The sequence below is a fragment of the Aquarana catesbeiana genome, linkage group LG03 (genome assembly GCF_042186555.1).
Source record: "Aquarana catesbeiana isolate 2022-GZ linkage group LG03, ASM4218655v1, whole genome shotgun sequence".
NCBI classification, from domain to species: domain Eukaryota; kingdom Metazoa; phylum Chordata; class Amphibia; order Anura; family Ranidae; genus Aquarana; species Aquarana catesbeiana.
In genome coordinates this window covers 222014172-222563141 of record NC_133326.1, presented here as the reverse complement: position 1 = coordinate 222563141, position 548970 = coordinate 222014172, and the positions used below count along the sequence as shown (strand labels likewise).

General features: G+C 42.4%; 2 protein-coding genes and 1 pseudogene across 3 annotated transcripts in view; all 3 read left to right on the top strand.

Annotated features, from left to right (window-relative positions):
- Window positions 1–32517: 32517 nt before the first annotated feature.
- On the top strand, window positions 32518–33466 carry LOC141134506 (olfactory receptor 5G9-like; annotated as a pseudogene).
- Window positions 33467–98656: 65190 nt separating this feature from the next.
- CPED1 (cadherin like and PC-esterase domain containing 1) lies at window positions 98657–486337 on the top strand. Of its 2 annotated transcripts, none has more exons than XM_073619808.1 (22): window positions 98657–99771; window positions 160392–160584; window positions 200421–200515; window positions 221826–221901; window positions 230151–230295; window positions 235823–235973; window positions 250443–250585; window positions 264860–264932; window positions 268861–269013; window positions 270286–270390; window positions 295356–295516; window positions 298952–299019; window positions 306108–306137; window positions 307339–307525; window positions 322047–322215; window positions 414561–414678; window positions 423621–423757; window positions 430266–430486; window positions 435203–435304; window positions 459944–460031; window positions 471237–471383; window positions 484196–486337. In XM_073619808.1, the coding sequence occupies exons 1-22, from the start codon at window positions 99556–99558 to the stop codon at window positions 484367–484369; spliced, it is 2952 nt and encodes a 983-aa protein (XP_073475909.1). In that variant the 5' UTR covers window positions 98657–99555; the 3' UTR covers window positions 484370–486337. The 2 variants fall into 2 exon arrangements, with proteins under 2 accessions (XP_073475909.1, XP_073475910.1); XM_073619809.1 differs by lacking the exon at window positions 484196–486337 and adding an exon at window positions 482896–483024.
- A 49544-nt stretch (window positions 486338–535881) lies between these two features.
- WNT16 (Wnt family member 16) overlaps window positions 535882–548970 on the top strand; it is a 41134-nt gene continuing 28045 nt past the window's right edge. Inside the window, exon 1 of the mRNA XM_073619807.1 lies at window positions 535882–536812. Coding sequence (XP_073475908.1) covers window positions 536721–536812 — 92 coding nt within the window. The 5' untranslated portion in view covers window positions 535882–536720. The remainder of the gene's footprint in view (window positions 536813–548970) is intronic.

Genomic DNA, 548970 nt, shown 5'->3' with positions numbered 1-548970 from the left:
AGGGGGGGCGTAACACGGGAGGTTTTTAAACTTAATGTAGAGCATGTATAAGGTAAAAAAAAATGCCCTTTAGAACCACATTAAAACCCTCTTTTGCCCTTACCGGCCAGCTCTGTTGCCAGTAATTGCTGCCATATCTAGTTGCCAGACTATAAATAAATGGACAAGACAAATGAACAGTGAATAGAAACCTTTGATCTTGCTCCCCTAGAACAATTGCAGCTGATGCCCTCAGCTTTATTGATTTGTGTTGACGTTCTAGAGAATGTAAATCACCAAGTCTCAAGAATATTTCTTTGTGGCTAAAGTGCTTGGAAGGCTAAACCTGCTTGTAAAAAGCATCTTCTATGCATGCCTTTTGATGGTGAATGCCTATGTGGGGAGTCCCCTTGATAAATTCATTAAGGAAGTCGCTGGGAGACAGATAAACCTACCCCAAAAGAAAAAGCATGTGTAATGACTGATTGGATTGATTTATCAAAACTGGAGTGTGCAAAATCTGGTGCCGCTGTGCATGGTAGCCAATCAGCTTCTAACTTCAGCTTGTTCAATTAAGCTTTGATGGGAAAAAAAAAAAACATGGAGCTGATTGGTTACTATGCAGAGCTGCACTAGGTTTTGCACTCTCCAGTTTTAGTAAATCAATCCCTATGGCTTCTACAATTACAGTAAAAGGAGTGTTTTATCTCTTCCTACACATCATCCTCAAACATAATGCTTAACACTTCCTTTCATCCCAGCCCCTGGACTCCTTCCTTTTATCGCAGCCCCTGGACTCCTACGTCCACCAAGCATACCCAGAAGCCCTCTTTACAATAAATACAACTCTGAGGAGTGGGGGAACATCTGTTTGCATTTGTGCCAGTCTGGATCCAAGACGTCCTGGACCTCTGTGTCCAATCTGTTATTTCAAAGGGGTACAAAATAAGGTTTTCCCAAGGCGTCTTTCAGGACAGCACCTGAGTGATAGTGACTCCTCCCACCGGACCATAGGAAACACCTTCTTCCTCCAGAACTTTAAAGGGAGGCACCTCCCTACCATACCTCAGTTTTTGTGTTTCCTCCGGCCCGGAGGGAACATCTTTTGGGAGGGAAGTCAATGTCTCTCAGGTGCTCCTGAGAGACGGGGCTTCCTTCTCTTTTTTTCCTCTAGAGACCCACTGTCCTCCCTGCCTACCCAGGCATCAGCAGCGGTAGCAATCGGGCTCCTCTTCCGAAGATTCGGTGGCCGGCATGGTCATAGGAGGCGGCGGTCGCGCCGGAAATGACAAAGCGGGTCACTGGGTCAGCGAAAACGTCATTTCCGGAGTGGACGCAAGGAGGGAGGACAGGAGCTGACGCCTATTTCTGCGTCCAGTGCAGATGCACTATTGGAGTCCGGAAGCGGCGTATGAAGCCACGAGTGGAAAGCTGCACACCAGACATGGAAACGGTGTGTCTGCAACGGTGTGGACAGGCGCCAGCAAAGCTCAGGTAGGAGCAGCGGTTAAAGTCTGCCTTTTTTCCTTTACCTGGTGTTTGGTCTATCTCTTTTTTTCTACTCCCCTAGTGGCAAGGGGCCTGTCTGGGCACTGGAGGCTGACTGGTTTCTTCTTGGTGCACCTGTGGTGGATCCTTGTGAAGCAGAGACTGGGTCTCACTAAAAGGTCCCCTGTTTTTTTTTTTTTTTTTTTTTTTTTTTTTTTTTTTTTTTCCTTTTTGTCCTTTTCTCACAGGCTAATAGCTCTGACCCAAAAAATATGTCCTTCTTGCAGGGCTAAAATGGGAGAAAATTGGAAAAAAACCCTGTGCAGTGCTTGCATCACTTCTTTAGTCAGGGAGGAATCAGCTTCGGTTTGTGATGACCTGGTTGCCTCTGTAAAGAAGGAACTATATGCCACGATTCAAACTTTTCGTGACTCTTTAGTTAATCCAGCTGCTAGTCAGCCATCCACTTCTAAGTCTTCCCAGGGTTCCCTTTCTATCCTGGTGGTGGAAGCTTTACCTGAAGACCCTTCAACCAGGGAGCAGACCCCTGCTCCTTCCGTTAAAGATTCGGAAGAGGAGGCTGAGGTGGCCCCTTCCAAATTTAAGCTATCCCTAGAAGAGGTGGACGGGCTCCTTAAAGCTATTCATGTTACGCTTGGCTTAAGTGAGGAAAAGAAGGAATTATCTCTTCATGACCGCATGTATGCAGGGTTAAACGAACCTAAGGGGCGAACGTTCTCAGTCCATTCGGTCATTTCTGACGCCATTGCTAAGGAATGGCAAGATCTAGAGAGAAAACCCTTTTTTTTCCAGCGCCCACAAGAGGTGTTTTCCTTTTGAGGAGAACCCTGCTGCGGTGTGGAATAAGGTGCCCAGGTTGGATGCTGCATTCTCCCAGGTCTCAAAATCCACAGACCTGTCTTTTGAAGACATGGGGGTTCTGAAGGATCCAATGGACAAACGCATGGCTCTTTTGCTCAAGAGATCGTGGCAATCAATCATGAGCAATTTGAAGCCAGCAATGGCCACATGTGTAGCCAGGAATCTGGAATACTGGGTGAACCAACTTAGATCACATATAGTGGCAGATTCCCCTAAACAGGAGATCTTAGATTCCTTTCCTACCCTGATCTCTGCAGTTGCTTATATTGTGGATGCTTCAGCTGAAGCAATCAAAATGTCCGCTAGGGCAGCAGCTTTGACAAATGCTGCAAGAAGAGCTTTATGGCTAAAAACCTGGCCAGGTGATACAGCTTCAAAGAGCAAGCTTTGTGATATTCCCTTTTCAGGTGGCCTTCTTTTTGGCCCTGATCTAGATCATGTCTTAGAATTACTGATAAAAAGAGGTCCTTCCCGGTCAAAAAGAAAAAGCAGGTCCCAAAACGTCTTTTTCGACCTCAAAAAGCTCAAGAGCAGGACACCAAATTTCAGGGGAGGAAGGAAAATTGGTACGCACAAAAAGCGAGGGGTAAAGGCGAAATTCTCTTCCGTCCCCCTTCACAAGCCGAGAAATCGCAATGACTCGTTCCTGCAGGTTGGTGGAAGATTACGAGAGTTTCTTCCGCAGTGGTCAGGGATAACTTCAAATCCGTTTATTCTGACCACTCTCTTGCAGGGCTATACTCTTGAGTTTTCTGAAAGTCCCCCAAGAAGGTTTCTGATAACAAATACCCCTCGAGATCCAGTAAGGGCCCTGGCCATGAAGTCCTCTCTCGAGGAACTGATGCAGCAGGGTGTAGTAATCCCAGTGCCACTAAAAGAACGGCAGGAGGGGTTCTATTCTCATGTCTTCCTGGTAAAAAAAAACAACAGAAAGATTTCGATTAATTCTCAATTTAAATCTGCAAAACGTAGCCATCAAATACAGGAAGTTCAGGATGGACTCAATTTTCACTGTCAGAAATCTACTGACTCCAGGTTGTTTCATGGCGTCAGTGGATCTAAAAGATGCATACCTGCATATTCCAGACTCATCCCAGTCCCAGAGGTATCTCAGGTTGGCGGTAAGGATGGAAGGCAGGATTCATCATCTACAATTCAGAGCCTTACCCTTCGGCCTATCATCCGCACCCCGAATTTTCACCAAGGTGATGGCAGAAGCCCTAGCTCCGCTTCGTCTTCAAGGAATCGCAGTAATTCCTTATTTAGATGATCTGATATTTTTCGCCCCCTCAAGAGAGGAATTGCAGAGCAATTTAGGCAGAGCATGCAGCCATTTGGAGTCTCTCGAATGGATTCTAAATCTCCAAAAATCTTCCCTAGACCCATCTCAGGAGATTCGGTTTCTAGGGTATGTAATAAATTCTGTAGATCAAAAGATCTTTCTTCCTTCAGAGAAGAAGGAAAAAGTTCAGGATACAGTGTCTTTACTGCAGACCAATCAACATCTGATGGTAAAGACGGGTCATGTCAGCTCTGGGTGTTCTGACTTCATCAATGCCGGCTGTTCAGTGGGCAAGGCTACACTTCAGGCGGCTGCAGGCCTTTCTTCTGCGATCTTGAGATCACAATTTGGAATCCCTAGAATCAGAGGTAAAAATTCCAACTCAGGTGAAGAGGTCACTATGGTGGTGGAAGAGGCAGGATATCCTATCAGAGGGGTTAGTTTGGGCTTTTCCAGTCGAGAAAAGACTGACAAACTATGCCAGTTCCTGGGGTTGGGGGGCCCACCTAGGAAAGGGTTTCACTCAGGGAAACTGGTCCAGGAAAGAGGCAACAAAGTCTTCAAACTGGAGAGCGCTCAAGGTGATCGATTTGGCTCTGAAGTCATTTGCTCAGGATCTTCAAACTCAACATGTTCAGATACTAACAGACAATGCCACGGCCGTGGCTTATATAAACAGGCAGGGAGGTACAAGGAGCAAGTTGCTGCAGGTACTAGCCATGAACATTCTTCGGTGGGCAGAAGGACACTTGCTGTCTCTATCAGCAGGCCACCTAAAGGGGTCTCTGAACAGGGTGGCGGATTTCCTGAGCAGGAACCCCATTCAGGAAGCAGAATGGTCTCTGAACCCAGAAGTTTTCGCTATGATTGCCGAAAAATGGGGGCTGCCAAAGGTGGACCTGTTCGCCTCAAAGGAGAATGCCCTGGTTCCTCATTTTTTTTTCCCTAAACAATCACGACGGGTCACTGGGGACAGATGCTTTGGCGTATCCATGGAAATTCCATCTTTGCTACGCTTTCCCCCCATTCCAGTTCATTCTGTTAATATTAAGGAAAATTCAGAAGGAAATGGTACCAGTCATCCTAATCACGCCCTTTTGGCCAAGAAGGGCCTGGTTTTCAACCGTTCTGAGAATGGCGGTCAAGCCTTGTTGGCATCTGCCCCTCAGGCACGATTTACAGTTACAAGGTCCCGTAAATCATCCAGAGATAGCCACTTTGGCGCTCACAGCCTGGTATCTGAGGAGCAGCTCCTAAAAAGCAAGGGTTTTTCCAACCGATTGATTTCAACACTATTATCAAGTAGGAAAAAGGTGACTAGAGACATTTATTTCAAGGTCTGGAAGGTTTATAATACATGGTGTAATTCATCTGCCCAGGACCCAAGGAGTCTTGTTACCATTCTAGAATTTTAACAAGTTGAAGCTGACAAGGGGCTCGCAGTTGGTACCCTGAAGGTGCAGGTTGCTGCACTAGCAGTGTTCTTAGAGAAATCTGTGGCCTCAAATCCGCTGATAATCAGATTCTTTAGAGCTCTTACGAGATCCAGACCCTCATCGCTTAACCACTTGACCACTGGGCACTTAAACCCCCTTCCTAACCAGACCAATTTTCAGCTTTCGGTGCTCTCACACTTTGAATGACAATTACTCAGTCATACAATACTGTACCCATATAAAATTTTTGTCCTTTTTTTCACACAAATAGAGCTTTCTTTTGGTGGTATTTAATCACCGTTGGGTTTTTTATTTTTTGCGCTAAAAAAGACTGAAAATTTGGTAAAAAAAAGAATTTTTTTTTGTTTCTGTTATAAAATTTAGCAAATTTAGTAATTTTTCTTTGTAAATTTTGGCCAAAATTTATACTGCTACATATCTTTGGTAAAAATAAGTACAACTTGGTGTATATTATTTGGTCTTTGTGAGTGTTAGAGAGTCCAAATGCTATGGTGCCAATATCTGAAAATTGATCACACCTGAAGTACTGACGGCCTATCTAATTTCTTGAGGCCCTAACATGCCAGAAAAGTACAAATACCCCCCAAATGACCCCTATTTGGAAAGAAGACATTCCAAGGTTTCTAGAAAGATGCATGGTGAGTTTTTTGAAATTGTCATCCTTTCCCACAATTCTTTGCAAAATCAAGATTTTTTTTTTTATTTTTTATTTTTCACAAAATTGTCATATTAGAAGGTTATTTCTCACACACAGCATATGCATACCACAAATTACACCCCAAAACGCATTCTGCTATTACTCCCGAGTATGGTGATACCACATGTGTGAGACTTTTACACAGCGTGGCCACATACAGAGGCCCAACATGCACGGAGCACCTCCAGGCGTTCTGGAGCACCCAGGCCAATTCTTATATTTCTCTACTACATGTAAAAATAATAATTTATTTGCTAGAAAATTACATAGAACCCCAAAACATTATATATATTTTTTTTAGCAACGACCCTAGAGAATACAATGGCGGTTGTTGCAACTTTTTATCTCGCACGGTATTTGCGCAGCAATTTTTCGAACGCGTTTTTTTTTGAAAAAAAACAGTTTTGTACTTTAAAAAAAAATAAAACAGTAAAGTTAGCCCAATGTTTTTGCATAATCTGAAAGATGAAGTTACGCAGAGTAAATAGATACCTAACATGTCACCCTTCAAAATTGCACACGCTTGTGGAATGGTGCCAAACGTCGCTACTTAAAAATCTCCATAGGTGATGCTTTAAAATTTTTTACTGGTTACATGTTTTGAGTTACAGAGGAGGTCTAGGGCCAAAATCATTGCTCTCGCTCCAACGTTCGCAGTGATACCTCATATGTGTGGTTTGAACACCGTTTTCATATGTGGGCGGGACTTACGTATGTGTTCGCTTCTGCATGTGAGCACACGGACATGGGCGCTTTAAACATTTTTTTTTTTTTTAATTGTTTATTTTACTTTATTTATTTTAGTTTGACACTTTTTCCCCCCCAAAAAAATTTTTGATCACTTTTATTTCTATTACAAGGAATGTAAACATCCTTGTAATAGGAATATGGCATGACAGGTCCTCTTTACAGTGACATATGGGGTCAATAAGACCTCACATCTCACCTCTAGGCTGGGAAGCCTGAAATAAAAAAAAAAAAAAAAAAAAAAAAAAACGATCTTGGCTTCGATCGTAGCGGTGAGTCGGTAGAAGCACCGGAGGGTGGCGGGAAGGGGGGGGCGTCCCCTCTCGCCTCCCATAAGAACGATCAAGCAGTGTAACAGCCACTATGATCATTCTTATGGTGTAGGAAATCGCCGGCTGAAAAAGCTGATATCTGAATGATGCCTGTAGCTGCACCCATCATTCAGATATCCCCGCTCAAAGTCAAGGACGTCATATGACTGTGGGCGGGAACTGGTTAAAAATTGCGGGGTATTGCTGGGCATATTGCAGAGTATTGTGGGGTATATTGCAGAGTAGTGCCGTATATAATGCAGAGTATTGCGGGGTATAATGCAGAGTATTGCGGGGTATAATGCAGAGTATTGCGGGGTATTATGCAGAGTATTGCGGGGTATTATGCAGAGTATTGCAGGGTATTATGCAGAGTATTATGCAGAGTATTGCTGGGCATATTGCAGGGATGGCTGAGCATGGAGGGATGGATGGATGTGACTGCAATTGTCACTGAGCACCGCTGTGGGCACTACACATACAGCCCACAGCGGTGCTGCCATCCGATCCCTCCCCCTCTCCCCTCACACTGTAGCGATCGGTACAGAGAGGGGCGGGAGGAACCGGCGTCATGACATGACGCCGGTCTGTTGACATGTGATCGCTCCGTCATTTGACGGAGCGTTCACATGGTAAACGGCCGCGATCAGCGGCCGTTTACCGTGATCCGTCCAGAGGACCCGGCGGTCACGGAAGTTCTCAGGGGGCGCGCGAGAGCAGTATTCTGGGAGGACGTCCCACGGACGTCCCCCCAGAACTAGCCAACCGCGCTGCAGCCGTCTTTCGGCTATGGCCCGGTCGGCATGTGGTTAAAGTGGGGTTCCACCCAAAAAAACAAAATTACATGAAAAATCCTAAAAAAAAATACAAAAAAACATTTGGATATTTTTTTTTTCTTACTTACCTCTAAATGCCTGTTGCCAGGGGGTCCCTCGTAGTCTGCCTCTTCCAGTGCCTGGGCTGGTGACATCACTTCCCCTGCGGCACAGGAAGGGCTCAGCTCTGCTCCCTCCCTCCTGTCAATCATCTGGGACCCATTACAGGTCCCAGGTGACTGAGCGGCCAATCACGGCGCGCGGCGCCGCTCATGCATGCGCAGTGGGTGCCAGGCTGTGAAGCCACAGCCCGGCGCCCACAGTTGCAATGCCGGCGCCGCTGAACGGAGGGGGAGACGAGCAGGGCTTCGATCCCCCGCATCGCTGGACCCTGGGACAGGTAAGTGTCCAATTAAAAGTCAGCAGCTGCAGTATTTGTAGCTGCTGACTTAATTTTTTTTTTTTTTTGACTGGAACTCCTCTTTAAGTCTTTTCCTAAATGGGATCTGTCGGTAGTCCTTCAGTCTCTAACAAAGAGTCCCTTTGAGCCTTTGGAAGAAGCGCCACTCAGATATCTCACTTTTAAGTCTGTGTTTCTGATTGCCATGGTCTCTGCACGCAGGATCAGTGAGCTTAACGCTTTATCAATTAAGGAACCCTATTTGTCTATTTCTCCAGATAGGGTTATACTTAGGACAGACCAAAAATTCTTACCAAAGGTAGCTTCAGTACAGAATCGTGTTCAGGACATTGTACTTCCAACCTTCTGCCCTAACCCAGCAGGGGAGAAGGAGACTGGTTTCTACATGTTGGATGTCAGGAGGACTTTGTTGTGTTACTTGCAAAGAACAAAGCTCTTTAGACATTCACATTCACTATTTGTGCTATTTTCAGGCAACAGGAAAGGTTACCAGGCTTCTAAGGTTTCTTTAGCAAGATGGCTGAAACTATCCATTTCAGAGGTTTATTCGCATGCAGGTGTGTCTCCACCAGCAGGAATTTGTGCACACTCAACCAGAGCACTAGCAGCCACTTGGGCAGGGAGAGCTGGTGCCACCCCTGAACAAATTTGCAAGGCGGCAACATGGTCAAGTTTTCACACATTCGTGAAACATTACAGGCTGGACCTCACATCTGCTAGTGATCAGGCGTTTGGCAGAAAGGTCCTGCAAGCTGTTGACCCTCCCTAAGGGGGTAAGTCTCTGTTATCCTCTCAGGTGCTGTCCTGAAAGACGCCTTGGGAAAAACCAAGTTAGACTTACCGGTAACTTGTTTTCCAGAAGTCTTTCCAGGACAGCAACATCCCACCCTTTTGTATTTAATATAGTATGCTCTGACTAACGTATGTGTTTATGTGTTCCAGCCGGGGACGGAGGTTTCTCTTCTACAACTGAGGTATGGTAGGGAGGTGCCTCCCTTTAAAGTTCTGGAGGAAGAAGGTGTTTCAAATGGTCTGGTGAGAGGAGTCACTATCTCTCAGGCACTGTCCTGAAAGACTTCTGGAAAACAAGTTACCGGTAAGTCTAACTTGTTGTTTTTTTGTTTTGTTTTTTTTGTTTTTTATTCCTACACCCCCCCTCCTCTTCCTCCCTTTTTGCTTTCCAGTTTAACATCCATCTTGCACTAACTTCAGGCACAAGGATTGGTTGTACCAGTTCCTTTAGAAGAAACGTTTCAAGGTTTCTATTAAAATCTATTTACAGTCCCAAAACCAAATAGGGGCATCTGCTCAATACTAGATTATTCAACAAAATGTGTCATTGCTTCTCTCTTGACAAGGGGAATTTTTGGCATCGGTAGACATACAGGATGCCTATTTACACATTGCCATCTTCCCCACACAGCAAAGCTTTCTGTGTTTTACTGTTTCAGACCAACACTTACAATTTGTTGCACTTCCACCAGCTCTCTACCGGCTTGTGGAAGGCAATGTCTTGGCTTTGCTGGACAGGGCGGTCAGCGGTAAGGTGCATATTACCGCTGACTCATGGTCCAGCAGGCATGGACAGGGACGTTACCTATCTTTCACCGCGCACTGTGTGACCCTTCTGGCAGCTGGGAAGGATGCAGGACAGGGTGCAGTAGTGTTGGAGGTTGTTCTGCCACCACGCCTCCAAAATTCTACTAGTGGTGATTCTGCCACATCTCTCTCCTCCACCCCCTCCTCTTCTTCTTTCTCCATGGCCTCTTCCTGTGCTGATTTGTCCTCGGAACCAGCGGTGCTCCATAGGTGTTCAAGGGGCTACACAAGCATGCAGGCAAAAAGATGCCATGCAGTGCTTGAGCTGGTGTGCTTGGGGGACAGGAGCCACACTGGGACAGAGATTCTGTCAGCTCTGCAGGGGCAGGTTCAGAGGTGGTTGATGCCACACCAGCTTAAGCCAGGAATGGTGGTTTGCGACAATGGCACCAACCTTCTCTCTGCCCTCTGACAGGGACAACTGACCCATGTGCCCTGTTTGGCTCACATCCTTAACTTGGTGGTGCAGCGGTTCTTGGGCAAGTACCCGGGCTTACAGGATGTCCAGAGGCAGGCCAGGAAAGTCTGTGTGCATTTCCGCAGGTCATATAATGCCAGTACTCGGCAGGCTGACCTCCAAAAGGAATTTAACCTGCCCAAGAACCGCCTAATCTGTGACATGCCCACCAGGTGGAACTCAATGTTGGCCATGCTGCAGCAGCTGCACACGCAGCAGAGGGCCATCAATGAGTACCTATGCGACTATGGCACCAGGACAGGGTCAGGGGAGCTTGTTTTTTTCCCCCCCCCCCACACCAGTGGGCTATGATCAGGGATGCATGCACTGTCCTGTCACCATTTGAGGAGGCCACAAAGGATGGTGAGCAGTGACAGAGCAAGGATTCGAGGGGACAAGTCTTGTTAGAGGGGACCAACACCTCTGGAATACATCCACTACGCCTGTTACCCCTGCAGGGGTGGGGCGCTCCGGTGAGTGCAAGCACAACAGGGTGATACGGCTGAAAGTGGGGACCACTGAAGATTCACCTAATTGCACAACATTCTTCCTTTGCACAGGATCACTTTTCACAGACTGTTTTCTTATAGTGTATATATACACTTTCTTTGCCATACATATTTTTGGGACTCATTTTAGTATACATATACACATTTTGATTGCTATATATCTTCGGGACTTATTATTTGGGACTGGTACCTGTCATTTGTCACTCATGAATATTTTTTGTGCAGACCAGCACTGTATTAATTTTTAATTCTTTGTATTTTTATTTCCGTTCCTTATTTGCTCATTTGAGTTCACATTTATTTATAAGTGGATATAATTTTGGTGTCCATATACACATTTTTCTGGGCACGCAACACTCATTCTTATCACATTCAAAACACAGTATCATATATATATATATATATATATATATATAATACTTTAAGATTGGTTGAACAATCATAGCTGTTGTTTGCTGCCCACACATCACATGTCTATCCTTTAAGATATTGTGTTATGTTGCACCCAACACCTATTAATATTTTCTGATGACGAATATTCTTTGATGAAGTTCTTTTGATGAAGTTTATTTACACCATATGACATTTAGATTTTGTTTTTTCTGTGTACACATACATTTTTCCTATATATTTCTTCTATTTATGTGTGTTTGGGTGTATAGGTCCACATATACCTTTCACATCAATTCACCCCATACGTTGAGCTGGTAATTTTCATCATAGCGGATGGATTCTTTTTTAGTATAGTTTATAGTGATTATGTGAACAGCGCCATTCCCCTGTAAAGAGTTTTTCATTTTTTAGGACCCCACCCAGGTGGTGTTCATTATTAGGGGGGCTGCAGTTCTCCTTTTCCTAAGCCCGGATTTCTTGCATTTTTTTATATTTTTTATTTTTGTGCATGCATCAGTGACACTGTCCCTCTTGTCCACCTATTGGAGCACACGCTGCATTGAATAATGGACAGGGCACTTGAGGCAGAGCAGAGGGAGGAAGAGGAGAACTTCCTTACCTCTCAAGGCCCCCTTTATCCAGACAGTGTTTCTGCGTGCCCGCCGATCACACAGGAAGAGGAGGATTGTGTCAGCATGGAGGTGGAGCCTGGCACTCAGCATCAGCAGCTGACACTCAGCATCAGCAGCAGTCTTCAAGGGATCATTTACAGTCTGAAGAAACCCATGGACTTGTACGTGGCTGGGGGGAGGTGGCTGCGGATCATGTCGTCCTTAGTGACCCAGAGGACTCTAGACTGAATGCCTTAGCAAACCTACGCTGCATGGCCTCCCTGATCCTGCAAAGCCTGCAGAAGGATCCTCGTATTCGTGGTATCAAGGGGAGGGATCATTACTGGCTGACATATAGAAAAAATTGAAGCGCTTTACTAAATGATCAGTCAACTAAAATTATTGTGCAAATTTGTGCATACCACAAATCATTCCCAAAACCTGTGTGAAGACTGTGATAAAATACACTGAAAGTGAAATTAAGTATTCAAAAAGCTCCAATCCATTAAAATAACTATGCCAATGTGAGATAATAAGGCACATACGTGGATATAATAAATTAATGTTGAGTGAAATATAAAACCGGGACAGCCGTCCACCAAAAAGTTGTAGAAAAATATGTTATAATTGATTAGTGAATATATATTAGAAAAATACCACAAAAATATGTGATAATTGATTAGTGAACATATATTAGAAAAATACCATAAGCTAATGGAAATGCGAATAAAAATAAATTAGACATCCACTCTAATGCTAATACTACGTTCAAGTCACGTGATGGTGACGCAGCGTGTGGGAGGAGCCTAGGACGTTCTCTGCAGTCTGTCATTTGGCTTGGAACTGCAGCGATCCTTTTCTCGTCCACAGCGGCTGACTGCAACTTGCATATCTATATGTTTTCTCATAACGGGGCGCACGTGAGTGTATCTCTGAGTGGTTTGCTGGTGTCCTATATCTAGTTCATTGCGCAATGATGTTTTTCCTTGTTTGTCTTACATATAATCATCGGTGTTGAGAACCAGATGATCAACTTTTATAAGGCTGAAGCTGGATGGTATAATCGTTCAGGAATGACAAGTGAATACCTCAATTAAGTAATTAGGAAACTAAACTACTGGGACTACTTTGAAACTGTCACTGGAATTATCTTCCTTTATAAACTCTCTCCTTAATTGAACGTAGTATTAGCATTAGAGTGGATGTCTAATTTATTTTATTTTTATTCGCATTTCCATTAGCTTATGGTATTTTTCTAATATATGTTCACTAATCAATTATCACATATTTTTGTGGTATTTTTCTAATATATATTCACTAATCAATTATAACATATTTTTCTACAACTTTTTGGTGGACGGCTGTCCCGGTTTTATATTTCACTCAACATTAATTTATTATATCCACGTATGTGCCTTATGGTATTTTTCTAATATATGTTCACTAATCAATTATCACGTATTTTTCTAATATAGATTCACTAATCAATTATAACATATTTTTCTACAACTTTTTGGTGAACGGCTGTCCCGGTTTTATATTTCACTCAACATTAATTTATTATATCCACGTATGCGCCTTATTATCTCACATTGGCATAGTTATTTTAATGGATTGGAGCTTTTTGAATACTTAATTTCACTTTCAGTGTATTTTATCACAGTCTTCACACGGGTTTTGGCAATGACTTGTGGTATGCACAAATCTGCACAATAATTTTAGTTGACTGATCATTTAGTAAAGCGCTTCAATTTTTTCTATATGTTGATTTATGTTTAAGGGATTCTGAATATCTCATATTGATAGCAGCTCTACTTATATTTGATTAGTTCATTTGGGATGGTGAGTTTTTTGGGTTTTTTCATAATATCCATCACAGCGCTTGGTTTTTTACATTCATCATTACTGGCTGGCAACCCTCCTTGATCCACGTTACAAGGGTAAGGTGGTGGACCTTATCTTGCCATCGCAGAGGGAGCAGAGGATGAAACATCTTCGGGAGGCCTTGCAGAAAGGTTTGTGCAACGCGTTTCCAGAGCCTGTGAGGTTACAATCTCCTGGTCCTCCTGGACAACGTGTTGCTAAGGGCTTCGGTCAGTCACAGACGGAGCGGTGGAGAAGGTGGCCGTCTGACCAATGCATTCAGACAATTTTTTAGTCCACAGCCCCAAGGTATGATCGGTTCCAGCAACCATCGCCAGCGTCTGATTTACATGGTGCAGGAATACCTAGGGGCAAGATCAGACTTGGACATCTTTCCCACCGAAAATCCTCTGGGTTACTGGGTCTTGAGGATGGATCACTGGCCAGAGCTTGCACAGTATGCAATTGAGCTACTGGCCTGTCCTGCATCCAGCGTTCCTTGGGAACGCACATTCTGTGCTGCTAGAGGCTTTGTAACTGATCACAGGGTGCACCTGTCCACAAAATCGGTCGATTGGGTGACCTTCATAAAAATGAATCAGTCTTGGATCACCAGCTACCAAGCACCTGATGCTAATGTAACCAAATGATTTTTCTTTTTAATGTGAGATCCCTTCAAGACTGCCTATGCTGATGCTGGGTGACTATCCTGTTATGCTGAGTGACAATCCTTTTCCTCCTCAATTTTCATGCTGATAGCTTGTAAGAACATTTTTGGTTCTGGGCACCGCCACCAGTGGCCAAGGCCCAATTTTTCTGCCCCTGTTTAACAGGGGCATGTAATTATACTTTTTGATGCAATACTTTGCAGCAGGGCTCATTCCTGCGCTCCAACTATAGTATCTGTGAGGGGTTGCAGTGTTGTGGCACCAGCACCAGTGCCCAAGGCCCAATTTTTCAGCCCCTGTTTAACAGGGGCGTATAATTACAATTTTTGATGCAATACTTTGCAGCAGGGCTCATTCCTTTGCTCCAACTGTAGTATCTGTGAAGGGTTGCAGAGTTGTGGCAGCAGTGGCTAAGGCCCAATTTTTCTGCCCCTGTTCAACAGGGGCATGTAATTACAATTTTTGCTGTAATATTTTGCAGCAGGGCTCGTTCCTGCGCTCAACAAGAGTATCTGTGAGGGGTTGCAGTGTTGTGGCACCAGCACCAGTGCCCAAGGCCCAATTTTTCAGCCCCTGTTTAACGGGGGCATATAATTACAATTTTTGATCTAATATTTCACAGCAGGGCCCGTTCCTGTGCCCACCAAGAGTAACTGTGAGGGCTTACAGTGTTGTGACAACACCAACACCTAATGCCCCGTACACATGGTCAGATTTTCCGATGGAAAATGTGTGATAGGACCTTGTTGTCGGAAATTCCGACCGTGTGTAGGCTCCATCACACATTTTCCATCGGATTTTCCAACACACAAAGTTTGAGAGCAGGCTATAAAATTTTCCGACAACAAAATCCGTTGTCGGAATTTCCGATCGTGTGTACACAAATCCGACACACAAAGTGCCACGCATGCTCAGAATAAATAGAGATGAAGGCTATTGGCTACTGCCCCGTTTATAGTCCCAACGTACGTTTTTTACGTCACCACGTTCAGAAGGATCGGATTTTCCGACAACTTTGTGTGACCGTGTGTATGCAAGACAAGTTTGAGCCAACATCCGTTGGAAAAAATCCTGGGATTTTGTTGTCGGAATGTCCGATCAATGTCCGACCGTGTATACGGGCATAAGGCCCCAATTTCTGCAGAGTATATAGGGCAGGCCCCTACTTTCAACTTACAAACGACTCCTACTTGCAAACGGAAGGAGACAACAGGAAGTGAGATGAAATCTACCCCTAGGAAGGGAAATTCTCTCCTGTAATGCTCCGTACACACGGTCGGACTTTGTTCAGACATTCCGACAACAAAATCCTAGGATTTTTTCCGACGGATGTTGGCTCAAACTTGTTTTGCGTACACACGGTCACACAAAGTTGTCGGAATTTCTGATCGCCAACAACGCGGGGACGTCAACCACGTACAACGAGACTAGAAAAGGCCAGTTCAGAACCAAGCGCGGTACCCTTTGGGCTCCTTTTGCTAATCTCGTGTTAGTAAAAGTTTGGTGAGAGACGATTCGCGCTTTTTCAGACTCGTGGCTTTCAGATCGTTTTCTGCGGTTCAGTTTGTGCTTGTGAGTTTGTATCTGCTCTTCAGTGCGTGCAAGCAAGTTCCGCGTGACTTATAGTCATTGTGTTCTTGTTCGTTCGTTACTGTTTTCAGGTCGCTCTTCACAGGCCTTACTGTTCTTCAGTGCGTTCTGTTACTTCGTTCTGAGCAGCCGACTGTTTTCTAACCATGTTGCGGATACGTACTCCTCGTAGAGTTCGTGCTGTGCGGGGGCTTGGTGTTGGAGTCCTGACCTTGACACAAGTCCAGTCCATGAACAGGTTGGGGAAGAGTTCATGGTCCAAGAATTGGTTGCTTCAGTGCCTCTCATATGCCTTTGCTCCGTGAGATCCGTGAGAATAATCCTGATGATTTCAGGAATTTTCTCAGGATGACGGACCCCGTATTTCACCGTCTGCTGGCTTCGCTGACCCCCTATATTAGCAGGCAGGATACCTGCATGAGGCAAGCCATCACTGTGGAGCAGAGGTTGGTCGCTACCCTGCGGTACTTGGCGACAGGGAGGAGCCTGCAGGACCTCAAGTTCTCGACAGGCATCTCCCCCCAGGCTCTGGGTATCATTATCCCGGAGACCTGTTCTGCCTTCATCCAGTTCCTGCAGAAGGAGTATATGAAGGTAAGATTTTTATCCTTTAATATCACATTTTATTTTATCGAATGTTTGATAATATATTGTATTTCTTTCCTCATTCCCTAATTACCATGATTGGAATATGCTGTGAATGTCCCCTTTGTTCTCATGCATGCTGGATTTTTATGTAATTATTTTTTTAGTCCTTCATACATATTTTCCTTCAATAACCTCCCCAGCATGCTCTCCTGCCCCTATATTCACCTCATGTAGTCACTTAACAATGTATTTTGTCAGCTCCATAGTAGTGCTTTACCCCAAACACCCCTAAAATGTTTAGAAATGTGATTTGTGCTTTAAATTCAGGCAGAGTGCCAGAGGCTTTTTTTTGTGGTGTCCCCAAATCATTTTTAGTAACCCTCCCTCCCCCCCAACTGCTAAGTCAGCTGATCCCAATTCTCTATCCTCAATCATCTATCTGCTGACTTTGCCAAACCCATACACACTATACCCATCTCTTTTGTGGTCAGATGTATGGATGAATTCCACAAAGCATGTAGTGCAAGGGCCTGCCTGTATACTTTCAAATGGTACTGTGTAAAGTTTTTGTATCCTATTATTATCTTGACAGGTAATAGCAGAATGTCCAAATGTCCTCAAATGTGTACAGTGTGTATTTATATCTTTGTATTATGACACTTCTTACCTGTCCAGTGGGCTGCCAATAGTGTAACTAAGGAGGGGCTGTTCCAAGTAATACCCTGTATTTAGGCATTCATCTCTCAATGAAGTGGAGAGGGTTACCTCTCTAAGATTCCCCCCCCCCCCCCCCATAATGTTAGAAATGGCCCATGAGAGGGGGGAGGGGGAATATGATAGGTGTACCTTATACTTTGGTGTTGTTAAATTCCCCTTAATAAATGCTATCTGGAGGTTGGCCAAGAATGTTTGTGTCTAATCTGCTTGCCATGTTTATGTGCAAAAATACTAATTTTTTTTGTTTTCCTCAACAGTTTCCTTCCACGCCACAGGAATGGCAGACTGTGGCCTCCCACTTTGCTCAGTGGTGGGACTTTCCTAACTGCGGAGGGGCAATTGATGGGAAACACATCCACATCGTCCCACCACCCAACTCAGGGTCATACTATTTCAACTATAAGGGGTTCAATAGTATTGTGATGTTGGCGGTGGTGTCGGCTAATTACGACTTCTTGTATGTGGACGTGGGGAAGAATGGCCAGGTGTCCGATGGTGGAGTCATCGCCCAGACGGAGTTTTACAGGCGTCTCCAGAATGGCAGCTTGGACTTGCCACCTCCAGAGGACAATGTGGATAGACTCCCATTCGTCTTCGTTGCTGATGAAGCGTTTGCGCTGGGGGACCATCTTATGTGGCCATTCCCTATGAGGACCCTCACCCCGGAACAGAGGGTTTTTAATTACCGGCTGGCCAGAGCCAGAAGAGTGGTGGAGAACACATTTGGAATCCTGGCCAGCCGGTTCCGCCTATTTCTGACACCCATCCATATGGCGGAGTATAAACTTAATCATATAATCCTGGCGTGCTGTATTCTCCATAACTTTTTACGCCAACATTCGGCCAACTATGCTGGCTCAGTTGGGCCTGAAGCAGGAATGATACATGAAACAACACTGATGGCGCTTGAAAGTGCCCGTCCTGTCTTGCCCTCCCTGAGTGCCCGTGATGTCCGGTTACGATACCTGGAGTTCTTTGCAGGTAGGGGGGCCATCAATATGCCAGCAAATTTGTGAAGCCTTTATCAAATAAAAAACCAAAAAAAAGAAAATCTTTGTTGACATTTACTGCTTGTGTTTGTTTTAGATGACTCTGACAGAAATGTGGTGAGTCCAGAAAATGGCGTGATTGTGTAACCTTATACAAAGCACTGTTTGGTGTTATTTACTAAAGGCAAAGACACTTTGCACTACAAGTGCACTTGAAACTGCACTGAAACTGCACTTGTAGTGCAAAGAGGATTTGCCTTTAGGAAATAACCCCCATTTTCACAGAAAGCAGAAATTAGAGCCCCACAAAAGTGTTGTAGCGTTGAGACAATAATCCACACATTCTTGATGAACAATCTTTTTAATACCTGCACAATCACATGTGCATTTAGAAAAGGTTTTTAAAACAAACCAACATGTTTGTTGTATAACAATTTTTGGGGTAGCATTAGAAAAAATAGAAATATCCATGTAAGCTAAAACAGGCATGTGTAAAACCAACAAGAAAGACACAAATCTTGAACTTACAAATTTGAAGGCAATATCAGAAATGAGTATTTAGGAACTGTGTTTGATATTGCGTTCAGATGGGGTGAAGTCACCCCAGGAAAAGCCAAATTTTGAAGATGCACACCAATTTACGAATGTCAACATGTGCTAGCTGCCATCACGGGGGATCAAGGGACGTGTTTTGGGGGAGCAACCCCTTCCTCTCAGCTACTTTATTATTGAGGAAGGGGTTGCACCCCCAAAACGCGTCCATTGATCTCCCGTGATGGCAGATAGCACATGTTGGCACACTGTGTGCATCCTCCAAATTTGGCTTTTTGAAAAATCGCTAAAACATTTAGACCATTGTAGCACACCAAAAAACAAAGGGATTTGGAGGGGTTTTAAACTCGCCCCAAAACATCAATGATGTTTTTATTTTTTTAAATAACATCATTGATGTTTTTCTTGAGGTTTTCCAATTGTAAATTACAGCCCATGATCTCTCCGATCAGGATCTGGGCACTTTCTGATGTGAAAGGATCTGGATCCACAACATCACGATCACCTAAAAAGAAAGAAACCAAAAAAAAAGGTATCAAAAATATGCCGGCATCCATCTCTTACCTGAGCCTGTGATCGCAGACACTCACCTGTTGTGGTGACAATTTCCACCACGTCTTCTTCCTCCTCCTGCTCTTCTTGTGTTGGGTGGATTTCCCCTTCTTCCAGAGGTGGGGGGTCTGTGGTCTCTTCGGATGAGGGGTGTCATCCGAGTCTTTTCTCCCCTATGTAAAACCAAAATGGTATACTTAGCACACAGATATTTGATGGCAGAACTATAAATCTGAAACATTGCTTGGAAGTGGGGTACAATTGTCTGTTTTGGCCAAGTTCCAAAATGGAGCATTTTCAGTGTCCTTTGTCAAGCTTCAATACTTTACCTGTTTTGTACAATCTTCACAGATGGAGTCACCCCTATAGTATACACTGGAGCACCTGTGTGGGCCCCCTAATAAAAATGGTGTTCTTGTGTCCCACACTAGTGCTCCAGTGTCCAGATGTGAGAACAGCTGCTGAGTGTCCTCTCCTTACACAGAATCTAGTTTGCATTTCATTCTAGTAACAAAGCCATCTACACAACCAAATTAGTTTCAGACAAGTAGGGCGTAAAAATTGTGGCCAAATGCATATGGCCTAAACAATGGTGTTTTATAGGCCGAAAGAAAAATGTTTGATACGAACGAATAATGTGCCCATGAACATGAAAGTTGCCATTTAAAAATGTACACTTGTATGCAAAGCACATGGTATATACCCCAGTCGAAGTCCTATCGGACGAAACGCGTAGGTTTTGTTTTGCCTGTCTTGCCACCATTTACTTTAGCGCTATATTTACTTTTTACTCCTCTTTGAAGAATTGGACTGTTTTTTATCATTCTGTTTCAATAAAGCTAGTCCCAAGCTGATTTACACTATGGGGAAGCCCTTGTTTCTTTCCCTTTATTTTTGAAGAACGACATCCTGCCTATGAAGTTGGATCTGCAACGAGTACCCGCCACTGACATTTCTGATGCTACTGGTCAGTGAGATTGAGTGGTAGAGTCGGTGAGTGTCGCCATTCCTCTATCATCTCCAGCCGTGGGGAACCAGGAGCTACTCCCCTTGCTCCATTACAAGCCAGTTTGACTCCCAAGTCATTGGCTGGGAGTCCACCATTTCCGGTAAGGGTATTTACACCTATCCCCTGCATACAGATGTTTGTTATCGTATCTTGTGGATGTCAATCTGGGGTTCTCTGGTTTTCCTTTATCCATCCCAACGGCCGCTGATTGTTCTAAATTGCCTCATGTGGACTTTGAGATATCATTCATATGTATGAGTTTTGGATGGACTTTTAGTCTCACTGGCAGTTCATATGTTATACATTTTTTTTTTGTCACTATTTTTTAGTTTATTCCATACCACATGGACACTTTATTTAACATTTTGATGTTCTTAAATCCTGATATCATTCAGGTTCACATGTATAGAACTGCTTTTCCCTAGAGTTAGGATGGGCAGTTCTTTTCTCTTTATTTATTAACATACAGTGTTGTGTTGCTTTTTTCTCTTTTAGGGGTCACATTATAGTTGATATATTCACGATCCACCTATATGATTCACTTATATACCTTTGGTTTAGATACTTAATTTTTTTCTGCTAGTGTCAACTAACAGTTCCCACACAATCTACTCTCATTAATACATTTTGTTGTGCATATTACCTTTCAGATACCATTCTGTTCGGCTTTGCCCAACAACGTACATCTTTTTAGCGCCACACTTATTTTCCACTCCTAAAGAGGCCTTTGCCTGCATGGCTGCCACAAAACTGCAGGGCATGCAGGAGGGTCAACGCAAGCTGTGTGAGGACCTGCTTTATAAAGTCCTAACTAAGGGGGTGAGTGGGGAACTAACACCCAAGACCGACGTGATTGAGTTGGACCATCCTCCTCCTCCTCCTGCTGCCACAACTCCACCACCAGAGCCACCGCGTGGAAGGAAGCGTGGAAGGAAGCGTGGAAGGAAGACAAGAGAGTGATGGCCCTGGGTTCAGTCTGGTCTGACAAAAGCTGCAGTCTCTCATATGACCACAGCCTGGGGACACAGATGTCATCTGCTGCTTTCCGGATCTCTGTGACTTCTGGACCAGACTGCACTTCCTTAGATAAGGACACCTCAGGCCACCAATTTTGCTTGAAAATAGTTGATGTGTGCCCTGGGGGTCCAAGGCTTCACCCATTTCTGCTGTTTCTCCAGCGTTGCCTCCCTCTTTGTTTAGTTGTGAGCCCTTAATAGATGTTTTTTTTTTTTATTTATACTCTCCTGTGTGTGTTTTCATCCAAAAAGGACAGTTTGTTGGTGAGGATTCAAGTACATTTCTAAAATACAATGTGAAATTAACAAGGGACAACAACACCAAACAATCTCCTACAGATTAAATAGAACAACATATCAATGGTGTTGTGGTAACTTGACACAAAAAACACACACAAAAATTTTCTGAAGTACAAATAAAAATCCAAAACAACAAAAATCAGCCTTGAAAAAAATACAAACCAGAAATAACTAATCTGCCTTAAACCCCCCCCCCCCCCCCCAAAAAAAATACAACACCAAAATAATGTTGTCAGATGTGACAAATCAAAATATATTGAGGGAATCCTGATAAATAGTAAAGAAAGAAGTTTGTGAGAAGTGTGTGTGAATATGAGCAGCAAAACGACTTAATTCTTCTCACATTATAAAGAAGAAGAGAGTGCGCTGTATTAAACCATTTTTTACATTGCACCGTGACGAAAGTGCTGTATCAATTGCGAGCTGTTCCGTGTCGGAATTTCTTCTGAGCATGCGTGGCACTTTGAACAGGCCACACACGGTCGGAATTGACGCGATCGGATTTTGTTGTTGGAAAATTTTATAGCCTGCTCTAAAACTTTGTGTGTCGGAAAATCCGATGGAAAATGTCCGATGGAGCCCACACACGGTCGGAATTTCCGACAACACGCTCCGATCGGACATTTTCCATCGGAAAATCCGACCGTGTGTACGGGGCATAAGAGTTAATATGGGAAAAACGTGTCTCCTCTCCACTGATGCTTTATCACCAATCCTTGTTTCACTAAAACCCCCAAATTTTCAAAAAACATTTGTCATTGGGACTGAAAGTGAGGTGAAATCTTCTGAAGAGGTGCACAGACAGCAAAACAAATGTTACAGGGGTGATAACCCTTCCCTATGTTTTTCCAAAAAGCTTAAAAATAGATTTTTTGGCTAGAACTACACTTTAAAAATGTACCAGTTCAAAATTACAAACAGATTCTACTTAACAACAAACCTACAGTCCCTGTCTTGTTTTCACCGCCTGTATACTGCTGTATATAGGGCCTGGGGGCCCCACGCCTTTCCTTTTTTTAATTTGGGTGCAGGGTTCCCCTTAATATCCATACAAGACCCAAAGGGCCTGGTAATGGACTGTGGGGGGGGGGGGGTACCCATGCCGTTTGTCTCACTGATTTTCATCCATATTGCCGGGACCCGACATTACATTAAAGCCGCAAGCAGTTTTAAATGACTTTTATTCCTTTACAAATGTCATTTTGTGCAGGGACTGTTCTAAGCACAGGAAACATGTGCCACTTTACAGGCATACTATAGAAACCCCCCGGGTACGATATTTAAAGTAATATTTCAATTTTTTTTCTCTTTAAGAAACATTAAAATCACTGCTCCTGAAAAAAACGGCCGTTTTTTCAACTTTTTTTGCATTGATACATGTCCCCTGGGGCAGGACCCAGGTACCCAAACCGTTTTTAGGACAATAACTTGTATATTAGCCTTTAAAATTAGCACTTTTGATTTTGAACGTTCGAGTCTCATAGACTTTAATGGGGTTCTAAAGTGCGCGCGAACTTTCGGTCCGTTCGCAGGTTCTGGTGCGAACCGAACCGGGGGTGTTCGGCTCATCCCTATTAGTGGATTAAGCGTGCAGTCACTGTAGTGTAAATAATCATACAGTGTAGGGTATATAGTGCAGTCAGTGTAGAATATACAGTATCTCACAAAAGTGAGTACACCCCTCACATTTTTGTAAATATTTTATAAATTTTTTTCATGTGACAACACTGAAGAAATGACACTTTGCTACAATGTAATGTAGTGAGTGTACAGCTTGTATAACAGTGTAAATTTGGTGTCCGCACTGGGGAGCTACAGTTCATTGAGGGAACCATGAATGCCAACATGTACTCTGACATACTGAAGCAAAGCAGAGTATTCCAACATAATGACCTCAAACACACCTCCAAGTTGACCACTGTCTTGCTAAAGAAGCTGAGGGTAAAGGTAATGGACTGGCCAAGCATGTCTCCAGACCTAAACCCTATCCTGACCTAAGCATCTGTGGTGCATCCTCAAACAGAAGGTGGAGGAGCGCAAAGTCTCTAACATCCACCAGCTTTGTGATGTCATCATGGAGGAGTGGAAGCGGAGTCCAGTGGCAACCTGTGAAGCTCTGGTGAACTCCATGCCCAAGAGGGTTAAGGCATTGTGGAAAATTATGGTGGCCACACAAAATATTGACACTTTGGGCCCAATTTGGACATTTTCACTTAGGGTGTACTCACTTTTGTTGCCAGCGGTTTAGACATTAATGACTGTGTGTTGTTATTTTGAGCGGACAGCAAATTGTCATTTCTTTAGTGTTGTCAAATGTGAGGGGTGTACTCACTTTTGTGAAATACTGTATAATACAGTGCAGTCAGTGTAGTGTAAATAATACAGTGCAGAGTATATAGTGCAGTCAGTATAGTGTACATAACGTTGTGAAGAGTATATAGTGCAGTCAGTGTAGTGTATATAATACAGTGTAGAGTATACACTGCACTGCAGTCAGTGAAATGTATATAATACAGCGCAGAGTATATAATGCAGTCAGATGTAGTATATATATCGCAGTGCAAAGTATACAGTGCAGTCATTGTAGTGTATATAACGCAGTGCAGAGTGTATAATACAGTGTATTAAAGTGGTTAAGTGGAACCCTATGACAGAAACGGCATGGGCCCGCTCCCCCCAAAATCCATAGCAGGCCCTTTGGGTCTGGTATAGATTTTAAGGGGAACTCCACGTCAAAATTTAAAAATAAATTGGCATGGGGTCCCTCCAAAATCCATACCAGACCCTTATCCGAGCAAGCAGCCTGGCAGGCCAGGAAAGGGGGGGGGCGAGCGAGCACCCCCCTCCTGAACCGTACCAGGCCCCTTGCCCTCAACATGGGAAGGGTGCTTTGGGGTGCACCTCAAAGCACCTTGTCCCCTTGTTGATGGGGACAAGGGCCTCTTCCTGACAACCCTGGCTGGTGGTTGTCGGGGTCTGCCGGCGGGGAGATTATCGGAATCTGGAAGCCTCCTTTAGCAAGGGGGCCCCCAGATCCCAGCTCCCCCTATGTGAATGGGTATTGGGTACATCGTACCCCTACCAATTCACCAAAAAAGTGTCAAAAAAGTAAAAACCACAAGAGTTTTTGACAGATCCTTTATTAAAAAAGAAAAAAAAAAAGAAAAAATGTCCTGCGATGTAAATCCACCGTCAATCATACCACCTGATGGACCAGAAAAATAGCAAAAATGAAAATGCTCCGCCTCCATGGGAGGCCTCCCACCGACTGCTCTCTCTTCGCTTTAAAAGCTCTTAAATAGGCAAGGGCGGGGCCACCCAGTGACGTAACCGGGTGACCCCGCCCCCTTCTGACATCATGTAACATCACATGGGTCAGGAAGCGGCTTCCGTGTCCTCTCCCAGATCACAGAGCCTTCCACCATGCGTCTTTTCTCTCCTCCTGCTAGGCGTCCAATAGGATTTCAGCCAATTGACTGACGGGTCTCAGACCCGGCTTTCTTATTGGCTGGGAGAAGGATGAGTGTGTGTCGATAACGAATATTCATTCCCAGATGCCTGCATTTAGCTATAAAACTATTTAAAACAAAGAACAAAAATACAAAAGTTATTATTATTTAAGTTATATATATATATATCTATATATATATATATCTATATATATAGATATATATATATATAGATATATATATAATATAAGTTATTAGATTATTATTGTAAATTATTATAACATTTTATTTGAAAAACCTATGAACAAGCAAAACAGGCCTACATTCACAAAAGATCGGAAGGCATCCAACTGGGAGAAATTAAAATAAATAAAACAATTATCAGATTCTGTGCCAAGCTGAGGGACCAAAATATGTACAGCATAATAAAAAAAAAACACTTCTAATGCTCCTGGTTTCTCTGTTTCTAAAAAATTCACCCATCTTTCCCCCCCTGGCATAATGACAATTTTCTGAATGATAAAAGATGTTGAGAAAGCTATTGAAAAATATCTGAAAATATTCCAAGACAAATATGTGATTTTTATTTATTATTGCCTAGCAAGGTAGGGCACAAAATTATATATTGTAAATATATAGATAATATGTTGGCACTATTTTGTTTCATCTGACGTTATTAAACTAAACAGATTTTCCTATTGCTGGAAGATTCCTTGTGCATTCATGTGCTCAATACCCAAATCTGGTCACATTTGCAACCTTTTGGCCAACATCTGGTTTCTCAGTCTTTGACAGGAAAGTAAGGTGTTATTATAATTAACTGAAGAGAATATAACCAACACATATAGGATGACTAATATAATATCCTAGATGAAATTGTCACTCCTACAAACCAAAGGACAGTACAAGGGATGCTTCTTGGGAAAACATTTCCTTTTTTTTGTTTTTGTTTGGATGGAGAAGGGTTAGACCCTCTGTCAAAATTTTATTGCTGTCCGTGTCCGCACCACTCTGTTTGTCCTGACTGTTGTCACTGTCAGAAAGTGGAAGTCCAAAACCATAACATTTTCTCCAGCTCAAAAAAAAAGGCCAATCTTCCAATGGGGACACCTGTTACAGGAACAGCTGTCTAAGAGGGGAAATCTAATTTCCTGTTGCATCGCTGGAACAGAAAGTGAAGGTAGCTATCCCAAAACGTATCACTAGAATACACTGAGTGACCACTGGGTGGTATTGTGGACACCCATACTGAATATACCATGCTCCATACTAACTAACAGATATGGAAAAATAATTTTGGAAAATACATGGACTTTTTAGGCACACAACATAAATATTATTAAAAAAAATCCACCAAATTTTATTTATACAAAAATACTTAACTCCTTCCAGCCCACCGTATAGTGAAATAATGGACGGGCGGGAGACCCTGGAGGTCACGCAGAGCGGCAATCAGTGGTGCATCATGTCCCTCGGACATAGTGCATTACCGATCACAGTAAAGAGCCTATGGCGTAGGCTCTTTACTATGTGTAAACAGAAAAGTCAGTGCTACTACCCATACACCACATAGCAGAGCTCCCAGGTGCTCGATCCACAGTTGCTGGCTGAGTAGAGTAATGTAGAAAAAATGATCCGCACTCCGGTTGTTGCTCTTAAAATTATTTCATTTTATCGAATAGCCACAGTGAACAAATGCAGATTAAGTCAGTGGACGTGTTTCAGCCTATAAGGCCTTAGTTATTAGTCATTTCTTTACTATGTGATCAGCTGTGTCTAATATCAACTGATCACAGTGTAAACAGAAAATGACGGTTATTGGCATTCCTCTCATGCTGACAGCGCATGAGGAGAGGAGAGGCGGTAATCGGCATTCCTCAGCGGGGACATCTGCACTGGCAATCAGGGCACTGATCATCAGTTTCATAATTAATTATTAATAGTTAACAGTGCAGCCCCAACAGTGCCCACCAGTGCTGCCAATCAGTGCCCACAAGTGCTGCCAATCAGTGCCCACCAATCAGTGACACCTGTTGGTGCCCATCGGTGCCACCTATCAGTGCCCTCTATCAGTGCATCAGTACCACCCATCAGTGCCACCTATCAGTGCCCATCAGTGCTGCCTATCATTGCCGCCTATCCATGCCGCCTATCAGTGTCCATAAGTGCTGCCTATCAGTGCCCATCAGTGCCACTTATTAGTGCTGATCAGTGCCGACTATCGGTGCCCATCAGTATTGCATATCAGTGTGGCATATTAGTGCTTCCTCATCAGTGCAGCCTGATCAATGCCCATCACTGCCCGTCAGTGCAGCCTCATCAATGCCCATTAGTGCCCGTCAGTGCAGCCTCATCAGCACATATCAGTAAAGGAGAAAAACGACTTATTTATGACATTTTATAACAGAAACTAAGAAAAACTTTATTTTTTTTTTTAATTTTCTAAACTTTTTTGTTTGTTTAGCAAAAAATAATAAAACCCAGTGGTAATTACTGTCTTAAAAAATTATAAAAATTTAGCTTGGTTACAGCATTGCATGACCGTGCAATGGTCATTCAGAGTGCGACAGTGCTGAAATCTGAAAATTGGCCTGGGCAGGAAGGGTGTGCGCAGGAGGCAAGTGGTTAAAACCATTATTTTAAAAACAGAGAATCCATCACACATCAATAAAACAGCACCCCTGATATACAGGAACGCTACCCCCCATGAGGAACTTGTATTGGTGCAGTCCTACATCACATGGGGGTTTTCATATAGCAAGATTTCCTTGTTCAACATGTTTCATGGGAACTGCTTCTTCAGGAGCTCTTGGGTGCAGCATGAATTTTTTAAAAACTGTATATAAACAAGAAAGCATAACAAATTAGCAAAAGTAATTACATTCATGATACGTGAATTAGCATCTTTTCATTTAGCCTTCCATACTTACATAGTTTTACATATGGGTAAGCATACGGAGATGCATGCAGGCAGGCGCGGTAGACTGTTTTTAAAAATAAATGCTGCACCCGAGAAGCATTGTGAGCCAAAAAATCTTGCTATATGAAATTCCAATGTAATGTAGGACTGCACCTATACAAGATCCTCACGGGGGGGGGGGGGGGGGGGGGGCATGGGCCACGTGTGATGGATTCTCCTTTTACAAAATGTTTTTTTTTTTAATATTTTGTGGTGGATTTTTATAAAATTGATGTTGTGTGCCTTAAAAGTCCACGTGTTTTCCAAAATTATTTTTCAATATCTCACAACATACAAAAACAGCAACAAATAAACTGGTAGGGGATTTTCAACTCTTCCCTACTCTATAGATTATACATACAATTGTTATTTCAAGAAAGTCAAGTTTTCCTTTAAAAGAAAACTATGATAGAAACATATTTTATTGTGATTGTTACAACTGTCTCCTACCAGACGTTACCTGAATGTTATGCCCCGTACACACAGTCGGATATTGATCGGACATTCCGACAACAAAATCCATGGATGTTTTCCGATGGATGTTGGCTCAAACTTGTTTTGCATACACACGGTCGCACAAAGTTGTCGGAATTTTTGAACGCCAAGAACGCGGTGACGTACACCACGTACGACGGGACTATAAAAGGGCAGTTCAGTACCAAGCGCAGCACCCTTTGGGCTCCTTTTGCTAATCTCGTGTTAGTAAAAGTTTGGTGAGAGATGATTCAGATGGTATTTGTTGCCTGTACGTACTCATCGTAGAGTTCGTGCTGTGCGGGGGCTTGGTGTTGGGGTTCTGACACAAGCCCAGTCCATGAACAAGGCGAGTAGGAGTTCATGGACCAAGAATTGGTTGCTCCAGCGTAACCACCCACCCACCACGGACAAAGGACAAGGACAGAAGGAGCACAGACAACCCTGGACGTACACTGCTGTTCCCAACAGCAGCAGTGTACGTCCAGGGTTGTCTGTGCTCCTTCTGTCCTTGTCCTTTGTCTGTGGTGGGTGTTCCTCAGTCAGTGCTGTTGTACAGTCACAGGTTCTCTGTTTCTGAGCAGGTCCCATGGTGCTCTGTTTCTGGGTCCTGTGTCCTGAGATTGTGGCAGCATTTTACTGTTCTAAGTGAAAAAGGAATTCCAGAAAAAAATCATTCCAAAGCTTGGGGAAGAGAGCGATTGTATATAAACTCTGGATAACTAAACAGGGATTGATTGGAGGTTATCACTGTGCCCCCTACTGTGTGGGAAAAGCCTGTGAGCCAAACACGAGAGTGTAAGGCAAAAAGAGCTGGTGAGTTTACTCACGAGAGTGTAAGGCAAAAAGAGCTGGTGAGTTTACTCGCTGAAGGGGAGTGGAAGTCACAAATCACAGCGGTGTGGTGGAAGATATTATCACTGAAGACTTTATATTTGATGTTATCACCATCACTCACATCACTACGTTTCACTCATTTTTGGACTTTACATGTCTATTATTATTTTTTCTTTTGATATAAGAATATTACACAGATGGTTCACACTATGTCTGTTGATTAGAAACACTTGTGTATATAGTGCTGTTAACAACAGCTGTTAATTTAGGTTATCACATTTAGTGATCACGCATATTTTTTCTTTGAGGTTATTGTAGTTTTTTAGCGCTGCTATTTGATTGCACTATTGGTGAGGGCGAGTTTATAGTGTATCATTTATTATTAATTTACACAGAGTTGCAAGATGAAGAAATATTTTTTTCCTTTGTCAAGCTTGAATACTTACCTGTTTTGTACAAGCTTCACAGATGGAGTCACCCCTATAGTATACACTGGAGCACCTGTGTGGGCCCCCTAATAAAAAGGGTGTTCTGGTGTCCCACACTAGTGCTCCAGCATCCAGATGTGTAAACAGCTGCTGAGTGTCCTCTCCCTACACAGAATCTAGTTTGCAGTTCATTCTAGTTACAAACCCATCTAGACACCAAAATTATTTTAAGAGAAGTAGGCCAGAAAAAATTTATTGAAATGCATCTGGACAAAGCATGGTGTTTTATTGGCCGAATGAACAATGTTTCCTACGAATGAATAATGTGTCCATGAACATGAAAGTTGCCATTTTAAACTGTACAACAGTAAAGAAAAGCACATGGAGCAGCACGAACGTTAGAAAAATAACGAATAGGAACACAGGACAACTACTTACTTTTTTGAAGCACTCTCCTGATCCTTCTATACTGATCATGCTCCCTTAATTTGAGGTCCGACCACCGCTTCCTCAGTTGATCCTTGGATCGCCGTACCCCAAAATTTCGGTGCAGACTCTTCACAACTTTAGTCATGATCTTGGCCTTTCTGACATTGGGGTTTGGGTAAGGTCCATACTTCCCGTCATAGTCGGCCCTCTTCAGTATGTCGACCATCTCCACATCTCAACAAAGGCCATATTTGATGCCTTAAATCGTCTCCTCCGGGATCGTGATGTTTCTGGCTCCGAGCTTTCCTCCTCCTCCTCGTTGTTGCTGTAATTAGCACGCACCTGCTCTGTCTCCGCCATGTGCTCTTCCCCACTGCGCCGAAAGAGAAAGGGCGGGGAATAGACTAGAAAGAACTTCAGGGGCGGGCGGAGTTTCACGCATGCGCAGAGTATATAAAGCGTAACACACGTGCGTAGTACGTACGATCTGTGAGCGGAGGAAGCAGTATCGGAAGCGCTGATTGTGATAACGAAGGTAACATTTAAACTTGGGCCTATACTGCTTATAGATTGAGGCCTATATTGGGAAAAGATTAGGAGAGTTTAGCCTGACATTATGGTTTGTCTTGTGTTGTTTCTTGCAGAGAAAATGGATGGCTTCAATGACCACAACTTCCTCCCCCTGTTCATAGACAAGTACAGGGAGCTGCCCTGTCTGTGGCAGGTGAAACAACCACATTATAATCATAAACAAAAGAGGCAGGCAGCGCTGGAGAAACTGCTGCAGTTGGTGAAGCTGGTGGTCCCCACAGCAACCATCCCCTATTTAAAAGTCAAAATTGGTGGCCTGGGGAGCACTTATCTTAGGGAGCGCAAGAAGGTCCAGGATTCCCAGAGATCCGGAGCTGCAGCAGATGACGTTTATGTCCCCAGGCTGTGGTACTATGAGAGACTGCGATTTCTGTCAGACCAGACTGAAGTCAGGGAATCCCTCTCAACCCTTCCTTCCACCCTATCCGATGTCCAACCTGGGACTTCCAGCCATGAAGAAGTGGAGGAGCCCAGCTGGAGTCAGGTATAGCATTTCCCTGACTCCAGCTCCGCCTTCCAAACAAAAGACCCAGGAAGGGGAGTAACGTGGAGGATTCAGTGCTCAGGCTGATTCAGGAGGCTTCTGCATCCCTCAGAATTACCCCCACTCGTGAAGAGGCGTTTGCCTCCATGGCTGCCACCAAAGTGCAGGACATGCAGGAGGGCCAACGCCTCATGTGTGAGAAAATCATTTATCAAATTAAATAAGAGGTTGACGGGCGAAATCACACCCAATACCCACCTGAGTGAGTTGCATCATCCTCCTCCTCCTATAACTCCACCACCACAGACACAGCGTGGAAGGAAGCGTGGAAGGAAGACAAGAGAGTGATGGCCTGGGTTCAGTCTGGTCTGACAAAAGATGCAGGCTCTTGTATGACCACAGCCTGGGGACATACAAGTCATCTGCTGCTGTTCATGATCTCTTGGACTTCTGGACCAGATTGTACTCCCTTATATATGGACTCCTCAGGCCACCAATTTAGCAGTAAAATAGTTGATGTGTGCCCTGGGGGCCAAAGGCTTCGCCAATTTCTGCTGTTTCTCCAGCGTTGCCTCCCTCTTTCTTTGGTTATGACCCCTTAATAAATTTTTGGTTTGTTTTATTATACTCGCCTATGTGTGTTTTCCTTCAAAAAGGACAGTTTGTTTGTGAGGAGGCAGGTACATTTCAAAAATACAATGTCAAATTAACAAGGGACACCAACACCAAGCAACCTTCTTGAGATTAAATAATACAAGATAATAGTCGTGTTGTGGTAAATTGACACACAAAACACACCCAAAACTATTCTGGAGTAAAAAAATAAAATAAAATGAAAAATAAAACACAAGATCAGGCTTTAAAAAAATCCAAAAAAAAACATATTTAATATAAAAACATCCAAAAAATATTTTTTCGGGAGATGTGACAAATAAAAATATTATATGGATGAAATCACGATAAATAATCAAGAAAGAGGTTTGTGAGAAGTCTGTGTGAATATGAGCAGCAAAACAATTTCATTCTTCTAGCATTATAAAGAAGAAGAGAGTGCGCTGCATTAAACATTTTAAAACATTGCAGCGTGACGAAAGTGCTATATCCATTCCGAACGCTAATTTTACCAGACCTAGCAGTTCCATCTCGGAATTTATTCCGAGCATGCGTGGCACTTTGTGCGTCGGAATTGTCCACACACGTTCCGTTGCGTCCACATTGACGCGATCGAATGTTGTTGTCGGAAAATTTTATAGCCTGCTCTCAAACTTTGTGTGTCAGAAAATCCGATGGAGCCCACACACGGTCGGAATTTCCGACAACAAGCTCCGATCGCACATTTTCCGTCGGAATATCCGACCCTGTGTACAGGGCATTATGGAAACAGTCAACCAAACATCTCCAGAAAGGTTCATCCTCCTCGGACTTGGATCTAATGTTCGGTACCTCCAAGTCTTCTGTTTCCTTGTGTTTCTTGTGATGTACATAATCACATTGTCAGGAAATCTTCTACTAATCATAGTGGTGAGGATCAACCCAAGGTTACACACCCCCATGTACTTCTTCCTGAGTAATCTCTCCATTATCGATATCTTTTTCTCATCCACCATTGTTCCCAAAGTTCTCACAAACACTCTGGCCATAGATAAAAGCATCTCCTTGTTGGGATGTGCATTACAGATGTACTTCAGTCTGGCTTTAGGATCCACAGAGTGCTTTATACTAGCCGTAATGGCATATGACAGGTTTGCTGCCATTTGTAGGCCATTGCACTACAAAGTCATCATGAATAAAATGTTGTGTATGAGTTTAGCTGTAGGATCATGGAGTATGTGCTTCCTGAACTCTGCCCTGCATGTTATCTTCACCTTTCAACTGTTCTACTGCAAGTCCCAGCAGGTCAACCACTTCTGTGAGATGCCTCCTTTTTTTCGACTGTCTTGCAAAGATACTTTTCTAAATGAAATAGTGATGTATATTGGAGCAGGTATCATTGCTATGTGTTCTTTCTGCTTGACTCTAACTTCATACATCCACATCATCTCCACCATCTTAAAGATTCATTCCTCCCATGGAAGACATAAAGCTTTCTCAACATGTGCTTCTCACCTGACTGTGGTGAGTCTCTACTATGGGACCATTATGTTTGTGTATCTTAAACCTCGTTCTATTTATTCTGCAGAAATAGACAAAACTGTGTCCATTCTCTGTACAGCTGTGATGCCAATGTTGAACCCCATCATCTATAGTATGAGAAACAAGGAAGTCAAGAGCACCATTAAAAGAAAACAAACGAAAAAGGAAGATCTCTAATGGAAAGGGATAATATATAAAAAGGGGGTACAGAAATTATAAAAGGAGGATGCATTATGTGCTGTATATAGGAACATACATTAGAAGTATATAAAGGGGGAATAGAAGGCTGCTGTTACTGGTATAATAATGTTTATTGCATTGTGGTATGAAAATCATTAATTTACACAACATTATAAGATCCACACTGCATATAAGTTGCATATCCATACAACACTATTGCAACATATTTATTCTGGCAAGAAGAATCTTTAACAGCATCATACCTCCCAACTTTTGAACTACATTGTAGGGAAAGAGGGACACACTGGGAGAATGACAGGAAATGAGTGGGCATACTACACTGCACCAAATGTAAGCCATGTCTAGAAAATGGTGTATAGAGTGCAGGGGTCAGGAATATAAAATGGTGTATAGAGTGCAGGGGTCAGGAATATAAAATGGTGTATAGAGTGCAGGGATTATAAATATAAAATGGTGTGTAGAGTGCAGTGTCAGGAATATGTGTGGCTTATATACCTATTTATTCATTTTGTTATATAAGCCAGACATAATCTATAGTTTAAAAAGGCTTTTTAATAAGACTTTGATAAGCTCCATGTTTGTTCAAAATGTATCCTGTATTGAATGAAAACACAAGCTACAGCAATGATTAGACGTGCAATTTGTTAAGTTACAAATTCGTTTTCGAACTAAATTCGGCATATTCGTTCATTTGGGAGCATCCAAATGAACAAAAGACTCTTTTGATTAATGCGTACGAAAACGAATTGTCAGAAAGAACAAAATTCCAGAAAGAATGAAAACCCAAAAGAATGAACATGGATGTAAGTTACCAGCAATTATTGCCTTTCCATGTTTGTGTATCATTGGATGGATGTACCATTTATTGTTGACTATTTGTATTTGACTTTTATAGATTATATATATCCTGTTAAACCCTGATGAAGGAGACAACACTCATCTTCAAAACGTGTATCTCTATTTTGCATATCTTGATTCCTGAAATATTCATGACCATGTTCAATATTTCATGTATTTTTCTATAAACAGTTAAAACTATATATTTTTACTTTCATTGTCTTTTGGTAGTGCCTTTAAAATCCCACCCCTAGGGGTTCTCTTTCTCTCTGAAAAATCTATTGTGCGCCTCTTTCTTTCCACTTGCGACCTCCGAACTCTCAAATAGCTGCACCTGTGTGGCAGCTCCATCCCTCCGCTTCCAGATGTTCTGGTTCCATTGGCTTCACATTTGGCGGGCTCCTAACCTGTATCTGTTAACTCTTTGCTTTCCAAGCAGCCAGTCTTTCCTAGCATACTGTGTACTTGCACTGTAATCACTCTTCTGTGTCCCGATGCACCAGACAATCTGCACGGCACCTCAGTACTTAAACCTCCTGTGGTTTGCTACTGGCAAAGACAGCATGTACTGAGGGAAATCAAGGACTGAGCCCCTACATGTAGCGTTACCATCTTTTGTTCCTGTCATGCTTGTGATACTGTTATGATGCTAGTAAAGATACAGAGGAGTTGAGCAAATTCTGGACTTTTTTATTTTTGCATGCTGTCAGAGAGGGGCTGTGTGAGACCCTCATGATGGTTCACCTGGAGTGGCATTAATTTCTTGATGCCACACGTGGGTTTGAGCTAGGATCCAAAAATGCCCAAGCTCATCCCCGGTTACAATCTTTCATGGATCCGTAGTAATGTTTGTCTGTCAGCTTACCTCTCCATATGTTCAGCTTAAGAGACCAGCCGCCCTTCACCTGGCGGCTTAAGTAATCTCTCCTCAAAGCAGGAATATAAGAATAAACCTCAAAAAGCGTGGGATTTTATGGGCAATTGAAAAAAGATATTGTATTTATAAAACACATATATTTATTACAAAATACATTTAGATAAAATTCCAGTTGGAAATACAAAACATTGCGACAAATGATGATATCATATTACACAAAAGGCTTTTTTATAAACATGAAGTGGTAGTTCCCATCTACTTGCTGTTCCTTCATCGATAGATTGCAATAAGATAAAGTAGGTGGGGATATCCAACGCATTTCAAACTATGCTGATATAAGCAAATCTTCTTCAGGGAATACTACCACTTCTAAAATCACTATTTCAATTGAAAAAACAAATAAGTATTGTACATGACTATGTATGGGGATACATCTGAAATTATACATACAGGCGTAAATCATTGTCCATACGTACATGTACACTTACAATGTTAGAATTTTGTAGCAAGAGCACTCCTTTAGGTGACAAGAAAACCATGCACCAATATATCAATACTCTTCACCAAATTGCAGGAACCCATCAGCAACCAGACTACACTGCCCCAAAGGGGAGATGAAAATATACACTATAGAGAGGATGAGGGAAACAAGACAAAAAAATGATGATCAATCCCTGGCAAGTATACTAGAGTTAGTTAGAGAGAATGTAGGTGCGGCGCTGTTCTAATTGGAAAGTATTTAGTTTGCACCTGTTCTGGTGATCCTGCTGTGTTAAACGCTACCATATATTAGCGTAGCGTACAGCATTGCACAGACTAGGCACACTTTCACAGGGTCTCCCAAGATGCTATCGCATTTTGAGACACCCAAACCTGGAACCGGTTACAGTTATAAAAGTTACAGTTACAAAAAAAAGTGTAAAAAAAAAAAAAAAAAGTAAAAAAAAAAAATATATATATAAAATAAAAAAAACAAAAATAGTTGTTGTTTTATTGTTCTCTCTCTCTCTCTATTCTCTCTCTATTGTTCTGCTCTTTTTTTACTGTATTCTATTCTGCAATGTTTTATTGTTATGTTTTATCATGTTTTCTTTTCAGGTATGCAATTTTTTATACTTTACTGTTTACTGTGTTTTATTGTTAACCATTTTTTTTGTTTTCAGGTACGCCATTCAGCTGCAGCGCGTATTTATTTATCTTGACAGCAACAGCATTTGCTCCCATGATACATAAAGCCGTGACTCCAGGGCTGTCAGAGGTGATTTCACCACCACAGTTAAAAAAAAGAGCATATATGCCGAAGCATGGGGGCAGCAGGGGTGGAGGAGCGATTTGCCCTTACTTTTGGGGCGGATGCCCCCATGCTTCGGCATATATAAATGGTGCATGTATGCCCATCATTAGAAGTGGGTGGATGAAGGGAGGTATTCTAATGGTGGGCATACCCACCGATCAATCTTTTTTTTTCATTCAGCCCACAGGCTGCATGAAAAAAAAGATTACAATATATGCCCAACAAGGACCAGCAACGTACTGGTATGTTGCTGGACTTTGAGTGGTTATACCAGAATGATGCCTGCAGGTTTAGGTATCACCTTGATATCATTCTTTTCAGCCAGCGGTCGACTTTCATGTAAAAGCAATCCTAGCGGCTAATTAGCCTCTGGACTGCTTTTACAAGCAGTGGGAGGGAATGTCCCCCCCTCCCACCGTCTTCCATGTTTTTCTCTGGCTCTCCTGTCCCAACAGGGAACCTGAGAATGCAGCCGGTGATTCGGCCAGCTGACCATAGAGCTGATCAGAGACCAGAATGGCTCCAATCATCTCTATGGCCTAAGAAACCGGAAGCTATGAGCATTTCATGACTTAGATTTCGCTGGATGTAAACAGCACCATTGGGAAATTGGGAAAGCATTTTATCACACTGATTTTGGTGTGGTCAGATGCTTTGAGGGGAGATCTATGGTCTAATAGACCCCATTTTTTTCAAAAAAGAGTACCTGTCACTACCTATTGCTATCATAGGGGATATTCACATTCCCTGACATAACAATAAAAATGATATAAAAAAAACAAAAAATGAAAGGAACAGTTTAAAAATAAGATAAAAAAGCAAAAAATAAATAATAAAGAAAAAAAAAGAAAAGCACCCCTGTCCCCCCCTGCTCTCGCGCAAAGGCGAACGTAAGCGTTGATCTGGTGTCAAATGCAAACAGAAATTGCACCATGCATGTGAGGTATCACCGTGAAGGTCAGATCGAGGGCAGTAATTTTAGCAGTAGACCTCCTCTGTAACCTGGTAACCTGTAAAGGCTTTTAAAGGCTTTTAAAAATGTATGTAGTTTGTCGCCACTGCACGTTTGTGCGCAATTTTAAAGCATGTCATGTTTGGTATCCATGTACTCGGCCTAAGATCATCTTTTTTATTTCATCAAACATTTGGGCAACATAGTGTGTTTTAGTGCATTAAAATTAAATAAAGTGTGTTTTTTCCCAAAAAAATGTGTTTGAAAAATACTGTGTGAAAAAAAAATGAAACACCCACCATTTTAATCTGTAGGGCCTTTGCTTTAAAAAAAATATATAATGTTTGGGGGTTCAAAGTAATTTTCTTGCGAAAAAAAAATATTTTTTCATGTAAACAAATAGTGTCAGAAAGGGCTTTGTCTTCAAGTGGTTAGAAGAGTGGGTGATGTGTGACATAAGCTTCTAAATGTTGTGCATAAAATGCAAGGACAGTTCAACCCCCCCCCAAATGACCCCATTTTGGAAAGTAGACACCCCAAGCTATTTGCTGCGAGGCATGTCGAGTCCATGGAATATTTTATATTGTGACACAAGTTGCGGGAAAAAGACAAATTTTTTTTTTTTTTGCACAAAGTTGGCACTAAATGTTATATTGCTCAAACATGCCATGGGCATATGTGAAATTACACCCCAAAATACATTCTGTTGCTTCTCCTGAGTAGGGGGATACCACATGTGTGAGACTTTTTGGGAGCCTAGCCGCATATGGGACCCCATAAACCAAGCACCACCTTCAGGGTTTCTAAGGGTGTAAATTTTTGATTTCACCCCTCACTGCCTATCACAGTTTTGGAGGCCATGGAATGCCCAGATGGCACAACTCCCCCCCCCCAAATGACTCCATTTTGGAAAGTAGACACCCCTAGCTATTTGCTGAGAGGTATGGTGAGTATTTTGCAGACCTCGCTTTTTGTCACAAAGTTTTGAAAATCGAAAAAAAGAAAAAAAAAATGCATTTTTCTTTTCTTTCTTCATTTTCAAAAACAAATGAGAGCTGCAAAATACTCACCATGCCTCTCAGCAAATAGCTTGGGGTGTCTACTTTCCAAAATGGGGTCATTGGGGGGGGGGGGGGGTTGTGCCATCTTGGCATTTTATGGGCCCCGTACGCAGCTAGGCTCCCAAAAAGTCCCACACATGTGATATCCCCGTACTCAGGAGAAGCAGCAGAATGTATTTTGGGGTGTAATTCCACATATGCCCATGGCATGTTTGAGCAATATATCATTTAGTGACAACTTTGTGCAAAAAAAAAAAAAAAAGTTTGTCATTTTCCCGCAACTTGTGGCAAAATATAAAATATTCCATGGACTCAACATGCCTCTCAGCAAATAGCTTGGGGTGTCTATTTTCCAAAATGGGGTCATTTGGGGGGGAGGGGTTGAACTGTCCTGGCATTTTATGGCCTTCAAAACTGTGATAGGTGGTGAGGAGTGAAATCAAAAATTTACGCCCTTAGAAATCCTGAAGGCGGTGCTTGGTTTTCGGGGCCCTGTACGCGGCTAGACTCCCAAAAAGTCCCACACATGTGGTATCCCCATACTCAGGAGAAGCAGCTAAATGTATTTTGGGGTGCAATTCCACATATGCCCATGGCCTGTGTGAGCAATATATCATTTAGTGACAACTTTTGTAAATTTTTTTTTTTTTGTCATTATTCAATCACTTGGGACAAAAGAAATTATTATTCAATGGGCTCAACATGCCTCTCAGCAATTTCCTTGGGGTGTCTACTTTCCAAAATGGGGTCATTTGGGGGCAGGGGGTTGTACTGCCCTGCCATTTTAGCACCTCAAGAAATGAGATAGGCAGTCATAAACTAAAAGCTGTGTAAATTCCAGAAAATGTACCCTAGTTTGTAGACGCTATAACTTTTGCGGAAACCAATAAATATACGCTTATTTGCATTTTTTTTACCAAAGACATGTGGCTGAATATATTTTGGACTAAATGTATGACTAAAATTGAGTCTATTGGATTTTTTTTATAACAAAGTAGAAAATATATTTTTTTTTTCAAAATTTTCGGTCTTTTTCCGTTTATAGCGCAAAAAATAAAAGCCGCAGAGGTGATGAAATACCATCAAAAGAAAGCTCTATTTGTGGGAACAAAAGGACGCAAATTTCGTTTGGGTACAGCATTGCATGACCGCGCAATTAGCAGTTAAAGCGACGCAGTGCCAAATTGTAAAAAGTGCTCTGGTCAGGAAGGGGGTAAATCCTTTCGGGGCTGAAGTGGTTAAAGTGATTGTAAGGCTTCGTTTTTTGTTTTTTGTTTAAATAACAAACATGTCATACTTACCTCCACTGTGCAGTTCATTTTGCACAGAGTGGCTCCGATCCTCGACTTCCGGGGTCGCTGGTCCTCCCCCCAGCGGCACTGGTAGCTCCTCCCCGCATCGTATAACCCCCTAGGAGAAGCGCTCTCCCGGCGGGGTTACCTTGCGGGTGCGCTCCCGAGTCCAGCATTCGGCGTACATAGATGCCGAATGTAGGACTTGGCCCCACCCCCGACGCCCACGTCATTGGATTTGATTGACATCAGCAAGTGCCAATGGCTGCGCTGCTATCAATCTATCCAATCAAGAGCCGAGACAATGAGCAGAGGGGGAAGAGCGCGTCTCCGTTGGGGAATACAGCACTCGGGTGAGTACAACAGGGGGGCTGGGGGGCCGGTCAGTGACAGTTTTTTCACCTTAATGCATTAAGGTGAAAAAAACATGAGGGTTTACAACCCCTTTAAGGCCAGGTTCACACTGCTCCGACATGGAAGTCGGACGACTTCTGATCCAATTTTGCCCTACGACTTCATGTCCGACTTCCATGTGACTTCAATGAACATGATCCGACTATACCAGGCCTTTTGAGTCTGAAGTAAATCTTGAGAGGGGAACCCCATGCCAAGATTGAAAAGAAAAAAAAAAAAAAACGTTGTGGAGTCCTCCCCCCCAAAATCCATACCAGACCCTTTTCTGAGCACGCAGCCTGGCAGGTCAGTGCCCCCCCCCTCCGGATCATACCAGGCCACATGTCCTCAACATAAGGGGTAGGTGCTTTGGGGGCAGGGGGGGCTCTGCGCCCCCCATCCCAAAGCACCTTGTCCCCATGTTGATGGGGACAAGGGCCTCTTCCTGACAACCCTGGGCGGTGTTTGACGGGGTCTGCGGCCAGGGGGCTTAGAATCCGGAAGCCCCCTTTAACAAAGGCCCCCAGATCCCGCCCCCCCCCATGTGAATGAGTATGATTCACCCAAAAAAAGTGTCAAAAATAAAAACATGATTAAGGAAAGGTGAAGAAATGAGCTACATAAAAAGCTATTCATGTTTCAGATTTTGGGCCTGTGGTTTTATCATGTGGGAGAATATTTTCCCCAAAATATTTGCACCTGACTTTTGCCTTGCCGCCTCCTCCACTCATGTACTATAGAGATTATGTAAGGGGTAATGAACACTAAACACAATCCTTGGAATGTATAAAGACTGGCACATCTCTCCTGCATTCTTGAAGAATGTGGCAAATGTATATACCTGTCTAGAACTTGTAATTGAATTTGGCTCATGCTGCGCTACTTTCAGAATATGTGAGACACTTTCGCAAAAGCGTCACTTTCAGTGAGTCACACTTTTTTTAAAGTGACGCATTAAATGCGACAGAATATATGTTCCACATTTTGGGAGAATTCAATAAAGCTGCTGCGCCACATTTCTGGCGTTAATCTCTCCTGTTAATGTATTGTGCCAAATTCATGAAGCATCTGCGACAGTTTTGGCTTTGACAGCGGTTTATGCACCAAATTCAGGTAGTTCTAAAATGTGCCACTTTTACATTGTGATGCATTGAATATGCTAAATGTAAAAGTGGAGCTAATTAAGACCAACTCTCTTTTGGAGTTAAAAGAGAATATCTGGCTCAGACAGTTTTTGCAAAAGTGTCTTGCATACATTCTAAAAGTGGCGTTGTGGCATCAGCCAAATACAAGTTTTAGACAGGTACATGAATTTGGTGCAGTCTTCACCACTTTTACAATGCATGATACATTTTTGCAAAATCTGCCTACGCCCATCATTATGAATTCTCAAACCTGTCCTCGAGTACCCCCAACAGGCCATGTTTTGGGAATTTCTCTTAGATAAAATAGCTGTCCAAAATACCAAGCCATTGACTCTGATTTAACCTCCCTGGCAGTTTTTCCGAGTGTGGCTCGGGGTTAAATTTCAGTAAATTTCAGTACCTCCCCCCACACTCGGGATTGCATTGCAGAATCCTGGTCCAGGTTACTTACCTTGTTCCCAGGATCCTGCGATGCCCCCCCCCCCCGCTGTGTCTGCGGGCTCTGTCCTCTGCCCGATATCTCTGTGTGCTGGACTCCATTCCCTGCGAGCGTTACGACGCACGGGGATAGAGCCCAGCGGCAAATTCAAAAAGTACAAAAAACATAACACATACAGTACATTGTAATCTTACAGATTACATTACTGTATGAAATCATTTCACATCCCTTTTGTCCCCAGTGTTTTGTCCAGTGCCCTGCCTGCAGTTTTATATTATATATACTGTTCTTTCTGCCTGGAAACTTGAGAATGTCCATGGCAACCAAAAAGTGTTCCTTTACATCAAAAGCGGTTTTAGACCAGCTAGAAAACAGCAATAGTAAATTAGAACACTTGCAAAATTGAGCGATAGTGAATCGTGGGGAAATAAATTTTATTATTATTATATTATTATTTTTTATAGATATTTATTATATTATAATTTATAATTTTGTGTTTCAAACTTTATTATACACAGGATGTCTACTAGACTCTTGTTTGAACAGATTTAAGTGTGTTATTATTAAGAATTACAGGCCTACAATATAAAACGCCAAATTTCTATGCAAGATAATGTACCGCTTTGAGATTCAAAAATCTGACCTAATCATACCACCAGGGAGGTTAACCACTTAAGCCCCAGACCATTTGCCTGGCCAAAGACCAGAGCACTTTTTAATATTCGGCAATGCGTCGCTTTAACTGACAATTGCGCGGTCATGCGACGTGGCTTCCAAACAAAACCAACGTCCTTTTTTTCCCACAAATAAAGCTTTCTTTTGGTGGTATTTGATCACTTCTGCGGTTTTTATTTTTTTTGCGCTATCAACAAAGAAAAGATCGACAATTTTGAAAAAAAAAAGCAATATTTTTTACTTTTTGCTATAATAAATATCCCCAAAATATATATATAAAAAAAAAATTTTCCTCAGTTTAAGCTGATACGTATTCTTCTACATATTTTTGGTAAGAAAAAAAAAACGCAATAAGCATTTATTGATTGGTTTGCGCAAAAATTATAGTGTCTACAAAATAGGGGATAGTTTTATGGCATTTTTATTAATAATTTTTTTTTTACTAGTAATGGTGGCGATCAGCCAATTTTATCGTGACTGTGACATTATGGCGTACAGATCGGACACTTTTGGTGCTATTTTGGAACCATTCACATTTATACAGCGATCAGTGCGATTGAAAATGTATTGATTACTGTGTAAATGTGACTGGCAGTGAAGGGGTTAACCAGGAGGGGGCGCTGCAGGGGTTAAGTGTGTCCGAGGGAGAGGTTCTAACTGTGGGGGGGAGGTGCTACGTGTGACACATCACTGATCACCGCTCCCGAATACAGGGAACGGTGATCAGTGACAGTGTCACTAGTGTCACTAGGCAGGGAAAATGGAAAATTCCTATCAAAATACTTATGCCCTGTACACACGATAGGATTTTCCGATGGAAAATGTGTGATAGGACCTTGTTGTCGGAAATTCCGACCGTGTGTAGGCTCCATCACCCATTTTCCATAGGAATTTCCGACACACAAAGTTTGAGAGCTTGCTATAAAATTTTCCGACAACAAAATCCGTTGTCGGAAATTCCGATCGTGTGTACACAAATTCGACGCACAAAGTGCCACGCATGCTCAGATTAAATTAAGAGACGAAAGCTATTGGCTACTGCCCCGTTTATAGTCCCGACGTACGTGTTTTACGTCACCGCGTTCAGAACGATCGGATTTGTGTGACCATGTGTGACCGTGTGTATGCAAGACAAGTTTGAGCCAACATCCGTTGGAAAAAATCCATGGATTTTGTTGTCGGAATGTCCGATCAATGTCCGACTGTGTGTACAGGGCATTACCGTAATTTTCCTTTCCTGATGGACTCCATGGCAGCAATGTGTGGGTTAAGTCCCGCCTCCACTACCCTATAGGACACTACTCCCATAAATCTTTGCTCCTTGCCCACGGCCGTGTTCGATAACTAGTCTACTCCAGCCATTTTGGGAGGGAACTCCTGCTGCCATGGAGTCCATCAGGAAAGGAAAATTATGGTAAGTATTTTGATAGGAATTTTCCATTTTCCTGACAGACTCCATGGCAGCAACGTGTGGGAAATAACTCGCCATACACACCCGGGTGGGCATAAATGTTGAACAAAAAGATTTATTTAACATTGTCAACTGACAGAACTTTCAAACCAAAATCCACAGAAGATAAAGTCGCTGGTTCAACACAACAATGAGACATAAAAGTGTGAATTATTGACCAGGAAGCTGCTTTGCAGATAACTTCAGGTGCCACATGACATGAAGCAGCTCAGGAAGTAGAGAGAGACTTCTCGTAGAATGCTCTGTAACCGCCTCAGGAGGAGCTAAGCCCTTCTCTCTGTAAGCCCATTGGATGGCTTGAACAACCCAAGTTGCGATGGATCTGACAGAGGCCTTGAGGCCCTTGCTTTTCCCATGAAACAGAACAAAGAGGTAGTCTGATTGTCGAAAAGAAGCTGTAGCCTCCAAGTATTGTTTCAAGATAACTCCCATATCGAGGGGATGTGTCCCCCGACTTCCAGCAGAATTAAAAGTAGGGAGTGTGATATCCTGGTTTTCGTGGAAGACTGAAGTGACCTTGGGATTTGATCCTAGCATCGGAATCAGGACCACTCTGTCTGGAAAAAAATGTGAGAAAGGGCTCCTTTGACCCTAGAGACTGGATTTCAGAGACTCTCTTTCCCGAGGAAATGGCTACCAAAAAGGAAGTCTTGAGGGTAAGCTCTCTGACCGAGAGAGACTTGTCCAATTGTGAGAAGAAGTCAAGGACTACTGGTAGATCCCACATCTAGGTTTCCTCTGAGGTCTGAGCCTAACTGCTCCCTTGAAGAATTGTTGAACCAAGGGATGTTTAGCCCATGATACTCCAGAAAAATCTGAAATTGCTGAGACTTGCATAAGGAGAGCGCTAACAGATAAAGGGACATCTAGTCCAGTTTGCAAGAAACTTAAGACATCCTGAACTGTCGGATTACAGTCATAGTTGGACCCAGAAGACATGTGGTTTGTAAATCTAGCCCAAATCCTTTCATATACCCGATTGGTACTTCTTCTCCTTGCACTCATGAGAGTAGAGATAACCTCCTTGGGGCATCCCAGAGCTTCTAACCTTCCCCTCTCAAAAACCAGACCCTCGGGCGCAGATGAGCCGGGCAGGGATGTAGATTTGACCCTTGAGATAGAAGGTCGGGTCTGAGGGGTAAGGGAATTGGATCCTTGACACTGAGAAGCAACAGGGGAAACCAGGGCCTGTTGTGCCAATAAGGTATTATGGCTATCACATCTGCTGTTTCCGACGTAAGCCTCCAAAGGAACTGAAGAATGATGGGGGTTGGTGGGAAGGCATAAGCTCTGCGGAACCACCATCGTTCCGTCAGGGCGTCCACCCCGTAAGCCTGAGGATCCCAGAACCTCGAATAATACCTCGCCAGTTTCTTGTTGCAAGGGGAGGCGAATAAGACGACTTCTGGAGAAATTCCTAAGGTCAGAATCCAACTGAATACTTCCTCGTGGAGAGACCATTCGTTGTTGTCTAAAAGGACTCGAGAAAGGAAGTCTGCCTGAACATTCTGAGTCCCTGGTACATATGTTGCTGTTACAATGACCAGGTTCCACTGAGCCTAAGTCATAAATTGGCTCTACCTCCTGAAGTAAAGACAGACTCCGAGTACCTCCTTGTCTCCTTATGTATGCCACTGCCGTCGTGTTGTCTAACCTGAGTAGAACCGAGGTTCCGGAAATCAGATGACGAAATGCTAGTAGCGCTTTGAATGCCGTCCTCAGTTCCAGAATGTTCGACACCATTCCTATGGAAGGAAAGTCCCAGGTACCCTGTGCCACTTCTGTCAAACAGTGGGCGCCCCAGCCCTTGTTGCTGGCATCCGTCGTTAACGTTATCCATGAGATGGGAAAAATGTAATGACAGTTGTAAAGATTTTCCCGCTGGAGCCACCAGGGAAGGGAGTTCCTCATTGAAGAAGTGATGAGAATGAGCTGAGTCTTGCTGCCTAACCACTGATGAAGAAACCCTTTTTGGAAGGGTCTCATCTTCCATTGAGCCCACTTCACCATTAAAATCGTAGTCACCATAGTGCCGATGATCCCCAGACACTGGAGAGCCTGGAGATGGGAGGCCGAAAGGACCGGACAAATTCTGTCCCGAATTACCGAAACCCTCTCTTCGGGAAGTGAGATGTGCCTCTCACCATATCGAAAAGGGCTCCTAGGAATATGTTTGAGATGGAATTAACTGACTTCTCTAGATTCAGGATCCAACCGAATTCCTGGAGGGTGGAGATAACCTGACTCCTGTGTACTAATAGTCGATCTCTGTCTTGGGCTAGCAGCAGAAGATCGTCTAAGTAATGATGGAGACGGATCCCTTTGGTTCTCAAGAGGGCCACTACTGCTAGTAAAATCTTTGAAAAGACCCGGGGAGATGTCGATATCCCGAATGGTAGGCACGTGAACTGTAGATGCAACTTGCCCACGGAGAAGCGAAGGTATTGCTGAAAATCTTCTGCCACAGGGACATGAAAATAAGCGTCCTTTAGATCTATGGAGATCATCCAATCCCGATTGGACCGACTGCTGGATTGTTGACAGCGTCTCCATCTTGAATTTTTCTTTTTTGATAAAACTATTCAGATGGGTAAGATCTATGACAGGTCTCCAAGATCCGTTTTTCTTTTGGACCATTAAGAGAGGAGAGTAAATTCCCATGCCTCGTTGTTCGTCTGGGACAGGAATGGCAGCGCCCTGAGCCAATAAAGATTTCACGAAGGTCAGAAGAATCAACCTTTTTTCTTCTGAGGCCGGAAGGGGGGTGGGAACACACCTGAGTCTGGAAAATCTGCTGAAGGTCCAGGTATGGCCTAAAGAGACCGTCCTGACTGTCCAGAAGTCCTGGATTGAGGCCAACCAGACGTGTCGGAAAAGTAGAAGACGAGCCCCCACTTGGCCCGTCTGAGCAGGCCCAATCTCAAAAAGACTTGGTCGGCTCTCTCTTCCCCTGTCGAACTGCTCTTAGCAGCCTTCTTGAAGGATGACTGCCTTGACTTCCATGTCCTGGAGAATTCACGGCCTGGTCTGTAATTACGGGCCTCCCTGGCTCGTTCCTGGTATTGTTTCTTAGGAAAAGACCTTCTCTGGTTTTGCAAACGCCGATCCTGAGGGAGGAACCCCGACTTCCCACCAGTGGCTCGTGTTATAGCATCATCCAATTTGTTGCCGAAGAGGGAAGATCCCTCAAAAGGAATTCGGCACCATACCTGTTTAGAAACTGGATCCGCCAGCCAAGGACAAAGCCAAAGGGCCCGCTTAGCAGTAACAGCTGAGAGTATGACCCGAGCCACCAATCGGATGATATCAATTGAGGCCTCCCCCAGAAAGGCAGATGCAAGCCGTAACTCTTGGATAGGAGAGCTTCTTGCTACTTCACCCAAAATGCTCTTGAGAGTAACATCCACAATATCCGTCCAGACTTCCATGGCCTTGGACATTGCGGCCAGAGCTAAAGCCGGCTTACAGGCCATATCAGCCGTAAGGTAAACTCTCTTTAAGTTGGAGTCAATCCGACTATCTAAGGCATCTTTGAACAAAACCATATCCTCCAAGAGAAGTGTTACGTGTTTGACTAGTCTCATCAGTGCAGCGTCCACCAGTGGGGCTGATTCCAAATGCTTGACTTCATCTTCTATGAAGGGATATAGCTTTAGCATTTTTGAAAGCATTGAATTCTTTTTCTCAACCTTGCTCCATTCGTCTGTAATGACCTCACCAAGTTTGGTAAGAAATGGAAAGTTGAGACGTTCCTTCTTTAGTTGTTTGAAATATTTTCTCTGTTTAGAAGAAGCAGCCACTGGATCCTCCCAATTTAAGGCCTCTCTGATGGCTTTTACCAAGGGGGAGAGTAATGAAAAATCGAACCCCACACAGGGACTATCTTCCTCAGACTCACTGTCTGATGCCGCAGCTGAAGGATGGCTTGGTAAAGAAGACTCCCAGGAGTCTTGAGGTGGTGAATCCCTCACTGGCGACTGTGGTGGACCCAATACCTTTAAGAGACTCTTTAACAACCCTTTCAACCAGGGATTTAAGCTGCTGGTCCGTACTCCCTCTTTCATTGGAAGCCTTGGAAAAACAAAGATTGCATCTTCCAGGAGGTACTTGTGACCTACATCCCCAGCAAACACTAGCAGCTGAACGGCTGGAGTGAGCCTTGGAGGAGCAAGACCGATCCTCGCTACGGCGCCCAGATCTTGAGGGTGAGCCGTGGTGCTTAGACCTGGAAGAGGAACGTCGGTAATGCGATTTTGAAGAGTCGCTTCCTCTGTGAGAGCTGTGTCGTTGTTCTGACCTGGATGGGCTGAATGAAAGAAATACAGGAAACATAAGGATAATGATGAAAGTAATCTAGGATGACCAAGACAGGCCCCCTTTTATCCCCAGCCCGCAATACCTTTTGTGAGAGGGCTGGCCACAAGCAGGCGGTGGAGAGTCCATGTCTCTAGAGGCCTCCATCAGTGCTGTAAAGACAGTCCGATAAGAGCAAGGTGCAGAAAGCATTTCCCCACCTGCCCCAGAAAGCCACATACCAGGATAAGCTCACCAGGGACTAGGGGAAGTCGTCGCAATAGCCCACAAGCATTCTCAAGGCTTGTAGGCTATTTTCCCAGTTTAAATAAGGCGCCCCTGTGACATCACTGGGGCGCCGCGCACGGCGCTAGTGCGCAAGAACGATTAGCGGCACTTTGCCGCTATCGCGCATGCACGAACCAAGCCTCACTCTCATGCGCAGTACGGCCGCGCGAACGAAAACGAAAGTAAACAGCGGCTGGAATGCAGGAGGAACCAGCCGCCATGCCTGCCAGCCACCACAAACAAACGGAGAGAGAAAATAGAGAGCATAAAAAACGGAAGAAAAATGAACAAACACTGCTGCCATGAATGAAAAAGGAACCATCTCACCACTGCCACACGATCATCACCAGGGCCGAAGGTAAGGAGTTCACCGACTTCTCGGGGGCAAACAAGGTCACCTGCTAGTTAGCTGGGCTATTAGACCAATGCGCAGCCTGCCTGCCAGTGGCTAGGCTCCTGGCTTCCTCCAGCGCCTCTTCCAGTGCCCACTCCATACCCCGCTAGTAGCTAGGGCTTAATGGATTCCAACATTCCAGTCCAAAGTCACCACTCAGCCATCCAGATCGTGGAAACGTGTGGGAGCAAATCTTCGGGTAGAAAGACCAACATAGGTCCTACGGAGGAGGACAAAAAAAGAACATGGCCGTGGGCTGGGAGCAAAGATTTATGGGAGTAGTGTTCTATAGGGTAGTGGAGGCGGGACTTAACCCACACGTTGCTGCCATGGAGTCTGTCAGGAAATGCTTGTTTACATTAGCATTTCCCTATTCTTCAGCTCTGTGAGACGATCGCGGGTATCCCCGCGGACATCGCATCCACGGGACCTGCGATCACACTCACGGAGCTCGCTGCAGGGTCACACGCGCTGCCACCGGCGCGCACGCGCCCACATGGCGGCAAATTCAAAGGGACGTACAGGTACGCCCATTTCCGCAGCTGTGCAATTCTGCCGACGTATATGTACGTGCGGCGGTCGGCAAGCGGTTAAAGCATCTGTGCAAGATAAAGTAAAACCTGCAAACTTTGGCCTGTTGGGGGTACTTGAGGACAGGGTTGAGAACCACTGCTTTATGATGTCTATTCTGATGATTACTAGGTAGTTTTACATCAAATCTACAGACTGATCAGGGTCCCAGTATGTGGCCCATGTGCATTGCATTTCCACAACTTATCTCACTGAAGTCTGCAGTGTATGGAGTTCTGTCCTTTCAAGCAACATTTGAGAGTGGATTCCCACTTGCATTGTGATAATGTACATTAAAATACATTATTGCCATACATGGTAAAGTATATTTGCATGGCAGTGGCCATGGCAAACGCACAGTGAACAAAAAAAAAATGCACCTATATTTTAGCACACCACGATGCACAAACGTGAATACGCTGTGCGTTGTTGTGCACTGTGTTTTCAAGAATAGTACAGGGATTAAGAAAAAATGTGACCTGGCACAACCTTATATAAACATAATGGCAGGCCTCCATCCCTAAATGTAAATGCAGAGAAAAAGAGGAAAGTTGGGACTTTAAATGAAGCCAGTCATTATAAATGGGGGTACTAGTTTTTTATGGGAATAGTGTATTTTATTATCACAATCCTATTTGAACATACCAAATCATGAAAACACATTTATAGCAATCCATAATAATAATAGAATTAGATTTATTTGTAGTCAAAAAGGCTTACGTATAAAATAATGCTTACAATACGGGGTACTCATAGTCAATAAACATAACTGGCATATAAGATACAAACAAATCAAATAACGCAAATCCATATATAAACTTAATTAATAAAATATAAACATGATTGATAAAAAGAGTTCATGAATTACTCATCATATATAAAAATGCAGGATTGAAGCCAGGTATGTCTTGGCACCTATTATTAAATCTCAACGCGTTTCGTGGCATTTCAGCCACTCATCAGGAGCAGTGGCGGCCCTTCCTTAAGGGGTGCTTGGGCGCCCCCACCCCCCAAGCTTTTGTCAAAAAAAAAAAAAAGTCACTTTAAGAGTGACCAGGCGCCGGGCACACGGCGGTCTATGGGAAGCTTCCCAGCTTGCAATCAGCGGATTGCAAGCTGGGAAGCTGATTTGCTCGTGTTTAGAGCGTGTGCAGGGCGCAATCAATGCGCCCGCAAACACTCCCACTCCCAGTGATTTGTCCCTGGCTCTTCTTTCCATTGGCCGGGACCTGAGGGCGACTGGGCGGTGCTTTTTCAGTACTACAATGCCACTTCCAGTTTACCTGGAGTCGGAGTGGAGTGCGAACACTGAGACTACTGCAACCTGGGACCCTGTAATGTGAGGCGGGGAGCGGATCACAGATGTGGCAGGTGGGTGCAGAGCTGAGCCCGAGCGCGGTGTACCAGAGCAGAAGATGAGTGCGGGGATCGGAGGTGATCTCTCTCACTATGAATGACAGAGAATTTTTGATGTTTTCAATGGCATGTCTCTCCCGCCTGGCAATATGCTTCCCATCCGGCGAGTCCTTAGACTCCTCTGCAGGGCAAACAAGATATTTGGGGGGCACACCCTAAAAGATGCATTAAAGCTGGTGCAGCCATAAGACCATACAGCAGAGCAAAATATTACAGCGCACACATGCAAAAAAGACATTTACCTCCAGCAGGGCTAGTTTAAAACAACTAGACATTTTAAAGAAAATATTATCAAAAAATATGGGGATTTGGTCACACCATATTGCTATATGGTGTTAAGCCCACTTACTGCGAAAAAGTACCCCATGATTAGTGGGTCCTACACTATCCATAGATTGGGAGATCCTGCTTCTCTAAACCATGAGAGCAATACACTCTTCTATATGGGAGAACTTTGAGGTCTCCACCCATGACATAAGTGGACACTAATGAGAGGTACTTAATGAAAGAGTGGGGTGCTCCTCACCCAAAAGGATTTGGTCATAATCCATACAATAGACAAACAAGATATTTGGGGTGCACACCCTAAAAGATGCATTAAAGCTGGTGCAGCCATAAGACCATACAGCAGAGCAAAATATTACAGAGCACACATGCAAAAAAGACATGTAGCGCTGGTAGATTTTTGATCTACCATCTGATAGGTAAATTTAGTGGGTCGCTTGTTAGAAAAAGTTAGATTTGCCTCTGTTCCAGCTTGGCTGAGTTGCGTGTGGTTCCACTTTGTGCCGATGGGTGTCGCTGTTACCATTGGCTGGTGTTGGAAAAGCAACGTGTCAAAGCGTATGAGTGCTCCTCTGTCGCGGAGACAACTCGGTGGAGGTGGTCCTCCGAGTTGCATTCTGGGAGGGGGTATTTATGGCACAGATGCCATGTTTAGGGGTTCGTTTTGAGCCACCTGCTGGCCCTCCTGGCCGACAGGTATGCGTTAGAGTACCACCTCGTGGCCCTCCGTTCCGGAGGCTCGCGGCGCTGTGGCGCGTGGGTGGGCCCAGAAGCCTGTCTGGGGCCTACCACAGCAGCAGAGAAATGGTCCTGAGCTGTCTATCCAGAGTGAAGAAGCTGGACAACCGAGGAGATCCCAGGGGAGGACCCGTCATGGAAGGATCATGCAGAGTGCTGGTCTGGAGAGGGGCCTGGTGACTCGGTTGGAGGACGTAAGTAGTCTTACAGCATAGTACTGCCGGGTTGGCTTAGAGGTCCAAGTACTGTGTCTGACATTCACAGCGAAAACCAATACATCCTGTGGCAGAGGATCGTACGGGTTTTAATTCAAACAAGTCTGTGGCAGAGACTTTTGTTCGTGCTACATACTGGCTGCTAGGCAATTGAGAGAGGCCTATCCAGGCGGGCAAAGATGGTGTCCCACACGGGGAATGCATTCAATTACAGTGTTCAATTCTAAAGGACGTTCTAAAGAATCCTAAAGAAAGGTATTTGAGCTTCCCTGCAGGTTTCCTCCTGCCTCTTTCCTGCTACTTCCTTCGTTACTTGGTTCATTAAAGCATTGAAAAACATACTCAAGTGTTGGTGCTTATATCGTCCAGAGGTAAACTCAACGGAACCCTAGACCCGGTGCCGGTGAAACAGAGGTATCGAGAGTGAAGGTAACAGCCCGCTTAAACCAGCAGCTCCACCGAGAGTTATTGCTACATGTGGGGGCATCGTCCGGGATTTGTTGACCATCGATTCTCGCAACCCAGAGAGGTGTTTCACCGGGAGTTTACGGTGAGAGCTGGACTTTGTCAATTTCTCAGGAAAGGAAGAGGTTAAAAGTTGCAGGACTTTATTTCTGAGTGCGTAGGCGGCGGGCGCTAGTGAAAGCCCGGGAGCTATGTGATCAGGAAAACAAGTGGGAGGAGCCTACCCTACTTGATACCGCGTGGGACGCGTGTATATGTTTGGCGCCAGAGAAGAATATAGGCCTCGTGATCGTGTTGAGAAGATCAGAGTGTGGCCATGTCTTTTTCAGCAATGCAGCCAATTATGGGACCAAGAATGTTCCCTTTGAGTACTATGTTGAGTACTGTGCTGACCGGAACCCTGCTTACAGATACCGATATTCGTCTGAAGCCGCAGGGGAGGTTTGTTCTCTATACCGTCGGAGATATTGAAGGGCTGGGCATGATCTGCCACAGATGTAAAGGACTGGCCGTACATCTCCGTCCATTTGGTCGCTGCCCGCAATGTGGAGAGTATTTGTTTGTGGTGGAGCAACCTACAATGTTGCCCCGTGCTTATCGAATGGATTGGGCGACAGGTATCGCTACAGTAGAAGCTGCTACTGCTATGGAAAGAGAACCGCAGGCCGCGACTTTGCCTGTTGTTGCCGAGAATGTTTCGGAGAGAGACACTGCTGTTGCCGTCTCATTATGGGACATTACTTTAATTTCAACGTCCACCACGCCTATCCCTGTTGCACCTGTTTCGAGGAAGGTGGGATATGTGAAGGCTTCCCGCGGCCGTGGGCGAGGCCTACCACAGAGACTACCCGAACCGGATCCAACAAAGTCCACGACAGGAACGGGTGAGAAATTGTTGGGGAATATATTTGGGACTGTAAATAAATATCTGCCAGCAGAAGAGCTGGGAGATTCGGAGATAGAATCCATGCCGGATCTCTCCGGTGAAGATGACCTGTTTGAGACTATGTCGCAAGAGCTGTTATGGGCACAAGGCGAAGATATCGCCTCTGCTATGACTTTCCCTGAATGGACAGCCCTGAGTTTTGGGAAGACGTCGCCTTGTGTGGAGCCACATAGCACTGTAAATGAGACAATGTCAAAAGTTGTTAGTTCACTACAGACACCGACTGGGTCTATGGTGAGCAAATCATTGGATTCCCGTGTGCCTCCTGGCATGGGGAAAAACAGACCTTTACCCAAACTTGCACGTTTTCAGAGAATGTTGAACAAGCGTGTAGCTACGGAATATGGTTTGGAGTTCCCCTATGTCCCTCAGGACATAATGCAAGTGATTGAAGTTAATCGGGAACTTTGGTACAGTGAAGCTGTTTGGGACTATTTGTCTGTGCCTAAGCCTTTCTGAAAAACTGGATGTTCTGTTAAAATGGATGAACGTTTTAGTGGATGTTTTATGCACTGGAATTTCGGTCGGCACATCTATGCTGACAAAGTGGTCATCTGCAGGCCCGGAAAAGATGACGTTGTGTATTTCATTACTACAGTAGATAAACTGGGAAAGACACTAACCTTGCCAGATCCCCGATTTTATTGGTGATTATGGACAAAAGAACTTTGTAGTTAGTTAGTGTCAGTATAAAGAGATCTTCGTGGTCAAGATCTGAATACTCATCTCAGTGTTTAAAATCCAAGGACTTCTTTTTGCTAGCCGGATTTCTTTCATTTGAAGAGGGAAAATTTTATACAGGGATGGACTCCTAAAGATTATTTTGATATAGATTATGGGAAGAGAGTTTCATTTTTTAAATGAGGCTTTGCTCCTGAAATTGTATAGGTTATATGTGTGTTTAATGTGTTTTCCTTTTCAGGAATCATCTGATCTCCTATCAAGCTGTTAGGCTTTTCAGCTAGATAGATAGTGAAGTTATGTACAGTCATAGGATGGTTTTGTTTACGGACGTGAACATATTGTTTTATAGATGTTAATCTTATAATGTCTTTCTACTGTCTTTCCTTCTTCTTTATCTAATTCAAGTTTTTTAAGCTCAAATACCTACTCCCAGGCTTGGGAGTTATTATCATTATTTTTGGACAGACGTTGGGGACAACGTCTATTGTAGTGGGGGGAGTATGTAGCGCTGGTAGATTTTTGATCTACCATCTGATAGGTAAATTTAGTGGGTCGCTTGTTAGAAGAAGTTAGATTTGCCTCTGTTCCAGCTTGGCTGAGTTGTGTGTGGTTCCACATTGTGCCAATGGGTGTCGCTGTTACCATTGGCTGGTGTTGGAAAAGCAACGTGCCAAAGCGTATGAATGCTCCTCTGTCCTGGAGACAACTCGGTGGAGGTGGTCCTCCGAGTTGCATTCTGGTAGGGGGTATTTATGGCACAGACGCCATGTTTAGGGGTTCCATTTCAGCCACCTGCTGGCCCTCCTGGCCGACAGGTATGCGTTAGAGTACCACCTCGTGGCCCTCCGTTCCGGAGGCCCACGTCGCTGCGGCGCGTGGGTGGGCCCAGAAGCCTGTCTGGGGCCTACCACAGCAGCAGAGGAATGGTCCTGTGCTGTCTATCCAGAGTGAAGAAGCTGGACAACCGAGGAGATCCCAGGGGAGGGCCCGTCTTGGAAGGATCATGCAGAGTGCTGGTCTGGAGAGGGGCCTGGTGACTCGGTTGGAGGACATATCCTAAAGTAGTCTTACAGCATAGTACTGCCGGGTTGGCTTAGAGGTCCAAGTACTATGTCTAACATTCACTTCGAAAACCAATACATCCTGTGGCAGAGGATCGTACGGGTTTCATTCCAAACAAGTCTGTGGCAGAGACTTTTGTTCGTGCTACGTACTGGCTGCTAGGCAAGTGAGAGAGGCCTATCCAGGCGGGCAAAGATCGTGTCCCACACGGGGATCGCATTCAATTACAGTGTTCAATTCTAAAGGACGTTCTAAAGAGTCCTAAAGAAAGGTATTTGAGCTTCCCTGCAGTTTTCCTCCTGCCTCTTTCCTGCTACTTCCTTCGTTACTTGGTTCATTAAATCATGGAAAAACATACTCAAGTGTTGGTGCTTATATCATCCAGAGGTAGACTCAACGGAACCCTAGACCCGGTGCCGGTGAACCAGAGGTATCGAGAGTGGAGGTAACAAGCCCGCTTAAACCAGCAGCTCCACCGAGAGTTATTGCTACAGGCATTTACCTCCAGCAGGGCTAGTTTAAAACACCTAGACATTTTAAAGAAAATATTATCAAAAAATATGGGGATTTGGTCACACCATATTGCTATATGGTGCTAAGCCCACTTACTGCGACAAAGTACCCCATGATTAGTGGGTCCTACACTATCCATGGTTTGGGAGATCCTGCTTCTCTGAACCATGAGAGCAATACACTCTTCTATATGGTCAGAATTTGGTCAGAATCCATACAATAGACAAACAAGATATTTGGGGGCCTCACCCAAAAGTGTATTGCTTTTGTGATCGCAGTAAGTGGGCTTAGCACCATATAGCAATATGGTGTGACCAAATCCCCATATTTTTTGATAATATTTTTTTTAAATGTCTAGGGGTTTTAATACTAGCCCTGCTGGAGGTAAATGTCTTTTTTGCATGTGTGCGCTGTAATATTTTGCTCTGCTGTATGGTCTTATGGCTGCACCAGCTTTAATGCATCTTTTAGGGTGTGCACCCCGAATATCTTGTTTGTCTATTGTATGGATTCTGACCAAATCCCTTTGGGTGAGGAGCACCCCACTCTTTCATTAAGTACCTCTCATTAGTGTCCACTTGTGTCATGGGTGGAGACCTCAAAGTTCTCCCATATAGAAGAGTGTATCGCTCTCATGGTTCAGAGAAGCAGGATCTCCCAATCTATGGATAGTGTAGGACCCACTAATCATGGGGTACTTTGTCGCAGTAAGTGGGCTTAGCAATATGGTGTGACCAAATCCCCATATTTTTTGATAATATTTTCTTTAAAATGTCTAGGTGTTTTAAACTAGCCCTGCTGGAGGTAAATGTCTTTTTTGCATGTGTGCGCTGTAATATTTTGCTCTTCTGCAGGGCAGCTACAGCGTGACTGCTCCACCCAGTGTGTAGTGTGTCCTACCGTGAGCCTGGCTCCCCCTCCCCCCACCTCTGTTCACTTTTCTCAGCTGCTGCAGAGCTTCATGGAGGGGGAGGGTGGGGCTGCTGAGTGTTGTGGTGCAGGGCAGTGACTGGCAGCTGTGGGGTACCCAAACCCAAAAATCCCCCTCCCTTCCTGCATTCTAAAACGCCCCCCGCCTCTCCAACATAAAATGGCCCCCCCTCCCTGCCTCCACCCTAAACAAACCCCTCTCCCTGTTTCTCCACCCTAAACAAACCCCCCCTCCCTGCCTCTCCACCCTAAACAGTAACCTCCTCCCCACCCTAAAAAATAACGTCCTCCCCACCTCTCCACTCTAAACAATAACCCCCCTCTCTGCCTCTTCACCCTAAACAATAACCCCTCTCCACCCTAAACAATAACGTCCTCTGCACCTCTCCACCCTAAACAATAACGTCCTCTGCACCTCTCCACCCTAAAAAATAACATCCTCTCCACCCTAAACAGTAACCCCTCGCCACCTCTCCACCCTAAACAATAACCCTCCTCCGCACCTCTCCACCCTAAACAATAACCCCTCTCCACCCTAAACAATAACTCCCTCCCCACCCTAAACAATAACCCTCCTCCCCATCTTTCCACCCTAAACAATGACCTCCTCCCTGCCTCTCCACCCTAAACAATAACTCCCTCCCCACCTCTCCACCCTAAACAATAACCCCCCTCTCTGCCTCTCCACCCTAAACAATAACCCCTCTCCACCCTAAACAATAACGTCCTCTGCACCTCTCCACCCTAAACAATAACGTCCTCTGCACCTCTCCACCCTAAACAATAACGTCCTCTGCACCTCTCCACCCTAAACAATAACCCCTCTCCACCCTAAAAAATAACATCCTCTCCACCCTAAACAGTAACCCCTCACCACCTCTCCACCCTAAACAATAACCCTCCTCCGCACCTCTCCGCCCTAAACAATAACCCCTCTCCACCCTAAAAAATAACATTCTCACCACCTCTCCACCCTAAACAATAACCTCCTCCCCACCTCTCCACCATAAACAATAATTCCCTCCCCACCTCTCCACCCTAAACAATAACTCCCTCCCCACCCTAAACAATAACCCTCTTCCCCATCTTTCCACCCTAAACAATGACCTCCTCCCCACCTCTCCACCCTAAACAATAACTCCCTCCCCACCCTAAACAATAACCCTCCTCCCCATCTTTCCACCCTAAACAATGACCTCCTCCCCACCTCTCCACGCTAAACAATAACCTCCTCTCCACCCTAAACAATAACCTCCTCTCCACCCTAAACAATAACCTCCTCCTCACCTCTCCACCCTAAACAATAACTCCCTCCCCACCTCTCCACCCTAAACAATAACCTCCTCCCCACCTCTCCACCCTAAACAATAACCCCTCTCCACCTTAAACAGTAACCCCCCTCCCACCTCTCCATCCTAAACAATAACCTCCTCCCCACCTCTCCACCCTAAACAGTAACTTCCTCTCTACCTCTCCACCCTAAACAATAACCTCCTCCCCACCTATCCACCCTAAACAATAACTCCCTCCCCACCCTAAACAATAACCCTCCTCTGCACCTCTCCGTCCTAAACAATAACCCCTCTCCACCCAAAACACTAACCCACCTCTCCACGCTAAACAATAACCTCCTCTACACCCTAAACAATAACCTCCTCCTCACCTCTCCACCCTAAACAATAACTCCCCCCCACCTCTCCACCCTAAACAATAACCTCCTCCCCACCTCTCCACCCTAAACAATAACCCCTCTCCACCCTAAACAGTAACCCCGCTCCCACTTCTCCACCCTAAACAATAACCCCTCTCCACCCTAAAAAATAACATCCTCTCCACCCTAAACAGTAACCCCTCACCACCTCTCCACCCTAAACAATAACCCACCTCTCCACCATAAACAATAATTCCCTCCCCACCTCTCCACCCTAAACAATAACTCCCTCCCCACCCTAAACAATAACCCTCCTCCCCATCTTTCCACCCTAAACAATGACCTCCTCCCTGCCTCTCCACCCTAAACAATAACCCCTCTCCACCCAAAACACTAACCCCCTCCCTACCTCTCCACGCTAAACAATAACCTCCTCTCCACCCTAAACAATAACCTCCCCTCCACCCTAAACAATAACCTCCTCCTCACCTCTCCACCGTAAACAATAACTCCCTCCCCACCTCTCCACCCTAAACAATAACCTCCTCCCCACCCTAAACAATAACCCCTCTCCACCCTAAACAGTAACCCCCCTCCCACCTCTCCACCCTAAACAGTAACTTCCTCTCTACCTCTCCACCCTAAACAATAACCTCCTCTTCACCCTAAACAATAACCCTCCTCCCCATCTTTCCACCCTAAACAATGACCTCCTCCCTGCCTCTCCACCCTAAACAATAACGTCCTCCACACCTCTCCATCCTAAACAATAACGTCCTCCGCACCTCTCCACCCTAAACAATAACCCCTCTCCACCCTAAAAAATAACATTCTCCCCACCTCTCCACCCTAAACAATAACCTCCTCCCTACCTCTCCACCCAAAACACTAACCCCCTCCCCACCTCTCCATACTAAACAATAACCTCCTCTCCACCCTAAACAATAACCTCCTCTCCACCCTAAACAATAACCTCCTCCCCACCTCTCCACCCTAAACAATAACCCCCTCCCCACCCTAAACAATAACCCTCCTCCCCATCTTTCCACCCTAAACAATGACCTCCTCCCTGCCTCTCCACCCTAAACAATAATCCCTTTCCACCCAAAACACTAACCCCCTCCCCACCTCTCCACCCTAAACAATAACCTCCTCTCCACCCTAAACAATAACCTCCTCTCCACCCTAAACAATAACCCCTCTCCACCTTAAACAGTAACCCCCCTCCCACCTCTCCACCCTAAACAATAACCTCCCTCCCACCTCTCCACCCTAAACAGTAACTTCCTCTCTACCTCTCCACCCTAAACAATAACCTCCTCTTCACCCTAAACAATAACCCTCCTCCCCATCTTTCCACCCTAAACAATGACCTCCTCCCTGCCTCTCCACCCTAAACAATAACGTCCTCCACACCTCTCCATCCTAAACAATAACGTCCTCCGCACCTCTCCACCCTAAACAATAACCCCTCTCCACCCTAAAAAATAACATTCTCCCCACCTCTCCACCCTAAACAATAACCTGCTCCCCACCTCTCCACCCAAAACACTAACCCCCTCCCCACCTCTCCATACTAAACAATAACCTCCTCTCCACCCTAAACAATAACCTCCTCTCCACCCTAAAAAATAACCTCCTCCCCACCTCTCCACCCTAAACAATAAAACCCTCCCCACCCTAAACAATAACCCTCCTCCCCATCTTTCCACCCTAAACAATGACCTCCTCCCTGCCTCTCCACCCTAAACAATAACCCCTCTCCACCCAAAACACTAACCCCCCTCCCCACCTCTCCACCCTAAACAATAACCTCCTCTCCACCCTAAACAATAACCTCCTCTCCACCCTAAACAATAACCTCCTCCCCACCTCTCCACCCTAAACAGTAACTTCCTCTCTACCTTTCCACCCTAAACAATAACCCCCTCCCCACCTCTCCACCCTAAACAATAACCTCCTCCCCACCTCTCCACCCTAAACAATAACTTCCTCTCCACCCTAAACAATAACTCCCTCCCCACCCTAAACAATAACCCCTCCTCCCCATCTTTCCACCCTAAACAATTACCTCCTCCCTGCCTCTCCACCCTAAACAATAACCCCTCTCCACCCTAAACAATAACCTCCTTCCCACCTCTCCACCCTAAACAATAACCTCCCTCCCACCTCTCCACCCTAAACAATAAGCTCCTTCCCACCTCTCCACCCTAAACAATAACCCCATGTGTACAATCACCATGTACTGTCTTGTTGCTAGGACATTGCTAAGACACTTACAGCCATTTTGCTGCTTCCCCTCAGCATCTCTGGAGCTCTCTTTATGAATCAAATCTCTGCTCATGCGCAGCTTGCTATTTCCTCTCCTTCAGCAGTACTGAGATCAGTGGCGTCACTAGGACTGGTGTTGGCTGGTGTCATCCCCCCTCCTATCTAGGCTGCCCGGCACCCTGCAGGCAGCGAACGGTCACGGGATGCACCCCAAACCGGTCCCCGTAAATGATAGTATAGGGTGATATAGTGGCAAGTTAGGGTAGTATAGGGCAGGTTGGGGTAATATAGGGCAGGTTGGGGTGGTATAGAGCAGGTTGGGGTGGTATAGGGCAGGTTGGGGTGGTATAGGGCAGGTTGGGGTGGTATAGGGCAGGTTAAGGTGGTATTGGGAAGGTTAACATGGTATAGGGCAGGTTAGGGTGGTATAGGGTAAGTTAGGGTGGTACAGGGGAGGTTAAGGTGGTATAGAGCAGGTTGGGGTGTTAAAGAGCAGGTTGGGGTTGTATAGGGCAGGTTAGGACTCTAGGGCTGTTAGGGCTGCTGTGTCCTCGCCTCTATCTCCTTCAGCTGCGGGATCAGCCAGAGTGAAGGGGTATGTGGGAGGAGTGGAGGAGGCAGCCACACCCCCAGCTCCACCCACCAACCCTGGCTGCCTCAGAACTGATGTTGGAGATCCCCGAGGGGTTGTAAATTCTTGTTTTTTTTTTTCTTTTTAAAATAACAAACATGTCATACTTACCTCCTCTGTGCAAGGGTTTTGTACAGAGGGGCCCGATCCTCCTCTTCTGGGGTCCCTCTGCGGCGCTTCTGGCTCCTCCTCTTCTCGCGTGCCCCGACGGAGAAGCTCTTTCCCTGGGGGCACTCGTGTCCGGGCGTGCACCTGTGTCCTGCTGCTGTGTCCATTGACACAGACAGCAGGACCCAGCCCCACCCCCCGACTCTCACATCATTGGATTTGATTGACAGCAGCGGGAGCCAATGGCTCCCGCTGCTATCAATCTATCCAATGAGGACCAGAGACACCGGCTGGAGCTGGTGTGCTCGTCCCTGTCGTTGGAAAGATCGGGTTCAGGTAAGTAAAAGGAGGGCTCTGGGGGGCAGCTGCAGCACAGGAGGTTTTTCCCCTTAATGCATAAATGCATTAAGGTGAAAAACCCTGAGGGTTTACAACCCCTTTAACCTGACTAGGGAGTGTTAAAGGCAGCCTTCCCCGCATGGCTAGATACCCTGCTCGCACCACTCCACTGCAACCAATATAGTATAGTGTTTAGCAGCGGCCCTAGTGTCACCCCTCTGGCGGGTGTCACCTGATGCGGGCCGCCCCCCGCACCCTCATAGCAACGTCACTGACTGAGATCATAGGTACTGTAAAGGTGTAGAGAGAGCACACTCCTGTGATGGTGGGGGGCGTGCAGTAATGACAGGAATGTCTTACGCTGGCCATACATTATACAATTTTCTTTTTCTAATTCCCTTAGATTTCCTTTCATGTGGTACATATGCAATACATAGTGCTTGCACTATGTAGTGCAAGGGCCTGCCTGATTGAATACAAATTAAAAGTGTTTAGGTTTGACCTATTATATGGTTTTCTAAAGGAAAATTGTATAATGTCAGGCTAGCCTTTGCAAAGTTCTAGCAACAAGGCACGAGAGGGGATGCTATCTCTGGGAGGTTTTTAACAGGCTTTGGGAGGCACATAAATCGCAAGGGCACTATTGAACTTCGGTCAAACGTGCACAGTTGCTTTTTATCTACTATCGCTCATTACCTGCAGAGGCAGTTTTTTGTTTTTTTTTTGTCAAAGGTGAACTAACCCTTTAATACAGTGCACCTCTATGCAAAAAAACATATGCGATAACGCACAAAAAACGATACTTAGGCCCTTAGTATTTAGGGAAATGCTCAACCCTTTGCATTTGCATTACCTGAACTAAAAAAATATTTAGCAAATTAAAGCAGTTGTAAACCATTGCAGTTTAAAGAAAAAAACTTTCCCCTGTAAGACAATTGTATAATGTGCTGGTATGCATTGCATACCAGCACATTATGAAATACTTACCTCAGAATGAAGTCCTCCAGCGGCGTGCTGTCATCGCTGACAGGACTTCCATCTTCCCCTAGTCCTTCCGGGTTTGCAGACTCTGGCTGTGTGAGTGGCCAGAGCCATGATGACATCTCTCCTGTGCCCTCAGTTTGGGCACTAAGCTCTGAAGGTCCAGCACGGTATGCCGTCTCTTTAGAGTGCATGCGCTGATGACTTCACCGGCTGTATCCAGGGTGATTATCTCTTACACGATTCCCTATTAGGAGATATTCATTTTATCTACAGGTAAGCCTTATTATAGGCTTACCTGTAGGTAAAAATCACAAAGCGGACGTTACTACTGTTCAGCAGCTCAGTGTCCTCTCCTCCATCGGCAGCTTCCAGCGTACAGCTCCTCCTCTCCTCTTAGGCATCCAATAGGATTGCCTGTCCTTTCAGCCAATCGGGTGACGGGTCTCAAAACCCGCCTCCTGATTGGCCGGGAGGAGGATCAGTGTTACAATAGTGAATATTTATTCGCTGTTGTAACACACCTAGGTGGGCTATGTTCGTATTCTCTACGCCCCGAGCCCACCCTATTTCGAAGCCTATTATGCCCCGTACACATGATCAGATTTTCCGACTGAAAATGTTCTATAGGAGCTTGTTGTCGCAAATTCCAACCGTGTGTAGGCTCCATCGGACATTTTCCATCGGAGTTTCCGTCACACAAAATTTAAGAGCTGGTTCTCAAATTTTTCGACAATAAAATCTGTTGTCATAAATTCCGATAGTGTGTACACAATTCCGACGCACAAAGTTCCACGCATGCTCAGAATCAAGCAGAAGAGCCGCACTGGCTATTAAACTTCATTTTTCTCGTCTCATCGTACGTGTTGTATGTCACTGCGTTCTTGACGTTCGGAATTTCCAACAAGATTTGTGTGACTGTGTGTATGCAAGACAAGTTTGAGCCAACATCTGTCGGAAAAAAAAACATGGATTTTGTTGTTGGAAAATCCTATCGTGTGTACAGGGCAAGCCTATTAGAGCCTTTAAAAAAAAACACCCACTTCTCATTGGAATCTATGCATTCGGCATCCTGTAAGGGGCTGGACACATGGATAGTGGGGGCGGCGCCCGTGCGCCCTTAATGGACGGGCCGCTCCTGTTAGCAATATAAATACAGAATTGTACAGCATTATTAACTATAAATACAGCATTGTTTTAATTTCTTTTACTATGTGTGACAGACCTAGCCGGGAAAGAGACTTTTGGAGGGGACTGTATGCTAGCCTCTTGCCGATCGATCAGGGACCCTTGCATTTGGGGGAACGGTGCTCTTTGTGAGCTGTATGCCTGGGGACTCTTGAGGTGTTATTACTGTGGATTCGGGTCCTGGTCCCCCAGGACACACAGACTCTGGGGACCCTGGATTTGCCATATTGGAATAGTGGCTGATTCATAATGCTGGGACAGATACTGTTAGGAGATGCTGATGTAAATTCCAACACCTGTCTGTCTATTGTCTGCTAAAATGTGTATTGTAAATAAGTCTACTATGGGATCTAAGAGTCATTAGATCCCCATTGTTATTTGTGTTAATTAACTCTGCTATTGTGTGAAGAAGAGTCTATGTTGATTGTGATAATGTTGATTGGACTTTCTGAACTACAAGACGGCCAGTCTGGCCTAACGGTCATGTCTGAGTCATCTAGGCTGTTTAAAGGGATTAGTTAATTAGCTCATGTTAATTAAGTTAATTAGGTGACAGCTGTATTGTTAGAGTAATATGAGCAGGAGGTCTGCACCTCCACTTTGAGTGTATAAAAGCCTGTATTTTGCAATAAAGGATATTCCTGTTTGAACTTACATACAGCCTGCCTGGTGTTTGTTCTGAGCTAGCACAACTGGACTCGAACGGCACATAGCTGTAGTTCTAGTCCCGGAGCATCGGATGACCGAACCATCAGACGTTGCGATCTGATTCAATAGCTGCAGAGGAGTGTCGGGAGAGTGGAACCGAGCGAGCAAGGGGCTCGTTACACTATGAGTCTTTCTAAACAACTGTACACAGAAAATATTTTGTAGCTTTTTGTGTATCTATTCTGTAACAGATTATCTGTTGTTTGAACTCAGATAATACTCCAATATTTCCATATTTTTTTTTACAGTTTTCTTATATTCCAGGACATATAATACAATTTGGAAAATAGAATTCAGCTGGTGTGATATAATTTCCTGTTATCCTCAGCTGGCAATGCACGCAATACAGCCTGTGCACTTGTCTTTTCTGTTTCGCAGGCTTAGATTTTACATTGTGCTCCTAATAGAGAGTTGCAGATGTTACAATGCACTGGAGAAATATTGTTTTTTTCATTGGCAATGAATATTCTTCCAGTTAATTACCTTTTTTAAAAAGATCTGTTTTGGCATCTACTAAGAAGTTGCTGTTCGAATGAAATCCTCCAGTGGGCCCTATCTTTGAAATGCAACCTACTAAGTGTACTTGTTAGCCATACAAAAAAGCCTCCCAATGTTTTTTTCTTGAAAAGATTGAGATTGAAAGAAAATACAGTGCTGTGAAAAAGTACTTGCCCCCTTCCTGATTTTTTTTTTTTTTTGCATATTTCTCACACTTAAATGATTCAGATCATCATACAAATTTTTATATTACACAAGGATAACCCAAGTAAATCCAAGATGCAGTTTTTAAATCATTATTTAATTTATTAAGGGGAAAAAGCTGTTCAAACCTGCCTGGCCCCATGTGAAAAAGTAATTGCCCCCTCCCATGCTGAATCATGAATGAACTGTGATTAACCACAATTTTTTGGAAAGCTGAGTTAAATTTCACTTGCCACATCCAGGCCTGATTACTGCCAGACCTGTTAAATCAAGAAATCACATAAATAGAAGCTGTCTGACAAAGGGAAGCAGGATAACAGATCACAAAAAGCCACACATCATGTCACAATCTAAAAAGATTCAAGAACAGATTAGAAACAACCATGTATCGGTCTAGGAAGGGTTTCAAAGCCATTTCTATGGCTTAGAAACTCTAGTGAACCATGGGGAGAGCCATTATCCACAAATAGAGATAACTTGGAACAGTGGTGAACCTTCGCAGGAGTGGCCAGCCTACAAAAATTACTCCAAGAGCATGACAACGACTCATCCAGGAGGTCATAAAAGAACCCAGAACAACATCTAAAGAACTGCAAGCCTCACTTGCCTCAGGTAAAATCAGTGTTCATGATTCAACAATAAAAAAAATCCATGGGAGAGTTCCAAGGCCAAAGCCACTGCTGACCAAAAAGAACAAAAAGGCTCATCTCACATTTACCAAAAAACATCTTGATTATCCCCAAGACTTTTAGGCAAATATTCTGTGGACTGATGAGACAAAAATTTTACTTTTTGGAAGCTGTGCGTCCCATTACATCTGATATAAAACGAATACAGCATTTCATAACAAGAACATCATACAAACAGTCAGACATGGTTGTGGTAGCGTGATGGTCTGGGGCTGCTTTGCAGCTTCAGGACCTGGACAACTTACCATAATTGATGGAACCATGAAATCTGAGCTCTACCAGAAAATTCTAAGTTAGAATGCCCAGCCATCAGTTCGTGACCTCAAGCTCAAGTGCACTTGGGTTATCCAAATGGTTCAAACAAAGCAAAATTTGGGTTTGAGTTGAGTTTGAGTTTGAGTTGCCTAGTCAAAGCCTGGACTTAAATCCAATTGAGATGCTATATCATGACCTTACACAGCCGTTCATGCTGGAAAACCCTTCAATGTGGCATAATTAAAACAATTCTACAAAGAAGAGTGGGCCAAAATTGCTCCACAGCAATGTGAAAGACTCATTGCCAGTTATCGCAAACGCTCGATTGCAGTTGTTGCCGCCAAGGTTGGCACAACCAGTTATTGGGTTTAGGGGGCAATTACTTTTTCACATAAAGCCAGGCAGGTTTGGACAGTTTTTTTTGCCTTAATAAGTGAAACCATAATTTAAAAACTGCATTTTGTATTTACTCGGGTTATCTTTATGTACTAATAAAATTAGTTTGATCTGAGTCATTTAAGTGTGACAAATATGCAAAAAAATAAAAAATCTGAAAGGGGCAAATACTTTTTCACAGCATTGTATATCACTGGTTGAAATGGACAAAGAAAACACTTTGACCAGTGCAAGCAAGCCATTTCCATTCACCTTTCTGGTATTTTAAAAGTGAAATGCTAAATGTTTGAAATGTTTTAAATGCTATTTTTTTTCTCTTAAAATAATAAACATGTCATACTTATCTGCTCTGTGCAATGGTTTTGCAAAGAGCAGCCCAGATACTCCATAGTTGAGTTGCTTAGCCTTGTTTCCATGTCCTGTGCACAAAAAACATAGAAACTGGGGTGCAGAAAAATGGCAGCAGATGCTCTGGATGTATAAAAATTTTAATTATTTGACTGTAACAAAAGGCAGTTTGTTCGTGAAGGGCTGGAGAGCGGTACAATAATGAGTGTCTGCAGGCAAATGTGAAGCATGGTGGAGGTTCCTTGCAAGTTTGGGGCTGCATTTCTGCACATGGAGCTGGAGATTTGGACAGGATCAATGGTGTCCTCGATGCTAAGAAATACAGGAAGATAGTTCATGCCATACCATCAGGGAGGTGTGTGATTGCCCCCAAATTTATTTTGCAGCAGGACAACAACCCCAAACATACAGCCAATGTCATTATCCACTTTCTGACCAGGCCTTTTCTGGAACTTTTGGTTTACAAGGTTAAATTAGTATTTTTTGCTAGAAAATTACTTAAAACCCCTAAACATGAAATTTTTTTTAGCAGAGACCCTAGAGAATAAAATGGTGATTGTTGCAATATTTTCTGTCACACTGTATTTGCGCATCGGTCTTTCAAACGCAATTTTTAAAACAATAAATACACTTTAAAGAATTAAAAAATGTTTTTGTATAATGTGAAAGATGGTGTTATGCCGGGTAAACAGATACCTGACATGTCATGCTGGAAAATTGCGCACGTTCGTGGAATGGAGACAAACTACGGTACCTATAAATCTCCATAGGTAACACTTTAAAAATGTTTACAGGTTACTTGTTTAGAGTAACAGAGGAGTTCTAGTGCTAAAATGATTGCTCTCACTCTAACGATTGCGGTGATACCTCACATGTGTGGTTTGAATACCGTTTACATATGCTTTGGCTTCTGCGCGCAAGCAAGGAGGGATAGGGTGCTTTGTGCACTGGTGCACAGTTATGTTGGCACAGAAAGGGGCCATCCCCAAACTGTTCCCACAAAGTTGGGAGCATCAAATTGTCCAAAATGTCTTGGTATGCTGACGCCCTAAGAGTTCGCCTCACTGGAACTGGCACAGTGCAGTGTCAATCATAATAACGCCGGGAGGCGGGGACATCAGCGATCGGTGTTCTCATATAAGCAATACCTGACACCGTGGGAGATCCCCACTGTGTCATACAACTGATTTCTAATAATAATCCCCGCTCTGCACTGCTGGTCCCTGGCATTCAGGCACTGGTGGTCCTGGCGTTCAGGCACTGGTGGTCCCTAGCATTCAGGCACTTGTGGTCCCTGGTGTTCAGGCACTGGTGGTCCCTGGCATTCAGGCACTGGTGGTCCCTGGCATTTGGCACTGGTGGTCCCTGGCATTTGGCACTGGTGGTCCCTGGCATTCGGCACTGGTGGTCCCTGACATTCAAATCTGGTGGTCCCTGACATTCAAATCTGGTGGTCCCTGACATGCTGCACTGGTGGTCCCTGACATTTGGCTCTGGTGGTCCCTGACATTTGGCTCTGGTGGTCCCTGACATTTGGCTCTGGTGGTCCCTGACATTCGGCTCTGGTGGGCCATGACATTTGGCTCTGCTGCTCCCTGACATTTGGCTCTGCTGCTCCCTGACATTTGGCTCTGGTGATCCCTGACATTTGGCTCTGGTGGTCCCTGACATTTGGCTCTGGTGGTCCCTGACATTTGGCTCTGGTGATCCCTGACATTTGGCTCTGGTGATCCCTGACATTTGGCTCTGGTGGTCCCTGACATTTGGCTCTGGTGGTCCCTGACATTCGGCTCTGGTGGTCCCTGACATTCGGCTCTGGTGGGCCGTGACATTTGGCTCTGCTGCTCCCTGACATTTGGCTCTGCTGCTCCCTGACATTTGGCTCTGCTGCTCCCTGACATTTGGCTCTGCTGCTCCCTGACATTTGGCTCTGGTGGTCCCTGACGTTTGGCTCTGGTGATCCCTGACGTTTGGCTCTGGTGATCCCCTGACGTTTGGCTCTGGTGATCCCCTGACGTTTGGCTCTGGTGATCCCTGACATTTGGCTCTGGTGGTCCCTGACATTTGGCTCTGGTGGTCCCTGACATTTGGCACTGGTGGACACTGACACATTGTACTGGTTTGCATTTATATTAAAATGGTTTGTATTTATAAGTCTGTAACCTATCGTACCGCGTGTTATGTATGGCTTGCTGGCTGCAGAATGAGGGACGTGATTTATGTTGAAGTGGGAGAGTTCACATTTACATGTACAAGCCTAGTGTACCCTCCCACATTCATTCCCATCCCAAGGATTCATGGGAAATGTAGTCTGATTACAGTTAGAGAGAGAAAAGAGGATATGATGCAATCACTGTTCTAATACCGCGTACACACGATCGGAATTTCCTTCCGAAAAAACTTGGATAGTTTTTCCGGAATTCTGCTCAAGCTTGCCTTGCATACACAAGGTCACAGCAAATTCCGACTGTCAAGAATGAGGTGACGTACAACACGTACGCTGGGACTAGAAAACAGAAATTCAATACCCAGTGCACCACCCTTTGGGCTCCTTCTGCTAATCTTGTGTTTATCTCGTGTTAGTAGAAGTTTGGTGAGAGACGATTCCCGCTTTTCAGCTTTTGTGCTTTTCAGTTTGTTTACTGCTTTTCAGTAGGGAAGAGCTTCGAGTTCGAGTCGAACATGAGTTGGCTGTTCGCAAGTTCGCCGAACAGCGAACAATTTGGGGTGGAATGTCGAATGCCGCGGAACACCCTTTAAAAGTCTATGGGAGAAATCAAAAGTGCTAATTTTAACCACTTCAGCCCCGGAAGGATTTACCCCCTTCCTGACCAGAGCACTTTTTACAATTTGGCACTGCGTCGCTTTAACTGCTAATTGCGCGGTCATGCAATGCTGTAACCAAACGAAATTTGCGTCCTTTTCTTCCCACAAATAGAGCTTTCTTTTGATGGTATTTGATCACCTCTGCCGTTTTTATTTTTTGCGCTATACACGGAAAAAGACCGAAAATTTTGAAAAAAAATGATATTTTCTACTTTTTGTTCTAAAAAAAATCCAATAAACTCAATTTTAGTCATACATTTAGGCCAAAATGTATTTGGCCACATGTCTTTGGTAAAAAAAATGTCAATAAGTGTATATTTATTGGTTTGCGCAAAAGTTATAGCGCCTACAAACTAGGGTACATTTTCTGGAATTTACACAGTCTTTAATTTATGACTGCCTATGTCATTTCTTGAGGTGCTAAAATGACAGGGCAGTACAAAACCCCCACAAATGACCCCATTTTGGAAAGTAGACACCCCAAGGAAATTGCTGAGAGGCATGTTGAGCCCATTGAATATTCATTTTTTTTGTCCCAAGTGATTGAATAATGAAAAAAAAAAAAAAAAAAAAACAAAATTACAAAAAGTTGTCACTAAATGATATATTGCTCACACAGGCCATGGGCCTATGTGGAATTGCACCCCAAAATACATTTAGCTGCTTCTCCTGAGTATGGGGATACCACATGTGTGGGACTTTTTGGGAGCCTAGCCGCATACGGGGCCCCGAAAACCAATCACTGCCTTCAGGATTTCTAAGGGCGTACATTTTTGATTTTACTCCTCACTACCTATCACAGTTTTGAAGGCCATAAAATGCCCAGATGGCACAAACCCCCCCCAAATGACCCCATTTTGGAAAGTAGACACCCCAAGCTATTTGCTGAGAGGCATGTTGAGTCCATGGAATATTTTATATTTTGACACAAGTTGCGGGAAAGTGACAATTTATTTTATTTTTTTTTTTTTTTTTGCACAAAGTTGTCACTAAATGATATATTGCTCACACAGGTCATGGGCATATGTGGAATTGGACCCCAAAATACATTTAGCTGCTTCTCCTGAGTATGGGGATACCACATGTGTGGGACTTTTTGGGAGCCTAGCCGCGTACGGGACCCCGAAAACCAATCACCGCCTTCAGGATTTCTAAGGGTGTACATTTTTGATTTCACTCTTCACTGCCTATCACAGTTTCGGAGGCCATGGAATGCCCAGGTGGCACAAAACCCCCCCAAATGACCCCATTTTGGAAAGTAGACACCCCAAGCTATTTGCTGAGAGGCATGGTGAGTATTTTGCAGCTCTCATTTGTTTTTGAAAATGAAGAAAGACAAAAAAAAAAATTTTTTTTTTCTTTTTTTAATTTTCAAAACTTTGTGACAAAAAGTGAGGTCTGCAAAATACTCACTATACCTCTCAGCAAATAGCTTGGGGTGTCTACTTTCCAAAATGGGGTCATTTGGGGGGGGGGTTGTGCCACCTGGGCATTCCATGGCCTCCGAGACTGTGATAGGCAGTGAAGAGTGAAATCAAAAATTTACGCCCTTAGAAAGCCTGAAGGCGGTGCTTGGTTTTCGGGGTCCCATACGTGGCTAGGCTCCCAAAAAGTCTCACACATGTGGTATCCCCGTACTCAGGAGAAGCAACAGAATGTATTTTGGGGTGTAATTTCACATATTCCCATGGCATGTTTGAGCAATATATCATTTAGTGACAACTTTGTGCAAAAAAAAAAAAAAAATAATAATAATTTGTCTCTTTCCCGCAACTTGTGTCACAATATAAAATATTCCATGGACTCGACATGCCTCTCAGCAAATAGCTTGGGGTGTCTACTTTCCAAAATGGGGTCATTTGGGGGGGTTTGAACTGTCCTGGCATTTTATGCACAACATTTAGAAGCTTATGTCACACATCACCCACTCTTCTAACCACTTGAAGACAAAGCCCTTTCTGACACTTTTTGATTACATGAAAAAATTATTTTTTTTTGCAAGAAAATTACTTTGAACCCCCACACATTATATATTTTTTTAAAGCAAATGCCCTACAGATTAAAATGGTGGGTGTTTAATTTTTTTTTTTCACACAGTATTTGCGCAGCGATTTTTCAAACGCATTTTTTGGGGAAAAAACACACTTTTTTACATTTTAATGCACTAAAACACACTATATTGCCCAAATGTTTGATGAAATAAAAAAGATGATCTTAGGCCGAGTACATGGATACCAAACATGACATGCTTTACAACTGTGCACAAACGTGCAGTGACAACAAAATAAATACATTTTTAAAAGCCTTTAAAAGCCTTTACAGGTTACCACTTTAGATTTACAGAGGAGGTCTACTGCTAAAATTACTGCCCTCGATCTGACCGTCGCGGTGATACCTCACATGCATGGTGCAATTGCTGTTTACATTTGACGCCAGACCGACGCTTGCGTTCGCCTTAGCGCGAGAGCAGGGGGGACAGGGGTGCTTTTTTTTTTTTTTTTTTTTTTCTTTATTATTTTTTTGCTTTTTTATCTTATTTTAAAACTGTTCCTTTCATTTTTTTTTTTTTTAATCATTTTTATTGTTATCTCAGGGAATGTAAATATCCCCTATGATAGCAATAGGTAGTGACAGGTACTCTTTTTTGAAAAAATTGGGGTCTATTAGACCCTAGATTTCTCCTCTGCCCTCAAAGCATCTGACCACACCAAGATCGGTGTGATAAAATGCTTCCCCAATTTCCCAATGGCGCTATTTACATCCGGCGAAATCTAAGTCATAAAATGCTCGTAGCTTCCGGTTTCTTAGGCCATAGAGATGTTTGGAGCCACTCTGGTCTCTGATCAGGTCTATGGTCAGCTGGCTGAATCACCGGCTGCATTCTCAGGTTCCCTGTTGAGACAGGAGAGCCAGAGAAAAACACGGAAGACGGTGGGGGGGGGGGCATTCTCTCCCACTGCTTGTAAAAGCAGTCTAGAGGCTAATTAGCCGCTAGGATTGCTTCTACATGAAAGCCGACCGCTGGCTGAAAAGAATGATACCAAGATGATACCTAAACCTGCAAGCATCATTCTGGTATAACCACTCAAAGTCGTGAATGCTGTACTCAGACAAAAATATGGTTAACAATAAAGCACAGTAAACGGTAAAGTATAAAAAATTGCAGACCTGAAAAGCAAACATGATAAAACATAATAACAATAAAACATTGCAGAATAGAATACAGTAAAAAAGAGCAGAACAATAGAGAGAATAGAGAGAGAGAGAATAGAGAGAGAACAATAAAACGACAACTATTATTTTTTATTTTATATTTTTGTTTGTGTTTTTTTTTTTTTTTTTTTCACTTTTTTTGTAACTGTAACTTTTATAACTGTAACCGGTTCCAGGTTCGGGTCTCTCAAAATGCGATGGCATCTTGGGAGACCCTGTGAAAGTGTGTCCTAGTCTGTGCAATGCTGTACCCTACGCTAATACTCAGCTAGTGAATGGTAGCGTTCAAAACATTCACCAATGCAAAGACCAGGATTGTCAGGACAGGAGGGACAATAATAGCGGGTGTCATGCCTATATCCGCGCTTGCTGCAGACACAACATCTTTTTTGGGGGGGTTCGCTGGGTAGGGGTACTCGGGAGGACATAAAAATGCCTCTCATGCAGCCGACTGCATTTGGTTGGGGATGTGAATGGGGGAAGTACGGGCGCTGCAGAAGCGGTAGGTTCCCAATTAGGATTGGCGAATGCAGCAGGAAGGGCATTATGGGCACGACGGGCCTGTGTTTGTCTTTTTGGTGGCAGCCGGACACTACTTGTGCTTGCCACCTCACCAGCTTGAACTGCACTTATGGGACTCGCCACGTCACCAAGTGTTACTGCAGTGCTGGTTTGACTACGACCGGGGTGTACTAGGCCGCTGGCGCTTGCCAGTTCACCAAAAAGCTACCAAAAAAACTGTTAACGATCGCAGGGATCAGGCCTGACTCTGCGAACGCTGCAGTTATGCATTTAGTGTTTTGTAAGTGACAGTGATCGATCGATACTGCACTTGGGTGGGCTGGGCTGGGCCGGGCGGAGGGGCAAAACGCAGGTGCTAGCAGGTATCTGGGCTGATCCCGCTAACACTGCGTTTTTGGGAACCCTAAACTGCTGGGGACGCCAGTATAGATCTGATCGGATCAGATATTGATCAGTTCAGATACTATACCACTAAGGGAGGTGTACAGTGCGTGCGTGGGTGTTAGCGCTACTGGCACTAACCTGACGCTGCCTGGGGCTGGTGCTTGCCAGTTCACCAAAACGCTACAAAAAAAACTGTTAGCGATCGCAGGGATCAGGCCTGACTCTGCGAACGCTGCAGTTATGCGTTTAGTGTTTTGTAAGTGACAGTGATCGATCGATACTGCACTTGGGTGGGCTGGGCTGGGCCGGGCGGAGGGGTAAAACGCAGTTGCTAGCAGGTATCTGGGCTGATCCCGCTAACACTGCGTTTGTGGGAACCCTAAACTGCTGGGGACGCTAGTATAGATCTGATCGGATCAGATATTGATGCGTTCAGATACTATACCACTAAGGGAGGTGTACGGTGCGTGGGTGTTAGCGGTACTGGCACTAACCTGACGCTGCCTGGGGCTGGTGCTTGCCATTTCACCAAAATGCTACCAAAAAAACTGTTAGCGATCGCAGGGATCAGGCCTGACTCAGCGAACGCTGCAGTTATGCGTTTAGTGTTTTGTAAGTGACAGTGATCGATCGATACTGCACTTGGGTGGGCTGGGCCGAGCTGGGCGGAGGGGCAAAACGCAGGTGCTAGCAGGTATCTGGGCTGATCCCGCTAACACTGTGTTTTTGGGAACCCTAAACTGCTGGGGACGCCAGTATAGATCTGATCGGATCAGATATTGATGCGATCAGATACTATACCACTAAGGGAGGCGTATGCTGCGTGCGTGGGTGTTAGCGGTACTGGCGCTAATCTGACCCTGCCTGGGGCGACGCATATCACCGCCGGGCGATCAGGGGGCTAAATCTTTATTCGGTAATAAACGGCGGGTTCCCTGACACTATAAAAAATAAACAAACTAACCAGCGTCACCCGTAACGGTTATACAGTGATCAGTGGTGAAAGGGTTAACTAGGGGGCAATCAAGGGGTTAAAACATTTATTAGATAGTATATGGGGGTCCCTGTCGCTATAAAACTCTGACGGCGAACCTAAATATTTACGTCCCTAACTAGCATCACCAGCGACACTAATACAGCGATCAGAAAAATGATCGCTTAGCGACACTGGTGACAGGGGGTGATCAAGGGGTTAAAACTTTATTAGGGGGGGTTAGGGGGGTACCCTAGACCTACAGGGGGCCTAACACTCACTGCCCTGACACTGTAACTGTCACAAACTGACACCAATACAGTAATCAGAAAAAAAAAAAAAAAAACTGCTGGTGTCAGTTTGTGACAGGGGGGGGGGGGGTGATTGGGGGGGGATCGGGGGGCGATCGGGGGGGGGATCGGGGTGTTTAGTGTGCCTGGCATGTTCTACTGTGTGTGTAGTGTTGGTGCACTTACATTACAGTCTTCTCTCCTCGGCCCGGAACGGAAAATACCGAGCCGAGGAGAGATGACATCATTTCCTCTGCCTCTGTGTACAATACAGAGGCAGGGAAATGATCCCATTGGCTGAGAGCGATCGCGAGGGGGGGGCCACGAATGGATGGCCTCCCCCTCACCTCCGATCGCCGGGGGAGATTTGCCGACCGCCGCAGGCACCGGGGGGGGGGTCCGATCGGACCCCCCACCCGCGGGCAGGCAAGGACGTACATATACGTCCTTTTGCCTGCCCGTGCCGCTCTGTCGACGTATATAGTCGTGCGGCGGTCGGCAAGTGGTTAAAGGCTTATATGCAAGTTATTGTCATAAAAAGTGTTTGGAGACCTGGGTCCTGCCCCAGGGGACATGGATCAATGCAAAAAAAAGTTTTAAAAACGGCCGTTTTTTCAGGAGCAGTGATTTTAATAATGCTTAAAGTCAAACAATAAAAGTGTAATATCCCTTTAAATTTCGTAGCTGGGGTTGTCTATAGTATGCCTGTAAAGGGGCACATGTTTAGAACTGTCTGACAGCAAAATGACATTTCGAAGGAAAAAAGCCATTTAAAACTACTCGCGGCTATTGCATTGCCGGTCCGACAATACACATAGAAGTTCATTGATAAAAACGGCATGGGAATTCCCCACAGGGGAACCCCGAACCAAAATTTAAAAAAAAAAATGACGTGGGGGTCCGCCTAAATTCCATACCAGGCCCTTCAGGTCTGGTATGGATATTAAGGGGAACCCCTGCCAAAATTAAAAAAAAAAAATGATGTGGGGGTCCCCCTAAATTCCATACCAGACCCTTCAGGTCTGGTATGGATTTTAAGGGGAACCCCGCGCCAAAAAAAAAAAAAAAACGGCGTGGGGTCCCCCCAAAAATCCATACCAGACCCTTATCCCAGCACGCAACCTGGCAGGCCGCAGGAAAAGAGGGGGGGACGAGAGAGCGCCCCCCCTTCTGAACCGTACCAGGCCACATGCCCTCAACATTGAGAGGGTGCTTTGGGGTAGCCCCCCAAAACACCTTGTCCCCATGTTGATGAGGACAAGGGCCTCATCCACACAACCCTGACCGGTGGTTGTGGGGGTCTGCGGGCAGGGGGCTTATCGGAATCTGGAAGCCCCCTTTATCAAGGGGACCCTCAAATCCCGGCCCCCCCTGTGTGAAATGGTAAGGGCCTACCATTTCACTAAAAAACTGTCAAAAATTTTAAAAATGACAAGAGACAGTTTTTGACAATTCCTTTATTTAAATGCTTCTTCTTTCTTCTATCTTCCTTCATCTTCTTCTTCTTCTTCTTCTTCTTCTGGCTCTTCTGGTTCTTCCTCCGGCGTTCTTGTCCAGCATCTCTTCCGCGGCGTCTTCTATCTTCTTCTCCTCGGGCCGCTCCGCACCCATGGCATGGGGGGGAGGCTCCCGCTCTTCTCTTCATCTTCTTCTCTTCTTCATTTTCATCTTCATCTTCTTCTTTTCTTCTCTTCTCCGGGCCGCTCCGCATCCATGCTGGCATGGAGGGAGGCTTCCGCTGTGTGACGGCGTCTCCTCGTCTGACGGTTCTTAAATAACGGGGGGCGGGGCCACCCGGTGACCCCGCCCCCTCTGACGCACGGTGACTTGACGGAACTTCCCTGTGACGTCACGGGGAATGCCACAGGGAAGTCCTGTCATGTCCCGTGCGTCAGAGGGGGGCGGGGTCACCGGGTGGCCCCGCCCCCATTATTTAAGAACCGTCAGACGAGGAGACGCCGTCAAAAAGCGGGAGCCTCCCTCCATGCCAGCATGGATGCGGAGCGGCCCGGAGAAGAAAATGAAGAAGAGAAGAAAAGAAGAAGATGAAGAGAAGAGCGGGAGCCTCCCCCCATGCCATGGGTGTGGAGCGGCCCGAGGAGAAGAAGATAGAAGATGCCGTGGAGGAGATGCTGGACGAGAACGCCGGAGGAAGAGCCAGAAGAACCAGAAGAAGAAGAAGAAGATGAAGGAAGATAGAAGAAAGAAGAAGCATTTAAATAAAGGAATTGTCAAAAACTGTCTCTTGTCATTTTTTAACATTTTTAACAGTTTTTTAGTATAATGGTACCATTTCACACAGGGGGGGCAGGGATCTGGGGGTCCCCTTGTTAAAGGGGGCTTCCAGATTCCGATAAGCCCCCCACCCGCAGACCCCCACAACCACCGGCCAGGGTTGTGGGGATGAGGCCCTTGTCCTCATCAACATGGGGACAAGGTGTTTTGGAGGACTACCCCAAAGCACCCTCCCAATGTTGAGGGCATGTGGCCTGGTACGGTTCAGGAGGGGGGGTGGCGCTCTCTCGTCCCCCCCTCTTTTCCTGCGGCCTGCCAGGTTGCATGCTCAGATAAGGGTCTGGTATGGATTTTTGGGGGGACCCCATGTCGTTTTTTTGGGTTTTTTTGGCGCGGGGTTCCCCTTAAAATCCGTACCAGACCTGAAGGGTCTGGTATGGAATTTAGGGGGACCCCCATGTCATTTTTTTTTTTAAATTTTGGCCGGGGTTCCCCTTAATATCCATACCAGACCTGAAGGGCCTGGTATGGAATTTAGGGGGACCCCCACGTCGTTTTTTTTTTTTTAATTTTGGTTCGGGGTTCTCCTTAATATCCATACCAGACCTGAAGGACCTGGTATGGAATTTAGGGGGACCCCCACGTCATTTTTTTTTAAATTTTGGTTCGGGGTTCCCCTGTGGGAACTTCTATGTGTATGCAATGCAATAGCCGCGCGTATTTTTAAATGGCTTTTTTCCTTCGAAATGTCATTTTGCTGTCAGACTGTTCTAAACACGGGAAACATGCGCCCCTTTACAGGCATACTATAGACACCCCCCAGCTACAAAATTTAAAGGGATATTACACTTTTATTGTTTGACTTTAAGCATTATTAAAATCACTGCTCCTGAAAAAACAGACGTTTTTAAAACTTTTTTTTGCATTGATCCATGTCCCCTGGGGCAGAACCCAGGTCCCCAAACACTTTTTTTATGACAATAACTTGCATATAAGCCTTTAAAATTAGCACTTTTGATTATTCATGTTCGTGTCCCATAGACTTTAACGGTGTTCGCGTGTTCGAACTAACTTTTTTCCTGTTCGCATGTTCTGGTGCGAACCGAAGAGGGGGGTGTTCGGCTCATCCCTACTTTTCAGTTTGTGCTTGTGGGTTTGTATCTTGTTTTCAGTGCTTGTAGTCAGTTCGTATCTGTTTTTCAGTGCGTTCTTGTCCGCTCATTTCTGATTTTCAGCTCGCTCTTCACAGGCCTTTCTGTTCTTCAGTGCGTTCTGACCAGCCGACCATTTTGAAGCCATGTTGCAGGTACGTGGTCGTCGTAGAGTTCGTGCTGTGTGGGGGCTTGGTGTTGGGGTTCTTGCTTCGACCCAAGCCCAGTCCATGGACAGGGTGGGGAGGAGTTCATGGACCAAGAATTGGTTGCTCCAGCGTGACCAATTCTCTCATATGCCTTTGCTGCGTGAGATCCAGGAGAATAACCCTGATGATTTCAGGAATTTTCTCCAGATGAGGGACCCCCTTTTTCACCGTTTTGTTGGCTTTGCTGTCCCCTTATATTATGAAGCAAGACACCTGCATGCGGCAAGCCATCACTCCGGGGCAGAGGCTAGTCGCCACGTTGCGGTACTTGGCGATGGGGAGAAGTCTACAGGACCTCAAGTTCTCTACAGGCATCTCCCCCCAGACTCTGGGGATCATTATCCCAGAGACCTGTTCTGCCATCATACAGGTCCTGCAGAAGGACTATATTAGCGTATGTTTTCTCCTTTAACATCACGTTCTATGTATTTAATGTATGCTAATGTATTGTATTTCTTTCATCATTCCCTAATTACCATGATTGTAATATGCTGTGAATGTCCCCTTTGTCCTCATGCATGCTGTAAGCTTTTAATGCTCCTTTTTTGTCCTTCATGCATATTTGCCCTCACTAACCTCCCCAGTATGCTATCCTGGGCCCATATACACCTAGCCTAGTCACTTAACAATGTATTTTGTCAGCAACATTGTAGTGCTTTACCCTAAACGCCCCCTAAAATGTGTCCAAATGTTATTGTTGTCCTTAAATTCAGGCAGAGTGCCAGATTCCTTTTTTTGGGGGGTTTAATACTGATTTACAACCCCCCCCCTAAAATGTTTCCAATGGGCCATCAGAAGGGGTGAGGAATCTGATAAGTGGGCCTTATATTTTTGTCTTTAATAAACTCCATAAAATAAATGTTATACTGATGTTGGCCAAGAATGTTTGTGTCTAATCTGCTTGCAATGTTATGTGCAAAAGTACTAAAATTTTTTTTTTCTTTTTTTGTCTCTACAGTTTCCTTCAACACCACAGGAATGGCAGACTGTGGCTTCCCAATTTGCTCCTCGTTGGGACTTTCCCAACTGCGGAGGGGTAATCGATGGGAAGCACGTCCACATCGTCCCACCACCCCACTCGGGGGTCATACTATTTTAACTATAAAGGGTTTCATACTATTGTGTTGATGGCGGTGGTGACGGCGACATACAAGTTTCTCTATGTGGACGTGAGGAAGAATGGCCGGATGTCAGATGGTGTCTTTGCCCAGACCGAGTTCTACTGACGTATCCAGAGTGGTGGCTTGGGATTGCCACCTGTGGAAGAGAATGTGGAAGGACTCCCATTTGTTTTTATCATTGATGAAGCATTTGGTCTGGGTGATCACCTGATGAGGCCATTCCCCCAGAGGACCCTCACCCTGGAGAAGAGGGGTTTTAATTACCGGCTGGCCAGAGTCAGAAGAGTCACTGGGAGTATGCCTTTGGGATAATGGCAGCTGGTTCCGCCTATTTCTTACGGCAATAAATATGGCGGAGTACAAACTTAACCACATAGTTCTAGCATGCTGCATACTTCACAACTTTTTGAAGAGAAATGCTCCGAATTATGTTGCCTCAGTTGGGCCTGAGGCCGGACTTCCAGAAAATCCACTGATGGCCCTGGAAACTGGCTGTCCTGGCTTACCTCCCCAAAGCGCCCGTGAAGTGTGTCAAAAATATGCAGATTATTTTATGGGTAGGGGGGCCATTGCTATGCCAGCAAATTTGTAATTATTTTAGATATTAAAAAAAAATCGATTTGATCAAATCTTGATTTTGATTTACTGCTTGTGTTTCCTTTAGATGTCTCCTAGGTTCTCCTAGTGCACTTGTAGTGCCAAGTAGTTTTTCCATTATTAACCGCTTCAATACCGGGCCAATTCTGACACTTTGCTCCTACATGTAAAAATCATCATTTTTTTGCTAGAAAATTACATAGAACCCCCAAACATTATATATGTTTTTTTAGCAAAGACCCTAGAGAATACAATGGCGGTTGTTGCAACTTTTTATCTCACACAGTATTTGTGCAGGAATTTTTCGAACGCCTTTTTTGGGGAAAAAAACTGTTTTGTGTTTAAAAAAAAAACAAAACAGTAAATTTAGCCCAATGTTTTTACATTTTGTGAAAGATGAAGTTACGCCGAGTAAATAGATACCTAACATGTCACGCTTCAAAATTGCACACGCTCGTGGAATGGCGCCAATGTTCGGTACTTAAAAATCCCCATAGGGGACGCTTGAAATTTTTTTACTGATTACATGTTTTGAGTTACAGAGGAGGTCTAGGGCCAAAATTATTGCTCTCACTCCAACGTTCGCGGCGATACCTCACATGTATGGTTTGAACACCGTTTTCATATGTGGGCGGGACTTACGTATGCGTTCGCTTCTGCGTGCGAGCACACGGGGACAGCGGCGCTTTAAAATTTTTTTTTTTTTTTTTATTGTTAATTATATTTTATTTTTTTTATTTTGACACTTTTTTGAAAAAAAAAATCACTTTTATTCCTATTACAAGGAATGTAATCCCTTGTAATAGCAATATGACATGTCAGGTGCTCTTAATAGTGATATATGGGGTCAATAAGACCCCATATCTCACCACTAGGCTGTGAAGCCTGAAATAAAAAAAAAAATAAAACGATCGCCGCTTCCCAGCCGAAGCAGCGACGTTTTTTTGAATGGAGAGGCCGGGCGTGACGTCATAACATCGCGCCCGGCCTCCGACGATCATAGAGACTCCGGGGACCATCTGGTCCGCCGGAAATCTCTATGATCTACATCCGGCGCCGGCGGATCTACTCTCCGCCTCACCGATCGTAATGGTGAGTCGGAGCAAGCACCGAAGGGCGGCGGGAGGGGGGGGACGATCAAGCGGTGGAACGGCCGCTATGATCATTCCTATGGTGTAGAGATTCGCCGGCTGAAACCGGCAATATCTGAATGATGTCTGTAACTACAGGCATCATTCAGATATACCTGCTCAAAGCCCAGGACGTCATATGACGTCCGTGGGCTTGAATTGTCACTGTAAACACCAACTTAATACAAAAAATGGTATTGAGCATTGAAAGAAGAAGCCACACATTGTTGCGTATAAAACCTTTTACTCGGTGCACATTCACATGTGCGTAATTTTTTTTTTTTTTTTTTTTTTTTTTTTAAGTTTTATCTTGAAAATATTTTTTTAGTACATAAACAGGCATGTTTCAAAACATAACATACACAACTTAGGAACTTACAAAGTTCAACATTGAAAAACTGAAGGCAATATCAGACATTATAGTGTAAAAAATGTATTGATATTGCCTTCATCAGATGGGGTGATGTCCCCCTGTAAAAGCCAAATTTTGAAGATGCACACAAATTGGGAGTCAAACTGGGGATTTCCCTCCTGATCCCATGCCTAATGTCAACATGTGCTATCTTCTGTCATGGGAGATTAATGGACATGTTTTGGGGGTGCAACCACTTCCTCTCACCCACTTGAGTTACGAGGAAGGGGTTGCACCCACAAAACGCATACATTGATATCCCCTGATGGCAGACACACCGTGTGCATCTTCAAAATTTGGTTTTTAAAATGCGTAAAAAAATTGAAAAAAGTTGGTCCCAAAAAATAGAAAATGGTGTCATTTTGTCGTTCTTTAGATTCTTCCTAGTACATCAATCATGTTCTTCAGTTTTTGTTCTATGCCATTTGTTTTTTGCGTGATGAGGTCTAAATCCTGACTACAAAACATTATGTCCTGGATTAGCCTTTGTGCACTGTCAGTCGTGAAATGAGTAGATTGGTCTTCCACAAGATGCACATCATGTAAAAGAAAAAATACACACCATGTATTATAAATATGCAGGCATACATCTATTACCTAAATCGGTGGTGTCAGACACTCACCTGTTGTGGTATCCTCTGTTCCCCCTTCTTCAGTAGGTGGGGGTTTCCTGGTGTCCTCAGACGTTCCGGAGTCTTTTCTCCCCTATGAGAATGAAACAAAAGGTATATTTAGAACACAGATATTTGAGGCCAGAAATAGGAATATGAAACATTGTTTGGAAGTGGGGTACAATTGTCTGTTTTGGCAGAGTTCCAAGCTGAAGACATTATTTTTTCACTTACCAAAGCTGGAATACTTACCTTTTTTGGACAAGTTTCACACATGGAGACACCCCAAATATCCACTGGAGTACCTGTGTGGGACACCCTAAAAAGTTTGTTCTTGTGTCCCACACTAGTGCTCCTGAGTCCAGATGTGTAAACAGCTGCTGAGTGTCCTTTCCTTACATTACACTGAATCAAGTTTGCAATTCTTTCTAGTTTCAAACACATCTAGACAACAATGTCCTAAACTTCTTTTAATACAAATTAGCATGACCAAATGTAGTTAACCCTATATCTGCCCAAAACATCGTATTTAGTTGGCAAATGAACTATGTTTCCTACGCCCGATTACTGTGCCCATGTACATGAAAGTAGCCATTTTAAACTGTACAACAATAAAGAAAAGCACATGGAGCAGCATGTAAGTAATAATAATAATCGGAACACATGACAACTACTTACTTTTTAGAAGCACTTTCTTGATCCTTCTGTACTGATCCTGCTCCCTCAATTTCAGGTCTGACCAGCGTTTCCTCAATTGATCCTTGGATCGTCGTACCCCAAAATTCCTGTGCAGACTTTTCACAACTTTAGTCATGATATTGGCCTTTCTCACATTAGGTACGGTCTATACTTCCCGTCATAGTCGGCCCTCTTCAAGATGTCCACCATCTCCACCATCTCTACAAAGGCCATATTTGAGGCCCTAAATCTCATGCGGCATCGGGACGTTTTGGGCTCCGGGCTTTCCTCCTCATTACTACTATTATCACGCACCTGCTGTGTCTCCGCCATGTTCCTCTCCCACTGTGACGAAAGAGAAGGGGCAGGGAATATTCGAGAAAGAACATCAGGGGCGGGCGGAGTTTCACGCATGCACAGTGCATATAAAGCTAACACGCGTGTGTCGTATGTACGATCTGTGAGTGGAGGAAGCGCCAAACGTTATAACGAAGGTAACATTTTAACTTGGGACATCAGTGGCCTATGCTGATTCAAGATTGAGGCCTATATTGGGATAAGATTAGGAGAGTTTAGCCTGATATTAGTGTTTTTGTCTTGTGTTTTGTCTTGCAGCAAATATGAAACAGTTCATAGACCCTGAATTCATGGGCCAGTTCATAGACAGATACAGGGATATGAGAAATTTGTGGGAGGTTAAAAACCCCTTATATCGAAATAAACCAGCTAGGAAGGCATCGCTGGAGAAACTGCTGCAATTTGTGAAGACGCAGGTCCCCAATGCAGACATCGAGTTTGTGGATAAGAAAATTGGTAGCTTGAGAAGCACGTATAGGAAGGAGTTTAATAAGGTCCAGGCTTCCATGAGATCAGGAGCAGCAGCAAAGGATGTGTATGTACCCAGTCTGTGGTACTATAACAGGATGCGGTTTCTGGAAGACCAGATTGAAGCCAGGGAATCACTTTCTACACTTCCATCCACCCTTCCCTCAACCCCAGCTGAGGCTTCCGAGGACCAACCTGGCCCTTCCATCCTGGAAGTAGTTGAGGAGCCCAGCTGGAGCCAGGTATAGTATTTTTGAACATATTTATTGTCCGAAAATTATTGTTGTTAACTAGATGTTATTATTGCTGAATGATTGAACAAAAAGTGTTTGACATATCAATAGACAATAGGGGCAAAAAATGATTGAGACAAGAATGAAAAATACTGGGCTCAGAATGATAGTCTTTTCTATTTATTAACATTCAATTTGCAACAGTCATGAGCTGAAAATTGTGTGTGATTGATGAACCAAAAAAACTACAACTATGTTCCTTTTTCATACACAGGAAGACCTCAGCCAGGACGAGGCTCTGGAATGTGGCAGCCAGGAGGTGGCGGGGGTGTCAGCCAGGAGGAGGCGGGGGTAAGTGTCAGCCAGGAGGAGGCGGGGGTAAGTGTCAGCCAGGAGGAGGCAGGGGTAAGTGTCAGCTAGGAGGTGGCCAGGCCCAGTAGCCTCACCCAATCCCAGGTGCCTCCCCTCCACCTTACAACAAAAAGGGCCAGGAAGGAGAGTAACGTGGAGGAGGCAGCACTGGGCCTCATTAAGGAGGCTAATGTGGCCCTGAAAGCACTCCCCCAACACTGAAGAGGCCTATGGCTGCTATGTAGCTGCAAAATTGCAGCAATAGGAGGAGGGCCAATGCCTCATGTGTGAGAATCTTATTTTTCAGTCCCTTCGGAAGGGGTTGAGGGGCCAAATTAGTGAGAACATGCACTTATGTGCGCTTGCCCATCCTCCTCCTCTTCTTCCTCCTGCCACAAGTCCACCTCCAGAACCACAGCCTCCAAGGAAGGCTGCAGGGAAGCGTGGAGGGTAGGCTGCAGGGAAGACAAGAAAGTGATGGCTTGGGTTCAGTCTGGTCTGACAGAAGACGCAGGCTGTTGTAGTTGCACAGCCTGGGGACATAGATGTCATCTGTTGCTGTTCATGATCTCTGGGAGTCCTGGACCAGATTGTGCTCCCTATTATATGGACTTCTCATGCTGCGTACACACGGGCAGACTTTTTGACTGGACTGGTCCGACGGACTTTCAACAGACTTTTGACAGACTTCTGACGGACTTTTGAACGAACGGATTTGCCTACACACGATCACACCAAAGTCCGACGGATTCGTGTGTGATGACGTATGACTGGACTAAAATAAGGAAGTTGATAGCCAGTAGCCAATAGCTGCCCTAGCGTGTGTTTTCGTCCATCGGACTAGCATACAGATGAGCGAATTTTTCGACCGGACTCGAGTCCGTCGGAAAGATTTGAAGCATGTTTCAAATCTAAAGTCCATCAGATTTTCAACTGGAAAAGTCCACTGAAGGTTCAATGAAGCCCACACACGATCGGATTGTCCGCTGGACTCGGTCCGTCGGACCAGTCCGGTCGATAAGTCCGCTCGTGTGTACGCTGCATTAGGCTACCAATTTTTAGTTACAAAGAGTTGATGTGTGCCCTGGGGTACAAAGGCTTCGCAAATTCAAGCAGTTTCTCCAGCTTTGCCTTCCTCTTTATTTTGTTAGCCAGAATAAATGTAGATTATTTTATATGAAAATACTTGCCTATGTGTTTTTCTTCAAAAAGGACAGTTTGTTTGTGAGTAGGCAGGTACATTTCAAAAATACAATGTTAAATTAACAAGGGACAACAACCAACCTCCTTGAGCTTTAAAAATACAAGATAATAATGTTGTTGTGGAAACTTGACACACATAAAAAAAAAAATATGGAGATCACTAGAAAATAATTTAAAAATAATTAAAAAAAAACCAGCAGATCTTGTTTAAAAAAAAAATAATTCTAAACATTATTATGGAGATCTGGCTTTAAAAACAAAAAAGATTATTCAGGAGATCACGAGATATAATAAAGAAATACGTTTGTGAGAACTCTGTGTGAAAATCAGCAGCAAAACAAATTCATTCTTCTAGCATTATAAAGAACAAAAGAATGCACTGCATTAAAAGATCCAAAAATTGACAGCGTGACGAATGTGCTATCTCCATTATGAATGCTCCTTTTACCGAAACGAACGCTTCCGTCTCGTACTTGATTCTGAGCATGCGTGATTTTTTTTGCGCGTCCGAATTGCATACAGATGATCGCATTTTCGGATAGGAGCTTTCCCCCGACCGAAAAATAGAGAACATTGTGAGCATGTGAACATCTTTTTCCACCTAGTAAGCAGCTATAAATAATGTACCTGTTGAATTAAAAAAAATCAGGTAGTTACCTGTCCTTGGAGTCCAGCACTGTCTTCCCATAACTGGCTCTTCCTACTGCTGCAGTTCCTAGCTTCCTAATGTAGCACCCTCTAGTGGTACTAGGATGAGTTTTTGTTAGTGTAAGTAAATTTCCAGGCTTGGCTGTGTCTTTTTCTTCTGGGTCAGGGTTTAAGTGACTTGGGGGGGGCTGGGTGACTCACAGGCAGCATCATTGAGACCTCCCACTTCTTTCCAGAACATGCTAGAATCTTCAGGAAAGGAAGGAGGAGAGGAGAGATGGAGTTGCCTGGAGTATGCTGAGGGCCCTGACCAATCCCCAACTAGGATTGGCAGGGGACAGGCCCCCTCAAATACTCAGGGTCAGTTCAGCTGGGGAGGAGTTGGTATTGGGTGGAAGATGGAGTGTTATGGGCCGTACACACGATAGGATTTTCCGACAAAAAATGTTGGATGTGAGCTTGTTGTCGGAAAGTCCAACCATGTGTATGCTCCATAGAACATTTGTTGTCGGAATTTCCACCAACAAATGTTTGAGAGCAGGTTCTCAAATTTTCTGACAACAAGATTGTTGTCGGATATTCCGAGTGTGTGTACACAATTCCGACGCACAAAAGTCCATGCAAGCTCGGAATCAAGCAGAAGAGCCGCACTGGCTATTGAACTTAATTTTTCTCGGCTCATCGTACGCGTTGTACGTCACCGCGTTCTTGACGTTCGGAATTTCCAACAACATTTGTGTGACCGTGTGTATGCAAGACAAGTTTGAGCCAACATCCTTCGGAAAAAAATCTTTGGTTTTGTTGTCGGAAAATCCTATCGTGTGTACATAGCTTTAGGCTGTCATGGCCTTTGAGGGAACTCCCCAGTCCGGAGGGGGGTGACCTTGGGCCTGGGCTCAGGTACGGACGGGACCCTCCTATAACTCACAGGGGTGTCCTGACACAGGAGGAGCAAAAGAGGACAGCAGGACAACACTTCCAGGCAAGTCTCCAGAAGTTCCTCAGAGGCAGCCAGGCGGGCTGGTGAGTGTTTACACAGTCAGGAGGACTGGAAGGCTTGCCTGAGAGGACTAGGAGAGTGCAATCTGGGATGGGTGCAGTGCCACTGGAGTGGACTGTGGGGGCATGGGCAGTGGAGAGAGGCAAATGCAGCCAGGAGGGCTGGCAGGCCTGAAGATGTGGTGCTAGGATCAGTAGCCACATGGACAGCTAGCGCTAGGACTACCTACATTTTTGCTACACCAAAGGGGCCCATGGTCCCTACCTGCAAAGGGCATTTTGCTAAGGCCTGGCAGGGCCATTGTCAGGCCAATCTAAAGTGCTAGCTGGTCCTGAAGAGTGAGATCAGTAGTCAAGTGATGTGCTGGAGAGTGAGATCAGTAGTCAAGTGATGTACTGAAGAGTAATGAAGTTTGTGCTGGAGGAAGAAAGGAAGTTGTATATACTGGACGTGTATATAATTCTCAGTCCCTACAATCTTAAATTCTACTGGGCATCCCATAATTTCCAAGTCCCCATTCAAGTTTAATTCCCCAATACAACAACAAAAAACAAAGTGCATGGACTGTTTTCTATCTGATCAGAGACTGAGGATTGCGCACCTGGCTGGGCAGGGTGACAGACAAACCACAACTTTCAGCAGCCCCTGCAGGGGTACCGCTACATTTGGGGACTCGTTCCGGGACATCTGTTCACAGGTAACCTGCCAGCCGTTGCCTTTAGCAACTGAAGTTGACCGAGCCGAGAACTGCACTTTGTTCCACCAATTGAGGGATTAAACCCAGGGAAGGATTTATGTTCTCTGCCTGCATTCAGTGCTACAGTAACAAGGGTCATTGCCCATAGCAACCAACAGGAGCTGCCTGTCAAATTATTGCTGCCAGTTGCCCAACTGCAGCTGGGAAGGACACTTATACCTTAAAGCCAGTAACTTTCTACCATCTGCCGTCACCCGTGGCAACCATGGCGGGCGATCGTGCCCATGGATTACAAATATGTCTAGCAATCTGCAAACGCTGGGCATGTCTAGCAACTCCTGCTTGTGAAGTGTGCCTGGAGAGGTCTACTGTTGCCCGGGATGATTGGGGTAAGCCTGCGGGAGACTACGAGCGGGATTGTGCTAAGGATGTTCCCTTATAGTCAGTGGTTGTATGCTCTCAGTTGCTCGGGCACAGTCGGTGCACAAGTGACATGCCCACACAAGTTCTGCTAGTTTCAGTGTGCCTGCCAACTTCAGTTAGTCTAACAAGGGGTTACAGCAGCACCCTGTGGGAGGGGCCTGCCTATCAGTCTTACAGACACCAGCCTGTCTGGAAGCGAGGGGACGGCTCCACGCCCTAGAGGAGACCTAGCTTTCCCTGCTAGCAGACACCACGAGGCAGAGGAGCAAGATGGTGGTGTGCTCATGTGCTTCCAGCGCTGACCTGGTTGCCTGAGCTGCAGGAGGGGACACTGTTGGACAACGGTGTCCAATTGGTGCATCATGGGGAATTCGACCTCGGGGTGATTGAGGGGATGGAGTGCCTGTGCCTGCTGTGTTCAGAATGCAGGATACCGACCGCAGTGATCAGTACATCCAGTGCGGTCATTGCGGTGAACCGCTTACATAGCTTGCATCCAGCCAGCAGGAGCCACAATACTACAATGTGGACCTGCAGTCAGGACTGTGCCATGTGCAGCTGCTGAAGTCCCAGAAGGCCAGAGCGGGCCTAGTGTCATCACTGAAAGGCGGGGTGGAGTCTGAGCCTGGTGACTCCCCTGCAAACACCAGTGACACAGGGGAAGAGGAGTCTGTCGTGGCTTGTGACCTGGTCGGGGACCTGGTGACTGTAAGTACTGCCCAGCAAGAATTAGTAAATGTCCCTGAAATGCCGGCTGCTTCTATGTCCCTTGCTAGCCCCACATGGAAAGAGCCAGTGCAGGAGGGAGATGTGCCCTCAGGTGAGCCAGGAGGGGATAGGCGAGGACAGGGCCATAGATTGGGGTTCTCCCAGACTGCAAGCAGAGTTTGTGTCCCTGGAAGAGATAGCAGATTGGTCGTCCCACAGCAGCTCAAAGGAGGAATGGGAGATAGGAAGCTCCCAGGTCCAGGAAATCCAGTCCAGGGTGGTAGATGTCTAAGATCTGGCTATGGGAACTGAAGAAGCTGCAGCAGACTGAACCTATCAGCAGCAGACAACTCTTCTACAACAGACCCTCCACCAGCCAGAACAGAGCAGCTGAATTCAGGCAGTGGGTCAAGAGATCCCATGATGCTTGTGTCCTGGCAGGAAACGAGAAGCCCAGAGAACTGCCCAGGTTTTCCAGGTTCCAGTGGGAAGTTCAGCGCAGAGTTGCTCTGGAGTGAGGTCTGGACTACTCCTATGTCCCTCCTGACACCATGGACATCATCGAGAACTCCCAAAGAGAGGGGGAGGATGAGCTGGTCTGGGAATACCGCCACATCCCCAAGCCTTTGCGGATGCCAGAATGCGAGGAGAACTATGCCCAGTTTCAGGACATTTGGAAGGAATGGAGTCTGAAGAGAGCACTCTACAAAGACAGAGTGGTGGTCGTGAGAGCAGGACAGCCTACCAAGAACCACTCTGTCTCCATCAGAGAAAAAGAGGGCGATAGGAAGAGACTGCCTTACCCACATTTCTATGCGTGAGAGACTGTTGGAGTGTACAGCTCACCATTGAAAGTGCAACTTGGACTGCTGTGAAGGTTACAGAGTGTATTGCTTCTTTTCTGACTATTGCGGGACTAAGGCCGGCCTGCCACCCTGATCAGAGCCAGTTGGATGGGCGTTCCAGTCTACTGACTGGAATGGTACCAGGTGTATGGAGAAAAGCCAATGTAGCACCAATATTTAAAACGGGCCCAAAATCCCTTGGAATTACAGACCAGTTAGCCTAACATCAATAGTATGCAAACTCTTGGAGGGGATGATAAGGGACTATATACAAGATTTTAGTAACGAGAACGGTATCATTAGCAGTAATCAGCATGGATTCATGAAAAATCGTTCTTGCCAAACCAATCTATTAACCTTCTATGAGGAGGTGAGTTGCCATCTAGATAAAGGAAGGCCCGTAGATGTGGTGTATCTGGATTTTGCAAAAGCATTTGACACAGTTCCCCATAAACGTTTACTGCACAAAATAAGGTCAGTTGGCATAGACCATAGGGTCAGTACATGGTTTGAAACTGGCTACAAAGGCGAGTTCAGAGGGTGGTAATAAATGGGGAGTACTCGGAATGGTCAGAGGGGGATAGTGGAATCCCCTAGGGTTCTGGGACCAATCCTATTTATTTTGTTCATAAATGACCTGGAGGATGGGGTAAACAGTTCAATCTCTGTATTTGCGGAAGATACTAAGCTAAGCAGGGCAATAACTTCTCCGCAGGATGTGGAAACCTTGCAAAAGGATCTGAACAAATTATGGAGTGGGCAACTACATGGCAAATGAGGTTTAATGTACAAAAATGTAAAACAATGCATTTGGGTGGCAAAAATATTAATGCAATCTTTATACTGGGGGGGGGGGGGGGCTCTGGGGGAATCTAGGATTGAAAAGGACCTGGGGGTCCTAGTAGATGAAAGGCTCAGCAATGACATGCATTGCCAAGCTGCTGCTAACAAAGCAAACAGAATATTGGCATGCATTGAAACGGAATCAACTCCAGAGGTAAAGCGATAATTCTCCCGTTCTACAAGACTTTGGTCCGCCCGCACCTAGAGTATGCTGTCCAGTTCTGGGCACCAGTCCTCAGGAAGGATGTACTGGAAATGGAGCGAGTACAAATAAGGGTAACTAAGCTAATAAAGGGTCTGGAGGATATTAGTTATGAGGAATGGTTGCGAGCACTGAACTTATTCTCTCTGGAGAAGAGACGCTTGGGAGGGGATACGATTTAAATTTATAAATACCGTACTGGTGACCCCACAATAGGAATAAAACTTTTTTGCGGAAGGGAGTTTAACAAGACACGTGGCCACTCATTAAAATTGGAAGAAAAGAGGTTTAACCTTAAACTACGTAGAGGGTTCTTTACTGTAAGAGCGGCAAGGATGTGGAATTCCCTTCCACACGCGGTGGTCGATAGTTTCAAAAAACTATTAGATAAGCACCTGAACAACCACAACATACAGGGATATACAATGTAATTCTGACATATAATCACACACAAAGGTTGGCCTTGATGGACTTGGTGTCTTTTTTCAACCTCACCTACTATGTAACTATGAAATCTGGGTGAGGTCAAAGTTCTGCCCTTAACTCTTTAAGGAGTCTGATAGTCCAGGGAGAGGGGGGGCTCCCACCAGGGACTTCAAAGGTAACTGGTCACTTCTTGTGCTGTGTTTTCTTCCTCTATTGTTTCTGTCAGCAGGGTGCTAGTCCCCTCCTGACAGAACAACATTTTTAAAAAAATGCCTTGAAGTGATACATGTGGTTTTGATGTTAATTTTTCTGTCAGTGGGATGCTAACCCCCTCCTGACAGAAAATGCTGTAAAGCATGTGTAGATATTTGTTAGAGGTAGGATGTTGTATTCTTCTGTCCTTTTCTGCTGCAGGGTTATAGAATGGACGGGTGTCTATTCAGTTCTGGATGGGGTCAGAATTCCTGCGGGCAGAGGGTTTCCCTTTGAAGGGGGGTGCTCTGGCCCATGGTGTATAGTGTTGTCATGTGTTAGCTACAGGGATCTGTAGTTAGGGATGTGTATACATTGTACAAAACCAAATGTCTACTGTATATTTCTTATATTGATATTTATTTGCACATAGCTCCTTCCAAGTTTGTTCCCTTTCCCCCTTCCAAATCATATTTTTATGGGATGCCCTTTCTCCTGGGCCCAGGAACACCCTTTTTGTAAAGTTCCAAGCTAAGGGTCTAGCTGGACCATTGGGGGGGGGGGGGGGGGGCGGAGGGGGGTGAGCGTAGCACCCCCTATTGGTACTAGGATGGGTACAGTGTTTTTGTTAGTGTAGGTACAGTATCTCACAAAAGTGAGTACACCCCTCACATTTTTGTAAATATTTTGTTATATCTTTTCATGTGACAACACTGAAGAAATGACACTTTGCTACAATGTAAAGTAGTTAGTGTACAGCTTGTATAACAGTGTAAATTTGCTGTCCCCTCAAAATAATTCAACACACAGCCATTAATGTCTAAACCACTGGCAAGAAAAGTGAGTACACCCCTAAGTGAAAATGTCCAAATTGGGCCCAAAGTGTCAATATTTTGTGTGGCCACCATTATTTTCCAGCACTGCCTTAACCCTCTTGGGCATGGAGTTCACCAGAGCTTCACAGGTTGCCCACTGGAGCTCTTCCACTCCACCATGACGACATCACGGAGCTGGTGGATGTTAGAGACCTTGCACTCCTCCACCTTCCATTTGAGGATGCTCCACAGATGCTCAATAGGGTTTAGGTCTGGAGACATGCTTTAAAGTTTCATTTCCTTAGTGTTGTCAAATTAAAAGATATAATAAAATATTTACAAAAATGTGAGGGGTGTACTCACTTTTGTGAGATACTGTACATTTCCAGATTTGGGTGTGTTTTCCTTCTGGGTCAGGGTTTGGGTGACTCAGGGAGGGCTGGGTGATTCACAGACAAGACCTCCCACTTCTTTTCAGAACATGCTAGAATCTTCTGGAAAGGAAGGAGGAGAGGTGGAGCTGCCTGGAGTAATCTGAGGGCCCTGACCAATCCCCAACTAGGATTGGCAGGGGACAGGCCCCCTCAAATACTCAGGGTCAGGCCAGCTGGGGAGGAGTTAGTATCGGGTTGAAGATGGAGATGGAGTGTTAGGCTTCGTGGCCTTTGAGGGAGCTCTCCAGTTTGGAGGGAGGTTGACCTTGGTCCTGGGCTCGGGTGTGGCCGGGACCCTCCTATAACCCACAGAGGTGTCCTGACCAGGAGGCACAGGAGAAGCAAGAGAGGTCAGCAGAAGAACACTGCCCGGCAAATCTCCAGGAGTTTTACATAGGTAGCTAGCAGGGCTGGTGAGTGTTCACACAGTCAGGAGGACTGGGAGGCACACCTGAGAGGACTTGGAGAGTGCAGTCTAGGAAGCATGCATAGCCACTGGAGTGGACTGTAGTGCATGGGCAGTGGAGAGAGGCAACTGCAGCCAGGAGGGCTGGCAGGGCCTGAAGATGTGGTGCTGGGATCAGTAGCCACGTAGACAGCTAGCACTAGGACTGCCTACATTAAACTACATAAAAGAGGCCTGCAGTCCCTGTCTGCAAAGGGCATTCTGCTAAGGCCTGGCAGAGCCAGTGTCAGGCCCAATCTAAAGCGCTAGCTGGTCCTGAAGAGTTAGATCAGTAGTCAAGTGATGTGCTGAAGAGTAATAGTGTGTGCTGGAGGAAGAAAGGAAGTTGTATATACTGGAAGTGTGTATAGTTCTCAGTCCCTACATTGTCTTCTTAAATTCTACTGGGCATCTCATAATTCCCAAATCCCCATCCAAGTTTAATTCCCCAATAAAACAACAAAAACAAAGTGCATGGACTGTTTTCTGTCTCATAAGAGACTGAGGATTGCATGCCTGGCTGGGCAGGGTGACAGACAAACCACAACTATGAGCAGCCACTGCGGGGTTACTATGGAACCACAGCTGATTCTCTATTGTGCATGTGTGAGCTTGGGTGGTGTCCTGTAAATGGTCCTGCAACCTGTAGGAGGGAAGAGGGCAGGGCAAGGGACATCATCATCACCTAGGACAGGATTACAGTAGTGGGAGATGGTCCTGATAAAGATTGATACTTGCCCCCCCCCCCCAAGAAAAAAACCTGTAACAAGCTGGGGAGGGAGCAAGTCAGCAAATCTTCACTTTTTGAGTTCTGCTTTAATGTAATTTCAAGAGTCCATTTGTTATGTTCCTAAATCTGCATCTTTCATTAAAATAATACCTAGCGATCCTGATATGGAAGCTGTTATCCAGGCTTTTTTTATTATAGAGTAACAGCTCTCTGTCCCTGTCTTCCAACCTGATTGGGGGTACAGACAGTCCTCCTGTATGGGTCCCAGCCCGTTGGTGGGTATTACGGAATAATCTGTATTTGCTTGAAATAACCAGTCAGGTTGAACGGTAATATAAAAGGGTTTTCCCTTGACCTGGATGAATTAAAGCAGACAGTGCTGGGCTGGAAAAGCTTTGAAAAAATGACCCTGGTAAAAGAGAAGTATGGACAAAGCTTTTTTGTCATACTTTTCCTTTGGGTCAAAAGAGTGCATTTACTTTTGCACTTCTGTGACCCAGAGTCAGCTAACACCGGACTAATGCCCATTATCAGCTGATATCACAGAGCGGCTCTAAGTACTGGAAGGATCCCGACCATATTGTTGGGATCCACGCAGCTGCCTTATTGACAGCTCTGGCTCTCAGCTTGGCGCTCCAGTGATTGCTGGAAGGGTAGAGTGGAGAGCGGAGACTGACAGTCATTGCTCTCTGCTGTGAGCAGATAAAGAAATGAGCGATCAGCGGTCATGTGATCACTCAGTTCTCAGGCTTAGAGCCAACCTGGGACTGATGCTGCAGCACTGAGGTGAGTATGGATGTTTGCTTCTTTCTATACCCCATACTTCTCCTTTAACAGGAAATAGCTGGACAAGGCAGATATCCCGCCAGGTTATTGCACCAATACTAAACAGTTTTAAACATTTAAGCCCATTTTCCTTTCTTCTTTCAAAATAGGAGAATAGGTTAAAATGCTAAAAATGTATGGTAATACAGCTTACCAGTCCTTAGATGTGGTGGCTGTCCCCAGGAGAAAAAAATATCCTTGATTTCATTCCTGGTTAAAACAATGTGTCCCTGATTTCTTTCCAGATTTAACAATGGTGTCCCCAGCCCGGGGTGGCCTCAGGGTAATCTCTTTTAGAACATTTCTGTGGCTGGCCTGGAGTAGGAAGAGGGAGGGGATCGGCGTGTTTTCTCCTGACTGTGTCTAGGGTTATTGATGATGCCACGTGCCGATATTATGTGGTCTTCCCTGTCCCTTCTCTCTCAGCTTGTGCAGACTTCGTTGCAGGTGGTAAGGATGTGGATAATTTGCTTTTTTGCCCTTGCTTACGATGGTTACCTGCAGTCCACACCTGGGCCTGCACTGTTAGCCCAGAGCAAGATTCAGGTGTTATAAGCCCCTCCCATTGTTAGCACAATTCAGCCACACCCAACATGATGTGACATCCTTAACATGTCGATTTCCCCCACCTCCTGTTCCACCCCTGTCCCACCCACCAGAATAGTGGACATAGTCAGGAGGGTGTCCCCAGATTTCATATTCAGTGTTTTCACCCCAGGACAGGCAATGTCTTAAGACTATATAACAGTATGTTAGAACTGTGTTAGCACTACACAATAACTCACTAATTTCTACATAACAGTGGGAGGTGTTTTGTAGTCCATGGATAGTAAGAACAATATCAGCGAGAACAATGTTAACTGATAGCAGTCCAGAGGCAGGGAGCACAAGAATTTTCCAGTTCACGTGATTTCTGGAGTAAACCGCTATTTTTTGCACTATTTTTGAGCAGATATAATAAAAATACTTTCAAATGTATATAGTGTATATAACAGACCAAAAAGGAGCAAATGGAAAAAAAATGATTGTAAACGTTTATATGCACTTTAGTATGCTGTTTTTTTATTCTGCTTCTTGCACAACTATTTACAAAAGTATACAGTATGTGAACCAGGGATGGACTGGCCATCGGGACTACCGGGAGATTCCCGGGGGGCCGATGGCTCAGTGTGGCCAGTTTCACTTTTAGCCGCATCTGCGGTGCGCGGCGATCTACCCGTCAACCGCCAACACCTGGCGCCTCACGGGTAGATCGAGATTAGCCAGCATGCAGAGTAGCGCAGGGAGCTTCTGTAGTAGTAAGTTTTCTCTCTCGTGTCATCACACTGTTCCCCGGCGGCCCCTCCTCTCTTCTCATCTATACCAATTGGCTTGTAAGATCATCTGGTATAGACAAGAAGAGAGGAGGGGCCGCCGGGAAACAGCGTGATGACACGAGAGAGAGAGAACTTACTACTACAGAAGCTCCCTACGCTACTCTGCATGCTGGCTAGTAAGATCCCACAATGTGCCCTGATTATGTGCCACATAATGTGCCCCGTGCTCTAATGTGCCCTGATGTGCCCCATCATGTGCCCTGTTATGCCCCATAATGTGCCCTGATGTGCCCCGAGCCCTGATGTGCCCCAAGCCCTGATGTGCCATGTGCCACGTTCCCTAATGTGCCATGTAGCCTGATGTGCCCTAATGTGCTATGTGCCCTGATGTGCCCCATAATGTGCCCTGATGTGCCCCATCATGTGCCCTGATGTGCCATAATGTGCCCTGATGTGCCATAATGTGCCTTGATGTGCCATGTGCCACATGCCCTAATGTGCCATGTAGCCTGATGTGCCCTAATGTGCTATGTGCCCTGATGTGCCCCATAATGTGCCCTGATGTGCCCCATCATGTGCCCTGATGTGCCATAATGTGCCCTGATGTGCCATAATGTGCCCTGATGTGCCATGTGCCCCGTGCCCTAATGTGCCATGTGGCCTGATGTGCCCCGTGCCCTGATGTGCTATGTGCCCCATAATGTGCCCCATCACGTGCCCTGATGTGCCATGTGCGCCATGTGCCTTGATGTGCCCCGAGCCCTGATGTGCCATGTGCCCCATGCCCTAATGTGCTATGTGCCCTGATGTACCATGTGGCCTGATGTGCCCCATGCCCTGATGTGCCCCGATGTGCCCTGATGCGCTATGTGCCCTGATGTGCCCCATGCCCTGATGTGCGATGTGCCCCATAATGTGTCATGTGCCCCATCACGTGCCCTGATGTGCCATAATGTGCCCTGATGTGCCCCGTGCGCTGATGTGCCCCATGCCCTGATGTGCCATGTGCCCTGATGTGCCCCGTGGCCTGATGTGCCCATTCCCTGATGTGCCATATGGCCTGATGTGCTATGTGCCCCTATGTGCCCTGATGTGCCCCGTGCCCTGATGTGCTGTGTGCCCTAATGCGCCCTGATGTGCCCTGATGTGCCCTGATGTGCTGTGCCCCGATGTCCTATGCCCTGATGTGCCTTGTGCCCTGATGTGCTTTGCCCTGATGTACCCTGATGTCCTGTGCCCCGGTGTGCTGTGGCTCAATGTTGTGTGCCCTGATGTTCTGTGCCCTGATGTGCTGTGTCCTGATGTGCTATACCCTGATCTGCTGTGCCCTGTACCCTGATGTGCTGTGTACTGTACCCTGATATGTTGTGCCCTGTATGCTGATGTACTGGGCTCTGTACCCTGATGTGCTGTGCCCTGTACCCTGATGTGGCCTGGTGTGCTGTACCCTGATGTGTTGTGCCCTGATGTGCCTTGTGCCCTGATGTGCTGGGCTCTGTACCCTGATGTGCTGTGCCCTGTACCCTGATGTGGCTTGATGTGCTGTGCCCTGATGTACCGTGCCCTGATGTGTTGTGCAATGGGCCGGTCTGGATGAAGTCCAGGGCCACATTTTTGTCCCAGTCCAGCCCTGATGTGAACCCTTCCCTTGTAAAACAATGCATTCAGTTCAAAGTAGAAATGAAAGGCAAAACATTTGTGTATAAATGTAAAAAATAAATGTTTACTTTTTTTTTTCTAATCACATAATCTCTGTTCTCAACTGCATAAGGAGCTTGGAGAAGTGGGGGTGGAGAAACAGCTGCACACTGATCTTCTTAGTCATTGGCTGTGAAGAGGTGTGTTTCAGCGCAAGTCTTGGCCATTGGAGGACAGGCAGACTGTTCTCCCAGCACAGCCAGAAAACAGACCACGTTGAGATAGACATGCTCTCAAGCCCAGCGTAGTCAGTTTTAAATAGGACAGCAGGGGGTGTGGCAGGATATCCAGGTATTTCACACAAAGGAAGCAATACAAAGAGAACAGGATACTTTTTAACACAAGTACATGCTACAACAGACACATATCAGGAATATGAAATGTTGGGGTAACATATTCTTTAATGCATTATTAGGGTCATTATATTACTATGTAAATGATGTTAAATATTTTTAAACTGCTTTAAAATGGAATTATTTCCCTATAGGGATGTTAGTGAGTGGATATCAGTTCTAAATTTAAAAGCTGAAAGTGGAACGTCAGGCAGCGGGTCTAATAATTACAATTTAGACTTTGCTAGTGTAATCCAAACACTAATGCTAGTGTAATACTAACAGTAGAGCTGGATGTGCAGCCTCCTTGTGGAAACATCTGGATTTCATTTTGGAACAGAATGAAAAAAAAAAAAATATGCGAAATGTGAAAGTGTGTAACAAGTTATTAGATTCTTTCCTGAGTGACTTGGGGATCAATCCCAAACTACATTAGTATGCTGCAGTTCCTGTACTAAAACACCCCACCCTGAAAGAAAGCAAGTCTTTCATTTATGGTGCCTGTGGTCCAGGAGGATTCGGATGGAGTGTATGTGCTGTGTTTGTGTTAGTGGGAAGGCAGCTCATAGCAGCGAGTGCACACATTAGGATTTAAAGGAAAACTTTCTGCTCGCAGGGAGAGGACTTTGGAAGTAAACCCAACTTTTCAGCTAACCTCTATACAGAAAATCAACTTTGCCAAGTTCAGCTATTTTTACTACTACTGCAACGTGGATGCAGATGGGGAAAACTGTTCTGATTGAAAGCTTTACAGTTTTGCATTAAGGATTATTTACTTATTGCACCGATGTGGATCAAGTGATCTTGGGCTCATGTGGACCACTGGATAAGTTCCTTCTTTATTTTATTTTTAACCGCTTTCGCTGATCACTGCTGCAACTGAGAGCTGAGCATCTGATTTTTTTTTACAGTGAATTTAAACTGTAATGCACCGAGTGTACTCAGAGCCGTATGATGATCATGAGTTCCCTGACTTGGACACAACATCAAGTTTACTAGAAGATGATCTGATCAAAGTGGATAAGAGGAGGACATGGGTTGGAGACGCAGATATTGTCCTAGACCCATCTTTGTAGCTGTGATTGTAGCAGTGTGTCTGTTTTATCAGTGCCTTGCTCTGCTCTGGAAAAGTATAACTTGGACCAGTAAGGAATATGCAGTTGGCAGCGACAAGGATATTGGGGACGTGGCTGCTGAGATGGGGGACTGTCTGCATCGATGGGATAGCATAGTCAGAAAGATAAAGGATGTAAGTATGTTAAATCATTAAATGTCTAAATGTCAAACTGAATTATACTACATTCTTACAAAATAAACTAGCCTTACCCACTCAAACCTGTTGCAATCTGTTACTGAGAAAAGTTTATTATGTAACCCAAAATCAAAAATGTAATATATTGCAGCTTATCAATCCTTACAGCAGGGGTAGGCAACCTTGGCAGTCCAGCTGTGGTGAAACTACAAATCCTATCATGCCTCTGCCTCCAGGAGTCATGCCTGTGGTTGTCAGGGTCTTGCAATGTCTCATGGGACTTGTAGTTTCACCATAGCTGGAGGGCTGAGATTGCCTACCCCTGCCTTACAGTATAACTAAAGACAAAACGTTTTTTTCTTTAAGTTTTGGATGGAGTGGAGAAGGATTAGAACACCTGTCAGGTTTTTATTGCTGTCTGTGCCACCATTAGGGAGAGTCACCCTCTTTAATTGCCCTGTTTACCATTATCACAGAGTGAAAGAAAATCCCAAATTTTGGGTTGTCACCCATAAAGGTGGGGACATCTTCCAATAGGGACACTCTAGTAACAACCAAGGATTCCCTCAATATGAAGGGATTTCCTCTGACTTCCCTTTTAAGCTATGGAACAAGAAGTGAAATTGCCCCAGTACGAGACAGATAGCAAAAACCTTACATGGGGGGGTTATAAACCTCCCACACGCTATCCAAAATGAAAAATGTTTTGCCTTTCTTTCTATTTGAAATGTGTTGATTGTATTTTTAAAGTGATTGTAGGGGATTTTTTTTGGCTTTTAAATAACAAACATGTTATACTTACTTGCTGTGTGCAGTGGTTTTGCACAGAGCATCCCCGATCCTCCTCTTCTGGGGTCCCCCGCCAGTGCTCCTGGCTCCTCCTGCTTTAATGATCTGACAGCCCTCCCCAAAATTTCTATATGAAACCTATTTCCATTACATGTCTTATTTTAGACCAACTGATAGGATCACTGGGTCTGTGTGCTTTTATGTGAAATGCAGGCAGATCGTGGCTTGTGGGAGGAACCGACAGAGATGCTGTGCATAGTTTCTTGAAAACTTCCCAGCACTCTGCCTCAGTAGTCCTCACAAGAGCCCTCAGTTCTGATGTAAGCAGTGGTCTGGCTCCTGCAGGGCCATCTTTAACACAGGGCAAAGGGGGCAGCTGCCCCAGGCCCAGTCATTGTTGTGGAGCCTAAGGCAGCTTCCCCTTGAGCACGCACTGCCCACAAATAGTTGATAAGTGGATTTGGGAGGGCCCAAAAAAGTTTGCCTAGGGTCCAATCAATATTAAAGACGGCCCTGGGCTCCTGAAAGGAGTTATGCAAATATCAAAATGCCTTGATGAGTGGGTGTTAGCCTGGAAGAGTGGGCGTTGCTAGACAGACTGTATTTGCATGCACACTGCCCTAGAGAATGTCCATATGTGATGCTGAACTTCCATGATTGAAATAACTGCAATCCAATGAATAAAAGGGACAGGCCAGGGACCATTTGGATAGAAATAAAAGACCTAGATGATGCTGGATGTCCTCCAGCCAGGAAATGAGGTGGGCTCTGACTTGCTGCAGCCTCTAATGCACACTGTGAGAAGCTCACAGTGTGCATTTGAGGGGACTTCTGATTTGCCAGGTGCTTGCACTAAAATGTGCAACTCCCTGCCCACAATGTCCCACTCCATAGCTTTACCCAACCGGGTACGCTCCCAGATATTAGTCTCACTCCCAGGCGTCCTAGTACTCACATCAGAGTACACTTATCCTGGTTTAAAAGGCCCTTCGCATCCTGCTCACAGTCCACTTAGACCATAACTTAAGTGAGGGTGACTACAGCTGATTCTTCTGGGTGTTGAGCTACCTCACCCAGAGCTCAACCCAGTGAAAGCAGTAGATGACTCCATCCATATGACTGTGGGGTGTTTGGCTCCTGTGCCCCATTTCATAGGGCTCCTCCCCTCCTGGCATTTATATAGACACCAACTCCACCCTTTACATCACTACTGGAAGGCTTTGTTTAAAAGGTTACCAAACACCCAATTACACAATCCCCCATTACCACACTATGTTTGGGATAGAGCCACCTAGTGGCAGACTACCTAACTGCACTTGCTTACATGCAGTGATACCAGAGTCAGCAAATTCAGTACAGCAGAGTAGCATGTACAATGGCAAGACTTTAGGTAAGGCTGGAGTTCAGCTTTAAGCCCCCATTCACACTAGTGCGGCTTTGAAATCACGCTACTTCACTGCGATTTCAAAGCCACGCATCATTGCAGCTTGCGACTTCATTTAACAGACGTCTATGCAAGTCGCAAAATTATCAGTAAAAAATAGTGCAGGAACCTTTTTCATAATTGTTGTGACATGAACTGCGGGAATATGAAAGGTTCCATTGCCAACAATGGGGTGTGACTTGTAATGCGACTTGTAACTGTGAAATCGCATGAGAAGTCGCACTAGTTCGAATGGGGCCAGAATTATTTGTTATTATTATAATACAGGATTTATATAGTGCCAGCAGTTTTCTCAGCGCTTAACAATGAAAAGTGACACAGTACAGTTACAATACAATTCAAGATGAGGGTTCTGGAGGCCCTGTTCATGAGTACTTACAATCTAACAGAGGCGCAAGTGGTAAAAACTAGGTGGGAATGAGCTGACCTAGAAAGTTCAGTTGTTAGATTGAGACAGCATAGGCTCCCCTAAAGAGATGGGTTTTTAGAGATCTTCTAAAGGTGGGCAGAGTAGAAGATATCAACAGTCTCTGGGCTTTTTGATGTCCACACAAGGAAGGCTTTTACAGGTAAATAATATGCATAAAATATGTTGAATGCATATGTAGCAAAATCTCATACCTCTTCCAGTCTAATGAGAATCTTTGAGGCCACAGACTGCTGACACCCTTCAATATGTAGTGGGTTGTGAGGCATAGTGGGTGCAAAGGTGGTAAAAGTCATTGGGCGCCAGACACTTCTTGGATGCAAAAGATGTTTTATTTCTTTTAACAGTCCTTTTATATTTCGCAAGGGAAAGCGGGTTGGGGCCAGGACACCCTTATGTAGTTGCAGTTTCAATAGGCAGGCACCGAGGCTTCAATAGGCGGACAGCTGTGCAGGGAAAGGCCCCAGCATGGTGCCACTTCTGCACGTGCAGGTTTGCTGTCCCCTATGGCTACAGTACTTAACAGTTCCTAATAGACATGTGCAATTCGTTTCATAACGAATAGAAATTCGGCCGAATTTTGCATCTTTCGGACATTTGAATGCATCCGAATGTCCAAATATAAATATAACGAATTTCAACTAATACGAAAAAAATTATAGATAATATAACAAATGAATTTTTGTTAAAGATCTAATGAAACAAAAGGTCAACTCAAAGTAAATCTTACAGTCCAATCAGCTACTAATCTTGTGCTGGAGGTTGGATTACTGGCAAAGTGCATTCCTGAGAACTGAGTGAGAAGGGTGTTGTATTGTATTTAAGCAGAGGAGAATAGATATTGTCATTGTGTTAATAGATTCAATAAACAAATGACTTTCCAAACTACGAATCATTATCACAAATCAATATACATACATAAATATCGAATTTCAACTAATATGAAAGAAATTATAGCGGATATAACGAATGAATTTGACATGATTCGGTAGTTCGTTATAGATCTAATGAAACAAAAGGTCAACTCAAAGTAAATCTTACAGTCCAATCAGCTGATTAATTTTGTGCTGGAGGTTGGATTACTGGCAAAGTGCATTCCTGAGAACTGAGTGAGAAGGGTGTTGTATTGTATTTAAGCAGAGGAGAAGAGATATTGTCATTGTGTATGTTAATAGATTCAATAAACAAACGACATTTCAAACTACGAATCATTATCACGAATATATATACATGCATAAATATTGAATTTCAACTAATACGAAAGAAATTAGAGTGGATATAACGAATGAATTCGACATGATTCGAGATTCAGTATAACGAATATCGACACTCTACAGAAATAACAAATTATCCGAAAATGAATTAACGTAACATAACGAATATAACAGAATGAAATTATATATTTTACGAATGACAACGAACCGAAACTAAACAAAATTTTCCGTTGTGCACAAGTCTAGTTCCTAATTCAAATGTAACGGTTCTCTCAGCTTTACTACAACTTCTACTTGTAGTTCTTCAGCCCCTTGAACTCCTAGACTCTCACTGGACCCTCTGATTCACTAACTCTGAATCCCGTGAGCTCCTCAAGGCTTTTGCGGTGGTATCTCCCTCAATGTCACCCATGCTTCCCTGCTGGGTACCTAGCTTGGCATACCTTCAAGCTTCACCCCTGCTGACCGGCTCAGTCCCTAGCTTGGCACACAAGACTGCTCTGCAAGTGTCACCTCCACTGGTTGGGTCCCTGACTTGATCAGCGCCTGAAGTTTCCCGAACACTGCTCCGATACTTGCTTTAGTTACTCACTATGGTCCCTGGTAAGGTTGGTTGGTCCCTTAGTGGCGACAGCTTCCCTTCTACCTCCGACCACGACAGGTTAACCAGCCGGCAGAACCGTCCCTTTTGGTTGGACTGCAAGCCGCAGTCCCAACCCTGCGCTGCCTTCTTTCTTCTGGATAGGCCCTCACACAGCCTGGCAGCCAGATGCCCCCAGGATAGGCCCAATCTCCGGCCTAGCAGCTCGGGGCAGATGACACATGTTCACCCACATGGCAGTCCGGGTGGCACAAAACCCAGATTACCTGACCTCTCCCGAATATATAGGCTCTCCCAGCAGGCCAAGGGATTCAAGGAAACCCCCGCCCATTGGCTGAGACACCCCATATACCCATAACCTGACCTTGGGTTGCCCTCCTCATATCTAGTACCACCAAGTTCCCGGCCACCTAGTGGTAGAAGAGAAAAGTGCAACAAGGCCAAACTTAGGGAGAAATCAATAGATCTCTATCAATTGAACAAGATGACTACTCTTGGCAAGTAAATTTGTGAGGAGCTCCCTGACTAAACCCCAGGGTGCTACATCCTCCCCTTGCCCAAGAAACAACATCTCGGATTTTGCAGAAAAATATAATTTGAGCTCTCAAGCCTGAGAGTGAATGCCCTGGCAAAAACTGGGATGGGTGGGAAAAACATGAAAGGATTAACAGTATAACAAGATAACAAATGTATGTGGCGTACCACACGAATAAACATTATTATCGAACATGAAATAGTTAGTCACGTATGATATTTAGATATCAAAAATTATTATTTACACTTTGGATGCAGTAAGGCAAAAGCATTGCTCCCTGACTATCTATCTAATATATACAGTTGTAACAATATACAAATGGTTAGTGTTGTTATCCGGCTAGATCCCTGTCTCTCCTTGGCCACGGAAGATGCCCAGACTCAGCAACACCTGAAATAGAGAAAACAAACAATACAAAAGCATCCTATCCTAAAAGAGCATTGTGCGATATGTACACAGTGATTTAAACTGGTCCTCAGCCGAGGGCAAGATGAAACGTGTGAACATCCTATATATGTCTACATTATTTACATTTTTGAAAGCAGATCCCATTCTCTGTAAGAATGCCACCCCCTTTCATCAGCAGTATAGAACTATAAAACTTTTCAGCAATGCTTCGATCAGTGACAGTCTTGATACATATGTATGAGTCCATCATTTGAAGGAATAGGCAACCATTTCCCCATCTCAGCATATTCTAACTAACTACATGTCCAGTGTCCATGACCGGTTACTGTCCATTAACTTCACTGCGAATGGACTGTATTTCCCAGCAATTCCTTTTCTTCTTTAACCTTCCTGGCGGTATTCCCGAGTCTGGCTCGGGGTGGAATTTCAGAACCAAAAGCAGTAACCCCGAGCCAGACTCGGGGTCGCATCGCAGGATCCAGGAAGAGCTTACTTACCTTGTCCTCTGGATCCTGCGATGTCTAGCCGCAGTGTGAGCAGCTCGTCCTCCGCTTGATTCATCACGGAGCCGGGCTCCGTTCCCTGCGAGCGGTGCGACGCACGGGGATGGAGAAAGGCGTCAAATTCAAAAAATGAAACACACACAATACATACAGTATGCTGTAATCTTACAGATTGCATTACTGTATGAAATTATTTCACATCCCTTTTGTCCCTAGTGGTTTCTCCAGTGCCCTGCATGCAGTTTTATATTATAAAAACTGTTCTTTCTGCCTGGAAACTGGAGATTGTCCATAGCAACCAAAACTGTCCCTTTACATCAAAAGTGGTTTTAGACCAGCTAGAAAACAGCGATAATAAATTAGAATCACTCGCAGAATCGAGTGATGGTGATTTGTGGGTAAATCCGTCATCAAACACTCAAAAGTAATGACAGCGACAATTCTGCAACTGAGCAAATTTCAGTGTTTTTGATTTGATTACATTATTGAATAACTTTTATTATTATTATATTATTATTTGGTATAATTATTATAGTTATTTATTATATTATAATTTATGATTTCGTGTTTCAAACTTTATCATACCCGAGATGTCTACTAGACTCTGGTTTGGACAGATTTAAGTGAGTTATTCCTAAGAATTACAGGCCTACAATATAAAACGCCAAATTTCCATGCAAAATAATGGTACTGCTTTCAGCACCAAAAATCTGAAATAATTATACCGACAGGGAGGTTAAAGGAAACTCCGGGAACAGGGCATAACTGCATTTCAAGCAACAAGCAGTCAGGCCAAATTGCAATGGACCACCTTTTGGGACACAGGCCCCCTTGCAAGGACATCTTCAGTCTGCCCACATGGCAGCCAAAGACAGAACTTTCTTCATTCATTTACAGTTAACAACCTGCTGAGGTTCACAGATCACTCTTCAGGGTGAAACACCCCAACAACTTTAATCTTTTAGCCAACGTGGCTCAAATGATTGTTCTCTGTAACTGCTAGCAGCATTCAGTCCAGAACAGTCCTGGCTTTACAGCTTTCTGGGATTTCCCCATTAGTAACATTTTAAATGGGTGTGCAAGGTAACTATCAGCAGATCATCCTTGACATCACACAACCCATATTTGTAATCCACAAGGTATGATTTTGATAAGGCTTCACCAGTAATATCTGGGATCTGACAGGGTTACAGTACATCTTCCCCTTTTGGCATTTACATTGACAAGGGGGTATTTAACATCTCGCTTGTCTGGCCTACGGAGGATCACACTGTCCAGATTAATCTTGTGGCCGTAGCCCCAAGTGTTCAACACTGAGAGGTACATTTTGGGTGATAATTTCAAAAAGTCCACCTTAAGAGGTATTTGAAGGAATTCCCGGATGGCCTCATCCACCCACTGCGTTTCCTTCTCCAAGATCTCCTCTTCCAGATGAGGAGGAATGTAGGGGTATAAATACCCGTGATTTTCTGCTACTTTCTTAATGATGATACATTGGATCTTGGACAGCCAAGGCAGAGTTTTAGGGTCTCCATACCCAGATAGAACCCGAGCATCTGGGGCGCGCTGGACTGGATATCCAGCAACCACCACCGGATTACGATCCACTTTGGAGCTTGGTATGGGCGTAATAGGCCAAGCTGTGGGAACCCATTGATTTCCTGGATCCTCCTCAAAGGACCTGGCAATGCTGATCAGCGGAGCTGCACTGGCTGACAGCATAATCTGCACACTTGTAGTAGTAGCAGGTATCTCGTCTTCCTGCACATGGCTAGTTAACTCTTCTTCCCTCTCTCTCCACTTCCCTGAGTAAGACATAGTGTTCGAAAAGAGTTCCCATAATATTTCAGACGAAATGTCCGAATCTGAGATGGTCAAGCGCTCTTTGGCCGGGAGATAATTTCTCTTGGCTTTCGCCTTGGCTGGAACCTCTAGGTCAACTCCCCTTGTGACCACCGGTATCACTTCCCCCACAGGCACACCACGCTCACTGCTCACTGCTCACTGACTTACCCGACCCCAGAACTTTCCTTTCGGGCAACCCAGTCATCAACGCGAGCAACCTGGCCCGGCCTCGACCCTTTGGAGCGATCGGTGCGCTGGGTCCTGAGGTAGCTACCATGATAGCTCCTTGCACAACTTGGGTAACCACCGACAAACTTTGGACATCACCTTCCGACGGGACAGCAACACTCTTGTCCCAATCCACTTGTAGGATCTGTGGAGGTAGAGTGGGAGAGGTAACCTAGAACAGATGCTCCCCACAGCGTCCACAGACAATCCAAGGCCTCAGCTGCATAGTCAGGCCAGAACATTTGCCACAAATCAATCCCAAAGACTTGTAGCCTCCAGCCGTGTATAAAGCAAGCTGACCATTCGGTGTGTACCGGACTCCGGTATCGGTCATGACAGGTTTTCCGCCGTTCGGGTCAACATAGACACGATCAGACAGACACGTGGTGGCACTTCCTTATCCTCCTCTGCAGAGCAGGAGCTCCTCCAACCTGCCAACGGATTGGTGCAAATGTTTCTCGGGAACTGTGGCACCCGCTTCTTTCTTGCTCCGGCGCGCAAAAACTGTAATGAAGTCCATTTTGGGGCCTGTTTTAACCCTTACAGTCCTGGTGGGAAAGACCAGGCTGATTCTTTCCCATGAACAGTGAGACTCGTTGGTTCTTGAGCAGTGTGGCCCCTTTCGCAATACTGAGTTTCAATGGGAGAAACATTCTGCCCAAGGTACAGACTTGTTTACCTTAGTTATAGAGACAATAAAAACATCAGTTAACTGAAATACAACAATAGTTCATTGTTCCCATTGTATCCAACGGCATTTGTTTGAGAAGTATCCCCTTAAACAAACTTGATGTCTGTTTCTAAGTCAAATATTTTGTTCTTAACCACTTAAGGACCGGAAGATTTTCCCCCTTAATGACCAGGCCATTTTTTGAGATACAGAACTGCGTTGTTTTAACTCACAATTGCGCGGTCATGCAACACTGTACCCAAACAAAATTTATGTTCTTTTTTCCCACAAATAGAGCTTTTTTTTGGTGATATTCGATCACCTCTGCGGTTTTTATTTTTTGCGCTATAAGCAAAAAAAGAGCGACAATTTTGAAAAAAAGCTATCTTTTTTACTTTTTGCTATAATAAATATCCAAAAAAACAAAATAAAAAAACAAATTTCGTCCTCAGTTTAGGCAGATATGAATGCTACATATTTTTAGTAAAAAAAATTCACAATAAGCCTATATTGATTGGTTTGCACAAAAGTTATACTGTCTACAAAATAGGGAAAAGATTTATGGCATTTTTAGTATTATTATTATTTTTTTATTAGTCTGTGATTTTTAGCGGGACTGCGACATTGCGGTGGACAGATCGGACACCTAACTGACATTTTTTACCCTTCTTTGGGAACCAGTGACATTATTACAGTCATAGTTCCCAACTGTCCCTGATTTTGAGGGACTGTCCCTGATTTGGAGCAATGTCCCTCTGTCCTTCATTCCTCCTCATTTGTCCCTCATTTTGGTATGATCTATATAGATATATATAAAATGCACTTTTTATCTATCAAAAAGTGTTTTCCAGCGCTAAACCTTTCATCTGATTTCTAAATTGCTGCATCTGTAAATTCCAAAAGCCAATTTAAAGGAATAGTAGTGGTAAAAAGAGCACTTGTGGGTTTAACCAATCTTGTTTTTTTGTACAATTCTCCTTTAAGAGGGTGTGGCAAGGGGTGTGTCCTATGCCTGCATGCTTTTGCCGATAGGTGTCCCTCATTCCCATTTCAAAAAGTTGGAAGGTATGTTACAGTAATCAGTGCTAAAAATATGCACTGTTATTGCACTAATGACACTGACAGGGAAGGGGTTAACATCAGGGGCGATCAAGGGGTTAAATGTGTTCCCTGCAGGTGTGTTCTAACTGTATGGGGGATTGGCTGCCTGGGAAAACACACAGATCCTGTCTTCCTGCAGGATCTGTGTGATCTCTCCTGTCAGAGCGGAGATTGATAGGCTCCCCCCGCTGGCCAGTGGGGCGCCCAAAAACTGAGTTTCAGAGCGATGTACAATGACAACGATTCACGGGTACGAGACGACCTGCCCCGGTACAATGACGGCGACTGGTTGGCAAGTGGTTAAGCAAGCCTGAGAAAAAATATATATATACGTATATATTTAGAAAAAAAGGCAACACAAACATGGAATAGGGTAAGTATTTCTCCTTATTCCAGCACCCCTAGACTGAAAGAGCATGAACCCAATGCAGTACAGGTGGCCTCCTCTGGAGGGTAGATTTTTGAGTTTAAATGGATAGTATAGTTATAAGCACTATTGAAGAATATGAAATGACTTTAACTGTTGGAACAGTCAGTAATGCTGTGTAATGATGTTAATTTGTTGTGAAAATTGCTGTACTATGGAAAAAAACATCCCCTCTCTGTGCTCGGCTATACATGAATTCCTGTGGTTCCTGTGTTGAGTGCGCTTGTCAGGGCTGGGCTCTGTTTGCCTGCGGTGAATAACAATAACAAGCTGCTGCAGTCAAAGGTAATTTTACTCTGTCCAATAGCTGCAATTTAGAGATAGGACAGAGAGGCATAGGAACAGGGAATACAGAAAAGTGGATAAACTGAAGATAATACAGTGAACCCAGAACCTACTGTAAAACAGCCAAAGGATAGAGCTTTTCATATAAGGCAGTTTTCTGCAAGTGTTTCCAAAATGTGTGATACAATCCTGCTAACGCTGGTTGGCTCAGCTCTGTTATCCGCCAGAGATTATGGATTTTTCGAAGAAAATGGAGGCCATATAAAAAAAGATTTAAAGGCTACATTAGTCTAGTTGAGCAGCAGCTAGACAATTCAAAGAGAGAAGAAATACAAAACCTAGAAAATGTGTCTGAACCATAACAGGAGCCATTCTAAGTGCATAGGCCCTGCTAAATAACACCATCTCAGCTAATCGATAATTACCTTTCATTAGTCTGATGAAATCTGTTATCTGAGTTTTTGTTGTGGGTATCTTAACAACCTTATAAAAAAAATGCGCAGAGCTCTTTATCTTGCAAAACTGGACATTCGTTCTGGGCAAATGCTGGAACAATCGAATATTACTAGTCTACTTTCTCTCCAGGTCGGATGTTCTTTATTCATAAGAAGAGAGTATCAGTATCAGAAAAATACCACTTTATTGCCACTAGATGGAGTTGACTATCTATGTAAATAAATACTTGTTTCCTGTGATCATCAGCTCCATCTAGTGGTCATACCGTGGTATTTTCTCAATTCACACAATTTTTATCAAAAAAGAACATCTGACCTGGAGAGAAAAAAGCTTAGCATTCTCTTTTGCTGGTGTTGACACAGAACACATGAACATGCAGCTTCCCAGGACAAATAGGTCTGCTACTTTTTTTAGAAATAGCATCTGATACAGTGGGTATAGAAAAGAATCACCACCCCTTTAAAATAGTCACATTTTGTTGCTTTGAAGCCTGAAATGAAAACAGACACAGTTTTTGTTCTATCCAGCTGTATTTACTAGCGCAACCTAAAACATACAAGTGAAGACACCAACATGTCAGAAAAAATAAATAAATTCAAAAACAGAATCACTGAGTTGGAAAAAGGATCATCCCCTTATGTTAGTCATTTGTTGGACCACCTTTTGCTTTAATTCCAGCCTTTAGTCTGTTGGGATATGTCTCTACTAACTTTGAACATCTAGACTTTGCAATATTTGCCCACTCTTCTTTGCAGAACTGCTCAAGTTTAGTTAAATTTGATGGTGACCATTTGTGGACTACAATCTTCAAGTCATTCCACGGATTTTCAATGGGGTTTAAGTCTGGGCTCTGACTTATTAATGCTAGGACATTTAACATTTTTTTCTCCTTTAACCATTGTGTAGTCATTTTTGCTGTGTGCTTTGGGTTATTGTCATGTTGGAATGTAAACCTTCTTCCCATTGACAACTTTCTGGCAGAGGGCAGCAGATTTGACTGTATTTTGCCCCATCTATTTTCCCTCTATCCTGACAAGTGCTCCAGTCACTGTTGCAGAGAAACACCCCCATAACAGGATATTACTCCCTCCATGCTTTTCTGTAGGAATGGTGTTATTTGGATGGTGAGCTGTATTGTATTTTCCCCCCAGACATATCGTTTGGTGTTGAGGCCAAAAAATTTGCACCTAAACGGACCTTGAAGATTCTGAGGCCACATGGAAAAAGGTATTATGGTCAGACACACATCCACTGGCCCCATGCCACTTATATGGGGATTCCCTGCTTCTAGATGCCCCAGCAACACCGGTCTGTCTTATGGGATTGATGGACAACAACATGCTGCTACTCTCCCAGCTTGCATCTCTAGCCTCATCCAACAGCCATAGACAGCATCACCCTAGTCTCATGCCTGGTCCCCGCAGCAACCATTAAAACGGAGCTATGAATGGCAGGTTGCAAGTTGATTGGCTATGGATGACAGGCTAGGTGCTAGGTACACTGCAGCTGTCCCTGTGCACAGCCCTGATTTCAGGGGCACAGCCCGGAATGCAGTCATCCTGGGACCACTCAGTAAAAAGTGGGACTGTCCCAGAACATCTGGGACGGTTGCCAAGTATGCATGGTTGGACAAATTAAGAATTTTCCCGCAATTATTAGATTCTTCTTTAGCAAATTAGCCTCCCTGAGTGAAGATTCTTAACTCCTTTAGTAAACTAGCTCAAATGCATCAATTGTCTGGGTGATACTGATGGCAGCATCTCCTAATTTTAAACTAAAAAAAACCATGTTATTAATAAACTGATTTTTTTGCCGTTTATGGAAGCTTTTTTAGCTCCATAGGTTAAATAAATTGGCCGATGAGTGCCTGGCTTCCCGTGGCAGACGCTAGAACTCTTTCTGAGTGTGTTAGCAGTGTTTTCAGCTTCCCAGTCTATCAAGTCTTCTGACTGTACTCTATATTTACCGGTCATTATGGCTATGGGGTCAGCAATCTTGCTGCCGACAAACTTTATTTTGACAGCACTTTCACAATAAGAGAAAATAGAAATCACAGAGGATGCTAGCTAGTCCACTCCAATTCCCTTCAAGACAGATAAGCAGACTGTGCGGCTCAATACATTAATCTTATCAATTTAGAGAAGACGGTAACACAGTCTTTATGGTTTACACTAGATTATGCAGTCTGACATGGAATATTGTGCATTTTTATCATTAATGCACATTAGAGTAACACAGCTTCCCTTTATATGGATTACTTGCTATACCTGGAAAGTGCTGCTATTCTTTATCAGTAATGTATGCCAATTATTCAACAGTTGCTGTATTCCCCATCCATCCTTGTGATTATATTATTAAATATGTACATATTCCAAAGATTTGTTTCATAAAAGTGTTATAAAAAGATACAACCATCGCAGTTCCAGCTTTCTTTAGATGAAACAAATACTGATAACATTGACATATTTTTCAGTGACTCAATTGAACAAGAGTTAAAGCTGAGCTACTGGGAGTGTGAGACACTAGAGAAGACAATGCTTCATTAATAAGAAATTTCAGATTTTCCTTGAAAAAAATCTATGCTACTTCATCAATAAAGAACAGCAGAATTGATCTTCAGTTGTACAGGAAAAGGTCACTTGCTGCTTACCATGTGCATGTACTTAGAGAGACTAGGAGAGACTAGGTTGTTTGCCTCAATAATATAATATAATATAATATAATATATATGTGTGTATATATATATATATATATATATATATGTAATTATATATGTAATTGTTTACAAGAATTAATATAGCACCAACAGCCTCTTAGCGAACCACTGAGATGGCCGCTCTCGGGGGGCAGAGCGGAGAGCTGCTGACTGACAGGCAGGGAGCTGTGAGAACTGAGCCATCAGCGATGTTCGATCGCTCAGTTCTCAGTGCAGAGTCGCCTGGGGACAGATGTAGCATCGGACCGATGCTGCATCCACCCTAGGTAAGTATGATGGGGAAAAACAAAACCCCTTACTTCTCTTTTAAAGCATATTGACCTGGCAGATTTAGCTGCACTGCATGTTTGGTAAGTTTCACATTCACTGCTTTATGAATTTGCCCTTAAAGTAGATCTAAATTCACTAAAATCACAACTTTTATATGTTAACCCCTTCCTGCCGCAGCCTCCTGGCCCTTTAAGAGATTCGAAATGCCGGGCAGTGGAGGCAGGCATTCCGATCATATGACCGCTGTGATTGGCAGTCACAGCAGTCACGATAGGAAATCTCCCAATCGCAAGTATGCATTGGAAGCTTTCTGGTAAATGCCCGTAATCGTGTTGGGAATGCGCAGGGAGTGCACTCTCAGCACAGAAATATGTGTTCATGGGGACGCATATAAGTGGCCTTTCAGCATTAAAGCCCACCCTCAAAGAGGTTGCATATATGCGCATCGACGGTGGGAACCGGTTACATACCTCCCAACTTTCTGGGATGGGAGCAAGGAACACCTATTAGCAAAAGTATGTAGGCATAGGACACTCCCCCTGCCACGCCCCCCTAAAACAGAATTGTACATAAAAAATGATTGGTTAAACCCACAAGTGCTTTTTTTTTTATCATTACTATTTCTTTATACTAGTTTTTGAAATTTACAAATGCAGCAATTTAGAAATTGGATGAAAGACTTAACACTGGGAAACACTTTTTGATAGATAAATAGTGCATTTTTATATATAACTATATAGATCAGACCAAAATGAGGGACAAATAAGGAGGAAAGAGGGATATAGGGACTTTGTACCAACTCGGGGACAGTTCCTCTAAATCAGGCATAATTGGGAGCTATGTGGTTAACCACATGCCGACCAGCGCATGACGATGTATGTTGGGACAATGGCACGGCTGGGCAAATGGACTTACAGGTACGTCCCCTTTATATCACAGCATTGTGGGCGCGCAAGCGCCCGCCGCGTACTTTGTGACCGTGCCCGCAGGTCCCTTGGACACGATGTCCGCCGGGGGGCCCGTGATCGTGTTACTGAGCGGCAGAATGGGGAGATGCCTATGTAAACAAGGCATCTCCCCATTCTGCCGCTTGGGTGCAACATCACACGACCGCGCAATTGTCAGTTAAAACGACACAGTGCTGTATCGTAACAAGTGCTCTGGTCAGGAAGGGGTAAATTCTTCCGAGGCTGAAGTGGTTAATGTAATATTACAAATCATTTTTTTTTTTTTTTAACTTTGCAGTTTAAATTAGAATTTGTGGTGATCATGTCATGGAGGTCTACGCTCGGACACCTGTTACAGGTTGAACTGTCTTCCAGCTGTGCTTCTGCATGGTCACACACATTGCATAGGCATGGTCCATCATTGTCTCTATCAACAGGTCCAGTAACGTACAGCTGACCCTGGAGTGAATGCATGTAGACAGTTATGCCGCGTACACACGATCAGAATTTTTGCCCGCAAAAGACCGATGAGAGTTTTTCGTCGGAAAATGTAACCGTGTGTATGCTCCATCAGACTTTTGCTGGCGGAATTCCAGCCAGCAAAAGATTGAGAGCATGTTCTCAATTTTTCGGTCGGAAAAAGTTCCTATCTGAAAATGCGATCGTCTGTGGCAATTCCGACACGCAAAATTCCTACACATGCTCGGAAGTAATTCGACGCATGCTCGGAAGCACTGAACTTCATTTTCTCGGCTCGTCGTAGTGTTGTACGTCACCTTGTTCTTGACAGTCGTAAGTTCAGCAAACTTTTGTGTGACCGTGTGTATGCAAGGCAAACTTGAGCGGAATCCCATCGGAAAAGCCATCATATCTTTTTCCGAGAAGTCCGATCATGTGTACGCGGCAGAAGTGGATGAAAGAGGCTGAAGAAGATAAGCAGCACAGAGGCCATGTGCTTTAAAAGGAGACTATGAACATCTAAGTGAGAAAACCCTAATGTACTGTACAATATGATTCATCACATATCATCAGTCATGATATGATATATAGTATTTTTAATGCTGTAATGAGTAGTAATGCATCTTACGTTAGCACAATTCCACATATTCTTTGTCACCATTTTTGCTGTATTTTGAGTAACTCTTCCGTCCTCGGTTCTCTGTCTCTTTGATAAGCAATTGTTCTGTCTCTGGAAGACTTTCCTAATTATTTAAAGGTGGATTTTTGTTGCTGGGAGACCTGCAAAGCTTGAAATAGCTATAATTGAGAAACCTTTATGCTGACATTTTTCATTCTTTCATTTCCAAAGGCAATGGTTCATATAAAACAGTGCTGGTCGAACAATATACAGAACAAGATGAATAAAAAGAGACATAATAGATATACTGATGCTTAATAAAAGCTTAATGACTATGGAAAAAATGCTAGAAGTATCTGTCTCAAGAGCAAAGTGTTAAACTTTGATAAAGCTGGTATATGCTCATTCAGCTTCTAGAATAAAATCCTAAAATGTGCCCTCTTGTAAGTATTTGGATGCTCTGTCTTCTATCCCATACACAGTTATGCACCATGTTTTTCGAAGCAGTGATTGCAGAGACTAGTGCTCCCTGGCAGCCTTGAAAAATATATGAAATAAGTATTGAATTATTTACAAGTGACAGTGCAGTATAGGCTTTCTGTTAATGGTTGAGAGCACCTTGGGCAATATATATAATGTATATGGCATGTACTCTATGTGCTAGTCATACAGATTTCATTAGAAATTTAGCAGCAAACCGAAAAAGATCTGACCATAAATAAAAAGAACAGTCTTTCTACTAGGTGTGAGTCAATTCCAAGCTCTCAATGAATCAAGCTGGTTTGCTCTTAGCTTACTAGTTTATTTCCTGTGCAAAGTGAAACAGCATACCTTCCAGACAAATAACCCGTGCTTCCTTGGATGGCCCATGTGACATCAGTGACCTAATGAAGAATTACTTTATTCCTTATTAGGATAGTATCCAAGAAGTACACCACTTCCTCCTTAGGTAGGTGACATCAGCGGGGGTGGAGATGTATGCCCATAGGCGTGCACACAGGGTGTGTCGGTTGTGCCTAGGCACACCCTAATTACTCCGAGTGGGGTAGATTACCCCTGCTGCCCGTGCCCCCCCTGCAGCACTGCCGACTTCCCACCTCTCCTCTCCCACTCGATGCTGCGGGAGATGTTTCAAGATGGAGAGCGGGAAAAGGGGCTGGCAAATATGTAATTTACCGGTCCTTCCTTTTCTGAATGAACACAGTGAGTGATCAGTACCGATCGCTCCTGTGTCCATTTATAACTGAAGCATGGTAAACTGTGTTCACTATGCTTCCGTTTGTGAATGAACAGGAAGCCACTCAGCACAGAGCATTTCCCAAAAATTCACTGTTCAATGTGGAATGGTGGAAAACTAGGGTGCTTAAAATTCTCCATAGGCGACGCTTTAAATGCCTTTACAGGTTACCAGTTTAGAGTTGCAAAGGAGGTCTGGAGTTCCTGGTCTCGCTCTGACATTCGTGACAATACCTCACGTGTGGTTCGATCGCCATTTACATATGTGAAAGTGACAAACTGCTTGTCGCTCCCGGTTTCCAGGGTTACAGAGAGAGGGGAACAACATCAGTTCCTCTCTCTCTCTCTCTCTCTGTACAGGGCCGCCATCGCCACTGGCTGCATCGCTCCTGGCCTCCGCAATGGGACCAGAGAGCCCGGGAAAGGCGGCAGGGAGAGGGGTGTGGGACCACCCGCATAAATGATCAAGTGGCTAATTAGCCACTCAGATCACTTCTGACTTGAAGAGAACCGCCATCTGAAAATATCAGTACCGGGATGATGCCTGTACGTGCAAGTAAGTGTAAGTGAAACGGGAGGACGTCCATGTATGTCAGGGGCCTCAAACTGGCAGCCCTCAGGCTGTTGCAAAACTACAAGTCCCATGAGGCATTGCAAGGCTGACAGTTACAAGCATGACTCCCACAGGCAGAGGCATGATGTACACCCTCCCGACGGGAAGTGGTTAATAGCAGTGTCACTATTGCATCCCACCGATAGACCATAAAGAGTTAACGCACACTTTTCTTATCGAAGACTGCACTTGCAAGTGATCCTTTGTACCATTTACCATTATGCCAGGTAAACTGAACAGTCACCCAGGCAACCAAATAATAAGCTCTTCTCCTTCAAATCACCCGCAGAGCCTATATTCCAGTATTTGCGCTTCTCTAATTATGTCTCATTTTCAGTTCCCACTATAAAACATTTTAAAAGAGTCTGGTGCCTAATTGAACTTATCCTGATAGCCCCTGGTGATAGTTGAAAGTATAATGTCAATCTCTAGAGATAGCAAGAAATGGATTGTCCAGTTCTTGGTTCACAGTGTGACGTATATTGACCAACCCCTGAGAAATTATATTAGTCTTCGTTTTTCATTATAAAGTAAATTAGCAGTCCTTAGTGCATAAAAAGGATGACAGTAGGCTGTTATGTCACTGAAAATTAAGTTGTCCAATGCCTGGCTTTTAGTGTATGCAGTCCAGTTCATGGTGCCCACTGCCCAGACACTGTGGAGTTGATTTAATAAAGGCAAACAGTTGCTCCAGAGCTTAGTAAATGAGGTAAAGCTGCACTTTGCAAAGATTACCCAATTACACGGAAGATAAATAAAATGAAAGCAACATTTTTGCTTGCACGTGATTGGATGATGGAAGTCAGCAGAGCTTTCCCTCGTTTACAAAGTTCTGGAGCAACTGCACTTGCAAAGTGCTCAGTCTTTTTGCCTTTAGTAAATTAACTTATGTATATTGCAATTTCCCTGGTAAGAAAAAAAACATTCTCTGCCTTCACATGAATGCTGCCTAATGTATGATCTGATGTTCATGTAGGGCACAAATGTAAGTAAACACAGTCTTATTTAACCAGTTATCGACCGCCCAATAGCAGTTTGACTATTATAGGGCGGTCGCACTGCGCAGGATCACGTACAGTATATATACCTGATCCTGCAGTCCCGGGTAGCGGGCACCTTCAAGTCGCTCCCATGTGATTCTACACAGCGGGAGCCGATCAGTGGGTCCCGCCGACTCAATGTCTGCCAGCACCCGCTGATCATTCGGTACACAGGCAGAACGGAAATCTGCCTATGTAAACAAGACAGATTTATGTTCTATCAGTAAGGAAGACATGGATCCTGTGTTCCTGCAAAGGAGGGACATGGATCCATGCCTTTCCCTAGTAAAAGCACCTCTAACAGTACACTAAAACACTGGCTAGACACACAGTTAACCCTTTGATCGCCCCTGATGTTAACCTCTTCTCAGACAGTCTCATTAGTACAGTGACAGTGCATATTTTTTAGCACAGCTCACTGTATTCGTGTCACTGGTCCCCAAAAAAATGTTAAAAGTGTCAGTTAGTGTCCAATTTGTCGGCCACAATATCACAGTCCCGCCATAAGTTGCCGCTATTACTAGTATAATTAAATAAATAAATGAAAGTTCCATTAATATATCCCATAGTCTGTAGACGCTATTACTTTTGCGCATACCAATCAATATAAGCTTATTGGGATTTTTTACCAAAAATATGTAGCAGAATACATATTGGCCTAAATTGATGAAGAAATTTGATGCTTTAATTTTTTTTATTGTGTATGTTATACAGCAAAAAGTAAAAAAATATTGTTGTTTTTTTTTCAAAATTGTCAGTCATTGTTGTTTATAACGCAGAGAATAAAAAACACGGAAGTGATCAAATACTACCAAAAGAAAGCTTTATTTGTGGGAAAATAAGGACAAACATTTTATTTGGGTACAGTGTCGCACAACCGCGCAATTGTCAGTTAAAGTAATGCAATGCCGAATCGCAAAAAATGGCCTAGTTATAAAGGGGGTAAACCTTCCGGAGCTGAAGTGCAGCACATCATATTTTACATTGTCATTGCTTTACTGAACAAATCATTTTAACAATTAAGATCAATATCCAGGGTATTGACAGCTTGAAAAAACTATCCATTGAATTATTGAAAAAATTATTGAAAAATCCATTGAATTATTGAATTTGATTTTGGTATAATTTAGCCATAGAAGTGTGGGGATTCCGGCAGAAAATCACCATGGTGTCACTATGGTGACTGAGTGACACTAGGGAGGGCTCTACCACTTAAGGGGGGTGTGATTCCTGTGTGGGTGGGCGTGGCCTTTGTGGGCTGGTGCTGGTGGCGATTGGGATGCATAGCTACACACATACACATATATAGAGGAGCTCTCACTTGTGAGTAGTTACTACCCGCTTAGGCTCTGAAGAAAGGGGTTCTCTCCCGAAACGCGTCAGCCATTGCCTCATCCACCTGATGTCCAGTCCCGGTTTCTTTCTGATGTTTGTTACTGCTCACCTGCAGCTATTGTCCATGCCTGTCATTCATGCTCGTTTGTGAGTATTCATGTGCTGTTTTACCTTTTTTTAATAAATGTTACCAGTGGTAATGCACTAGGTCGGTGCGCCCTCCTTTCTTTCTTTTTAAATGGATGAAAGCACCATTGCTATTGTATCCAGAAATGGGAACCCTATAAAGATTGTTGCAAAGGCTTCTCAAGCCTCATACATTTTACTAAAACTCAGCCGAAAACAAGGGATGTGCACACATCTCTTGATCATTTTAACATATGTGTTCATGAGTCTACTGAAGAAATAAAAAACAAAAACACTTTGAACAATAGTAGGTTACTGTTGAGAAAACCAAACCAAGAGATGTTTGATAGAGATGTTCCACAGCATTCCTGGAATAATGTTTTATAGGCAAATGAGAAAAAAAAGTTTCATACTTTGCTAAATTTATTAAGTTATTTTTTGAAACACTGTATGCCAACACCAAAACTTTATCTGATATCAGAAGCATGGTGGTTTTGGGGTGTTTTGTAGCATCAAGAGCTTGGCAACCTGCAGTCATTAATCAATGAGATCCAACCCGTATCAAGAAATTCTAAAAAATAATGTCAGAACATATATTAGTGATCTGAAACTCAAAGGATGTTGGATCATGCAAAACTATGATCCAATCTATGACCCAAATATGACCATAATCAACAAAATCAGAACTAAAGTTGCATTTTATAATGGCCAAAATGGACTCCTATCTTACACACTATTGAACTGCTGTGGCATGATGTAAAGACATGATTCATCCAAGACGTCCCAAAACTATACAGTAAAACAGGTTTGAATATACTATAAATGAGTTTTAGGTTATGGTAAAAAAAGGTCCCACTAATTACCTAGCATAACAATTTACATCAATTGCTTTGAATATAAAAATTATTTCCTAAATAAAAGCATGGCTGTTTCATGATGTAAAACGGACCATTCATCCAAGATGTCCCAAAATTTTACATGCAATAAAACAGGTTTGAATATAGAAATGCACTAAATGAGTTTGAGTGTGAGGTTATGACCGAAAAAGGTTACTAAGCATAACAATTCACATCAATTGCTTTTTAACCACTTAAAGACCAGCCTCGTTTTGGATTTTTGGTGTTTACATGTTTAAAAACAGTTTGTTTGTTTTTTGCTAGAAAATTACTTACAACCCTCAAACATTATATATATATATATATATATATATATATATATTTTTTTTTTTTTTTCTAACACCATAGAGAATAAATTGGCAGTCATTGCAATACTTTTTTTCACACTGTATTTGCGCAGCGGTCTTACAAGCGCATTTTTTTTTGAAAATTCACTTTTTTGAATAAAAAATAAGACAAATTAAATTGAGTAAATTGATACCCAACATGTCACGCTTCAAAATTGCGCCCGCTCGTGGAATGGCGTCAAACTTTTACCCTCAAAAATCTCCATAGGCGACGTTTAAAAAATTCTACAGGTTGCATGTTTTGCGTTACAGAGGAGGTCTAGGGCTAGAATTATTGCTCTCGCTCTAACAATCGCAGCGATATCTCACATGTGTGGTTTGACCATCGTTTTCATATGCGGGCGCTACTCACGTATGCGTTCGCTTCTGCGCACAAGCTCGTCGGGACGGGGCGTTTAAAAAAAAAAAAATTCTTATTTATTTTATTTTATTTATTTTTACACTGTTTTTTTTTTTTTTTTTTTTTTTTTTTTTAAATTGGGTCACTTTTATTCCTATTACAAGGAATGTAAACATTCCTTGTAATAGTAAAAAGCATGACAGGTCCTTTTAAATATGGGATCTGGGGTCAAAAAGTCCTCAGATCTCATATTTGGACTTAAATGCAATAAAAAAAAAAAAAAAAATGTCATTTGAAAAAATGACATTGAAAAAATGTGGCTTTAAGAGGTATGGGCGGAAGTGACGTTTTGAAGTCGCTTCCGCCCTGCAGTGTCATGGAAACGGGTGGGGGCCATCTTCCCCTCACTCTTCTCCATGCACAGATAGGGAACAGATGCGATCACCTCTCCCGCCACCGATAAAAGTGATTTTGCGGCGAATCCGCCGCAGAAACCACTTTTATCTTGTAGCCGACCGCTGGCCGAAAATGGGGATACCGGGGTTATGGCAGCTAGCTGTTGCCATAACAATGATATCCGTCCTCAAAAAAGGGATGTACATCGGCGTGCGGCGGTCGGCAAGTGGTTAATTATTTAAATTATTTGTTAAATAAAAACATGGCAATGTAAAATGTGGTATGTGTTATGAACGTGTTGTAAAATAAAGATGTTTTAGCCAATATATTTTAGATGACAATTAGATTACATTTTAGAAGTTATTTATCCAAAAATACAAGGCGTTTCTAGGGGATCATAGACTTTTTGTGTCAAGTGAATAGTTCAATCTAGTCCAGTGAAAAATGTATTTTCAGGCCTTCCTGCCCACTGAAAAGTAGACTGACTATTCTTGATCACTACTCGAAAAAATACTGCCATTTCCTTGTCACTACTGGACAGTTTTCTAAACCACATTGAAACACTCCCATCTGTCACAGAGCACTTTCATGCAGGACAGATGTAACTCTCCTTTTTTGAAGTGCCCTAGAAAAAAACATTTACCTAGAAAGGCAACATGGCACTTCTTTCCGACTAAAATCTGTACTAAAATTGAGTCGGACGTATGTAATTGTCACGTCTTACTACCCTGCTGCTTTCACATTACAAGCATACTGTCATGTAGAATGTGTTGTATGACATTTTTGGTTGAACCTGTCCTGAGGGCCATAAATGTAATTTGTTAAGCAGCATAGAATATCTCTCAATGAGGGATTACCTTGCAAAACAGTACTCATTTGAATCTGTTCCTTGGTGTGAACCTATGCCTATTACTGATGACACAGAGAAACAATTAGATGACATTTCATTAGGCATTAGACTTTTACCACAATGTCATGGAAGATTTAAGGTATAGGACCTGGTGGCCTGCTTACCCCAGGTGCAAACTGCAGTTTACACATCTGCCCTCGTATGAGTATCTCTTACTACTTCTATTATCTTGTAAAATTATATACACCTAGACTGATCTCCTACACATCAATGGGCTGCTAAAATGGCAGCAATATAGTGTACGCGACTTAGAAAAAAATCAGAGCTCCTAATCTGCAGACAGGTTTTAGGTCAATTACTTAGAACATAAGCCATTTAATCAATTAGAATGTATTGTCTTTTTTTTTTTTTGTTTTGTTTAGGTAAACATGAAATATAGCATGCTTATATTTTGTGTTCCTATTTTTAGCTAGATGTTGAAGTTTTATGATAATTTCCATATGTTTTCCGTTGTCTCCTTTTTGTAAAAAGCTCTGTCCCCATGTTGAACTAAAAAAAAACGGACCTGATTTCTCCATTCACACATTTGCTGAGCTATTGTATTCTGATGACAGGGAGACTTCCCCACTGTCAAAATACACTGATCAGCGTTTCAGGCTATAGCCTGCAGCTTTTGTGGGCGGGGAAGACTTGCCCGGTGCACATAGGGCACTTAGTCTCACTCTTCTCCCTTCTTTAGACTCTCTGGTGTATGCACTCGCTAATGCCCGGGACCAGGCAGGGCCGCATTCATGTGAAGTCAACATTATGGCGATACCCCAACTCAGAAGTGAGCCGTACATCCCAGTGTCTCTGTATCTTAACCTGTCACTGTCATACAGGTGCATACCGGTCCCATAATACGTACACCTGCTCAGGATGCAACATTTTGAAGGTGATACCACAGAGTAGTTTTCCGTTCCACCAGTCCAGCTTAACTCTGCCACCTATCTCCCAATGACAGAACAGAGTCTCACCAGGCACCAGTGGGGACTCCATGCGCATCTTCCGTACCATGTGGCTAGGTCCCTAGGGTCTTCACCACCTGGGTCTGGTGCCGGTTACTGGTGCACCGACTGCTCAGTTGGTAGGCTATGAACAACTCCCTCACTATACATGAGACCCATCATCCCTGCCGGTACCGCTCTCCCACTGTCTGGCTGTCATATCATCCTTCTCTTGTACTTGTTGCCCCTAGCAATGGCATGTCACCACTTCACCCCGTGTGTGTGCATTACAGTCCCTGTTCTTCTTTACGCCATTACTATCATGCATTCCTCCAAGTAACTTCTGACTAGGCTCTGACAAAGTTTTACTGGAAACTCTCAGCATAACAGTTCCAAAACAAAGAGCACAGTCTTTTTCCCTATACTAATCCCTAACATAGGCTTGTGGCTGCCCTGGCATACCTGCATAGTCAAGAGTCCATACACAGCAGAGTTCATAAAGCTGGTGTTCTTGAGGGAGGATTGCAGGTCCTAGCCATCTCCCTACATGTGGAAGGTTCCTAGAGGCAGATGAGGCAGCTGCATCAGCCCTGTGATGTGACTGGAGATTACATGCTATGTCCTGTCTGTGTCTTCTCTCCCATGCAGACTGTCTGTCTGGGCAGAACCCTCCCCCTTGTATTATTAGCATTGGGAGAGGGGCAGAGCTTAGTAGAAAGTGCAAGAAACAGGCTAACTGTTTTCGTCCTGGCTGGGGCAGCAGCTGTCTCACTAACCAGCATTTTAACCTGCTTACACTTTGATCACCCATCTGACAGGGTGGTTGTACAGAAGTCGAACGGTTGATCAGCTTCTGTACAACCACAGTTCCCATACATGGATTGAAATTTAGTTGGTTCATCAGGGACTGGCTGAATTTTAATCCATGCATGGCCATCTTAAAATCCCTTATCCGACAGCTGGGTCTGAGATTTCAATCAGACAAAACAAGTCTCAAAGCAGGCAGCTACTGTGTTTTCTCTTTTATTTAAGTCAGATTGTTTTAATACTCTTTTATATATGTTGTCAAATATTTATTTTAAACCAGAGATTGTATATATGGTAAAAAAATTACATAAAATATCAGTTTAAACACATTTAAACTTTTTTTTTTCTTTTACAAAAATAAACAGTTTCTCTTTAAGTAATTTCAGTGTTAAATCTTAACTAATCAGAGTATCCATTGAGATATTTTTTTGACAGAAACTTAAGATTGTTAGCATGTTTTTACCAAACAAGAAAATAACAAAACACTTTACTTCTGACAGTGTTGTAAGTCTAATATTTACACCTCATTTAGATATGTTGTCAGACAGTTCTCTAATAAAAGCAATATGCGAACGGGCAATTAATTGTCTGCTTTCATGTCAGTGAAAATTATTGAGCTTTAAATCACTTTTGCTATGTGTTATGGCCTTCTTTACACTCCAAATAAATAACATTTATAGTCCAAGGCTTTTTCCTAAACTTAATGCCCTGGAACAAAAGTGGCAGCCATTTCCAACCTTTTTGGGACAAGCGATTTATTAAATTGCTAAAATGAGTTGGAAATATAGAGAAATGTATCTCCAGCATAGCAGATCTTAAGCCTGGTGTAATTGTAAGCCCCTTGATCTTCCTACCCGAAGGACAGGAAATGGCACTGAATTCCAGTCATTTCATTTTTAGCCTTTAATATTACAGTCATCAGTCAGCATAACTCATTTTTTGGCTCAGAAGTAGATGTAAAATAGAATGACCTTAGGATCATTACATTCATTGGGTGCAAGAAATACAATGAAAATAGAAAATTCACAAATGCATTACATTTATACTGACAGAGATTATTTAACCATTTGATGCTTGGTAGGTAATGCTTCTTCTTTACCAATTCTTGGGGTTCTGGATGTGTGGAAGGACAGACAGGGCTATCTTCTGGTTCCAAACTGCTATCAATACAATGTTCTTTTTTAGGGCTCATTCACACTGGCAGTGTTAAACCTGCATTTATATGCATTTGGAGGACATTTATAAACACATACTGTGCCTTGACAAAGTATTCATACTTCTTGAAATTTTCCACATTTTGTCATGTTACAACCAAAAACGTAAATTTTTTTATTGGGATTTTATGTGATAGACCAACACAAAGTGTCACATAATTGTTAAGTGGAAGGAAAATGATAAATGGTTTTCAAAATGTATTATATATAAATATCTGAAAAGTGTGGCGTGCATTTGTATTCGGGCCCCCCTGAGTCAATACTTTGTAGAGCCCCCTTTCGCTGCAATTACAGCTGCAAGTCTTTTTGGGAATGTCTCTACCAGCTTTGCACATCTCGAGAGTTACATTTTTGCCCATTCTTCTTTGAAAAATAGCTCCAGCTCTGTCAGATTGAATGGAGAGCATCTGTGAACAGCAATTTTCAAGTCTTGCCATAGATTCTCAATTGGATTTAGGTCTGGACTTTGACTGGGCCATTCTAACACGTGAATATGCTTTGATTCCATTGTAGCTCTGGTCATATGTTTAGGGTCGTTGTCCTGCTGGAAGGTGAACCTCTGCCTCAGTCTCAAGTCTTTTGCAGACTCTAATGCACACGATCGGGATTTCGGCCCGCAAAAGACCGATGAGAGTTTTTTGTCGGGAAATGCAACCGTGTGTATGCTCCATTGGACTTTTACTGACCAAATTCCAGCCAGCAAAAGATTGAGAGCATGTTCTCAATTTTTCGGGAAAAGTTCCTATCCGAAAATGCGATCGTCTGTGGCAATTCCGACATGCAAAATTCCTATGCATGCTTGGAAACAATTTGACGCATGCTCGGAAGCAATGAAACTTCATCGTCTCGGCTCGACGTAGTGTTGTACGTCACCACGTTCTTGACGGTCATAATTTCAGTGAACTTTTTCGTGACCGTGTGTATGCAAGGCAAACTTGAGCGGAATCCCGTTGGAAAAGCCGTCATATCTTTTTCCGACGAGAAATCCGCTCGTGTGTACACGGCGTAACAGGTTTTCTTCTAGAATTGCCCTGTATTTGGCTCCATCCATCCTTTTACTCCAGAAGGGCTTGGGTTTCTCGCCTTCGATAGGTCCAAACAAGTTCGGTCTCTTTAAAGATCTACACCGTTTTATACGTTTATTAACGTTAAAACGTCATTATGCCCCTAACCCATTGGCCATACACAAAAAAGATGGAAAGGAGGCTAACTCCACATTGGTTCCGGTACCAGAATGTACACCTCCCACGGAACTTGATGAAGCTGCACTACAGGCCCTTGAGGAATTATGTGATCAATATATACAAAATAATTCTGCGCTGCCCAAAAAAGAAAACAAAAAGCAGCTAACACAACCAACAAAGTATATATGGGAAGAAACAACAAAAAAGTGTAGCGCTAAACAATATCATAAACGACAATGGATTGATCGATATGCAGTGAAGGGGATCACCTATGAATAAAACTTTATAAATAGGTAGTCCTGATATGGACGTTATGACTAAACATTGAAAGTGGTTAGTCCTTATGTAAACATATTATGGACAAGTAATTCCGGCATCCCAAAATGCAGACCAGCTCACTCCCACAGAGAGATGAAAAGGCTTACCAGATGAGATGGACCCAAAGGGGCATACGCCAAATTGGGTCAGATAAGGCTTGGGTGGTGAGTGGCTGTGGATGGCTGTGATCCCACGGATTGTTGTATTACTCCAAGTGGCACCCGGGTCCTGGAAGGTGTGGGAAGTCACACGGATATAGATGGTCCTGTAGGTCCCGGAAGGGATGGGGTATTCCGTAGTTGGGTCCCTCAAAGCAACATTCCATGGATCAGGTGATGATGTTGTATAAGTAGGAAAGAAAGGGCCACATAGTGTAAATCCGAAAACGAGACTTTTTATTTAAAATGAAAGGATATACACTCACGTATAAATCCAAGGTTTAAAACAGCGCTGTAAAAAAGTGGTGACAGTGGGGTCCTACCCGACGCGTTTCGTCCTCATAGACGTCATCTGGGGGGTTACCTCCACTGTAGCCACACTAATATATATAGGGGGTGCATCAATGATCATGGGAATCAGCTCCACATTGAAAAAACTTCACTTCCGGTATCAGCCAAAATGGCCGTCCGGCGTGCGTTCCAGGCATGCGTGCCACGCCTCACTTCCGGGTTATATGGTGAACCGGAAGTGGGGGAACGATCTGAAACCAAAAGAAAAAAAGATAAAATTACATAAATTATGTCTTGTCAGACAGAGTCTGACAGGAAGCCTTATATTATGCAGAGTGAATGACTTGGTGCAGCGTTGTGAGCACAGATCGAGAAAACTCCCGATACTGCGCGTGCGCAATATGTGTACGCAGGGAGAGGAAAGGAAATGTCTCCAGTGTGTGAACGTTTTGGAGCGTAAAGCACTTCCCGTAAAAAATAAAGGCACCCTTGAGTGCAACAATGGTGTGTATAAGGCATGAAAACCAGTTAAAATATGAATAAGCCAAACCGAGGCCAAAAATAAAAACAAAAACAAAAAGCGAAACCGAAAAAAGGGAAAACGGAAAGGAGAGAGTTTGTCGCTTAGAGGTGGGTGTCAGGCTCTGTTAATGAAAGCATTGACATCCAACTCCACGTTGATACCTGATGGAAAAAGGGTACGGAGCTCATGGATCCAAAAAGTCTCCAAACGTGATACACCCCTGGTCATGGCCCCACCCCTCCACGGGGGAACATATCGGTCTATTACTATTCATATTTTAACTGGTTTTCATGCCTTATACACACCATTGTTGCACTCAAGGGTGCCTTTATTTTTTACGGGAAGTGCTTTACGCACATTTCCGTTTTAATATTATTTTGTGCATTAATGTATTGGTTATTTGTGTTTATACATATGGGCATACTGTCCTATTTACTGCCTCATGGGAGCCCGCTCCACTATTGCTCTTTTTTATTACCCGTTTTCATCCATTTACTAGGATGCTCACCCGGTGCTAGAGGCACACCTTTATGATTACCTTTTTATTCGTGCAGTTTGTTTATTTCATTTATGCACATTTTTTTAGGTTCACATTCCTTTAGCACACATGCATGATATCAGGCCGTCTCTGCACTTTTTTCCACGTCCGCTGACAGCGTGATCGCATCAGCAGTTTTTTTCAAAGTACCTCTTTGTCTTCACTGCGTATGTACAATCCCAGTGCCTCTGTGTTGTTACGTTCGCTGACAGCGTGATCGCATCAGCCTTTTTTTCTAAGTACCTCTTTGTCTTCACTGCGCATGTACAACCACAGTGCTTTTATTTACCTATTCTCCTCCCAGCAGCGTCACTTCCCTGTTACGTTCACACACTGGAGACATTTCCTTTCCTCTCCCTGCGTACACATATTGCGCACGCGCAGTATCGGGAGTTTTCTCGATCTGTGCTCACAACTCTGCACCAAGTCATTCACTCTGCATAATATAAGGCTTCCTGTCAGACTCTGTCTGACAAAACATAATTTATGTAATTTTATCTTTTTTTCTTTTGGTTTCAGATCGTTCCCCCACTTCCGGTTCACCATATAACCCGGAAGTGAGGCGTGGCACGCATGCCTGGAACGCACGCCGGACGGCCATTTTGGCCGATACCGGAAGTGAAGTTTTTTCAATGTGGAGCTGATTCCCATGATCATTGATGCACCCCCTATATATATTAGTGTGGCTACAGTGGGGGTAACCCCCCAGATGACGTCTATGAGGACGAAACGCGTTGGGTAGGACCCCACTGTCGCCACTTTTTTACAGCGCTGTTTTAAACCTTGGATTTATACGTGAGTGTATATCCTTTCATTTTAAATAAAAAGTCTCGTTTTCGGATTTACACTATGTGGTCCTTTCTTTCCTACTTATACAACATCATCACCTGATCCATGGAATGTTGCTTTGAGGGACCCATCTACGGAATACCCCATCCCTTCCGGGACCTACAGGACCATCTATATCCGTGTGACTTCCCACACCTTCCAGGACCCGGGTGCCACTTGGAGTAATACAACAATCCGTGGGATCACAGCCATCCACAGCCACTCACCACCCAAGCCTTATCTGACCCAATTTGGCGTATGCCCCTTTGGGTCCATCTCATCTGGTAAGCCTTTTCATCTCTCGGTGGGAGTGAGCTGGTCTGCATTTTGGGATGCCGGAATTACTTGTCCATAATATGTTTACATAAGGACTAACCACTTTCAATGTTTAGTCATAACGTCCATATCAGGACTACCTATTTATAAAGTTTTATTCATAGGTGATCCCCTTCACTGCATATCGACCAATCCATTGTCGTTTATGATATTGTTTAGCGCTACACTTTTTTGTTGTTTCTTCCCTTGAGGAATTATGGGCTGAAGGCCATACAGAGGGCTATGTTCCCACTGCTAGTTTTGAACCACCAGTAATGCATACCCCCTTCCAACCTAAATCAACTTTCTTTCCAATCAACTCAAAAGGCCCCTACATAGAAACTTACTATCAAGCTGTATATAAAGACTTTCTATCACTATGTGATGATTCCAATATGCGGAAACATCAGAATCTGAGCAGATGTGAGAACGCGGCCCTGAAAGAGTTAATGTCTAACACTAAGATCATTATTAGGCAGGCTGATAAGGGTGGTAGCTTGGTGGTACAAAATCGTACCGATTATAATAAAGAGGCAAGTAGGTTGGTAGCGGACATCGACACGTACTTGAAGTTACAGTCTGATCCTCTTCCAGGATTTCAACTGGAATTAAGGTCACTGGTACAGGAAGCTTGGCAAAATGGAGTACTCACTATTAAAGAAAGGCAATTTCTATTACCATCTGAGTGTAGTACTACCTATTTTTACTACCTTCCAAAGGTCCACAAATCATTGGTGGATCCACCTGGGAGACCTATTGTGGCGAGCACTAATAGCTTCAGTAATGGTTTGTCCATATACATTGATTGTTGTCTGCAGCCCCTTGTGTCTCAATTACCATCATACATCAAGGATTCCAACGATGTAATAAAAGCCCTTCAGAATTATTCATGGGAAGAGGGATACTGGTGGGCATCTCTGGATGTGTCTTCCCTTTATACCTCTATACCTCATGAGATAGGCCTGAGAGCCGTACAATATTTTTTGACCAAAAGTGGCGATTTTAATTCCCTGCAATCACAATTTTTGGTTCAAGCCACTGAATTCTGCCTCAAACATAACTATTTTACGTTTTGTGAACAATTTTATTTACAGCGTAGGGGAACTGCGATGGGAGCCAACTTTGCTCCGGTTTATGCCAATCTTACCATGGGCTATTGGGAGGAACATAGTATCTGGGCTAACAATCCGTTTGCAAAGCACATTGTTTTTTTTGGGCGGTACATCAACGACATTGTGATCATATGGAGCAGTAGCCCAGATCGGTTCTCCTCATTTGTGGCCCATTGCAATTCCAATTCATTTGGTTTGTCGTTTACTCATGTAATAGATCCCCATGAACTTGTGTTTTTGGACTTGGTGTTAGCCCATGATCAACATAGGATCTTTACTAAAAACCACGTTAAGCCAACTAGTGGTAATTCCTATCTCCACTTTCCATCCATCATGGAAATGTAACATCCCGAGTGGTCAATTTAACAGACTGAGACGCAATTGTTCCAGAGTGGAGGATTATGTCGAACAGGGGGCCATGATGAAAAAGAAATTCCAAGAGAAGGGTTACCCATGTGACCTCATCAATGACGCCTTCCTGTCCCACATGAACCCTCCTCTAGGGGACAAGAGTTCAAAAGATGAATCAAGAACTAACCAGACAGTTAGATTTATTTCTACTTTCAATGATAGATACAAGTCTATATCTAGAATTGTCAAGAAACATTTTGGTATCCTACGTTTGGACCAACGTCTAGCTCCGGTATTACCTGAGGTTCCACAGGTAACGTTCTGAAAAGCCCGTACTGTTAAAAACTTGTTAGCACCTAGCAAAATAGTAAAGAAATCTTCCAAATCCCCACTTGACATTAGATCTTATTTCCACGATAGAAAGGGCATATTTCAGTGCAAAAAGAGGGGGTGTCTTACGTGCCAATTCATTGCTCATGGTTCTAAGACTATCACAACTAACACAGGTAAAAAATATGAGATTAGGCAATTCATCACTTGCTCCACTGACTTTGTTATATACGTTCTGCATTGCCCGTGTGGGCTAGTCTACGTTGGTCGGACTATTCGAGCATTACGGGCTAGAGTGGGTGACCACCGTAGACTGATTTCTAAAGGGAGCGATGAACACAGTGTTCCTCGACATTTCTTACGTTCCCACAACAAGGACATTAGACATATAAAGGTCTTTGTGATCGAAACGATCCCCAAGGGTACACTAACCAATAATGAGAGATTCTCCTTGTTGTGCAAGCGGGAGGTTTTTTGGATTTATATGTTTGATTTGCTTGCCCCCAAGGGGTTAAATGAAGAACTGGAAACATACAGTTTTGTGTAGAGTTGTTGTACGCTGGGTGATTTTGAGATTGATAATGAAGTTGTGAAAAGAGATTGAAAAGAATTTTTAAATAAGAATTTTTGAGAGATTTAAAAAAAAAAGACTGGAAAGTATCCTATTATATCTTTTTTAGAAAACATTCTCGTGATAATTAATAAAAATGTTGTGTTTGATTGTAAATTATGTGGTTTTACGATTTGTACCCTGAATGCATATTTGAATATGAATATTTTAATATGTACATTTTATTGTGTTTTTTTCCATTGTTTGGTTTTTTGAACAACAGGGGGTTAACACCAGAGACTTTGTCCCCCCCCCCCCTCACAATTGGTTAGCTCCCTTTTTTTTTTTTCCCTCCCATTACGTCCCCTCCCCCTATTTTCATTCATGTATTTAAACTTTGCGAGTTGCCTACTTACTTGACTATGACAAAGCGCTCATGCGCGAAACGCGTCGTTAAGGCAACCCTATGACAGTGGTCCTATCCAGAGCCAAGTCACGGTGATCATCTATCCATCCATCCATCCATTTATTTTGGCAATAGCTCCCAACAGCCAGTAGCGTTTTTCGCTTCAGTTCTGTCCACGCCACAGCCACAACACTGTTCGCTGGAGCCGGTGAGCCGCTCTGGACGGTACCAGACCCCACAACCAGCGGGGATGCTGTGAGTTTTATTCACCTTCTTTTTGAGCACCTTGTTCCGCTCTCACCACCTTACCCATTGCCTTCTGTTGGGGCACTTTCTGGATGGATCTCCCGTGCTGGTCCCCTGTTGTTTAAGGACTGCCTGTCTTTTATTTTTATTTCAAGTGCACATTTATATGCTATAATTTAGTGCAATACACCATTACAATATTGTGTTACTGCGGGTCCTATTACAATATTGGTTCTTGTTTTTACAACTTGGGTTACAATTTACCAATTATTATTGTTACTTTATAATCATTATTGGTTTTATTAAACTAATTTATTCATTTATTACTGTTGCAGTTTGTTTTTACAATATCCTGAGCGCTGGGTATTATTTGTTCTTCTGTTATGATCTGTATCTACCAGCTACGGTTGGTCCAACTGCACGGGTGTTCTTTTTACCTCCCTCCTCTCTTATTTATAAGTCATGCTACATGTATATAAGATGTCACAGTACATGGTGTGGTAAACATACATGTTACACACCGCATGTCTTGTTGGAGCTCTCCAGGTAGTCTACCACTGGCGCCGTGTTATTGCTGTGTTTTTTGGCCTCTTGGCTGCTTTTCAGATTAATGCTCTCCTTGCCTGGCCTGTCAGTTTAGGTGGAGGGCCATGTCTCGGTAGCTGGGTAGGTTTTCAGTTGTGCCATACTCTTTCTATTTTTGGATGATAGTTTGAACAGTGCTCCATGAGATGTTCAAAGCTTTTTTTTTAGAACCTAACCCTGCTTTAAACTTCTCCACAACTTTATCCCTGACATGTCTGGTGTGTTCCTTGGCCTTCATGATGGCAGTGCAGCAGTGCAGCAGGCGTGGTGATTGACAATGCATCTACATCGGGGACAAAAACTGTTTGTGTTTTTTTTATTATTGCCACTTTTTTTGGTGAATGAGTAGGGGTACAATTTACCCCATACTCATTCACATAGGGGAGGTGGGTGGGATCTGGGAACCCCTTTTTTTGATAAGCCCCCTGTCCGCAGACCCCACAACCACCACCGAAGCTTTTCGGGAAGAGGCCCTTGTCCCCATCAACATTGGGACAAGGTGCTTTGAGGTGGGAGGGCGCCCCAAAGCATCCCCCCATGTTGAGGTCATGTGGCTTGCTTTTCTCCCCTGTGCAGTGCATTGTGGGGCACTCGGCGAGCAAACATCCCGCCGAGCACCCCGCAAATTCGGGTGTTCGATGAACGAGTGAACAGGCAATGTTCGGGACGAAATTTTGCTCAGCTTGAACCATCCGCCCAACACTAATGGTAAGTAAGAAGAGGAAGGAAAAAGGATGTGTTTTCATGAGTGTGGCCTTCATCTTCTGGTGCAACCTAGCCCACTCTCTCTTTTGCTTAGTCATGATGAGTCCACTGTGGACAGCAGCTCATTCAGCCCAGCAGGCCTTGCCCAGGATGTGCGTTTCTCCTCCCCTGAGTGCTAAAAGCAACAAAAGGGTAAGAAGTGGTGGGCCAGCGGCGCAAACCTATCATCAAATGAACATATCTGTGCATATTGCCTCCAAGAACTCTATACGGGCAAAGGACTCTGTGAACCAGCAAGTCATGGCCCTTCTTGGGCAAGTAGTTAATGAGTCTCTAACTGAGTTCTCTAGCCACTTGTGCCAGCAGACTCTGGGCACAAGTTCAGGGCATCACAGTCAGCCCTCCTTAACCAAGGAGGACCTGAACCCATCACAGCCTTTTTTTTTCCGGCCCAGGGGGCACATAATGGTCATATTATGATAAAGACGAATTTTTGGCATACAAAATATAAATATTACATTACCAGTTCAAACAGCTTGTTGTATTTCATTATAATAAAAATGAAACATCTATTTTTCATAAATAAGTCTGACCTGGTAGCAGGGAGAGGAGAGCTAGACACTTTTACAGTACAAGTGTTAAGTACAAAAAGCTTTTTCACTCTAAGCATTTTACAAGCTGCCGTGGAGATCACATTGGCAGGAAATACACAGATTAGCTCCTAGTCATTACTGTAAGGCTATATAGCCTTAATTGCAAAGTGGAAAACATGCAAGCAGGAAAGCAGCATATACATTTTGATGTTTTGGCGTGACATCTATCTCAGGAAAAACTTCTAAAACATGTAATGCACATACTGTACATACCACAAGCATTTCCACAAATGTTTCCAGCTTCCTACACAGAAATTACAGAATACTACAAATGAAACAAATAGTGTGCACATTGTCTAGTGGTTACAGTTTTACTCAAAACTTTGTCACTTTTTCTTTTATAAGTCAATATTTTATTAGTTTTTGTAGGAAATTACAAAAATATCTGATCATTGCAGACAGGTTTAAAAAAAAAAAAAGCAATGGCAAAAATAACAGAATAAAAAGGCTTGTCAGCCATGTGAAACATAACATATATAAACAATTGCAACTAAACTGATAATGATAACAGCTCATAATAATGACAGTAACTCAAGGCCATATATAAGAGTAGTCCAGGCGTTCATGGGGTAGTAAAGAAGCAGGTGAGCAAAAGGTAGATAAGGAAAAAGGGAAAGGAGAAAAGAGAAAACTTTGTCACTTTTAAGATGGTGGTGTACCTAGCATATTAGGCACCCGGCGACAATAATTTTTTAACAATATGGGGGATTAGACTCAGTGTGATAGATGCGTTTTAGTGAGCCATTTCAGTCCAAATGTGAGTTTTAAAGGATAAGTTCACTTTTTAGGAAAAAATTATAAAGACACTTTTTTTGCAGGTAAAAAAATGTGCATTTATTTTTTGTTTTTTGTTTTATTTGGAGCCTGTAAAGCAATGAGCAGATCGCTGGTGCCATGCATGTCTCCAGCAGATCTGCCAGTGTATCTATGTGCCCATACATCTCGTATGGGCAAGCAGATACAATCCGACAGGAAGAGGGAATGAACTACCCCTGTGCTCCACAGTGCCGTGGTAGTTCATTGAAAATGACAAAACTACTGACAGCGGCAAAGGCTGCTGGACCTTGTAGTTTTCCATTCACAGAACACTGTGGATAAGTGATACGACCAGGGGGGCGGAGCCCTGCTACATTTTCTTTAAATTGTGACAGCTAGCCTAGTGGGGGGCGGGGGGGGGGGGATTCCAGCTAGCTGTCAGATCAGGGAATCGAGGGAATATGGGGACCGGTCCGTTTGTAACATGTCACACCCTGAGTGTTATGAAAGGTGAACTTATCCTTTAAGGGTCTGGTAAACCACTTTAATGAAAAAGGAAGGCAAAGTCTTTACACAATGGTTGCCCACGCAGGGAAAATTGGTTTCTCACACCAAAACAATCAACAGAAAATCCTAGCCTAACTGGCTACGCTTCATTAGGTATAGCGGGAGCCCAGAGGATTGTGGGAAGTGGAGTTGTAAGTTTTGTTGGGTCTTGCCTTCCTGCTGTCAGAGGGACTGCATCTAATGAGACAAAACTGACTTGGCATGTGATCTCTCACTAGGCGTTGGATCCTCCACTGTTTATTCTTGTATACAGGCATCCAGGTTTGAACACAATAGCACACAGTTTTCCAAAAAGATCCAGGCATTGCGTAGGCTGTCAACTGTGTCCAGAGTGGTAAGCCTCAAGTGGGGCAGCCTTGTGCCTACAGCCATTCACCACTGTTTTTAATTTGTGGCCCTTTTCATTTCTGCAATTTATTAACCTAATTAGATAAACAAAAAAAAGCTCCAGTCAAAGTGCTATAGTCTCTAAATGACCCCAAGTTAAAAAATAAGCATTGTCCATGGAGTCTATAATGGAGTCTATAATCCACCAAATGAAGGGTTACACCTTCTCCAGTCAAAGCGCTATAGTCTCTAAATGACCCCAAGTTCAAAATAAGTGTTGTCCATGGTGTCTATAATGAAGTCTGTAAATGAAGGGTTATACAAAGCTAATGCACAGGACCATGCAGCTCCATCTGCCAGCGGGACTTACTTTTTAAATTTATAAGCAGCTTTTTATAAAATACATTGAGTCTATAACAATATTGGCGTACCAATTATAACCAAGTTGATTTTATGTCGCTGCATGTTGGTTGCTCTCCAGGGGGATCCTCTTTAAGTGGGTACTACTCGAGAGAAACATGACAACCACCAAAGGGTAAAATAAATCAAAGGGTAAAATGTAGCAAACACTGTTCTTAGACATTAGTCAGTTGCTTGTTTAATTATGCCTGTGTGTATCCTATGACAGTCCACTGGCTGGCGCCGTTAGGGTTAACAATCCCAGCGCCACCCATATTAGATAAAAGGACCTCTTGGAGACCCTGACTGGGCTGACCTGAAGAAGGAGGCAACGCCCTCTCAAACACATTGTCCTGGCAACCCTAGAGCGTCCCTTGTCAAGCCCAAGCGTCCCTTGTCAAGCCCAAGCGTCCCTTGTCAAGCCCAAGACTCCAAGCAAGCCCAAGCCCTTGCTTGGAGTCATGTGATCATGGAGGCGGGACTAGCCTCACTGTGAACTCAGGATCCTTGGTCAGAACGCGCTGCCCGTGCACAGCCTGTCAGCTGCTGCATGCTGGGTTTCTACTCTTAGCCTCCGCACTCCCACCATCCAGAGGTTCACACCCTATATGCTTGTCAGGATTACCTGTATGAACGCTCAGCTTAACACTACTCTTGTGAGTTCAAACTGTTTTTAATATTTGGTTACTTAACAAAACTGTATTGCCTGTGCACTCTCTTTTTTCCTTTATAGTAAAGAAATTAGAGGCTTACTGTACAGTTAAAACTTCATGAATTGTACTCATTGGTGTGCGCAGCCTATTTCATTAGGGTGTTCACCCAAGAGCACAAACACACATGCGTGTATATCAGCAGAGCAGTGGACAGGGTCAGTAGAGCAAAGATTGGTGTCAATAGGGCAGTGGATGGTGTCAGGAGTTTTTTATTTTTATTATTTTTTATTTATTTTTTACAATACTATTTTTTATTACTTTTTTACATTTTTTTAGGAGATCTGTTATGAGGTTTTGGTGAAATATCATGGGTCTAAGCAGACCCCTGATGTCTCACTTTTAAGACAGAGTAAGAAAATGAGGATAGAGATTCCACAGTCTCTCTGCAGCCTGTAGTAAGCATAGTTTACTATGCTTCAGTTATGAATGAAGAAAGGAGCGAGTGATACAGATCACTCACTGTGTTCATTCAGAAAAGAAAGTCTGGTTAATGAAATATTTACCAGCCCCTTTCCCACTCCTGAGAGAAGCTGGCAGCACTGCAGGGGGAGACAGGAAGCAGGGGGAATCAGGACCGCACGGGGTGATTAGGGTGTGCCCAGGCACACCCGGCACACCCTGTGTGCACGCCTATGATTTTACTGTTCAGGTAGAGTATATGAGAAGATTCAAACAAATTCACAATTGAAAACATGTCATATAGGCTTATTCCTAGTTAAGGAGGCCAGTCAGTGGCCGTGTGAGCCGTAGGCTCTTGCTGTACCTCAATTTTGGCCTGGGATTAACATTCATTCCTGCATTTCTTAACAAAACCAAAGTTTACCACACATACAGTTTACACCAAATAGTATAGTGTAACATGTATAAAGATAATTTTACAATATTAATTGTAAGACACAATGAAGGAAATTAAACCCTGTCAAATCACAGTGGGTTCTTTAACAATCTCCCTCAGAAATTAGTGCAATTTGCTGGTCTTGCCTGGATCTGGTATACCACTAACAGTTATTAATTACTAGCTTCATATGAGAAATCCACTGATGATTAAATATATCCAAATCCATAGGTGCTACACCATTATGTAGTAGATCACAGAAGAAGACTAAAGCCTAGGCTGGGCACTTTGTTACGCATACAGTATAGTATGCTGCACTTGAATGTATTCTTTGAGTTCCTTTTATAACATTTTTATTTACTAGGTAATGGTGGTGAACAAGTCGTTTTGAAAATCTTTCCTTGGATGATATATTTCACCTTTTTTATAGGACAAAGCATTCCATATCCATTAACTCTGGCAAGATGGATTGTTATCCTGACCTGTGTTGGAATAGAGATTTTGAATGATCATAGTCGAAGCTGTTTGTGGAAACTGTCTAGGCAGTGAACTCTTCTCTTTGTATTTTTGCTGCTAAAGCTCAACTTCAGGTAGACATAAAAATGTAGCTGTGTATTCTTCAAAGATAAAATGTATTTTTACATGCATCCAGTATAAATACCTATATTTGTCCTAGTATCAGCCTCTGCCATCTTTTGTACAACAGCACACAGGTTCAGGCCTCATTCATATCATTTTTATTGCAGTAAGGCACATTTAGGGGAATTCATAAAGTGTATCTTAGACACTCAGTAGAATTCCATCGTGCTTCCGCCGACAAATGTTGGAGCGGGCGACAGATTCATGTACCTATTGTAACCTCAGTAAACTGAGAATGGCAAATAACTTCAGCCGTGTATGCTATTATATACAATATTCTGCCTAGAGTATGTTTTTGTTGTGTGTGACATTTTGAACAATTCTCCCAATAATTATTGTCTATAATGATCTATTTAATTGTAGGAAACATCTGGGAGAAGAGCACTCAGTACTTATTTCTGCATTGTGCCCAATGTCCCCTGGAGTTTTGTACACTCATGCTGTATTGTTGTAAATTCTTTAGTAAATACAAATCCTGCCGATCTCAATTATGCCCATGGCTCCCTTTGATAGGGCTTCCTTTCCTAAGAGCGCTCGCCAGCGCACCCCAGAGCAAGACTATCATCTGTAGTTGCACCTACTTAAAGTCATACTAAACACACATTATTTAATTTACATTATCCATTCTCTTTATGTATATGGATGATGACACTGTATTCATGTTTTTATTTAAAAAAATTAAGTATCTTTTTTTCATAATCAATATACAGCTGTCATGAGGCCCAGCTCTTTCCCATCCCATCTGCAGCAGAAGAAGCTTCTAGTCTGCTGCCGGTCACATGTTAAAAAACAAAACAAACAGCCTTTGAAATACAGAGGAAAAATACATAATTATTATCGAATAAATGTTTTAAATAGTTATACAAACACGTTTTTGAACTATTCAACTATTTTTGACTCCCCCCCCAATTCCATAGCCTTACATTTGTTTGTGTTTTACTTTTCTTAGAGATTTTCTTATTAAAGCGGAGTTCCACCCAGAAATGGAACTTCCGCTGATCCAGTTCCTCCCCCCCCTCCGGTGTCACATTTGGCACCTTTCAGGGGGACGGGGGAGCAGATACCTGTCTAATACAGGTTAGACATGTGCGCCGTCAATAAATTAGTTTTGTTTCGTTCCATTCCATTTCGTATTAGCCGTTAACTCGTATTTCGTAATTCGTGTCCGAAATTCAATTTGGATTCGTACGAAATACGAATTTTAGTTAACTTTTCGTTACAATTACAAACGTTTGTTATGATGAATTTATCATTATGAGGGGCTCCCACCATCCCTGTGCTGTGCTGACTTCCTGGGTTTTTAACTTCATCATAACGAATAATCGGAATTAACGAACATTCTTATTTTGTCCGATTCTGAATCTCCCATCGACTACCAGTACCAGTCTCCCACTCCCATATTAAAAAAGGTAATTTTTCCCACCCCTCACTCAGCAGCAGAAGAAAACCTCTGATTGGTCAACAAAACACCAGTCACGTTTCCGTTGTAACGGAATTTGGATCCGAAATTCGTAAACGAAATTTCGTACAAAATTCGGAAACATAGCAATTCGTATTTCGGATCCTCACGAATGTACGAATTTACAGAAATTCTTACGAATTTTCGATTCGTACGAAACTGATCGCACATGTCTAATACAGGTATTTGCTGCCACTTCCGGCAAAAGAGCGCTGCAGAATCCGTGGCGAATTACACCCCACCTCTGTCCCCCCTGCTGCCTTCTGGGAGACGCACAGGGGGAATAGGAAACAGGCTGTAAATCCACAAGGCTTCACTTCCTGATTCCCTTACTGAAGATGCCGGCGCCTCCACCCGGAGCTGAGGAACAGGTTGGCTTCGGGTGAGAACATTGCAGGCGTCCTGGACAGGTAAGTGTCCTTTTTTTTTTTAAAGTCAGCAGCTGCAGTATTTGTAGCTGCTGACTTTTAGGTGTTTTTTTTCAGGCGGAACTCCTCTTTAACACTCAATCTAGGGAGAGGTTCTGCCAATCACAGCCTGTTTCAAACGCTCGAGCCTGTGTCTAATGTTTGTATGTGCTTAGAATTAAGGGAAGTTGGTGTCTCTATCATTCAACATGTAATATCCTGCCCTAATTGTGTTTCGTTTTGTAGTGGGCATGGAGGAATGGGCTGTCATTTATCCAGAGTATATATGCCCATGTATGTGACTCTATAGTCACAGAGGCTGCACAGATAAGAAAAAGGAGGAAATGAACAGCTTAGAAGGGAACTGAAACTGGAGCATGCTCAGTAGACGTGGCGACAGCTGGTCTACACAATCTCAGGCTGCAGTGGGGACACAGACAAGGAGGGAGGGACAGTGAACAGCAGGATCAGCCAGGTTTTTTTGCAGAATACAGAAAACGAATCCCATAGTGATTGAGTGAGTATAAAAAGCATATAATACAGCATTTATTTATAGTTTTTGATGATGCAGGTTTAATGACACTTTAATGTGGAATAGACTCCTTCAAGAGCTGGTTCTGTCCAGCTCAGTAGATTGCTTAAAAAAAAGGCCTGGATTCTTTCCTAAATGTACATAATACATCTGGATACTAACATTTATAGGTAAAGTTGATCCAGGGAAAATCTGATTGCCTATCGTGTGATCAGGAAGAAATTTCTTCCCCTACTGGAGCAAATTGGATCATGCTTTGCTGGGTTTTTTTGCTTTTCTCTGGATCAACTGTGGGTTTAGGATTGTGTATATAGGATTGTATGATTTTTTTTTCCTTTTATTGGTTGAACTAGATGGACTTTTTTCAACTAGACTAACTATGTAACTATGTAACCTTAACCTAATAACACAAATTTACTGCCTTTGTATTATTGGCTTCCATGGAGTTTGCTTAGTTTGATGAGTATTACACAGTATAAATAGTGAAATTAAAGCTGAGGTCCGCAAAAAAAATTTTTTTTTATAGTCAGCAGCTACAAATACTGCAGCTGCTGACTTTTAAAATATGGACACTTACCTGTCCAGGGCGCCCGCGATGTCGGCACCCGAAGCTGATCTGTCACTCGGCTCTTGGGTGCTGCTGCCCCCATCTTCTGTAAGGGAATCAGGAAGTGAAGCCTTAAGGCTTCACTTCCCGGTTCCCTACTATGCATGCGCGACTCGCGCTGTGCAATCCGGCTGGTCTCTGCTGTCTCTGGGACCCGTGTGTTTCCCAGCAGACAGCAGGGGAGGGGGACAGGAAGAGGCGTAGACTCCCGCGGGAGTCTATGCCCGGAAGTGGGTGCAAATACCTGTATTATACAGGTATCTGCACCCCCCTCCCCCATGAAAGGTGCCAAATGTGACACCGGAGGGGAAGAGGATTCCAAAAAGCGGAGGTTCAATTTTTGTGTGAACCTCTGCTTTAAACTTATTGAGACATTATGCACCCAGGTGGCATTAGGTTTATTTTTTGGTAAAGTCCCAGGTAACACAAATATTGATTTATTGATAAGATAGAACGAGTCCAAAGACATAAATGGTGAAAGTTCTGGGGGATGAAAAATATCGAGAGCGACTTGAGTAGCTTAATATGTACAGTCTGGAGGAAAGAAAAGAAAGGGGAGACATAATTTAAACCTTTAAATACATCAAGAGAGTGAATAAAGTTCAGGAAGGCAGTTTTTTCAATATGAAACCAAAATCAAGAAAACCGGGACATGACCTCAAACTAACTGGAGGAAGTTCAAAACTAATCTTACAAAGTATTATTTTACTGAAAGGGTTGTTGATGCTTGAAATAAACTACCATCAGAGGTAGTGAGACAGTCAAAACATAAATCTATATTCAGACAACAAAGTTAACAAAAAACTAAACAATAAAAAAACTCAAAAATTAAAAAAAAAAAAGGCAGACTTGATGGACTACTCAGTCTTTTTCTTCTGTCACTTTTCTGTCTATTTTTCCATGCAGTTTGCTTAGTTTGATGAATATTGCATGGCTTAAACCCTTTACAACCACTTTAAACTACAGGTAAGCCTAGATTAAGGCTTACCTGTAGGTGCTTGAAATATCTCCCAGACCTGCACGGTCTAGGAGATATTTGCAAATCGCCGTAGGATGATTTCTTCTGCGCATGCACCGGAGTTAGAACCGTTTCTAGCTCGGGTCATGCCGTTAAAGACGGCTCTCGCGTGCATGCGAGGGAGTGATGTCACGCGCCGTCACGCGACTCCGGCCAGTCACAGAGCCGGAGTTCGCGGACCTGGAAGGAAGAGGTGTGAAGAATGGACGCTCGCTACTAGCGAGGAAGACGGGGACATTGCGGGCTTCTCCTGCAGGTAAGTCTCACATAATGGGCTACTATGCAATGCATAGTAACCCATTATGCTTTACCTTTGCAGGGAAACAAAGAGGAAGTAACACCCATCAGGGTTTACTTCCTCTTTAAATAGTGAAGTTAAACTTATTGAGACATTATACACCCAGGTGGCATTAGGTCTATTTTTTGGTAAAGTCCCAGGTAAGTCAAAGAATGGAAACACACATGGTCAGATCATTTGTCTCTATGAAGAACCACACTAAAGTCTCGTACACATGATTGGATTGTTGGCCAACAGAACGTCAGACTTTTGTCCGAAGGGCTTGTGCCAGGAACTTGTCTTGCATACTAACGGTACACAATTGTCGGCCAACAAACATGAACGTAATGATGTACTACGTAGAATTTCACTCTTGAGCGCCACCCTTTGGGCACCTTCTGCTAATGTCGTGTTTGGTGAGCACTTATTCCCAGCATGCATGTTTGGACTTTTGTGTGATGGACTTGTGTACACACGATACGAAAATCTGACAACAGACCATAGTCTGCTGAAAATTTACTAGCCTGCCATCCAACATTTGTTGGCGGAAAGTTGGACAACAATTGTCTGAAGGAGCATACGGTCAGATTTTAGGCAAAGAGTCTGTCATCACACAATTCCCTGCCGAAAATCCGATTGTGTGTACGAAACTGTTCATAGAATTACCAAGCAAGCAAGATTGCAGGCCAGACTTCATTTGGAGGTGTTTTTCACATTTTAGTAGTTCATCATTCACATGACCAATGCCCTTTTTTGCTCTGTACATCTTCTAGCTGCTGGAAAATGACAATTGAAAAGAGATACAATATCTGATTGTCCAAGCAGCATTATCAAGTAATGTGTGTTTTATCTTATATTGGGGTGCATCTGGAAACTTACTCTAGTGAAATTAATATGATCAGCTCTATTAACTCTGAATGTTATTCTCCCCCCCCCCCCCCCCCCTCCACCCCCACCCCCAAATCTCCTTAAATTTAAACAGGAGGACCATAAATTTAAATATAAATATAAAAATAAAAATATTTTGTTTGTCGGTTGCTCTAAACCCTTCTTTTTTTCCCAGTTGTTGAAAGCAGGTAATTTTAGTTGTCAGATTTTCCTCAAATGTAATCGTAAAGGCTGTACAGAGATGACAAGAAGGTATGTGGTCTGCTAACTGTATGTTGTGCATTTGTAGAAATGTACATGGTTTCTGTCAGGTGGCTGAAAATAGCTTACACATCCAACTTCTGCAGAGAAAGGACATTCTGAAAATGACACAACTGTCAAGTTGTACTTTCTGTAAATAACCCACTGCTCTACAGGGGCGGCCTTGGCTTCAGTTCAATGGAACAAATGCTAAGCTTGACCATTTTTATTTTTTAATTACCAAAAGTAAATTGGAAAAAAAAAAACATTTTTCAAAGGAAATGATTTGTTATGCAATCATGTTTAAATGGTTACTTCATGACATGAAGAACTTGAGACTACACATTACTATTCATGCAGTAATTTACCTAATATCTCTTTTAAACTGACTTTACTAGCACTTCAACTATTCATGATTGAGGATTTCTTTGTGCTGCCCTGTTTTAAAGTGGAACTAAACCGATCAATCTGTTTCCCAAAACAGTTATATTCCAGGCATGCTGTCAGTGATAGCTGTCATGGTTGCTTGTGCTCTCAATTGAACTGCCAAACTATCAAATGGGTGGTGTCATAACTGATCACATGTGCAACAACATCGCAACTGTAGATCAAACAAAGGCCAAGATGGCAGCTTCCTTGGTTGTAAAGCATAGAAGGGTTTAGCTCCACTTTAAATTGTAAAGTTGAGTTAGGTGGAGTTAGGCAGCAGGTTGAATGAAAAAAAAAAATGACCCGACTCCCTCATCAACAAATTTGATGTGGAAGGGGGAATCTTTCCCACTGAATCATTGTATTCTGCCAGCAGGAAGACTTCCCTGCTGTCAGATCACACTGATCAGTGCTGCCGGCTCCAGCCGCTGCACTGATCGGCCAGGAAAAACCTGACAGGCTGGTTGTACAGAAATCAATCAGTAGTTTGACTTCTGTGACACCAGCCTGCCCATACATGGATTGAAATTCAGCCGGCCCCTGCTGAACCAACCAGATTTCAATCTATGTATGGCCGCCTTTAGACTAGGTCAGGGTTGTCTCTTAAAGAGGTTGTATACCTCGGGAAACAAAAAACCCTGCAAGACAAAGGCATAATGAGCTTGAATACTAGCTCATTATGAAATACTTACCTTAGAACGATGCCCTGGATTGGCGTCGGCCCTTCGAGTACAGCGCGGACATCTTCCACCGGAGTTACTTCCAGGTTCGCGGCTCCGGCGCTGTGATTTGCCAGAGCCGCGATGATGTCACGGCACAGCTACTGAAGAAATGGCACCAGCGGCCCCTTTCTTTAGTGCGCATGCGCCAATGACGTCGGCAGCAGCGCATATACTGAATATCTCCTAAACTGTGCAAGTTTGGGAGATATTCAAGGTACCTACAGGTAAGCCTTGTTATAGGTGGTGTAACAGGGTTTACAACCACTTTAATATATGTAGTTAATATTAAGTTTACTGATAATTACTGCAGAATAGTAACAGATAGCATCACCTGCACCATTTTAGGACTAAAGGATAGCTAAACCCAAGAACCTAATGTAAAGCACTGCGCAAACTGTCGGTGCTATGTAAATCCTGTATAATAATAATAAGAAGAAGAACCAAAATGTAATCTGTTGCAGCCTACCAGTCCTTAGATGTGGTGGCTGCATCCATTTTCATTTCTTCTGACTAATGCCCCGTACACACGGTCGGACTTTGTTCGGACATTCCGACAACAAAATCCATGGATTTTTTCCGACGGATGTTGGCTCAAACTTGTCTTGCATACACACGGTCACACAAAGCTGTCGGAAAATCCGATCATTCTAAACGCGGTGACATAAAACGCGTACGTCGGGACTATAAACGGGGCAGTGGCCAATAGCTTTCATCTCTTTATTTATTCTGAGCATGCGTGGCACTTTGTCCGTCGGATTTGTGTACACACGATCAGAATTTCCGACAACGGATTTTGTTGTCGGAAAATTTTATATCCTGCTCTCAAACTTTGTGTGTCGGAAAATCCGATGGAAAATGTGTGATGGAGCCCACACACGGTCGGAATTTCCGACAACAAGGTCCTATCACACATTTTCCATTGGAAAATCCGACCGTGTGTATGGGGCATAAGAATTTTTTGCAACTACAGAAAGTCGATGTTCCTGCCAGAAATGAGGTGCCTTAGTCAATTTATGTGAGCTGAATTGAAAGCACAAATAATGGTATCAATGTTATCTTCTGTAAACTGCTAATCTCCCCCTTCCGCCCCTCATTTAGTGGAGATAAATGCAGGAAGACAAGTTTGAAGTTCAGTGACAGCCATGGCTCCATAGATTAAGAGAAGTAAGTGAACATTTTCACACAGGGACAGGAAGGGTTTTTAGTTTAGGGTGACCATGTCAAAATAAAGGAAAAGAGCCTAAAAAATAGAAAACTAATGCAGCCACATCATCTAAGGACTACTGGGCTGCATTATATTACATTTTTGTTTTTGGGTTTAGATACCCTTTAAAATGATATTAAACTGAAAAAAACATTAAGTTAATATATTGCAGCTTACCATTCTTTAAGTGTGGTGGCTGCATTCATTTTTTCTTAAACCACTTGCTTACTGGGGCCTTAAGCCCCCTTCCTGCCCAGGCCAATTTTCAAATTTCAGCGCTGTCACATTTCGAATGACAATTTCTACACTGTACCCAAATGTAATTCATTTTTTTTCACACAAACAGAGCTTTCTTTTGGTGGTATTTAATCACCTCTGGGTTTTTTATTTTTTGCGAAAAAAGACCACAATTTTAAAAAAACAAAAAAAAAAACAAAACAGTTTCATAGTCTGTTATGAAATTTTGAAAACAGGATAATGGTGTTGTGGTATCTTGCCCAAATAAAAAAAAAAGCATAATAATATTATTCTTGATATCACTAGAAAAAAAAGCCTTTGAAAATTTGTTTGCAATAACTCTATCAATATCACCAGCAAAGCAGCTTCATTATTATCCCATTAAAGAAGAAGAGAATTGTGCGCTGCTTTTGGAGATTTCATAATCTGCAACGTCACGAATGTTAATTCTCCATTACGAATGCTAGTTTACAAGACCGACCGCTTCTAGCTCGTCCCTTGCTTCCGAGCATGCGTGTTTGTACTTTGGATTTACACACTCGGAAAATCCGACAACACACTGTTAGGGAGATTCACTTTCTCTATTTACTTTCTCTGTTTACCCTTATCACTATATCACTATAGCCAGATGCTGGGCTAAAGCAATACGGAGAAGGAGATGTTGCCTTTCATGCTTCTCTCCATCTACTAAGATACTGATGCTATGCTGCATCACCCTCCCCTGGCCAGCAGGGGGGATTTCTAAAGCCAAGAAAGCCCGTAGACTTCTATGCAGAGTGCTGAGAATCCTCTGAGTTGTAGTTTGATGGCAGCCATATAATGGGGCCAATTGACTCCTTATACTACAGATTCCAATATTCACTGTGCAGTAGGAGTGAGAGATTAATTTTATTAAACTGCCCAAAGTTTCCTGTTAGCCCCGAGGGGCTTAGAGAGAGAGTACCTCTGTCTAAATCAGGGATCCTCAAACTACGGCCCTCCAGCTGTTGCAGAACTACACATCCCATGAGGCATTGTAAAACTCTGACATTCACAGACATGACTAGGCATGATGGGAATTGTAGTTCCTGAACAACTGGAGGGCCGTAGTTTGAAGACCCCTGGTCTAAATATTCACTTGCCAGCGGGAGACCATACCAGCAGAAATCCGAGCCTGAGACTAGGAGTGAGGACACCCGGGGGCAGCGCTGCATGGCCCATATTACAGCACCTGCCGCAGGGAGACTAAAGCATCCACTCACCCTCTGCTTACCACGACTGATAATCGGGGGCCTTTGAGGAGAGACAGAAGGAGCACCCTCTTCTACAGCAAGAGGTCATTACAACCTCCTGGGGACTGGTAAGGGAACTATTCGCCCATTGCTGATACTGCTAGCAGGGACTGAGCCTCTGAGAGCAGGACATCAAGAGTACCCAATCCATACCACACCCATACTGCAATCTTCACCGCACTTATTCCAAACCTGGACTGCACCTATACCAACCCTGTACCACATTATTCTGCAAGTTCCCTTTGTTTGCCAGCCCCCCCACCATCCTCCTTTTCTTTTGGACAGTGCATACCCAATCAGTCTATGACTAACATTGCCACAATAAATACTCTCTGGCAGTATGGTTCCAGCACTTACAGTGCCTTGAAAAAGTACCCATACCTCTTGCAATTTTCCACATTTTGTCATGTTACAACCAAAAACATAAATGTATTTTATTAGGATTTTTTTTTTTTTTTTTTTAATTTCAAAAACATTTTATTAGTGTTTTACCATAACATACATGAGAATGCGTACATTTCCGAAGAATGAGGAGACATAACCTATAATGTGTTATATGGAAATGAGCAAAAATTACAATCTAATACATATAAAAAGAGGTAAAACTGTCATTACCGAATTAGTTCTCGGCTGTTATACACATCTCTGTTGTAACCTGTAATTAACCGAGATTCAGTATAGAATTGAACTGTTCTGTGAAGCACAGAGTGAAAGGTAAAAATATATAACATAACTATTCCAAATAAAAAAGAAAAAAAGAGATTCTCCATGAAAAATCGTAAAGATTCTCATGAACCGAGTACCAATAGTTCTGATTAATATAGAATTAATCCCAGTCTCCTGGGTCTCAGGAATACCATATGAGGATATGCTAACAGGTGTAAAACTTTTAGAAAAGTTCCTCAGGACTCTCCATGTTTCTCAATGTAAGTACAGATCATTTGATCTGTGTGTACTAGTCAGAGCTGTCCGGTGGACCCCTCCAACCCAGGTGGACAGGCAGGAGTATAAATTCGCTCCCTGAGGAAAGACGTCGGATGATCCCGGGAGCCCTTGAACACCCCCCCAGAAAACGTGTGAAAAAGGGCTAAAATGGAAAGGAGAAGATGGAGAGAGGTTTATTTAATAGCAGAGGCTAAACTTACGTCAGGTTCCATACCCGGTATAAGAGATATGTTGCAAAATGTGGCCCACGGTTCCCAAATGGTATTAAATTTCTTGATTTTGTCATTCAGCTTCGCGACTATTTGTTCCTGGGACATGATCCAGGACACTTTCCTCTTGCAGGCCTGGAAGGAGACCTTGGTTCTCTTCCAGGCTTTTGCTATAGTGATTTTCGCACCCAACAAAACAAAGTAGGATAATGCCCGTAAGTGTTTAGGTGTATTGGGTATATCATGGTTAAATAAGGCAATATGTGGATTGGGGGCAACCGAGACCTTAATCAGTTTACTAATTGTACGAAAAGTCAGCTTCCAAAAAGTTCTGATGTGGGGACAAGTCCACCAAATGTGCAGCATGGAGCCCTCTAGGCCGCAACCTCGAAAACAAAGAGGAGAGGTACCGGGGTATATTAATGCTAGTTTGGATGGAACATAATACCATCTGGACAAAACCTTTAGACTGGCCTCTATGAGGGAAATGTTACAGATACCTTTGTAGGAGCGTGTCCAGGATTTGAACCAATCTGTCGATTGCCAAACTTCGCCTGTATCCACCTCCCAGGTCTCAGCGTAAGACGGTTTATCCAGGTTTGTCTGTAGTGCAGTATAAATCAAGGAGATTCCCCCCCTTTTGTTCCGTAAGATTCGAGCACCAATGTTCATATGGGGTTATTGAGGGAGGTTCCGGTTTGTTAGTCCAAATAGAGTGTAAGAAGTGTGAGATTTGTGTAAATCGGAAATGTTCCGTATCCAGCATTTCTAGTTTACGCTTGCAGTAGGATATAGGAAGGGGGCCGGCTGGAGTTAGGAAATGTCCGATCCGATAGAGGCCCTTGTCAGTCCACCATCGGAATGCTCGGATATTTACTCATGGTGTAAATTTTGTGTTGTGAAATAGATGGGATAAAGGCTTGAGCTGTGATGTAAGGGAGGGGTGTTGCAATAGTTTAGTGCACGTTGCCATGGAGTGAGAAAGTGTGGGGGCCATTATAGCTGGTCTAAGTGTAAGATCACAACACAGGAGGAAAATGGTGTTGTGGGGAGTAGCTCTTCTTTCCATTGAAAGCCACTCGGGTTTTGGGCCTTTAGAAAAAACTACAGAGATTTGCGACAATTGCGCAGCTTGAAAGTAGTTCCATAGATCTGGGAGACCTAAGCCTCCCTGTGTCTTAAGGCGATACAGTATTTTGGAGGGACATCTATAACCCTTATTGCCCCAGACAAAATGAGTAATCTCCGATTGAAACTTGCGAATAACATTCCTCGGAGGCGAGATTGGTAGAGAGAGGAATAGATATAAGAGACGGGGAAGGAGAGTCATCTTCACAGCGTGAATTCGTCCCAGCCAGGATAAGCCACACCTTGACCACTTTTGTAGTTCCCCCCTACACTTTTTGAGCATGTTGGGGTAATTAGCTTTAAAGAGGTTATTTACATCTGGGGTTAGTTCAATCCCCAGATACGGGATGGTCATGGGGGCCCAGGAGAATTCAAAGTTATTAGTTAGTTGTGTCACTATGTCGGGAGCAACAGTTATATTTAAAGCTATGGATTTGGACATATTGACCTTTAAGCCGGAGATTTTGCTAAATGAGTTCAGGACCTTGTAAATATTCGGGGTGGTTATTAAAGGGGAGGTAATATATAGCAAGAGATCAACCGCATAAAGTGCGCATTTGTGCTCTTGGTCTCCGCAAGTCACCCCCTTAATATCAGGGTTTGTTCTAATTGCTATGGCCAATGATTCAATGGCCATAGCAAAGAGAAGGGGCGAGAGGGGACAGCCCTGCCAAGTGCCCCTCCCAATTAGGAAGGAGGAAGAGTATCTTCCCAACAACCGTACTTGGGCAGAGGGATTAGAGTACATGGAATTGATTATATTTAGGAAATGGGGGCCAAAGTTCCATCTTCTAAGGGTTTCAGAAAGGTAGTTCCAGTTGATTGAATCGAACGCCTTGTGGAGGTCAATAGAAAGAATAAATCCTGTTTGGGGGGAACCTCCATCCCAGCTAGATTTAAGGAGGGAAATTACATCTATTGTTCTTCTGATCTGATCCGGGCCTTGCCTCCCAGGTATGAACCCTACCTGGTCGTTATTTATGTATAAGGGAATGAAACTGGCTAGTCTATTGGCCAGGATCTTGGTCATAATCTTTATGTCGTTGTTGATTAAGGAGATAGGCCTGTAATTTCCAACTTCACTTGGATCCTTCCCTGGCTTGGGGATCATAGAAATGTATGCTGTATTTAGATCAGATCCCAAAGGATGACCTTCCCTAAGAAAGTTAAAGAGTTTAGTGAGATGTGGGGCTAAAGTTTCCCCAAATTTTTTTATAGTACCCGGTGGAAAGCCCATCCGGTCCAGGGGAGGATCCAAGCTTCAAGTTATTAATGGTATCCAGAACCTCCGGAACTGAAAAGGGGGTTTCAAGTAGGTTCCTGTGCTCTATGGATAATGAAGGCAAAGGCAGGGAGTCAAAGAAGTCATCCCGTGATAGTCCTCAATGTTGGTTTTGCGGTCTGTAAAGTTCCGCATAAAACTGTTGAAAAGCATCCATGATCTTGGTAGGATTCTGGGTCAGGTCGCCTGAGTTCAGTTTAATTTTAGGGAATGCCAGTTGGCGAGGTTTAGGAGTAAGTTTTACCGCCAATTTTGTGCCTATCTTATCTTTCTGGGAGTAGAAACGCGCCCCTGTCCACCTGAGGTGCCTTTCCGCCGTTGTCGTTAGGTTCAGGTTGAGAAGGGCCCGAGCTCTATCCAACTGAGATAGGGATTCCGCATTAGGATTAAGCTTATGTGCTTTTGCAAGATCACGAAATTTTGCAGTCAATTTGATCATATCGTTTTTGTGTTCCGCTTTCAGTGTAGCTGTTAGTTGCATTATTTTCCCCCTGATCACCGCTTTATGAGCAGCCCAGACTGTGTACGGAGTAATATCCGTCGTGGTGTTTAGGTTAAAGTATTCTTTAATAGATTTCTCCATGATAGTGACCTGTATGGGGTCGTTAAGGATGGATTCCTGCAGGCGCCAGTGGTTGCGTTCTCTATGGCCTGATGATCTATGGGTAGACAGATTAACCATTGAGTGGTCCGACAGAGGGGAGTCTATAATCCGCGACCTTACAATCACAGGGATCGTAGAGGCCTGTATAAAGATGTGGTCAATCCTGGCGTAGGAATTATGGGGTGCTGAGAAATGAGAATAATCCTTAGTACGAGGATTAGATTCCCTCCAGGCATCTACCAATCCCGCTTCGTGTAGCAGCTTAGCTACTTTAACGCTCTGTCTAGTAGGGCGCTTGAGTTTCTGTAGTCCATCTCCTGACTTATCCAATGAGAAGTCAAAGGCTAAATTTGAGTCCCCTCCCAAAATAGTTGTGCCCTTGAAATGTGGGCGGAGTATGTGAAGCATGGATTCAAAAAAAGCCGTTGGCCTTTATTAGGGGCGTAGTATGAGGCAAAGGTGTATAATGCACCATATATATTCCATGAGACTAGTAAATAACGTCCCCTAGGGTTTATAATCATGTGAGGTTAAGAGAGATTGATATGTTTAGCAAAACATATGGCTACCCCTTTTGTCTTGTTGGGAGCGGAGGAGATAAAAAATTGGGGGAAGTTGCGATGGAGAAATGTAGGTTTGTATGATATGGGGAAATGAGTTTCCTGCAAAAAAGAGAACATCCGTGTGCATTGATTGGTATACTTGGAACAATTTCCTCCTCTTAACGGGGTAGTTCATTCCCTGAGTGTTGTGTGACATAAAATTAAGTGTTGGATGGGCTTTCAGGGTATCAGCCATGACTTGTATGTCGTGGGATTTTGCTTATAAGAAAGGTCTTACCTGAATTTGTGGGAGAACTCGTCTCAATGATCACATGGAGGAAGCTCAATTGGGGCGAGAGACCTGGGAGGAGAAGCCATGAGCGAGCGCAGAACCTGGAGACTCTCGAGTGGGAGAAAGGAGAAAGAGAGAGGAGAGGAGTGAAAAAAAGTAATAGAGAGATTAGACATGTTACCAAAAACTGATTCACAGATCTGTCATACATATAACAAGAGCAGAACTTACAAAAACAGGGGTCCCCTGACCCCTCCCCAACCCCTGGGTAGGATGAGCTGCCCATTCCTACCCCTTCACCTGAGAGGGCCGGTAACCAACCAAGGGGTAACCGGGCAAGAAACCAAATGCACGATCAGTGCACTTGGATTCAACTAGAGGTGCACTAAGTCCACCACGGCCCCTCCACCTCTAGAACCCTATATTTAATGATTTGTAAACGTTATACCATTATTTCCAAAACCTAAAAAAAAAAAAAAAAAAAAAAAAAGGAAAATAAAATAAGAAAAGGAAAAACCTATTAGAACATTAAGGAGAGCAATAAAACAGAGCAACCCTATCATCTAATGGTTGTATGTAAGATAGGGTTATACTGTCCTAACCGGACCTCAGGACTCCAGCGGGATATCAGGGATAACTAAATAGTAGGGTGCGCCGGAAAACTCGGACCCTAAAAGGTGGTCAAAATGTTACAAAAATAGAGAGTAAACTAAAATAAGAGCAACTGTGGGGTTCGCTGGTGAGGGAAGGTCAACAAGCCCTAGTATCTATATGGGCCTATCAGAACTGTATAGAGACCGGATATAGCTATATATATATATATATATATATATATATATATATATATATATATATAAAACAGCATATGAGAAAATAAGAGACTTCCTCCCATCACTGCCACAACCCTATGATCTCACAGGCTCTGCTGTTACTGAGCCCGTGAGATCTGAGATGGCAGCAGCAGTGGGGGCCACTGCCAAGGAATGGAGCCCCTCTGTCATATGGCAACTTTGCAGGGGACATTTAAATGAGGAAAAGGAAATGTCCCGGAAGAGTTATTGTTAACCCGATAAGTCCATCAGGGATCAACGGAACAGGTTCTGGAACCAAATGGAGGATAGCGCATCATGGTGGAAGATTTTCTTTGGAGCGTTTGGAGCTCTGTTTAAGCCAGTTGTGTTGCAGTGGACTTGCTGGTGGGGGCCTTTTTGTAGATGATGAGGAGCTCCTGCTATTCTGTGAGGAAGCAGGATCTTGGGGGATCAGACCCAATTGTAGAAGCAGACGTTCCCCTTCAGCGAATGAGGAAAAACTGTAGTTTTTGTTTCTATAGGAAAAATTCAATCGGAGTGGGAATGACCAACGGTATGTGATCTCTTTGTCAAGTAGTGGTTGGAGTAAAGGCTTGAGAGAGCGTCTTTTTTGCACAGTATATGGTGACAAGTCTGCAAAAATTTGGATCCTGTGGCCCATCAGTGTTAGATTTTCAGAGCCCCTAGATCTTCTCATCACCTCCTCCTTAATGCAATAGAAATGGTGTTTCACAATGATGTCTCTAGGGAGGCCATCTGAACGGGGGGGGGTTGGAGGGCTCTGTGCACTCTGTCCAGTTCCAGTTGTTGTTCCGTAATATCCAGTATAAGGTTCTGCAAAAGGGTCTTTACCGCAGCATGAACTTTTTTTTCTGATTCAGGGATACCTCGCACTCGGAAGTTATAACGTCTTGATCTGTTTTCGAGGTCATCGATTTTGGCAAATGCTGTTTCCAGCTGATCTTGCAGATCTTGTATCCTCGCTGTAATTTGATTAATGCGAGAAACTGCTTGGTCAGCTTTCTTTTCGATTATGTCCATCCTCATTCCTATTTGCTGCAGGTCAGCATGGATGGATGAGGTAATGAGTGCTGCATTTTGGGCCAGGCTTTTTGAAAGGAGATAGGAGAATGCCTCCATCATGGAGGGGAAGTCCAATGGTACAGGGATTTCAGGACGGGCTTCTGGAGCTGATAACAACATTCCTGTATGAGGATCTAGCATAGGTGTTGAGGGAAGGCCCAGACCCATCCTGCTTAGGAGGGACTCCGTGGAAGCTGGGGATGCAGCTAGGGGCAAGGGTGGATAGTCCTCACCTGGGGACTGTGGTGGTTGTGGATGCTGAGAGTCCTGCTCCCCCCTCGAGAGCTCCATCTCCTCCTGTGTGTGTGGGCCTCGTGGAGCCGCCGCCATCTTGGCATAGCTGAGCGGAGGGCCCGCCGAGGTCATCTGGCTTGCCAAGTTCGGCGAACGTTCGCCGTTGTCGGGGTTATGTTCTAGGGGGTTTCCCCCCGCTCGTGCTGTCTGGTTAGGTGCTCAGCGGGCTGCTCCTGAACGCTCCGGTGGCTATCGCGGGGCCGTGGTGGAGCGGAGCACTAACAGCCTGCGGCCATCTTAGGTGCCTAGGTGCATCGCATCGCATGCGCCTCTTTTATTAGGATTTTATGTGATAGACCAACACAAAGTGACACATAATTGTGAAGTGGAAGGAAAATAATAAATGGTTTTCAACATTTTTTACAAATAAATATCTGAAAAGTGTGGTTTGCATTTGTATTCAGCCCCCCCGAGTCAATACTTTGTAGAACCACCTTTCACTGCAATTACAGCTGCAAGTCTTTTTGGGTATGTCTCTACCAGCTTTGCACATCTAGAGAGTGAAATTTTTGCCCATTTTTCTTTGCAAAATAGCTCATGCTCTGTCAGATTGGACTGAGAGCGTCTGTGAACAGTAATTTGGATAATTAAACAGTAAACAGTAATTGGATTTAGGTCTGGACTGTGAATGGGCCATTCTAACACATAAATATGCTTTGATCTAAACCATTTCATTGTATCTTTGGCTATATGTTTAGGGTCGTTGTCCTACTGTAATGCCCCGTACACACGGTCGGATTTTCCGATGGAAAATGTCCGATCGGAGCGTGTTGTCGGAAATTCCGACCGTGTGTGGGCTCCATCAGACATTTTCCATCGGATTTTCCAACACACAAAGTTGGAGAGCAGGAGATAAAATTTTCCGACAACAAAATCCGTTGTCGGAAATTCAGATCGTGTGTACACAAATCCGACGGACAAAGTGCCACGCATGCTCAGAATAAATAAAGAGATGAAAGCTATTGGCCACTGCCCCGTTTATAGTCCCGACGTACATGTTTTACGTCACCGCGTTTAAAACGATCGGATTTTCCGACAACTTTGTGTGACCGTGTGTATGCAAGACAAGTTTGAGCCAACATCCGTAGGAAAAAATCCTAGGATTTTGTTGTCGGAATGTCCGAACAAAGTCCGACCGTGTGTACGGGGCATAAGGGGAACTTCTGCCTCAGTCTCAAGACTTTTGCAGACTCTAATGCCCTGTACACACAAGCCGAATGTCTGACAGAAAAGGTCCGACAGAAGCTTTTCATCGTCTATTCCGATCGCGTGTGTGCTTCATCAGACTTCTTTTTTCGAAAATTGTGACAGACCTAGAAATGGAACATGTTCTAAATATTTCCGACGGAAGCAATTCCTGTCGGGAAAACTGATCATCTGTATGCTGTTCCGATGGACCAAAGACGACGCATGCTGTGAAGCAAGTACGAGACGGAAGCTATTGGCTACTGGCTATTGAACTTCCTTTTTCTAGTCCCGTCATAAGTGTTGTACGCCACCGCGTTCTGGACGGTCAGACTTTGGTTGGACTTTGGGTTGACCCTGTGTAGGCAAGGCCACTTGAATGGAATTCCGTCGCAGTTCTGTCGGAGAAACCATCGGAGTTTATTCCGACGGCTAAACCGGTCGTGTGTACGCGGCATAACAGGTTTTCTTCTAGAATTGCAATGTATTTGGCTCCATTCATCTTCCCATCAACTCTGACCACCTTCCCTGTCCCTGCTGAAGGAAAGCATTCCCACAACATGATGCTGCCACCACCATGTTTTACGGTGGGGGTGGAGTGTTCAGGATGATGTGCAGTGTTAGTTTTCTGCCGCACATAGCATTTTGCTTTTAGGCCAAAAAGTTAAATTTTTGTCTCATCTGACCAGAGCACCTTCTTCCACATGTTTGCTGTGTCCCCAACATGGCTTCTCATAAACTGCAAACAGGACTTCTTATAGCTTTCTTTCAACAATGGCTTTCTTCTTGTCACTCTTCCATAAAGGCTAGATTTGTGGAGGGCACGACTAATAGTTGTCCTGTGGACAGATTCTCCCACCTGTGGATCTCTGCAGCTCCTCCAGAGTTACCATGGGCCTCTTGGCTGCTTCTCTGATTAATGCTCTCCTTGCCCGGCCTGTCAGTTTAGGTGGACTGTCATGTCTTGGTAGGTTTGCAGTTGTGCCATACTCTTTCCATTTTCAAATGATGGATTGAACAGTGCTCCATGAGATGTTCAAAGCTTGGGATATTTTTTTATAACATAACCCTGCTTTAAACTTCTCCACAAGTTTATCACCGACCTGTCTGGTGTGTTCCTTGGTCTTCATGATGCTGTTTGTTCACTAAGGTTTTCTAACAAACCTCTGAGGGCTTCACAGAACAGCTGTATTTATACTGAGAATAAATTACACACAGGTGGACTCTATTTACTCTATTTACTAATTAGGTGACTTCTTAAGGGAATTGGTTCCACTAGATTTCAGTTAGAGGCATCAAAGTAAAGGGGGCTTAATACAAATGCGCGCCACACTTTTCAGGTATTTATTTGTAAAAAAAAATTGAAAACTATTTATTATTTTCCTTCCACTTCACAGTTATGTGCCACTTTGTATTGGTCTATCACATAAAATCCCAATAAAATACATTTATGTTTTTAGCTGTAACATGACAAAATGTGGAAAATTTCAAGGGGTGTGAATACTTTTTCAAGGCAGAAATATAATATAGTAGATTAAACTTTACTACTGCTCACTGCTGCACTTGAGGTGGCCTTGCTACTGTTTATGCAGATCTGGATGCCAAATGTCATCTTATGTCTAGTCCTTACTGTTAATAACGTGGTATGCTAAATTGTGGTATTACAATTGATAATCCTTTTTATGCTTTCCTAGTTACCAATCATATTGGATGACAATATATTAAGTTTGCCTTTGTTTGGTTTGTTGCCTGTTTTCTTTGATATAGCGCTACTACTGGCTACTAAGTACAGTATTACCTTCAGAGATTTCCTGTGATATTGTATGTTTGTACATTCAACCTGGTGTGTTAGAGGGGCTTAGATTTTTTGAAAAAGACTGAGGCAAAGAACAGAGAACCCATCCTAATCAAAAAAAAGAAAAATTTTCCAATGGGGACACTAATCCGGGGCACTGAGCAGGCTAGGGCATCAGCACAGCTCTCCCCCCTGTGTAATCCTCCTAATGTAACCCCCCGGAAAATACCCCTAATGTAACCCCCCGTATATATCTCCCCTCCCTACATTTACAGATCAGAGTGGCTCTGTTCACATAAATGTCCCTCCATCTAGGAGGTGCCTTCTCCTGTTGGGGATATACTGTCAGTGTGGAGTAGGAGCCTAGGCTCCGTCGGCTCTGAGGTGTGTAATTGTGATAGGCAGCCGACACCTGTTACAATAATAGGCGATTGTAGTGCTGGTTACCGGAGGACATGCGGGTGCCAGGCACTGGCCTATGGGACTCCAGAGCTGTCTGCCTCACAATTCTTTCTCCTCCTCCCTCCCTGAACATCGCAGGGAGCTAAGGAGACATAGCAACAACAGCAGAGATACCGGAGTGCATAGGGGAAGGACTTTAGACTCTGTACACTATAGGTAATAGTTCCTATTACACTTCTCTCTTCTGTGTAGCACTTCTGACTCAGGGCCGTACAGCTTGCACTGGACTCCACCAGCTCAGTTACCTGTCCCCTCATCCCAGTGATACTGATTCATATGTTAAACTTCAATCCCTGGAAGGTCAACTCTGTACATAACCCTCCTTGAAGCCTCACTCCATCTAAACACCAGGGGACGATCAAGGGGTTAAGTGTGTTCTCTCAGTGTGTTCTAACTGTAGGGGGGATGGGATCACTAGAAAATGACAGAGATCACTGCTCCCGATCACTGGGAGCAGTAGATCCGTCATGTTGCTAGGCAGAACTGGGAAATGCCTTGTTTACATAGGCATCTCCCCATTCTGCCTCCCCGTGCCACTTTGCCAACGTATATCAGCGTGAGTCGGTCGGAAAGTGGTTAAAATCATTCTTATCTTCTGTGTGCCCCTTGATACCCATGCCCATTGATGTAGTCATACCTTAGTTGAAGAAAGTCTTTAGAGTCCTTTAAGCCCTTAGATGGATAGCACAAGTCCATGTCAATAGAGCCCCAACTAGGATCCGGCCAAGGGCTGACATCAAGCAAGGTGGCAACCACATCCTAGCACAGTTCCTGTTCCCTTCCAATAGATAGTGCCCACACAAAAAGCCCAGGTAAACCTGACCAGCAGCGTTTACCCTTGCTTCTCAGGAATTATCAGCTCAGTAGAGCAACACAATTTAAACAGTGCACAGTCAAAAACATTAAGAAAAACAAAACACATAATACAGCAATCCCCTAGTAAGCACTTGCTTACATGTAGGTATATGGTTCATGGGATGGGTTGGATCGCAGTAATAAAATCAAGAGCTTCAGTTTAGATTCAGTCAATTTTATTGTAATAAATAGGTAAGACCAGTTTTAATTAAATAATAAAACCTAATATGGACTACACAATCTGTGCTTGACCTCCCATAGTGCAAAATCTTGACATTGTCACAAATATATTATTGTTATTATTATTATTATTTTTATTATTATTATTACTTAGATTAACTTAAAGTTTCAGTGTAATGAACTTCTTTTTTTTCAACAGTATGAAGAAAATAGGAAGGAGAAACTGGTTTCTAGTGCTCAAAGAAGAGTCTTAATATATACATATCCTACATTCAGTAATGAGGATTCCACTCTATACAAAAGGATCCTGGCTAGCCTCGGGTACACAGTCTTACAGTTTGAAGACATTAGAAGCATAAAATCATTTGTTAGGTACGGACAACAGCCTCAGAGTAAGTATATTTAAAGTTTATAAAGAACTAGTATATTACTGTATACAGTATTTCACTTTATTTGTCTGTGATGTACACCAATTTGATTCCTAGATTGTGCCATGTCACTGAGCACTTTTTCTGGTATAGGTTTCTATTAGAATCACAACATTCATTTTGCTGTAGCTCCATTTTTTTCAGACCACTTTTTGAGCATAGGATTATTAGTACCATTTACAAAGAGAAACTGGAGAAAATAAAATCCCAGCTACTGTCCATGGTGACCATGACATTTATATTCCTTGTTTAATATTCCTGGGGAATAAAAGACAAAAATGAATTGGTCACTGTGGGAACCTCTCTAATTTTGTTCCTATTTTCTTTTTTTATACTCTTTTATTCTGTGTATAGCCTGCTATTCTTATGTGTCTGCTATGCATGTATGCCTGCTATTCCAACAGAGCCATATTGTTTAACCGCTCAGAGCAGTAAAGTAAGGCATTCTTAAAAAAAAGATCTAAAAAAAAAAAAATCCAAAAATATATGCAATTTTTTTGGTACTGTTGAGAAAGAAAAGATTTAACACTTTACCAGAATACAGCCCTTGATCTGCTAGGATTTCTCTACTTCTTACCAGAAATACTCTTGTTACAGATAAACTCCACGCACCCAATTATGTAAACATAGCATAAACACCTATCCTAAAGGCTACCTTTTATTTTGTTTTTCGTTTTTGCTCAAGGGACCGTACTTACATTCAGTGAGAAGTGTCCCTGGTGCTGGAGGCTGTTGTCTTCGTTAAAATCTTCTTTCCTCTTCCCTCCTCCCCATCTCCACATACCCCTGTAGTAGTAATATTTTGGTGCTGTGTGGGTGAATACAGCTGCTGGACCTATCATAAGCACTCATTTGTCCCCCTCCTCCATTAATAAAAGCTGTACTTTAGCTTTCATCAATGAAAAGCACTCTATGAATGAAGGACGGGTGGTTGAATGAAAGTTCTACCTCCTCCACTCATAGACTGTTTTTACTGATGGAAGCTATAGCACAGCTTCAATAATTGGAAGAGGGGGCAAAAAGGGTGAGCATACTCAGCACTCTTGACAAATGCTTATGACAGATCCTGTAGCACCTAAAGATCTTAACACCTGCAGCACCTAAAGATCATCCCTGTGGTTGAAGGGGCAGAGGATGGAACATTTCAACTAAGACAGCTTGGCTTTAACTACAGACAGCCTTTAATCATAGTTTCTAGATGGGCATGCCACTAAACAAAATTTAAAAAGGGTTTAGGATAATGACCACTTAAAATCTGTAAATAATCATGTAACAGCATGCAAAAACATGGACGGCGGGTGAGAACTTTCCTGGTGGCTATCACAGCTCCAAAGTCGGTACTCCTCCCCTCACACCTAAATGTATCAGCAACACCCACTACCCCTCTGTCATTAGAACAGTTATTAGTTACCCCATGTATAACTGGGGTGGGGGAAATGGGTTTTAATATAGGAGCAACCATGTTTCCAATAGTCAGGGCTCCCTTTTCTTCTAGATCAAGGAGCCTTCATTCTCATACTAGATTCTTTAATAGTTAAATAAATAGAATAAACCAAGATGGTTATATATCAATCATAACTGAGTTAGGCCCCTTTCACACAGGGCATGTCCTTTTTGATGGACTGCGCTTGCTCAGCGGGGATCGATCCGTTGATCTCCGCTGTTCAGCGGGTTAAAAAGGTCCATCTCCGCTAACTGTGCTGAGACGGATGTGTCAGAGCCCCGCTGTCCTCTATTATAGATCGGATAAAAACGGATCCGCTTGTCCGTTTTCATCCGATTCCATCCGATCCGCCAGACGGATGAAAAATAGGGTCTCCATCCATCTGGATTTGGCAGACCGGATAGTGGCGGATGTCAGCAGACATGTCGCAGCTGACATCCGTCGCTCCATATAGCTGAATGGAGGCTCCGATCAGGTCCGCCTGAAAAATGGACAGGTGGACCTGATCGGACAGCATGTGTGAAAGGGGCTTAAGACTGACAGGTAAAATTGGAAGTATTGCATAATATTATCTGGTTTAGGGTCTAATGTGGACAGGTTCAAGATATCTAGCGCTCTTCATATAGTATTGTCGTCTACCATGTATCTAGTATTATTCACATTTACAGCGGGGAAAGTATTCAGATCCCCTTACATTTTTCACTCTTTGTTATATTGCAGCCATTTGCTAAAATCACTTAGGTTCATTTTTGTTCCTCATTATTGTACACACAGCACCCCATATTGACAAAAAAACACAGAATTGTTGACATTTTTGCAGATTTATTAAAAAAGAAAAACTGAAATATCACATGGTCCTAAGTATTCAGACCCTTTGCTGTGACACTCATATATTTAACTCAGGTGCTGTCCATTTCTTCTGATCATCCTTGAGATGGTTCTACACCTTCATTTGAGTCCAGCTGTGTTTGATTATACTGATTGGACTTGATTAGGAAAGCCACACACCTGTCTATATAAGACCTTACAGCTCACAGTGCATGTCAGAGCAAATGAGAATCATGAGTTCAAAGGAACTGCCTGGCCAAGGTTACAAAAAATTTCTGCTGCACTTAAGGTTCCTAAGAGCACAGTGGCCTCCATAATCCTTAAATGGAAGACGTTTGGGATAACTAGAACCCTTCCTAGTGGCCGTCCAGCCAAACTGAGCTATCGGGGGAGAAGAGCCTTGGTGAGAGAGGTAAAGAGGAACCCTAAGATCACTGTAGCTGAGCTCCAGAGATGCAGTTGGGAGATAGGAGAAAGTTGTAGAAAGTAAACCATCACTGCAGCCCTCCACCAGTTGGAGCTTTATGGCAGAGTGGCCCGACGGAAGCCTCTCCTCAGTTAAAGACACATGAAAGCCCACATGGAGTTTGTTAAAAAACACCTGAAGGACTCCAACATGGTGAGAAATAAGATTCTCTGGTCTGATGAGACCAAGATAGAACTTTTTGGCCTTAATTCTAAGTGGTATGTGTGGAGAAAACCAGGCATTGCTCATCACCTGTCCAATACAGCCCCAACAGTGAAGCATGGTGGTGGCAGCATCATTCTGTGGGGGTAACAGAAAATGGGGTTGTGACCTGTCCACTTACTTGTATCAGAGTGCATCAACATGCCTCCATCCCAATGAATACAGAAGAAATATATGGAGGATGAAGGCGGGACTTTGTATGAGGCATGTTGGTGAGTGTGTCCACATTAAGGAGAGTGCTGTAGTGAGATGTCTAGGGTGGATCCTGTACATATTAATATTACCCACAGAAAATGTTGCAAGATAATGATGGTATAGAGTTTAATAACATAGATCTTAGAACAAAATATAGTCATAAATGGAACATGTTTAAGGCCACCACGTAGCATATTAAAAATAGTATATTTACAGACATAATTCAAATGCTGATTGTACAATTGCAGAAAAAAGTACATAGTACAATAAAATGAGTATGTGCATCAATAGTTGTTAACTCTACGCGTTTCTTGGCTTGAAACCAATCATCAGGAGTCTGATGCAGTGGGCTGCATTAAAACAATAAACGTGTGTTAATGTGGGAACAGAGGTATGGGGAAGATAAGCTACGGGGATGCAAGTTGTTAATATACTCACAGATAATGCATAGGTCGGTAATGACCCATACATGAGAGAGTGCAATGTTGGTCTGGGTCCACTAAATCTCCCCCGGGGTTGAGGCAGAGAGCCCGCTCCAGGAAACCGTTGGCCACGGCTAACAAAGTGGCCAAAGCACCACAGGGGTCGCCAGGCGGGGACATGTGACGAGGCCAAGAGAGTAGAAGGAAAACTGTGAAAACAAACAGGGAGATAGGTGAAGTAAGTCGAGTGTGAGGGGTGTGGAGAGAGTGTAGAGGGAGAAACTAGGTATGGAACCAATGTGTGAGTGAGTGTCAGTGTATGAGAAGAGGCCCAAAACAAGAGAGAAGCGTGGAAGTGTATGTGAAATGAAATGTGAGTGCGATACAGGAGGCCACTGCTGGTGTCAGTGGAGCCATGTGGAGGTGTGCAAAAAGGTTACCTGTGGTAAAAAATGCCGGGCCAGGTAGCATGCCCCAAAGAGAACATGGCGAAACCTTGAGGTGCCTTTAAAAGGCCGCGGACCAGGGGCGTGCTCCCGCCAGAGTCATGGGCGGACGTAATGACGCGACGGGGGGAGGATGGGGAGGGGCAGCCAGGGAGATCTTGCTTCCACCTCCCAACCCCCCAGCGCCAAGGTCCTGGATGGTGAGCCACTAATGATCCCGCTATGCGGTAGCCATACAGCGCCGCAAGCAGGACGTGGGAAGCATGATGCCGATGCACCGAGGCCAGGGCTCGCCCCCGTCATTGGTGGGACGGGTGACGGGTCATGGCCTGGGCGCATCACAACCCCGGGAGAAAGACCAGATAGATCCCAGCACCAACTGCATCAAGGGAGTGATGGAATGAGACGTGTAAACTGTATTGGAAAATAAAGTTTTGAAACAAAAATTAGGATAAAGAAGAGAAAAAAGAGAAAAAGGATGAATGAGCAAGAGATACAAAAGCAAATGATCTCTGCCTTGAATTGAATCAATATTGGCATAGACAATACCACAATAGACACCAAATCATGCACTGAATAAAATCATTATGCAAGAGAGTATGGAGTGTAACCAGCTTTAGCCCTGAATTGAATCAGTATATTATCTGACTAAAGGGAGAACAAAAGCAAAAAGGCAAAAACAAAAAATGGAAAAATAAAAAACAAAAAATAGCTTTAGCCCTGAATTGAATCAGTATATTGTCTGACTAAAGGGAAAAATAAAAATAAAATTAATAATGAAAAGGCAAGACCATAAAAAACAAAAAAACAAAAACAGCTTTAGCCCTGAATTAAATCAGTATTTGCCTGCCTAAAGGAAAACAAACTATAACAAAGATATTTTAGCCCTGAATTGAGACAAAGAAAACAGAAGAAATATTTTGGTATTATAAGGTTTCTTAGTATCTATACAGAGTATTAATGCGACCCTTGTACTGAGATTAGTCAGTGAGCAAGAGGAGGACCATAGGTCTCTATAAAATAGAAAATATTAGAGAAAAAGGAAGAGGGAAAGCAACAAAACAAAGAATGTAGGGATAGATAGTATGAGAGAATGAAAAATTAATATGGTAGGGAATAGAGATAAGTTGGCATGAAATGATTGAAGAGTAAATTAGGGTTGGTACATGTGGACTTAATAGGTGGATTAATCAGGCCACAAAAAAATGGGTGTCTGCCACCCTGGTATTGGTATAACAGAAAATGGGGTTGTGACCTGTCCACTTACTTGTATCAGAGTGCATCAACATGCCTCCATCCCAATGAATACAGTCTCATTCCATCACTCCCTTGATGCAGTTGGTGCTGGGATCTATCTGGTCTTTCTCCCGGGGTTGCGATGCGCCCAGGCCATGACCCGTCACCCGTCCCACCATTGACGGGGGCGGGCCCTGGCATCGGCGTCATGCTTCCCACGTCCTGCTTGCGGCGCCGTATGGCTACCGCATAGCGGATCATCAGTGGCTCACCATCCAGGACCTTGGCATCTCTGGAGAGACCTAAAAATGTCTGTCCACCAACCTTTACCATCCAACCTGACAGAACTGGAGAGGATCTGCAAGGAGGAATGGCAGAGGATCCCCAAATCCAGGTGTGAAAAACTTGTTGCATCTTTCCCAAAAAGACTCATGGCTGTATTAGATCAAAAGGGTGCTTCTACTAAATACTGAGCAAAGGGTCTGAATACTTAGGACCATGTGATATTTCAGTTTTTCTTTTTTAATAAATCTGCAAAAATGTCAACAATTCTGTGTTTTTCTGTCAATATGGGGTCCTGTGTGTACATTGATGAGGAAAAAAAACTTAAATGATTTTAGCAAATGGCTGCAATATAACAAAGAGTGAAAAATTTAAGGGGGTCTGAATACTTTCCGTCCCCACTGTAACTGGACTTTCATAGCTTACCAAGCCACTTCTTCAGTTCTTGGAGTGTCAATAAGATACCCCAACATTTTTTTTCACATCTTAGGATAACTTAATCCAATTAACATGGAATGTGTAAATACTGATTGCCCAAGAGCAGGATGGGATGTGTAAAAGTTGCGGTGCCATCCTGTCTTGGTTACAGTACATAACCCCACTGTTGGTGTCAGGAAGCCTGCATAGGTTTTAGTTCCTTATTTTAAATATCTAAATGCATGAATTATTGTCAAATTGCCAGGGTAAACATATTAAACCAGTATTATATGTTGGAAAGCCTCATCCAGTGTCTTCCTGGGTAATGTCATTGATACACTGCAAAATCTCGCAAGATTTCTGGCATAGGCTTTTATTTTCTTTACTTAGATAATGTCTAGTGTAACCTGGGCAAGGGGATGAGTTTGAACTCCGGGAAGTAAGGAGAGATGGAATCCTCCTACCCTTTTAAAAAGACAGTTGGGAGTAGAGTACTGGAAAAAAGAAAAATGAGAACATTCTTGGAAAGAAATGCCTGCAGAGAAGAGTCTTTTTTGTTATGTCTTTTCACATCCTTTTGCATAGTGACATTCATTTCTTTGTGATGGTCTGGAGAAAGGTCCACTTTAAAGTTTAAGACAGCAGCATGGATATACGTTTATTTAATTATTTATTACAGGTCCCTGCCCTCAAGAAGCTTACAATCCACAGTCCCTAACCCATTCTTACATATACAGTATATACTAGGGTCAACTTACACAGAAGCCAATTAACCTGCCTATACAGTATACAGTAAAGTGGCAGACAAACTAAGGTTTGAAGGTTTCTAAAGTTAAATATTATATAACCAGTTAAATAATACAAAGCTGAACATCAGTATTTTATTATGTTCCAAATTCTGCCTGACACATTTGTTATCTTTTCTGTTTCTTTTGAGAGTACTATTTTTGAATCAGTTTGGATTGGACAGATGCCAGTTGTCTTAGAGAGGACTTATAAGGAAAGTAGCTGAAACTTCCATTAACCTTCCTGTTTTCTTAGCCTTTACAAAACTTCAATATTTTTTCACATGAATATATGAAATATAATTCCTTTGTAAATCTTAAGAATGTTCTCTACGCCCTATTTCTTCTTCTAAAAAAGTTCTTCTAAAAAAAAAAAGTTTTCTTCAACAATTGCTGACTCTCTTTGCAGTTACACATACAGAAGTTGTATGCATAATCTAAACACACTGAAAGAAAATGGTTTGCTATATACTGTAATCTTTTTGATCGAAAGCAGACTTCTCACTCAAGCTATTTTTGGATGGCAATAATTTTTAAAGGCTTTAAACAAAATAGAAATTCAAGGGATATACAGCACTAAAAAAAATGTAACTGTGTACATAACTAATTTAAGATTTGGTTTGTTCTTCTGACTGTACGTAGACTTGGAGTGTCAATACATTCTGGAAAGCTGAATTACCAGTCTCCGAAATGTATTTCCTGTTCATCTGCTTGTAAAGCTTTCATAGCAGGCCTCACCCTACTATACAGTTATCCTTAAAGGAGATGTTTAGAATTTAGCAGAGTGAGACAAGGGGATTGATTTACTAAAGGCAGACATGTTGTTCACTTTGCAAGGGACTTTCCTCCTAGTTTAGTGAATGAGGGAAGTTCTACCGACTTCCATCATCCAATTATGTGCAAGAAAAAATACTGTATTTTTTATTTTCCTTACATGTGATTTGTTAATTATTGCAAAGTGAATGTTTATCACTATCACTAAGCTAAGGGGAGAATATCCTTGCAAAGTCAAAATTCCCCTTGAAAGCAAAATTGCCTACAGTGGAACCTTGGATTACGAGCATAATCCGTTCTAGGAGTATGCTCGTAATCCAAAGCACTCGCATATCAAAGCGAGTTTTCCCATAATAATAATCAAATAACTTGTTCCGCATTGACTTCAATGGGGTGCAATACCGCTTGCGGCCAGAGGCGTAGGGCGCCGGAGAGCCTCGGAAACGGCCGAAAAGGCCCCAGCACACTTCGGCGGACCTTGGCAAACCTTGGAAAGATTCCGTTCACGAGCCTTTCCGAGGTTTGCCGAGGTCAGCCGAACTGTCCTCGGACATTTCCGTGCATTTCTGAATGCCGACGATCGGCGCTGTTCGGCTCCAGCGCCCCCCCACCTCAGGCCAAAAGCGGTACTGCACACCGCTTTTGGCCTGAATCCTACTCGTTTTGGGAGACAACACTCGCAAACCGAGTTAGGATTTTTAGAAATACAGTGCTCGTTTTGCGAAACGCTCCTTAACCGTGTTACTCGCAAACCAAGGTTCCACTGTATTTGCCTTTAGTAATCAAACCCATTGCGGTGAGTGGGACATGGAGGGCTGGTAGAGTAAACACTTCTGATGGGAACGGGAATCTTGCTACTGGAATTTCAGGGAGATTAATGGACCAGTTGTTGATTGAACCCAGTTCAACTGGGGTTTATGTGACTGTACTAGGGAGCATAGACTATTGGCCATACATGCATCCAATTTCAACTTAATACTTGGAATCTGGGCCAGTGATAAGGGGGTACCACTGATCCTCCTGTATGAGGCCTGGGCCCCATCAGTTCAACAAGGGGGCCCAGGCAGCTGACAAAAGAAAGAAAGGAATTGGAACCTGGACAAGAGGGGGTAATTGGTGCGGTGGGGGTGGTGTTTACTGGAAATGATCCCTTGTAGTTCCCCCCTGCAGCAGGTGAAAGCCAGCTTCTCATCTCCCTCCTGCTGGCTTTCACCTGCTGCAGGGGGGAGCTACAGGGGATCAGCTCCAGTAAATGCCACCCCCACTGCAACAATCACCCTCTCCTGTCCTGGTTCCCCTTCTTTCTGCTGCCTGGGCCCCTCTATGCGCCCCACTGATCCCCCCTCATCACAGCGCTGCTAGCTTCTCATCCTTACTCTCTGACCAGCTCTCAGCTGCTGCAGGGGGTCCACTTCTCTCTGCTGCCCAGGATGGGGATGTTTCAGGGTGATGGGCTGGGGGGGGCGGGGTGAGCTGGGAGGGAGCGGTGAGGGGGTGATAAATATGTTCTTTGCTGAATGAACGCAGTAGTGAGTGATCTATACCAATCATTCACTGTGTTCATTCATAACTGAAGCATAGTAAAACGTGTTTACTATGCTTCAGTTTATAAATGAACAGGAAGACTGTTGCAGAGCTCTTCTTGTTCATTCATTCATTCTGTGCAGCTAAGGCTGCAGAGATAGAGATTGAGGACTGTGTCTTCAATCACTTTATCTGTCTCAAAAGTGAGACTTAAAGCAGACTTCTGCTCATCTGATTCCTCCCCCCTCTGGTGCCACATTTGGCACCTTTCGGGGGGGGGGGGGTGATCTACATCAGCAGCTCGGTCCCCCTCCTCCTCCCTCCTCTTTTGCTGGCCAGTGAAAGAGCGCTGAGCGGTTCGTGCATGCGCAGTAGGGAACCGGCCATTAAGCCGAAAGGCTACACTGCCGGGTTCCCTTAGTAGCAATGGCCATTGCAGCACCCGATCAGCGGATCCAAAGATCGCCTGCAATGCCCTCATTGCTGGACTCCAGGACAAGTAAGTGTCCTAATGTTAAAAGTCAGCAGCTACAGTATGTGTAGATGCTGACTTTTCATTTTTAAAGGGGCGGTCGGAACTTCTCTTAAAGGGATCTGTTTAGACCCACGATATTTCACCAAAGCCTCCCAGAGCTGTTAAATTTTTTTGTTTATATAATAAAAAATTAAATTATATAAAAATAAACACGTAATTAAGGACTCTTATACTCAAAATGAAACATGTAAAAAATATATGTGATAAATGATCAATTCAGTTAACATAAGTATACAATAAAAAAAAACAAAGTGAAATCAAAGTCCATTCAACAGGACATATATACTTAAATAAATTGTATAACTACAAATAAATTTACTTTTTTTTATTGACTAAGCCCCGGGGTGGGGCAAAATACATCGGTGGGCATGGCTATTGGGAGGTGTTGGGGCTAAAGCTACTTTTCATTTCCCATACATTTGGAGCTGATCAGTGAGCTGCTTTGATTCCACCTGTTAATTACAAAGCTTTCTGGATGAGCATTTTCATGCCAGCACCCTCTCTGGCAGTCGAGTGTTAGCGCAAAGGCACATAGCGCAAAGTCTATGTGAGGTCACATTGGTGTGCACCTTGTTTTATTCTTTGGATTGTTGCGTGGCGTGAGAAACCTGGCAACACAGCAACTAAGTGAACAAGTTGACTATAGGGCTTGAGAGTGGTGCTTATTATCTATTTTTTCAGAAAATTGTAAGGCTGGGGAGGAAAAAGTATGTGTGTATGTGTATGTACATGTACTGTATATTGGCAGGCTGTCAAAGGCTGTAGTAGTCATTAGGTGTGCTGGATTTTTTTTTTTTTCTCAAGCATAGGTCTGTAGCACCCTCCTAGTTAGGCTGCTAGGTAAATTTAGCTTTTGTCTCCTTCTGTAATCAGGGGAGCAGTAATTATTTACTTCTCCCCTGGGCATCACCGGCTGGGAGCTTGATTGCTTCCCCTTGCCTCTAGAAGAAGTTTCTAGAGCTTAGGAAGGGAAAATTCAAAACCCTGGGGAGGTGTGGCCAGACAATGGCTGGGATGCTGTTAAAAAGTATGGAGCCCTGAGATTAGAGATTGTTCTTTCCCCCCTCTGCTAGGGAAATGGAGCTGGGAGCTGTGTAAGGGGGGGGGGGTAGCCCCTGAAGCCTTTTTTATTGGATGCTGGACTGCTCTACAAGAGGCTGCACCTAAGGAATAATCATGTTCCAGGATTCTGTGAGCAAAGCCTACTTTATTTGTGCTCAAACCTACTTCATGGTCCCCAGCCGTGAACCTATACAGTAGACTGTACAAGTCTACCTCTGTAGCACTGGTAGATTTTTATCTACCGCTGATAGGTAAATTTAGTGGGTCGCATATTATAGGAAGTTAGATTTGCCTCTGTTCCAGCTTGGCTGATGTTGCATGCAGTTCCACATTGTGCCGGTGGGTGTTGTTGTCACCATTGGCAGGTGTTGGAAAAGCAACGTGTTGAAGCGAATGAATGCTCCTCTGTCCCGGAGATAACTCGGTGGAGGTGGTCCTCCGAGTTGCATTCTGGGAGAGGGTATTTATGGGACAGACGCCATGTTTTAGGGTTTGTTTTCAGCCACCTGCTGGCCCTCCTGGCCGACAGGTATGCACTAGAAATAGCACCTCGTGGTCCTCTGTTCCGGAGGCCCGCATCGCTGCGGCGTGTGGGTGGGCCCAGAAGCCTGTCTGGGGCCTACCACAGCAGCAGAGGAATGGTCCTGAGCTGTCTATCCTGAGTGAAGAAGCTGGACAACCGAGAAGATCCCAGGGGAGGACCCGTCATGGAAGGATCATGCAGAGTGCTGGTCTGGAGAGGGGCCTGGTGACTTGGTTGGAGGACGCATTCCGAAGTAATCTTACAGTATAGTACTCCCGGGTTGGCTTAAAGGTTCAAGTACTGTATCTGACTTTCACCACAAACCAATACATCCTGTGGCAGAGGATTGTACGGGTTTTATTCCAGATAAGTCTGTGGCAGAGACTTATTCGTGCTAAGTGCTGGCTGCTAGGCAAGTGAGAGATGTCTATCCAGGCGGGCAAAGATTGAATCCTATGAAAGGGGGACTATTCAATTGCAAGTGTTCAATTACAAAGAATGTTCTGAAGAAATACAACAGAAAGGTATTTGCAGCTTCCCTGCAGCTTTCCTACTACCTCTTTCCTGCTACTTCCCTTGTTCGTTTTATTAAAGCATTGGAAAACCTACTCAAGTGTTTGGTGCTTATATCGTCCAGAGGTAAACTCAACGGAACCCTAGACCCAGTGCCGGAGAAACAGAGGTATTGAGAGTGAATGTAACAAGCCCGCTTAAACCAGCAGCTCCACCGAGAATTATTGCTACACCTCTATTTGTGCTCATATCTGCTTCATGGTCCCCACCTGTGAACCTATAGACTGCTGCAATCTGCCTGCATTTGTATTCAACCTACTTAATGGTCTCCAGCCATGAACCCATAGACTGCTTCAGTTTACCTGTACTTGTGCTACTGTTACAAAGTGAGAAGTGTCCTCTACTAACAATACTTAAACAGTTTGGAGTATCCCACATCCCACATCGCCCAACATCGCCCCAGATCTCCTCCTATAAGTTTCTTCAGCAATAAATACAAAAACAACATCCCCTAGACTGTTTACTTAGCCAGAAAGAAAGGACTGATGCTGTGTGCCTGGCTGTCTCTGCACTTCTTTGGGAAGAAATCTGTTAAATCTACCACGACCCCTCCAGGGGGTGGCGCTAAAGGTGAACAGTTGTGATTTACTTGGGGTGAAAAAAATACCAGAAGATCTGAATACTCTTTCAGAGAGTATTCTCTTTCAAAGAAGATACTGAAGAGTGGGAAGCACAGTTCTTGTTTGGAAATCGTAGCCAGAATGGGCCACAGTTTTCATTTTGTAAATGAATGCAGTATAGGCTTGCTATGACTATTTTTTTTTCACAGTGCTATTTATTGTTTAGGTTGATGCCTCGTAGTAGTGCTTTGGATAGACATAGCGGGGGTGATTTACTAAAACTGGTGCACACAGAATCTGGTGCAGCTGTGCATAGCAACCAATTAGCTTCTAGGTTTTATTGTCAAAGCTTAATTGAACAAGCTGAAATTAGAATTTTGGTTACTATGCACAGCTGTACCAGATTCTGTGTGCTCCAGTTTTAGTAAATCTGCCCTGGGTTTCCTACAAGTGTTAGTGTATGTATTAGCAGAGTGGTGATGCAGTGGGTAGTAGAGATGGACCTCTTCCTCCAAGTCAATATGTGTAGTTGACTGCTGGGTGCAGGGAACAGTTGGCTAATTACCCAATTTAGCTTCCCTTTCCAAAGAGTTTGTTGCCATTGTGGAGGTCTACATTGGCTACCCAGTAGTCATCTCTTTCATTGATATATTTGTCTTGTTGAAAAGAGACAAGTATGCGGCTTGCCAGCTGAGTGTGAAGTGATACTGGATGCACCTGTGTGTGTGCTCCCATTGGGTCCCGAACCAGGCTGTGTGCATCCATAGACACACTCAGCACTGGTAAGCCATGCCCCCACTCCTTCCTCATAGGAGTTTGACTGACAGTAGCAGGATCCTGTGGCTCCACTACCCTCAGTTTCTCCTGTGAAAGCAGTGAGGGGAGTGGAGCTGGAGCTGGAGCCAGAGATGGCACTGGAGCAGTGACATGTAGCCTGACAAGCAATTAGGGATAGAGGGGGCAAGACAGGTAGTTCGACATGAGTAGACAGGGTAAAAAACATTTAGGGCACTTTCACACTGCCAGTGCCTGGGCGTCGGCGGTAAAGTGCTGCTATTTTTAGCGGCACTTTACCGTCGTTTTTGCAGCACTTTTCGGCTGCTAGCGGGGCTCTTTTAGCCCCCGCTAGGGGCCGAAAAAGGGTTAAAACCGCCACTTTGCTGGTGGTTCGGCAGTGTTGCACATTGATTTCAATGAGCAGGGGCGCTTTAGGAGCGGTGTATTCACTGCTCCTACAGTACTGCAAAGAAGCTGCTTGCAGGACTTTTTTTTACATCCTGCCAGCGCAGTGCCCCAGTGTGAAAGCACTAGGGCGTTCACACTGGGATTACAGCTGAGGCTTTTTTCAGGTGCTTTACAGGTGATATTTTTAGCGCTAAAGCTCCTGAAAAACGCCTCCAATGTGAAAGGGGTCTAAGACTTTAGTACCATTTTAAGACCCCCAGCCTTATTTTTTCCCGCCTCTGAACTCCATCATTGTCATTATCATCTCCTCATCTGCCTCCTCTTTGATCCTCTAAATGTTGCACCATCCTTCACTACATCTGGTGTTGTTTCCACCAGTAATACAAGAAAACAGCATCTAGTCACATTCCAAAGTTGATTTTTTCCCTTGCCTGGCTGCCCAAATGTTAACATGGGCTAAATATGAATTTGTACATTTTGTACAAATTAGAAGCCCTCAGATGGAAAGGGACAGCTCCAGAAGGTTTTACCCCCTTCCTGACCAGGCCATTTTTTTCAATACTACACTGCGTTGCTTTAACTGACAATTGCGTGGTCGTGCGATGCAGTACCCAAATAATATTGATGTCCTTTTTTTCCCACAAATAGAGCTTTCTTTTGGTATTTGATCACCTCTGCGGTTTTTATTTTTTGCGCTATAAACAAACTAAGACTGACAATTTTGAAAAAAAAAAAAAACTATTTTTTTTATTTCTGCTATAAAACACATCCAATAAAACAATGTAAAAAAAAATCTAATTTCTTCATCAATTTAGGCCAATATGTATTCTGCTACATGTGTTGAAGCATATATTGATTGGTTTGCGCAAAAGCTATAGCGTCTATGGCAGTGGTGGCGAACCTTGGCATGCCAGTAATTCTGGAACTACATTTCCCATGATGCTTATGCACTCTGCAGTGTAGTTGAGCATCATGGGAAATGTAGTTCCAAAACATCTGGGGTGCCAAGGTTCACCATCACTGCTCTATGGGATAGATTTATGGACTTTTTATTGTTTTACTAGTAATGGCTGCTGTGATGGGAGTCACTTTGGGCGGGGGGGCCCGAGGAACCCAGCTTACCTTAGAGGGGTCAGGAAACTCCTTTTTAACCGGTTCAATACAGGGCATTTTCACCCCCTTCCTTCCCAGACCAATTTTTAGTTTTTAGCGCTGTCGCACTTTAAACGACAATTGCGCAGTCGTGTGACGTTGTACCCAAACAAAATTGATGTCCTTTTTTTCCCACAAATAGAGCTTTCTTTTGGTGGTATTTGATCACCTCTGCGGTTTTTATTTTTTGCGCTATAAACAAAAGAAGAGCGACAATTTTGAAAAAAACTATATTTTTTACTTTTTGCTATAATAAATATCCCAATTTTTAAAAAGAAAAAAAAAAATTTCCTCAGTTTCGGCCGATACGTATTCTTCTACATATTTTTGGTAAAAAAAATCGCAATAAGCATATATTCATTGGTTTGCACAAAAGTTATAGCGTCTACAAAATACGGGATAGATTTATGGCATTTTTTAAAAAAAATCATTTATTTATTTTTTTTACTAGTAATAGCGGCGATCGCGATTTTTTTTCATGACTGCGACATTATGGTGGACACATCGGACACTTTTGACACATTTTTGGGACCATTCACATTTATACAGCGATCCGTGCTATAAAATTGCATTGATTACTGTGTAAATGTGACAGGCAGTGAAGGGGTTAACCACTAGGGGGACACAAGGGGCTAAATATGTTTCCTAGGGAATGATTCTAACTGTAGGGGGCGGGGCCGTACAAGGGGAGGAGACTGATCAGTGTTCCGCTGTACTAGGAACACAGATCGGTCTCCTCACAACTGACAGGACGTGGATCTGTGTGTTTACACACACAGATCCACGGTCCGGCCCGGTTAACGGGCAATCGCGGGTGCCCGGCGGACATCGCGGCCGCCAGGCACACGCACCGGGTCCCGAGCAACGCGGCGGGCTCGCGCGCGCCCCGTAGACGGCCGGGAAGCCCAGGCCGTCATATGACGTCCACCCAGGATGGGAGATCCCATCTGTGGAAATCATATTACAATACTAGGGTAGTGAAGTGGTTAAGCCCCCCCTCTCATGTGTAAGTTACCCTGTGTCTATTAGGGACACAGGGTGACCTGAGAAGCCTAGTCTAGTCTGATCTAACCAGACTCAGTATAACCACACTGGACTCAGCATTTCTCTTTACCCCTGAACCAGCCAGGTTGTTTACACTATGTTTAGAACACTGACATTGGACATTTGAACTGTGTGCAGGCAGCATGCCCAAGTCATAGGAGAAGAGAAGCTCCTTTAACAGGTCTCTCCATGAAAGAAGTGGTCTGCGCGCCCAGTTACTGTTTTAAATAGTTGTTGAAAGGTTAAATGTTGTTAGCTGCATGCCCAGTTTTTGTTTATAGATGTGTTGAAATGTTTGAATGTTACTGTACCTCATGTTATTGGATGTAAAGTCTAGGCCGCCCTGTGTCTCTATGCCAACAAGGAGGGGGGATTGTCTCCAGAGATACATACTTGTGTCTGTTCTTCAATAAAAGTCTTATGCTTTTATTCACCCAATACTGCTGTCTTGACAAGTGACTGGATGAGCTGAGGGATCTTGGATCATGCTGGCACTGGGCAAGGGAAACTTATACTGATAATCATACTCCTCAAGAGTACGGGGTTCATCACAGAGGCGATCAGTGATCTTTAGCAGGACTATGACATTGCAGCGGACAAATCTGACACTAAGTGACACTTTTTGGGGACCAGTGACACCAATACAGTGATCCGTGCTAAAAAAACTGCACTGTCACTGCATAAATTACACTGGCAGGGAAGGGGTTAACATCAGGGGTGATCAATGGGTTAAGTGTGCTCCTAGGGAGTGCTTTCTAACTGTGGGGCGAATGCTGTGACTGGAGGAAAACAGAGATCCGTGTTTCTGCTTAGCAGAGACACAAGATCTCCATTTTTCTCTATGGCAGAACAGCTATCTGCCTTGTTTTAATAGGCAGACTGCCGTTCTGCCTCTCCTGTCAACGATAGGTGGGTCTCGGCAGCCCTTCGCGGCCGCTGGACCTGCTGATTGGCTCCTGCTTTGTCCAGTCACAGAAGGAACGAGGCTCCGGCAGTGTGTGCGCCCCAGAGCAGGAAGAGAAAATCACGTATAGCTATGTGATTTTGCACTTAAGGGCTGCCCTGTAGCAGTATATGTACGTGGGGCAGTCCTTAAGCGGGTAAAATACACCTATCAATTCAGAAATAGGGAGCTACCATTACTGAAAATTTGTGTTACGTGGCTACTATGCTAACTATGATTTCAGTGCTTTCTGAATCACTGACTTGGAACACATGCAAATCTATAAGGTCAAAGAAACGTAGACATCCTTATCTGCATATTGATTCAAAGTTTATGATTGTAGGAAAGTCAATATGACAGTCAGACAATTACGAGAGATTAGCAATTACAGTGTCCACGTTTCTCTCAAGACAGAATTAACATTTTCAGAGTTTATATGACTTACAACTAAAATGTTTATAAATCCTGACGATTAACTTATTTTATTAGCTCCCATTTGGTCTGTTTAAATATACTGTTAAAAGAGTGTTGTTGTATTTGCACAGGTAAGTGCAACAAAAAAGATAACAGCAGATAACGTCCTGTTCACTCTTCTTCTGGTGACTCAGATCAGTTAATTATTTTCATCAATCTCTGCGGGCCACAAAACACTTTCTCCTACATTATAAAGAAGAAGAGAGAGGAAGGAGTTCTGCAGTCCTAAAACACTTCCTGTCTTAGGGTGACAATGCTACTCCTCCTTAGATACAGCACAGTGAGTGAACATTGAGAAAGTGTGTTACTGTAGAGGCTGAAAAAGAAAACAAATGCAGCCCCCACATCTAAGGACAAGAAATCTGCAATTTGTTGTTTTATTTTTGGGCATAGATTTACTTAACCTCTTCTATGGCCAAACACCTTTCTGGCCATAACAAAAGGAACGGGTATGCCGTTCCTTCAGAGCGCATGTGCCGGCAACATCACTGGCTGCATCTAAAGTAAATATCTCCTAAACGGTGCACATTTAGGAGATATTTACTGGACTTATAGGTAAGCCTTATTATAGGTTTAACTATAGGTAAAAATAATACATGGGAGTTTACTCCCACTTTAATCAGCTATGATCTTATTGAGTATCAGTGATTCAGAATGTACTGAGGTTCTCAAATCATGTCATGTCTTCTAACTCATGGAATAATTTGACTAAGATGTGCATGTGTAAGAAAATGACGTGTCCTGTTGTATGTCAAAGAACTTTGTCTTAAATAAATAAATAAAGAATAAAAAAAAAGAATGTACTGAGGACTGAAACAGCCAGTTATCTAGCATTTTCCGAATATTGCCTGCCTCTAGTATGCGATCATTGCAAAATCCCTTTCATCATAAGCTTTATTTTAGTTTGAGAGTCAATTATGAGCATCCCAGAAGTTGACTTTTTTAGCAGGAGGTATGGAATGTTCCCTGCTATTTTTTACTGAGCATTCAATTTATTATTGATTCAACACACATGCACTTTTAATTTTAATGAGCTATACCCATAAGGGCTCACTGCATGATCCACAATAAAGGGAAATCCTTTGAAGTTAAACAAACCCTACAAGGGGTTACAGCTGCTGTTTGTTTGCAAAGCATAAATAATGTAATCAATCACTTTGATAGAGATTACACACCATAACGCTGTCTGATAGCCTAGGTGTCAGGCCCAATGGCTTTTTTCTAGCTATAGTGCTTGACAAAGAACATTGTATTATTTAATACTAAGGCGGTTATAAAAAGTTCTTCATGGTGATAATTCATCAATTTTTACGGATACTACATCAAAATGTAGCAGCACATTGTGCCTGGTGCTGACACCCCTAACCTTCTGACTGGCTGTTTGAGTTCCATAAATTAAAGTTGAATATATTATTGCCCGCAAAACTGTAGTGCTAAAAACTGGCATGTCCTTGGTGCAGAATTCATGTGACAGAGCAGAGATGAAACTGGAAAGTTATGGCTTAATTTTACGTTTAGTGGGCTTAAATGATCTCATCAACATGCAGGCCACCAGACTATGAGACAAGTTAAAAAATGGATCTTATATATAATTATAATTTAGATCCTAAATTAATTAAATCGTGTCATGTGTTGTAGTTAATGACTAAAAGAAAGTTAGAATTCTAACATAAATATTATAATTTACAAATATAGGGAACTGTACATGCATAGTACAAATTTTATCTTAATGCATAATAGGCTAACGTGCATTTAATTAGTTCTAAGTCATCCTGTATGAAGAATTTGATTGAAGAAAGGCACTGAAATCTTTGTACACCGCTTTCTTTCAGCTGTCTTATTCCATTAGGTTTATACAGGATCTTAAAATATTGGGGTTGATTTAATAAAAGCAAATAGGCTCTTCACTTTGCAAGGGAATTATCCCAAGAGCTTAGTGAATGTGGTGAAGCTCTGCTAACTTCCATCACTCAACCACGAGCAAACAAAAATGCATTTTTTAAAATTTTTCTTATACATGATTGGGTATTCTTTGCAAATTGAAATCTCACCACATTCATTAAGCTCTTGGGAACCTTCCCTTGTACAGGGCATCTTCCCTTACAAAGTCAACAGCCATTTTGCTTTTAGTAAATCAATCTGATTTACTGCCTTCCTTCCACAAGTTCAGCCTGCCCATGGAGTTTTGCCTTCTTGGCTGGTTGATGTCATTATGATATAGTGTAAGCTGTGTGTTTACCTCATTGGTGCTAATATGGCAAACATTGAATAGCTGTCTAGGTCTGTCAGTCACTGGGCTAGTGCTCTCAATAAATACAAGATGACAATTGCCCAATATTATCCTATTTGGATAGATCAGGTGGTAATATCAGGTCTAGAGAAGGCCCCTGACAACTATGCTTATCCTTCCCATGACCTGCTATATAGCAAAAAAAAACAAAAATGTCTGAGCCTGGCTGTGATGCTCCTGAGCCCATTACCAAACTCAGTAATCTGAGGGTGGTCTGATCTTGCATACATGTAATTCCACCAAGTCTATGGAGAAGCTTCAGAAAGACAACACAATTTGTAAAGAGAGGAGTGAATTACTCTATTATCAGGTCACACAAAATTGATCTCAAGCAGGATACTTCACCAGAGGGCAGATAAATTTCACACACTCCCACCACAACTATTGGCACCTCCTTCCAAACGACAGAGGTGGGGAAGAGCCCACTGGTTAACAGTGCTGGCCAGATGAATCAACATGACATGGGTCCCACAAATAAGTGTACGGGGCCAAATTAAAAAAAAAATGCATTACTATCCTCTGTAGCATATTTTATAATTACAGTTTACTGTTACTAGTATGCTGTGTGAAGCTTTTTCTCTGTTTATTCAGAAATGGGATGTAAATCACCTAAATGTACCAACACAACACATTTTAAAGATTTGTAAATCTAGAGCTAGAATAGAAATACAAAAGAAACCCCATGTAGCCAGTTGTAATTAAGAAAAAATATTGGTACATTGCCCAATTAATTAGAGTTGTTTTAAACCAGAAATCTTCCTGTGTATATATGGCTCTGTTGCTCCCTACTGGGACACCCTGCCAGTACACTTCTTTATATGGTTTTATTTATCATCATTATCATTTTCATTATCATCCTCACCTTTCCTCTTGTATAGAATCCTAACAGCATTAAAAATCATTTTGATATTTTTATTTTACTATTTTTTTAGTGGTCGTTAGTATCAGTTATACCCTGCTATGACTAAAGCTTAATATTTTTTAAAACTTTCAGGTAGCATAATAGCTCATTGGAGCTATGTTCTCAGATCTCTGTATGATCTTCTGGTGACCACCCATCTTGTGTTTTTTTTCTTAGTTCTGTCTAGAAAGAACAAAAGCCCAGTGTCTTTTTCATTTACTGATGAGGCAGCTTCCTTATAAAAACTTTAACTGAAGTACCCAAATAAAAAGCAGATGTTGTTTACCAGTGGTTCCAATTACTTCTGAATAAAACAGTCCAGTTACATGCAGCTGAAATGATGGGGCTCTGCTGTGAGTCTGTGATGTCCATAGGAACACTTGTCTGTGTTGAAGCATTCCAGTAGATGATGACCTGCTACTCATTAGATTTTATATAATAGTTCCCTATTGAGTGACACAGTGCAGCAGCAGCAGCAGCAAAAAAGCTACAACTTATAGGAAATATGTGCAAAAAAATGTGTAGGGTGCTCTTTCTTACTTTTCCTGCTGAGTTGCCAGGCAATTGCTAATTGCTTGGGTGATATGTTGTTTCACTGTCTCCAATAGCCAGAACAGGTATACAGACAGGAATGTTTGGCTTCATTTGCACTTTTTTTAGGGCAGTGAAACCAATGAGGCCAGCGACAGACATTTATCTAGTGTAGGGATCTGCTGCCCTTTAATGTTTGTACTTGTAAGTGACATTGTTGTTTAATGTTGGGACGTTATTTGTATACATTTTCCTGTCACTGTGTGGCTTGGCTAGAAGCCCCAGAGGGAGGAAGTAAAAAGAGAGAGAGGGGGTGAGACTACATGTCCCTATTGAAGAGCTGTTTCTAATCCAGACCAGAAACAGGGATTATTAGTCAAGTGCTTCTATGTTAAAAGTGTAACAAAAATGTATGTAATAAAAGTATATCTTCCTCCTTGTTATCTCATTCATTATATCAAATAGTTTATGATACAGCATGTGTGTGTGTGTGTAGTGACTACATTGTTGTATGTTAATGGGTGAATCTGTTTATTGTAATATAATTTATATGCAGTGCCTGATTTAATTAATTCTGTCCCTTCTGGATTTTGAATTCTATAGCTAGTTTTAGCTCAGGGTTCAATAACCAACATTGGCTAGAGCCAAGTTAGACAGCCTATAGGTAGTTGAATGACAGATTAGAAGTTACTAGGGACTAAGATGCAGAGTCGTCCCTTGTCACGCCATGGTTTCTGCTGGTGAGAAGCTACATTCCAGGCTGGTTGGACAATGGTTTGAGTATCTCCCTATCATTGCTGATCTTGTCTTCAGGTCTTCAGCATCAAGATGGATACTGCATTGCGATCATCCTCAGGGCTCCTGTAACTGAACTTTGCTGCAACATTCATGTGGAAGTGTCTTTATTAATAACCATATATAGAGGGGCTATACATGCACAGTTACACCAGAACTCTTGTTTCGTTCTTTGCTACTATTACCTTGTTTGTACAGTGTACTTATGTACTAATATTAATCTTTTCTTATATAAATCTTGTATTATTTCCATACTGGTGTGCATCTATATACTTATGGTTGATATATTCTGGTTGCAGTAGTTCCTCTGCTCCCAATTACTTTGATTCAATTACTGGTAATTTCCCAGTAATGGAATTCCCTCTGTTCACAGAGGTTCTGTCCTGGGCACTGACAACTTTATGATCAAACCCACTTCCACTTAAAGAAGTTTCTGGTTCTCCTTTTTGCCTACAGGTTTATAATAACATCCTGTTTAGGAGGGCCATACACTCCTTTTTCTGTGTATTATTATACTTATAACCTATTGACCATGTAAATTTGCCTTGATCTAGAGATGTGACAGTTTAGCAGGGTTCCCCAAGACTTGAAAACTATTTCAAGGATTCCTCTATTTTAAAACATTGAGAAAGGCTGTTTTATATTGTAAATAAATTACCACCACAAAATGCATTAACCCATACAACTGTCTTATTTGTTATGGATTACATTGTGTTTGATGCAGAGGTGCTTATTTAACAATCAGTGGTAAAGCAAGACTAAATTCTCCTTTGCTTCTCCTCTTTGGTAATGTGGCGCCTGCAAACTCCCTTGACAGCTGCCGACTTATTCTTTCCAGCTTCTTCAGGGCTCTGCATCTTCAGCCACTTTAATTTGTTGGCTCAGTACGATGACAAACTATGGGGTATGTTAACAAGCAAACCATGTACATGGTGAAAAAAAATTTCACTCTGACCAGAAGATATCTGATCAGATATTGCATGGGAACAATCTAAATGCTGTGTGTAAAGTATGAAAATTTCATACTTAATAGTAGATATTTGTAGATCAAATTATATGGCATTGAGCAGCATTTGAACATAACCACTAGTTCACAATGAATACTTTAAAGTCTGTACACGCCTAACAAAGCATATTAGAAGATGCATATTATTTCACTGACCAGTTTTTCAGAATCTAATGTGAATCTAAAGGTGAAGTTCAATCCAAATGATAGAGCTTGAGGTATTATCAGGAAGTTTAGACAGAATATAACAACATATCTTGGGTTTTGTACCACTGCATTTGTTAAAATGCAGTCAAACTTCTCTTTAAGCTCAACAAACTTACTGAACCAGTGTTCACAATAAATTGGAACTAAAGTCAAGCAAAAAAAAATCTCTAGGAGTTAGAGACGTAATGCAGAAGAGAAAAGCAAAGTCATTTTCCAAAAAACAATACATTTTCCCTGGCTCCTAGAATTTTTGTTTTTTATTCTATGTACACTACCCACATGCACTGGACATTGTCTATCGTAGGTATATTTTTGACATGCCAAGAATAGAGCTATCTTTGTCTGTGTCACTTTAACCACAGGGCGCTTTCATCCCCTTCCTGCCCAGGCCATTTTTCAGCTTTCAGCGCTGTCACACTTTGAATGTTGCACGGTCATCCAACACTGTACCATAAATATTTTTTATCATTTTCTTCACTCAAATAGAGCTTTCTTTTGGTGGTATTTAATCACTGCTTTTTTTTTATTTTGTGCTAATAAAAAGATAAAGGACCGAAAAAAAAAAAAAAAAAACTTTTTAAAAGAGGAGCTCTACCTTAAAAAAATTATTAAAAGCCACCAGCTACAAATACTGCAGCTGCTGACTTTTAATAAATGGACACTTACCTGTCCCAGGGTCCAGCAATATCGGCAGCCGAAGCCGATCGATCACTTGTCTCTCGGCTGCCCCCGCCACCATCCTCGGCCAGGGAATCGGGAAGTGAAGCGTTGCGGCTTCACTGCCGGTTCCCTACTGCACATGCGCGAGTCACCCTGCGCGTCTTCACTGGTCCCCGTTGTGTTCTGGGAACTGTGTGTTTCCCAGAACACAACGGGGGGGCATCTGCGGATATTCTGCGGCTATCTAAGTCCGGAAGTGGCTGCAGATACCTGTTTTAGACCGGTATCTGCACCCCCCTCCCCCCTGAAAGGTGCCAATTGTGGCACAGGAGGGGGTGAGGAATACGATGAGCGGAAGTTCCACTTTAGGGTGGAACTCCGCTTTAAGCTTCTGTCAGTAAATTTGTAAATAAGTAATTTTTCTACCTCACTGATGTGCGCTGATGAGGCAGCACTGATGGGCACCTATGAGGTGGCATTTATGGGCACTGATTAGGTGGCACTGATGAGGAGGCATTATTATGCCGCAGTGATGGGCACTGATAGGTGGCACTGGTGAGCACTGATAAGTAACACTGATGGGCACTGATAGGCGGTACTGGTGGGCACTGATAGGTGTCACTGGTGGGCACTAATAGGCAGCACGGTTAGGCAGCACCGATGGGCACTGCTGGACGGCACTGATAGGCAGCACTGATGGACATTAATGGGCAGCTCTCATGAGCAGGCACTGATAGGCACTAAAAGGCAGAACTGACTGGTATCTGTAATGGGCATTGATTTGTGTCACTGATGGGCACTGATTTGTTTCACTGATGGACTTTACTGTAATCAGGGCACTGATGATCAGTGCCCTGATTACCTTCCCTGTTCTCCCCTGCGAGGATATGCCACTGATAGGCTCTCCTCACCACATACTCTGTCAGTGGGAGGCAATGAGAGACGATAACCGGCACTTCCACATTTACATGTGACCGGCTGTGATTGGACACAGCTGATCACATGGTTAAAGGGCCACGTCATCGGCTCTTTACAGAGATCGGAGTCACCCCATGTCCTAGCAACACAGTGCGGCCGTGATCACCGCGCTGCGCGCAGCTACAGGCGTGCCGGAGTGGCCATTCTGGGGAAACTTCATATGATGTCCACTCAGAAAGAGAGCTGCACCGCTCTTCCGTCATTTGGTAGTGGGCAGGCGGCAAGTGGTTAAGAAAGATGGTCTGCGCATTCCCAAAACAGTGTTGTTTTTGTTGATATGGGACCTCAGAAAACTGTCATTTTGGAACATTGTTGCAGTGCTGGCTTTTCTCTACATTAGGATCTTGGACCTGTCATTACAGAAGGAGGATGTTTTAGCAGGTAATTGTGCTGTAATGTAAAAGTATGCTGAGCATACTGGCATATAATGGCAAAAAAAATGAACCACCGCTGTGAAGACTTTAGTTCTGCTTTAAAGTGAAAATTCACCCTAAAATGACAGATTGAATGAATGAACATTGAATAGCTATACAACACATGTGCCCTGATAAATTCATAGCCCCATGTTTGACTTGGGTGTGCACCTAAGTTGTCCAGCAGCCTGCATTGAAAATTGACAGCCATTTTGCAGTGACATAATGCAACTTGTTGTATAACTGTACAATTATCCTCAGAGCCTAGTGAATGAGGTGAACCTGACTGACCTACTGACCAGGGCCAGCGCTACCTCTAGGCAAACTAGGCAGCCGCCTAAGGCACACTGGCTGCTGGTGATCCTTCTCTCTCTCTCCATAGAGCCAGCAACTAACTCTCAACCAGGCAGCCGCTCCGGAATCCCTCTGTACATAGTGTCAGTCTGTCAGAGCCTCAGAGGCGCAGCGGTGGTGGAGGACCATCCCATACGCAGCGCAATTCCTAATCCTGGGCCCCACTGCTCCCCCATCGTGGAGGCCGCTCTCCGTCCTGGCCTGTCCTGGCAGCGTCACTGGAGCCGAGTCACTCAAGTGCTATAGCGTGGCGCCTAGTGGTGGCCCTTCAGGCTTAGTGGCAGGTGGAGCCTGGAGGAGGCACCGAGGCAAGCACAGCAGAGTTTAAAATTGTTGCGAGGAACACCAGGCACTGGCAGGGTCACATCTTCGGATACAAAGCAGTTTGCAGAGCCCAAGACTGTCACCTGGTGTGAGTAAAAACACATTTTTTTTATTATCACATACAATTTGTAAATAAATGTATATAGATATAGTGACTGATCTGCCAAATGCCAAACTGATGTGTGTACCGAGGGAACCACCCCCCCATGAGGCTGCATTAATTGGCATTGGTAAGGCTGCATTTGATGGGCTCTGGTGAGGCTGCATTTGATGGGCGCTGGTGAGGCTGCATTTGATGGGCACTGGTGGGGCTGCATTGATTGACACTGGTGAGACTGCATTGATTGTCACTGGTGAGGCTGTATTTGATGGACGCTGCTGGTAAGGCTGCATTTGATTGGCACTGGTGAGGCTGCGTTTGATGGGTGCTGGTGAGGCTGCATTGATTGGCACTAGTGAGGCTGCATTGAATGGCATTGGTGAGGCTGCATTTGATGGGCGCTGGTGAGGCTGCATTGATTGGCACTGGTAAGGCTGCATTTGATGGGCATTGGTGAGGCTGCATTTGATGGGCAATGGCAAGGCTGCATTTGATGGGCAATGGCGAGGCTGCATTTGATGGGCAATGGAGAGGCTGCATTGATGGGTCTAGCAAAGTGTTGCATGCAAAATAGTAGCAGTCAATAAAAAAGGTGGGGTATTGTAGACAAAAACTCACCCAAGCTCTACCGCATGTTTATAGGATGATGAGCTGAATAACGGTGCTCAGGTCATTGTGTCCTATACATCAAAATTGCAAAAAGAATGCTGGCAACTCGATTGCTTCTTCTTGAATCTTTATGGAGCACAAACAGAAGTGCGACATCAAAACGCTAACATGTTTCGGCAAAAGCCTTCCTCTTAATAAAAAAGGTGGGGTATACATGGGCAGGGCAAAGGGGTGGAGTCAGGGGTGGAGCTGGGGGGGTGGCAAAATGAAGTTTCGCCTAGCGTGTCAAAAATCCTTGCACCAGTTCTGCTGCTGACTACCATCATCCAATCACGTGCAAGCAAAAAATGCAGTTTGAGTGGGTATTTTTTGCAAAATGAAATTGCACCACACTCACGAAGCTCTGGGGAAAATTTCCTTGCACAGTTCAACTTCCTTTGTAAAGTGAACAGTCTATTTGCCTTTATTAAATCATCCCCATAGTGTTGCTAGCCCCCATTGTGCTATCTACATCTTTACCAGCATCAGGTCACAGAAGACGTATTTTGCAGTCAGACTTTGCAATCATAATACATAGATAGCATAGGGAAGTTGAGCAACACCATAAATTGCATGTTTTTGCTGGTAAATGGCTGGCAATTTCCAGTGCTGATTGTTGGACAACCAGCGCATGAACAGAAGTCCAACGTGGTGCCATACATTCATAAATGTACATGTGTTACACGGCTGTTTGCTTCTTCAGCATTTACAAAGTATTTGCATAGCTTTCAGGAAACTTTTAAAAAGTCTTTTAGGCAACTTTCCAATACAGTTCCTAATGAGAGTGCTGACTGTCACTTAAAAGAAACTGCTAGCAGTCGTTCTACAAGTTTCAAGTAGTGCTGAATCTTTCTAGCAGATAATTTAAGGTGATGCTGAATACTCTCATTATGGCCTGTGTTTAATGTCCCCAAACTGGAGCTGAAAGGAATTTTAAAGGCTTCAAGAAAGCTGTCCATAGTAATTTTGTGAATGCTTTGTAAAAGCTTGCAGTATAGAATGTTTTTTTATAGGCTAAAGTCTATGTGCACAAAGCCTTCTGTAGACTCCAGTACCTTATGCCGCGTACACACGGTCGGACTTTCCGGCATACTTGGTCCGGCGGACCAGAGTGTGCCGGACAATCCGCCCGTGTGTGGGCGGCGGCGGACTTTTCCGGCGGACTTCTTCCCAAAAGCCCGCCGGACCTAGATTTTAAACATGTTTGAAATCTTTCCGTCGGACTCAGTTTCGGGCGGAAAGTCCGCTCGTGTGTGTGCTGGTCCGACGGAAAGCCCGCTCGTGTGTGTGCTGGTCCGACAGACCAAATACGACACGAGGGGATGGTATTGCATCTCGCGCTCGCTGCAATAGGAAAAACAAATCTTCCTATTGCGGCGAGCGCGGGGCATACCAGGCCCTTAGGTCTGGTATGGATTATAAAGGGGAACCCCGCTACGCCGAAAAAACGGCGTGGGGTCCCCCTAAAATCCATACCAGACCCCGATCCGAGCACGCAGCCTGGCCGGTCAGGAAAGGGGGTGGGGACGAGCGAGCGCCCCCCCCCTCCTGAACCGTACCAGGCCGCATGCCCTCAACATGGGGGGTGGGTGCTTTGGGGGAGGGGGCGCCCTGCGCCCCCCCCCCAAAGCACCTTGTCCCCATGTTGATGAGGACAAGGGCCTCTTCCCGACAACCCTGGCCGTTGGTTGTCGGGGTCTGCGGGCGGGGGCTTATCGGAATCTGGGAGCCCCCTTTAATAAGGGGGCCCCCAGATCCCGGCCCCCCACCCTATGTAAATGAGTATGGGGTACATGGTACCCCTACCCATTTACCTAGGAAAAAAATGTAAGTAATAAAACACACTACACAGGTTTTTAAAATATTTTATTAAACAGCTCCGGGGGGGGGGATCTTCCTCCGGCTTCGGGGGTCTTCTTCCGGCTTCGGGGGTCCCTCCGCTTCATCTTCTCCCGGCGTCCGGTTGGTTCTTCTCCGCTCTCCGGCCTCTTCTCCCGGTGTCGCAGGTCTTCGGCCGGCCGCTCCGCTCTCTTCATGTAGCTCTATTGCGAGCGGAGGTCCGGACTTCTTGGCTTCTTGGCTTCTTGGCTTCTTGGCTTCTTGGCTTCTCTTCTCTTCCCCCAGATGTTGACACGACGCTCTCTCCGGCTGGACTGGTCTCTGAGGGCTGCGTTGTGACTTATATAGGCGGAGACCCCGCCCCCATATGATGTCACAGTCCCTGGGCATGCTGGGACTGTGACGTTTTAGGGGGCGTGGTCGACCACGCCCCCTAAAACGTCACAGTCCCAGCATGCCCAGGGACTGTGACATCATATGGGGGCGGGGTCTCCGCCTATATAAGTCACAACGCAGCCCTCAGAGACCAGTCCAGCCGGAGAGAGCGTCGTGTCAACATCTGGGGGAAGAGAAGAGAAGCCAAGAAGCCAAGAAGCCCAGAAGCCCAGAAGTCCGGACCTCCGCTCGCAATAGAGCTACATGAAGAGAGCGGAGGGGCCGGCCGAAGACCTGCGACACCGGGAGAAGAGGCCGGAGAGCGGAGAAGAACCAACCGGACGCCGGGAGAAGATGAAGCGGAGGGACCCCCGAAGCCGGAAGAAGACCCCCGAAGCCGGAGGAAGATCCCCCCCCCCGGAGCTGTTTAATAAAATATTTTAAAAACCTGTGTAGTGTGTTTTATTACTTACATTTTTTTCCTAGGTAAATGGGTAGGGGTACCATGTACCCCATACTCATTTACATAGGGTGGGGGGCCGGGATCTGGGGGCCCCCTTATTAAAGGGGGCTCCCAGATTCCGATAAGCCCCCGCCCGCAGACCCCGACAACCAACGGCCAGGGTTGTCGGGAAGAGGCCCTTGTCCTCATCAACATGGGGACAAGGTGCTTTGGGGGGGGGGCGCAGGGCGCCCCCTCCCCCAAAGCACCCACCCCCCATGTTGAGGGCATGCGGCCTGGTACGGTTCAGGAGGGGGGGGGGCGCTCGCTCGTCCCCACCCCCTTTCCTGACCGGCCAGGCTGCGTGCTCGGATCGGGGTCTGGTATGGATTTTAGGGGGACCCCACGCCGTTTTTTCGGCGTAGCGGGGTTCCCCTTTATAATCCATACCAGACCTAAGGGCCTGGTATGCCCCGCGACGGGGCTCGCAAGGTGTCAATCTAGCCGATAAAAGCGGCAAGATTGACATCCTTTTCTAGTCCCGTCGCACCTGAGTCACGTTCAAAATGAACGGACTTGTCCGTGTGTGGGCAAGTCCGTTCATTCTGAAAGTCCGCCGGAACTCCGGCGAAAGTCCGTCGGAAAGACGGGCGGACTTAGCCCGCCGGAAAATCCCGGCGTGTGTGGGCAAGTCCGTTCGTTTTAAAGTCCGGCGCACCTGGCGGACAAAGTCCGTCGGAAAGTGTGCCGGACCAAGTAGGATAGAAAGTCCGCTCGTGTGTACGCGGCACTAGGTTCTGCACACATACCAATGCGTCAAATATAAGTCCATCATAGAAGAGTAGTTAATCCATGTGAACAGCACAGACAGTAAAGGATGGATCACATGAGAACATGTTGTGCTGTAATGCACATGATTTTATGTGTTTCATGTGTTATTGCAGATTTTTTGCAGTGTAGGACACTGCATTGTACATCATGGAAATCTGTTGGGATGCCACGGGCCTCACAGTGGCTAAGTGGTTAGCACTTCTGCCTGGTTCAAATCCCAACCATGCCACTACCTGCTTGCAGTTTGCATGCTCTCCCTGTGCCTGTATTGGTTTCCTCTCTCACTTCAAAGACATGCTGGTAGGCTAATTGGCTCCTGTCTAAATTGGCCCTAGTATATGTATGAATGTGAGTTAGGGATTTTTTTTTTTGTCAGGTTGCTTTAACTGGCATCCTTTGCAGATCTATGTTCATCCATTTGATCTACAGAAGAATGAACTGAATGATACAAAAGTAACAATATACAATCTCTGGAGCAGTGTTTTTATAAACAGTGATTTCAACTGCTTTTTGACAGCTGCTGACTTCATCTGAGTATATAGTAATGCCGGTGTTCTGACATATACTGTCCTCCTATCGGATAGTGTCCGCTCCGTACTGCGCAGGCACAGCGCTTGCGCAGTACGGAGCAGAAGGAGATGCCGAAAGTTTCCGAAATTGATCAGCTGACCATCAGCTGTACACGGCGCTCGGGCACTTGTTAGCGATGGCTGTGTAAGAGGGCCCCTCGCGGGCTCGATTCGCTCGCCACGCTTCGGGCACGGCCTCGCTGCGCTCGGCAACTATTTATTCTCACTCTATGTCCACTTGGATAGTAGGGAATGAACCTGGCTGTGGGACAGCAGATCCCAGAGCGGACACTTGTTTTATTTTTCTACACAGGGGGATCAGCAATAGCGGGGGTTTAGAAGAGTGGATAACATCATTATTGCATAAATACATCAATCAAATGCGTTTTAGGAGTCAAATACATTTCTCAAGAATTTTTTTTTTTAAACTTTTAAAAAAACTTTCAAAAAACTATGAAAAACTTAGATGAAGACAATAAAAACGGATTACAAAATAATAAAAATAATACATTGTTGTTTAAAACTGGACTCGTATAAAAGGACAAGCCCTATACACTGGTGCTAGTGCTAGTACTCAACCACAGGCATAAAATATATAATATACAATATACACTATATACATCATATATTACATAAAAGACACAAAACACATAAAATATATACCAGTGTGAGGGGGAGGGCCTGGAAACTTTCAAAAAATTTAAAAAATCGATAATTAGATGAGTGCGTCCATAAGGACAATTTACAGGTACCTGTGTGCAGGTGGGGACAGTGGGTACTAGGGACGCACCTATGTGTATGTACACACACAGGGTTACTGGTGTATATGTGTGCGTGATGTGTTAAGCATAATCAACTGGACCAATCAATGCAACCTGCGCATGTCCACAGTTCGCAGGAGTGCATGGTGAGTATAACTGGGGTGCGGTTAAGAGGATTATATGCATATATCTACACATACGCATATAAATACACATATATACATATATATACACTCGGAAGAACATATATGGATGGCTAAGACCATTAGTAAAAATCGTAAATTTAGACTGTATAGGGTACAACTAATATAAAAGCCATATGGGCCTGAAACATACTATATTTACTATGGTTGTAAGTCATAGGTGTGACATGGATGATGAGACCATAAGGACCATGCTACAAGACAAAAAACACATAGAAATGTTAATTGGGTAGGTGCTAACTTATGGGGGGTCAAAATCTTATAAATTATAGAGGAGGTTTAATGGGGCAGAAGAGGCTCACAGGACCGTGTGTACCTCAATGTCCTCATTCAACCCTCCTGGTATCAGGGTACCAAAAGAATATATCCAAACGTTTCCTGCTGGCACAGACGTTTATAATGTTCAACCGCAGGAAACGACCCAAGGATGGACTCAATGACCCACACCCTAAGACCAGCTGTGGATTTATTATCACAGCCCTTTTCAATGTAGCGCCTATGTTCACCAAAATGTGCTCTAAGGGCCCTGATGGTTCTTCCAACATAGAAAAATCCACATGGACAAGTGAGGCAGTACATGAAATAGTCCGTAGAACAGTTGTAGAATTCTTTTAGTGTATAGTTTTTCCCATTAACAGAAAGTTTTCTGGCCATAGTGGACAAATTGGCATGTCAAACAGAGGGGTTTTTTGCACTGGTACACCCCCACTAGTGGGATGAGGACCAGAGGTGCTGGGGTGGGTGGGGTGGGCTTTATCTTACTAGGAGCGATTTTACTTTTATGCCCCGTACACACGGTCGGACTTTGTTCGGACATTCCGACAACAAAATCCTAGGATTTTTTCCGACGGATGTTGGCTCAAACTTGTTTTGCTTACACACGGTCGCACAAAGTTGTCGGAATTTCCGATCGACAACCACGCGGTCACGTACACCACGTACGACGAGACTAGAAAAGGCCGGTTCAGAACCAAGCGCGGCACCCTTTGGGCTCCTTTTGCTAATCTCGTATTAGTAAAAGTTTGGTGAGAGACGATTCGCGCTTTTTCAGACTCGTGGCTTTCAGATCGTTTTCTGCTGTTCAGTTTGTGCTTGTGGGTTTGTATCTGCTCTTCAGTGCGTGCAGTCAGTTCGTATCAGAGTTTTCTGTGTGATCTTGCCTGCTCGTTACTGTTTTTCAGGTCGCTCTTCACAGGCCTTGCTGTTCTTCAGTGCGTTCTGTTACTTCGTTCTGAGCAGCCGACCGTTTTCTAGCCATGTTTCGTATGCGTACTCCTCGTACAGTTCGTGCTGTGCGGGGGCTTGGTGTTGGGGTCCTGACCTTGACACAAGTCCAGTCCATGAACAGGGTGGGGAGGAGTTCATGGACCAAGAATTGGTTGCTCCAGCGTGACCAGTTCTCTCATATGCCTTTGCTCCGTGAGATCCGTGAGAATAATCCTGATGATTTCAGGAACTTTCTCAGGATGACGGACCCCGTGTTTCACCGTTTGTTGGCTTTGCTGACCCCTTATATTAGCAGGCAGGATACCTGCATGAGGCAAGCCATCACTGCGGAGCAGAGGTTGGTCGCTACCTTGCGGTATTTGGCCACAGGGAGAAGCCTGCAGGACCTCAAGTTCTCGACAGGCATCTCCCCCCAGGCTCTTTTTGTGGACATTTACTGCTTGTGTTTGTTTTAGCTGACCCTGACAGAAATGTGTGGAGTGCAGAAAATGTCGTGATTGTGTAACCTTATACAAAGCACTGTTGGCTGTTATTTACTAAATGCAAAGACACTTTTCACTACAAGTGCACTTGCAACTGCACTGAAACTGCACTTGTAGTGCAAAGTGGATTTCCCCTTAGGAAATAACCCCCATTTTCTCATAAAACAACAATTACATCACCCCAAAAGTGTTGTAGCGTGAGACAATAATCCACACATTCTTGATGAACAATCTTTTTAATACCTGCACAATCACATGTGCATTTACCAAAGGTTTTTCTGACAAGCCGACATGTTTGTTGTATAACAATTTTTGTGGTGTCATTATCCAAAATCAAAATGTCAGTTTTATAGAAAACAGGCCTGTGTAAAACCCACAAGAAAGACACAAATCTTTTGATCTTACAAAGTTTACATTTGGTAGAACTTGAAGGCAATATCAGACATGAGTATTTAGGAACTGTGTTTGATATTGCGTTCAGATGGGGGGAAATCACCCCTGGAAAAGCCAAATTTGGAAGATGCACACAAATTTCCCAATGTCAACATGTGCTATCTGCCATCAGGGGGGATCAAGGGACGTGTTTTGGGGGAGAAAGCCCTTCCTCACCGCTACTTTATTATTGAGGAAGGGGTTGCACCCCCAAAACGCGTCCATTGATCTCCCGTGATGGCAGATAGCACATGTTGACACACTGTGTGCATCCTCCAAATTTGGCTTTGGGAAAAATCACAAAAACATTTAGCACATTGTAGCACACAAAAGAAGAAAGTGATTTGGAGGGGTTTTAAACTCGCCCCAAAACATCAATGATGTTTTTATATTTTGGAATAACATCATTGATGTTTTGCTTGATGTTTTCCAATTGTAAATTACACCCCATGATCTCCCCGATCACGATCTGGGCACTTTCGGATGTGAAAGGATCTGGATCCACAACCTCACGATCACCTAAAAAGAGAGGAACCCCAAAATAAATTAGGTTTAAAAAAAATGCCGCAATCCATCTCTTATCTGAGCCTGTGGTTGCAGACACTCACCTGTTGTGGTGACTACTTCCACCACGTCTTCTTCCTCCTGCTCAGCTTGTGTTGGGTGGATTTCCCCTTCTTCCAGAGGGGGTGGGGCTCTGGTCTCCTCGGATGAGGGGTGTCCTCCGAGTCTTTTCTCCCCTATGTAAAACAAAAATGGTATAATTAGCACACAGATATTTAATGTCAGAACTATAAAGATGAAACATTGCTTGGAAGTGGGGTACAATTGTCTATTTTAGCAGAGTTCCAAGATGTAGCTTTTTTAGTGCCCTTTGTCAAGCTGCAATACTTTACCTGTTTGGTAAAAGCTTCACAGATGTAGCCCCTCCTATAGTATACACTGGAGCACCTGTGTGGCCCCCCTAATAAAAATGGTGTTCTTGTGTCCCACACTAGTGCTCCAGTGTCCAGATGTGAAAACAGCTGCTGAGTGTCCTCTCCTTACACACAATCTAGTTTGCATTTCATTCTAGTAACAAAGCCATCTACACAACCCAATTCTTTGAAGACAAGTATAGGGCGTCAAAATGGTGGCCAAATGCATATGGCCTAAACAATGGTATTTTATCGTCCGAAATAACAATGTGTGATCCGAACGAATAATGTGCCCATGAACATGAAAGTTGCCATTTTAAACTGTACAACAGTTCCTAAAAGCACATGGAGCAGCACGAACATAATAAACATAAAGAATAGGAACACAGCACAACTACTTACTTTTTTGCAGCAATCTCCGGATCTTTCTGTACTGCTCGTGTTCTCGTAATTTCAGGTCCGACCACCGCTTCCTGAGCTGATCTTTCGATCGTCGTACCCCGAATTTCCGGTGCAGACTCCTGACCACTTTCGCCATGATCTTGGCCTTTCTGACATTGGGGTTGGGGTAAGGCCCATACTTTCCATCATAGTCGGCCTTCTTCAGGATGTCCACCATCTCCAACATCTCCCCAAAGGACATATTTGAGTCCTTTAATCTCCTTCTGGATCGGGACGTTTCAGGCTCCAGCCTTTCCTCCTCCTCTTCCTCGTTGCTACAATTAGCACGATCCTGCTCTCTATCCACCATGTGCTCTTCCCCCACTGCGCCGAACGAAAAGGGGCGGGGAATAGACTAGAAAGAACGTCAGGGGCGGGCGGAGTTATACGCATGCGCAGTGTGTATAAATCGTAACGCGCGCGTCTTACGTACGATCTGTGAGCGGAGGAAGGAGCATCGGAGACGCAGATTGTGCTAACAAAGGTAGGATCTAAACTTGGGCCTATACTGCTTCGAAATGGAAGCCTATATTGTAACAAGATTAGGGGAGTTTGGCCTGACATTAGGCTTTGTCTTGTGTTGTGTCTTACAGAGAAAATGGATGGGTTCAATGACCACAATTTCCTGCCCCTGTTCATAGACAAGTACAGGGAGCTGCCCTGTCTGTGGCAAGTGAGACACCCCCACTATAATCACAAATAGAAGAGGCAGGCAGCGCTGGAGAAACTGCTGGAGTTGGTGAAGCCGGTGGTCCCCACAGCAACCATCCCTTATTTGAAAGCTAAAATTGGTGGCCTGAGGAGCACTTATCTTAGGGAGCGCAAGAAGGTCACAGATTCCCAGAGATCCGGAGCTGCAGCAGATGACGTTTATGTCCCCAGGCTGTGGTACTATGAGAGACTGCGATTTCTGTCAGACCACACTGAAGTCAGGGAATCCCTCTCTACTCTTCCTTCCACGCTTCCTTCCACCCCAGCTGAGGCTTCCGATGTCCAACCTGGGCCTTCCAGCCAGGAAGAAGTGGAGGAGCCCAGCTGGAGTCAGGTATAGCATTCTTCAACAGATTTCTGGGCAATAAAGAAATTATGTTTACTAGATGTTATTATTGATCACTAATTGCTGATTGAAAGTGTTTTACATATCAATAGACAGTAGTGGGCACCCAAAATTGGGAAAAGAATGAAAACTGCTGGGCTCAGAAGGATAGTCTGTTATATTTGTTAACATTCAATTTGCAGCAGTCAGGAGGTGAAAATTGTGTGTGATTGATGAATAAAAAACTAAAACTATGTCCCTTTTTCATACACAGGAAGACCTCAGCCAAGAGGAGGCTGTGGAATGTGGCAGTCAGGAGGAGGCGGGGATTATTAGTGTCAGCCAGGAGGAGGCGGGGATTAGTGGCAGCCAGGAGGAGGCGGGGCTAAGTGGCAGCCAAGAGAAGCCTGGGACAAGTCGCAGCCTGACTGAGTCTCAGGTCCCTCCCCTCCGCCTGCCATATAAACGAGCCAGGAAGGCCACTCCGAGTCCCGTGCAGGATTCAGTGTACAGGCTGATCCAGGAGGCTTCTGCGTCCCTCAGAGCCTTCCCCAGTCCTGAAGAGGCCTTTGCCTGCATGGCTGCCACAAAATTGCAGGGCATGCAGGAGGGTCAACGCAAGATCTCTGAGGACCTGATTTATAAAGTCCTTCGTAAGGGGGAGAGTGGGGAACTGACACACAAGACGGATGTCATTGAGAGGGACGATCCTCCTCCTCCTCCTCCTCCTGCTGCCACAACTCCACCACCACAGCCAAAGCCTGTAAGGAAGCGTGGAAGGAAGACCAAAGAGTGATGACCCTGGGTTCAGTCTGGTCTGACAGAAGATGCAGTCTCTCGTATGACCACAGCCTGGGGACACAGATGTCATCTGCTGCTTTCCGGATCTCTGGGACTTCTGGACCAGACTGCCCTCCCTTATGATATGGACTCCTCAGGCCACCAATTTTGCTTTTAAATAATTGATGTCTGCCCTGGGGGTCCAAGGCTTCACCCACTTCTGCAGTTTCTCCAGCGTTGCCTCCCTCTTTGTTTAGTTGTGAGCCCTTACTAAAATTTTTTTGGGTAAATTATACTCTCCTGTGTGTGTTTTCATCCAAAAAGGACAGTTTGTTGGTGACGATTCAGGTACATTTCTAAAGTACAATGTGAAATTAACAAGGGACAACAACACCAAACAATCTCCTACAGATTAAATAGAACAACATATTAGTGGTGTTGTGGGAACTTGTCACCAAAAACACACACAAACATTTTCGGGAATACAAATCAAAATCACCAAAAAAAAATAAAAATAAAAAAGAGAAACACAAAAAAAGAATCTACATTCCAAAAAAAAATAAAAAATTTTGTTGTCAGATGTGAGAAATCAAAATATTTTGAGGGAATCCCGATAAATAGTAACGAAATAAGTTTGTGAGAAGTGTGTGTGAATACGAGCAGCAAAACTACTTAATTCTTGTCACATTATAAAGAAGAAGAGAGTGCGCTGTATTAAACCATTTTGAACATTGCAGCATGACGAAAGTGCTGTATCCATTCCGAACGCTACGTTTACCTGAACGAGCTGTCCCGTGTCGAAATTTCTTCTGAGCATGCGTGGCACTTTGTGCGTCGGAACAGGCCACACACGGTCGGAATTGACGCGATCGGATTTTGTTGTCGGAAAATTTTATCTCCTGCTGTCCAACTTTGTGTGTCGGAAAATCCGATGGAAAATGTCCGATGGCGCCCACACACGGTCGGAATTTCCGACAACACGCTCCGATCGGACATTGTCCATCGGAAAATCCGACCGTGTGTACGGGGCATTAATGTTTCTGGCTTTCCTATATGCTATTTTGGGTTTAATGGCCACTGTAGTCTTCAGCTGAGGATCTTCCAGCAGTATTGACCAATGTGCCGCTATGATTTTTTCCAGTAACCAGTGTGTAGACTGCGATAGTTGTCGAATGCCTCTTCTACTAGGGAGATGGGGTAACCTTTGTCAAGGAATTTCTGTGAGAGGAGTTGGCCATGAGTATCGTAGTCTGTGTCTCTGGTAGAATTTCTGTGGAGACGGCAGAATTGACTATGTGGGATATTACTGACCCATCTGGGGTGATGACAACTATTAAAGTGAATGAAGGAATTTCCTGCAGTGGGTTTCATAAAGTTTTTGGCATGTATAGCTCCATTGTCATGGCATAGTTCCAAATCTAGGAAAGCTAAGGAGTTGGGGTTGAAAACATGGGTAAAGGATAGGCCCAAGGAGTTTTGGTTGCAATATTGCACAAAGGTGTTGATTTCCTGAAGTGTACCGTCCCATTTGATCACTATGTCATCTATATATAATGTCCATAGTAGGTCACATAACTCGGGGTGTAGGTTATTAAGTGGGTCTAGTTCTAGAACAGAGACTGAAGCTGTAGTTGGAATGGTGTTACTAGGTGGTCCCTGGCTGGAGATGGGACCTGCAAGGTCCTTATTGGGTCTATTCCTAAAGCGCCTAGGCTTGGGGGTACGTGGTTCGGGCCTACTAGGTGGCAACGGTGTGTGCCACGATGGGTGGAATGACATAGGTGTATGACAAGGTGGGCGAGGTGGTAAGGCCCTGGGTGGAAAAATATGTCTAATATTGGGCCCAGAGTTTTTTCCGTATGGATGCTAAGACATTAATGGAATAGGACCCAAATGGCCCGCTGGGTGTGAGGGTCTTCTCCGTTTCCAACAAAAACCTTTATTGAGGTTGTAATCCTTAAGATCCCTTCTAAATTTACCAAGTTTGTTGGTGATTAGATTCTCCTCATTTCTTATTGTATTTTTCTTAAGCATACTGAACCAGGTGTAAGGCAGATGGGGGATGGTTTCACAAATAGTTTTACAAAGAGTAGTAATCTTTTCTTTAAGAGCCATATATTTCTTGTCTCTTTGCTGAGTGATAATGCCCATCCATTTGGTGGTACAAAAGGGATGTGTGTCAATTCAGTGTGGAGATCAGGGTCAAGAAATGCACACTGTTTTAGGACTCTGAGACCCCTGGGGGAGATCTTGTGGGATATGTATAGTTGGAGGAAGAACTTATCCCACCACTGTTGGTTAGCAGTGGAGATCAGGTCCTCTAATATCCTGAAGTGGGTACATAAATCAGGGATAGGTATTTTGGAACCAATGATGGGGCATTTGGTTTTAAAGAAGCTAACGGAAATAGAGTATAAAACTCTTCTAAGATAGTGTGTTTGCTATTTTCAATGGCAGCTATAAATTCCATAGTAGCAGTAGCACATTAGCCATAGATTACACACAAGAGACAAAGGCAAATATAGTACACCGTTATGTAGCTCAGGTCAAGCTTAGACAAAGAGGACAACGGTATAATCAACTGTTAGAGCAAAGAACAGTGTAACTGAGTTTAAGATGGGTAGTAAAAATAGTGATAATACAATTATTGTATTATCACTATTTTTACTACCAATTTTAAACTCAGTTACACTGTTCTTTGTGCTAACAGTTAATGATACCGTTGTTTTAACTGGCTTCAAGACTTTCAATATTTTCTATTGTCTCTGAAAGTTCTAGTGCCAGTGGAATAAGTCACTTCTCAAGTACACCCTTTTACTACAGGTTTTACAAAAAATTCAAAGAGGTCTGTTTGATGGAAGCCCAAATATTGTATATAAAGAAATCAGTGAGGGATTTAGACTACAAGTCCTCCTGTAATTAAAATATCAGGTTTGGATAGTGCCTCAAATACTATTTTGGAAAATATCCCTGTATAAGAACATTTGAGTTATGGGTTGTGGGTACTCTAGCTTTAAACTCATTAAACTGAGTTAGGTGTTGTCTTTCAGTTTTATGTGATAAGACAGGTTCATTAAATTGGCCTGATTTGTTCATTGTACCTGATTTGTACAATTTTAATTTAGATTCTGACATAGTGCACCTCTTTTTTTTTTTTTTTTTTAAGGCCAAGATATTCTGATTTACATTCCTTCAAATATAAGTACAGATGCAAATTGCAATGAAAAACAAGAACTTGCTAAAATACAACAACTGAGAAAGGTAAGCCAATATTTAAAAAAAAACTTTATAAGAATATGGTAGTTTTATTTTTAACATACATCTAACGATTTAGTCTTATATTTTCAGTCTATCCTGTTCAACAACACTGGAAAACTTTGAAACTTTGAAAGTACTGAAGCCATTTTTCAATTGAAAGAGTAGCTGATGCTCAGAATTGACTTCTAGAAGAGATAGTGAGTCGATCATCAGTCAAATTCAGTTCACTAGTTAGCTTGGGACAGACATAGAAGTTAAAGTAGTTGTAAAGGCTCAAGGTTTTTTACCTTCATGCATAGTATGCATGAAGGTAAAAAACCTTTCGTGTTCAGCAGCGCCCCCAGCCCCCCTAATACTTACTGAATATGGTAGTATTATTTTTAACATACATTTAATGATTTAGTCTTATATTTTCAGTCTATCCTGTTCAACAGCACTGGAAAACTTTGAAACTTTGAAAGTACTGAAGCCATTTTTCAACTAAAAGAGTAGCTGATGCTCAGAATTGACTTTCAGAAGAGATAGTGAGTCAATCATCAGTCAAATTCAGTTCACTAGTTAGTTTGGGACAGACATAGAAGTTGAAGTAGTTGTAAAGGCTCAAGGTTTTTTACCTTCATGCATAGTATGCATGAAGGTTAAAAACCTTCTGTGTTCAGCAGCCCCCCTAATACTTACTTGATCCTCATCCTGATCCAGCAATGTGCACAAAAGACTCAGCTCTCCCAGACCTCCCTTTCCCTATTGGGTCCTGCTACTGTCAATCACACCCAGTGAGCCAATAATGAGAGGGCCGAGCCACAATCCATGTGTGAATGAACACACAGAGCAGCGGCTCGGGAGTAAGCCTGCTCGGGTACCTCCATAGCAAGCTACTTGCTTTGGCGGCACTTGGCAGGAGGGGGGAGCCAGGAGAGCTGGCATGAGACCTGAGACCTGCACAGGGCAGGTAAGTATAACATGTTTGTTATTTAAAGAAAAACAAGTCTTTAATATTACTTAAAAAAAATAATAAATGCTGTAGACCTGATGGACAATTTGGACTTTTTTCTGCTGTCACAAACTTCTATTGGAGCAGCATGACAACTGAACAGAACCCAAATTAAGGTCAGTTGACTGAACTTTGTGATTGCAGCACAATTTTGGAACACATTAGTAGTTCACCAACTGCTTTTACTCATGTGTAATTGCTCTCTTAAAGAGGAGCTTCAGTCAGATGTGCAAAAACTGTAGTTGTTGACTTTTTAATACACATAGGGGTTGATTTACTAAAGGCCAATAGACTGTGCACCTTGGAAAGTGCAATTGCACTCTGTAAGTGCAGCTGCTCCAGAGCTTAGTAAATGAGGTAAAGCTTCACTTTGCAAAGAATCCCCAATTACACACAAGGAAAATAAAAAAAACAGTATTTTTGCTTGCACATGATTGGTTGATGAAAGTCAGCAGAGCTTCTGCTCATTTACTAAGCTCTGGAGCAACTGCTCTTGCAGTGTGCAACTGCACTTTACAAAGTGCACAGTCCTTTTGCCTTTAGAAAATCAACCCCATAGACTCACCTGTTCAGGGATCCAGTTCCTTTCTCCCTGGTCTTCAGGTCACCGGCACAGCATGTTTACTGTGGGGCAGCCAGCTGTGACTCCTTTCGGCTTCACAGCCGGCTGCCCACTGCACATGTGCGAGCCTCACTGTGCATTGTGAATGGTTCCACAGCCTTCTGGGACCTGTGACATGTCCCAGAAAATTGTGGACAGGGACAGTGGGAGGAGAACTAATGTTCAGATAGCCTAGGTGATCCAAGCAGAAGAGGGGAGTGGGAACCTGTCAAAACTAAGTACCCGCTTCCCCTCCCAAAAAAATATATTCAAATATGGTAGAGGAGGGGGAAGAGAAAGAGTAGAACTTCCCCTATTGGGTAAAGTTCTGCTTTAAGTGCTGTCACAGAATGACTAACCAAGTCCCTTCAGAAAGAATGTTCAGCAATTCCATACACTACTGACAAATTTCTTTTATTGCAGGTTTCCTAAAACACGAGGAACTCCAACCTAGGTGTCCTAAATAAAGTAGAAAATTACTATAAATTGTCCCTGTGTTAAAATAATAACAATATACTTACAAGCCCATAGAATGCAGCTTTGCCTTCCTGCAGGTAAAGTTACCCTTACTCTGCTTTGCTTCTGGCACCGCCATCATGAAGGGAAATCCGGCTAAAGTGCAGACACTCTACCAGGTCCCATAGAAGTGGTAGAGATCCACAACGTGTCTGCACATGCACCTGGATCCCCTTGAGCATGTGTAGACATGCCATAGGGCCCTGTCAGTCTTCTGACACACTGCTTCCTGGCATGTGTGGAGTAGACATCCCAGGAGGCAGCGCTGTCAGTACATATCATCAAGGATTCAGGAAGCAATGATGTAAAAAAAAAAGAAAAGCGTATTTACAGTAAAAAAAAAATGCAATTATGTAAACAAGAGGAGGGAGGTGAAAGCATGTTGTGCAAATGGGTGAAAATCCACGCTTTAAGGAACATATGTACTTCTCACACACCTAGAACATGCAGGCAGACTTCTTGTATACATACTATGCATAATGATATTAAATGGTGGTGTAAACCACACTTCTGAGATATCTCCAAAAACCTTTTACCTCCAACTCCCACATTTCATGTTCGTAGTACACACAGCAAGAACCGAGAGTCTGTTTTAAAATACAGCTGTGGAGGTGTCAGCTTCTTCTATTTTTGGACTCTATTTGTAATGTTTTGATTAGGACTGATTCAGGAAACTCTTGGATAATGAAAACAGATATATTACTTTATTGCACTTAATAGAAAGCATCTAAGAATCCATTCTTTAAACTGTCAGCTGCACGTGTTTCATTTTGTTATTAACTATGTCTTTTTTTTAAACCTTACCTTAAACTTGAAAGAAAAAAAACCTTCTACACTGTATACTATTCTTATTTTTACAACATGCATATGGTACATTTGCTGCTAAATCAGGTTCAGAGCTTTTCGTGCTCCTGCAATGCTTTGTCAGTACTTCTTTTTTCTCATCTTGTCCTCACAAATACATATTTCACTTCTTAAATTCTCACACAGCCCAACTAAAAAGCTACTAAACCCATTTGTGAAAAAAGCCATTGAAGCCTAGATGAGCATTACAAATTTATAATCATTAGTTAGCTTGTTTATAACTTTATGATTCATTTGCCAGCCTATCTCTTTTAATATTTTTTTAATGATGTATAAGGGTTTTATTCGGCAAACTTGTTTTAATTAAAAAAACCCTGCTGTTTTTGTTTTTTTTTTATTATGGATTGACAAGTAGACAAAAAATGTAGAACTTCTTTTTAATGCTGTAATTGTAACTGACCATTACAGTATTAAATAAAAACACACTGCTCTCTTTACACGGCAGTGTCATCTGCAGGCTGAAAATTATTTTTGAATGAACCTCCAGCTTGCATATGATCAGTATGTCATAGATGTCATGTAATAAAAAAAAATAGGTAAGCACACTGGTTGGTATCTATTCATTAGTGGTGTCCAGAGGTGTTTGACAACTAGCAGTCACACACAGTGCCAGCAGCTATCTATTAAAGGGCGCGGGGGGGGGGGGGGGGGCATAGATTAACATTTGCTTATTTTGGCAGTGAAACCATTAGAAAATTCTTGCTATTTACTGTGCGCCAATGTTTGATGGTTAAAGCGGAGCTGCATCCAAAAGGGCAAGCTCCACTTGTTTGCACCATCCACTGCCACATTTGGCACTTTTTAGGGGAGGAAGCAGTTACCTGGTTTTTACAGACCACTCCCACTTCTAGGTAAGATCACTGATCGGCGATCTACATGCATTTCCAGCCCCTCTTGCTTCCCCTCCCAGAAGATGGTGGGACCATTCAGAAAGTGCAGCGTGACTCACACATGCACAGTAAAGGCTTCACTTCCGGTTTCCCTCGCTTACATCGTCGGCGCCTGCACCCGAAACCGATAGACAAAATGGCTCAGAGTGCCGTCATCCCTGGACAGGTAAGTGTCCTTATATTAAAAGTCAGCAGCTACAGTATTTGTAGCTGCTGACTTTTATTTTTTTTCCCCAGACTGCAGCTCCTCTTTAGGTATTTGCTCACATATTTGGCCATACAAAGCATGCAGTCCAGGATGGCACAGACACAACTTGTAACAGGATATAGGGAAACATAGAGTGTGAAACATACAAGCAACAAGTATTTTTAGGAGGCTAGCGATAGCAGTCACCATATTTTTTCTCAGAAGAGGTTTCCTGGTCCCCATTACAAGTGATACCACTTCTGGAAAATCAGCAGTTCTGACTGTTGCAGAATGCATCAACATGTGTCTATGGCATAAAAGGTCATCAAATCCACCTCATAAGCAACATATGGTTTGGGGTTGTGTAAATGTCTGCAGCTTTTCCTCTGCACATTTTTGGGGAATAATTCAATAAAGTATTGAGGACACATGTCTGGCATTATGATTTCTTGTAAAAGGTCCTGTACCAAATTTATGAAAGCCTTGCAACATTTTCAGTAAAAGTTCCATCAAAATAAAATGTACTTCACAGATAATGTCACTGGAGGAAATTGAGATCAACTCAAACTTGGAGTACATACAGACCAGAGTTTTGGGAGGCAGGGGAGGTTTTGTGCTTTTAACTTGTGGCTGTGAGTGGCTGAATACTGTGAGTGGGACACTGGACATTGGCAGTGAGATGCTAGACGCTAAGAGCAGGATGCTGGACACTGAGAGTGGCTGGACACTGTGAGCTGCAGAAGCGGGAACGGCTGAGCAGGAGCAAGGAGGAGTGGAGCGGCAACTTCAGGGATATGAACGGCTGTTGGGGTGATTGGAGCTGCAAGGGGAAGCCGAGAGCAGGAATGGGATCACCAGGCTGCCAAGACACAGGTGTGTGGTGGATTGGGAGAATAGGAGAAGAGATGTTGGAACAGTCAGAGGAGTGTGAGTAGCCGTACTCCTGGACATGGTGAGTAACTTTATTATTGTTTTGTTCATTGGTTCCTAGGAAGCAATCTGCCAGAATCCTAGCAACCACTGACATAAGGGCATATTGACAGTGGACAGAGCTTGATGGGGAACTCTGAGAGACTAGTTCCCCAGTACAAACAAATGGCCACTGCCCCCACCAATAACTGCCCTTTGCAGCAAGAAGCACATGGAAGGGGCGATACATGTCAAACAAAACCAAAGAAAAATTCCCAGCTCAACTTCCCAACCAGCCTGCAATCAACCAAATGATTATTCCTAACAGTATGCGTTAAAAACAGGGGTTTAGTTTGCACACATTTGAAAATACACGTGTAAGATTCAGAGCCACTTCACGGCACCCCAGTATTATCTGCAGTCCTAACTCTCTAAATTTGTGAGAGCCTCCATAATAGAAGCACATGTATAATAATGGATAGATAGAGGGCAGGTAAACCTGGAGGGAGCCCATCCCTTCTTAAGGAAACAGGGGTGCCCTGTTGGGACACCCAGCATATAGCACAATGGCAGCAAAGGTGTCCATTGTGTCCCCTGCAGTATTCCAACAGTACAAACAAATGGCCACTACCCCCACCTCTAACTGGCCTTTGCAGCAAGGAGCACTTGGAAGGGTGACGCATGTCAAACAAAGCCAAAAAAAATTCCCAAGCTCAACTTTCCAACCAGCCTGCGACCTAGCAAGACTAGTTCCCCATCAGGTCTGCCTTGCTCACGATTGACAGCGGACAGCCATTCAGTCCAGTAATGTCTGTGAAACATGTCCACTGCTGTCCACTGTCAATCACAAGCACGGTGGACCTGATGGAGGACTAATCTTTTCGAGTTCCCCATCAGGTTCTGCCCATCATACAGATGCATTAGGTGTGCAATTTAGTTGTTGGGTAAGCAGAGCCTTGTGGGAAGCTCTGTAACTAGTTCACCATTGGGCCCACCCCCTGTCTGACTGACAGCGGATAGCAGTGGATGAATTCTAGGGCTGCTATTGAGCTGGATAGCAGCTATGGAATACACACTGTCTTCATCTGTCAATCACTCAGGAGGCAAACCTGATGCCTAACTAGTGTCAGAGTTCCCCATCAACCTCCACCCACCCAACAATAAAACTGCTCAGCCACGGATATGCCTGTGTGATGGGCACACTGGCTAGGGAGGGAGGTTATTTATGCTGAAACTGTAATTTTATCATTCGTAATGTTCCTGAGCTATACTGAGGACAGTTTTTTCCAGTATGGACACCTCAGCCTTAGTGCCCACATCCATGCAACAGATTAATTTACCTGATCTAAACTCGTACATGAATATGTTGCAAGCACTAACATTTTTGCTGTGGAGGTGTAATGGAATACTAAAGAGGGTCTACGGCACTCTTTATGAATTCTAGGGCCTGTGTTTCACAGCCATGCTTTTATGGTTATTAGGAATGATTCTCTGCAAAGTAGAAACCAAAGACAAAAAAATACATTTTCAGTCAAAGCGAGCATGTGAGATAAAATGAGCAGTTATTGTTGCATGGTTTTCTGATGTGTACAAAGGGGCAATTGATAAGAAAATCAATGCTAAAACAGTATGTCTCTTAAGAGTAATTTAATATATTTCAGTCACAAGATTGAAAACTTACTACAACTGTTATTGCACAGTAAAATCGTTTTGTGTTCCTTGTTTTTATTCACGAGGCTAACTCCATGAAATATATTATTTTTCTCTCTGTTAGGTTTTCAGATGTGGAACACTGGCAGGATGAGTCCATCTCACGCTGTTATTTCAAATAGTTTTTAAAATTCTTTTTTCTAAACTCTTTTTTCACAGCAGGGCTAATCCAATTATTTTTCTGAAATGTAAAACAAAATAGAAAGAACAGTTGAAGTTTAAAAAAATGTATCTTCATATTTGCATGGATAGTATTTGAGTGTGCAGGCGGGTTGCTAGGATTTAAAAAAAACAGGGGCACTCTTAAAGTATATCTATGGTGAAAAGTTGAAAACATATATTCATTTTCACATTGAATTTAAATTATTTCTGAGCTACTTACTACTATTATTTTTAACCTTAAAGTTTAACTTATGTAGCACCCTCTACCTTAGGCAGGTAGGTGCTAGAGTAGTGGGTTTGTTTTTTACTGTCAGCACAGGTAAATTTAGGCAGGCCTATGCTGTGAGCTAGGCCTATTTTGATCTGGAGGCAGGGGACTGACGTGTGCTTCAGCTCTTGGGTGCCTCCTCTGGCTTTCAGAAGGTTCTGGAAAAGAGGCAGGGCAGAGAGCTGGAGTGACATGGGGTGTATGTGGGAGCCCTGACCAATCCCCAACTAGGATTGGCAGGGGGCAGGCCTTCTATTTATACCCATGGTCAGCCTGTGGTGGGAGTTGTTGGGTGGAAGAACTGAATGATTGAGTGTTAGACTGTCGTGATCTGAGGGAGCCCCCTTTCTGGGGAGGGTGAACTCAGGCCTGGAGCTCGGGAGCTGGGAGGGAGCTTCTCTCTACATGGTCATTGAGAGGTGTCCTGGAACAGGAGCAGGAAGAGGACAGTTGGGAGCACTGCCAGGATAGTCATTCAGGAGGGATCCATGCCAGGATCGGTGAGTGAGAAGCACAGTGTGAAGCTCTGGGACAGACATGCCAGGATTGGATGTGGAGCCAGAGGGAGAGACTGTGGTGTTGTTTTGGAGTCAAGTCCTTGCAGCCACGAGGGCTGGCAGGATTTGCATCGGGCGTGCTGGGATCAGTAGTCCACCAAGTGTCAGTTAGCACATTTATTCTTCTCTACTAAAACGGTTGCTACCTCAAAGCTGACTGCAGACCCCTGCCTGTAATGGGCTATTAGGAAAACATTAGGACTTATTCATAGTGAGGCCTAGCCATGTGCTAATGGAGACAGGAACCTAGATTTGGACAGTGAAGTGAAGCAAGTGACCTCAAGTAGTGTGCTGGAGGAGATGTGCAGAGGAAGAGGCTGTCAAATCTAGACTCAACCAACATTGATTTAATTGAGAAGTATTCATTATCTGGGCATCCCATGTCCCTTTCCCCCATCCAAGTTTAATCACCTAAAAAAAAAAAAAAAAAAAAACAAGCAAGAGACTGTTCATTGTGTGGGAAAGTATGCCAAAATGGATGTCTGACCAGCAGTGTGAAATGTGTGGATGCTAGAACACATAGTGACCCCATGAGGGCACCGCTACACCTACTTTGTGAAGATCCCCACACATTTACTTCAAGTCACTCCAGCTACAGAACCCCGTCAAGGCAACCCAGAGTTAGGACTACAGAAAATACTAGGGTGTCTTGACGGGGTTCTGTAGCTTACGCATTTATTTGAAAATGTGTGCAAACTAAACCCCTGTATGTAACGCATACTGTTAGACAGGATCATTTGATTGGTTGCAGGCTGGTTGGTAAATTGAGCAGGGAATTTCTTTGGTTTTGTTTTGCATGCGTTGCCTTTCCATGTGCTCCTTGCTGCAAAGTCCAGTTATACCAGAAATAAATAAACTAATGCGCAAACCCACAATGACCAATAGGCTAGATAAGAGCCGCCAACATAAAACAGTGTACTCACATAACTAAACCAAATAAAAAACAAATTATGTGGCGCTACTTAAGCCTGAATAAAAATGTGTATATATAAGCAATATGTACACATGCAAAAGTACATAAAAATGTAATAATAAGTAGAAGTGCAGTAGTGAATAAATATCATAAATACATAAATAAATAGATGACAATCATAATGTGCAATGAGAAATGAGATAAACTCATACGAGGTGAAGTGCAATTACACCAAAGTAAATAAACAATGTGCAAAAATATGGAACCGTGATACACAGGTGTGTGTAATAAATTTTAACTACTACACTATGGAGCCATTTCTTCTCTTTTACCATCCATCCGCTTACATTTATTGAGTGTGGGAGAGTTCAATTGCTGGCTGGATACCGAATGTCTCCAAGTGCTGTGACCACGACCGGAAGCTGTTTTTCCTGTGGATAGCTAAACCACTTGTTGGTTCACGCTCGACTTGGCCCATTGGGGGCCGCTACTACAGGTGAGAGGCTGGGGGAAATAGGTGTCGCACTCCGGAGCTTGATTGGATGAACACATATATCTTAGATACTTGTCGCCACAGTGATTGTTTACTGCACTTGCACTTTCCTGCATTATCAGAAGACCAGACCTTGTTGGTATTGGGAGCCCCATTGCATGGCTTTTTGGACTACACCTATCACTTATTAATACCATTTTTCTTTTGGACATTTATTACACACACCTGTGTATCACGGTTCCATATTTTTGCACATTGTTTATTTACTTTGGTGTAATTGCACTTCACCTTGTATGAGTTTATCTCATTCCTCATTGCACATTATGATTGTCATCTATTTATTTATGTATTTATGATATTTATTCACTACTGCACTTCTACTTATTATTGCATTTTTTTGTACTTTTGCATGTGTACATATTGCTTATATATACACCTTTTTATTCAGGCTTAAGTAGCGCCACATAGTTTGTTTTTCATAAAGTCCAGTTATAGGTGAGGGTAGTAGCCATTTGTTTGTAATTAAGTAAGCTTATAATGGATTGTAAAAATAGCTATCGTTTGTATTGATGTTACAAATGCTGAATTTATAAAATTAAAGTGTATGCTGTGACTTTAGATCCCCATTAAAAGAGAAAAGATGTGGGAGTTGGTCTGGCCAAAATGTTCATGTGAATTAGGATGACAGTTATCATTATAAATAAAGGCATTATAAACCTTCCTACCTGCACCTTGTGTTTTCACCTGCATAAGATGTGCATTGATCATGTTGTTTCATGTTGGCATTTGTTGCCCTGTACACAAAGCATTTAGTAGAGAAAATCTTCACATTTCGATGTCAGAAGTTTCTGGTTGTGTTTAAACATCGGGCATGTGTCATGGCACATGGCAAAAATGACTGCAGATAAAATCTCTGGATGAGGACCTGTTCACACTGGTGTGACATATGCTACGACATTGGGAGCACATGTCGCATGATGTGTACAAATCAATGGTTTCCTATGAGAGCCGTCTTAACTGGTCCGACACAAGTCGGTCCAACTTTAGAAAAGGTTCCTGCACTACTTTGGTCCGTCGTTGGCCCGTTTTCAGCCCATTCAAATTTATTTAAGTCGGATCAAAGTCGGATCCTCATCCTAACCATCTGACTTGTGACATCCGACATGGCGATTACAGCAGCAGGAAAAGGACTTTATGTCACACTTGGGATTGTTTTGATTGGTCAAAGTACAAGTTGGACTATCTCAAAGTCGGAGCAAAATCTTATTCTGTTCATTCAAGTCAGATGGAAGTAGGACCGAAGTAGGACCGAAGTAGGACTGATGTCACAAGGCAAAGTAGGATAACAGTCGTACAACAGTTATGTCGTACCAGTGTGAACCCGGCCTGAAGCTGAATATTACAGCAAGTTTTGGTTTGTTATTTATCTTTTAATGGGCTATTCATTGTATCTTGGTTTTTATGTTTGGCTGGAGTTCTGCTTTAACATAATACAGCTCGGTGTGGTTGCCTTTGGCTCTATAACTGCCTGTATTACAACATTCTATCCAGCAGAAGCTCAGAACAGCCCTTCAGGCAGAGTAGGCCAAAACCTCTGTGCTGTTCATTATTCCCAAAGCCTACTGATATTCTGCTGACAGTAATTTTACCTGCAATCAAATTACACAAATGGTAGATGTGCTTGGGTGATCAATTATTTTTTCCGTTTGAATAGTTGGTATTCAGCTCAATCAGTTTAATTGACATGTTCAGCTTCTAGAAAAAAAATATGTATTTTCCTTATTCTGATTCATGTCATGAACACTGCATGTACAGTACATTATACACTATATGCCTTGCATAGAAGGATGCCAAAAAAATGGCACGCCTCTTTGGAAATTTTATCAAAATGCATCAAATATACAGTATATACAATATTTCTGCCTAAAAAATGATTGCACGGTAGTTGCACTATAAATCTAGGGCTACACAGTTGATTAAACATCTTTGATCTTGAGATATTTAATCACTTGTTATAATCATTAAATTGATTTCAGCGTGCTGCAAAAGAGATGACTGTCAATGAGTGTTTAAATGTCTATCTCTCACCTGAGCTCAGTCATTGAAATCTTGTAATGAGTTTGCTTCCTTGTCAGGCAAGTGTAATCAGAGGGCAGAGGTATAATCAGGTGCAGAGTGATCTGTACCTACTGGAGTGGGTTTCATTGGATTTCGGCTATTATGAATATATCTAGAGGAAATCAAAAAAACCTCTAATGCCGCATACACACGATCGGAAATTCGGCCAGCAAAAGACCGTTGAGAGCTTTTGGTCGGAAAGTGCGACCGTGTGTATGCTCCATCGGACTTTTGCTGGTGGAATTCCCGCTAGCAAAAGATTGAGAGCAGGTTCTCAATTTTTTGGTCGGAAAAAGTTCCTATCCGAAAATGCGATCGTCTGTAAATTCCGATGCGCAAAGTTCCTACACATGCTCGGAAACAATTCGACGTATGCTCGGAAGCATTGAACTTCATTTTCTCAGCTCATCCTAGTGTTGTACGTCACTGCGTTCTTGACGGTCGAAAGTTCAGAGAACTTTTGTGTGACCGCGTGTATGCAAGGCAAGCTTGAGCGGAATTCCTTTGGAAAAACCATCCAAGTTTTTTCCGACGGAAAATCCGCTCAAGTGTACGCGGCATTAGAACATTTTTCTGGTGGTAGTTCACTTTAGAACGAACTGTACCTAATTCAGGCAAGCATTTGCTCCAGTTTCAGTAACATTATTCCCGAAATACAGGCAGTTCTAAGCTCCGCCACTTTAGAAACCTGTCACAATGGCAGCAACAGATTCTTAAAGGTTTACCTCCATTTTGCAGATTATGAAACAGGCAGTAAATAAGACCAGATCTGATCTAGTGTACGGAGGTACAGGCTGTCATAAGTGTGAAATTCCCACAGGTTGCTCTATTCCTAGCCCCATTCAGCTGTCAGCCTGTATATTCCCAGGCTGTAAGCTAAATGTAAATAGGGGGCCAGCAATACTGGTGACGTCATTACTCAAATATGGCAATGACCGTATCTGGGAAATAACTTGTGTTATAAGGTAGTTCCCCATCAGGTCCGCCTGGCTGTTGATTGACAACACGGGACAGTGGGTGGATTCATAAGCTGTTATTGGACTGAATAGCAGTTATGGATCTGCCCATTGTCTTGTCAGTCAACAGCCAGGCAGACCTGATAGCATATACCTATCAGTGCAACAGACACAGTGGCTGGGGAGGGAAGGAGAAAATACTGTGAGCAAGGAGTGTCCAGTATAGCCTGACCCAGACAGATTCATGTACCTGTCTGTGACAGGAACTTGCATTGGTGGCTGCAAGCACCATCACTTTCAGTGGGTAGACCAACAGAATTCTAAAGGATGCTCACAACACAACCTTTTATGAGCTCCAACCATCATCTTCATACAGGTAATAGGGCATCTGGAATATAAATATTTATATATTGCAGTAAATTAGGATAAATGCAGCTTAATATTTTTCCATATGTTAATACTGACATATTTTGCAACTGTTTACATATATCCATTTATATCTCTGCCAGTTTCATTTATATCTCTGCCTGTTCCTGAAAGAGTGGACACTCTAATATGCTTAATACACCCATAAACGCACAGACTCTGTAACACATTCACAGATGCTCCCACAGGACCTATTACAATAGGGGTTCACTGTACTTTTAAATATCCATCTTATTGTCTGATCACACTCGCCTGACATTTAGACCATTTACATCTATGCATGTGCGTTAAGTCACACATTGCAACTTGAAAACTGCCATGAAAAATCCCCTTCCTGTCCTAGCCCCTTTTCAGTTTTCAGCATTGTGATAATTTGACTGACAATTACTTAGTCATACAACACTATAAGCAAATTATTTTATATACTTTTTTGAGACAGATTGTTTTATTTGGTGCTATTTAATTATCCCTTTTTTTTACTATATAAAGGAGAAAAGACCAAACATTTTGAAAGAAAAGCTTTCTGCTATAAAACTTTGCAAATATTCTTTCTTCATAAATTTAAGCCAACATTTATTCTGCTACATTTCTTTGGTGTGAAAGTTACGTTGTCTGCAAACTATGGTATACTGTACAGTATATTTAAAAATTGATAAATCCTGATATACCTAATGCCTACCTCATTTTGTGAGGCCCTAAAAAAACCTGAACAGTACAACCCCCCAAACCCCTACAAAATAAAAAAAAAAAAAAAAACATCATAGGAAGTAGGCAGATTTTTTGCCACAATTTTTTGGAAATTGAGTATTATTTACAATTACATCCCAAAATACATTCTTCTACTCTTGCTGTGCATGGAAGTACCACTTATGTGTGAGACTTTCACTGTCTATTTGCATAGAGGGGCCCAAAATCCACCAAACATCTTCAGGCTTTTAAGGGTCATAAATAATGCATCTGATTTTCTGGCTACCTATCATATTTCTTGAGGTTCTGATGTGCCAGGACAGGATAAACACCTACAAAGTGACCGTATTTTGCAATGTAGCCTCTCCAACATATTTAATTAGAGGCATGGTGAGTCTTTTGAAGATCACATTTTTTGCCACAAAATAAGAAAGAATATACAAATGTTTTGTTTTTTTACACACAGCTGTCCCTGGCATACTTACACCTCAAAACACTCTCTGCAATTCATTGCAAATATGAGAATACCATATATGTTAGACTCTTCTGAAGCCTAGTCACATAAAGAGGCCCAAAATCCAAGGAGCACTTTCAAGCTTTCAAAGAGCATAAATTAGGCATCTAATTTCCTGACTACCTATCCATGTTTGGGGGCCCTGGAGTACCAGAACAGTAGAAACACCTGTAAAATGACTATTTTGGAAAGTAACAAGAAAAGAAGGAGGGCGCACCGACCTAGTGCATTACCACTGGTTAACTTTATTACAGCATAAAAACAGCAAGAAGTATACTCACAAACGAGCTATCAAAAACGGCTTTGACAAGGGCGCAGATGCGCTGTTCTGAAGATCGACACACCAGGACCTATTGTCAAGAGGGTCAGATCGATACAAATGGCTGATGGCTAATGCGTTTCGGGGGAGCACCCCTTTCTTCAGAGCCTGAGCAGGCAATGGCTGATCTCTCATAGTTATCTCTATATATATGTGTGTGTGTGTCTGTGTCTGCAAGGCCCAGTTGTTAGCGACGCCCACCAATAGGCAACGCCCACCCATAAGAACTTCCCCTCTCTGGCCCCATCCCTCCTAAGTGTGACCCTTACTCCAACAGCTGGGAACAAATACTACTTATTGTTGTTGTTGTTTAATACATGTTGAACCAATATATGTGTGGTACCGTCAGCATAGATCATAAATCACAGAATACAAATCCAAAGGGAGGTGAACCAATGTACCTTTCCTCCTATATGTTGCTCCTGTGATAGTCCTTTATTGTGAGCTGGTATAGGGGGATAATAAGGGGCATCTCAGGCTCCCGGAAACCATGGAACGCACGCCGCTCAAGGGACCAGGAAGTGCGGGTGTTTTTACGTTCCACCCGCAACTTCCGGCCGGTCGCGGTGTCATTTCCCCTTCCGCACGCGTCATTGGGCGCTGTGTGTAGGGGGCGTGGCCCGGAAGCATGGGTGTGTTTGCGTTCCACCCGCTGCTTCCAGCCGCCATGGGGTTGCCTAGCTGTAGCTAGAATTACTAATGAAGTGTGCGCGCGCACCACAGGGCTAGACAAGACGTCAGGCATTACCTCACTAAGGTGGTCGCACCACATATATAGTCACTGGACACCTGAGCGCAGGAGAGTTTCTACTATTTTGGAAAGTAGACACCACAAGGTATTTCTAAGAGGCATGGTACATCTTTTGAAGAGTTTTTTTTTGCCACAAATTTTTGAAAAATGTGGAAAGAAAATGAAAATGTATTTTTTTTACACAAGGTTGTAAGTTATTAGGATATTTCTAGCACACACCATGAACAGTGTTTGATTTATACCCCAAAAACACATTCTGCTACTCCTAAGTATGGGAATACCACATTTGTGAGACATTTTTGCACCCTAGCTATAAAAAGGGTCCCAAAAAGGGTCCCATCAGGCGTTCAAGGGATAAATTAGGCATTTAATTTTCTGACTAACTCTCACAGGTTTGGAGGCCCTGGAGTGCAGGGGGGCAGTAGAAATACCCACAAAATGCAATATTTGCAAAATGCAAGAAAATTAAAAAATTATTTTTATTACACAAAGTTGTAAGTAATTCAAATATTTCCAACACACAGCATGGACATACTTATAATTACACCAAAAAACACATTCTACTACTCCTAAGCATTAGGATGCAACAAATGTGAGACTTTTTCAATGTTTGGATCGATTATGTACCAGGCATTGTATCTTGTGTATCACAAAAACCAACCAACATTGTATTAAAAACAGTATACTGTAATGCTTGCCTCTGTACGAGTGGTCAGGAAAAATAGCTTAGTGTATTGTCACTTATAGCAATCCCCATTCCAATACGTCAAGCAAGCCTAGCCTACTGGTATGTGGCTATGTTCATTGGCCAGGAAGTACAGATGGGTGAACCAAGGGTGAAAAAAAGAGTTCCTGTGTTTCAAGGACTGCATTTGTCTGCAAGGGATGGCTGGGGCTGGTGTCTTGCAGCCATATAGTTAGTGTAACACGCAGATGGAATTGCAGGCAGAAATGTGAACAATAAATAGGCAAAGGTCAGTACTGACAGATCAGTGGTGACACTGTACTGATGTGGCCATAATCTGGAACGCTGTTGACTGCAGTGGCTCTGGTGACACTGTTACTAGTGTGGTACTATCAGGAACAATGCTGCTGGCTGCACTGATCTGGCACGTTTCTGGTGGCAATCAGGAACACTGTAACTGGCTTACACTGGTCTGGTGACACTGGGACTTGTGTGGTGGCAATCACGAACACTATTGCTGGCTTACACTGGCCTGGTGACACTAGGACTGTTGTGGTGGTGATCAGGAACACTGTTGCTGGCTTACACTGGTGTGGTGTCACTGGGACTGGTGTGGTGGCGATCAGGAATATTGTTGCTGGCTGCACTGGTTCAGTGTCACTGTATTGGGTTGGTGACAATCATGGACATTGGCTGTCTTCAGTGGTATGGTAACACTGTACTAAGGTGGCTAGTGATCAGGAACACTAGGGCCAGCTGCACTGGCATAGTGACACTTTAGTGAGGTGGCTAGTGATCAGGGACACTGTGGCCAGCTGCACTGGTATGGTGACACTGTACTGGTGTGGCTAGTAATCACTAAAGATTGAATTAAAGTTGTACTCAAGCCAGATATAAAATGAATGCAATTTAAATGCAAGCAGTGTAAGGACTTTAATTTGATTTTGTACTAGCTTCTTTGTAGTTCCTGCACATCAGAGCTCAGAGTGGGGAGGGAGAAACAGGATGAGAAACACATTAGGGTTGTTACAATGTAAGAAGTATGCTAATAGGAGAAAATAGCACAGTCACGGTGAAGTGAGCTCATGAGTCTGCTGCTTCTCCTTTCACTGTCCAGTCACAGGGTGGGGGTGTGGAGTAGACCTGGAAATGAAAGTGAAACTGCAGCAGAGAGAGAAATCAGATCCCTCCCCTGTAAGGCAGAACTGTGCATTGTGGCAGAGTTGTGTAAATCTCAGGGCAGAAATACAAATCTGTTCTGGCAGCTAATACAGCACTCATATACTGTATGTATTTCATCTGTGTATTTAGCTGTTTGCCTAGAGATCAACTTTAGGCAAATTATTCAGAGATGTTGATTGGCTAAGCTCAATAAAAAATTATTATCAGAAAGGTAGAAGGATGATTAGGAGCAAAGTATTTTGTAGCTCATGGAATGGGTCTCGTTGGATGACCTGTAATAAATAAAGCACAAGAAAGGAAAACAAGTCAAGGAAATGGGTGTGAGGCTAGATGTTATATAATTGTTTAGTAGATGATAGATTTTGAAGACTTCAGTACTGGGTGCGAATGTGGTAAAAATGTTGTCAAAAACAGTTAACACTCTTCGTAAAAGTGAAGGTACAACAAAAGTTTCTGTTCCAGAATAATACCTGCTGAAGAAACCGTGTCCCAGACTGTGACACATTTATTAAATCTATATTAAATCTTCAGTATTTATTAAGCAAATGGATGGGACTGTAATTTTCAGCATTTGAGACAATACGCATCATGTCAAAAATTCAGAATTGTCCTTATTAATATTATATATTATTATTTATTGTCATATTTTTCACTATTGATAACATTGTTTCTAAGAGACATACATGGACAGCAATGTAGTCCAATTACTAAAATTTTTTGTTGCGGAAATTATTTTATTCACATTGGTTATATCTTTTTTCACTTATTTATATCTTTTTTCACTTGTTTGTGTCACTTTTATTCATCCATGCATTATATGTATTGTATCATATTTGTAATATGCATCACTTTCCCATTGGGTGTACTATTTTTATATATCCCTTGCACATTGTGATTTTTTCAGTGAATATATTACCCTAAAATTATCCTAACGGTTATGGGGCGTACACACGGTCGGACTTTCTGGAAAGCTAGGTCCGACATACTTGCCACCAGACTTCCGGCGGACTACCGCCGGACTTTCTGAACGGCCGGACTTGCCTACACACGGCCGGACTTTCCGGAATCCGGTCTTCCCGACGGACTTCCGCCGGACTTTCAGAATGAACGGACTTTCCCACACACGGACAAGTCCGTTCATTTTGAACGTGACTCGGGTATGACGGGACTAGAAAAGGAATTCAATCTCGCCGCTTTTTTTGGCCAGATTGAAACCTTGCGAACCCCGTCGCAGGCATCCCAGGCCCTTAGGTCTGGTATGGAACTTTAAGGGGAACCCCCTGCGCCGAAAAACCGGCGTGGGGGCCCCCCCAAAGTCCATACCAGACCCCGATCCGAGCACGCAGCCCGGCCGGTCAGGAAAGGGGGTGGGACGAGCGAGCGCCCCCCCCCTCCTGAACTGTACCAGGCCGCATGCCCTCAACATTGGGGGGTGCTTTGGGGGAGGGGGCGCCTTGCGGTGCCCCCCCACCACAAAGCACCTTGTCCCCATGTTGATGAGGACAAGGGCCTCTTCCCGACAACCCTGGCCGTTGGTTGTCGGGGTCTGCGGGCGGGGGGCTTATCGGAATCCGGGAGCCCCCTATAATAAGAGGGCCACCAGATCCCGGCCCCCCCACCCTATGTGAATGAGTATGGGGTACATGGTACCCCTACCCATTCACCTAGGGAAAAAGTGTAAATAATAAAACACAACACAGGTTTTTAAAATATTTTATTAAACAGCTCCGGGGGGGGATCTTGCTCCGTCTTCGGGGGTCCCTCCGGTTCCTCTTCTCCCGGCGTCCGGTTGGTTCTTCGGCCGGCCCCTCCGCTGTCTTCAGGTAGCTCTATTGCCAGCGGAGGTCCGGACTTCTTGTCTTCTCTTCTCCAGATGTTGACATGACGCTCTCTCCGGCCTCTTCTCCCGGTGTTCCAGGTCTTCGGCCGGCCCCTCCGCTGTCTTCAGGTAGCTCTATTGCCAGCGGAGGTCCGGGCTTCTGGGCTTCTCTTCTCTCCTCTTCTCTTCCCCAGATGTTGACACGACGCTCTCTCCGGCTGGACTGGTCTCTGAGGGCCCCGTTGTGACTTCTATAGGCAGAGACCCCGCCCCCATATGATGTCACAGTCCCTGGGCATGCTGGGACTGTGACGGTTTAGGGGGCGTGGTCGACCAGCATGCCCAGGGACTGTGACATCATATGGGGGGGCGGGGTCTCCGCCTATATAAGTCACAACGGGGCCCTCAGAGACCAGTCCAGCCGGAGAGAGCGTCGTGTCAACATCTGGGGAAGAGAAGCCCAGAAGCCCGGACCTCCGCTGGCAATAGAGCTACCTGAAGACAGCGGAGGGGCCGGCCGAAGACCTGGAACACCGGGAGAAGAGGCCGGAGAGAGCGTCATGTCAACATCTGGAGAAGAGAAGACAAGAAGTCCGGACCTCCACTGGCAATAGAGCTACCTGAAGACAGCGGAGGGGCCGGCCGAAGAACCAACCGGACGCCGGGAGAAGAGGAACCGGAGGGACCCCCGAAGACGGAGCAAGATCCCCCCCCAGAGCTGTTTAATAAAATATTTTAAAAACCTGTGTTGTGTTTTATTATTTACACTTTTTCCCTAGGTGAATGGGTAGGGGTACCATGTACCCCATACTCATTCACATAGGGTGGGGGGGCCGGGATCTGGGGGCCCTCTTATTATAGGGGGCTCCCGGATTCCGATAAGCCCCCCGCCCGCAGACCCCGACAACCAACGGCCAGGGTTGTCGGGAAGAGGCCCTTGTCCTCATCAACATGGGGACAAGGTGCTTTGTGGTGGGGGGGCACCGCAAGGCGCCCCCTCCCCCAAAGCACCCCCCATGTTGAGGGCATGCGGCCTGGTACGGTTCAGGAGGGGGGGGCGCTCGCTCGTCCCCACCCCCTTTCCTGACCGGCCGGGCTGCGTGCTCGGATCGGGGTCTGGTATGGACTTTGGGGGGGCCCCCACGCCGGTTTTTCGGCGTAGGGGGTTCCCCTTAAAGTTCCATACCAGACCTAAGGGCCTGGGATGCCCCCCGCGCTCGCCGCAATGGAAAAATTTGTTTTTCCTATTGCAGCGAGCGCGAGATGCAGTAACCTGCTCCTCCGTCGTATCTGGTCCGTCGGACCAGCATACAGACGAACGGGCTTTCCGTCAGGAACTGAGTCCGGCGGAGTTACGACGTAAGATTTGAAGCAAGTTTCAAATCTAAAGTACGTCGGATTTCCGGCCGAAACGGTCCGTCGGAAGTCCGATGGAGACCACACACGGTCGGATTGTCCGCCGGATTTGGTCCGGCGGCGTCCGTCGGACTTTTGCATGTGAAAAGTCCGACCGTGTGTACGCCCCATTACACTTAGGGTTTATGGTTTAATAGTGCTACACTTTTACACTTACACATATTGCTTTGGTCTATAGCTGTGTTGGCTGCTCTTTATACCTTCATTCTACACAGCGCTGTATTTTTCTTTTTCACAGAAATTATATACAATGACTTACCAGATCAGATAGCATGTCTTAAGCTAGGTTCACAGCAAGGTTCACATCTATGCTGGTGCGGGACTGTGTGCATATCACATGCTCCTGCACCCACAGGAAAAACATACTGCTATTTAACAGACGTGTGGGGGTGCCATTAACGCTTAATGACATCCCCATGCATTGTAAACCTTGGTGCATTTTCCCGTGCATGGAAATGCATAGCACAAGGAGGTTTCTGTGCGGCTGCAATATTAGAAAAGTTGTAAGGACCTTTTTCCTGCGTTTCCCATGCATACAGCAACCCATTTAGGCTCTGTTCAAACATGCTGCAGCCGCGGCTCACAGCATGGGGTCTGGTGCGTCACTGTTCACTGATTCAGGTCCACAGAATCAAGTCCGAAATTTTGCCTGAATTGGACCAGAAGATGAGCCAGTCACGTTCTCCATCTCCACTCAGCATGACAGCCAGTCATTTAGCATTTTCAGAAATAAAGGCTGGCTATGGTGGCCTATGTAATTAGCTCAGCAAGAATTTTCCCAAACTGACATATAGACTACATCTTAGATACGTGCCCTTTTAGGAGAAAACATTGCAGTACATATGGGTAACAGAATGTCAAACACTTTCCCAATAATTACGATAGTGTGGAGGGACAGACCTATTAAAATACTGCAAATCAATTTGTAAGAAAAAAAGCTGCATTGATGAAAATTGTTAATTGTTTTTTTTCAGCACTTTTTGCTGCAGGCTCCTTTCCCTTGGCTTGTTCACACTGATGCATTTCTTTTTTTTTATGGATCTGACCACTTATTATATCTGTATTGTCCAGTTTAGCTCAGTAATTTTGAACAGAATTCAGCAACGAAAAAAAAAATGCCTAAATCCTGCGTTAAAGATGAGTATATCTGTAAAATGTATTCTAGTGGATGAAGAATTATGCTTTTCTAGACGCAAGTCGTTTTTGCACCATTACATTCATGCATTTTGTACCCTGGATGTTTCTGCTGGCAAAAGCCATTGTAGATATGAGAGTTGTATTTACACTCATGTGCATGAGCCCTAAAAAGCTAATTCTAGAAAAAAAATAAAAAATACGTTGTATCATTATAGTAACCTGAATGTATCATTTTTTTGTAGGTAAACCTTATGCCAAGAATACTACAGCTGCTATGTGCGAAAAACAAGATTTGTGAAATGGTTTCAATTTTTCCAGGTATTACTTGAAAATGAACTATTTAAGCCACAGATTTATTTTTTTAATCACTTTTTGTATGTGTTGGGAAGACCAGTGGCGTCGCTGGGGGGGGTGTGCACCGGGTGACACCCGCCAGAGAGGTGACACCTGTGGGCACCGCTAACACCGCACTGTCCTCACCCGCCTGCTGTCTCACACAGTGGAGCAGAACAAAGCTGCCTCTCCCTCCTCTCTGTTTACATCTTCATAGGAGGAGGCAGCTTCGGGCCGCTCTGCTGTGAGAGGGAGGAGGGAGTCCGAGGGACACACCGCTGTGCCTATCCCGCGCTGTTCTGAGGTCTGTAGTTTAATGCAATACAAATGGACATGTGCTGGGGGGGCGCTATGGGAGGGGAGAGGGGGGCCTGCACTGATGGAGGGGGGTCTGCACTGAGGGGATCTGCACTGATGGAGGGGGGTCTGCACTTGAGGGGGAGATCTGCACTGATGGAGGGGGGTCTGCACTGATGGAGGGGGGTCTGCACTAATGGAGGGGGTCTGCACTGATGGAGGGGGGTCTGCTCTGAGGGGGGTCTGCACTGATGGAGAGGGGGTCTGCACTGATGGAGGGGGGTCTGCACTGAGGGGGGTGTGCACTGATGGAGGGGGGTCTGCACTGAGGGGGGTTTGCACTGATGGAGGGGGTGGTCTGCACTGAGGGGGTCTGCACTGATGGAGGGGGGTCTGCACAGATGGGGTCTGCACTGATGGAGGGGGGTCTGCACAGAGGGTGATCTGCACTGATGGAGGGGGGTCTGCACTGATGGAGGGGGGTCTGCACAGAGGGGGATCTGCACTGATGGAGGGAGGTGGTCTGCATTGAGGGGGTCTGCACTGATGGAGGGGGGTCTGCACTGAGGGAGTTCTGAACTGATGGAGGGGGGTCTGCACTGATGGAGGGGGGTTTGCACTGAGGGGGGTCTGCACTGATGGAGGGGGGTGGTCTGCACTGATGAAGGGGGGTTGTCTGCACTGAGGGGGTCTGCACTGATGGGGGTTCTGCATTGAGGGGGGTCTGCACTGATGGAGGGGGGCCTGCACAGAGGGGGATCTGCACTGATGGAGGGGGGTGGTCTGCATTGAGGGGGTCTGCACTGATGGAGGGGGGCCTGCACTGAGGGAGTTCTGAACTGATGGAGGGGGGTCTGCACTGATGGAGGGGGGGTTTGCACTGAGGGGGGTCTGCACTGAAGGAGGGGGTGGTCTGCACTGATGAAGGGGGGTTGTCTGCACTGAGGGGGTCTGCACTGATGGGGGGGTCTGCATTGAGGGGGGTCTGCACTGATGGAGGGGGGTCTGCACAGAGGGGGATCTGCACTGATGGAGGGGGGTGGTCTGCATTGAGGGGGTCTGCACTGATGGAGGGGGGTCTGCACTGAGGGAGTTCTGAACTGATGGAGGGGGGTCTGCACTGATGGAGGGGGGGTTTGCACTGAGGGGGGTCTGCACTGAAGGAGGGGGGTGGTCTGCACTGATGAAGGGGGGTTGTCTGCACTGAGGGGGTCTGCACTGATGGGGGGTCTGCACTGATAGAGGGGGGGTCTGCACTGATGGAGGGGAGTCTGCACTGATGGAGAGGGGGTCTGCACTGAGGGGGGTCTATACTGATGGAGGGGTTTCCATTCAGGGGGGCTATAGTTAGTGGAGGGGGGTGACACCAATTTTTTTCTGCACCGGGTGACACCAACCCTAATGACGCCACTGGGGAAGACTAATAGTGTAAGAATGTACAGTATATCACAGATAACCAGTAACCGTCAAATATGTTTTGTTTTTTTTGTATTAGAAGCAAAGTATCAAACTGAATTTTTCTTGAGTCTGATTTTTTTTTTGTGTAACATATACATGAGTAACCTACATAAATAAAATATCAGGATGGGTTTGAAATTACAGTATATAAATTACTTTCCAGTTCTGTGATGAAATTCACTTGCGGCAGTATCATGGAATTTGGCAGAGCTAAACCTGCACCACTGCACTTTTCCGAATGATTCAGATTACATATATAAGAAGCTCGCTGCGATGAAAAAATATGCTACATAAGCTCTTGCTTGCCATCTGCTGACAGAATTTGGAAAATATCTTGTTTGTATTACTCTGTATGTATCGGACACACGGGCCTTAGTACTTAGGGGTGTATTTATAAAACATTTGCATAGTAGTTCATCCAGTGAAAGTGTATGTACATTTGTTCTTTGTAAATGGGGCAACATACATGTTATTAGGCTGTTTCCTGTGGTGGATTAATTATTTGTTTAAAATGGAAAATAACACATTTGGCCACTAGATTGTGCTATGCAACGTAGGAAATTCCTATGATGTTTAGGGGAGGATTTACTAAAACTAGAGCACACGGAATCTGGTGCAGCTGTGCATAGTAACCAATCAGCTTCTAACTTCAGCTTGTTCAATTAGGCTTTGACAATAAGGACCCTTTCACACGGCCAAACCGATCGGGTCCACCTGTCAGTTTTTCAGACCATCCATTGCCCTCTATGGAGTGGTGGATGTCAATGAACACGTGTCCGTTGACATCCGCTGACATTCGATCCGATCCAGTCTGCTAAAAACAGACAGATGGGGATCTTTACACAATGCAGAGGATTAACCCCTTAAGGTCCACAGTGATTATAACAAGCATGCTATGCTGCATATACAGACTGATTTTACTGTTGTGGGTTTAGTAACATTTTAAGGTGAAAAAGCTTGACACTTTTCAATTCTTTTAAACCTAGAAGCTGATTGATTACTATGCACAGCTGTGCCAGATTCTGTGCGCAACAGTTTTAATAAAGTGGGGTACATACTATAAGAAAATTGGTCGAACGTTTGTCCGATTTTTTTTTTTTTCTTGATATTTCACAGCAAATCGGAACCGATGAAAGAAACTTTGTACGAAAATTCTTACGAATATTCGTGTACGACAATGGCTTTTTTTTTTGTTGTTGTTTATTGTTTCTGATCATGTGCAGTACGAAAACAGTACACATTAAACAAAAAGTCGTTTGTTCTGTTACCATATGAGAAAAATTTTGGGGTATGTACCTTTGGGAATTTTCGGAAGAAAATTCGGAATCGGCTGTCGACATTTGTGTACACACTATAGGAAAATCATATGAAAATTCTTTGGACGAAAATGTTTGCCCGATTTTCTTATAGTGTGTACGGGCCCTAACTCTCCCCTTTAGAGTGCCATCCAGTGGCCATTGTGGTGTCTTCTGTTTGTAATCAATAAAAATATTGGACCTGCACAAGAAATAGCCTAATAAAAAAAATGTTTTGTGTGTATTCGCATAGAAAAACATGCACTTCGCTGGCTTGCAACAAGTATGTAAATCAGGAAAATCAGTGAAAAGTTGTAATACTTTATTTGCATACATGTTCTGTCTGTGTTATTGATTCAAATGAGTTGATTTATGTCCCATATGACCCGAAAATCTGAAAAAAATACCGCTTTCGAAGCGATTGTATGATAATCGGATCGTTAGTACAGAGCTTACCAGAGCCGATCACGAGAGTTCATCTGATATTATCCGATCGGAAAAAACACTAAAATTCTTCTCATACGATTCCAGTTTGTACGATTTTCATTAAATCAGTACAGTTGTAGTCCAAAAATACAATAGAAATACATTACAACACATGAAATCACTTCTGATTTTTTATTCTGTCGTATGAGAATTTTCGTCACTTTAGTAACCTCTCCACCTTCGATATGTGACTAGCATGCAAAATAAAAATGGACGATCTGTCGTCCGATTTTCGGATCGTGTGTATGGGCCATTACTAAAGGAAAATAAGCTGTTAACTTTGCAATGAAATTGTCCTTTAGCTTACCGGATGTGGCAAAAATTCCCTTTGCAAAGAATACCCTGAAGTATGCAAAAAAAAACAAAACAGTATTTTGGCACGTGAACGGATGATGGTAGTCAGAAAAGCTTCCCCTCATCCAGTAAGCTAAGGGAAAATTCCCTTGCAAAATTAATAGCCTATTTGCCTTCAGTATATCAACCCCAAGGTATCGAAACCAGAAGATCATCAGTAAGACAGAAGACAGCTAGCATTTTCAGGATAAAGAGTCAGCAGTGGTAGCCTCCTTCTTTTCTTTAGGCTCGGTTCACACTGCTGTGACTTGGGATCCAACTTGTGAGACCCCAAGTCGCGTGACATGTGTAATTCCATGTTAGTCAATGAGAGCTGTCTTAATTAGCACTACTGAAGTTGCTCTGACTTTAGAAAAGGTTCCTGTACTACTTCAAGGCGACTTCTACCAGACTTGTGCCCATAGACTTTAATGGAAGTTGGCTCCAAGTCGGATTCTCATCTATATTGATGTGATTTGGATCCAACATTACAATAAGATTAATTAGGCATTCCCTGAAAGTCACAAGTTGCGTTAAAATAGTACTTAAGTCACCAGCAAATCAGCAGGAAATCGTCTGGCAAAGTTGCATCATAAGTCACATGACTTTCAGGTCGCAGTAGTGTGAACCGAGCCTAAGACTGCCTTCTCCCTCTTCCCCATCCTGCATAGCCTGTATAAAAAACATCTGTGTACTTATCTTTTATAAATCTGGTCCAGTCGTGATCCAGCAGCTCCCGCTTCCTTATGTTGGAGAACACTGACAACAAATGGGCCACGGGAACCTATGGATGATGTTACAGCTCCCGGAAATAACTTCTGAACTTGTCAAGCGTTCCCCTACACAGGGGAGAAGGAGCTGCTGGATCACGAAACTTAAAAAGTGGAAATAAACAAACCTATCAATTTAACTGTTACATTAAAGGCATGCTGTGAATGATAACTGTCACAGCTGCTTGTGCTCTCAACCAGAGGCGTAACTAGAACCTTTAGGGTCCCGGTGCAGGAAACCATGAAGGGGCCCCCCTAGAGTTGCTACATCATCCCTTTAATCCAGGACACATATGAATTACATTAGCCTCAGAACCTGTGTAATTCATATGTGTCCTGGATTAAAGGGATGATGTGGCAACCCTAGGCCCCCCTGACCCCATCCCACAGCCCTTGCCACTCATCCAGGGCCCTTTATTCCCATTGCGAGCTGCAGGATCTCCCTCCGGCTAGCAGTTTACTTCCCGAGTCTATACAGTGGAGAGGGGACGGGCTTCTGACCCGGGTATGTATCAGCTTCAGTGTACAAGCAGAGTGACTCACTTGTTTAGTGAAGCCGATACCTGCCCAGGTCATGTGCCCCCATAGATGCCAACAACTCAAACGTTTTTAGGGACACGTTTTTTTAATGCATGTCCAGAAAGCAATTGAAGGCAGGGCATTTACTTTAATTAGAGACAGGGCATTAATTTAATATGGGTGTGGTTCTACAAAAAGTGTCCCATTAACATATTTATGTGTTGGGGAAGCTTTCCTTTTCTCTAAGGCCCCTTTCACACGGGCTGTTTGATCAGGTCCACCTGTCAGTTTTTTAGGGGGACCTGATCGGGCGCTCCATTTACCTTTATGGATCGGCGAATGTCAGCGGTGACATATCATCTGTGAGCAACTCACAGATCCAATCAAGCTCTGTATGACCTCCCTGAGTAAGGGGGGTCGCAGACTTTCTGTACCACGATTTCAACTGTGGATGTCAGGTTTGTGGGAGACCTGATAATTTCCCAAATGCCTGGTGAGACTACTGTTATGATGGTCACCTCCAGCTGGTAAGGAGCCTTATATCTCACTTGGGTGTGAATTACTCTGGATGTTGGACTCACCTTTACCACACTTTCTTGGATTTCAATTCACATTCCCTTTGGATTTATAATTCACAGTGTATATGGACTTTCAGTTTTGGAATTTTTGTACTAATTGCTACCGGGACTTTTATTTGCACATTTATTAGGGATTCAATTTCCCTTTTTGTGTTTAACATTTTTTTATATACACATCCTTATTTTATAATCTTTAATTTTGCACATCTCTAGTGTCTTCAAAGGCTTTTCACGTATTGAGATATCAGATTTTGTTTTCACCATTACTTTATCATATTTTTAATTTTTTTTATTTATTGTTATACTAATGTTTGATGGGTCATCACTTTTAGTCATTTTTGATGTGCTTACTTTTCACATATATATGAGCTTCTTTGGTGAGTTTTGCTCATTTCATATTATTGTTTTAGCGCTGCATTTTTGATTTTTGATTTATTTGAGTTTAGTATTGAACTCTGTGCTGGCGGCTTTTACACTTCACTACTCATTTTGATTCATTATTTTTTTAGCGCAGTGTTTAACCGTTGGGTTTTTTATTATTTCTTAATAATAATCAATTAAATTTGTAATCTTGATCACTGACAACAAAGTGGTAAACTGGCTGGCAGGATAGATGCTGAGGTTCCATCTAGTTTAGTTAAGGGTGGAGGTGTAATGTCATTTTTATAAGGTGATGCTGGTGAGATAAAAGCAAGAGGAGTTGTGCTGAAATAGATGTGTATAGCAAGGAGATCAGCTTATGCAAACAGATGAACAGATGATTTAATGACTAAATGAAACTTAGCAAAGTTTAATCTGGTGTACCTGGTTTACTCATAGAAGAGTATCTCCACCATCTGCTCCAGTCTCTGAAAGGGTCTCTCCATGCAGCTTGAGCCTCGCACCTGCACCAGAAGGTGGACCGGGTGCCATCACATTCAAAGCTGGCCACACCCCCTCCCCGAGTCCAGCCCAATCAGAATGCAAGCTTCGGCAGGCCCCGCCTCTGGCATGTTCTGCAGGAGTAGCAGCGAGTGTACCGGAGAGCTGCCTGATCCACTGCTGTGATCTCCACAGATTGGGACAGTTGGCAACTACGGAGGCCCCTCCTCTCTGCACTGTATAGAGAGGAAAGTGAACTGATCGCCGGAGGGAGATCCCGTGGCTCGCAGGCACCACAGAGCTGCAAATCGCCCTCTCCCGCACCTCCACTGCATAGTGAAGTGACAACCGGACATGCAGGGGGAGATGCTGGGCCCTGGGCCCCCCCCCAGTGGTGGAACAGCAGGGCCCGGTCGCAAGTGCGACTGGTACGACCCTGGTAGTTCCGCCACTGCTCTAGACCAAATTGTTGGTGCTGCTGGTGTCATAACTGATCACATCTGCAGCACCATGGAAACTGCAGATTAGATATAGGTTAAAGCTGCAGTGAACCGCCTAAAAAAAATAAAAAAATAAAATTGGGCCCTGGGCAGTTTAAGTCATAATGTGCTAATACGCATCCCATACTAGCCCATTATGACAGACTTACCACCGCTGAAGGCACTTCCATCTTCACCCAGTCTTCCTTCTGGGAGATATGAATGATGTCACTCCTACGCACATGCTGTTTACTGCACAGCATTGATAATCCGTTCCTTCAGAGCGCATGCGCCGGTGACATCACCAGCTGCATCTAAAGTAAATATCACCTATGGTGCAGGTTTGGGAGATATTTACAGTACCTATAGGTAAGCCTTATTATAGACTTACGGTACCTATAGGTAAAAATCATACAAGGGAGTTTACTCCCACTTTAAGATGGCAGCTTCCTTGGCTAAAAAAGATAGGAGGGTTTAGTTCCACTTTAAGGTTAAAACATACCCCAGTGTCTTTCCATGCCATAGTGTGACCGAATACTTACCTGCTGTTCCTTCTATCCACTTCCAGCTCTGGACACAGAGTGCTGCTTCCCGGAACTTCCAGATAGCGCAGTGCACACCCTGTGCATGAGAAGGAGGTGGGGGTGCAGAGAGGAAATAGGTGGTGGGTGCCATCCATGGGTCCCTGTACAGGGCCGGAGACACCTTAAAAGACAGGAAGGGATCAATATAGGAGAAAAAATTGTGGGAAACAACAAACTAAGAAGGAAAGCAGACAGTCCAATACAGTAAGGGCTGACGTTTTTTTAAATTAGGGTTTAGTAACACTTTAAAGCCAATGTAGAGATCAGAGGGTGGCCAGGCATTTGTACCCATAAACAAGTGAGTGAGAGGGGCACTGCAGATGCCTCCACCGCCAGCTTATCTGGGAGGAAATTGTAGTGATTGTTCCTGCTGGAACAGTCCCTGTCTACCCCAAGATCTGTTTGTCAAAGTATTCAGAAGCATAACAAATGTTCTTCCAAGAACCCTGTGGTGCCTGAATTTAAGCAGCAGATTTTTTTTTTAAATCTTACAAACCATAACAGTTTTGCGTAGTGTTTTTCGATTTTTAAAAACAATTGATGTGTTTTTTTTTTTTTTAATATATTTTTATAGAACTGGAAAAACGTTCACTGTGTTCAATGCAATCTGGAGAATCGCAGGCCTGGAAGAAATTTTCAAATTATTTTCTGCCAAACCTTGGTAAAAGGAATCAGGATTTAAAAGCATGGGACATAAATCCCTTACTGCAAGCACTTTTGTAAGTACAAGTAACGATTTTTCTGAATGCTTAACTTCAAGGAAAGCTCTCTAGTTTAATTGTATGCCACAAACCACCGCTTTCCCAAAATTTTCTAAAACTTTTGAAAGTGTGTTGTAACTATGGAGCATAACAAATGTGTCTTTTTTTTTCTTTTACATGATGTTACAAATATGTATTTAAAAAAACGATTAACAATTGAAAACAAATGTACATTGCGAATCTCCTTTTTTTGTTCCTCTGTCCAGATTTATTCAATAGCAACATTGACATTATAATTAATGTCATGGTTAAAATATGGCTAGTGCCCACAGATATTTTCAAGATGTTTAAAAAAAGATTAAAAATAGATGCATCAAATGCTGGTACAATGGTACATTAAATAGAATTGCTGATGACATAATAAATTAAAACTTGGTTGCTTTCTAGCATTGGATTAATTTAAAAACAGTAAAGGATGATTGAATGTAAATCCAAATTACAGACTTCCATTTTTTTTCCTCTGTCTATAGTCATTTGTCCCTAAGGCCCCCTGTATACTGCTGCTGGTAAACGGACGTTTAGGAGCAGTTGGGCATTTTTTTCAGCTGCCCCTGAACTCTCCTCTGTTATCTCATTAATACATGTACACAGGGTCGTTTATAGTCATTTCCAGGCAGTTGAGTTTAGTAGCATTTTTTAGAAAGCAAAAAAATGCATTCAGAATGGATGTTCAGAGACATTTCAAATGCCAAATGCCTGTAACAGCTTGTAAACGCGGTAACTTGCTTTAAGCCACATTTTGTTTATAGGTGTTTTTAATGGAGATACATCTCTGAGCATTTACAATGTAAAATAATGCTTCTAAGCGCAAACGCGGCTAAATGCGGCATGTAAACACGGCACAACGGACGTTTTTAAATGGCGGTTACTAGCTGTCAAGTTCCATCGTTCAGGAGAGGTTTTAAAATGTCCCGTGTAGATGAAGCCTTAAAAGAGAAGTATGGGTTTGTATGCTCATTGGAGTGCTGTGGAGGGGCGGGAAGCGGCCGTCTCAGAGGCTCAGCAGCTCGCTGAGACTGCCATAAGTCAAGGCAGCTGGTGGATCCAGACTTCTGAAGTCGGGATGACGCAGTGCCTCGACTGATTGCAGTGATGTCAGCGGAGAGTGGACTTCAGACCGCTCTACGCTAAAACGGGTCACAGGAGTGCAAAGCGAATTGCACTCCTGTGACCCATAGGAGAAGTACAGCCTAAAAAGCTCAGGCTGGGCTTCACCTTTAATGTTAACGGTTGTTACTGAGTATTGCTAGAAGTTCCTTAAGGCCTCATTTAGGCTTTTCTGTCTAAAGTACGATCCGCGTTTGGATCGCTCTTCAGACAGCAATAGACAGGCAGTGAGGAGGCATTTTATCACCTCCTCACTGCCTGTTTTAACCCCCTAATTAGCAGACTGTCTGTTTTGTGTACATTTGCAGGGTGGCACCATTCCCTTGAATGGATCACACTTGGCAGGCGGTACCGCCTGTCAAGGAAGTATAATTCCTGCCGCGGCATGTGTTAACCTCTGGGCACTGCCTCAGCAGCAACAGGGGAGTGGTTAAGGGGCGGTAAAACTGCAACAAAACCACATGATGTTACCTCCCCCAACTGCAAGCATAGACAAGCCCTTAAATTTCTTCTTTTCTCAGAGAAAATGTTGCTTCCAGATTTCACACTGCAGTGCTCTGTTCTGGCAGAGCTGAGTAGCAGCCACACCCCTCAGCACATCGTCTCACAGAGGGTGGGGGATGTGTTTAAACAGCTCCTTTATATTAATGTGCATTGGGTTTAAATAGAACTGTGATGGCTATTGAGCTGTTTGCCTGTATTTGGAGTTCCTTTACGGCTACTGAAAAGAAAAAGGTAGGTCGTTTGTACAAAGTCTACATGACTGCATATCTATAAGTTGGGCTTTAGCAGAAATAAACATTTAGAAAAACCTTGAGATTAAAGAGAATATGTTTGATTAAATTAAAGGTGTATAATACGTTTTTAAATCGTCTAAGTATAATTCGTAATATACAAGGGACAATTATATTTGCTTATTAGCTAATTACATAATTTGGCTATGTTTTCTGCTTTTCAATGCTACATCGTTTTTGTTCTATATTGCTCTTTATTACAATGCAAATAGTATCCTATGTCAGTGCTTGTTAAGCAGGATGCTGAAATCGCTGACCCGTGAAAAACTCCCTCTAGTCTAGAAAATAATCTACAAATATTTTGCATTAAAACAAAAAAGATCCATGATTATTATCAGTACCAGGCTTATCATAAGTCCCACATTTACAATAAATTGTAAGCACCATTATGTGTTTGATTTTCTTATAACTACTTGTATTGTTACCCTTTCATAACATTAGCCTGCTGCTTGAAAAGAGACTTGTACCCAGTGAACTGGTAAATGGGTCATTGAATCTCTTACTGTTCACCTGAGGCAAGCGGCAGTTAGAAAGAAATCAAACAATTTAAAGGGTAAGTTCACTTTTTCATGAAAAATGTGAAGATGAACTAACTCTAAATATCCTGGCCATCCCTCTGTACCCTGTTGCACATAGTGGCTGTGATGCCCTGTGCTGTCATTGTAGCGGGCCTTAAACCCATCACCACAATACATAATCATGGTGATTTTCCATCATATTGCTTGCAATGGCAAGCGCTCATAGACCAGTGCAGCCACATGACCACACTGACCAATTGGAAGGGCATCTAAGCCTTCTTCTGCATCATCACACTGACCAATGAGTGCTTGCCAATGAAAGAATTTGCAATGTACACTGTACTACACTGAGAGCACAGGGCATCGGATCCGCTATGTGCAACATGATCCAGGGAGGTGGCCAAGATATTTGAAGCTAGATCTGAAAAGGTGACCTTACCCTTTAACAAAATACAAACCTATAAAATGGACTATGGGTTTCTTTTGGGTAAGTCCCACTCCAGGACTACCAGGACTTAAAGGGTAAATAAACCCTCCTATGCAGTCAAAAGATGTTGCTACCTTATCCTCTATTTAGATTTGCATTCACCATGGTGCTGCACATGTGATAAGCTATGACACTAGCCATTTGAGGGCTTAAATGTTTGGTTGAGAGCTGACATAAGTATGCGGCAGTTGTAAGGGCATAAGGTTTTTTTTATCGTATTGCATTCTATGTATTAATATAAAAAGTCTTCTGTGTGTAGCAGCCTCCTCAGCACCCCCTAATACTTACCTGAGCTCCATCTCTGTCCAGCGATATCCACGAGTCCTTCAGCCGTCCAGGACTTTCCCTCCTGATTGGCTGAGATACAGCAGCGGCGCCATTGGCTCCCATGGCTGTCATTTGAAATCGGTAAGCCAATTGGGGGAGAGAGGAGACAGGGCCAAACAGCAGCTCTGTGTCTGAATGGACACACAGAGCTGCAGCTCGGCTCGGGTGCCCCCGTAGCAAGCTGCATGCTGTGGGGGCACTCAACAGGAGGGAGAGGCCAGGAGCACCAGCAAGGGACCCGAGAAGAGGAGAATCCAGGTTGCCCTGTGCAAAACTACTGCACAGAGGAGGAGGATGTAAGTATAACATGTTTGTCATTAAAAAAAAAAACAAAAAAACGAGACTTTAAAATCACCTTAAAAGAGAAGTCCGGGTTTACAAACATACATACTCACCCAGTTGACTGCACCAACGGACCGATGCTGCATCTGTCCCCCACTGGCCCTATACTGAGAATTGAGTGGTCAAAGCCTGCTGATCGCTCAGTTCTCAGTCCTCAGTGAGCAGAGAGCCGGTGAATTGTCAGTCACCAGTCCTCTGCTCTGCCCTTCCAGCACTCACTGGAATGCTGGGCTGTGGAGGGGCAAGAGCACCTGGCTCAGTGCGATAAGAGGCTGAGTCAGCTGCGGTTCAGGCATCTGGGCTGATCCCTGCAGAGCCTGGATCACCTATCGGCTGACAGCTGGCTTTAGCCCGCTGTTGGCTCAATCTGGGATAAACGAGTGCAGAACTAAGTGCACTCTTGTGTCTCACATGAGAAGTATGGCCAAAAAAGCTTCTCCTTTAAATACCAATGCCTTGATTGTAATGTACACTGCGCATGCTCTAGTAGGAAAAATGCAAATGAAATAGCTGCAGAAAATATGGACAAAGCAGAGATGAATTTTAAGGAGTCTGCTTGTCCTTCCCCTTTACACTTCTATTGACCTACACATGCACAATTGGTGTGTCTGAATATGTATAATAGCAGAATGGTAATGGCCAGCTTTAGGGCCATGTCAATGGTTTAGGGCCGTGCCAATTAAACTTTCTAACTCATAGTGACAGAGAGTGATGCCATAGGAAAAAGTGAGTTTTATTGATGTTGTCATTAGTGACAGAATCACTAGGGTGACATAAACCTCATGGTGGTAACAATCGTATGTTGTCATCAACCACAAAAAAAGACCCTTTATGAATTTAGAGAGCTGTAGGTGGACTTTGAATTTTGACAATCACTTCTGATTGATCAAATATCTAGATGTGTATTATATGCAACCAATCTTAATACAGATTGATGAAAGGATCTTTTTATTCGATTGTTTAGATTTATGACCCATAGATCCTATATGCAAGCACAATATACTATATGGAACAATTGTGGGTGTGTTGTAGAGATTGATCTAGTATGGGCAATTGCAAATAATTACAATGAATGTGTCCTTCATAAGGACAAAAAAAAATCGAATATTTGCAAACAGTGTAAAAGTGGCAATAATTTCCTTAATATTGATTGGTTTCTTTATACCTAAAGCATTTGTACTTTGGTAGAATTGAGGAAAAGAATCAATACTGCTCCCAGCAGTACATCATGTCTGCCAAGGTGTACATGTTTTTTTTTTTTTTTTTTTAAAAGATAGCCTGCAGTTTCCAGCAAGACCTTATTGGTGTAATAATGCAGCATGCATTTAATATGGAAGTTATTATCGAAGAAAAGGGAGGATAAGAAAGTTGCCTGTGGCACTCAATCTACTTCAAATTGTCATATACTCCCAAGCAAACTAAGTAAATATAAGCCTCAAGCAACCTGTAGAAGTGTTACTTTGTTAATCTCAAAACCAATGTATCAAAACTGGTAAAAACATTTGGTGTAAAATATACAAAGTAACCAATTGATAAGGAGTAAATAAAATGATTCCTGGAGGTTAGACTTAAACTAGACATCAATTGCTACAAAGGATTGGAGCAAGGCTGCCTCCTCAATACAGGCTGGGAACATGGAAGCTGCAAAGACAAGAGTTGGGCAGAGAGGGGTACTAAACAACCGTATAGTGTAACTGGTTCATTTTATTAAGTATTTACATAAAAATATATAGTTGTGCACTCACAAGCATGGATGGATACAAATTAACTAGCTACAATATATGGTTTCTTGGTGCCCTTCTTTCCTCCCCTCTTGTATTTGCAAGCTATTATTATCAATATTTTTTAAAATATATTTATATAAAATAGTGATTTGTGCTTAATTTTTTTTACATATTTATTTATTACAGAAATGTATCATCCCACCATCACAAACCATCACCAGGCTCTCCGCTTGTCAGGGTATTTGTACTAATCACATCATTTTCACCACTACGTGCATTTATACATTCCACTACAATGGTCCAGGACCAACCCAACAGGCCATTTACTACAATGAAGGTATATCTTCTTTTAATAGATGATGATGGGTACAACTCTGCCTGTTATTCTGTGCTGTATTCTGTATGCAATCTTAATTAAACATTCACATTGGAGCGATTTCGCGGTCGCAGCCTATTGGAGGCAATGGCACTGTTCCAATCAGTGCGACACCGATTTTGCGGCGCCGCACCAATTTGCAAAAGTAGTTTCTGTACTACTTTTGCCGATTTCAGGTGCGACTTCAATAGACATCTGTGCATGAAGCCACACATATGTCTATCAAGTAGTACCTGAAATCGCGCTGACCTTGCTACTTTGAAATCGCGTTACGTCAAGTGACGTAGCGCGGTTTCAAAGTAGCATCAATGTGAACCAGGGCTTAGTGCCATTTATAGGACGCAAACCACTACTAAATGTACGTTTCTTTCAGGAAAAAACAAGGCTGCAGTGCTGTATTTTCCCAGTAGGTGGCGATGAGATCGTTTAGTAATACTCTACTTACACAGAGAAATTTTAATGGAATGGAACTACAGTAGTGTATTTTAAAATGTATTTAAATGGTGCCAAGTTTTTTTGGCTGTGGCAGGGTCATATTTTGTCATTGTCAATGACAGCCAAAATCCAGAATTTTTCCCAACAACTGATGTTATGTGATATGATTTCATATAAGCTCAAATCACCAGCTTTGAGTAGGGCAGAGTTTGACCTTTAGATCATTATAAAAAGTAATATGTTCCTTTAAAGAAGTTGAAACCAAAAATAAATGAAGCTCCATTAATCTTTAGGGCCCATTTGCACTTCTCCGTTCCTGTGCATTCTGTTTACACATAGTTGTTAACGTGCATGATGTCGCATGTTAACGTGCATTGCATTAATGTACGTTACTTAATGAGGGGTTACAGTGTTGTGGCACCACAACCACTGCCCAAGGCCCAATTTTTCTGCCCCTCTTTAATAGGGACATGTAATTTCAATTTTTGATATAATATTTCAATGCGGGGCCCATTCCTGCACCCAACAAGAGTATCAGTGAGGGCTTACAGTGTTGTGGCATCACCACCACCAAAGACCCAATTTTTCTGCAACGTATATAGGGCAGGCCATATGGTGATAGTATAGTGAGGGTTACCCGCTGACAACTAAATGTAAAAAAAAAAAATTGTGAAAAAAACGGCATGCCCCCCCCCCCCCCCAAATCAATACCAAGCTCCTTCGTTCTGGCATGGATTTGGAGGGGACCCCCCCATACCAACATTTTAAAAAAATGGCATGGGGTCCCCCCAAAATCCATACCAGACCCTTATGCGCATCAACATGGGGGGGTGCTTTGTTGATGGGGACCAGGACCTCTTCCCCACAACCCTAGCCGGTGGTCATGGCGGTCTGCGGGCAGGGGGCTCCCGCCCCCCCCCATGTGAATGAGTAGGGGGTACTCCTACCCATTCACCAAAATAAAAAAATCAGTGAAGTGTTACAAAAAACAAGAGACGGTTTTTAACAAGTCCTTAACTAAAAATGAAGAATGTCTTCTTCCTCCAGTCTTCTCCCTCCACTGTCTTCTCCCTTTAGTGATGTCTTCCTCTGCCGCCGCTGACCCACCAATAAAAAAAAATGTTCCTCCTCCGATGCTGGCACCCTCCATTGTGTCAGCTCCGGGGTCTGCCAGTTCTTATATAGCCATTGAGCGTGGCCATCCGGCGACATCACCTGGAGAACCCATCCCTTGTGACAGCACATGCTGTCACAAGGGGAGGCTTCTCTGGGTGACTACTTACTCTCTACACTGCTTTTTTTTTTTTTTTTTTTTTTGGTGAATAGGTACCCCTACAACCACTGGCCAGGGAAGAGGTCCTTGTCCCCATCAACATAGGGACAAGGTGCTTTGGGGTGGGGAGGGGCGCTCACTCGTCCCCTCCCTTTCCTGACCTGCAAGGCTGCATAGTCGTTTAAGGGTCTGGTTTCTTTTTGTAAAAAAATTTGGCAAGGGGGGAGTATGGATTTAGGGGGGGGGACCCCACGCCATATTTTTTCACAATTTTTTTTTTGCTGTCAATTTTTTTTTTGCATTCAGCTGTTTAACAGCTGATGATTCATTGGTTGTTAACCACTTCAGCCCCGGAAGGATTTACCCCCTTAATGACCGTCCACTTTTTTGCAATACGGTACTGCGTCACTTCAACTGACAATTGCACGGTCGTGCAAAGCTGTACCCAAACAAAATTGATGTCCTTTTTTCCCACAAATAGAGCTTTGTTTTGGTGTGATTTGATCATGTCTGTGGTTTTTATTTTTTGCGCTATAAACAAAAAAAGGCAGACAATTTTGAAACAAAACCCCAATTTTTTCTTTTTGCTATAATAAATATCCCCCCAAAAAATTGTAAAAAACTAATTTCTTCATCAGTTTAGGCCAATATATATTCTACTACATATTTTTGGTAAGAAAAATCGCAATAAGCTTATATTGATTGGTTTGTGGAAAAGTTATAGTGTCTACAAATAGGGGATAGCTTTATGGCATTTTTATTATTATTATGTTATTTTACTAGTAATGGAGGTGATCAGCGATTTTTAGTGGGACTGTAACATTGTGGCGGACATATCGGATACTTTTGACACTTTTTTTGGGACCAGTGACATTTATACAGCGATTAGTGCTATAGAAATGCACTGATTACTGTATAAATGACACGGGCAGGGAATGGGTTAACACTAGTGGTTTTCAGAGGGTTAAATGTGTTCCCTGAGTGGTGTTCTTTAACTGTGGGGGGAGTGGACTGATTGAGAGTACAGAGAGATCGCTGTTCCTGATCACTAGGAACAGACAATCACACTGTACTCCCCTGACAAAACGGGGATCTATTTGTTTACATTGACAGACCCCCATTCCCTCTTTGTGGCGCAAACGCGGGTGGCCGGCGGACATCGTGACCTCCGGCCATGCGCATTGGCTCCGGGCGCCGTTCCACGCGCCCGCTATATCTCCTAAACAAACTGACGTACCGGCACAGCGATTCATGCAATAGAGCCGACCTGCTGTCATATATCGATGGCGGCTGGTTGGCAAGTGGTTAAGGACATGGCGGCCGCTCCTTTGCAAGCACCTATATATACAGTGTTTTTACAGTGTGTTTAAAGAGAAAAAAAAGAAAAGTGCAAATGCATGAAAACTGCATGCAAAAATGCATCAAAAACGAGCGTTGCAAAGCGAACCGCAAAACGTGCTTGAAAAACGCATTAAGCACAGCCCGCATAGATGTGAACCTAAACTTAAAGCAGAGCTAAACAGAGCTAAACTCCGCTAAACAGAGCTAAGCAGAGCTAAACTCTGCAATACTTATCTATGCTTAAACGGTTCTTTGTGTCGCGCCGACATCGGCATCTTCTACATGGCTTCTAAGATGGCCAGGCTGTGGCCATCTTCATTGGCTGGCACACAATGACACCACTCTATGCATCAATAGCTCCGCCCCCCCGTCCATGCGTCTTGCCACCTGATCTACATACAGGGCACCGGATGCAGGGATTTCAATGGGGGGGGGGGTTTGAAGCACGTGATTAGAGCCAGAGTCTCAAGGAGGCAGAAATCGCCGTGATGCGAGGAGAGTAAAGGAAGAGGAAGCTGCCCGTGATGCAGAGGCGGAGAACAGGGGAAGGAGAAGCCGCTGCCCATTGCCACCATAGATGTTCCGGTGCTCCTGATGACCCGACCAACCAGACCGGGGGGGTGCAGGTTAATCGACTGGGGGGGTAGTGTCTGTGGTCGCACTGTTTGCCACCCCCCCAAAAAAATTTTCCAGCAGCCGCCACTGCTGTGCATGAACCAGAGCACCAGTGTGCAGTCATCCCGAGACACAGGCATTCTTCCAGAATGTAAACTGAGCTGCGCTTGTGTACAGCTACCGAAATGGGTGGCAGGAATTGTGGAATCTGGTGCAGTACACTTTAAAGGGCCATATTGGTCTTTAGTTTTGATGAAGCTTTATAGAGTTTCCCTGAATAGCTCATTAGTCTTTTACCCTGTTTCACATTTGCTTTCTGGCTGTCATGTCATGTAGAACACTGCATGCAGATAAAATGATATAATGGTCATTTGTGTTGGACCCAATAAACACACGGGTTCCTAATCAATGAATGGATTCCTAATTAATGTTTGACATGCATTTCCGAATAAGGAAACCTGGTCTTGAGTAATGTTTTCCTGGGGAAAAATAAAATGTTTGACCACAAGGTGTCCCCATCAGATTAGTATATTAAATACTGTAACAATAACCTGTTGAGGTTAAGTAAAAGTCCTTGTGTAAAGTATCATTTGATACATTTATCACAGTACAAAAACAATAAAAAATGAATCTACGCTACCACACTATACATGAGACAAGATAATTCTGACTAGATGACAGACAACATTCTCTATAAAGAAGCTGATGACTGAGTATTAGGTTTCTAAATGTGTTCCAGTTTTCTTATTAGATCTTTGAGGTGCTGTCAGCACTATGACAGCTTCTGCATTTCACCACTTAGACATACAAAGCCTGTATTTATCTTCTTTTCCCTCACCGTCCTTTTCATTTTTTTTAAAAAAAAATTTCACCTCTCCTGTTAATTTTTCCTTTAATTGTGTAAGTACAAACAGAATCATAGAAAAGTAGCAATGATCTCTCAAAACAGAGAATCTGACATCAAACATTCATTCTATGGAAGTTTGGCGGGCACACCAAAATAGACTGGGAGTTACTGTAGAAAAGTAATGCAGTCATATTAGATCATTAAAGGCAATCATTAAAGGCGAATAGGGACCCTGGTTCTGGTGACAACCAGAGATTCTCTCATTTTGGATGGATTTCCTTTCACGTCCTGTTTTGTCTAAGGGGCAGGAAGGGAAAACTCCCCAATGGGCAGAAATAAGAAAACAGGGGTTATAACCAGTGGTATCACTATGGTTGGTGTCACCTGGTGCGGTAAAAAATGGTATCAGCCCCCCCGCTGTCTATCCTGCCCAGCGCCCTGCAGGCAGCGCTCAGTCACTTAGCGGACCCCCAAACGTCCCCTGTAAATGAGGGTAGTATAGGGTGGTAAAGGGCAGGTTGGGGTGGTAAAGGGCAGGTTGGATGGTATAGAGCAGGTTAGGGTGATATAGGGCAGGTTGGGGTGGTAAAGAGCAGGTTGGGGTTGTATAGGGTAGATTAGGACTCTATGTAGTGACAGTGTGCAGTAATTTACAGCATGCCTGCACATGAAGACCCGGCCGGGTCTGCTGTGCCCTAACCTCTTTTTCCTTCTTCAGTTGCGGGATCAGCCCGAGTGAAGGAGTCTGTGGGTGGAGTTAAATAAAGTGTAAATACCGCGCTAAGACAAAAGCAAAATCAGCAAAAAAGCAGCAACAATAAACCATTTAATATCTAATGGTGCTAATAAATGTCAATGTAAGAAAAGTTGCACTACATTAAATATTTCTTATGTAAGAAATAGTGTGAACCAATACCATACAGAAAACCAGGACACACCCGAATCAGGAGTGCATCCTGAGCATCCTAAACTCCTTCATGTATACATAAATGAATTGTGAAATAAACAAAATAGCGACAGTTGAAATAAATCATGTGCACATCAATCAATAAATGAAAAAACAATGTCCATATGACCATTGGTGTCCATATAAAGATAAAATAAAATGAGCAGCGATTTCTTTAGATGTAATAAAAAAGTAAAAAATATGTGCGTTATAATCCACAGCAGGTATCAAGGTCCAGATATTCAGCCTTATGTCCACAAATGAAAGACAGCTCGATGTAAACTCTGTATATGATAACCCTTACCGGAACCGGTGGACCCCCTCAAGAGCGGGGTCATATGAGCAGACAGATACAGCACTCTGCGGAGACACTTGAATCCTCTGGTATCTCGAGTCCTTTGGTTGCCTTGAGGGGTCCGCAAGGATTTCGCCAGATAGCAGTAAATGCTTAGCAGCTGGATATCCCCAGTCTGAAAAGAGAAGCACACTCAGGCTCCCAGCCACGAGTGAGCAGACAGAAAGGGACTCCAGTCGTGTAGTAAGTTAAAATTCAAAATCTTTAATGTTAACTAGATAAGCAAAAGCTCATAAGACAACATGTACAGGGATATTGCACATAAATATTGTATAAAGGGGCATGAATAGATAAAAAGCCAGCTAGCTAAAACAAACAATAAAAAAACACATGAGTCACATGTGGCGTGATTGCGTCAGCACAACTCACCGCACCTCCAGCCAGAGTTCATGGGTGGAGGAGGCAGCCACACCCCTAGCTCCACCCACGAACTCTGGCTGCCTCGGGAGATACTGGAGATCCCCGAGAGACAGCTTATCCTGACTGTGAGTGTTATAGGCAGCCTCCCCTGCACAGCTTGGGGCCCTGCTTGCACTGCTCCACTGCAACTCTGCAAGTGCAAGCATTATAGTGCAGTGTGTAGCGGCGGCCCCGGTGTCACCCGTCTTGGCAGGTGTCACTTGGTGCGGGCCCCCCCTCACCCCCATAGCAACGCCACTGGTTATAACACCTCCGCTAGCCAAAATGAAAAAAAAAAAGTCTTGCCTTTAGTTCTACCTTAAAGAGGAGTTCCGCCCCCCCCCAAAAAAAAGGAGTCAGCAGCTACAAATACCGTAGCTACTGACTTTTACTATTAAGGTACTTGCCTGTCCAAGCATCCAACGGTGTCCTCACCTGGGGCGTTTCTTGAATGGGCTCTCGGGTGCTGCCGCTGCCATCATGGCTAAGGGACAGCATAGCGGCTTCACAGCTGGTCTCCTGCTGCGCTCGCGAATCGCTCTCCGCCTTGTCAATGGGTCGGCTGCGGGGGAGAAGGAGGAGAGGCCCAAATTCCAGCTCACTTTGCCGTGGTGAACTGAGCCAGAAGTTGGAGCAGGTACCTGTCAAGACCAGGTACCCGCTCCCCCCCAAAGGTGCCAAATGTGGCAGCGGAAGGGGGGAGGCAGATAAGCAGAGCTTCCTCTTTTGAGTGGAGCTCAGCTTTAATCTTTCTTTTTCCTTTGAATAGAGATTATTACCAGTATTTCAATAGTAATTGGATATTTATTCCACATTTCATCCGGTAAAGCATGCACTGCAAAGTCTCATTCATAGTCCCACAAAGCTGTACGTACACTAGAACCAGTCTGATTCAACGCTAAACGATCTACCAATATGTTTTCCTGTTAGACGACCCTGAGCAGCTGAAAGACCCATGCACACAAGCAGAGAACATTAAACACCAAGCAAAAAGGGACTTACTGGGATATGAGCACAGAATTTCAGTGCTGCTAGGCAGCAACACTAAGCACTGTAGCATCATGCTTAGTCTAGTTCATACATGTAGGTTGATTTGTTTGAATCAGCTTATCCTATTCTCAAGGCCAGGGCTATACATTGCTGGAGGTAAACTGCACATTATGCAGCCACAGCTGTTTCATTAGCAATAGCACTAAGCCTGTTGGAAGAGGAACAGTAATTGTTTAATTATAATGATACTGAAGTCCCCTAGGAAAAGGCCACTTAAGCGTAATTGCTTATTTACCTATTGTAGAATGACACCTTTAAAACAGAATCTGTAAGTACAGAAATTTGGGATCAGCCATTGCTGACTTGCTAGTGCTACTAAGGACTCAATCATGCTTGTGCAGAGACCATCATTTTCCTGCACTAAGGGCTGGTTCACATGAATCACACAAGAACATGCTATACATTCCTGTATAATTCACATGAGATCTGGGTGTAGTGCGATTTTAGCCCATTCATTTGAATGTGCTGAAATTCACGCTGTACTACACCAAAGGTAGTCCATGCACTACTTTATAAAACGCACATCAGCTGAATCACATGGTATAGTAGTACTCAGAGGCTCTAATAGGCTTCAAAATAGGGTGGGCTTGTGGCGCAGAACATTGCGCCTTGAGCCCACCCAGGTGTTACAACAGGGAATGAATAGTCGCTGTTGTAACACTGATCCTATAGGACGCCTAGGAGGAGGGGAGGAGGCGCACGGCGGAAGCGAAGAGGAGAAGACACAGGAGCTGCTGCCCAATGCCCCCCTCAACCTGATGTCTGCCGATGCCCCAATCCCCGCCGCTGCCCTATGTGCCTGCCGAGGCCCAATCCCGTCGCTGCCTGATGTGCCCGCCAATGCCCCATGTGCCCACCAGCCTAGATGGGGTAAGTGCCGGTGGACTGGCAGACAACAAGGAGGTGGGGTGGTTGTTTGCCCCCCCCCCCCCAAACAAAAAAACACCAGCTGTCACTGGTAGTACTACTAATAATACACTGCATTTGCGACTTGCATTTGTAGTGTCAATAGGTGGACATTGACACCCGCTGCGTTTTGAACATGGTGCAGAAAACACGCATGGAACACAAATTTCCCGCACCGCATTCTGGTGTGAACTGGCCCTTAAGACCCCAGTCTTCACAAAGGCACACAGAAAACATGTGTCCCGTTCACATTAGAAATCAGGTAGCAAAAGCCAAAGATTACTGTGTCGAATCTGCAGCATGTCTGCATTTCCCCGCAGGTCTCCATATGTGCCTGCATTTCTATGCACCGCAGCTGAGTTTTGGTGCACAGAAATAAAATCAATGTCAAAAGGTAAACAGTGCATTGTAAAAAAGATAAGGTACTGCTCCTGTGTAGGTAATGTTCCTATTCTAGCACAAAAAAATAAAATAAAACATTTGTTGCTCCTTTATACTATATTTTTTTTCAGAGAAAGAAAACAAATAGGCAGTGGATATAAAAGCAAAAGGAACACTTAAATTGACATTACACAATGGAAAATAAACACAAATGCAAACAATAACATATACAAAATTGTCCAAGATACTCACCACCCCTCCCCCCCCACCACAATTTAAAGCATATTTTGCGGAAATTACGCTGCCAATGACTAGTGAAGCCAGTATGATAAAAATAAATCACCAAGGGTATCACCAATATTTGAATATACATTGAATCAGCCCTTTTGGGGAGTTCAGTTTGCTACAATAAGACCCCACTGGACCTAATCCTCATGTGTATTCTAATGCCGCGTACACACGGTCGAACTTTTCGACAACAAAGGTCTGACGGTCTTTCCAACGGACTTTCGACGGACTTTTGACGGACTTTCTAACGAACGGACTTGCCTACACACGATTACACCAAAGTCCGACGGATTCGTATGTGATGACGTACGACTGGACTAAAATAAGGAAGTTAACAGCCAGTAGCCAATAGCTGCCCTAGCGTTGGTTTTAGTCCGTCGGGCTAGCATACAGACAAGCGGATTTTTCGACCGGACTCGAGTCCGTCGGAAATATTTGAAGCATGTTCCAAATCTAAAGTCCGTCTGATTTTCGACCAAAAAAGTCCGCTGCAATTCCGATGAAGCCCACACACGGTCGAATTGTCTGCTGGACTCGGTCCGTTAGACCAGTCTGGCCGAAAAGTCCGCCCGTGTGTACGCGGCATAACACCTTACATGATTCTAATATGTTAGGAAATCAGATCAAATTCTGATTTGAAACATACATTGTATTTTTAATTTGTTAGATTTACAGCGTAGATCGAATCATTTCTATGCTGGGGAACTATTCTAAAACGTTTCCTTTAATTTGATGCCAGAATAATGTTAAATGAGTCTCTTAACAATTTAAACTGGTCAACCAATTAATTAAGCATTCAGCTCTGTGCCCAGAAGCACAAGAGTTATCACTGATCCAAAACAAATGTTAAGAATGTTTACACTCTTAGATCATTCATTGGAAGATCAGAGCGGTGTAAGATGAGAACTGGTGGGAAGGATACTCTGACACACCTATACCTACTTTAATGTATATGTTTCTATTTTTCTTTGCTTCTTTATCATATCTGAACTGATCTGTCATTGATAAGTACTATGAGGTTGATTTACTAAAGGCAAATCCACTTTGCACTGCAAGTGCACTTGGAAATGCAGTTGTTGTAGATCTGAGGGGGACATGCAAGGAAAATAAAAAAACAGCATTTTAGCTTGCACATGATTGGATGATAAAATCAGCAGAGCTTCTCCTCATTTCAGAGCTTCCCCTCAAATCTAAAGCGACTGCACTTCCAAGTACACTTGTAGTACAAAGTGGATTTGCCTTTAGTAAATCAACCCATATGTACTCTTTTATTGTTCATTCCATTAGTGTGTGAGTTACCATTGTATTCAAATATGGTATTGTGCTTTTGCTGGTCCCTCCCTCCCCCTCATCAACATGCTAGTGAAAATTTTACACATTTAACACAAAATTTAACACAAATAAGTGGGCCTCACTGGAGTGTTTTTTTTTTTTCCGTGGGACCGCATATTTGTGTATTTCCGTTTGGGAAGCCCAGTTTCGGGTCACCTGATCGCTGTGATAGCCTCTTATTGGCTATCAAAGTGATCAGTCACTGTGAAGTCTGCCCCCGTTTTTTGTGAATGTGAATGGAGGAAAGAGATGCATTGTATCTCTCTCTCTCTCTCTCTCTCTCCTTGCAAAGTAAAACAATAAAAAAGGGTGTGTAAAAAAGAAATACATAAATTAATAATAATAAAAAAAATAAAATAAAAAATACAAAAAAAACCTAGATCAAGGTTTGATCTAGGCCAGTGCTAGGGTTAGTGTTTGGGTCAAGGTCTGGGTAAAAGGTGAGGGACAGTATTTTTTTGGACAGGTTTTTTTTTTTATTTAATATCAGTATCATTTAGTGTCAGTGTCCGTGTGTTGTAGGTAGGAAAAAAAAAAAAAAGCAAAACCTGCAGTATTGTTTTTGGGCTGTACTACAGGTACAAACAACAACTAATATACACATAGGTGGCATCTCTGTGATTGTCAGGAGCTGGAGAATTTAATTTGAGTTGTTCTTTGGTGGAAGGTTATGGTCGTAGCAAGAAATATACAGCTAAATGTACAAAAAAAAAAACAAAATAAAACTACTATTTTTGGCCAATTGTCCTTTGATAATAAAAAAAAATCAGGAGATATTCGTTACCATTTACCACCAAATGAAAGCCCAATTTGTCCTGAAAATGGGGTATAATCCACCTGGATGCACAAAACAGTTGTGATGATATGTACAGTTTTACTAACACATGTCAAAGTTGCAAAATTGTGCTTAGGCATTAAGATTTGTTTTACCCTTAGGCGTAAAGGGGTTAATCCCTCTAAAGCAGGGATATGCAATTATGCAATTAGCGGACCTCCATCTGTTGCAGAACTACAAGTCCCATGAGGCATAGCAAGACTCTGACAGCCACAAGCATGACACTCAGAGGCAGAGGCATGATGGGACTAGCTTTACAACAGCTGGAGGTCCGCTAATTGCATATCCCTGCTCTAAAGGAATCATTGAGTCTCTGTGCTCCTCTATGTATTGCAGACAGATCACAGCTGGTGGGAGGAGCTGACAGAGTGCTGTACATACCTTCCTAAAAGCATCACAGCACCCTGCCTCAGTACACCTCTCAATCGTTGTCCCTGATGCAAGCAACAGACTACCTCTTGAGTGGAGCTATGCAAATTTTTAAATGCTTTTATGCACCTGTGACTCTGGAGGAATGGGCATTCCCCCATTTATCTGCAAACTGCCAAAGCTAATGCCTATATGTGATGCTGAGACTCCATGTTTGAAAGAACTGAAATCCAGTGAATGAAAGGGGCGGGCCAGAGACAGTCAGGCTAATAGGAAAGAGCTGCAAAGAAGAACAAAGCAGGGTGCCAGATGAATATAAGAGATAAAACAGCTAAACTTTATTCAATATCCACTTACAGTACATAAAGGAAACCTGTATACTGCTTCAGAGGTCAGTGTGATATGTAAGTAAGGACCCGCTCGTGGAAGACAATCGGCGGCGTCTCTCACTTCACTCCCGCCAATGACAGGAGGGCATGACTGACAAATAGGTATGACTATGACTGACAAGGTGGTCACAACGTGTTTCAGAGGCCTCGCCTCCTTTGTCGAGCTAGCCTGCCCAGGGGAGGAGAAGAGTATATAAGCTGTCAGGCCGGCCAGCCCGAGCCAATCAAAAAAGGAAGGGGGGGAGAGGGTCAAGGGGTTGTATTGTGGGCGGGATGGGCGTGCGACTAAAAAAAGTTAGCAGTCGGGGGGGGAAGGGAAATAGGAAAGAGCTAGGTGATGTCCAGCCAGAAAATGCCTTGCGCAGCTTCCAATGATCACTGCGTGAAGGCTCACAATGTGCAGTGAAATAAGAGTAAGCAACTTCAGTACAGGAGAGGAACCTGTACAACTGAGACTGGGTTCACATACAGTGGAACCTTTAATTACGAGCATAATCCGTTCCAGGAGAATGCTTGTAATCCAAAGCACTCGCATATCAAAGCGAGTTTCCCCATAGAAGTCAATGGAAACGAAGATAATTTGTTCCACATTGACTTCTATTGCATGCAATACTGCATGTGCCAACATGCAGAGGGGGCACCGGAGAGACTTGTAAACACTCGGGAACAGAGTATTTCCGGGTGTTTATGAGTATTTCTGAACGGCTCCGAAAGGCTCCAAACGGCTCCGAATGTCACCGTCGCCCCCGCACCTCTGGCCAAATGCGGTACTGCATACCGCAGAGGCTTGAATCCTGCTCATTTTGTGAGACAACACTCGCAAACCGAGTCAGGATTTTTTAAAAATAATAGCTCGTATTGCAAAACGCTCATTAACTGAGGTTCCACTGTATATGCAAATTGGATGCGGTTTCCTCGCTACCTCGCATCCAGTTCGCAAGACAGGCGCTGCTACCTGCTCTCAATGGAGCCAATATACACAGGTCCGGGGCGGCTGCGGTTTGGATTGCATTAGGGTGCTGTGCGTCTTTGGGTCCGGCTCAGGTGCAAATTTAGTCAAAACTTTGGACACTAATCACACCTGAACTGGTGTACAGAGATGCACCAGACTCCATGCTGTGAACAGTGGCCGCACATGAACCCAGCCCCAAGGTAAGGCTGAAATTCAGCTTGAAATAACATTGTTACTGTCATTTAGACCAGGGGTAGGCAACCTCGGCCCTCCAGCTAAGTCCCATGAGACATTGCAAGTCTCTAACAATCACAGGTATGACTCCTAGAGGCAGAGGCATGATGGGATTTGTAGTTTCACCACAGCTGGAGAGCCAAGGTTGCCTACCCCTGATTTAGACCCAGTGACATTATAAGTATCTTGATGTTTGTATCTTTTCTTCCCAGTAGAGCGGCTATGTGACCTGTCATATTGTAGGCATCACATTACCGTAGGGTTGTCAGCTGTCCCGGATTCACCCGTACAGTTCAGGTTTGGAATCATGCATTCAGGTTCCAGGCCACCTGAAACCCGGACATATTATTCAGACCAGACTATGGCTTCCCAGCAGGGTTGCTGGGTGCAGTTGTGTAAGCGGATCCCCAGCGCTGTGCCTCAGAAAAGGAAAGTGGGGGCTGTAAATCTGAAGTCCAGCGGCCTTAGATACATCTGGATGAGAGGTACCAAGGGTGAGTGAGTGAGCTCACCATCCATCCCTATCTGTGACTGTCTCGCCCCTTCTCTCTCCTGCCTCTGAGTGAGTACACTAAGGTAAATCAGGCTTCTCAAAGCACCCCTTACATCAGAGTTCCCCTTTACATCAGAGTTCTCAGTGTTCCCCCTTTAATCAGGGTGTCTAGAGCATCCCTTATGTCAGAGTCCCCAGAGTTCTCCCTTACATCAGAGTCTGCAGTTTCCCCCAGAGGTAACTCTGTGAGTTCAGATGTAAAAAGGGAACTCTGTGTATTCAGATGTAAAGGGGGACGCTTGTGATTAACTTAATATGATTAGAAATGTTATTTCATTGCAAAATACATATATGTATAGTTTATACTACGGGCGGCACAGTGGTGTAGTGAGTAGCACTCTCGCCTAGCAGTAAGAAGGGTCGCTGGTTCGAATCCCAACCACGACACTACCTGCCTGGAGTTTGCATGTTCTCCCTGTGCCTGCGTGGGTTTCCTCCGGGTACTCCGGTTTCCTCCCACACTCCAAAGACATGCTGGTAGGTTAATTGGATCCTGTCTAAATTGTCCCTAGTATGTATGAATGTGAGTTAGGGACCTTAGATTGTAAGCTCCTTGAGGGTAGGGACTGATGTGAATGTACAATGTATATGTAAAGCGCTGCGTAAATTGATGGCGCTATATAAGTACCTGAAATAAATAAATAAATAAATAAATAAATTAAAAAAAAAAATTGCTGTACGCCATTCGGGTTTGACCTGAAGAGAAGGTGCCAACCCCACATTACTGGCATTTTTCTTGTGAATGTTCATGACCGTGCGCTTGCGGGTGTGAATGTTGAAAATGATGTTTGTTTTCTAGACACAGATGTGAGTGAATGACAGCTTTCTGCAATGATAAATGGCTGAGAACAACATCAATTAATCAGAGTAAATACCATGATTTAATGGTTTTGTGAAAAATGTGTGGTATTTGTGTCACTCTCGTCACAGCTACAGCACTTCTATGAACACATCTTCAAGACACCGTCTCCAGTACAAGCTTTTAACATCTTGAAGGTGATGATAAGCAAGCTGTTGCTTACCCTGGAGGTAATGAGCGAGGCAGCTGCTACGGGACCAAATTTGCTGAACAGGTAAATCCTATTCAAACCGTGTGGGCTGAATTTAAGGACAGTCCAAGCTAAGAGGATGTTTTCTTTCCAATACTGTAATGTTACATTTCTTCTTATTCCATCAATGGAAAATAAATATATTTTAAAAAATGTTTCTTTTTTTCTGCTACGTGGCAGTATTGGCAAAACAATAAAAAATGACAGAAGCGCATATTCATGAATCAAGTTAATCTAGTCATTTTGTCCAACCCTATTAATTTTCAGAAAATCGATGAAAATGATGCAGGTAATTAATCCTAATTGCCGGGTTTCATGAAATGTGTGAAACTCATCTGATTAACGAAATCTGTATTTAAATAATCAGGCACATCAAAGATTAAAAATATTCCAAAATGTAGGCATTCGCTGTATAATGAGCATGTTCATTAAGACAATGCAAATTGCAGATATAATGATCATAGCAGAGCAATCATTATGCCTAGTAAACACGATCAGAAAATTGGATGAAAAATACCGCTTTTGAAGCGATCGTACGATAAATTGATCATTATGATTACGATCATTAACTTTTGAGAGCCGATCATGACTGTTCATCCAAAGGTATCCGAAGGGATAAACATGAAGAGATTTTTGTTTAATTAGTACATTACAACATAACACATTATATCACTTCTGAAGTTGTATTTTGCTGTGTGAGAATTTTCGTAAGTTTAGTAACCTCTTCATTTTCGATATGAGACTAGCATGCAAAAAAAAAAATCAGACGATCATTCGTCTGATATTCTAATCGAGTGTATGTGGCTTTAGGCAGATTTCTGTTTACTGCAATGCAGATCTATTCACATAATTGTTGCTCTATGCACACTTCATTTAGGAAGACTGTATGCCCTATAAATGAGTTAAAGCTTTTTACTCCAAAGCCTATCAGGGGAATTCATGAAGAGTGTCTAAGATACTCTTCAAAATTCCGACGTGCCTCTACACGGCAAATGTCAGTTTGGGCGACAGATTCATGTACCTGTTGCAGGTACATGAATCATGGGCATGCACTGCATGTGGAAGCACACTGACCCTATGCGTTTTTTAGTGCATTTTGCAGTTTGCAGAAACGCACTACAGTCCATATAACATGGTTTCCTATGGTACAAGTTCACATCTATGCGTTTTGGGGTGTTCTATCGGATAGTGCCCGCTATCGAGACATGCCTGGGATGTACTGCGCATGTGCCGTGCGGAACAGCACAACAGCTGATTTTACAATCAGCTGTTGTGACGGCGCCTGCGCACAATAGCCGACGGAAGAAATTTTTTCTGTCAGATTGTGCCTGGGGCTGGTGAGCCGTGTTCATGTCGGAGAGGGGCAGATTCTAGAATGATGGGCAGTACTGCAACGATGGGGGCAGATTTTGCAAAGATGGCCAGTGCTGCAAAACAAATTATATTCTATTTTTCCTGGACGCTTGCGGGGCGTGCCCATCTTTTAAAAATCTGCACCCAACATGTACAAATCCACCCCTCACCAACATGAACACGCCTCGCCAGCGCCAGGCACAATCTGACACAAACATTTCTTCTCTTGGCTATTGTGCGCAGGCGCTGTCTCGCCGTCACAACAGCTGATCGGAAAATCAGCTGTTGTGCTGTTCCATACGGCGCATGCGCAGTACATCCCGGGCACTTCTCGATAGCGGGCACTATCCGACAGAGCACTGGCAAAAAAAAATTGCAAAAAAAAGAGTGGGGTCCCACCGAGGTCCATACCAGGCCCTTCAAATCTAATATGGATTTAGAGGGGATCCCTCCCCATGCCAAAATGTATGGGGACAGACAAGAGCCTCTTCCCGACAAATCTGGCAAGTGGTTGTCAGGGTCTGTGGGCGTGGGGCTTATCGGAATCTGAAAGCCCCCCTTTAAGAAGGGGGCCCCCAGATCCCGGCCCGCCCACTATGTGACTGGGTATCGGGTACATTTTCCCCCTTCCAATTCACCTCAAAAAACAGTGAAATGGGGAAAAAAAACAACAAAACCATTTTATTAATAAAATAGCTCTGAGCTGTCTTCTCCTGCCACTGTCTCTCCTGGTGCCGTCTTCTCCCCAAGCCCCCCCAAAGAGCCCATCCCCCCCATGTTGTGGGCATGTGGACTGGTATGGTTCAGGAGGGGGGCACTCACTTGTCCTCTCCCTTTCCTGACCTGCTGGGTGACATGTTTGGATAAGGATCTGGTATGTATTACAGAGGGGGGCCCACGCCATTTATTTTTTACATTTTGGTGGGGGGGGGTCCCCGCCGAATCCACGCTAGACCCGAATGGGCAATTGTTTTTTTTCTGGCTTTTTTTTACATTCAGCTGTCAGTGGGGAACCCTGCTGACAGGTGATGAAAATTGCATGCAAAAAAGCATGAAAAACATGGGTTTAAAAACACAAATGCACTGCAAAACGTGCCTGAAAAACACATCAAGCGCAGCCGCATAGATGTGAACCTACTCTGAGGGGGGAATTTATTGGAAGCAGCTTTTTCAGTTAACCTCTAAAAATGATTGGTTGTCATGCTCAGTTGCTTTAGATTCTGGTGGCTCCAGTCTTAGTAAATTCCCCATTGAGTTTGGAGCGTCCATACACTGTGCTTATTCCCCACCAGTGCAGCTGTCACAGTGCAGGTCCAATCCTGCTATTGGCTATAGAATCCATCCACTGCCTGCTGTCAGTTAAAAGAGAGAGAGGACCTGATGGAGAACTAGCATCTCAGCTTCCCTGCTGCAGCATCCAAGGTTGCTAGTACAGCGTCAATAACAACCAGTGACAGGGAGGGGGTATTGGGCTCCATTCACAAAAGCATCTTGCGTGCGGTATTTAGGTGTCCGGAAACATTTTTCCTAAGTATTGCATGCAATCCTGAAATTGTCAATTCACTATACCGTTTTTTTCGATATTTACCGCAAAACGCTTAAAACTGTCAGTAAATACCACATGAAAAGGGGTTAAAGTTAATTCACAGAAGGAAATAAATAATTAAATGCATGTGGTAATTAGGTAGTGGTCTAGGTATTCCGTATTTAAGGAATGTAAAAATATCCGAATAGCCGATTTTGAGTAGTCTCTGCCATTTTGGATCAGTTCTCTCAATAGTAATGCATAGAAACCTAAATAAGGTAATATGGAAATCGCTGGGGTTGATTTTCTTGAAGTACAACTAAAGGAAAAACTTTTTAGTTTTGGATAGAGTGGAGGTGGATTAGAACACCTGTTAGGTTTTTATTGTTGTCTAGGCCCCCATTAGGTAGATTCATCCTCTCTTTATTTGTCCTGTTTACCATTATCAGTGAAAGGAAAAGAAAATGCTACATTTTTGGTTTTCCCCAGATAAGTAATAAGAGGGGAAATTGTCCAATGGGACACAGATGGCAAAAAACCTTACAGGGGTTATAACCCTCCCTTAATCTATCCAAAATGAAAATTAAGTTGTGCTTATAGTTCTACTTTACCTGCTTGCCAACCAGCCATCATCATCATACTGCGGCAGGTCAGCTCTCCTGCACAAACCGCCGTAGGTGTACGTTGGTCTTTGCATAGGAGATAGCGGGCAGTGAGCACACCCACCGATGAATAAATTCGTTTTTTCATTATAATTTTTTTGGATATGTGTTATAGCAGAAAGTTAAAAAATGTTTTATTTTTTTTCAAAATTTTCGGTCTTTATTTATAGCGTAAAAAATAAAAAACGCAGAGGTGATCAAATACCAACAAAAGAAAGCTCTATTTGTGGGTACTGCGTCGCATGACCAGGCAATTGTCAGTTAAAGCGATGCAGTGCCGTATCGCAAAAAAATGGCCTGGTCATTAAGGGGGCAATTCCTTCCAGGGCTGAAGTGGTTAAAGTGGAGTTCCACCCAAAAATGGAACGTCCGCTGATCAGATTCTTCCCCCCCTCCGGTGTCACATTTGGCACCTTTCAGGGGGAAGGGGGGAGCAGATATCTGTCTAATCCAGGTATTTGCTCCCACTTCCGGGCATAGATCGACGCAGGTTCCGCGATGATCTATGCCATGTCTGGCCCCTCCTCCGTCCCCCCCCCCCCCGCTGTCTTCTGGGGGACATACAGGTTCCAGAAGACAGCAGGGACCAGTGAGGACGCGCAGCACGACTCGCTCATGCACAATAGGGAACCAGGCTGTGAAGCCACAAAGCTTCACTTCCTGATTGCCTTACCGAAGATTGCGGTGCCTCCACCCGAGAGCCAAGGAACAGATCGGCTTCGGTTGAGGACATCGCAGGCGCTCTGGACAGGTAAGTATCCATATTTTAAAAGTAAGCAGCTGCAGTATTTGTAGCTGATGACTTTTTTTTTTTTAATTGGCGGAACTCCGCTTTAAGGCAAATAGACAGTGCAATTTGCTCCAGTAAATGAGGTAAAACTTCACTTTGCAAAGAATACCCAATCAAATGCAAGGAAAATAAAAAAATGCATTTTTGCTTGCACATGATTGGATGACGGAAGTCAGCAGAGATCCCCCTTATTTACTAAGCTCTGGTGTAGCTGCACTTGCAAAGTGCTCAGTCTATGTGCCTTTAGTAAATCCAACCCATTACATGTAGTGAAATATACCTATTTTCTCTGGTGATTTCTAGAGAAAATGGGTATACAAGCATATCCATCATTTTCTGCAAACTTCCCAATCACTCCAAACATAATACGATGTCCATGCATATCACAGTGGTCTAATCCCTTGTTAGAACATATGCCATATGTAGTGCCAGGGAGACTTTACTTATTCACAATTATTTTTACAGATATCTTTGGCTCAAATATTTGCAGAACAGCATTAGACAAGGAATAGACAAGTGTGAAACTTGAGCTGTGGAGAGTTGTGACATCAATTTGAAGGTTTGACAGATGGATACCAGAGAGTGACAATGGCTATTCTCTGACAAGAAAAAAACAGATCTGTCCAAAGATGTAGCCGAGACTTCACCAAATATCACAGCAAGATTGACTAGGCTCACATTGGAGCAGGTTAGAAATCGTGTGAGTTCAGCTGAACTTGCACGATTTCAACCCGGCAATGCAGTCCGACTTCAGCAGCGATTTGACAGATATCTGTATGGGTTCCTGCACAGATGTCTATACAAATCGCCCACGGAAGTCGCCAAAAGTAGTACAGGAACTACTTTTGGGAGTCGGTGCGGCTCCGCAAAGTCAGCGCTGCACTGATTCGGACGGTGCCATTGCCGGCTATAGCCGCTGATTTGGCCGACTAGGCTTAAAGCAGGGTTTCTCAACAAGGGTTCCATGGAAACCTAAGGTTCCTCCAGAGGTTACCAGGGGGAAAAAGTATGAAAAATTACACACTAGTGATGGGCCGAACACCCATCAACACCCATCAAACATGACAAATCAAAAGTCCCCATTTTGAAGGCTTATATGTAAGTTATTGGCCATAAAAAGGGTATGGGGGCCTGGATACTGCCCTGGTGACATGTATCATTGCAAAACATTTTTTTTAAAAGATAATTTTTAAAGAAATAGTGATTTTATTGATGCTTAAAGTGAACGATAAAAATGAAAAATTCCTTTAAATATAGTGCCTGGCCCTGACATTTAAATTGACTTTGCAAGCCATTGCTGGCAATACAACAAAAAAATTAAAAAACTGTGTGGGGCCCCCCCTCATGCATACCCTTTGTGTCTGGTATGGATTTTAAGGGGAACCCCACGCAAAAATAAAAAAATAAAAACATTGTGGGGCCCCCCAAAACCCACACCAGACTCTTATCAGAGCATGCAGCCTGGCAGGCCAAGAAAGGGGGGGACAAGCGAGCGCCCCCCCCGAACCATACCAGGCCACATGCCCTTAACATGGGGGGGTGTTTTAGGGCAGGGGGGCTCTGTTTGATGGGTACAAGGGCCTCTTCCCAACAACCCTGGGCTGTGGTTGTGAGGATCTGTGGGCAGGGGGCTTGTCAGAATCTGGAAGCCCCCTCTAACAAGGGAGCCCCAGTTCCTGCCCCCCATGTGAATGAGTAGGGAGTACATTGTACCCCTACTCATTCACCAAAAAAAATGTCAAAAATAAATAAAGACAGGAGGCAGTTTTTGATTACTTTATTAAAAAAACAAAACAAAACAATGTCTACCGATGTAGATCCATCGTCATTCAGGACGCCTACCACACCAGAAAAAAAACGCTCCGCCTGTGATGAAGGCTAACCGCCGAATGCCTGCTCCTCCATCTGACAGTTCCTAAATAGGTAAGGAATGGGGCCACCTAGTGACATCACCTGGTGGCACCGCCCCCTTGCATTGTCACGACCAGTGCATGCTGGGTAGGTGACATCACAAAGGGGCGATGCCACCAGGAGATGTCACCAGGTGGCCCCGCCACTTACCTATTTAGGAACTGTCAGATGGAGGAGCAGGCATTTGGCAGTTAGTGTTTGTCCTGGTGGGTTTGCCAGTGCGGTTGGCATTGTGATTGATGATGGAGCCCCCCCGCCCCAGAGCACCCCCTGTGTTGAGGGCATGTAGCCTGGTATAGTTTGGAGGGGGGGGTGCTCGCTCGCCCCCTCTTTCCTGGCTTGGCAGGCTGCGTGCTTGGATAAGGGTCTGGTATGGATTTTGTGGGGCTCCACACCATTTTTGTGTTTTAATTTGCTATTACCGGCTAATTCGGCAATGTTTTTTTTTTTCATTCAGCTCTCAACGAGGAAGCCTGCTGACAGCTGATGACTCATTCATTGTCAAAGACATGGTGGCTGGCTTCTTGGCCCTGTTCCTTAACAAGCTATTGACTGTGCGCTCGACTGACTATGCTTGGCGGTGTTCAGCGAACTTATGCTCGGTCCGAACCGTTCGCCCATCCCTATTACATACATATATAAATACCCTTCTTCCAACAACAAAAAAGACAGCCTTGTGTTTTTTAATGGTGGAAGAAGGGTATTTATATATGTGTGTAATTTTATTATACTATTTTCATTCAATATTTGACATTTTTAAAGATATTTTGAACTTAGCTGTTTTTGATACACCAAGTGTGTTCTGTGAAAGCAGCTTCCCTTTGCCTGGTATTCTAGTCACCTTTATTCCTTTTGTATTAATACATTTGCTGCAGGGACTGCACTGACTTACTGCATGCTGCAGGGACTGCACTGACTTACTGCATGCTGCAGGGACTGCACTGACTTACTGTATGCTGCAGGGACTGCACTGACTTACTGTATGCTGCAGGGACTGCACTGACCTGCTGTATGCTGCACTGACTTGCTGTATGCTGCAGGGACTGCACTGACTTACTGTATGCTGCAGGGACCGCACTGACTTAGTGAGTTGGCATATTTCAACGGTTTAAACCATTTTACCACTTTATTAGCAAAAAAACCTGACAGGGGTTCTAAGGCTACTTTCACACTGGGGCAGGCGCTATTTTTAGCGTCGCTTTACTGTCGTTTTAGCGGCGCTACTTGGCCGCTAGCGGGGTGGTTTTAACCCCCGCTAGTGGCCAAAAAAGGGTTAAAACTGCCGGCATAGCGCGGCGCTATGCTGGTGGTTTGGCAGTGCTGCCCCATTGTTTTCAATTGGCAGAGGCGCTTTAGGAGCGGTGTATACACTGCTCCTACAGCACTGCAAAGATGCTGCTTGCAGGACTTTTTTTACCGTCCTTTGGGGTTTCACACTGGAGACACAGGAGAGGCTTTTTACAGGCGCTATACAGGTGCTATTTTTATCGCTGTAGCGCCTATAAAGCGCCTCAGTGTGAAAGTGGCCTAATTCTTCTCCACTGTATCCATCCCATTGGATATCACATGAGATAAAATACCACATGGTTTCATGAGATAAATATCACATATTTTGATGAAATACCTTATGCTGTATTTTAGTAGTGTTTTTTTTCTGTGAATAGCAAACAAATTTCTAAAAAACGCTATGAGCTACTTTACTGCAAATTTCAAAGCGGAAAATACCGCTTTGTGAATGGAGCTTATTGTCTTGGAGACTCTCAAAACTATAAAGCAATGGTGGCCATACATGGTTAGAAAATTGTTCAAAAAAGAGTTCAGTATGCTCAACAGACTTAATTGTTAGTGGGCTCAATTTGATTCTTGAAACTTAAGGTTTTATGGTAAAAAAAAACCCAAACCGTCAGATTTTTGTAGCATAAAAGGTTGATTTTCTAAATGTTAATATTGAAATCGATCAGAAACAGTTTGAAAAAACTTACAGCGCATGTGTGTGATAAAATGTAACCCCGGAAGTACAAGCAACTAAAAGAAAGCTCTTTCTTTAAATACAGTTGGAGAGTGGGAGCGTTCAAAAAGGTTAAAAAAAATCTTCATGCCATTTCCACTGATCAGTGAAAAATGTACCATGTATGTTGTTAGCGATCAATAATATGTGGACAATTGGGGGAAATACTTTCACACAATCATCGCGGTATCGCATGCACATTCAACAGATCTTTAGCAAACACAACTATTTTTTTGAACGGTTTTCTAACCATGTATGGTCAACCTTAGGACCGCAGTTTACAGAAGACGAGGGCACTGTGGCTTCCACATATATTTGCAAATGTGTGCAACAAAACCCTCTATTTTAATGTGAATTGTTAGACAGGAGCAATCTGGTTTATTTGCAGGCTAGCTGGTAGGTGTACTGGGAAATTTTTGTTTGTTTGTAGTGTGTATTGCCCTTCCATGTGCACCTTGCTGCAATGGATAGTTATAAATTGGAGTGGTTGCCATCTTTTTACATATATGCAATATCTACAGTTATTACAGGTGGAATGTGTGTTTTTAAAAAGGCATATTTCTTCATATACACAAAAATTATTTTAAGGCTCAATATCTGTGCATAGCAACTGATTGTTAGCTTGCTCTATAGCTACTTTTTCCTAATAAACTGGGTAGTTTTCCTTTTTATTTTTTATATTAAAACTTTAATCTTAGAACCTGGGAGTGATTAGAGCACATTAGGCAGTTGTTGACAATCTATTCAAGCCTTTTTTTTTTTTATAGCAAAAGTCCAGATACATAGGTTTAAACAAAGTAGTTACCACCGCTCAAGGCTGTTCGGGTTCAAATCTCCCGTCCTCCACTGTGTGAACAAATGAGAACTCCAGGTGCTGGCAATTGCTGTTCCAATGGTATGCGTGCAGGGGAAAAAATCTGGACAGCCGCACTCCGGAATAGGCAAATAAATAAAATCTTCTTTATTCAATAACATAGCATAAAATCAGTACATGGCACTGTTGGAATAAAAGAGAAAATTGAATGACTCGCGCTATATAGATGTGTGTGTGGCCAAATTCGTCACACAAAGAGCACTAAATACAATATCAGTGAATATATAAACCATCTGTGTAGTGATATATCACAATCAGTGCAAACAGATCACAAAAATGATCAATAAAACATAAATCATCAGTGCAATAATATATCGCAATCAGTGCTAACAATTAAAAAAATAAAGTCCAAACAAAATACACTGGAAAGAAACCCATGTGAAAGAATCCAAAATAGTCCATAAAAAGAACTCAAGACAGGGTGAGTTGGCAATCGCAGGTCTTGCAACCGCATGGAACCTCAAATGTGTAGAACCACCACCAAAAGTAAGAGCCTGGCTGCTTACCAGAACCCCATGACCCCCCGTTACAGAGGGTCTAAAAGGGCTTATGAGATCCTAGTAATCCGGACTTCCCAGGGACGGAGATGGAGCAGAGATGGGAGTGGAAGCTGGAAAAGGGCGTCAGGTGCTGGAGTGGGAATGGATGGATCCACAAGAAGGGGGCTCAACCCTCAGCATAGTAGTGTCATCATAGGAGAGAAAAAAGGGAGGGCTCCCATAGTGTAAAATCAATTGGTAATTTATTGTAGAAAAAAACAAAAACACTCACATGTAGGTAAGACAATCAACATCATCAATCGGAAAAACGAACTGTGGCACCGGCCTGAGCGGCATCATCGCGCCACCTCCCACTGTCGCTGTATTCTCAACAGGACGAGCTATCTGTGGTCATCCGGCCGGTGCCACAGTTCGTTTTTCCGATTGATGATGTTGATTGTCTTACCTACATGTGAGTGTTTTTGTTTTTTTCTACAATAAATTACCAATTGATTTTACACTATGGGAGCCCTCCCTTTTTTCTCTCCTATGATGACACTACTATGCTGAGGGTTGAGCCCCCTTCTTGTGGATCCATCCATTCCCACTCCAGCACCTGACGCCCTTTTCCAGCTTCCACTCCCATCTCTGCTCCATCTCCGTCCCTGGGAAGTCCGGATTACTAGGATCTCATAAGCCCTTTTAGACCCCCTGTAACGGGGGGTCACGGGGTTCTGGTAAGCGGCCAGGCTCTTACTTTTGGTGGTGGTTCTACACATTTGAGGTTCCATGCGGTTGCAAGACCTGCGATTGCCAACTCACCTTGTCTTGAGTTCTTTTTATGGACTATTTTGGATTCTTTCACATGGGTTTCTTTCCAGTGTATTTTGTTTGGACTTTATTTTTTTAATTGTTTGCACTGATTGCGATATATTATTGCACTGATGATTTATGTTTTATTGATCATTTTTGTGATCTGTTTGCACTGATTGTGATATATCACTACACAGATGGTTTATATATTCACTGATATTGTATTTAGTGCTCTTTGTGTGACGAATTTGGCCACACACACATCTATATAGCGCGAGTCATTCAATTTTCTCTTTTGTTCATTTATGTGTTTGTGTCGCATTTAGACATCGCTGCTTTTTTATTAAAATTTTAGACACTCTGAAGCGCAATTTTTTTATATATTTTCACTGTTGGAATAATACAGCATAACCGCTAATGCGTTTCACGCTCTTGCAGAGCGCTTACTCATAGCTGGTTTACACAAAGGTGATAACCACTTTTATACATAGTGCATGTCTATCACATTACCTAGTCAATGCTGGGTCATGTGATAGACATGCACTATGTATAAAAGTGGTTATCACCTTTGTGTAAACCAGCTATGAGTAAGCGCTCCGCAAGAGCGTGAAACGCATTAGCGGTTATGCTGTATTATTCCAACAGTGCCATGTACTGATTTTATGCTACGTTATTGAATAAAGAAGATTTTATTTATTTGCCTATTCCGGAGTGCGGCTGTCCAGATTTTTTCTCCTGCACGCAAGCCTTTTTTTTTAATCGTTTGTATACAGTGTTTGTCTAAACCACCTCACATTACATCACTCGTTACATTCACTGCACCCCTCTATCCCATAGATAAAATAAAGGATGGCATACAACAGTTAGGCCAATCTTACGCCTCTGTATATTTGGTAGTGTCTTTATGTTATTTAAACAGTTAAAAAGATAGTAAGTTATTCAGTAGCCTAAACGCACACATGTTAACTGCATACACTGTTATTTCTTCTTTGATTCCAACACAAACAAGTCAACTGGTGAATTCTCATCAAATTTCTTGTCTTTATAAGACTAGGGAGTAATGTCTGCTTTGGCAAACAGAAATGATTTATGAGCTTTGGTTTGATTGGCCTTCATGAGATCACCTCAACAAAGTAAACTGGAAAGAGGACCTTTTTGCTTTGGCATCCAGATCAATCCTCTTTAGATCAGGAGTTCCATTTGGTTTGAGTTGAATATCTTTGTTACCAATGCAGAGCCATGGCAAGACCATTGCATCAGTCACACATCTGTGGCAACAGCAAAAGAAGGTTGCCTTTAAGTCAGGTGATATAATTGCTTTTAAGCATCATAGTTACAGCCTTGTTTTCCCTGCCCCCCCCCCCCCCCCCCATGTTTGCTTAAAGTGGAACTGAATTCTATCTGAGAACCACAAATTGAAAATGCTGTTTATTTAATTTTTAATATTCAATACAAACTCACCCATCCATCCATGTCTCCATGCTTTATTTTACTGAGATGTCACTTTGAAAAACACCCCCCTAGCATTTCTGGTTGGGACCATCTTGAGTAAGGGCAGATGATTCATATAGCATTTACTTCCTGCAATCCATCTCCCCTTAGCTCAGGCATGCCTGCAGGAAAGTGGGTACAAAAAACCCTCCTCCAGTGAAGAGTCATGAGACGTGTCACATCATTTTGGCCCAAGACAGGAAACAGGAAACAACTAAAGAAATGTAAAACAAACAAAAAAAAATTAAAAGGGTAAAACAAGTAAATATAATATACATTTCTACACTGTATAGGTTTACTAATGCTGGCAGTATAAGAATTAAAAATAGTTCATGTTGATTTAGAGAGTTTAGTTCTGCTTTAACTAGAGCCTTGCAAGTAAAAAAATAAATAAATAAATACAAATTTGTAATGAAACTATAAAAATACAAACATAAAAAAGTGGTGGCATTTGAGAAAATGTCTGGGTCTAGACCAGTGTTTGGCTCTCTGCACTATGAAAGGCCAGTTTGTGCCCTTTTTATTCTGTATTAAAATGCCTCTAATTCCTTAATTAAGACATAATCTGTGTTATAGATGGGCAGCAAAGCAGATCTACTACCTGTGGTGCAGTTTCTCCTTCCTTTCTACAACTTTTGTTCCAAGAGGGATAGAAGTTGCTGGAACCCCCTTGCTGGATAGAGCAACTACTTGGCGAGTCCCCACTCAGGCTGTCAATCAAGCACAAGCAATAGTTTCACTTTTTGGATCAACGTTCCAGTTAATGTTATTTGTTAATGTTCTTGTATCTTCAATTATCCACTTCAACTTGTATCTGGCAATGCTTGTGCGCAGCCCACCCTGATATTTACCTGTCTCCGTTTCTTTGCTTGTTGACTGTGTCTGAGAGTCACAACCTGGTACACTCACCAGAAAAGTCCATCAAACGCTGCTGGGTGCTCAGGTTAAGGTTAAAAGGTTGAAGATGTGTGCTTAGACTCTGCCAAATTTACTAGAAGTTAGTTTTTACATTTTTTACAAAGAGCACAGCAGGCTGGGGCTTTACTACAAGAACTAAAGGAGAAGTACTATGTAACCAAAGCTCTATACATCTCCTGTAGGTCACATAAGTGCAGTTCATATTTTATTTAGGGATAATAGGCCTAACTGGTGTATGCCTAATTTTGTTTTGATCTAGGGGATAGAGGGATGCCATGATTGTGAGTGATATAATGTGAGGTGGCTTAAGTACACTGTTCTTGCAGTTAGTTTTTTCCACTTTGTATTTTGTTTCCAACACGCTATGATAAAGCGGCATGCTGCAAGCAAAATCTCTCTTAAAGATCTTAGTAATCGCTATATTCTAAAGGCCATGTAGTACATTATGGTTAAAACAAATCCTGGGTGCATCTGCACATAAATCTGCTGGAACAATGAATCTCAAATCTACAGGTTTTCCCTTAAACCCATGGTTGTGGTGAACTCAAATCTCATTGCTACTGCCTGCATTGTGGCTCTATTTGTTTGATTTAAAATTCAGACAAAGCTATATGATGTGTGTGTAAACTGCAGCTTAAAGTGATTGTAAACCCTTGTTTTTTTGTTTTTTTTTTAAATAATAATAATAATAGTAATAATAACATGTCATACTTACCTCCACTGTGCAGTACATTTTGCACAGAGTGGCCCCGATCCTCGTCGACTGGGGTCCCCTGGGGGTGCTATCAGCTCCTCCTTGCATCGTATAACCCCCCAGGAGAAGCGCTCTCCCGGGGCCTTACCTTTGTGGGCGCACTCCCGAGTCCAGCATTTGCGTCCATAGACACAGAATGCAGGACTCGGCCCCGCCCCCTGCGCCTATGTCATTGGATTGACAGCAGCAGGAGCCAAAGTCTGAGCTGCTATCAATCTACCCAATCAAGAGCCGAGAACCCCCGGGCAGAGAAGGTGAGCGCGTCTCCACCGAGGGAACGAACGGGCTCAGGTGCGTAAAACGGTGGGGCTGGGAGGCCGGTCACTGTCAGAAGTTTTTTTTCACCTTAATGCATGCATTAAGGTGAAAAAACATGAGGGTTTACAACCCCTATAGAGCCCATAAACAATTTTATTCTCCAGCAGGAGTCTAAAGTTCCACCTGCTGGCTAAAAGGTAATATGCGCAATTGTAACATGCAATATTTCATATTTGGCAATTATTATTATTGGCAATATAAAGACATTTTAAACAAAACTACACATTCCCTTTAAGAGCTGGCAACACATGTATTTCAACAGCTGAAAAGTCATATGTTGCCTGAGCCTGAAGATATATAAAGCAGGCTGTGGAAAAAGGGCTGTCACCTTTAGCATCAAATGTTATCATTGTAACTTTACTCATATTTGCATCTTGTGACAACTTATCTGAATTATTTCAGGTGCATTGAATGTTTTCAGCTATTAACATTTGACATTGGATACAGCCGTGCCTTACCTCCCTCTGTGCTTGAGGTCAGTATTATGAACAGCTAGACTGCACTGTGCTTTTGAACTGAATGTTTGAGTCAATTTGCCAGGCACACCATACAAAAAGCTTTTCTTATGTAAGTTTGAAATAGAAAATCTCTTATCGTACAGCAGAAATCAGACTGTATACTTTGGTGAGAGTTGGATTCGGCATTAAGCAAAAAGGATTCAGACATCGGGGTTGATTTACTGAAGGCAAATAGACTGTGCACTCCTCAAGTGCAGTTGCTTGGTAAATGAGGTAAAGCTTCAATTTGCAAAGAGTACCCAATCATGTGCAAGCAAAATAATAATTAAAAAAGCTGCATTTTTGCTTGCACATGACTGGATGATGGAAGTTAGCAGGGCTTCTGCTCATTTACTAAGTTCTGGAGCAACTGCTCTTGCAGAGTGTAACTGCACTTTGCAAAGTGCACCGTCTATATTCCTTTAGTAAATAAATGCCATTAAGTTCAGGTGGCACTCTTGTCTTTTTAAGGGATAATGATGAGCACCACACACAAAATATTCAAATAATGCTCCCTACTTCTGTATTGCAAGTGTATGCCAGAACATATTCATAGTTGACATAAGTGTACAGCTGTTCTCATCTGCATCATTCACTTACAGCAGTCACTAAGTGGAGTCCCTCACATTACAGCACCTCTATCCTCATCTTTTGAGTTTGATATGTCATCCCCAGGCTCAGAGCAGAGATCTGGGACTGGAGTAAAAAAAACAAAAAGAAAAACCCATAGATTGATCTGAGCAGTGTCACAGCCCATTGGCTGCAGCCACTTTTTGAATGAAAGTTTTTTTGAACATTCCCCAGTGATTGACTTCTGTCAAGTAGGAATGGCCCTAGATAAATTGCAGTTCGTCTGGCTCAGCAGGAATCGATCTATGGCCAACTCAAGTGCAGGTTGCAAATGAAATGGTAAATTAAGATAGAAAAATACATCAAAACTCTGTGCCAATTTAACTCACATAATTCTGCTATGGAAATTATCTTTATTTTGAGTATTTAATTAACCCAAGTAGTCCAGTGAATCCCTCATATGTAACCCTACCTTTCATCAAGTGGTAGTCCTTTCCTATTTATGAATGTTCCATTGTGTAGATTTTTCTTCAGTGTCTTTTCTGAAAACACAACAGGAAATGATCGAAAATCTGCTCCAAGTGAGCAGAAATACCCTCTTAAACAGTTGTTACCAGAACAGGTATACTGAGCGAAATATTACCCTGATTCCAGTGTTGACTGCAATTTTTTAAAAATTTTGCTCATTTTCAGTCTTGGTGCCCGTGGTCTCCAGGACAAATGAAAAGGGTGAATATCTTCAGGAACGACTTCAGGTGAAGACTTCAGTGAAGATACACAAAGCCGTGAAATTCCCACAAGGGTTTTAACTGAAACGATTTTTTAACCAAAAACAGCTAAATATGACTCCTGCAAATATAACTCATTGCAAATAATTATGCTTGCTTTAGAGTGGTTTACATTTTTACTAATTTTTACACAAAATGTTACAGTGAAAACATGTTTTGAACATTTTTTGCAAATTGCTAAATGGCACACAATTCATTTCATTGGGTTATCTTACCTTTTAAAAAATATGTCAGAAATGAGTACAGAGAAAGTAAAACTGGCTAAAATAAAATTAAAGACAGAATATTGTTTTCAAACATTTTCACTGGTAAAAAAAAGGTGGAGGTTGGTGGATTTCTTTTGTGGTATTACTAGGCTGTAAGTCATTTGTTTACTGGAAAATATTCCCTTCATTTAACTTTAAACATTTTTGTTATGATAATCTGAATCTCCATATATGTATTCAGGATTATCTTTAGGATTTCATTTGCATAAACCAATGTGAGAAAATTATGCCATTTATGTACAAAGGGTCTCCCACAGCAGTTATGGCCAGCAACCTCTGATAATGGTTCCTCGAAATTCCTTTGTGCCCTATGCTTGCTACAGACAACTTCTGCCTATGAAAATAAATTACTATGAAGTATGTACACTTGAAAAAAAATCCAGAGATTTTAATATGCAGTTCACGTTGCTGTATATTAAAACATTTAATTTTCAGAGAACATTCTTTTTCTCATGTACTCGCAACAGTCATTTGCACAGTGGAATGCACAGGGAAATGTGGAATCTGTGATTTTTATCAGAGGCTGTTTTCTCCTGAGGCAATTATGTTTTAGGTTTACTGAACCTTTGAAATTTACTGTTCAGCATATACAGGTTATATTATTAAATGCATCATTAGCATCTTTACCCAACCAAATCCACTTTTTCTTTACTAAGAAGCTAAAATAAGCTTTTGTTTTCAGTTCTAGGATGCTATGGTATACTCTCTGCAAATTGTGTTTTGTTTTTTTCCCTATCATTTTTAAAATAATAATAATTAAAAACTGCCATCCAAAAATTCTAAGCTTTCTTTGTTCTAATTCCTTTTTGTGTACATAACACTGCAGAACTTTATTTAGATTGATTTAATGATTTCCCAAAAGCTTTCCTTATACTAGTACCCTTACCCAACCAAATCCACTTCTTTTTCTTTACTAAGAAGCTAAAATAAACTTTTGTTTTCAGTTCTAGGACTCTATGGTATACCCTCAGTAAATTGTGTTTTGTTGTTTTCCCTATCATTTTTAAAATAATTAAAAACTGCCAACCAAAAATTCTAAGCTTTCTTCCTAGAACACTATGGTGTTCTGATTCCTTTTTGTGTACAGAACACTGCAGAACTTTATTTAGATTGATTTAATGATTTCCCAAAAGCTTTCCTTATATTAGCACTGGAAGGTTCTCACTTTTCCCAATTTGTTATTAGAGTGACTAGTCCCGGTATCATCAGAATAGAACTGCCATAAAATTTCCTAAAGTTCCTTGTCCCTCAAAAGTTTAATTTCATTAAAGGCGAGCTGACCCTTTATGAACAGATCTACCAGGTTTGGCCAACATGAGTGAATATGTTTTTGCACTAATCATTCTCACAAAAAAAACATGGTGGTCTGATTTCTAACTGCCTTCTCTTGTGTATTGGTGGCTTAACTCAGAAATGACTTATAAAAAAAGACAACGTTGGGTGAAATTTCTTTGCCTTGAAAAATACCACATACTGTACAGTGATAAAGTTCTATTTCATGCCTCAATTTTCTAAGATGTAAAATTCTTGTGATAGGTTCTTCTCTTGGGTCATTTCCAGCTTTACATTCTAGTGTTGCATCACACTACCGGCCCTTTCACCCCACAGCATGTGAATGGGACCAAAGTAGCCTCATGAAATTGCTGAAGTCCAATCTCATATGAACTTAGAATCAAAATTCCAAGTAAAATAGGGGAAAATAAATCAATCTCTTCAAATGATCTCAGATTCAGTAACTGATAAATCTTCAGAAATGAGCCTCAATGGGATTTCTTTATTATTCTCACAGCTGCATAACTGCTTAGTTATTCCTTATAAAATAGAATCAGATTTATCCTATAAATAATGATTCTGTTTTGAATTGTTTCCAATGTGATGGTTGAGTCAAAGCCCATTATAAAAATATGTAACACTGCAATGGCCAGCATGCCATTTTTTTCTGGTATTGCTCACAGCAAAACAATAATTATCCATATGCTGTTTGAAATACATGTTAAGCATATTCACTAAAGCACTGCATGAAAAAAATGAATTTGTAAAAAGAAGGATAATCTTATAGCATATCTGACTATTGTAATTAGAAGTCTAAAGGGATACTTGGGGCTGTAAAACTTTTCAGACATAATTCTATTTTTAGAGAGTATGTGTAGGAGAGATAGATGCTAGGTATTGCATTATTAATCTCTTGTGGTTGTGGAAAGTCAGTTTTCAGTTCTGCAACTGTCCCCAATGCTGGTTCAATTTTCTAATGAATCTTTTAAACTTTATGTCTTGTTTCCAAGGTAAAAGAATTGCCTGATTTCCATGATCTAAACGTGGAGCAGCGTGATGCCGTAGAAACCATTCTTCAACATGTGTTTAAATTTATATTACAAAACAGCAATTCACATTTTTTAGACATAATGGAACATATTGAAAAGTATACAGCTATAAAGGTAAGCTTATCTTAATTTACATGAAATACAAAAATTTCTTTTCTAAACTATTTAGTCAAACGTGTTTCTAAAGGTCTGTAATACAGATTTATGCCAACGTTACCATTCACGTAGTATACAACAAAAATCTCTGTCAACTTTTGTCCTGGCATTCCTTTTGAAGTGTGATCATACTCTTTGAGCACAGCATCAGTTATTAGAACCAGAAGGATTCCACGATAAATATGATTTCAATACAATTAAATGAAAAGTATACTTTTAAACAACCGCTTGCTGAAAAATGTAATGCCCTGTACACACGGTCGGACTTTCCGACGGAAAATGTGCGATCGGAGCTTGTTCCACCCGTGTGTGGGCTCCATCAAAGTTTGAGAGCTGGCTCTGAAATTTTCCAAAAACAAAATCCGTTCACGAAAATTCTGATCGTGTGTGGACAATTCCGACGCACAAAGTGCCATGCATGCTCAGAATTGGCTATAGAACTTTTTTACTCAGCTCGTCGTACATGTTGTACGTCACCGCGTTCTTGACGTTCGGAATTTCCGACCAACTTTCTGCGACCGTGTGTATGCAAGACAAGTTTGAGCCAACATCCGTCAGAAAAAATCCGATGAATTTTGTTGTCGGAATGTGCGATCGTGTGTACAGGGCATAAGAAGGAGGAAATCATGTGCATGATCCTGTGGCTGATAGTGGGGTCTTCAACCCATGCTCTTCTATTTAGTACTATTCCCGGTATTACTTCTGACACAGGGTGGGCCAGCCAATGCTTAATATGCTAGTAATGAGAAATTTTCCAATTCACAAGTATAAGTCACTGACAGAAGGCCAGTAAAGTTAAGCTCCTCTAAAAGTATAAAATCCTTCAGCATCTGTGAATTGGGATAGTGGCAATGTAGAAAATAGGCATTTCCATGTATTCAAAAGAATAGTTTTTTACAATAAAACTATCCAAATAAAATACATCAGCATATGTATTTCTTTGTGGTAGCACTTTAAGAGTAAAACAATAAAATAAAAATAAATACACTCATTTCCTGTCAGGAAAATTGGTAGGCAAAGTATACTTAACACGGCTGACATTCCCATGAAAACCCTCTTTGGTCATCAGTAAAAAGTACAGGAGTGTTCAATGAGTAGTATTTGACCTCAGAGCCTGTTTACTCCAAAATGGACTAAACTTTTACTTTTTCTGGTTAAAAAAACACCGCTATTTACATAAAATCATAAAATCAACAAATAATAAATATGTCACCTTTACTTTACCTCCAGGAGAACATTTGCTGGATGGATCAAATTCTAGATTTAACATGGGAGGATATGGATGAATTATATATTTTTATGAAGGAGCTGAGAAAGCTGGAAGTTTTTGAAATGGTAATTTATTTTTTGCTGTGATAAATTAAAGATATTCACAGTTAGTAATTGAATATATTTGCACCTGTCTGTGTTTTCATTATTTCCTATCAAGTGCAGTTCTACTTTCATTCCAGTTCTGGGCAAACTCCCTCCGACCCCATTCATGCAAGTATGTAAATTAAGAATTCTGACTCAAATTTTTATCATCTACATGTTTTTATCAGGTCAGTGGCTCAAAATACTGAAGCCAATCAGCTTGCATTTTCAGGAGATCAGCAAAAGTAGCCTCCATAATTCTTTCACTACTAGTTTCCTTTAAAGTGTAACTGAAAGCAAACCTTTTTTCAGATTCAAATTTAGATAGAGGGATGAGGGATTTGAACACCTGTATGTAACTGCCCTGATCACCAATGTCACCGGGAATGAAAGTAGTGGGTAAATCCATCATTCTGAGTTGCTATCTGAACAGGAATAGAGGGGACATCTTTCAATGGGGACCCTTGTTCCCCTAACAGCTTTTTAAGAGGGAATTTACCACACTTTGGAAAAATGTCCGCTTACTTCTTGTTGTATTTATATGAGAGTAAGTCAAGAAAAAATTCCTTAATTAGGCTGATGGCAAAAAAGAAAACTGACAGTGGTTTTACCCTCTGCTACTCTGCTATCCAAAATGATGAAAAAAATTGCCTAAATGTATTTTAACCACATGCCAACCAGCCGCCACAGTTGTACTGCGGCAGAATGGCACAGCTGGGCGAAATGACGTTATATAACGTTGCTTCACCCTATGGCCACTAGGGGGCGCGCGCACCCCCCCCCCCACTGCCCCCTGAGCCGATGCAAGTGCCCAGCGGTCTTGATCACCGCCTGGCTCCCGCGATCGCCACTGAGACACAGAGAACCGGAAACTGTGTGTGTAAACACACAGTTTCCGGTTCTCTGAGGGGAGAAGTGGCAGATTGTCCGTTCATACAACAGTGATCTATGATATGAACAGTGATCTATTATCTTCCCTGCACAGTCCCATCCCCCCTTCAGTTAGAACACAAACTAGGACACACTTAACCCCTTCACTGCCCCCTAGTGTTAACCCCTTCCCTTCCAGTGACATGTTTACAGTAATCAGTGCATTTTTAATCACACTCATTGCTGTATTAATGCCAATGGTCCCAAAAATGTGTCAAAATTGTCCAACATGTCTGCCATAATGTCGCAGTCACAATAAAAATCGCTGATCGCTGCCATTACTAGTAAAAAAAAATTATTAATAAAAATGCCATAAAACTATCCCCTATTTTGTAGATGCTATAACTTAACTACAACACAAACCAATCAATATACGCTTATTGCGATTTATTTTTTTACCAAAAATATGTAGAAGAATATGTATCGGCCTAAACTGAAGGAAAAAAAGTTTTTTTATATATTTTTTGGGGATATTTATTATAGCAAAAAGTAAAAAAATATGCGTTTTTTTTTTCAAAATCTTTTTTTGTTTATAGTGCAAAAAATAAAAAACGCAGAGGTGATCAAATACCACCAAAAGAAAGCTCTATTTGTGAGGAAAAGGACGTCAATTTTGTTTGGGAGTCACGTCGCATGACCGCGCAATTTTCAGTTAAAGCGGTCGTGCTTAAGTGGTTAAGCAGCAGCTGTACACTCTTGTGTTCGACACTATAAAAGGAGTGTAGGCATACAGTTGTGTGAAAAAGTATTTGCCTCCTTTCTGATTTTTAATTTTTTTGCATATTTGTCACACTTAAATGACTCATATAATCAAAACAATGTTATTATTACACAAAGATAACCCGATTAATACAAAATGCAGTTTTATTAAGGCAAAAAAGCTGTCCAAACCTGCCTGGCTTTATGTGAAAAAGTAATTGCCCCCTAAACCTAATAACTGGTTGTGCCACCCTTGGCGGCAACAACTGCAATCAAGTGTTTGTCATAACTGGCAATGAGTCTTTTACATTGCTGTGGAGCAATTTTGGCCCACTCTTCTTTGCAGAATTGTTTTAATTCAGCCACATTGACAGCCTTGTGTAAGGTCAAGCCACAGCATCTCAACTGGATTTAAGTCCGGGCTTTGACTAGGCCACTCCAAAACCTAAATTTTGGTTTGTTCGAACCATTTGGTGGTGGACTTGCTGTTGTGTTTCAGATCATTGTCCTGCTGCATAACCCAAGTGCACTTGAGCTTGAGGTCACAAACTGATGGTCAGACATTCTCCTTTAGAATTTTCTGGTAAAGCTCAGATTTCATGGTTCCATCAATTATGGTAAGTCGCCCAGGTCCTGAAGCTGCAAAGCAGCCCCAGACCATCACGCTACCACCACCATGTCTGACTGTAGGTATGATGTTCTTTTTATGAAATGCTGTATTAGTTTTATGCCAGATGTAAGGGGACGCACACCTTCCAAAAAGTTACATTTTTGACTCATCAGTCCACAGAATATTTGCCTAAAAGTCTTGGGGATAATCAAATGTTTTTTGTAAATGTGAGATGAGCCTTTGTGTTCTTTTTGGTCAGCAATGGCTTTGGTCATGGATGCCATTTTTGCCCAGTCTCTTTCTTATTGTTGAATCATGAACACTGATCTTACCTGAGGCAAGTGAGGCCTGCAGTTCTTTAGATGTTGTTCTGGGTTCTTTTATGACCTCCTAGATGAGTCGTTGTCATGCTCTTGGAGCAATTTTTGTAGGCCGGCCACTCCTGGGAAGGTTCACCACTGTTCCAAGTTATCTCTATTTGTGGATAACGGCTCTCCCCGTGGTTCACTGGAGTTTCAAAGCCTTTAGAAATGGCATTGACACCCTTCCTAGACCAATACATGTAAATTACTTTGTTTCTAATCTGTTGTTACATTTTTTTAGATTGTGGCATGATGTGTGGCTTTTTGTGATCTGTTAGCATGCTTCACTTTGTCAGACAGCTTCTATTTATGTGTTTTCTTGACTCAACAGATCTGGCAGTAATCAGGCCTGGGTGTGGCAATTGAAATTTAACTCAGCTTTCCAAAAATTTGTGGTTAATCACAATTCATTCATTATTCAGTATGGGAGGGGGCAATTACTTTTTCACATAGGACCAGGCAGGTTTGAACAGCTTTTTCCCCTTAATAAATTAAATAATAATTTAAAAACTGAATCTTGGATTTACTCTGGTTATCTTTGTGTAATATTAAAATATTTGTTTGATCATCTGAATCATTTAAGTGTGAGAAATATGCAAATAAAAAATCAAAATCAGGAAGGGGCAAATATTTTTTCACACAACTGTATATCTAAATGTAAATTCCAATAGAAGAAGCTGGCACTCCAAATCCTGGGTAAATAAATTATGCGGTACATATAAGAGTAGAAGGGGCATATATCTAAATGCATTTGAAAAAAAAAAAAAATATCTATATATATATATAGATATATATATATATAGATATATATATATATCTATATATATATATATATTTATATGTACAAAATGTATCAACTGCCAAAAGATTTGTAATTCTATTTAGCTGTTTTTTTTTAAATTTTTCTTCAACCCGGAGATTCCTACCATACATAATAATCAGGTTACAGACCTCACTTGCATTGCAGCAGTAGGGCTTGGTAAAGGTTATGATGGGATATTGAAGAAGCAGCAGCTCACAGACTAAGTAATCACACTACTCTCTTGTCATTCAGCAAGCTCCATGGATTACATGGACAGCACTGTGCAATGCAGGAGAACCTGATTGGCTCAGGCTAGCTTCATACTAGTGCGGTTGGGATTTAATCTGATTTTCAGTGCGACTATGTAGTGCAACTTTGTTGCGTTTTTGGCACAGCTGCATTTTCACTTTTCCCTGCTGTCTGCCACATTTTTTTTTTTTTTTTCTTATGGGTTGGTGGCTGTCGTTCCTCGTGATTGACATGGACCTACATTGCTGGAAGATGTTATTTACAATGGATGTACATGGGGAGGGGCTTTTTAAAAAAAAAATAAAGGACTGTCCTGTGTTTTAATTTACATTTAACATTTTTTTGCTGGGATCGGCCCCTAGTCATGGGGGGCCTCCTTGTTAAAGAGGGCTTCAAGATTCCCATAAGTCACCCCCTGTACCCCCACAACCACAAGGCCAGGGTTGTGGGGAAGAGGCCCTTGTTCCCATCAACATGGTGACAAGGTACTTTGCCTGGGGGGGTCTCCCCCTGGCAAAATACCCCCTATGTTGAGGACATGTGACCTGGTATAGTTTAGGGGGGCACACGCCTGTCTCCTCCTTTCCTGGCCTGCCAGGCTGCATGCTTGGATAAGGGTCTGCTATTTTATTTTTTATTTTTGATGTGAGGTCTTTTCAAAATCCATACCAGACCAGAAGGATTAAATTGAGATCTTTTGTCAGTGTTGAGACCCATTCAAAGTCACCATCTAATGCAATGCGTTAAAAAAAATGCATCCTTAACACACACATACAGTATGTCACAAAAATGAGTACACACTTCACATTTTTGTAAATATTTTATTATATCTTTTCATGTGACAACACTGAAGAAATGACACTTTGCTTCAATGTAAAGTAGTGAGTGTACAGCTTGTATAACAGTGTAAATTTGCTGTCCCCTCAAAATAACTCAACACACAGCTATTAATGTCTAAACCGCTGGCAACAAAAGTGAGTACACCCCTATGTGAAAATGTCCAAAGTGGGCCCAATTAGCCATTTTCCCTCCCCGGTATCATGTGACTCGTTAGTGTTACAAGGTCTCAGGTGTAAATGGGAAGCAGGTGTGTTAAATTTGGTGTTATCGCTCTCACTATCTCATACTGGTCACTGGAAGCTCAACATGGCACCTCATGGCAAATAACTCTCTGAGGATCTTAAAAAAAATAACTGTTGCTCTACATAAAGATGACCTAGGCTACAAGACGATTACCAAGTCCCTGAAATTGAGCTGCAGCATGGTGGCCAAGACCATACAGTGGTTTAACAGAACAGGTTCCATTCAGAACAGGCCTCGTCATGGTCGACCAAAGAAGTTAAGTGCAAGTGCTCAGAGTCATATGCAGAGGTTGTCTTTGGAAAATAGACGTATGAGTGCAGCCAGCATTGCTGCAGAGGTTGAAAGGGTTGGGGGTCAGCCTGTCAGTGCTCAGATCATACACTGCATCAAATTGGTCTGCATGACTGTTGTCCCAGAAATAAGCCTCTTCTAAAGATGATGCACAAGAAAGCCTGCAAACAGTTTGCTGAAGACAAGCAGGTTAAGGACATGGATTACTGGAACCACGTCCTGTGGTCTGATGAGACCAAGATAAACTTATTTGGATCAGATGGTGTTAAGTGTGTCTGGTGGGAACCAGGGAAGCAGTAAAAAGACAAGTGTGTCTTGCCTACAGTCATGCATGGTGATGTGAGTGTCATGGCCTGGGGCTGCATGAGTGCTGCCGGCTCTGGGGAGCTACAGTTCATTGAGGGAACCATGAATGCCAACATGTATTGTGACATACTGAAGCAGAGCATGATCCCCTCCCTTCGGAGACTGGGCCGCAGGACAGTATTCCAACATGATAACGACCTGAAACAAACCTCCAAGATGACCACTGCCTTGCTAAAGAAGCTGAGGGTAAAGGTGATGGACTGGCCAAGCATGTCTCCAGACCTAAACCCTATTGAGCATCTGTGGGGCATCCTCAAACGAAAGGTAGAGGAGCGCAAGGTCTCTAACATTCACCAGCTCCGTGATGTCATCATGGAGGAGTGGAAGAGGACTCCAGTGGCAACCTGTGAAGCTCTGGTGAACTCCATGACAAAGAGGGTTAAGGCAGTCCTGGAAAATAATGGTGGCCACACAAAATATTGACACTTTGGGCCCAATTTAGACATTTTCACTTAGGGGTGTACTCACTTTTGTTGCCAGTGGTTTGTGTGTTGAGTTACTTTGAGGGGACAGCAAATTTACACTGTTATACAAGCTGTACACTCACTACCTTACATTGTATCAAAGTGTCATTTCTTCAGTGTTAAAAAGAATAGTTCACTAAGCAGGATACATGACTAAGAAGTATTTGATGGGTGCAGTCATTTACAAAGTGGGGTTGGTTTCCTAAAAAAGGAGAGTGCAAAATCTGGTGCAGCTCTGCATAGAAACCAATCAGCTTCCAGATTTGTTTAGTGAAAGATTAATTGAACAAGGTAAAGCTGGAAGCTGAATGGCAAGTGTGCCCAGCTCCACCAGATATTGCACACTCCAGTTTTAGTAAGTTAACCCCAGTGCTAACATGCTAGTCTCAAAGCTGTGGCATTTCTTACTTTGAGCCTAGTATGTAAGATGTGTACCAGAGACTGACTGCTTTCATTGCAGGCTCTGTTGAATACAGGCAATTCATACAGTTACATTTAGTTTTCAGCAGAAGTATTTTTTTTTTACTTTGTGCTGAAACTAAATAGTGTGAAAAATACTCTGCGTTTTGTGTGTATGATATGTTAAAGTGTATGATACATTAATGTGTATCTAAACCCAGGAATAAAAATTAAATATATTTCAGTTTACCAGTTTTCAGGTCTGGTGGTTGATTTATTTTCTTTCCTGGCTTTCCTTTTTTTTCACCTGGTGATCCTGCCTACTCCTACTTCATGTCCTAGGGTGATGACACCTACCTATACTGTACTGCATCTATGGAGGAGCAACATTGTCACCATAGGAGAGATCGTGTTTTAGCACTAGAGAATGCCCCTTCTCCTCTCTATAATATAGGAAAGGGCGGTTTTGTAATCCATAGAGAGAACAATGCTAAATGAAAACGGTCAGCAGAAGCAAAATATATATAAACTCAAAAGAATTCTGGTATTTGAATTTTTAAATTTAGCACTTATCAAGTAGATTTGGGAAACCACTTTTAATGGTACATTTAACAGACCAAACTGTAGCAAAAAAAAAGTTTATTGTTAGGATTTACATACACTTTAAATACCTATATTTATTTATAGATATATTATAACATAATATATATATATATATATATATATATATATATATATATATATATATATATATATATATATATATATATATATATATATATATATATATATATATATATATATATTATAATTTTTTTTTTTTTTTAATTTATATATTCCACCTGTACGATTTGAAATAGAAAAAAGAGTTATCAGTCACAGAATATTTAGGCCAGTTTAGTGTTATAACACTTCATTTTGTATCTGGTCTTTGCTGGAACACTTTGGTGTTTTGAACCTGACAGTTGCAGCAGTACACTTCATTAGTGGTAATGACTGTCAAGGTAGATAATTTGTTACAGGCCAGAAGAGGAAGTATTTTCAAACAAAAAACATAGATAGATAATTCTTGGAATTGTTTTGCAGACTGCTGTAATTGTGTGTTAACAGTTTAAATAAATGATCTATAGTAATGCTCTGCAATATTCTCTTTTAGAACCATCCCAAAATTGTTGAGGCTCAGAGGTTAAAACTGTATTCAGCTGGTCACTAATCTGCTTCAAATAATGATGGTGATGCTTTGGGTGTTCACACAAAGGTCTGTCAAGCAAAAAAGTAGAATTTACTTTTTAATAGCACATACAATATTTCCTATGGAGCATTAACTAAAATTGTCCTCCTTGAACTCTGGCGAATTTAGGATTCAATGAGAACGACCTATACATTACATGTAAATGTTATCACAGTAGGTTAAAGCTCCACCTTTTAACTGATTATAAGCCAGGTTGGTGCCAGGAGATTTTCAAGGACTCTAGCTCCAACTTTAATCACATTATGTCTGGTAGATGAATAGCAGCTAGAAGGTAATGTTGAACCCTCTGCTCACCTCTGCCAACATCCATTTATTGCTAGACCCAGTTATAGCATTGGTAAGAGTAATTACATTGTGTGTAATTGTGCTCAGTCTATCAAAGAGACAGTACAACACTGTATAAACACATTACAGATCAAAAATGCTCATAGACATAAGATGGTTTGGTAATTAGTGGCATTAATTGGTGATCACGCAGTAGATGCATGTATATGTCCTTTGCATACCATTGATGCAGTGCAGTTGCAGTGGTGCTGGCCTTTTCTTAAATCAACAATAAATATGTGCCTGGAAATGTATCCTTGAGGTTCACACATATGCAGATTTCCCCGCATCCAAGTCGCATGACAGACAAGTGTGACTAGCTCTCAATAGAGCCGGTTCACACAAGTCCAGGGCGGCTGCGGTCCGGATTGAAAAAGGGTCGTCTTTGGGTCTGGTTCAGGTGTGAATTCAGGCAAAAATTCGGACTTGAATCGCACCTGAACTGGTAAACAGACACGCATCAGACCCCAGGCAAAAACCCGCGGCCGCACATAAGTGACCCCAGCCTTACACATATAATAGTTTCCTGATCTTTTACCTAGAGCGTGCATTAGTCATCTTTTTAATTGTACCTTAACTAGTTACTAATAATAAACCCTTTTGGGTCATATTAACAGCCAAGTGGTAAAAATAATAGCATTACTTGTTATTGTTAGATAAGGAGAGTGTTCAAAAGCATGGGATTGCCCTCAGATGACACTCAACTCTTGCATTTTGCAAAATATTTCAAAATATTCACACTAGGCCAAGATGGCAATATCTCTGTATTGGGATCATCATATTACTTAGATTTCTTCCCCTAACTAGTCACTTTACTAGTTAGTTATTGACGGACAGCATGTTGGGAGGCAATCTAAAGGGATGAGCCCAATGTTCAAGTCGAACATCGGGTGTTCGTCTGTTCGCTGAATTTAGAACATTATGGGGCGTTTGCGGAAAAAAATCGAGCACCCGCAGAACGCACCATAATAAACGGAGAGAGCGTCAATGCACTGTGAGATCGCAGTGCATTGACGGCTGTTGATTGACCAAAGCATGCATCTGGCCTGCATGCTTTGGCCAATCACAGCGCGCTCTGCTGTGAGAGCCATGATTAGCCAAAGGCAGGGTGCCTTTGGCCAATCATGGCTCAGGAGGCTGAGTCCACGCCCCATAGTATGTTAGGCTGCTTACATATTTTATGAATGAGAGCAGCAGAATGACATTTGTAAAGGAAAAAATGCCATTTAAAACTGCTAACAGCTGTAATGTATCGCCGGATCCTGGCAATATAGATAAAAATCATTGGAAAAAACGGCGTGAGTCCCCCCCCCAGTCCATTACCAGGCCCTTTGGGTCTGGTATGGATATTAAGGGGAACCCTGCCCCAAAAGTAAAAAAAAAAAATGGCGTGGGGGTTCCCCCCAAAATCCATACCAGGCCCTTCAGCCCTTCAGGTCTGGGATGGATATTAAGGGGATCCCTGCGCCAAAATTTTTTTAAAAATGGGGTGGGGTCCCCCCAAAATCCATACCAGACCCTTATCCAAGCACGCAACCTGGCAGGCCACAGGAAAAGGGGGGGGGGAACGAGAGAGCAGAAGTAAAGAGAAGTAAAAACGACAGGCAACAGTTTGGGACAAGTCCTTTATTAAAAAAAAGTCACGTAATGTCCACCCATCTTCGATCATAGCGCCGACGGACCGAAAAAACACAAACAGAAAAACTCTGCCTACTGTAATTTTTGCGTTTTTGACAGTTTTTTTGGTGAATGTGTAGGGGTACAATGTAACCGATACCCATTCACATGGGGGACGGGATCTGGGGGTACCCTTGTTAAAGGGGGCTTCCAGATTCCAATAAGCCCCCTGCCCGCAGACCCCTACAACCCCTTGGACCCCAAAACACCTTCCCCATGTTAAGGGGCATGTGCCCTGGTACGATTCAGGAGGGGGGGCTCTCTCGCCCACCCCTTTTCCTGCGGCCTGCCAGGTTGTGTGCTCAGATAAGGGTCTGGATATGGAGGGGGTATGGATTTTGGGGGGACCCCTGCGCAATTTAAAAAAAAATTTTGGTGCGGAGTCCCCCTTAATATCTATACCTTTATTAAAAAAAATGTCACATGATGTCCACCCATCTTCGATCACAGCGCCGACGGACCGAAAAAAAACAAACAGAAAAACTCTGCCTCCATGACTGCAGGCTTTTTTTCATTGACAGCTGTTATATAGCTGAGAGCGGGGCCACTCGGTGATGTAAACGGGTGACCCCGCCCCCTCTGATGTTACGTGATGTCACATGATGTCAGAAGGGGGTGTGGTCACCCGCTTACATCACCCGGTGGCCCTGCCCCCAGCTATATAAAAGCTCAGCGCAAAAAGGCTCCAGGCAGTGGGAGCATCCCATCGAGGTGGAGTTTTTCCTTTTTTTTTTTTTTTTTTTTTTTTTTTTAATAAAGGACTTGTCCCAAACTGTCTACTGTAATTTTTGCGTTTTTGACATTTTTTTTGGTGAATGTGTAGGGGTACAATGTAACCGATACCCATTCACATGGGGGACGGGATCTGGGGGTACCCTTGTTAAAGGGGGCTTCCAGATTCCGATAAGCCCCCTGCCCGCAGACCCCTACAACCCCTTGGACCCCAAAACACCTTCCCCATGTTAGGGGGCATGTGCCCTGGTACGATTCGGGGGGGGGCTCTCTCGCCCACCCCTTTTCCTGCGGCCTGCCAGGTTGTGTGCTCAGATAAGGGTCTGGATATGGAGGGGGTATGGATTTTGGGGGGACCCCTACTCAATTTAAAAAAAATTTTGGTGCGTAGTCCCCCTTAATATCCATACCAAACCTGAAGGGCCTGGTAATGGACTGGGGGGGGACCAATGCCATTTTTTTCAGTGGTTTTATCTATATTGCCGGGATTCGACAATACATTACAGCCGCGAGCAGTTTTAAATGAAATTTTTTTCCTTTAGAAATGTAATTTTGCTGTGGTACTGGTATAAACACGGGAAAGATGCGCTACTTTACAGGCAGACTAAGGACACCCCCAGGCACGATATTTAAAGGAATATTTCATTTTTATTGTTTCACTTTAAGCATTATTAAAATCACTGCTCCTGAAAAAATGGCTGTTTTTAAACCTTTTTTTTGCATTGATACATGTCCCCTGGGGCAGTACCCTGGTCCCCAAACACTTTTTATGGCAATAACTTGCATGTAAGCCTTTAAACTGCACTTTTGATTTTTCATGCTTGTGTCCCATAGACTTTAACGATGTTTGCACAAATTTTTTGCCTGTTTGCATGTCCTGGTGCAAACCGAACCGAGGGGGGGGGGGGGGGGGGGTGTTCGGCTCACCCCTAGCAATCTGTATAAGGCCAATTTTATGGATTTGTCCACATCATACATGGTTATCTGCATTAATCTGCACAGATCAATACAGGCTCACCACGTGGGTGCATAGAGAATATACATTGTGCCCTGTTACCATCCCAAGGAGGTGAGCTGTGGTGTGTTGCAAGAAATGCATTACATCACACTGCACAGTGCTTCTGGCAGCAAATCTCATAGAAATGAAAGAAATTGAAATTTGTGACACTTTGGAAAAGTTTAATAAAAAAAAAAGATAAAAAGTGCCTTGCGTTGTAACAAAAAAGACACCACCCATCACCCCCCCTACGCATTAGACACCAGCCCATGAGCTGAAGCAGTTTGTGCAGGCTGGTGTGCCATTAGAAGACAGCAGAAAAAATACATAATATCAACCTACTGTCATTAGCTAGACGATAAATAAAATGCGTTATGTTCCTTAATGTTCAATGTCTTCTGCAGGATAAGTAAAAAAGTTGTAGCTATTAAATCATTTTATATCAGCAGATGTTTTTACTTATCAGATAAATCAAATCAGCACTGAATTCCTATTAGTTTTCTTTAGAGCACCCAGAATATTCACATCAACAAGCATGTGGGCCTGATTAATATCTCATAAAATTAAAAAATGATTTAGTGTAAATTCAGTTATGTGCAGAACATGGTCCATTGTTAGATTTACATATAAATCTTTGGAAAAAACCTTGCGCAGTGTTATTTTTCTTATTTTATTATGTTCTGTTCCAAGTCCACCATTCATTTTTCCCTTCTACAATAAATTTATTGGATGTCTTCTAACAGGACACTTGCCTTAGTGAACTCTTCACCGGAGCAGAAACAATCATCAGTACATTATTAGCAAATATTTGGCTGATGATGGCAGTGATTAAAAGCAGAGATCCTAGGTGATGCTCCCACTAATTCTTCCACTAATACACAGCACATCTTTCAGCTAGTGATGAACACAGGGCAGATATGGAGAACAAAGCTAATTGCAGTAATGAATGAATGCCAGGCCAGTCCTGTCATAAGTTTAACAGGATCCAGACTAATATCACTCCACTGATAACAATAAATGTGCTTGGAACCCAATGATAAACCGAGTGTGGCTGTATTTATTCAAGGAAGGACACAACATGCTGTCAGATATTTTATTTATACATGAACAGAACAATTAAGAACTTGATTCACTGCTTTCCTCTATGCTACCTTTATTACATCAGTTTATTCAATCAAACCTAATTGCTCAGTTGAAATTTGTGACTAAGCAGTTTGACTCTTCAGTCATATAAGTGTGTTGTAGTCATGCCCACGTAGGGACTGCTGAATATTGTGGTTCCCTGCCCAGCCCGGAATCCATCTCTCAGGCACTCAGTGACATAGAACAGTCCATAAGCTTTGTTTTTTTTGTTTTTTATTGAGGGTGATTGAACTTGGATGGAAAAGGGAAATTATGGGATGCCCAGAAAGATTCAGTGTAACTCACTTGGGACTACTATATACACTCCTGTATATCCACTCCAGTCTTTTCTCCAGCACAACTCTTGCTTAAGACCTCTTTCCCTTACTCCTCCAGCACTTCACTTGCTGCAGACCATTACTACCCCAGAATTTTACTTGCTGCAGATTCCCAGACCAGCTAGCACCACATGGTTAGGCCTGACACTAACTCAGCCAGGCCTCAGTGAATTGTCTTTTGTAGAAATAGTTCCGGTGCTAACTGTCCTCAACTCGACTACTGATCCCAGTAAACCCTCTTCAGGCCCTGTCAGCCCTCTTGGCTGCAGCTGCCTCCTTCCACTGCCCTTCCTATAGTCTGCTTTTCTGGTTCTGCACCCATCTCAAACTGCAATCTCCCAGTTCTCTCAGGCGTGCCTTCCCAGCCCCCCCAACTGTGCTTCACTCACCAGCCCTCCTGGCTGTGACCCGTTGTCCTTTCTGGAGTCTCTTAGCAGTGCTATCTCCCGCTGTCCTCTTTCATGTGCCTCTCCTCCAGGAGCTCTTCTCCTCCGAGCTGCACCCGAGCCCAGGCCCAAGGTCACCCCCCCCAGACTGGGGAGTTCCCTGTGGGCCCAGACAGCCTCCACACTCTCTCACTCCAGCTCTTCCACCCGACAAATCCCCCTCCACTGGGCTGACCGATGGGTATTTAAGGAGGCCTATTCCCTGCTAATCCAAGTCGAGAATTGGTCAAGGCTCCTCACAATACCTCAGGCAGCTCCACCTCTCCACTCCTCCCCTATTTCTAGCACCTTCTAGAAAGAAGAGGGAGGTGACAGTGATGCTACCTGTGAGTCACCCAACCCTACCCTGAGCCACTCCCAGCCCAGAATGAAAACAAATGAGCCTAGCCACCAGCTAGGCCAGCCTAAATTTCCCTACTCTAAAGAAAAGTCGAACCTCTAGCACCTACCTAACTAGAGGGTGCTACACTCAACCCCCACCAAAATTTAGCCAGTGCCTTGGCTGGGGGAATTTAGAAAAAGTAGTTCCTGTGCCCAGGAGCAAGGGCATCCCACAAACAAATTGGAAAGGGGAAAAGGAGAACAAACTTGGATGGGGGAAATATATACAAATACAGTATCTCACTAAAGTGAGTACACCCCCTCACTTTTTTGTAAATATTTTATTATATCTTTTCATGTGACAACACTGAAGAAATTACACTTTACTACATTGTAAAGTAGTGAGTGTACAGTCTGTAACAGTGTAAATTTACTGTCCCCCCAAAATAACTCAACACACAGCCATTAATGTCTAAGCCGCTGGCAACAAAAGTGAGTGCACCCCTAAGTGAAAATGCCAAAATTGGGCCCAATTAGCCATCTTCCCTCCCCAGTGTCATGTGACTCATTCATTTTACAAAGTCTCGTGTGTGAATAGGGAGCAGGTGTGTTAAATTTGGTGTTATCGCTCTCACTCTCTCATACTGGTCACCGAAAGTTCAACATGGCATCTCATGGCAAAGATCTCTCTGAGGATCTGAAAAAAAGAATTGTTGCTCTACATAACGATGGCCTAGGCTATAAGAAGATTGCCAAACCCTGAAACTGAGCTGCAGCATGGTGTTCAAGACCATACAGTGGTTTAACAGGACAGGTTCCACTCAGAACAGGCCTCGCGATGGTCAGCCAAAGAAGTTGAGTGCACGTGCTCAGCGTCATATCCAGAGGTTGTCTTTGGGAAATAGACGTATCAGTGCTGCCAGCATTGCTGCAGAAGTTGAAGGGGTAGGGGGTCAGCTTGTCAGTGCTCAGACCATACGCCGCACACTACATCAAATTGGTGTGCATGGCTGTAATGCCAGAAGGAAGCCTCTTCTAAAGATGATGCACAAGAAAGCCCACAGACAGTTTGCTGAAGACAAGCAGACTAAGGACATGGATTACTGGAACCATGTCATGTGGTCTGATGAGACCAAGCTAAACTTATTTGGTTCAGATGGTGTCAAGTGTGTGTGGTATTAACCAGGTGAGGCGTGCAAAGGCAAGTGTGTCTTGCCTACAGTCAAGCGTGGTGATGGTAGTGTCATAGTCTGGGGCTGCATGAGTGCTGCCGGCACTGGGGAGCTACAGTTCATTGAGGGATTCATGAATGCCAACATGTACTGTGACATACTGAAGCAGAGCATGATCCCTCCCTTCGGAGAGTGGGCCGCAGGGCAGTATTCCAACATGATAATGACCCCAAACACACCTCCAAGATGTCCACTGCCTTGCTAAAGAAGCTGAGGGTAAATGTAATGGACTGGCCAAGCATGTCTTCAGACCTAAACCCTATTGAGCATCTGTGGGGCATCCTCAAATGGAAGGTGGAGGAGCGCAAGGTCTCTAACTTCCACCAGCTCCGTGATGTCATCATGGAGGAGTGGAAGAGGACTCCTATGGCAACCTATGGCAACCTGTGAAGCTCTGGTACATACTGTACATAGGTCCAGAGCATCTCCCCCTCAAAGGAAACCCTCTGTCCACAGGATCCACAGCTCCAGCCAGAGATGGATAGACAGCTGTCCCATCCTGAAGGGTCCCGCAAAACAGTGGTAGCAAGGGGCATGGACGCAGCCGGCATTTCAGGGACATCTGGCTCCTGCACTGCAATACTTACAGTTACCAGGTCCCTGACCAGGCCACAAGCCACGGCAGACTCCATGGAGGAGTGGAAGAGGACTCCTATGGCAACCTGTGAAGCTCTGGTAAACTGCATGCCCAAGAGGGTTAAGGCAGTGTTAACAAATAATGGTGGCCACACAAAATATTGACACTTTGGGCCCAATTTGGACATTTTCACTTGGGGGTGTACTCACTTTTGTTGCCAGCGGTTTAGACATTAATGGCTGTGTATTGAGTTATTTTGAGGGGACAGCAAATTTACACTGTTATACAAACTGTACACTCACTACTTTACATTGTAGCAAAGTGTCATTTCTTCAGTGTTGTCATATAAAAAGATAAATCAAATATTTACAAAAATGTGAGGGGTGAGATACTGTACATAGGTCCAGAGCATCTCCCCCTCAAAGGAAACCCTCTGTCCACAGGATCCACAGCTCCAGCCAGAGATGGATAGACAGCTGTCCCATCCTGAAGGGTCCCGCAAAACAGTGGTAGCAAGGGGCATGGATGCAGCCGGCATTTCAGGGACATCTGGCTCCTGCACTGCAGTACTTACAGTTACCAGGTCCCTGACCAGGCCACAAGCCACGGCAGACTCCTCTTCTATGTCACTTGTCTTCGCAGGGGAGTCACCAGGCTCAGACTCTACCCCGCCTTTCAGGGATGACTCCAGGCCCGCTCCGGCCTTCCCGAGATGTCTGTGACTGCCATTTACAAAGTCCTGAATGCAGGTCCACATGGTAGTATGGTGGCTCCTGATGGCTAGATGCAAGCCTTGTGAGCGGTTCGCCACAATGACAGCACCGGATTCAAGCACTGACCACCGTGGTCGGTATCCAGCACTCTGGACACAGCAGGCACAGCTGCTCCATCTCCTCAATCATCCCAAGGGCAAACCCCCTGTGATGCTCCAGCCGAACGCCGGTGTCAAACAGCGTCCGCTCCTACATTTCAGGCAACCAAGTCAGCAGTAGGAGTATACTCTCCGCCATCTTGCTCTTCTGCCTCATGGTGTCTGCTGCTAGCAGGGAATGCTGAGTCTCCTCCAGGGCGTGGCACTGCCCCCTCGCTTCCAGACAGACTGGCATCTGCAGAACTGATAAGCAGGCTCTTCCCTGGACAAGCTGCTGTAACCCCTTGTTGGACAAACTGTAGTTTGCAGGCACATTGTAACTAGCAGGACTTGTCCAGGCATGTCACTTGGCACCAACAGTGCCCAAGCAACTAGAAGCAGATGAACACTGACTTCCCTGGTGGCTCCCTGTAGCAACAATAACGCTTGTAACCCATGCCTCACTGAAGGGAACACATTTAGCACAGTCCCGCCCTCAGGCACCAGCAGGCATACCCCGATCACCCTGGGAAACAGTAGACACTTCCAGGCACACTTTACTGTTCAAAGCAGGCTTTTGGAGCAAAAGTTCAAGCTGCCCAGAATTAACAGATTGTTGGACATGTTTATAATCCAAGTTAAGACATCCAGCAATAGCAGATCGCTGGATGTATTTGTAATCCATGGGCGTGATCGCCCACTGTGGTTGCCACACGTGACGGCACATGGTAAAACAGTTCCTGAGTTGCAGGTTTTTAGCAAGTGTCCATCCCAGCCACGGTTGGGGCAACTGAGTGAGCAGGCAGCAATAGAGTTGAACTTGAGGGCAGCTCCTGTCGGTTGCTATGGACAATGGCACTTGTTACTATAGCGCTGAATAGCAGGCAGAGCACATAAGTACTTCCTCAAAGTTTAATTCTTCAACTGGTAGCGGAACAAAGCACAGTTCCCCGCCTTGATCAACTCTGGTTGCTATGCGAAAAGGCTGGCAGATTAACCATGAACAGGTGATCCTGGATGACTCCCCCAAATGTAGCCATGCCCCCGTAGGGGCTGCTGAATATTGTGGTTCACCCATCACCCTGCCCAGCCAGTATCCATCTCTCAGGCACTCAGAGACATAGAACAGTCCATTGTATTGTTGAGTATTAGTGTCAGGAAACGAGTTGTTTGGACAGGGTATAATCCCCAATTCTCATTAAATTAGTAGGTACGATGCCCAGCGGGTGTGGAGATGCGACTTGGTATACATCTTGCTGCATGTATGCGTTCCTTGATCATCTGCTTGAGGGTGAATACTGCTGTGCAAAATGTAGGCACATTGTTTCCCTGGAAGCCCAGGTTCTTAATCTAGGGAAGCAACTGTCAGCACTAGGAACACCCTCCATACTAAAGGAGAGCCGGGAAAGTACCCGGCAGGTGCTGGCAGGGGCCAGCACAGAGGCGGGTGGAGACAAAGAGGTGCAGGCACCAGAAACGAGGAGATGGGTGACAGTCAGGAAGGATAGAGGGGGAAGTGCCAGGGAGGCCGATCCTGGGCTGGAGCATCCCAATAAGTATGCTCCATTGAGTGACATTGGTGAAACAGGTCAGGGACCAGCACTGCTGGAGCTGAGGGACTCTCCTAGCTGCCAGGGGAAGAACTCCTCCAGTGGGAGTGGGGGAGAAGCGAAGGGAAAGGATAGACAGATTCTGGTGGTAGGGGACTTCATTCTTAGAAGGACAGGGAGGGCACTCTGTGACAAAGACCTGAAACGCCGAACTGTATGCTGTCTACTGGGTGCTCAGGTTCGGCACATGACGGATCTGGTGGACAGATTACTGGGAGGGGCTGGGGAATACCCAGCTGTCATGGTGCACGTTGGCACCAATGACAAAGTCAGATGCAGATGGAGTGTCCTAAAGAACGATTTTAGGGACATAGGAGCTAAATTGAGGAAAAGAACCTCCAAGGTAGTATTCTCAGGAATACTACCAGTACTTCGAGCCACACCAGAAAGGCAGAGGGAGATTAGGGAAGTAAACAAGTGGCTGAGGAGCTGGTGTAGTAAGGAAGGGTTTTGGTTCCTGGAGGACTGGGCCGTCTTCTCAGTCGGTCACCAGTTCTACAGAAGGGACGGACTGCACCAAAATAAGGAGGGTGCAGATCTGCTCGGAGTGAAGATAGCCAAAAAGTTGGAGGGGTTTTTAAACTAGGCGATGGGGGGGAGGGTCCAGAGGTAGAGATAGTCAGCAATGAACATATTCCAGAGGGTAGTATTGGTGGCGTTAGTGGTAGATTGACTAAAGCACATAAACCCGAGGTAAGTATAGTAACAAATCTTATTTGCAATCTCGGAACACCCAATAAGAGGACAGTATGCGACCGGTCTAAACTACGTTGCATTTGTTCACCAATGCCGGGAGCCTGGCGGACAAGATCAGTGAAGTAGAGATACTGTTGAATGAGGAGGATTTAGATTTTGTGGGAATTTCAGAGACCTGGTTCAACAGCTCTCATGATTGGCTGGCAAGCATTCAAGGGTAATCCCTTTATAGCAGGGATAGAGGGTAAAAAGGGGGGAGGGGTATGCTTATACATCAAGAATAATGTACAAGTGAATGTGCGAGATGACATTAATAAGGGAGCTAGAGAGGAGGTGACATAGACTGGGCAGAGGGAACCACGCATTCGTTTAAAGTTCGCCAGTACTTAAATGTCTTGCAGGACAATTTCATGGTTCAGATGGTAGACGCACCAACTAGAAACAAGGCGTTACTAGATCTACTGATTACCAACAATACAGCCCTGATCACGGATGTGGAAATACGGGGCAATTTAGGAAAAACCGATCACAGGTCATTTGGGTTCAGTATAAATCACATAAATAGGAAACGCAAGGGGAACGCAAAGACACTGAATTTCAAAAGAGCCGACTTCCCTAAACTACGAACCTTGCTAGAAGATATAAATTAGGATAAAATCTTAGAAACAAAGAACACGGAGGAGAGATGGGTTTGCTTTAAGAGCATATTAAATAAGGGCATTAGCCAGTGCATCCCATTGGGAAATAAATGTAAAAGAGCAAACAAAAGTCTTGGATGGCTTAACTCCAATGTAAAAATGCATATAAAAGCAAAGGAGAAGGCCTTCAACAAATACAAGGCTGAGGGATCATCATCAGCATTCAGACTTTATAAAGAATGCAACAAGAAATGTAAGGGTGCAATTAGGGCGGCTAAGATAGAACACGAAAGACACATAGTGGAGGAGAGCAAAAAAAATCCCAAGACATTCTTTAACTCTATAAACAGTAAAAAAGGGAGGACGGACCATATTGGCCCCATAAAGAATGAGGAAGGACATCTGTTTACAAAGGATGGGGAGATGGTGAAGGTATTGAATTTATTCTTCTCCTCAATCTTCACAAGGGAATTGGGGGGCTTCAGTAGCCAAAACTGCAGTGATTGTCCTTATGACACATCACAGGAAGCACCCTCATGGCTAACAGAGGACATAATTAGAAATAGATTTGAGAAACTTAACATTAATAAATCACCGGGACAAGATGGCTTGCATCTGAGGGTACTTAGGGAACTCAGTCACGTACGACCATTGTTCCTAATTTTTACTGACTGGAATGGTACCAGCTGATTGGAGAAAAGCCAATGTAGCACCAATATTTAAAAAAGGGCCAAAATACATCCCTGGGAATTACAGAACAGTAACGGTATCATTAGCAATAATCAACATGGATTCATGAAGAATCATTCTTGCCAAACCAATCTATTAACCTTCTATGAGGAGATGAGCTGCCATCTAGATAAAGGAAGGCCCGTAGACGTGGTGTATCTCTATTACTGTACAAAGTAAGGTCCGTTGGCATGGATCATAGGGTGAGTACATGGATTGAAAAGCTACAAGGGCAAGTTCAGAGGGTGGTGATAAATGGGGAATACTCTGAATGGTCAGAGGTGGGAAGTGGGGTCCCCCCGGGTTATGTGCTGGGACCAATCCTGTTTAATTTGTTCATAAATGACCTGGAGGATGGGGTAAACAGTTCAATCACTGTATTTGCAGATGACACTAAGCTAAGCAGTGCAATAACTTCTCTGCAGGATGTGGAAACCTTGCAAGAAGATCTGAACAAATAAATGAGGTGGGCAACTACATGGCAAATGAGGTTTAATGTAGAAAAAATTAAAATAATGTATTTGGGTGGCAAAAATATGAATGCAATTTACTCACTGGGGGTGAACCTCTGGGGGAATCTAGGATAGAAAAGGACCTGGGGGTCCTAGTAGATGATAGGCTCAACAATGACATGCAATGCCAAGCTGTTGCTAACAAAGCAAACAGAATATTGGCGTGCATTAAAAAGGGGATTAACTCCAGGGATAAAGCGATAATTCTCCCACTCTACAAGACTTTGGTCCAGCCTCACCTGGAGTATGCTGTCCAGTTCTGGGCACCAGTCCTCAGGAAGGATGTACTGGAAATGGAGCGAGTACGAAGAAGGGCAACAAAGCTAATAAAGGGTCTGGAGGATATTAGTTATGAAGAAAGGTTGCGAGCACTGAACTTATTCTCTCTGGAGAAGAGACGCTTGAGAGGGGATATATTTAAATTTACAAATACCATACTGGTGACCCCACAATAGGGATAAAACTTTTTTGTGGAAGGGAGTTAAATAAGACACGTGGCCACTCATTAAAATTAGAAGAAATTAGGTTTAACCTTAAACTGAGGGTTCTTTATTGTAAGAGCGCCAAGGATGTGGAATTCCCTTCCACAGGCGGTGGTCTCAGCGGGGAGCATCGATAGTTTGAAAAAACTATTAGATAAGCACCTGAACGACTGCAACATACAGGGATATACAATGTAATACTGACATATTGACACACATAGGTTGGACTTGATAGACTTGTGTCTTTTTACAACCTCACCTACTATGTAACTATGTATTATGTAACTGACTGGAAACAAACAAAATTACATATTAAAAGGGCAATAACAAGCAGAATTGCATGCTGGCTTATTATATCTTTTGGTTTCCAGTTGTAAGAGATTTTAAGTAAAATTTACAGTTCTGGTTAATCTTAATTGCCGTTATAAAGCCTAGAATAAAGAAATATAACTAGGAATTACAAAATTCAGGTACCGCTCAGGCAGAGAGGTAAAGTCCAACTAGACTGCTGTGAGTGCAGGCAGGGACAGGGAGCTCGTCCTAACTCCAAACTGCATAATGTCAAAGGAAAAGGTCCACAAGCCGCACATCATGAAGCAGACCCATGTGCATGAAGTGAGATGAATGCCAGCCTCAGCCAGGACACCAACCAGGCCACACCCCTAACACATTTTAATCACAAGCTCCAAGGGGCGGGGTGAAACACATTGGGGGCATAGCATGGCTGGAGTCCTGGCTGAGGCTGCCATTCCTCTAACTTCATGCACATGGGTCTGCTTCATGATGTGCGTCTTTTTTTCCTTTAACATTGCTGCAAGAAAAGAACGCCTCTGTAATGTTATTGTTGTAAGGTGTAGAAACATCAGTCATAGTGATCTCATTCCTGTAGCCTCTGAGAGGTATACAAAGGCAGTGGGTATCCTAGTGACAACTGTCATTAAGATAGAAAGGGGTCTATTTATGAAAAAAAAAATGTTGTATGAATATCACAAGCATTTGCACAGCTGTCATAAATAATCCCCATATTTTTCTATTATGTTTAATTCCTTTGATCATCATCTCCATCTGGTGGCCATAATGTGGTATTTTTCTAAAAAGCCTCAATCAGGAAAATACTGCATTATGGCCCCTAGATGGAGCTGATGATCGTACTAAATAAACATATTAGACAAAATGCAGAGATTATCTGTGATGGCTGTACGAATGCTTGTGATATTCATACAACATTTTTTGTAAATAGACTCCAAAGTGGAACAGAAAAAAATTAATCTATGCAAGACATAAAAGAGGGTTGGCTAGACTTCAGCTTTAAGCTTATATTAGTATTTTGTTAACCTCAAATTCACATTATTCATATATTATAACAGAAAATGTAGAGGTTTTGGTCTGTGAAGCAAGTGTATTAAGGGAAATTAGACACCACATGAGCTCCATACATCTCAAAAATATGCACATTTTCTATAATATAGCAAGTAGTATGCCAGTAATATACAGCATATCCAGCTGTTTCTCACCACTTAAGTACTGATTCTTCAAGGCTCTTTACCTCTGACTCACAAGAGTATGTATAAAACTCATGCCATTGTTGACAATTCTTTACCTTGTAAAATAGGAAGTGTTGTACAACTCTGTATTTACAATATGTCTCTCGAAAACAATATTTATACAGAAAGAACCAAATTTAGCATTTTCAGACTTTAAAAGTTTTTAAAAGCATTTTGAACTTTGTTAATTTTTTCACGGCTGACTATTTCTTTGTTTTCTTTTTTTTTTTTAATGTATGGTGGATGTAGATGAGTCATATTCTGAACTGTATATTATTTATAAAACACATGCACATTTTATTGTCTTGAAGGATATCTAATAAACAAACGTTTTAAGACTGCTCTTATAACTGATTTAACTGATCCTATGGAGGACCCACCTTACTCTCTTCCACCTGCCACAAATATTCAATATACTTGCAATGGTACTTTAGCCTAAAATCCCAATTTGCACTTGAATTTGCCCGTTCCAACCAACAAAAATGCTCCAGTCAAATGGCTGGTGAATGTATACGAATTTAAACTGCCAAATGTGCCAAGGGATACCTGATTTTTTTATAAATATGCCCTTAAATGTGTTATTAAATTGTGTATTTTTTTTAAACTTATATTTTCAAAATGTAAGGTATTTATATAGCACCATCAATTTACACAGCACTTTTCCTGCCCCCAAGGAGCTTACACTCTAAGATCCCTAAATCACAGTCATACATACACATAGTAGGGCCAATTTAGACAGGAGCCAATTAACCTACCAGCATGTCTTTGGAGTGTGGGAGGAAACTGGTGTGAGTATCCAGGCACAGGGAGAACATGCAAACTCCAGGCAGGTAGTACAGTGGTTGGGACTCAAACAGATGACCCTAGTGCTGCCAGGCGGAAGTGCTAAACAAGAGTCACATATTAACCACTTCAGCCCGGGAAGATTTTACCCCCTTCCTGACCAGAGCACTTTTTGCGATTCGGCACTGCGTCGCTTTAACTGACAATTGCGCAGTCGTGCGACATGGCTCCCAAACAAAATTCATGTCCTTTTTTTCCCCACAAATAGAGCTTTCTTTTGGTGGTATTTGATCGCCTCTGCGGTTTTTATTTTTTGCGCTATAAACCAAAAAATAGCGTCCATTTTGAAAAAAATGCATTTTTTTTACTGTTTGCTATAATAAATATCTCCAAAAAATATTAAAAAAAAACATTTTTTTTCCTCAGTTTAGGCCAATACGTATTCTTCTACATATTTTTGGTAAAAAAAAATCACAATAAGCGTTTATTGATTGGTTTGCGCAAAAGTTATAGCGTTTACAAAATAGGGGATAGTTTTATGGCATTTTTATTATTCATTTTTTTTTTACTAGTCGCTGGCGTCGATCATCGATTTTTATCATGACTGTGACATTATGGCGGACACATCGGACATTTTTGACACATTTTTGGGACCGTTGTCATTTATACAGCAATCAGTGCTATACAAATGCACTGATTCCTGTGTAAATGACACTGGCAGTGAAGGGGTTAACCACTAGGGGGCTAGGGAGGGGTTAAATATGTCCTGGGGAGTGTTACTAACTGTGGGGGGCATGGCTACGTGTGACACGTCACTGATCTCTGCTCCCGATCACAGAGAGCAGAGATCAGTGACACCGTCACTAGGCAGAACGGGAAGATGCTTGTTTACATTAGCATCTCTCTGTTCGTCCTCTCCGTGAGGTGATTGCGAGTATCCCTGCGGCGATCAAGTCCGCGGGACCCACGACCCGAGCTCCCGGCTGGCGGCGCGCACGCAATGGCATGGCGGCAAATTTAAAGGGATGTACAGGTACGCCCATTTGCCCAGCCGAGACATTCTGCTGACGTACATCGGCGTGCGCTGGTCGGGAACCAGTTATAGGGGTTCTAAAGGCTCAAGGTTTTTTACCTTCATGCATTCTATACATGAAGGTAATAAACCTTCTCTGTGCAGCAGCCCTCCCTAATACTTACCTGAGACCCATCTTGATCCAGTGATGTGCATGAGAGCCTCGGTTCTCCAGGGATTCTCCCTCTTCGTTGGCTGAGACAGCAGCAGGAGCCATCAGCTCCTGTCAATCACAGCCAGTAAACCAATGAGGGGTGGGGCTGAGCCACTACTCCTGTGTGTGAATGGACATGCAGAGCTGCGGCTTGGGAATGAGCCTGCTTGTGTGCCCCCATTGCAAGCTGCCAAGGGCACTGGCGAGGGACCCGAGAAGAGGAGGATGCAGGCTGCTCTGTGCAAAACCCACTGCACAGAGCAGGTGAGTATGACATATTTATTATAAAAAAAAAACACACCAAACCTTTAATATTACTTTAAGGTGGCTACATGAGTTACAGTCTGATTGTACAATCTCCTTTAGGTTTACCAACAACTATGTGTGAGGACCTGCCTGACTGAATACAAGTTGAATGGATATTATAGGTAGGCCTTTATACTACATTAATGTTAGTACATCTAAATGAGATCATACAATCACATTGTAATGTACTGTATGTGGCCAGGAAGATATTATTGAGCTGTTATTGAGGTGGCATATCTGATACCAGATGTCATTTATTATAACATTTTGTAGTTTTTTTATTATTATTATTTTGCAGATTTACCCTTCTATTGATGTTTCATTAAAAAAATTCAGGAGCGATCTGTACCTCAAAGCTAAACATATAAAACAACGTAAATCCTTGCTGAGAAAACATGACCTTATTACTGCCTTGTTGGAATATCCTAAAATCTTGAATAATTCCGTTTTGACTCAGAGGTATGCTGGAGGATGGGTGTGATTTACTTTTATTATTATTAGAAAATAAATGAGGGTCAAAATCATTTGTAAACTAGAGGAACGAGAACTTTTATTAGTTGCTGGAGCTAAGAAGGAATGGAATAGCATGGGTATGGTGTACTGACTATGACAATAATCAATCTTGAACTAGATGTCAAGCCATTTATGTACAATGTAAATGCAATTTATATTGGACATAACCACAATGATCATCCAAAAACACTCTTCTAGTAAAAAAAAAAAAGTAAGTATATTTGTGTGTGCATAAAACACATGTATTTGTGTATTTATAGACAAACTGTACTAACCAACTGTATTATATATTTTACCAATTAATTTATCTGAAATAAGGGAGTGGACACAGGCATGCTATTTAGATATTTTAAATGCTATTATCAAAGATAGATAGAAAAAACAATATATATATATATATATATATATATATATATATATATATATATATATATATATATATATATAAAAAGCAGAGTACTTTAAATATAGCATCCATGTCAAATCAGATGCCAAATCGGCCGCTATTTAGGGCGCCGCACCGATTCCTAAAAGTAGTTTCTGTACTACTTTTGGTGACTTCGGGGTGTAATTTCAATAGACATCTGTGCAGAAACCCACACAGATATGTCTGAAATCGCCCCTGAAGTCGAGACTGACATGAAGGAATGAAATTGTGCGAGTTCAGCTGAACTGATTTCATTCCCGCTGTCAGTGTGAACCTAGGCTAAAACCTGGAAACTGGTTGGTTTCTATGCAGAGCTGCACCATATTTTGCATGCTCCAGTTTTAGTAAATCTCCCCCACTGCAGCTTGCAAATCAGATTATACACTATATATGTCTCCCCCATTGTATATATATATATATATATATATATATATATATATATATATATATATATACAGGGCTTTTTTTCAGCTGGAATTTGGTGGAACTAAGTTCCACCACCTTTGGCTCAGGCCCCTTACTTCCTACTCACCACTATCACTTGTAAACACAGAGGTCTGGCTTCCTGTGTTTTCCAAGTGTAGTATGGGGACAAGTGAGATGCAGGTGCCTGGGGTACAGTGCGGATGCTGACACCCCCCCGGATGATCTCCCTGCAAGTGAGAGAGGTGGAGCCACCTACAGTGTGAGGGGAGGTACTAGAGAAGAAGAGGGGTGAAAGTGAGATGGGGATGCAGAAATAAGCAGTTGTGGAAGAAGGCTGAACTCTGCACTCTGTGTGTAGCGTACCCCTGAACTCTGCATTTAGCGCACCCCTGAACTCTGCGTGTAGAGCACCCCTGAACTCTGCACTCTGTGTGTAACCCCACCAAACTCTGCACTCTGTACATATTGCACTCCTGGTATTTAATGCCCCTTTAAGACCCTCCCACTGTGAGTGAAATTTGATTATACCCACTATTTGACCCGTTTTGGAGGGTGTGTGTGTCGGGGGTAGGGGGTTTTGGGGGGTCCTGGTTGAGTTCATCCACCTATTTTGTGAGAAAAAAAAGCCCTGTATATATATATATATATATATATATATATATATATATATAGTATATATATTTCCCCCATAATCTCCCCTATTGTGGCTTGCAAATCAGACTATACTGTGTATACAGCATTTTGAACCACTGCAGAGTAAAAATGATCAGAAATAATACTGTAGGATCCCTTACAAATTAACTCCATAGAAATAAAACAAAATAGTTGGCATTTGGAAGTATGTCAGGGCACTTTTGTCTTTAAATAACACCAGACAAAGAACATCAGTGTTTAGTAACCCATAGCAGCTAATCATATGCATCTTTCATCAGCATATCCACACTAAAACAAGAAAAATGTATATTTTGTTGAGTGATATAGATACCGCCACCAAAAAATGTCATTACCCCCTGTTTTCGTTATAAAGATGAGAAGCAAATGAAGATCCAAACTTGACTGTCCTGATTCGCAATGTACATATTGTTTGCTTCATTTTTAATTCATTGGGCTTTTCCCACGCTGTGTATAAAAAAACGTTCAAGCTCCCTTCTATGTATTTACCTTTCTCAGCCCATAATGCATACAGTGAAAACCTTTATAAGCTGTATTGTACAGTATTTGCCATTGGGTGCACAGATAGGATCTAAGCTGGGGTCAGAAAAGTAGAAAATCATATAAAGGGGTTTACAGTGAAGTTTAGGACAAGTAGAGACTGCATGGCTTGGTACTCGGTGTACTGTTTATTATCATCATCATAATCAGTAAGCTCAGCAACTTCAGTGCAATTAGCCCCTCACTGACCACAGCCAGGAGAAGTATGGCTTTATCTGTGAGTTGTTCTTGCAAAAAGACTTACCTTTACTGTTACTCACGATGTTCATAACTGGATCGCCCTGTTATTATTAGAGTGACTCTTGGAGCTGGGTTGGGGGAAAGAGATCATGTCTCTGCCTCCCTTTGTTATTTTTCTCCATTTTTGATAGCAGTCTAAAGAATAGAGTAATTTAAACCACTCTTACGTTTGACATCATCGTTTTATACTGAGGGGGAAATTATGGGGAAATTAGGGACTTTAAGGAAGACATGATCTGGTAAGATCATTTATTTCCATCCCTAGGGACTTTATATGATATCAAGACCTGGTAAGGACGTGAATATCCATCCCATTTATATAAAGAAAGGGGTTTGTTGACAAACATGTGGTAATATCAAGGGTATGCAATATATCATTGTTTATTCTATATGAGATTACCATCATTTTTACTGTCATTACTCTGTATATTGCATACCTTTGATATTACCACATGTTTTACGAACTGTGTTCAATGGTTGAATTACTATATGCTTATTACCATGTACCAGTGTTACTGATTACTGTATGTTTACCAAATAGCCTTTTAATAAAAATTCCTTACATTCATCCAATCATCTCCTTGCTGTCACTGGCTTCATATAAAGTCCCACCCTCCCTGTCAACAAACCCCCTTTCTTTATCGTTTTATACTGAACAAAAATCACAAATCTATCTTTCCTGCCTGATATCTAAAACGGTGATTGGGAAGAGAGCTTTAATACCCAGCCTGTGATTGACAGCCACAGCTGTGCATGTTGTCTGTGTACTGTGAGAAGGGGGTGTGTCCCTTCCCTCCAATCATGGCTCAGAGATCAGAGATGCCCCCCTCCTACTTTCCAGAGCTGAGAGGTTCTGTGTAAATTCTGGCTGTGGAGAATAGATGGTTGCAGATAAACAGATACAACTTATATAGGAGGATTTGTTTCATTTATGTGTATCATTAGATGCTAGTTACTTTACTGAGTATTTGTGAGGGTTTAAAACCATTTTAAAAGTATGTGAATTATCTGCATTGTTACTGTATTCAGAGCCTTTGACTTTTAAGAAGCAAATCACATCTTCATTAAACTTTCAGAGAAACACTTGGACACAAAGGAAATCATAGATTATCTGCTACTTCTGTAGGAACTGACGCTTCCTCAGGTTTGGATTATTTTGTATTATTTATATATTATATATTGTATTATTTTTTTATTTAATACTAAGTGGGTAGTAAAATATTGCTGAGTGTGTAAGTGCAATAGTAATTTTTTATCCACTTTTCTGATGACACGTTTTGAGATGCTCTGTACTCTCCACTATCCAACCCTTATGATTAATTCAGATAACTGTTATCTAAGCTTTATCTTTCTAGATGAATCAAAAGCAGAACAGCAGATATCCCCATAGTGGGGGTTAAAAACAAACTGATGTGAGAGAAGCTACCCCTTGGGTGCCATTATGTTAATGTTTTCCAGCACTGCAGTCCAGCTGAACTGGTGTGAACTTTGTAAACTGTTCTTCTAAAATCTTCAAGATTTTGTTAAAGGCATCCTAGCTTTAATTTATTTCTATTTTTCGCTTATAAGGAACATATTTACTCAAACATCAGTCTGTGTTGTAGTTCATTTAGAATATTTAATGTTTGTATGGGTCTTAGCAGTAACCCAAAATGAGGATATATTGCTGTAACAGGTGGAAGAACAGTGGCAGCCCATAATGCAGGGCGAAGGGGCCCCACCCCTCTAATCCATGCGTCCGGCCCCCTAATCTACATGCGGGGCCAGAGGCTCTAATAGGCTTCTAAAAAGGGTGGGCTCACCCAGTTGGGTGGGCTCACCCAATTAATATTCGCTATTGTCTTCCTGATTCTCATCCCGGCCAATCAGGAAGTGTTTTCCTGAGACCTGTCAACTGATTGGCTGAGAGGAGAAGTGATCCGATTGGCCGCTGAGGGGGAGGGAGGAGGAGACGCAGGGGAAGCCGCCATAAATCACCAGGAGGAGGAGATGTGGCCCACCGCCCGGAGGAATCGCTGACCTAGATGGGGTAAGTGTGGGGCTGGTGACTGACCGACCGGGGGGTGGTGGCGGGTGGATTGTTTGCCGCCCCCCAAAAAATATACTCCCAGTCGCCACTGTGGCAGACTGAGGCTTCATGTACACTAGCAGCTCCTAAACTTGAGTTTAGGAGCTTCTGGCATTTTTTTTTAGTTTAGGAGCTTCTGCAGTTAAGTGAGGTTCCACCTCCCTCAATCTCCCTCTTCTGAAGCAGAAGCATCACATTCAGTATAGGACCGTCTTGACTGCCAGCCGCGGGAAACCGCAAAATGTGATTTTGCTGCGTATTGCATTTTCCCGCGGCTACGGTAAATGAAGGCCAAGTGTACATAAAGCCTAAGGGTATCTAAGGGTATGTATTGATGGGCTTTTGTTAGCTTCAAACAGGTTTTGCATTACTGTTCAAGTCTTTGAGAATGTAAAACTAATTAGTGCAGGTCAGAAGGAGGTAAAAATGCACCAGGCAATGAATTCCGAACCATCTCAGAAGCTTCTCACACTGATTACAAACTGACCCCACCAACACAGACATAAGGCCTATTGACACAGGTCCTAATAGTCACCCCATTATCATATTGTTCAGGACCTTCACAATTTCTACTGCTGCAGGATATTCTGAAAATGTGGAGATCTGAGGTATTACTGCCTATAGAAACCAGCTGGATGTTGGCTTCTCAAATTTTCTCTCAAAAACGACAGTTGTCATCTGATTGTTAAAGAGAAGTAATTCACTTGTTAGTTCCAAAAAATCTGCCTCAACTGAAAAGCTGCAAAAGTAAGCTGTGTTTATAAAAGTAAAAAGGAGGGAAATTTGAAACTTTAAATGAAGCAATTGACTTGATACATGTAACTTGATAAGAGTTTAATGATATGTTAACATATTGGTGGATATGAAATACATATACATAGCATGAGCATATAACACGGAACGGCATAAGCATCTTAAATACATCCATATACACACACATATGGGGTTGGCAGCACAATCAACTTAGCAGCACACAACAATCTTGAGTACAGATGAGGATATAATGTATAAGAGAGATTGTATGAAAAAATGATGAAGGTGGTTAAAATAACATGATTGAATCTGGATAGGATCCTTGGAGAGGCATATAAATACATCCTAAATGACCGACGTGTTTCGTGTATGAACACTTCCTCAGGAGCGGATGCTTAAAAGTATCTGTAAAAAACAGAATATGAGTATATCTAGTCTAAAACTCGACTTTATAAGAGAGACACTTACATACAACCAATTGTGATGGTATGAAATGCTGTGAGCGGGCCAGGGCTCGAAAATTAGTCTGTCCCGGGAGCTGAGGTAATAGAGCCCCATGACAGCAGGACGCTGTCCCCAGCCATCTTTTTTATGTGTAAGGTTTGTCCTATGTGGTTAGAGAACCCCCTCTGGGTTCACGCACGTGGGACAATACAGCGTTTGTTGTTAAACACTCAGCGGCACAACTTGCACCACATTAGTAGTTTCGTCCATTGTTGTGGGTGTTTGGTTTCATTTGGGCTGTGCTGATGTCTGACACCCGGGAGATGCGATGGGCTCTGGGCGCCCTCCCCCTCCCCTCTCCTCCACCCCATTTAGGGGCATGAGGGATCGGGCGGACGCCACCGCAGCTCATCTGCGCCATATATTGCGCCACTTGCATGACCTAATTTTCGGCCGCTGTGGCAGAGGCACGTGTTTTCCATCTTAGCCAACGCAGTGGGGAAAGTTTGGCAGGAGCTGCGAGTAGCATTTACCGCCCAGTCTGTAGCCCTCTGCCATGCTTGCGTGATGCTGGTATGAGCTCACTGGTGGGTGGGACATAGATAAAGGCACTTTCCCTGTCACAGCTCTCTCAGCCGCACACTCGTTGACATCATAACTTGCAGGAGGATATGTTTTTCAAACAGACACTCAAGGTAACCACCTTGGGATTTCATTATATTGTTTTTCTTGATACCCACTTTCCTTAAATATTTTCCTCATTGCTTGGTTGTGGATTGGTTAGCTATAAGGTGTCCCCACCTATGGGTACTTACCACCTTCACTCTCCATGTAGGTTGTGGGTGGTTTACAACCACAAACCTATCTAGATGTGCGTTATTTTCTCTCACACTTTCACTCTGGTATCTAGTCCTTATTCACCCTTATCAAACATGATATACTTGATGGATATTTAATTTATCCAATACAGACTTCTTATGCAGACAACACTTCTGGTCATCACTTCCTAACACACTATGGAGATTTGTACGTTTTGTTTTGGGGATGTGGTAAATGCGTCCTGCTGTCATGGGGCTCTATTACCTCAGCTCCCGGGACAGACTAATTTTCGAGCCCTGGCCTGCCCACAGCATTTCAGACCATCGCAATTGTTTGTACGTAAGTATCTAGGGTTGGTAATCCTGTTCTCTCTTACAAAGTCGAGTTTTAGACTGGATATACTCATCCGCCCCTGAGGAAGTGTTAATACATGAAACGCGTTGGCCATTTAGGATGTATTAATATGCCTCTCCAAGGATCCAGTTTCAATCATGTTATTTTAACCAACTACATCATTTTTCATACAATCGCTCTTATACATTATATCATCATCTGTACTCAAGATTGTTGTGTGCTGCTAAGTTGATTGTGCTGCCAACCCTATGTGTGTGTGTATATGGATGGATTCATGATGCTTATGCCATTCAGTGTATTTACACAAAGTTACTTATTTACATGTTATATGTTCATGCTATGTATGTGTATTTCATATCCACCAATATGTTAACACATTATTAAACTGTTATCAAGTTACATTATCAAGTCAATTGCCTCATTTAAAGTCCCAAATTCCCCTCCTTTTTACTTGAATAGGGAAGGAGGCACATCTAATTGGTGTGCTTCATTTAAAGTTGCACACTTCCCCCTTCTGTTTATAAAAGTAGGTAGCCATAGGTGTCTGTACTTATTTCTGTTACTTTTAACCACTTGCCGACCAGCTCACGCCGATGTATGTTGGCAGAATGGCACTGGCAGGCAAAAGGGTGTACAGGTACATCCCCTTTAGGAAGCGGTGTCGCGAGCGCACCGCCAGAGGCGCGCGCTAACGCCGCGGTCTCCATGACCATGACCCCGGGTCCTGCGAACTCGATGTCCGCCGGGTGCCCACGAACGTGTCACGGAGAGGAAGAACGGGGAGATGCTTATGTAAACAAAGCATTCCTTGTTCTGCCTAGTGACAGGGCAGTGATCTACTGCTCTATGTGATCGTGAGCAGTGATCACTGTCCTGTGTGTTAAAGCCCTCACAGTTAGAATCACTCCCTAAGACACACTTAACCCCTTCACTGCCCCCTAGTGGTTAACCCCTTCACTGCCAGTGTCATTTACACAATAATCAATGCATTTTTAATCGCACCGATCGCTGTATAAATGACAATGGTCCCAAAAATGTGTCAAAAATGTCCGATGTGTCCGCCATAATGTTGCAGTCCTGATAAAAATCACAGATCGCCGCCATTACTAATAAAAAAAATTTTAAATAAAAATGCCATAAAACTATCCCCTATTTTGTAGACGCTATAAATTTTGCGCAAACCAATCAATATACGCTTATTGCGATTTTTTTTTACCAAAAATATGTAGAAGAATACATATCGGCCCAAACTGAGGAAAAAAATCGTTTTTTTATATTTTTGGGGGGATATTTATTATAGCAAAAACTAAAAAATACTGCGTTTTTTTTCCAAAATTGACGCTCTTTTTTTGTTTATAGCACAAAAAATAAAAACTGCAGAGGCGATCAAATACCACCAAGAGGAAGCTCTATTTGTGGGAAAAAAGGACATCAATTTGTTTGGGTACAGCGTCGCACGACCGTGCTATTGTCAGTTAAAGCGACGCAGTGCCGAATCGCAAAAAACACTCTGGTCTTTGGGCAGACAAATGGTCTGAGGCTGAAGTGGTTAAATATATCTTTACTGCACGCTAGGAGTGCCCTGACTCTGAATACAAATTAAATATTTTTTGCAAATCAAAGTTTTAATATGTCTGCTACCTGCCACAATGTCAAAGAGTGGTATCTGCAGTGTATTGTGTCATGCAGTGAGGGTGTGACTAAGCTCTGACATGCAGCAAACAGAGATGGTAATTAAGGGGGCTCCCAAGGTGGAGGAGCCTCCTAGACAAAAACTGCACATAGACTTACGAAGGAAGTCAAGGCATGCAGGCAAAAGGGTAACGATCAAAGTTATGTCTGTGGGTAGGCTGTCACTTTGCTTCTCACAAAGTAGAAATTCTTTGGTCATGCAAGAAATTACAGCAAGCTACACAACATTTGACAGCAGTGAGCTAGCAGGGGCACATCTTGGGAGATGAAAGGCAATATCTCTATTTTTTTTTTTTTTAACGTTGGAGGGAAATAGTAGAATTGTGACAATATTAATTTGGAATTATACAGGCTGGTATGCCACAGTGACATATCAGTTTATCTGTCTGTTTCCTGTCTTCTTTACCTCTTCGGTCATTAGAATGTGATAAACATACAATAATATAACAGCTTACAGAAAGGTGAAAAAGTAGGCAATAACCAGAGGTGGGGGACTCGAGTCACATGACTTGACTCGAGTCAGACTCGAGTCACCTGTTTGAGGACTTGCGACTTGCTTTACAAAATTAAATAAATGACTCGACTTGACTTTGACTTGTCACTAATGACTTGCGACTTGACTTTGACTTGGGCTATTTGACTTGCAATGACTTGGCACCACCAGTTCTGTGTCTTGGCCTAGGCAAAAAACGCCGCCAACCCCCCCCCCCCCCACAATAGAAAGCTCCCCCCGAGTCCCGGCTTCGGGGTAGATCAGTATTTTGACTTAATTTGTGACTTGACCAAAATAAATGACTTGACTTGACTTGCTTGACTTCTGGCAGGGACTCGACTTGACTTGCTTGCTTTTCGCCACAGTAACTTGGGACTTGCTTATGACTTGAAGGTTAAGACTTGAGACTTGCTTATGACTTGCACATGTGTAAATTACTCCCATCACTGGCAATAACTGGGGCTGGGCACGGGCAAAGTATTTCCCATGTTTCGGCCTACCAACAGTAAATGTGTCTGAAACAAGTACTAGACAGCAGAAAAACAGTCATTAACCAGTTGAAGATGTTGGGAGCAAAGCATACGCCCAGTTCCTCTTCCCCCGCAAACATCTCCCAGCTACTATTGCTGGAAAACCCCAGCTGTCAAACAGGGAAGCTTCTTAACAGTGCCTGAACTTTATTGTTTCTTCCTATTTACTGTTTTTTTAATACTCCGATGAGCACCACCCTGTATTCCTTCATTACCAGGACATTTTTCAGTTTTCAGCTTTCAGCATGATAGTATGACACAATTAGACTTGCAAATCTACACTCAAATAAATTTTATAGCATTTTTTTTTTTTTTGGACAGATAGAGCTTTCTTTTGGTAGTATTTAATGACTAGTAGGTTTTTAATTTTTGATTATACAAAGAAAAGTAGATCAAACATTTGGGAAAAAAGCCTGTTTCCATTACTTTCTGCTAAAATAAAAATGCTAGAATAGTACAAAACTCCCAATTTTTGACACTTTTTTTTGGAAATTAGGCATGCCACTTTTTGCCACACTTTTTTGGAAATTAGGCATGCCACTTTGTGGCACACTTTTTTGTAAATTAGGCATGCCACTTTGTGGCACAGTTTTTTGTAAATTAGGCATGCCACTTTGTGGCACACTTTTTTGTAAATTAGGCATGCCACTTTGTGGCACACTTTTTTGGAAATTAGGCATGCCACTTTTTGGCACACTTTTTTTTTTAAATAAAGAGATATGCTGGTACTGATGAGTTTAAACACAGAGCTTGAGAATGGTGCAATAGATACGTTAAATGTACAAGTCATACACAGAGGAAGAAGGAAGTGAAGGAACTATTGTACTGGTCATATGCAGTGGCATGATGGAGATGAAGAGATTAATATTCAGTTGTGTATGATAAGGGAGGTAAAAGGGTTTATATATAGGTAACCTGGAGACAGCATGAAGATAGTATGTTAAGGAGAGGAGGGGCATGAAAGGCTAAAAAAAAAACAATGCAAAAGCTGGTTCTGCTAATAGGGTTCATTCTGTGCCATATTTCCATGTGTCCATTAAATATCAGTAAAATACGCTAATGTTCTTTTATTTTTACAGACAAAAGTAAAGTGAGGAACTGTAGTAATGGTAAGTATAGGAAGTATTATTTTTTTTTTTTAACATAGAAATTTAGGCTACATCTGCCAGTGTTTTTTAAAGCTGATCTCCAGGTATGATCTTTATTGCATATCTACATTGATCCAGCTTGGCACAATGTAAGTATGCATATCTCATACCTGATGGCCTGTGATAGTGTGATCTTTTGGGTTCTGTGTAAAAAGCAGCTCCCCCTCTAGACACAGAACAAAGGGGGTCGCTCGCTTGGCACTGCTGCCATTTATAGAATACAAAGAATTCTATGTCTGTCTTTCCATTTATAGAATACCTTGCATTTTTTTCAGTGAATACAAGTCATTCTCTGATTGGATGAAGTGTAGATTGTGGCATCACCTTTCCTCCCCTCCATCTTGTTAAGTCAAAAAATGCTTTGTATTTATTGAAAAATACAAAGCATTCTGCTGAATGAGCTACCCCCTGTGGTCAGAGTGCAGAGGGAAAGCTGCTTGCACAGAACCTGAGCAGAACCCAGAAGATTGTGGCCACCGAGACTACTACGGTGGTTGTCAGCTCCCTCAACTTCCCAGCAGGTCGGAGATATGCTTGCTTAGATTGTGCCAAGCTGGATCAATGTGGGTATGCAATAAAGATCATTTCTGGAGCTCAGCTTTAATCCTTAGCTGTACATACCCTCTACAGCAACTACCAGCAAAAGTCCAATTGTTCAGAAAAGTAGGCTCAACAGGAAGCCAAATCTTGACCTTTTCCACTGGTCTGCTCTGGAGGTCATCTCAGCAACAACACTTCCATTTATGAAATGTTAATTTGCAGACTTTAGGCTGAAAGCTTTGCAAGTACACTGCCCAAAGTATGGAACAAAAAAATGCAATGCTAATGAAGTGTATCCTTTACCCATATGGTTTATGTACACTTTAACTAAGTTGTAACCCTAGCATCTTAAATATTAGACAACTAAACTTTACTGAAATGAGAAAATAACAGTCAGAGCAATGGAATAAAAAAATCATCATCCAAACAGAAAATAAAGACAGAGTTGTAAACCCCATTTTTTAAGAAAATTTTCCCATCATGGAGTAGTATTTTAATGCTACCATTCATTCTTTTTTTTTTTTTTTGCTTGCTGATATTACACGCTCCTATAGCTAAGTAACACCCTGGTAACTAATGTTATCTCTTCTGTAATCACGTCTATGACTGTTTCTTGGAACAGATAATGATACACTATCTTACATCAGTCGTATCTTCAGCAATCCTTCTCTGGACTTGACTCCTGAATTCAACCCAAAGATCAAAGACTACTATGCAGAACTGCCATTTGATGTAGTGACAGTGGAAATTGGAGCAGAGCCTGCACATTGCAAAAGCCAAGTGCACCTGGATGACAGGGATGGACCAAGGTAGGATATCAAATGTGGTGTGCAAAGAAATACAATTTTCCTTGCTCTTGAAATTGCCTAACAGGTTTTAAATGAAAAGACAATTTTTGAGAAAAAAAATATCCAACCAGGTCAGTTATATACATTGAATGGATATTAGATATCATCATTGCAGTCCCCTAGAGCAGGAAAGGTTTTTTGTCAGATTTTTTCTAATGCTGCCCAAGTCCCTATTGGGTTGACTTCCCCAACATATTTTGCCATGACAGCGAGGTCCAAGAATGAGGTCACAAAGAGGAATAAAAACCCAGCAAATTTAAATGTATTTTTACACTAATAAAAAATAAATGGTGGCTGGTGTTTGTTAGGCTTTAACTTCCACAAACAGACTAGAGAATTGGATCCTCTGTTTGCTCTCCTGACACAAGCAGGAAATTGGATTTCTAGACAGAGTAAAAAATACCTTGAGGCTCAATTCTCACTAATGTGAGGTGGGAACCAGCGTCATTTCAGTGCCGGTTCCCGAATCGCATAAAACTCGCAGACGGTTCACACTGCCCTATGCGAACCGAAGTGTCAATAGAAAGTTATTGACACCCCCAGATTGGTTTGCATACCGCAGTGCGAACTGTCAAGTGGTGCAGGATTCAGATCGCGATTCCAGTTCAGACCAAAAAAAGGGTCCTGCACTATTTTGATGCAAATGCGATGTGAGTTCAGCCATACAATATGTATGGCTGAATTTTCATTGCACAGACATCGCATGTGATCTGCACAACAGTGCAGTGCAAATCACATGCAATGTCTAGCGATGCACCAGTGTGAGCCCAGGTTAAATGCCATCATTGATTTTTTTAAATTCTAAACTCAAGAGCCTTATTTAACAAAGAAAATGTTTAAACCCCAATTGAATTATTCACTTTATACTCCTGTACTGCAGCTTAGTTTAATTTTATTTAAAGTGGAGTTCCACCCAAAAATGGAACTTCCACTTTTTGGATTCCTCCCCCCCTCCGGTGTCACATTTGGCACCTTTCAGGGGGGAGGAGGGAGCAGATACCTGTCTAATACAGGTATTTGCTCCCACTTCCTGGCATAGATCACTGCGGCGCTTGCGGTGACCTATGCCACTTCCGGCGCCTACCCCGTCCTCCCCCGCTGTATTCTGGGAGACACACAGGTCCCAGAACACAGCAGGGACCTGAGAGGACGCGCAGTGCGACTCGCGCATGCGCAGTAGGGAACCAGGAAGTGAAGCCGCACGGCTAAGGATAAGTTCACCTTCAAAAAAAAATAACAAATGCACATCTTTTTGCACGTAAAAAAATGTGCATTTAATATTTTTTTTATCAGCAGCCTGAAAAGCATTGCACCTCCGATCTGCTGATCGCAGGACTTCTGCAGACTGTCCTTGTAAGCTGTCTGCTCATGTTTTTCAGGCAGTTACACACTCGCAGGAAACATCAGTGAACTACCTAGAGCACCCATGTAACATGTTCCCAAAGGTGAACTTATCCTTTAAACTCGGCCTGTGTAGGAGTAGCTTATTACCTAATTTATGTGATTTGTTATTTTTTTTGTTTGCCCTGTATCCTGCTGCCCTATACCTGCTCTCCCTTGATTCCAGTTTTCGTTACCCCTTCTAATCTGCTCCCTACACCTCCTGTTTTCCCTGCCTTTCTGTGTTCCCCATTTTGTATACATTGTATATAGGGATGGGTGAGCGGTTCAGGCCAGGCCGGCCGAGCGCACAGTTAATAGGTTGTTAACCGGTTCCCGACCAGTGCACGCCGATGTACGTCGGCAGAAGGGCATGGCTGGGCAAATGGGCGTACCCGTATGTCCCTTTAAATTTGCCGCTGTGCCATTGCGCGCGCTGGCCGGGAGCTCCGTGAGTCGGGTCGCGTGTCCTGCGGACTCGATCGCTGCGTGGATACCTCACGGAGAGGAAGAATGGGGAGATGCTAATGTAAACCAGCATCTCCCCGTTCTGCCTAGTGACAGTGTCACTCGATCTCTACTCCCTGTGATCGGGAGCAGAGATCAGTGACGTGTCACAAGTAGCCACACACCCCCACAGTTAGAAACACTCCCCAGGACATACTTAACCCCTACACTGCCCCCTAGTGGTTAACCCCTTCACTGCCAGTGTCATTTACACAGGAATCAGTGCATTTGTATAGCACTGATTGCTTTATAAATGACAGTGGTCCCAAAAATGTCTCCAAAATGTCCGATGTGTCCGCCATAATGTCCAGTCATAATAAAAATCGCTGATCGCCGCCATTACTAGTAAAAAAAAAAATTGTCAATAAAAATGCCATAAAACTATCCCCTATTTTGTAGACACTATAACTTTTGCACAAACCAATCAATAAACGCTTATTGCGATTTTTTTTTTTTTACCAAAAATATGTAGAAGAATACGTATCGGCCTAAACTGAGGAAAAAAAATGTGTTTTTAAATATTTTTGGGGGATATTTATTATAGCAAAAAGTAAAAAATAATGCATTTTTTTTTCAAAATTGACGCTATTTTTTTGTTTATGGCGCAAAAAATAAAAACCGCAGAGGTGATCAAATACCACCAAAAGAAAGCTCTATTTGTGGGAAAAAAAGGACGTCAATTTTGTTTGGGAGCCATGTCGCACGACCGCGCAATTGTCAGTTAAAGCAACGCAGTGCCGAATCGCAAAAAGTGCTCTGGTCAGGAAGGGGGTAAATTCTTCCAGAGCTGAAGTGGTTAAGGAGTGGGGCCAGAAAGCCGGCCACCATGTCATTTACAACGGATGAGTCATCAGCTGTTAGCAGGCTGAAAACTTGAATGAAAAAGAAAACATGGCCGAATTTGCTGGCAATAGAACATTTAAAAAAACAAATGGCGTGGGGGTCCCCCCCAATCCATACCAGGCCCTTTGGGTCTGGTATGGATTTTAAGGGGAACCCAATGTAAAAAAAGAAAAAAAGCAGCGTGTTGTCCCCCAAGATCCATACCAGACCCTTATCTGAGGATGCAGTCATACCAGGCCACATGCCGTCAACATGGGGATTGTGCTTAGGGCAGAAAGGGCTCTACAAAGGCCTCTTTCCCACAACACTGGGTGGTGGTTGTGGGGGTCTGGGGGCCCCCAGATCCAGCCACCCAACAGTGTAGTGTAAAAAAAAACAGGAACCAATTTTTGACAAGTCCTTTATTAAAAAAATATAAAAACAATGTCCCCCATGTAGATCTATTGTCAATCACAACACCCATCGCACCACTGGACTCTAAAAAAAGAAAAAAAAATGCTCCACCCGCAAAGAAGGCTAACCGCCGACTGCCTGCTCCTCCATCTGACAGTTCTTAACCACTTCAGCCCCGGAAGGTTTTACCCCCTTCCTGACCAGAGCACTTTTTACAATTCGGCACTGCGTCGCTTTAACTGCTAATTGCGCGGTCATGCAATGCTGTACCCAAATGAAATTTGCGTCCTTTTCTACCTACAAATAGAGCTTTCTTTTGATGGTATTTGATCACCTCTGCCGTTTTTATTTTTTGCGCTATAAACGGAAAAAGACCGAAAATTTTGAAAAAAAATGATATTTTCTACTTTTTGTTATAAAAAAAATCCAATAAACTCAATTTTAGGCATACATTTAGGCCAAAATGTATTCGGCCACATGTCTTTGGTAAAAAAAATGTCAATAAGCGTATATTTATTGGTTTGCGCAAAAGTTATAGCGTCTACAAACTAGGGTACATTTTCTGGAATTTGCACAGCTTTTAGTTTATGACTGCCTATGTCATTTCTTGAGGTGCTAAAATGGCAGGGCAGTACAAAACCCCCCCAAATGACCCCATTTTGGAAAGTAGACACCCCAAGGAAATTGCTGAGAGGCATGTTGAGCCCATTGAATATTTATTTTTTTTGTCCCAAGTGATTGAATAATGACAAAAAAAAAAAAAAATTTACAAAAAGTTGTCACTAAATGATATATTGCTCACACAGGCCATGGGCATATGTGGAATTGCACCCCAAAATACATTCAGCTGCTTCTCCTGAGTACGGGGATACCACATGTGTGGGACTTTTTGGGAGCCTAGCCGCGTACGGGGCCCCAAAAACCAAGCACCGCCTTCAGGATTTCTAAGGGCATCAATTTTTGATTTCACTCCTCGCTGCCTATCACAGTTTTGAAGGCCATAAAATGCCATGATGGCACAAACCCCCCCCAAATGACCCCATTTTGGAAAGTAGACACCCCAAGCTATTTGCTAAGAGGCATGGTGAGTATTTTGCAGCTCTCATTTGTTTTTGAAAATGAAGAAAGACCAGAAAAATTTTTTTTTTTTCTTTTTTCAATTTTCAAAACTTTGTGACAAAAAGTGAGGTCTGCAAAATACTCACTATACCTCTCAGCAAATAGCTTGGGGTGTCTACTTTCCAAAATGGGGTCATTTGGGGGGGTTTTGTGCCACCTGGGCATTCCATGGCCTCCGAAACTGTGATAGGCAGTGAAGAGTGAATTCAAAAATTTACGCCCTTAGAAAGCCTGAAGGCGGTGCTTGGTTTTCGGGGTCCCGTGCGCGGCTAGGCTCCCAAAAAGTCCCACACATGTGGTATCCCCATACTCAGGAGAAGCAACAGAATTTATTTTGGGGTGTTATTTCACATATTCCCATGGCATGTTTGAGCAATATATCATTTAGTGACAACTTTGTGCAAAAAAAAAAAAAAATTGTCTCTTTCCTGCAACTTGTGTCACAATATAAAATATTCCATGGACTCGACATGCCTCTCAGCAAATAGCTTGGGGTGTCTACTTTCCAAAATGGGGTCATTTGGGGGGGTTTTGAACTGTCCTGGCATTTTATGCACAACATTTAGAAGCTTATGTCACACATCACCCACTCTTCTAACCACTTGAAGACAAAGCCCTTTCTGACACTTTTTGATTACATGAAAAAATTATTTTTTTTTGCAAGAAAATTACTTTGAACCCCCAAACATTATATATTTTTTTAAAGCAAATGCCCTACAGATTAAAATGGTGGGTGTTTCATTTTTTTTTTTCACACAGTATTTGCGCAGCGATTTTTCAAACGCATTTTTTGTGGAAAAAACACACTTTTTTAAATTTTAATGCACTAAAACACACTATATTGCCCAAATGTTTGATGAAATAAACAAAGATGATCTTAGGCCGAGTACATGGATACCAAACATGACATGCTTTAAAATTGCGCACAAACGTGCAGTGGCAACAAAATTAATACATTTTTAAAAGCCTTTAAAAGCCTTTACAGGTTACCACTTTAGATTTACAGAGGAGGTCTACTGCTAGAATTACTGCCCTCGATCTGACGTTCGCGGTGACACCTCACATGCATGGTGCAATTGCTGTTTACATTTGACGCCAGACCGACGCTTGCGTTCGCCTTAGCGCGAGAGCAGGGGGGAGAGGGGTGCTTTTTTTTTTCTTTATTATTTTTTTGCTTTTTTATCTTATTTTTAAACTGTTCCTTTCATTTTTTTTTTTAATCATTTTTATTGTTATCTCAGGGAATGTAAATATCCCCTATGATAGCAATAGGTAGTGACAGGTACTCTTTTTTGAAAAAATTGGGGTCTATTAGACCCTAGATCTCTCCTCTGCCCTCAAAGCATCTGACCACACCAAGATCGGTGTGAAAAAATGCTTCCCCAATTTCCCAATGGCGCTGTTTACATCCGGCGAAATCTAAGTCATAAAATGCTCGTAGCTTCCGGTTTCTTAGGCCATAGAGATGTTTGGAGCCACTCTGGTCTCTGATCAGCTCTATGGTCAGCTGGCTGAATCACCGGCTGCATTCTCAGGTTCCCTGTTGAGACAGGAGAGCCAGAGAAAAACACGGAAGACGGTGGGGGGGGGCATTCCCTCCCACTGCTTGTAAAAGCATTCTAGAGGCTAATTAGCCGCTAGGATTGCTTTTACATGAAAGCCGACCGCTGGCTGAAAAGAATGATACCAAGATGATACCTAAACCTGCAGGCATCATTCTGGTATAACCACTCAAAGTCGTGAATGGCGTACCTGAAGACAAAAAAATGGTTAACAATAAAGCACAGTGAACAGTAAAGTATAAAAAATTGCATACCTGAAAAGCAAACATGATAAAACATAATAACAATAAAACATTGCAGAATAGAATACAGTAAAAAAGAGCAGAACAATAGAGAGAGAGAATAGAGAGAGAGAGAACAATAAAACGACAACTATTTATTTTTTTTTATTTTTGTTTGTGTTTTTTTTTTTTTTTTTACACTTTTTTTTGTAACTGTAACTTTTATAACTGTAACCGGTTCCAGGTTCGGGTCTCTCAAAATGTGATGGCATCTTGGGAGACCCTGTGAAAGTGTGCCTAGTCTGTGCAATGCTGTACCCTACGCTAATACTCAACTAGTGTATGGTAGCGTTCAGAACATTCACCAATGCAAAGACCAGGATTGTCAGGACAGGAGGGACAATAATAGCGGGTGTCACGCCTATATCCGCGCTTGCTGTAGACACGACATCTTTTTTGGGGGGGTTCGCTGGGTAGGGGTACTCGGGAGGACATAAAGAAAATGCCTCTCATGCAGCCGACTGCATTTGGTTGGGGATGTGAATGGGGGAAGTACGGGCGCTGCAGAAGCGGTGGGTTCCCAATTAGGATTGGCGAATGCAGCAGGAAGGGCACTATGGGCACGACGGGCCTGTGCTGTCTTCTTGGTGGCAGCGGGACATTACTTGTGCTTGCCACCTCACCAGCTTGATCTGCACTTATGGGACTCGCCACGTCACCAAGTGTTACTGCAGTGCTGGTTTGACTACGACCGGGGTGTACTAGGCCGCTGGCGCTTGCCAGTTCACCAAAACGCTACAAAAAAAAACTGTTAGCGATCGCAGGGATCAGGCCTGACTCTGCGAACGTTGCAGTTATGCGTTTAGTGTTTTGTAAGTGACAGTGATCGATCGATACTGCACTTGGGTGGGCTGGGCCGGTGCGGAGGGGCAGAACGCAGGTGCTAGCAGGTATCTGGGCTGATCCCGCTAACACTGCGTTTTTGGGAATCCTAAACTGCTGGGGACGCTAGTATAGATCTGATCGGATCAGATATTGATGCGTTCAGATACTATACCACTAAGGGAGGTGTACGGTGCGTGCGTGGGTGTTAGCGCTACTGGCACTAACCTGACGCTGCCTGGGGCTGGTGCTTGCCATTTCACCAAAACGCTACCAAAAAAACTGTTAGTGATCGCAGGGATCAGACCTGACTCTGCGAACGCTGCAGTTATGCGTTTAGTGTTTTGTAAGTGACAGTGATCGATCGATACTGCACTTGGGTGGGCTGGGCCGGGCGGAGGGGCAAAACGCAGGTGCTAGCAGGTATCTGGGCTGATCCCACTAACACTGCGTTTTTGGGAACCCTAAACTGCTGGGGACGCTAGTATAGATCTGATCGGATCAGATATTGATCCGTTCAGATACTATACCACTAAGGGAGGCGTATGCTGCATGCGTGGGTGTTTGCGGTACTGGCGCTAATCTGACGCTGCCTGGGGCGACGCATATCACCGCCGGGCGATCAGGGGGCTAAAACTTTATTCAGTAATAAACGGCGGGTGCCCTGACACTATAAAAAATAAACAAACTAACCAGTGTCACCCGTAACGGTTATACAGTGATCAGTGGTGAAAGGGTTAACTAGGGGGAAATCAAGGGGTTAAAACATTTATTAGGTAGTATATGGGGGTCCCTGTCGCTATAAAACGCTGACGGCGAACCTCAATATTTACCTCACTAACTAGCGTCACCAGCGACACTAATACAGCGATCAGAAAAATGATCGCTTAGCGACACTGGTGACGGGGGGTGATCAAGGGGTTAAAACTTTATTAAGGGGGGTTAGGGGGGTACTCTAGACCTACAGGGAGCTAATACTCACTGTCCTACCACTTCTAACTGTCACAAACTGACACCAATCAGTAATCAGGAAAAAAAAAAAAAAACAGCTTGGTGTCAGTTTGTGACGGGGGGGGGGGTGATTGGGGGGGGATCGGGGGGCGATCAGGGGGGGATCGGGGGTGTTTAGTGTGCCTGGCATGTTCTACTGTGTGTGTTTGTGTTTTACACTTACTCGGATGTCTTCTCTCCTCGGCGCCGGAACGGAAACTGCCAAGCCGAGGAGAGATGACATCACATCCTCTGCCTGTGTGTACTATACACAGGCAGGGGATGTTTCTCATTGGCTGGGAGCAATCGCGAGGGGGGGGCCACGATCGGATGGCCTCCCCCTCATCTCTGATCGCTCCTAGACAAATGCCGACCGCCGCTGGCACCGGGGGGGGTCCGATCGGACCCCCCGCCTGCGGGAAGGCAATCACGTACCAGGTACGTGATTTTGCCTGCCCGTGCCGCTCTGTTCACGTATATATGCGTGAGGCGGTCGGCAAGTGGTTAAATAAGTAAAAGGTGAGGCCACCTGGTGATGTCACCTGGTGGCACCGCCCCCTTGTAAAGTCACCAACCAGTGCATGCTGGGTCGGTGACATCACAAGAGGTTGGTGCCACCAGGTGACATCTCCAGGTGACTCTGCCCCTTACCTATTTAGGAACTGTCAAGCAGCAGAGCAGGCATTTGGTGGTTAGCCTTTATCGCGGTGGAGCATTTTTCTTTAAATTTTGGCATGGGGGGTATCCTTAAAAATCCACACCAGTCCCAAAGGGCCCTGGTATGGATTGGGGCACCCCCACGTCATTTTTTAAACATTTTTCTTTTGACGGCAACGATATTGTAAGTATTGCCAGCAATTTAAAAGTCATTTCATTTTTATTTTTTTTTGGAAATGTCAGTTACCTGCAATGTTTTTTTTTTTTTTTTGTTGCAGCCGTGAAAATCAATTTAAATTTCATTATTGTTTCTTTATATATGTAAGTTTTGTTGCAGCAGGTTCTATACATGGTACAGAGGTACCACTTTATAGGCAGACTAAGGGGACCCCTCAGACACTATATTTAAAGGAATTTTTTATTTTTATTGTTTCACTTTAAGCATCATTAAAATCACTGCCCCTGTAAAAACAATCTTTTTAAAAAACATATTTTGCATTGATACATGTCCCCCAGGGCAGTACCTGGGCCCACATACTCTTTTTTATGGCCAATAACTTGCATATAAGCCTTCATAATGGGGACTTTTGATTTTTCAAGTTCAGGTCTCATAGACTTTAATAGAGTTTGCGGCTCAGGTCCGAACTTTTTACATGCTCGCGGTGTTCGCCATATCACTAATTGTATATAGTTATTTGTTAGTTAAGCTTCTGTTTAGTAATTGGTCAGGTATTCTGATGCTGCATTTTTGGCTCGCTTGTATTTTTATGTTTGCTGCTTGCTGGTGTTTGGATGAATTTAGTTTTACTATAAATAAATCTCACTTAAAGCATACACAATCTAGTTTCAATTTCCTGGATGTAGCCATGCAGATCTGGCCATTCCTGCTGCTGATTCCTGACATCATAATATATCTGCTGTTATTCAAACAATCCTTATTTTCCTAACCTATACCTAACCTGTCCTCAGTGCTCCGTGTTTTTAGAAAGGATCATGCATATTGTGCTGACTTTTCTACTCATGATATTGCCCATGGGCCTTAACTGCAATGGCACTGACACACTGCCAGAAGGTATTTAACAAAGTATATTTACTGATGTTTGTCAATGAATGCCATGTCCCTTCAGTTGGGACATAGATTGTAGTAGTCAGTTCAGTACTGTCTTTAGAGTCAGCCCCTACCCTGTACGCCTTTAGGCGATCCTTGAAAACTCACTTATCCAGGGAAGCCTACCCCACTTCCAATTAAGAACTGTACCTGAGACACCTCCATCAGATCATCTCCGCAGCTATTACCTTTTGTACCACCACCCCCTCCCTTTAGACTGTAAGCTCCATGAGCAGGGCCCTCCTATTTCTACTGTATTGAACTGTCCCCCCTCTACATTGTAAAGCGCTGCTCAAACTGTTGGCGCTATATAAATCCCGTATAATAATAATAATGAATCCAGAAAGTATGGAATTTTGAATGGTTTAATCTTATACACTGTTACAGATTTAATCCTTTTATCCAATATACTTCTTGATTATGGTCTTGTATAGGTTAATCAACAAAAGACATGCCTGATTTGTTTAGATCTGTAGCCTATATCTTTATAGTTCTTATAATAATAGCATTGTGCAATACCTGGTATTGAGGCTTATGGGAGACAATTTGGGTGATGGGGTTCTCCCCTTTTTAATAATAATTGAGGGAACTTTGGCATTTTGATATTTTAATTATTGCATTTCCCTTTTTCTGGTATCTGTATCAGTACATCATACTTATTTAGTACATAATTTCAATTTTATGTTTACTGTGCTACTGCTATTATTTTTGTGTACATGTGTTTTGCTAAACTCAAAATAAAGCACATAAAAGTATACAATCAGAGAATGCAGCTTATGAGTAGAAACATTCGTAATATATCAGAAAATAAAAAAGTAATAGTGATAAAAGGGTCCTTCAGTATATAATATTACCAAAAAGGCAAATTGGTTTAATTAATATAGTGTGGAAATACAAAAGAATAAACCAAAAGTTGTGTATAAAATATTAAAGAGCAAAGTAAAGGCAAGTATAGATTAATTTTCTGAAAACACAAGAATGGTAAATGAAATATGCAAAAGGAAAAAGAACAGGATAGACTCCAAAGGAAAACCGTTGGGAATCTGTGCAAAGATATGTATGTGATAAAGAAGAAAAGAGAGAAGAGAAGTGCTCATCTGAGAATCTAAGTTTGTAGAGGCAGAAAATAAAACTTTCCAGGAAATTAAGAGAAAATATTAGAATGTGTGCTGAATACTTTAAAAAACAATTAAAAATATGTAGAATGCAATACATGAGCCGAAATGAAGAAGCCCCATTTTATGACACAGAAATAAAATAGGAAGCATCTTATGTAGAGTTATAAACTATTCACAAGCAATTTAAAAAGAAGAAAGTCAAAAGATGAAAAAAGTAGGGACAATTTTATGGAACTAGATCAGTCAGGTCCATAAGTATTGGGACATCGACACAATTCTAATCTTTTTGGCTCTATGCACCACCACAATGGATTTAAAATGAAACGAACAAGATGTGCTTTAACTTTGACTTTCAGCTTTAATTTGAGGGTATTTGCATCCAAATCAGGTGAATGGTGTAGGAATTACAACAGTTTGTATATGTGCCTCCCACTTTTTAAGGGACCAAAAGTAATGGGACAGATTAACAATCATCCATCAAACTTTCACTTTTTAATACTTGGTTGCAAATCCTTTGCAGTCAATTACAGCCTGAAGTCTGACATCACCAGACTCTGGTTTCATCCCTGGTGTTGCTCTGCCAGGCCTCTACTGCAACTGTCTTCAGTTCCTGCTTGTTCTTGGGGCATTTTCCCTTCAGTTTTGTCTTCAGCAAGTGAAATGCATGCTCAATGAGATTCAGGTCAGGTGATTGACTTGGCCATTGCATAAGATTCCACTTCTTTTCTTTAAAAAAACTCTTTGGTTGCTTTCGCAGTATGCTTCGGGTCATTGTCCATCTGCACTGTGAAGCGCCGTCCAATGAGTTCTGAAGCATTTTGCTGAATATGAGCAGATAATATTGCCTGAAACACTTCAGAATTCATCCTGCTGCTTTTGTCAGCAGTCACATCATCAATAAATACAAGAGAACCAGTTCCATTGGCAGCCATACATACCCATGCCATGATACTACCACCACCATGCTTCACTGGTGAGGTGGTATGCTTTGGATCATGAGTAGTTCCTTTCCTTCTCCATACTCTTCTCTTCCCATCACTCTGGTACAAGTTGATCTTGGTCTCATCTGTCCATAGGATGTTGTTCCAGAACTGTGAAGGCTTTTTTAGATGTTGTTTGCCAAACTCTAATCTGGCCTTCCTGTTTTTGAGGCTCACCAATGGTTTACATCTTGTGGTGAACCCGCTGTATTCATTCTGGTGAAGTCTTCTCTTGATTGTTGACTTTGACACACATATGCCTACCTCCTGGAGAGTGTTCTTGATCTGGCCAACTGTTGTGAAGGGTGTTTTCTTCAGCAGGGAAAGAATTCCTTGGTCATCCACCACAGTTGTTTTCCGTGGTCTTCCGGGTCTTTTAGTGTTGCTGAGCTCACCGGTGCGTTCTTTCTTTTAAGGATGTTCCAAACAGTTGATTTGGCCACACCTAATGTTTTTGCTATCTCTCTGATGGGTTTGTTTTGTTTTTTCAGCTTAATCATGGCTCGCTTCACTGATAGTGACGGCTCTTTGGATCTCATATTGAGAGTTGATAGCAACAGAGTCCAAATGCAAATAGCACACTTGAAATGAACTCTGGACCTTTTATCTGCTCCTTGTAAATGGGATAATGAGGGAATAACACACACCTGGCAATGGAACAGCTGAGCAGCCAATTGTCACATTACTTTTGTTCCCTTAAAGAGTGGGAGGCACATATACAAACTGTTGTAATTCCTACACCATTCACCTGATTTGGATGTAAATACCCTCAAATTAAAGCTGAAAGTCTGCAGTTAAAGCACATCTTGCTTGTTTCATTTCAAATCCATTGTGGTGGTGTATGGAGCCAAAAAGATTAGAAATGTGTTGATGTCCCAATATTTATGAACCTGACTGTACATGACCTAAAAAATGAGCTATGGAAAAGGAAAAAAAAAACAGATTCCATAGGGGTAGATTTGAAAATAATTGGCCATATACTAAAGAAAGGAGACAAAACAATATGTAGAAGTTATTGTGGTATACGTCACATATAAAGTAATGACGAGAATTTTAGCAATGCAATTAGAACCTTATGTTGAAGTGATACTGGAAGACTATCAATGTGGTTTTCAGAAAAATAGGTCAACCACAGATCCCGTTACTCATAGTGCTGGAAAATGTGGTTAATATAATATCAACCAACACCACCTGTCTATTAATTACAAGCAGGCATATGATAGTGTAAGAAGGGAAGCATTGTTTAAAGAATCACTGAATGTTTCTTTCCTTACTAAACCGAGAAGAAAAGTAAAGATGCCAGATATAAGATGTAAAGTAAAATGCAAGGACAAAAAGCAAGGGAAATTATATACAGATATAGGAAAGAAAATGTGCTGTGATTGTCATGCATGTTTCATCTAAAATGTATTGATATTTAAAACTTTTTTTGGTTTTTGATAGAGTACGGAAGGGTTAAAACCCCTGTTGTTATTGTGCTTTTCTTTAACATCCAGAGAAGTTGACCCTCTCTTTTTTAAGCATAGTACACACCACAAAAAACTGACAGCTCTGGTCAGAGCCGCTGTACTAACAATCTGATGTTAATACAGCGATCTTCCCTGCTATGCTATTGTGTTCTGACAGGGGGAAGCCCCCCCCCCGGCCTGTACACTTCAGTCAGCGCTCTCAGCCATTGGCTGAGAGTACTGATCGGGAGCCAGTCAGCTGCAGGTTTTCCTGCATGCTTGTGTGATAGAAGCTGGATCAGCTGCCATACACACGGGCCTAATGTTGGCCGGTTTTTATTGAACCGACGTCTGAAATTCAGCCCGTGTGTACTAGGCTTTAGTCCTGGTGACCACAGTCATTGGGGAGTTAAATAGGCTAAAGCCTAGTACGGACGATAAAATGATGGGATGAATGATTGTCCGCTTTTTTTGTTTTTGCCTGCAAGTCTCCAGGTTGAAAACGAATAGGTTACCAAAGTACGAAAATTCTCATACGACAGAATACAAATTTGGAAATGATGTCATGTGTTGTAATGTATTTGTATTGTATTTTCGGAAGAAAACTGTACTGATTAAACAAAAAGCATATGATCTGGTATCAGACGAGAACATTTTTCGTGTTTGTCCATTCGGAAATTTTCGGAGGAAAGCTGTGTACTAACGATCAGATTATCATACGATTGCTTTGAAAGCGTTATCTTTTGTACGATTTTCTGATCGTGTGTACAGGGCTTTAGTATGGTTGTATGATATATGGTAAAACCCTATAATGTTTGTCTAGAACATGTCAGTAAAACACAAGGCTTCTGAGAGAACTAATGCTGAAACCCTTTTCTAAAAAGTTCTATTTTTTTTCAGAAGCATCAATACTTGAGCAATACAATGTTCTGACATCACATACAGGATACCACATTCAGATTAGTGAAAATCAAAAAGTATGGAAACGAAAGACCGACAGCCTACTAGCATTCCCAGAGAGTTTAACAATGCCAGCCTACTTGATTCCTAAAAGTAAACCTGTCATGAAAAAGGCATTGGGGTACCATTGCCATTTATCTGGATATTATGCCGATGTAATATTCTGGAATAGTAACCCTTCCTTGCTTGGGCTGGAGTAGCAGCTTTTAGTTTCCTCTTTGAATAATTTGACATTAAAGTAACTGTACATTGTATAAGTAAATTCTACAAAGTAAAAGTGCATTTTATGTACTTGCATTATTTTTATTTTCCAGAGCTGCTAATTATCCTCTTGGCCTGGGTTTTAATCATATTACTTTACATGTTACGGATGAATCCAAACCAGTACCAGTATTGTTGAGAAGCTACAGCATAACTGTGCATAGAGAAGATCGTCCAAGCATGCCTCTGTTTGACCATCACAGATTGTGTGGCTTTGTACAGGTACAGTACTAATGAAATGCTCATAATTCTGTATAAAGTGTTACATTTTCTTTTTTTTTTTCAATACTCTTTATTGCAAATTTTTCTTACATATTAATTTACATCATTTTTAATTTTGTTTTACTTTAGTATCTTAAAAATTTACATATACTTCCTTTTTCATCTTCACTCATTCTTAACTCTCATACCATTACTTCACATCCATACTATGGTCACCCTTTTTTTCCACCTATTATTCACACTATACAGTATTATCATATACTCCTATATCCATAGTAATATACAATCTACTCCACTTTGCCCATATATTTTCATATTTTTGCACATTTCCCCTTTGCTCATTATTCTCTCATGTGGTAGGACCTGATTTACTGCTCTTACCCAATGGCTAAGTGTCGGTGGTATTGGCTGGATCCATTTTTCCACTATCTGTTTTCGTGCCAAAAAAAAAACACCTCTTGCAAAAATATCTTGGTATATGTGGACCATCTCTCCTCTTGTAATAATCCCAGTAAACATACTTCAATTGTATCCGTAATGGGTCTATTTATAACTTAGTGTTACATTTTCAAGTGTTCACACACTCATTTATGCACTGATCTACATTTGAACTTAAAGAGACCCTGCCAGTAAACAAATCCATAGTGGCATAGGGGTTTGATGATGTAAACATAGCTAACACGAGGGACATAGACATCCAACAATTCCATAAGTGTCCAAGCCCGATGGAGGCTGCTGGAAATTAGGGGAGAGGTGAGTATGATACGTCATCTGTTGCAGGGACCTGCTGTTTGGATTTGTTTAGGGAACTAAGGTTTTGCTGTGTTACAGTCTGATAAAAAATACAAATTGAGTTAGCAGTCATTGCAGACTGTGATACTACAGAAAGAATTGCCTTGGATTATAGAGTTTAGATAAAAGAATAACCACTACAAATCCTTTAGATCCAGATGTTGTTTATTTTAAAGAAGAAAGGGCTTAACTTAAGAGCACTGCATATTCTCTGAAAAACGTATTACTCATCTGATGGTGCACCCACTCAAACCATGGTCTGGGATACTCTAATCCGTTGACGAATTGTCACTTCTTCCCTGCTGGATTCATTTAGGTCTTTCTTAATGATATTATGGAAAAGAAGAAAGTTAAGTCAGAACAATTTGTTCATAAGTGCGTAGAATGAACCATGATGAGGGGTGTGAACATGTGTTATCAGTCATTAGCAAGCTTAAAGCTCTCACACAGCAAGTTTATAAAGGATTGCAGAGACTAAATATCTGAAATTATAAAGGAATATCCACCTGATCTTATGACTGCCTTTTCTGATGCCAATCAGGAATCATCAGTTATGAATTCAATTTTAAAATTCAGCATACCTGAAAGTGTTTGTTAACCTAAACAAACAGAAAAAAAAGATCCTGTTCCTTTAAAGAATGTTATATAGCACAGTGCTTGTGCTTTGTCATTTGGCCCCCTGTATCACCTGACTTACCTAGCTGATCCTGCCTGGTTCTACCCTCTCCCCTGTAAACTGACCATGGTATATCATGGCTGCTAAGCCCTGACACCGTGGTCAGTTTACGTGCCTCTGTCATCCGCTCTCTCCTCTGTCTTCCTTTGTGCTCTCCTCTGTCCTCTCCCGCCTCCCCTCCCTGCCTGTCAGCTCCATATCCGTGCCTGCCCCCTCCCCTCCTGCTGCTGAAATTCTGTTCAATTTAAACCATCCTCTTTCTTATTAATGTAATCTGCTCCTGTGTTTGTGCCTTATAAAAAATGCAGCTATATGCCTGTTTTCAGAGCGCCGATTGGCGCTCAGGTGATCCGCCACCTCTCTCTTTCTCTCCTTCTCCCCTCCTGACTAACATCAGCGGGGGATCCTCGGCCCTGCCAGGCCGGGACAAGAGAGAGCCAGTGTCATGTGAGCACTGATTGTAGCTCTAAAAAAAAGGCATATAGCTGCATTATTTTATAAAGCACAGACACAGGAGCAGATTACATTAATAAACAGAAAGGATGGTGTAAAGTTTACTTCGTGGGTTAACAACCACTTAAAGCATAGGGATTGCCAGGGCTGTCTGACATAATTTTGCCATAAAAAGTAGAAACTCATAAGCACTCCACTATAAATGGGGAGGGGGGGCAATGTCTGTAGGGAAAACAAAGTCCAAATTGAACCAATCTTTAAAATTGACTGAATACATTTAGGTCAACGTTTGGCATAGGTGACCCCTCCCTCTCCTACCAGGTGGTGCGCCCATGGTTTTCTACCTTTCATGTATGTAGAAAGTCCATGTACCTCTTTGCTGTTGTTTAATTGGATTATATTGTAGCAATTTAATATTCCTCTTGTTTAGGCATCAATTGATTCCTAGCTTGAAATTAGTAATTTAAGGTTTGCTTGCGTACTTTGCATTTGTGCAAAACCAGGCTTTTTAAGTTGAATACAGGCCCTACATTATTATTCCCTAAATTTCTACAATTTAAAATTAGGCTCTTCTCATGTGTGCTAATGTTAAAGTGTATCTAAACAAAAGCATCTAAAAAAAAATCTCCTAGTAACATTCTTCTCATTCTAAGGTGACAATGCTAATTCACTATGCAGCACGGATGGAGAGGAGATCTTGGGAAGTTACAAGCTCACTTTTTTTGAGGGCAGGATAAACATGTATTTTTATGTACTTTTTTTTTGCCCATATGTAAATGTTAAATATGGAAGTGTGGCTCAGCAGTTATATAGGTACTTGAAGTATAGGGACAGCCTCTATATTGAGAAAATATATACGTAATGCACAATATACAAGTTATATACACTAACATTGATTCTGAAGTAAATCTTCAGCATTAAAGTTAGTGCATGAAAATTTAATTTTGTTTTAGCAAAGTTCTTTATTAAAAAAAAAAAAAAAAAAAAAGACATGTCCGATGGTGTAAATCCATCATCCATCATGTCATCTAGTGATGTAGATCCATGTCAATCACGAATGATGACGCCTTCCAAAGAAAAAAAAATGCTGACTTTTGCACTTGATGGACACATCTAGGATAAGGCCCCATTCACACCTGATACTATGCGTCATGTTTTTTTTTTTTGCCATCAAGTGAATGGGCTGCCCTATGCACAACAAATGCACTAAAGTAGCTCTTGCACCTTTTTCTAGCAGTGAGCCTCATGCATTCTTGTGATGCGCATTTTGACACGTTTGAGGTGCAATTAAGAAATAATGGCACGGCAAGAGCAATGCATGTTTTATCCAGTTTATTGCATGTTTCCTGAAAATGTGAGCAGAAACACAACTTTCTGCATGCTTTCCCAGAACACTAAGGTATGAATGCAGCCTGAGGAACTGGTAAAGATGAAGGAAGTCTCTTTCTGCTTTGTTTACAAATAGAACAAATGGAAATGTTGTTTAGCGCTTGAAAATTTACATTTATTTTAAATGATTAAAGAATGTTATTTATAGGAATTTTGCTTTAACCCTTATTAAAAGAGCTCCTCCCAGCTGAACAGTATTTTCTTCAATTTTGTTTATTGGTCCATGCCCTTTGTTTGGCAATGCCTTGCTAATTAGACTTGAAAATGTAGAGAATTGATTTTCGAGATTCACCTCCCAGACTTCATTGGGGTTTGCATTAAAGTCCAGCATTTGCAGATTTTTGACATGTTCTTGAACCTGCCTTCAAATCAAACCCAAGCAAATTGTCTTATCAATAGTTAAGGCCTGTGTCAGTGTCTTTATTTCTGTCTGGGTCCCACCATGGGTATTTCCATGTGAGGAAATGAGAGATATTCTGCTCAAAATAAGGGGATATTCCTTCTTTGGCAGTGGACACTAAAATGGCTGTCCCTATTGAAAAATGTATCTTTACCACTTGGTCATGTGACAACTGTAAAATTACAGATACAAATACAGACTGTGCATCCCTCCAACAGTAGCTGGAAACAGGGACACAGGCAACAATAATAACCTTACAAGGGTTTTAACATGTTCCTACTCTATCCAATACAAAAAAACGAAGTTTTGGCTTTTCATACAGTAATTCTGGAAAACATTTACACACAAGAGCCTGCATCAGAGTACAGCAGGTCATTACAATATCTTTGCAAATGTTTGTAATTGTATTCATAAAATTCTTTTCCAAGATTTCTACAATAATTCTTGATGCATTAATTTGGCTGATTACCATCCCAAAGATGCTAGCGTGGTGGTACTACACACAGTAGTAAGTGGCAACTGTGTCCTATTACTGATAGGCGGCACACATGTTGTGGGCAAGTCCAGAGACTATTAGTCAAGATGACAGAGAACAGTGTTAGTGTGTGCATGGAACAGGTCCACCACAGACTCACCACCACCAAAAAAATTTTGAACAATTGCGTCTGCAGGTAAAGTGATGGCAAGTGTTTTCTGAGACAAGTGTGGCGTTATTCATGTGGATTTTCTAACCCGTGGTGCCACTATCAACAGTGAATGTTACTGTCGTGTTCTGAGTGATGTGCATATGCTTTTGCAGAAAAAAACAGCCTAGTTTGATAACTAAAGATGTCCTGTTTCTCCAGGACAACGCACATGCTCATACGCTGCACATTACAGCAACTTGGCTGGGAGGTATTGCCATATCCCCCTTACAGCCCAGACCCCGCTGTTTGGACCCTTAAAAGCGTTCCCTGGAGGTCATCATTTTAGCACTGATGACAACGTGGAGCAGGCTGTCCTAGGATGGTTCAGGCATACTGACAAATCTTTCTATGCCGAAGCTTTCCAGGCATTAGTTAAACACTGGGATAAGTGTTTAAACGTAGAAGGGTTGTATTTTAAAAACTAAATGCAGTTTGCACTCCTTGAAATCTGTTCTTTTATTATATAAACTCAAAAGTCCCATTTTGACTTGAACGCCCCTCGTATAAAGCAGTGAATCTAACACTGATCTGACACTGCGGGTGAATCTTCCTGGTGCATGAGATTTAAATGACAGCGATTGATTCACCATCAATAAGGGTTCATTCACACTTGTGTTGAGACCTGCAGTCTCCAGGACTAGAAAACTGCAGGTCTCTGCAAGGGCACACAGAAACTAATTGTTTCTATGTATCTCGTTTGCACCTGAATACAGCCTGAATACGCATGGATTAGGGGGCTGTAGCCCCTGGGCCGCTAATGGTCCGTCACTGCAGTCCAGTATAGAAATCTGCAACATATCTGCCTCTTTTTTATTCTGCACCGCAGCTCACCCACAGCTCCGTTTCCCTCTGCGTTTCTATGCACTACATTTGAACTATGGTGCATAGAAATTAATGAAATGTCACATTTTAACAACAAAGTAAAAAAAAAGTAAACAATGTTCTGCGCTTTTTAAAGTGCAAGGCATCATTGGCCAGAACTACCTCTTCCTGCATGGTAAAATGTGGCATTTTACCATGCAAGAAGAGTAGACCGTTCCTAAATGTTCTGTAAAAGTCACATTTTTTGCTTTATAAATATGCCCCTAAGATTGACTGACTGGGTAATCTGGCAGAGAACAGCAAGTGAAAGAGTAAAAAATCTCCAGTCATATCTATCTGTTTGTCTGTCTATGAATATCTACCACAAAACAGCAGGAGAATATATGGCCCAGCACACATAATGAATAAATTAAAATCAGAATACAGTACTGTGTGCCAAATCCATGATTTCCTAATATACATTGTCTGAGACAGAAGCAAAGTGCATGACTAAAATTATCTGGTTTTACAAAGCTACTGAATTTCTGGTGCTGTATAAAAGTTTGGAATGCAATAATAAATCCAGAGAGTAACTATAGCAGCAAACAATTGACCACAAAAGAGGTGCATTTGGTGTACATGCTAATCTTCTAATAGCCTACACAAAGGAATGTATTTCACATGCAACCAATGAATGCTATAATTATAGCTCAGAAATATTTTTAATTTTGTGGTTTTTCCATATACATAAAAGCTAAATTAAGGAAACTGGAATAGATGAAGCTATGGGAACAAATATTCCTGTAAATTTACAAATTCATAAAAACCTCATGTTTGGATCATCTGACATCTTAAATGATGATTAATGTTTTGTAATTCCATTGTTATGAGCTTCAACTGAAATTGTTTCCAAACGTAGTCCATTCTATCTTGCCAGAAGACTTGTAGGTTTTATGAGATTTTTTAAGTGTTTACTTTGAATTATTTGTGCTCATTAATCAAAGACTGGCACATTAGAGACTGACTATATTGTTGTTTATACACGTTTTACAAAAATTACAGATGTATAGACACAGGTGTTTTTGTTTTACATTGTTAACCAGGAGGCATGGCTGCTGAGAAGTAGGGCACATACTTGATACAACATTTTATAGATGATCTGGTTAAACTTATGTAAGAAAACATTGGATCCAATACAGCCTACATTTTTGGGATAATGTGCTAAGTTCACATGTTTATCACAAAGAGACCTTTTGGATCGAGTGAAATATTCTACGATCCCAGATTGTTTTCAGCAATTTGGTAAGCCATCTGCATCAGAACTGGTGGACGTGTCCTTACTGCATGTCATTTTCTATTCCAAATAGGACACCAAAGAACAAAATTAGTACATGAACACTATGGGGGTTATTTACGAAAGGCAAATCCACTTTGCACTACAAGTGCAAACTACAAGTGCAAAGTGCACTTGAAATTGCGCTTGGAAGTGCAGTCGGTGTAAATCTGAGGGGTAGATTTGAAATGAGGGGAAGCTCTGCTGATTTTATTATCCAATCATGTGCAAGTTAAAATGCTGTTTTTTATTTTCTTTGCATGTCCCCCTTGGATCTACAGCGACTACACTTCCAAGTGCACTTTCAGTGCAGTTTCAAGTGCACTTTGCACTTGTGGTTTGCACTTGTAGTGCAAAGTGGATTTGCCTTTCATAAATAACCCCCATGACTTATTTCATGCATGTTAGAAAGTTGGCATCTTTTCTTGTGAAAAAAAAGAAAGTTGGCATCTTCAAGCTTTAAAGCTACGACTCTTCAAAGTCCTTGCTTGCAGTCATTCAAAGAATAAGATGCTTCTCCTTCAAGATGCTTGATGTTAGGCCAGGCATTTCCAAAGTCCGGCCCGCGTTCTGGTTTCGAACGGCCTGCCTGGTAATTTTGACATGTATATCTTTTGTGGACCCCAACTAATCCAAGATGTACATGCTGGCTGCCTTGGAGGGGACAGGGAGGGGGCGGAACGAGTGCCGTACAGAAGTATTTCCTGTTTACACGGCGGCCTCTGTAAAAGGAAGTCCCGTCTCCTGCGCTGCCATTGGACGACTGTTCTGTCCATCATAGGAGGCAAGACTTTCTATTAAAGAGGCCGCCAAGAAAACAGGAGTTTCTCCTGTATGTCTGTTGGCACTCGTCCTGTCCCCTCCCTGTCCCCTCCGAGGCTGCAGATGGTCATTAATCAGGCTGTACTGAATAATCCACTGGCAATGGTGAGTCTTCATTCATCTCAATGGGGGTGCTGCATTCAGGACAATGGGGGTGCTGCATTTATGACAATGGGGGTGCTGCATTCAGGACAATATGGGTGCTGCATTCATGACAATGGGGGTGCTGCATTCAGGACAAAGGGGGTGCTGCATTCAGGACAATGGGAGTGCTGCATTTATGGCAATAGGGGTGCTGCATTCAGGACAATATGGGTGCTGCATTCATGTCAATGGGGGTACTGCATTCAGGACAAAGGGGGTGCTGCATTCATGACAATGGGGTGCTGCATTCAGGATAACAGGGGTGCTCTGCATTCAGGACAACGGGGGTGCTGCATTCATGGCAACGGGGGGGGGAAATATTCATAAAAAACTGGGGTGCTGCATTCATGACATCGGGGGTGCTGCATTCATGTCAACGGGGTTTGCTGCATTCATGGCATCGTGGGTGCTGCATTCATGTCAATGGGGTTTGCTGCATTCATGGCATCGTGGGTGCTGCATTCATGGCAATGGTGGGGCTGCATTCATGGCACTTGTGAGACTGCATTCATGGCAATGGTGAGGCTGCAGATGGGCACTGATTAGGCTGCATTGATGGGCACTGACCCTTATTTTGCTTCACAGTTCTTTATTTAAAATTTAAGATTTTTTCCAGAAACTTCCCTCTTAAAGTGAAGGTTCATGTTATATGCCGATAGATACGGTATATCCAAATAACAAGCCCATGCTCATCTCTTCACCACACACAGCCACAAAGGCATGAGAATTCTTGTTGGGCAGTGTATTAGTGCTCGGACGAACACAGACTGAATTTTAATGGTTCAAAGAATGTCAGGCAAAATGGTCGGCCCTCACGCATGTTCACTTAATCAAATCTGGCCCTCTTTGAAAAAAGTTTGGACACCCCTGTGTTAGGCAATAATTAGAGGCATTTTATATTAGCGGCACTCTAGGTTGTAATGTATTGCTTTCTTGTTTTTAGAGAATCCATGTAAGTATGGCTATTAAAAAGTCGGGTGAGGGTAAACTGGGGGGCTTTAGGTACAAAAGTGAGTGAATTAGTTATTATGAATAAGGGCCTAGGGCACATGATAAGTTGTCCATCCCTGGCTGCTGTCTCCACTCAGTTGTTGGTGGCTTATTGTTAATTACTGTGGTTCAAAGCAGTAGTTTCATCCTTGCATACCTGTACAACTGCACAGGTAAGCAACAGTTCTACTAGCCTGGGCAGACTAAAGAGATGTAGCCCCATACATCCCCTAAGACTAACATAACGGGTAGTTTTGCAGTTAGCCAGAGCTTATAGACAAAAAGAAAAAAAAAAAAATCCCTCCACATGATAGTCTCTCCATGGCAGTTTTTATCATGCACTTTCCACATGGCAGACTTTCAATTTATGTTTTTCAACATGTTATGCCTCCAATAGAAGTCATTCTCCCCCAGTGAAGTCTCTTTCGCCAAGGCAGCGTCTCAGAACAGTGAAGAGCAGCTCTGACATATAATGGTTACCATGGCAAGTGGCTAGAATTCTTCCTTGGCAGCTCTGGGTCCTGGGTTTGAATTTCACTGTGAACACAAACTGCCTAGCCACAATTCAAAACATAAGGTTGAATAATTGTCCTTCTCCAAAATTACCTGTAGTGGTCATATGAATATACTAGGCACGTTAGATTGTGAGCTCTTTTGGGAGACGGGGCTTTTGAGTTACACTATGTATTATGAAAAGTGCTATGCAATGTGTTGTCGCTATATACATAATTGAAAAAAATCTGTAGTCATACAGGGGTTGATTTACTAAAACTGGAGAGTGCAAAATCTGGTATAGCTGTGCATGGTAGCCAATCAGCTTCTAACTTAACTTTTACCAAAAAAAAAACCCCAAAAAACTGGAGGCTCATTGGTTTTTATGCAGAGCTACTTTTGATTATGCACTCTCCAGTTTTAGAAAATCAAACGCAGAGTATAATTTCCCACTAGGATACAACTTATTTGAGCCTATTCATATGGGGATTCATTTTTGTTTGTGCCTGGATATTATGCGCTATTTATTAAAATATTTAGAAAAGTAATATAACAATAAAAGCTGGTTATATGTAGATAAGTGCTTAGTGCGGCACATTGGTCCATTTTACATTGCATTGTTTCAGTCTGACACCTGTTGCTCTAATAAATAAGTGGGAGGAGACCCTTTTGACACTTAGATGGGCTCAACTGGTATCATACTTATAGAGGAAAAGGTCAGTGACAGCAGTGTGGCCTTTCTCACAGTAGGCTTTAGTTAGATTTCTAATCCAAATACTTTTTCTAACTTTCTTTTATGTTTAATCCCATTAGGATCTTCAAGTTTCAGTGCAAGTTGATACTGTGTTGAAGGTTACAATACAAAGGCAGATCTAGGGATGTTGACTCCAGCCTCCTAACAATTCTCATGCATTTCAATAATCCTGGATTAAGTTCAAGGCTATTCATACAAGAAGTGTGTGGCTCCTAATAATGTCAGCATAAAGGGTACCAAAAACTGCCCTTACTTCACACATCCCATTGGATGCATGTACTGATGAGTACACTGCAGACTTGATTGCAGCACCTAAAACATACTATTTCCAAAGGAAAGAAACATTTTAAAATGACTTGCCTCACAATACATTTTATTAATAGCACATTTTTTTGTTTTATTATTCAATTATTTTTGTTTTAGTAATATGCAAGGCCTTTTATCTTTTTTTAGTGAAGATCAGTTGAAACACTGCAGTGAGAGTTTTATGTAATAAAGTTTCCTGTATAGTGGAAATCAATGCTAAAACTAAAACCAACATTCTAACACTAACCTATCTAGCCCTGTACAGAAAAAAACAGTATACATACCTTTTCTGCAGGCATTCCGACCTGATCTCCAGCGGTGGAAGCTCTGCATCACTTATAGGCTTACAATGGGACTTCCGTTGTCGGCTGCCTCCTCTGCACTCTCCCACACAGCGAAGCTGCAGCTGACAGCTCATCAGGTCGGATCGCCTGCAGAAAAGGTATGTATACTGATTTTTTTCTTTACAGGGCTAGATAGATTAATGTTAGAATGTTGGTGTCTATAGATGCAGGGATTTTTGTTTTAGCATGGACTTTAACCACTTCAATACAGGGCACTTATACACCTTCCTGCCCAGACCAATTTTCAGCTTTCAGCGCTGTTGCAGTTTGAATGACAATTGCACGGTCATCCATCACTGTACCCAAACTAAATTTTTATCATTTTGTTCCCACAAATAGAGCTTTCTTTTGGGGGTATTTGATCACCTCTGCGGTTTTTATTTTTCGCTAAACAAATAAAAAAAGCCCGAAAATTAAAAAAAAAAAATAAAAGTTTTGCTTTTGTTTCTGTTAAAAAATGTTGTAAATAAGTAAGTTTTCTCTTTCACTGATGGGCACTGATAAGGCGGCACTGACAGGCACTGATAAGGCGGCACAGATGAGGTGGCACCAATGAGCGGGCACTGACGGCACTGAAGATGGGCACTGATATGCGGCACTGATGGACACTGGTAGTCAGCACTGATGGGTGGCACTGATATGCAGCACTGATGGGCATTGATAGGCGACACTGATGGGCACTCATGGATGGCACTGGTGGGCACTGATGGGCACTGATAGGCGATACTGATGGGCACCGAAAGGCTGAAAAGATGGGTTCTTATGGGTGGCACTACTGGGCACTGATAGGCGGCACTGCTGGGCACTGATAGGCGGCACTGCTGGGCACTGATGGGCACTGATAGGCGGCACTGATGGGCACTGATACGCGGCACTGATGGGCACTGATACGCGGCACTGATACGCGGCACTGGTAGGCATCCATGGTGGCACTGGCAGTGGTAGGCATTGTGAGTGGGCACTGATTGGCAGCTGCCTCGGCATTGATTTGCAGCTGCATGGGCACATATTAGTATTTCCCTGGGGGTCTAGGGGGCATACCTGGTGGTCCAGTGTGGATGGCTTACCTGATGGTCCTGGGCGGCTTCCCTGGTGGTCCTGGGTAGGATCCGAGGGGGGGCTGTGCTGATAAACAATCAGCACAGACCCCCCCTGTCAGGAGAGCAGCCGATCGGCTCTCCTCTACTCGCGTCTGTCAGACGCGAGTGAGGAAAAATCTATCACCGGCTCTTCCTATTTACATCGTGATCAGCCATGATTGGACACGGCTGATCACGTAGTAAAGAGTCTTCGTCAGAGACTCTGTACCTAGATCTGTGTTGCGGGGTGTCAGACTGACACCCCGCAACAATGATCGCTGCGATGGGCGCCCCCGGGGGTGCGCAGCGGCTCAATATCCTGCGGATGTCATATGACACCCAGTCAGGATATTGAAACCACTTTGCCACCGCCATTCTGCTATATGGCAGGCGGAAAGTGGTTAAGACTCATGCTTTAACATGTCCAAAATGCAAAATGTGCTAATATCAGTGGTACATTCCTATAAAGGAAGTCCTCGAGTTACAAACATCTGACTTACAAATGATACTTACAAACGGAGGGAGACAACAGGAAGTGAGAGGAAATCTACCCCTAGGAAGGGAAATTCACTCCTGTAGGAGTTATAATGGGAAAAAGGTGACTCCCCTGAAGCTTTATCACCAATCCTTGTTTCCACGACAACCCAAATTGTTCAAAAAATTTCCAAAATCCAATTATCACAGGGACAGAAAGTGAGGTGAAATCTTCTGAACGGGGCGCAGACAGCAAATCAAATGTTACAGGGGTGTTAACCCTTCCCTATGCTTTCTAAAAAAAAAATTAAATATTTTTTTGGGCTGGAGTTGCATTTAAAAAATGTATCTGTTCTAACTTACATACAAATTCAAATTAAGAACAAACCTACAGAACCTACCTTGTTTGTAACCTGGGGACTGCCTGTACTTTTCCCAATAATTTTTATTCCCACTTTGTAAAAAGCCATAAAGAAAGACACTACATCTTTCCCCCCCATACGTCAGTTTCATTTATAGTTGGTTTCCTGACTATGCAGGTGTACTTTAGCACTGCAATGTAAAGAGAAATATGATACACTTTGTGTTATAGAGATGCAAGCTGGAGGGTCAAGAGCACTCCTCTGGGTGCTGGAGTGCATCCTCCCTGACCTGATTGGACTGGACCTCTCTTCAATCTGGGCATTGCATGTTAGAGCTGAATAGAAGCCATGTGACTGGATGTCAGTGGCAACTAAGGGCAACAACTTCACTTTTAACTTATTATCTTTTCTTCTGTTTTCATGAATAAACCTCATTGTGTCTAACTTGTAGGGATAATAATTGTACAATATTTATTTCATGACAGATGGCATGGTGATACATAATACTTAAAGTGGATTTCCAGCCACCTGTGAAAAAAATAAAAGTCAGCCGCTACAAAAAGTGTAGCTGCTGACTTTATAAAAACAACCACTCACCTGTCTCACCCACTCTGCTCATTCCTCGGTGCTGGCATCTTCACTATGGGCACCGGGCTGTGACAGCTTGCAGCTTCACAGCGAGCAGCGCTGTGCATCGTGAATGGTGGATGCAGTCTTTTGGGACCTGTCAGTGTCCCAGAAGACTGCAGGGGGGAGGGAGGAGAACTTCCGTTTCCGAGTGGTCGGAATGGAAGTGGGAACAAGTTCCTGTCAAAATCAGGTAACCACCCGCGTCCCCCGCTCCTCAAGAGTGCCAATCCTTCAAGAGGAGAGGGGGAAGAGTCTCTGCTCTGCTTTAATTTATAGCTTGTATCCTTTCATTGTTTGTTGAATATTGGTTTATTCCATATCCCATGTTTATGTTCGAAACAACTTCCTCATCTGTTTTACAAATATGGTTGGTGCTCCCTACAATGTACAGAAGAGTAGAGTTTAAAGTTAACATAAATCAGCTGAGTGCATGCATAATATATGGATATTTCACCTTAACACACAATGACATCACAATTATTTTAGTATCTAAGAACTTACAGTAAAGATGATGCAATGATTACTAATGCAAAGTAAAGTACTTCTCATTATAAACAGCTCCTGTTTTTTGACTGGAGGATGTGAATCATTTGTTGAATATATGAGGGTCATAGAACAGTTTTACAAATCGCACTTCTGAATCACTTTGAGACCAGAACTGTGCTCTGACTTTCTCAGGCTTGCTGACACTGTAATTGCAGCAGTCATACAAGTGCAGCGGCTTTACTACCAATTGATATGGATGACCACAGCTATAACAATAGAAACAACTTTTTTTTTTTTGAGTACCTACTATTTGCTAAATGCTCATGACTTTCAATAAAGTGGCATATGCAGCGTCAGACAAATTTTACATTTTTTGTACCATAATAGCCAGTTGCTTCGTATATAAATCAGTGGGCTAAATTAGAAAAATACCTGGGTTCAAGTGGGCAATCTACTTCAATATGTTTGAATTCCTTATATGATTTTACAGGATGTATAGTAAAAAAAAGTCCAGTGGTATTGTTACATATTCATTGCTTGATATCTTGTTTTTGTTTTGCCTCTTTTCTTCTATAAAGTGTAACCATACCAAATATTGTAGGTTGCCCTGCCAGTCTTATAGTCACCTGTACCTGATCCAGTGATCACATAGGAGGCTGCACAGCCAATTGTCAAAATCTTCTCAGCTGAGTCTGCACATACTGCATTGTATGCTGTGCACTCTCTAGTTCTATAAAAAATTTGTACAAACTGTCCCTCGGAGTAAACGAAGCAAGCTCTGGCCTGGCTTAGGAGATTTTGACAAGCAAAATTGGGGACAGGTGAGTGTGTTTGTATAAATACCATTACCAAATTCCCAATTCCAAAAGTATTGGGAAGCCTGCCTTTGCATGCACATGAACTTTAATGGCATCCCATTCTTAGTTCCGTAGGGTTCAATACTGAGATGGCCCACTCTTTGCAGCTATAACAGCTTCAACTCTTCTGGGAAGGCTGTCCACAAGGTTTATGAGTGTATCTATGGGAATGTTTGACCATTCTTCCAGAAACGCATTTGTGAGGTCAGGCACTGATGTTGGACAAGAAGGCCTGGCTCACAGTCTCCGCTCTAATTCATCCCAAAGGTGTTCTATCGGGTTGAGGTCAGGACTCTGTGCAGGCCAACTAAGCTCATCCACCCCAAATTCACTCATCCATGTCTTTATGGACCTTGCTTTGTGCACTTGCGCCATCATGTTGGGACAGGAAGGGGTCCAAACTGTTCCCACAAAGTTGGGAGCATGAAATTGTCCAAAATATCTTGGTATGCTGACGCCTTAGGAGTTCCCTTCACTGAAACGAAGGGGCCAAGACCAATCCCAGAAAAACAACCCCACACCATAGTTCCCCCTCCACCAAATTATCTGGACCAGTGCACAAAGCAAGGTGCATAAAGACATTGATGAGCGAGTTTGGAGTGGAGAAACTTGATTGGCCTGCACAGAGTGCTGACCTCAACCCGACAGAACACCTTTTGGATGAATTATAGAGGAGACTGCGAGCCAGGCCTTCTTGTCCACATCAGTGCCTGACCTCACAAATGCACTTCTGGAAGAATGGTCAAATATTCCCATAGACACACTCCTAAACCTTGTGGACAGCCTTCCCAGAAGAAGCTAATACAATTGTTGAGTTTTCAGTTCGGTAAACCAGAAGTTACAAAGATATGGAATTTCCATCAATAGCAAATATTTTTCTGTGCTTGCAAAAAAAATTAACTTAGCACAAAAAGTGAAACCACATTTAAAGACAGGTATGCTGCAATATATTACTTTTTTGTTCTTGTGTTGGATATACTTTTAACTCTTTAGGGAAGATTTATGCAACTTAGGGAGAATATTGTTTTAACATGGTTCTCTTATATGCCAATATGCTGTCTATTACATTTTCTTTGCTATTGTTTATAAATATAATGTATTTAAACTAGAGTCACGCTAACACAATCCTGATAATCAATGATAAAATTCATATATTAAAAATGTCATATAATAAAAAATTCCATATAATAAAGTCCACATGTGTAGAAATATATTGATAATTGATTGAATATCAAAGACATCCACCATCATAACTGGAAGAAATCCTCCTGTGATATCACCACCACCAAGTGCCAAAATGCTTGCTTACCAGCTGTTGTTGACCCCGTTGTTGCCTTATGAGTTTATGTGAAATCTTGATTAATAGCTGTAAAATATTGTAATTAGGAATATATATCATTTAGCTTGTATCTATGCAGGCCGGAAGATAGTATCTTCACACATATCTGTGAAAGACCAGACAAGACAGGGCCCAGGCTTTTGTGTACAAACAATGGGATTCAAACCTCTTTGTTTTACACAAACTCACTTCAAAGGACCCCATGCTGGGATATGCAATGAAGGGAGGCCAATACTTAATTTCCCGGGAAAATTCAAGTCAGTCTCTGGCTCACAAGGATTTGCATTAAAGGGGGCTGACTTAGACAAAGTATAGGGAAGCTAACCAATCAGAAGTCACGCTATGCCAACCAATGAGGCATCAGCCTGTATTGATATACACAGACTAGATGGGAGGAAACTCTCTCTTTATGGTAGAGCAGCCATCAGAATGGAACCTTGGTGAGAAACGGGTAATTATGGGAAAGGTCTGCCCTTTTACTTGTAACTAAATATGTTTGTAGATTAATGTTTTAAGGAATATACTTTGTATTCCTTCATGTAATTCTTTTATTTTAACTTAATATTTCCTCCCTTGTTGTAGACAATAGATAGATGGTTGTGTATTACATAGATATTATCAACTATGGTCCAATAAATGTTATTGTGTTAAAGCTTTCACTCTTGGTCAAAAGAACGCTCATTTAACCCACATCATATCTTTGAGATATTAAATCTTAAATATAATAAACGGGTAACACCGTGTTTTTGGGGGTCAAACACACATTGGCTTAATACCCAGCCTGAGCCTTTACATGCCTGTGAGCTCTCTTTGGTGCCTACATTGATCCTCCCGTAGCCATGTTAATAAGCATGCAAAAACAAAAAGAGCTCCACATAGCGTAAAACCATAATGTACTTTATTACAAGCTACTATAGATCACACTTACATCAAGTAAAGTCAAAAATGCCTTTAAAATAGGCTCCTGAGAACTCATAGGTGTGTAAAAGCCCAAGCTGGGTATTAAGTCAAAGTGTGTTTGACCTCTTATAACACCGGGTCAACAACAGCTGGTAAGCAAGCATTTTGGCACTTGGTGGTGGTGATATCACAGGAGGATTTCTTCCAGTTATGGTGGTGGGTGTCGTTGATATTTAATCGATTATCAATTCATTTCTACACGTGTGGACTCTTTTTTTATTGTATGGAATTTTTTATTGTATGAAATTTTTAATATATGAATTCTATCATTGATTATCAGGATTGTGTTAGGGCGACTCTAGTGTAAATATATTTGTTACTGTACACATCTTGCAGAAGAGTTGCGGTTTGAATGCATTATTATCATTTTTGATATTTATTCACATTAGCGCAGTTTTTTTCCTCTTTTTTAGTTGAAAATATAATGGCCATCTATGGCTCAAAATGAGCTTCATAGAGAAATATTTGAAGTTTCTGGACCTGAAACTGATTTTTTTTTCTTTGATTTAATGATTTCCAATTTCATGACCTGTGAGATAATCCCTCTATCACTCTTATTAGTGGATTTAAGCAAGCAGACATCCAGACATCAAACACACTGCAATAGGTCACAAGGTTTATTGAGAATATAGATAATCATCTGAATTACATTTCTGGGTGTGATGGTCAGACAGCTTCAGTAACAAACACTCTCTAGGCTTTCACCATGAATTAGTAACGGTTAAGCAACTCCTGAGTTTTACCTCTTCAAAATACAATTGTATGAGCACCAGAAGTGAAAACATGAATAACAATAGCAATAGCACATGAATAACAATAGCACTTGGCCTGTCTGCACATACTCCATGCACCTCTCAATACATATTTTCTTATGGTTAGATGTGTTCATTGAAATATTACAGCATGAATGCATTTTGTATTTTGTAACCTGTAGCTGCCTTTTTGCAAAGCTGCAAAAGGGACTGCATCTCAACATGTTCCTAAAATGCCCCTAAGAATTTCCCTGACCTCCAAAGGTTTATGATATTGTTTTCATTTTATCTTTAGCTTATAAATTTACCCTCCTTTTCTCAGATTTGTAAGCCCACAGCTGTAACATCTTGCAGGTATGGTGTCATGGGATGGTTTAGAATAGTGCTTCTTGAGGTTGTTGCCTTGTTGCCTTGTTGACTAGTCAGAGTGTTTTTTGTAAAAAAAAAAATATATTTCATTTTCCAAAAAAAAATTGGGACAAAAAATTACAACTTCAAAAAACTCTCTATGCCTCTTACTAAATACCTCACACTGTGTACTTTCCAAAAAGGGGTCATTTGGGGGGTTGTACTGTGCTGACAATGTAAAGGCCTCAAGAATTAGATATATAGGCTTTCAGTTTATCAGGATTGATCAATTTTCAAATATATATACTATAGTTTGTAAATGCTCTAACTTTCAAACAAACTAATTAATATACACTTATTTGTGGTTTTTTTTTTTGTTTTTCTTTTTTTGTTTTTTACCAAAGACATGTAACAGTATACATTTTGGCCTAAATTTAACCACTTCAATACAGGGCACTTTCCCTCCTTCCTGCCCAAGCCAATTTTCAGCTTTCAGCGCTGTCGCTGTTTAAATGACAATTGTGCAATCATGCTGCGCTGTATCCAAACACAATTTTTATCATTTTCTTCCCACAAATAGAGATTTCTTTTGGTGGTATTTGATCACCTATGCAGGTTTTTTTTTTTGCTAAACAAATAAAAAAAGACCGAAAATTTTGAAAAAAAAAAAGTTTTTCTTTGTTTCTGTTATAAAATTTTGTAAATAAGTACGTTTTCTTCACTGATGGGCACTGATGAGGCTGCACTGCCGGGCACTGATAAGGTGGCACTGATGAGCACAGATGAGGTGGCACCAATGAGGTGGCACTGATGAGGTGACACTGATGGGCACTGATAGGTGGCACTGATATGCAGCACTGATGGGCACTCATAGGCAGCACAGATGGGCATGGATGGGCACTCATAGGCGGCATAGATGGGCACTAAAAGGCGGCACTGATGGGTACTTATGGGTGGCACTGATGAGCACTGATAGGCAGCACTGATGGGCATGGATGGGCACTGATAGGTGGGGCTGATAGACACTGATGAGTGGCACTGATTGACACTGATAGATGACACTGATTGGTATCACTGATTAGGAGGCACTGTCAGGTATTGTTGGTGGGCACTGATTGGCATCATGTGTGGGCACACATTGGCATCATGTGTGGGCACACATTGCCACCCATAGCCACCAGGGATGCCATACCTGGTGGTCATCAGTGGTGGCCATCCTTGATGGTCCTGGTGGCATCCCTGGTGGTCCTGGGTGGTCATCCGAGGGGGGCTGCACTGATAAACAATCATCACAGACCCCCCCTGTCAGGAGAGCCACCGATTGGCTCTCCTCTACTCGCGTCTGTCAGACGCGGGTGAGGAAAAGCCAATAAACAGCTCTTCCTGTTTACATCATGATCAGCCGTGATTGCACACAGCTGATCACGTGGTAAAGAGTCCCTGTCAGAGACTCTTTACCTAGATCGGAGTTGCAGTGTGTCAGACTGACACACCGCAACAACGATCGCCGCAATCGTTGTTGCGGCTTGTTATACTATTATGCTGACCATGTCATATGACGTCCGGTCAGGATATCGCAACCACTTTGCCAACGTCATTTTGCTATATGGCGGTGATTAAAAATACATTTGATTTTATTGGATATATTTTATAACCGAAAGTCGAAAATATTGTTTTTTCTTCAAACTTTTTCATAGCAAAAAAAAAAAAAAACCTAGTGGTGACCAAATATCACCAAAAGAAAGTTCTATTTGTGTGAAAAAATATATAAATTGAATTTGCAAACAGTGTTGCACGACTGCGCGATAGCCAGTTAAAGTAGTACAGTGTTGAATAGCAAAAAATGGCCTGGTCCTGAAGGGGGTAAAACCTTCTGGAGGTCAAATGATTAAAACTTTTTACCTGTCAACTCAAGACACTCCTTGATTAAAACAAAGGCATGTAAAAAATAATGAAAATGGTTTGAAGTTAGATGCTTTGTAAATTATCATACCATTAAAGCTTTACACAGGAGGTGCTTGCCTACAGATGTTCAGCAGGAAATTTCCGAACATATGTACAACTCTGTGGTTAGCAAGGTGTGCTATATAGCCTAAAATTACAGAACATTGTTCTTGAAAGGCCCTGAAAGATGTTTTATAGTAGGTCAGAGGAGGACAATCTCAACCCTTGTTTTTTTGCAAAAAATATTTTCAAACTTAAGTAGGTATACATGTGAACTTATAATTTACATCTTCTAGCTAGTAGGTATAGTGAACTTTGGTTAAAGTAGTTGTAAAGGCAGAAGGTTTTTTTACCTTACTGCATTCTATGCAATAAGGTTAAAAAACCTTCTACATGCAGCTCACCATCCCACAGACCCCCAATAAACACATCCCTGAGCCAGATCCCAATCCAGCGATGTTCATGAGAGCTGTTGCTCTTTCTGCTCTTTCACTCCTCATTGGCTCAGATAAAGCAGCAAGAGCCAATGGTCACACAGGGCTCTGGAGCAAGCATGCATGAGTGCCCCCATAGCAGTCTGCTGAGCCTTAACTCGCTAAGGGGTTGATTTACTAAAACTGGGGAGTGCAAAATCTGGTGCAGCTGTGCATGGTAGCCAATCAGTTTCTAACTTCAGCCTGTTCAATTAAGCTTTGGCAAACAAAAAAACCTGGAAGTTGATTGGCTACCATGCAAAGCTGCACCAGATTTTGCACTCTCCAGTTTTAGTAAATCCACCCCAGTGTCTCATCGTTGGCCACTTGAAAGAGCAACATCCCCTATAAAAAATCCCTAGATAGCTAAACAAATTAGCCAAAACCAATTCTCCATTTAACCAAACACTATTGAATAGTTACCAGATAAAAGATGCAACACTCTCAACAGAAGCAATCCAATCCTAGTGTGCAGTCTGCAGCACAGGTGCCAAAGCTCAGTGTGTCTTCTCACACTAAATACAATATATAAGAGAGAAGATCCGGCAACTCCAAAGTCCTTTATGCAAAAATGTATTGGTTACATGTGAGCATTAAAAAGCAAACAGCTGACGCACTTCGACATGAGCCTTAGGCATAGCTATGCCTAAGGCTCACGCCAAAATGCGTCAGTTGTTTTCTTTTTAATGCTCACATGTAGCCAATACATTTTTGCATCAAGGACTTTGGAGTTGCCAGTTCTTCTCTCTTATATATTCTATTCAATAATTGTTTTTTTTTTTTTAACAAAGAAATTGTAAACTGTAAACTCGCAACCCTCAGGACATGATTATATTGTCATATAGTAAAGACTTTTTCTGTCATGGTGTAATTATTGCTTGCAAACTACTCTAGTGTGTTGAATTTGGTGTGATTTTACAGACTAATTAAATGCTTAACCTAACTCATAACGATCTAAATGATTAGTAAGTGGAACACATTAAAGTGATTATGCTGGATGTCCAGAGAACTGTGAGAAAATGTGGGAGCAACCATTTACCTTAGTTTTTAAATCAGATTCAGCACAGCAAGGATAGAGAATGGAGGTTGTCATGACTTAGCAATGATCAAGAGACATAAAATAGTCTAAGAAATGAATAAGAAGAAAAAAAGCAGCTAAACACTTACAGTATACTAAACAGGTGACACGTCACTTTGCAAGGATAGCTTTATGTCTACCAATAAACAATGGGATTGGTTTACTAGAAGCAAATAAGTTGTTTACGTTGCAAAGGAATTTTCCCTTGCCAGCTTGCCTTAGCTTAGTGCATGAGGTGAAGATCTGTTGATTTCCATCATCAGGTACAAGCAAAAAAATACTTTTTTTTCCTTGCACGTGAATGGGTATTTTTTGCAAAGCAAATTGTCACCACATTCATTAAGTTAAAAAATAACTCCACTTTTGTTGGAAAAAAAAACATTCCCCTCTGGGTGATCTGTGTACATTACAAGGATTTTAACCTCCCTGGCGGTTTTCCCGAGTGTGGCTTGGGGTTAAATTTCAGCATCATTAGCGGTAATCCCGAGCAACACTCGGGATTACATCTCAGGATCCTGGTGTGGTATACTTACCTTGTCACCAGGATCCTGCGATGTCGTCCCGCTGTGTCCGCAGGCTCTGTCCTCCACCCAGATGTCCTATGTGCTGGGCTCTGTTCCCTGTGAGTGTCACGACGCATGGGGGCGGAGCCTGGAGGCAAATTCAAAAAAGTGAAAATTCATAACACATACAGTACACTGTAATCTTACAGATTACATTACTGTATGAAATTACTTCACATCCCTTTTTTCCCCAGTGCTTTGTCCAGTGCCCTGCATGCAGTTTTATATTATATATACTGTTCTTTCTGCCTGGAAACTGGAGATTGTCCATAGCAACCAAAAAGTGTCCCTTTACATCAAAAGTGGTTTTAGACCAGCTAGAAAACAGTGATAGTAAATTGGAACACTTGCAGAATTGAGCGATAGTGAATCGTGGGGAAATGTATTTTATTATTATATTATTATTTTTTATATTTATTTATAATTATTTATTATATTATTATTTATGATTTTGTGTTTCAAACTTCATCATACATCATACTCAGGATATCTACTAGACTCTTGGTGGCCAGATTTAAGTGTGTTATTGCTAAGAATTACAGGCCTGCAATATAAAACGCCAAAATTATGCAAAATAATTGTTCCGCTTTGAGACGCAAAAAATCTGAAATAACCATACCACCAGTGAGGTTAACGAACTTTGATGCAGATGCCTACCTTTTGTTATTCTGAAGAAATCCCTGTGTGTTTTTTTTGTGCCCATGTGCTGCGTGAGTCTATTGGGCATAGTTTCATTAATATCAACAAGCTGCTGCACCTGCAGGGCTTGTAGAGTATGCCAAAAATCTGACTTGTATCTTAGTGCAGGCTTCTGGGAAAATCAGTGAGCCAATCCCACAAGCAGGAAATGCTGTTTCTGGGGGGGGGGGCATTCTGAACACCTCTAGGTAGCCATATTGCGTTGCATTTTACAGAAAATTACAGAGCTTCAGATTGATGAAAAGGAAAGGTCATTTTTAATATCATTTGATTACAATATGACTTGTGTTGCAGTTGTATATGCTATATTATTTTATTTCTTTTTTTGCTATTTTTTCCCATCAAAGTGGGAAAAAAGATTCCTTTGCGAAGCAAACAGCCTATTTGCCTTCAGTAAATCACCCCCAATTTGTGCTGCCTTGTATAAATGTATCTGGAGGGAAGCTCATATACGAAAGCATGCATATTCATATGCTATATTATTTGTTACAGGAAATGACCAAAGTGGGTTTGCATTTTAGATTATTATTATTATTATACAGGATTTATATAGCGCCAACAGTTTATGCAGCGCTTTACAATATAAAAGGGAGACAATACAGTTATAATACAATAAAATACAAGAGGATTAAGAGGGCCCTGCTCATAAGAGCTTACAATCTAATAGGGTGGGGCAGGTGGTACAAAAGGTTGTAACTGTGGGGAATGAGCTGGTGGAAGTGGTAGGAGATTAGTTGGAGACGTGATAGGCTTTCCTGAAGAGATGAGTTTTCAGGGATAGCCTGAAGGTAGCAAGAGTAGGGGATAGCCGGACAGGTGGAGGTAGAGAGTTCCAGAGGATGGGAGAGGCTCTGGTGAAATCCTGGAGACGAGCATGGGAGGAGGAGATAAGAGAGCTTGAAAGCAGGAGGTCTTGAGAAGAGCGGAGAGGTCGATTTGGGTGATATTTGGAGACAAGATTGGTGATATAGCTCGGGGCAGAGTTGTGAATGGCTTTGTATGTTGTGGTTAGTATTTTGAATTTAATTTGCTGGGTGATTTGGAGCCAGTGTAGGGATTGGAGGAGAGGGTTGGCAGACACTGAGCGGTTGGTAAGGTGGATAAGTCTGGCAGCAGCATTCATGATAGACTGAAGAGGGGATAGCCTATGGAGAGGTAAGCCTATGAGAAGGGAGTTGCAATAGTCAAGGCGAGAGATAACAAGGGAGTGTTAGATGTTTTATTGTCAAATTTACCAGCTTGGATGTATCTCTACAGTATCTACTGCTACTTTTTTGGCATTAACTGTAATTAAACTGCCAAAAAAAAAAATTAGTCAACACCCACCTTTAAAGTGAACCTATGGGCAAAATAAAATTTATATATAGGATGCAGTTTGTTACTAGCATTAATGTTTTCTGATTGAACTGGATTAAACATTTAAATTAAAAGATTAAAATAGGTTCAGGCTAAATTCTGATTTTAGATCAGCTGCAGTTTTTGTTAGATAGTAATAGTAGCTCACTTAATAGCTTCATGGTGGCCTTCAATTACTCAATTAGTACACAATTGCACAGTATGTCTGCAAATAGTTTTTTGCTGTATACTTTAAACTTTAAAACACTGGCAAACTGTTCGATACCATTTTTTTTAGGATTCCTCCAGAATAAACTCCATAAGAATTTAATTTACAAGTTGGCTATCTTAGATACCTATATAGTAAACAGTGCATTGTAACTCTTGAAGAAATTTACTTTTTAGAATCTGCATTAGATTTTGTGTAAAAGGTGTTGACTGATGGGAGGCACAAATGAGTTCATGCTGACAGCCTGCGCCTGTTCAAAATTTTTTGCCAGCCATAGTTAATAAAAATGACCAGTACCAAGTGCTTAATACAGACTTGTGATAGTTTTTAGAATGCATACTATATTTGGAACTCAGTTTGTAATTCAATATACATGGATACTATCAATTATCTTTATTTTCTTAATGCAAATTAAGCCCTCTGTTACATACATGTGTTAACAACGTGGGGTTGATCTACTAAAACAGTAGAGTCTATTTACCAGCAAAGACTGAGTACAGTGAAGCTGTGCAAAGTTCCAAATAAAGTTTGTGAATATTCACTTTAGTAAGTGAACAGTCTTTATTTTCTCAATAAATGAACTCCTATGATTAAGCAAATTGAATTCGCCGAAAAATCATTTGTTGTGGCATGCTAGGCCTGGGTCTCAGCTACACAGTAAAGTAATGCCCCGTACACACGATCGGACTTTCCGACAACAAAACCGTGGAATTTTGTCCGAAGGGTGTTGGCTCAAACTTGTCTTGCATACAAACGGTCACACAAATGTTGGCTAGTACTAGACATACTACGTGGTTTTTCAGCTCTTTAGCGCCACCCTTTGGGCTCCTTCTGCTAATTTTGTGTTAGTAGAAGTTTGGTGAGCGTTAATTCGTGCTTTTCTTTTCGCGTTTTTCATTTAGCGCTGTTCAGTTTGCACTTTTCATTTTGTGCTTTTCAGTTTGTTTCTGAATGGCCGTTTATCAACCAGACATGTTGTGGAATCGGAGGAGATAACATGTTATTTATTATTGGCCTTGGATTTATTGCTTTGACATTTTTTTTTGGTTGAATAATGATTTAATTTGATATATTTTTGGATGCATAAAATGCACTTTTTGGTTAGGTTCTATTGGCAGATAGCATGTCTATTTTTTTTTTTTTAATGCACAATAAAAAAATTGTGGAGAATAATACTTGGCTATGTGTTTTACTTCAAATGACAGTTTGGGAGTAGGCAGTTACATTTTAAAAAATACAATGTAAAATTGACAAGGGACACCAACATAGTTGTATCTTTGATATTAAAAACTATGGGGTAATGGTGTTGTGGTAACAAATGGTGGTGTTTGTGGCACAAATATAAAAAAAAATAATAATAATATTATTCTTGATATCACTAGAAAAAAAAGCCTTTGAAAATTTGTTTGCAATAACTCCATCAGTATCACCAGCAAAGCAGCTTCATTATTATCCCATTAAAGAAGAAGAGAATATGCGCTGCATTTGGAGATTTCATAATTTGCCACGTCACAAATGTTAATTCTCCATTATGAACGCTAGTTTACAAGACCGACTGCTTCTGCTTCCGAGTATGCGTGTTTGTACTTTGTACTTTTGTCCGACGGACACACAATCGGAAAATCCGACAACACACTTGGCGGAAAATTTGAAGACATGCTAGCCAACATTTGTTGGTGGAAAGTCCGCCAACAAATGTCCGATGGAGCATACACACGGTCGGATTTTCCACCAACAGCCTGACAGCCAACGTTTCCTGTCGGAAAATTCGATTGTGTGTACGGGGCTTTAGATGAAAAATAGAGTAGTGGATTTCTGACCAAAATCAAGATAGAAGCATACCTTTAAAAACTGTGGCTGGCAAAATGGTTATTGTATATAAAAAGAGATTTTGTTAATTTACTGAAATATGTAACGGTCATGCATCAGGGCCACATTCACACCGGTTTTGCATGCACATTTATGCAAGTTCACACTTTTGGCATTTTCAGCTCAAATGCTTCTCTTCAGAACATGCAAGTGATGTTTTTTTTTCTCTGCCTCTAAACGCCTCTGTCTCTAAACTCCTGTAAATGCCTATGTGAGCATAGACACACAGATTAACATGGCTGGCATTTAGGGGCAGAAAACAAGTTAAATCCCTGTAAAACAGGTATTTTTGAGGGCAAGTGTGCATGAGGCCTAAAGAGTATCTTACCCCAACATTTCATATTCCTGATATGTGTCTGTTGTACCATGTACTTATGTTAAAAGTAGCCTGTTCTCTTTGTTTTGCTTCCTTTGTGTGAAATACCTGGTGATCCTGCTGGTTCCCCTGCTTTCCTATTTCAAACTGACCAGCCAAGGAATCTCATCCTTCTAGCGTGGTCAGTGTGGACAGCCTGTCTGTCCTCCAATAGCCAGGACCTGTGCTGACACGCTCCCCTGCACAGCCATTCACTGGGAAGATCAGTGTATTACTCTTCCTCTGCCCTCTGCTCACACTCCCCCTGCAGTCTCCACCCCCACCTCTTATGCAACCGAGAACAGAGATAATGCAATCGCTTATAAAAATAAAAATATTATATTTACAAGTTTTGCCTTGCATCTCTATTGTAAACTGATGGGTTCTTTTTCAAGGTGAGCATTTACATATACTTTACATATACTTTAAAGGGGTTGTAAAGTCAGAAGGTTTATTTATTTTTTTTAAGATAAAAAGCCTTCTGTGCACAGCAGCCCCTCTCGGCCCCCTAATACTTACCTTAACCCCATCTCTGTCCAGCGATGTCCACAAGTGGCTCGGCCATCTGGGACCCTCCCTCCTGATTGGCTGAGGCACAGCAGTGGTGCCATTGGCTCCCACTGCTGTCAATCAAAGTCAGCTAGCCAATCAGCAGATTGAGGAGCAGGGCCGAACCACTGCTCCGTGTCTGAATGAACACACAAAGCTGTAGCTCGGCTTGGATGTCCCTATAGCAAGCTGCTTTCTGTGAGGGCACTCAACAGGAGGGAGGGGCCAGGATCACAGAAGAAACACCTGAGAAGAGGAGGATCTGGGCTGCTCTGTGCAAAAGCACTGCACAGAAAAGGTAAGTATAACATGTTTGTTATTTTTATAGAAAAAAAACGAGACCTTACAATCACTTTAAGGAGAAAAGGATATAATTTAACCATGCTATGATGTCCACAGTGCTCTATTTTCACATTATTCTGCATTTACATGACAACAAATGATTGATGTCCTTGCTCACAACTGATTCAAATTTCACAGCACTACTTAAAGAAATGCTGTAGTTCTGTTAGGAAAAAGACAATCTTTTCAAATGAACGGTATATATTGCAATGCTGATTGGAGATTACCATGCCCTTTCATAAAACGTTAAATGGCACAGTCTTTCTTCAGTATCTCAATGGTACTGGCAGCAAAATCACATGCATCACATGCTTGTGTTATTTGCCATTTTTCTTATGTTTTTTTTTCTTCTCCCCTTCTCCTACACTCCACCCCCCCCCCCCTTCCGCCCCTTCATCTCCACCTTTATTTCCCCTTCCCTAGCCTCTTAAAAACATACTAGCTTTCTTTGTTAAGCATCATATGTATGATGAAGTAAACTAACCTGTTTTAAAGCTTGCATCATCAGTATCTTATGGGCAAAAAAAAAGACATAAATGATGCAGTCTGCCAGTAACATTAACACAGCAGACATCTCTAATATAGTTTAATTTGCAAAATGCAAACCTGTACTTTTTTAACTGATAGAAACGGTTTTATTCCGTTGAACAGTTCCTTCCTGGCTTAAACCAGTGCCAGTGCCAAAAAGTACATTTTTACATTTCAGACAGAATTGTTCCATTTGAGCATCTTTAACACCCAGGCCAAGATTTTAAAAGGAAGATTTTTTAGAGAAGGGATATGGCATCAATACTCATCAAGAGACTATCCTTACAGTACATACATTGGACAGGAAGACATTACTGGAGGAAACAGAATGGTGGTGAGTTGTTTAGATTTTCTTGGTCCATGATTGTGACCTATTCAACTCAATATTTTGCTATTAAAAGAATTGTTCTGATGCATTGGTAAGAGCTTAAAAACCTTTGGGTCTTTTTTACCAGACACACATTCCTCATTTTAAAGGCTTATATGTAAGTTATTGCCATAAAAAGTGTATTGGGACCCAGGTACTTCCCTAGGGGACATGTATCAATGCAAAAAAAATTTTTAAAACGATTGTTTTTTCAGGAGCAGTGATTTTAATGATGCTTAAAGTGAAACAATAAAAATGAAATATTTCCTTTAAATATCATGCCTGGTGGTCTCCTTGGTCTGCCTGTAAAGTGGTGCATATGTGCGATGTGTAGAACATGCCGCAGCAATAATGACATTCAGGTCTGGTATGGATTTTAAGGGGAACTCCACACCAACATTTAAAAAAAAAATTGGCGCGGGGTCCCCCCCAAAATGCATACCAGACCCTTATCCGAGCATGCAGCCTGGCAGGTCAGCATAGGGGAGGGGACAAGCAAGATCACCAGGTGAAAATAAAGGAAAAGGCTTAAACACCATCAATCTCCAAACTGTGTGAAAAAATTTACCAAGGAATGTTCTTCAGGTTCCAAAGCAACTCAAACACACAATAATGACTTGCTTTTCAGATCAGTGTAAGATCAGTCTAAGGTTAGTCTGTCATCAGTTTAAGAGTTTAAGGACAGGTTGATTTGGGATGCATTTCAGGAGCATTCAATTATGTGGAGGGATAAAAACCATGCGATGCAAGTGCACAGCACTCATTAGATCCAATTTTAAATAAAAAAATTGCATTGAAAATTCATCAAATATGCCTTACAGTTATCAAAAGCAAAACACATGCAGACTAGACTTAATTACAGATTGTTTGAATACTAATTATATATTTTAAATCCTCCTTTTCAAGAAAGTATAGTTTTCTATAAAGAGGATTTTTTTCTCCTTACAGAAATAGTTAATGGCTATATGTCCCTTCTATGCTTTTTACAGTCTGTTTGGGAATTATAGCGATTCAGTTTCCTTAATCAATGTAGTTATAATCCTCTTGTATTTTCTGGAATTGTCAGCATACTGAAATTCATTTATTCTCTGTTATAGACATGTTTAGGCTGTTATATAGCTTACTGGTTTCAATCGCACATTTAAAATACAATATCATACACGTACCCGTTGTATTCTGTGAAAAATTTGGCATGCTAGCAAATATGTGCTGTTCAAAACTAGACTGTGTGATAGGAAATATGGGATCTATTAACTGAAGTTCAGGAATGTATGAGTACATATGTATGCAGTAGTGGGGGGTAAGGTCACTTGTTCCAAGAAAGATCACTTGACCCTTTAATCTAGTTAGAAATCCATTTACATACCTTTGCATATCGCATACAGTTGCACTATGCAAACCTCATTGTCTTCGACAAATCCCTGAGTGGCGTCAGCTTGTTTTGTCCTAATGTATTATCTTCAGCAATTCTAACAATGTTTTTTTTTTTTTTATCATTTTCCGACTATTCTTAAAGAAAACCATTCACAATTAGACCTACACAATCTGTGTATGTAAAGATTTTACCAAACCTCATTGCAGTGTTTTACCCATTACTGTTCTGTTTTTACCAACATGTGGATACTAGACACTTCCTACTTCCTGAGTACTGAATGGAGAGGATCCGACTGCTATTATCACATGAGCAATCCCAGTGATAGAATAGAAAAACTGCTAGAATAGCCAACCAGTTGAGCATTATATGGTAGTGTTCTGAATGCCCCTAGTTTTGCCATGGTTAGAAGGAAGAGTTTTAAGGTGGGTACTGGGCACACATGGATCAAAATTGAGTTTGTTCAGCAGAAACTGGCCATAATAAGATCTATGTGTGGCCCTCCCTGTTCAACAATAGTTGATCGGCAGATCAACTTCTGTCAAACAGAACTGTTTGAAAACTTTCCATTAGCTGCTGCAGTCAATCAGCTGCAGCACTGGTCAAGTTATTCTGACAGCAGAGGAGTCCCTGCTGTCAGAATACAGGAGCACAGTGGAGAGGATTCCTCCATCCACCTTGCATGTGTGAATGGAGGAATCTGCTCTTTTTTTTTTTCATTTAGGGCGCCCGCCGACAGAACAAAAAAAAACTTAGTTTGTATACCCAGCTACAAAAAAAATGTTGGTTTTAGTGAGTTTCAGGGCAGAAAAAAAGGCTTTACATAGTAAAAGGAATGATATTTTAGGTATGTACAGGATCGGTCAAATATACTGCTTTGAAAAAAGTAGTGAGGTGGTATTCAAATACAGGCCTAAAATGCAAAATAAAGTTAAGTAAAATAAAATGTGAAGATTCATATAAAAGTTAAAAAAACGTAGCATGGAGGTTGATTTACTAAAACTGGAGAGCATAAAATCTGTTGCAGCTGTGAATTGTAGCCAATCAGTTTCTAACTTCAGCTTGTTCAATGAAGCTTTGACAATAAAACTTAGAAACTGATTGTTTTTTATCCAGAGCTGCACCAGATTTTGCACTCTCCAGTTTTAGTAAATCAACCCCATTGCGGCCCTAAAACAGTCATAACACACATTTATTTATATATTTAATTGTTTTCTTTAATGATTTTGAAAGTCAAAGACGACAATATAATGACTAAATGCTAAAAGCTCCATGGAGAAACTGATCTATTAAAGTTGAGGATCATCATAAAAATGAAATAATTGTGCAAATCATAATATAATTAATTACAGATCTCAGCTGTATTCAAGATTCTTCAACTTTAAAATGTGACTTGATTATAGCTGTTCTTTATAATGTGTTCTAATTGCATACAACAGATGACAGTAGTTATCTTTTGCTACATTGTCCAAGTGCGTTTTTTTAAGGACTCAACACATTTTAAGAGTAACACAATCCAGACAAAACCAGATGAGAATTGATTCTAATGTAATTTATTATGCATGCAATAAAAAGTCAGAACAACCACAGCCTTATTAAAAAGTAAGTTACATCACAAAAGGTATTATGCTATCTGGAAATGATGTAGCAATGCACCAATTATCTATAATATTATTAGCCATTTTAGACATTTAGATGTCCTATAAAATCTGTGAGCTGTGCACCATAAGCAACAGCACATTATTAAAATATCTTTAAGTACACAGGAGTATATAGTTTTCCATCCTTCGGCATTGACAGCTCCACACTATTCACTGCAACTTCATCACTACGGCTGCCATCTTTTCTTTTTTTTCTTCCATACCTGGCATCTTCCATCTACAGCCATTAGGCAGCCAGTGATAATACAATTCTTCATTTTATACTCCAGTAATTGTAATGGGGTTTAAAAACTATTATACTGTATCTCCTAAAACGTGTTTCTCTATTGCTTATAATGGTTAGGAATCGTATGCCTGGACCTTCAAAAAACCTTAGATTAATAATGGAGAATTTAATATTCTAGTGTTCCAAAAAAATATAGATAATTTTATAGTGGTTTGCATTTTGCAAAAATGCGAATGGTAAAGAAAAGCTATCACACTAAAAAAAAACAAAAAAAAAAAACCTGGAGTCACCAGAACCAAAGAACCAAAATAGCTCAAAACCCTATTTTTGTCATTACAACAATAAAAAAAAACCATAAAACAATAAATATATATAAAGAAGTGAAGGCTGCACTTTACAGTAGACAAAATAATTTTAATATTTACAAGGTCAAACATTAAAAAAAGTGTAAAACCTTTTTTTCTTTTAAACAACTTGCATTTTAGTCAATAAGTGTTTATAGGAGACAACCATATTATAGTATATGGTCTTTCAGCATCCTGCAGAGAGGTTCAGAAGTACAAATCGTGAGCAATCTTGGTGTCTTGTCAGCAAAAGATGACTTGGCACGCAACCATAACTGTTCTGTGGTATGTTGTTTCTCGAAACAGGACCCAAATCTGTCATAGATTTCATTATTGGACACATTCATTTCAAATTGCATTTCAACTACTTTCTCAATAACCACTCCTAAGAATGAGACCCAATGAAATATGTCATACAGTCTGGTCTTAATTATGGATTTTGATATACTTCATAACAACTGATCCTCCCCTTATCGGGCCTCAGACTGTCATGTTTTTCAGAGCAGTCTAGTAAGTATTTTACACAAAAGTTACATTAACACACCCAGATAAGATACATTGGGCTTGGTTACATGTGGGAAATAGAGATGTGGAACTGCTTGTATTGTAGTCCACGCCGCTAATAGAAAATCGTTTTTAGTGTTTCTGATTTCCCTTCCTTCTTTGTGTTCAAAATTGGTTTTATTTTCATTATTCCAAATAGTTCAAAATTGATGGAAATAGACAATAGCTGAGAGAGTGGCCATTTAGCACAGGACCCAGAAGATAACAAGGATCACTGTAGTAGCAGCAGATTCTAAATTGATTCGCACTTCCACTGGGAACAGCCAGATATGTATGTGCTCCTCTTAATTCATGAGACACTCCTAGCTAAAGTTTCCACTGCACCCAGCTCACCTCTGAGTATGTTGAATGCCCAGCCCCCCACTGCACTTTGTGGTTTCTTCTGCCAGCCCTCACGCTATTACAGGGCATGGAGGTTGGTGGTAAGAACTATAATGCACAGTTGGAGACCAGGCATCTAACATACTCTGAAGTGTGTTGGATGTAGAATAAACTTTAGCAAGCGGTAACTCATGAACACAGAGGAGCAGGATCGTACAGGCTGTGAGACCGGTAAGCATTAAACATATTTTTTCCAGGCTGGGAGAACTTTTTTTAGGACATTTACATACTTATTAATTGTACACCACTTTATTGTGCTTGGGGTTTGTCTTGACCTCAAAAACTGATGAAAAGGGATTGTTTGTGTTACTCTATTGCCATCAGCATCCCTATTGGGGAGATTTCTTCACACTTCCTGTCCTGACAGGAAGTGAGGGGAAATCTCTCGAGCATGGATGCATACAAAAACAAAACTACAGGCAATAATTTATTGGTATCTGTACTCAAATGAGTTTTTTATCACTTTATATTAGACCTTATAGTATGGGGTTGATTTACTAAAAGAGTAGAGCATGTTCACTTTGCCAAGGAATTTTGACTTTGCAAAATAATTTTTACATGGCTTAGTGAATGTGGTAAAAATTCCTGTTGTAAAGTGTACCCAATCACACACAAAGAAAATTTGAAAAAAAACTATTTTTGCTTTCACATGATTGGATAGTGGAAATCAACAGAGCATCACCACATTTACCGAGGTAAGAAAAAATTCAGTTTGCTGTTAAAAACCTATTTTTTTTTTTTATACACCAAACCCGGTGCCTGCAGTAGACAGTATTGCCCCATACACACGATCAGAAATTCCGGCAGAAAAAACTTGGATGGTTTATCCGACGGAATTCTGCTCAAGCTTGCCTTGCATACACGCGGTCACACAAAAGTTCTCTGAACTTTCGACCATCAAGAACGCGGTGACGTACAACACTATGATGAGCCGAGAAAATGAAGTTCAATGCTTCCGAGCATGAGTCAAATTGTTTCCGAGCATGCGTGACTTTTTGCGCATCCGAACTGCATACAGACTAACGCATTTTCAGATAGGAACTTTTTCCAACCGAAAAATAGAGAATCTGCTCTCAATCTTTTTCTGGCTGGAATTCTGCCAGCAAAAGTCCGATGGAGCATACACACAGTCGGAATTTTCCGACTTTTGCTGGCGGAATTTCTGATCGTGTGTACGGGGCATCAAAATATTTCATTTGTAACATAAATCCTTTTTTTCTATGTCCTCTCACAGGTACAGCTTTATGGTAAATATTATTTTACTGTCTGATAAGTAATGCCATATGAATCCATTTAGGTAGCCAAACTTATTTCTATTGGAGTTTGCATAGAGTGCTGGAATAAGAATGAACATGTATCTGTGTTTACGTCTTTTATTATGTTTTGGACATGATACTTAAAAAACATATTGATAAGATAGAATGAGTCCAAAGATGGGTAACAAAAATGGTGAAAGGTCTGAGGGATAAAACATATCAGGAGAAATTTCAGGAACCTAATATGTACTGTCTGGAGGAAAGAAGGGAAAGGGGAGTCGTAATTGAAACCTTTAAATACTACATTGAGGGTGTGAATAAGGTTCAAAGGTTCAAGAGGGCAGTTTTTTCAATATAAAACCAAGATCAAGAACACGGAGACATGACCTCAAATGAACAGGAGGAAAGGTCAGAACTAATTTTAGAAAGTATTATTTTACTGAAAGGGTAGTTGATGCTTGGAGTAGACTATAAGTGAAGGTAGTGAGTCAGTCAGCAGTAAGTGGCTTCAAACATGCTTGGGACAAACATAGATCTATACTCAGACAAAAAAGTTACAAAAACAAAACAAACAAAAAACAAGTGTAAATAAGTTAAAACAGAAACAAAAAAGGGCAAACTTGATGGACTACTTGGTTATTTTCTGACATCACTTTTCTACAGTGTTGGGTGAGCGTTTCAGACTGAGCATAAGTTCAGCCCAAACATTGCCAGTTCACCCGTTCTGTGAACACCTGAATTTGCAGGAACATCTTGACCAGCACCCCACTATGCACTGTGCGCTGCACAGTGCATTCTAAGCCCTGATTGGTTAAAGCAATGCTCCTGACCGCTGATCAGGTGCAAGGCTTTGCCCAATCAGGGTACAGTGAATAGCTGGTTGTTAAGGAGCGGGTCGGGAAGCTGGCCGCTGTGTCCTTAACAACGGATGAGTCATCAGCTTTCAACAGACTTCACCGCTGACTAAATAAAAAAAAAAAAACGTTGCCAACAATAGAAAAATGTGAAGAAAAAAAAACGCTTGTGGGTCCCCCCAGTACATACCAGGCCCTTGGGGCTGAACAGTGGAGTTAAGATTTAAGGAGGTCCTTCACCCTTTTGCACTTCATCTCCTTTCTGCAAATTGTTCTGCATTTTTTTATGATTTTTTGCCCTCTGACAGTCCCATACAGAGCAGGACCAGCAGTGTACTACAGGACACCAAGGGCCCACCACATAATGGAAAGTTGGAGAAAAGAGGAGACTGCTAGCTGCCAGGGAAGTAAGAAAGAGGGTAAGTATTTTACCCTTTTCATCGTCTCTAGGCAAAATGAGTAGGTAACCATTGCAGTGGGGAGGTGGACTGCAAGGATATATCTTTTTTTTATTTTTGTCAAGGAGTTCAGCCCACTGTTCAGGTCCCTTGTCAGCACCATTTCTGGTTGCAAGGGACCAATGTGTCCCTTGCAACCGGCAGATGTCACATTGGCTGGTCCCTGATGGTTTCCCCTTGCTTACATCATCACTCAGAACTCATCTCCTCGATCCTGAGAAGTCCCCTTTACTGGACAGCCAATTAAAAGTGTCCACATCACGCAGGAAGTGATGTGGATACTCAGATAATATACCCACCTCTTGTAAACAGAAGAGTTGGGGCAAGAATGTCACCTGACCTTGGATTTAGGTAAGCAAATAGGGAATTTAGGGTGTTTTTTTCATGTCAGTAATTAGTAAGAGGTAGTGGGTTAGAGGGAGGGGTTCTGTAGATCAGTTTTAATGAAAAGATCCTTTGGGCTTTCCGTCATGCACTAGCTAATAGACAAACTGATATTTCCAAAAAAAGATTGAAAGATATTTGATGCAGGGCAAATGGGTAACTGGTTATTATTCATAAAACATTTTCCAGGTTTAGCTTCATATTCAAAGCAGATCAATTATATTATTAATTTTGAGACATTCACTGATTAGTTTATAGTTCATATATGCTTTAAAAATTCTAGGTGCCATTTCAATAAGTAGCTGCAGGAGCTATTATATGTGTAGTATGGCTGACTTTATTCAGCATTATCATTAATACCTGTGCTTGAATAATTTCTCTCAATTTAATCTTCCATTATAAATGAAGGAATGATAATGAATGCTAAACGTTTAACAATACCATATATACCAGCTTTAACTCCATAATCCTAATTACTAAAAAATCTCAGGTCCTGGCAATACAAAACGGAAAAGTGATTGGTCATTTTTCAGCCAGTATGGCTTCTAAATACCATATTTTTTCCACTGTGTCTTTGATAATGTATATGTTTTAATCTTCAGGATTATCATGGCATATATGCAAAATAAGTCTAGACCAAAACTTCTGACCTGTAAAATCTGTGTTCCTTATAGTGGTGGTAATCCAAGAATATATGATGCTGTTTTTTAATTTTTGGTAAATTGTGGGTGTTGAACAACAAAGTCTAACACCTCATTTTTGAATTCTGAAATAGGGTTTACAACAGTCATATACTGTATGCCCCCCTTGTTTAGGAGTCATGGAGCCATGGGAAGAATCTGAACCATTTTCTTGGCTGTTGTTATGGAGGTCTGGAAAGCTTTTTCAGTAGTACAATTGTGAACAGCTGAAGACGTACAGTCCATGCATTTAACATAACCTCTGACTATTTTAATTCTTTGTGTACTATTGCACATAGCAAATTTCACATACATTTACTGGCTTTCATCCAAGATGAGATTAATGATTCTTTAAAAAATGGCTGAAAATTCAGATTTATTGTATAAAGGAGTGTAATTATGGTTTTAATATTAAACCTGAAAATTAATGTCTTTTCTTATACAACTAATTTTGTTTGAATTAAAATAGACGTACTAGTCATTACTTAGAGGCTGGACCCCTATTATTTATTCTGGTTAAATATTAGTTTGATGTATATCCTAGTATTGTAGACTTTTTATCTTGCTGTCTCGAGAAGTGCAGTGACACCATCCTCAGGTGCTTTTACTTAGTAGTTAAGGCCCAGATTAACATGTCATGCTCTGTGGAATGATATGGATGTACTTTTAAGTGACTGGCTGTTGGGATGTATTCTTAATATCTTGAACTTCAAAGTATCATATTTTTAACCACTGCCGCATTAACAAGGATATAGCATGAATAATACATCCATGGAAGTATGCGGCACATGTGTTTCATGAGGAACGCTCTGGCAGAATATAGCATGCTAGCTTTAAAAGCAGTTGAGTGATATGACCCATGAAACTTTGATGTGCTGTTTGTACTCTGCATAGAGGATTGAAGAAGTAAATACTCAACATTTTAAACAATGGTGTGTTTGATTTGTTTAATATTTATATCACATCAAATATGCAGATGTGACTGCTTGCTTGTCTGACGTTGAAACATAAAGCACTGCCAGGCTGTTTCATTGCATATTCATTGAGGGTATTGTATAACAAATGCAAGTTAAGAGTGACTTGTCATAATTCTGTGATGCTTGCAGCAGATTGGTCAGAAATCTGAATCCATACATTAGAAGCGTATGTAAGATTGCTGCAGATGTTCTTGGTGATTGCCCCTATGTTTATTTATTAAAGTGTTAAACAGTTGCAGACCCTTTGGTGCCTGCTCACCACAATCACTTGTAAACACAGAAATCTGGTTTCTGTGTTTACAAGTGACAGCTCTGCACTCTGTATGTAATACAGTCCTGGTATTTAATGCCCCTTTAAGACCCTCCTACTGTTTTCATGAAATTTGACTGAACACACCCACTATTTGATATGATTTGGAGGGTGTGTGTAGGGGGAGGGGTTTTGTGGGGCCGTGGTTAAGTTCCAGCACCTATTGTTTGAGAAAAAAAGCCCTGGTCACACTCACTTGGGTTCCAGCATGCACATTTACCTGTATGTGCTTAGCCATCACAGTCTTACCATCCATTTTTTTCTACATACAAGGCAGTAAATGTGAGACATATTTGTGTGTCACAGGATAGGTAACCGTACCTACGAAATGGCCACATAAAGCAAACGACGGACCGACGGACCTGTGTACATACGTTCGAAAAATCCGACAACAGACATTTGTCCACGGAAAATTTTAAAGCCTGCCATCCAACATTTGTCTGTGGAAAATCCGAAAACAATTGTCTGATGGAGCATACACACGGTCGGATTTTCCGCCAACAGCCTGTCATCACACAATTCCTGTCGGAAAATCCGATCGTGTGTACAAGGCTTAACAGTCAATAGGATATGTCACTTGTGCTGCTGGCTCCTGTGTTAGTAGAAAACATCCCCCAAACCAATCTTCCAGTGTGGCAGGATTTATAGAGGCAATGGATCTGTGGCAGGCACTCATCAAGAGTGCCCAATTATGCCCGCCCTTGCCAACCATAGAAGATGTACTCTAGCTAGTGATTCTGCTAAATCCAAGTACTGTCACAGGAGATGAGGTTACATGATCCTCCGAGAACTGCTGGGTATTATGGAGAGAAGCACTGGTTAAGTTATTATGAAGGGTCAGTATAAGGGGTTTGGGCCCCTTTGCACAGACATGCCTTGCAAAGTACATGTGTCATTGTTGGGTCTAAAAGAATGTTAATGATTTTAGTAAAAAAAGTTACATAGAATTCGAAAATTGGTTTTCGAATAGTATGATAGGGTTTTGGTGGTAATTTCAGCACCTAACAAATGTTTTAAATAGAGCATAATAACGGTGTGCATACTGTAAAGACATTATTATACACATGCCATGTTCCCTTCATTGAGCATCTTATGGAAATTATTCAGCAATTTGTCCTGATGAAATTCACGGGGAAACTTTTGTAACGCCATGAATTACATGGCGTTATTTTTAATATGCCATTGGATTGAGTTTTTATGCAAACTTGGGAGAGCTTTTCCAGTTTTATGCATTTTTAAACACTTCCCCATAGTAGCCTAGCATCAAAATATTAACATTAGAATTTAAATATTAATGACAGCCACACATCCATGGGCACCATAGGGTTGATTTACTAAAACTGGATTGTGCAAAATCTGGTGCATCTGTGCATGGTAGGCAATTGGCCTATAACTTCAGCTTGTTCAATTAATCTTTGACAATAAAACCCGGAAGCTGATTAGTTTCTATGCAGAGCTGCTTCAGATTTTGCACTCTCCGGTAAATTGACCCCCATGTGTTAATACTATGTTGAAAAATGAAATATGTTTAACCGCTTGCCGACCGCGCTGTATGACGGCTGCAGCGCGGTCACATAACTCAGATAGTGGCCGTTTACCACATGATCGCTCCGTCAAATGACAGAGCGATCACTTGTAAACAAACCGGCTTCACATCCAGTTCCTCTCTCCCCTCCCCGTACCTATCCATACCCAGCATACCCATCCATACTCAGCATACTCATCCATCCATCATGCTCACCCATCCATACTCAGCTGACTCATCCATACTCAGCCATCCATACTCAGTATACTCAGCCATCCATGCTCAGCATATCCATCCATATTCAGCATACTCATCCATCCATCCTCATCCATACTCAGCATACTCATCCATCCATCCATGCTCACCCATCCTTACTCATCCATCCATCCATGCTCACCCATCCATGCTCATCCAAACTCAGCATACTCATCCATTCATGCTCAGCCATCCTCAGCATACTCATCTATCCATCCATGCTCAGCCATTAATACTCAGCATACTCAGCCATCCATACTCAGCATACCCATCCATACTCAGCATACTCATCCATACATCCATCCTCAGCCATCCATACTCAGCATACTCATCCATACATCCATGCTCAGCCATCCATACTCAGCATACTCATCCATCCATCCATGCTCAGCCATCCATCCTCAGCAATACTCATCCATCCATCCATGCTCAGCCATCCCATCCACCCCCATCCATAATTAGCCATACCCATCCATACTCAGCCATACCCAGCAATACTCAGCCATACCCAGCCATACACAGCCGTACCCAGCCATCCCAGCCATACTCAGCCATACTCAGCCATACCCAGCCATACTCAGTCATACTCAGCCATGCTCAGCCATACCCAGCCATCCCATCTATACCCAGCCATACTCAGCCGTATCCATCCGTACTCAGCCGTACCCAGCCATACTCAGCCATACTCATTCATGTTCAGCCATCCCCATCCATGGCTCATCCATTCCCATTCATGCTCATCCATGCCACGTCAGTTATCATCCATGCCACATCCATGCCACTACAGTGCCTCACAAAAATGTAATAGTCAAATTAGTTTTGACATTTATGCCCCTAGAACACCTGACGGTGCTCCCTGCATGTTGGTCCTCTGTATGTGGCCACGCTGTGCAAAAGTCTCACACATGTGGTATCACCGTACTCAGGAGGAGTAGGAGAATCTATTTTGGGGTGTAATTTTTGGTATGTACATGCTATGTGTTAGAAACATTGTGTAAATGGACAACGTTGTGTAAAAAAAAATGTGTTTTCATTTTCTTTACACATTTCCAAAAGCTTGTAGAAAAAAATGACACGTTCAAAAGACTCATTATGCCTCAAAGATTGTACATTGGGTTGTTTTCTTTCCAAAATTGGGTAATTTTGAGGGTATTTCCATTGTCCTGGTTCTCCAGGGCCTTCAAAAGTACAAGAGCTAGTCAAGAAATTATACAGTATGTGTAATTTATGCTCCAAGAACGCCTGATAGTGCTCCCTGCATGTTGGGCCTCTGTATGTGGCCACGGTATGTAAAAGTCTCACACATGTGGTATTGCCATACTCAGGAGGAATAGTAGAATGTGTTTTGGGGTGTAATTTGTGCTATGCTTATGCTGTGTGTGAAAAATAACCTGCTAATATAACTCTCTTAATCCTCTTGTATCTTATTGTATTATAACTGTACTGTCTCCCTTTTATATTGTAAAGCACTGCGTAAACTGTTGGCGCTATATAAATCCTGTTTAATAATAATAGGCCATCAGTACTTCAGGTGTGATCAATTTTCAGAGATTGGCACCATAGCTTGTGGACTCTATAACTTTCACAAAGACCAAATAATATACACCAATTTAGGTTATTTTTATCAAAGATATGTAGCGGTATAAATTTTGCCCATAATATATGAAGAAAAATTACTAATTTGCAAAATTTTATAACAGAAAAGAAGAAAAATTCATTTTTTTACAGAATTTTCAGTCTTTTTTCTTTTATAGTGCAAAAAATGAAAAACCCAGCGGTGATTATATACAACCAAAAGAAAGCTCTATTTGTGTGAAAAAAAGGACAAAAATTTCATATAGGTACAGTGTTGTATGACTGAGTAATTGTCATTTAAAATGTGAGAGCACCGAAAGCTGAAAATTGGTCTGATTAGGAAGGGGGTTTAAGTGCCCAGTGGGTAAGTGGTTAATATGCAATGCTGCTAAGTTTTGGAAAAATAAATGTGTTTTGGTTTAGGAGGGATTCCTTTGCTAGTTTAAAGGGGTTGTAAAGGTGTTTTTTTCTTTTTCTTTTTAAACAAACATGTCATACTTACTGTACCTCCTCTGTGCAGTTGGTTTTGCACAGAGTGGCCCTGATCCTCCTCTTCTGGGGTCCCCCAGCCGCGCTCCTGGCTCCTCCTCTTCTTGAGTGCCCTGTCGGAGAAGCGCTCTCCGTCGGGACACCCGTGTGGGCACGCTCCCTTGTCCTGCTGCTCTGTCTATTTACACAGACAGCAGAAGTTGGCTCCACCCCCGGCGGCCACGTCATTGGATTTGATTGATAGCAGCGGGAGCCAATGGATGCGCTGCTATCAATCTAGCCAATCAGGACACAAGACACCAGCTAGAGCTGGTGTGCTCATCCCCAGCGCGAGAAAAAGAGAGTTCAGGTAAGTAAAACAAGGGCACTGGGGGCTGCTGCACTGCAAGAGGTTTTTCACCTCAATGCATAGAATGCATTGAGGTGAAAAACCATGAGGGTTTACTACCCCTTTAAGTTAAATTGTATTATTTTTGAGAGATTGTATAGTGTTAATATACTATAAGTGCTGTGAAAGGCCAAACCCGTTCTAAAATATTTTGGCTTTAAATATTAAATTCTCAAATAGTTATCAAATAGATTTCTCTCAGTGTCTTATTTTAATGCAACATCCTTTTAATTATGATAATATTATGCAATATCCCTAACTTCCTGACTTGTCAATTTATATCTGAATTACAATAATGCAGCAATGTTCTGAACTATTGTGTATCTCGATCCTTGCCAATCTTACTGTTCTAGAACTTCATGTGTACGCCCCTAAACAATATGTCATCCTGAAAACAAAAACTAGCAATGTCAATTGCTCCCTTCTAGACTCTGTGCCATTATTTTCTATGGTCTGTACCCATACTAAGATCGGCATAAGTGCTGTACTGCAAGAATAAACACCATCAGCAAAGAAGTAATGTCTGCACTGACCTCTTCTCCAATGCCAGATAAGAAAATATATAACAACTTACCTATGCAATGGCTGGGAGGGTTTTTTATTTATCTAAGTATATATTGTATCATTGGTCCAATTCTGGATGGTTCCTAAGATAGCCAGTGATATTATCTAATACTCACTGAGAAAAATATTTTCGTCAGCAATGTAATTTACATTTTCAGGAACACTGTGCTTGCAGGCAGATGGAAATGTAAATATAAAATAATACCTTCTAATCTGCAATAGTTTCAGCAATTTGGGAAAGAGTATTATTTCTGTGCAATAAATGATGTAATATTTGCATACATGCGGTATGTAGAGTCTACATCTACTGTACTTTTTTTTTTTCCTACCATTTTGCTACCATTTTTTCATTTTCTCAGGGTTGTGGCCTCATGTCTATTTCCAGCAAGTTTCACACGGTCTCATTTTTACTGTCCCAAAAAGTATCCTCTTGCTTCTTCTCACTCACCTGTTTTGCCCCTGCTACATTTGCACTCTTGTTATTTTTTTGTCTCAGTGATAAACATCAGAGGCTCTATGACATAGAAAATTCCCACATGTCTTTAAGACGAATTACAGCTAAAATTAATTAAATGATACATTAAAAAAACTGAAAAGAATAAAGACAAAATTACAGTGCTCCTTTACATAGGTAGTCAGTGGTGAAGTTCCCCCTTACACTGGGAGCTAGTGTTGAGGTGCTGCCTTACATTGGCTATCAGTGGTGAAGCACCACCTTACATTGGCGGTCAGTGGTGAAGCTCAGCCTTACACTTGTGGTCAGTGGTGAAGCACCCTCCTTTACACTAACTGTTAGTGGTGAATTGCTCCTTTACACTGGCGGTCAATGGTAAAGCACTACCTTACACTGGCAATCAATGGTGAAGATCGCCTGTTGTACTGACGAGAGTGGAGATGCTCCATCTTACATGGGTAGAGGACAATGAAGACTTCCTCTCTTTAACAGGGGAAGGTTAGTGGTGAAACATGACCATACTCTGGCAGCGATCAGTGTTGAAGGGCCCCCTTTAGCAGGTTGTAATTAGCGTTAAAGTACTCCTTACACTGGCAGTGGTCAATGGAGAAGTGTCCTCTTGCCAGGTCGTGGTCAATGGTGAAGCACCCCCTTGCACTGGTGGTATTCAGCAGTTAAAAATCTCCTAACACTGACAATTGTCATTGGCCAAGTGCCCCTTACAGCATTGCTTTAGACTGGTGGTCAGTGGGGAAGCACCTTAAGTTAGCGGTCCATATACTGTAGATGAGTCCCTTTACATTACTGGTCAGGGGAAAAGAGAACCATGATGTTTCTAGTGAGTAAACAAATTCCCTCTTATATTGGTTTTCAATGGAAGCTTAGTTATATACTGTAGATAATTGGTGTCATTAAGTGCTTAACTTTTAAGGTTAAACAGTTTCCAGAGATATTCGTAGCTAATGGGTAGGTGGGACTCATTCATTAGGGTTATAATTTTCTGACTAATTACTAATACTACTATGACTGTCTTGCTTTGAAAGTCATTTGATAGTCATCTACAGCACAGTAAAATCTTTGTATCATATCTTTTGGTAAATGAAAAGGAATGGTGGTTGCAGTTCCCAGGTAAGGACTTAAGCAGGCATTAATAATTCATCATAGTTGTGCCCCTGCGGTCTACAGGGTGCTACGTGAATAAACTTCCTCTGTGCATATATCACATCCATTGTTCCCTGTAGAGGCGAACAAAGGTTTTGCCGCATTACACGTGGTCATCAAATGGTGTCAAAGCAAACCAGACATGCATGAATGTACCAACTGATTCCATGGGCTTGATAACTTGGGTACATAGAGCCTTGTTTGTGTTTCCCTCTGCCTGTCACTAGAAATCTCTAAGGAACAACCAATAAAAGCTCAGCAATGTCATCTGTGTAAAATGATGGGTCATATAGGTCATCCAGATGACTTTACATAGTTGACAGACTAGGAAAGTAACATTTCATGTAATGAGCCTGTTGCATCTGCATTTAGTTTTTCCTTTTTTACTCAAAATAATTGGTGTCAAAAGACAAAAAGTAAAACATCTGTTTTAAAACAAACATGCAGATTTGCGCAGAAAGAACTTGTTTGCATGTTAGTATCAGCTGCACCCCATATGTTGGCCTAAGGCTGATAAATGTTCAGTTAATAAATGCACATAGACAAAATATGCAAAGGTACATGTTTGTAGCAGAGATGAAAAAAAAAGTAGGACGTACATTGCCAAGCAGTCTACTACAATCAGGATTTTAATTAAATAAGGTCAGTATTCCAACTAAGGAAAGGCTAGATATGATGTTTTGTAAAACATCTGTAGGTGTTTCATTACAGAAATTGTATATTTTTTATAACTTCATCTGAAGCCATACAGATTAAAAATGTATACATTTATATAAATGTATGATTAAAAAAAGAACTACAGAAAAAATATAACAAATCAAAGTTTAAATAAACATGTATGCCTTTATGCTTACTGTAGGCTATAGGATACAGTTTCTCACAAAAGTGAGTACACCCCTCACATTTTTGTAAATATTTTATCTTTTGATGTGACAGCACTGAATAAATTATACTTTGCGACAATGTAAAGTAGTGAGTGTACAGCTTGTATAACAGTGTAAATTTGCCTTCCCCTCAAAATAACTCAACACACAGCCATTAATGTCTAAACCGCTGGCAACAAAAGTGAGTACACCCTTAAGTGAAAATGTCCAAATTGGGCCCAAGGTGTCAATATTTTGTGTGGCCACCATTATTTTTCAGCACTTTCTTAACCCTCTTGGGCATAGAGTTCACCAGAGCTTCACAGGTTGCCACTCTTCCACTCCTCCATGATGACATCACGGAGTGGATGTTAGAGACTTTGCGCTCCTCAACCTTCCAATTGAGGATGCCCCACAGATGCTCAATTGGTTTTAGGTCTGGAGACATGCTTGGCCAGTCCATCACCTTTACCCTCAGCTTCTTTAGCAAGGTAGCGGTTGCCTTGGAGGTGTGTTTGGGGTTGTTATCATGTTGGAATACTGCCCTGCGTCCCAGTCTCCAAAGGGAGGGGATCGTGCTCTGCTTCAGTATGTCACAGTGTATGTTGACATTCATGGTTCCCTCAATGAACTGTAGCTCCCCAGTTCCAGCAGCACTCATGGTGTGTTTGGGGTTGTTATCATGTTGGCATACTGCCCTGTGGCCCAGTCTCCGAAGGGAGGGGATTGTGCGCTGCTTCAGTATGTCACAGTATATGTTGACATTCATGGTTCCCTCAATGAACTGTAGCTCCCCAGTTCCAGCAGCACTCATGCAGCCTAGACCATGACACTCCCACCACCATGCTTGACTGTAGGCAAGACACACTTGTCTTTGTACTCCTCACCTGGTTGCTGCCACACACGCTTGACACCATCTGAACCAAATAAGTTTACCTTGGTCTCATCAGACCACTGGACATGGTTCCAGTAATCCCTGTCCTTAGTCTGTTTGTCTTTAGCAAACTGTTTGTGGGCTTTCTTGTGCATCATCTTTAGAATAGGCTTCCTTCTGGGACGACAGCCATGCAGACCAATTTGATGCAGTGACGTATGGTTTGAGCACTGACAGGCTGACCCCCCACCCCTTCAACCTCTGCAGCAATGCTGACAGCACTCATATGTCTATTTCTCAAAGACAACCTCTGGATGTGCCGCTGAGCACGTGCACTCAACTTCTTTGGTCAAACATGACGAGGTCTGTTCTGAGTGGACCCTGTCCTGTTAAACCACTGTATGGTCTTGGCCACAGTGCTGCAGCTCAGTTTCAGGGTATTGGCAATCTTCTTATAGCCTAGGCCATCTTTATGTAGAGCAACAATTGTTTTTTTTCAGATCCTCAGAGAGTTCTTTGCCATGGGGTGCCATATTGAACTTCCAGTGACCGGTATGAGAGAGTGATAGCGATAACACCAAATTTAACACACTTGCTCCCCATTCACACCTGAGACCTTGTAACAATAACGAGTCACATGACACCGGGGAAAGAAAATGGCTAATTGGGTCCAATTTAGACCCACCACAATTTTCGCTTAGGGGTGTACTCACTTTTGTTACCAGTGGTTTAGACATTATTGGCTGTGTTGAGTTATTTTGCGGGGACAGCAAATTTACACTGTTATACAAGAGTTATGCTAAAGTTATACTCCGATTGGTGGCGCTCCCTGTCAGAGGGAGGTCTGTGCTGATAATCAGCACTTTGATTATCAGTACAGCCCCATCAAATGTACCCATCAGCTGTCAATCAGTGCCCAGCAGCTGCCAGTCAGGGCCCCATCATTAACTCCTGTCAGTGCCCAATAAATTGCCAATCACAGTGCAAATCAGTGCCCACCATAGTGACAATCAGTGTCCATCACAGTGCCAATCAGTGCCCAGCATTAACACCTGTCAGTACCTGCCCAATCAGTGCTGCTTTTTAGTGCCATCTATTAGTGTCCATCAATGCCACCTGTCAGTGCCCATCAATGCCACCTGTCAGTGCCCATCAATGCTGCCTGTCAGTGCCCATCAGTGCTGCCTATCAGTGCCCATCAGTGCTGCATATCAGTGCCACCTATCGGTGCCCATTAGTGCTGCATAGCAGTGCCGCCTATCAGTGCCCATCAATTCTACATATCAGTGCCTCCTCATCAGTGCCCATCAGTGCCAACTTATCAGTGCCAACTCATCAGTGCCCATCAGTGCCGCCTCATCAGTGCCCGTCAGTGAAGGAGAAAACTTTTTTCCCAAAAATTTCAGTCTTTTTAAGTTAGTTTAGCAAAAGATAAAAACCCCAGAGGTGATCAAATACCACCAAAATAAAGCTCTCTTTGTGGGAAGAAAATGATAAAAATTTAGTTTGGGTGCAGTGTTGCATGACTGCACAATTATCATTCAAATTGAGACCAGGCTGGAAGCTGAAAATTGTCCTGGGCGGGGGGGGGGGAGTGCCTGGTATTGATTAACCACCACCCAGATTTTAACCATTCCTCATCAGTGCGGATCTTAATTATTTTCCACTGATGCCATTTTTTTGTGTGCTGGTCTTTGGTGTGGCCCTGGCAGATATATTCAGTGTGTTTCATGGATTGCAAGTCCCACTTCATCAGGTATCCATATGGCAGCAAAGGAGGAGGCACCCTCCCCGTTGGATTCCCTTTGAATGATACTCCTGTGTGCTAATATGCATTGTGAGAGCACAAAATTTGTTTTTCAACGCATATTGTAGGAGTCCCCAGTTGGGTGAGCCTTTTTTTTTTTTTTACCAGGGATTTGTGTCCAAAGTTCATCATTGACCATTCTAATCACCAAATGGTAAAAAGAATGACATCTGTGGCTAACCATCAGTTTTTCTAGACTCCTTCAAGTTTTCCCATCCTAAATAGGCGTGATACAGAATCCTCAATAAGTTGGTCATCACATGAGTATGATTCTAACTTCTTCCCCCCTGTGGGGCATGGCTTGGTGAGGTGGAGGTTTCCAAGCCTTAATCGATCACTCAGTACTATCAATACTATAGTCCTCACAGATACCTGAGGAAGTAGTACTCCAGTAATTAAAGAGTTTTGTCTATATATTATACTGTTAATTATTTAATTGTCTATAATGTTTGTAATGACCACAAGAAAGATAAAAAACAGCGCAAACACTCCACAGTGTAGTAATCATAAAAATATGAATTTATTAAATTAGAAGAAATGCACTTACAAGAGTAACAAAAGGCAGGTGGATAAAGGTCACCATGGCAGAGTCAGGGGACCAGGAACAGGTGGCGGTGGACATTCAGCCTATATCACAGCTATGCGAGATGGAGATTAGGCACCGCTTAAAGCTGTGAGGGGATCGGAATGAGTCCTTAACCAGGAAATGTGGCCACAATGACTATGACCTCCTCTTTCTGACATCACTCAACAAGCATGCGCAGTTGGTAGGCTCTTCAAGGCATGCACACATCTTCATTAGCTTGACCGCTCCCAGCTACCCACTCGGTATATAAAAGGCGAGCCGATACAGGAACCCTAGCGGCTGGGCACAGTAAAACAGCCTATACCACAAGGAGCTCTAATAGTTACATAGTTACATAGTAGGCGAGGTTGAAAAAAAGACACAGGTCCATCAAGTCCAACCTATGTCTGTAATTTTATGTTAGTATTACATTGTATATCTGATGGTCCGCTGGATGGTTTACAGCTTTACCTGTGTAAGTGTATGTATAAAAAAGGGTTACAAAAAAGAGGTTTATAAATGAATGAATGAAAGCAAGGGATTCATTGGTACCATATGTTCAAAGCATTAACAGAGTTTTAGAGCTGTATGTGTGCATACAAAGTATACAAAGCACATATTTATAGAGGCTCTTTAAAACCCTGCACTCATTAGATATCACAAAGAAAAAACTGGGCATAAAATCATGCAAATAGTGAAATGAAATTTGCAAAAAATCAATGTCACTATATAGCATGTGTGGTAGATAAAGTAGTAGAAGACATTGGTTTTAACACTTCATATAATGTATAATGCTAAGATTGTTCAGATTAAGTTTGCAAGCCTTAGATGGCCTCCTTATTGTTTATTTAGTCTAAGCCACAGACATTGTGTCTTGTACCTTTACCTCATGGCTTAATGGCAAATAGGCCTTGTTCTGTTAAACTTCTTTTGCAACTGTTTCATACCTGACCCATCATCGCGATCTACCCTGTATCTAATGTATTCTCTGCTTCTTGTTGATTTTATTCAATAAAACCTTTGAACAAGAAAATATATGATAAATAATAAATGGTAAATGATGAATGGAAAGTAATTATGATGGCAGTGCTGAAGATCAATAAGAATGGAAAAAGATATACATAAATACATAAATATATGTACTGTATATGTGAACCTGGGAGGACTACAAGTGGGCAAATCAGTGACATATACAAGAACATGTAAAACTAAACCTAGATCTATGCATAATTGTATGAGCACAGCTTAAGGTGTACCTCTTATTAAATCATGTTGACTCTAGGGGAGCAGAAGAGGGATTGTGTGTATATGTATGAGTGTGTCTCTCTCTCTCTCTCTCTCTCTCTCTCTCTCTCTCTCTATATATATATATATATATATATATATATATATATATATATATAGGAACTTGAACATTTAGAGAATGGTCTGTACATCGAGGCGATCAGAGGATAGGGTGTCCAATTTGAATGTCCAGAATATTTCTCTGGCACCTAGGGTCTGAAACTGATCACCTTTGATTAAGGTCTCAGGAATGGATTCAATGACCCATACACAAAGGCAACTAGGGTCTTGTAATGATCAGCTTGCTGTTGATATATGCCTCTTTCTGTCTTCCTGGAGTGTTCAAATCTGCTATGTCTAGGTGCACATCCCTGCCATCTACTGAACAATATTCAGTACTGCAAATCGGCCATGATGCAGCTGCACACCAGGACTTCATTATAGCCTAAACTGCAATCAAAGCACACAGTTGGGTCCATTTACTAAAATTGGAGAATGCAAAATTTGGCGCACCTGTGCGTGGTAGCCAATCAGCTTCTAACTTCAGCTTTTTCAATAAAGCTTTGACAATAAAACCTGGAAGCTAATCGGTTTCCATGCAGAGCTGCACCATATTTTGCACTCTACAGTAAATCCAGTAAATCAACCCTGGTGAGTGTTTGATTTGAGATTTCCCTTAGCTATCCTTCCAAGCTGCTTTTGTGTTCTCAGATCTGCTGGTTATGACTTTTGTTCTTTACCTACTTCCAATGACAAAGACAATCCAGCCATATTCCATGAAAATATTCCTTCAGTTGAACAAAGTGATACATCATCATTGCTAGTACGTGAATATTAGTACGTTTTGCTACAAGGAATGGGGGGATGTGCTACATACTCATTACTATAACAGCAAAAATCAACTTTCAGACTGAATGGGAAAGGCGAATTATAAAACATCTACAAGTTTCTTAAATTTTTATAATCCATATAAATCCACCAAATAACATCAAAGTGATTTTAAGGGTTCGTTTTTTTTTTTTTAATAACAAACATATCATACTTACCTCCACTGTGTTACCTTGCGGGTGCGCTCCCGAGTCCAGCATTCGGCGTCCATAGCCACCAAATGTATGACTCGCCCCCCCCCGCATCATTGGATTTGATTGACAGCAGTGGGAGCCAATGGCTGCGTTGCTATCAATCTTTCCAATCAAGAGCCGAGAACCCCAGGCAGAGAGACAGCGCGTCCCCGACAGGTCAAGTTCCAGGGCTCAGGTAAGTAAAACGGGGGGGCTGGGGGGCGATCACTGCCAGGTGTTTTTTCACCTTAATGCATAGGATGCATTAAAGTGAAAAAACACGAAGGTTTACAACCCCTTTAAGGCCTTGTTTACACTTGGGGTGCTCTCTGAAATATTTTACCACACCGCAGTGCAAACCATTTTGGCTCTGGCATCTGTAAACCCTCAGCCACTGCCTTTGCAGCATAAAGAGAAGCGATTGGGGGGACAGTAAAACCACGACTCAACCAAGGGGTTTTACTGCCCTTCAACTGGTATTATATTTGAGGCCTAAGTGTTCCCATCTTTCATTAGAATGCCTTGTTTTAATGGGAAAACATTAAAGAACAAAACAGCAGTTACAAATCTGTTTGTGACTTTCAATACTCACCAGATAACTGGTTCCCATAGCTTTACATTGTCAAATAATAAAAGCGGACATATTTCATCTTGATTTAGAGTGTGCGTTTTTGAGATCCCTATCAATATTTCAGTAAGTGCCATGCTGATTTCTCTAGAATCATTTGCTATACACCTGTGAAGGTCTGTTAATAGTTAAAAAAAACACACGCTGCTTTCTGCTATGATGAACTGTAGTAGGCTAAAATAGTAAAACCACATAAAAGCCTGTTTCAACTTAAGAAATAATCTAACCGTTTTCTGGCTCTATACTATAATCTTCTCATGGAAGAATGATCAATGATAACTGGGAGACTGGCGTTGTGATTTCTTTGTTGATAGAAAGACTTTTGGAAAGGAAATATTCTACTTTACTAATACATTTACTATGGAGCTAACTTTTAATTTAAAGTTGAATTAATCAAGTGACCTCATCTAATGTCAGTGTCTGGATACTTGGTAGGAATTACCTCAGTGGTTTCCATTAGTCTTTGCCATTGCCAGTGTTTCAATGTATATCCCAGATCTATGAATGCCTTTTTTTATGAATGTATGTACTAATATGATTGTTTCCAGTATAACTGGTAATATAATTCGGTGCTTGAAAGGCTTTTTTCCATCATGGTTCACCTAACAACTTTTTTCAGTCTTATTGTTCTATGCTTTGATGCTGCAAATATACAGTACTTGTTCAAATAATATAGTTGCGAAAGATACATTAACTTTATAATGAAAGCTATGTTCTCCAAAGAAAACTTTTTGATTGCTACTTGGTTATGTGCATGAAAAGCTACTAATGATAAATTAGGTAACTTCCAATGGTCTAAAGACTTTGGTAAAAAAACTTAGGCGTAAAAACAAATAGGTCTCAGGGAGAATGTGCTGACATGGGTCAGTGCCAGGTATCCATTCGATCGGCGTCAGTCAAGATCAATGGGGTCTTTTCAGATTCCTTCACTATCTCTATCAGGATAAGACAGGGATGCCCATTATAGCGTCTCTATTTTGTTCTTACACGTAAATTAGTTGTAAACCCTTACATATACCCAGTGACGTGATTAACCTCAGGTGATATGCAGAGATGAAACTAATCCTCCTACATAGGTTGTATGTGTTTATCTTCAGCCCTTTCTCCTCTACTACAGTTCAAAGTGCAGAATTTTACACAGCTTGTTTGAGCTATCAGAAAGCAGGGGACAGGGATCTGAAGTCACTCACTGCACAACTCAGACAGAAGAGCTTTAAGAGCTCATTGGAGTAAAGGAACACCCCCCTCCTCGCAGCACACAGGAAACAATGCATAGCTGAAGCTGTCAATTAAAGGCTGTGTATTGGAACTCCCTCCCTTATCCCCCTCTATCTCTTGGAGTGGGGAAAACCTGTCAGATAGAAAAGGAATGAGGCAACAGAGAGCAATCACACTCAGTTCTCTGGATTGCGACAAGTACACACTATACTGTAGAGGGATATGCTTCGTTCATATTTCATGTGGGAAAAAACTCAGATATACAAGGCTTCTGGTGCCCATACACTAGACGAAAAATTGTTTGAAAATCTGTCATTTGAACAGTTCATTCGTCTTTCATCCTTGAGCTAAATAATCGTAGGAAAATTTGGAAAACTTCTGCCGCACGGACGATAATTTGAAGGGTTAATGTGTTTCTCGCCCGTTAAAAATTTAACTGTTGGTACTGCACATGTGTGGAAAAGAAAAAAGAAAAAAGAACAGCGCAGTTCTTTTTTCTTTTTTTTCTTTTCTTTATATTTATGTGGATATCGCACATTTGAACTGCAGCTTAGTAAAAAAAGTATTTACACTTTTTTGAGCGCGGTGCTTTTTCCATTTCCATACTGCACATATGTGACCCAAAAGTGAAAAATAAACAAGAAACTGATCATCATTTATGTCCATTGAACGATTTATTGTATGAAATTACATGTTGGCAATATAATTTGCTCAGACGACTGTGTGTTCGTTTTTAAAAAACGGGGTTTGAACAATTTTCCGACTGGTGTATGGCTAGCATTACTTGTTGGAGGCAAACAATAAAAATATCAGCCTTCACTGATGATTTATTGTTTTTTTTTTTAACTAATCCAGCCATCTTTATCCCCTATTTTTATGTGAAAATTATGGGGAACTCTACCACTTTACATATTTCCAAAAATCAGACACAATCGGGATTGCAATGCCCGCACCCTAGATTCATTAGTTGAAAACCAACTTCAAATTTAAATGGGACACAACAGCTATCAAGTATCTAGACAGCCTCATTCCACCTGACCATAAAGACTCCTTTCATATAAACTTCCCACCTCTCCTACAAAGCATTATGTTGCTGCATTTGAAGTGACAACCAGGGATGTTTTCCCATCTAAGTTTCTCTGCTTACTTTAGTCTTTGTCTATTCACATTCCCTCCTTTTACCAAAACAATTAATGCCCAAATGTTGTCTGTTAACCCTAGGCAGACATTGCTCTGCCAGACATAACCAAGTACTACGTTTCTGCATGATATTTAGTGCAGGTTATAGACTGGTATAGGCATGCATCAAAACTTGTACTATGGCTTTTACAATGTATGGTATATTCCCCAACCTTCTTTTAAACCTAGTTATTGGTAATACAGATTTCCTCTGGGGTCCTGTTCTGATCCTTGCTCTCTAAATAGAAAGAGACAATCTTGCCATTTTATTCGATACAAACATTGTTCCTCCATAGAAGGCATATATGCAAACATACAGCTGTTATGTCCTTGACCTCTGGAAAACCCTGAAACTTAGACATATCCTAAATATCTGCCTTCTCCGACATCTTTCTTAAGACATTTATCTCCCTTTGAACAATCCTGTTTGGACTCAGGCCATCTCAGACATTCCCTATCTATGTTCTACACATGCATCTTTGTGCTGGAACAGGGATATAACCTACCTTGTACCTAAAACTGTAGGAGAAGGATCTACAGATGTACACAAGAACAAAGTCTGAGAATTCTGCAGCAGTTATCACTAAAATTATCCATCTCCACCAAACACCAAGAGAATATTTCAAAATTCTGATCAGATGGTAAAGAACACTAACTGCCTTCCACAAATTCTTTCCAAATGTCTTCGATTATTGCTGGAGATGTAAAACGGACTGATAAACCATCTAGTCTTACCCCAACTCACTTCTGGAGGACCCTTGTTTCTTTCTCCTACGCAATTCTCCCTTTGAACACATATCATAGAACTGTCCACCTCAAAGCTGCCATGCATGTATCCCATTGAAATGGAGGGACCCCTCTCTCCCTTCAATACCTATGTGGATATGCAAAGTGGGGGTGATCAGGAATATGCTGGATCTTACTGTATACTCTTGAAAAAAAATACTGCAATTACTAGATTGATTTTATTTTCTTGGAGGAAGTTAAGGCTTTGATGCTCAAAGATTCCTCAAAGATTCCTGAATCGGAGCTCTTACCTCCTTTTCCCCCTTTAGGCTCCCCCTCTCACCCAACTTGCCTTTGTTCTGCCCTGTCCCACTATGTGTTAATCTTTCTCGCATCCCTACTTGTTCCCATTTATCTTTCTGTACCTTTTTCCTTAACTTGCCTCTGTCCCTCCATCCCCATTTATCTACTACTCCCCACATCTTTTATCCTGAAATCTTCCATTATGTTCTCCAGCCCTTACTCAAAAAACAGCTATTGGAGTTATTATGCCCTCTGATTTACCACCACACCAGTGCTCCTCCCTCGTATGTTTTCCAATTCCTTTTGCCTACTTTTCCGACCTTTGAGATTAGTGTAACATTCGGGACAACAGTAAGTTCAGCATACCAACAGAATGTAATTTCCCTGTGTAATATCTTGTATTGTACACACGTTGTAATTCTGAGCCTTCATAAATAAAGAATTTACAGAAAAAAAAACAGATGTAGTTATTTATATTTAAGAATTTGGCACACTGTATAGTTTACCTTATAAGTTCTTTAATCTTAGTCTAGCATCATATATATTGTTTCATGATAGGGGCATGCATTCTAAGTATTGTGTAACGTTCTCAGATATTTATTATGTCTCTTAGAGATCAAGCAGATTTGCAAGCCCTCATGCACACGGCCATACAAGGACCGGAAAACGGCTGCCCTCCCATGTGCACACAGATCTGGGCACATGGGAGGAAGATGTAATTGTGGATCTGTGATCCTGATATTTGCACTCTCTATTTTTTTGAAGCTTTCAAGCATTCCTTGTTGCTGTACTGCATAGAGCTGCAGGATCTGCTTTTTTGAAGTGTCTTTTCTTTAGAAGTTCTAGTTGACTCTTCACTTGACTAGTGCCCTCCCCAAGCAAGTGAGAATAGGACAAGTACAGTAAATCTTTCCCCATTGGTTGTTTTTATGACATTCGACATTTTTTTTTTAACCTGTAATGCCGCGTACACACGATCGGAATTTCAGGCCTCAAAAGACCGATGAGAGTTTTTCATCTGAAAATGCGACCGTGTGTATGCTCTGTCGCACTTTTGCTGGCCGAATTTCAGCCAGCAAAAGACTGAGAGCATGTTCTCAATTTTTCGGTCGGAAAAAGTTCCTATCCGGAAATGCGATCGTCTGTGGCAATTCTGACGCACAAAATTCCTACGCATGCTCAGAAACAATTCGATGCATGCTCAGAAGCATTGAACTTTATTTTCTCAGCTCGTCGTAGTGTTGTACGTCACCGCGTTCTTGACGGTCGTAAGTTCAGCGAACGTTTGTGTGACCGCGTGTATGCAAGGAAAACTTGAGCGGAATCCCGTCGGAAAAGCCATGATACGTGTACGCGGCAGTAGAGTTTAACCAGCCAATAGAGGCCTGTATGATCCCACCAATAAGTCAGCAAGTGCATCTGATATGTACCAAAACTGACATTAGATACAACGTATATTTCAGTGCCTGTAGATTCCCATCTTTTATTTATTATTTTTCATCCTTTCCTGGCAATAAAACTGGCTTATTTTGATATAATCATAGGGGAAAATGACAGACGTAGAATGGGCGGAAGGAACCGCGCATTCATCAAAGGCTCGCCATTTCCTAAATGTCTTACAGGACAATTTCATGGGTCAGATGGTAAATGCACCAACAAGAAACAATGCGTTACTAGACCTACTGATTACTAACAATACAGACTTGATCGTGGATGTAGAAATACGGGGCAACTTAGGAAACAGCGATCACAAGTCAATTCGTTTCAGCATAAATCACACAAATAGGAAACCTAATGGGACTACAAAGACACTAAATTTCAAAAGAACCAACTTCCAGAAACTACGCTCCTTGCTAAAAGATACTAAATGGGATAAAATCCTAGAAACAAAGACCATGGAGGAAAAAATGGGTGTGCTTTAGGAGCATATTAAATAAAGATATTTAGCCAGTGCATCCCAAAGGGTAATACATTTAAAAGAGCTAATAAAAGCCCTGGGTGGCTTTGTGGCCGTTCTGATATCATTGTTGGCCAAGCCCAAAGATAAATGGTGTTTTGGAGCCCCTGTAAAGGCATTCAATGCGTTCCTTATTCTATCCAGCTATTGATATTATTGATTAGGGATGTTGGTTATATGCATTTATATTTGAATTTTTCCCCCTGTATTTAGTTGGTAAGGAGAGACTTATAAGGGCCGGTGGGTATTTATACTCCTTTTTGGAGTTACCTGGGTCCTTTCTCCCCTTTCCTAGGGCATAAACATTGTTTGTGCCCATATTTAAGATGGCTCTGTTACTCTCGCGGCGGGACTCAGAGCGATATTTCCCTTGGAGACTATACATGAGTTGTGCCCATATCCAAGATGGCGCTCTATGATTCCTGCAGCGGGACTCAGAGCGAGGCTTGGGTTCTGTATATTTAGTGGTGGTTCAGCACGCTGCCTGTTCCCCATTGAGAACGTCAGCCTATGACGAAACGCGTCTGGGAGGGACGTGCTGACGTCACCACGTTGCCATTTTGAGGACGGGAGTTGTTTGTATGCCGGCCGGTGTTGCACTTTTATTTTGCTACACTCTTTTATATATAATAAATAGTTTTTACATATTACACTATTGCCATCATTCTTTACCATATGTGTACTGTGGAGCCCGAGTTATGGATGGTCTAATGGATCGCCGCAGCACCATACCAGGAAGCCGGTTCTGTGAACAAATCATTCTGTCATTATAGAGTCTGCTATCTGGTAAGCAGGACTTTCATGCGGTTTGCTGCACCTTGGTATTTCTTTCCATTTATCCTCTGATGGTCAATTTTATGTCCATTTTTACATAAATTCTGGTAAGCGGCCTTAGATTCCGTCCTTTTTTCCATCTGTCATCTGGTGGTCAATCACATGCCTCTTTGGTTTTAACTCTGGTAAGCGGCTTTTTTAGATGGTTTTCTGCACCAGCTCTCCGTATAGGAGGTTTTTCACTGTTATGCATGGTTGATGTCACTCACTTCTCTATCCCGTTTGTGCCTATACACACTGGATGGTTTATTATTCATATGATTTATCACTGGTGGAGTGTCATATATATACATATTTAAATAGCTTCCTTAATACAATATTGGTGTCAGTATTACGCTATGTTATCCTAAACTTTTTTGGGTACAACCTTCGTGGATCCGATTTGGCTTATGAGTGGAATTTCTCCAGGACGCATCCAGAAAGGTTCCCCAAAGGCCCAGGCTGGGTTTATAGCCACCTGTTTTAGTTGGCTTGCTATCTGGTAAGCATTTCATCTAACAGGAATTGTGTTACCTGAACTTCTACTATCAACCACCGACTATTGAAAACAATTTTTTATTTTATTTTAAAGTTTTTTTCACTATTCATTTTTTACTATTTTTGCTCACTTTATTGGACATTCAATCACAAGGACTATTCAATAATAATTCAAATTTGATTGATCATTTTTTGAATGCGCAGCTTTTATATATTTGCTTTACTATTGGTGTAGTTCACTTATAGCTGCAGCTCCACGTTTAGGTTTCTAGCGCAGTTTTTTTCTTTTTTCTTATTATTCCACGTGTATTACTGCAGCTGGTTGATTTTCGATTGAGTTCTAATCATCATGGATATTTTTGAATTTCGAGCCCAGAAAGTAGTAAATACTGATGGGGTTTTTGAAGTATACAAAGAGGATGAGAATGATTTGGGGGGGTTTATTTGTAAGGTTGAAAAACCTTATAATTTCTGAAACCCACACCCAATGGAACATAGCCTATCTTAAGACCTATATAAAAAATTCAATGGTCCCGAGAAGTCTAAGATGGGAAATTTCTCCTCAAAAGGGTGAAACTGAATTAGAGGAATGGTTTAAATATTTTAATCAAGCAGGCCTATCACTCCTACAGTTTCTAATAGATAGGAAGCCTGCCAAGTTAACCAAAATTGATACTGAGATTAAAGTCATTAATGATAAACTCAGTACCAATAAGGGTTAGTGACGAATAGAGAGAGAGGTCACAGAATCTGTTAAAAGTCCTTGAAAAAGAGGATAGGGATCAAAAATATAAGAAAAAGAAAAAATATAATCGGGATCTTAACGATTACTGTAACAATAGTGACGAATAGAGAGAGAGGTCACAGAATCTGTTAAAAGTCCTTGAAAAAGAGGATAGGGATCAAAAATATAAGAAAAAGAAAAAATATAATCGGGATCTTAACGATTACTGTAACAATGTTGTTTTTGACTGGCAGAAGAAACTGCTTGAAGACTCGGCCGGTCAGACCAACATTGAAATGGAGGTATCTACACAAGGTTATGGTGAAAATCCTAACAGTCTTTTGAGACAATCTCAACCCCTCAAAACTAAATAAAAAAGGCCCCCCCAATAAATCATTGAAGAATTTGGGTCCTCAAAATTATCAATCCCCTCAAAGACCACCAGGGTCTATTAAATCTACCAATGCCCCTTCCCATCATCCCTATAATGTAGGGCCTCCTAGATCAAATTATACCCAAAGGGGAAGTGGGTCACGTGGTATACAGCCACCTCCTTGGAGAGGAAGTCATTTCACAGGGAGCAGAGGATGTGGCCAATTAAACTCCAATAGGGGTCGAGGCCATAATGGAGATTATCCAGAATGGTGGAGACCCAATCAAAATTATGACTCATTCCAAAAGCCGCCATATCAAGATCCCTATGAAGCTAGTTGGGAATACAATCTTCCTACATATAATAGATTTTTTTCCAATAAGTGATATCAATCCTTGCGATGAAGGATTTGACCCGGTTGGAACATATGGACAGCAACAAAATGTCCAGGGCCAACCTTTTTTCTACCCACCTCATGACATGGCTATGCCCAATCATACTGTCCCTTCTCTTAATGGATCTGGGACTTGGGGTTTTTCCAGACCGGGCCAAGGTTTAAAAAGGCCGGTAGAAAGAAGCGAGGAACTAGAGGGGGGAGGCGCTTGCGAGCTAAAAAGAGCCAGAACATAACTGGCCAAGGTATTTTCAATTTGAGTATCAAAAAACTGTCCCAATCTGAGAAGGCAGTTTTAGACAAAGGCCTTAAGTTTGCCCCCCCTAGGAGTTTAGATAGATTCCAAACATATATGGATGTCCACAAATTTGTCCGCAGGTTAAACATTAAGACATATATGATTGGGAATCCCATCACAAGGAATTTTTCATCCACTGATCAATACGTGCATTCGGGTTTGGCTAATGCATCTCTTTTTAATCCCCCTGGAGTACTTGCTCCCACACTTAAAGTGTTTAGAGATGTTATTCTACGCGATCTAGAGATGTTGGAAATAAAAAAAGCTAAGAATTCTAAGATCATTCAGGAAGGTCTAGATTCTTTGTGCAAAAATAAAGATCTTGTTACCCGTCCCGCTGACAAGGGGGGGGATTGTGGTGCTTGACCGCAAGGATTATATGGCAGAAATGGCTAGGATCCTTAGCGATACTGATACCTATACCCCCCTCCCCTCCGACCCTAAGAATGGTTATTTAAGGGAGCTTAAGAAAATCATATCTAAAGGTTCCTCAATGGGCATTTTGAAAGATAAAGAGAGCCTATTTCTAATTCCCAAAGCTCCTAGGACACCGACTATATACTATTTGCCTAAAGTCCATAAGAACCCTATCTGCCCCCCGGGACGCCCTATTGTGAGTGGTACTGATTCAATCACGTCCCGGGTGGGCAGATATATTGATTGTTATCTCCAGCCCCTGGTTCAGAGGATGCCTTCGTATATCAGGGATACATGGCATGTACTGAACCTTCTTTCAGATATAAATATTGGGCCAGGTGTATGGATGGTGACCGCGGATGTCACCTCCTTATACACCATTATTCCCCATAATATGGGTCTGGATGCGGTAGAGGGAGCCCTGGTTAGAGACTCTGGCCTTCCTGCTAGTCAGATTTCGTTTATTATGGAGCTTCTTGGCTATGCGGCCTCCCACAATTATTTTTGGTTTTCAAACAAATTCTATCGCCAAAGTCGTGGCGATGCTATGGGGGCGAAATATGCCCCCAGCTTGGCCAATCTTTTTATGGCCAAGTGGGAGGAGGATGTCATCTATGCCCACAGGAGTCCCCATCTTATCCTGTGGGCCAGGTATATAGATGACATCCTCCTCCTTTGGGATGGTGATGGCCAGGAGCTTCATGAGTTTATGTCCTCTCTCAATGTTAATGATCGAGGGATTTATCTTAATTTTGAGATGAGCCAAACCCAGATTCATTTTCTGGATCTCACTTTGACCATCAAAGGGGGTGTTTTGTCCACATCCACTTTCTTTAAGGATGCCGATCACAATTCCTACATCTCATTGCAGAGTTGTCATCATAGACCATGGCTGAATTCAATACCTAAAAGCCAGTACATGAGATTGCGTAGGAATTGTTTGGATCCTGATACGTTCCTGGCCCAGAGTGACATTCTCACTGACAGATTTTTAGAGAAAGGTTACACCAAGGAGAAATTGTTGCCTGTGCTTAAGGAAGTATATGATATGAATAGGCAAGTTTTGTTATGGGATAAGTCACAGACCAATTGTTCAGGTCATGATTTTGGTGTACCCTTTATAACTACCTATTCTCTCCAACATAAGAAAGTGAGACAATTGGTCTCCAAACATTGGCATATTATCACCAATGATAGGATTCTGAACCCAGTTTTACTATCTAAACCACAAATAGTGTTTAGAGGGGCCCCTTCTTTTAGGAATAGGTTGGCTCCCAACATATTAGATCCTCCAGTTAATAAGACCACGTTTTTTGATCAGTTAACGGGTTTTTATAAATGCAATAAATGTCGCGTTTGTTCTTTTAATAACTGTCCCAATAGGAGGACCCAGTCTTTTGTTTCGACCAGCACTGATCAGACCCACTCTATTAATCCATTCATCACTTGTTCCACCTTTGGGGTGGTCTATTTATTGCAGTGCCCTTGTGGCTTGCAATATATTGGGCGAACCAAACGTCCCCTACAAGTTAGGCTCAATGAGCATGTTACTAACATCCTGACAGGATTTAAGAATCACTCGGTTTCCAAACATTATCATCTGTTACACAATAGGGATCCCTCTAACACACTTTTTTAAGGGATTGATAGATATAAACCCCATTGGCGTGGAAGTTCCATGGTGCGGGAAATTTCCAGGTCAGAAATGTCCTGGATCCATAGGGTTAAAACCTACACCCCCCATGGACTCAATATCGACGTAGATGTCAATGCCTTCATTGACAATTCTTGATCATTTTGTCATTTAGGCCTGACCAATAGTTTTTTTCATAATATCAATGTATTATTTACATTATTTAATTTTATTTAAATATATTTTTATTTGGATTATCATTTTATTTGAATTATTATTATTATTAGAATAGTTATTAGGGATTTTTTGGGATTTATATTAGTTTATGATTAATTTAAAATTTAAATTATTGATGGGATAATGATAGGAGCGCTTTGATTGTCTTACTGGTTTCTATTTCAATATAGGATTTTGGGGTTATTAATGTTCAACAACCTTTAGGGCGATATTGCTATCCTTTGTGGCCGTTCTGATATCATTGTTGGCCAAGCCCAAAGATAAATGGTGTTTTGGAGCCCCTGTAAAGGCATTCAATGCGTTCCTTATTCTATCCAGCTATTGATATTATTGATTAGGGATGTTGGTTATATGCATTTATATTTGAATTTTTCCCCCTGTATTTAGTTGGTAAGGAGAGACTTATAAGGGCCGGTGGGTATTTATACTCCTTTTTGGAGTTACCTGGGTCCTTTCTCCCCTTTCCTAGGGCATTGTTTGTGCCCATATTTAAGATGGCTCTGTTACTCTCACGGCGGGACTCAGAGCGATATTTCCCTTGGAGACTATACATGAGTTGTGCCCATATCCAAGATGGCGCTCTATGATTCCCGCAGCGGGACTCAGAGCGAGGCTTGGGTTCTGTATATTTAGTGGTGGTTCAGCACGCTGCCCGTTCCCCATTGAGAATGTCAGCCTATGACGAAACGCGTCTGGGAGGGACGTGCTGACGTCACCTCATTGCCATTTTGAGGACGGGAGTTTGTATGCCGGCTGGTGTTGCGCTTTTATTTTGCTACACTGTAAGTGTTACTCTTTTATATATAATAAATAGTTTTTACATATTACACTATTGCCATTATTCTTTACCATATTGGTACTGTGGAGCCCGAGTTATGGATGGTCTAATGGATCGCCGCAGCACCATACCAGGAAGCCGGTTCTGTGAACAAATCATTCTGTCATTATAGAGTCTGCTATCTGGTAAGCAGGACTTTCATGCGGTTTGCTGCACCTTGGTATTTCTTTCCATTTATTCTCTGGTGGTCAATTTTATGTCCATTTTTACATAAATTCTGGTAAGCGGCCTTAGATTCCTTCCTTTTTTCCATCTGTCATCTGGTGGTCAATCACATGCCTCTTTGGTTTTAACTCTGGTAAGCGGCTTTTTTGGATGGTTTTCTGCACCAGCTCTCCGTATAGGAGGTTTTTCACTGTTATGCATGGTTGATGTCACTCACTTCACTATCCCGTTTGTGCCTATACACACTGGATGGTTTATTATTCATATGATTTATCACTGGTGGAGTGTCATATATATATACATATTTAAATAGCTTCCTTAATACAACATTGGTTTCAGTATTACGCTATGTTATCCTAAACTTTTTTTGGGTACAACTTTCGTGGATCCGATTTGGCTTATGAGTGGAATTTGTCCAGGACGCATCCGGAAAGGTTCCCCAAAGGCCCAGGCTGGGTTTATAGCCACCTGTTTTAGTTGGCTTGCTATCTGGTAAGCATTTCATCTAACAGGAATTGTGTTACCTGAACTTCTACTATCAACCACCGACTATTGAAAACAATTTTTAATTTTATTTTAAAGTTTTTTTCACTATTCATTTTTTACTATTTTTGCTCACTTTATTGGACATTCAATCACAAGGACTATTCAATAATAATTCAAATTTGATTGATCATTTTTTGAATGCGCAGCTTTTTTTTTTTTTATTTGCCATAAAAAATCCATATAAAAGCAAAGGAGAAGGCCTGCAAAAAATACAAGGCTGAGGGATCAGCATCAGCATTCCAACTGTACAAAGAATGCAATAAGAAATGTAAGGGTGTAATTAGAGTGGCTAAGATAGAACAGAAAAGCACATAGCCGAAGAGAGTAAGAAAAATTCAAAGAAATTCTTTAAGTACATAAATAGTAAAAGAGGGAGGACAGATCATATTGGCCCCATAAAGAATGATCAAGGGATTTTGGTTGCAAAGGATAGTGAGATGGTGAAGGTTTTGAATGTATTCTTCTCCTCAGTCTTCACGAAGGAAACAAGGGGCTTCAGTAACCAAAACTGCAATGTTTATCCTCATGAAACGTCACAGGAAGCACCTCAATGGTTAACAAAGAATAAAGTTCCCCACAAATGTTTACTATACAAGCTAAGGTCTGTCGGCATGGACCAAAGGGTGAGTACCTGGATTGAAAACTGGCTTCAAGGGGCGAATTTAGAGGGTAGTGATAAATGGGGAGTACTCGGAATGGTCCAATGTGGAAAGTGGGGTCCCTCAGGGTTCTGTCCTGGGACCAATCCTATTTAATTTGGACTGGTCCAAATTAAGTCCAAGTCCAAAATGGAGTATGGGATAAACAGCTCAAACTCAGTATTTGCGGATGATACTAAGCTAAGCAGAGCAACTACATGGTAAATGAGGTTTAATGTAGAAAAATGTAAAATAAAGCATTTAGGTGGCAAAAACATTAATGCAATTTACTCACTAGGGAGCAAACTTCTGGGGGAATCTAGGATGAAAAAGAACCTGGGGGACCTAGTAGATGACAGACTCAGTAATGGTATGCAGTGCGGAGCTGCTGCAAGAAAAGTCAATAGAATATTGGCATGCAATAAAAAGAGAATTAACTCCAGAGATAAAATGATAATTCTCCCACCCTACAAGACTATGGTCTGGCCGCACCTGGAGTATGCTGTCCAGTTCTGGGCTCCAGTCCTCAAGAAGGATGTACTGGAAATGGAGAGAGTACAGAGAAGGGCAACAAAGCTAATAAAGGGACTGGAGGATCTTAGTTATGAGGAAAGATTACAAGCACTGAACTGATTCTCTCTGGAGAAGAGACGCTCGAGAGGGGATTTGATTTCAATGTTCAAATACCATACTGGTGAACCCACAATAGGGATAAAGCTTTTCTGCGAAAGGGCATTTAATAAGACTCGCGGCCATTCACTAAAATGAAAAGCGATTTGACCGGAAGCTGCGTAGAGTGTTCTTTCTGGTAAGAGCGGTAAGAATGTGGAATTCTCTTCCACAAGCAGTGGTTTCAGATGGGAGCATAGATAATTGCAAAAAACTATTAGATAGGCAACTAAACGACCACAACATACAGGGATATACAATGTAATATTGACATAAAAGCGCACACACACAGTTTGGACTTGATGGACTTGTCTTTTTTCAGCCTTACCAACTATGCTAATATGTTACAATAAAGCGTTTAGTTGCATTAACTCACCATGATCTATTCATATGGAACTAATCTCCAAGTGAGTATTTGATGCCAGTAAAAGTAAAAATACTTACATTCTGCATGGCAATTCAATGATTCTACATTTTTAGTTATGCACAGAATATTTTTTTTAATTATAATAACTTCTATAAAATGACCAGCATTATTCCTCACAATCAATGGATTCATTAAAACACAATGGTTAGCTATACCAAGGCTAATTTGCAAGTTTTTATTGAAATGGGTAGCTGGTGTGTGTGGTTTGTTGACCAGGTTATCTGGCAATTAGTGGTAATAGCACTACTGCCTCTTATTGACAGATCTCTGCTGACTTGTTGGCAAACAAACACACTGGGGTTCTTTTGTAACATCATTGGCCAAATATGGTCATGAGCATATTTAGCCAATGACATTACCTGAGATCCTCACCACTGTGTTTACATTCCAGTAGCACCAGAAATCTAACAGCAGGAGTAGCAGCAGGTTAAGATCGACAGGAACGGTTTATCAGCAGGTCACCCGGGGCAAAGTGTTATGTAAGGGTGAGGCTTTGCCACTTGCAAGGAGGGAGGCTTTACTGCCCTTCCCTTGCAAAGTGCCCTGCCAATGTTGAGGGCATGTTCTTAGGAGGGCTCCCTGTCCTGGCCAGCCAGGCCGAATGCCTGGATAAGGGTTTTATATGAGTGTTTTGGGAGATCCCCATACCATTTAAAAACATGTTTTAATCACTTGCTGACTGCGCTATATGATGGCTACAGCGACTGGCTAGTTCTGGGTTGCTGTCATATGACAGCATGCCGTGATTGCACCTGCTGCGGGTCGTGGGCGGTGCGCTCTGTGGTCACAGTGCCCAGAGGACACTGCTGATCACAGATTGAGGTAAAGAGCCAATCAACGCCTCTTTACCACGTGATCAGCTGTGTCCAATAACAGTTGATCACGGATCTAAACAGAAACCAGTAATCGGCACTCCTTTCCTCATGCTGACAGCATGAGGAGAAGAGAGCCGATAACCGGCTTCTCTAAAAGGGACATCTACACTGATAATCAGGGCACTAATTATCAGTGTCCTGATTATCAGTGCAGTTCCAACAGTGCCCACCAGTGCTGCCAATCTGTTCCCAGCAGTGCTGCCAATGTGTGTGCCCACCAGTGCTGCCAAACAGTGCCCATCAGTGCTGACATTCAGTGCCTATCACTGCTTCCTCATAAGTGTAACCTATCAGTGCCACCTACCAGTGCCCATCAGTGCCGCCTATCAGTGCACCCCCTCCTCCAAAAACATGCCAGGCCACATGCCCTCAACATTGGGAAGATATTAAACATAAATAAATCTGTGCTTAGGTGAAAATCAATAAATGAAACTCCACCTGCACAGTACCCTGATACTAAATACTACAAGATGTATATAGAAAAGTGTGCCATGCTGTTTTCTTAACATACATAAAATTGGACTTTGTAAACATCACCATATTCTAGATGTTTGATCACATGTCTGTTTTTGGGACTTTTTATTTGTTAAGCACCAAGTGCACATATTTCACTATTAATGTATGTGATTTTTATACAGTTTTTTTCTTTTTATGATTATGGTGTACATATGGTTTATATTTGCATATATGTTAAGAGAATAGTGCAGCACGCTTTTCATTATGTTACATTGACAATATGCCTTGCAAGGGGAGGGTGACATATCCTATTACCTGGAAGGCTATTTGTCATATTGATGGGCACAAGGGCCTCATCCCAACATCATGTTCTCCAAAATGGATGTGGGGTTCTGCAGGGAGGACGTATTAGGTTCTGGAAGCCCTCTTTCGAATAAGGGGGCTCCAGGTATCCTGTCCTTCACCTAGGTAAATGAGTAAATAAAAACACTGACAGTGCAAAAGTCCTTTAATAAACAATATCCCCATTGTATATCCAAGTGAATGGCAAGAGCAATCAGAACCACAAAGGAGGTTATTTTATTTTGTGATCCATAGTTAGTCTGCGCATTGTATGTATTTTGCTGACATGTTCTGGACAGAACTCACTGCACATGCCAACCAGATCAATCTGCAGACACTTAGGGGACTGGGGATCTTCATGTTTTCATGTTTGCAAGAAAACATATAAATCTTTTAGACCTAGAGGTTGCTGTGCCAAGGCTAGCATTTGTGCGGTTTTTAGGTCATCCTTAACTCTCAATTTGATGATAAGGCAAGAACATGTTCTATTTCTAGGTCCGGCAGAATTTTCGAAAAAAAAAGTCCAATGAGGCATACACACGATTGGAATATACGATGAAAAGCTTCCGTCTGAATTTTTCTGTCGGACATTTCGCTCGTGTGTACGCGGTTTTAAGTGTTTTCTGGAGGGCACTTAGGCACACATTAGGGATCATTATCTGCACAGTGCTATAACCCCTAAGTGCTAACCGCTAAACTGTTGTGAGAACGGTCAATTTAGTTGACTATTACAGTATTTTTCTCATTAGATTCAGGTGCTATGCACAATTGCTATTTGTAAAACAATTGTGGATAGTGTTAAGTTGTGCCGAAATAATTTGCAATAAATACTGAGAATGAAGAAGCATATGTGATAAAATCCATAGCAGAGATACATATGTAAGACATTTTCAGAACAAATAATTATGAAATGATAATGTTTTATGGGATGAATTACAGATAATGCACAATAACATATCCTTTATATTTTTGCTCAAGGATTAAATTAACCTAGTCTCAGACTGTGTCACCTTTTTCAAGAGAAGCATTAACAAACAGGTTTCTTGTTCTGACAGTGAAGCCTGGACTGTGACTTTTCTTTTCAGTCCAGACATTGTTGTTAAAATATGAGGCTCCAGGCTTTCTAGAAACAGACACTGTGAAAAACTACCTAATCATTTTTGCTGCCTACAATCTTCTCATCTTAGCTTTGACTGACAGTTTGTAAATATGTTAGAGGTCAGTGAGCCTTTCATCTTCGGGAAAAGGTACAGGGTTGTGGATGGTACTACACTACTTTTTGGTAACTTCACAGATACATAAAATGTTAACTGCCTGCTGACTGTCACTTGTGGAGATGTCACACTTCATCACACCCATGCACAGATTTTTTTTATAGCACTGTTGATGTTTTACTATACAGTCTATATTCAAAGGCAACATTATATAAATACATAATTAATTACTGGTTAATTACTTTTTATAAAGTATCAAGATGACTTCACAGCAGATGAAATGGCTATATAATTTTTTTTTGTAATTATTTTATTTTCCAAAGAAATTTGCGTTTAACAGTCAAAGTATACAATAGTGACAAATAACAGAATCAAGTAGCAAAAAAAGGGTCACACAGTCAGAGTTATATAACAACAAGCCCAGCTCTTCACAGTATGGGTGGTCATTAAAAAATATTACGGTTTTGAAGAGAGTTGTCAGCACGCAGAGCTGGGGAGACAGACAAGCAACTACAGGGAAGACCCAAAACAGAGATTCATAAATGCAAAACAGTATAATAAAATAATATGAAATAAAATAAAATAGAACTTTTACAGTATATCGGGAGACATTGCATCCCGACGGCCTGCTTAGCCCAGAAAAGGAACAATTAGGTGAGTGTGATGTAAGCAAGGATATGCACCATATTAGAAAAATATAGCCCATTACTGAGCCAGGGATACGGGGGAAGGGGGCTGCTAGGGGAGGAAAAGGTTTGGGGATCAGGCGTCCCCAGAGCATGAAAGGAGCAGAATCTAGAGAGGAGAGAAAAATCGTCTGTAGGTGGGCCTCTTGCCCAGGGAGTGGGACTAATTTCAGAAGGTCAGCCTGATTGCGCCACCTCCTGAAGGTAGGCGTCTGTGTACACAAAATGGTGCCAAGGTCTCCAGGTCTCACGGAAGGTCTCCTCCCGACTGTGCAGGGTAGAAGTGAGGTCCTCCATATCACTCACATCGTTTACTTTAGAAAACCACAGATTTAGATGGGGGGTTCTCTGATCTCAAACAGAGAGGGCCCCACTAAGCTACTGGATTGTAAGGGAAGCCTTGTATTTCTTAATCTGTCTCTCTGAGAGATGGAGCAGGCAAGCCGCGGGGTTCCCTTCTAGATCAACATTTGTCAGGTGTTTGATTGTGCAGATCACCTCAAGCCAGAAGGGCTCAAGCTTGGGACAATCCCAGAAGATGTGTAACAATGTTCCCTTAGCAATGCCACAGCGCCAACATAAACTGGGGACTCGAGGGAAGAAATGGTGTAAAGTGGTAGGCACTCTGTACCATCTGGTCAATATCTTGTAACAGGTCTCTTGATCTCTGATAGCTATGAAGGACTTTTGGGCAAAATGAAGGATCTTCTCCTTCTGAGAGTCATTGAATTGGGTGCCTAAGTCCGCCTCCCAGTTAGAAAGGAAAGGTGGGACAAACCCTTCCACCTGGCGAGTCAGCTATATAAAGTTTTAACCAGTGATAATTAATTAAATGAGATATTTAAAAACAATATGCAGTGCATTAAAAAAAAAAAAATCACAGAGCCTTTTGCCCTTTAAAACTGCATGTACTTTTGTTCTATGAAAATGGGGGAGAGAACAAATGCTATTTTCTCTCATGGTTGAATGTGTTTTGTTTGTATGAGTGAATCAGGAAAATACTGTTTTATGACCACTAGATCGAGCTAACAATCATGAGGAATAAAAAATACTTTTTTATTTTATTCCACAAAATGCAGTATTTTCTGGACTCGTTCTATTATTTATAAGAAATAAAATTAGACTTGGAGAGAAAATGGCCTAAAAACATTAGTTTTTGCTTCCATTCACACAGAACAAACATGCACATGTAGAATAGCTCCTCAATTGTTTTCATAAATACACCCCAAAGTGTGTGTTTTAAACAAATACATACTATCTATTTTACAAATATTCTACAGCAACATATACAAAAAATTACCTAAATACAAAGACAACAGGGAGAGATCACTCTGGAACAAATGAAACAATCTGATCAACAGAAATAAGACAAAGGCCTTGCATTCACTACATACTTTGCTGTATTTGTTTTAAAATCACTCCTTATCTACAAATATACTAATCTCTAGTTTGGCCACTGGTCATCAGCCATCCCTTACTGTGCACTTATTCTGGACAGTGGAAATGGACTATACAAGAAATAATTTTGCCTTCCTAGTCTATAATTCACTTTCCTATAGAAGGTTTCAGAAATAGTTTACCTGCAACAAGCATACTAGTTTCTAAGCTATGGACGTGGTCTTTTTATGTGTCTGGTCAATGGTATGTTTCAAATATAAATACATTTCTACCTACTCCAGAAAATACAATTCCTAGCAAAAAAAGTATAGCTAAAAGATTAGTGTTATCTGTGATGTAAATAGATGAAGTTGGCTTATAATCCCTAAGGAAAATTTGTAGGGCTCTGCCCAACATCCCATTGATGGGGCACTATTCCTCCCACTGATACCAATGATGGCGCACTATTCCTTAAACTGATAACAATAATGGAGCACTATACCTCCCACCATACCAAAGATGAGGCATGGTTTACTGCCACTTGACACCAGGACATTTTCTACTCCCCCTGTCCCCCTAAAGTCTGAAGGGCAGAAAACTGCCCCTTTGTTTAGCTCTGTTTTAAAGTAAATGGAAAGTCACCACCTCACCAGTGACCCAAATGATACAAATAAGATTGCTTGATTAGCCTGTAATTGTGCTTTTATTTTCGGCCACTTGACAGCTAATCATTGGTCTGTTCCCATTCCATGATCAGTGGCAGGCAGTGTTTTGCCCTGGCACTGATGTCAGAACCGGAAGCTGGAGTTAAGGGAGGGGAGGAACTGTAGAGACTGGAGAAAGAGACTGTTAAGACTGAGTGGTGCTGAAGTACAGTAAACCATTGAGGTGCATGTGCACTAGAGAAGGCTGTAAGCTGCCTTGTGCGTTTTCATATAGTGGTCCTGCTTCCAGGTTCCAACAATGCTGACGGGATCAGCTATTTTCAGGGTGACTAAATAGTATTGTTGGGCCAGGACAGGAAATTAATTTAGATACGGGGGAGGGCAGGATCACCAGATAAATTGTTTACGTTAAATAAATAAAGCTTTTAAAAATGAACACATTTTCAGTGTGCACAATTTTTAGGAATCTTGCAAGGGAAAAATAAATGATAATTTTTGGCTGGAGAACCACTTAAGTTTTTGGATTTATCAGTGTTGTGAAACTGTAGATACTGTCTGTTTTTTACTATGCTTTTGATCCTTGGCTTTAATGCTAGTCCAGTGGATTCATGAGTTTTAAGCCACTGATTAGGAATAAGCATAGCTTATTCTGCAAGTTAGGTTCAGCCATTTTCTTTTACCCTCTTTCTAAAAAATGCATGCTGAGACTGAAAATACATTTTAATTCCTTCAGTCTCCTCCTGGTACTCCATAACACTCTCTTTCTCTACCTGTATGCTGAAGCTATATTACATTTAACCCCCTTAGGCTCCTCTATGTACTTCATACCATTCTCTCCCTGTAGCTGTATGCTGAAGCTGAATCACATTGCCCTTTTTTGTCTCTCTGTACTCTATATCACTCACTTCCTGTGGCTGTATGCTGACTTTGAATTGTATTGACTTTCTTCTGAATCCTCTCAGTACTCCATAGCACTCTCTTCCTGTAGCCATATGCTGAAGCTCTCTATCTGCAATTGGGACCCAACACTCCAAACCACTCTGTAACTAGATTACACATAAGGGTTGATTTAAAGTCAAAAAGACTGGGCACTTTGCAAAGTACAGTTACACTCTGCAAGTGCAGCTTATTAAATGAGCAGAAGCTCTGCTGGGACCATTGGCATTAATACAGAGATCAGTGCAATTAAAAATGCATTGATTACTGTAAAAATGTCACTGGCAGTGAAGGGGTTAATGTCCTAGTTTGTGTTCTAACTAAAGGGGGATGGGGACTGTGCAGGGAAGCTAACGGATCACTGTTCATGCTCTGTATGAACAGACGATCTGTCAGTTCTCCCTTCAGAGAACCGGAAACTGTGTGTTTACACTAGGGATGAGCCGAACACCCCCTGGTTTGGTTCGCAGCAGAACATGCGAACAGGCAAAAAATTTGTTCGAACACGCGAACACTGTTAAAGTCTATGGGACACGAACATGAATATTCAAAAGTGCTAATTTTAAAGGCTTATATGCAAGTTATTGTCATAAAAAGTGTTTGGGGACCTGGGTCCTGCCCCAGGGGACATGTATCAATGCAAAAAAAGTTTTAAAAACGGCCTTTTTTTGGGAGCAGTGATTTTAATAATGCTTAAAATGAAACAATAAAAGTGAAATATTCCTTTAAATTTCGTACCTAGGGGGTGTCTATAGTATGCCTGTAAAGTGGCGCATGTTTCCTGTGTTTACAACAGTCCCTGCACAAAATGACATTTCTAAAGGAAAAAAAGTCATTTAAAAGTATTCGCGGCTATAATGAATTGTCGGTCCCGGCAATACACATAAAAATAATTGAAAAAAAACGGCATGGGATTCCCCCACAGTCCATTACCAGGCCCTTTGGGTCTGGTATGAATATTAAGGGGAACCCGGAAATAAAATGTAAAAAAAAAATTGCATGGGGGTCCCCCCAAATTCCATACCAGGCCCTTCAGGTCTGGTATGGTTATTAAGGGGAACCCTGCGCCAAATTTTTTTTTTTTAATGGCGCGGAGGTCCCCCTCAAAATCCATACCAGACCCTCCAGGTCTGGCATGGATTTTAAGGGGAACCCCGCACCAAAATTTTTTTAAAAAATGGTGTGGGGTCCCCCCAAAAATCCATACCAGACCCTTATCCGAGCACACAACTTGGCAGGCCGCAGAAAAAGAGGGGGGATGAGAGAGCAGCCACCCTCCTGAACCATACCAGGCCACACGCCCTCAACATGGGGAGGGTGCTTTGGGGTAGCCCCCCAAAGCACTTTGTCCCCATGTTGATGGGGACAAGGGCCTCATCCCCACAACCCTTGCCCGATGGTTGTGGGGGTCTGCGGGCGGGGGGCTTATCGAAATCTGGAAGCCCCCTTTAACAAGGGTACCCCAGATCCATTTCACAAAAAAAGTGTGAAAATGGTAAAAATGAACTGACACAGCTTTGGACAAGTCCTTTATTATAAAATAAAAAATAACAATGTCCCGCAAAGTCTTCTTCTTCTCTTGCTCTGCCGATGGACCGAAAAAGAAAATAAAAACCCGCACGCCACCACCGATCCGCCTCCATGGGAGGCACCCGCCATAATGACCAGCCTTTCAGGTGACAGTTCTTTTATAACTGAGGGCGGGGCCACATGGTGACTTCCCCGGGTGACCCTGCCCCCCTCTGACGCACGGGCACATCCCTATGGCTTCCCAGTAGTGTCAAAGGGGGGCGAGGCCTCCTGGTGACAAAATTGGGTGACCCCATCCCCTCTTCTGATGCTAGGGGGAAGCCATAGTGATGTCAGAGGGGGGCGGGGTCACCCGGGGACATCACCGCGTGGCCCCGCCCTCAGTTATAAAAGAACTGTCACCTGAGAGGACGGTCATTATGGCGGGACCTCCCATGGAGGCGGATTAGTGGCAGCGTGCGGGTTTTTTTTTTTCTTTTTCAGTTCATTGGTGGAGCAAGAGAAGAAGACTTCGTGGGACATTTTTATTTTTTTATTTTTTAAAAAAGAACTTGTCCCAAGCCCGTGTCATATCATTTTTACCATTTTCACATTTCTTTTGTGAAATGGTAGGGGTACATTTGTACCACGTTACCATTTCACACAGGGGGGAGGCCGGGATCTGGGGGTCCCCTTGTTAAAGAGGGCTTCCAGATTTCGATAAGTCCCTCACCCGCAGACCCCCACAACCACTGGGCAAGGGTTGCGGGGTTGAGGCCCTTCTCCCCATCATCATGGGGACAAGGTGCTTTGGGGGGTTACCCCAAAGCACTCTCCCCATGTTGAGGGCATGTGGCCTGGTATGGTTCAGGAGGGGGGCCGCTCTCTCATCCCCCCTCTTTTCCTGCGGCCTTCCAGGTTGCGTGCTCGGATAAGGGTCTGGAATGGATTTTTGGGGGGAACCCCACTCCATTTTTTTTTTAATTTTGGCGCGGGTTCCCTTTAATATCCATACCAGACCTGAAGGGCCTGGTATGGAATTTGGGGAGACCCCCGCACAAAGGGCCTGGTAATGGTTTGTGAGGGAATCCCATGCCGTTTTTTCAAGTTTTTTTTGAGTATTGCCGGGACCAACAATTCATTATAGCCGTGAGTACTTTTAAATGACTTTTTTTCCTTTAGAAATGTAATTTTGTGCAGGGACTGTTGTAAACAGGGGAAACATGCGCCACTTTACAGGCATACTATAGACACCCCCTAGGTACGAAATTTTAAGGAATATTTCACTTTTATTGTTTCACTTTAAGCATTATTAAAATCACTGCTCCCGAAAAAAACGTCTGTTTTTAAAACTTTTTTTTTGCATTGATACATGTCCCCTGGGGCAGGACCCAGGTCCCCAAACACTTTTTATGACAATACCATGCATATAAGCCTTTAAAATTAGCACTTTTGATTTCTCCCATAGACTTTAAAGGGTGTTCTGCGGCTTTTGAATTTGCCGCGAACACCCCAAATTGTTCACTATTCGGCGAACAGGCAAACACCCGATGTTCGAGTTGAACTTACATTCGACTCAAACATCGTGCTCATCCCTAGTTTACACACACAGTTCCGGGTTCTCCGCTTGCCCCGAGCGATCACGGGAGCCGGCGGTGATCGACCGCCGGGCACTCGCAATGGCTCGGCAAGCAAGCCGCGCCCCTAGTAGCCACAGGGCAAAGCAACGTTACATAACGTGCCATTTTGCCGCAGTACAACTGCGGAGGCTGGTCGGCAGCTCCTGAAGATGGAAATATAAATAAATGTATTTTTCTGTTCTACAAAGAAATAATGGTATTCTTTAAACATGAACTTTGTGTAGATCACTAAGAGGCCTTTAATTGACGGATTAATTATATCAAAAGTGAAGTGATAGCAGTAGGCAACTAATTTGTTAAAAAGGAAGAAAAATGTTTATATATATATATATATATATATATATATATATATATATATATATATATATATATATATATATTTATTTATTTATTTATCTATAATTATTAATATAATTTTTGGGATAAAAAACTGTTTCATATTGGCCATTAAAAAAAAAAAAAGCCTCTGTTAATATGCTGTGCAAATCTCCACCTTCTTTATTACGGAAGGAGTTAAGTGTATACCTGAGCACAAGTATGAACAAGAAAATCCCTGTTAAGTTGTCCTGTAGCACTTTGTTGAGAGCAATCACAAGCCATTTAGGAATTTGAGGCTGTTGTGTGAAGCCCTGTGCAAATTGTTTCTATGCAAGGGCAAAACTGTCTGATGTTAATGTTAGTTGGAGTAACACTGCTAAATATCTATACATCGTGCCCAGACCCCATGGCTCCAAGTGGACATCGCAGTTGGATATTAGACAAGTTAAGGACTCTGTATTCCACTTTACAATGTAGCAGCAGCATACTCAAACCATGGGAACAATGACGTGCACAAGAACTAGTTTAAACAGTTCATTCTATTCTCATTCTGCGTATTAGTTCTGTAATTAACAACTTTGTTATAGGCTGCAGTTTTTGGTGTGTTTTTTTAAATAAAACAAACAGATACTGTAGGCTTGGGATGTGTCAGAGTATTTAAATATTGTTTTTATTAATTAGAATACCTAACAAGGTATGTGTACAGTATATTGCACCTACAGATGGCAAAAATTACAAACATTTATCATGTAATTATTATATTTTAATTAGCGCTTTGAATTTTTGTTCATGTTTCAAAAAAAAGTATGTTTCTATATTTAAGATACTGGAAGCTTTGTTTTTCAGTTGCTGATGTGCATTATGTTTTAGGGCTGGTTAACACCACGATTGCACAGGAACACGATTCATATTCCTGTACGATTCCTGTGTGTTCCCCTGCAGTGTGATTTGGCAGCCCCCTCATTTGAATGGGCTGCGAATCGCAATGGAACGCACAAAAACAAATGAATGCACTACTTTTGAAAAACATAGAACACCAAATCACATGGTAGTGTGGTACCACGCGATCTGGTGCCTGCAAACACACTGCATTTGCGATCTGTATTTTGGGTGTCGTTAATGTATTGGCACTCGCTACAGTTTGCAAAGGCAGTGCGTTTTGAACATGGTGTGGGAAACACACACGGAATGCACCTTTCCCGCACCGCATTCTGATGTGAACTGTCCTTTAAATATCTTTAAACAGCCCCTTTTGTGTATGTGTGTGTTATGCACTTTAAATAGTATATTAATCACTTGCCGACCAGCTGCCGCAGTTATTCTGCGGCAGGTTGGCACGGCTGCGCAAATCAACAACTTCACACAACCACACAATTGTCAGTTAAAGTGGAGCAGTGCTGTATCTCAAAAAATGGCCTGGTCAGGAAGGGGGCAAATCCTTCCAGGGCTGAAGTGGTTAAAAAGATATAATGTTTATACTCTCTAAATTTCTTTGCAAAACATAGTATATTTTAGGAAACAATTATTCCAGTTAACCACTTAGTTGTTTATCTAAAAAATAGAAGGTTTTGTTTAGAAATTATATCACTTAATTTATTTTTCCTACACTTGCTTTTAGTTTTTTTTTGTTTATGTTATAAATAGACATGTAAGCATATACAGTACTGTAGAACCATGGGCAGTATAGGATGGGTCTTCCTGTTAAATCATACCATATTCAAACTTTGTATTAATTTTTGTATACATTTGGTACTTGTTTCTTATATATTTTTGGCATATTGTTTGGTTTTGCATTAATATAATATGAATGCATACTGTATTCTTTACCTTGGAAGCAGTATTGTAGAGATATTCTGCCACAGAGGTGGTAGTAAAAATGCTTCTTCCCTGTAAAATCGCTTTGTGTATAATCTATTACTTAGGAGATTGTTCATCAACTGCTCATATATATGTTTTTTTTTTTTTTTTTTTTTTTTACTGTAATTAGAAGATGCCTATGAGCTGGCACAAGTAGTTTGTGTTTGGGAAGTTGATGAAAAGAACATTCAACTCTTAACATTTGGTTTATAGGTGGTAATCTCTGTAAATCTAGGGGCATTATATATTTTTTAAATATCCTCTTGAAAAGGCAATTTACCTGATTGTCTCTGTTTCCTGTAATCTATTTTCAATAATTTATTAGAATTTTACAGGTTTTGCATGGAAAAATGTGTAATAAAGTCTATAAGTATGCTTGGTTTTCTGTAATCTCTGAGTCAGTGACAGTCTACCAGCATGTAGAGAGTGAGGTCAGAGCTCTTCGTCTGTATAGTAACTCAGTTATTGGCTTAGCAAGGGAGCCAGACAGCTGGCATTTCTAGAAGGAAGTGCAGGACAGATATTTCTTTCAGCGCAACTCTTGTGTATCTCCTGACAAATCCCATGTCCTTAAGCTGGAAATACCCATGGTAATTTTCTATCAATTTCAACTACTTCCCAATCCACATATGATTGAATTTATTGAAAACTAAAGATTCTACCACTGCTGCAGAGTATGATCGACCACAGGAATTCAGTTGATTGTGAAGTCAAAGCTGGGTAATAAATTGATAGTTTAACCACTTCAGCTCTTGTACCTTTGTAACCCTTATGGAACATAGCATTTTTTATATTTCTTCTATGAGCCTGCTAATTATAATAATTTGTCAATACTCAAGATAAGAAAGTAATAGATAATTTTCAGGGCTTTCATTTGGCAATATTATTTTGCAAAAATATTTTTTTTCCCATGAAATTTATAGAAAAAAAGACATGCAAAATAAGAAAAAAATCCGTTTGGGTCAACGTTAGTTTAAAAAAATTTGTTCTAATGTTAATAGGTATTATACTTTACATTTTATTCTATTTTTTTTTTTTTTTTTATTTAAAATTATGCTGACATGAGATTTCTAATACAAAGCATGTGTAAGGTATTTGCATATAAAAAAAATAATAATTGCCAGCAGGTAGGATCTTTTGGTAGGAGAGAATTTATAAGTCTTTTATAAAAACTCTTTTATATACCCTTTTATATGTTAGCATTAGGCACTAGCCACAGTACAGTGTACAATCCCAAGCATCCTACCGAGTTCATGTGCAGGCGTTACATCATCAGTGCCTGCCTAGTGGGCAAAGCAAGAAGACAACGGACCCAGAAGAAGAGGAGAAGGACATAGTATTTGTAGGAATTGGGTGGACCTGGAGACCTGAGATCTGGAGAGCACACCCAGAGGTACTGTATACATTATATGTCATAATGGGCAAGTATGCTGTGGACGCTTGCATTTTATGGCAAATGCTGACCACCTACACTTTACGTCTGCTTTATTAAGAGTTAATAAGCAGCTAAATAAAAAAAGTATTTTTTTAATAACTGTAAGGTTTCTTTTAGGGTTGCACCGATACAGTTTTTGTAATGATACTTGAAGTTAAGTACTGATAACTTTGCGGTGCGATTTGAGCCCATACAAAATGAATCCAGCCCTCCTCTGGTCCTCCTCCAGACCTTGCACGTTCTACTTCACATCTTTGCCCCCAGCTCCTTACCAGTAACAGCACAAGGTAAGGGGGGTGCACTGTTACGTAAGGGAGGGTAGGGGACTCGACTTTTGATTTTGAGGGACTCTTGACATCTGATGTAAGAGGGGGGGTGTTCTAGACATCTGCTTATGACAATAATACAATTCTAACCAGTTGAAAAGGAGGGTCACGCATTGCTGGTATTATACACAAGAAACTTTATTAGAGACTGCTCAGACAGAACACCATGGCAAAACCATGTTGTGTCTGAGAAGTCTGCAATAAAGTTTCTTGTGGATGATACCAGCGATGTGCGACCCTCCTTTTCAGACTTGCATCTGCTACAGGAGTGTAAGTGGGCTCCATGCTGGTCTGCACCTGCCCTTCACAGCTTAAATCTTAAGTTATTACTAAAACCAGTAATAACCAAATGCAGAGGCAATTATTTAATATGAAAAAGAGTAGACACAATTTTATAGTCTAACAAATACAACCGATCCTTTGAGGGCAACCATAATGCTGAAACTGAGTTTGACATTTGCATCGGTAACTAGCCACAATGTGAATGGCAGCAGCAGGAATCTGCTTCTCTATTTGTCACCTGTGAGCAGCTAGCTGTGACTGCCCAGCCTATACACTTTAATGACATGATGCTGGCGGCTGCAGCTGTCTATGTCTGTTAGCACCTCCAGTGATTACCTGCAGTGATCACTGCTGGATGCACACAATTCATTGTCAGTAATAGTGGTGGGGGAGAGGCAATCAGGGTAGAGAAACTCGAAGTAAAAGAAGCATTCTAAAAATGTTGTTGAAGTTTTTTTAGGGCATATCTCTTATGTTCAGAATCCTTAAGTGCTTTAATAAAGTTAATTACAAGAATAAAAACAGGAGGAAACTACGTCCATTTTGTCAGAAAGTGATCAAACCTTTCGGCCGGGTTCAATTGGGACAATTTTTATCCCATCACCTTGCAGTCAATCAAAACCATTATTCTATGTCTTTGATTGCTTTACAATTTTGACAAAAATGTAATAAAAAGTTCAATTGCTCTATAAAAGGGATACATGTATGGTCAGCCTTACTGGTCCTAAGCACATAGCACATAGCACATAGCTCTTCTGACCTGATAGTTGGTGAACAGACAAAAGATAGGAGAAGACATAGGTTTAAGTATTTTTATGACTCGCACATGGTCCATTCAGAAAAATGTAAAGGAAGACTGGAGTATGTCAAGTTTACACACATGCCATCATTGTTCAGTTTTACGAGGGTCAGGCAGAGACTTGTGGAGCTCCTGCAATACAAATCCCACTTAACAGAAGGTATACATGAATTTCTTTACTGTCAAAGGAGTTCATCATCAGCCCATGAATGATAAGGCATGACCCACCTTAAAACGTTAGTCTTGCAAAGGATAGTGACTAGGAAATATTTGTACAACAAAAGGATTGCTAAATTGCTACACTAAAACCAATATTTGTGTACGAATTTAATACAAAAACCCAAGGAACAGCACTAAAATCTGTTCACACTACTGTATGTGCGTTTTAGATGTATCCTAGTTTGTTTTTTAATAGTTTTCATGCAGTGTGATGTTTTCCATTAAGTTTTTATTTTGTAGGCTATTTAATGCATGCATGAAAAAAAAAAAAGCCAAGAACATTTGAAAAAGATGAAACACACAAAAAAAAACGTAATCACTAAATTCGTGTATTATTTTTAGCATGTTAAAATAATTTTAAAATTCATTTTCATTATTCTTAAATCTGCAGCTTTCATTAAAATCATACCTGGTGATCCTGCCTGGTGACACAGGTGGATACAGTCCTACTTAGCACACGTTAGAAGCTTGACACATAAGTCGGCAAATGATTTTATAGAACTCAATTTATAAACCATTCAAACATCCTCATTTTCCTGCAGTAAAATGCATAAATTCCCTTATGTCTAGTTCACATTTTCATTAAGTGTGTGTTAACCATTTGATATGAATGGTATAAATGCAAAAACACATGCATCCCTCAAGATTGTGTTTTTTTAACACATTCATACTATGGAAAATTCATAATGCAAATGCTTCTACTTCACTTTACACAATGAAAGACCAAAAAAAATGCGTATAAAGCACAAATCAAAGTGACAGGGACTCTGTTTTAGAAAAAATTATTATTCTTTTAAATCACAATTTTCCTACACAATGTTTGAGCTGTTTTCTTTATGCAGCTATAAGGATCGGTGTATTTTTGGCAGGAGCTTTTGAGGCCATGCCCAGACCCCACTGGATTGGATGAGTTTAGTGTTTTTTAGACCTTTGTGTTTTGTGTTAATTAGCCTCTGGAATGACCCTGTCTCTAAAGACTCACTTGTGAGTAGGTCATGTCATCAGGAGCTACTTTATTTTGGTTTATTTCAAGCATTGGGTGCCATTATTATACCTATTTTTTGTTGGTGCACCTGCTAGTCCCAAGTGTCATTTACGGATTCTGGGAGACTCCTGGTAAACTGTTCACACTTACCCAACATTTCAACGTTTCAATGTTTCATAGCCCTATAGCTATTTGAGGAATCTTTAATTAAGAAGTGGGCCATCCCCGTCATGGATCCCGTAGTTTCCCATATTTAATACACTGCTGATTCTCGCAGAGGATGCAATGATTTTAAAGGATCCCAAAGAGATTCCTTTTTTTCTTTGACAGATGGCAACCTGCTCTGGCTGTCAAACATTAGGGGAGTAGACTAGGCTGATGAGAAGATTCAGCTTCCCTTCACACTGATCCATTATTTATAGAGCATTTAGAGCAACAACCCTGACTTATTTCCTATATGAATCCCCTATCAGTGAACATGTGCAGAGCACACAAGCAAAAACAATTATTGTACATGCCCTTCAAGGTACAACATCTCTTTAGAGCTGCCTTGGAAACTCTCATCAAGGGGTAAGAGTACTTATTTACCCCAGTAGAAGAAGCATAGTCCTCACACACTTCCTCTAACGCCAGGAAAATATCCTTTCGCTACTCCCAGGCCTCAATCCCAAAACTATACCCAAGGCAGGAGCCCCAATCCCTGAGTTTTCAAATTGCCCAAATTCACAGTAAAATCCTTTTCAGCATGAAGGAATGCCCTTACTGTTCAAAGAGAATGGACATCTGTTAGCCTTTGTAGATGCCTAGACAGATGCCTGGGGTATGAGAGGTGGCTTACAGGGGTTGCAAGCTAGAGTTCTGCTCTCAGCCCCCTCCCTGATTCATGCCTTTCAACCTGCCTGTGTTACCGCTCAGATTAACAGATCTCCATACAGCCCTTACACGTCTTCTAGATCGAGGAGTTATTGCCCCAGTTCCTGTGGTGGAAAGGTTTCAGGAATTCTATTGTATTCCAACCTTTTCACAGTTCCCAAACAAAAAGGGAATGTCCTCTCTACCTTGGATCTCATGTATCTAACTGTCTTCATTCAGGCCCACAAAGTCTGCATGGAATCGATCAGGTCTGTCATAACCTTCATCCATCAGATAGGTTTTTTGGTCTCTGTGGGCATCAAGGATGCATACGTGCATGCCCCCATTTTTTACAGCACATCAAGAACTCTCTTGCTTTTCTGTTCGACCCCAGCACTTTCAGTTTATTTCTGTGCCATTTTCCTTGTTTTCTGTACCCAACATGTTCACCAAGGATTTAGCCCCTGTACTTGCCCTATTACACCAAAAGAACCAAAAGTCATGCTGCAGTAAGAAAGAGAGATAGAAAATATTCTGTTCTGGGCAGAACTTCAAGTTCCAGCTTTGACCGCCATTCTATTCCAAGGACTGGTTAACCATCCTGCTTTACATTCAATGGCTTTAACTGCATAGCTGCTGAGGTCTTGAGGGAAAGAGGCTTCTCTGAATTGGTTATTCCTACAATAAAAGTTAGAAAGTCCACTCCCTGCAAGGTCTACCATTGCACATGGAAGACATACTTTACTTAATATGAGGTAAGAAACTTCTGTGGGACGAATTATGACCTTTTTGCAATTAAGCCTGGATCAACATTTGGCCCTGAGTACCATCATGGAGCAGATCTTTGTACTTGCAATCTTATTCCAGAGACCACTAGCCTCCCATTGTTGGATTAGACCTTTGTACAGGATTTCTCCCATGTGGCTCCCCTTGTGTGGCCACCCATCATGCCTTGGGATTACAATTTGGTTCTCTCAGTACTTCAAAATTGGGATATTTCCCTTCACAGGGTTGTGTTCCATCTCTGCATCAACTCTTGGAGGTATGTGCATGAGCTGGTGGCTTTGTCCTGCAAAGAACCCTTGTGGTCTCAGCCTTTCACCTCATCCACGACATAGTGCCTCTATCCCTCTGTCTGCCCCCAGTACATCCCAAGGAAATATCCCTTCACTGTTTGGATATACTGTAGTTGGTGCTGTACATATCTCACAGCAACTGCTTCTATTAGTAAGGCTAACTCTCTCTTTACCATTGCTGATGGTCCCTGTAAAGGGGGACCGAATTCTCACATAGTCATTTCACGTTGACTCATGTTGGCTTATTTCATCTCACGTGACTGTCCGCTGGGCTCCTCTCCCGATCTGACAGCTGCAGGGAGAGGTGCTGAGAATCCCCTGCTAATGTCAGCTGGGAAGAGGAGAGGAGGAGACCGGCGGGCAGTCAAATAAGCGCCGTGCGGCGCTCTGAAATAAGGTATTAGGCAGCATATTTTTATAAATCACATACACTGGGGAACATCATGTTATCTAACAGAGGGAACTATAGAAGGAAAACACAGTTATTTTAGCAGTGGGAGGGCAGGGCTGGGGAGCGGACAGTGCTGACAGGCAGGGAGTTGAGGGGGGAGAGGACATGGGAGAGGACAGAGGAGAGCTGCAGGTGACTGTAGAGAGGTTTGCACCATCCCTTCTACGTTTTATTTGTTGTGTCTTGTTTTCAGTTTGATGTGTATTATATGTGAAGTTGGATATCACAGAGACCGGTATTGTGGTAATATTGAAGTTTATTGAGATTTCCATACATTATAGAGTTTCACCATTATTAACATATTGATTAGTAAGTTAGCGCTGCACTTTTTTTTTTGTTCGTATGGAAACACGTAACAGTGCTTAGCGGCAAGCCTTTTACTGACAGTTTTTTTATTTTACCTTCAGTAGTTAATTGTAAATAGTAGTGTGGTGATTACCTTTTATACTAAGGATTGGCATGTTGCATTAATAAACATCAACAGATTTCAGTTGTGCTCCCCCCCATGGACAATGTGCCTGGCTGCGGAGTTCATCTTCCCATCTCTGCACTCAGTGCACTGATAGGCAGCACTGATTGTCACCAATGATGGGCACTATAGCTGCCCCTGATTGATACAGAAAGGTGGCACTGATTGGCAGCACTGATGGGCACTGATTGGCAGCACTGATGTCCACTGATAGGCAGCACAGATTGTTAGCACTGATTGGCACTGATGGGCAGCACTTATGGGCACTGATTGGTGGCACTGTTAGGCAGCAATGATTGCCACTGATTGTCAGCACTGATTGACACAGATAGGCAGCACTGATGGTCACTGATTGGCAGCACTGATAGGCCACACTGTTGGGCACTGATGGGCCCTGATTGGCACTGATAGGTGGCACTGATTGGCAGCACTGATGGGCACTGATAGGCAGCACTGATGGGCACGAATAGGCTGCACTGATTGGCAGTGTTGATGGGCACTAATTGGTAGCCCTGATGGGCACTGATAGGTGGCACTGATAGGTAGCACTGCTTGGCACTTATAGTCAGCACTGAATAGCAGCACTGATTGACACTGATAGGTGGCACTGATAGGCGGCATTGATGGGCACTGATGGGCACTGATTGGCACTGATAGGCGGCACTGATGGGCACTGATATGCAGCACTGATGGGCTCTTGCAGCACTTATGAGCACTGATTGGCCCTGATAGGCAACACTGATTGGCAGCACTGATGGACAATAATTGGCACTAATAGGCAGCACTGATGGGCACTGACTGGCAGCACTGATTGGCACTGATATGCCGCACTGATGGGCACTGATTGTCAGCACTTATGGGCACTAAAAGGCAGCACTGATGGGCTCTGATTGGCAGCACTTATGGGCACTAATAGGTAGTACTGATGGGCACTGATGGGCAGCACTGATGGACACTGATTGGCAGTGATTGGAAGCATTGGTTGGCACTGATTGGCAGCATTGGTTGGCACTGATAGGCAGCACTGATTGGCACTGGTTTGCACTGATAGGCAGCATTGATTGGCACTGATAAGCAGCACTGGAACTGATAGGCAGCATTAGTTGGCACTGATAGGCAGCACTGATTGGCACTGGTTGGCACTGATAGACAGCATTGGTTGGCACTGATAAGCAGCACTGGCACTGATAGGCAGAATTGGTTGGCACTGATAGGCAGCAATGATTTGCACTGGTTGACACTGATAGGCAGCATTGGTTGGCACTGATAATCAGAACTGGCACTGATAGGCAGCACTGATTGGCATTGTTTGGCGGCATTGGTTGGCACTGATAGGGGAGAGGGGGAGTTTCACATTCAGGAGATCATGACACTTGCCAGAGCAGCTCAGTGTGTGACACTGTCAGATAATGTCACTGCTTTTAGGGAGAGAGACCAGCTGTCAAAAGTCAGCGGTGATGTCAGGGGTGGGCGGGACCAAACAGCTAACAAACACCAGCCAATGGGATGGGGTCTGGGTGGGCTGCTACATTTATGTGGCTCCGCCCCCTCTCTGAAGCAGCCCAATCATTGGCTGGTGTTGATAGCGCTTGGTCCCGACTCCCGCCCACCCCTGACATCACGGCTGAGTTGTACTGTACTGTGTGTGTGCATGTGTCTGTATGTGTGTGTGCATGTGTCTGTGCATGTGTGTGTATGTGTGTGTGCATGTGTCTGTATGTATGTGTGCATGTACATGTGTCTGTATGTGTGTGTTCATGTGTCCGTATATGTCTGTATGTGTGTGTGCACGTGTCTGTATGTGTGTATGTGTGTGTACACATGTCTGTATGTGTGTGTGTACAAGTGTTTGTATGTGTGTATGTGTCTGTATGTGTGTATGTGTCTGTATGGGTGTGTGCACGTGTCTGTATGTGTGTATGTGTCTGTATGTGTGTGTACACATGTCTGTATGTGTGTATGTGTCTGTATGTGTGTGTGAACGTGTCTGTATGTGTGTGTGTACAAGTGTCTGTATGTGTCTGTCTGCATGTCTGTATGTGTCTGTCTGCATGTGTGTATGTTAATTTCAATCCTGACCAAAAGCACCCCACATTTTCCAATGTGTGGGGTACCATTAAGAATTAATGACACCCCTAAAGAGCAGAGCATTTGTCTGTGTGTCAGGAACGAGCGCGATTTTGCGCGTTTTCCGCGACACACAGTAACGTGAACCAAGCCTTGGACTGGGATGCCTCAAGACTGAAAGTACTTTTTAACCACTTGCCGCACGACTATATACGTCGACAGAGCGGCACGGGCAGGCAAAAGGACTTACAGGTACGTCCTTGCCTGCCCGCGGGTGGGGGGTCCGATCGGACCCCCCCCGGTGCCTGCGGCGGTCGGCAAATCTCCCCCGGCGATCGGTGGTGAGGGGGAGGCCATCCATTCGTGGCCCCCCCTCGCGATCGCTCCCAGCCAATGGGATCATTTCCCTGCCTCTGTATTGTACACAGAGGCAGAGGAAATGATGTCATCTCTCCTCGGCTCGGTATTTTCCGTTCCGGGCCGAGGAGAGAAGACTGCAATGTGAGTGCACAACACACACACACACAGTAGAACATGCCAGGCACACAAAACACCCCGATCGCCCCCCGATCCCCCCCCCAATCACCCCCCCCCTGTCACAAACTGACACCAAGCAGGTTTTTTTTTTTTTTTTTTTTTTTTTCTGATTACTGTATTGGTGTCAGTTTGTGACAGTTACAGTGTTAGGGCAGTGAGTGTTAGGCCCCCTTTAGGTCTAGGATACCCCCCTAACCCCCCCTAATAAAGTTTTAACCCCTTGATCACCCCCTGTCACCAGTGTCGCTAAGCGATCATTTTTCTGATCGCTGTATTAGTGTCGCTGGTGACGCTAGTTAGTGAGGTAAATATTTAGGTTCGCCGTCAGCGTTTTATAGCGACAGGGACCCCCATATACTACCTAATAAATGTTTTAACCCCTTGATTGCCCCCTAGTTAACCCTTTCACCACTGATCACTGTATAACCGTTACGGGTGACGCTGGTTAGTTTGTTTATTTTTTATAGTGTCAGGGCACCCGCCGTTTATTACCGAATAAAGATTTAGCCCCCTGATCGCCCGGCGGTGATATGCGTCGCCCCAGGCAGCGTCAGATTAGCGCCAGTACTGCTAACACCCACGCACGCAGCATACGCCTCCCTTAGTGGTATAGTATCTGTACGGATCAATATCTGATCCGATCAGATCTATACTAGCGTCCCCAGCAGTTTAGGGTTCCCAAAAACACAGTGTTAGCGGGATCAGCCCAGATACCTGCTAGCACCTGCGTTTTGCCCCTCCGCCCGGCTCGGCCCAGCCCACCCAAGTGCAGTATCGATCGATCACTGTCACTTACAAAACACTAAACGCATAACTGCAGCGTTCGCAGAGTCAGGCCTGATCCCTGCGATCGCTAACAGTTTTTTTGGTAGCGTTTTGGTGAAATGGCAAGCACCAGCCCCAGGCAGCGTCAGGTTAGTGCCAGTAGCGCTAACACCCACGCACCGTACACCTCCCTTAGTGGTATAGTATCTGAACGCATCAATATCTGATCCGATCAGATCTATACTAGCGTCCCCAGCAGTTTAGGATTCCCAAAAACGCAGTGTTAGCGGGATCAGCCCAGATACCTGCTAGCACCTGCGTTTTGCCCCTCCGCCCGGCCCAGCCCAGCCCACCCAAGTGCAGTATCGATCGATCACTGTCACTTACAAAACACTAAACGCATAACTGCAGCGTTCGCAGAGTCAGGCCTGATTCCTGCGATCGCTAACAGTTTTTTTGGTAGCGTTTTGGTGAACTGGCAAGCACCAGCCCCAGGCAGCGTCAGGTTAGTGCCAGTAGCGCTAACACCCACGCACGCACCGTACACCTCCCTTAGTGGTATAGTATCTGAACTGATCAATATCTGATCTGATCTGATCAGATCTATACTGGCGTCCCCAGCAGTTTAGGGTTCCCAAAAACGCAGTGTTAGTGGGATCAGCCCAGATACCTGCTAGCACCTGCGTTTTGCCCCTCCGCCCGGCCCAGCCCAGCCCACCCAAGTGCAGTATCGATCGATCACTGTCACTTACAAAACACTAAACGTATAACTGCAGCATTCGCAGAGTCAGGCCTGATCCCTGCGATCGTTAACAGTTTTTTTGGTAGCGTTTTGGTGAACTGGCAAGCACCAGCGGCCTAGTACACCCCGGTCGTAGTCAAACCCGCACTGCAGTAACACTTGGTGACGTGGCGAGTCCCATAAGTGCAGTTCAAGCTGGTGAGGTGGCAAGCACAAATAGTGTCCCGCTGCCACCAAGAAGACAAACACAGGCCCGTCGTGCCCATAATGCCCTTCCTGCTGCATTCGCCAATCCTAATTGGGAACCCACCACTTCTGCAGCGCCCGTACTTCCCCCATTCACATCCCCAACCAAATGCAGTCGGCTGCATGAGAGGCATTTTCTTTATGTCCTCCCGAGTACCCCTACCCAACGAACCCCCCCAAAAAAGATGTTGTGTCTGCAGCAAGCGCGGATATAGGTGTGACACCCGCTATTATTGTCCCTCCTGTCCTGACAATCCTGGTCTTTGCATTGGTGAATGTTTTGAACGCTACCATTCACTAGCTGAGTATTAGCGTAGGGTACAGCATTGCACAGACTAGGACACACTTTCACAGGGTCTCCCAAGATGCCATCGCATTTTGAGAGACCCGAACCTGGAACTGGTTACAGTTATAAAAGTTACAGTTACAAAAAAAGTGTAAAAAAAAAAAAAAAAACACAAACAAAAATATAAAATAAAAAATAATAGTTGTCGTTTTATTGTTCTCTCTCTATTCTCTCTCTCTCTATTCTCTCTATTGTTCTGCTCTTTTTTACTGTATTCTATTCTGCAATGTTTTATTGTTATTATGTTTTACCATGTTTGCTTTTCAGGTATGCAATTTTTTATACTTTACCGTTTACTGTGCTTTATTGTTAACCATTTTTTTGTCTTCAGGTACAGCATTCACGACTTTGAGTGGTTATACCAGAATGATGCTTGCAGGTTTAGGTGTCATCTTGGTATCATTCTTTTCAGCCAGCGGTCGGCTTTCATGTAAAAGCAATCCTAGCGGCTAATTAGCCTCTAGACTGCTTTTACAAGCAGTGGGAGAGAATGCCCCCCCCCCCATCGTCTTCCGTGTTTTTCTCTGGCTCTCCTGTCTCAACAGGGAACCTGAGAATGCAGCCGGTGATTCAGCCAGCTGACCATAGAGCTGATCAGAGACCAGAGTGGCTCCAAACATCTCTATGGCCTAAGAAACCGGAAGCTACGAGCATTTTATGACTTAGATTTCGCCGGATGTAAATAGCGCCATTGGGAAATTGGGGAAGCATTTTATCACACCGATCTTGGTGTGGTCAGATGCTTTGAGGGCAGAGGAGAAATCTAGGGTCTAATAGACCCCAATTTTTTCAAAAAAGAGTACCTGTCACTACCTATTGCTATCATAGGGGATATTTACATTCCCTGAGATAACAGTAAAAATGATTAAAAAAAAAAAAAATGAAAGGAACAGTTTTAAAATAAGATAAAAAAGTAAAAAAATAATAAAGAAAAAAAAAAAAAAAAAAAAAAAAGCACCCCTGTCCCCCCTGCTCTCGCGCTAAGGCGAACGCAAGCGTCGGTCTGGCGTCAAATGTAAACAGCAATTGCACCATGCATGTGAGGTATCACCGCGACGGTCAGATCGAGGGCAGTAATTTTAGCAGTAGACCTCCTCTGTAAATCTAAAGTGGTAACCTGTAAAGGCTTTTAAAGGCTTTTAAAAATGTATTTATTTTGTTGCCACTGCACGTTTGTGCGCAATTGTAAAGCATGTCATGTTTGGTATCCATGTACTCGGCCTAAGATCATCTTTTTTATTTCATCAAACATTTGGGCAATATAGTGTGTTTTAGTGCATTAAAATGTAAAAAGTGTGTTTTTTCCCCAAAAAATGCGTTTGAAAAATCGCTGCGCAAATACTGTGTGAAAAAAAAAAATTAAACACCCACCATTTTAATCTGTAGGGCATTTGCTTTAAAAAAATATATAATGTGTGGGGGTTCAAAGTAATTTTCTTGCAAAAAAAAATAATTTTTTCATGTAATCAAAAAGTGTCAGAAAGGGCTTTGTCTTCAAGTGGTTAGAAGAGTGGGTGATGTGTGACATAAGCTTCTAAATGTTGTGCATAAAATGCCAGGACAGTTCAACCCCCCCCCCAAATGACCCCATTTTGGAAAGTAGACACCCCAAGCTATTTGCTGAGAGGCATGTCGAGTCCATGGAATATTTTATATTGTGACACAAGTTGCGGGAAAGAGACAAATTTTTTTTTTTTTTTTTGCACAAAGTTGTCACTAAATTATATATTGCTCAAACATGCCATGGGAATATGTGAAATTACACCCCAAAATACATTCTGTTGCTTCTCCTGAGTACGGGGATACCACATGTGTGAGACTTTTTGGGAGCCTAGCCGCGTATGGGACCCCGAAAACCAAGCACCGCCTTCAGGCTTTCTAAGGGCGTAAATTTTTGATTTCACTCTTCACTGCCTATCACAGTCTCGGAGGCCATGGAATGCCCAGGTGGCACAAACCCCCCCCAAATGACCCCATTTTGGAAAGTAGACACCCAAAGCTATTTGCTGAGCGGTATAGTGAGTATTTTGCAGACCTCACTTTTTGTCACAAAGTTTTGAAAATTAAAAAAAGAAAAAAAAAATTTTTTTTTTTGTCTTTCTTCATTTTCAAAAACAAATGAGAGCTGCAAAATACTCACCATGCCTCTCAGCAAATAGCTTGGGGTGTCTACTTTCCAAAATGGGGTCATTTGGGGGGGGTTTGTGCCACCTGGGCATTCCATGACCTCCGAAACTGTGATAGGCAGTGAAGAGTGAAATCAAAAATGTACACCCTTAGAAATCCTGAAGGCAGTGATTGGTTTTCGGGGCCCCGTATGCGGCTAGGCTCCCAAAAAGTCCCACACATGTGGTATCCCCATACTCAGGAGAAGCAGCTATATATCATTTAGTGACAACTTTGTGCAAAAAAAAAAAAAATAATAAATTGTCACTTTCCCGCAACTTGTGTCAAAATATAAAATATTCCATGGACTCAACATGCCTCTCAGCAAATAGCTTGGGGTGTCTACTTTCCAAAATGGGGTCATTTGGGGGGGGTTTGTGCCATCTGGGCATTTTATGGCCTTCAAAACTGTGATAGGTAGTGAGGAGTAAAATCAAAAATGTACGCCCTTAGAAATCCTGAAGGCAGTGATTGGTTTTCGGGGCCCCGTATGCGGCTAGGCTCCCAAAAAGTCCCACACATGTGGTATCCCCATACTCAGGAGAAGCAGCTAAATGTATTTTGGGGTGCAATTCCACATATGCCCATGGCCTGTGTGAGCAATATATCATTTAGTGACAACTTTTTGTAATTTTTTTTTTTTTTTTTGTCATTATTCAATCACTTGGGACAAAAAAAATGAATATTCAATGGGCTCAACATGCCTCTCAGCAACTTCCTTGGGGTGTCTACTTTCCAAAATGGGGTCATTTGTGGGGGTTTTGTACTGCCCTGCCATTTTAGCACCTCAAGAAATGACATAGGCAGTCATAAATTAAAGGCTGTGTAAATTCCAGAAAATGTACCCTAGATTGTAGGCGCTATAACTTTTGCGCAAACCAATAAATATACACTTATTGACTTTTTTTTTACCAAAGACATGTGGCCAAATACATTTTGGCCTAAATGTATGACTAAAATTGAGTTTATTGGATTTTTTTTAGAACAAAAAGTAGAAAATATCATTTTTTTTCAAAATTTTCGGTCTTTTTCCGTGTATAGCGCAAAAAATAAAAATGGCAGAGGTGATCAAATACCATCAAAAGAAAGCTCTATTTGTGGGAAGAAAAGGACGCAAATTTCGTTTGGTTACAGCATTGCATGACCGCGCAATTAGCAGTTAAAGCGACGCAGTGCCAAATTGTAAAAAGTGCTCTGGTCAGGAAGGGGGTAAATCCTTCCGGGGCTGAAGTGGTTAAGGATGCCCCGACTGGCAAAAGGTTGAGAAACACTGCTATAGAGGGATATGCTTTGTTTATATTTGATGTCTGAAGTTTACAACCACTTTAAAGTCCCTGGCATTGTTTTAGATATACTGCAGAGGGTGTCTTACCAAATATATATAAGCAGGGATAACAGACATTTTACAGTAGGATGAACAATTCAGTAGGATAATCATATTACCAAGAAGACTCCTGAAAATCCTGTTTGCAAAAACATTATTATTATACAAAAAAAGTAAAATATTATATTTTTGCCCATTTAAGAAAATCCTAACTAGTATTTTCAGGAGTATTATTTATAGGATGCTATATTAGTTGTGTAAATAAATCGAAATATCCCTAGTTCCGAATGTTCTCAATTATCATTTCTGAATTATTTTGTAACTAGGTTTGGATTCGGAATATATCCCTTTTTTTTTTTTGTATTAACAGGATTGTGGTTTAATCATATACGAAAATGAGCCTTGTGGATTACAGTATATTTCCAGAGAGGTATTGTCTGGACTTTCACAAGCATGGCAAAGGAAGTGTGACACTGGGGATGCCAAAGGTATTTGAAAATGAACTTGGCAAAGATATTTTTATTATTAACTAAAAACTTTCTGTATTGGATAATACATGTTATTTTTGCAGTTACAACGCATGAAGCTGTTGCCCATAGACTTACAGGTCATCAGCTGAGCAATGAGTATTTCTAGTCAGCATTTTGTTGTTGCAGTTATCTGATGTCTTGCTAAAATGCAGTATTTATTTCTGCACTATGGTTATACTCTGGGGGTTATTTACTAAAGGCAAATCCATTCTGCACTACAAGTGCAACGTGCACTGGAAATTGCACTGAAAGTGCACTTGGAAGTGCAGTCGCTGTAGATCCGAGGGGGACATGCAAGGAAACTAAAAAAAATCATTTTAGCTTGCACATGATTGGATAATAAAATCAGCAGAGCTTCCCCTCATTTCAGATCTACCCCTCAGTTTTACAGCGACTGCACTTTCAAGTGCACTTTCAGTGCAATTTCAAGTGCACTTGTAGTGCAAAGTGGATTTGCCTTTCGTAAATAACCCCCAGTGCCTTGCAAAAGTATTCACCCCCTTGGCTTTTTACTTATTTTGTTACATTACAGCCTTTAGTTCAATGTTTTTTTAATCTGAATTATATGTGATGGATCAGAACACAGTAGTCTAAGTTGGTGAAGTAAAATTAGAAAAATATATACATAAAACTATTTTTCAGAAATAAAAATTTGAAAATAGACATGTGCATATGTATTCACCCCCTTTGTTATGAAGCCCATAAAAAGCTCTGGTGCAACCAATTACCTTCATAAATCACATAATTAGTGAAATGATGTCCACCTGTGTGTAATCTACGTGTCACATGATCTGTCATTACATATAAACACCTTTTTGAAAGGCCCCAGAGGCTGCAACACCTAAGCAAGAGGCACCACTAACCAAACACTCAAAAAACAAATCTGTGACAGTCACAAAGCAGCTCTTCAATGAGAACAAACCGGTGATAAAGGTATTAATCTTTATTAGAGACTATCCAAGGTAATAAATTCTAAATATAAACAGCTATCACAATACAACCCTATTCCCAGTACATATTAAAAAGACCTATAGTCTAGAGAGGGCATAGGTGGCCACCATATTCTAAATTCACCTCACACAACTCTCATTCTCACACACACATACACCAATAGATAACAACTGATCACAAGATCGATAGAGATTGTGGATATAAACTTCAGGTGATCAAGGGAGATTTGTCAATAGAAATGACTGAAGTAGTCTTATGAAGATGGACACTCTCGATCGTAGGTAGTTTAACCAAAATAGAACTTATAGATGGTATAAAAGTGCTAGTGTGGTGAGGAAGTTCCATATAGTTTCCGTGACACTAACTTGTGACAATTGCAGCTTCCATTTGACGATGTATGCACAGTCTATTTAGAAAACATCAGTAATGGAGTAACACAGCGGGTGGGGCGTAACATTTAGGCAATGTATGAAAAAGTAAATATAACTTTACCATAAGCTGGAGCGGTGCAGTAGACAACGCATCATGTCAGGTGGCAAAGGGGAAAACGCGCAATTACCGGCATCCAGGTAAGATCATCACGATCCATAGATCACTGTCACCGTTGCTGTAGGACGGGATCCCGCTCACTGCACACAAAGCGGCTTCCTACGTTCCCGATGCTTGTCTCTGTCAGCTGTTCAGGTAGTTTTGAATCCTCACTGGGGTTACATGAGAAGCGCCCGCTGCATAGGCTGCAATGGTCAGGCTCTGAAGTTAGTTCACGGACTGGTGGAGTCTAGAGAGGTTCAGGGTGCTGCTTGGTAAGTGGATAGGTGGCCATCCATAGGTCCCCCTCACGGATACCAACTTCTGATGCTTACATGTTTCGCTAGTATATTAGCTTCCTCAGAGCCAACTAACCAAACACTGCCATGAAGACCAAGGAACTCTCCAAACAAGTAAGGGACAATGTTGTTGAGAAGTACAAGTCAGGGTTAGGTTATAAAAAAATATCCAAATCTTGATGATCCCTAGGAGCATCATCAAATCTATCATAACCAAATGGAAAGAACATGGCACAAAAGCAAACATGCCAAGAGACGACTGCACACCAAAACTCACGGGCAAGGAGGGCATTAATCAGAGAGGCAGCACAGAGAAAGTTGACCCCAGAGGAGCTGCAGAGTTCCACAGCAGAGACTGGAGTATCTGTACATAGGATGACAATAAGCCGTACGCTCCATAGAGTTGGGCTTTATGGCAGAGTGGCCAGAAGAAAGGCATTACTTTCAGCAAAACGCAAAATGGCATGTTTTGAGTTTGCGAAAGACGTGGGAGACTCCCAAAATGTATGGAGCAATGTGCTCTGGTCGGATGAGACTAAAATTGAACTTTTTGTCCATCAAAGAAAATACTTATGTCTGGCGCAAACCCAACACATCACATCACCCAAAGAACACCATCCCATGGTGGTGGCAGCATCATGCTGTGGGGGTGTTTTTCAGCAGTCGGGTCTGGGAATCTGATCAGAGTTGAGGGAAAGATGGCTGGTGCTAAATACAGGGATATTCTTGAGCAAAACCTGTACCGCTCTGTGTGTAATTTGAGGCTAGGGCCGAGGTTCACCTTCCAGCAGGACAATGACCCCAAACACACTGCAAAAGCAACACTTGAATGGTTTAAGGGGAAACATGTAAATGTGTTGGAATGGCCTAGTCAAAGCCCAGACCTCATGCCAACAGAAAATATGTGGTCAGACTTATGCCGCGTACACACGGTCGGACTTTCCGGCATACTTGGTCCGGCGGACCAGAGTGTGCCGGACAATCCGCCCGTGTGTGGGCGGCGGCGGACTTTTCCGGCGGACTTCTTCCCAAAAGCCCGCCGGACCTAGATTTTAAACATGTTTGAAATCTTTCCGTCGGACTCAGTTTCGGGCGGAAAGTCCGCTCGTGTGTGTGCTGGTCCGACGGAAAGCCCGCTCGTGTGTAGGCTGGTCCGACAGACCAAATACGACACGAGGGGATGGTATTGCATCTCGCGCTCGCTGCAATAGGAAAAACAAATCTTCCTATTGCGGCGAGCGCGGGGCATACCAGGCCCTTAGGTCTGGTATGGATTATAAAGGGGAACCCCGCTACGCCGAAAAAACGGCGTGGGGTCCCCCTAAAATCCATACCAGACCCCGATCCGAGCACGCAGCCTGGCCGGTCAGGAAAGGGGGTGGGGACGAGCGAGCGCCCCCCCCCTCCTGAACCGTACCAGGCCGCATGCCCTCAACATGGGGGGTGGGTGCTTTGGGGGAGGGGGGCGCCCTGCGCCCCCCCCCCCCAAAGCACCTTGTCCCCATGTTGATGAGGACAAGGGCCTCTTCCCGACAACCCTGGCCGTTGGTTGTCGGGGTCTGCGGGCGGGGGCTTATCGGAATCTGGGAGCCCCCTTTAATAAGGGGGCCCCCAGATCCCGGCCCCCCACCCTATGTAAATGAGTATGGGGTACATGGTACCCCTACCCATTTACCTAGGAAAAAAGTGTAAGTAATAAAACACACTACACAGGTTTTTAAAATATTTTATTAAACAGCTCCGGGGGGGGGATCTTCCTCCGGCTTCGGGGGTCTTCTTCCGGCTTCGGGGGTCCCTCCGCTTCATCTTCTCCCGGCGTCCGGTTGGTTCTTCTCCGCTCTCCGGCCTCTTCTCCCGGTGTCGCAGGTCTTCGGCCGGCCCCTCCGCTCTCTTCATGTAGCTCTATTGCGAGCGGAGGTCCGGACTTCTGGGCTTCTTGGCTTCTTGGCTTCTTGGCTTCTTGGCTTCTTGGCTTGGCTTCTCTTCTCTTCCCCCAGATGTTGACACGACGCTCTCTCCGGCTGGACTGGTTTCTGAGGGCTGCGTTGTGACTTATATAGGCGGAGACCCCGCCCCCATATGATGTCACAGTCCCTGGGCATGCTGGGACTGTGACGTTTTAGGGGGCGTGGTCGACCACGCCCCCCGACCACGCCCCCTAAAACGTCACAGTCCCAGCATGCCCAGGGACTGTGACATCATATGGGGGCGGGGTCTCCGCCTATATAAGTCACAACGCAGCCCTCAGAAACCAGTCCAGCCGGAGAGAGCGTCGTGTCAACATCTGGGGGAAGAGAAGAGAAGCCAAGCCAAGAAGCCAAGAAGCCAAGAAGCCAAGAAGCCAAGAAGCCCAGAAGTCCGGACCTCCGCTCGCAATAGAGCTACATGAAGAGAGCGGAGGGGCCGGCCGAAGACCTGCGACACCGGGAGAAGAGGCCGGAGAGCGGAGAAGAACCAACCGGACGCCGGGAGAAGATGAAGCGGAGGGACCCCCGAAGCCGGAAGAAGACCCCCGAAGCCGGAGGAAGATCCCCCCCCCGGAGCTGTTTAATAAAATATTTTAAAAACCTGTGTAGTGTGTTTTATTACTTACACTTTTTTCCTAGGTAAATGGGTAGGGGTACCATGTACCCCATACTCATTTACATAGGGTGGGGGGCCGGGATCTGGGGGCCCCCTTATTAAAGGGGGCTCCCAGATTCCGATAAGCCCCCGCCCGCAGACCCCGACAACCAACGGCCAGGGTTGTCGGGAAGAGGCCCTTGTCCTCATCAACATGGGGACAAGGTGCTTTGGGGGGGGGGCGCAGGGCGCCCCCCTCCCCCAAAGCACCCACCCCCCATGTTGAGGGCATGCGGCCTGGTACGGTTCAGGGGGGGGGGGCGCTCGCTCGTCCCCACCCCCTTTCCTGACCGGCCAGGCTGCGTGCTCGGATCGGGGTCTGGTATGGATTTTAGGGGGGGCCCCACGCCGTTTTTTCGGCGTAGCGGGGTTCCCCTTTATAATCCATACCAGACCTAAGGGCCTGGTATGCCCCGCGACGGGGCTCGCAAGGTGTCAATCTAGCCGATAAAAGCGGCAAGATTGACATCCTTTTCTAGTCCCGTCGCACCTGAGTCACGTTCAAAATGAACGGACTTGTCCGTGTGTGGGCAAGTCCGTTCATTCTGAAAGTCCGCCGGAACTCCGGCGAAAGTCCGTCGGAAAGACGGGCGGACTTAGCCCGCCGGAAAATCCCGGCGTGTGTGGGCAAGTCCGTTCGTTTTAAAGTCCGGCGCACCTGGCGGACAAAGTCCGTCGGAAAGTGTGCCGGACCAAGTAGGATAGAAAGTCCGCTCGTGTGTACGCGGCATTAAAGATTACTGTTCACAAGCACAAACCATCCAACCTGAAGAAGCTGGAGCAGTTTTGCAAGGAGGAATGGGCAAAAATTCCATTGATAAGATGTGGCAAGCTCATAGCGACTTATCCAAAGTGACTTGGAGCTGTGATAGCTGCAAAAGGTGGCTCTACAATGTATTGTCTTTAGGGGGTGAATAGTTTTGCACATTGACTTTTTCTGTTATTTTGTTCTATTTGTTGTTTGCTTCACAATAAAAAAAACAAAAACATCTTCAAAGTTGTGGGCATGTTCTGTAAATTAAATGATGCAAATCCTCAAACAATCCATTTTAATTCCAGGTTGTGTGGCAACAAAACATGAAAAATGCCAAGAGGGGTAAATATTTTTGCAAGGCACTGTAAGTGAGTTTGTGCAGTGAATTATGTTTTTATGGACAGCACATTAGATTTTGTCTTCTAAAGGCTCATTTTTACATATACATAAAATACATTTTGACACAAGACTTTTCAGCACCAATATCCTATACACAATTGCATTTCATTTTCATCGCTAACATGTATTTAAAACTGATGGTTTTAGCCCATGTGGCAAATGCACACCCACGAAACACACTCAACCATTTCATTCAAAAAAAAACTTCTCCCAGCCCTTATCTTTCATTATAAAGTCTATATTACATTTCTTGCTGCTGCCAAACCAGCTGCTGACAAGACTTAAGCTTATAACCGCATTGGAAGAAATACATTTAAAGGTCCAGTTCACTTCTAGTCATCTATATTGTTTGATGAAAGGGGCATTTTTGGACCCCCATAATGCGTTGGATACTCTTTGGATTGTCCCTTTGACTTTTATAGGAATAAAGTCCTGTCTGGACCTTTTAGCAGTTGTGTGGTACTTCAATACACATATCATTCGTTATATTGTATTTGTTGTCCATGTACAATTACCAGCGCTGAAAACCAACTCCCGAACAAGTGATCTGAACAAATTCATGTACCTCAGTACATATGGATTTTTATTTTATTTATTTATTTTTATTTATATTTATTTGTGAATGAACAATGCATATTAGCCAAATTTCATTGTTCTTATATTAGGAGGACATCATTTTGTATTGTGTATTTATCTTGGCTCAGTGTCTTAAATCTTATGTATAATATGCAGTGCTTAAAAATATATTATAGATATTTTACTCTTATTTTGTTTCTTTATATAAAAAGCATTTAAATAACTTGCTAAAGTTTATGGAGCCCATACACTAAGGGGCTGTAAACCGAATCAGATTCGCACTGTGTTGCTGACCTTTCTCTAGTGTGTTTATAAAGCCACATTGTAGAAAATAAGTGAAATGACTTAAAAGCTGAGAGCAAAACTAACACATTTTGGAAAAGCTGGGTAACAAAACTGAAAATGATAGAACAAATTTTACGAACTGTTAAGAGGATGAGGATTATGTTACAAGTAGTGTGGAGCACTCTGTTATACTTAACTGAATTTTATTAATTTTGCCATGTGTCCATATTCAATAGCATATGGAGATAATGAAAAAAAGTGGAATCTAAATATGCACAACTAATAATTTTAAATATCAAGCTTATCCAATCTTGAATTAACTGTAAAATGGAAAAAATAGGTAAAAATGCTAAAACTAACCATTTTGGACCTTTATAAATAAGTGTCTTAAAGAGGAATTAAACGTTTCAAACATTTTTTGGGGGGAAAAGGGCCTTTCAGAGCTTTATGTCATAATGTATCAGTGGGTGGTGTCAGCACTTCTTTAGATCACGGGGGCTTCCATCCCAAAAGGGTATTTTCTGTCATAAAAATCCTGCTTTTGAGCCTATTCTGTTTTTTAACTTTTTTTTTCAGGTATAATATAGGTTAACCAAAGCTGCTTCTATTTTATTGTCTTTTTTTTTTTTTTTTACTTATTTTTATTCAAATTTTCCTTATAAGACACAAAGACATAAAGACATATACAAATTGGTTGTCTAGCTTGTACAGGTAATATCGCAAGTACATCAGGTAAAAAAAAAAAAAAAAAAAAAAAAAATGAAAGGGAAAGAAAAAGAGAGGAATACATCCATGCAATACAATTTTAACATGTAAGTGAAAAGGGGATTTTTGGAATTTTTGGGCCGCCCCCCCACTGCCCATAAAGGCCTATACCTATTAACTAGAAATTACATTTAATCGTCGATTCTTGGTATCGTAACTGAAGCTAGTCCAACATTAGTAAGCAATGTTCATTTCCTCCAGCCACCCACTCCAAACCTTATTAAATTTCAATTGGCAGCCTCTATTAAGATAGGTATCTTTATATAGTGGAAGATTATCGTTAACCAAACGTTTCCACTGAACATTTGTGGGGGGATAGGGCTTCTTCCATTGAAATGTTATGGTTTTCCTAGCGTAAAATAGAAGCAAACCAATCATCGTGCGTTTAGCTACAGCAGGAACTAATTTTTTTATAAGGCCCAACATACAAATCTCCATAGACAGTGGTAGATTAGTGGATGCAATTTTATTGATTAGGCCTAGTACCTCCCCCCAGAATTGTTGTATCTTTGGACAATGCCAAAAGATATGGGAAAAATCTCCGGGGGTGTAGCTACATCTCCAACACTTAGGGGAGTGGGCAGGATTTATCAAATGAAGTCTGTGGGGAGTGAAATACGCCCGGTGGACTATTTTAAATTGGACTAACTTGTCACGTATAGAGACTAGCGAACTAAAAGGGAAGTCCCAAACACCATCCCAATCTTCGCCACTCAAAGCTGGAATGTCACGCTGCCAACGGGACAAAAGGCCGTCCAACGGAGGCAAGGACTCATAGATTAAATGCTGATATATGTGAGATATAGGTTTTTTTGTACAACCGGATCTAAGAGTAGTCTCCAGTTTAGACTGTATTAATATACAGGACGAACGTGGGAATTGGGCTTCGAAAGCATGCGAAAGTTGAAGATAACGGAACTGATAGTGCTGCGGAAGATTATACTGGGAGGAAAGCTGACAAAAAGAAAGCAGTGAGGTGCAAGACACCACTTGTGAGATTAATTTTATACCATATCTAGCCCATATCTGGGGGTCAATAGATTTGTAAAAATGTGGTAAATTGGGGTTTAGCCATAGGGGTGTATTAGGGGAAATTCCCATCTGGCTGTGTTTTTCAATAGCCAAGCCCATTTTCCAGGCCCGTAAAGTAGTAAGCATAGACGGAGTTAATAAGTGTGGGGCACATGGGCCTCTGTAAATTAGGTATTGAAGAGATTCCCAGGAGCCTGCCACGGTGGCCTCCAAAGCGGAGGCCACATTGGTTTTATCAGGATTTAGCCACCAGACCACTGTCACCAGCTGTGTCGCCAAAAAGTACTTATAGCAATCCGGAAAGGCCATACCACCCTGCGATAGTGGCCTCATTAATGTAGTTAACTTATATCTCGGTGGTAAGGAGCCCCAGAGAAACTCTGAAAAGCGTTGGTTTAGTTTAGTAAAGAAGGATTTAGGAATCCACTGCGGGGAATGGCGGAATAAATATATGAATTTGGGGATGACCTTCATTTTAAGCTGCATGGATATATACAGTATATATATGTGTATGTGTTTATATATATCAAATACAAGCTATATGTACTAAAACATGAGCTATTTATGATGGCAATGCAAATAAAAGCTAGCATTTGTGTAATATTTTATTAGCATGAGTCCTATATATTATAAACTATATAAAAGCATTAGAATAAAATGCTATGTTTAAATAATGTCTTTCTTTTAAGGTCAATGGATTGTCCCATGCCTGAACTGCTCAGATAATAGGACATGTGACTGGAGGGCAATAACTTGGCAGCCTTATCAGTGCTATCATCCAGTGTTACAAAGAACTGAGCTACAGCAGTGTGTAAAGGACAGAAAGGTATTTATACAGTGTAATGTATTGTTTAGTCCTAGGTTTCATGCACGCTAGAAACTTAAAAACTGCTTTAGAAAAGCTGGGCAAAAAACGCTAAAGGTTAGTGTTTAGCCCTAGTGTAAGCTATGTTTATTAGCAGCTTCAGCATTAAGAATCGGGGGTTCCCGGCATCCTTCACAACCAGTGAATAGCTCTGAATGTAGCTTATAGCAGAGCCGCCCTTTTCGTTCGCCCCCCCTTTCCTGGCTTTTCAGGCTGCATGCTCAGATTCGGGTCTGGTATGGATTTGGGGGGGGGGCCTACGCCATTTTTTTTTTTTACAATTTTTGACATGGAGGTTCCCCTCAAAATCCATACCAGATGTAAGGGTCTGGTATTGACTTGGGGGGACCCCCACACCATTTTTTTTCAATTTTGGTGTGAGGTTCCCCTTAAAATCCATACCAGACCCAAAGGGGCTAGTATGGATTGGGGTGGGGGGAGGGGACTCCTACGCTCATTTTTTTGTAGCCAGCAATATTTTTTTATTACATTCCCTGCTGACAGTTGATGACTTATCCTTTGTTAAGGATGCAGCGGATGGCTTCCCGGCCTGTTCCTCAACAACCAGCTAATCACTGGTTGTTGAAGATGGTGCTGGCCTCCCTTGCAAAAAAAAAGAAACTCTGCTAAACGCTGGACACCGGCGCAGGGTTTAGGAGAGTTTAATAGAGTTTAGATGCTGTCAGCGTTTTTTCTGCTGCTCCAGAATGCACTAGCAGAGGGGCTTTTTTCTTCCATTAAACTCTCCTGCCAAAAATGCTGATAAAAGCCTATGTGCGCATGAACACATTAAATAACATGCAGGGGAGTTTACAGGCAGTTGAAAAAAAAAAAAAAAAACATGATGCCCAAAACAGCAGCTGTAAAAACCCCCAGTGTACATGAGGCCTTAGGCTTGGTTTACACTGCCGCGACTTGGAATCTGACTTGTGAGACTCCGCATGACATGTGAAATCCCACATTAGTCAATGAGAGCTGTCTTAATTAGCACTACTGAAGTTGCTCCGACTTTAGAAAAGGTTCCTGTAGTACTGCAAGGTGACTTCTATCTGACTTGTGCCCATGGACCTTAATGGAAGTCGCCTCCAAGTCAGATCCTCATCTATATTGATGTAATTTGGATTCGACATTACAGGAAGAATATCCAGGCATTCCCTGAAATTTGCTTCACAGTTTCTTCAAAGTCTCTTCAAAGTGGCATCAAGTAGCAATCAAGTCACCAGCAAATTGCTAGGAAGTCGCCTGACAAGGTCGCACCCTAAGTCGCACGACTTTCAGGTCACGGCAGTGTGAACTAAGCCTTAGTGTGGTGCCTTGTAGACTTTATGTAATCAAATTATTGACATCTCTAGTGATATGTAATATCACTCATTTGCACACAGTCGGGCAAAAGGAGGCATTTGTGTTAGTCAAATGTTGACCTTATTAATTAAAATGTATGTCCAACCAAAAAGGAGTTAGGTTTGAACAGAGTGGGGAAGGGTTAGACGTTTTTTACAAATTATTACTGCTATCCAGGTTGCTGTTAGGGAGATTTACCCTTATTTCCTGTTCTGATGACAGCAATTTACTAGACAGGAAGTCATTTTACTCACAACAATACAAACAGAAATTAAATTTTCTTTTTTTTTTTAGTAGATTAGGGGAAGGCTAGAACTTTTGTCAGATTGTTTTTTTTGTCTGTGTTTCTTTTGCAGACTTTCCCTCACTCCTTATCTATTGAAACAGCAGAACAGGACATGAGAATAAATCTCTCTAACAGGGCTTCTGATAGCACTCTACCCAAAACTAGAAAACTTTTTTTTCCAACTTGACATATGCTTTAATCACAATATCTTTATTCTTCAAAAATAATCCATACACATCCATTACTTAATGGCCCTGTAATCCATTGTCTATGAAATTTTTTTCTATTTTGTAATATCCTCGGTGAGCTCCCAAACCTCTCTTCTTTTTTTTTCCTCTTTCTTTCATTTGTTTGGAATGTCACGTACACTGCTCTCTGCCAAATACCAATCTCATAATCCATAGTCCATCTGAGAAGTGAGCAAGAGACAGTGGCTATATCTCTCTACATACATTGGAGCCATGGTGAACAAACATAGCCACCCTTTAAGAATAAGTCAGGTCACAGCAGGAAAAAATGGAATTAGGAGAATGTGGATGAGGCTGAGAGCAGTGGAAGGTACTTTCTTGGGTGAAGAATATATACAGTAAAACCTTGCTTTGAAAGCGTTTTGCAAGCAGCAAACATACAAGCAACATTTTTTAATACATTTTGACTTGATATGCAAGCAATATCTTGATATACAAGTAGCATCAGGTCACAACTGAGTATAAAAGAGAAAAGAGGCACCTCTAAGTGTAGCAATATGGTTACATTTAATGAAGGCACAACATTTAGCAACATATTGCTACACTTAGAGGCACCTCTCTTGTCTTTTATATTCTGTAGCTCCTGTTGGATTTTGCTTCTAATCCCCTTGTGGAGGCTGCAATCTGTGGAAAGATATTTTATGGTTACACAACCTATCGCATTGCTATAATCTTTTAATATGGACTATAAACGGAAGGACTTATGAATAAATGGTCGTGGAACAAATCATTTGAGTTTCCATTATTTCTTATGGGGAAATTCGCTTTGATATACAAATGCTTTGGATTACAAGCATGTTTCTGGAAGGAATTATGCTCGCAATCCAAAGTTTTACTGTACCTGTTTTCTACTTGTCTGTATATCCTGCAGAATTTATTAAAAACACTTACTGGTAAAAAAAATATATACATGAATAAAATATTCCCCATTTATGATCACCTTCTCTGTGCTTCTTCACTGCTCTACCAGAGCTGTCGCAAAATACCCACCGAGGACAACGTTTTCATTTCCACTTCATGCAACTCACTAATTGCATTAGAATGATAACAGTACCTCAGTTGTTAAAAAGCAGATGACTGTCTATACTAGATAAAATATGTACAGTGTATCAAAGTTACAAAATTAGGATGAAAGCAAGTGAAAGTGAGACACAAATAACTTCAAATGTGGCCAGTATAGTGGACCTATCATAGAAAGGGTTTAGTGCTCTAGTAGTTACCTGTTATCTTATTGTGGTGTGTTAAAGCTCATTGTGTTAAGGCAGTTCATTAAAATGCATGGGCTGCCAACACACCCTAGCATGCTGAAAACTAGGCGTGATTTTTTTTTTTTTTCTGTAACACATCACACTGCAACGCACTACCATTCAAAATGAATTACACCACAATGCTATAAGGCATGTTATGTTATCACATTATGTTATTATAAATACTTCTCTGTGATTTGTAACTTGCTGCTCTGGGAAAGCAAAAGCTGTGTATGTTTTGATATATTATGTTTGCAAATATGTGTTCTTTTTGCCGTATTACAGTTTTATTAAGAATTTATTACTTGTCATTAAAGAAAAAAAAATTGTTATTTGAATGTGCACCATCCCGTCTTGCTGTACAAACATTCTCAATGTAATGTATCTTTTTTATATTATAAGCATTTTAACTGCTGTGTTTCTATGCCTATGTTTTATGATCTATACCTAACAGCACATGATAGCATCAGGCAGTCAGGATATAGTACAATAGCAGATTACATTTCCCACAGGAGAAAATGCATTGTTGAGCACAGGATGTGAAAATGTTTAATCTATTTTTTATTTATAAGCTATAATGAAAGAGTCTAGCTGTAGTATACAGGTATGGCCATTGAATGTACCAGCTCATCTTACTACACTCTTGCACTACACAACTCTCAAAATGTATCGATTTCTGCCTAATAATAGTCAGAAAATATTGTCAGAATTTTTATTAAGCCAGAATAATAAATACTTAGTTATTAATTCCTAGACCTATTCATTCATTCATTCATTCATTCATTCATTCATTCATTATTACAATGTCATTTTGTGTTAGATACATGCTTTAAACCATTGGAACCGATCCTGCAAACTCACAATAGTTACTGTGTGATGAGGAATACCAATGAACACAGAAGTCCTCTAAAATGCAGCACCATTATATACATTTACATAAAGTCTTATATACTCTCAAAAAGCTGAACTACAGCGATATATTTTGCATACTTACATTGGGCCTTTTTGGCATGCCTATGGTATGCCTATGTGAAACATGATCGACACCTGTGAAAGCTGTAAATCAATGTAGTATCCTGATCTATTACAGTGATGGCCACAAGCTTCCAGGTGCAGTGCAGCTGCCCTCCTGCATAGAAACCACAGGGTCACTTGCCTGCCGTGGCCAACATTCAGAGAACACTTTGCATTTTTCTCAATGAATGCAAAGATTTCCCTGACAGGACAAGGTGGAGATTGTGATATCACTGCCTTTCTTCCCCACTTCATCCAATTAGAGAACATGGTCGCCATGCTGAGCTAGTGACCACCTTTGGTTACCAAATAGCCTGTAGCATGCTCTGAGAAGTCAGTTAACCATTGGACAGGGACAGATGTAGATCAGTGGAGAGGACTGAGAGTTGGCTGTCTGTATACAGCTCTAATTGATGATTGCTGATGCATACCCAGGGTGTCGATGACATTCAACACAGATTATCGAGCATAATTCTCAGGGGCATATTGTTTTCTGTTAACACATGCATGGACTGTCATTGGTGAGAATACAGAAATTGTGAATTAAAGAAATCTAAGCCAAAGAGCAACTGTCAGGCCTTAGAGGCCTGAGATCCTTCTTCCTCACTAACCCCTGTGTGCTGATGTAGAACTGTATAAGAGCCTTTCTGATCTATGGATATTTTGTTACAAATTAACTGAACTTAGACAAAAATATATAGTTCAAGTAGTCTGGAGAACTGTTAAGAATTCTAATAATTAAAATGTATCTGTGACTGATACTATAGTGTGTTGCTTTTGGAAAGACTGGAAAGCTGCCAGACTCATAAGTGGTTACTAGTTGTTTAGATTACCGGGGATGTTTCTTCTAACATACACTGAAATACCAGTCTGTATTATAAAGAAACTCTTACTCAGAACATCATAGTTATTGTCTATTTAAATCAATATTATATTAGTTCAATTTATGCATGAAGAAATTTGCGCCCAGAAAATAAAAGAAAATATGAGCTGCAAACACAAAAATGATGATAAAATGTACATATAAATATGTGCTGCACCTTGCTCAGAAAACAACTTGCTCAATATCATAAACAAAAAGCCAGATAATCAGTCATAAATATAAATATGAACCCAAATGTGCTTTAGTGTAAGTTTGTGAAAAGAGTCCAAAAACAGTCCAAAATCCCTTGTAAAATATAACAACACTCATTTTCCACATCTAACCTCCACCGACCCCTCTTAGGTGCTCTGTTACCTTTATTATTTGATCCTTACCACAAAGGTCAAAATATGTTTATCTTTACATCCAAGGCCAGCACAGAGGTAAGTAAATAAAACATTGTGCAGCTCACTAAAAGGATTTCTCAGCATGATGAAGGGCCAAACAGCAGGTAGATAGTCAGGCTCAGGCTCTCTTATACAATATACATCGGACCATAAGGCTCAAAAAGGAAAAAGAAAATGCATAGTGCTCTCTGATTGATATTTATTGATTAAAGTTATGGAAAAATACATTCACAGGTTATATCCAAATACGTGCTTGAATTGAAGAAATGGCATGAAGCTTCATGGTACTATTTGGGTATATCTTACTGTTAACCATCGACATCCAGCAGCCACACTCCTCCAACCTTCCAACACTAGCCTTCCTCTGGGAATGCAAGACTGCACTCAACACTTTTCATCACTAACAATTTCATTAGGGTTATGGAGTTGTAACTGTTCAGAAGTGTCTGATTGAGTTCTCGTTGAAGGTATAACTCATATTACAGCTTGTGTAGATATCCAAAAGCCCTAAGATTGCTGCTGGGTATTGCCATCTCAGATGTGAAGTTAGTAGCTCCAGCAGACTGAACTGTCACTTGACTGACACCCTATAGTATTCCCCATTTTCTCCACCATTGTGCCAGCACGGACAATAAATAGACATTGCAAGAAAAGGAGAGGACCCTGGCAAGTAGGAAAGGTCCTGTGCTTTGAAATGGACACTTTCTGGAGTGTCAGTTTCCTAACAAGTTCAGAGGCACATTGCAGGTCAAAAAAAAATATCTTCATGGAAGAAAAATTGCTCTGGGTAAGAATTTAAAATACTTGATTCTTCTGTGCATTTATTTCCATTTTTTTCTAAGGTCGGTGACAGGGTTTCTTTACGCACTTTACGGTTGCATAATTCTTTAAACAGTGAAGAGATGGACACTTATTGCCATAAGGCTACACTGTCGGGTTCCCTTACCCGCAATGGTGGTGGCAGCTACGGTGAAAGGATTCAATCTAAGATACACTGTACATGCGATAATACCTATATATTGATTTAGTAATGAACTGGTGTTAATTGCTTTTTTCTTTCTTAGATCCTTTTCATTGGAGATTCCACCAATAGAGGGATGATGTATTATCTGATGGAAAGAGTTAATGGATCACTACAGGAGTGGCAGAAAACACACAGCATCAAACTTTTTGATAACATAAATTATGGCAAAACAAATATTAGTTATTCATATTATCCACAATTTTGGATTGATGTCAAACAACGTCCAATATTTGAAGAAGCATTAGAACAGCTCATTGAAAGGTAAGGATTGTCAGTTATGAAGGTATTCTGTGCAATTAACACATATGTGAAAAGCCTATGATTAGGTATCTAAACATGGATTTGTACTCGGAGTCTTCTAATGGATTATTTTGGAAGAAGGAAGGAGAAACGGAGAGTTGACCTGGGGTGTGTCGTGGTCACATGGTCAGTATGCCTAAAAGGGGGCATACCCAAGTATGAGTTTAAATGGAAGTGAAAATAAAAGAAAGAAAGGGAATGGGTGGGTGGGACTCGTGAGCAAACATTGACAGGGGAGGAAGAACAGAGGGCAGGCTTTATCCAGCCTGACTCCTCCTACAAACACAGCTTTACGGTCAGCCTTACACTTGTACTCGGAGTCTTCTAATGGATTGTTTTAAAAGAGGAAGGAAACTGAGAATTGACCTGGGGTGTACCATGGTCATTACGCCTAAAAGGGGACAAAAACAAGGACAGTAGGATGAAGCTTTCAACAGATTTATTGAAGACTAAATGTAACATTTAATCAGTCAAATTAGCAAAAGCTTGTGACATCTCAACCAGTGGATCCTGCATGTATCTGGAGAAGCATGATGAATTCCACCTGCCTAATTTTTTAATCACATGAACAGGGACCCCTTGGCGAGAAGCAGTGGAAGCTGCTCCTATTCTGAAAGAATGACCAGAATATGCTTTGGGGTCCAAACCCAAATTAAACAGTAGGGTGCGGCAATGTTGCATGAACTGAGCTGTAGAGAGGGAAGCACTAGGGAAAGGCAACAGTGGACTATCCCTGGACTTGTCCGTTGTTGCCCTCACAAACTGGTCTAAGACCAATACTGGGTACCAAGCATTACTGGTCTTGAAGAATCTGATGTTAGTGCCAACTCCCATTTGCTGTGTCTTGCAAGCGTGCAGACGCAATCGGTAGTGGTCAGGGTACCTGACTAGCTGATTGGCCAAAAGTATACGGGACCCTGTCCCAGTACATGTAAACTCCACAGGCCTCAGGAAACCATAAAAGGCCAGACACATGGCTGCCTTAAGCACCAAGCTAGGTAGCAAGCCAAAAGGAGACCTGGTCAGTATATCGGACATGTCCCGAAATATGTGTCCCGTGATGGAAAGTCTGGTAACCACAGTAGGAGGGCTGCTCTTCTGAATCCCTTTAAGGATAGCCTTAATGGGGTGTGCTGAAAATATAGATGGCCTATTGGGGTCCTGTAAAGACAAAAAGTGCTGTATACCCACCAGATAAGTTCTGATGGTGCTGTGGGCCAGTTGAGAGTGGCAAAAGGCAGTGAAAGCCAGTGGATACTGAATGCTGTAGCCATCAACCCTAGGATACCGTGACTGGAAGGCCTGGAAAACATTCCAGGCTGTGACATAAGCCTTCCTGTTGTTCACAGACAATGATTTGTCAATCAAGGCTGCCTCGTCAGCCCAATGGGTATCTAGTCCATCATTAGTTGAAGAAAATGTGGGGATGGCGTGATGCAAGTGTCTGCGTCTGGGATCTGCCAGAAAAACAGTGGGTAGTTAAAATGGGACAGAGCATCTGCCGCTATATTCTCTACACCACTGATGAACCTGCAGTGTATGTGGAAGTTAAATTGGAGGGACAGCCAAATAAGCCTATGTACAAAACACATGATAAGTAAAGATCTAGATCTGCCTGTGTTGATAATTTCTGATGTAGCCTGGTTATCTGATGTAGCCTGATTATCTGTGGGAAAAAAACATAGTCTGACCTACCCACAAATGCCCCCACACCTGTGCTGCCGCAACTATGGGGTAGATTTCGAACAAAGCTGACGTCTCTGTAAACCCTGGAATAGCCAGCCAGTGTGAGTCAAAAATAGCCACATAGCCTTTTGTGGCCGCTGCAAGACTTGAGGGGAAAACCCTGACTCTGCGGGGATAAACATGGTGACACCATTCCAATGTTGGAGCAACTCGTCCCACATGTGTAAATCCGATAGAGCTGAAGGATCTAGTTTAACATGAGAATCAGAGTCAGGAACTGAGGGTAAGAATGCCAATAACCTAGAACTAAAAACCCTCCCCTGGGGAATGATCCTCGTCGCAAAATTCAGCATACCCAGCAGAGACTGTAACTCAACCCTGGTACAGACTTGGGAAATGCATGTATACGATCTCTGATCCTTACTAACTTGCCTGTAGGAAGACTAGCCTGCATGGACTGAGTATCAAGCGTGATCCCCAGGAACATAAGTTTAGTAACTGACCTTCCATCTTCTCAACTGCCAGTGGGATGTCGAGTGCCAAGAAAACTGACGTCAGTTTCTGTAGGTCGGTGGGGGCCTATTTACAACTCTCAATGAGGAGAAAATCATCTAAATAGTGGATAACTTCCTGACAATTTTCTCTATGTGTAAGGATCCACCTGAGTGCTTGTGCGAAAGAATCAAATAGCCAAGGGCAACTTTTAGAGCCAAAGCTAAGTTTGGTGGCAAAATAATAAAACCCCTTCCACTTAACTCCATGCCACTGCCAGAATGATGGCAGAATCGGAAGAAATTTAAAAGCGTCCGCTATGTCAGCATTGGACAGCCAAGCGGCCTTACCCATCCCGATGATACGTTGTATCGCCTGATCCACTGACGCATACTTAAGTGAGAACTCCTCTGATGGACTCAAAGAGTTAAGGCTAGGTACATGCGAACAATGAGGGGCTGACAAGTCGTAAATTAACCGTAATAGTAGTAGAAAACTTCCCTTTGACGAGACCCAGGGGGTGGACCCTCCAAACCTGGAAGAGCGGTGTTGGAAAAGGACCGATGACAAAGCCCTTCTTGAGTTCAGACTGAAGCAACAAATCCACTGCCTCTACGTCGGTGGAAGATGACCTCAGATTCTGACACTCAAAAGTCCCTAGTGGCAAAGAAACAAACCCAGTGTGGAACCCCTCTGTGAAACCTTCTGCCAAAAATTTGCTCAACAATGATGATGGATGGGTGGCTAAACAAGCCTGTAAAAAAGGCACGTTAATGCAGTTTAGTCAAACAGTCTTGTTCTGTCTCAGTGAACAGGCCGACTTTGGGTGAGCCCTGAAACAGCCCTGAGCCACCTTTGACTAACCGGATACCCCCCTCTCTCTTTTTTTTTTTCAACAGTGACTGGGAAATGATGAAAAACGTTTGTGTGGGACTGAAAACGTGTCAGTCTCGTGAATTTTTCAAGGCCGAGTTACCTGAGGCGTATCAGGCAAATTAAAACGTAAACTCAGCCCTTTGAACATGAAAACATGTCAGGCTACTGACATGAGTAGTAAAACGTCAAACGTAAAAAAGATCGTAAGGTAAATCGTACGAGAAACAGATGAGGAGACTTGCCATCACACAAGCAAATTAGAAATGGCCATCTCAATCCGTACACACCTATAGACATGATAGGTAATACTGCAGTGGTGACGTCATGCCCCAATCGTAAAGATGTGATGCAAAACATGTGACAACAGAAAATTGACATGGAAACCCAAATGCAGAGAAGTATATGTAGTAATGACTAACGTGTCCGTTTCGTGACTTTCCCTGAAGCAAAGCAGGCAACCCAATCGTGAACTCAAGCCTATGGAGCCTGAACCGTGCCCAACCAAATGATGTAAGTAGTGAAACATGTCTGCGTAAGAAAGTTAGTAACGTAAGCTGCATGAGAAACAGGAGGAGACTTGCCACCATACAAGCCAATTAGAAACGATCACCTCAATCTCTTGGTACCCATAAACGTGATGGGTAAAACTGCAATGGTGTAATGCTGTAAGACCCAACGTGTGAAGACATGTCATGTGCCGTGTATGAGAAAACAGAAAACTACCAACCTGAAATGGACTGCAACTGGGAAAAAAATAAAACTAAACTCTGTGAAACGTAGAAACCACTACTATGGAAAAGGAAAACAAATATACAAAAGCTACCACTCAGAACAATGCGTATCTACCGATGAGTCAGGTTTGAATAATGAAAATTAAAAAACTACTCATGAAAATCTGGTATGAGGAAAACAAATAATACCTACCTGAAATTGACTGAAAACCGCAAAGTGTGAAAACTTTGTGACTCCTGTAGATGTGTAGAAATACTAACTATAGAAAAGGAACATAAGCATACAAAAGCTACCACTCAGGATAAATACATAAAGAACGTGAAGTCTAAGCTAGAAAAATATTCCTCTATACCCCCTTTTTATATCTTTTATTATTATATCTAGTATTATTATTATTTTTTTTTAACATACCCTGGTCACGGAGAAGTGGGTGTATGGCGTGCTAGGTGAGGATGGTTCATGTAACTATACATTCAAGGGCAACAGCTCTGGTGGACATTCTCTGCAGTCAGCATGCCAATTGTACGGTCCCTCAAAACCTGCGACATCTGTGGCATTGTGCTGTGTGATAAAACTACACATTTTAAAGTGGCCTTTTATTGTGGCCAGCCTAAGACACACCTGTGCAATAATCATGCTGTCTAATCAGCATCTTGTTATGCCACACCTGTGAGGTGGATGGATTATCTGGGCTCACTAACACAGATTTAGACTTGTGAACAATATTTGAGAGAAATAGGCCTTTTATGTACATAGAAAAAGTCGTAGATCTTTGAGTTCACTTCATGATAAATAGGGGCAAACACAAAAGTGTTGTGTTTATAATTTTGCTCAGTGTATATATAACATTTTAAAATAAATATTTTAAAAGATATGTTTTCTTGATTTTAGGTCCCGTCCCCTTAAGAACACCAACCAGACTGTACTGGTTGTAGGAGGAGTACAATGGCTAAATTCAGATCATTTGAAAATTATACACAGTGTATTGGAAAGGTAAGCTCATCTCTTCAGTGGTCCACTGATGGGTAAACAGAAACGGTTCATTCATTTTAATGAAAACAAAAAAATCATACATTTTCAAGGATTGCAGTGAGATAACAACACTCTTTTTATTGCGAAAATCTTTTACCATAATAACTGAAAATTTAAAAGTAATATAATGAATAGTTAAAAGAACAAAAATTACCAGGGTAATTATTTGTCTAATAACCCCCCCCCCCCCCATCCATTCCCTCACTATGCTATGGGGATAAGAAGGGCAGAGTTCTGTAGCCCAACAGGGGAGAAGTCTGATTGGCCCAGTGTTGTCAAGTAGAGGGAATCATATACTTTTCCATATCCTGAAGTACAGGTACTGGTTATTTCATAACTACATAGTTAGTAAGGTTGAATAAACTAAATCCAGTTTAACCTATCTAATATTTTTTAACTAACTTTATCCACACTCATTACTGATACCACTAACAGTGGAAGGGTTCTAATCTATGTATTTATTTATTTATTTATATATTTATTGATTGAACTGCTCTCATCTGACCAAATCTCATGGCCACGTGTCTTCTTCTGAGACCTTTATATGCCTTCTTAACAGCCTCTTGATTTATCTTCTCTGGACCCTCTCCAGTTCAAGGACAGCATTCCTGAGGATTGGTGACCATAAGTTAACTGAATATTCATTAGGCTGAATCAGTGTTTGGTAAAGTGGTAGAATTACAGACTATTGCTTAGTCTGGGGTCAGCAAGGTCCCCCAGTTCTTTTTTCCTTGTCAAAAGAAGTTTATTGAGTATACAATGTTATAAAGATACATAAAGTAAGTTTACAAGGATCTATAAAGTAAGCTCATTGTTTTACAGTAGGGATTATAGAGGTAAATATCATGAAATTTCAAATATTAAACATTGGGTTCACGTAAACCTAAATTAAAGATATATATCATTTCCTTAGTTACTTTTGTAGGTATTTAAATGATTTATACCTACTATACATATTGTTTACAAGTAGAGTGTATATAGGTCAAATAAATTCTGATAATGAGCTTTAATCGTAAGGTGGAGAAAAGGAAAGAGAAAGAAGAAAAAGGGTTGAAAGGTAGAGGTATGGTCCACAAGGTTGTCCCGCACGTCAGTTTATTATTCTTTTTAGTTCTCTTTGAAGCCTTAGAATGGGTGTCTCCGTAAGTCATTTAATCTGTTACCATGGCAACAGGACAGAGTCATTGAAGTTTGACAGGAACTGTTGTTTTATCCAAGGATGCCAAAGTTTTTCAAATTTTGGAATTTGATTTTGATCGATGGCTACCATCTTAGCGTGGGACATTGTATTATTCATTCTGTGAATTGTTTCTGCTAGTACCAATGTAGGAGATTTCCATGCCTTGGCCACTGTTTGTTTTGCAGCCGTTATTAGTTGGATCATAAGTTTGAATTGAGAGAGTGTTAACCATTCCGGTTTTAGATTAAGTAAAGTTAAATATGGATCTGGTTGTATTATTTTTTAAAATATTTTAGATGCAATCACGAAGACTTCCTTCCAGAAGGTTTGGATTACTGGGCACATCCACCATATGTGTAAATATGTGCCTATTTCTGGGCATCCTCAATAACAAAGAGCTGAGGTATTAGGTGAATATTTTGCCACTCTAGCGGGTACAAGGTACCAGTGAGTTAGGACTTTATAATTTGTCTCCAGTGCTAAGATGTTGGGTGAAGATGACTTAGATGTGAGCCATATGTTAGACCAGTCCGTGTTTTCTAAAGTTCGTCCCAGGTCCTCCTCCCACCCCTGAACGTAAGAGGGTCTATTAAGATTTGCTACTCCATATAATTGATTATAAAGTGATGAAATTGTACCTTTAGCAAATGGATCTTTTGTACAGATTGATTCAAAAATGGATAATTGGGATAATGGTGTATCCCCCTTTAGGAATGGTGTATAGAAATTTTTGATTTGGAGATATCTAAATATCTCAGAGTTTGGTAGATCATATTTTTCTCTAAGCGATGGGAATGAAAGGAATGATTTAGATGCTATGAAGTCATTTAGTGTCTGAATGCCTGATGTTGTCCAAGCTTTAAAAGAATTTGGGTAGATCCATGCCGGATAAAAGGCCGGATTTCTGATAAAAGAAAGGAGAGGATTGTGTGGAGATTGTAACTGATATTTGGTTTTTAGTTTATCCCAGAGAGATAAGAAGTGTTTAGTTATGGGATTATGAATTTTAAAGCGGTCTTTAGGATCAAGCCATAATAAATTTGATATTAATAGAGGGTCATTTTCTGAAGCCTCTATAAATACCCATAATGGGATTTCCTGTTTTGCATGGTATTTGGACAGACTGGCCAAATGTGCTGCTCTGTAGTAGTTGGTAAAATTAGGGTATCCCAGGCCTCCTTTATTTTTGGGAAGATGTAGTGTGTGTATAGGTATACGTGGTTTAGAAGAGCCCCATATAAACGAAGTTGCTCTTTTTTGTACTATTCTCAAAAAATAGGAAGGAATTGGAATAGGGAGGACTCTGAATAGATAAAGCAATTTGGGTAGAATAGTCATTTTGATTGCATTAATCTTCCCTATCCAGGATAAAGGAAGTTGTGACCATTGTTTTATTAGATTTGTGATCTGTCTTAATACAGGAGGATAATTGGTTGAGAATAAGTCAGAATGAGATGCTGTTAAATGAATTCCAAGATATGGGATTGATTTTTCTGCCCATGTGAATGGGAGTGCAGCCCTAGCCGGGATCAACTCCATGTTTGTGAGTGAAATATTAAGCACTAGGCATTTCTTAGGATTAATCATAAGGCCGGATAGGGCTGCAAATCCATCAAGAGCTGGTATTAAGTTAGGACCAGAGACCTGTGGTGATGATAGAAAAAGTAATATATCGTCTGCAAATATACATAATTTGTGTGTAATACCTCCTACTTCAATGCCAGTTATAGTTTGGTTTGTTCTGATGTATTGGGCCATGGGTTCGAGTATAAGGGCAAATAATAAGGGAGATAATGGGCAACCCTGTCGGGTACCTCTTTCGATATTAAAGGCTTCAGATTTGTATCCAGCATATTTTATATAGGCTTTGGGTTTATTATATAATGCTTTGATCCATGTTAACCACTTGAGCCCCGGACCATTATGCTGCCTAAGGACCAGAGGTCTTTTTCCAATTTGGCACTGCGTCGCTTTAACTGCTAATTGCGCGGTCATGCAATGCTGTACCCAAACGAAATTTGCGTCCTTTTCTTCCCACAAATAGAGCTTTCTTTTGATGGTATTTGATCACCTCTGCGGTTTTTATTTTTTGCGCTATAAACGGAAAAAGACCGAAAATTTTGAAAAAAAATGATATTTTCTACTTTTTGTTATAAAAAAAATCCAATAAACTAAATTTTAGTCATACATTTAGGCCAAAATGTATTCGGCCACATGTCTTTGGTAAAAAAAATGTCAATAAGCGTATATTTATTGGTTTACGCAAAAGTTATAGCGTCTACAAACTAGGGTACATTTTCTGTAATTTACACAGCTTTTAGTTTATAACTGCCTATGTCATTTCTTGAGGTGCTAAAATGGCAGGGCAGTACAAAACCCCCCCAAGTGACCCCATTTTGGAAAGTAGACACCCCAAGGAAATTGCTGAGAGGCATGTTGAACCCATTGAATATTTATTTTTTTTGTCCCAAGTGATTGAATAATGACAAAAAAAAACAAAAAATATTTACAAAAAGTTGTCACTAAATGATATATTGCTCACACAGGCCATGGGCCTATGTGGAATTGCACCCCAAAATACATTTAGCTGCTTCTCCTGAGTATGGGGATACCACATGTGTGGGACTTTTTGGGAGCCTAGCCGCGTACGGGGCCCCAAAATCCAATCACCGCCTTCAGGATTTCTAAGGGTGAAAATTTTTGATTTCACTCTTCACTGCCTATCACAGTTTCGGAGGCCATGGAATGCCCAGGTGGCACAAAACCCCCCCAAATGACCCCATTTTGGAAAGTAGACACCCCAAGCTATTTGCTGAGAGGCATGGTGAGTATTTTGCAGCTCTCATTTGTTTTTGAAAATGAAGAAAGACAAGAAAAAACATTTTTTTTTTCTTTTTTCAATTTTCAAAACTTTGTGACAAAAAGTGAGGTCTGCAAAATACTCACTATACCTCTCAGCAAATAGCTTGGGGTGTCTACTTTCCAAAATGGGGTCATTTGGGGGGGGGGGGTTTGTGCCACCTGGGCTTTCCATGGCCTCCGAAACTGTGATAGGCAGTGAAGAGTGAAATCAAAAATTCACGCCCTTAGAAAGCCAGAAGGCGGTGCTTGGTTTTCGGGGTCCCGTACGTGGCTAGGCTCCCAAAAAGTCTCACACATGTGGTATCCCCGTACTCAGGAGAAGCAGCAGAATGTATTTTGGGGTGTAATTTCACATATTCCCATGGCATGTTTGAGCAATATATCATTTAGTGACAACTTTGTGCAAAAAAAAAAAAAAAAAATGTGTCTCTTTCCCGCAACTTGTGTCGCAATATAAAATATTCCATGGACTCGACATGCCTCTCAGCAAATAGCTTGGGGTGTCTACTTTCCAAAATGGGGTCATTTGGGGGGGTTTTGAACTGTCCTGGCATTTTATGCACAACATTTAGAAGCTTATGTCACACATCACCCACTCTTCTAACCACTTGAAGACAAAGCCCTTTCTGACACTTATTGTTTACATGAAAAAGTTTTTTTTTTTTGGAAAAAAATTACTTTGAACCCCCAAACATTATATATTTTTTTAAAGCAAATGCCCTACAGATTAAAATAGTGGGTGTTTCATTTTTTTTTTTCACACAGTATTTGCGCAACGATTTTTCAAACGCATTTTTTGGGGAAAAAACACACTTTTTTAAATTTTAATGCACTAAAACACACTATATTGCCCAAATGTTTGATGAAATAAAAAAGATGATCTTAGGCCGAGTACATGGATACCAAACATGACATGCTTTAAAATTGCGCACAAACGTGCAGTGGCAACAAAATAAATACATTTTTAAAAGCCTTTAAAAGCCTTTACAGGTTACCACTTTAGATCTACAGAGGAGGTCTACTGCACAAATTACTGCCCTCGATCTGACCTTCGCGGTGATACCTCACATGCATGGTGCAATTGCTGTTTACGTTTGACGACAGACCGCCGATTGCGTTCGCCTTAGCGCGAGAGCAGGGGGCGACAGGGGTGCTTTTTTTTTTTTTTTTTTTTTCTTTATTATTTTTCTGCTTTTTTTATCTTATTTTTAAACTGTTCCTTTCATATTTTTTTTTTAATCATTTTTATTGTTATCTCGGGGAATGTAAATATCCCCTATGATAGCAATAGGTAGTGACAGGTACTCTTTTTTGAAAAAATTGGGGTCTATTAGACCCTAGATCTCTCCTCTGCCCTCAAAGCATCTGACCACACCAAGATCGGTGTGATAAAATGCTTCCCCAATTTCCCAATGGCGCTATTTACATCCGGCGAAATCTAAGTCATAAAATGCTCGTAGCTTCCGGTTTCTTAGGCCATAGAGATGTTTGGAGCCACTCTGGTCTCTGATCAGCTCTATGGTCAGCTGGCTGAATCACCGGCTGCATTCTCAGGTTCCCTGTTGAGACAGGAGAGCCAGAGAAAAACACGGAAGACGGTGGGGGGGGGGCATTCCCTCCCACGGCTTGTAAAAGCAGTCTAGAGGCTAATTAGCCGCTAGGATTGCTTTTACATGAAAGCCGACCGCTGGCTGAAAAGAATGATACCAAGATGATACCTAAATCTGCAGGCATCATTCTGGTATAACCACTCAAAGTCGTGAATGGCGTACCTGAAGACAAAAAAATGGTTAACAATAAAGCACAGTAAACGGTAAAGTATAAAAAATTGCATACCTGAAAAAGCAAACATGATAAAACATAATAACAATAAAACATTGCAGAATAGAATACAGTAAAAAAGAGCAGAACAATAGAGAGAGAATAGAGAGAGAGAGAACAATAAAACGACAACTATTTTTTTTTATTTTATATATATATTTTTTTTTTGACACTTTTTTTGTAACTAACTTTTGTAACTGTAACCGGTTCCAGGTTCGGGTCTCACAAAATGCGATGGCATCTTGGGAGACCCTGTGAAAGTGTGCCTAGTCTGTGCAATGCTGTACCCTACGCTAATACTCAACTAGTGCATGGTAGCGTTCAAAACATTCACCAATGCAAAGACCAGGATTGTCAGGACAGGAGGGACAATAATAGCGGGTGTCACGCCTATATCCGCGCTTCCTGCAGACACAACATCTTTTTTGGGGGTTCGTTGGGTAGGGGTACTCGGGAGGACATAAAGAAAATGCCTCTCATGCAGCCGACTGCATTTGGTTGGGGATGTGAATGGGGGAAGTACGGGCGCTGCAGAAGCGGTGTGTTCCCAATTAGGATTGGCGAATGCAGCAGGAAGGGCACTATGGGCACGACGGGCCTGTGTTTGTCTTTTTGGTGGCAGCGGGACACTACTTGTGCTTGTCACCTCACCAGCTTGAACTGCACTTATGGGACTCGCCACGTCACCAAGTGTTGCTGCAGTGCTGGTTTGACTACGACCGGGGTGTACTAGGCCGCTGGTGCTTGCCAGTTCACCAAAACGCTACCAAAAAAACTGTTAGTGATCGCAGGGATCAAGGCCTGACTCTGCAAACGCTGCAGTTATGCGTTTAGTGTTTTGTAAGTGTCAGTGATCGATCGATACTGCACTTGGGTGGGCTGGGCTGGGCCGGGCGGAGGGGCAAAACGCAGGTGCTAGCAGGTATCTGGGCTGATCCCGCTAACACTGCGTTTTTGGGAACCCTAAACTGCTGGGGACGCTAGTATAGATCTGATCGGATCAGATATTGATCCGTTCAGATACTATACCACTAAGGGAGGTGTATGCTGCATGCGTGGGTGTTAGCGGTACTGGCGCTAACCTGACGCTGCCTGGGGCTGGTGCTTGCCAGTTCACCAAAACGCTACCAAAAAAACTGTTAGCGATCGCAGGGATCAAGGCCTGACTCTGCAAACGCTGCAGTTATGCGTTTAGTGTTTTGTAAGTGTCAGTGATCGATCGATACTGCACTTGGGTGGGCTGGGCTGGGCCGGGCGGAGGGGCAAAACGCAAGTGCTAGCAGGTATCTGGGCTGATCCCGCTAACACTGCGTTTTTGGGAACCCTAAACTGCTGGGGACGCTAGTATAGATCTGATCGGATCAGATATTGATCCGTTCAGATACTATACCACTAAGGGAGGTGTATGCTGCATGCGTGGGTGTTAGCGGTACTGGCGCTAACCTGACGCTGCCTGGGGCTGGTGCTTGCCAGTTCACCAAAACGCTACCAAAAAAACTGTTAGCGATCGCAGGGATCAGGCCTGACTCTGCGAACGCTGCAGTTATGCGTTTAGTGTTTTGTAAGTGACAGCGATCGATCGATACTGCACTTGGGTGGGCCGGGCGGAGGGGCAAAACGCAGGTGCTAGCGGGTATCTGGGCTGATCCCGCTAACACTGCGTTTTTGGGAACCCTAAACTGCTGGGGACGCTAGTATAGATCTGATCGGATCATATATTGATCCGTACAGATACTATACCACTAAGGGAGGCGTATGCTGCGTGCGTGGGTGTTAGCGGTACTGGCGCTAATCTGACGCTGCCTGGGGCGACGCATATCACCGCCGGGCGATCAGGGGGCTAAACCTTTATTCGGTAATAAACGGCGGGTGCCCTGACACTATAAAAAATAAACGAACTAACCAGCGTCAACCGTAACGTTTATACGGTGATCAGTGGTGAAGGGGTTAACTAGGGGGCAATCAAGGGGTTAAAACATTTATTAGATAGTATATGGGGGTCCCTGACACTATAAAACGCTGACGGCGAACCTAAATATTTACCTCACTAACTAGCGTCACCAGTGACACTAATACAGCGATCAGAAAAATGATCGCTTAGCAACACTGGTGACAGGGGGTGATCAAGGGGTTAAAACTTTATTAGGGGGGGTTAGGGGGGTATCCTAGACCTAAAGGGGGGTAATACTAACTGTCCCAACACTGTAACTGTCACAAACTGACACTATGCAGTAATCAGAAAAAAAAAAAAAAAACCTGCTGGTGTCAGTTTGTGACAGGGGGGGGGGGTGATTGGGGGGGGATCGGGGGGCGATCGGGGGGGGGATCGGGGTGTTTTGTGTGCCTGGCATGTTCTACTGTGTGTGTAGTGTGTTGTGCACTTACATTGATGTCTTCTCCCCTCGGTGCTGGAACGGAATACCGAGCCGAGGGGAGATGACATCATTTCCTTTGCTGCTGTTTAGCATACAGCAGCAAAGGAATGTTCCCATTGGCCGGCGGCGATCGCGAGGGGGGGGGCCACGAACGGATGGCCTCCCCCTCATCTCGGATCGCCGGGGAACAGAACGGGACCGCCTCGGGCACCGGGGGGGGGTCCGATCGGACCCCCCACCCGCGGAAGGCAAATCACGTACATGTACGTGATTTTGCCTGCCCGTGCCGCTTTGCCGACGTAAATCGGCGTTAGGCGGTCCTTAAGTGGTTAAAAAGTGGGGTCCAAAACCCCATTTTTGTAATGAATATTGCATATATTGCCAGGATACTGTGTCAAATGCCCTCTTAATATCGAGAGATAGAAAACATAAAGGGATTTTCCGTTTTTTAGCAATATGTGCCAATAACACTGCCCTGCGTATATTATCGCCTGCCTGTCTATTTGGCATGAAGCCTACTTGATCTCTATGTATTAATTTTCCTATAATGTTATTGAGGCGTTTTGCTATTATTTTTGCTAATAATTTAATATCGAGGTTTAACAGAGAGATAGGCCGATAATTCACACAGGAAGTATCATCAGAAAGGGGTTTTGGGATCATACAAACAATTGCCATTAGTGTTTCTTGCCGAAAAGAATGTCCATCTAGAAGTTTGTTAAAAGTTTCAGTGAGAATGGGAGAGAGTATTTCTGAGAATGTTTTATAGTATAAAGCCGAGTAGCCGTCTGGGCCTGGTCTTTTGTTAAGTTTTAGGTCTTTTATGGCGTTAGCAACTTCATCTATAGTTATAGGCTCATCCAAACTGCTTTTTTGATTCTGAGATAACTCAGGTAAGGTTATTTTTGAGAAGAAGGATTCAGCCTCTGTAGGATTAAATTCATTGTTTGTCTTGTATAAAGTTGCGAGATGTGAGTGAAATTTATGGACTATTTTAACTGGATTACAAGTGTAAACATTTTTTGATAATTTCAAACGTATTGGTTTGAAAGATTTGTTAGTTGAATTTAATGCCCGAGCCAAATATGTACCTGGTTTGTTTGTATTCATGTAGAAATTGTGTTTGGAGCGTTTGAGGGATTTATCAACTGACTCAGTGAGAAATAGATCGTATTCCAATCTAGATTTTTCCAGATGAGATTTTGTACTCTGAGATGGATTATCTTGAAATGATATGTAGGCTGCATTAAAATTGAGTTCTAGTTTTTTTGCTAGATTTTTGCGTTCCCGTTTAAATAGTGCCATTTGTCTTTGTATTGTACCACGCAAGACAGGCTTATGAGCTTCCCACAGTGTTATTGGGGAGATGTCTGTTGTATTATTAATTGATATGTATTCCTTTAAAGCTTGTTCAATGGCCATCTGATGTAGTGGGTGTTTGAGCATTATGTCCGGTAAGTACCACGTTGGGTCATGCGCTTTTGGTATGGCTGAGGCTATAGTAGTGTATACTGCATTATGGTCAGACCACGGAATCGGAATTATATCTGATGCAATAATTTCTGGTATCATTCCTATTGTTAGAAAAATATGATCTATTCTGGTGAAGGTTTGATGAGGGTGCGAGAAATAAGTGAATTTCTTTTTCATTGGGTTACTTTCTCTCCACGAATCTACCAGATTGTATTTGGAAAGAAGTTGAGAAAAAGGTAATCTAGAGGTTATTTTGGATGGTGTAAAAGGTGATTTATCTAGAAATGGGAGGAGGACCTGGTTCGAATCCCCACACATTGTCACTGTTCCTATTTTGTGTGTATTAATCACTTGTAATATATGTGAGAGGAATGGTGTAGGTTGTTTGTTAGGAGCGTAGTAGGAAATCACCGTGATTGCTGTATCCATTATATAACCCATGAGTATCAGGTATCTACCTTCTGGGTCTTTAATTTCTGATGATAAGGTGAATGGTGTGGATCGGTGAAATGCAATTAGAGTTCCCCTTTGCTTGGTACAGGCAGAAGCCGTGTAAATTTGTTGATAAAAAGGAGAAATATATTTTGGAGTAGAATCTTTGGTGAAGTGTGTTTCTTGGAGGCATACTATGTGAGCCTTTTTGTTATGGAAAGTACGGAAGGCTTTGGTCCTTTTTTGAGGGACATTTATTCCCTGAACATTCAGGGAAAGTATATTCAGTGGTGCCATGGCAATAGATCAAATAGTTTTGACTTACTTTTTGTTATGCAGAGCTGACTGCGCAGATCAACCTGTGTGGACTGAAGAGATGAATAGATAGAAAAGAAACCAGTGAATTCTGGAGTAAAGAGTAAATAAAAAACATATGAGATTAGATGATACATTGTATAAATTATTTTTTGCAAGTAATCACAATTTACCCGTGAAAGAGAATAAATATCTCTCTCAGGGGAATAAGTGCCTTCGTCACACTCCCACATAATATGGTTGGGAGAATGAGGAGGGCTAATGGGGGTACACGGATCTTCCGCTTACAGGAGAGAAGTGCTATGTCAAAAGACATCAAAATGATGTTTCATTAATTGGAGTGCAGAATATAGTTTTTGTTGAAATTATTTATTCCAGGGTGGTTGTATATGGTTAGTCTTGCCCTAGGCTAAATAATTCAGTTAGAAAGGTACTGTTAATAACTTTGGTATTGATGAAGATAGTTTGAATTATTTTGGGATTTTAACCCTTTTAGAATAAACAATTACATATTTTATTCATATGTAACTGTTTAGATATGTTAACTCATAAAATTGAAGTTGTATTGCTTCAGATTAGAATAAACAAAAACATAATTCTAGGAACTAGTTAGCTAATAATATATTTGTTTTAAAAAAAGAAAGAAAAAGCTTCCATTACTTCTGGATTATTGAACATATTTGTCCTAAAAAGTAATAAATCTATTGTTATTACCTGATAATATATAACTGAACAAGAATTTCCTTATTTCACTTATATATTCTAAGGCTATATGAATCAGAAGTAATAAGAAATATAACTGGAATGTAACATGATCCCACACAGTGTGTGACTATCAGAATGCAGTTACATTCAGTTATAAATACAGGTTTTTTATAGAGAACCATCTCTTAGTATAATAAATGAAGAGATATCAGGAATTAGGATGTCAGTCCATTGAATCTTCTTGGTCCATGGATGATGTGGCATAACGGCCTCTTTTGTGAGAATGATGATTCCCATTTTGTTCTGAAATTTTCTGGGTGCTGCCTGAAGGTGAAGATGATGCCATTCTTCTGCGTGTGGGAGTGTTGCTGCTTGTGGGTTCTGTCAGATTTAATTTTAAAAGGGTTTGTTGTAGTTCATCTGCTGATCTGCTTCTGTAAATTGTACCTTGGTAGTTAAATCTGACTGAAAAGGGGAAGCCCCATTGATACATAATGTTGTGGCGTTGCAGTTCCATTAGTTGGGGTTTCATGGATCGTCTTTTAGTAATAGTAAGTTGGGATAGGTCAGCAAAAATTTGATAATTGTGTCCTTGAAAATTAAGTTCCTTTTTTTCTCTTGCAGCAATTAGTATTTGTTCTTTCGTTCTGTAATAATTAAATTTTGTGATTATATCACGTGGGGGTCCATCTTTCTTTTTGGCTGTGAGGGCTCTGTGTACTCTGTCCAGTTCTAAACGTTCAATAGGGATATCTGGCTTTAGTTCTTGTAATAGAGCAGTAATAGTAGATTGCAGGTCTGTCACAGTTTCAGGTATTCCCCTTATGCGCAAGTTTGAACGTCTGGCTCTATTTTCGTAATCTTCGAGTTTAGTTTGAAGTATTAAATTCTCTTTTTTTAATTGTTCCAATTCTGTTATATTTTCTTGGGTTGTAATTTCAATTTCATCCATTTTTGTTTCTAAGGCTGCGGTGCGGTTTCCCAGCTCTCTTATTTCTTTGGTTAGGCTTTTTGTTATTTGGTCTGAGGTTTGTTTTAAAGCCTTATGAAGCATCTTTTCAAATTGTAATAATATTACTGGGGATGCTGAGGAGGCTTGTGGAGAAGTTTGTGAGAGGATTTGTTCTGTATCTGACTCAAATGGAGAGTCTTGCTGTGACATTTTCTGTCTGTGAGAGCGCCCTGATGCTGTATATTGTGAGGTGACTGGAGCTGCTTCAGCTGCAGTGAGTGCCTGTGAGCTCTTTGTGAGGTGATTTTTATTTCTGCCACGGTTTCCTCCCAGTACCATATTTCCTGCCCAAACTTTCACAGTTTGTTCCCTGGGGCAAAAAGGTTCAAATGGATACCTTTTGAGCCTGCAGGCTCCGCTTTGTCCTTCTCTTCTCTCCTCAGCGGTGCGGAGCTCTAACAATGCATGTCTGCTCTGCTAGGCTCCGCCTCCTGCCCCCCCCAGTTCTTTTTTCATCCTTTATTCCTCCCAGAGTTTCTCCCCATAATTAATATCTTGCATGCATATATTTACCTCCCAATTGCATTACTTTCCATGTTTCAACATTAAACCTCATCCATCATGTAGCTGTCCCTTTTTTTATTTTATCAAGGTCTTCTTGAAAGGTTGCTACATCCTGAGGCAAAGTGATTGCCCTGCTTAGCTTGGTATAATTATGTTAACACTGGAATTGAACTATCTATTTCAACCTCTATATCATTCATGAACAAGTAAAACAGAAATAGTCCTAGGACAGAGCCTTAAGGCATATTGCCCACAACTCTAGACCATTCAGAAAAGAGCCATTTATACTTACTCTCTGGACACGCTCCTTTCACCAGTTCTCTATTCATGTACATACAACTTAATTGATGTAAATAGACATTAATTCAAAACTTAAGTATCAAATGCTTTAGCAAAGTCTAGGTAAATTATATTCACAGGACTTCCTCTAAATGCCTGCTCATTGCTTTAAAAAATGTTAAAGGTATTGATATTAGGCTGACTGATCTGTAGTTTCCTGGAATATACAGTATCTCAACCCTTTTTTGAATATTGATAGTCCACATTTGCGTATGTCAGTAAAGTGTCCTTAAAAATTATAACTACATTTTTTTGAGGCCTCGGGTATAATCCATCTGGTCCCGGTGATATACTCACATTAAGTTTTTGTAGTCTGTTTTGAACACATATCTCTGTCAGCATCAGGGGTACATTCAATAAAATTATATTAACATTACTGTTTTGTTTAATACACCCCCGCTTTTTATTAGTACAAACAAAAAAGAAGAATGTACTATATTTTACATGGCTGCCTTTCCCTACCACTTCCAGGCACTAAACAAAATGGTGGGGGAAAAGAAGAGGTACGTATATGCTGGGAAGGGATGGGATATTAAAGTGAACCTGGTGCTTACCCTAATAGGGAAAGCCCAAACTTTTTAAGGTTCAATTTGCAATGCAAAAAAAAGGCAGCTGGGTATTATTTAGCCACTATGGGCAACACATGCTCATTTCTCACCTAACCAAAAAATCAAAACGTTTTTGAGCAATATAGAATAATCATACCACTGAAAGTTGAATTCTGCACATAAAAGTTATTTACATTGATACTTAAATCCATTGAATATATTTTCATAATATGTAAGGACTGATGTATTTTTTTCTTGTAATCGCATACATCAGAATTATAATGTTTTTAATGAATTTCATATTGATTTTCTGTATGCATGAATGCATGCATATGATTTGTATCAAACATTACCTATGATCATGTAGATGAAGTGTATGAATTGTGATGGGGTATAAGTGCAGGAGAGCCATAATTAGAAGGTCTATTAACATTAATAAATACTAAACAGAAATTATATTTAACTTAACAATGCAGGAATGTGTCATATTATAAGACCGTAAAAAGGAAAACGGAAAATGTTGCAATCAGTAGACTACAAAGCGGAAACACCCAACTGCCAGTCATGCTTGATTTAAGTAAAAGTGCATATTCCAAAAATGTATGTTATTGTGTTTTCCTAAACTTGAGCTTCAGTAATGATTAATGCTATGATGTGCTATGTGATACAGCTATATAGCTTGTGTGGACATCAAAGATTAATTAAGGTAAGCTCATGTAAAACCCTTTAATTGTAGGTGCATTTGGCTTTGAACAAAGAACCTATTACCCTAATTTTTAAATATTAGGTATATTTTATATATAAACAGGTAATGAATGGGACCATCTGCCACACATCATTTAAAACAAAAGAGCGGGGCTTGGTCAAGAGGGAAACATAACTTAAAAGGAACAAGACTCTTATGAAATGTCAGGCAGAATTTTATTTGTGCTGGGGAGCCTGGACCTACTATGGTAGCAAGCGCCTGCTGCTGAAGAACTGTAGAGGGGTATTTTTTAGAAAATAAAGTGTCATAAAATGCTTTCATAAGGTGTCCAGATTGGAAGTAAACTGCAAGTTACAGTTACAGTACTACTCCTACGGCTTGGTAGGATTCCTGCCACAGCACTTATCCAAGTACACAGGTCAAGGTCAAAGCTTGGGTAATATTGGCAAGAGATTGTTGGCCTGATCCTTATAGGGGATTCAGCCCACTCACCAGGCAGAACTTGCTATTAATGACCTAGAGGGGGAAAAAAAACAGTTAATCGTGCATCTCCCAGAGGAAGACCAGGATTTTCTTGGCAAATAGGTAAATGCTTAGAAGCGGTGTGGGCAAGCACTAACACTAAAGTAACAGAGAACCACATTGGCAAAAAGCAGAAAGTGGGAGAATCCATTCCACAATATGCATTGGAACTACAAGGCATGACAGCAGAGATATGCCACAAGGAAAAGTTCAGGGTAGAATGGCATGACTAGGGTAATATGGACAGATGGCTGAAAGAACAGTTTGTAGTTCGTCTTATAAGATCAGATATACCCTGGAAAAGAAAGATAAAGGCAACCACAATGTGTAGTTACACTGTTAGAAGCGGAGACTTACAGGCTTGGACACACCCAAGGCCATCATAGGTAGAAAACCAAATCAAACACATGGCTCCATTGGGAGGTGGCCATACAAAAACTGACATAAGGGATGGCTTAGCTCCATACAGTTTTTTGTGTTGGAGTGCAGAAAGAAATACTCCTCTGAGGGGAAAAAGAGGGGTTGAAAAAGGCAAACACCACATTGGAGGTGGCCAAGGCAGACAAGGTCATAATCCCCATGCTGTGACTGTCAAGAGTTGGGCCACCACCTGAAACACTGCCCCAATTTTGCACAGAGGATGCTATTCAATTAAATCACCCACTGCCAGGAGTCAAGCAGTGAAAGGCCATGATGCCAGCTCTGAATACATTTGGGGGAAAAGCTGACATCATCATGATTCACCTTAGGAGAGAGGCTGAGGTACCACCGAATCAAGCACTCATACTCCCCATGAATGTCAGGCCTTCATCATAGATTGCAAGGTTTCACTACTTTTGTGGATCCCATGTCCTCACAGTGATCCAGCAAGATCTGGTTAGAATCACCAAAACTTCATAGTTGTTGCTATATGGCATGAGTAAATATATGACTCAGTGGTTACCACTCCTTATAAACTGACAGCAGAAGAACTGACTTTAACTTAGTTAGAAGCAGTAAGGCAACTATTGGGTAAGTGGTCAAAAGTGTTCTTGCAGGCAAACCATGAGTGAGCCCTCGCACTCAGGAAAGATAGCAAAGCTTACTTACACACCTCTCCCGAGAAGTCAAGCAGATGCTAGAACAGATGATGCAACAAGGAATGATCCAAGAGATTAAGAGCCCATAGGTGATTCCAATTATCTTGGTGAGGAAGAAGAACAGCACCCTCTGAATGCTGTTACCACAAGAGATGCCTACCCTCTTCCATGAATTGAGGAAAACCATGCTGTCCTAGAACAGGCCAAATTTTTATACACGTTTATACACATCCCCTGAGGGACATCCCCTGAGGAAGCCACGTGTTCCTGTGGCGTAACGCATAGGGCATGGCCTGTCAGACATCACGCCAAGGTGCTATAAAAATGCACTGATCAATGGAAAAATGACACTGGCAGGGAAGGGCTTAACACTAGGGGGCAATCAAAAGCTTAAGTATATACCCTAGGTGTGTTCTAACTGTAGGGGGGTGGGCTCACTGGGACATGACAGAGATCACTGTTCCCGATCACTGGGAACAGAAGATCTCTGACATGTCCCCTGTCAGAACAGGGATCCGCTTGTTTACACTGGCAGATCCTCGTTCTGCCTCTGTACTAGGAGGTCGCAGGTCGCGGCGACCCACGGGCATATTCCCGCATCGCACGTAAATGTAGGTGAGCTGGTCGGCAAGTGGTTAAAATGATATTACTACTGGTTCATATAGGAGTGCGGCACCATTTATGATTATATTTTTGCATATTGGTACACTTTTGAGAGTGTGTATAGGTGTGAGCGATCCGTATATAAGCACATTGACATTAGATTGTTGGGAATATAGCACTCTTTAGCACAACATAGCAGTGCGCAAGTACACATACTCTTTGTTATCAATGGAGAACTGACCACAGATTTTTCTGTGGATGTAGGCTGCCTCAAATCTTTCTGCCTTTTCACGTAATCTCAGACAGACTCGATGATGTTGAGATCAGAGCTCTGTTGGTGCCAAACCATCACTTCCAGGACTCCTTGTTCTCCTTTACACTGAAGATAGTTCTTAATAACATTGGTTGTATGCCTGAGGTCGTTGTCCTGCTGAAGAATAAATGTGGGCCAATTACACACCTCTCTGATGGTATGGCACAATGAATACGTATCTGCCTGCATTGGGGACACCATTACATGACCAAATCTCCAATTCCATTTGCAGAAATGCAGCCCCAAACTTTCAAGAAACCTCCACCATGCTTCACTGTTGTCTGCAGCCCTTCAGTGAACAAATGCCTCCTGCTACAGCCAAATAATTCAAATTTTGACTCATCAGTACTGAGCATTTTCTACAACCCACTTCTTATGTTTTCATGCATAGTTGAGTTGCTTAGCCTTGTTTCCATGTGGGAGGCATGGCTTTTTGGATGCAATTCTTCCATGAGAACCACTTCTGGACAGACTTCTCCAGAAAGTAGACGGGTGTACCTGTGTCCCACTGGTTTCTGCCAGTTCTGTGCTGATGGCACTGGTAAACATCTTCCGATGTCAAAGGGAAGTAAGCAAGATGTGTCTTTCTGCTGCATTAAGTTTCATTGGCCAACCACTGCGTCTATAGTACTCGACTTTGCCTGATCAATGGTGTCCTCAATGCTGAGAAACAGGAAGATATTAATCCATCATGCCATACCATCAGGGCAGGGGCGGATCCAGGGGGGGCAACGGGGCAATTGCCCCCCAGAAATGAGTTGCGGGTGAGTGAGCGGGCAGCTCGGTGGGTGGGAAGTTCAGCGGACGGGTGATTGAGCGGGTGGGCGGCTCAGTGGGTGAACGGGTGGGCGGGCAATCAGCGGGCCGGCAGGCGGGGAGCAGAGAGATGACATCATCTCTCACCGCCCGGTGCCCGCCCTGCATCCCTGCAGTTTCGCCCTCACTGTGCAGGCAGCCATGAGAGCAGAGAGATTACATCATCTCTCTGCTGCCGGATTTCACTCTGGGACACAGCAAGTGACAATCCCCATCTGAGCAGGAGAGTGACACAATAAGTAACAATGGTAGCTGGCAAGTGACAATCCGCAAAGTGTGGCAGGTGACGTGGCAAGTGACAATCCGCAATGTGTGGCATGTGAGGTTTAAAGTGACAATCTGCATCTGGTGACAGTCAACGTGGCAAGTGACAATCAGCAACTTGTGGCAGGTGACGTGGCAACTGGTAAGTGACAATCCGCAACGTATGGCAGGTGACGTGGCAAGTGACAATCTGCAACTTGTGGCAGGTGATGTGGCAAGTGACAATCTGCATCTGGTGACAGGCGACGTGGCAAGTGACAATCCGCAACGTGTGGCAGGTGACGTGGCAAGTGACAATCTGCAATTTCTAGCAGGTGACGTGGCAAGTGACAATCCGCATCTGGTGGCACGCGACGGTGACAAATGACACACTCAAGTCTCCCACTGATTCTGCATTATGGTGAGTTGAACTATTTAATTTTATTTAATAATGTAATAATAGAATAGAATAATGCGCTTCAATCACCCTGACACCATATCAACCATGGTGCCAGGATGATTGAAGCGCCAACACCAGCCATTTCCCCGATAAATTTCCCACAAAAAAATGTATTTTCTGACAGTGCCCCTCCCGAGACTAGACTCTGGATCCACCCCTGCATCAGGGAGGCGTGTAATTGGCCACAAATTTATTTTTCAGCAGAACAACAACCCCAAACATACAGCCAATGTCATTAAGAACTGTCTTTAGTATAAAGAAGTGATACTTTGGCCCCCACAGAGTCCTGATCTCAACATCATTGAATCTGTGTGGGATTACATGAAGAGACAGAAGGATTTAAGCAGTGGCGGCCGCTCCATATGGGGTGCAGGGGGCGTCGCCCTTCTAATCCATACAGGGCCCCTAATCTACATGCAGGGTGTCGAACGCATGGATTCCAATGGGGTTTTTTTAAGCACATGATTAGAGTCTGAGGCTCTAATTGGCTTCAAAAAAGGGGGGCCCGGGGCACAGAGGACACCTACTTGTGTGACAATAGTGAATTATTATTCGCTATTGTCTTCCTGCTTCTCCTCCCGGTCGATCAGGAGCATGATTGGCCGAGAGAAGAATCGATCGTATTGGCCGGGCAGGGGGGAGGATGTACAGGAAGATCCGGGTCTCAGGAGATGGACGCCCAGAGCGAACTCTGAGTGCTCTGCATTGACGCCGATTGAGAACCCAACCGCATTAGTACCACCCGCAGGGGGGGCAACCGGGGAGAAGACCAGGGGGTGGGATCAGGTGGTTTGTTTGCTGCGCCCCCCCCCCCCGGCTTGCGCACCAGCTGCCACTGGATTTGAGGCAGCCTACATCCACAGAAGATCTGTGGTTAGTTCTTCAAGATGTTTGGAACAACCTACCTGCCAAGTTCCTTCAAAAACTGTAAAAGTTTACCTCAAAGAATAGATGCTGGTTTGAAGCCAAAGGGTAGTCACACCAAATATTGATTTGATTTTGATTTCTCTTCTGTTCGCTCACTTTGCATTTTGTAAATTGATAAAAATAAAGAATTAAAATAGATATTTTTGAAAGCATTCTTAATTTACAGCATTTCTTCACACCTGCCTAAAACTTTTGCATAGTACTGTATGTGGTCAATGACATTGCTTAGGATGTGTGCTACTGGCTTACAATTTGAAACAAGATGGCTGGTTGTGAGACGCTGTCATCATTTGGTGGTGGTAGTAATACACAAAATGGTTTACTTCTGGCTACAGCAGCCAGAAGTTCAGGCAAGTTGGTAAACTGACCAAATCAGTCCTTTGCCTGTCCAAATTTGCCTGTTTGGTGAACTGTGAACAGTTTGGGTACAGGTTGAAATCATGGTTGACTCGAAGGGCATTACTAGTAGTCACATGTAACCTTCACAAAGACATTGCTGTCATAAAGACGTTGCTGTGAAAAAACATTGCTGTGAAAAGACCATGTTTGTGCATCTTCCATTATTCTGTACAGTATGCATGATTTTTGCCATCCAGAACCTGTTTTGCATTACTGATTTTATGTTTGCACTGGTTTAGTAAACTGCAAGTTACAGTTACTTCCTGTATGATTATTTGGCCGATTACTTATTCTGTTAAAACACTTTCATTTCAATAACTGATTCTATAAGCAATCCTAAATTATTAATGAATTTCTGATATTGTAGCTTGAATTTCTATTAAAATTCTAAAACAGTATATCAAAGATCTTAAAGTAAAAATGATACTTCTGCATCTGGAGCTGAAGCTCCAAAAGTCATTAATTACCATAAATGCAGGAAATATACTTTCTTATACTTTCTTATGCAAGGGAACTGCATTTTCCCCTACTGCACATTTAGTGACCTTAGTACTTATTACTGTAAAAATGTGTAGTTTTTATAGTGTTAAGGGCCCTGTCTAATTCAGACCTAGGATTCCACCTCTATAAATTGGTTTGTCTCCCAGTATTCGTATGGGCTGCCCAGAGCTCTAGTTTATTTACCATAATCTAAAACATAAGCTATGAATTTAATTGTCTTTCCTCCAGATTGTTCACAGTGCCTGTTGGTTTACTAAAGGAATAGAGCATGTTCACTTTGTGTTCACTGAGTTGAAGCTGTGTTCACTTTTATCATTCAATGAGGTGCAAACAAAAACTTTTTTTTTTTAATTTTTCTTCCACATGATTGGGCTTTCATAGTGAATAAAGCTTTACACTTTTCAAAGTGAACTGCCACTATTCATATAGTAAGTGAGCCCCTATGTGTCTGAAATACATGGATAGGAAATAAGATTGTAAGCTCCAGTAGAGACAAGAACTAAACTACTCAATGATAGCTATAAGATTCTGTTGAATATGAACACATTCTATTTATAAAATTCCCTATACAAGTTACAATCTGGTTGTACAGTTTTCTTTAGATTTTACAAACCTCTGTAATAAGAGGGCCTACTCAAGCCTCCAATTCAGTTTGTATCCAGTCAGGTATGCCTTTGCTTTACATAGTTGTTACAATCAGACTGTAACATGTGGTCAGCTCAATGCATTTCATATATATGTAGCAAGGGCCCGACCCCTAGAGGCCTAATGGTGACCTCCAGAGTGAGGGAGAGCTGACATCCTTCTTTGTAGAGTGGATTACCAGGCATGGTGGGTGAAGTGCAAGAAGAAATGCTGGGCGCCAGTCACTTTTTAAATGCATACAAGAGATTTATTTCTCTATTAACAGAACTGTGGGAGAGAGGGTTAGGGCCAGGACACCCTTGAGTAGATGCAATGCTAATTGGCAGACTCCAAGACTTCTATAGGTAGACAGCTATACCGTGGAAGGCCTCCAGCCAGATAACACTTCTGTATAGGTAGGACCGCTGTCTCCTATGGCAACTAATCTTGCAACAGTCAATGAAAGGTAGTTGTACGTAACACTTGGTAACACAGAACAGTCAGTTTCTTATCTCACAGTATTTCACTGTAAATCTTCACTCACTGAGCTCCCAGTCTCTCACTAGACTTACAGATCCTAGTCGTCACTGGATGCCCCTGAGCTCTTCCACAGCTATCCCGCCGTACACTCCTCAAGCGTCACCCCCGCTATCCTGCTGGGTCCCTGGCTTGCCACTTGCTGAAGCTTTCCCACTTCTTCCCCGGTTGGTGAAAAGACTGCTCTGGTACTTTCTTACTCACTGTAGTCTCCGGTAGTAAGATGGATGGTCCCTTAGTGGCGACAGCTTTCCTTCTACCCCCGACCAAAACTGGTTTCCCATCCGGCTGAACCTTCTCAACTTGGTTGGGCTCCAATCCTGAAGTCCCAAACCTACGCTGCTTCTCCTGCTCCTGTATAGGCCTCAGGCAGCCTAGCAGCCAGGTGTCCTCGAGATAGGCCTCAGGCTTTCGGCCTAGCAGCCCAGGGCGACATAACCCACGTGCACCTAGAGAGCCACCCAGGTGGAACAGTACCCCGATCACCTGACTCCACCCAAATAAATAGGCTCTCCTAGCAGGCCAAGGTACTAAAGAAACCCCTGCCACTTGGCTGAGACACCCCATCCATTCATACTCTGACCTTGCGAAGCCTCCTGCCATTCTAATGTCACCAGCCACAGTGCCACCTAGTGACAGAAAAGAAAAGGTGCAGCATTTCCAGAATTAGAGGGGAATCAATTGATCTTCTAACAATTAGCCAGGAAGATTACCACCCGGCAAACTAAATTTATTAGCAATCCTGCCTAAACACCAGGGTGCTACATATAAAACCATAACCATGGCTAGACTCTCACCAGCCCAATTACAATTTAACTGTCATCTTGTTTTTGTGGGTACCATAGGTGGCATAGGATGGTGGCTTGAAGAAGCCACAGTCATATTAGTACTGATGCCCCTGCAGTAGACTTTATGTATGTGGTTGTGTGCTAACATACCTCATGCAGTTCAGCCCCTTGCTGCTGCCTATGATGAGCGGTACAAAAAACATATTACAGTCTCAAACAGATTTGCCCTCCCTCCCCTGTTACTTGCCTATCAGAAAAATACTGTAAACATTGTGATTTTTAAGAAAGAAAAGCTAAGTAAATGCTGCATTTTCACTATAGCAGACAAATAAATAGCAGCCACTAACTGTGTGGCTCTCATATTTTTCTAATTCTGCTGGAAACCAATACTTTGTATGAACTTTTTACTGTATTTCTTAGTATTTCATAAAATACGAGCAGTACATTTCTTACTTCTGGAGTTATGAAAGTATACTAGTCTGTATACTAGTCACACTGATCAATAAAAAAGGGTCACTACATTGTTTACTAGTATAAGAGGCACTTTTCAGAGCCGGAGGGTACCCTGTTTCAAATTTTTTGGGAATGTCCAAAGTTGAACAATTTCTGGGATATGGTTGAACATACGCTTAAAGAGCTAACTGGTGTGTCTCTTGAGAGGAAGCCTGTAGCATATTTCCTCCATGACCCGCCCCTATCCAATAAAAGCTATAAAAAATTAATTGTTGAAATACCTCCTAACGGCAGCAAATGCATGTATACCAGCCCTTTGGAAGAGCCCGGATGCTCCGACTAAATCTCAATGGCTGGCTAGAATTATGGAAATTCAGGAAATGGAAGACCACAATGTCAATGAAAGAATAGAGTGAGAAATATCGGAGGATATGGACTCCATATTGTTTAAAGATTTGTTTCCTTTAGAATTGTAGGGTTAAATCCTAGGACTGTAGGGTGGTACGCAGCATCTGAGAGGGATGTCGGGGGGAGAGCTCCTTGGATAGTTTTGTTTTTTGTTTCTGTTTTCTTTGATGGTAGGGTGTTTTTTTGTTTTAAGATACAAAGAAAAAGAGCAGAATAGGAAGCACGTACTCCTATCCTAGTAAGGTTTGAAAATTTAGAGTAAAGCAGTCAATGAGAATAGCATTCTAATGGTTATGGTAAGCATGACTTATATTAGCAATGTATCTACATTTTTTTTTATCTTTGTAAATTAGATGGTGTATTGCTCCCTGCAAATTTCATGGATGTTTGGTAACTCTCTGGTGATGTAGTAATGATGTTATTTCATATATTTATATATAAATAAAGAACAAAAAAAAATAGGACATTAGAATAACCATGATCATTAAAGAACTAATTTAGCAGATAGATGATCTGTTACATACACATCAACCAAGTGAGAGACACCATTATTCCAGGAACTCCAACAGGAAATGACTGAATGGTCTAATAGAATGTCCTGTCACTGCTGGCTAATTGTGTGTAATAGATGTGACCTAGAAGAATTAATACCTTGGCCAGACTAGATTAGTAAATCCGGACTTGAAATCAGGTTCTAATGTGATATTAGCACCCCTGCTTGCGTCTCCCACCAGGTGGAAAGAGGCCAATGGCAAAATTATTTAGACATACAGGTACGGTAAACTCTTTTTTGGAGGAGCACATACTAAAACCTTGTCCTGTTAGCAATTACCTACTTGCCATATAGACATTTTTCACAAAAAAAGAAAAGGAAAGAGACACTTTTCAATCAATTACAAAGGTAAGGGTGACCTACACTGACAGCCAATGTAAAGGGGCATTTCTACACTGACCACTAATGTAGGAGAATGCAATTTTTTTGGCCAATAATATTATTATCACTATTTATTTAATTTCAGGATTATTATTGAAAATAATTTTGTTTTGTATAGCAGGGGCTTTCGTAAAACGATCCTCTTGCTGTCAAACACTTTAGGTATAGCACATTTTTTATTCAAAAAATTTCTTTAACTCACTGATATCATTACTTTTAGCAAGAGTTTTATTAGACCCCGTGGTTATTTCAAGGATTTCTCTGAGGTAAAAAGGTTGAGAAAGGCTGGTCTATAAGGCCCCCGATAAGCCTGCTCGGATCCGCCTTTCCGTTTTTAAGGCGGATCCGAGCGGGCCACCCATTGACTCCTATGGGCAGGCAGATGTCAGCAGAGATGTGTCCGCTGACACCCGTCTGCCATCTGATCTGCTCAAGTCAGACGTATGGCGATTTGTTCGCCATCCGTCTGGTGGAATCGGATGAGATCTGATGAAAACGGACATGCTTTCCATTTTCGTCCGATCTCCCCATAGAAATCAGTGGGGCTCTGACCTAGCAGAGTCCGCTGAGCTGATCCGCCCTGTGTGAAAGGGGCCTTAGAATGCATGTTTGCACTTTTTTATTGTTTGTTTCCCAAATTTATGAACATTTGCTGACATTTCATATTTTCAAAAGAACATATAACAGTTCTATAGTAAATAAAAAACTTATTTTTTTGCAGGAAAAATCTGCCTGCTATTTTGGTAATCATAAAATCTATAGGAATGGGCTTCCATCTGCCAGTGCGTGGTATTCGCTCACTATCAGCTGTAAGTAATATGTTATATTTTGTTTACCAACGTTTTTATTGTATTATAAGAAAACAAGAAAAACACTCATACAAATGTTGCATAGATCAAGTAACAGTCTTGTACACATATTTCTTAAATGTTGAGGACACATACAAAAATTATGGCCATTGTCCCTTTTGGGATTTGGCTAACTAAGTCAATCCAGAGTCTTCTCAAATTTGCCGTGGTAACAGACTGTAAACAGTAAAAGAGAGAAAAAAATAAAAACAAAAAACAAGATTCAAGTACCCAAAATTAAGTCAGAATAAGGAAAAATACAAGGATATCCAGTACTTCTGCTTAGTAGTGCAGGCATGTTGCTGTCCATGTGTTTAAGCACCTACAAATCCATAAGCAGGCCAAGACTCCCATTTCCTATTAAATACAGGCATAGTATACATAATAGTATGCTGCACCCTCTCCATAAGCTGATAGGCCTTCATACATCTCAGAACTTGTTCCCAAGGGATCCTGGGGCTGCACCAGTGTAATGCAATTGCCCAGTGAACTGCACTGAATAAGGTGTGGGCCAATTTGTAATATGTTATATTGAAAGTATTAATCTCATTATACTTGTGTTTTTATATAAAAAAAACCTTTAGACCAGTAGGCTGGTATTCAGTTTGTATATGCCAACCCCTGGGGCATCTTTCTTCCTGACTTGTTTTTTGAGGAAGCTGCCCTACACACTGTTCTTCATTCTGGTAGTAACTCTTAAGTGCTAAGTGCCTGGGTTTACCTGGCTGGAAATGAAGACTAACACTTGTCATATTATATTATTTACTTTCAAAATGATATATTACAGCATATTTGAATTAATAATGAATGTTGTAAAGCAAGAACATATATATTTACAGTTTCTCTGAAGTGGTAACCTGTGAGTAGTTGCTACTGAGCAGAGGGCAAATTGGACCAGCCACATGTGAGGTCTGTAGTTGTACTTAATTATTTTCAAAATGGGTTTAGGAGAGCCAAATAGGGGTTTCCTTCCAAAATTAAACTCTAATGCGGTGTACACACGAGCGGAATTTACGGCAGACTTTGTCCCGCAGATTTTTCGACCGACTTTATGATGGACTTTCCGAATGAGCGGACTTGCCTACACACGATCAACCAAAGTCTGACGGATTCGTACGAGATGACGTACGACCGGACTAAAACAAGGAAGTTCATAGCCAGTAGCCAATAACTGCCCTAGCGTTGTTTTTTGTCCGTCGGACTAGCATACAGACGAGCGGACTTTTCGGCCGGACTCGAGTCTGTCGAAAAGATTTGAAATGCCGCGTACACACAAGCGGACTTTACGGCAGACTTTGTCCTGCAGACTTTTCGACGAACTTTACGATGGACTTTCCGAATGAATGGACTTGCCTACACATGAACAACCAAAGTCCGACGGATTCGTACATGATGACGTACGACCGGACTAAAACAAGGAAGTTCATAACCAGTAGCCAATAGCTGCCCTAGCGTCGGTTTTTGTCCGTCGGACTAGCATACAGATGAGCGGACTTTTCGACCAGACTCGAGTCCATCGAAAAGATTTGAAACATGTTTCATTTCTAGGTCCGTCGAACTTTTGGGGAAAAAAGTCCGCTGGAGCCCACACATGATCGAATTGTCCGACGGACTCCGGTCCACCAAACCAAGTATGCCGTAAAGTCCGGTCGTGTGTACGCGGCATAAAACTGTTCCAGTTGTGCAACTTAAATATCTGTCATTACCTTTACGAGTCTTCGTGCACAGTACTGCATATTTTCTAAATACCAAATTCACCTTGGCAACGATGCCTATTATGAAAAGGTTGGTATTTGTTAGTGCTAATTGAAGTAATATAATTTCCCGTATATTTAAGATTAGTGCCTGCTTTTGTTGTATGTTAAAATCATCTATAACAGATATAAATAAAAACAGAAATGGCAATGGGTATTAAGATCCAATATGAGACAAGAAGGTAGCTTTATAAACTAATGCTATTCAGTCTTGCAGGCCAAAGTGAAGTCAAGAACATGCATATCACTATGAAAAAAATATTGTAATACCAACCTAATGTAGAATATTTAAAAATTTTATTTAATAACAGTGACTATACTTACAATATAAAGATTGCAAACTTGACAAGGACAAGATGTAAGAGTAGGTGACTGCATGTGGCCAGCGGCGGGGTTTACAAATGGTGTCACAAACCTCACTCTGATAAACACAATAACATGTGATGGGTGGAAGAACCTTGTGCAGCAGCCTTGACTCTTGATATCTCATCTTACTTTGAGTAGTCATGACTAGAAAATGAAAGGTGCAGGTGGTCAGGAAAACTGACAGAACAGGCATACCTGCTCTCAATGTATTCATTGATATATATATACTGTATATGACCCAAGATGGGAAGTCAAGATGGTAGACAACTTAGAGTTGGTGACCACACTTTGCAGAGGTACTTTGATGTGCCAGTGTATTTGCAAAACAAATCTCTGTATTTAACCTGAGATGTCAGTTATAGATGTCTTCAAGCAGTCTGCAGAAAACCCAACAACATCAGTGATACATACAAAGTTAAATACAGCTGGTATAAAGTAACAAAAAATAAACCAAATCTTTTTAATAAATCTGAATAAAAAAATATATAGGGACTTATTTATCAGTTTCTTGTAAAGGACATTTTGTGCTAAGCCTCTTGTTTTTCATCAGTTTTCAGTAGTGTGGCCACACAAAACTACTAAGATCTTTTATCTGATTGGTGGCACTGACTTAAACCAGACTATCGTTCGGTTTATACAATATTATTATTGTATTAAAAGCTCCAAAAATTTAACTGAGAACATCAGAGTTTTATCTAAACATCTCTAGTTCGGACATTTTGCTGCAGATAATAGAAACCATGAAGTGCTCCAAATATAAATCCTATACATTATCATGTTTTTGTACATTTCAATATAAAATATAAGTCTGCTTTACAAGTCAGTAGTAATCTAATCCATATGCTTTACCTTAACACAGTGCCCAAACATTAGTCAAACTAGCTATCATTTCTACAGTCTTGTCTATTCCAATACTGGCCTTTATGAGCAAAAGGGTATACTTGACAGTAGAGTCATCACCTGAAAATAAAATAATTACTGTGTATTGCACAGCTAGCTTAAGTTTATAATATTACTGCATAACTCTCCCCATATGTGGAACACTGGCTGTGGTCCATGTGGACTCAGAAAGCTCACATAACACATCCAAGGTGACTTGCAAACACATCGCCAACACTGTCTGCTCCATATGAACAAACAACCACACAGTAAACACACCAGATATGCCTCTATTGTGCTGAATCACATCAGTTTAAACAGTGCAGGCTGTTTGTCTGCACAAGTTAGAAGTATCATGTTAGGCTTTCTATTTAGATACTAACCATGTATTTATTGGCAGTAGCTCATGCTTGACTATAATGATAATTATGTATGCTGAGCGAAGATACTATCATCAAGAGCCCATGGTTCTAAAATAAATGCAAATGAAATATTGCCCATCATGTGTAGGACCTGTTGTGATAGTGTGTTGCTTTGACATCAGAAGAACAGATATGTAAAATATTGTTTGCACAGATTAAGGACAAATGAGGTAAATCCAGTTGAAGTGCATATGTTTATAATGTATAGGCATATTCAATTGCAACACAAAAATGTGTGTTTTGCTTGTGGTTAACTCTTGGTTTCAAATCATTTTTTGAAGATTGCAAAAGAAATCTAGTGCATTTAGAGTGTTTAAAAAATAGCGTAATGCAAATAATTTCATATGTGTGCATAATATTTTTTAAGCTGTCTTCTATGTATAGTTAATAAATATGTGTGACAGCTGTATCTGCTTATTACATATATAGGTTGGACTTCCTACTTAGTTCTGTTGACGAGTGCTTGAGCTATACTGTTGCTCCTTCTCAATGCAAGCCAGTCAATCTATTCTGACTACTCAAAAAAAAAACATGTCTATGTGGCTTATCCTGTAGTTGATTTTGTCTCAGTATTCACCTGGGATGTCTCTGCTGGTTAAAAAGATAGTACAATGCCTTTATTTTTGTTTCTTTATTTAAAGTGGTTGTAAACCTTCGTGTTTTAAAAAAAAAAAATAACAAACATGCCTATACTTACCTGCTCTGTGCAATAGCTTTGCCTGGAGCAGCCCCAATCCTCTTCTTCTGGGGTCCCCTGCCGGTGCTCTAAGTCCCTCCTCTTTAAAGCCGCGTTCCTTGGGGGCACCTGAATGTGCTCCCTCCCGAGTCCCGCTTCTGCATCCATTGACACAGACAGTGGGACTCTGCACCGCCCCCTACTCCCATGTCAAAGGATTTGATTGACAGCAGCAAGAGCCAATGTCTCATACTGCTGTCAATCTGTTCAATGAGGAGAGAGACAGCGGATGGAGCCGCTGCGCTCGTGCACATGGCTGGATTGGGCTCAGGTAAGAAAAAGGTGGGATCTAGGGGAGTGAAGCACAGAAGGTTTTAGAACCACTTTAAGGTTTATATTTACATTTTAGATTATCTATATACAAACTTTGTATTACACATTACAGACAAAGGGTTCCCAGAGTACTTTTGGTTTTCCAAAGCGAAAGCATCTCATGGTACTACTAACCCATTCTTGTGCTATTTAATGTATATCCCATGCTCATGTAATATCCCATGTTTAAAAAAAAAAAGTTTGATTAAAAAAAAAGCACAACATCTTGCTTTGCAACTCCATTAGTCTGATAGAAACCTCAGACTTTTTGATGGAGGAGTCACTGCTTTGATGACTCATTCCAGTTCTGGAAACAACTGGCTTTTTCTGTACAGCTTAGGAATAATCATGCCAATGATGTGCAAAGGGAACTCGAGTGTTATCTGCATAAGTGACATTAAAAATTATTTTCAGGTTAATGTTAAAACCATTTCTTAAAATGTGTAATCATTTTGAAATAAAAGCGTTACAGTAAAATCACAAGTTCTTAAATTATAAGAAGTGCGATAGCTGTTTGAGGCTGATCAAGTATCATGGCATCAAGGAATTGCTCTACAATCTGTTTTACTGCAATCCCTGGGCTCCTCTTGCTTTCATCTCCTACTTCATGAGAACTATATGTTCTTTCTGGGGAATTAGCGATCCTGGTGACGTAGCTCATGGCTTACAGGAACCAGCGCAGGACTTTCTATAGCTGACTCTCATTATCTCCTTAAGAATCATTTGACTAGTAGCTAGGCCAAACTAACCATTTCTGTTGAAGTATCCTCCCATGGCCAGTTTGTGACAGGATCTCTGTTTTAGTACATACTCCATTACAAGATAAAAGGGTTGGGAACCTCGTCCCCTGCCAGGTTTTACCAAAGAAAAAAGGCGGCAAGTGGACTATCTCGGTACAGTGCAATAAGGGTAAACTCAATTGTATAGATAATTATATAAAATAGTACAAAAGTTTATTAATACATAACACAAGACAAAAAAGTCAGTTACAAATTAAAAACATGGGTAACAGTCCATGTATATCACCAAGATAATACTCCCCAAATGGGGAAGATCACAGTGGGATAGTTGATCACGGATAACATCTCAAGAAGTTTCATGGACTGAGCTGCTTCGTCAGGAAGCTATCTATAATTTAATTGGCACATAATCAATAACAATGTAATTAATCACATACAAGTAAAACAGTATTTGAAGCAACATATCAAACACGCAATATGCTGATGTTACATGGGGTAGATGCGAGACTGCTTAACCAAGTCCCGGCAAACACAGACGGCACCAGTAAAGGGGTCTTCCGCGGTGACTGGGGGGAGACTAACAGTTCAAGGGGGCTGAAGTCTGGATGGAGTAAAATGCATGAAATGGGTGCCTGTGAGAATCCAGGGGCACCGTGGACAATGCCCATATTGGAAAGTGCCCCTCGATCTCGGAGGGTGACTTGTATTGGATCGATGATGGCTGCTAGTTAAGCGATCTTTAAGGGAGTTGGCTCTACGGAAAAACAATTCAGGGGTGCTGCGAAGATGTTGGTTTAAGATATGATGATCTGTTAGGAGGTGCCAGTGCTTGGAAAGAATATCCCTAAGCTGGCCATGATGTGCTGAAAATTTGGTGATAATCTTAACAGTGTTAGTGCAGCTTGTTCGTGGAGGAGGGTATAGCAGAGATGTTCTGGTACGAGTAAGAGCCTTGTTCAAGGCCCTTCTCAGGTTGGTCCGGGAGTAGCCTCTTAAAAGTAACCGGATATACAAATATTTAACAGCGCTAATGGGTTATTAGCATAAATGTAAACAATAAACAAATGTAAACAATAATATAATACTAAATAATACAATAAAGTAAAGTGCAAAGTGCTTCCAACGACAATTCAAGTATCCAGGTTGAAAGGAGTCTCAAATAACACACTCAAAGTACACACTCCCCTCTTGTGACCCCACTCACCAGAGCTTATGGACCCTCAGCTTTGTAGTCCAGGGGTCAAAAATGCTTAGTGGGGTTGTGGTGTATGGATCTAAGATCAGAGAGGCTTCCAAGGACGATTTACACGTGGACCATAGAGGATGATAGGAATTTGGAAAAAGAGAGAAGAAGTCACAAGAGGCTTAGGATGGGCACTGGAGTCATGTAGCAGGGTGTTGCCTGCTGTTGGCTTCCGATAGAGATCTGTCCCCAATGTTCCGGATTCTTGATGATCAACAGATCCAAAAATGGGATCCGTGTATAATCAAAATTGACTGTAAAGTGTAGATTCATAGAGTTGACATTCCATAACTGGATAAATTCATTTAACTGAGCTGGTGAGCCATTCCAAACCACAAATAAGTCGTCTATGAATCTATACCAACAGAGCACAGACTGTAGGAAAGCTGTGTAGTGATCGATGGAAAAGACAGTTTTTTCCCAAGCTCCAAGGAATAAGTTAGCGCAGGACGGGCGCACAACGTGCCCATTGCCATGCCTTGGGACTGTATAAAATGTTGATCTTCAAAAATGAAGACATTTTGTGAGTATGAAAAGAAACAACTGTAGAACAAATTAATTTAAAGGCCAGGACGTGCGTTCCTGTTCCATCAGAAAGGATCTGGCCATCGAGACTCCCACTCGTGGGACTCGACATCGATAGCCATGAGGAAGGAGCCCTGGGGGACCTGGATCCCCTCAACGTGTCTCAGGAGGTCTGTTGTATCACGGATATATGATGGTAAACTCAATATGTGTGGCATCAAAAAACGATCCACAAATTTACTGTCATTGTCCGTTAAGGACCCATGCCTGCCTGGAGGGCAGGAAAGATTCTTGTGTGTCTTTGGCAATGTGTAAAAGGTGGGGAGTTCGTGGGTGTTTGGGGTTTAGGTAGTTGAGAGAATCCCTATCTATCAGGCCCTGCCAAAATGCCCCAGTGCACAATTCTCTAAAATCATTTATAAAACCATTGATTTTGGTAGATGAAATGGGTTTATACTATGTGGAGTTATTTAAGACCTCATGACACATAGTCTGGTATTGTGTATGTGACATGACAACAATGTTGCCCCCCTTCGGATTGCGTAATAATGATGTCATTACGTTTTTGTAGGTGTCTAAGTGCTCGTAGCTGATTAGAGGTAAGGTTAGATGGAAGTTCCTGCCATTTGTTATGCTTTAGGTACTTAATGGATTGGTAGAGAAAGGCCCAAATGGCTGGGCAAGTCATTAAATCTGGAAATTTACGATTTGGGTTTAAATTTGGTAGAGACTTTGGATAATATGGGAGACAGGGCAGCTATAGTAACTGAGGTGCCAGTGGGGTCACCCACAGGATCTAGTTGTGAATCCGGGAAGTCCTCAGTGGCACTCTTGTCATGCAGAAGCATCAAGTCAGGCAATGCATGGAATTCTTCCATATTAAAGTGCCTGGTGCATTCAGTGAGTTCACGTTCAAGATTAGAATTTTGACGGTCTTTGTCAAAAATAAATTTGAAGGTTAAGTTACGTGCAATCAGTATTACTGATTGTAGAGACTACCCAATTTTTTCTTTACTCCATTACAAGATATAATGTTAGTCTCATTACAAAAATGACTGACTCAAATATAGAAAAATATATAAGATAAATTATATTTATAATACTAATATCATGATTAGCCAAACTTTTTATAATAATGTGATACCCTAGATCATTAAATTGTTTTTGTTTGTAAAATGTTAAAAAAAACCCTTGCTATTATTATCACTTAATAAATGTGTTGATAGATATTGTATTTTTTTCAGCTTAACCACTTCAGCCCCGGAAGGTTTTTACCCCCTCAATGACCAGGCCATTTTTTGCGATACGGCACTGCATTGCTTTAACTGACAGTTGCGCGGTCGTGCGGTGCTGACCCAAACAAACTGTATGTCCTTTTTTCCCACAAATAGACCTTTCTTTTGGTGGTATTTGATCGCCTCTTCGGTTTTTATTTTTTGCGCTATAAACAAAAAAATTCTGTCAATTTTGAAAAAAAAAAAAATATTTTTAACTTTTTGCTATAAAACACATCCAATAAAAAAAATGTAAAAAAATCTAATTTCTTCATCAATCTAGGCCAATATGTATTCTGCTACATATTTTTGGTAAATATAAGAGTATATTGATTGGTTTGCTCCGAAGATATCGTGTCTACAAACTATGGGATAGATTTGTGGAGTTTTCATTTTTTTAAATATTTTTTACTAGTAATGGTGGCGATCAGTGATTTTTAGTGGGACTGCGACATTACGGCGGACAAATCTGACACTAAGTGACACTTTTTGGGGACCAGTGACACTATTACAGTGATCAGTGCTAAATAAATGCACTGTCACTGTATAAATGACACTGACAGGGAAGGGGTTAACATCAAGGGCGATCAAAGGGTTAAGTGTGCTCCTAGGGAGTGCTTTCTAACTGTGGGGGTAATGTGGGGGTAATGCTCACACTGGAGGAAAACAGAGATCCATGTTTCTGCTTAGCAGAAACATAAGACCCCTTTCACACTGACGAAGTTTCCAGGCGTTTTAGCGCTAAAAATAGCGCATGTAAAGCGCCGGAAAACTGCCTCTCAAGCCACCCCAGTGTGAAAGCCCGAGTGCTTTCACACTGGGGCAGTGCGCTTGCAGGACAGGAAAAAAATCCTGCAAGCAGCATCTTTGGGGAGGTGGGGGAGAGGTGTATACACCTCTCCTCCACCGCCTCTGCCCATTGGAATGATTGGGCACCTCTTCTGAAGCACCTGAAAAGCGCCGCATCACGGTACTTTTAACCTCTTTTAGCCCCTTCCTGGGGGTTAAAAGCGCTTCGCTACCGCTCGAAAAGCAGCGCCAAAATGCTGCTATAACAGCGGTAAAGTGCTGATTAGTGCGCTTTACCGCTATCGCCGGCACCGCCCCAGTGTGCAAGTACTGTAGCCTAAGATCTCCATTTTCCTCTCTGAAAGAACAGCGGTCTGTCTTGTTTACATAGGCAGACCGCAGTTCTGCCTCTCCTCGAAACGATTGGCGGGTCCCAGCAGCCATCGCAACGGCCGGACCTGCTAATTGGCTCCCGCTGTGTCCAATCACAGCGGGAGCAGGTCTCCGGTAGCATGCGCGCCCCAGACCCAGAAGGACCGAACAATGTACAGGTACGGTGTTTTGCGCAACCAGAGCGCCCTGCCGCAGTATATGTGCGGTGGGCAGTCCGGAAGCAGTTAAAGAGGAACAAAACCCTTTAAAGCCAAGGAAACTGCACTGTTAGATCCACAGCTGATATGTTGTTGTACACAATACAGATTTTATACCAGCCATTTGATGACGTGACAGTTTGGTTGAGAGCACAAGCAATTGTGACAGTTATTTTTAACAGCATGCCTTGAATGTAACTATGTTGGGGAACAGTTAAATCAATAGGTTTAGTTCCAACTAAATGATAATAAGTGATTTAATAGGACATTTAACATGAACAACAAAGAACATTAGGAACACATAGGAACCAATGAGTCAACTGTGAGATTCCAAATGCTACATTTGGAGGAGCTTACAAACTAAATGATGTTTAGAAGCTGAAACCACATTCCCAAATAGAAAGTAAACACCAATCTAGATACAACAGCTGTATGACTTAGATTACAGTTTTCATGTTATATTTACTGCAGTTACAGCATCCTTTTAAGCTAAACAATAATACATTACTTCAAATGCAGAAATCTGTTCAGCTGAACACCCAAATCTTGGTGTAGGTTGTATTCAGACCTCTGTCTCTTGTTTAGTACTATGCTTGTACCTGATCTATTATCTTTTCCCACTTATGTTCACTTTCAGTACCCAATCACATGCAAGAAAAATTTAAAGAAATGGATATTGGCTTACATGTGATTGGATCATTACAAGGAATGCAGGTTCATCTTATTCACTTAGCTAAGTGAACTTTCAACTTTTTTAGGTGAAAAGTCACTATTTCTTTAGTAATCAACCCCGTTTCGTGACAGTTGCAAGGGACTTGAGGCAGAGCAAAATGAGTTAGAGATGGGAGAAGGGGGCTTCTTATCTCTGACTCATTCACAAGGGGTTGGGCTTGTGTCTCTGTAATCAGGAAAACTAGAGAATAAAAAATATTTGGAACAATATTAATTATGCAAAATATGTCACATTAAAACTGCATTTTTTCACATTCCCCCCCTTTCTCTACTTATTATAGAAAATATGTTCATACTAGTTTTAAAAACAAGTTACCAAATATAAACCCCCATATGTGATAAAAAAAAACAAAGAAAAAACAGTAAACAAAACAGTCAAAAAGTTATTGCTGAGTTCATCCAAAACTTCAAAATTTGGTCTGGCTATGAAGGTTGACTACCCTGAAACTTGAAAAGGTTAATGTGGCAAATCTTAACTATTAATACACAATAGTTCATATTTACTAGACAATAAAGCAATAAACATAGCATTTTTTAGCAATTGTTTTGTCTTCAGTCCTGAGCAAAATAAAAAAAATATGTGCAAAAATACTGTACAAAGTGAAATTTTCCAAATGTTTCTTGGCCTCCTTCTGGATTAACAGTATCAGAACAGTGTTATATTAGTTCATATTGTAGTTTGGTTGTATAACTCATTGATGGCCTTTTCAGCCTTTTTAAGTAACCTAATATGTGGGATCAGTTGATGTATTATACTGTAGTAAAAGTATATTATAAATGTATTTATATAACTTTTATACACAGATGCAAGTAAGACAGCTATCCGATGAAAACAAACTAATCCTGAAGACTGCTGCACTTTATGGATATGAAGTAGTGGATACATTTAGTGTCACTATGGGTCGATATAAGGAATTCTTACGTGGAAAATGTGGATGCCACTATCATGAGGTATGTATGCAAAAAAATGTTTATTTTTTGTCTTTTTTTGGTTAAAGACTGCTACACACTTCCACATTCAGACTTTGTGATTTCATTATAAGTAATTTTCTGTGCATTTTACACATTTGACATGCCTTTTTGTATGCATTCTCCTTGGGTGCACAGACAAGCTGAATAAATTCTGAGCTTTGAATGGAAGAGAGGGCTGCAGGTAAACTGGTACAATTTATGTAGAAGGATTTGTTTCATCTCAGTGTATCACCTGAGGCCAGTCACTTCGCTGGGTATATGTAAGGGTTTACAACCACTTAAAAAAATATAACAGGAATGCCATATATTACAAATGCTTTCAAAGGGATATAGATCAACAATAAAGAAGCACGCAATGGTATAACAATTCCTATAATGGAACCACTTAAAGCTCAGTTCCACCCAAAAGTGGAACTTCCACTTTAAGTACTTCTTACCCCCTGACATGCCACATTTGGCATGTAAATTTTTGGGGGGGAAGTGGGTACCTTATTTTGACAGGTACCCAGCTCCCACTTCCGCTCCAAGCTGCCTAGGTGACTCCTTCTCTCCCACTAATCAGCCCCTCCCTCCCTGCAATTTTCTGGGACACATCACAGGTCCCAGAAGTATGCACGGCCATGTAAGACGCGCAGCATGACTCGCGCATGCACAGTGCGCAGCCGGCTGTGAAGCCGCAAGCTCTCACAGTCAGGTGCCCACAGTAGTAATGCCAGCGCCGTGGATAGATGGGGGAGAGGAGTGAGGCTTCAGGCATCCGCATCGCTGGATTGTGGGACAGGTGAGTGTGTGTTTATTAAAAGTCAGAAACTACACTTTTTGTAGCTGCTGACTTTTAATAAACACAGAACGGGGTGGAACTCTGCTTTCAGAACAACATTTCACAAAGAGTCACCTATATCCAAAAAAGTGCATACAATTTAAATTAAATAGACAAGAGCCATGGAACTGTATAAAACATTTTAATTTTTTACTACTCCCAAGTAACATTTCATTAAAGCCCCGTATACACGATCGGACTTTCCGACAACAAAACCATGCAATTTTGTCCGAAGGTTGTTGGCTCAAACTTGTCTTGCATACACACGGTCACACAAATGTTGGCCGACAGTTACGAACATAGTGATGTAATAGATGTACTACATGGTTTTTCAGCTCTTTAGCGCCACCCTTTGGGCTCCTTCTGGTAATTTCGTGATAGTAGAAGTTTGGTGAGTGTTGATTTGCACTTTTCTTTTCACGTTTTTCATTTAGCGATTTTAAGTTTGTTTCTGAACGGCCGTTCGTCAACCAGACATGTTGCAGAATCGGAGGAGATAATGTGTTATTTATTATTGGCCTTGGAGTTATTGCTTTGACATTTTTTTTTTGGTTGAATAATGATTTGATTTGGTATATTTTCTATATTTTTGGATGCATAGAAAAAATGCACTTTTTGGTTAAGTTCTATTGGCAGATAGCATGTCTCTTTTTTTTTTTTTTTTTTATGCACAATTAAAAAATTGTGGAGAATAATACTTGGCTATGTGTTTTACTTCAAATGACAGTTTGGGAGTAGGCAGTTACATTTTTAAAAAAATACAATGTAAAATTGACAAGGGACACCAACATAGTTGTATCTTTGATCTTATAAACTACGAGATAATGGTGTTGTGGTAACTTGCACAAATAAAAAAAAAAAATAATAATAATATTATTCTTGATATCACTAGAAAAAAGAAGCCTTTGAAAATTTGTTTGCAATAAGTCCATCAGTATCACCGGCAAAGCAGCTTCATTATTATCCCATTAACCCCCTGGCAGTATTCCCGAGTCTGGCTGGGGTGGATTTTCAGTACCAAAAGCGGTAACCCCGAGCCAGACTCAGGATCGCATCGCTAGATCCATGTACATTTTACTTACCTTGTCCCCAGGATCCTGCGATGTCTCCCCGCACTGTGAGCGAGCCATCCTCCCCTCAATCTATCATGGAGCCGAGCTCTGTTCCCTGCGAGCGTTGCGACGCATGGGGACGGAGAACAGCGGCAAATTCAAAAAGTAAAACACACAATACATATACAGTACACTGTAATCTTACAGATTACAGTACTGTATCAATTTATTTCACATCCCTTTTGTCCCAAGTGGTCTGTCCAGTTCCCTGCATGCAGTTTTATGTCATAAATACTGTTCTTTTTGCCTGGAACTGGAGATTGTCCATAGCAACCAAAACCGTCCTTTTACATCAAAAGTGGTTTTAGACCAGCTAGAAAACAGCGATAATAAATTAGAATCACTTGCAGAATTGAGCGATAGTGATTTGTGGGGAAATCCGTCATCAAACACTGAAAGTAATGACAGCGACAATTCTGCAAATTTCAGTGTTTTTGATTTGATTACATTATTGAATAATTTTTATTATTATTATTATATTATTATTTGTTATAATTTTTTATAGTTATTTATTATATTATAATTTATGATTTTGTTTTTCAAACTTTATCATACCCGAGATGTCTACTAGACTCTTGTTTGAACAGATTTAAGTGTGTTATTCCTAAGAAATACAGACCTACAATATAAAACGCCAAATTTCCATGCAAAATAATTGTACCGCTTTCAGCATCAAAAATCAGAAATAATCATACCGCCAGGGAGGTTAAAGAAGAAGAGAATTGTGCCCTGCATTTTGAGATTTCATAATTTGCCACGTCACGAATGTTAATTCTCCATTACGAGCGCTAGTTTACAAGAGCGACCGCTTCTGCTTCCGAGCATGCGTGTTTGTACTTTGGACTTTTGTCTGACGAACTTGTGTACATATGATTGGAAAATCTAACAACACACATTTGTTGGCGGAAAATTTTAAGACATGCTAGCCAACATTTGTTGGCGGAAAGTCCAACAACAAATGTCCAATGGAGCATACACACAGTCGGATTTTTCGCCAACAGCCTGACATCCAACATTTCCTGTCGGAAAATCCGATCGTGTGTACGGGACATAACAGTTGCTATTAAGGACGAGTCAGGAGTTTGGTCTGAACCTAGGTTTGGACTGAACTTTGGCTGTTTGGGAGTTTGTATAAATGCCTGAACTCTGCCCTTTCTGTTCCCTATTTGGCAACCATATAAAAAAGGGGTATTTTTACTTCTATATATGACAGCTTCCTGCTGTCAGTGGTCCCTAAGGAAGCCGCCGCTGCTTGCACGGAATATGGGCATGGCCATATTTGGTCAATGATGTCACCACCATTTCTGCCCCTTCCCTTTATGTGGCTGAAAATAGCTCATGGAGTTATCATCCTGATATGAGTACAGTTGTAGTTGGTCATGTGCACCTGGTCATCTGTTTTTTTTATTCGCCAGGGGCCATTGTGATTGACAATGGATTTACAATGAGGGACTTTTAAGATTTTTATTTTTTTAAATAAAGGACTTCTTAAACAATAGGTGTCTTTATTTCTAGGTTACTATTTTTTTGTACTCCCACACATGTGCCTTAAGCAAATGCCCCTGAACCAGAGTATTGATCTTTTACAGTGGTAGACAGATGTATATTTAACAAAAAAATTGAGTTACTGCCTCGTGGGGGAGCAGAAAGCTGCCATAAGATTGTTGTCTTGCTATCATGCCTGTGGCCACTATTCCATTTTACCTTTTGTTAACTCTATGTTGGTTTCTGGTGTATTCGTCATGTTTTCAGACTGAAAAGTGCTGAAATTTTCCCCTTGCTAATTACAAAGTAATCACTGACCTTGAAAAGCAACCAAAATTATCCACATACAAGCTCAATTTTCCAAACCATTGTCATGAATCTGATGTACCTATGGTAAGCTACTATGTCATATTATCGATAGCCATATAGAGCTTCATAAATTTTGCCCTTTCCAGAGCAGGCTAAGCATGTTTGTAGCAGCAATTGTATATCAGAACCACTGAGGATGATTTACTAAAGACAAAAAGACTGTTGACTTTGCAAGGGTAGTTGCATGTTGCAAGGAAATCATTCCCAGAGCTTAGTGAATGAGATGAAGTCCTGTTGACTTCAATCATCCAATCATGTGCAAGCAAAAAATGCAGTTATTTTCCTTGCATATGCTTGGGTATTTTTCTATGATGAAATGTCACCACATTCACTAAGCTCCCGAAAAAATTGTCTTGCAAAGTGCAAATTCCCTTCTACAGTGAACAAGCTAGTTACCTTTAGTATATTAACCCTACTGTCGTAGCCACCCTGGCTGTATGAAAGAACAGTATATATAATATAAAACTGCATGCAGGGCACTGGACAAAGCACTAGGGACAAAAGGGATGTGAAATGATTTCATACAGTAAGGTAATCTGTAAGATTACAGTGTATGGTATGTGTTATGAATTTTCTTTTTTTTAAATTTGCTGCAGAGCTCTGCCCCCGTGCGTCATGACGCTTGCAGGGAACGGAGCCCAGCAGGGAGAGGCATCGGGCGGAGGACACAGCCCGCAGACACAGTGGGGGATCACAGCCCGTGGACATCGCAGGATCTTGGGGACAAGGTAAGTAACCTGCACCAGGATCCTGCAATGTGGGGTTACCGCTAATGGTACTGAAATTTGACCCGGAGCCACACTCCAGAAAACCGCCAGGGAGGTTAAACCAAGCATGTAGCTACTGAATTATTTTTAAAGTCTAAACGTTCAAATCCCCTTTGTTTGGGGTTAGCATTTTAGTTTTAAAGGATCAGAATTACCAAAAGGCAACTAGCCTTAGAAGATGAGGTCAGCACTGTTCGTTCACATTTCCCTTTTAGTACAACTTTCTTGGACAAATGACTAATGACCAATGATGATCATTTAATTGCAACACGTAATCTTACAGCAAGTGAGATGTTGGATTACTACCCACTTTTGAAAAGAGGGGTAGATCATTTCACCGCTTATACATTAAAATAAAAAAAAAAAATTTTTGGATAGAGTGGGGATGGGTTAGGGCTTAGGGGAGGTTTGCTTGGGTCTCCATTGGAAAAATCTTACCTTATTTCCAGTTGGCCACCAGATCAGTAATGGTCCAAGAACTGCACATTCTAGTAAGAATTTCCAGAGTTGTGAATTCTAATTTAATTTGGAAACTTGCCTTTTCTGTTCACTATTTTTGTGAACAAATCATACAGAATTTATTGAAATATTCTGATAGCTCATTATTGCTAGTTTGACAACTCATGTCTGATTTGATGACACGTCACTCTACTTTGCGTTAAACAAATAATTAGTGGTCATGTCAATATGCAAGTCAATTACTGAGCCTGAATAAGTGCAAATAAGGCTTCAGTACATGATGTGGTTTAAAACACACAGTTGCAGGAAAATATTAAATGTGTTTGTAGTCTAGACTTCTTTGACGAGGTCACATACACCACACAGATTATACATCAATGCCAACTACCCTGATGCCTAATATTGGCAAGTGTTGCTTGGTCTCCACCTCTTTAACATTTGAGTTTTTCACGTATCATATTCTCTTTGGACTGTGAGAGTCCATTTATCATTTCAAAAACATGGATTTGAAGAGTGCAGCGGTTATTGTATAGTTAAAAATGCAGCTTTATTATGTTACAATTGTACTATAACCTCATATGTATAATATTCCAGTCCCCAAATGCTTCTTTCTACCCAATGTCTAGTACAAAATGTCTGTACAATAAATTGGCATTTTCATGCAGACTAATTGTAAACAGCCATCATCTGTAGCTACACTGTAAATGCAGTCTGGTGGGATTATAACTATCTGATTAGAAGATGACTGTTTTCTGGGCAGATAATTAAATGAATAAATAAGTCACATATTTGGCTTCATGTTCGAGTAATTGCTGCAAAACTTTATTGACCTAATTTGTCTCTATCAATGTGTGTAATGACTAGGAGACTGAGATGAAGATGAATTTTGGATGGTCTTTACTGGACAAAATTCTCTTACTTGACAGCATTTCCACATAATTGATAACTGAATACTTTTTCCTAAAAGTTTCAATATGGAAAAGAAAAACCTTAATGGATTTAATATATAAAACCTAAATGTAAAACCTTGAATTGTGTTTGTAGTTTTGTTCAAAGATTAAAGTGTAATATAAATAACGTGTAATGATATTTTTTTTATTTTATTATATTTAAGGTGCAATTTATGGCCATAGTGAGGTCTAAAAACTAGTGTAAAGGATGGTTTGGTAGTAGGTTCCTAGTTTGCTTACCGATCCTGATTCTCTTTAAAATAGGGTTAGCAAGAAGGATAAAACAATGACTGTGTGTGCCTGTGCCTGATAAAAATATTTCAAGGGTGATGATAGCTGATGATAGTTTAAGCCAGTGAGATAATTAACAGGAAGATAATCGACTTTGTAAATGGTAATCAATATTTACTGTATCTAGTTCTTTTGTGCAGGGTCTCAAAATTCCCATTCCAACATGAATTTTCAGGTTCTTTTTAATGTGCAAATTGTAGAAAACATGCAATACTGTTTTCATGCAAACGTCTAACAAAACACCTCCTTAAAAACAATTTAGTAGACTGGTAAAAGGCTAGAACCTTAGCTTTTTATTGATATCTTTTTGTTGTTCCTGTTTATTCTGGGTCAGGAAGTGAGGGGAACTCTCCCCAGTTGAATCACAGACAGCAATAGAAAATGTATGGCGGTTCTAACTCCTTCCTACTCTGTCCACAATGAAAAACATTTTTGGCTGGTATTTAACTGTGGACTTTTGTAGACCAGCACAGAATTTCTGGTGAAATGGATGCATAATTAACATTTCACCATGACATCCATGTAATAAATCAGCTCCAAATGCCAAATTTAATACTATAACTCCACAATATTATTGTTCAACCAATCATAGCTATAATAAAGAAATATGGTACGCAGTACCAATCGATCGGCATTGTACTATATGTCTTGGCTGTGACACACTGTAAATCCTCAGTCTTGCAGTTCCACAGTATTACACATATACAGTAGCACTGCAAGTCCTAACTACATTAATTGCCAGAAGATTCTAAAGCCTCATACACACGATTAGATTTTCCGAGGGGAAATGTGTGATGACAGGCTGTTGGCGGAAAATCCGACCGTGTGTATGCTCCATCAGAAAATTGTCGGATTTTCCGCCAACAAATGTTGGCTAGCAGCTTTTTAAATTTTCCGCCAACAAATGTGTGTTGTTGGATTTTCCGATCATGTGTACACAAGTCCGTCAGACAAAAGTCCAAAGTACAAACATGCATGCTCGGAAGCAAGGACGAGCCAGAAATGGTCGGTCTTGTAAACTAGCATTCGTAAAGGTGAATTAACATTCGTGACGTCGCAAATTATGAAATCTCCAAATGCAGTGCATATTCTCTTCTTCTTTAATGGGATAATAATGAAGCTGCTTTGCTGGTGATACTGATGGAGTTATTGCAAACAAATTTTCAATGGCTTTTTTTTTCTAGTGATATCAAGTATAATATTATTATGCTTTTTTTTTTTTTTTTTTTTATTATTTGGACAAGTTATCACAACACCATTATCCTGTAGTTTTTAAGATCAAAGATACAACTATGTTGGTGTCCCTTGTCAATTTTACAAATTTTACAATTTGTATTTTTTAAAATGTAACTGCCTACTCCCAAACTGTCATTTGAAGTAAAACACATAGCCAAGTATTATTCTCCACAATTTTTTTATTGTGCATTAAAAAAAATAAAATTAATAAAATTAGACATGCTATCTGCCAATAGAACTTAACCAAAAAGTGCATTCTATGCATCCAAAAATATAGAAAATATACCAAATCAAATCATTATTCAACCAAAAAAATAATGTCAAAGCAATAACTCCAAGGCCAACAATAAATAACACTTTATCTCCTCCGATTCCGCAAACATGGCTGGTTGACGAACGGCCGTTCAGAAACGAACTGAAAAGTGTGAAATGAAAAGTGCAAAATGAAAAGTGCAAAATGAAAAGTGCAAATTAACGCTCACCAAACTTCTACTAACACGAAATTAGCAGAAGGAGCCCAAAGGGTGGCGCTAAAGAGCTGAAAAACAACGTAGTACGTCACTACATTAGTAATTGTTGGCCACGGTTTAGACGGTTTTCAACGGTTTTGTTGGCCAACAATCCGATCGTGTGTATGAGGCTTTATTTATATATACTGCACAGAAGCTTGCATTACATAAGACCCTACTTTCAGTCTTGTACAGCAAGCTGCAACTTGAATTCATGCAAATCAAAACAATATAGGTCTCGTCTATATATACACATTAACTAAACCTTAGTATACACCATATTATTACTTAGTAAGTGCATATGTATATGACTTGCACAAAATAAAATAACAGGCAAGATCTGTTTTGATTTTAGTAAAATTGGTGCATTACCAATTTAACAACTAAACAACAAGCTCCAGCATAAGTTGTATAAATAACACCATTGCTTGCCAACATTCATAACCATAATTGTGGTTAGCCTTGTTAGATAGGCTTGCTCAGACACTCGAAGGCTGATTGCATGGCCTGTTCCCAAAACTCTACAAGAGTAGAGGGCAATTATGATTGAATATTAGAGTATCATATACATATCCACAATGTAAAATCATGAGGTCCCAGATCATTTAGTAGCAATGACATTCTTAAGCTGGTGGGGGTAATTTGTGGTCCATTCAGGAATGTAAGTAGAAACACTGACATGGCAAATGTTGGGCACACCACACATATAGCAAAAATCTGAATATGTACTGATGAATAGGTATGGTCCTGATGTTAGAATCGAACGTAAGTCTGACTCGAACATCAGGTGTTCATTTGTCCGTAAGTGCAGGCAATGTATTAATATATAAATATATATATATGTATATATATACCATGTAAATATATATATATATATATATATATATATATATATATATATATATATATATATATATATATTGCATTCAGTGTAGATTTTATATATACAGTGCAGGCAGTCTAATATATATATGTATATATATATATATATATATATATATATATATATACAGTGCAGTCAGTGCAGAGTATATAATACAGTGCATTGAAGTGGTTAAGGGGAACTCTTTGACAGAAATAAGAAAATAACGCATGGCGCCCCTCCAAAATCCATACCAGGACCTTTGGGTCTGGCATAAATTTTAAGGGGAGCTCCATGGCAAAATTTTTAAAAAAATTGGCGTGGGACCCCCAAAATCCATGCGAGCACCCCCCCCTCCTGAACCATGTTGATGGGGACAAGGGCCTCTTCCCGGCAACCCTGGCCATTTGGTTGTCGGTGTCTGCGGGCGGGGGGCTTATCGGAATCTGAAAGCCCCCTTTAATAAGGGGGCATCCAGATCCCACCCCCCCATGTGAATGGGTAGGGGTACATTGTACCCCTACCCATTCACCAAAAAAAGTGTCAAAAATCGACAACCACAACAGACAGTTTTTGACAATTCCTTTATTAAAATTAAATAAATAAAGTGTACAGTGATGTCCATCCATCTTCAATCACGCCACCCGACTGATTGAAAAATAGAAGAAAAAAAAAAGCTCAGTTTCGATGGGAGGTCTCACGGCGACTGTTGTCTCTTGGCTGTGACAGCTGGTATATAGGCAAGGGTGGGGGCGGCGGGCCCATCCCCCAGTGACGTAACTGAGTGACCCCACCCCCTTCTGATGTCATCTGATGTCAGACAGGGCGGGGTCATCAGATTACGTCAGCGGGTGGCCTCGCCCTTGCCTATATAACAGCTGTCAAAACCAAAAGACAGCAGTCAGCGGGAGGCCTCCCATGGAGGTGGAGTTTTTTCATTTCTTTTTTCCCCTTTCCTGGCCTGCCTGGCTGCTTGCTCGGATAAAGGTCTGGTATGGATTTTGGGGGACCCCAAGCCAATTTATTTTTAAATTTTGGCGTGGAGTTCCCCTTGAAATCTATGTCAGACCCAAAAGGCCTGGTATGAATTTTGGGGGGACCCCACGCTGTTTTTTTAATTTTGGCGTAGAGTTCCCCTTAAAATCCATACCAGACCGGCAATACATTATAGCCGCAAGCAAGTTTAAATGACATTTTTTCCTTTAGAAATGTCATTTTGCTGCGGCACTGTTCTACATATTGCACAGATGCGCCACTTTACAGGCAGACCAAGGGGACCCCCAGGCACGATATTTAAAGGCATATTTCATTTTTTTGTTTCGCTTTAAGCATTATTAAAATCACTGCTCTTGAAAAAATGGTTGTTTTAAAAACTGTTCGTGTCCCGTAGACTTTAATAGGATTTGCATGTTTGCTCAAACTTTTTTGCCTGTTTGCATGTTCTGTTGTGAACTGAATCGGGGGATGAACAATGACAACTATAAATAAAAAAAATGACCATATGAACTACTACAAATTTATGTGGTAATGGCATGCTGAGATGTGTTTTGACACCATGCTTGTTTTCTGCCTATGCTCATTTGCATAATAAAGATGACATGTCTGTGTCGGTGACAAATACAATTGTACAGCACACTATATACAACAGCAATATACTGTATATTGGTCATACCAGGATACAAAGTCTCATAATAAAACAAGAGATTTTTTACATTAAAAGGAAAAATGTCTGATCTGTACATATGTTCAGAGATTAGTATTATTATTATACAGGATTTATATAGCGCCAACAGTGTACGCAGTGCTTTACAATATAAAAAGGAGACAATACAGTAATAATAAAGTATATACAGTAGCCATACTGATCCAAGTTATGTTTCAAGCTGCACAAATGATCTTTATTGCATGCTAACATTGGTACAATATAATTATACATATCTCACATCTGATGGGCAGCAATAGTTACAATCTTCAGAGACCAGCTTGGGTTATGCATAAACGGCTTCCCCACACACTGACCATGCATGGTCACTATCTTGGTACACCTTTTTTTTCTTCAATGGATAGAAAGGGTTCTCTGATTGGACAAGGTGGAGAAGAGGGGTGGTGACATCCATTGAAAAAACCTGTGTGCAGAGGGGAACCTCCTTGCATGAACCGTGTAGGACCCAGAAGATTTTGTTAATCACTGTAGTAGTGCCAACTACTACAGTGATTTCCAGCTTCCCCAGCAGTCCATCAGGTGTGAGATATGCATATTTACATTGTGCCAAAGTGGACCAATGAATGTATGCGATAAAAATAATTCCCGGAGCTCAGCTTTAATGTGAAATCAGGTTTAGTAATACCAAACCACAAAATGAGTTATGCTAGAAGGGGATAGTTTTTTTTTTTTTTTTTTTAAGCTGAACTGTAAAACTTTGGACACAAGTTAGCATTCAGCCAACACATATTCTTTGCAACCTCCATTTTGGTGGAGTTTACAGTTCAAGTGGAGCTTTGCACATAAAGTAAGTAGCATGTTTTCTCCAATAAGAAGTCCTGGTATTTATTCTTTACAAAATGTAATGGTAATTTTTAAATTACATAATTATTTATTGATGCCTAATAGATAATGAACTCTAATTTCAGCCCTGAATCTAAAGCCCCGTACACACGATCGGATTTTCTGACAGAATTATATTGGATGTCAGTTCAAAAGTCCAAAGTACAAACACGCATGCTCGGAAGCAGAAGCGCTCGGTCTGGTAAACTAGCGTTTGTAATGGAGAATTAACATTCGTGACGTGGCAAATTATGAAATCTCCAAATGCAGCGCATATTCTCTTCTTCTTTAATGGGATAATAATGAAGCTGCTTTGCTGGTGATACTGATGGAGTTATTGCAAACAAATTTTCAAAGGCTTTTTTTTTCTAGTGATATCAAGAATAATATTATTATGTTTTTTTTTTTGTTTTTTTTGTGCAAGTTACCACAACACCATTATCCCATAGTTTTTAGGAACAAAGGTACAACTATGTTGGTGTCCCTTGTCAATTTTACATTGTATCTTTTAAAATGTAACTGCCTACTCCCAAACTGTCATTTGAAGTAAAACACATAGCCAAGAATTGTTCTCCACAATTTTTTTATTGTGCAATAGAACTTTACCAAAAAGTGCATTCTATCCATCCAAAAATATAGAAAATATACTAAATCAAATCATTATTCAACCAAAAAAATAATGTCAAAGCAATAACTCCAAGGCCAATAATAAATAACATGTTATCTCCTCCGATTCCGCAACATGGCTGGTTGACGAACGGCCATTCAGAAATTAACTGAAAAGCACGAACTGAAAAGCGCTAAATGAAAAACGCAAAAAGAAAAGCGTGAATCAACACTCACCAAACTTCTACTAACACAAAATTAGCAGAAGGAGCCCAAAGGGTGGCGCTAAAGAGCTGAAAAACCACGTAGTACATCTAGTATGCCACTACGTTCGTAATTGTTGGCCAACATTTGTATGACCGTTTGTATACAAGACAATTTTGAGCCAACACCCTTCAGACAAAATTCCAGGGTTTTGTCGGAAAGCGGAAAGTCTGATCATGTGTATGAGGCATAAGTTTGAATATCAAGAAACACCAATGTATTTTGGAGATCCTGACTTGCATTTAAACTAAAACTCTCTATGTTGCTCATGAACCTTATGGTGTTAATGTATAACTAGAAGTGATGGTTTGATTTCATGGGCACAGTGAATTTTTTTGAGGGTCACAAAAACCAAATTTGCAATGCAGAGCAGACAGCATGCACTCAACATAGATGAACCTTCTTGTGCAATCAATCTCTATTTACAAAAATAAAAACTTTCCTTTGACAGAGCATGGAAGAAGTTATAAAATAGTTATGACATTTCTGACATTCTTTGTGTACATCATTTTTTAGGTTGTGAAAACCAAGAAAGAAAACAAAATTAAGTTATTAAAAAGCTATACACTTGGCGGCAAAAACTTTCCTCGAGTCCCAGACATTCCGTCAAATCTGAAATCCCCATATCATGTTCAGGGTCCAGTGAATCAGGTCTATTCTGAAATCCTTCTCAGCAGAATATGTGCATGAAAATAGAAGATGACAATCACGCATGGCGAGCCCGGTCAACTCAGCCAGAAATGTCCCACCGGTGCTGTGAGTAGTTTGGACACTTTACAAGCTTCCCTGATTGGCTGTCGACAGTCAAGAGAAAATATGTAAAAGTTCTTTGGACTTTATGGATTCAAGACATCCCCAAATAGATATGTAGTTTTATAGTTGAAGACAGAGAAACAGGAGGGGGCTTTTAAATACTGCCAAGTTTTGGAAATGTACAATGCATTCCAACCATTCGGATATAAAATATAGTTGGTTTGTGTTTATATGTAATTATTGTGTAAAATGTAAGATGTTTATAACAGATGTGTGTACAGAACTTTGTTAGCAGGAAGAATTGTTACACCTTATACAGAATTTTAAATGAATGTATAAAAATCGACCACAGGGTATTTCCAGATATATGTATAATCTATAAATAGGTTTATGTATATACAGTATGTATATGTGGTACCTGCTGCTCTTACTGTGTGCAACATTTCAATGTTTTTTTTTTACTTTAACCAATATTTCAGTGGGGCGTAACCAACTATTTTTTTTTCAAGCTCATTGCTTGATCTTACATAAGCTAAGTATTACTGAAATGTTCCAAGATATTTAAAGACATTGGGGCTGATTTACTAAATGCAAATAGGCTATTCCCTTTGCAAGGGAATTTTACTGCAGCTCAGTTAATGAGCTGAAGTTCTGCTGACTTCCATCATCCAATCATGTGCAAGCAAAAATGTTTTTTGGTTGTTTTCATGGGTGTTCTTTGCAAAGTGATCTTTAGCTAAGCTAAGGGAAAATTCCCTTGCAAAGTGAACAGCTAATTTGCCTTTAGTAAATCAACCCAATTTTGTCATTTCTGTTTGATAGTGATGGAGTAGTGGTGTAGTAAAACTACAGTAGCCAGGTTTGCTTCTCTAAGGCTCGCTGATAGGTACTAAGAGCCCAGCTGCATTAACACTCCCTGAAGGATGTGTCATCCCATGTGGGCATTTACCTCTCTAAGAGGCTTTTTGAACTAGAGGGGTCTGTGTGAACCTATTTCAGGCAGATACACAGCGAAAATTTTTTATTTAAGGAGTTGTATGTAAGAATGTCAGCACTTAAAGAGTAAGTTCACCTTTTCACAAAACAATTAAACCGTAAACTAAGACACTAGATCCTCAATCCCCACCCCTGATCCCCGTTGTACTGACTACAACAGGTTTACAGGATGTAATGTGTTCACTATTTAATTTTTTTCTGAAAAGGTGAACTTACACTTTAAGTTAAGTATTACCCTAAAAGTTCAAGTGGTTGTTAGTCTACTTTTTTGGGTCCACATATAGTTAGGAGTTAATTCTATAGTTAGATTAGAAGGTAACATTTTAGGAGAAGAGTTTAAAGGCCCCTTAGGACTTGTGTGGTCTGATGATGTGCATTAAAACATACTGACACTTGCTACTACAAAGGATTGCTCTGGACCACTTTGCTGATAGTGACAATGGTAAACTATGCCTAGCAAATATGTGGTGGCTTGGCCTCTACAGCCTCCTTCAGGGGTGTATGTGACAGGGTGACAAAGCAGGAGCACAACTGAAAGATTGTTGTCGCTCCATACCAGGACGTTTCTGAACAATGACCTTTATGGCAGGATCATAAGGTACTATGTTAATAAAAATTGCCAATTTAAAGAAAAAATAAAACTACTTGAAATTAGGTTAACATGTTGAAACCTAAATGAGATTTTACTGGGTTTAGGTCTACGTTAAAGATTAAAGCTGCCCATACACCATACAGTCTGGGTGTACAATGTCTGCTAAATCTCCTTTAGGCTTACCAAAACTATGTAATATAAGGAATTTTTGAAGGTATGCTGTATGTTAAAGGATAGGAGATTGTGCCCACATCCCTGGGTCAGACAACTTACAGAAAAAGGGTTTTCCTCTAATAGGACTTTATAAGGCAAGAGCTCCTCAAAAATGATAGAAAATGTTTGTAAAAGAGTCCTTTTTATTTCCAAAAGTTTCAAGCAGGAAAAAATTGCTTAATGGTAAGACTACAATTGATGTGAATACAAACATTGATACACAATACAATGTCATACATGAAACCACATTCTCTGTCTAGTGGAACACAAACTGAGTATACCCAATGAATTTCAAGTTATGGCGTTAATCTTCTTCATCAGTTGTGGGTGGTTATGAGTAAAACACTATTATTATGTACCTGTGTAGAATATCATGAGTATTGCATCATTTTAAAAACAAGGAGTAATTGCTGCCATGAGCCAGAAAAAGGCCAAGGGGTGAAGCACACGACAGATCTGGCCAAGCTCACTTCCAGAGGGCACTCAGCCCAAACCCCCAATGGAGGCGCCACACCATAGACCAGTAAAGTCAGTGAATCTTTGCTGTTTCATTGACATAGAGAAAATTAGATTTGAATCTTATCGTGTATCAGTGTTTGTATTCACATCAATTGTAGTCTTACCACTACGCAATTTTTTCCTGCTTTTAACTTTTTCAAATAAAATGTACTCTTTTACAAACATTTACTATTATTTTTGAGGAGCGCTTGCCTTATAAAGTCCCATTAGAGGAAAACCCCTTTTCTGTAACATGTAATATAAGGACAAACCTAAACAGTTTATTGCATTTATATCAAAACAGACAGGTCCTTTAACTACGTAGTTGATGGTAGATCTAAATTAGATTCTACAATCAGATTGTATAGTGTTTGGTCACCTTAAGTGTTAATGTAATCCTTCCTAATATAAATAAGAAGATTGTCATTGCTGATATTCTTCGGAAAATTCTAGTTGGCTTACTGTTGTGCTGACCCACCCTCTTTAATACTTCGAAATCAAGTATGCAGATCAGGACAGTTGACATCAAGTCAAAAGTCTGTTTCTGTGTATTTATTCTGGGTTGGCAGCATGAAAGCTAGGCCACTAACATTTGAAAAATGAGAGGTCTGCAGTAGCAGCCTTCTTGTTTCTCTGTGGAAATCTTTCCTTTAGTGTACTTTAAGAGGTTTATGTATATACAAATTCACTTTGTGGATGTCTTAGGGCCCATTCATACGCTGCAGGAAGTACTTTTTTCCAGTGCAGTGCAATACGAGGCAATCCAACTCCTCACACCTCGTGGTGGCCAATTTAACTTAGTGAAATATCTATATGACATTTCAATAAGGCAGCAGCTGGTGTGAATTATCCTGTAAGCATTCACGGAGGCTCCACAAAGTATCGCAAACATTTTTAGTGTAGATAGAAATGAGAATGGTTAAGACCCCTATCAATTTTATTTATTTGTTGTATTTTTGTCTTGTCATGGTAATTTCCCTTTACTTCCTGTCCCAAAAACAGAACAGGAAGTAAGAGTGAATCTCTCCAAAGGAAGGGTAAGGATAGATGAATTGAAATTCATCTGGTTCAGCAGGAACTGGTCGAATTTTGATCCATCTAAGAGCAGGCTGGTTATACTGAAGTTGATCTATCGATGGACTTAAATTAAATCAGCCTGTTAGGTTTTTCTCATGTGATCACTGCAGAGGTTATAGCCTCGGGCAGTAATCATTGTATTCTGATGGCGGGGAAACCTCCCGCTGATAGAATACAATAGCGCAGTAGTTACTTAGATTTACCTACATTTACATATATTTACATGTAGCTTAAGGGGCATAGTTAGGGTGTAATAAAACACAACTCCCCAACAGCTCTCCAACCCCAAGTGTAAACAAGTTCTTACTATGTGACTTACCTTTACACACATTTCATTTCCTGGTTTAGTGAGGCACTGGTGGTGTAGCCCTGGCCTCACAGCTGCCCCCTGGGAATGTTACATCCCAGTGCCTTTTTAGGTAAGCTCATCTGTATATTGTGAGATCTCAAAAGTTTTTATGAACTCCTACAAGATCTCGGGGAAAATGTGAGTGTGCCTTCAGAGATGCATGGTGGGGGGCGGAAGACTATTCCAGGAAGTAAAGTGAGAGAGCTTTCTATGTCCTTACCAACAATGACCACTGAAAGAAGTGTGTTGTGTTAAACAAAATTGAACAAATTCAAGGACAGTGAAGCCCGATGCCAGTAAAAATTTATTTTTTATTACCATTTTAGAAATGTTTTGAAAGATGCATTTACTTTATTTTGGGGAAGATCCACTAGAGTGATAAAATATGTTATGGAAAGGTGATAATTGGGGAGACAGAGGCATGTATTGTGAAACGTACATGTCTTTTTAGGTTTTAGCAGGTTTCTGGTACAAACAAACATCCTAAAATATCTGAAGCTAAGATGAATAACTATATTTTGTATCTTTCCTAAAATGACAGTATTACATTGTTTATGTTTTTTTATGTTTTTCCGCAATCTATGCATAAAGTAAAAACATATTTTATTTATTCCTATGGACTTTTTATTTTGTTTCTATTCTTTGAATTTATGACATAATAAGATGAAATGTGATACACAATAATAATAATAATAGTAATATAGTAATATAAACCTAGGGAGCTCCTTTTGTTTTTTGCAATAATACCCAACCTTATACAAGTAAGGCCCAGATGTAGATCAAACCTTGGTTGTTCCACTTTATCATAACTGACATCATTTTGACTGTACAATCTGACAAAATATGAAGGTATGGGAACAGGCCTTCTTGTGTGCTGGTGAAATCTCTGTTCTTGATTCAGTTATGCTATAACATGACGACAGGCAAAAGCGGTAATGACATTTATGCTCTTAACCAGCATACATTGATATGAATGCCATTGGCATAGCTGCCAAACACTGTAACCATGTAAGCTAAGTAAACTATTTTTTTACTATGCTTCGATGTAGAAAGAACACCTCATCAATCACCCATAATATTAGGTTATGTCTGCATGCCATTTCTTAAAGGGGAAATCAAGCTAACGTCATGTTGCTTTTAAAGCTGAACTCCAGGAATAAAGCAAAATGTACCTATGCAGTGGGGCCTCCTGTACTTCCAGGTGTAAGGCTAAACTCCAGGAATGACATTCATTGCATAGTTACTGTAGTCTAGCTTGGACAAAAGTAAACATGCATATGCCATGCCTATGAAACCACTGTGGAGATGACAATAGTACAGTACAGTAGTTGCCATTACTACAGTGATCGCCACTGTCTTCTGGGCCCTGTGCTGAGTGGCTGCCTTGCTGTATAGTAACCACAGAGGAGTGCTTGCATGGCACATTCGCCATTCACAGAATGCCCTGTATTTTTTTTTCAGTGGATGCAAGTTATTCTCTGATTGGACAAGATGACAAGGCAGGGCAGTGAGAACACAATCTCCACCTTCAATAATTAGCAAACACTTTGCATGCATTGAGAAAAATGCAAGGCATTCTGTGACTGGTGCCTGTGCTGAGCAAGCAACACCCCGTAGTTAATATGAAGCAGGGCAGGCATTTGGCACAAGTCCCAGAAGACAGCAGTGATCGTTGTAGTAGAAGTGACAACTATAGTGATTTGACAGTTGTGATTACTGTAGTAGTGGTCCAATGGATGCGGCGTATGCAAACTTATGGAAAAACACTCTCCAAATATGGTCTTCCTGGGAAGATTAAAATAAGCATATATAGTTATTCAAACTTGTGAAGACTCCCATAAATCATCCAATCCAATCAAGCTGATCATATACATTGCCGGTGATGTCTCTTTAACCACTTCAGCCCTGTAAGGATTTACCCACTTCCTAACCATGCCATTTTTTGTGATACAGCATGTCGTTGCTTTAACTGACAATTGCGTGGTCATGCAATGCTGTACCCAAACAAAATTGATATCCTTTTTTTCCCACAAATAGAGCTTTCTTTTGGTGGTATTCGATCACCTCTGCTGTTTTTACTTTTTGCGCTATAAACAAAAAAAGAGCAACAATTTTTTTTAAAAAGGTAATATTTTTTACTTTCTGCTATAATAAATATCCCAAAAAATAATAATATTAAAAAAAAATTCTTCCTCAGTTTAGGCCAATATGTGTTCTTCTACATATTTTTGGTAAAAAAAAATTGCAAAAAGTGAATATTGATTGGTTTGCGCAAAAGTTATAGCATCTACAAAATAGGGGATAGATTTACGGCATTTTTATTAGTATTTTTTTACTAGTAATGGCGGCGATCTGCGATTTTTAGCAGGACTGCGACATTGCGGTGGACAGATCTGACTTGTTGACACTTTTTTGGGACCAGTGACATTTATACAGCGATCAGAGCTAAAAATAGCCACTGATTACTGTGTAAATGTCACTGACAGGGAAGGGGTTAACACTAGGTGGCGATCAAGGGGTCAAATGTGTTCCCTCATGTTTGTTTCTAACTGCGGGGGGATGGGACTGACTAGGGGAGGAGACCGATCGCTGTTCCTAAGCATTAGGAACAACAGATCTGTCTTCTTACCCCTGACAGAACGGAGATCTGTCTGTTAACATTGACAATCCTTCATTCTGTCTCTGCCAGCAGTGATTGTGGGTGTCCGGCGGACATTGTGGCCGCCAGGCAGATGCAGTAGCTCCTATGTCACGCAGCGGCCCTTAAAGCGTTCTCCGTACAGCTACGGCGATTTGCGCAGGGGACGGCAGCTGTTCAGCAAGTGGTTAAGAGTAGATTTTAAAATACACCTAAATCTCCCCTTCCTCCCCTTTATCCACATTGGATCATGCTCCAGAGGCTACTAACCGGTGGTGAGGAAGCGATGACACACCTCCTCACCACCTGTTTTCATCCCAATTGTGACGACAAACACATCACAACCGAGTGCATCAAATGCAGTTGCGGGGCATTTTTGGCTCTTCCCCATTAACTTGAATGTGTAGCAATGGTGGGTGAAGCATTACGGCCACGGAATGTAAACATCCTCATCCACTGCCTGTTGCAGTTTAAAGGGCTAATTGTAGAATGTAAAAAAAAAAAATGCTCATCCACACATTTCAAAGAAAAAAGAAAACTCGCATAGAGTTTCATTTTGATATTACTACATCAGAAAGAAAGCAACTCACATTTAGAAAATGCACAATAGTTTGTAATTCCCAATAAACTCATGCAAACTCCTATACACCATCCAATCTGATCAGACCAATCTTATAAGTTGCTGGTACTGACTCCTCTGATGTCACAACCGATAATACAATAATGAATGAATACCCAAAAAAAGAAAACTTCTATAGCGTTGTACCATTACTGTTAAGGAAGAAGAATCTAAAAATAAATGATAGATAGATAGATAGATAGATAGATAGATAGATAGATAGATAGATAGATAGATAGATATCCATGCCGAGCAGGCTGCGAGGATCCGGAAGCCACCACAGAGCCGGATTAGCTTGCAGCTCCCAGCGTTCTTCATATTCTTCCATCCAGCCTCTTACAAACTGCAATTACTGCAGGCCAAGGGGAGGCCCATTGTCCTCTTGTCCTCCTAAAAAGGAGATGTCACATACATTCATGTGGATATCAAAGGGAAAACCGAACTCCAAACAACGTCATCAGACGGCACAGCACCAAAGAAATTACCTATCCATAATTTCAAAGTATTTATATGATAGCAGAGGGACACTATTTAGGAGTATAATGTAGTATATCTGATTGTAATTGTGGAAAGGAATCAAGTCCTGGCAAGTATGTGACATCTCCTTTTTAGAAATGTATACGTCTAGCCCCAGTCACTCTATGGTAATACCATATGGTATTGTAAGGGGAAGACAGAACTAAAGATGGTGCCCATTCATAGAAGGTTCCCGCCGAGATGTGTGATGACTTTGTGCATAGTGGCACCAGCATAATAGATTGCCCAGCCAGCCAAAGTGCCTTGGTGCCATGACAGAAAAAGGCAGTTGCTAGGGCACTGCCGCCAATGAGGGAAGATCCAGAAGCCACACAAGCCTAGGGGGCAGAGCTGGAGACACGATTGCAAGAGTCACCTTGCTGGCCCAACACCACGGGCAAATGGAACCCCGAATCAAACTAATGGGAGCCACGAACCAGGGCACAGCCAACATTCCCACAAAGGGAGGAGGAGGGACACCCCAAACCAACATGACAATATCATCAAAATCATTTTGCAAAAATATAGCCAAATAACAGAATCAACATATATGTGTACAGTCATTAATAAATTATCAGTGTAACATATCAAATTGCAACAAACATAGTGTAATAACAATAAGAGAGCAATTATTTGTACATAAATGGTAACACATAAATTATATACAGCATACTCTAAGTGTAGTTACTGCACCACACCGTAGACATAAAAGATGAAAAAGGACACTTATCGGCTGAAAAAACAAAAAGAAAGATAAAAAATACAGACAATCCACCTCAATTCTACCTGTAGCAGTTGTCCGTTCCAATCACCCCCCACCTCCAAGGGTCTTTGAGTACCCTGTCAAGTCCAAAGAACTGTGCCTGTGGTATTTGATAATTATGGTGGAAGGCTGCATGTCTGCCAATGGGAGAGCTCAAACTGCTCATCCGCATCGCATACACATGGTCCTGTATATGAATCCCAAACTCACATTGTGTTTTACCTACATAAATTGAGCCACATTCACATCAGAACATCCCTATAGTCTTACAGTTGACAAAATGTCTAGGCCTGAACACACTCCCATCAAGGAGGACCACATCCCTGCTAGTCTTGACATAATGAAAATAGGCACATTCCCCACATGTAAGTTCCCCATCATCTGATATTGACACTTCCAAACCAAGAAAAGTAACTTTACACTGATCATAAGCCATGGTGAATTAGGGTTGTAGTCATTGTTATTCAATTTTGTCAAAAACTCCTCTAAAAGGTCCTCAGTGCCATCCCTGTCCGCAGTAGCAGAAGGAGTAGGGTCCTCTTCCCTGAAGAAATGCCCTTTCAGGTGCTTGTAGTTGCAGGCAATTTTCAGTCTGAAGCTGTGGAGCTTGGTGTAAGTGGAGCTGGAATAAGTGGGAGTTAAAAACCAGAGTTAGAGTATACAAGTCTTGCTGTCTGTTTGCTGTTTGCTGTCTGTTTGCTGTCTGTTTGCTGTTTGCTGTCTGTTTGCTGATTTGCATTTTTGGGGCTTTTCCTTTTAGTTTTTAATTTGCCTTTTGCTGTCTCTTTTTAAATAGCTTTTTTTTTTTCTCTCTCTCTGGTTTCATCAGTCTATCAATTAAGGGGTGTGGTTAATTGCTCACAGGTGCCTATTTAACTGGTTGTAGGACTCAGTCTGAGCGTGCTCAGTCTGAAGCTGTGGAGCTTGGTGTAAGTGGAGCTGGAATAAGTGGGAGTTAAAAACCAGAGTTAGAGTATACAAGTCTTGCTGTCTGTTTGCTGTTTGCTGTCTGTTTGCTGTTTGCTGTCTGTTTGCTGGGTTGCATTTTTGGGGCTTTTCCTTTTAGTTTTTAATTTGCCTTTTGCTGTCTCTTTTTAAATAGCTTTTTTTTTTTTTTTTCTCTCTGGTTTCATCAGTCTATCAATTAAGGTGTGTGGTTAATTGCTCACAGGTGCCTATTTAACTGGTTGTAGGACTCAGTCTGAGCGTGCTCAGTCTGAAGCTGTGGAGCTTGGTGTAAGTGGAGCTGGAATAAGTGGGAGTTAAAAACCAGAGTTTAAAAGAGGAGGTTATAACAGGGGTCATAGTACCTGTGTAGTGTGAGTATCTGAGTGTTGTCTGAGTAGTGTGTGTGGATCGTTAGTACTTGTGTATTGTGTACTGTATACTTGTGTATTGCGAGTGCACGTAGGTCTGTGAGTACCTGTGTATTGTCTTGTTGTGTACCTGTGTATTGTCCTGTACCTGTGTATTGTCTTGAGTATTAGTGCCAGGAAGCTAGCTGGTAGGTAATTTGGACAGGGTAAAATCCCCAAATCCTCACTAAATTTAATAGGTACGATGCCCGGCGGGTGTGGAGAGGCGACTCTTTGTACATCTTGCCGCATGTATGCGTTCCTTGATCATCCGATCGAGGGCAAATACTGCTGTGCAAAATATAAGCACATTGTTTCCCTGGAAGCCCAGGTTCTGAATCTGGGGAAGCAACTGTCAGCACTGAGAAGTCCCTCCATACTAAAGGTGAGCCAGGAACGTACACGGCAGGTGCCGGCAGGGGCCAGCACAGAGGCGGGTGGAGACAAAGAGGTGCAAGCACTAGCAAAGAGTAGATGGGTGACAGTCAGGAGGGGTAGAGGGGGAAGTGCCAGAGAGGCCGATCCAGGACTGGAGCATCCCAATAAGTATGCTCCATTGAGTGACATTGGTGAAACCAGTCAGGGACCAGCACTGCTGGAGATGAGGGACTCTCCTAGCTGCCAGGGGAAGAACTCCTCCAGTGAGAGTGGGGGGCAGCAAAGGGAAAGGAAAGACAGATTCTGGTGGTAGGGGACTCAATTCTTAGAAGGACAGAGAGGACAATCTGTAACCAAGACCTGAAGCGCAGAACAGTATGTTGTCTACCAGGCGCTCGGGTTCGGCACATCACGGATCTTGTGGACAGATTACTGGGAGGGGCTGGGGAAGACCCGGCTGTCATGGTGCACGTTGGCACCAATGACAAAGTCAGAGGCAGATGGAGTGTCCTAAAGAACGATTTTAGGGACTTAGGAGCTAAATTGAGGAAAAGGACCTCCAAGGTAGTGTTCCCAGGAATACTACCGGTACATCGAGCCACACCAGAAAGGCAGAGGGAGATTAGGGAAGTAAACAAGTGGCTGAAGAGCTGGTGTAGTAAGGAGGGGTTTGGGTTGACTGGGCCGACTTCTCAGTCGGTAACCGGTACTATAGAAGGGATGGACTGCACCTAAATGAGGAGGGTGCAGATCTGCTGGGAATGAAGATGGCCAAAAAGTTAGAGGGGTTTTTAAACTAGGCGATGGGGGGGAGGGCCCAGAGACAGTGATAGCCAGCGCGGAAGATATTCCAGAGGGTAGTATTGGGGGCATTAGTGGTAGGTTAACCAAAGCACAAAAACACAAGGTGAGTATAGTAGCAAGTCCTAGTTGCAATCTTGAAACACCCAATACGAGGACAATATGCGACCGGTCTAAACTATGTGGCATGTTCACTAATGCCAGGAGCATGGAGGACAAGATGGGTGAACTAGAGATACTGTTGTACAAGGAGGATTTGGATTTTGTGGGAATTTCAGAGACCTGGTTCAACAGCTCTCATGATTGGCTGCAAACATTCAAGGGTATACCCTATACCGCAAGGATAGAGAGGGTCAAAAAGGGGGAGGGGTATGCCTATATATCAAGAATAATGTACAAGTGAATGTGAGAGATGACATCACTGAGGGGGCTAGGGAGGAGGTGGAATCTTTATGGGTAGAGCTCCAAAGGGATGAAGCTAAGGGGAAAATAATACTGGGAGTATGCTATAGGCCCCCTAACCTGAGGGAGGAAGTGGAGACGGATCTCCTATCACAAATTGGATTAGCAGCAAGGATGGGAAGTGTTATCATAATGGGGGATTTTAATTATCCAGACATAGACTGGGCGGAGGGAACCACGCATTCATTTAAGGCTCGCCAGTTCCTTAGTGTCTTGCAGGACAATTTTATGGGTCAGATGGTAGACGCACCAACTAGAAATAAAACATTACTAGATCTACTGATTACCAACAATACAGACCTGATAACAGATGTGGAAATATGGGGCAATTTAGGTAACAGCGATCACAGGTCAATTAGTTTCAGTATAAATCACACAAATAGGAAACATGAAGGGAACACAAAGACACTGAATTTCAAAAGAGCCAACTTCCCTAAACTACAAACCTTGCTAAAAGGCATAAATTGGGATAAAATATTAGGAACAAAGAATACGGAGGAGAGATGGGTTTGCTTTAAGAGCATATTAAATAAGGGCATTAGTCAATGTATCCCATTGGGTAATAAATTTAAAAGAGCGAACAAACATCCTGGATGGCTTAACTCCAATGTAAAAATGCATATAAAAGCAAAGGAGAAGGCCTTCAAAAAATACAAGGTTGAGGGATCATCCTCAGCATTCAGAATTTATAAAGAATGCAATAAGAAATGTAAGGGTGCAATTAGGATGGCTAAGATAGAACATGAAAGACACATAGCGGAGGAGAGCAAAAAAAATCCCAAGAAATTCTTTAAGTATGTAAACAGTAAAAAAGGGAGGACAGACCATATTGGCCCCATAAAGAATGAGGAAGGACATCTGGTTACAAAGGATGGGGAGATGGCAAAGGTATTGAATTTATTCTTCTCCTCAGTCTTCACGAGTGAATCGGGGGGCTTCAGTAACCAAAACTGCAGTGTTTATCCTCATGACACAACACAGGAAGCACCTACATGGTTAACAGAGGACGGAATTAAAATTAGACTTGAGAAACTTAACATTAATAAATCACCAGGACCAGATGGTTTGCATCCGAGGGTACTTAGGGAACTCAGTCAGGTGATTGCCAGACCGTTGTTCCTAATTTTTACAGACAGTCTGTTGACTGGAATGGTACCAGCTGATTGGAGAAAAGCCAATGTAGCACCGATATTTAAAAAGGGCCCAAAAAACATCCCTGGGAATTACAGACCAGTTAGCCTAACATCAATAGTATGTAAACTCTTGGAGGGGATGATAAGGGACCATATACAAGATTTTAGTAATAAAAATGATATCATTAGCAGTAATCAGCATGGATTCATGAAGAATCGTTCTTGCCAAACCAATCTATTAACCTTCTATGAGGAGGTGAGTTGCCATCTAGATAAAGGAAGGCCCGTAGACGTGGTGTATCTGGATTTTGCAAAAGCATTTGACACAGTTCCCCATAAACGTTTACTGTACAAAATAAGGTGCGTTGGCATGGACCATAGGGTGAGTACATGGATTGAAAACTGGCTACAAAGGCGTGTTCAGAGGGTGGTGATAACTGGGGAGTACTCAGAATGGTCAGGGGTGGGTAGTGGGGTTCCCCAGGGTTCTGTGCTGGGACCAATCCTATTTAATTTGTTCATAAACGACCTGGAGGATGGGATAAACAGTTCAATCTCTGTATTTGCAGACGATACTAAGCTAAGCAGGGCAATAACTTCTCCGCAGGATGTGGAAATCTTGCAAAGAGACCTGAACAAATTAATGGGGTGGGCGACTACATGGCAAATGAGGTTCAATGTAGAAAAATGTAAAATAATGCATTTGGGTGGCAAAAATATGAATGCAATCTATACACTGGGGGGAGAACCTCTGGGGGAATCTAGGATGGAAAAGGACCTGGGGGTCCTAGTAGATGATAGGCTCAGCAATGGCATGCAATGCCAAGCTGCTGCTAATAAAGCAAACAGAATATTGGCATGCATTAAAAGGGGGATCAACTGCAGAGATAAAACGATAATTCTCCCGCTCTACAAGTCTCTGGTCCGGCCGCACCTGGAGTATGCTGTCCAGTTCTGGGCACCAGTCCTCAGGAGGGACGTACTGGAAATGGAGCGAGTACAAAGAAGGGCAACAAAGCTAATAAAGGGTCTGGAGGATCTTAGTTATGAGGAAAGGTTGCGAGCACTGAACTTATTCTCTCTGGAGAAGAGACGCTTGAGAGGGGATATGATTTCAATTTACAAATACCGGACTGGTGACCCCACAATAGGGATAAAAGCTTTTCGCAGAAGAGAGTTTAATAAGACTCGTGGCCACTCATTACAATTAGAAGAAAAGAGGTTTAACCTTAAACTACGTAGAGGGTTCTTTACTGTAAGAGCGGCAAGGATGTGGAATTTCCTTCTACAGGCGGTGGTCTCAGCGGGGAGCATTGTTAGCTTCAAGAAACTATTAGATAATCACCTGAATGACCGCAATATACAGGGATATGTAATGTAATACTGACACATAATCACACACATAGGTTGGACTTGATGGACTTGTGTCTTTTTTCAACCTCACCTACTATGTAACTATGTATATATTTCAATCTAAATCAGTCTGAGCAAATGATCAAAACTGAAGTGAGGTTGCAGTTCTTTTATAGAGCCCATTGGCTGTTATAGAACCTAGTCTGAGATAACTCCCAGTGTCATTTGTGTGTAATTAGTTGTATTTTTTAATAGGAAAAAAATGATGGTGTTACGGTAGGCCTATGGATGTGTGGAATGAAACAGTCAAATATTCATAAAGATACTGTGTAATATAGTGCAAATAAAAGCATGAACGTTTGGACAAATTAAATAGACCTATTTGTTAAAATGTTCTGTTTTGTTTCTTATGCATGCAAGGTAAAATGTATTATGGAGCCAGAACATGCAGTTCTGTGGTGCATATGTGTCTTTTTTTGTACCACCTGAATCGAGAGATGTCATTAGGAACTGTGTACAGGCGCATGCATGACTCACAATGGCAGATGAGATTATCGTGAATGTACTTGCAGGTTTAGCAGCAGTTAATGCTGCTGTGGCTGAGGCAGAGGGGACCATTGCCAGCCCCCCTCAACTTTACCTTGCTTGTTTTCTTTTATGTCACTATAGGTATTCCTACATTTTATATGGTATGTTTATTGCCCAAACCCCAAGTTAAGTGTGACAAACCTAAATGTAACGTGCTTTAAGATTCACCACACCCAAATTTCTTGCATTTTACATTTCCCCAAACCAGAACTTCACATACTCTGCAGTTTACCCAAACTTTACAGGTGTTGAGATCTATAGTAGGTGAATGTTGTAATTTAATTAGGGACATTCTCAAGAATAATAAGCAAACAAATGTCAAATAGGGTGAGGTGGACTAAGCACTGTCATGTGCATGGCAAACAAATGTTTAACATAGACTTTTCAGCAAGGGGATAGCCTTTTCAGGCTGCTACAATGTTCATATTTGAAAAACATTTTAAATAACATTGGAGAAGATGCCTTACAGCTGAACATGCTGCTACAGAACAGCACATTGTAGCCCTTTTAAACTGACATTTAAAAAGACGGGCAAAAAACAGCTTGGGGTTCCCCTTTAAATTTCCAGCAGACTCTTTTCCAGGCATGCAACTTGGGAGCCCAGGAAATGGAGGCCAATGAGCTTGTTCCCCCACCCTCACTTTCTGTACTATACTAGGCCACATGCCTGTCAACATTTAGAAGGTACCTTGCAATACCTTGCCATTCCCATATCCTGTCTCCCATATGGGATGTGTGTGTTTGTGATTTGGGGAACTTATCAGAATCTAAAAGGCCTCTTTATAATAAGGAGACCCTAAGATAATCGACCCCTCTCCTAGGGAAATGAGCATGAGGTAGATTAGTACCCCTTATTACTAATTTCCAGAAAGAGTTTAATTTAAATAAACAAATAGACCCCATTAAAACATCCTTTAATTGAAAGAAAAAATACACAAATTAGTTTTCAATTCAACAATTTTTATTCATTTTAGAAAAATAACCCAGCAACTGTTTTGGATGCAAGAAATTGCAACAGATTTGTAAAATATGAAATAAAATAAAATGGAATGGAATGATACACACAAAAAAAAAACAGTTGTGTGGTTAATAATGTGTGTCTGGGTGCTAAATGGAAGCAACAGAAAAAGTATTATGTATGTGTCAGTAGGCATTCAAGCCATGGTATCAGTAATGGAGTTAGCGGTCTGTACATGAGATTATAAGAAGAGGGAAAGAACAGAAAAAGTAATAGAAGAGGAACAGTTGAGAAAGCAAAATATAGAAGGAAAGGGTAGAGGGCGAAAAGATCAAGAGGGAAAGGTGTATCACAGTGTGGTAAGCATGTCATAAGGATGTGAGGCTTCTTGTAGAAAGGCTAGGGTGATGGCACATGATTCATGGTTACCATATTTCCATTTTTTTTTTTTAATAATGCCCCCTATTTTAATCCAGCACGGAACCGATAATATCGTCCAACAATGTAATTCATATCAATTACAATGACTCATTGCCCACCAGTCTTAGTCCTGTGTGATTTACCATCATGGACTATATTTGGTCCCATAGACTTCAATAGGGTTCAACCTCAGTTAATTTCAAAATGAGTACTCAATATAAATGTTATAATCCCTAGTTAAGGGAGAGTTCAGTCGCATGACCTGTTAGAGTTATAGCATTCGCTAAATTTTGCTAATGAGACAGAAGCCATAGAGGTGTGTAAATCTAAACCAGTAACTTTGAAAAACATTCACTCAAAAAGGATGCACAAGACCCCCCTCTACTTAAAAACATATTAAGCACAATTTTGAAATAACCAAAGATATTCCATACAAAGCATCTGTACATTTACAAACGTTTGGTGTACACTACCGCAGCACAGACAAATGTGTGTAGGCTGTGTCCGTTTTTATCTGACTACCTCTGAGTTCATATAGGTCTGCACCCTCTTCCATTGGACCTAAACCTGATGGATCAGAGATAAAAGGATGCACATCTGTTAACATCCACCTGCCCAAAAACTAACACAGATTTGTTACAAGATTCCAATCTGTTCTGCTGCGTTTCTGCAGGGAATTTGTTCACAATCCCCTGCTAGTTGGAATGGATGCATTCTGTGTGAAAGGGCCCTAAAAGATCTTCTAATGCAGATATGTCTCTTTGCCCTCCATATATGTGGACAGATTGCTCATATTTTTTAATGATCGACATCTGAATGTCAGCATTTCTGACTAGCTAAAGGTCAAGAACAGAATTCTTGTAGCGCCACATTAAAGGTACAATTAAATAATGGTGTTCCACAAAAAAAGGCTGCAGGTCAAAAGCTATCATTAATGGTGAAATCATATAGTTATGTAATTGTATTATTTGTTAACGTAAAGATCAATTTGATAAGTAATTCTGTTTTGGCAACAGCGTAAAAAATTCCCTGCGGCCTTGAGTGTACTCATGAGGAATAGCTTTACTGTTACATCCTTTCAGTTTTGACATCTATCTTCACTAGAAGTACCTACAGAAAGATTAAAGGAGTGATTAATCAATTTCTGCCAGCTGCTTTGGGACGTTAAAGTAACTTAAGGGCCTACGAAACTTGACAAGTTATTGCAACTTATAATGGTATGTAACTAAGGTGTAAAATATTTTACCCTTTAATTTATTTATATATATTTTGTGCTGCTGTTGGATCTTCTAATTCTCTCAATGAAAATAAATTAACTTGAAATCATAGAGATTGTTAACAATTTTCCTTTAATGGTGCTGCTTTGCAGCTGCCAAAATATTGTATTCACTTTCACATTTGAAATTCCCTAGAGGATATTTCAATAGCATTAAAAGAACATTTAGCATCCTTCATCACTCAACAGAAGTGTGTTTTTCCCAATGAATTCAAATAAAAATATTTTAAGACATTCCATCCTCAGAGGTTTAATATATGCGTGCTTGAAATAACTTTTTTTTAATGCAAAAGCAGTATTAATAAAATCCCAAAATAATTTACTGAAGTACCTAGCGGATTTCCAATGGTTACTGCCTTTGGGATATTATAAGAATTCAACAGAAAACGTGTTTTACTATGAAAATTTAATCTCCATTATATTTCCATAAAACAGCTCCTGTTTCATTGTGGAAGCCTAAACTGGTACTCTCTCTTTTATTCTTGCATTTCCATTATGCTTTCCAAATTTTTTCTCTCTCAGCTAACATGCTGTATACGTTTGATTATACATAAAATTGCTTCTAATATTATTGAACTATTCTGAGATAATCAGGAAATGCCATGGGAACAGATGTGTACACATGATGCTGATGCTGTTTAACACACAGTTATGTGCATACAAGAGGAAAGAATATAGGAATTACTTCACTATATACCTTTTTGGATGATCTGTATACAGTTACATGATAAACTGCACAGAGTTCAGGAAGGAGGAGATTTTCACTACAGCCTGTATACACGCCCACATGTGTGATGTCAATATCATGTGATTTGGCTAGCTCTGAGAACAAGTAAACGTTCTCTCCAGCATAAAAGACAAATAAGCATGTGCAGGTTGGTTACTCTTCCTGTGTTAGCTGACCTTCCCCAGATAGACAATGCAGGGAGGGAAGGATCTATGCATACAGGATAAAACAGCCCTTTTACACAATGCAGAGGATTAACCCCTAAAGTTCCACAGTGAGTATAACAAGCATGCTATGCTGCATATACAGACTGATTTTACTGTTGTGGCTTTAGTAATACTTTAAAAACACATGCAGACTGTAATTTAAAACACATGCACCAAGAGAATCTGCAGTGAATGACAGAAGGAAACCTGCATATGACTGAGCTCACCTTTTCTGATCTGGAGAATTCAATATTTTTCCACTGATATCTGTCCCTTGAGATAAAGCATTGCCTTCTTATAAGAGAAGGTATTTACAAGTAAACCCCAAAACTGTTTCAGTCTTTAGTTATGGGCAAGTGGGCAGAGTCAAGCAAATTATCCCTTCTTGCTCTGTTTAGCCATCAGTGCATCCAGAACTGCTGGTTTATAGCACAGATATAGCCACAATTTTACAAAGCCCTTATTACCGACCTGCATTAGTCTTATTAGCCTTCATCAATGTAAGATATGACTTTATTGGCTCTATGGTGTTGGGTTTGTGAATCTAGGGGAATAGTACAATTAATTACGTTGTAGTGGTGGTGACCGTAATGGTTCTATCCATCAATAATATACTAAGCATTTGTCCAGATCAAAGGATCCACCAGACAATCCCCATAACAATGCTGTTTTTGATTAGTTATTAACCACTTGCCGACTGGCTGACGTCGATATACGTTGGCAGAATGCCACTCCTGCATACACCTGCAGCACGCCATGGGAGTGTGCCCGCGGGTCCCGCAAAGTCAATGTCCACTGGCGGCCCACGATCACGGCGAGGAGAGGCAGAATGGGGAACTGCCTATGTAAACAAGGCATTTCCCTGTTCTGCCTAGTAACGTGACAGAGATCTTCTGTTCCCCGTCATCGAGAACATCGATCTCTGTCATGTCATTGGTAGCCCATCCCCCCTACAGTTAGAACATGCTGAGGGAACACACTTAACCCCTTAATCGCCCCTAGTGTTTAACCCTTTCCCTGCCAGTGACATTTATACGGTAATCAGTGGCTATTTTTAGCTCTGATCACTGTATAAATGTCAATGGTCCCAAAATAGTGTCAAAAGTGTCCGATCTATCCCCCGCAATGTCGAAATCCCCCTAAAAATCGCAGATCACCGCCATTACTAATAATAAAAATTATAATAACAAAAATGTAGAAGAATACATATCGGCCTAAACTGAGGAAGAAATGTGTTTTTTATATATTTTTGGGGGATATTTATCATAGCAGAAAGTAAAAAAATTTTTTTTTTTTTTTCAAAATTTCAGTATTTTTTGTTTATAGCACAAAAAAATAAAAACCGCAGAGGTGATCAAATACTACCAAAAGAAAGCTCTATTTGTGGGGAAAAAAGGCGCAAATTTAGTTTGGGTACAGCGTCGCACGACCGCGCAATTGTCAGGTAAAGCAACGCATTGCCAAATTGTAAAAAGTGCCCTGGTCAGGAAGGGGGTGAAATCTTCTAGGGCTGAAGTGGTTAATGATAGATAAACTGGTCAATGTATAAAGTCAACAAAAATTAGCCAGTGTTAACCCTTTGAAAACAGTATGTTCTTCATTTACTAAAGGAGTAGGGGTTGTTCACTTTCCAAAGCGAATGGTCACTGAGATTTGTAAATAAAAAGAACCGTGCAAGAAAAACATCTTAATATGCCTTCCACATGATTAGGTGTTCAAATGACCACAAATGTGTGATAACACAGGCATTTACCATCAATGTAAGGTGGCACAGACAGTGACCACCAATTTATATGGGACAGACACTGACCGAGAATGTTTGAGAGTACAGATACCAACCACAGCTATATAGGGGCCACAGACACTGGTCACCAATGTAAGCTGGCACAGAGGAAACCACGCCAGGGCTCTAACAAGTGGTGAAACAAATATCAGCTAGCACAATACAATCATACATACTATAACAAATATCATAAAACATATGTGCAGCACTAAAATACCATGAAATAAAAATGCTTGCAGTTTAATTAATCAAAAGTACACAAATCAGTGTGCATCACCCTACATTGAATCAAAATCAAATAAAAGTTCAAATTAGATGGAAAAAGGAGAGAGTCCAAAATAAAGAAAACCAACTTAGGGACAGCAGTCTTCCAACAATAGGGAAAGAAGGGATAGGTGTAGATTCCCAAACACCTCCAAACTTTTCATGTTGTAAAAACACACAACAGCTCGGTGCACAAAGAAGAGGGGGGCTTACTGGAAAGTTATGTGACCCCCAATAAAGGGTGGTCAATCAGCACTTGTGTGTTACTCCACAAGAGCCTGCTTTACTCAAAACCACATGTCAAACGATTATGTTATAATTTTGCCATAGGTTGCTAAGCATGCTCATTGTGGGAATGGTATCATGAAAAAAAGAAGAGACAATCTCCATAGCATAACCCAGTTCAAAAACAGCAGTTTAATATGGTAAATGCACTTACATTAAAATAGTTTTAAACAGGCACTTCATTTCATAAAAACAACTCCTATTCCAGGAAGCAAGATGGCCGCAGCGAAATTGCGCATGAGCAGTGGCGTCTACTCTGGCTGCGCCCAACGTATTTCTGCCCTCTGTATTATGCTTCAATTAGGGGCCCCTTACTATATTACCTTCAGAGCTTCTTGTGCAATCTTCCTGCCCAGACAACACTCTGGAAATAACCCTGTCATAGTCTTCCTTTGACTGTGGAAAATCCCAGAGCATATCCTAAACTAAAAACAGACAGCTGGGCTTTGTAGTTATGCAAAAAAAAAAACAACATAGTTTGAAGAAGTTTGTATTAGTGTTACAGAGTTATTGTCTACAGAATCACTCATAACAGTGCCAGGATCTAGCACCTTGGGCAGAGATTCTAAAGTACACCCTCTCCTTAACTGAGATAGGTTGTGTTTTTCTTCCAGGCCAGCTCAGGGTGCATAACATGACAGACAGAGACTATTGGCCCTAGGTTTGCCACCTATTGTACGTGGAAAATTCAATGATCTGAAGTAGGGAGTGTTTTGACATGGGTAAAATAGTGTGATTTAGATATAATAAGCATGGTGAAACATAGCCAGGTTTTCATTAAGATTGCGTTACCTGCTCCTTCCTTCCTGCAATAACAGCCCCAAAGCAATAAAAACATGTGAGGTGGTATATGATAGTCCTTTTAGTACCAAAGCAGCCTCCTACACTCTGCATTGATTATACCAAATACCAGCAGCCAGCATCAACAATAAGACAGATTGTGTACAAAATAAAAATAAAAAATGCAGCACTAAGGGAATATACCGATCCAAAGAATCCCTTTGGGGCGGATATTCACAGGTAAAGTGATAAATGATATTATAAATATACAATCAATAAAGTGCCATAAAAGTGCTCAGTGCGTAGGTGAGAACAATGAGCGGACTCATATGGGCATAACACATTAATGTAAACCAAAGGAATAATATAGTCCATATAGTGATTAAACATGGAGTGTTTTCAAGCGAAAGTTGTTCAGCATCACAGTATGCCTCTAAAGAACCTCCATAAGTCCATAAAGGCATTCCATGTAAGATATATAGTCTCTCAAAGATAATATTAGGATGCGATCATTGGCTAATATACAATATAAGGAGTGATTTTCACACTCGACAATCTGGGATGTGCATCCAACACCGGGGGAGGGAGATGGGTACTCTTACCCCAAATTGTGAACACACGCCGGCGGCGGTGGGTCAATTAAGCATGAAACGATCCTCCAAAGCAAACTCTCCAGCCAGAACTCCTGCAGACAGAATGATGTATGCCAGCATCGATATCCAGGGGGGTCAGTGATGAATTGTCACAATAAGGATTCCAGTTTCAACATTCCCTTTTTAAAACGAATGTAATTCCCAAAGGAAAACCAACAAGCACTATTAGAAATTTGTTCACTGGAGAAAAATTTCCCATTCTGCTCCTTCGAAATTTCGCATTGCAGAAACAATGGACCCTCAGTTTTAACATCGATGTTACCTTCTTGGAAGAGTTTTTTGAGGAACCATCCTACACATCCCCAGATCAATAGAGCACTGCCTTTTTGACCCAAGACTGCGAAGCTGAGGGTCCATCATTTCATGAGCTTTGGCATTACCTTTTATAAGCACTGAGCATGCTTATTTTATTCAAAATAATTTTCAGCTGCATCACTAACCGGAGCCTCTCTCCACCCATGCCTCTGTCTTCCAGTCCCAACTGTCAAAGGGCCCAAGCTGCCCACACCGCCCTTAAACAGGAAGTGTAATGTATGCTAATAAAAGTGAACAATTACATATCTGTTGTCATTGCATTTCTCATAAATCTACAACTATAGATAAAAACATAGGATTTATCCATTACAGGTGGGTATACCCTAAGCTGCAGTGGGATAGGGGTGGGAGGTCTTCTGAGCCTCTGTCCTGCAGGTGCCTGTTTCACTGTACATTGGCTGGACTGATGTTCTGGAACTCACAGGACAGGATCAGAACTTCCTGATTGGCCGCATTTCCAGGGTGTCTGCTTACACTGTATAATGACATTATGAGAACTTCCTGATTGGCAGCAGTTCCAGGGTATCTGCTTACACTTTACAATGGCAGTGTAGTGCTTACTCCCGTAGGAGCCACTGGATTTTTAGGTCTTTCCCAAACATAGTCCAGCAACAGGAATTTTCCACACGTTCTTCACAGGCTCAATAAACAGTCTTTCCCAAACATAGTCCAGCAACAGGAATTTTCCACACGTTCTTCACAGGCTCAATAAACAGTCTAGGGGTTTTGTTTTTGGTAATTTAGGGGATAACTTGGATAGGGATGAGGGATGCATGGGATGTCCAGAATTGAAGAACTTGCACATACGTTTGAGGACTTGCTAATGTCTCTGGCTACTGCAAACTGATTTCAAAAGCGCTGTCCATCTATGGGAGTGATGATGTGGCAAACTAGCAACAAGTAAAGGTTCCAAAACTGAAGATGGAGGTGCTGCTCCTTGCAGGAATACCAAAACACAAGGCTACAAAGCTAGAGAAATGGGGTGGCTTCTGGCTGCTTTGCGCTGGCACTAAGCTGTCCCCTGGACCTGGACATTTAAAGTATTGCAGCCTTACTGTCCTTTCTATACAGGCTTGGGGCAGGTAGAAGTGGAAGTTACTCACTCAGTCCCTTTAAGTAAATCCTGACACCCAAGAGGCTGCTGTAGAGGAACACTGCTGCATAGGCCTGGACTTAATTTAAGGGTGTTGTTTTTAGCTAAGCTTAGCTGAGGCTGGTAAAGAGTGTGAGGCTTCCAGCTGCTCCTCTCTCCTCTATTCCTCCTGGCCTTCTTTCCAGCAGGGGCAGAGCCCCCCCCCCCAGCACAGGGGTCCCCTCCATGCAACTGGATCCCGGACTCCCTGACTGCCAGGCTCCTGAGTATTTACGGGTTGTCCCTCTGCCTACTGAGCCTTGCCTCCTTAGGGATTTAGGGTTACTTCATAAATATTCAGGCTACAGTCTCTGCTCCTCTACCCACTAGATTCTAGAGCTATCCACAGAGTTCTAGAAAACAGGGGGAGGTAGCAGAACCACAGCCCTTGGAGCACTGTACAGTCAAAAAACAACAAATGAACCCCTCCTCCTTTGCCTACAGAGGAGCCAACTAAATTTATCTCACCTAGCAACTAGGAGTGTGCTACAACAGTATCAGAACTTTCTAATTGGCCACACTTCCAGGGTGTCTGCTTACACTTTGCAATGACAGTATCAGAACTCCCTGATTGGCTTTAGTTCCAGGCAGTGGTGGCCACTCATAAGGGGTACAGGGGCGCCGCCCCCCTAATCCATGCACCCGGCCCCTAACCTCCATGCAGGGATTTTAAATGTTTTTGTTTTTTTTGTTTTAAGTACATGATTAGAGCCTGAGGCTCTAATTAGCTCCAAAAACGGTGGGCTCAGGGCACGGAGCACTGCGCCCCGAGCCCACCCACTTGTGTGACATTAGCAAATTAATATTCGCTAATGTCTTCATGCTTCTCCTCCCGGCCAATCAGGAAGCGGGTCCTGAGACCCAATTGGCTGGGAGTCCTAAGACCTGATTGGTCGGAAGGAGAAGCGACCACTGGGACTCAGGAGGAGATGCAGGGGGGAAGCCATTGAAGCTGCTACTTGGATGGGGTAAGTGTGGAGTAAGTGGGCCAGGTTTGTTTGCTGCAAAAAATTGAGCATCAGCCGCCACTGGTTCCAGGGTGCTTGTTACACTCTTCAATGACAGAATACATTTACTGAACTGTGGAACCAATGCTGTTTACCTCACTTGTGCTCTCATTTTTCTGAGTGTGAGATAGCTGATGCACAGCTACAGACTGAATCTGGGCCATCTGTCATTTGCACCTCTGCCCCAGTGCAGATTCAGTGTCAGGATGAAGGAGTCCTTCTACAGTGAGGTTGTTTGGGATGTTTCTACTACAGTTGAAGTACCTGCAACAACTGCCTCGTCTGCCTAGTCTTGATTAAAAATGAAGTAACAATATAAAACATTGGGTGGTTGTTTGTACCATTGCTACTATAAACCAGAGTGTTTTTTTTTACTGACTAGTAGATGAAAGTTGCTTCATGGGAGGTCGTGTTAGCCCCCTCCTGCCTGACAGAGGCCAAAGAGCTGGGTTTTCTGACAGCTGTCAGAATACAATAGCCTGACAGGGGAGATTCACCCATTTGGACCACCAATGTGGATAGAGGAACCTGTTCGATTTTTTTTCATTTAGCCTGCAGGCTAAACAGAAAAGCCTATCAATGTATGCCAGCTTTACAATTAGAAAATCATCAAATTAGCCCCTTGTGCATTACATTCCTCCAGCTATTATCTGTTCTACATATCTATGAAAGTTTGATAGCATAACTGAAAACTGCAAAGAGTGGGGAATGCAAGCAGGGGAGTTGCGTGTTAGTTCAGCCAAGTTTGTGAAATGAGTGACAGGTGATGCTCGTCACATAATACTGACTACATCTGTCTCACCTCTCTTTTCAGTAGTAGGCATCTATTTAGCCAAGTAACATCTGCAGCAGTCAGGACAGTCCCCACTTCATCCCAATTCATTATTACAAATAGTAGCATATTAAACATTGCCTAATCACTGACGGAATTAAATTCTGTTTTGCAAATAGCTATCTTTTTAATTAATTTTAATGAGGCCACAATGCAGTGATGCTACTTAGGAAAACAAGTTTCCTAAAACATTTACATTTTTGCAAGTTTCTTTTAAGAGACAACACATGTATTCATGAAGAAGTGTTCTTGCCAAACCAATCTATTAACCTTCTATGAGGAGGTGAGTTGCTATCTAGATAAAGGAAGGCCCGTAGACGTGGTGTATCTGGATTTTGCAAAAGCATTTGACACAGTTCCCCATAAACGTTTACTGTACAAAATAAGGTCTGTTGGCATGGACCATAGGGTGAGTACATGGATTGAAAACTGGCTACAAGGGCGAGTTCAGAGGATGGTGATAAATGGGGAGTACTCGGAATGGTCAGGGGTGGGTAGTGGAGTGCCCAGGGTTCTGTGCTGGGACCAATCTTGTTTAATTTGTTCATAAACAACCTGGAGGATGGGGTAAATAGTTCCATCTCTATATTTGCGGATGATGCTAGGCTAAGCAGGGCAATAACTTCTCCGCAGGATGTGGAAACCTTGCAAAAAGATCTGAACAAATTAATGAGGTGGGCAACTACATGGCAAATGAGGTTCAATGTAGAAAAATGTATGAAATAAATGAAATGAAAATGAAATAATGCATCTGGGTGGCAAAAATATGAATGCAATCTATACACTGGGGGGAGAACCTCTGGGGGAATCTAGGATGGAAAAGGACCTGGGGATCCTAGTAGATGATAGGCTCAGCAATAGCATGCAATGCCAAGCTGCTGCTAACAAAGCAAACAGAATATTGCCATGCATTAAAAAGGGGATTAATTCCAGAGGTAAAACGATAATTCTCCTGCTCTACGAGACTCTGGTCCGGCCGAACCTAAAGTATGCTGTCCAGTTCTGGGCACCAGTCCTCAGGAAGGATGTACTGGAAATGGAGCGAATACAAAGAAGGGCAACAAAGCTAATAAAGGGTCTGGAGGATATTAGTTATGAAGAAAGGTTGCGAGCACTGAAATTATTCTCTCTGGAGAAGAGACGCTTGAGAGGGGTTATGATCTCAATATACAAATACCATACTGTAACGACACCCCGAGTATGAAAGGGGTTAAAGTCATTTCGGACATTCCATACCCAAACACAAAGGCAGCTACTGAACACTTCAATCAGCCGAACAAGGAACCCATACAAATAATTCTCCCCCAAATATGAGACAAGATGCTCTGTCTTGAGGGTCAAGCAGGAATCAACTCATTTATTTTCACACATGGACACAACAGATAAAATAACTCAGAGACTCTTTCCCCCCACCCTTGGAAAAGAGCCGGGTTAAACTGTCCAATGACAATGGACACACAGATCAGGTGTGTTCAAACTTCTCATCAGCACACAGTCTTATCAGCAAGGAGAGCTGCTGCAAAGCATTGGCTGCCATCCTCCTGTCCCAGTGCCGCACCAAATTTTGGGGTTGTGTCAGTGAAGACCGAAGTCCCATCCACTACCACAGGAACTCCCTCTTCTGTTAGGTGAGGGCAGAGGCTTGCAGCACTCTGCTCTGTTGCCAGCTCTTCTGCTGGGTTGGTGGCATCATTCTGGGGAGCCATCTGCTGCTGGGAAGGGACCTTCTCACCCTGGGCCTCTGGAACCACCGCAGGTGTAGGGCAGAGGTCTTGGACCCTCTGTCCGGTGGCCAGCGCTTCCACTGGGAAGTTCCTTGGAAACCCAACAGATACTGCTGTTGGTGCTAGGCAGAGCACAGTGAAGTTTGGCCCTAATACCAGCTCTTCTGCTGGAGGCTCATCAGGTTGTTCTTCCTCAGCAGAAAAGTCTATCAAATCCCCTGTCTCTGCAACTGGTGTCTGGGGATAGAAGTTCACAATCTCACAATCTCATGTCCGTGGAACCCAGAAGATGCTATCAGTGCTGGGCAGAGGTTAGCAGAACTCTGCCCTGTTGTAAGCACTTCAGCTTTGGGGATGGCAATCTCCAGATTTTCCACTGTCGATTCTTCAGCCAGGATTTCGGAGTTGTCAACTGGTAATTCCTGATAGTCCCAGGCAAAGGGAGCCCCACCCTGTTGCTGAGCAGAGTCTAGCAGCTGTCTGTAGGCGATCTCCAGCTCCCACTCCTGAATGGCCAGAAACTCAAAATCTTCCTGTGCCCAGTGCCCTTCCGAGACATTCAGTCTTCGCTCTCTGTGCTCCCTTATTTCCTCCAAACGCCACTCCCGATAACTCCCAAAGTCAGGGTCCCTGGACAGCCTCCAATACAACAATCCCAGGCCATCATAGTCAAAGCCTTCCGTGGGGCTGCCATCCGCTGACCACGGGCACTCTTGGGCTACATACCACCGGAGGGCTCTGTAGCTCTCGTCCAACCACATCTCTGCCCGGATCAGCCTGCTTAACTCAGCTGTCCACTCCTGCTTCAGTTGTTCCCCCAATAACAGCATTCGTACGTCATACTGCGACCAGTACCTTACATGGATGGAGGGGAGAACTTTTCCCTGGTGTCGCTGCTCACGGGCTAGCGTTTCCTTCCAGAGTTCGCATCGGATAGAATCAGACCATCCCAGCAGGACCTGCTCTGATACTGGTCCTCGAATGCTGTATCTGCATCTCTCACAACCTCCTTCTGAATTCCTCTTCCATGGCGGCTGGTATCTGTACCTCTCCTCTCCTTTCAGTTGGTGCTGCTGTGACTTCTGCTGCTGCAGCATCTCTTTGCTGTAGCCAATCTGCATCCACAGCCGCTATAAGTAGGTCTATGATCTCCGCTGTAGGGTTAGGACCATAATGTGCCAGTCTTATTTTAACAGCCCGATCAAACCATGCCTCTTCGGGTGTCCTGTCTGTTATGCTGGGCCTTTCGTTTATGTTGGGTCTTTCAGCTCTATGCATTTCAACTAGTTCTGCGATAATGTCCCTCTTTTTACGATTGTTGGTTGGTCGGCCCCGGTTCTCCAGTAAGTCCTTGAGGGAAGAGAGCTTTAGCCGTTCTTACTGTGCTTCCATTGTCCTGTGTCCTCTTGTAGCTGTCCTTCTGGGCTGTGGGAATGATCCCGCTGCTTGCCACCAGTTGTAACGACACCCCAAGTATGAAAGGGGTTAAAGTCGTTTATGACATTCCATACCCAAACACAAAGGCAGCTACCGAACACTTCAATCAGCCGAACAAGGAACCCATACAAATAATTCCCCCCCCAAATACGAGACAAGATGCTCTGTCTTGAGGGTCAAGCAGGATTCAACTCATTTATTTTCACACATGGATAAAACAGATAAAATAACTCAGAGACTCTTTCCCCCCACCCTTGGAAAAGAGGCGGGTTAAACTTTCCAATGACAATGGACACACAGGTCAGGTGTGTTCAAACTTCTCATCAGCACACAGTCTTATCAGCAAGGAGAGCTGCTGGAAGAATCCCCCCTCCCTCCATAGAAATACACATCCTGTGATCCAAGGCAGACAAACACAATAGAACAGTGGAAAACAGCCCCACCCCAAACTAGCACAGCAAACAGTACACAACAGCATGAGACAACACACAATATATACACACAACATTGTGAAGCAGTAAAGTAACATTAGTTCAGGGTTCCCGGTCATACACCCCACAAAGAGTATTGTTCCCTTAAAATCTAGGGCCAATAGTCGAAAAGCAAGAGGCCTGCATTCAGTCCTCTCCAAAAGTCTCTGTCCCAGCTAGGTCTGTCATACATACGTGACGGCGCTGCGCTAATCACAGGCAGTGAGACATTTTCCCGATGTGCGGCTGCACAGATCGAGAAATGTCTCACTGCCTGTGATTAGCGCAGCGCCGTGCCGACTTCCTTGCAGGCTCTGCACATGGAGTGTGCGAATATGCCGGAACTCATCCTTACTGGTGACCCCACAATAGGTATAAAACTTTTTTGCAGAAGGAAGGTTAACAAGACTTGTGGCCACTCATTAAAATTAGAAGAAAATAGGTTTAACCTTAAACTAGATAGAGGGTTCTTTACTGTAAGAGCGGCGAGGATGTGGAATTCCCTTCAGGTCTCAGCGGGAGGGGGGGCATTGATAGTTTCAAGAAACTATTAGATAAGCAAAGAAATAAAAAGAGAGAAGGGCGCACCAGCCATGTGCATTATCTTTTGTAAAACATTTATTAAGTAAAATGATAAAGGAAATTACTCACAAGCAGTAAAGAAAGAAACTGCTGAGCTCTGATGAAGAAGGGATGAGCCCTTCGAAACGCGTAAGCGAGCAGTGTTATATATTCCTCGGAAACACCTTTGGAAGGCTTTGTTCATCATTTATACCACTTATTGCAAGTTGATGTCCAAGGTTTATGGCACATGATTCTTTACTGCTTGTGAGTAATTTCCTTTATCATTTTACTTAATAAATGTTTTACAAAAGATAATGCACATGGCTGGTGCGCCCTTCTCTCTTTTTATTTCTTTGTTTGCTAGGAATCCCCATCCTTGAGGGCAGCAAGGCCAGTGTATCCCCTTTATATTGGGTCGACCACTTGTGCGCAGGAGTCATTATCTGTTTTTATATCGACTATTAGATAAGCACCTGAATGACTGCAACATACAGGGATATACAATGTAATACTGACATATAATCACACACATAGGTTGGACTTGATTAACTTTTTTCAACCTCACCTACTATGTAACTATGTAACATGACACTGCCTGTCAATCTCAGCGATTAAAGTCAATGGGGCTGCATCACAACCGTGAGCCAAACACTTGGCTTTCAGTGCATTTAAGAAAAAAAAGCATTTAGAAAGCAGCACGACCACCTCCTGAACACCTGTTAGTGGCTGCTTAGCCATGCTCTGAAAAGTGATCCACCGTGAATCACTTTTCAGAGTTTTGGCTAGTGTAAACCTAGCATTAAAGCTGAAGTTTAGTCTTTTTTTAACCACTTGCCGACACATGCTCACAGTGGATGTCCTACAAGTTGGTGGCAAAGCCAGGCACCGCAATGTACCTATATGTTGCAGTGTACTCCCCAGTTTGGCGGCATGCATGTGTACGCCCCCTGCTGATTTGTGCTGTCATTGGCTACATCACAAGTTTGTTAGCAGGTTTCATCCAATTATTTTGAGCGTGGACCTACTGATCGGCTGTAGCCAATCGCTTTTTTGTATAAATATAAAAAACATTATAAATAACTTTTTTTTTCTTTTTTTATAAGTGATCACATTCCCTCTGTTCTCAGCTGCATACGAGTTGGGGGTAAAAGAAGCAGCAGCACACTGAGCTTCCCAGTAAATGGCTGTGTAGTGGGGGGCATGTCAGGGCAAGTTTGATCATTGGAGGAGAGCAGGCTGAGTTCCCAGCACAGCTAGACAACTGACCACAGTATGCTCGCCTGCTTAGTGTTGTCAGTATTTAATAGGAAAGCAAGGGGACCAGCAGAAACACCAGGGATTTCACATAAAGGAACCAACACAAAGAGAACATGATACTTTCTCATACAAGTACATGGAACAGTAGGCACATATCAGGAATATGAAGTGTTGGGGTAACAAACGCTTTACCAACCCCCTTGATCTTGTTGAGCTGTTTTTCACTGAAGACCCCTATAATCTGATTGTAGACCAAAGTAAACTTTATGCCCAACAGTACAATGCCACCAACCCAAATTTAAACCTTATCAGGCCATTCGAGTGAGAACCTATCACGGTTTCCGAATTTAAAACTTTTTTGGGCCTAACCCTTAACATGGGCGTTACGAAAAAGAATAATTTATGGTCATATTAGTCCACAAACACAATTCATCAAATGCCTATGTTCTTTACTGCAATGGCCAGGAAAAAATATGAGAAAATAATGCATTTTATGCATTTCAGTGACAATATCCTCTGTCATCCTCGGGGTGACCCTGACTATGATTGGCTCCACAAAATGTGGTTGTTCTATTGAGTTAATGTGATATTACGTTATTGTGTGTTATTGTTTACTGTTGGTATTTGCTTTGCAGGAACACCAATCAGCTGCAGCACTTATGTATGTATTCTGAGAGCAGCTCTCAGAATACATACATCAGTGCCTGCAGCGCTGCAGGGGGAGATTTCTCCTTCTGCAGTTAAAAAAAAAAGTATGTCCAGCATTAGGAGCATGGGGTGGTCAGCGGGTGATAGCAAATACTTTTTTCACTTTTTTTCTGGCAGAAATTTCTTCATCCACATCGATCAATGTGAATGGAGGAATCTGCTAGTTTTTTTTTTTTTTTTTTTTAATAAAACTAAGAACATTATATGTTGTATCCCCAACATTAGGAGTGTGGCAGAATGCCAGGAGGAATGGAGGAATCTGTTAGGTTCTTTTTTTTTTTTTTTTAATGAAACTAAGAATATTATATGTATCCCCAACATTAGGAGTGTGGCAGAATGCCAGGAGAGTTCAAATATCCCCCAAATGACCCCTTTTTGGAAAGTAGACACAACAAGGTATTTGCTGATAGGCATGTTGAGACTTTGGAAGATCTTATTTTTTGCCACAAGTTTTTGGAAAATGAAAAAAAATATCCTGTATATATTTTTTTTGCACAAAGTTGTCACTTTACTGAGATATTTCTCACACACATCATAGGTATACATGGCATTACACCCCAAAACACATTCTGCTACCTCTCCCAAGTATGGGGATACCACATGTGTGAGACTTTTTGGGAGCCTAAAATCCAATTAGAACCTGCAGGCTTCCAAAGGGCGTAACTTACACATACAAGTAGACACTCCAAGGTATTTGCTAAAAGGCATAGTGAATATTTTGCAGATCTCATTTTTCGCCACAAAGTTTTTGAAAAATGAAGAAAGAAAACGAAAAGGTCATTTTTTTATATTTTCATATTTCAAAACCTTGTGACAAAAAGTGACATCTGCAAAATACTCGCCATGCCTCTTATCAAATAAACTGGAGTGTCTATTTCCAAAGAGGGTAATTTAGGGGTGTTTGCACTATTCTGGTATTTTAGGGCCTCCAAACCTTTTTTTTTTACCAAAGAGTGTGGCAGAATACACGTTGGCCTAAATGTATGCAAAATTTTGATTATATTGGATATGTTTTATAATAGAAAGTAAAAAATATAGTTTTTTCAAAATGTTCAGTCTTTTTTGTTTATATAATAAAAAATAAAAAACCCAGTGGGGATCAAATAGTGGGCACCAAAAGAAAGCTCTATCTCTGTGAAAAAAATGATAGAAATTTAATTTGTGTACAATTGCCAGTTAAATTATCACAGTCCGGAATACCAAGAAATAGTCTGGACGTGAAGGGGGTAAAACCTTTCGCTGGCCAAGTGGTTAAACAGCATCAGGAACTTTACTTACATATAATATATCATACGGGTAAGCCAAGGAAACTCTCAATTGGTTTCAAAGAAAGAAAATAAAGCTACTAGAATGGCCCAGCCAATCACCTGACTTGAATCCAATAGAAAATGTATGCAAAGAACTAAAGATCAGAGTTCATAGAAGAGGCCCACAAAACCTTCAAGATTTGAAGACTGTTTGTATGGAAGAATGGACCAAAATCACAACTGAGCAATGCATGCAACTAGTTTCTCCATACAGGAGGTGTCTTGAAGCTGTCATTACCAACAAATGATTTTTTATGATGTATTAAATACATTTCAGTTAGCATGTTCAATACATTTCCCCCACATAACTTCTTTGTTTTGGTTTCTTTGTGTGTATGGATTGCATGGGTTGTTACCGACATGTGCTCAAAATGTCATGTCATGGGCGGCACAGTGGTCTAGTGGGTAGCACTCTCACCTAGCAGTAAGAAGGGTCTGGAGTTTGCATGTTCTCCCTGTGCCTGCGTGGGTTTCCTCCGGGTATTCCGGTTTCCTCCCACACTCCAAAGATATGCTGGTAGGTTAATTGGATCCTGTCTAAATTGTCCCTAGTATGTATGAATGTGAGTTAGGGACCTTAGATTGTAAGCTCCTTGAGGGTAGGGACTGATGTGAATGTACAATGAATATGTAAAGTGCTGCGTAAATTGACGGCGCTATATAAGTACCTGAAATAAATAAATAATAAATAAATGTCATTAGCATCTTTAGAAAGATATTACCTATTACCTAGAAAAATGGTGACAAGTTCAATATTTATTTTACCCGCTGTATATATCTATAGATATATCTATAGATATATACATACATACATACATACATACATACATACATACATACAGTATCTCACAAAAGTGAGTACACCCCTCAGATTTTTGTAAGTATTTTTATTATATCTTTTCATGTGACAACACTAAAGAAATGACACTGCTACAATGTAAAGTAGTGAGTGTACAGCTTGTATAACAGTGTAAATTTGCTGTCCCCTCAAAATAACTAAACACACAGCCATTAATGTTTAAACCGCTGGCAACAAAAGTGAGTACACCCCTAAGTGAAAATGTCCAAATTGGGCCCAAAGTGTCAATATTTTGTGTGGCCACCATTATTTTCCAGCACTGTCTAACGCTCTTGGGCATGGTGTTCACCAGAGCTTCACAGGTTGCCACTGCAGTCCTCTTCCACTCCTCCATGATGACATCACAGAGCTAGTGGATGTTAGAGACCTTCCTCCATCTTCCGTTTGAGGATGCCCCACAGATGCTCAATAGGGTTTAGGTCTGGAGACATGCTTGCCAGTCCATCACCTTTACCCTCAGCTTCTTTAGCAAGGCAGTGGTCATCTTAGAGGCGTGTTTGGGATCTTTATCGTGTTGAAATACTGCCCTGCGGCCCAGTCTCCGAAGGGAGGGCATCATGCTCTGCTTCAGTATGTCACAGTACATGTTGGCATTCATGGTTCCCTCAATGAATTGTAGCTCCTCAGTGCCGACAGCACTCATGTAGTCCCAGATATGACAGTCCCACCACCATGCTTGACTGTAGGCAAGGCACTTGTCTTTGTACTCCTCACCTGGTTGCCGTCACACACACATCTGAACCAAATAAGTTTATCTTGGTCTCATCAGACCACAGGACATGGTTCCAGTAATCCATGTCCTTAGCCTGCTTGTCTTCAGCAAACTGTTTGCGGGCTTTCTTGTGCATTATCTTTAGAAGAGGCTTTCTTCTGGGACGACAGCCATGCAGACCAATTAGACGCAGTGTGCGGTGTACGGTCTGAGCACTGACAGCCTGACCCCCCCACCCCTTCAACCTCTGTAGCAATGCTGGCAGCACTCATACATTTATTTCCCAAAGACAACCTCTGGATATGACGCTGAGCACGTGCACTCATCTTCTTTGGTCGACCATGGCGAGGTCTGTTCTGAGTGGAACCTGTCCTGTTAAGCCGCTGTATGGTCTTGGCCATCCTGCTGTAGCTCAGTTTCAGGGTCTTGGCAATCTTCTTATAGCCTAGGCCATCTTTATGTAGAGCAACAATTCTTTTTTTCAGATCCTTAGAGAGTTCTTTGCCATGAGGTGCTATGTTGAACTTCCAGTGACCAGTATGAGAGAGTTAGAGCGATAACACCAAATTTAACACACCTGCTCCCCATTCACACCTGAGACCTTGTAACACTAACGAGTCACATGACACCGAGGAGGGACAATGGCTAATTGGGCCCAATTTGAACATTTTCACTTAGGGGTTGTAAGATATCGGGGTGATTCAGTTCAAGTGGTGTATGCGATTTAAAGAAACACATGTCAGTCCAGACTGCATTTTCAAGGGCATGGCAGCCACTTTTGTTTAAAGGAAGCAAAAAGTTCAAATCAAACAGAAAATTCCCTCGCAGGGGGTTCCACCATTATTGTATCATGGTTATTCAGCCTCCTGGCTTACCTACTGACATCACAGTTGCTTCAGGTCTCACGTCTAGGCCATAGGCCTGTTCCTCAGACCTATATGCTTGGGTCAAGCTCTCTCCTAGCTTACCCAGGGTTTAAACTGCCACCTGCAGTTTCTCTAAAGAACTTGGGTGTCTTCCCAACACTCAGACACAGACTCGTGTCTTTTGGGGGGAATCCTCCTGACTCCTCAGCGAGACTTCTTGTCTCCTTAGGTGGAGCTGTCTCCAAGTGGAAGCCCTGAGCTCTATCCCTGGGATGTTTATGAATTCAGCCCACAGGTGTGCAATCAGCATGCCTCTTTTTACAAGAACCAGGGTAAAAGTGCTAATCCACACCGTGAAATGGGGTCGCCTCTCCACAGGGTGTACTCACTTTTGTTGCCAGCAGTTTAGACATTAATGGTTGTGAGTTATTTTGAGGGGACAGCAAATGTACACTGTTATACAAGATGTACACTCACTACATTGTAGCAAAGTGTCATTTCTTCACTGTTGTCACATGAAAAGATATAATAAAATATGTATAAAAATGTGAGGGGTGTAATCACTTTTGTGAGATACTGTGTATATATATATATATATATATATATATATATATATATATATATATGACGCCTTCTGACGAAGTTGATGATGAAACGTGTTTTATTTTGAACTTTGTGTTATTTTAGCTCTGCTAATGCTGGTATTTGCCTTTTTTAATGTTTTAATACATGTTATAGTCTATGGCAGAGCCAGTCAGGAGGAGAGAGTGGGGAGTGAGAGAGAGAAAGAAAGGGGGTGAGAGAGAGGGGGGAGATAGAGAGATAGGGAGATAGAGATGGGGATGAGAGAGAGAGAGTGGGGTGAGAGAGAGGCGTAAGAGAGAGTGAGGGAGAGAGGGGAGGAGAGAGAGAGGGGGGATAGAGAGGGGGATGAGAGAGGGTAGGGTGAGAGAGGGGGGTGAGAGAGTGGGGTAAGAGAGAAGGGGAGAGAGTGAGGGGGGAGATAGAGCAGAGGATGAGAGAGAGGGAGGGGTGAGAGAGGGGTAGAGAGAGAGGGAGGTGAAAGGGGAGTGGGAGACAGAGAGGGGGGTGAGAGAGAGAGGGGGTTAGAAAGAGAGGGGTGAGAGAGAGAGAGAGAGAGAGAGAGAGAGAGGGGCAAGGGAGAGCGAGAGGGGGGAGAGATTCCAATGAAAAATATGTTGGAGAATGGAGAAATAAAATAACGAACTCCAAGAACTGTTTACCAGTTACTGCAGAGAGACTACAAGCTGGCCCCATACTTGGAAGTGCTACAAGATCCTAAAGACAGACAGACCCTAAGCCTGCACAGACTGAGCTCTCATAGCCTGGAAATTAAACTAGAATGGCTACAAGCCCAGAGAATGTAGACTGTGCCAGCAATGTGACCATTGGGTCCTATAGGATGAGGATTATTTTCTGCTACAGTGCCACAAGTACTCATCAGTGAGGGACACTCACTACTTCCAGAAAATTTCTGCTCTCATCCTGGACTTCAATTCTATAGAAGAGATGAGAAAACTTCATATTCTACTGGGAGAAGAGGAGCCAATGGTGAAAATAGCTGCACAATATGTGACAGCATGTCACAGACTGAGAGGGACATGAAAAACTCTGGACTTAAAAATTCTTTACATGGACTCACCCCCATTCCCCTTTATATTACCCATTATCAACCCCCCTTCCCATACAAACTCAACTGCTTTGGCAATGCGAAAATGTATTTGGTCCTACGAATAAAGCATATTTGAATTTGAATTTAAGAGGGGGATGAGAGAGAGGGAGTGAGGGGGGATGAGAGAGAGAGCGAGAGGGGGTGAGATAGAGGGAGAGAGGGGAGGAGAGAGGGGGGGATAGAGAGGGGGTGTGCTGTGGCGGCGCCTATATGAATTTTACTTGATATGTATTACTACTATGTAAAATTGTTTTATACTTTGATATATACAAATATAAAGACTATAAATATATGAACCAATAAACATTATCTTATACTCATCAATCTATTTATTTGCAACCACGCAGTTTATTTAAAGTCCCACTTCCTTTTCTCCTTTTGGTTAATGTATGTCTTTTGTATCTGCCTGGAGTTCCACTTTAAACAGCTTTTGTATATGTAGAATGATGAGTCAAACTGCCCTGAGCAGGGTTCAGCTCCAGGTCCCACCCTACTAGACATAGTAACTCATAGGTTCCTCTAAGCTAACTGAATAAGTTGGCAATGTTATCAGGTCTTTTCACTGGTTGTTGCTGTCATTGATTTATTATGTAGACCGGTCTATGCGTGGGACTTATAATACCAACTGCATGCTGATGTATTTTGATGCTGCATCATTGGAAGGCTTGTAACCTGCACATGTACATTGTTATTCATGAATGATGAATGCTCTGAAAATGTGGACTTTTGTTTTCAATAAACATTCTTTCTGATTAAAAAAAAAATAGAAGTTCAAACCAGAAACCCATCGAAATTGGGTAATGTTATCGTCCAAATCTGGTCTTTCCCCATTAATGACCAGGCCATTTTTTGCAATACGGCACTGTGTCGCTTTAACTGACAATTGCGCGGTCGTGCGATGACGTACCCAAACAAAATTGACGTCCTCTTTTTCCCACAATTAGAGCTTTCTTTTGGTGGCATTTGATCACCTCTGCGGTTTTTATTTTTTGCGCTATAAACAAAAAAGGAGCGAAAATTTTGAAAAAAAAAATCAATATTTTTTACTTTTTGCTATAATAAATATCCTATAAAAATGTAAAAAAAAAACAAATTTCTTCATCGGTTTAGGCCAATATATGTTCTTCTACATATTTGTAGTAAAAAAATCACAATAAGTGTATATTGATTGGTTTGCTCAAAAGTTATAGCATTTACAAAACACATAACTGACATTTTTGACACTTTTTTGGGAACCAGTGACATTATTACAGTAATCAGTGCTAAAAAAAAATGCACTGTGATTGTAATAATGACACCGGCAGGGAAGGGGTTAACATCAGGGGCGCTCAAGGGGTTAACTGTGTTCCCTCGTGTGTGTATTTACTAACTGTATTGGGGACTGTGTGCCTGGGGAAACACACAGACCCGCCTTCCTGTAAAGCAGAAAGACAGGATCTATGTGATCTCCCTTGTCAGAACGGAGATTTGCCTTTACACAGGCAGATCCCTGGTATGTCACTGCGGGGAACGATCGAGGGTAGCCTGCGGACATCAAGTCTGCCCCACCCACTGATTGGCTCCCCCACTGGCCAGTGGGCTTGCCCACAAGTCGCCGTGTACGAGCCAACGTACAATGACAGTGATTCGCAGAACCAGCCACATTGCTGCAGCACAACTGCGGCAGCCGGTCCTTAAGAGGTTAAGAAATCATCTAACCTGCTCTATCCCCCACCCCACTTTTTTACATGAATTCCTGACCATGTAAGTGAATGGATCAGGTGACATCAGTGGTTGGTAAGGATGTGGTGTGTGCATGTACCCACTGCTTTCTTAAGCCGGCCATACATTGATCAAAATTCAGCCAGTTCAGCAGGGACTGGCCGAGATTCGATCCATGTATGGGCAGGTTGATTATACCCAAGTCAATCCATCAACTGATTTGGGTACAACCAGCCTATCAGATTTTTTTACATTCAATTACCGCTGGTGGCTATAGCGGTTAGCAGCAATCATTGTGTTCTGCCGGCCTGGGAAGGCTTCCCATGCTCCCCCTACTGGCAGAACACAATAGCGCTGCAGGAGGCATTCTTTCCTTCCACTTGAGTGATTTTCTTTCCTTCCATCTATGGGCTGTTTTAGTAACCACTGAGAGCTGGAAGCTGTCACGTTCATCCACGGCAAATGCCCTCAACGTTTGGCATTCGGATGGATATCCAAACAGTCAGGGTTCAGTTCGAACTTACGTTTGGACTAAACACTGAGCTTGTCCCTATATATGTATAAGCCAGCCTTTCTAAGCCTTTTTACCCCAGAGGAATCAGGGAGCCCCTGTAAAATGAAGGTAGAAAATGCCCCTTAGGCCCCTTGCGCATCCTTACATGCATATGAGCAAAAATGACTGCACTCATACCTAAAATTTTCTATTTTTATTTTATGGCTTTGTACTCATGGGGATCCCCATGAGTAAGCTCCGGTGGGCAGAGTGAAATGCTTTGGGGGCGTGGCCTGGTGGGGGTCCAGGCTGAGACTGCTATTTACTATTACACAGCATGTCTTGACTTGATGTGCAGCTCCCGGGACACCTAGTCAGTCTCTACTATTGCCTGGAGCATGGGCAAGCTCCTTTTCCGGCCAGCACTCACAACGGTGGGCACAAGACTTCATTCCCACGAATGAGCGGTTCACACACATATCCTTCATTCAATCAATATGCCATACATGGGGAATCGGATTCCGATTGATAGTTGGAAGATACAAATGCAGGTTATCGATTGCATGTCTGTGTCCACCATGTAATCTCATAATCTGATCAATTGAAATATGAACAAATTCTTTAAAAGCATCTCTAAGCTGTCGATCAATGCAAAACGATTGATCATTTTCTGCCTTGATGAAATTGAATCTAAGTTCAGTCTAAATCAATCGAAAGGGACGTTATGCCGATTTGATTGTTTCGATTGAATCCACCCCACACCACAGTCAATTTACAATTACAATTTACCAACAACTATGTAATATGAAGATCAACCAGAACAATTCACTCAATTTGTATCCAGGTAGGCAGATTCTCATATTGTATAATTGTTGGTAGATCACTAGATCTAAGTGCTTATTTACACTTGTGGCTGGGGGGTAAAAACCGGATGATGGAGCTGCGTTTTTCGGTTTTTAGTGCCCCCCGTCCTTCAAGAGGAACTTCACCCCCCCCCTTATTATTCATTTTTTCCCTGCTTACCTGATGTTGTGTTTGGCACAGTAAAGTCACTCACCCAACCAGTAGATCCAGCATTGTCCTGCTGAGTTCCTCTTCTCTGCAGCTGCTGCCCGAGTCCTGCTCTGCCATCTTCTCCAGTGATGTCATCGGGAGGCTGCCTACTCTTCCAGGTTCAGGCACCGCCTCCCAATGATGTTCTGCTAGGCCCGCCCCCTCCTCCTTTTATGAATAGAATGACTGTAGAGCTCCTGGGGCCTCCTGGGATATGCATGCCACACATCCCAGGAGGCACTGGGGGAGTGCACATCATTCACCTAGGCAAGGAGGGAGAATGAGGGGAACTTGCTGAAGCCACCACAAAAAAAATAAATAAATGAAAAAAACAAACAAAAAAACACATTTGTGTAGCGGGGGATGGGGGGAGAGGGAGGTTGCAGTATGGAGAGGAGGAAAGTTATTTTGGCTCATTTGGAGGCAGCAGCATAAAGTGATTGGAGTTGTGCCACAACCGTCCTGCAAATGTGTGTGAAGTACACAGTTGCAGCATGGTGGTGCAGCATTTCTGGCTTAACCTCCCTGGTGGATTTCCCGAGTGTGGCTCGGGGTTAAATTTCAGCACCATTAGCAGTAACCCCGAGCCACACTCGGTATGGAATTGCAGGATCCTGGTGCAGGTTACTTACTGTGTCCCCAGGATCCTGCAATGTCCCCCCGCTGTGTCTGCGGGCTCTGTCCTCTGCCCGAAGCCTCTCTGTGCCGGGCTCTGTTCCCTGTGAACGTCGCGATGCATGGGGGGGGGGGGCAGAGTACTGTAATCTTACAGATTACAGTACTGTATGAAATCATTTCACATCCCTTTTGTCCCCAGTGCTTTGTCCAGTGCCCTGCATGCAGTTTTATATTATATATACTGTTCTTTCTCCCTGGAAACTGGAGATTGTCCATAGCAACCAAAAAGTGTCCCTTTAAGTCAAAAGTGGTTTTAGACCAGCTAGAAAACAGCGATAGTAAATTAGAACACTTGCAGAATTGAGCGATAGTGAATCGTGGGGAAATGTATTTTATTATTATTATATTATTATTTTTTATAATTATTTATAGTTATTTATTATATTATAATTTATGATTTTGTTTTTCAAACTTCATCATACCCGGGATATCTACTGGACTCTTGTTTAGACAGATTTAAGTGTGTTATTGCTAAGAATTACAGGCCTACAATATAAAATGCCAAATTTCTATGCAAAACAATTGTACTGCTTTGAGACGCAAAAATCTGACATAATCATACCGCCAGGCAGCTACAACAGGTGGTAAGGAGGCAACATATTGGGCTTGATTTACTAAAGGCAATTAGACTGAGCACTTTGCAAGTGCAGTTGCATTAATTTCCCCAGAGCTTAGTGAATGTGGTGAAGCTCTGCTGATTTTCATTATCCAATCATGTGCAAGCAAAAATGCTGTTTTTTTTTTTTCTTAATTTCTCTTGCACTTGATTGCTTATTCTTTACAAAGTGAGTCTTCACCTAATTCACTAAGCTCTGGAAAAAATTAGCGCAACTGCACATTTGCTTTTAGTAAATCAACCCCAGTTCCTCCTCACCACCTAATACACCTCCGTAAAGCAATGCAAATTCAGATCGCTTTTCAAAGGGTAGCAAAGTCTGCTGCACCTCAAAACATAGCATAACAGAGATGTATAATCTATATTTACAATCTGATTGTACAGTGTAGGACCAGCTGATTTTCCTGTGTGGCATAGTTTGTTTCAGATCAGCAGCTCAGAAAAAAGAAATGCTATCTCAGCAATCATATGTGCCCTGAGTAAGGCAGACTAAGTGAGAACAAACAATTGGTTGACACATGCAGCAGTATGTATCTATGGTCAGACTTAGAGCAAACAGTGGTTGGCACTTGCAGTCAGGCCCAGACTGGGACAAAAAATAGGCCTGGGCACTTTAGACTGAGCAGCCAGTTTTTCCAGGGACCGAGGGGCAGGTGTTCATGGGGGCGGTTGGTGACAAGATATTCACGGAGTAGGTCCTCCGCACTTTAATGTAAAGGGGCACTGTGATATAAAGGGGACTGCACTGTAATGATTAGAGTGCCCCTTTACAGCGCAGTCCTCTTTATATCACAGTGCCCCTAGCAATCACAGCCCCCCTCACAGTGCCCCAAGCAATCACAGCCCCCTCACAGTGCCCCAAGCAATCACAGCCCCCCTCACAGTGCCCCAAGCAATCACAGCCCCCTCACAGTGCCCCAAGCAATCACAGCCCCCCTCACAGTGCCCCTAGCAATCACAGCCCCCCCTCACAGTGCCCCTAGCAATCACAGCCCCCCTCACAGTGCCCCTAGCAATCACAGCCCCCCTCACAGTGCCCCTAGCAATCACAGCCCCCCCTCACAGTGCCCCTAGCAATCACAGCCCCCCTCACAGTGCCCCTAGCAATCACAGCCCCCCCCTCACAGTGCCCCTAGCAATCACAGCCCCCCCTCACAGTGCCCCTAGCAATCACAGCCCACCTCACAGTGCCCCTAGCAATCACAGCTCCCCCTCACAGTGCCCCTAGCAATCACAGCCCCCTTCACAGTGCCCTTAGCAATCACAGCCCCCTCACAGTGCCCCAAGCAATCACAGCCCCCCTCACAGTGCCCCAAGCAATCACAGCCCCCTCACAGTGCCCCAAGCAATCACAGCCCCCCTCACAGTGCCCCTAGCAATCACAGCCCCCCCTCACAGTGCCCCTAGCAATCACAGCCCCCTCACAGTGCCCCTAGCAATCACAGCCCCCCTCACAGTGCCCCTAGCAATCACAGCCCCCCCTCACAGTGCCCCTAGCAATCACAGCCCCCCCCTCACAGTGCCCCTAGCAATCACAGCCCCCCTCACAGTGCCCCTAGCAATCACAGCCCACCTCACAGTGCCCCTAGCAATCACAGCTCCCCCTCACATTGCCCCTAGCAATCACAGCCCACTCACAGTGCCCCTAGCAATCACAGCCCCCCCTCACAGTGCCCTTAGCAATCACAGCCCCCCTCACAGTGCCCCTAGCAATCACAGCCCCCCCTCACAGCCCCCCTAGCAATCACAGCCCCCCCTTACAGTGCCCCAAGCAATCACAGCCCCCCCTCACAGTGCCCCTAGCAATCACAGCCCCCCCTCATAGTGCCCCTAAAAATCACAGCCCCCCTCACAGTGCCCCTAGCAATCACAGCCCCCCCCCCACAGTGCCCCTAACAATCACAGCCCCCCCTCACAGTTCCCCTAGCAATCACAGCCCCCCTCACAGTTCCCCTAGCAATCACAGCCCCCCTCACAGTTCCCCTAGCAATCACAGCCCCACTCACAGTCCCCCTAGCATTTACAGCCCCCCCTCACAGTGCCCCTAGCAATCACAGCCCCCCTCACAGTGCCCCTAGCAATCACAGCCCCCCTCACAGTCCCCCTAGCATTTACAGCCCCCCTCACAGTGCCCCTAGCAATCACAGCCCCCCTCACAGTGCCCCTAGCAATCACAGCCCCCCTCACAGTTCCCCTAGCAATCACAGCCCCCCCTCACAGCCCTCCTAGCAATCACAGCCCCCCCTTACAGTGCCCCAAGCAATCACAGCCCCCCCTCACAGTGCCCCTAGCAATCACAGCCCCCCTCACAGTGCCCCTAGCAATCACAGCCCCCCTCACAGTGCCCCTAGCAATCACAGCCCCCCTCACAGTGCCCCTAGCAATCACAGCCCCCCCTCACAGTGCCCCTAGCAATCACAGCCCCCCCTCACAGTGCCCCTAGCAATCACAGCCCCCCTCACAGTGCCCCTAGCAATCACAGCCCCCCCTCACAGTGCCCCTAGCAATCACAGCCCCCTCACAGTGCCCTTAGCAATCACAGCCCCCCCCCCTCACAGTGCCCCTAGCAATCACAGCCCCCCCCCTCACAGTGCCCCTAGCAATCACAGCCCCCCTCACAGTGCCCCTAGCAATCACAGCCCCCCTCTCAGTGCCCCTAGCAATCACAGCCCCCCTCACAGTGCCCCTAGCAATCACAGCCCCCCTCACAGTGCCCCTAGCAATCACAGCCCCCCTCACAGTGCCCCTAGCACTCACAGCCCCCCCCTCACAGTGCCCCTAGCAATCACAGCCCCCTCACAGTGCCCCTAGCAATCACAGCCCCCCTCACAGTGCCCCTAGCAATCACAGCCCCCCTCACAGTACCCCTAGCAATCACAGCCCCCTCACAGTGCCCCTAGCAATCACAGCCCCCCTCACAGTGCCCCTAGCAATCACAGCCCCCCTCACAGTGCCCCTAGCAATCACAGCCCCCCTCACAGTTCCCCTAGCAATCACAGCCCCCCTCACAGTTCCCCTAGCAATCACAGCCCCCCCTCACAGTGCCCCTAGCAATCACAGCCCCCCTCACAGTGCCCCTAGCAATCACAGCCCCCCTCACAGTCCCCCTAGCATTTACAGCCCCCCCTCACAGTGCCCCTAGCAATCACAGCCCCCCTCACAGTGCCCCTAGCAATCACAGCCCCCCTCACAGTTCCCCTAGCAATCACAGCCCCCCCTCACAGCCCCCCTAGCAATCACAGCCCCCCCTTACAGTGCCCCAAGCAATCACAGCCCCCCTCACAGTGCCCCTAGCAATCACAGCCCCCCTCACAGTGCCCCTAGCAATCACAGCCCCCCTCACAGTGCCCCTAGCAATCACAGCCCCCCTCACAGTGCCCCTAGCAATCACAGCCCCCCTCACAGTGCCCCTAGCAATCACAGCCCCCCCTCACAGTGCCCCTAGCAATCACAGCCCCCCTCACAGTGCCCCTAGCAATCACAGCCCCCCCTCACAGTGCCCCTAGCAATCACAGCCCCCTCACAGTGCCCTTAGCAATCACAGCCCCCCCCTCACAGTGCCCCTAGCAATCACAGCCCCCCCCTCACAGTGCCCCTAGCAATCACAGCCCCCCTCACAGTGCCCCTAGCAATCACAGCCCCCCTCTCAGTGCCCCTAGCAATCACAGCCCCCCTCACAGTGCCCCTAGCAATCACAGCCCCCCTCACAGTGCCCCTAGCAATCACAGCCCCCCTCACAGTGCCCCTAGCAATCACAGCCCCCCCCTCACAGTGCCCCTAGCAATCACAGCCCCCTCACAGTGCCCCTAGCAATCACAGCCCCCCTCACAGTGCCCCTAGCAATCACAGCCCCCCTCACAGTACCCCTAGCAATCACAGCCCCCTCACAGTGCCCCTAGCAATCACAGCCCCCCTCACAGTGCCCCTAGCAATCACAGCCCCCCTCACAGTGCCCCTAGCAATCACAGCCCCCTCACAGTCCCCCTAGCATTTACAGCCCCCCTCACAGTGCCCCTAGCAATCACAGCCCCCCTCACAGTGCCCCTAGCAATCACAGCCCCCCTCACAGTTCCCCTAGCAATCACAGCCCCCCCCTCACAGCCCCCCTAGCAATCACAGCCCCCCCTTACAGTGCCCCAAGCATTTACAGCCCCCCTCACAGCGCCCCTAGCAATCACAGCCCACCCTCACAGTGCCCCTAGCAATCACAGCCCCCCTCACAGTGCCCCTAGCAATCACAGCCCCCCTCACAGTGCCCCTAGCAATCACAGCCCCCCTCACAGTGCCCCTAGCAATCACAGCCCCCCTCACAGTGCCGCTAGCAATCACAGCCCCCCCTCACAGTGCCCCTAGCAATCACAGCCCCCCTCACAGTCCCCCTAGCAATCACAGCCCCCTCACAGTGCCCCTAGCAATCACAGCCCCCCTCACAGTGCCCCTAGCAATCACAGCCCCCCCTCACAGTACCCCTAGCAATCACAGCCCCCTCACAGTGCCCCTAGCAATCACAGCCCCCCTCACAGTGCCCCTAGCAATCACAGCCCCCCCTCACAGTTCCCCTAGCAATCACAGCCCCCTCACAGTCCCCCTAGCATTTACAGCCCCCCTCACAGTGCCCCTAGCAATCACAGCCCCCCTCACAGTGCCCCTAGCAATCACAGCCCCCCTCACAGTTCCCCTAGCAATCACAGCCCCCCCCTCACAGCCCCCCTAGCAATCACAGCCCCCCCTTACAGTGCCCCAAGCATTTACAGCCCCCCTCACAGCGCCCCTAGCAATCACAGCCCACCCTCACAGTGCCCCTAGCATTTACAGCCCCCCCCTCACAGTGCCGCTAGCAATCACAGCCCCCCCTCACAGTGCCCCTAGCAATCACAGCCCCCCCTCACAGTCCCCCTAGCATTTACAGCCCCCCCTCACAGTGCCCCTAGCAATCACAGCCCCCCTCACAGTCCCCCTAGCAATCACAGCCCCCCTTACAGTGCCCCAAGCAATCACAGCCCCCCTCACAGTGCCCCTAGCAATCACAGCCCCCCTCACAGTGCCCCTAGCAATCACAGCCCCCCTCACAGTCCCCCTAGCATTTACAGCCCCCCTCACAGTGCCCCTAGCAATCTCAGTTCCCCTCACAGTCCCCCTAGCAATCACAGCCCCCCCTCACAGTGCCCCTAGCAATCACAACCCCCCCTTCTCAGTACACCTAGCAATCACAGCCCCCCCTCACAGTGCCCCTAGCAATCACAGCCCCCCCCTCACAGTCCCCCTAGCAATCACAGCCCCCCTCACAGTGCCCCTAGCAATCACAGCCCCCCCACCTCATAGTGCCCCTAGCGATCACAGCCCCCCTCATAGTGCCCCTAGCAAGCACAGACCCCCTCACAGTGCCCCTAGCAATCACAGTCCCCCTCACAGTCCCCCTAGCAATCACAGCCCCCCCTCACAGTGCCCCTAGCAATCACAACCCCCACTCTCAGTACACCTAGCAATCACAGCCCCCCCTCACAGTGCCCCTAGCAATCACAGCCCCCCTCACAGTGCCCCTAGCAATCACAGCCCCCCCCAACAGTGCCCCTAGCAATCACAGCCCCCCCCTCACAGTCCCCCTAGCATTTACAGCCCCCCTCTCAGTGCCCCTAGCAATCACAGCCCCCCCGCCACAGTGCCCCTAGCAATCACAGCCCCCCCTCATAGTGCCCCAAGCAATCACAGCCCTCCTCACAGTGCCCCTAGCAATCACAGCCCCCCTCACAGTGCCCCTAGCAATCACAGCCCCCCCCTCACAGTGCCCCTAGCAATCACAACCCCCCTCACAGTCCCCCTAGCATTTACAGTCCCCCCTCTCAGTGCCCCTAGCAATCACAGCCCCCCCGACAGTTCCCCTAGCAATCACAGCCCCCCTCATAGTGCTCCTAGCAATCACAGCCCCCCTCACAGTGCCCCTAGCAATCACAGCCCCCCTTCACAGTGCCCCTAGCAATCACAGCCCCCCCTCACAGTGCCCCTAAAAATCACAGCCCCCCTCACAGTGCCCCTAGCAATCACAGCCCCCCCCCTACAGTGCCCCTAGCAATCACAGCCCCCCTCACAGTTCCCCTAGCAATCACAGCCCCCCTCACAGTTCCCCTAGCAATCACAGCCCCCCCTCACAGTTCCCCTAGCAATCACAGCCCCCCTCACAGTCCCCCTAGCATTTACAGCCCCCCTCACAGTGCCCCTAGCAATCACAGCCCCCACTCACAGTGCCCCTAGCAATCACAGCCCCCCTCACAGTTCCCCTAGCAATCACAGCCCCCCTCACAGCCCCCCTAGCGATCACAGCCCCCCCTTACAGTGCCCCAAGAAATCACAGCCCCCCCTCACAGTGCCCCTAGCAATCACAGCCCCCCTCACAGTGCCCCTAGCAATCACAGCCCCCCTCACAGTGCCCCTAGCAATCACAGCCCCCCTCACAGTGCCCCTAGCAATCACAGCCCCCCCCTCACAGTGCCCCTAGCAATCACAGCCCCCCCCTCACAGTCCCCCTAGCATTTACAGCCCCCCCTCACAGTGCCCCTAGCAATCACAGCCCCCCTCACAGTCCCCCTAGCAATCACAGCCCCCTTACAGTGCCCCAAGCAATCACAGCCCCCCTCACAGTGCCCCTAGCAATCACAGCCCCCCTCACAGTGCCCCTAGCAATCACAGCCCCCCTCAAAGTCCCCCTAGCATTTACAGCCCCCCTCACAGTGCCCCTAGCAATCACAGTTCCCCTCACAGTCCCCCTAGCAATCACAGCCCCCCTCACAGTGCCCCAAGCAATCACAACCCCCCCTTCTCAGTACACCTAGCAATCACAGCAGCCCCTCACAGTGCCCCTAGCAATCACAGCCCCCCTCACAGTCCCCCTAGCAATCACAGCCCCCCTCACAGTGCCCCTAGCAATCATAGCCCCCCCACCTCATAGTGCCCCTAGCGATCACAGCCCCCCTCATAGTGCCCCTAGCAAGCACAGACCCCCTCTCACTGCCCCTAGCAATCACAGCCCCCCTCACAGTGCCCCTAGCAATCACAGCCCTCCCTCACAGTCCCCCTAGCATTTACAGCCCCCCTCACAGTGCCCCTAGCAATCACAGTCCCCCTCACAGTCCCCCTAGCAATCACAGCCCCCCCTCACAGTGCCCCTAGCAATCACAACCCCCACTCTCAGTACACCTAGCAATCACAGCCCCCCTCACAGTGCCCCTAGCAATCACAGCCCCCCTCACAGTGCCCCTAGCAATCACAGCCCCCCCTAACAGTGCCCCTAGCAATCACAGCCCCCCCTCACAGTCCCCCTAGCATTTACAGCCCCCCTCTCAGTGCCCCTAGCAATCACAGCGCCCCCGCCACAGTGCCCCTAGCAATCACAGCCCCCCTCATAGTGCCCCTAGCAATCACAGCCCCCCCTCACAGTGCCCCTAGCAATCACAGCCCCCCTCACAGTGCCCCTAGCAATCACAGCCCCCCCTCACAGTGCCCCTAGCAATCACAGCCCCCATCACAGTCCCCCTAGCATTTACAGTCCCCCCTCTCAGTGCCCCTAGCAATCACAGCCCCCCCGACAGTTCCCCTAGCAATCACAGCCCCCCCTCATAGTGCCCCTAGCAATCACAGCCCCCCTCACAGTGCCCCTAGCAATCACAGCCCCCCCTCACAGTGCCCCTGGCAATCACAGCCCCCCCCTCACAGTGCCCCTAGCAATCACAGCGCCCCCGCACAGTGCCCCTAGCAATCACAGCCCCCCTCTCAGTGCCCCTAGCACTCACAGCCCCCCCTCACAGTGCCCCTAGCAATTACAGCCTCCCCTCACAGTGCCCCTGGCAATCACAGCCCCCCCTCTCACAGTGCCCCTTGCCGTATTGCCCCCCTTTTTTTCTGTCTAATCACAGTGCCCCCATTTACTCTCTGCCACCCCTGCACAGTTCTACTTTCAGCAGGGCAGAGGTAGCATTCAGCCTGTGTGTCCTCTTCAGGGTCATCCTATCCTAGGGCAGGGGCAGGAGGAGCTGCAGATTGAGATCATATTAACAAGTAGGTGATCACCCACTAAAATGAAAATACTCCCGCTTACTGTGCAGATCTCTATCTCCCTCGCTCCCTGCTATACTGATAGGATAACATTGTTGGCAGGACAGGCGAGGCAGGAGAGGAGACACAGACATGGCCGCATAGCGAGAGGTGATCGGCGACCGTGGTCTGTGTTAACACATTCATCATTTACCTCCCACTGTGAGGCCCGGTCATCAAGAGGCCCCAGACTGGGAGGGTCCCTGTCCACTGGGCAAATGCCGGGTGTGCCCTATGGCCAGTCCAGGCCTGCTTGCAGTGGTATGATTCTTTGATCAGACTTAAAACAAACAATGGTTGGCACTTACAGAGGTATGGTCCTGTGATCAAACATAGAACAGACAATTGATCGGCACTGGCAGTAGTATGGTTCTATGATCCAACTAGAACACACATTGGTTAGCACTTGCAGGAGTATGGTTCTATATTCAGACTTAGAACCAGCCTATTGCATTAGGGGTGCACCCCAAAGCTCAAACACACACACCTTTCCCTGTAGCCTCAGCTGCACTGGACAGTGAATGACTGGGGTAGTGCTCTGTGCTAAGCGGCTTCCTGTTCATTCACACACTGAAGTATAGTAAACACAGTTTACTATGCTTCAGTTATGAATGAACCTAGAGAGTGAGTGTGTTCACTGTGTTCATTTAGAAAAGGAAGGCGCCAGTAAATGACATATTTACTAGTGCCATCCCCCACTCTCCATTCTGAAACATCCCCCGCAGCAGCCAGGGGAAGAGGAGAGGAGGGAAGCCAGCAGCACTGCAGGGGGGGGCAACACTGGGAAGCCCAGGCAACAGGGGGAATCGGCACCGCATGCAGTCATTAGGGTGTGCCCAGGAGCACCTGGCACACCCCCTGCGCATGCCTATGCTTAGAACAGACAATGGTTGGCACTTGCAGTAGTATGAATCTATGATCAGACTTAGAACAGACAATGGTTGGCACTTGCAGTAGTATGGTTCTATGATCGGACTTAGAGCTGGTTCACAGCACGTTCCGGATGCATTTTTGCATGCGTGTTTTTAATGGGTTTTTGACATGTTCTGGTGTGATTTTGATGCATTGCCTGATGCATTCCAGATGCTTTTTTTCTTCTTTTCTTTTTTTTCACTGTACTGGGGTCTGGTGCAATATTGATGCATTTTTGATGCGTTCCAGTGCATTTCGGTGAATGTTTATATGCGTTTTACCGCGTTTCCAGTACGGTCCAGTGCAGGAAAAATGTTCAACTTTTTTTTCTGGAACTGGAACGCCCTGGAACTGACCGCACTGGTGTGAACTATGCCATTGGAAACCTTATAACCTACTATCCATTCATTTTTGTTGCAGAAAAAACCGCATGGGACTGCATGTGGTGTGAAATGACCCTTAGAACAGACAATTGGTTGGCACTTATAGTGGTATGGTTCTATGATCAGACTTAGAACAGACAAGTGGTTGGCACTTATGGTGATATGGTGATCAGACTTAGAACAGACAATTGGTTGGCACTGGCAATAGTATGGTTCTATGATCAGACTCAGAACAGACAATTGGTTGGTATTTATGGTGATATGGTGATCAGACTTAGAAAAGACATTTGGTTGGTACTTATGGTGATATGGTGATCAGACTTAGAACAGACAATTGGTTGGCACTGGCAATAGTATGGTTCTATGATCAGACTCAGAACAGACAATTGGTTGGTATTTATGGTGATATGGTGATCAGACTTAGAAAAGACATTTGGTTGGTACTTATGGTGATATGGTGATCAGACTCAGAACAGACATTTGGTTGGCGCTGGCAGTGATATGGTGATCAGACTGAGAGCAGACAATTGGTTGGCACTGGCAGTAGTGTGGTTCTATGATCAGACTCAGAACAGACAATTGGTTGGCACTGGCAGTAGTGTGGTTCTATGATCCTGCCAGCTCTGTGTGTCTGAACACTGTGGATGAGATGAGTGTTGTGCAGATCAGATTGCTCCTGTCACCTGTCACCTGTCACCCTGCTCATGTCACCCCATCCTGGGCTGCAGACAATTGTCTGGTCCTCCTCGCAGAGTAATAACTGTTGCCACTTTCCTTCAGCAGCAGTTCTAGGAAGGCTGAGAATTAGAAATCATTTAGTGAACAGCCAGTAGACATTAGAGAGTCTTAGGAGAATGCTGCACATCTGGTTTCGCTTATCCTAACCCTTCAGTGGGCTCTGCATCTTATTCCAGCAGCTAATTGTATAAAGTGACGGGAGGCTGGTGACTGCCTTCACTACTTCAAATAGTCTGCAGGAGATTAGAGGGGATCAGTCTCCTTAGGATCTCACATAGAGCTTGCAATCAATCTCTCCTGTCCGGATGGATATCCTCCCTGTGCAGAGATCAGCTCACTGGTAACAACATATAGGCCCTGGAGATCAGTATAAACTGACATTGTGACAGGTCACAGCTTCATTAATATCACAGGTCACACTGCAAGAGAGGGATCTGTACTGATCACTATATATTATTGCTGCTTGCTTTCTTCTGGGTATCTATGCCAGGCATGCAAATCAAATGTCATGCAGTTAAATCATAAATCATTTTCTTATGCTTTTATTATGCACAACCCCTGAACTGCCACTTTTGTCTGATATGCATACTTGTGTTGCTGTGTGATCTATTGAGTTTTTAATAGCTAACTCAGGTGCTATTGGTTTGTGTGTAAGAGGAGACTCTGATGTCGCACACAAGAGCTGTCACCCTGCACTAGACCTCTGCACCTCCCACCCTACATAGACGGACTGGCCAATAAGATCTGCCTTGATGCATGCATTGTTATTCATCAGAACACCGGCCAATCACAGATGGAATTCCATTGTACCCAAACAGGCTAAGTTAAAGAGCCTGGAGAGAGGACTTACAATCAAAGAGAAGGATCTTACCTTGGGTACAAGGACTGGACCGACTGTCACATCCATCACAGCAGCATCATCTATTCATCCTTCACTAGGGAAATGATTGAAGAATCAGAAATAAAGGACTGACTGAAAAATTATAAGTACCTGCTTGGAAGGCCAAAAAAAAAAAAAAAAAAAGCTCCAGTGAGGCTACAGGAAAAAATAAATGTTCTGGAGATGGAGAAGAGGACTTCTTTGGGACTTTGTCATTTGTGTGTCCTCCTGACCCTATTCATGGTGATCTTCCCCTGCTCGCATGGAAACTGGATGTAGGTACCTTTCATTTCTTTCACTACCTTCAATTGTCCATAGATGATCCAAAATGCAGATTTTGTTTTTTCTTTAAAAAAAAAAAAAAAAAAAGATGATTTTATACTTTTTATCCTATATTGATTGAAATCAGCACCTATGATGTGTTCTTATCCAAGCGCTTTATCTTCTCACTGCTGGCTCCACAGTTGTAATTATAACCCAAGTGTCCAATTTGCGGTCATTTGTTCAGATCTATAGCAGACTAGCACTGAAGAATTGTAGTGTTCCAGTATCAGCACTCTCTTCCTAAACAGCAAAGCCTTTTCCCCAAAAGCACATCTGGAGTCTCCAAACAAAGAAAATGACAGCTCTCAAACATGTTTACATGCAGCTCTAAAAAATGTTAAACATATTTCATTCCATCTCCACTGCAAGTTCAGTTCTGGTTTGTCAAAATATTTCAAGCTGACCTCCTTTGTTTCTTTGAGGGACTTGAGGATTTGGCATGTTCCAAAGAGGCATATTTTATTAGATGGATTAAAACATTATGCGTCAAGTCTGCTCTTTGCCCCCAGAGAAAACTATTTCTTGAAGGGTAGTTCATTTCTTTCTGTTTGCAATTGATAGCATTGTTCCAAATGCATGCTGATTTTATTTAAAAAAAAAAAATCTAAGAAATAAATAATACTATGTCATGTACGTTTAGATTTTGTTTTTCCTGTTTCAATTTGGCAACATTGTTCCAAACCCATGTAAAGTTTTTTTCTTTTTTAATCTAAAAAATATAGAAAACTGTTTCATGTAGGTTTCGTTTTTTCTGTTTGCAATTGGCAATATTGTTCCAAATTCATGCAAAGGTTTTATATATATATATATATATATATATATATATATATATATATATATATATATACACATTTACATTTATACACAGAGCCTTTGCATGGATTTGGAACAATATTGCCAAGTGCAAATGGAAAAAAAAACAAATATATATATATATATATATATATTATTATTATACAGGTTTTATATAGCGCCAACAGTTTGCGCAGCACTTAACAAAATAAAAGCAGACATTACAGTTACATCACAATTTGGTACAAGAGAAATCAGAGGGCCCTACTCATTAAAGCTTACAATATATATATATATATATATATATATACAGTATATATATATATATATATATATATATATATATATATATATATATATATATATATATATAAAGAAAATAAATCTATTTAATGTAGAGATTATTTAATGTAGGTGCAGCTTTTTCCATTGTTCCAAATCCATGTAAAGGTCTTTTTTTTAATTCAAGAAATAAAGATGTCTGTTTTTTTTTCTGTTTGCAATTGGCAACTTTGTTCCAAACCCATACTTTTATATATATATATATATATATATATATATATATATATATATATATATATATATATATATATATATAAAACTATTATGCTAAAGGATAACATTTAGCTTTTGTTTTTCCTGTTGGGAATATTGTTCCAAACCCATGCACATTTTTCTTTAAAGTCAAAAACTATTTGACGTAAAAAAAAAGATATATTTTATGTAGGTTTATTTATTTATTTTTTTTCTGTTTGCAAATGGCAACATTGCTCCAAACCCAGAGCTGGTTCACACCAAATACAGTCCAGTGCGTTTTTTTTTTAATTTTACATAGAAAACACATGGATAGTGTTTAACATGGATTCCAATGGTCCTAGTGTACACCAGTGCAGTGCATTCCAGTGAAGGCAACAAAAGTAGAACATGTTGCATTTTTTTTGTATGGAACGCATCTAGAATGCTGCGACAAAATGCATTAAAAATGCACAGGAACCCACATGTCCTCAATTGATATGAAGAAAAATAAAGAGGGGGGAAAAACGCACTGAAATGAAGCAAAAACATATCAAAAATGCACCGGAATGCATGAAAAATGTGCGTGCAGAAACACATCCAGAATACAGAAATTGTGATGTGAAGGAACAGACAAACAAAACTATGTCATGCAAGTTTTGTTTTTTCAGTTTGCAATTGGTAACATTGAGGGTTAATTTACTAAAACTGGAGAGTGCAAAATCTGATGCATGGAGGCCAATCATCTTCTAACATCAGCTTCTTCAATTAAGCCATGCCAAAAAAAAATATGGAAAGCTGATTGGTTTCTATGAAGAGCTGCACCAGATTTTGCACTCTTCAGTTTTACTGAATCAACCCCATTGCTCCAAATCCATGCATACGTTTTCTTAATCTAAGAAATATGTTGAAACTCCTGCAGAACGCTTTACAAGGATTTCTCAGCTATTGTATGTATTATGTATGTTTGTTTTAGGTTTCTTTTTGACTTTGAAACATAGTATTTATTTATTTAGTTTTATATCAAAATTGTTACAAACTTTATTTCGGCTCTCCCTAGTTGGAATGGCAGTTTTTTTGATCTGGAATATGCTTTCGCACGTTGCACCCTCATTGTTAAAATTGGCAGCCTTGACAGAACAGCAAGTATTAGTTACATTGCACAGCTGTCTTCTAGTCATTTGCTGCATCTCTTTTGATTCTGGATTAACTAGATTACTGTGTGATGTTGTGATACCTTATCTGGATCAGATCTTTTATGGATGTGCTAATCCTCTGGATTCCTGTAGCATAGTTGAAACCCTGTGTACTGTTTTCTATGTGTGGTTCTTTGTTCTTCTGTTTGATGCCGGTGACATAAAATGCACTTCAGATAAGAGCTATATATATTTTCTTATTGTATGACATTTTTTTTTTTTTTCTCGTTAGGAGTCTCTGGCCAAAATAGCCATAAATATCGCCAGTCAGTCTACTTGCTTGTTAGAAAATTGCCCACATGTTAACACTTGGGTCTGAAGAATTCAGAGCTTTATTTACTAAGCAGCATTAAGCCACAAATACTGGAATTCTATACATTTCTGGTGCTCTTACAATAGGGACCTTAGCTCGGAGCGAATACATTATTTGTCCAAGTTAGTATCCAACAGCATTTTGTAAGTCCAATAACTATTTTACAGTTTGCTGTGATAAATTATAATGGCTTCTCTAATCAAAACTTGTGGATTGTTAAAGTAGTAACTGTAAGGTGTCATGGCATGCAGGTTTGTATATGATTTTTTACTTGCAGTACTTCATTTGTGGTGTATGCAGACATTAAAAAATTAAGAGATCAGTGGTGAATGTTTGCTCTAAATCTTTTTCAACCATTTTACCCAGTGGAACCTTTGAAATACTTTTAGGTCTTGGGGAACTCCTGCTAAAGCCACATCAATGGAGGCCATTGGGAAAAATGACCCCTATACTGGTGGCCAGAAGGAAGAATGCCCTACTTACGGTGGTGGTCAGAATGCTTCCATTACAGACACTATAAAGGATCATTGGGTTCATACAGTTGGCTTGGCCAAGTGGCAACGGTCCAGGCACATTGTAGGCACCATTAAATGGGAGGTCAGTTAGCCACAGCTTAAAAAACCCTAGAAAACTCTGGAGAAACCCTGTTTGAGAATGGGTTTTCTGAACTATGGAGGTTGCTATGGAGTTAATTTACTAAAGGAGTAGAAATTGCGCTTAGCAAAGTGAATTTTCACACTGTTACTGACCATGGTAAATAAAGTGAAGGTGTTGACGCTAATCATGTCCAAGGATATATCCTGTGTTTTTGTCATTTACCTCGCACATGATTGGGGGTTCAAAGAGAAGATTTCTACAATATTTACAAAGCTTCGTAAAAATTCATTTGGGCAACAGTCACTATCCTTTAGTTAATCGACCCCAATGTGTTTGGCTGACCCCAGCTAGTTCAGTAAAAGCAAGTGATGCTCAAAATGTTGGGCTTCGCTTCTGATAATTGGACATTCAGTGCTAGAGGGTAATAATGAGAGTTTAATGAAGTCAGAGACACCACCTGTTACACAGGAAGATATATGACGCAGGTCTAAGGGGGTTGACTTTCTAAAAGCACTTTGCAAGGGAATTTGCCCCAGAGCTTAGCGAGTGAGGCGAAGCTCTGCTGATTTCCATCATCCAATGATGTACAAGCAAAAATGCTGTATTCTTTTTTTTCTTGCACGTGACTAGGTATTCTTTGCAAAGTGAAACTTCACTGCATTCCCTAAACTCTGGGACCAATTCCATTGCAAAGTGAACAGCAATTTTACCTTTAGCAAGTCAACCTGCTAGTCTATAGAGAACACCACTCCAAAGCCTCATGCACAAAGGAGTAAAAAAATACTGCTTTTACAGGCATCCAGCTTGTTTTTACGGGCCTTATTTCAGTGTAAGCTTATGTGGCCATGCGCATTAGGAGCTTAGAACCATATTTTAGGAGCAACATTTAAAAAAATGCCCCAAAGTTGCATTTGGAGAGGAACTCATGAGCAAAGATTACACGTAAGCATCATTTATGCACATAAATTTGCGCTTATGTGCGTAGATTTATTCTAATGACTAGAATAAGTGAATTTTCTTTCCAACAGAATGAGTTTACGCTCAAACACTTTTAAGCGCCATATGCCTGCGAACGTGCATAAACGTACATAAAAAAATTTGTGGCATTTTTGTTCTCCCAACTTCAAATAAAATATTGGTGAAAAAAATGAATACGTCTGTATGAGGCCTTAGGATGAGTATTGCACTGGGTTCTGTCTCCTGTACCAGTCACGTGGAAATTGGCAAATATCTGTACACCATATCTATAGCCAGCCATACACCATTGTATACATTGCTGCACTTTGCTCTCCGTTGAAATAAGTCTTACATTGTCATCCACAGCCCAAGCAATCTCTTTGTCAGATATTCTAAAGTTAACCAGTTAGTACTTATTTGGGTGATTTGAGAATGTCTGAATTATAATACATAAAAGTTGTGTCCGCCATTTAAGTGGGTGCTATTAAATAGACTATTAGTTTTCTCACCCAAGGCAAAGTGACAGCTTATTCGCAATCCCCCCTGCCCCTCCTTGTTTTACTGACCTATTCTGTTCCGTTGTTTTGAAAGTCAAACCCTGTGTAAGCTCTTTTTTGGAGTTTACACAAAGTTGATGACGTTGTCTTCTTAGTCAGCGTTTATCCCAGCGATTAGCGACTCAGACCCAAAGACCGCATCCTGGGAGGAGGTTACATGCCCCCTCATACCCAACAGTACTGGGTATATGAGATGGCTGTGACCTGAGCAACAAAGCAACAGGGTAGCACAATGAAGGTGAGAATAAGTGAATTGGGTTTGGATTAGTAAAAAACCTCTGCTACGTCGTCCGTTCCCTTTATTATGCACACTTTTTGTTCCTACTGTATTCAGCTACATACATTTCCCAGCATGCTGAAATATATTTAAGATCTATTCAACTTATTTCAATTGTTCAGAAATGCTTTTGCAATAATAGATCCTCATAGAACAAAGCAAAGTGCAAGAACCCCCAGCAATCAGCCAGGTTTCATCTTCAAATCATCTGGCTTCAGTAAACCTTTAATTTGAATAAAATGAAGAAATTGTCGCACTCTGAATTTCCAAAAAACTTGCTTGATGTACCTTTATTGTAACAAGTGTATCAGACAAACACAGGACAGGCAGTCCTTTACAAACCTTTAATTTGGTTATTCTGGGTTACTATAGTACCCAGTTTAAATTTATTCTTGCAATGTCCTTTTGAATAAATGTGCATGTAAGTTTATTATTCGGAGTAGGCAAATAGTAGTTGATCATGATAACCAGGTATTATTTGTGCTATCATAAGGGACAAGGAATGGTTTGGGAAAGTACTAAAAAGAGACCGTAGACATCCAACAAATGCTGCAACTATACCTATTTCAGCACCGCACATCACATGGCAAAACAACACTATGGGGTTCATTTAGTAAAGGCAAATAAACTGTGAACTTTGCATAGTGTAGTTGAACTCTGTGTGAGCAGTTGTGCCAGAGCTTAGTAAATGAGCAGACGCTGACTTCCATCATCCAATCATATGCAATCAAAAATGCAGTTTTTTTAATTTTCCTTGAATGCGATTGGGTATTCTTTGCAAAGTGATGCTTTCCTCATTTACTAAGCTCTGGAGCAACTGTACTTGCAGGGTGCAACTGCAAAGTACGCAGTCTAGTCGCTTTTAGTAAATCAACCCCTTTGAATCAGTCTGTATACTAGACTCTCTCATTTCTGAGTATTAAGAACTCTAATCAACAATTTGGACAGTGAATGATTTTGGATCTTTTCATCATTCTTGGAAAAAGATTTGTCCCTGGTGGGTATAAACCTTTGTAGGCAAACAGCTACTCAAAATACACACACACTATATATATATATATATATATATATATATATATATATATATATATATATATATATATATATAACAGTATCTCGCAAACGTTAGTGCATCCCTCACATTTTTGTAAATATTTTATTATATCTTTTCATGTGACAACACTGAAGAAATTAAACTTTGCTACAATGTAAAGTAGTGAGTGTACAGCTTGCATAACTGTAAATTTATCGTCCCCTCAAAATAACTCAACACACAGCCATTAATGTCCAAACTGCTGGCAACAAAAGTGACCCCTAAGTGAAAATGTCCAAATTGGGCCCAAAATGTCAATATTTTGTGTGGCCACCATTATTTTCCAGCACTGCCTTAACCCTCTTGGGCATGGAGTTCACCAGAGCTTCACAGGTTGCCACTGGAGTCCTCTTCCACTCCTCTATGACGACATCACGGAGCTGGTGGATTTTAGAGTCCTTGCGCTCCTCCACCTTCCATTTGAGGATGCCCCACAGATGCTTAGTAGGGTTTAGGTCTGGAGACATGCTTGGCCAGTCCATCACCTTTATCCTCAGCTTCTTTAGAAAGGCAGTGGTCGTCTTGGAGGTGTGTTTGGGGTCAATATTATGTTGGAATACTGCCCTGCGGCCCAGTTTCCGAAGGGAGGGGATCATGCTCTGCTTCAGTATGTCACAGTACATGTTGGCATTCATGTTTCCCTCAATGAACTGTAGCTCCCCAGTGCCGGCAGCACTCATGCATCCCCAGACCATGACACTCCCACCACCATGCTTGACTGTAGGCAAGACACACTTCCCTTTGTACTCCTCACCTGATTGCCACCACACATGCTTGACACCATCTGAACCAAATAAGTTTATCTTGGTCTCAACAGACCACAGGACATGGTTCCAGTAATCCGTGTCCTTAGTCTGCTTGTCTTCAGCAAACTGTTTGCGAGCTTTCTTTAGAAGAGGCTTCCTTCTGGGAGGACAGCCATGCAGACCAATTTGATGTAGTGTGTGCCGTATGGTCTGAGCATGGATAGGCTAACCCCCCACCCCTTCAACCTCTGCAGCAATGCTGGCAGCACTCATACGTCTATTTCCCAAAGACAATCTGTAGATTTTACGCTGAGCACGTGAACCCAACTCCTTTGGTTGACCATGGCGAGGCCTGTTCTGAGTGGAACCTGTCCTGTTAAACCGCTGTATGGTCTTGGCCACCGTGCTGCAGCTCAGTTTCAGGGTCTTGGCAATCTTCTTATAGCCTAGACCATCTTTATGTAGAGCAACAATTCTTTTTTTCAGATCCTCAGAGAGCTTTTTGCCATGAGGTGCCATGTTGAACTTTCAGTGACCAGTATGAGAGAGTGAGAGCGATAACACCAAATTGAACACACCTGCTCCCCATTTACACCTGAGACACTAACGAGTCACATGACATCGGGGTGGGAAAATGTCTAATTGGGCCCAATTTGGACATTTTCACTTAGGGGTGTTCTCACTTATGTTGCCAGCGGTTTAGACATTAATGGCTGTGTGTTGAATTATTTTTAGGGGACAGCAAATTTACACTGTTATACAAGCTGTACACTCACTACTCACATGAAAAGATATAATAGGATATGTACAAAAATGTGAGGGGTGTACTCACTTTTGTGAGATACTGTGTATATATATATAAATATATGACGCCCTCTGACGAAGTTGATGACAAAACGCGTTTTGTTTTGAACTTTGTGTTATTTTAGCGCTGCTAAAGCTGGTATTTTTCTTTGGAGGTTCTAGCATTTTTTATTATACTGTTTATTTGACAGCAGCAGCTTGGGGTTTTCTACCTTTTTTGGTCACTTTCCCAAGAGCGCTGAGGGAAAGAGGACATGTGATTTATTACTGGTTTACATATATATATATAGATAGATAGATAGATAGATAGATAGATAGATAGATAGATAGATAGAGAGAGAGACACACACACACTCTTTTAAATAAATGTAAACAAACAGTTAGAAATGTATAGAAATGTTTTAAAATTTTTAATACACTTTACATTCTATGGCAGAGCCAGTCTGGGGGAGAGAGTGGGGAGTGAGAGAGAGAAAGAGAGGGGGTGAGAGAGAGAGAGTGGGGTGAGAGAGGGGGGTGAGTGAGAGGAGTAAGAGAGGGTGAGGGAGAGAGAGAACGGGGATAATAGAGAGGGGGATGAGAGAGAGAGTGGGGTGAGAGAGTGGGGTATGAGAGAGAGAGGGGAGAGAGTGAAGGGGGAGATAGAGAGGGGGATGAGAGAGAGTGGGGTGAGAGAGGGGTAGAGAGAGAGGGAGGTGAGAGGGGAGTGAGAGACAGAGAGGGGGGTGAAAATCTTGCAATACAAGTGTCTGTTACTTACTATGAACTGATTAAAATGATCTAGTGTTTTGAGATGGTATCTGTAGCTACCTTGCTTCATGTGCAGAATGAGCTGAAGATGCACTATATTACCAAAAGTATTGGGATCTTTTCACGCACATGAACTTTAATGGCATCCCAGTCTTAGTCTGTAGGGTTCAATATTTAGTTGGCCCACCCTTTGCAGCTATAACAGCTTCAACTCTTGTGCACTCTTTTGCACTGGTCCAAATCATTTGGTGGAGGGGGAATTAGGGTGTGGGGTTGTATTTCAGGGTTTGGGCTTGGCCCCTTAGTTCCAGTGAAGGGAACTCTTAAGGCCTCAGCATACAAAGACATTTTGGACAATTTCATGCTCCCAACTTTGTGGGAACAGTTTGGGGATGGCCCCTTCCTGTTCCAACATGACTGTACACCAGTGCACAAAGCAAAGTCCAAAAAAAACATGGATGAGTGAGTTTGGATGGAGGAACTTGACTGGCCTGTACAGAGTCCTGACCTCAACCCGATAGAACACCTTTGGGATGAATTAGAGCGGAGACTGCCAGCCAGGCCTTCTCATCCAACCTCAGTGCCTGACCTCAAAAATGTACTTCTGGAAGAATGGTCAAACATTCCCATAGACACACTCCTAAACCTTGTGGACAGCCTTCCTAGAAGAATTGAAGCTGTTATAGCTGCAAAGGGTGGGACAACTCAATATTGAACCCTACAGACTAAAGCCCCATACACACGATAGGACTTTGTACAAACTTTCCCTTGGATTTTTGTACAAAGGGCGTTGGCCAGAAGTTTGTCTTGCATACAGACGGCAGGACTTTTCCAGCCAACTTGACTGGGATGCCATTAAAGTTCATGTGCATGTAAAGGCAGGTGTCCCAATACTTTTGTTAATATAGTGTATATACTGCAGTTTTATGACTGGTAGCAACTAAAAAAATATGCAATAACAAATATTTTATCACAATAAAACCCAAAATACAAAGTTATAATCTGAAAGTAGTTTCACTGGTTTACCTATACAGGTTTTCAGATTTAACTTTCTGTTTGCCACTTAGACTGTCTAAATATAGTAAGCATCAAATGAATGACTTTTTTTTATAACTGGTTTATTGTTTTTAAAAAGTACAGTCACAATACAGAACGGTAAATATACAAGTGATATATCACATTATACAGTCATTCTTGAAAAATGACAGCTGGTCCAAGACGTGGATAGGCTGCATAAGAAAGTTGCAATAGCTAAAGAATACTAAATGGTTTCAAACTAATCAGTAATTAGGTTTACAATACACGTTTAAAAATGCTGCTGTATCTAAGACAACATCATGAAACCTCAAACTATAATTATAATATGAACTTGAAATACCACTTTTTATATCTCAAGTTTGCCTGGCAGGTTCAGAACAGCAGGTGCATAACCACCCAACATGGATTACTGAGGAATAGGACCATATGATATAGTTTAATAAAAGTATATCATATATCAAGTAATAAAAGAAAGAAGAATGGGGAAGAATAAAAGAGAGGAGGGAGAGTAAAAGAATGATAGCCTGATGCTAGTGACCATCTAGACCAACTTGTCAGTGGGGAAACTGGACACAGCATAGAGAAAGTTTTAAAAAAAAACAAGAGCGATCTATGTAGTGTTTTCTGTAAGTAGCCACAGCTCCCAGACTTACTGTTAACTTCAAAAGAATTAAGAAGACTAGCAGTGAGATTTTCCATAAGTTTAACATTTTGGATCCTTGTGTGAAGCTCAATGAGAGAAGGAGGCTCAGTGTTTTTCCATTTAAAGTGGAAGTAAACCCGCCTATCATTTTCAGCCAAGGAAGCTGCCATCTTGGCCTCTGTTTGATCTACAGCTGCCATGATGCTGCACATGTGATCAGGTATGACACCAGCCATTGGGTGATTTTACCGTTTGGTTGAGAGCACAACCAATGGGAGTGTTACATTTCTGGCACGTGCCGGAAATGTAACTGTTTTTTAAAACTTAAATGGATGGGTTTACTTCCACTTTAAGAGCACCCAGGCTTCAAGTCATGGTATCTATATGTGATAGCAATTTTTTAGCTGATTTAAGAAATCCAGTTGAGGGTAAATCCAGGTAGGGAGAGACAGAGACAGGCATTCATGTACTAGATTTACCATCTTCCAATATGATGTAATAAACATGCAGTACCATGTTGGAGGGACCCAACATACACTTTACAATGCCAGCATCTGTCATTGGCTAATGGATATATAGTATTGAGAAGCTCATAATGCATAATGTGTGTTTAGATGCTTGAGGCCATATTGCTTGCCGAATTTCCAGAGGCAACTCTTCCTCCAGAATCTTCTTCCATTTTTCATATAAGTATTTTTATTGGAGGCTTGTACAGGTAGTGTATTTAACAATTTCAGACGTTTAAATATCAGATGTTAATTAGTTGCAAGAGGTACCAGTTAGAGAAGTTTCCTAATTTAGAAAAATGTCACGTGTTTGATAATGTCTGGGCATAGTGAAAGATTGTAAGAATCCATACAGCACTTGTTTTGGCTAATTGAATTTCTCTTGAAGTTCTGTAAAGGAACATCATTTTCTAGTTCTGACTTCTGCCAGGTGTCCAAAGTGAAATAAGGCCTTAGACATCCAGGGTTGAGATAATTGTGAGGTTAGGCTCTCTGTAACTGATGGAATAAAGAAGGGTGTCAATAGGGACGAGTCTGTCATCAAAGAGTATATACATTTTGTGCATTGCATTGCCATATATTTCTAAGAAACGCCACAGACCTAAGCAGTTTACATGATTCCATATCCACATTGCTACTCCATACTGTGGAGTTGGGGTACATAGGTGCTATTCACAGATTCACAGGTTTAACCATCCATCCTAGGTGCATGTCTGCATTATGTGTGTATGAGGGAAGGGGTCCTTCTTTATTAAAACATTTTTTTTTTACATATTTTATATGTATTTTATATTTACATATTTTTAAAACCCTTTTATTTTTTCCCCCACTTAACTGCATACCTATCACAAGGGGTTTGCAAAGCCAATATGAGATAGTACATTTAGCATGACAGGTCATTTTTATGGTGACATCAGAGACCATGTACTCACGATGATTTCCTTGCACTGCTTCCACAGTACTCTATTTGTTCCTACCCTGGCCAAAGCCAGCCCTGATCTCACCACTGTGAACCTGGAAGTACTCAGGGCAAGGTGGAATCCAGCTTTACAAAACAGAGGAAGGGTAGGTTTGCTGATCTTCCACCCCTTGCCATCCTAACAATCCAGCCTCCCATGGCCTCCTTGGTGTTAACCTCGAGTGTTACTCAGGATCATTGTTGTATGTAAAAGCAGTTATCCTGAGTGATGCTCTGGTTTAACTGTTATTACATAGAATTCCAATCAATGGTTGGGTGTAAATGTTAAGGAGGTAAAAGAGACCATAGGCAGTTTTCAACATTTGCTCTATATATGGGAAATAAACAATCCCTAAGACTGACCAATAA

What these genes read in the sequence shown, in the direction of transcription:
- CPED1 (XM_073619808.1), top strand. Translation starts at nt 99,556, where the DNA reads ATGGGTTGGAGACGCAGATATTGTCCTAGACCCATCTTTGTAGCTGTG. An exon ending in GGCCATTTACTACAATGAAG is followed by an intron (nt 235,974 to 250,442) that starts GTATATCTTCTT and finishes CTCTCGTCACAG; the next exon opens with CTACAGCACTTCTATGAACA. An exon ending in AGTGAGGAACTGTAGTAATG is followed by an intron (nt 306,138 to 307,338) that starts GTAAGTATAGGA and finishes TTCTTGGAACAG; the next exon opens with ATAATGATACACTATCTTAC.